The sequence below is a fragment of the Corythoichthys intestinalis genome, chromosome 18 (assembly GCF_030265065.1).
Source record: "Corythoichthys intestinalis isolate RoL2023-P3 chromosome 18, ASM3026506v1, whole genome shotgun sequence".
NCBI lineage: Eukaryota > Metazoa > Chordata > Actinopteri > Syngnathiformes > Syngnathidae > Corythoichthys > Corythoichthys intestinalis.
The window spans coordinates 15,409,638-15,979,091 of NC_080412.1; the positions used below are offsets into that span (position 1 = coordinate 15,409,638).

At 39.0% G+C, this 569,454-nt stretch overlaps 12 protein-coding genes across 49 annotated transcripts in view; 8 read left to right on the top strand and 4 right to left on the bottom strand.

The window, feature by feature from the left end:
• The window catches only part of atp2a3 (ATPase sarcoplasmic/endoplasmic reticulum Ca2+ transporting 3), a 117,787-nt gene extending 67,185 nt beyond the window's left edge, over positions 1-50,602 (top strand). Inside the window, exons 5-22 of one of the 2 annotated variants that reach the window (XM_057820220.1) lie at positions 2,804-2,942; positions 9,318-9,398; positions 11,141-11,226; positions 11,671-12,135; positions 20,933-21,021; positions 26,058-26,160; positions 30,135-30,266; positions 32,782-32,898; positions 32,975-33,193; positions 34,097-34,432; positions 37,201-37,421; positions 37,498-37,700; positions 40,575-40,660; positions 41,018-41,151; positions 47,018-47,135; positions 47,325-47,442; positions 47,599-47,627; positions 47,719-50,602. In XM_057820220.1, coding sequence (XP_057676203.1) covers positions 2,804-2,942; positions 9,318-9,398; positions 11,141-11,226; positions 11,671-12,135; positions 20,933-21,021; positions 26,058-26,160; positions 30,135-30,266; positions 32,782-32,898; positions 32,975-33,193; positions 34,097-34,432; positions 37,201-37,421; positions 37,498-37,700; positions 40,575-40,660; positions 41,018-41,151; positions 47,018-47,135; positions 47,325-47,442; positions 47,599-47,603 — 2,652 coding nt within the window. In that variant the 3' untranslated portion in view covers positions 47,604-47,627; positions 47,719-50,602. The remainder of the gene's footprint in view (positions 1-2,803; positions 2,943-9,317; positions 9,399-11,140; positions 11,227-11,670; positions 12,136-20,932; positions 21,022-26,057; positions 26,161-30,134; positions 30,267-32,781; positions 32,899-32,974; positions 33,194-34,096; positions 34,433-37,200; positions 37,422-37,497; positions 37,701-40,574; positions 40,661-41,017; positions 41,152-47,017; positions 47,136-47,324; positions 47,443-47,598; positions 47,628-47,718) is intronic. The other variant, XM_057820219.1, reaches the window with a different exon arrangement.
• Positions 50,603-64,795: 14,193 nt separating this feature from the next.
• camkk1a (calcium/calmodulin-dependent protein kinase kinase 1, alpha a) lies at positions 64,796-158,839 on the top strand. 4 transcript variants are annotated; one of them, XM_057821589.1, is made up of 18 exons: positions 64,796-65,269; positions 101,665-102,079; positions 105,122-105,169; positions 111,384-111,437; positions 117,822-117,873; positions 117,969-118,102; positions 121,176-121,212; positions 121,511-121,532; positions 124,642-124,730; positions 128,756-128,955; positions 130,077-130,130; positions 130,282-130,355; positions 134,537-134,624; positions 134,720-134,848; positions 140,605-140,708; positions 142,949-143,033; positions 143,607-143,654; positions 154,548-158,839. In XM_057821589.1, exons 2-17 carry the CDS (start codon positions 101,777-101,779, stop codon positions 143,613-143,615), a joined length of 1,482 nt encoding a protein of 493 aa, XP_057677572.1. In that variant the 5' UTR covers positions 64,796-65,269; positions 101,665-101,776; the 3' UTR covers positions 143,616-143,654; positions 154,548-158,839. The 4 variants fall into 4 exon arrangements, with proteins under 4 accessions (XP_057677572.1, XP_057677571.1, XP_057677574.1 ...); XM_057821588.1 differs by lacking the exon at positions 142,949-143,033; XM_057821590.1 differs by lacking the exons at positions 142,949-143,033; positions 143,607-143,654 and having other exon boundaries at positions 64,797-65,269.
• Positions 158,840-163,456: 4,617 nt separating this feature from the next.
• On the bottom strand, positions 163,457-198,216 carry p2rx1 (purinergic receptor P2X, ligand-gated ion channel, 1). Of its 5 annotated transcripts, none has more exons than XM_057821593.1 (14): positions 197,953-198,215; positions 194,131-194,275; positions 188,860-188,931; positions 186,826-186,883; positions 183,378-183,465; positions 183,211-183,291; positions 178,005-178,146; positions 176,350-176,495; positions 174,731-174,821; positions 170,919-170,984; positions 170,463-170,558; positions 170,073-170,165; positions 169,921-169,965; positions 163,461-166,775 (listed from the first exon to the last, which is right to left on the bottom strand). In XM_057821593.1, exons 1-14 carry the CDS (start codon positions 198,087-198,089, stop codon positions 166,770-166,772), a joined length of 1,266 nt encoding a protein of 421 aa, XP_057677576.1. In that variant the 5' UTR covers positions 198,090-198,215; the 3' UTR covers positions 163,461-166,769. The 5 variants fall into 5 exon arrangements, with proteins under 5 accessions (XP_057677580.1, XP_057677578.1, XP_057677579.1 ...); XM_057821592.1 differs by having other exon boundaries at positions 163,462-166,775; positions 186,814-186,883; positions 197,953-198,214; XM_057821595.1 differs by lacking the exon at positions 170,073-170,165 and having other exon boundaries at positions 163,460-166,775; positions 169,921-170,016; positions 186,814-186,883; positions 197,953-198,216.
• On the top strand, positions 165,083-232,944 carry dhx33 (DEAH (Asp-Glu-Ala-His) box polypeptide 33). Of its 4 annotated transcripts, none has more exons than XM_057821583.1 (18): positions 165,083-165,176; positions 166,608-166,652; positions 166,950-167,046; positions 176,396-176,516; positions 194,124-194,360; positions 210,264-210,516; positions 212,234-212,394; positions 215,169-215,396; positions 215,997-216,167; positions 216,404-216,589; positions 216,720-216,831; positions 220,424-220,583; positions 220,671-220,759; positions 220,831-220,958; positions 221,106-221,309; positions 221,400-221,486; positions 223,398-225,443; positions 232,799-232,944. In XM_057821583.1, the coding sequence occupies exons 6-17, from the start codon at positions 210,306-210,308 to the stop codon at positions 223,704-223,706; spliced, it is 2,046 nt and encodes a 681-aa protein (XP_057677566.1). In that variant the 5' UTR covers positions 165,083-165,176; positions 166,608-166,652; positions 166,950-167,046; positions 176,396-176,516; positions 194,124-194,360; positions 210,264-210,305; the 3' UTR covers positions 223,707-225,443; positions 232,799-232,944. The 4 variants fall into 4 exon arrangements, with proteins under 4 accessions (XP_057677566.1, XP_057677570.1, XP_057677568.1 ...); XM_057821587.1 differs by having other exon boundaries at positions 216,449-216,589; XM_057821585.1 differs by lacking the exon at positions 194,124-194,360.
• Positions 201,218-202,639, bottom strand: LOC130906841 (E3 ubiquitin-protein ligase TRIM35-like). Its single transcript, XM_057821507.1, has one exon. The coding sequence runs from the start codon at positions 202,637-202,639 to the stop codon at positions 201,218-201,220; it is 1,422 nt and encodes a 473-aa protein (XP_057677490.1).
• On the top strand, positions 226,548-234,749 carry c1qbp (complement component 1, q subcomponent binding protein). Its single transcript, XM_057821508.1, has 6 exons — positions 226,548-226,719; positions 232,799-232,949; positions 233,140-233,227; positions 233,464-233,559; positions 233,656-233,778; positions 234,600-234,749. The coding sequence occupies exons 1-6, from the start codon at positions 226,548-226,550 to the stop codon at positions 234,747-234,749; spliced, it is 780 nt and encodes a 259-aa protein (XP_057677491.1).
• Positions 234,750-243,345: 8,596 nt separating this feature from the next.
• LOC130907060 (carbohydrate-responsive element-binding protein) lies at positions 243,346-271,938 on the top strand. 5 transcript variants are annotated; one of them, XM_057821911.1, is made up of 17 exons: positions 243,346-243,910; positions 249,644-249,750; positions 249,841-249,923; positions 249,997-250,086; positions 250,150-250,191; positions 259,178-259,352; positions 259,808-259,888; positions 263,372-263,520; positions 263,603-264,194; positions 264,263-264,336; positions 265,833-266,055; positions 267,386-267,453; positions 267,551-267,673; positions 267,745-267,872; positions 267,996-268,119; positions 270,304-270,433; positions 270,526-271,938. In XM_057821911.1, exons 1-17 carry the CDS (start codon positions 243,576-243,578, stop codon positions 270,693-270,695), a joined length of 2,694 nt encoding a protein of 897 aa, XP_057677894.1. In that variant the 5' UTR covers positions 243,346-243,575; the 3' UTR covers positions 270,696-271,938. The 5 variants fall into 5 exon arrangements, with proteins under 5 accessions (XP_057677894.1, XP_057677895.1, XP_057677896.1 ...); XM_057821912.1 differs by having other exon boundaries at positions 265,836-266,055; XM_057821913.1 differs by having other exon boundaries at positions 263,603-264,182.
• A 720-nt stretch (positions 271,939-272,658) lies between these two features.
• srrm3 (serine/arginine repetitive matrix 3) lies at positions 272,659-398,355 on the top strand. Of its 2 annotated transcripts, none has more exons than XM_057820169.1 (14): positions 272,659-272,867; positions 332,670-332,974; positions 340,677-340,772; positions 341,794-341,886; positions 347,428-347,508; positions 347,588-347,656; positions 353,570-353,605; positions 359,327-359,377; positions 359,771-359,878; positions 365,401-365,563; positions 382,891-383,114; positions 386,261-386,506; positions 386,576-386,707; positions 394,359-398,355. In XM_057820169.1, exons 2-14 carry the CDS (start codon positions 332,682-332,684, stop codon positions 394,591-394,593), a joined length of 1,827 nt encoding a protein of 608 aa, XP_057676152.1. In that variant the 5' UTR covers positions 272,659-272,867; positions 332,670-332,681; the 3' UTR covers positions 394,594-398,355. The 2 variants fall into 2 exon arrangements, with proteins under 2 accessions (XP_057676152.1, XP_057676153.1); XM_057820170.1 differs by having other exon boundaries at positions 382,894-383,114.
• A 2,050-nt stretch (positions 398,356-400,405) lies between these two features.
• On the top strand, positions 400,406-410,735 carry hspb1 (heat shock protein, alpha-crystallin-related, 1). Its single transcript, XM_057821525.1, has 3 exons — positions 400,406-400,838; positions 407,553-407,616; positions 410,215-410,735. The coding sequence occupies exons 1-3, from the start codon at positions 400,466-400,468 to the stop codon at positions 410,369-410,371; spliced, it is 594 nt and encodes a 197-aa protein (XP_057677508.1). The 5' UTR covers positions 400,406-400,465; the 3' UTR covers positions 410,372-410,735.
• Positions 410,736-428,813: 18,078 nt separating this feature from the next.
• ywhag1 (3-monooxygenase/tryptophan 5-monooxygenase activation protein, gamma polypeptide 1) lies at positions 428,814-451,720 on the bottom strand. Its single transcript, XM_057820195.1, has 2 exons — positions 451,463-451,720; positions 428,814-432,183 (listed from the first exon to the last, which is right to left on the bottom strand). Exons 1-2 carry the CDS (start codon positions 451,547-451,549, stop codon positions 431,527-431,529), a joined length of 744 nt encoding a protein of 247 aa, XP_057676178.1. The 5' UTR covers positions 451,550-451,720; the 3' UTR covers positions 428,814-431,526.
• Positions 451,721-457,353: 5,633 nt separating this feature from the next.
• LOC130906844 (scavenger receptor cysteine-rich domain-containing group B protein) lies at positions 457,354-480,094 on the bottom strand. Its single transcript, XM_057821511.1, has 11 exons — positions 480,039-480,094; positions 475,525-475,664; positions 474,347-474,379; positions 473,716-473,754; positions 470,623-470,925; positions 470,463-470,531; positions 467,786-468,181; positions 464,786-464,851; positions 464,387-464,701; positions 461,270-461,359; positions 457,354-458,273 (listed from the first exon to the last, which is right to left on the bottom strand). The coding sequence occupies exons 1-11, from the start codon at positions 480,044-480,046 to the stop codon at positions 457,951-457,953; spliced, it is 1,782 nt and encodes a 593-aa protein (XP_057677494.1). The 5' UTR covers positions 480,047-480,094; the 3' UTR covers positions 457,354-457,950.
• A 3,398-nt stretch (positions 480,095-483,492) lies between these two features.
• Positions 483,493-558,926, top strand: LOC130906179 (peripheral-type benzodiazepine receptor-associated protein 1). Of its 22 annotated transcripts, XM_057820184.1 has the most exons (36): positions 483,493-483,655; positions 486,532-487,447; positions 499,790-499,897; positions 501,822-501,950; positions 502,557-502,733; positions 506,823-507,002; positions 512,169-512,336; positions 515,203-515,286; positions 515,396-515,485; positions 516,593-516,715; positions 516,805-516,909; positions 518,812-518,862; positions 519,130-519,162; positions 519,489-519,509; positions 522,519-522,699; positions 524,415-524,504; positions 524,930-525,129; positions 526,211-526,317; positions 526,403-526,512; positions 526,804-527,673; positions 530,662-530,688; positions 530,815-530,966; positions 531,054-531,518; positions 531,603-531,983; positions 534,436-534,591; positions 534,779-535,555; positions 538,304-538,403; positions 541,931-542,073; positions 542,442-542,610; positions 546,962-547,030; positions 549,935-549,982; positions 550,364-550,476; positions 550,613-550,684; positions 551,497-551,616; positions 551,763-551,797; positions 553,744-553,888. In XM_057820184.1, exons 2-35 carry the CDS (start codon positions 486,641-486,643, stop codon positions 551,793-551,795), a joined length of 6,459 nt encoding a protein of 2,152 aa, XP_057676167.1. In that variant the 5' UTR covers positions 483,493-483,655; positions 486,532-486,640; the 3' UTR covers positions 551,796-551,797; positions 553,744-553,888. The 22 variants fall into 22 exon arrangements, with proteins under 22 accessions (XP_057676167.1, XP_057676154.1, XP_057676155.1 ...); XM_057820171.1 differs by lacking the exon at positions 551,763-551,797 and having other exon boundaries at positions 553,744-558,926; XM_057820172.1 differs by lacking the exon at positions 551,763-551,797 and having other exon boundaries at positions 549,938-549,982; positions 553,744-558,926.
• Positions 558,927-569,454: the final 10,528 nt, after the last annotated feature.

The window sequence follows — 569,454 nt, forward strand, 5'->3', positions numbered from 1 at the left end:
TTGTTTGTAGCCCTTAACAAGTTTAACAAGTCTCTCCATTAGGCACTCATTGGCTGCCATTGACAGGGCTCGACGTCTAACCCAGTGTTTTCCCCAACCTTTTCTGAGTCATGGCACGTTTTTACATAGGAAAAAATGTCGCGGCACACTACAAACCAAAAACGTTCCAAAATTACTCTCTGTACAGTATATTTAATTATCCAATAATTTCTCAATATTTATTCTAACTCAGTGTAACTTGAGCCTGTTTAGATGAACACAAAGCCGATATCCTGGCTGGAATTGAAGAAAGACTCACACAAAGCTCTTCTTCAACAGCTCTCTGTCTCTCTGTTTTTATTTATTTATTTATTTATTTTATCGCAGTTAGGCTTGAAAAGCTCAGACTTACAGTGGGGCAAATAAGTATTTAGTCAACCACCAATTGTGCAAGTTCTCCTACTTGAAAAGATTAGAGAGGCCTGTAATTGTCAACATGGGTAAACCTCAACCATGAGAGACAGAATGTGGAATTTTTTTTTAAAGAATTTATTTCCAAATTAGAGTGGAAAATAAGTATTTGGTCACCTACAAACAAGCAAGATTTCTAGCTGTCAAAGAGGTCTAACTTCTTCTAACGAGGTCTAACAAGGCTCCACTCGTTACCTGCATTATGGCACCTGTTTTAACTCACTATCGGTATAAAAGACACCTGTCCACAACCTCAATCAGTCACACTCCAATCTCCACTATGGCCAAGACCAAAGAGCTATCGAAGGACACCAGAGACAAAATTGTAGACCTGCACCAGGCTAGGAAGACTGAATCTGCAATAGGTAAAACGCTTGGTGTAAAGAAATCAACTGTGGGAGCAATTATTAGTAAATGGAAGACATACAAGACGACTGATAATCTCCCTCGATCTGGGGCTCCATGCAAGATCTCACCCTGTGGTGTCAAAATGATAACAAGAACGGTGAGCAAAAATCCCAGAACCACACGGGGGGACCGAGTGAATGACCTACGGAGAGCTGGGACCACAGTAACAAAGGCTGCTATCAGTAACACAATGCGCCGCAAGGGACTCAAATCCTGCACTGCCAGACGTGTCCCCCTGCTGAAGAAAGTACACGTCCAGGCCCGTCTGCGGTTCGCTGGAGAGTTTTGGATGATCCAGAAGAGGACTGGGAGAATGTGTTATGGTCAGATGAAACCAAAATAGAACTTTTTGATAGAAACACAGGTTCTCGTGTTTGGAGGAGAAAGAATACTGAATTGCATCCGAAGAACACCATACCCACTGTGAAGCATGGGGTTGGAAACATCATGCTTTGGGGCTGTTTTTCTGCAAAGGGACCAGGACGACTGATCTGTATGAAGGAAAGAATGAATGGGGCCGTGTATCGAGAGATTTTGAGTGGAAATCTCCTTCCATCAGCAAGGGCAATGAAGATGAGACGTGGCTGGGTCTTTCAGCATGACAATGATCCCAAACACACAGCCAGGGCAACTAAGGAGTGGCTTCGTAAGAAGCATTTCAAGGTCCTGGAGTGGCCTAGCCAGTCTCCAGATCTCAACCCCGTAGAAAATCTGTGGAGGGAGTTGAAATTCCGTGTTGCCCAACGACAGCCCCAAAACATCACTGCTCTAGAGGAGATTTGCTTGGAGGAATAGGCCAAAATACCAGCAACAGTGTGTGAAAAGCTTGTGAAGCGTTACAGAAAACGTTTGGCCTCCATTATTGCCAACAAAGGGTACATAACAAAGTATTGAGATGAACTTTTGGTATTGACCAAACACTTATTTTCCACCATGATTTGCAAATAAATTCTTTAAAAATCAAACAATGTGATTTTTTTTTTTTCCATATTCTGTCTCATGGTTGAGGTTTACCCATGTTGACAATTACAGGCCTCTCTAATATTTTCAAGTGGGAGAACTTGCACAATTAGTGGTTGACTAAATACTTATTTGCCCCACTGTATCAGACAGGGGGACTTTAGCAATGTCTTTAACCGCATCAGGGCCGAGCATCTCGCTGACAATTACTTTGCAGGCAGGTAGTATTAATTTCTCTGCCACAGTGTGGGACTTTTTTAAATTTTGCAAAAAGTTCATCAACAAGGTAACTGGCTTTGATGGCTTTCTCATTTACCTTTGTAGTTTTTCTCAACAAAAAAAAGTTGCCTGTTTCTCTGTGTCTTCACGAAGGCAAACAAAATAGTCCATCGACTTGTTTTCAAGCGACGGGTGTTTCGTTTGGAGATGACGTTTAAGCTTGCTTGGCACCGTGGCGCTGTTGGAGAGTTGCTTGTGTCGCATTCATGAAATGCTCAGATTTCTAACTATCGGCCACCTTGCTGTCCTTGTGTTGGAATAAAACACAGGGGGACGACAGTGGGAGAGAAGGGAAGAACGCTGAAAATATAAACAGGAGTAGTATTAACACCCACAAAATGCATGCCAACTCCTTATTAAAATGTTTGCCATGATCCCAGTATCTGACATGACATAAAACACGTAGCTTACTCACTTCCCCGTCCGTCCAATGGTTGCTCCATTATATTTCACACCTGTTTTGCCCATTCTTCGCGGTGAACAGGATCTTTTTGAAACCCAGAAAGGCTCACACCACTCTCCCTGGTGTAGCAACAAAAGCCTGCAGCACAATGGGCTGGCGTGACGTGGAAAAAAAACCAAATTAATCTGCAAAATCAGCTTGATCCGCAGTCCAATCAAACGATATATCGTTCAGGCCTATTGTCTACGTTTGCTTTTGGCACTGACTTGACAACTTTTTACCCGACTCATCTCTTTTGAACAGGAGCGAAATGCTGAGAATGCCATTGAGGCGCTTAAAGAGTATGAACCCGAAATGGGAAAGGTGTACCGCATGAACCGTAAGGCCGTGCAGAGAATCAAAGCCAGGGACATTGTTCCAGGGGATGTAGTAGAAGTAGCAGGTAAGCACCCAACCAAACCCTTGGAGAGGCTCATTTATTCTTCCGCATGGCTTTTTCTGAGGTGCAGCAGGTGTGCTTTTGCCCCCGCCAGCTTGCGCAAAACCATTCATGAGAGTGGAAATATCAGAGCTAAGTTGCATAACAGTGTTTCCCCGGATATGCAGGTGCCAGGACTACGGTCCAGCAAGGTTTTTTTGTGTGTGGTTCTTTGTAAGTGGTTGTGGTCTTCCCTTGAGTTTGAGGCCCAGTTTAACTTTCCACAGCTTTCCACTTCCCTTTGCTTTCCATACTCTCAGTCTTACCACCTGGATGTTTGTCAGGTCTTCACTCATTCTCACCCGCTATAAACTAGCCTGTGTGTGGGCAGTCCTCATAAAAAAAGAAAAAAAGTGCTGCTGTCATTCTGGTTTCTGCATGTGAGTATACCAGACTTTCATGCAGGAATTTTGTATTTTTTCTCTTAAATGTTTTGACTACATTCATATAAAACAAGGGTCTCAAACCTACAACTCAGGGGCCATTTGCTGCCCACGGGACAATATTTTGCAGCAGCCATCTGACATTCAATTGTAGTTCAGTGATCCCTCGTTTTTCGCGTTAATGGGCACCAGAACCCGCCACGGTAAGTGAAAAACCGCAAAGTAGCGTTATTTTGTGTTCAATGTATTTATTCAGATTTAGCAATGGAAAGAGATACATTTATCCGCGACCCTCGTGACGAAAAAGCGGCATGGACAATGAATGAATGAATGAATGAAAGAGATACATTTAAGACATAATTGACATAATGTTTATAATTAAGAAGAAAAAAAACTTTTAAGTGTATACATATATATATATATATATATAATATATATACATACCAGGGGTTGCGTTAACCGAATATTTTCCGTCGTTGACCGGTTTTTTAAAATGGTGACGGAAAAAACTGAAGTCCATCCGTCATTTTGACAGGTTGCAATTCACACCCCAGACCACAGGGTGGCAAGTGAGCATATTAATGAGCTATTGTCTCTCTTGATGCATGACGTCGTTGGCCTTACTCGGAAAAATGTCAAGGCAACTGAGTGTTTGCCTGGCACGGCCAGACTGTTCTCCCTGTATTTTTCAAACACTGAGAGAAAAGTCTGGGACACAGCCTCTCGAGTAGGTACAAAATCAATCGACAAATCAGATTTGTTTATTTGCGTGACGTGGTCTTCACGAGCAACGTCACTCTTGCGCGCTGAAAGTCGTCTCTACAACAACACGGATGGCGGGAGAGCCGACAATATGTTCCAATCCTCGGTAAATTCAGTTTTAAATGACCAAAAACACATCGACATGAGTCGTTGACAAGTCTGTCTCGCGCTAGCCATGTTGAATAAACTCCGTTCTCCTCGTATGTTTACTTCCGCGCAAGTCCCTCGTCTTGCCCTCGTCGCTTTGCTAACGGCACGTCTGCCCGTCGCTGATTGGTGCACTCTGCTGTCTGTTTGCCTCTTGTTAAGCTTGTTCGGACAGAATATTAATTAATAATGAATGAAAACTAAATACTATTGAATATGTCATTATTATCATTTTAAAAATGTAACTGACGGGTAAAAATAGATTATGACCCGATTTTTATGACACTGTCAGTCAAAATGACAGACAACGAAAAAGTCTAGCGCAACTTCTGATACATACATATATATATATATTACTGCTGTCAAATTTATCGCGGTAACGGGCGTTAATTACGTTTTTTAATTAACCACATTAAACTATTTGACGCATTTAACGCATTCGCGGAATGACCCACTCATGCATTGCCTCAAACAGATTACAATGACGCCGTTTTTTGCACATTGAGAGCTAAGAGGTAGAGAAATGCTAATGGACACAAGCGTTCATTGGACCGTGACGTTCATTGGCATAAGCACAAAGTACAATGGAAGGTTAGGTTAGCAGCACCCAAGCACTCACAGAGCTATGTTTCTCATTTTAAAATAACAATCACTTATTAGTACCAATATACATTAATAACTATTAATTAATGAACTAATGTAGATGTGAATTAATGTTAAGTAATGTATTATATATATTATATATTATAACCGAACCTTAAGTATGGTATTATTTCACATGAACGTACCTCATAAGTATTAATTAACCTTAATTAACCATTACTGAATGTGTTTTTACCCTTATTGTAAAGTGTAGCACATGTGTCCCCTAAGAAATTATAAATGCTTAACCCCCCCCCCCCCCCCCCCTTAACTTTTATTAACCATTACTGAATGATTTTTGGACCCTTATTGTAAATATAGCACATGTGTCCCTTAACTAAGAAATTATAAATGCTTAAATTAACAAACCCTAACCCTATATAGGCCTTTTTTTTAATTTTTTTTAATTTTACCAAACTATTAGTTACTGTCTGGTTATGCATTAACTAATGCATTAACTAATGTTAATTAATATATTACTAAATGTTAAATAATGGATTATATGAATTATTGTAACATTACTTAAACATTAGTTATTGTCTTAAAATGCATTAACCAATGCATTAACTTAATGCATTAACTCATGTTAATTAATATACTAATAAACGTTAGATAAGGGATTAAAATGAATTATTGTAATGTTACTTAAACATTAGTTACTGTCTAAAAATGCATTAACTAATGTTAATTAAGGGACCCTTAATGTAAAGTGTTACTGAAGTACTTACTAGTGTCCAATGCATACATAAAATAGTATTTTCAAACTCCACAGCAGCATCCAGATGAGGAAAAAGAGCGCACAGGTTGTTGTCATGGTGATGCTGTGGCACCTACAGTGTGTGTGATGTAGCGGCACAGAGTAGTTTTGATACTTTACAACCTGCGTGAGCTTGTCTGTTGTGCTTGTTATGTACACGCATGTGCGTAGGAACTCGCCGGCTGCGACAAGCCCAAATTCCTAAGTACTATCGTAAACACTCATTAGGGAGGTATACAGAAGTTTTGCATTTATTCACAAAAATTATGTTAACTACCAGAATGTATAAATTGTGATTAACTAATCACTCCTAGTGGTATTCTACAAATCAATTCAATTGATGAGGCTAGCAAAAGCAAGAAATTAGGGTGAAACGAGCACCTTAACCCTTTGTAGGCCCACAACTTAAACTGGGAAGGACAAATTAATGTTCATAAACAAAAATAAATCTGTATCCCACTTCACTGTAGTGAACTCCCGGGCTTTTCCTCTACCTCAAATTACCCGGAGGTGGTTCCATTGGAATTTGATGTGTGGAGTGTAAAACAAACTGTATGGAAGTGTTGGGAAAGGACATCATTTGACCACAAATGCCTCTGAGGAGAGAAAATATAAATACATTTGCATAAGGTTCCACGCCTGCATTATACTTAACCTCTTGCTGGCAGTTCTGACCGCCGTTATGACACAGTCAAGTTTTGGAACTTTCCTTGAGGTTTTTAATGAAGTGGCTTCAGTAGTTTCAGTGTCAGGACTGTGTGAGGGTTTCCAGAAGTCCTGAAGAGATGGAAACCTATGCCGGGCTTCTCCTTCTCACAAGTCACTTGTGCGCTGCCAATTTATTATGAAAGATTAAGATTCTGACTGTCCACTTGTGTGAGATAAAGAGGGCAACCTGGATTGTGAGAGTGCATTGTGTTTTGTGATAGCACCAAAAAAAATTATGTATTATATAGTGGGCCAAATAAGTATTTTTGTCAACCACTAATTGTGCAAGTTCTCCCACTTGAAAATATTAGAGAGGCCTGTAATTGTCAACATGGGTAAACCTCAACCATGAGAGACAGAATGTGGGGAAAAAAAACAGAAAATCGCATTGTTTGATTTTTAAAGAATTTATTTGCAAATCATGGTGGAAAATAAGTATTTGGTCAATACCAAAAGTTCATTCCAATACTTTGTTATGTACCCTTTGTTGGCAATAACGGAGGCCAAACGTTTTCTGTAACTCTTCACAAGCTTTCCACACACGGTTGCTGATATTTTGGCCCATTCCTCCATGCAGATCTCCTCTAGAGCAGTGATGTTTTGGGGCTGTCGTTGGGCAACACGGACTTTCAACTCCCTCCGCACCCCGTGGCGTCAAAATGCTAACAAGAACGGTGAGCAAAAATCCCTAGTGAATGACCTCCAGAGAGCTGAGACCACAGTAACAAAGGCTACTATCAGGAACACAATGCGCCGCCAGGGACTCAAATCCTGCAGTGCCAGACTTGTCCCCCTGCTGAAGAAAGTACACGTCCAGGCCCGTCTGAGGTTCGCTAGAGAGCATTTGGATGATCCAGAAGAGGACTGGGAGAATGTGTTATGGTCAGATGAAACCAAAATAGAACTTTTTGGGAGAAACACAGGTTCTCGTGTTTGGAGGGAAAAGAATACTGAATTGCACCATACCCACTGTGAAGCATGGGCGTGGAAACCTCATGCTTTGGGGCTGTTTTTCTGCAAAGGGACCAGGACGACTGATCTGTGAAAAGGAAAGAATGAATGGGGCCATGTATCGAGAGATTTTGAGTGAAAATTACCTTCCATCAGCAAGGGCATTGAAGACGAAACGTGGTTGGGTCTTTCAGCATGACAATCACCCCAAACACACAGCCAGGGCAACAAAGGAGTAGCTTCATAAGAAGCATTTCAAGGTCCTGGAGTGGCCTAGCCAGTCTCCAGATCCCAACCCCATAGAAAATCTGTGGAAGGAGTTGAAAGTCCGTGTTGCCCAACGACAGCCCCAAAACATCACTGCTCTAGAGGAGATCTGCATGGAGGAATGGGCCAAAATACCAGCAACAGCGTGTGAAAAGCTTGTGAAGAGTTACAGAAAACGTCTGGCCTCCGTTATTGCCAACAAAGGGCACATAACAAAGTAGTGAGATGTACTTTTGGTATTGACCAAAGACTTATTTTTCACCATGATTTGCAAATAAATTCTTTAAAAATCAGATAATGTGATTTTCTGTTTTTTTTTTTTCACATTCTGTCTCTCATGGTTGAGGTTTACCCATGTTGACAATTACAGGCCTCTCTAATATTTTCAAGTGGGAGAACTTGCACAATTAGTGGTTGACTAAATACTTATTTGCCCCACTGTAGTGCACTCATTGGGTCTTCGTTCATTAGCCCCTCCAAGTCCAAATGGATTGGATGTCTAGTGCTGTCAATGGCAGCTAATGAGTTAATAGCCAGTACAGTCATCTCAGATTTTTTTTTTTTCAACAAAAAACATAATATAGTATTTTTTTTAAATGTTCAGATATGTGCATGTATACAAGTACAAATCTTTGTTTTCTTTATATAAATCTCATTTATATCAAAATAATGACATTTTCATAGCTTAAAAAACATTTATAAAAATATGGTGAAAAAAGGGAAAAACATATATTTGTCTCATTCCAGTGCTGTTAAATCTGAATCAATACATTGAACACACCCCAAAAAAATAGGAAAAAAATTTTGTGGGGGTTCTCATTACTCGTGAAAAACAAGTGATCACTGTATTATGGATTTTTATCATTTCAAATGTGTATTTTTTTTTTAATAAAAAAAAAGTAAATACTCACATATTCATTGTTTTTTTTTGTTTTGTTTTGTTTTGTTTTTAATGGAAAAAATGGCAAATGTCGTTATCATTCATGTATTAATTTGTAAAGGGTTTATTATTTTTATTAAAATAAAGTATGAATAAATTGTAAAATTGGAATTGAAACATGATCCTTCACAGCCGATTATCCCAATTAAAATCAATTGGACATCTATCATTGTCAATGGTAGGCAATGCGTTAAATCTTGTCAATTTCGTTCACTTCAAAATAAGGATTATTTATTTATTTATTTATTTATTTATTTATATTCTAAAATAACATTTAAGACCTGTCAACCACATATACAGGACGCATATGTGGAAATTTCAATTTTGGGTCATGTAGCCTTATATGACCCAAAATGTGCTGTCCAGGTATGTGTATGTCAGGTGTTTATGGGTTTTGTTTTTTATTATTATCAGAAATTACAAAGGCACTTGCCCTATAAAGAGTTACAGTAGAGTGACAAGGTGCCTTGCAGAAAAAGAGTGATAGAGCAGTGGGAATATGAGGGTAGGCGTTCTCTCGCTTGCTTTTGGCCAGTCCGGCCTTGGCCAACTTGAAGCTTGCAGCCATCTCCCACACAAACACAACCCACATTGCAGCCCACTCCCTCCCTTACTGTTTCAATTGCCCATAGGTGCTACCCAGAGAGGTTGAAGCAGTCTCTCTGCATTATTTCTAACCTTTTTTGTTTACCCCGCCAACACAGATTTTCTGATGCTCCTTAATGAGATGAATTATATATAAAATTTAAAACAACATTTTATGATTCTGGTTTTCATTTTAGTTGGTGACAAAGTTCCAGCAGACATCAGGGTGACGTCTATTAAATCCACTACTTTGAGAGTGGACCAATCTATCCTGACAGGTGAGGCACTTATATTCTGAATATTGTGTACATTGTCAAGATTTTGAAGATGACTATGAAATTGGAAACTGAATTTGCCTATGTGTAGACATGTGCTGATTACCGGTTACAAGGTATACCGTGGTATGAAAACGTCATGGTTTCAAAACTGCAAAAATTTTCCGTCATACCGTCCCATTGTTAATGTCCCAAAAATGCAGCGAGAAATCCCTCACTTGCAGCTGCAAGGCTCAACCCTCTCCCACCAGTTGTTGCTTAGTGTCACTGAGTCAGCTGTGCTACACGATGGCTGGAGGAGGTGAAACTCCTGAACTTTTTATCTCATCGAAGAAAACGAAATTGCTGGTATGGGAATACTTCGGCTACACAAAAGTTAGACAGCTGCGGCTTAGAGGAGGAGGACCAACTGGCATGTAAAACATGTTTGCGGAGGGCGGCTGCTGAGGAGGCATGGGCGTTACCGGAGGGGGGGCAGTGGCCACCCATGGACACGCTCTGCCCACCCAAAGAAAACTTGATGTAGTACTAATGGCAGTCTGGGCACCGCGTATGGTATCCCATTCATATAGTACTGATGTTTTCCAAGTTTTAACCTTTGCATTGTTACCTCCTCTTTCACCTTGAAAAAAAAATAAATGAAATTAAATGTTGGTTTTGTTCCTTGGGGGCGCTACACACATTTACGCATATTATTTATTTATTTATTTATTTTTACATTTTATCAGTTTTCACCAATGTTCACCTGGATGTTGAGTTTGGTGAGTTTTGAGGCATTCTGAAGGGGTCAAAGTAGGGCTCAAAGCATCAGCGGGACAAAGAATGACTGCTAGGGGGCGCTACATAGTGTATTTGGAATTTGTCTTGACACTGTATCAAAGATTGCACCGGTCTTGACCTGCCTGTCAATTTTAGTGCATTTTGAAGCATTCTAAGGGGGTCAAATTGAGCTCAAAGGGGCTGCGGAACAAAGAATAACTAATAATAATAATACTAAAACCGAGGAACCACAATAGGTTACCTTAAAAAAACATTGTCAGCTGCATGTCCATTCTATTCAGTTATGGATGTGTTCTAAGTCAAATAAAATAAAGTCTACTTTTATTTGTATAGACCAAATCAAACCAACAGCTATCTCATGGAGAAAACAAAACATGTTTTTAAGGTGCAGTAGCCCTACACTGGATTTTGACCTACTTGAGCATTGTAGCTCCCCCCCACGCAAGACTAATGCCCACCCACACCTGGCCTCCTGGTAACACCACTGTGAGGAGGCAATACCTCCAAAATAATTTCGCATTTATACAAAATTAAAGCTTTGTAAAAACTGTCAGGAATGTTTCCCACCAGCTTCGAGAGTTAACTCCAGTGTGTTTAGTGTGTCTAGCTGTGGTTAAATGGTTTTTTTCTCTCTGGCAACTGTCTGTGTTAAGAGAGTGTGTGTATAATGTAAACATGATACGAGTCATATATATATATATGCTTTTTATGGAAAATAATTCAATATCAAAGTCACACATTTTAGAGCTGTAATTTCAATACCGTGAAACCGTGATATTTTGGCTTAAGGTTGTCATACTGTCAGAATCTCATACCGGCACATGCCTACCTATATAGCACAATTTCATTGTCAGCTGAATGCATTCAGTTCTTTAATGCTAGCTAATGATGTTGTAAAATATCACCTTATTTATGTAATTCATTGTTTGATTTACACATGTATTCCTGTGCATTTTTTTCATAAGGGGAGTCTGTGTCCATCATCAAACACACTGACCCAGTCCCTGACCCAAGAGCTGTCAATCAAGACAAGAAGAACATGTTGTTTTCTGTGAGCAAAACCTCTGACCTGTTTTTTTTTTTTTTTTTGAGCGGGCTTGTGTGTTCAAGAACCCTTTTAAAAGGTACTAAATAGTGAATGTTATTGGATCAAAGCAAAAAATACTCAACCTTGTACGTAATTGATTACAATTTGGAACTAAATACTCATAAGTGAACAGAATGCCTCGAGTCTCCAAAAGCAACAACAGCAAGTTGTTCTCAAAGTGTTGCTAATTACCGATCAACTGGGATAAAGACTTGGCAGGTAAAAATCAACTCAGATCTCTTCATGTGCTCAACAAGCATTAACTTGTAGAAAAGTGATACTTCCAACACGTCCGTGGTGAATCTGACGCTTCTGTGTGTAGCTCGCAAGTTAGTTTCCTTCGCACGCTTTACATTCATGATGCTATGTAAATGCTTATCCTGACTGACATCACCTTTTTTTCCACAGGGCACCAACATCGCTGCCGGTAGGGCCACCGGCGTGGTGGTGGCGACCGGCGTGGCCACCGAAATTGGCAAAATTCGCAATCAGATGGCGTCAACGGAACAAGATAAGACGCCGCTGCAGCAGAAGTTGGACGAGTTCGGCGAGCAGCTCTCCAAGGTTATCTCCCTCATCTGCGTGGCCGTGTGGGCGATCAATATCGGCCACTTCGGGGATCCCGTCCACGGCGGTTCCTGGGTGCGGGGAGCTATCTATTACTTTAAGATAGCGGTGGCCTTGGCGGTGGCCGCCATCCCCGAAGGGCTGCCCGCCGTCATCACCACCTGCCTGGCCCTCGGGACCCGCCGTATGGCCAAGAAGAACGCCATCGTGCGCAGTCTGCCTTCAGTGGAGACCCTTGGCTGCACCTCTGTGATCTGCTCTGACAAGACAGGGACCCTCACCACCAACCAAATGTCTGTCTGCAGAGTAAGTTGCAATTACAACCTCAATGTGAATGCCATTGACGGCACTCGATGTCCAATCTATTTTGACTACCAACCCTTCCAGTTCAAATAGTTTGAATCTTAATTGACCATATGTGTTTGCATGAAACACTCTGCTATTATTTTTGTCCAAAACACCATTTATGATCATTAGCTGAAGAGTTCCCAGAGGTGTTTAATGGTGTTGATTACAGGGCTCTGAATCATGTTTGCTAATGCAAAACACACTATACAGCACAATTATGCTATTCAAAGGAGAAAGGTTTGCGCCGCAATCATGTAGGGAATTCTAAACACCATTATAATTGTGTTGTATAATTAATTTCGCATTACACACAAACACAAAAAGAGCTTAACCACAGTTATTAAAATAATTAAGTGAGGAAAATACTTTCAATCTGGTGCATATTTGGGACAACGCATACTAAATACAGTGTGGTTCATACAGTACAAGCTTTATTTGTAATCATTTGCCTTTCAAAAATTCATAGTTTTCAATTTCCAGCATGTGCATGAACAGGTTTGCTTCAGTTATTTTCCCACTCATAGCCAGCCAATTGTTTCTAAGCACAATTCATTATTTTGTTCAAAAGTCCAATAGCCATGAAGGCAAAGACTTTTGCAAGTTAGATAAAGTGCATACAGTATAATTACAATTAGGGATGTCCCGATCCAGGTTTTTGCACTTCCAATCCGTTACCGATAATTTTTTGCACTTCCGATCCGATACCGATACTGGCCGATACCGATACCAACCTATCTGAGCATGTGTTAAAGTTTAAAGTAGAGATGCACGATAATATCGGTCACCGATAATTATCGGCCGATAATGGCAATTATGACGTCACACAGATAATCCAGATAAAACGAAATTCAACCGATAATGCAATCCGATAATTATATACTTGATTTAGCCTCCAAATGTGCGCAATCAACAGTTTTGTCCACTTCTGCTAGTTTTAAGGAGGTGTTTTTGCAGTGTAGTAATGTGATATATGTTAGGAATGGCTTACTTTTAAAGGCATTTTTGTGCAACTTGGGTGTTTACTCTCTAAGTAATTGTTGCCAAAAGCTTACCATTACACATCATTGCCATTGTTTAGTTGTTGGAATTTACTACTTGTTCACATTTGATGTGGAAAAAAATAGGACTAAATTACATTTTTGCACAGTAACATTTGCTCTTTGTATACTTTAAAATTTTACACACATATTTGAATAGAATTATCGGCGTGAAATTATCGGTTATCGGGTTGAAGGGGCAGGAAATTATCGGTTATCGATATCGGTTGAAAAATGTATTATCGTGCGTCACTACTTTAAAGTTATTTAGCCTCCTTACTTAGTTGTCAAACTCATGTTGAGAAAGGTTTTAGTACTCTTGATAACATCTAGCCAGCTGAATTAGGTGAGTTTGAATAACACACAACGGTTGGTAACAAGAAACTGACCTGTTTATTCAGTGACAAACACAAAACATTATAAATAACAAACAGAAATGGCATAGTCAGTCAGTAAAACGTGCAAATAATATTGTAAACTGTCTTAAAAAAGCAAAACACACCAACAACCTCAGTGGAAAATCCCATAAATCCCCCAAGCTATTAGATGCTTTTAATGTTTCGTGCATTAGTTACAAAAATTGTATAAAAAGCCTCTCAGGTTTAAATAAACGACTATTTCAGTATCAAGTTAACATTTTAAAACAGTAAATAAAATACTCAAGTCCCCATTCTGTATCAGCAGCTTTAAACTACATTCAATTCATTTAATTTTGCGAATAAACTGTTAAAGTTGTTAAAATTGCTCCCGTTATTCCATAATTTCCCTTCTGTCTACTTTTGACATGTGAAAGTTTTAAAACTGTTTTGAAGATGGATTCAAGTCAAGATTTTGCCGATTTAGGAGTATTTTAGATAAAAAGTTAATTAGGTTCGCTTGGAAGGTTCACAACAGCCTACCAGGGAAGTCTTCTGCTTTAAGATGGCGGCTGTTTACTAACGCATCTGGTTTTCAATACTTCAGTGTTGCTAACGCAGTCGAGTCTGTCGTGTTGTATCTAGTTTTATATACATATGATATCTATTATCACCAGTAAAACGACATTGACGTAGTTTGTAGCGGCTGTCAGCAGCATTCAGGTATTCTTGTGTTTTTTTATCCAGCGGCATGAGTTGAGCTAAAGCCGTGAGTTGAGCATTAGCATTACCCGGGTCTATGACAAGCATTATGTTTACTTTCGGGACGCAATGCGGTCCGTTTCTCATTGGGTCCCTAAGACCGCGTTGTGTATTAGTTCCGCTTTACTTGACATATTTCAATAATCGGAATTTGGATGTTTGTGAATCGTTCGCGAATCTTCCACGGCCGCATCGCTCAAGGATGTAATGACGGCTAGGTATGTTGTACCGTGGTTCTAAGTGTTGGATGGTGCGTCTTTACTCACGTGAGATAATGGCTCGTCATCCAGAATGAATTCTTCGGCAATGACTCTTGTTATTCCCTGGGCTTTGGGACTGTTGAGTGCCAGTTTGTCACGCATAGCAAAACTTTCTGCCAGTGTTCGTAGCGTAGGACCTTTCTTTTTGTCTTCGGTTTTCTTAACATACTCCTCATACTGTTTGTGGTGGTATTTCGCTAAATGCTTGATTAGGTTGGTTGTATTAAAACTTCTTACAGCTTTACCACTACGCTTGACTTTATTGTGGCATATGTTGCACTCTGCCTCTTCGTCTTTGTCGTCCTTTAAGGTGAAATGATCCCACACAGCTGACATTTTTACCGATAAAGTCTCTTGGTAAATTGGGAGACCGTAATGTAAATGTAGTGTGTTGAAGGTGTGCCGTAAAATGCGGACCGGATTTTAAGCAAACCGAAGCAAAAACTGGAATGGATTATGTAAATCGGTGCGCTGGAAAACCCGGACCGGACTTTAAAAAAAAAAACTGGATCGGAAGTCTGGATCGGAACTTTTCCGTGATCCGGTACCGATGCGCAGTTTTTTGCCCATATCGGCGTCCGATCCGATCCAAATATCGGATCGGGACATCTCTAATTACAATTACATACTTTCTAAAGATATGCACACTTTTACAAATGAATTACGACACTGCATTAAATATATTTAAAATACATGTAAAGAAAACAACATCATATAGTGGGGACCTTCCCCCTGAGCTCCTAATGCAGTGGTATCAGACTGGTACACCGAGGGCCAGGTCCAGCCCACCGCTTCATTTTGTGTGGCCTGCAAAAGTGAATCACATGGCTCGTCTTCATGTTTTTCACTCAAATGAATGTAAAAGTCCAGAAATTGGAGAAAAGTTACTAAAAAAATAAAGTATTAATTAAAGAACAAAAACTGGTATAATTAATTTAAAAAGATATTTACCACCTTTATTATTTTTTTAAGATCAGTCAATTACCGGTAATCATGACAGCCCTAGTTTTCCTGCCATTGATGGGGCTACACGTCCAGTCAAAATGGATTAGACGTCTAGAGCCATCATAGCGGCCAAATGAGTTAAGAAATTTATATGGATTGGCCAACATAATAACGCTCCAAAGGAAACCCTAACTAAAACTTGGCCCACAACAAAGATGTCCCAAAGTACCATAGAGCAAATGTCATTACTGATTGTCATATGTTTAGTAATAGTAAAATTTTTAATATGCAAAAGCCAGAGCTGGGTAGTAACGCGTTACATTTACTTGACTAACTTTTTAAGAAAAATGTGCCCCTAAAAGTAGTTTTACGAAGCCTTACTTGAGTAGATTTGTGAAGAGGAAACACTACTCTTAAGCCCCTTTCACACATGCCGAAACACCGTGAAAATCCCGGGATTTAAACAGGCAGCCCTTATATGTGAACGCAATTTGCAATTTCCCAGATCCACTGACACGAAGATTATGCGGACATTTCACGGGTTGTGTCTTAGTATAATGCCCGGGAAAGTCCAGGGACGAGGCTTATGTGAAAGCAAACGTTAAATTCCCGGCTCACAGCACAATGGCTAATGACGTAAATATCATGGCCGGCCGATCGTCACTTCCTCTTTCTTCGCAGTAAGACGAAAATTGGTAAACAAACATCGCAATTATCAACATAGCAAGCTGGAAATAGCTAAATTAAACTGAAAACATATCGAAATTGAATTGCTACTGGATCGTAGAGCCGAGGAAGAGAGTGCATCGTCCATCTTTGGAAATGCTTATTTTGTTGTTGCCGTTAGGGTCCGCAACTGCAGAAACAAGGTTGTACCGCAAAGCAGAAGACAACGGAGTGAAGTGTTCAAGGGTTTATTAAATACAAACAAAAATGCATGCAATCGCGGAAAAGGCTGAATAACACAACGGGTCCGTGAGGTCCGTAGGTCGACGGGGATCAATAATACTAACCTAAGCGGTAGACAGGGAGCCGATAAGACAACAAAACAAATACGTACACTCAAATACCAACACAACGTACGGGATTTCAAAACAAGGGTGGCAGAGGTGTTGAATGGCGCCCAGCAAATATCTCAGCACCCTTTTCTTGGATCGCCTGCGATTAAATACAGTCTTGATGAGCTTGAATTGGCTGCAATTACGACGTCGGGAATGCTACCATAAACGCTCTGTAAAAAAACACGATTTGACCAACATTGTGGCAGCTGATGCCGACCAAAAATGAGGTAATGTCCGGGTTACAAAATCACGCAAGCGGCTCTTCTCGCACAGAGAGTGCCAGTGGGCTACACGGGACAAGCCTGTGAAAGTGTCCAATCCGCCTCATTGCCGGGATTTCTCGATATGCGTTAAAGCAATGACACGAGGAAATTCACCTTTCACGGGAATTTACCGGGATGTTTTTGAAAGGGGCTTTACTTTGCTACTTTGGGCTATACTAGTTGTTACATTTGTTCCTTTTTCATTCTACATATTAGATTTTCTTTTTTTTTTTTTTTTTGCCAGAGACACCAACACTGGCTCAACCAGTTTACTAATTTCACATCATAATAATAATTACATCACAACAGTGCTAAAAAACTATTTACATCATAAACATACATGTGCAACACGAAAATGGCGTAAATAATGCTTAACGACACGGCGAAGTCGTTAAGTGAGAGAGCTGCGTGCAGTTGTTGTGTGCAGCTAACATGACAAACGTAAGTTAATATTCCTTTCTTTAAAGAAAGTTTGTAGTGTGGACTTTGGAATCGCTGTATTCGCGGTCATTTTTAACGTTACATGCATGCCAAATTTGTCAGATCACCAGCAGTGTGCGGCAGAAAAGTACAGCAAATATAAAATGACATTTGTTTTTAGCCCCGTCGTGTAAAGTGCAGGAAAAATACAACTCACCCGCTGAATCAGTGGGAGGCCTGAGCTTGTTTCTTTGAGACGAGATGGTCCCGAGATGGGAGAGTGAGAGAAGCCGGCTTCACAAAGATACGATGTCGGAAAGTGTAGCACGGTTTTCAGTGCTCTCCTAGCGATGTCAGGATATTCCGAAATGACTTTAATCCAGAACCTCGGTCAAATGTACATTTAAGTTTGCCATGATTTGCGATCTCTACAATTGATATACCTGTTGCACAGTCATGCTCGAATCACTCGGTTTATTCACATACGGGTCACGAATCCACTCCTTCGCAGTACGTGGGTCTTTATTGATTGGGAAGTAGCATAGATTTTGTTTTCTTCGAGGTTGTAGGCTCGTCTTCTGGCTTGTCAGGTGCCCTTTTCCCAGTAAAAAAATCAGTCCAAAGACGTCTGTTTTTCAGTCATTCTAGTGTGGGGGCTAGTTATTTCCGGGAACAAATGTGAAGCGCCCGCCCTACATCATACATCATTATCGAGGACAAGCGCACATAGATATACAAAACAACATGTACTGCTAGCAGTCCAATCAATGGATTTCTATGACCACATTCTATCCTGTAGTAATATATCTAGAGTAGACAGGGATATTGGTGTGTTAAGGGGCACACGCCAAAGTTAAATTGGCCGGAATGCAGTCGTTAATAAGTTATCATTTCTGACCGATAACGGTCCGCGGCCCGGCGGTTGGGGACCCCTACGTCAGAGGAACGATGCTTCATTTCTGTAATTTTTTTTTTCTCTCGCTGGAATTCAATGTTGTTTTTTATTGCTGTTGTATTTCTTTGACTTAATGTGGTTATGTAATATGTTATAGTACAGTATAATAATAACAGTTCATATTAGGGTTGTTCCGATCATGTTTTATTGCTCCCGATCCGATCCCGATCGTTTTAGTTTGAGTATCTGCCGATCCCGATATTTCTGCTCCGATTGCTTTTTTTTGTGCTCCCGATTCAATTCCAATCATTCCCGATAATTTTTCCCGATCATATACATTTTGGCAATGCATTAAGAAAAAAATGAATAAAACTCAGACGAATATATACATTCAACATACAGTACATAAGTACTGTATTTGTTTATTATGACAATAAATCCTCAAGATGGCATTTACATTATTAATATTCTTTCTGTGAGAGGGATCCACGGATAGAAAGACTTGTAATTCTTAAAGGATAAATGTGACCTTGTATATTGTGACTAAATATTGCCATCTAGTGTATTTGTTGAGCTTTCAGTAAATGATACTGTAGCCATTTAACTGTTCTGCCCAAATGCATGATGGGAAGTGCAACCATGACTGTGCGTAGTGGCACCAATTGATATATCTTCTCTGCGTTGGAAAATAACATAGGGTGTTAAGAAAAAGATCAACTACTACCTTTCTTCCCCACATAGCTTCCCACGATATTTCTAATTGTTGAGAGAGGGATTGTAAGGCTTTAGCCAATTAAAAAAAAGCTCCAACAAAGACTGCCAAAATTCACTCTACTCATTTTACGCTGCCTTTTAGCTCTATATTTAGGTAAAACGGCGCCATTATAGATTGAACGAGACAATGCGTGAGTGGGTCGTGCAGCGCATGCGTTAATTGCGTTAAATATTTTAACGTGATTAATTTTTAAAAAATTAATTACCGCCGTTAACGCGATAAATTTGATAGCCCCTACTTTAAGCCAAAACTAAAGACTCTAGATGAGTGTAAGACATTTTGTCTGTAACGTTAAATACAATTAGAAAACGATTTAATTAAAAAATATATATATGTTAAAAAAAGGCATGTCCGATATTTTTTTGCCGATTCCGATACTTTGAAAATCACGTGATCGGCGATCCCGATCGATCGGGACATCTTTAGTTCATATAAATAACTTTGTGCTAGGAAAAAATACTATTGTTGAAATCAAACATCTTAAGCAGTTACTCACAAAGTTACTGAGTACTTGAGTATTCTTTTCATCAAATACTTTTTTTACTTGTACTTGAGTACATTTTTGGGACGACTACTTTTACTTGAGTAATAATATTTTGAAGTAACGCTACACGAGTAAAATTTTTGGCTACTCTACCCATTCCTGGTAAAAGCTACACAAGGATGGTTGTCAGTTTAGGATCAAATTGGCTAATTTTCTTGACGGATGTAAAAATATGCACTTCACCACACACATGCCCCCGCTCACAAGATGACGTGCAGTGTTTGTGATTAATGTGTAACTGCAGGGAGTTCCCCTCAGACTTGGCGGATGTAAAGGAGTGACCTCACGGCAACCCTCCCAGGCAAAGACTTAGCTCAGCTGACATTGGCAAATATTGACCCTCATCCACGTCAAGGCCCACACTACTCTGACAGAAAATTAAGTTAAGACATGGAAATGTTTTTTTTTTTGTTTGTTTCTGAGTCCAGGCTAAAAGGATTGAACTTCTATTGTCGTTAATAGGTGTTTTCATTATCATTGTTATCATAATCATTTTTTAGAATTACATTTTGTTATAATCATTATCGTCTTTTACTAACTACCACAACACATCCTCTGTGCCTTGGGCTGGCAGCGAATGAGTTCAAGTGCCATCAGAAAATGTCTGGCTGATTTGTGCACTGAAGCTATTTTGAAAGTTGTCTCAGTCTTTCTCGCGGTTTCACTTAAGAATAGTTGGCCTTTTTTCGATCGTTTTATTTACTAGCTGAACCTTATTTTTGAAGACTTTGTCACAAAGTTGAGTCTCTGTAATTCCCTTGAAACACACGAACACACACATAGAGGTTACTCACCCATCATTTCCACACAAGTGCAGAGAAAGTGAGTAGATGAATCCAATCTTGCGCCACGAGCACTGAGTCACACTGATCACACTGTGCCTTGTTACCGTGGAGACCACAGCAGAGCAGATATTGAGGAAAAAGTGGTTGAAGGAACAACCTTATTATATTGCTCTGTCCCTGCTTTGTGTGCACTGCCTGAACTTTTATAGAAGACGCTTGGTGTCCGACTAGCTTGTTGTTGATTTGTTAGAGAATTATGGAACTGAGCCTCATGGTCTTTCGGAACATTGTGAAATGTCCAAGAAGAGTTTTTAGATGACCGGATGAGTGTGATACTAGGATGTACTTTCCTTTAGGAAAGGGGTCTCTACCATGTCAGGTCGACCCAGACTTTAAAATATATTGTAATAACATTCTGAGAACTCATAAAACTTAGTAGAGATGTTTGTGCCATCAAAGGATAATCTCTGCTTTGACCGTCCGGCTTTCCATCTTTGGACAGATGAATAAAAATGGTCGGTTTTTTTCACCACCAGTCGCAGGATATGACTGTCATCTTTAAAGTGACAAAACTTGAGTTAAGAATCATATGCAGTAATTCCATGCAAAATTGTTAATCATCTAATTCCTTTGCAATTTTTCTCCTCTCCAGATGTTTGTGGTGGACGAAGTGAAGCATTCAAGCTGCACCCTGCATGAGTTCTTCATTACAGGATCCACCTATGCACCTGAAGGGCAAATGTGAGTTTCACATGATAAATTTGAAGGGAAATTGTGCCATGTTGAACCAAGTGTATCTTTACTCACTACCAAAAGCACTACAAAAATTGTGCTTAACCCTTCACAGGGCAAGTGACTAGTTTTGGTAATTAAATTCTGTAATTTAAAAAAAAAAATTAACCACATAAAGACATGGCAGACTTTTTGGCTCATGCAGGCCACAATATTACAGTGGTATGAAAAAGTATCTGAACCTTTTGGAATTTCTCACATTTTTGTATAAAATCACCATCAAATGTGATCTGATCTTTGTCAAAATAAAACAGATGAAAAAACAGTGTCCACTTTAACTAAAACTACCCAAACATTTATAGGTTTTCATATTTTAATGAGGATAGCTTGCAAACAATGACAAAAGGGGGAAAATAAGTAAGTGAACGCTCTGCCTAAGGAGAGCCAAAGAGCAATTGAAACCTGTTTTTACCAAACAATTTAAGTCAGGTGTGTGCCCAATCACTGATGAATGGTTTAAAGCTTCCCTGCCCACTATAAAACACACATCTTGATGAGAAGCATTGTCTGATGAGCATCATGGTTCAGTCAAAAGAGCTGTCTGAAGACCTGCGATCAAGGATTGTTGGTTTGTATAAAGCAGGGAAAGGACACAAAACCATCTCTAAAAGTCTGAAAGTTCATCAATCAGCAGTCAGAGAAGTTGTCTACAAATAGATTTTGGCACTGTTGCTTCTCTCCCAAGGAGTGGCCGTCCACCAAAGATGATGCCAAGAGTTCAGCGCAGAATACTCAGAGAGGTAAAAAAGCCCTACAGTGTCTGCTAAAGACTTACAGAAATCACTGGCACAGTCCAATCTCTATGTGCACACATCAACTATATGTAAAACTATGGCCAAGAATGGTGTTCATGAGAGGATTCCACGGGGGAAACCACTGCTCTGATGGACTGATGAAACCAAAAAGTTAATTTGTTTGGGAGTAACACACATCATCATGTGTGGATGAAAAATGGAACCGCTCACCAATGTCAACACCTCATCCCCACTGTGTAGCATGGTGGAGTGAGCAACATGATTTGGGGCTGTTCTGCTACCTCAGGGCCTGGACAACTTGCAATCATTAATGTAAGAATGATTTCAAAAGTTTATCAGGATGTTTTGTAGGAAAACCCGAGGCCGTCTGTCAGACAGTTGAAGCTAAAGAGAGGATGGATGCTGCAACAAGACATTGATCCAAAACACAGAAATAAATATACTTCAGAATGGTTTCAGGACAACAAAATACACGTTCTGGAGTGGCCAGGTCAAAGTCCATACTTGAACCCCACTGAGATGATGTGGCATGACCTGAAGACCACGATTCATGCCAGACTTCCCAGGAAACTGACTGAACTATAGCAGTTTTGTTGAGAAGAATGGGCCAAGAATAGTCCTAATCGATGTGCCAGACTGATTTGCAGCTACAAGAAGCGTCTGGTTGAAGTTATTGCTGCCAAAGGGGGAGGCCACAAAATATTAAATATGATGGATCACTTATTTTTCCCCCTTCTGTCACTGTTTGCATACTATCCACATTAAAATATAAAAACCTATAAATGTTTGGGTGCTTATAAGTTGAAGCAGACACTGTTTTTTAATCTGTGATTTTGACAAAGATCAGATCAAATTTGATGGTGATTTTATGCAGAAATGTGAGAAATTACAAAAGGTTGAGATAATTTTTCATACCAGTGTAACATTTTCTATTTAAGTAACGTACACATATGTGGACAACAGATCACAATTATAATTAATATTATTCTTTGAATTAGTAATCATTATTATTTTTTAAAAGTTATTTAACCAAATGTTGAAACGTAATAAAAATAAAACGAATAAAAACAATGATACCCTGGTTATGCCCCAAATAACACTCCAAAATATATATATAGGTAATCCCCGGGTTAAAGACGAGTTCAGTTTCTACGCTGGTGCCGTTACCCAAATTTCCACGTGCGTCGGAATTCAACCTTTGGGTACCCCTAAATACCCTCCAAATCTCAAAATAACAATCCAAAAACATTTATTATACGTCACTGTACCGTCCTCGCCAAGACGTTGGAGCTAAGTCCTAGCTAGACAGCAAGCTATCCGAAATGACCATGTCAGACGTCTGTGTGGTTTGCTGACTTTATTCAGTTGCTCATGACATCAACACTTGCAGAATGGCACTAAAATAATAAATATGAAATTAAATCAGTTTTATGTTCTATAACAGCAATTCAAATTTGTGTTTATAACCAGCCGCTGACACTCCACAAAATCGATTAGAACCTATCAGTTATGGGCCGCACATCATCAAAAACAATCAGGAAAAACTCACCCCAAGTATTTGACCAATATTGAAAACGCACAATACACAGTACAAAAGCTGTTATACATAGGTATTGCCTTTGTGGATGCTTCACAAGCTTCACAAGCAACAAATGTGCACGCAGGCTTCCAGCTGTCATTTTCCCCGTCTCTCTCACTCGGCTGCGCGACCTCTTTGTGGGCGCAAATACGTTCTTCGTGTGTACATGTGCTCTTACTTACATGTGGAAGTACTACCTGCTCTATGCTTCTTGCCCCAAAATAAAAGCATGCATCACAAGACAAAAGTCAACATTATTAGGAAAAAAAAAATGACTGGCGACAGAATGGCAGACAACACTCCAGCGTCGTAAAGTCGAAACCACATAAGTCAGGTATGTCGTAACCCGGGGACTGCTGGTACCTATATATTTTTAAAATAGTATTTAACTCATTGCTTGCCATTGACCTTGATAGACAGAATGCTCATTTTTCAATGCCATTGACAGCGCTGGATGTCCAATTATTTGTGACTGGGAGGATCAATTGAACATTAATTAAAAACATAACAGCTCATATTTTTTTCACCAAATATTTGATTCACGATCCCCCCCTACTTTTTTAACGAAAAATTCATTCATATTCCATAATAAAAACCAAAGACAGAAAGCCCAAAACAAGTTTAACCCTCCATTTGGTACTCATTGGCTGCTAGACGTCTAATCCATTCGTTCGTTCATTCGCCCATCCCAGTTGAAATGGATTGGACGTATAGTTCCATCAATGGCACTAAAAGATGAGCATTCAAAGCAAGAGCGTAGCTTTGGTCTCAACATTGGTAGGGACGATATAACAGCATAACCTACATGTACACTTTGCTTGGGATGGGACATAAATGAGACCAAACAAATTGGGTGAACGGGGGTCGGGGCTAGATTTCTCCCGAATTAATTGATATGCTAAATCAGGGGTGCTCATTACATCCATCACGTTCAACCAGTCGACCGCAACGCTAGTGTGGGTAGATCGAGGCATCCAAAAATGTTACATAGTTAATTATGATTATGTTGGGTGTATGTTGTGTTGTGTGAGCAGCTCTAGTCTCTAAGCAAATTCTTATTCAAATTTTTCTGGTTCAATAGTTTCCTGCAGAGTTTACTAAATTTTTCACAATTTAATTAACGTTAATCTTTAACGTTATGTTTTCATGGGACAACACTGACAAAATGACACTTTGACACAATGAAAAGTAATCTGTGCAGCTTATATAATAGTTATTTTCCCCTCTAAATAACTAAAATATAGCCATTAATATCTAAACCCCTGGCAACAAAAGTGAGTACACCCCTTAGAAACTACGTACATCCCTAAATGTCCAAATTGAGTACCGCTTGTCATTTCCCTCCAAAATGTCATGTGACTCATTCCAGGAGTGCTGTCAGCATTGCTGCAGAGATTGAAGAGGTGGGGGGTCAGCCTGTTGATGCTCAGACCATACGCCGCACTCTACATCAAATTGGTGTGCATGGCTGTCACTCACCCCAGGAGGAAGACACAAGAAAGCCCGCAAACAGTTTGCTGAAGACATGTCAACAAAGCACATGGATTACTGGAACCATGTCCAATGGTTTGATGAGATGGGAGGGCTTTCTTGTGTTCCGTCTTCAAAAGAGGCTTCCTCCTGGGGTGACAGCCATGCACACCAATTTGATGTAGAGTGAGGCGTATGGTCTGAGCACTAACAGGCTGACCCTCCACCTCTTCAATCTCTGCAGCAATGCTGACAGCTCTCCTGGAACAAGTCACATGACATTTTGGAGGGAAAATGACAAGCAGTACTCAATTTGGACATTTAGGGATGTACATAGTTTCTAAGGGGTGTACTCATTTTTGTTGCCACGGGTTTAGATAATAATGGCTATATTTTGAGTTATTTTGAGGGGAAAATAAATTAACTATTATATAAGCTGCACATAGACTACTTTTCATTGTGTCAAAGTGTCATTTTGTCAGTGTTGTCCCATGAAAAGATATACTAAAATATCTGCAGAAATGCGAGGGGTGTACTCACTTTTGTGATACACTGTACCTACAATGGCTGCTGCTGGTCAAAAAAAAACTTCTACTATCCCTTCTATTCGAAGGGGGTGGCATGTTGTCGACATGTAATTTTGTCAGGGCTGTGTGAGTCTGTGCCTGTGTGTTTGTGTTGGGGGTGGGTCAAGTCATGAACTCATTGTACAATGCATATAAGGTTGCTTTAAAGTTGGTGGGGACAATTTGAGACTCCTGAAAAGTTGCTAGTGTTATGTCCCAACGTTCACAATGCAAACCTACGCCCTTGATTCAAAGCCAGTCCTCACAGTTTAAATGAAATAGACATCTATCCCTGTCAATTGCAGCCAATGAGTTCAATGACTTCCCTATAAAAGGTTCAGGCTATGAATGCAATAATTCTTTTTTTATATTGTTGCAAATGTGGTTCCATATGAAATTGTAGCTTTCAGTAAAGCACAGTGTGGGTTATTTATAATGTGGGAGCTTTGCTAGCAACGGCTGTTGTCTCGACTGCCAAGATGGTCGTCATGCGACCAGAACCACTTATCCGCGAACATGACACATTAAAACAACCGCTCGACTCTTCTTAACGTTTTCTTTATTTATGAATATTAATCAGTTGGTGCATTGAATCTTAACGGGTTTTTCCTGCAGATTAAAAGGAGACCGGCCAGTCCAGTGTGGAGACTATGATGGACTTTTGGAGTTGGCCACCGTGTGTTCCATGTGCAATGACTCTTCATTGGACTACAATGAGGTCATTAAAAACACACGCGCGCACCAAATACGGACTAAAAATAGTTCTGTTGCCACACGACTAGTGAAAGAAACACAGACAACGTTGTGCGCTTTGGATTTGTGTAATTTTTGTTAAAGAGCACATTTTATCTACATGCTCATGAAGTATTCTGGGAATTGCTTTTCTCACCTCTTTGTCATCACCATGGTAGCTTGGTAACCACACACTTCTTAAATTGCACGTATCCCTACTGATCCTGTCCTTGTGAACGGATGTTTTTAACACCACTTTAATATGTTTTTCTGTGATGAAACACCTGAGTGGGAGCCTGAGCAGCTGAGCACTGGGGGGAGACGAGGACTTTTTATTGCTTTGTGCTGTCACACAAACAAATGATTGGCCATTAGCGCGTCCTCGTCCTCTCTCCGCTTTCCAACACCTTTTAAAGAGATCACTAGGCTGACTCACAGCTGGGGTGAATGTCAAGCAGTTCTGAATATTGTCTTTGACCGTATGTTTTGACAACAAAGTGAACGAGTGAATTGTTGCTTATCATCGTGAGCAATGAAAAGTTCGCTGCAACTAAAGAGGTCAATTTTTTTAACGGCTTGTCAACAGTACATGGCAAAAGTCCTGTCGCTTGCATACACATGGACCTGAAGTGTCCCTCGCATACGGTGGGGAAAATAAGTATTTGGTCAATCACTAATTGTGCAAGTTCTCCCACTTGAAAATATTAGAGAGGCCTGTAATTGTCAACATGGGTAAACCTCAACCATGAGAGACATAATGTGGAATAAAAACCCAGAAAATCACATTGTTTGATTTTTAAAGAATTTATTTGCAAATCATGGTGGAAAATAAGTATTTGGTCAAGACCAAAAGTTCATCTCAATACTTTGTTATGTACCCTTTGTTGGCAATAATGGAGGCCAAACGTTTTCTGTAACTCTTCACAAGCTTTTCACACACTGTGGTTGGTATTTTGGCTCATCCCTCCATGCAGATCTCCTCTAGAGCAGACACGGACTTTCAACTCCCTCCACAGATTTTCTAGGGTGTTGAGATCTGGAGACTGGCTAGGCCACTCCAGGACCTTGAAATGCTTCTTACGAAGCCACTCCTTTGTTGCCCTGGCTGTGTGTTTGGGATCATTGTCATGCTGAAATACCCAGCCACGTCTCATCTTCAATGCCCTTACTGATGGAAGGAGATTTTCACTCAAAATCTCTCGATACATGGCCCCATTCATTCTTTCCTTTACACAGATCAGTCGTCCTGGTCCCTATGCAGAAAAACAGCCGGAAAGCATGATGTGTCCACCCCCATGGTTCACAGTGGGTGTGGTGTTCTTCGGAAGCAATTCAGTATTCTTTCTCCACCAAACACGAGAACCTGTGTTTCTACCAAAAAGTTCTATTTTGGTTTCATCTGACCATAACACATTCTCCCAGTCCTCTTCTGGATCATCCAAATGCTCTCTAGCAAACCGCAGAGGGGCCTGGATGTGTAGTGGCTTCAGCAGTGGGACACGTCTGGGAGGGCAGGATTTGAGTCCCTGGTGGCGCATTGTGTTACTGATAGTAGCCTTTGTTACTGTGGTCCAGGCTCTCTGTAGGTCATTCACTAGATCCCCCCGTGTAGTTCTGGGATTTTTGCTCACCGTTCTTATCATTTTGACGCCACGGGGTGAGATCTTGCATGGAGCCCCAGATCAAGGGAGATTATCAGTGGTCTTGTATGTCTTCCATTTTCTAATAATTGCTCCTACAGTTGATTTCTTTACACCAAGTGTTTTACCTATTGCAGATTCAGTCTTCCCAGCCTGGTGCAGGTCTACAATTTTGTCTCTGGTGTCCTTCGGCAGCTCTTTGGTCTTGGCCATAGTGGAGTTTGGAGTGTTACTGACTGAGATTGTGGACAGGTGTCTTTTATACCAATAATGAGTTAAAACAGGTGACATTAATACAGGTAACGAGTGGAGCCTCGTTAGACCTCGTTAGAAGAAGTTTGACCTCTTTGACAGCCAGAAATCTTGCTTGTTTGTAGGTGACCAAATACTCATTTTCCCACACTAATTTGGAAATAAATTCTTTAAAAATCAAACAATGTGATTTTCTGTTTTTTTCCCCACATTTCAAGTAGGAGAACTTGCACAATTGGTGGTTGACTAAATACTTATTTGCCCCACAGTATATTTGTAATCAATATTTTCTTACAAGAAATTGATCATTTTAATCCCAACAGGTTTTGGACTAACATTTCGGTGTTATTCCAAAGTGTTCTGATGTTTACAGCTTGATGAAGCCCATTGAGTCAATTTTTGCAAAGACATAAGTCTTGTCGCCTTGTCAAATGATGCACACAATCCCTGATCAGAGCTTCACCTGTTACCAATAATGGATCAATTAACTCTCAGTTATGTATAAAAAGAACCCCAGTGAACTAGACTGCCACATCAACCGCAACCTGACCTCTGACAAGATGCCTTAGATTCCTCCTGAGACCAAAGTGTTAATTATCAAGAACCTGAAGACCAGATGCACTGCAGATGTGGCAGACACCTTCTATGTGTCTCACCATCAGGTACAGAGGATTTAAAAAAAAAAAAAAAAAAAAACCATATGAACAGACTAGAGACGTTTTTGACAACCCCAGGTCAGGCAGACCCCGCAAGACAACTGCTCGGGAAGACTGGTTGTTGGCTGGAAAATACAAAGCCAGCCCTTTTCCCACTGCAGCAGAGCTCCACAAGACCTGGTCACCTGAAGTCCCTGTGTCAACCAGAACAGTCTGTCGAATTCTGTCTAGAAATGGCCTCCATGGCCGAATCAGTGCCCAGAAATCAGCATTAAACAAAAGACAATTAAAAAATCGTGTGGCATTTCGCCTGTCAAAAGGATGAACGCTGGAAAAGTGGCAAAAGGTGGATTTTTCAGATGAATCTTCCATTGAATTACACTACAGTCGCCGCAAATATTGCAGGTGACCTACTTGAGCCCGCATGGATCTGAGATTCACTCAGAAAACAGTGAAGTTTGGTGGTGGCAAAATCATGCTCTGGGGTTACATCCAGTATGGGGGTGTGCGAGAGATCTGCAGGGTGGAAGGCAACATAAATAGTCTGAAATATTAACAAATCTTAGCTGCATCTTACTTTCCTAAACATAAAAAGGGACAGGTTCTGCAGCAGGATGGTGCTCCATTGCATACTTCAATCTCTACCTCAAAGTTCCTCAAGGATAAGAAGATCAAATTCCTCCAGGACTGGCCAGCCCAGTCACCAGACATGAACATCATTGAGCATGTCTGGGGTAGGATGAAAGAGGAAGCATGGAAGACGAAACGAAAGAATGTTGATGAACTCTGGGAGGCATGCGGTTGCACTTTTAAACAGCAATGACAAGTACAGTGGTACCTCTACTTAAGAACGTGTCTAATTACAGAATTTTCAGGTTAAGACACGCCTCAACGGGAAAATATTGCCTCTTGTCAAGAAAGAAATTTCAGGATACAAAAGGAAAAAAATACAGTATGGCTGGTACTCGCAGCTCCCAGAGTTAACTGAAAGTAACACACTTATAGCTGTTCTGCCTCTTGCTGCTGCCTAGCATTCCTGGTATCCAATTGGCTAAGAAGGACCTCTTTTGCCCCTTGCGTTTCGACAGCTTTACATGAGCGTATTTATAACTTTTATTCTTTACTCTATTCTTGTTTTTTTACATTATGCACAACTCAGATTTTATGTTTATTGTGCACTAATCTATTGTAACATGTATTTGTTACACGTTTTTATGCATTTTTATGCATTATAAGATTTATGTCAGAATTTTGGGGGGGCCTAACCCTAACCCTTGGAACAGATTAGGGCATTTACATGGAAAATGGTTACAGAATTCTCAAGTTAAGAAACTACTCCCAGAACCAATGAATTTCATAAGTAGGGATACCACTTTATTCTCCTCATCTCCACGCATGTTTGTTTTGTTCAGGCCAAAGGTGTGTACGAGAAAGTGGGTGAAGCCACGGAAACTGCTCTTACAACCTTGGTGGAAAAGATGAATGTCTTCAAAACGGACCTTTCCGGACTCAGCAAGGTGGAGCGTGCCGGGGCCTGCAATGCGGTGAGTATAAACGGGGAAAGTAAACTGACCTGCCACAAATGTTACATGTATATTATCTAATTTACTCTATCTACTAATACTTTAGACTAGTAGAGTTGCATAACACAGGTGGTCCCAGAGTCAAGAGCGAGTTCCGTTCCTTTGCTAGCGACGTCACCCGAATTTCCGCACAAGATGGAATTAACCTTTTAAGTACCCCCTAAATACCCCCTAAACTATCCAAATACAGTGGGACAGTCTTACCTCGACATACGATTCTTTCGACATCCGACGTAAAATTTGACTCGTCAATTGTCACGACATATGACGACATACTCGAAATACGACGATTTAAAACAGCGTCGCAATTTCATCTTTTCCCCGCAAGACTGTAGCACGGTGGATTTTCTTGTGGGAGAAATCAACATTGGTCCGTGGAAGGTTAATGCAGGTTGTGAAAAAAGGAAAAGGTGATGCTTACCATTGAAATTTAGATGAAAATGATTGAATATACTCTACGACTGTTCAAGATCAGCATGCAAAACACAACTGGCACATTAGAACCCGATTTGTTAGATTATTATTATTATTATGTTGTTATTATTTCGATTTGTATGTACATTTTTTTGTTTTGCTATATGTAATTTCTATTTGTAATTACAGTATTAGCCCGAATATAAGACGGTCCTGATTATAAGACGACCCCCTCTTTTTCATGACTCAAGTTTGAAAAAAAGACTTTTTGAACACCAAATTTTTATACAGCAAATAATTACAGTACATCCGAAAAAAATGATTATAACAATATATTTGAGCGAAAAAGCATGTTATTTTGCCTCATTCAAATCTTAATATCTGAACATTTATATATGTAAACTAAAGTGCAACCACATTTGTAAATGAATGGCTTCTGGTTTTTGAAATGTAAATAAATCAATCTATTCTGATAAAACAACAAAATTGCAATAACTGCATTAACTATCAAATTGAAGTCTAACTGTAACTGTAGTCAAATCTGAATAGGGAAAAACATTGCAATAAAATGATGCAAACTGGTTAAACTAAAAAAGAGTAGCTGAGATCTGTCATGACAGAACATCGCTTCAAATATATCTGGTGCCATCTAGCGTCGTGAATGGAGATAGTAGCTGAGATCTGTCATGATAAAACATCTCTTCAATGATATCTGGCGCCATCTAGCGTCGTGAATGGGTATGCTGTCTAGATCGCGAATATAAGACGACCCCCTCTTTTTCAGTGGTTTTTCGATTCAAAAAACAGTCTTATATTCGGGCCACTACGGTATACCAGCAGTATTTATGAAGGATTTAGCATACATTTTTGGGCTGTGGAACAAATTAATTGAATTATAATGTGTTCTTATGGGTAAATCACGCTCAACATACTGTATGACCATTTGGACTAACAACCCATGTCCTGAATTAAATTGTAGAGGTACCACTCTATTATACGTCTTATTAATAAAATGCCGTTAAAAAAAATAAGCAGAAAATGGCGGACGAGACACTGTTGAGCGACAAAAAAAAAATTTTTTTTTAAACGACTGGAGACAAAATAGCAGACAAAAGCCGGAGTTGTAAAGTCGAAATCTCGTTAATTGGGTACGTTGTAACCGAGGGACTACTTTGTATCATTAATAAGAAATTATTTTATATATATCTTGATATTGGAAATAATTGTGTTGTCTGTGTTCTGTGTGGATAATGTGTTTTCTACAGGTAGTCCCTGGGTTACGGCGTATCCTATTAGCGTAATTTAGACTTTACAACGCCGGCTCAGGTATTTAGGTCACGTAACAGTGTCTCGTCGGCCATTTTCTTCTTATTTTTTACTTTATTTTATTAATATGACGTATAATACATGTTTTGGGATAGTTATTTTGAAATTTAGAGGCCATTTAGGGGTACTTAAAGGTATCATTCTGATTTACGTGGAAATTCGGGTTACATCGCCGGCATAGGAACATAACTCGTTCATAACCCAGGGACTACCTGTCTTGTACTTCATGCATTACTCGTATGGTTGGCAGAGGCATACAATTAGGTGTCTAATGAGTGCAGATGGGGACACCTTGAGGCCAATTGATGGTACTACCTTGACGAATAGAATCTCATCAATGTAGAATGTCAGTCCAAATTGGGCGCCATCTGCTAGCCAAAATGTACATTGCAAGAACAGGTCTATTTATGGCAATAATGACAAAAAACATGTTCTTGTCGATAATTTATATAGTATTGTTTTGGCGATATGTTGTCATATCGTACAAATCGGAGCTTTCAAAAACATCTGGAAGTCACTTTTGATTTTCAAACTGGAAAAAGATGAAAATTATACAGCCTTACCTAGAAACTAGAACCAAGCCTCATACTGAAAACAGGAATGATTGTTTTACTCTTCCTCAACATTTTGTTTGTGCCCTACTTTTGCTTAGCGTAATCTTTCCTTATTAACATGAGCAGTATATTGTTCACCTGCTTTGCTGTCTTATTTTCCTCATCGCTTGTTGTTCCATCAGGTGATCAAGCAGCTAATGAAGAAAGAGTTCACATTGGAGTTCTCTCGTGACCGCAAGTCCATGTCAGTCTACTGCACGCCAGTCAAGCCTGGCTCTCAGAGCAAGATGTTTGTCAAGGCAAGGGAGGATAATACAATGACACAATGTTTTTGCCATGAAAGTACTGTATACTCAATTGTGCCTTTTTCAAAAGGGTGCACCAGAAAGCGTGATTGAGCGCTGTCAGTACATGCGCGTGGGAACTGCAAAGGTGGCGCTGACCCCCGCTTTGCGAGACCAGATCTTATCCAAGATCCGTGACTGGGGGACTGGGAGAGACACTCTGCGCTGCCTGGCTTTGGCAACTCGTGACAACCCACCACGCAAAGAGGACATGGATTTGGAGAATTCGAGCAAATTTGTGGACTATGAGGTAGCTTTGTTTGGAAACGAGACCGAATGTGCGTATTTGTTCTATCTGTTGTTTGCTTTCGTATAAAATTTTCATTCACAATATCTTACCACAGTGCAGTTCATTTTAAAACACTCGTTGAAGTCATTGGCTGCACTTGGCATTGCTAAATGTCTAGTTGTCTTTTTTTATGAACATGTTATTCATATTTATATATTATTCATAATGAATATTTAGTAAATAATGGTAATCATCATAAAAAAAAATACAACAACAAACAAAAAATAACCATAATTAGGTTGTTAGAATTTAAATCTGGTGTCCACATATGTGGACATCACTTTTTGGATCAAATTTTAATACTGTATTAAGGACTACATGACCCAAAATGGGATGTTTAAACAAATAAATAAATACTATTATGATTAAAAATTACCAAAAATAGCCACTTGTTCTGTAAAGGGTTAAAAAAGAGAGAGCAATATTGAACAAAATTAAAGTAAATAAAGTGCAAACATCTGTCTCAAATATATTTTTCCCTCCCCCTATTTGTGCTGCCAGACCCCAAATACAAAGAAACAAACTCTTTCTGATGGAATAATTTATTGAATAATTGGTTGCTGGATTTATTTTTCGACAAAAAAACAACAAAAAATGTTTACATTTTATATATATTTTAATCATCCACAGGGAAAAAAAAAAAAATCTTTTCCTGTCTAAATGTGTCACTTTCATCACTCGTTGCTAGGCAGATTTCATAGGGCTCAATCATAACTGCCCCCAGGCCAATGAAAACATTTGCAGATACCAGCCAAAACTGAAGACTGAATAGCAACTAAATGACCATAGTGAATAATAATAATAATGCTTTTAAGTACTACTGTAATTTTGCTATGATCTTCTTTTTCTCTTGTTTCCGTTTAGCTGAGCCTCACGTTCATTGGTTGCGTGGGCATGCTGGACCCGCCTAGGAGGGAGGTCATGGGCTCTGTGAAACTCTGCAATGACGCAGGTATTCGTGTGATCATGATCACGGGCGACAACAAGGGCACAGCAGTAGCCATCTGCCGGCGCATCGGCATCTTCGGCGAGGAGGAGGACGTGGCGGGAAAGGCCTACACTGGCCGCGAGTTCGATGATCTTTCCCTGGAAGCCCAGAGAGAGGCTGTGAAACATGCGCGATGCTTTGCGCGTGTGGAGCCGGCTCACAAGTCGAAAATTGTCGGATACCTGCAGTCCTTTGAGGAGATCACTGCTATGGTGAGGATGATAGACGTTGATGGACGTCCAGAAGTGGCTCTTAAAAACTAAATTAAAACTCATTAAATGAGTTTCTCACTAGTAGACACCCAATCCATTTGAACTAGGAGGTTGGAAGCGAATGAACATTTGTTGCTGCCGACCCTCCCAATTCAAATGGATTGGATGTCTACCACCATCAATGGAAGCCAAAGAGTTAAGAAGCAAAATGCAAAAATAACCACCATTACTATCAAGAGTCATTGACTTCATAATATATTGACGGGACAAAGGGTGCGGGGTCGAAACACAAACACAAAGACGTTTTTACGTTGAAAATTCTTGTGAATAAATGCTTAAATCCCTGAATTCTTTATAGATATGGACGAAAACAGCCTCGATTCTTGGTCAAAAGCAAAAAAAAAAAAAAAAACAAAAAAAAAAAAACGGGCAGTTGGCATTTATTTTCTCTGTAGGGAAAATTACCGAATGCTGAATGTGCTGCTAGTCTTTAAGCCACTGTGGCGCTGCCTTATCACCACAAAGAGCTTTTGTGCATTGAAAATTCCTGTGAATAAATGCTTAAATCACTGAATTCTTTATAGACATGGATTTAAAACAGTTTTGATTCTTGGTTAAAAGCAAAAAAAAAAAAAAAAAAAAAAAGAAACGGGCAGTTTGCATTAATTTTACGTAACTATGTCGAATGTGATGCTAGTCTTTAAGCTTCTGTGGCGCCGCCTTATCACCATAAAGGCCTTCATACGTTGAAAATTCCTGAGAATAAATGCTTAAATCCCTGAATTCTTTATAGATATGGACGTAAAAAAGTCTTGATTCTTGGTTAAAAGCAAAAAAAAAACAAAAAAACGAGCAGTTAGCATTTATTTTACGTAAATATGTTGATTGTGCAGCTAGTCTTTGAGCCACTGGCGCCGCCTTATCACTACAAAGAACTTTTTACATTGAAAATTCTTGTGAATAAATGCTTAAATCCCTAAATTCTTTATAGATATGGATGTCAAACATTGTCCATTCTTGGTTAAAAGCAGGAAAAAAACAGGCACTTAGCATTCATTTTACGTAAATATGTCAAATGTGCTGCTAGTCTTTAAACCATTGTGGTGCCGCCTTATCACCACAAAGAGCTTTTTACATTGAAAATTCTCGTGAATAAATGCTTACAGTAAATATGTAAATTATTTCTAGATATGGATGTAAAACAGTCTCAATTCTTGGTTAAAAGCAAAAAAAAAAAAAAAAAACGGGCAGTTAGCATTTATTTTCTCTGTAGGGAAAATTACCGAATGCCGAATGTGCTGCTAGTCTTTAAGCCACTGTGGCGCTGCCTTATCACCACAAAGAGCTTTTGTGCATTGAAAATTCCTGTGAATAAATGCTTAAATCCCTGAATTCTTTATAGATATGGATTTAAAACAGTTTTGATTCTTGGTTAAAAGCAAAAAAAAAAAAAAAAAAAAGAAACGGGCAGTTAGCATTTATTTTACGTAAATATTGCGAATTATAACACCAATGCTGTAGCGGCTAATTTTTCCCATTGATTTTTTCAGGTTTCAAAATGCATGCATGGTACGAAAAATATAATTATCTTGAATCCTCGAACAAATCACTCCTGAGAAATTCCTCCCTGTTTGTATGTGGCACAGCTTTCGTACTTTTTCAACCTAAATCCGGTGTTAGATCGCTGCGTGCGTGTTTGAGAATAACTCCTCTTGATGCTGGGTGTGGGCAGGCCCCCTAGTAGAAGGCGTGGCGCAGTGTCTGAGGTGTATGACCCGTCAATATAATTATGAAGCCTATGTAATAGTAGTGCAAAATCAAATTTTCCCTGTGACATTAAATTTCTGGTGACCTCTGACCTGTCGTAATGCAAGAACAAATCATAAATGATACTTATACAATCATATATTGTATCCGGATACAACATTTCATCATTGATACTTGATACTTTTCCATACTTTTGATAACCCAAACTATTGGGGTTAAACCCTGAGACTAACGAACACAATTAAACCTCTAAGTAACAAGTCGTGAAAAAATGGATGTGAGTAATAAAATTCTGGAGGATGTCCATTGTCAACATTTGATTATTGTGTCACATTTTTCTCACTGTGTCATGTTGGCATGATCTCTCATATTTACTGATGCTGTTTGGCAGCCTGCATTTGATATCTGATATACGTATAGTACACAGCTCAAATGTCTGCCTTACCAGTTGACAGGCATGAAAGTGCATTTTAAATTTCCTTCAAATGTACATTACAAATCGGAAGCCTGACAAGAGGTTAGTGGTGCGAGACTTTTCAGTCCTCCTCCGAAGATGCCCTCTTCGACTATCAGAGGCTGTCATCTTTTGTCTGCTCTGCTGCTTCCTATCTGTCTCAGAACTTGGGTTTGATTTACAAATTTGAAAGGGCCTGTGGGATTGGTGGTCTGAGGAGGTTGTCAGCGAGACAACACTATTACCATTTGCCTGTCAGACTCGCTGAAGCCCAGAGAGTCTCACTTTGCTCAGATGTGGCTTATTCCTTACAGGATCTGAAACAAGACACATTTATCATTTCTATATTATTTTTACTTTTAACAAAAAGTCTAACACTAACTCCTTAGCTGTCATTGACGGTGATAGACATCCAATCCATTTGAAAAAATGATGGTAATTAATTAGCAGCAGATAATGAAAAAAAGATGACCCGGTAACATGATGCTTTCTGGTTATTCCTAAAAGGCAATTGAAATTTATTTAAAATGCATGGTGCACTTCCTAGACTGGAGATGGTGTAAACGACGCCCCTGCCTTAAAGAAAGCCGAGATCGGCATCGCCATGGGCTCGGGCACCGCTGTGGCCAAATCAGCCTCTGAGATGGTCCTTTCTGATGATAACTTCTCCACTATTGTGTCTGCCGTCGAGGAGGGCAGAGCCATCTACAACAACATGAAGCAGTTCATCAGATACCTTATCTCCTCCAACGTGGGCGAAGTTGTGTGGTGAGGAAGAGAGACGTCGCGAGATACCGCTTTCATTTTCGTTCTTTTGATTTTTCTTATGTCTGTTCCTCTGCAGCATCTTCCTGACAGCCATTCTGGGTCTCCCCGAAGCTCTGATACCAGTCCAGTTGTTGTGGGTCAATCTGGTGACTGACGGTCTGCCTGCCACCGCCCTGGGTTTTAATCCCCCTGACCTGGACATCATGGACAAACCGCCACGTAATCCCAAAGAACCTCTTATATCAGGATGGCTTTTCTTCCGCTACCTGGCTATTGGAGGTACTTGATTAAATAGTGTATAACTTTGATGTATTACCACTTTTAGCGGTGAAATAAGGAAAGAGATCAACAAACTTCCTGCTGTTCTAACGGCTTTGTTTCTTCATTAATTAACTCCCAGTACAAGTGGATTAGGCTTCCATCACTCTGAGTTGCACTGAAACATGATCATTCAATTAACTCATTCACTCCCAGCCATTTTCACCGGAGCAAGGCCCTTCGCTCCCGGCCGTTTTACTGGATTTTGACTGATTTTGCAAGGCCGACAGAGAATTCTGTTCTATTGCGATATAAACATGGAACCCACCAAAAGAAAGATTAGACTCTCTTCTTTCAGCAGGAAAAAAAGTTAGTTTTTTTTTTCCTTTTAGATATCAGCATTAGAAAAAAGCTTAGTTTGAGCAATTTTAATTTCTGATGAAAAAACGGAGAAATTGAGCTTTTTGTGAAAGCATACATTTCAAACTTTGACTTATACACAGCTATTTTTTGCTTTAGTTACATCCCAAACATCTGAATGTTTTCTTTTACAAAATAAGATAAACAACAACAAAAATAGAGCTTTTAATTGCAAAATAACTATTTATTTACACATGGATAACTGAAATATGACGCTGTTCCGGCCGCGACAGCCAGTTAAACTTTTCCCTCATCGCCGTCTGTCTCATAAAGATTTTTTGATTCTCTGCGGGCTCTGCTTGCAAGCAGCATGGACTCAAAGGCATCCTCCGCTGCACTTGTGGTCTCGGTCGTTCTGCTCGGTCGTCCAGCGCCTGGCATCCAGGGCGTCCTACCGGTTGTTCTGCTCGGTCGTCCGCCGCCTGGCATCCATTCGGTCATCTTCCGCCGGCGCCCGGCCGTGTGGCTTGGCCGTTCGTTGCCGTTGAATCGGGTTGCGGGTCTTACCAAATGCACTACTGCCCTTCAGTGGCCAGTTTTATTGCTTTAAAATGGATTTTCAGCTTTGTGCTTTGGAGCTAAATTGAATCATGACCTAGAGATGTCTCTTTTGAAAAAAAAATAATAATAATGTAAAAGACGTATGAATACGTCTTTGGGACACTGAAACAATTAAAAATAGAACATATTTATACGTTTTTGGGAACAATTGAAAGTCTCGATTACAAATTTTTGAATGCGAGTCATAGTCACCTGATTTTGACCTAATTTGTTTTTGTTCTTTTTTTATTATTATTTGAACAAAGCTATCCCAATATGATAGCCATATAAAAAGGTTAGTGCAACAGTAGTGCAACAGAAGAAAAAAAAATACAAGCAATTTGCACAAAATAAAGTTGCAAACAAGTTTTAAAAAATATTCTTTTTTTACATAAATAAATGATATAAGAAAATAACGTTTTGTCATCCAATTTGATAAATTGGCTGTGATTTTTTTTTTTTTTTTTTTTTTTGTCGCTGGACATTTTCCTCTCTGTACAGCACAGTTGGTTTCAGTAGTCAGTGTTATTGTTTCTTTTGCCAAAATTCTTGCACTTGGATTGATTTGTTGCTTTTCAAAATTAAATATTTATAAAACGCAATCTTTTTCGTCCAATTCTCTGAAAATGAAATGATTTCTGATCGTGCGATTAGATCAGGGACATCCCTCAGGTCAGATGGTTTTATGTCTATCCATAGGTGGAGTTTGACTTTTGGGGCTGGGGAGGCACAAACCGTTGATGACCCCGAAATGCAGTGTCCGCAATAACATTAACTTACAAGAATATTTATAATAATGAGTTAAAAATGAGCGTTTTTTTGTTTCCCATCATTCTTGAGGGGAATTCAACATCAGGCTACTTAGGACAGCTCTACTCGCCAAGATCCATTTAATATGGTACGCTCGCCGGTGTCGTGTCAATGTAGTTACTCCCGTCAAAAATTGTACCCCCTGGGCGGAGCCACTACGGTGCACTGATTTGCCTGATTTCCGTGTTTTGGTGATGTAGTTATCTACGAGGTTTTAAAACATGGCCCATCCATCCAAAAAAAAAAAAAAAACTTTTTTTTTTTTTGTCGTATAACGTAACATATGTACTGAACGTTAAAAAAATGCAGTGTTTTACTGTTTTACGTGTAGAATGACCTATAACTGTTATTACTATAATTCAAGTCCTGTGTGGAGTTTCTCCAGTTTAATAAACGTGGGCATCCAAAATATATAACTGTAGTTCTTTTCTAGCTTCAATTAATTGTTGAAGTCGACATAACTCATAACTAATGTGTGTGTGTGTGCGCTCCTGCTGCCAGGGGATACAATTTCTGACAGGGGTAACTACATTGGCAAGACATCGGTGGTGGCTCTGTTGTACAATTAGCGTCTTTAGTGGGGCAAATTGAAACTCCGCTCACCATTTTGGGGGTGCTCTCTGACATTTCATGGTCCACATTTTCAATCCTTGGTTCTTGCTCAGTACTTGTTGTCACTTTTGAAAGCTTAGGGTTGAAAAAAATACGTATATCCATCTTACATCTTCGGTCCTCGGGTGTTATGGCTAAGCAAAACAAATGACCGTGTAAGGTGCTAGTCACATGATCTGTTCGAAAAATAATTTTGACCCATCATAAAAATTTCTTTTTTTGTTAATTTCATTCATTTTTGTTGTTTTATTGCTTTACAATTTTTATAGACAACATTTTACCGGAAAACTCTTAATTTTAAAATCACATAGGAAAGTCAATTGCAGGCAATGACACTTTTCGGCCACCAGGGGGTGGGGGCTGGCCCCCACCCCCCCCCTCCTTAAAATCAGCGTATGTGTCTATCGCTGTCAGTAGCAGTGATTAAGTGCATAAGTCATTCTATTCTATTCTATTCTATTCTATTCTATTCTATTCTATTCTATGAATAAGGTAATGTTTTCTATGTTTTAGGCTACGTAGGACTTGGGACAGTGAGCGCAGCCACATGGTGGTATCTGTTTGATGAACAAGGGCCGCAAGTGTCTTTTTATCAGCTGGTGAGTGGTAAACTGGTTCTCCTTCAGAACTTTTAGTTAATCTGTACTCTCTGGAGGAAACTCCCCGAAGTAGTTTCTGTGGAACTGAAGCGTTTAAACAGGATGAAACTACAGCCAAAACTAGTAGAGCCTATAATCACCTGCTCCCTTCCTTGCGCAACAATGATAAATGCATCTTATCGACCAACTGTCTAGAAATAGCCTAATTAGGTGAAGTGTGAGAAAATGGGTGAATGCATGCATGGATGGATAAAATACTGTGCATAAAGAGCAAAAAGATGAACAGCACCATCTGTTGGTGTCTCGAATTGAGTCACCTGACGTGTCTCCTCTGATTTGAGCTGCATCTCTCCACAGAGACACTTTATGCAGTGCACTGAGGATAACCCAGTGTTTCAGGGAATAGACTGTGAGGTGTTTGAATCCCGCTACCCCACCACCATGGCCCTATCAGTGCTTGTCACGATCGAAATGTTCAACGCGCTCAACAGGTATGCCATAGTCTCTTTTAAATGTCACACTGAAATGTCAACTGTCATGAGGCGGTAATTGAAGAGACGCTGTCATCCGGCATGACAGCACTGCATCCCCTAGAGGGATAAGCGTTTGATTTCCCTGCCAGAATAACAAATTATGATCTTAACCCTTTATAGGACACACATTTAAAGTGCCTGTGACACAATAAAAAGAAATCTTAAATAGCATTATTATTTGAATTAAAATCATATTTTAGACGATTCTGACTATATCCAACAATTTGGTAAAGCGCAGATGACGAGAAATGAGTCGTTTAATCTGCCGTTTAGCCCCGCCTATTATTTGCACTGTAGCGCCTCCATCTGGGTGATGATGTCAGCAGAGGAACGATTACACCTGATTTAGAATTGAGTCCAATGGGGAAGATTCAGAACGAGGAAAATGTGACAGCGAGCAGGAAAAAAAATCATCATTGTTTTTATCTCTCTACTTCAATAATTTTACAGCATATTTATTTTATCTAAGTATTTTTCCCCAGTTTCTAAATAAATTGTATGGTCATGACAAATAACAGTCTTGTGCTAAATGCAATACGAAATATTTCTAATTCATTTATTCAGTACGCCAGGTCTAAATTACTGCATAATGGTCAAAACTGCCGACTTCTTAAACCTCCCGAACGGTATTTCATGCCATCGGAGTTAGTCTGGCTTTTGTCATTTCCCTGCCCCAGCTTCGGAGACTGAGGAAAGAGCGTAAACATTAGAGGTGTCGGGTCCGATCACGTCATTTTCAAAGTATCGGAATCGGCAAAGAAATATCGGACATGTCTTTTTTTAATATATATTTATTTTTTAATTAAATCGTTTTCTAAATGTATTTAATGTTGCAGACATAAAATGTTACACTCATCCAGAGTTTTTAGTTTAGGCTTAAGGTAGGGTTATCAAATTTATCCCGATAACAGCGGTAATTAATTTTTTTAAAAATGTATCACGGTAAAATATTTAATGCAAGTAATGCATGCGCTGCACGACCCACTCACGCATTGTCGCGCTCAATCGGTAATGGCGTCGTTTTACCTGTAAAGAGAGCTAAAAGGCAGCGTATAATGAGTAGAATGAATTTTTGCAGTCTTTGTAGCATTTTTTTAATTGGCTAAAGCCTTACAGTCCCTCTCCCTACGATTAGAAATATCGTGGAAAGCAAAGTGGGGAAGCAAGGTAGTGTCTGATCTTTTTCTTAACACCCTCTGTTATTTCCCAGCGCAGAGAAGATATACCAATTTGTAGCATTACGCACAGTCATGGTGTGCTCTTCCCATCATGCATTTAGGCAGGGCTACAGTCTCATTTACTGAAAGCTCAACAAATACACTAGATGGCAATATTGAGTCAAAATATACAAAGTCACAAATATCCTTTAGGAATTACAAGTCTTCCTATCCGTGGATCCCTCTCACAGAATGAATGTTAATAATGTAAATGCCATCTTGAGGATTTATTGACATAATAAACAAATACAGTACTTATGTACTGTATGTTGAATGTATATATTCGTCCGAGTTTTATTAATTTTTTCTTAATGCATTGCCAAAATGTATATGATCGCGAAAAATTATCGGGAATGATTGGAATTGAATCGGGAGCAAAAAAAAAAAAAGCAATCGGATCGGGAAATATTGGGATCGGCAGATACTCAAACTAAAACGATCGGGATCGGATCAGGAGCAAAAAAACATGATCGGAACAACCCTATGAAACATAATAGGAGGCGTAAGAGCTAGGCGACATGCGAACCCGAACCGAGCGGCTATTCCAAGTCTTTTCTTCGCTTTTCGAAAACGAAAAATCACACAAAACTACCCTGACTCATTTCACACACGGTGGCCGGGTTAATTGTCTTCACTGATTGGCCAGATCGGAGCATTGTCACCCACAAAATGCAAGCCACTTCTTTGTTAAAACGTTTGCCATGATCCTAGTATTTGACATAAGATAAAACATGTAGCTTACTCACTTCGTCTACGTCCAATGTCAGACTTGTATTAGCCATTCTTCGCGGTGAACAGGATCTTTTGGAAATCCAAAAAGCCTCACACCACTCTCCCTGGTATAGCAACAAAAGCCTGCAGCACATTGGGCTGGCGTGACGCAAAAAATAAAAGAATTAATCCGCAAAATCAGCTGAATCCGCACTCCTTCTGCATACGATAGTAATGGCTGTATTGTAGCGCCGGCCCAGGCCATTTGGGGGCCCTAAGAAAAATAATGCCAAGGGGCCCATATTTTTGTAAAAATGTATTAAAATTGTAACTTTATGTGCATCTTTCTTGATTCTTGATCTCATAACACGTACATTGCCAAGCATTACCTTGAATTGTACATTTGGGGAAATCATCTTGTGAAGAGGATGGCACTCCACCTCCAATTCCAAGATACTTCTCAATAGCTCCTTTGAATCATCCAAAGTACAAAATATGATTACATGGAACAAAATTCAGCCCAGGAAAATATTTGTCAACAAAAACGTGTACTCTGGGAAGTGCGCAACTAATTAAGTAGATTTACCGTAGGCTGATACATGGCATACTACTTGATAATAATGTCCGATATAAATGAAATCTACGCTCTCCAGTCCAAATGCATATTATGCCAATATTTCGTTTTACTACAATCAGCAGAAGTCGTACATTTGCCGTTGCCGATAGGTGACAACTTGCTCGGCTTTACTTGATTCGCTCCGGGCCTTCGTCCTGCGGCTAATGGCAATTACTAGTACAACATATTGACAAGCTCAGCTGACAACAATGTTCAAGCCGGAGTGTCCTGCACAAAAACGACAACATCAACAACATGCTCTATTACCTTGATACTGTTGTTTCTTTTCTTCTTCGATTTTCTTCTTCTTTTGTTTCTCTGCTCCAGAAGGATAAATTATCTTCGACATATTCGTGCATCTATTTCCCAAGCACGTTTGAGCACCAATCAAGCAAAGCAGGTGCAACGTCACTCCCCAGGTTGTGTCACGGGCACTTTAACTGATTGGCTGACATCAATTTTCATTAGCCCCTCCCAGTCAAAATTGATTGACGTCTAACGCTGTCAATGGCACTGAAACTTGAGCATTCAATTAAATTACACACCATGTTTTATATACAGTGCCTTGCAAAAGTATTCGGCCCCCTTGAACCTTGCAACCTTTCGCCACATTTCAGGCTTCAAACATAAAGACATAAAATTTTAATTTTTTTGTCAAGAATCAACAACAAGTGGGACACAATCGTGAAGTGGAACAACATTTATTGGATAATTTAAACTTTTTTAACAAACTTTTTTAAAAAACTGAAAAGTGGGGCGTGCAATATTATTCGGCCCCCTTGCGTTAATACTTTGTAGCATCACCTTTTCCTCCAATTACAGCTGCAAGTCGCTTGGGGTATGTTTCTATCAGTTTTGCACATCGAGAGACTGACATTCTTGCCCATTCTTCCTTGCAAAACAGCTCGAGCTCAGTGAGGTTGGATGGAGAGTGTTTGTGAACAGCAGTCTTCAGCTCTTTCCACAGATTCTCGATTGGATTCAGGTCTGGACTTTGACTTGGCCATTCTAACACCTGGATACGTTTATTTTTGAACCATTCCATTGTAGATTTGGCTTTATGTTTTGGATCATTTTCCTGTTGGAAGATAAATCTCCGTCCCAGTCTCAGGTCATGTGCAGATACCAACAGGTTTTCTTCCAGAATGTTCCTGTATTTGGCTGCATCCATCTTCCCATCAATTTTAACCATCTTCCCTGTCCCTGCTGGAGAAAAGCAGGCCCAAACCATGATGCTGCCACCACCATGTTTGACAGTGGGGATGGTGTGTTCAGGGTGATGAGCTGTGTTGCTTTTACGCCAAACATATCGTTTTGCATTATGGCCAAAAAGTTCAATTTTGGTTTCATCTGACCAGAGCACCTTCTTCCACATGTTTGGTGTGTCTCCCAGGTGGCTTGTGGCAAACTTTAAACGAGACTTTTTATGGATATCTTTGAGAAATGGCTTTCTTCTTGCCACTCTTCCATAAAGGCCAGATTTGTGCAGTGTACGACTGATTGTTGTCCTATGGACAGACTCTCCCACCTCAGCTGTAGATCTCTGCAGTTCATCCAGAGTGATCATGGGCCTCTTGGCTGCATCTCTGATCAGTTTTCTCCTTGTTTGAGAAGAAAGTTTGGAAGGACGGCCGGGTCTTGATAGATTTGCAGTAGTCTGATGCTCCTTCCATTTCAATATGATGGCTTGCACAGTGCTCCTTGAGATGTTTAAAGCTTGGGAAATCTTTTTGTATCCAAATCCGGCTTTAAACTTCTCCACAACAGGATCTCGGACCTGCCTGGTGTGTTCCTTGGTTTTCATAATGCTCTCTGCACTTTAAACAGAACCCTGAGACTATCACAGAGCAGGTGCATTTATACGGAGATTTGATTACACACACGTGGATTCTATTTATCATCATCGGTCATTTAGGACAACATTGGATCATTCAGAGATCCTCACTGAACTTCTGGAGTGAGTTTGCTGCACTGAAAGTAAAGGGGCCGAATAATATTGCACGCCCCACTTTTCAGTTTTTTATTTGTTAAAAAAGTTTAAATTATCCAATAAATGTTGTTCCACTTCACGATTGTGTCCCACTTGTTGTTGATTCTTGACAAAAAAATTAAATTTCATATCTTTATGTTTGAAGCCTGTAATGTGGCGAAAGGTTGCAAGATTCAAGGGGGCCGAATACTTTTGCAAGGCACTGTATTATATTCTACTGATGTATATGGCGGAAAACACTCAGGTGACTTGAAGTTCCGCCATGAGACACCCAATTTGGCCGAATTTCAAAATTGTCCGATATGCATGTGTGATACATCATTGGAAAGCTTAAAACCTCAATTTTCTGGGGGAAGAAAATTTTTGAACAGGAGGGCATTTTGAAAAAAATAAAAACAAATTTAAACAGCAAAACCCTATCCGGAGGTGAGAGCACGCGAGAGCAGAATTACAGACGCCATGACTTTAACGAAATATTATGATATTATCGCGTACTTACCTTGTTTCAAACCAAAAACTCCATGTAGCATGTCTCACTGAGTGTCTAGACACAGCTGTGAATGGCCACAGCTGGATTTTGGGGAGATTTTATGGGTGAAACATGGTAATATAACAAGGGTCGCGATGCAGAAATCGCAGAGAACAAGGAGTGGTCGAGATTTTGATATATTTATCCTTATAAATGTTTTTTTTTCTTTTTCTATTTTTCTTTGTTAGATCGATTATGTAACATGCAACATATCTGAGAAAATGCGACAGTAACAAAAAAGTACAATTAAGCGATAGTTATGATGTAGATACCTGTGAATTTTTTTACAGACACCGTTTTTTTCATTGTGACAAAATTTGTTCAAAAGTTTAAAATATATGAGTGAATAATTTTTTAATATCGTTTTTTTTTTAAACGAAATATGAGACGTCAATTAATGATTCTAAGCTAAAAATGACAGACATTTTGAATAATATAATTACCTTCGTTTTATGGCTGGGTTGAAACAAAAGCGGTTGCGCGACGTCTGTAAACGGGGGTGTTCAGGGTAAAACGGACAAATTAAAAATAGTTCGGGGGCTTTATGTGCCATGAATCTGCTATGGCAGCATATAGACATATTGTTCTATCAAACACAACAGCTGTTTTGGCTTAGAATACAGCAGTTTCTTTTAAAGAGGAGTGCAAGAGCAGAAACTGCTTTTTCAGTCTTGTCTGTGTTTTCCGCCATATACTTCTACTGTAAGTGTTGTCTCAAATTATGGGCATGTTTTGATGTATAGCACTTTTTCCTCCGACAGTTTGTCTGAGAACCAGTCCCTTCTCAGAATGCCTCCCTGGGTCAATATTTGGTTACTGGGAGCCATTGTACTTTCTCTCTCCCTCCACTTCTTCGTCCTTTATGTTGAACCCATGCCAGTAAGTACATACATCTTCTGGACGGTTGTCCACTGGGGGAAAAAAAGTAATAATTTTAGAACCAGAAACCGACATTTTGGCACTGAAATTGTTAGAATTCCTTTGCTACCTGTTCACAGTATAGCAGTATAAATTGATATATATTTTTTAAATGAGTTTCTAATTCTTCGATTTCCTATATCATTCAAGCTGATCTTCCAGGTGACCCCTCTACGATGGTCTCAGTGGACCGTGGTCCTGAAAATTTCATTTCCTGTCATCCTCCTAGACGAGGCTCTAAAATATATTTCCAGGCATCACCTTGAAGGTAATTCCAAAATTTTCGCATCGAATTGATATTTAATAAGGTGAAGGTCAAGTGAGACTTGAGTGAGTACTAGTAAAGTTATTTTTTTGAAATCCTCCTGAGAACGATTTCATCTTTTGACTGACTCTCCTTTTTTCTCCTGCATTTCTAATGCAGCCTAAATTCTTATCTCCTTCTTTGGAAAGGTACAGACTTACAAGTACCTCTATACTCTTTAATAAAACTCCTAGCTTGCTCACAGTTAAAGTAAAAATTATATTTTTCCTTTTCTGGCAGGTGATGACGACACAAAGTACCGTCGGAGATGGCAGCAGAATTAAGCCAACTCCCTAAATCACGCTCACACAGTTAGACCCAGGCCTTGCTTCTTCGTTTTCCAAGTGACAACACCCTACTCATCATTCCCTACGTCTGCATGACGGAAGAACCACCACTACACAGTCAAGAGGCATGCGTGACAACAGATGTGCTAGAAAAACATCACTGCTTGAGTGCAAGAGTGAATATAGATAAGATATCTACATTTTTTGGGAGAGGAGATTAAAAATCCAGGGGGTGTTAAAGAGAAGATAATCCTAAATGACCACAGAGATGGAAAAGTGATTGTTAATTGGTGGCATATGGAGGTTCTTGGGCTGCTGTCTATGGGCGTGTGTGTGTATGTGTGTCCACAGTAATCCAGTGGTACTCCCCAAGCTTCTGCAAATCACTTTTCTAGGAGTAGTTGAGATATTGATCTCCAGCTTGTCACAGTAAAGCTTTCTTGTCACTCTTCGTCTTTTCCGCTCAACGCAAATAGGGTGAGCCGAGCTTAACTGTCTTAATTTGACTGCACTTGTGTCATTAGCGCTGAGGGTTTGAATAGCTTTACACTGATTGGCTGACAATTAAAAATTGGGGCAAATGAGAAGTTAATTACAAAGGTCGGTGTCAAGAAGCAATGAAACCTGTGTGTCGCTGTTGTCGTTCTTATTTCGCCGGTTTACACCCAGGATACTACTCAAAATTGTGGAATATTGGACTTTTGAGTAAAATTTTGGGAACAAAAATGCACTCTAATCTCAATAGTCAATAGCAACTGTTGTGAAACTGAAAAGGGTAAATTGAGCTGTCCGAATACGATTCCGCGTATGAGTCGTCAATTCTGCTACTTGTAAAGTAACAGAAAATTCTACAAAAAAATAATGAAACATTCAACAGTTGGGCAGAGTATCATAATGAGTTAACTCTTTGACAGTCATTGGCGGTGATCGACCGCCAATGGCATTAAAGTTTGATCATTGGCCGTCAACGAGCTAATGATTTCTAAAAGTATCAAATGTTTTTGAGATTAAAACATAAATTTAATAATCCGTCAACCCCTCCAAATATTAGGATTAATCTACTTTTGCAATTAACCTATGAAGTCCAACATTGTCTTTAACATTGAAACAGGATCATTGGTAGTGAACAAATCAATGGTAAATTAACCTGTTTTGTGATCTATCGATGAATTTGACCTTGCGATTAATCTAATTTTGCGATTACCGTCAATGGCATGGAAACATGATCGTTCACTCTCAGCCCTCCAAGTTCAAACTAATCTGATGTCTATCTCCATCCATGGCAGCCTGTAAATTAATTCGTAAATATTGAACTGCGCTTGAGGCTCATCCTTAAATTTAACCTGGAAGTTGAATATTCCTTAGTTTTTGTCAGTAGTACTGTAAGAATTCAGGCTCTGAGTCAAACATGTTCAATACAAGCTCAGAAATGTCAAATAGGCTGCTTGATTGTCCCAAAAGTATTGATTGAATCACACCATGCCTTATACTGTACAGCCCCACTGCATCTCCACTTTGAACAAGTGGTGAAAATGAATGTCCCACTCCGTGGTTTTGGTCATATTTTATGTGTGTGTTGTGCATGCGCGCTGCTTTTTGCGCCTCCCTTGTTCTCAGTCTTTTAGCAACTAATTGGCAAGTGTTTTATAGAATTAAACAACATACATATTTGACTGACTGAATGCACAGGGTTGAGCTAGAGTCCTTTTACCTCATTGGCTGGCATTGACGGCGATAGGCGTCCAATCCGTTTGAACCGGAAGGGCTGAACGAATGTTCATTCGCTACCAACCCTCCCAGTTTAATGGATTGTACGTCTAATAGTGATAAACTCATTTAAAGAGTCTTTTTATTTATAAGAGGCACGAGATTGGATGTCTATCTTTGTCAGTGGCACTAAAAGAGTTAATTATTGGTTTTGTGTCAGGTCCTGGTGCTCTGTGGACCTGGTCATGGTGGTTGGATGTGTGTCTTAAAATTAAAAAAAAAAAAAAGTCTTTGCTTCACGTTTAAGATAAAGCAGTGGGAGTGTCAAATTAATTTTTAACAGCAAGAGCTATATGTGCTGCTGTCCTGGTTTTCCAAGGCTCAGCAACCTCCGACTATAGAGGTCTGTATAGGCTTATTTACTACTGAATCCTCAATTCTGTACAGGAGATGAATGTACAATATGATTGCATGGAATCATGATACTGTAAAAATAATATTAATAATAATAACAACCTATACAGTATATAGAATGTTTTGGCTAATATCAAAAGTTTTTTTTTTGCTTTTGGCACTTCTTACCTTTTTGTAGAATAGAAAGTAATTATTGTTCATGTTTGGTTTTTACATTTTCTTGGGGTTTTGTGTGCGATTGTAGGGGGAGATGAATATATCATGTTTAAGAATCCTTGTTTACGCTGGTAAACTGATGACTAATCATTTCAGTTCACTGGTGTGAGAATAGTCAGTTTGTGTGTTGACTGTGGGTTACGCTCAGCGAAACGGAGTGATGAATCCTCGGTAATGAAGTTTTATGACTGTACAGTGAAGGCATTGATGTGGATGCAGGCTTGGAGACAACATGGCGGTTCTTAGAAATTAGACTTGTTGATGGGACTGCCTTCCAGGTACTTCCACCATTTTGGATAATCGTGCTCAGCAACAGTGCTAGAATGATTTTATCAACAACACAACCATTTAAATAAATAACGTGGGCAAAATTCTCTACAGTCTGACCTCCACCTCTAAAAATGGAAATGATTGCCTGTATTGCCTTGTTAATATTCAATGTGGTCACATAATTTTATAAATGACAACGACATGGAAATAAAGATTCTTATTTATTATGAGCTTGTTTGTTTACTTTTACATATGTATAAATTTAAATATTGAAAAAATAATTTACATGATGTAATAAGCATCCAGACCTTATATTTTTTATTCAAGATGCATTAGATAACTTTGTCCATTTCTGTACCTATCTTATATTTGAACTTTATATTGGATATTGGTTTTCTTCAGAGTTTTCACATCCATACGCCTCGAATAAAGACTGCACATTACAATGTCTGACCCAATAAAAAATAATTATCAAACCCAAACATGCGCTGGACCTTTCCAACCAGCAGATGACGATATTATACCACCACCACCATTATACCATGTTTATTGACCCTTCAAGTAGCTCAAAGAAATGACTTAACAGTATCATCGTAGGGTTGGTGACGAATTAAAACCAGAGGTTCTTCATTTTAGCTACTTTGGCTAAGTGGGGAACTGATGCGTTTCTGCTTTTAAGGTAATAGACGAACTGGGTGCTTGCTGGGGTACATATGAAGCCAGTGCCTTCCCTGGGCATAGGCAAGTAAGGTGGTTGCCTAGGGTACCACATTGCTTTGGGATACAAAATACACTGAAAAATCTCATGCCACGCTTCCCAAACCTTTAACATATCAAGTACATTTTAATTGGCTACCTATAAAACATATTTGCTGTTTACAACCTGGATTGGATTAGCCATCTGCTATTTTGTGGCACCTGAAGGCAGAGAGAAACGGTTCATGTTAACAGTGTACGAGATGATCCACTTCACGAAAAATGACAAAAATGGCACTAACTCATTTGCTCCCAAAAATGTATAAATACGTTCTATTTTTAATTGTTTCAGTGACCCAAAAATGCATTTATACGTCTTTTACGTTTTTTTTTTCCACAAGAGACATCTCTAGGTTCTGATGCAACTTAGCTCCAAAGCACAATGGTCAAAATTCAGTTTAAAGCAATAAAACTGGCCACTGGAGGGCAGTGGCGCATTTGGTAGAAAGTCATATGTCAGGAAACGGAAGTCGGAAGAAGCAGAAGCCTGAGGAAAAATGTGGAGAACGACCCATTTGGAAACTCACACGGCCAAACCAGTTCCCCCCCAGGAGAACAACATGCCACACACAAGCTCCCCAGGTAAACTCTGGCATAAGGCAGCGGTCACCACACATATAACAGAACGAACGGTCGGGCCGCACGGCCGGGGCACCGGTGGAAGATGACCTAACGGACGACCAGGAGGACGTCCAGGACGCCAGGTGTGGGAACTCCGAGCAGGACTACCGGGAGGACTCCCGGGACGCCAGGCGATGAACAACCAAGCGCGACGACCAGGAGGACGTCCAGGATACCAGGCGATGGACAACCGAGCAGAACGATCGGGACCACCAATGTAGCGGATGATGTTGTTGCTCGTTTTGTAGAGTTCGCTTTGCCGTGTTCGGTCGCTCATGTGTCTCGTGACCAGTGTTGTTAATCTTACTGAAAAAAAGTAATTAATTATAGTTACAAATTACTTCTCCCAAAAAGTAATTGCGTTAGTAACTCAATTACCTGAATGTAAGAGTAATTAGTTACTTGGCAAATTAATTGGTGATAATTACTTTTTTTTTTCCCTCAAAAAAAAAAAAAAAAAATTGGCCACACTATGTGAATTTTTTTGTGAAGGTTTTTGGTACAATTGGCCCGAGCCCAATTCTTTACCCTAATTTACCCTTTACCCTGAATCAACTGTTAAAAGTTGTTAAAATTGCTCCCATTTTTGCATTTGTTCCCTTCTCTCTACTTTCGACATATGAAAGTTTTAAAACTGTTTCCTCATTTAAAGATAGATTCAAGTCAAGATTTTGCCGATTTAGAAGTATTTTAGATAAAAAGTTACTTAGGTTCGCTAGGAAGGTTCTCTACAACAGAGCCGTCCTAAAAAGTGTACTGCTTTAAGATGGCGGCTGTCTACTAACGCATTTAGTGCCATGCAGTGTTGTTAATTTTACTTTAAAAAAGTAATTAATTACAGTTACAAATTACTTCTCCCAAAAAGTAATTGCGTTAGTAACTCAGTTACCTGAATGTAAGAGTAATTAGTTACTTGGCAAAGTAACTAGTGATATATATTTTTTTTTCTCAAAAAAAAAAAAAAAAAAAAAAAACAGGTCACACAATGTGAAGCTTAAAGGGTTTGGGGGACAATTGGCCCTAGCCCAATTCTTTACCCTCAACTAGACAAAAGGGTATTGCGATAACTAGCTAGTAACCTTTGCTATGTGTGGAAGTCATTTAAAGTTGTGAATCAATCGTTAAAGTTGTTAAAATTTCTCCCGTTATTGCATTAGTTCCCTTCTGTCTACTTTAAACATGTGTAAGTTTTAAAACTGTTTCATCATTTAAAGATAGATTTAAGTTAAGATTTTGCCGATTTAGGAGCATTTTAGATTATAAAAAAATTACTTAGGTTCGCTAGGAAGGATCTCTACATCAGGGCCTTCCTGAGAGGTCTACTGCTTTAAGATGGCGGCTGTTTACAAACGCATGTAGTCCTTAAAACATGTTGGCAATGCAGCAGTGTCTGTCATTTGCATCTAGTTCTATAATATGATATCTACCTTGTCATGTGGGTGTAGTTTGTCGGCTATGGCTGCAGTCAGGTATTATTGGAGCCACCTAGCATCGCGGTTGCAACGGCGTCTTCCCCACTCCTGCTCTGCTCTCGTCCCCGTGAGTCCGTTTCTCTCAGACTTTTTTTTATTCAACCAACTTAGTAACGCATAGTAACGCATGCCTTTCCCGCCTCAGTAACGGTAAGGGCGTTGCCAAGATGAGAAAAGTAATTAATTAGATTACTCATTACTGAAAAAAATATCGCCGTTAGTACCGCCGTTATATTGTAACGCCGTTATTAACAACACTGCTCGTGACACAGCCAGAAATGCGTAAAAAAGCGTCAGCTCTCAGTTCAATAGTTTAGTTATGTGTAAATAATTTTTTGACTTTGCTATCAAAAGCTCGATTTGTCTTGTTGTTTATGGTATTTTGTAGAAGGAAAACATTATTCAGATGTTTGGGATGTCACAAAAGCAAAAAATATCTGTGTTCAAGTCAGAGTTATGTTTGAAATGTATGCTTTTACAAAAAGCTCAATTTCTCTGTTTGTTCATCCAAAAAAATTGCTCAAACTAAGCTATTTTCTAATGCTGATTTCTAAAGAATGGAAAAAGACTAGGGCTGTCAAACGATTAAAATTTTTAATCGAGTTAATTACAGCTTAAAAATTATAATTAATCGCGATTCAAACCATCTATAAAATATGCCATATTTTTCTGTAAATTATTGTTGGAATGAAAAGATAAGACACAAGACGGATATATACATTCAACATACGGTACATAAGTATTGTATTCGTTTATTATAACAATAAATCAACAAGATGGCATTAACATTATTAACATTCTCTTAAAGCGATCAATGGATATAAAAACTTGGAGTTCTTAAAAGATAAATGTTAGTACAAGTTATAGAAATTTTATATTAAAACCCCTCTTAATTTTCATTTTATTAAAATTTGTAAAATTTTCAATCAAAAAATAAACTAGTAGCTCGCCATTCTTGATGTCATTACACCATGCTCACTCCCCAAATCCATAAAATCATTTGGACCCAAGCGCCAGCATAGGGCGCCAGACAAAAAAAAAAACAAATAACAAAAGGACATTACACTGCTGTCATTTTAATCTGAGCGGGGCATGTGTGTTAAGTGCATCGAATATTTTAACGTGATTAATTTGAAAAATTAATTACCGCCCGTTAACGCGATAATTTTGACAGCCCTAAAAAACATATGAACTAACTCTTTTTCCTGCTGAAAGAAGAGAGTCTAATCTTTCTTTTGGTGGGTAGCAATGTAGTGTAAAACGCTTTGAGCATCTTGAAAGGTGGCAAAGCGCTATATAAGTATAACACCATTTAACACCATTCCATGTTTATAGCAATAGAACAGAATTTCCTGTGGGCCTTGCAAAATCAGTCAAAATCCAGTAAAACGGCAGGGAGCGAAGGGGGTTGCGCCGAAGAAAATGGCTGGGAGTGAATGAGTTAAATCTAAGGTAATTCAAACTAGCATAACTAGCAATTCATGCAACACCTCGAACAGTAACTGAAGAAAAAATAATTAGTACAGAACATGAACTTTGAACATTACTTATAGCGCAGCATTGTATGCTGGGAGGCATGTTCTACGACAACAGTGCTGACAGCAAGTGGAAACTGAGGTTGTCTGTCTACCCTAAAGTAAAGAGGGAGATTACATTGAGAAATCATGGCCATATGCACTTTCTTGAAGCAATGACGCTTTGCAGCCAATTGATTCAAAGCTTCAGGGTGGTTCATTTGCGCTATCAAGTGGTCTTGAAGTCCAAGGTGAGTACAGTAGTGTTGAGAAATCAGAAAAAGATATGAATGTGCTTGTGTTTCTATGTAAACAAAATGCAAGAAATGCTATAATTTGTTATTTCTTCAATTTTATGTCTTTTTTTTTGTAGAAATGGCTTTCCCATAGTGTTTTGGCTTTAAGCTGTACATTCTTTAAATTGTGAAAATACAATATCTGCAAAAAATACAATATATATAAGATAGTCATTTTTGGGGAGGGCTCCTAGCTACACGTTCGCAAAGGGCACCTTGTCACCCAGGGCCCTGTGTGCAACACTTCAATCAAAACCCCTCAGAAATAAGAGCACCTCTCAAAGAGCCCGTTTGACATGTCCACGCAAACCTTAAGTGATGCTTAACCCAAATACAAATCAGTTCAAGATTACAGATGCTGAATCTTCACAGAATGAAATGAATCTCCTTCCTTTCCAGTTTTTCATGATCAGTTATTAAACAGGGCACTCTGGTAAAGTAAAAAATGCCAAACTGCAGTAGTGATGCTGCAAAAACCACAGAGAAATATGGGGGGGGAAGCAATTGTGACAGTGCAGTTCTTCAGCCCACCTTCCCAAAATTTCCAAGCTAGCTTCCCTGAATGAAGAATCTAATTTGTCCATCATGGAAAGTAGATGGTTTTCAATCTTAACGGCACTGCCATTGACTGGCAGACAGCCCAGTATAGAGCCCATCTCTTGCCAGAAGACAGCTAGCACTGGCTTCAGCTCAGTCTTGACTCTTAACCTCAAAGGACATGTACTATCGATAAAATGTTGGCATTGGCCGCCTAATCTTAGTTCAGCATTCTAAAGCTTTGAATATTTCCCTTTGCTTCCAACTTTTCGGGGATGGTTCGGGGACGGCCTTGTTCATGTTAATGACTGTGCCTGAGAGTTAGATCCAGCATTGGTGACCTTTGATCCCGCAAATGATTTTCTGGATGGAGGGGCCAAAATGGGCAAATGCCACATCAAAATAGTACAGAGCTTTTTAACTAATTTACTTTTTTTCCCCTACCCTTTCAGGGACAGTGGTCACTACAGTGGACAGGGATTCAAAAGTTAACATTAGCTTGAACTCATTTAGTGCCAGATCAGGTCACAGAGAATGTATTGTGGTAGTTAATAAAAAAAGGGAAATTGATATTTAAAACTCATTGACAGCAATAGATGTTCACATCATTTTAACTGGGAGGGGCTGGAAGCGATCGAAAGATTTGAAATGGATTGGATGTCTATCGCCGTCAACGGCAGTCAAAGAGTTGAATATAGATTGGCAACGCTTATTTGGATTTGTCTTTGTTCCTCTTCTTTTAAATTTACGATACTTTGTTTAAATTTTTATTTATAAGTTTTATTTATTTAATCAATGTTATATTTATATTATATATTCTGTATTTATATTATTTATAATTTTGTTACTCATGTTTTTTCCTAATTTTCATTTTCTTATTTTTATTTTTATTATTATTATTTATTACAATTTAAGTAATAGTTTCTCGTCCCAAAATGGATCATTTTTTAGATCAAGTTTTGTTTTGTTTTTTTTTTATTTTATTTTATAGTTTTTTTCATTGGGCATCACAAAGTACATGCAGGCAACCCTGATAATAGAATTGGAAGTCAAAAAGGACCACAAAATATTGTCCTGCGGCCCACAATGGCCCCTAAGCGGCTCTTTTGAGAACCCTGTCCTATTTGAATGCAATTTTAAAAAATAATGGTCATAATTTATGCTTGAAAGGGTTGAACCTATTGATATAGTCACATTTTTTGGCAAGAGAAGTTCGTGACTTGACCCATTTGTCAAACTGCTGCATGTTCCATTTGTCAAACTGCTGCATGTTCCAGTTGTCACATAGTAATGTGTATAACTACATTCTACTTTATATAATAGAAATAGAAAACAGTAAAACGATTTTGTTATCAAACCAGTCAGACAGGAGGTTTTACCGGTATGTTTTCAGCTTCCTTAATATAATTGATTATTATCTCCACTTGGAGCATTTAAAAGAAAGCATTTCCCCAAAATAATATCAGGATTCCTGTAAACTCTTCTAAATTGTGAGGAATTATCTCCACTTGGAGCATTGAAAAGAAAGCATTTCCCCAAAATGATATCAGGATTCCTGTAAACTCTTCTAAATTGTGAGGAAACATTAGGAATTTGCAGTACCTTCATATATATTGTGGAACTGCAAAGACATGGACCTAAAGCAGGAGGCTCATCTGGTTTTCATTTAACCAAGCACCCAACATTTACATATAAGGCTGTGTTGTGACTGAGCTGCAGAACATTACTCAACCAGAAGGCGCTGTTAGAGGGACACTGATGTCTCCGCTGTCAAGGCTACTAGAGAACATTATTCATCTTTGATGATCTTACCAAGAGGGAACACGCTGTACTCCTCAAAAGTTCCACCGTACAGAACTTTCTGTGACCTCTTAGATACGTAAGCAAAGGTTTCGGGAATAGTAAGGTCTGGTAATTGATAGGGTGAGTAGGGCAGATGACCAAAGCTGGGACATCATGAAATTACAGTAAAAGAACCTTCAGTATATTTGTTATGTTGCCCCATTATGTGGGTGTTGAATCTAAAAAGCTTGAAATAAAAAGTGCTTTATTTTTTATGTGGAAAAATTACCTTTAGTTGCCATAACACTGAAGTACGTAGATTGAATTTACTGGTCAGGATGGTAAATTCATGCCTGCAAATGATTACTCTCTTAGTAACAGGAAGCTTTTCGTCGTGATGACTCAGCAGAAATTACATTAGTTTTTAGTCGTAATGGAGTGTGTCACTAAAGCCAACATGTTATCAGGAAAATATTATGATTTCCATTTTTTGTTTTGTACGTTATGTTGGCAGGTTACTACAACTAACAATGGCTCAGATAGGGTCCCAACTCATAGAGACATTTGAGAATTAAGCAGCATTTTAGGGTGTTAGGGGCCCTCGAGAGCAGCAAGAATAAACTACAGGGTGACCCCCAAAAAAGTTTACACTGCCATAATACAATTTAAATGCCATGTTTATTCAGTTTAGAATTATAATTTAATCACAAATTATACATTATTGTAAAGAACATGTACAGTACACTTTATTTTTCAATGTGTCCTCCCTTAAGTGTCACAACAGCCTCCAGGCGCCTGCGGAACGCTTGACAGGTCTTCTTTATGTAGGATGCTGTAATCTTTTCCCAAGATCTAACAATGGACCTCTCTAAGGCTGCCACAGAAGTCTGTGGCTTTTTACAGGCACTGTCCTCCACAGTTGCCCATATGCTATAATCCAGGGGATTGAGATCTGGACTCTGGGGTGGCCACATATCACCTTGTCAATCAACTTTTTGGTCCCCACAGATCGGCACTTCCAGACCCAGGTTTTCGTGAGGCTGTTCCAGTATCTTTCAGCTTCTTTTTAACTTTGTAGACTGCACATCTGGATATTCTCAGATTTGCTGCAATCTCAGTAGGTGTCAGACCGGCACGCAGCAATTCAGGTACAGCTAAAGTTTTCTTCATTTTCAGCAGAAGCACAGGAATTGTAGAGACGAGAGATTACCAGCTGCATTGAGTGACCTTAATGAATCACTTAAGCATGACAACCTATTTAGATATGTTTCAGTGGCTTTTAAACAAGCAGTCAACTGAGTGTAAACTTTTTTTTGGGTCACCCTGTATATTCTAAAAATAACTTTTAAGAATACAAATGATATGGAATTTTCTGCACTTTTGTATTATTATTTTTTATTAACAGTTGTAGGGGACACTGGGTTAATGTGAGACACAACGTAATGTGAGACGCCCCCTGTATCTAAGCGAAGGAACACATTTGTGATCATGCAACCATCGTTTTCAAGCCCCTACCAATTCATCTTGTCCATGAAGAAGGGATCCTCGTCCTACTGTGGTAAACATGTTTTTTCCACAAAAATGTATTTTTTGCATGTAAAAGTACATTTTCTTTCTGTGAACTTAATCAGCTATTGTGCCTGAGCAAATTGATTTGATTTGATTGATTTTATCACACACATTGATGAATTAACAACATACTAAACAATGTGATGATGATGGCTTAAAGCAACACTTGGTAACTTTTAGGTTTTGGTTGATTTTAGCCACGCCCGATGGACAAACGCTCTAGTGTATTGCTTGAAGGAAGACTGCGTTTCCCATGAGGACCCGCGCTGCGTTTCCCATGAGGACCAGCGCACATCTACGCAGTGTTGTAAAATCATCAATCAATCAATCTCCCGGTCGCCTGTAGATGGATTAAACATTTCTGTTTCCTGCGGCTGTGTGAAGGATGCATAGTAACAAGGTAATGAATTCATTTGTGGCTAAACAATAGCATTTGACGGTTAGCAAACGTGTGGCACAGCGTGGCGTACCCCCCAACCCCACCCGAAATCTGAGGAGTTCGGGGGGGGGGGGGGGTCACGCCAGTGAATGAAAGCTGGGCCAATGTTTAGTTTTTATCTCTTTTGTTGTTATGCAGGAGTTGCAGAGTTGTCTGCAGAATTCGCGCGAAAGCGTTAGCATCGATTTTCATCTTTATAATGAATAGGGAAAGGGGGAAGTGACATATGCCGTAAAGTAGTCAGCACATTTGTAGGTTGTTGTTTTTTTGCGTGTGGTAGGGTGCCTGCCAACCTCCTCAAAGTTAATTAGTGCTGATGAAAGTGATACTGACCCCCTCAGGATATAAAAGAGGTGTCATTCAACCAGTTATCAGTCGACATATTATCACAAATGTTATAAAAATATTTTACAAAGGTTGAAAAGTTACTTAGTGTTGCTTTAAGATTAGTCTTTGTTACTTGGGTTGTTTTTTTTTTTTTTTAATTTCTTTTTTACAAAATTGTGATGGGGTAAAGTGAGGCAAATGATGTGGGGTAAAGTGAGATGTCTCACTTCACTCCTTCATGTCAGCAGTGACACTACACAGCATCACATCTGGACTTCCATCTACTGAATTTTCTCTGATTAAGCATTTGCACCATCCAAGGTGTCAGACAGGATAAACCCTGAGCTGCAGCCTGCCACTGCAGAAGATCCGGATGGCTCACCCATGCAGACGATCCACCTGCAGATGAACTACTCGCTTCAGAAAATTCAGTAACTGATACTAATTCCTCCACTGCATATGGTCCACCTGGATAAACCTGGTCAGCTGACTCAGATGTGCCACATTGTCCCAGTCAGAAATTGGTTGGGAAAAGGCAACGTTGCAAAGAAAAGAGCAACCCGTAAAAGAAAACAACCCCCCCAAAAAAAACATTGACGTTAGCAGCTCTGAGGATATTGATATCCTTGTCCCACTTGCCCGATGAATAGAGTTCTGAAGATGAAAGAAGTGATTCAGGAAACATAGATCTGGTAATGGGTAATTTTGTAATATTATGTTATGATGTATGATGATATACTATTATGGTGTTGTTTTCCTCAACGATGACTATTACGAAAATATTTTGTCGACGAGCAATTTTTTCATGACGAAGACGAGCCGATAAAGAACTAAAAACTTGTCTTGGAGACTAAAACATAACGACACGGATGCCAGTTTTCGTCTGACGAGACGAGAACGAGACGAAAAGGTGCCATAGTTTCCAACACCTGTTCACAACGTATGACATTTTTATGTGTAGTTAGCCTGCATCTTAGCTGTGTCTGGTTGTGTCACTCATGAGATATGCTGTGCCCCCCACCCCCCAAAATCACTAGTAGACTCTCCAGTCTCCGGGCTTGCTTGTTTTGAAACCACACGGTGAGATTATCTTGACCAGGGAGTATTTGCATTGTTGCTTTCCGCTAAAGGTCTATGCTGAGGGATCATCACACACTAAATATATGTAACTCGTAGCTTTTGTACAGCATTGACATTTGCGTTAACATTAGGCTAATGCTAACTACAAGCATCCTCTTAAACTCTCGGACAACTTTTTTTTACATACACTTCATGGTGTCTGGGTGGGTATAATTATTTAAAAATTATGAACTGTTTTCCTGCTGAGTGTGTATCGCCACCAGGAAGTTGGCGTTGTCCTTGTAGATGCTACAATTGTGCTTGTCTGTCAATGTTCATTCGAAATAGTTGGAAACCTTTATTTTTTTTATTTTTGGAGTAAAAACTTCAAGACGAAAACATTTTGAGGACACGCCGACTGAAACTAGACGAAGGTAGTCAGAGTTTTCATCAAAATTAACTAGATGAAGACAAACACATTTTGAAATGACTAAAATATGACTAATAAGTATTACCGTCCAAAAGACTAGGACGAAAATTAAAAGCGCTGCTAAAAATGTCACTGGGTGTAGTAGATCTTGAGTTGCATTCGGATGTTTAGAAAATGTGTTTAATCGACCAAACCCGAGGATGCTGTTACTATTGTGAGTTATTATTCTGAATTGTCTTATGGTCAAGCTACCTGTTGTTATGGTTTTTGATATTAAGATGGAAGAAGTAACTGAATCAGTTTACCCCTCATTGGTTCACTTTACCCTTTTAATTTGACTAGTTTTTCTCAGTTTGCACTTTATAGCGGGTAAAGTAAGATACAATACAACTTTTTTTTTTAAACTAGCTATATTTTCAATACTATTCATCCTGATTATTCTGACAATTTCCATTGCTAGGAAACATCCTAAATTCATGGGAAATATGTCAACTAGGCATGTACCGGTATGACATTCTGACGATATGATAACCTTAAGCCAAAACCACGTAATTTCTGTAATTACTGCAATTACAGCTCCAAAAAGTGTTACTTTGAGAGATCTGGGTTTAAAACAAACATTTTTCCCCATTGAACAGGATTTTCATTATTCAAAACATTAGCAAATGAAAAAAAGTATAATGTTAAAATAAATTTACTGAAATATACTAAATAAAATTCAAATAAATGCAGTCCGTTAGGTAAGCCTAAACCCACTGCCACAGCTCAACATTATTACCATTAGAACAAAAATAATGGAATTATTTTCTGTCTTTCTCAGCACAGACAGTTGCCAAAAAGAAAAAAAACGCTGCATGTTTTACCACCGCTAGACACGCTGGATGTAACTCTCATACCTGGTGGGAAACTTTCATGACAGTTTTACTAACCTTTTAATTTTGTATAAATGCGAAATCACATTGGAGGTATTGCCTCTTTGGTAACCACCCTCTGAAAACATGTTTTACATATCTGTTGGCCCTCCTCCTCTAAGCCCCGGCCGTCTTTAACTTTTCTTTAGTCGAAGTATTCCCATACCAGATATTTCATTTTCTTCGATGGGGGAAAAAATTCAGGAGTTTCACCTTCTCCAGCCATCATAAAACACAGCTGACTCACTGACACTGAACAACAACCAATGGGGGAGGGTCGAGCCTTGCAGCTACAGCCAAGGGATCTCTCCATGCATTTTTGGGACATAAAAAAATAGCTAATACCTTAGGGACGATATGACGTAAAATGGTTGCGGTTTTGAAACCTTGACGTTTTCATACCACGGTGTACCTTGAAACCAGTAATCGGCACATGTCTAATGTCAACTTTACTGGTTTGTTGTTTTAGCTTGTTTGGAGGAGAGCAAATGTAAAAAAATGTCTCACATTGCTCCAGTCTCCCTCATCACCAACAGTTGACAATATTAGGAGTGCATGGGAACCTCTTGGTACCTCACGATACGATACAATTTAGGATACAAAGCTCACGATAACGATGATCTGACGAAATGGCGATACGATTATCGATACATTGGTCAGGAACTCATTCTAGGTCATTCTACAAACAACTAATAAACAGTAAAAAAAGCTTTTTCTTTGAATTGGAATGAGTTTATCACTAGTAGACATCCAATCCATTTGAATTGGGAGGGTGGCAGCGAATGAATTCGTTCATTCGCTGCCACCCTCCCAATTCAAATGGATTGAACGTCTATGGCAGATAGTGGAGGTCAATGAGGTAATTTTGGGGCGTTAAAGGTCATTTATCCGTTGATTTTCAGTTGCTTACTTTTGATTTTGGGGTATTTTATGGGTATCTTCCTGTTTATTTTGAGTTGCAGAACAGGAATGACCTGGGAATCGTCCAAATGAATAGCCAGTGACTTAAACTCAACAGAAAGTGACCTGTAAATGCCCAAAAATGAACAGCAAGTGACCTGTAAATGCCCCGAAAATCTGACAGAATGAGTGCGAATGCTCTGGTTTTGAAAGAACGAACGCTCCCACTTCCCAGTCTAAATGGATTGGGCGTCGAGCACCGTCAAGGCAGCCTTAGAGCTAACCAGGGGTGAAAGTGGGCCAGAACAGTCAGGAACACAGTTCCGGTATAAGATTCAAGGCCAGAACCCAGTTCCGTTATGAGATTCAGGGCCGGAATGTAAAAACACTATGTTAATTAAAAAAAAAAAAAAAAAAAAAAAATTAAAAAAAAGATGCTAAGCTGCCACAAATGCATTTCAGCTCCAAGAAGAAAACAATCTACCAACATCAGATTTACATACACAAGCTACAACAAGCATGATAAAGTGCTTGAGTAGCGTAATCTGTTTCCACCAATATTTATTATTGATTTTATTCCACAGACGGCATGGAGGTTTCCCCAGCTGCTGCAGTTATCAGAGTCTGATGATGATGAGTCACGTCAATGTGCGAATGCACGCAGCAAAGCAAAACACCTGGACTCCGCTCAATTGGCTGACATACTGATTCAAATGTGCATGTTTTCTGGAACAGCGAAAAGAAAAAAAAAAAAAGCTTGCTGAATTGATGCGACAAACAAAGGTCAATGCAACATAAAATGGATCAAATCTTTAAGAGCAACGAAAGAGATGAGGAGGCTTATTTATCATATTTAGTTTTATTTACTCTGATGGGGAGGTTCAGAACATCTTAGCTGTCATTGTGCACTTTGGACTTATATTTGTTCATTTATGTTATGCTACTTATCCATTTCCTTATGATTTTTTAAAAAATAGTCAATGTTTGCGCGATCTTCAAAATATATTCCATTTCACTCTGCATAATAGAAGTCATTTGTACTTATTTTTCTGAATGTATGTTACTTATATCTTTATTATTTAAAAAAAAAAGTAAATGTTTACATTAACTTCAATTTTAATATATATCATATGTTCTTAAGTAGTTAAAATTGAGATTTGGCATTTGGTATGTGAGGAAATGAGGGAAAATAAAAATTAAGAGATGGAGGTTGGGGTTAACGCTGTTTTTGTTAACTTTTGTTTTGCAAATAATTGAAAAAATACAATGTTGAATGAAAATCAATAAAAAATAAAATTTCTGGCTCCGTGGCGACCTTCACCTCGGGGAGTTTCGGCAAGAAATTCTAGCCACTTCCACCCCTGGAGTTAACTGACACACTATTATGGTGGAAGATTTTGGTAGCAACGTGTTGGTTCATTATCTTTTTTTTTTTTCTTTTTTAAGACATTGACACCTTTCAAAAAGATATCTCGATTCTTGGCAGGAGCATATCGATAACCTTTTGGGATACAAAGTATAACGATATATCACCATTTCGGTATTTTGTCACACCCCTAGTTGACATATCAGTACGTTAGGCCGGTTGTTATATTTCCTAAAACAAACAAACAAAACGTTTCCTGCAAATTTGATTTTGTATTATTAATAACTCTTTCAGTGTCATGATGATAGGCGTCCAATCAGTTTGAATCGTTCATCCGGTCAAATGGATTGGACGTCTATCGCTGTCAATGGCAGCCAGTGAGTTGAGGGGAGAGTAAGGTACGTTCGAGAAGACATCATAAATCTGTTCCATGTGTTAACAGCAGTAGTGCTGTGGTGTAAATATGAGACAATGGCGCATGCTAGTGACGCAGCAGGGAACAGGGCGGATTATAGGACCCGCGGATGGAAGTAAAAGCGAATAACTAAAGTTGTGGTTTTCCTTGTGCAGCTCAGCGGCGGTGTGAGACAAAACGGGGAGTGAATTCACGCTTGTGGCTTGCCGCCGCCGCAGCGTGCACGAGCAGCCGGCTCGTTTGCTCGATTCTCTCCACCAAACAGAGGATAAAGGAGGAGAGCTGAGGGTTCGCTTTGTGTATGTGTGTGTTACTGTATTTCGGAAGAAACCATGCGACACGACCCAGGTCGGCAGCCGGCGGTTCCGCCTCACGTTTAGCCGGGCGGGCAGGCTGGACGGACGCTTGCTTTGGTTTGTTCGGCTTGTGACGGACGGGCACGTCCGACCGGGACTTCGCCTTGGGTCCGTGGCAGCTCAAGAGGAGGTTCGGTGCTCGTTTGGGTGAGTGAAACTTTACAAATGTCAACTCAAAATATGGGGAAGTGCATTCGAGAGGATGACAGCAATGTTTTACAATCTTTTGAGTCAAGACACACAGTCACCTTGACCTACGAGTTGACCGCCGTGCTCGTATTTCAAAACACTCTCCTCTTTGAAATGCATAGGAATGCTACTAATGCCTTCCAGCCCCCTAAAAAGTCAAACAAGATTAATAACGCTGAAAATAAATTATTGCATTGGTATGCATGGTGCAGTTGTAAGTCATTAAACTTTCCCCATTGCAATTAATTGAAATGCCAATAATACCTGCCAGCACCTCCTAGAAAATAGCCACTTTGTTAAAAAAAAAAATTAATTAAAAAAAATGACTGAAAACACAAATTTTGCAAAGTGTAATCATGTTGAAACAGTAGTGCTTGCGTGTTTGTGGCTTTTTTACCAGTTCCCTGTTAGTAACTTCTCTATTTATTTATTTGTTCGTTTTCCACTTCAATTGATAATCTTACAATTTTGGCTTCTGATACAAAAAAAAAAAAACAAAAACAAAAAAAAAACAAAAACAACAAAAAAACACATTCACACACATTCAGTATAAGAACTGAGTACAGTGGTACCTCTACATAAGAAATTAATTCGTTCCAGAATCTTGTTTGTAAATCAAAATGGTCGTATGTCAAGCAGGATTTTCCCATAAGACTACATTATAATTCCATTAATTCGTTCCACAGCCCAAAAACCTACACTTAATCCCTTCTAAATACTGCTGTTACTATTGCAAATAGCAATTACAAAGAGCAAAGCAAATAAATTATGAATAAAAATCAGAATAACAATAATAATAATAATAATATCAGTAATAATAATAATAATCCCTGTAATAAACTTTTTTTTGCTGTACCTGAACGTACCGCCGGGCTGACGTAATTTTACTATTTTTTACTTTCTGTTGCGATCCTGGCGTCAACAGCAGTGGACACTTGGCGAGTTGATGGAATAAATGATTAGAAACCTGACGAAGCTGGCGATTTCTTTGGCGATAATACCTTGCCTGGTATACCAGACTCACCGCTGTTCCAGCGATTGAGTCTGGCGACCGTCCGGCGGATCAAATTCCGAGGGCGAAGAAAGCCACAGCAAACAGACAGCAGAGTGGACCAATCAGCGACAGGCAGACGTGACGTTGTTAAAGCGAAAAGTAGCGTGAGCGGAGAAAGGAGAAGTTTATTCAACATGGCTAGCGCGAGCCATGTTGACTGTTGTCAATGACTTGTTTCGATGTGTTTTTGGTAATTTATAACTGGTTTTACCGCGGATTGGAACATATTCTCGACTCTCCCGTTCGCCATCTGTGTTGTTGTAGAGACGACTTTGGGCGCGCAAGAGTGACGTTACTCGTTAAGAACACGTCACGCAAATAAACTAATCTGATTGGACGTTTAATTTTGTACCTTGCTCGAGAGGCTGTTAATGGGCTGGGTCCCAGACTATTTGAAAAATACAGGGAGAATAGTCTGGCTGTGCCAGGCAAGATAATACCACAATAAGAATTGTCACCTTAACTTATAAAGGCTGGCGAACGGAGGTGGCCTGCCGGCCGAAATTGACATTCTACGGCCCTATTGTCGACCCAGTTAATGGATGCACACACTATGCTTATATTTTGCTATCATTCACATCTTCATTTCAATGGTAAGCGTCACCTTTTCTTTTTTTTTCTCCACCTGCACTAGGGGTGGGCGATATGGCCTTAAACACGTATCACGATAAATTGAGCAGATTTACCTCGATAACGATAAATGATGATAAAGTCGCCCAAGCGGACTGTTATATAATTTGAAAATCTGAATCAATGCATGAAATACAGATTAACAGTTTCTTGATTTAGTTACCAGCGTTCAATTTGATATATTTAACAATTGTGCATGCAGTCTAAACATTAAGTTTATTAAAATGTATTGTAAACAATAAGAATTCAAGTATGAGCATTTATAACAGCGTGTATGACTTGAACAATGTACATTGTCAAAATCAATATGCCTGTGCAAACATGTCATTGTAACACAAATGACTTACAGCTTGAACAGTACACTTCAAAAAGACAATTTATTGTTAATGGCTGCTGTGACATAATTATTCAATACAAGTGTTTACTTTATGGTTTCAGGTTCCCCCCAGTGCATTTTTTAATATATGCACGCATACATGAACCCCCAAGCAGACAGACAGACATACATTAAAGCTATATTGATCTTCTGCAAATGAAACACTTAAGATTTTATGATAGCAATAATGACACAGAATTAAGCACATACAGAAAAATAGCTGGGGCCATTTCTCGGCCATATTATAAGTTTCACCGTTGGATTGTGCTTTATGCTGAATGCTTTACCATCAAAAAAGCTATCAGAGAAATCACACACAGTCAGATACAAAATAACGCGACATAGTAATTCCTAGATGCAGTCCGTGCCCAATCCACTCATTAAGTTCAGCCATTTCGACAAGGTTAGAGCCGCTATCCGACTCCATCGTTCATTTGTAGCGTTAGCCGCTAGCGGCCGCTAGCGTTAGCCGCTAACGTTAGACTGTGGCCTGGCTACCAGTAGAAAGCACTGAAAGCACCATCTCCGGAAATCATGAGAACAAGAGAGGACAGCGGGTGAAAGCCCGTCTGGATGCCACCAAGAGTCTACTAAATGTCGGGTGAAAGTTTGGCGAACCTCCCTTAAGCCACACTTCATCACATTTTGCTTGTAGCGTTAGCTGCTAGCGTTAGCTTACCGGGCTTCTGTTTGATTGGCTTCCTGATGATCACGTGACACCCTACGTAAGTACATTGACTGGTTTCTTAAAGGGGAATGAACATAGACGAACAACACAGAGTCAAAGCGGGATGAAAAGCCTATTTTCTTGTTTTATTAATTTACTACCGAATTTACCGACATGGTCAAAATTACGTCGGTCATCGTGAAGAATTTCGGTGACGGTAAATTTTCGGTTTACCGCCCAGCTCTAACCTGCACTAACCTTTTTCGATCTAGTGTTGATTTCTCACAAGAAAATCAGCCGTGCGTCCGTCTTCCGGCAAAACAAAGAAACTGCGGAGCTGTCAAAAATCCTCGTATTTTGAGCATGTCATCAGATGTAAAAACAAATGGCGAGTCAAATTTTACGTCGGATGTCGAAAAGATCATGTGTCGAAGCGATCGTATGTCGAGGTACATCTGCTCTTCTTTCTACTGCAAAAAAGAGGCATTAGAATTGTCAAGAATTCTGAACGTAGATTATCTGATATACACAAATCAGCTGTTAATAACGTCTAGAACAGGGATTTTTAAACTATCTCACTAAGGGCTTCATGAAAGTATAATCAAATGATTGCAGTCGAGTGCAGCTTGCTTCAGCAGAAACCTCATTGCTTAGAATGTCTGTGCAGACTGTGCTGGACTGTTTTGAAACAAAAACATGCACAAACAGAAGCCCTTGAGGACCACATTGGACACCCCTGGTCTACAGTAACAAAGCCGAAATATATAGCTCAACTTCAAGCTTCTTTATAAAGCCAGAATGAATTTTTTACCAAGCCATTGGCAGAAACATTTTAAAGAAAAAAGGTTGGTGTAAATTATGAGGTGTTAAATTCGGAATCCAAAAATGCAGAACCACCCCCCAAATAATTTTGGATAACATTTACTGCACTGCAAATGATCTCTGACATGATGTGACACAGTGGTTGTGATTCCCTGCACTACAGGACTTGACTTGCATGCTCATCACTTGTCAGGACAGGCAATCCTCTTGAGCCTCATTTCCAGCCACATTGCGTAGTCTTGGGATATGTGGCACGTGTTCATTATATTTTTGGACAGTATGCGCCATGAAAAACATTATGTAGGCTAGACAAAAGCTAGTACATCGAGAAACACAAAGACTATGACCGGTTTGCCACATTCCATCTGTGTGGCGATCAGCTTTAACTGAAAAATAGCGTTCCTCTGATTGCTTTCTAATGTTGCGGAAAACAAATTAAATTTGTTGCTTTTTTTTTTGTTCGACACTTTCACTTAATTTAAATGACAAATTTAGTCCCACTTCTATTCCACAAGTCACTATGGTGTTTGTCTTTATCCGGTCTGTGCAGCCTATAACCGTGCCTAGCTAGTGAAAAAGAGGACATGTCAAAATTTCATTGCCTCACAGCTCCTCTGGGAAATCACTTGATTAAGGCAAGGGGACAAAAAAATCGCTGCATGTGTGAGGGAGAGAGAATTCACAAAGGTTTGTGTTTTGTGTCTTAAATTCCTTCCAAACAGACTGACACACATTTTCAATCATATACAGTAGTACATTTGGTCTTTCAGTCAGAGAATAGCCAGAACACTTCTCTCCTGGATGCTGAAAATGTTTTTGTACAACTGGTTCTCTTACTGAATGTTTTCTATTTATATATTAGTATTAAAAGAAAAAAGATGTATATTTCCCCCCCAAAACATAGTATCAGCTCAGAATGTTCATTCACTGCCAGCCTCCCGGTTCAACCTGATTGGACGTCTACTACTGATGGATGCCTGTCATCGTCAATGACACTGAAAGACTTTATAGTAATACAATTTGCCGAATAGTCGTTTATTCGCTGCTAGCACTCCCATTGCAGTCAGACTGGATGACATTTGTAAACAGTGATGCACTATTTCTAAATTTGCTGGGACTCGCCACACGTGAATTCAACACACTTCAACACAATTATGTTAGTTGCCGACAATGTTGAAGTTGGTGATTACATGAAGACATTAACAGGCCTCATTAGGTTGCCTCATCTGCATGTTAGCCTTCATTATTCAGAACATGGCCAGCGAGGACTCTAGAGGGGTTCTCAGATCTTTCCCGTTAACCGCATCTAAGTGCTAGCAAGCACTTCACCCCATTTGCACTTCTCTTCCATTTTCATTAGCCGGTATATAAAAGACACGGCCTGGAACATGACACCCCCTGGGAGCTTGCATCGTTTGATATGGTCTCAATATTCGACCACAAAATGCAACTGAATTTCCTTTCAACAGTTGTGGGTAACGATATGTCCTATATAAAAGGAAGCTCCATCATGGTGGCTTATGTTCAAATCAAATCAATTTGTTTGTTTTCTGTTGCTTATCTATTTATTTATTTTAATTATATTTGATTTATTATGATGCACCTAAAAAAAAACAACCTAAGTGCTTTTCATACTCGCATTGAAAAAGAAAGTTTTTTTAAATGAAATTTTAATGTATTTTTTTTATGCAATGGAATCCAATATTTACTAATTTATGTAATTTGCAATGAATAATTGTATATAACATTTTTTTTTTATTCTATACACTTTTACGCTGGGCTACACAGCCTACATGCTTTGATCAAATCACACCGTTCTGACAAAAAATTCATGTGACCCTGGATTTCTTTTGATGCCACCTCGAATTTTCACAATTGTGCCAAAAATACAGGTTTATTGACAAAAAAAACAAACAACCCTATTTCCAAGAGTCAAACAATTTCAAATTTTTAAAATGAGACTTGTTCTACAGTTTTTGTCAAAATCACATATTTCTCACATAAAAACATTCACAAACTTAAAGTGCACAAAAAGTGATCAGCCATTTTTTGGTTAAAACGTACAATTCTGTCACACTTTGACAAAAACTCAACCAAATATTTTCAATCGCCTCACTCATTTACATTGGCACATTCAACTCCCACAAAAACCTGTCCATTAACACCTGTTGATTTTCAACTCAGATATGCAAAGAATTCTCCATTACCACATCTTGAATTGCTCTAAAATTAACAGGAAGTAACCCACAATTAACTCATTGACAACAATAGACATTCCATTCATTTAAACTGGGTAGAATGGCTGTGAATACTCCTCTTTCAGTGCCATTGACGACGCTAGACCTCTGATGCATTTCAACAGGTAGGGGCGAATGAGCATTAATTCATTGGAATTAACAGTCAAAAGGTCTTGGACGTGTAGCTGTCAATGTCAACCAATATTATTAGTGCAACTTTAGCCATGATGTATCATTGATTCCCCCCCCCCCCCCCCCCCCCCCCCCCCCCGATTATCACAGTGTCATTGCAGAGCATTGTCATGCGCACAGTCGAAATTTTCCACATTTTACAGCATGTATACGTATTACGTATATACTAGTATACAGTACTGGCCAAAAGTATTGGCACCCCTGCAATTCTGTCAGATAACGCTCAATTTCTCCCAGAAAATGATTGTATTTACAAATGCTTTGGTAGTCATGTCTTCATTTATTTGCTTGCAGTGAAAAAACACAAAATTGAATGTAAAAAAAAAAAAAAATTAAATCATGATCATTTTACAAAAAAACTCCAAAAATGGTCCGGACAAAAGTATTGGCACCCTCAGCCTAATACTTGGTAGCACAACCTATAGACAAAATAACTGCGAACAACCGCTTCTGGTACCATGAATGAGATTTCTACAATGCTCTGCTGGAATTTTAGATCATTGTTCTTAGGCCAACTGCTCTAGGTCTCTGAGATTTGAAGGGTGCCTTCTCCGAACTGCCAATTTCAGATCTCTCCATAGGTGTTCTATGGGATTCAGGTCTGGACTCATTGCTGGCCACTTTAGAAATCTCCACTGCTTTCTCTCAAACTATTTTCTAGTGCATTTTTAAGTGTATTTTGGGTCATTGTCCTGCTGGAAGACCCATTACCTCTGAGGGAGACTCAGCTTTCTTACACTGGGCCCTACATTATGCTGCAAAATTTGTTGGTAGTCTTCAGACTTCATAAAGCCATGCACATGATCAAGAAGTTTAGTGTGAGAGGTAGCAAAGCAACCCCAAAACATTAGGGAACCCCCCCCCATGGTTGACTGTGAGGACCGTGTTCTTTACTTTGAAGGCCTCATTTTTTTCTCCCTGTAAACTCTATGTTGATTCCTTTTCCCAAAAAGCTCTACCTTTGTCTCATCTGAGCAGAGAACATTCTTCCAAAACGTTTTTGGCTTTCTCAGGTAAGTTTTGGCAAACTCCAGCCTGGCTTTTTTATGTCTCTGGGTCAGAAGTGGGGTCTTCTTGGGTATCCTACCGTAAAGTCCCTTTTCATTAAGACGCTGGCGGATAGTACGAGTTGACACTGTTGTACCCTCGGACTGCAGGACAGCTTGAATTTTTGGGGATTTTAGTCGAATTCTTTATCCACCATCCGCACAATCTTTCGTTGAAATCTCCTATCAATTTTATTTTCCGTCCACATCTAGGGATGCTAGCCACAGTGCCATGGACTTTACACTTGTTGATGACACTGCGCACGGTAGACCCAGAAACTTTCAGTTCTCTGGAGATGGACTTGTAGCCTTGTGATTGCTCATGCTTCGTCGCAATTATGCTTCTCAAGTACTCAGACAGTTCTTTGGTCTTCTTTTCTCCATGCTCATTGTGGTACACACAAGGACAGAGGATGAGTCAACTTTAATCCATTTTAAATGGCTGCAAGTGTGATTTAGTTATTGTCTCCACCTGTTGTGTGCCACAGGTAAGTAACAGGTACTGTTAATTCCACAAATTAGAGAAGCATCACATGATTTTTCAAAGAGTGCCAATAATTTTGTCTGGCCAATTTTTGGAGTTTTGTGTGAAATGATAATGATTAAAATTTTTTTCCATTCTCTTTTGTGCTTTTTCATTTCAAGCAAAATAAATGGAGATATTACTACCAAAGCATTTGTAATTGCAATCAATTTCTGGGAGAAATTTTGGGCCGGTGACTTTTAAGAGCTTATCAAAATAAATGATGCCAAGTCGCGTTTTTGTCTGACTTGCCACGTTTTTCTAGACTTATATATTTCAAACTCCAGTTTGAGGCACAGTGGCTTCTGTCTCTGCAACACTGCGATAAGTGCAACAATCGTGAGATATGGAATAACAGATGGCATTTTCTTTCTGTACGTCTGTTTCTTCTTGTTTGTGGGATTTGTTTGGACTATTTTAACACCCCAACAAATTTTACTTTGCATAGAAATGATTGTCACATATTCTTTTGTCGATTGTGTTTTTGATGATTTCATAATTCTCATGAGCTAATATTTTAAGCTTTTGAAACTAGAGCTGCTCTGATTAATGAAGTAATCGACAATTAATTAATTATTAAAACGGTAGACCAGTGGTCCCAAAAGTAGAGGTCAACAGATATGGGATTTTCAAATGCAGATGCGATACCGATATCTAAAAATTTTTTTTATCTAATTGCCGATATCCAAAGCCAATTTTGTAAGCCAATATTTCAGGCCAATATACGTTTTTTAAAAGCACATAGATTAAGAAAGGCAATTAAAAAAAAAATGCTTCAACAGCTTCAAATTTACAATGATGACCTGAGATTTAAAGGATTAATTCGGTGTAGTGCCACCCTACCAACAAACGCAGCACTTTTTTTATGATTATACACACCCAACAAGAACAGTACATTATTTTCAAATATTTAAGCCCACCAGGATGTCATGACGAGATGGAAACAAGTGAGAGTTTTAGAGGGTACTCGCCATGCTAAAGCAAATGCTAACTCTAATGCCAAGAGTTGCATTTAGAGTGTAAGGATCACTCAGTAAAAAACTTAAAAAGCGATAGCAACATTGCATATTCTCTCATGCAAGATTAGAAAAAAAAATCTTAGAATATTTACAAAACAGGCAAGCCTGAAGCTTCCGGTTGCAGCCTGTCTTCACGCTGCTCCAGGGTAATTCTGGGGTTCTACCATCAGTCAGTGACGGCCACGGTTGCCCACACAAGTGCCTAATCAACATCCTTTTTTACCAGCATTTTTTTTTTTTTTTTTTTTGTTAATTGGACGATAGCCAATGTTAGAAAAATAGTCCATATATCGGCCGGCTGATATATCGGTTGAAGGCTATCCCAAACTATTCCACATCGGGCCGCAGTGGGGGCTGGATATCTTACCAACAAAACAGGACGACACCTTTACAACAATCTGGTGTCTTACAAGTGTAATCAATTGATTGTAGTCAGGTGCTGTTTTTTTTTCGCAGAAACCGAATTGGTTAAACCGGGGGTCAGCGACCCGCGGCTCTAGAGCCGCATGCGGCTCTTTAGTCCTGCCCTAGTGGCCCCCTGGAGCGTTTTCAAAAATGTTTGAAAATGGAAAAAGATGGGAGCGAGAAATAATTTTTTTAGTTGTAATATGGTTTCTGGAGGTGGGCAAACATGACTCTAACATTCTTATAATTCATTAATATTGTAATTATGTTAAACTTGAGGCAGCGTCATACAACAGAGTAGTCACGTGTTGCTTAATTCTCTATAGCAGGGGTCGGCAACCTATGACACGCGTGTCAGCACTGGCACACGAAGGGTTAACCAGTGACACGTGAGCGCAAAAAAAAAAGTGTGCCTTTTAACCTGAAATTAAGATCTTTTCAGTTGCCCGCCCTGTTATTTAAGGGCTTTACGGGAGCGCCCCTCCCACCCCCTCTGCCAACAGCGTTATATGCGAGCAATAATGGATTTTGAGCACACCCCCAGCTCTTCCTCAATTTCTCATTCCTGCGCTCGTTTTTTTTTTTTCTGTGCGCGCTCAATTCAGCACATGCTACTAACGTGTCACGAAGCCAACCAATTGGAGAGCTGGCGGAAGTACACTGTGTACCAACATACCTGTCAAGTTGTACGGTTTCGGCGTAAATTGTACACGTGAACACTGATTTTTAAATGTATACGCCGTACGTTCAAAATCTGTACGTTTTTCATGCATTAGGTTTTTTTTTTTTTCTCCGTTCGGATTTTGTCACCGTTTCGGCAACAAGACAATGTGCGTTGCTACGTTGGTTGAATGACGCGAGAAAAGTCAGACACGGAGAAAGAAGAGTGGGAGTGTGAAGGACGGAAGAGTGTTCTGACGCTGTTTCAAACGGGATGCTAGGCTAGGTGGCTGCAATATTTCCTGACTGTAGTCGACAGCCTACAATCTACGCTCACTTGATGCTACACTAGATATCATATGCATATAGATCTAGATGAGAAATGACAGACTCGGCGGCATTAGTAAACAACCACCATCTTAAAGCAGTAGACTTCTCAGAAAGGCTCTGTTGTAGTGAACCTTATTAGCGAACCTAAGTAACTTTTTATCTAAAATACTAAATCGGCAAAATCATGACTTGAATCTATCTTTAAATGATGAAACAGTTTTAAAACTTTCACATTTCGAAAGTAGACAGAACGGAACTAATACAAAAACAGCATTAACAACCTGAACGGTTGATTCACAACATTAAATGACTTCCAAACATAGCAAAGGTTACTATGATTTTTTTCCTTTTTTTTTTTTTTTTTTTTAAATGAAAAAATGAAAAAAAAAATACATGAAACGTAACACCACTTACTTTGCCAAGTAACTAATTAGTCTTACATTCAGTAATTCGGTATTACATTCATTTACTAACTCAATTACTTATTGCGAGAAGTAATTTGTAACTGTAATTACTTCTTTAGAGTAAGATTAACAACACTGGTCATAAAGATGCAGTCTACAGAATGAAAAGTGACGAAAGCGGAGATTTTATTCTGCCAATTTGTTGCCGTACACAATTTGCCTGCAACTATTGCTGCTCACTTCTCAGAATTAGCAAAAGAAATGTTCCCTGACTCAAAGATTGCATCGGTAAGATAATTTTATGAATTGACCTTTTTAATTTATAACTGGACACACTAACGAACTACCTTCAAGTCAAATTGAATTGCGAGCTGAAGTGCCATGAAGTGCAGCAATCAAAAGATATGATAGAAATAGCCAAAAGTGCTACATAAAATTATAACAAAAGTCACAGTTAAATTTTAGTAATCATGGTGTGGCTGAAGATATTGATTGTTCTTTGAGTGCACCAGGTTATATGTGACAATATTACCAATAAATTCATATTATTTTAGAAACTGAGTTTTATTTTTGTTTCATATTGTACGCGATGTAAAACGTTGTAAGATTAGTCATCAATTTGTAAGGGCATACGTCACTATTTGTAGGATTACCAACGACCTCGGGTTGACATGTACAGTGGGGCAAATAAGTAATTTGCACCAATTGTGCAAGTTCTCCTACTTGAAAAGATTAGAGAGGCCTGTAATCGCCAACATGGGTAAACCTCAACCATGAGAGACAGAATGTTGAAAAAAAAAAAAACACAAAATCATATTGTTGGATTTTTTATAAAAAATAATTTATTTCCAAATTAGAGTGGAAAATAAGTATTTGGTCACCTACAAACAAACAAGATTTCTGGCTGTCAAAGAGGTCTAACTTCTTCTAACGAGGTTAACGAGGCTCTACTCGTTACTTATATTAATGGCACCTGTTTTAACTCATTATCGGTATAAAAGACACCTGTCCACAATCTCAGTCAGTCACACTCCTAACTCCACTATGGCCAAGACCAAAGAGCTGTCGAAGGACACCAGAGACAAAATTGTAGACCTGCACCAGGCTGGGAAGACTGAATCTGCAATAGGTAAAACGCTTGGTGTAAAGAAATCAACTGTGGGAGCAATTATTAGTAAATGGAAGACCTACAAGACCACTGATAATCTCCCTCGAACTGGGGCTCCATGCAAGATCTCACCCTGTGGCGTCAAAATGATATGAGCAAAAATCCCAGAAACACACGGGGGGACCTAGTGAATGACCTACAGAGAGCTGGGACCACAGTAACAAAGGCTCCTATCAGTAACATAATGCGCCACCAGGGACTCAAATCCTGCACTGCCAGACGTGTCCCCCTGCTGAAGCCAGTACACGTCCAGGCCCGTCTGCGGTTCGCTAGAGAGCATTTGGATGATCCAGAAGAGGACTGGGAGAATCTGTTATGGTCAGATGAAACCAAAATAGAACTTTTTGGTAGAAACACAGGTTCTCGTGTTTGGAGGAGAAAGAATACTGAATTGCATCCGAAGAACACCATACACACTGTGAAGCATGGGGGTGGAAACATCATGCTTTGGGGCGGTTTTTCTGCAAAGGGACCAGGACGACTGATCTGTGTAAAGGAAAGAATGAATGGGGCCATGTACAGTGCCTTGCAAAAGTATTCGGCCCCCTTGAACCTTGCAACCTTTCGCCACATTTCAGGCTTCAAACATAAAGATATAAAATTTGAATTTTTTGTCAAGAATCAACAACAAGTGGGACACAATCGTGAAGTGGAACAAAATTTATTGGATAATTTAAACTTTTTTAACAAATAAAAAACGGAAAAGTGGGGCGTGCAATATTATTCGGCCCCCTTGCGTTCATACTTTGTAGCGCCACCTTTTGCTCCAATTACAGCTGCAAGTCTCTTGGGGTATGTTTCTATCAGTTTTGCACATCGAGAGACTGACATTCTTGCCCATTCTTCCTTGCAAAACAGCTCGAGCTCAGTGAGGTTGGATGGAGAGTGTTTGTGAACAGCAGTCTTCAGCTCTTTCCACAGATTCTCGAATGGATTCAGGTCTGGACTTTGACTTGGCCATTCTAACACCTGGATTCGTTTATTTTTGAACCATTCCATTGTAGATTTGGCTTTATGTTTTGGATCATTGTCCTGTTGGAAGATAAATCTCTGTCCCAGTCTCAGGTCTTGTGCAGATACCAACAGGTTTTCTTCCAGAATGTTCCTGTATTTGGCTGCATCCATCTTCCCGTCAATTTTAACCATCTTCCCTGTCCCTGCTGAAGAAAAGCAGGCCCAAACCATGATGCTGCCACCACCATGTTTGACAGTGGGGATGGTGTGTTCAGGGTGATGAGCTGTGTTGCTTTTACGCCAAACATATCGTTTTGCATTGTGGCCAAAAAGTTCCATTTTGGTTTCATCTGACCAGAGCACCTTCTTCCACATGTTTGGTGTGTCTCCCAGGTGGCTTGTGGCAAACTTTAAACGAGACTTTTTTATGGATATCGTTGAGAAATGGCTTTCTTCTTGCCACTCTTCCATAAAGGCCAGATTTGTGCAGTGTACGACTGATTGTTGTCCTATGGACAGACTCTCCCACCTCAGCTGTAGATCTCTGCAGTTCATCCAGAGTGATCATGGGCCTCTTGGCTGCATCTCTGATCAGTTTTCTCCTTGTTTGAGAAGAAAGTTTGGAAGGACGGCCGGGTCTTGGTAGATTTGCAGTGGTCTGATGCTCCTTCCATTTCAATATGATGGCTTGCACAGTGCTCCTTGAGATGTTTAAAGCTTGGGAAATCTTTTTGTATCCAAATCCGGCTTTAAACTTCTCCACAACAGTATCTCGGACTTGCCTGGTGTGTTCCTTGGTTTTCATAATGCTCTCTGCACTTTAAACAGAACCCTGAGACTATCACAGAGCAGGTGCATTTATACGGAGACTTGTTTACACACAGGTGGATTCTATTTATCATCATCGGTCATTTAGGACAACATTGGATCATTCAGTGATCCTCACTGAACTTCTGGAGTGAGTTTGCTGCACTGAAAGTAAAGGGGCCGAATAATATTGCACGCCCCACTTTTCAGTTTTTTATTTTTTAAAAAAGTTTAAATTATCCAATAAATGTTGTTCCACTTCACGATTGTGTCCCACTTGTTGTTGATTCTTGACAAAAAAATTAAATTTCATATCTTTATGTTTGAAGCCTGAAATGTGGCGAAAGGTTGCAAGATTCAAGGGGGCCGAATACTTTTGCAAGGCACTGTATCGAGAGATTTTGAGTGAAAATCTCCTTCCATCAGCAAGGGCATTGAAGATGAGACGTGGCTGGGTCTTTCAGCATAACAGTGATCCCAAACACACTGCCAGGGCAAAAAAGGAGTGGCTTCGTAAGAAGCATTTCAAGGTCCTGGAGTGGCCTAGCCATTCATAGAAAATCTGTGGAGGGAGTTGAAAGTCCGTGTTGCCCAACAACAGCCCCAAAACATCACTGCTCTAGAGGAGATCTGCATGGAGAAATGGGCCAAAATACCAGCAACAGTGTATGAAAAGCTTGTGGAGTTACAAAAAACGTTTGGCGTCCGTTATTGCCAACAAAGGGCACATAGCAAAGTATTGAGATAAACTTTTGGTATTGACCAAATACTTATTTTCCACCATGATTTGCAAATAAATTCTTTAAAAATCAAACAATGACACTTTCTGTTTTTTTTTCCACATGCTTTCTCTCATGGTTGAGGTTTACCCATGTTGACAATTGCAGACCTCTCTAATATTTTCAAGTGGGAGAACTTGCACAATTAGTGGTTGACTAAATACTTATTTGCCCAACTGTATGTACCAATCTGCACTTTTTAGTAATTGCGGTGCTTTCAACTCCGCACTGTAGTATGGAGTGGACCGGCGATTAACGTGGCTCGTTGTCGTCGATTCGTCCGGTGATTACTTCGGAGAGTTGGCGATGTTTATAAAACCACAGTGATGTGTTGGATGGCGTTTTGATGGAGACTTTTATTAACAAAACCAAAACCAGCAGGGGACACTGCCTTTTTTCACTGCTCTCTCCGCGCAACTCTCTCTCAACACCTTGCTTCGCTCTCGTTTTCTCGCCCAGACGCCCACTTCTTCTTCTACGCTTAACTAGTAAGCCGGTTGTAGGGGACAGCGGCCCCTTGGGGATGCCGGTAACAACTGGTTGGCTGGTTACTTCTGCTAGCTATGTTTGTGCATTATGCCTCGAGAACGTTGTGTGTCGCACAACAAGTGTCAAACGCCACTACGAGACAAAACATGAAAATTCATGGAAACCCATGGCCAGGGATCACATTAAGGCAGTGCTTCTCAATTATTTTCTGTTGCGCCCCCCCAAGGAAGACGTAAATGTTTCGCGCCCCCCCAAAACTCTCTGCCGCCACTGTAAATAGTATCATTTGTCTATAAAATTACTAATATAAATATGCATCTGCCTAACATTGTGTCCTTTTTTTCTAATATAGAAAAAAAGTAACATAGATCAACTTTTAATAAAGTATAACTTTATTAAAATTGTTTTGTTTGTAACAGAGAAGACTTGACGCGCATCAATTTGCCTGAATTAAAATTAAAAAAAAAAAAAAAGTCACATCCAAACTATAAAAATACACTCAAGGTACATTTTTGACCATTTGATACAGAAAAATAAAATGTAATAAAATCAGTCAATAATAACAAATTCAAATTGATTAGAAACATTCACTCATGAGGACAATATGCCAAAAATTTTGACCAAAAAAACCCCCAAAACTGAATAGAAGAAGAAAAAAAGTGTCTTTGGACAGAAGGAACGTTTTTATTTTCGCTGCTCACAGTGGTGATAATGTGGAGATTCACCACAGTGCTCACTGGTTTACTGATATAACACTGACAAAGCGGAACGATTGTGGCAATTGGCAATATTCGGCACGCTTTCGCTGAAAAACAATCAAGCGGCTTATCAATGAGATTGAGGTCTTTAAGTGGCGTCTTAATTGATTTGGCTTCAGACTCTCCGCTATAATAATTTTTAGACTCAGTAAACAGTGGTCGTTCCTCATTTCCCACTATATTAAAAGGCAAACGGCCCGAAAAAAAGCGCATTCTCGGCGGCCGAGTAGGTGAGGGCGGTCGTCGTGACGATCCCAAGCCGAAAATGGCACTTCTCGGGCGGAGACGTGAGAACCGGAGAAGACAGTGGAAGCTGCGTGAGTGAGTCCGGTTGGAAAACGGCTTTCCTAAACGGCTGCGGCCCACTGCTCCTCATATTGGTTTTGTGCTGAGTGCTCTTCCTTAGTTCAAAAATACTGCGCGCACTCTGAAAATGAGAGCGTCACTGCCACCCACTGAGTGGATGTGCAAGTACACGTTATTTCAGTACGGCAAAAAAAAAAAAAAAAAAAAAAAAAAAGCATGTTCCCCGAGGTCACATGCGCCCCCCCTGGCATCGCTCTGCGCCCCCCCAGGGGGGCGCGCCCCACTATTTGAGAAATACTGCATTAAGGTAAGCATCTTGTGCATATACTGTAATTTACTGTTTTAAGTTGCTAGTGAATAAGACACCCCTTTTCCTGCTGGGGTGTGTGTGTGTGATATGTTTACATAAGATAATGCTGCTGTACAGCTGTTATTACTGTTGCACTTATTTTCAAGTAGGGCTGCAGCTATCGAATATTTTAGTAATCGAGTAATCGACTGAAAATTCTATCGATTAATCGAGTAATCTGATAAAACATTTTTTTAAGGTAACGAGCAATTATACATATAGATGAGAAAACAAGACACGTAATATTGAACCATTTTCAGTCAATCAATGTCTTTATTTTCAATGTGCATTGTTGAAAACAGCCAACAATTGCATCTCACATGTGACTAAAAAAAAGACTAGTTCACTGCTTTCACTCCAAATACTTTTAGATCTTATAAAAAATATACCGGTATATATTTCTTACCTAAAAATGTCATGACGCTTGATAACACATGACTTTGTTTTTTTCCTACGTGTTTCAATTGAATTTCCACTTGTGTCAAGCTATAAATTCTAGTTAAGTTTTAAGTTAGTCTAAACTGTAAGTCCTGATAGGATTTTGAGTTTTTGCAGTGTTCAAAATAAATGCTGTGCTGTATTGGAGCACATTAGGCACCAGTGGTACTTAGTGTTTTATTCAGCAATGACCACTGAGCTAAAATTGACAGTTAGCATTATTATGTTTTTATTTTACACCCTAATCACTCTACAGCGCTGCTTTCACAGATTAAATAAAGCCTGTATGTAAGAGTTAGCCACGCATCGACAGTGGTCATAATGAATAGAAACCTAGCCCTCCGCAGGGATAACGTTAGTGAGCGAGTGACAGTAACGTTAATCTTATTTATGAGCGCTCAGAAGTGTACTGCTTTAAGATGGCGGCTGTTTCATTAACGCCGCCGAGTCAGTCATTTGCATCTAGTTCTACGTACATGTGATATCTATGACACGCATCAGACGGTACCTGCTAGGCTGCTACCACCATAGCAACATGCGGGCGTAGTTTTTAGCAACGTCGGCGCAGTTTGTAACGGCTGTCGGCTGCACTAAGGTATTTTTTTTATTGCTTCTTCCTCTACGCACGTGATGTCAGCGCGTTGTCCCACATTAAAAGTAGTCCGGGCAAAACGTGATGCTTAGAGCTGGAAAAATTAAACGATTCCTCGAGGTGAATAAAATTACTCGCATCAGTTTTTAAAGTCGAGTTACTCGAGTTGTTCGAGTATTCGTTACAGCTCTATTTTCAAGTTTTGATATCTTCTACAATATGCATTTATTTATTAGTTAATTGAAAAAGAAGAATGGTAGTTATACGAATTCAATATATGCCCATGTTTTTTTCTTTTGGAGTAAAATTACAGTTCTTTCGGATATAAAAATTCGGATGTGCGTCATTAATCTTGGTGTGGCACACTGATTGACAAGAAAATTTGAAAGTGGCACTCCACACAAAAAAAGTTGCTTACCCCTGCTCTGTAGGATGCACTGCAAGGAAAATAAACATGTTCCGTATTTTCCGCAATATAAGGTGCATCAGTGTATAAGGCACCTTTAATGAATGGCCTATTTTAAAACCGTTTTCATGTATAGGGCGCACTGCATTACAAGGCGCAGTAGTAGTAGTGATTGGCGTTGTGTTATGCATCCACAAGATGGAGCTGAGCTAAATGGAATGTCATGCCCTGATTAACCGATATTGATCCATATATAACAGGGTACCTGCGGGTTATTAAAAGTATTAAAAGAGCATTGAATTTAGTTTTCCATTACTAAAGGTTTAGCTAATAGCTAATATAGATACATAGAGCAATTGTTGCCTTCATTATAAGGCTTATATAAGGCTTTCAATTTTTTGCGGCACGAGACATACAGTATTTTTTTTTTGTTTTTTTGTTTTTTGTTTTTTTTGCTCCAGTATGGCTCTTTCAACAATTTGGGTCGCCGACCCCAGGGTTAAACGATCTGTGCTCGATTGGTAGGAACAAAAACCAGGACCCACAGCGTCCCTTGAGGAGCGATTTGGGCATCCCTGCAATAGAGTATTGTATTTCGATAATTGGTAAATTGTTTAGAGTGGTTGTTTACAAAAAGCTTTCCCATATTCTCTTCTTTTAGCCTCTTAACTGGAAATATTATGATTTCCGGAGTCGTCCATAAGCAGACTGATTGCCCATCATCTTTGTAATTAATTAAAAATATATTAACATCTTTTACTTTTGAAAACAGTCATGCAGTTACATGTATCCATGATCCAACTTATTATTGCGTGACCAAATAGCTTGGTTGCTGAACCCTTTTTACCTTTGGCTGCTATTGACTGAGATCGATGAACCAGAGTTGCTTGAACAATGATCTGTTTTTACATTGACCACACCGTGACTTTGTCAAATTACCCCTAACGGCATTATTTTTTTCATTAGTGAGTAATCTAATTCATTACTTTTCTCATCTTGGCAACGCCGTTACCATTACTGAGTCAGGAAAAGCGTGCGTTACTATGCGTTACTATGTTGGTTGAATGACGCGAGAAAAGTCTGAGAGAGACGGACTCACGGAGACGAGAGAGCAGAGCAGGAGTGGGAAGGAGGCAAGGGAGTTGTGACGCGGTTGCAAACGCGATGCTAGGTGGCTCCAATAATACCTGATTGTAGCCGATAGCCTACAAACTACGCCCACATGATGCTACGGTAGATATCACATATACAGTATATCGAACTAGATGTAAATGACAGACACGGCGGCATTAGCAACATGTATAAAGAACTAGATGCGTTAGTAAACAGCCGCATTCTTAATGCGGTCGACTTCTCAGGAAGGCTCCGTTGTAGAGAACCTTCCTAGCGAACCTAAGTAATTTTTAAATCTAAAATGCTCCTAAATCGGCAAAATCTTGACTTAAATCTATCTTTAAATGATGAAACAGTTTTCAAATTTACACATGTCGAAAGTAGGCAGAATGGAACAAATGCAATAAAGGGAGCAATTTTAACAACTTTAATGGTTGATTCACAACATTAAATGACTTCCACACATAGCAAAGGTTACTATCTACCAGTAGTTATCGCAATATCAGCAATACCCCTGAGTCTAGTTTAGGTTAAAGAAGTGGGCTAGGGCCAATTGTCCCAAAAACCCTTTAAACATCACATTGTGTGACTTGTTTTTTTTTTTTTTTTTTTAGAAAACAAAAAAACAAAAAAACATGAAAATTATCACTGGTTACTTTGCCAAGTAACTAATTACTCTTACATTCAGGTAACTGAGTTACTAACGCAATTACTTTTTGGGAGAAGTAATTTGTAACTGTAATTACTTTTTTAAAGTAAGATTAACAACACTGCTACTGTCACATCAGCTTTAATTGTATTTCATGAATTAACATTGGCACTAAAACATGATCATTCAATGCCAGCCATCTGTGTTAAAATTGATTCTACTGGATTTGTGGAAGGTAAGAGCTAGCTGACATTGCTATTCTTCTTTTGGTGAAATCCATCCAATTTTTTCCCCTTAGCTCATAAATTCTATCTGGTGAATCGACCAGCCGTGGTGCCTCTCCACATTTCTCAGAGTAGCTCACACCGTTGTGCTCCGAATGTTACTGATGTGGGGAGGAAGTGTGAAATTCTTTTTACTTACCAGGGTGAGTCTTTTTCTTGTGCTATCAGAACAATAAAAGCTCAGGCATTAATCGACCCCACAAAGTGTAAATATTTTTCATTACTTTTAATAAGGTACCATATTTTTTGGACTATAAGTCGCATCAGCCAAAAAATGCGCAATGAAAAGGAAAAAAAACATATGTTGCATTTTTGGGGGGAAATTTATTTGATAGAATCCATCACCAAGAACAGACATGTCATCTTGAAAGACAATTTAACATACAATAGAGAACAACAGGTTGAATAAGTGTACGGTATGCTAACATTACATGACGTTAGAAGTTAGATCGGGCCTAAAAAATCCAGGCCGACCCAACCGGTTCACGGTATTAAAGCCCGACCCGGCCCGCCGATCAGGTAACTTGATTTGCAGGCCCGAGCCTGAAAACCCCACGAAATTTTATGTTTTATTTGGAAGCACGAGTCCGAAAAAAAACGAGATACTATGTTTGATTAGTGAGGACTCAGGAAAAGGAGGAAATGCGGTGATGCGATGCGTGGTTGCGTTTTATGTGATCACATTTGTGACGATGCCTGTGCATATATGCATGATGATAACAAATTAAAGCCTGTCTTTTGTAACACATTCTCCCAGTTAAACAAGACTAAGATGGATATTGAATAAACATTTATATCTTTTATATTTGTGTGTGTGTTCTAACAGGATAACAGGATAAATAATGGATTTGACATTTATTTTAATCTAATCTGTCTCTAAGTTTTTCAATGTTTAAATAGTCTACATATTTTTATGATCATTATAAATGCATTTGCACAACGAAATAACACTGGAAAAGTTTGTTAAATATGTTTCTCGTATAAGACCAAAGCACCACATTCGTTTTCATTCAGCGAAGCCGACACAGGTTTCTGTATAGCATCTTCAACAATTTGAATCCTTTCCATACCCCACTCCTACCGCAGTTGTTTGCTTTTCAATTCCCCTGTCTTTAGTTTGTTTTTCATTCCTAGCTGCTGCATATCGAAAAGGAAATACGAGGATGTGGACTCGCGGAGGGCACCAGGGCGGGAGGGGAAAATCGAAAAGAGAGCGGGGCCACGGCGTTCACGTGCGCAAGCATGCAGAGCGCCTTCTGTTTCATCCAAATTATTTATTTTATTTAACACCCATACATCTTTTAGTATAAATATATGAATATATATTAAGCCTGAATCGTTTATCGTTTAAACATCGCCATCGCGATGTGCGTGTGCGCAATAGTCCCATCGCAAGCACGTGCGATAGTTTTTCTTTTTTTTTTTATCCACATACGCCTCACTTTCTGGTCTGCGCACACCCTCCTACCCTCCCTCTCCCAGCCTTTTGATCCTCTCAGTCACTGCAGCACAACAATGGCTTTGATCTGGCCAAAGAAGCAGACTTCACACGGGCATCTGTCAATCATCGTTTAATTTGTTAAACAGTTGAAAGGAAGCCGCGCTGGACTGAATGTGTGTACTGTGGGGACGTTGGAGACATTTAAATGCCAGAAGTGATCATGAGGAGTTTGAAATTTCTACATGTCACTTCAACGGTCACAGCTAAAGTAGATAAACAGAAGCATTTAATAAAGCCAAGCATTTATCTGCTACAGTACTTTATTCTTGTTCAAAAATGATTTGGTTGGACAGTTATGTTTAAAACTTATCATCATTATGAAATTTGAAGTGCTTAAAAACCATTTATTTATATACATTTTTTAAATCACTTTGGGGGGGGAAGTTGGGGGGGAGAGAGAAAAAAACATGTCTTATACACGGTGACCCAAAAAAAAGTTTACACTGCCATAATACAACTTAAATGCCATGTTTATTCATCTTAGAATTAGAATTGAATCACAAATTATACATTATTGTAAAGAACATGTACAGTACACTCTATTTTTCAATGTGTCCCCCCTTAAGTGTCACAACAGCCTCCAGGCGCCTGTGGAACGCTTCTTTATGTAGGATGCTGTCATCTTTTCCCAAGATCTAACAATGGACCTCTCCAAGGCTGCCACAGAAGTTTGTGGCTTCTTACAGGCACTGTCCTCCACAGTTGCCCATGTGCTATAATCCAGGGGATTGAGATCTGGACTCTGGGGTGGCCACATATCACCTTGTCAATCAACTTTTTGGTCCGCACAGATCGGCACTTCCAGACCCAGGTTTTCGTGAGGCTGTTCCAATATCTTTCAGCTTCTTATAACTTTGTAGACTGCACATCTGGATATTCTCAGATTTGCTGCACTCTCAGTAGGTGTCAGACCGGCACGCAGCAATTCAGGTACAGCTAAAGTTTTCTTCATTTTCAGCAGAAGCACAGGAATTGTAGAGACGAGAGATTACCAGCTGCATTGAGTGACCTTAATGAATCACTTAAGCATGACAACCTATTTAGATATGTTTCAATGGCTTTTAAACAAGCAGTCAACTGACTGTAAACTTTTTTTTGGGTCAACCTGTATGTATCTCTTTCCAATGCTAAATCTGAATAAATACATTGGGCACAAAAAGCACACACACACAAAAAAAAATTAAAATGGGGGGGTGGGCTACTTCGCGGTTTTTCACTTATCGCGGCGGGTTCTGGTCCCCATTAACCGCGAAAAACAAGGGATGACTGTACACTGTGGTGATCTAAAGTCTTTCCAAACAGCTATTTAAGTCATCTTGTGAAAATATCTTGAAAAAAAAATATATGAATTTTTTTTTTAATATCGCAATATAATATCGCAATATATCGCAAACCCAAAAAACATCGCAGCAATAGTTTTTCCCAATATCGTTCAGGCCTAATATATATTTATTTTTTAAAAAAAGTTAGCAAGCGAGAAGTCCGGCCCGGCCCTACCCGACCCGACCGTAAATAATCACAAATAAGTCGCTCCAGAGTATAAGACGCACCTTCTGCCAAACTATGGGAAAAAAAAAACTGCGACTTATAGTCCGAAAAATACAGTATATACGTAGCATACTGTTTCAGTAATTGAGAAAGTAACATAAAGGTAGTTTTAAGATACAGTGATAAACAAGATTTAATGCATTCTTCATGTTTTTTAATTTAAGCTAACAAACGCCAAATAACAAACAGGTGTGCCGTAGTTTTGTAGTTTTAGTCGTGAAAGAGCTTCATCTGTTGTCCCAACAGTTTTTAATCAAAATAAAACTGTATGCACATGAAGGAAATTCAAATAAAATGCATGTTAAAATTATATTTCTTGAAATACGGTGGTACCTCTACATACATTCCAGGACCTTGTTTGTAAGTCAAAATGGTCATATGTCAAGCAGGATTTTCCCATAAGAATACCTTATTATTCAATTAATTCGTTCCACAGCCTGAAAATTTACACTAAATCCTTAATAAATACTGCTGGTACTATTACAAATTCTAATTACACATAGCAAAAAAATTGTAAATAAAAATTGTAATAACAATAATAATAATAATTCCTGTAATAATTTACCAAATTTGGTTCTAATGTTGTGAATGTGTTTTGCGTGCTGTACCTGAACGCACCATGTGGGTGACGTGACAGAATGAGAAAGGTGTGGTAGAGATTTTACTTTGTCTTCAATGTTCTGTTGTTGTTTGCATTAACTGCGGCGAACAGTAGGCGTGTTGTTTTGCACAAGTTCTGAAATAAATGATTAAAAACCTGACAAAGATGGTGATTTCTTTGGCGATATTACCACAATAATAATTGTCACCCTAACTTATAAAGACCCGCGAACGGTGGTCGGAGGAGGACCGTCGAGATCGTAGACATTCTATGGCCGTATTGTCGAGCCAGTTCACGGATGTGCACACCACGCTCATATTTTTCTATCATTTCCATCTTCATTTCAATGTTAAGCATCACCTTTTTCCATTTTTCACCAGCTGCACTAACCTTTTTGGAACTCGTGTTGATTTCTCTCACAAGAAAATATGCCATGCGTTCGTCTTGAGGGAAAACAAAGAAACTGCAGCGCTGTCATAAGTTGTCATATTTCAAGTATGTCGTTGGATGTAGAAACAAATGGCGAGTCAAGCTTTACGTCAGTTGTAGAAAAGATCGTGTGTCGAAGCGATTGTATGCCAAGGTAACACCGTATTCTATATCAGAGGGGATATAGTATACATTTTATATATTGACTTTACATAGACAGTGTGTGTATTCTGTAAAAATGTAAAATTAACCCCATAAAGACCTGGCATCCACTTAAGTGGACATAACATTTTGGGTCATGTAGGTCACAATATTAACATTTGCTGTAAAACTGTGTACACAAGAGCTCAATTATTATTCAATTAGATTTTTTATCGCTACAAAAATAAAATAGAAAAGAATAATACCAGAAATATATTGTGTTTTTGGCCCCTGATAACACTCTAAAATTGATTTGATCTATCATCATCCAATTCATTTAAACTGGGAGGACTTGAGGTGAATGTTTGTGTTTCAATGCCATTGACATTTGTTCAGTTGTCCCTCTCAGTCTGAATGGACTTGACGTCTCGCACCATCAATCGCAGCTAATGACTTTAAAGGTTTAAACTTTTGAGATCTTTTTTAATTTCTCCTTGACATATATATAGTGGGGGTAGAAAAAATGGGAAAAAATTGTAAATCAAATTTTGCTCGGGAAAAAAAAAGGTTCAAATGAATATGATGTCTATCACTGTGAATGGCAGCCAATGAGTTGTGACAGGTAAATTCTTCCACATGCGAACTTGACTTGCTGTGCTGATTCTGAAACAGGTAATACTAGTAATACCTTTGCCTGTCTTTGACTGCAGCCTAATCTCAGTGCATACTGAGTTGGTCATTTACCAGATAACAAATGTCGGCTGAACACAGGTCAAACAATGAGATGTCTAGCCACATGGTCACAGTTTTCGAACAATGAGGAGAGAACATGGGGATCAGTGCAATGTTCTAAGGGATTTAGAGGGCACCCGCTTTCCAATTTCTAACATGAACATCATAATCCCTGCGTGGGTTCACATCATTGCAGAATCTAGTGTTGTGATATTGAGCGCTTCTCTCTCCATTCCCATGGCTGTGTGTGATTACCTTAGCTCCTAAGAGCCAGTGCAGCAACCTTCTAAAAATACTTGATCAACCACAGCTAGTGGACACAAATATAAACAAAAAATATAAAGTTCTCATTTCAAGTATCATTTGCTTGAAGAAAAGCATTCCAAGGAAGGTCAAACATGCTTGAAGCTGCATTCTCAGTCCATGTGAGGAGAGGAGAAATAATAACAGGCTCATCCACCATGTCACTTTGCAGTGTTATATCCTGTGTAATCCTGGATGTATTATTGACAGTTTCTGTTGTGGCACCCATAGTAGTCAATTTTTTCTCATGCAGATTAATTCCTAAATATTCTATATTAAATATTCTGTCATAAATATTTCTATGCAAAGTAGATTGTGTACGTATTTGCCATGATGTCTCACTGAGGTGTTTAATAGATTTACAATGTGTTGTCTGGTACAATTGCCCACTAATCCTGTGGATTAATTTAAAGAGTTCTACGGATTAGTCTGTGTCGGATGAACACAATTGAAAGTAGGGCTGGTTGATGTGGTCTAAAAATAAAATGTACTTTTTTTTCCCACCAAAAATTAGTTACAAGTTTTTATCTGGACCCATCACACACACTACGCATTTAAGAACACAATAAGAAAGAAAAAAACAAAAAAAGCACTAAACAAATTTAAGTTTTTATAGGCAAATCATTTAAGTCATTGGTTGGCATTGATGGTGATAGATATCCTATAGAGGTTTTTCACCGTTACGTGATTCGTGACGTGTCTCCGCCAAGATGTAAACATTCCTCCATCTTGGACCTGCTAGTGGCATCGTTTCCCACACGTAGGCAAAAATGAAAATTTCCTAAAAAATACAACGATTACCAGCTGTAAATCGAGACAGGACATTATGTTAGCTTTCGAACTATATATAATTAACTGATAAACATTAGGAATACTTACAACCACCAAAACTTTAAAAGCCTACAAATCTCTTGAAGGCTAGAAATACTTAGTTGCAGGATTCTCAAGGAGCTTTTATTGGCGAAAAACGCGTCAGATGTTTACATTGTCGTCAGTAAGGTGAGTGAATTTTCCATGTATAGACAAGTTTCCTGAGCGAAATATGGACGGCCCTATCTTGGAAAATGTCTGCTCCGAATTTTCAGTTTTGAAAAAAATACAACATGAATTGCGGTTGAAGTAAGCAATGTGTTGACAAAGTTAAAACTGCAAAATCAAGCCAGAGGAACCCATGGAATCTCCAAAAATAGATTTAGCACGACTCAGATGAGACATGGATGAGATTGTATGATTATTTTTATCACTTCGTTGATCATTCGTTGACAAAATTATAACAACCTGTCAGCCTGTGTTGACGTGAGGTGTAGATTGATACGCCGGCCACTTGAGTGACCAAAATGAGGTGAAATTACAAATTATATTACATTTGCCGAATGCAGAAGGGCTGACACCGATTTTGTTGTTACAAGGAAATACTACAAGGTAAATACATATAAACACAATAGTATGCCATTCTTTTTTATTGGAGATATTGATCGCAAGAAAACATTTGGACAAGATTCAATTTCATGTTTTATTTAAAACGATTGGTGTATGTGCAAAACAGGTTAATAAATCACAATTTATAAAATTATTAGAAAAATAGCATACGAGAATGTGTTATCAGACAGCAGAGCTCCGGAGCGGCCTTCAGACAGGCTTTCTCCCAGCTCCAACAGCGTATATTAGAGTTGCTGCAGTTAAAAAGCTCGTAGTTGGATCTCGGGATCGAGCTGACGGTCCGCCGTGAGGCAAGCCACCGTCTGTTTCAGCCTCTCGGCCGCCCCCGGGTGTAATGCACGTAGTCTCGATATATATATATCAACGTACTGTAAGTGTTGTTGTGAGGCAGTTAAGTGTTGTTGTGAGGCACATCAACTTGTCTTCCCTTGCAGCATTTTCCACCTGTAAACAAACAAATAAAAAACTTGTTACCCTTGCTGTTGACCGAATTGTCCCCTCTACACGTACTGATTAGCAACAGGCTAGCAGCCACACCACTACAGTTATTGTAGTAAATAATATTAAAGATGATCATAATTACCATCATCATCATAATAACAATATCAAAGGCAACTAGTCGTTTCATGTGCAAGATTTTAGCTTCAGTATTTAGCACCGGACACATTAAAATGCAGGAATAGGAAGAACATACTTTCCATAACACAGCGGCAACATGGTTACAAAAACACCCGGACTTTGTGGTGGCACGCGCTTGGTTCCATATAGGCCTGTAGCGATAACAAATAATAGTGGGCGATAAATTCTCTCATAAATTATCGCGATATTATTGCGCCCCCAAATTTATTTTTTTTTTAACCAATTTACAATGACACAGTAAGAATACAGTATAAATAATACAAAGTAATATTAGGTACACCCATTTAAACGCAATAAATGTTTACTCAATATCAATACTGCACAGAACAGAACACAGAATAAATAAAATGTCTTTTTATTTATTTATGAAATAAAATTGAACTTCAATAACTTCAGCATTTAGGCACAGAGGTATAAAGTTGTAGTCTCGCAGTCCGAGAGTCAGCAAAGTGACCCGCATGTGCAGAGGCATAAAAAAAAAAACATTACAGACGCTAGCTGTATTTCATTCCAGGGTGATCAGATTTTGATTTCCAAAAAGAGGACACAAATAACAGACATCAATAATCCCCATTTAGTCTTTTATTCAAAGTTTATATGGACTGATAGAACGCATACACGCACGCAACGCACATAAGCCTTGACTTGCGTGCGTGACATGACGCGGGTGTGTCATTTAGCCCCGTCTCGGCCATTTAAGCAATACTGAAATATTGCTCATTCAGCGTATAGAATGAAAATCAAAAATTGTCAAGCTTATCCTTTTCTTCATTTTTTTTTTAATGACTGTGGTCAAGCCTGCTTCTGCATAAAAGCAGAGTTCAAGCTACAAGCTAATGCACAGCTACATCGCTCCCGTCCTGCCTGCAGCTTTCGCTTTGCTGACGTCATTGCTGCATGAATTCCGATTACGGAGACTTGAAAGTTCAGACCGCCAGCCACATTCTGGAAAAATGTGGCCCAGATCGGATTTAGACCACATACGAAAGTGACCCAGATCGGATTTGAAATGGTCCACTTCTATGCGACTTGTCACGTTCAGACCGTCAAGTTAATGCTTCACTTGAGTCGGAAAAACACGAAAAAATTGGATTCGTGCAATAAAACCTGCAGTATGAACCCAGAAAGTGTCAAACAACATTAAAAAGAGGTAAAACGATCTCATTTCTTCGGCAATGTAGCGGACTACACTTTCCGTGAGGTAACACCATTTTGCGCGATCTCGTTTGTATTTCTAAAACCAAGCGATTACCTCTGTAATTGTCAATTGCCGTGACAAAGAAGGCTCCGCTTCTTGCGATGCAGTTTTCTTACCAAGCAGTGAAAACTAAAGAGGGTGATAGTGTTTCAAATGAGCATGTAGATTTGTTGTGTTTGCCCTCTTTGTTGAAACAACCTCCAAACACATTTTGCAGACTGGTTCATCCTTTTTGGTTGCCTTGCCATTTTCATCCAGTTTAAAATCAAAATATTCCCACACCCGGGCTGTTTGGCTTGGAAATCAGCATTTTTCGTCCATTTTTGTCTTCCTCACTCTGCTCGCTCATTGCTGTACGCCGACAGTGCACTCTGCCCCGCCTCTCCCCACTGAATGATGATCACGCAAACTCAAATGTATAAAAATGAACATACCCAGAAGTCAATAAAACAGAGTGAATCATCGTCACAGCATATTGCGCTGTTGGTAACAAGGAAGCCGAACTTTTAACAGCACGTCCGCCGCACATCCGTGGGCACATGCGTGCATGGCTGCGGCGGACGTGCAGCCATGCAGCGGGAAAATTACCGCCTTCATTTTCATTTACCATGCGATGAATGGAATTATTGCATCTCGCGATAGGCTTAGTTCCATATCTGCCTTCATGTTGTCCTCCCCTGTCGTGATGATGGCAGATGGATGCAGTATTTCCAAATGGTCTTTTTCAAGGGAATTTGATGAGTAATGTTACTCCTGCTCCACTGTTGTTTTGGATGGAGAAATTCTAAAATGGAAGTTGCTAGCAGACATAAGGAAGTAAAGCGGAAGTACTTTGGAAACTTGTCTATAGGGCACTCATTTAAGTAATTGGCTGCCATTGATGGCGATAGACATCCTATAGAGCTTTTTCACATGAATTTTTACATGAATTGTGACGTGTTTCCGCCCAGATGTACAGTAAATATTCCTCCCTCTTGGACCTGCTAGTAGCGTCAATTCCCACATGTGGGCAAAAATGAAAATTTCCCGTAAAATACAACGATTACCAGTTGTAAATCGAGACAGGACATTATGTTAGGTTTCGAGCTGTATATAATTACAGTACCTGTTAGGAGTACTTACATCCACCAAACTTTATAAGCCTTCAAATCCCTTGAAGGCTAGAAATACTTCGTAGCAGGATTCTCAAGGAGCTTTTATTGGCGAAAAACGCGTCAGATGTTTATATCGTCGTCAGTAAGGTGAGTGAATTTTTCATGTATCTGCCCACACATAGATTAATTTCAAGCAGACCTGTCACCAGACGGGGAACAAGAAATGCATGCTGACTTGTTGCCAGACAGGGAATATGAAATGCATGGTACGGCACCATAAATACTCCCCTCTGTCTCGACTATACAGTATTTTGAATTCGTCCTCTTTACACGACTGGAAACTATCATAAGAATGCTATATTGACCATTCAGTTACTTTTTAATCTGTACCTACTATCATTCCATATTGTGTTATTTATTAGAATGGCAATTATTTTAATTTTGCATGAGGTAGCAACACAATCATAGCATCAGGAACGGCCGCTGTCTCCCGCCTGCGTTTCTTCATTTGCTGGCGTCGGTTGAAGGTCTGCAATACACCCGTCTTTAGTTTCTCTGTAGTCGTCACATAGCTGGAGATAGATGGCACATAATCGGGTGACAGAGGATTGTTGCTTTTTCTCTTCTGCAATGAATAAATACACTGAAGAAATAAAAACAGGATAAATGCACATAAGTTAGTGAATTTCATTACTACAATCATGCACAATTATTATCGGTCCGATAATAGGAATTATGATGTCATCCCAATAAATCAGATAACATTATCAATAGGCCCGATAATATACAATATTTTTGGCACGGTGTCAGTGGATTGGGATGTGTGTGTTTGTTTCCACTCCCATTTTGGCAGTATGCAAAGTTTTGTTACTGTTCTAGAGGCCGTATTTTTCAATCACTGAGTGATGAATTGGCAAATGTTTGCATTTTACAGTGTCATGTTTACAAGTTATACAGAGGCCTTTTTGTTATTTATAGGCTTCCTGTCCTATAATTGCCAGGTTAAGAAAATTGTTTCATGGACCAAGACCACAACGGTCTCCTCTTCTGTTGCACCAAATGCTGACAAATCTGCTGACAAAGAACAATACATTTTGGGTTTTTGTTTTAGTTCAGTGCTCATTGTTCAGGGGAAAACGTCGTCAATGACATTGATTGATTGTGATTGACTCAAATTATATTTATTTGAAAAAAATAAATATGGGCACTTTATTTGAAGTCAAAACTGTTCTTGTCTTTGTTTTATTCATTAAAATAATGCTCATGCCATCATGAAAAATCTGGTTAGGTCAAAGGCAAATCTATGCTGAATCCACCACTAGTATTTTTTTACTTCCAGGTGTTCAAAAACTCAGGTGAATATATATATAATATATATAAGGGGTGTAACGGTACATAAAAATCTCGGTTCGGTACGTACCTCGGTTTTGAGATCCCGGTTCGGGTCATTTTCGGTTCGGTAAGAAAACAAAATGCAAAATTATAGTATATAGTATATATTATAGTAGAGAAGACGCAGTATATATAATCTTCACAAAGAAACTGTAACCCGATCGACTCACAGCCTCGGAAAGTAAGGGTTACATTACGTCAGAAACTCGTTCGGTACGCCTCCGTTCCGAACCGAGCACCCTGTACCGAAACTGTTCATACAAATACATGTACCGTTACACCCTTTATGTATATATATATAATCGGTTATCGTATCGGTATCGGCCTTGAGGTGCAGGAAGTTCTCGAAATCGGTATTGGTTTCAAAAAAATGAATATGTTGCACCCCTAGCCACGCAACACAGGCCGGATCTGGCCCCGTGCCGCTGGTTTGACACCACTCCGATAGAGTCCAGTGAGTGCAAGTTACCACCACGCACGCATGGCCTCTGCTCTGTGAAATAAAGATAAAGACTGGTCATAAAAATATAGGAGGAGAAGAAGGAAAAAAAAACAGCCGATGGAGGCTTGCAAGGTCAAATGTATACCGAAGAAAGCGACGGGGATTCATCAGTGTTTACAATGGTAATTCAGTGCTTGCCTGCTCTTTGCTCTCTGTCAAGGACTCATGAGAAAGCCAGCAAGAAAACAAAGACGCGGGCAATATACAGTATATATCTAGATGAACTGCTACTTGAAGACTTCTGTGGCCATTGTTATCGACTGATTCCAATTTCCCTGCTTTTGCAAATGACATTTTTCCCTTTTGTCTATTTTCTCGTTTTCCATCTGAGCGCAACTGCATGCAAAGACATAACAGAAGCCAAGTAAGAATAGAAGTGGTTCACTAATGGAGGAGCCATTTGTCCAACAAACCACTCTGGTGCTTTTACTGTTGTTGCCACTCATTAGCTTAACTTTTGCAAATATAGCCCTTGCTGAAAGTACCTAGTCTTTACCCACGGCACTCAAGGCTTTCAAAAGGTTTTCATGAATCAAATTTTGCACTTTTAATTATAGCCAGAGGTTGTTAGCGACATCTGGATGCTTTTGTTCAAGTGTCTGGGAATTCAGCATTTATCAAAATGTACTCATTTAATCACACTATTTTTCAGGCAAATCAGATGGTAAACCAAACCCAGTCTTGAATTGCCAAGGTTTTCCGGTTGAAAATGGCATGAAAGACAGATTTCAAGTAGGCTTGGGTAATAAATTGAGGTTATTAATAAATTTTGAATTTTTTTATTTATTTTTTTATTGTGGATGAGTTAAAAAAAAAAAAATAGTAGTAATAGTTTGTTTTTGCCAAAGAGTGAATCCAACAGCCAGGTATTCAATAGATTATTCCATGAGAAAGAGTTCTTTTTGAAGTTATTACTTTTTATTTGAGTGCTGACAGCACAAATCAAAACCCTAAGACCACAAATCCGCATATGTGGACATCAAATTTTGGGTCTTGTAGGCCACAATACAGTGGTACCTCGACATACAATCCCTTCGACACACGATATTTTGGACATCCGACGTAAAAATTCAGAGTCGCCATTTGTTTCGACATCCAACGACATGCTCGAAACACGACGATTTATGACAACGCCGCAGTTTCTTTCTTTACCCGCAAGAAGGACACACGACGGATTTTCTTGAGAGAAATCTACATTGGTTTCAAGAATGTAAGTGCAGGTGGTGAAAAAAGGAAAAAGGTCACGCATTGAAATGAAGATGGAAATGAAGAAAAATATGAGCGTGGTGTGCATGTCCGTGAACTGGCCCGACAATACAGCTTTAGAATGTCCATGATCTCGACAGTCCTCATCCGACCTCAGTCCGCCAATCTTTATAATATAAGGTGCAAATTATTATCAGTGTAACATCGCCAAAGAAATCGCCAGCTTCGTCAGGTTTATTTCAGAACTTGTGCAACACACCTGCAGCTGACGCCCAAAAAGTTAAAGTAAAAACTCTAATGCAGCTCCCTCCCTTTGTCATGTCAGCCATGCGGTGCGTTCAGGTACAGCACTCAAAACACATCCGCCACATTAGAACCCGATTTGTTACATTATTGCGGGTATTATTATAAATATTAGGGCCCGAGCACTAAGCGTGCGAAGGCCCTATTGTTTTGCAAAGGATTATTATTATTAGGGCCCGAGCACTAAGCGTGCGAAGGCCCTATTGCTTTGCAAAGGATTTTTTTTTTTTTTTTTTTTTCAGGGCAAATGAATTTGGAATCAATTTGGAGGCCTGTACATGCACGAAAAGTCACCAAAATTTGCACATACGTGCGGAAAAATGTAAATTTTGATAATTTTGCAACGTTGCAAAAAAATGTAACAAAATGGCTCAGTGGCGCCCCCTTGAAATTTTTAAAATTGGCCTAAAACATTAGGGTCTGTCAGCGTAGAGCGATGAAATTTGGGGAGTGTATACCTTGTCCAAAACCGCTCCAAAAAAGCATTGGCACCCATATTCCAAACCCAACAGGAAATCGGTTATTTTGGATCGAATGTGAAATTTTTATCAATTTACAGGGTGCACATTTGAGACCTTTTCGCTGAGGGAGTTAATTGGATCGTCTTCAAAATTAGTGGGACTGTTCAGGAGACATATGACATCTTAAGTTTTTTAAATGGTGCGTTTTCATTCACGGGTCTGACCTGGGCGTGGTGCCAAAGTCGGCCATTTTTTCGGCAAAATGACAAATTCAGTAAATGACGAATAGCTCCTTGACACAACGTTCAATCTTTTTCATATCTGGCATGTATGTGCGGTATCCCACCCTTAACACGACTGCATTGAAATATTACCCATTAGGCCTAGCACCCCCTTGTAAAAACAGGTAATGCCTTTTTTTACGAGACAGGTTCCTCCTCCAAGGGAAAAAAATCTGTTGACCTCAAACCTGCATCAGGGGAGCCTTAAGACATGTGTTCAGGTGTCTGATAAAAAAATATTGAGGTTTGGTTGAAGCAGAAGAGTCCGACAGGAAAGTGAAAATGACCGTCAACATTTGGTCTCTCCACACAATTTGAACAGGCATAACTTATAGATATACAAGATATCTGCCCCAAACTTCCTGTGCTTGGTCAGAGTCTTACCCTGAAGAGTGCTGTAGCTGTTATTTGCATCAAATCTGGAGCGCAAACTAGTGGTAGCAGAATACATTGCTTTACATGCTCGAAAACTCACCAGAATTTGCATATACATATGGCTTCATTTAAATTTTGATAATTTTGCAACATTGCGAAAAAAGATAACAAAAGGGCTCAGTGGCGCCCCCTTGAATTTTTCAAAAAGTCCTCTTCTATTAGGTTTTTTCAACATAGAGCGATGAAATTTCGGGCTGGGGGCAATCTGTCACCACCCCGACGTGTGTACCGTTCGAGTTGCGTGACGTCTGAGCTAAACTGCGAGGGCCCGTTCAGTCCTACTTGCAGGCCTAGTTATTACTATGATTATATTCAGATTTTTTTATTTATAATGTATTTGTTTTGCTCTGTGTAATTGCTATTTGCAATAGTACCAGCAGTATTTACTAGGATTTAGTGTAGGTTTTCGGGTTGTGGAACGAATAAATGGAATAATATTGTATAAGGCTGCAGCTATCGAATATTTTAGTAGTCAATTAATCGATGAACTAATTTGTTCGAATAATCGAGTAATCGGATAAGGAACATAAAAAATACCTAAGCTGAGCCTCAAACGGTATTTAAAAAAAAAAAAAAAAAAAAAAAAAAAAAAAAAAAGAGGATCTATGTACAACAAAAAAAACAATTGGCTAACCTACATAGCAAAAATCCGCTGGCTTAAATGCTATAAAATGCAAACTTTTTTTGTTTTTGTTTAAATGCTCTAAACAAATGGTTCAGACACATATTCCCACAAAAACGGCTAAATATACTTATAAACTATTTTACGAATGCATTAAAAGGCATTAGCTCAAACAAAAACTTCGCTTATGTTGGTCTTAACAGGGAGCAGCTGGATTCAGCCATATGAAATGAGGCAGAATAGTGGGTAGTGTATCCACCCAAATCAATAAAACTAAATGCAAACACTTTTAAAACAAACTATTACAAAGCCACTTTATTAAACGAATACTCGAACCAACAAAATTTAATTCGAATCTTTTTTTCCTAATCGAATACTCGAGTTGATCAATTAATCGTTGCAGCACTTGTATTTTTATGGGAAAATCCTGCTCCACATACGACCATTTCAACTTACAAACAAGGTCCTGGAACAAATGTAACTTCGTATGTAGAGGTACCCATGTATTAACATTTGCTATAGAAGTTTGGCCCAAGTGAACTAAAAGGTGATGTCCAGGTATGTGGATGCTATTTCTCGATTATAAATATATATATTTTATGTATCTATATACAGCTTCAAAATTTGCGCCCTCAGTCCATCACATTTTTTTTTTTTCCAATTTAAAAAAAATAAATAAAAAATACAGATGCGCTGCCCCGGCCGATAGAGTAGTCCCACTCTCTCCCTGCTCTTTGTTGCTCAGGCAATGCACTGGAGGTGCTTATTAAAGTTAATGATGATTGAAAGACGTCTTCTTTTTGATCTTGCCACAGATCCCTGGAAGCTTCAGCATCAAAGCGCCACATGCGTCAATCATCGTTTAACATGTCAAACAGTTGCTGTAGCAACTCATTGTGTGTAAGTGAGGGGATGGAGCGGAGTTGAGTGGTATACTTTATTCTTCTTTAAAAGTAATTCGGTGGGAAAATAACATGTTTAAAACTTATAATATTTACATTTAGTAATTCGGTGGGAAAGCAACATGTTTAAAACTTATAATATTTACATTTGAAGTGCTTAAAAACCATTTATTAAAATATAAATATTCATAAGATTTTTTAAAATTATACTTTGAGGGGAAATAGTAAAAAAAAAAAACATGCCTTATATTTATGTCTTTCCAGCACTAAATCTGAATAAATACATTGAACACACACAAAAACAAAACAAAAAAAAAAGTTTTTTTTTTTTTGTGGCGGGGGCGCTAATTCGCGGTTTTTCCACTTATCGCGGCTGGTTCTGGTCCCCATTAACCGCAAAAAACAAGGGATCACTGTCTTACTATGAGTCAGGTTTTTTTTTTTTAATAAATAAATATCATGACTTAATAAATGTGTTTAGAAAAAAAAAAAGCCAGGGATGCTCATGTTTAAATGCCATTGACGGCGCAAAACATCCAGTCCATTTTGACATTTGTATACTAGTATATATTTTTTTCTTAATCTAAAGCTTTCTCTGTTTTTTGTTTTTATTGTCTCCTTAAAAACATAAGGAGCCGGATGAGGGGGAATCTGAAAAAAATTGTTAAATCGTTAAATTTTTGGTGTAAAAAAAAAAACAACAAAAACCTGAAGATTTTATATTTAGGCTACGTATATTGCCCAGTCAAAGTTTCAAGCTATAGAAATATCCCTCACTGGTACCATTACAGCACAAAATAGCGCCGGTGATGCCGAGCTTTGATAAGATGTGTCGTGGCTGCCATTTGTCATTACAGAAGAAAATTTAAAGGCACACTACTACACACTTTGAATCATTCATGTGTACATTTTGTAGCATGCCAGAGGATCTGCACGCGGTTGATAAGGATGCTGAGGCACACGTTTAAAGGATCAAACAGTTTTTCTGTTTTTTTTTTGTTTTGTTTTTTTTCCCTAGTTTGGGTTTTCTTTGACGCACACACATACACTCACACACTCACTTTGGTTCAAATGTGATCTTTTATTTTGTAAATGCACTGCATCAATTTAAGCATGTAATAGCACATAATAGTAGCTAAATGTGTGCTCCTCTTTTGTCTCTCCAGCTCTTGTAACACTGAGAACGCCAGCTGGTCCAGTTTCCATTGATGCTGTTGGAGGCTCGCGGTTACTCTCCTCGCCAACTCCGCCTGCGCTAAGCCCACCTCTCCTCTTGCCATGGCGATGAGCAGTGAGCCTGGCATCCAAAGTCTGGAGTCCAGTTCTGAGGAACAGAGCAGTAGTCTCACAGACATCTTAGCCGCCATGTCCACGCAAGATTTGGGTGGTTCTGTGAGGAATGGACGTGCTCAGCTGGACAAAAGGACTCAACCATCACGTCCTCAGTTGAGTGGGAGGAAGTTCTCTCTACAGGAGAGAGGAACATACCTCTCATCCGGAGGGGGCTACACACACGTCTCCCCTCGTGTGGCTCGGAGGCCCACAGTGGAGTCCAAACGTGTGTCCATTTCGGACTCTCAGGTAGGACTGGCCTAAAATTAAAATGAACATTCGTTCATTCGTCCCCCCTCAAAATAGATTGTTCGTCAAATTGCAGGACGTGAATTTAAAAAAAAAAAAAAAAAAAATTATTAGTATTTAACTTTAGTTTTACTTCATAAAATCAGCAAGTGTGCAGATCCAGCAAGCCTGGATTAAACTGCATTATATGAATCAGGGATGTCCCCGATCCCGTCACATGATTGGAAATCGGGCCGATCGCGATATTTTTCAGAGGATTGGAATCGGGTGAAAAGGATCGGGTTTTTAGTTAAAAAAATATATTCATATTTTTATGCTTCATGCTTTTACAGCACCACAGCCTCTCACCCTCCCTCATGCTAAGCAGTGCGACCAAACTGTTATTCTTGGTCACCAGTGCAGCTGGCGTTTGTTACGTAACATTAACGGTGACTGACAGGTTTGTAGCTTTGATCTGGCCTGAGAAACCTCGGTAGCTCTACGATCAAAGGCACAAATGTGTAATCATCGTTAAACTTGCAGCCCACTGCCAACTCATTCATTGTGTAAATGAGAGGCTGTTCTCTGCAGCGTGAGCCTCAAAGTTTTGTGCTGGTGCACCTTAAGAAAAAGTTAGGTGCAACCACTGCAAAAAGTAAGTGTGGAGCCTTGGCAAAATACTAGTCCTTCTAAAAAAATTAGCATATTGTGATAAAGTTAATTATTTTCTGTAATTACTGATAAACATTACACTTTCATATATTTTAGATTCATTATACACAACTGAAGTAGTTCAAGCCTTTTATTGTTTTAATATTAATGATTTTGGCAAAAAAGTCAAGAAAAAACAAAAATCCCTATCTCAAAAAACTAGCATATTTCATCCGACCAATACAAAAAAAGATTTTTTAATACAAAAAAAGTCAACCTTCAATTAATTATATCAGCTATGCACTCAATACTTGATCGGGAATCCTTTTGCAGAAATGACTGCTTCAATGCGGCGTGGCACGGAGGCAATCAGCCTGTGGCACTGCTGAGGTGTTATGGAGGCCCAGGATGCTTCGATAGCGGCCTTAAGCTAATCCACAGTGTTGGGTCTGGTGTCTCTCAACTTCCTCTTCACAATATCCCACAGATTCTCTATGGGGTTCAGGTCAGGAGAGTTGGCTGGCCAATTGAGCACAGTAATGCCATGGTCAGTAAACCATTTACCAGATGTTTTGGCACTGTGAGCAGGTGCCAGGTCGTGCTGAAAAATGAAATCTTCATCTCCATAAAGCTTTTCAGCAGATGGAAGCATGAAGTGCTCGAAAATCTCCTGATAGCTAGCTGCATTGACCCTGCCCTTGATAAAACACAGTAGACCAACACCAGCAGCTGACATGGCACCCCAGACCATCACTGACTGTGGGTACTTGACAATGGACTTCAGGCATTTTGGCATTTCCTTCTCCCTAGTCTTCCTCCAAACTCTGGCACCTTGATTTCCAAATGGCATGCAAAAATTTGCTTTCATCTGAAAAAAGTACTTTGGACCACTGAGCAACAGTCCAGTGCTGCTTCTCTGTAGCCCAGGTCAGGCGCTTCTGCTACTGTTTCAGGTTCAAAAGTGGCGTGACCTGGGGAATGCAGCACCTGTAGCACATTACCAGCACACGGCTGTGCACGGTGGCTCTGGATGTTTCTACTCCAGACTCAGTCCACTATTTCTGCAGGTCCCCCAAAGTCTGGAATCGGCCCTTCTCCACAATCTTTCTCAGGGTGCGGTCACCTCTTCTGGTTGTGCAGCGTTTCCTGCCACACTTTTACCTTCCCACAGACTTCCCCCTGAGGTGCCTTGATACAGCACTCTGGAAACAGCCTATTCGCTCAGACATTTCGTTCTGTGTCTTAGCCTCTTGCTTGAGGGTGTCAATGATGGCCTTCTGGACAGCAGTCGGGTCTGCAGTCTTGCCCATGATTGCGGTTTTGAGTAATGAACCAGGCTGGGAGTTTTTAAAAGCCTCAGGAATCTTTCGCAGGGGTTTTGAGTTAATTCGTTGATTCAGATGATTAGGTTAGTAGCTTCTTTAGAGTACCTTTTCATGATATGCTTATTTTTTGAGATACGGATTTTTGTTTTTTCTTGACTTTTTTGCCAAAATCATCAATATTAAAACAATGAAAGGCTTGAACTACTTCAGTTGTGTGTAATAAATCTAAAATATATGAATGTCTAATGTTTATCAGTACATTACAAAAAATTATGAACTTTATCCCAATATTCTAATTTTTTTTTTTTGAGAAGGACCAGTATATCGTAATGTTAATTTTTTCCAATATCGTTCAGGCCCAATGTCAAGAGCCTTCAATGGCAGCCAATGAGTTAAATGACTATAAAGGGTTAATCAACTCCACCAGACTAAAACCCTTGTTCTAATTCCTTCCCACCCACACTCGCTTTACTTCCTGTTACACCTGTCAGCAAACTCCAACACAAAATCCCACCCCCAGCTGGGTTTTTATGTGTGGCCCTGTAAGCAACGCATTATATAACCTTCATGTTTTTTTTCTTTTTTTTTTAAACACTTCGCCTGGTGGCCTTGCAACATGAGCTGCTACTGTATTTTTTTGTCCTGCTATTCTCGTCTGTTTTGCACCATCGACAAAATGTTCTGAGCCTGGAAAGCAAGCCTCGGGCGCCGCTTGGGCTCAAGCTGCCGCCAACTACCAACTCTCATAAGGAGATGCTTTTTATCCATCTTCTGATCCTACTATTTGAGCACTCTTTAAATCTGGTGTGTGCGTGCCAGTGTACATGTGTCCCCAAAGCGTCTGACCGTGCTGTGGTTTGCTCTCTATTGGCTGGCTGACACTGATCGGTAATGGCGGTGGTTGCTATGGAACTGCAAAGCAGCCTTTCCAAGCAGTGCCACCCTAATGGACTTGTAGACAGAAAACATTGACTGTATCAGAAATCAACTTTCGACATGCACAGCAACGTGCTGCTGCGCATTGTTTTTCTTTTTTTCTTTTACTTTGGCAATGAGTGGTCACTGATGATTATATTCCTTCTCTCAGGATTGTATCCAGTTGAACCAGTATAAATTGAAGAGTGAAATTGGAAAGGTGAGATTTGTAATCTTGTTTATGCTTTGTTTATTTTTAGTTTTTCGTGAGTGTGGTTTATACAACACGTGTACTATATATAATAGGGCTGCAGCTATCGAGTATTTTAGTAATCGAGTATTCGACTGAAAATTCTATCGAGGCGAATAAAATTACTCGGATCAATTTTTAAACCCGAGTTACTCAAGTATTCGTTTTAGCTCTAATATATATACAATTACACCATTACAAAAAAAATATTCATCCTGTCGATGTGCAATTATAGTTAACCCTTTAATAGGGCAAATGACAATTTTTGGTCACGTCTAAAAAACAAAAACTTAATCCCTAAAAGACTAGGTGTCCAAATTATTCATTATTGTTTTATAAATTGATTTCATGAATGAGTTGGATACAAAAAAATCATGTTAAAGTTATGGTTTTGAATATATAGCAAAAGAAAGCATATTTTACAATTTATATACAGTACAGGCCAAAAGTTTGAATACACCTTCTCATTCATGCGTTTTCTTTATTTTCATGACTATTTACATTGTAAATTCTTACTGAAGGTAATAAAACTATGAATGAACACATGTGGAATTATGTACTTATCAAAAAAAGGCGAAATAACTAAAAATATGTATATTATTCTAGTATCTTCAAAGTGCCATTCTCTTGATGATCTTCAAGAGGTAGTCACCTAAAATGGTTTTTGACTTCACAGGTATGCCTTTTCAGGGTTGATTAGTGTAATTTATTGCTTTATCAATGGGGTTAAGACCTTCATTTGTGTTGCATTGAAATAAGTGTGTCCAAACTAACCCTGTACTGTACATATTTATTCTACATCAGGGGTCCCCAAACTTTTTCCTGTGAGGGCCACATAACCCTTCTCTTCTCTGATGAGGGGCCGGGGTCAGTTTGTAACAGAAAAAGTGTGACGATTGCAGGAGTGCCTAAATGTAAAAATGTATCGTTTTTCAGAAAGCCACAATCAAATAACCCTTTCTGGATTCTTCACGGAACCAAAGTAAATAAAATAAAAATGATATAATATAATATAGTATAATATAATATAATATAATTAGGGCTGTCAAACGATTAAAATTTTTAAGCGAGTTAATCACAGCTTAAAAATTAATCGTAATTAATCGCAATTCAAACATCTCTAAAATATGCCTTATTTTTCTGTAAATTATTGTTGGAATGGAAAGATAAGACAAAGACGGATATATACATTCAACATACTGTACATAAGTACTGTATTTGTTTATTATAACAATAAATCAACAAGATGGCATTAACATTAATATTCTGTCAAAGCAATCCCTGGATAGAAAGACTTGTAGTTCTTAAAAGATAGATTTTAGTACAAATTATAGAAATGTTATGTTAAAACCCCTCTTAATGTTTTCGTTTTAATAAAATTGGTAAAATTTTCAATCAAAAAAATTAACTAGTAGCTCACCATTGTTGATGTCAAGAATTACACAATGCTCATGGTGCATAAAATCAGTCGCACCCAAGCGCCAGCAGAGGGAGACAAAAAACACAAGTAACAAGTGGACATGACACTGCTGTCATTTTAATCTGTTTGAGCGGGGCATATGCGTTAATTGCGTCAAATATTTTAACGTGATTAATGAAAAAAATTAATTACCGCCCGTTAACGCGATAACTTTGACAGCCCTTAATATAATATAATATAATATAATATAATATAATCAGGGGTGCACATAATTTTTTTGCCCAGGTTCTCAGAGGAGGACCTGGAGATGTGACTTGGTCCTCATTGAGCTTGAGAGCCGACACACCTGATGCGATAAATTTATGACAAGCTTTACTTAGAGCCAATTAACTTTGATTAATTATATTAACAGTTAATGCTTGATTAACATCAACTGGCACAACAAAATTGCCATTACTTTGAAGTGAAATGTAAAGAAATAAACATAAAAGCACCAATTCAAAATAAAGGGCATTATGCGGCTCCCACATTAACTCCAAGCCTTTTTAAAAGTGGGATGTCCTCCTCATAAGACCTCATTGAACGTGCATGTTTAGCTTTGTAAAATGCGAGCAAAAACACGTTTGTCAGTGCATGTCGCTGTTCATTACCTTTATTCCGCCACATGTCCATAGGGCGAGTGGGGTCCTGTTTGACATCGATAGTTTGCTTAATTGCCACATGCTCTCTGTTTTTTTTCGTGCTTTTCAAAGTTTGGATGGCTGAAATTCTTTGACCCTACATAAAATGCGTTGCTCTAATCGGCGACATTGGGATTCTCACGGCACATTTTGTACCGCATTTCCGTGCGAGCATCATTCGCTTCTAGCCATGGTACCTCCTGTAGCCACTTTTCAGCAAATGTCCTTTTTTTCGGTAGCTCCGGTGACGTCTCTGTCGTCTGTCTGTCTTTTGACGGGGGTGGGGGAACACGGAAGTAATTACTCAGTGTGGCCTGCCTCATCGACATTTTGAGAAGTTATTTTCTCGTGTCCGCCGCAAATAGAGTGGTCAGCCATCGGTACGCAAAAGCGTATGGAAGCCGTTGAGGGCCAGCGCGTTTGTCTACGTCCAGTACGCATGTGCGGACCATTTATGTGCACCCCTGAATATAATATAATATAATATAATTTAATATCATGTAATATAATATAATATAATAATACTGTATTAATTAAATAGATAATAACCAAATAACCATTGCTCAGTTCTTCACAGAAAAAAGCCAGGACATGAATAGCTCTATTGAAAAAAAAAAAAAAAAAAAAAAAAAAAATTTTTTTTTTTTTTTTTTTTTTTTTTTTTTTACAATTTTTTTTTTTTGTTCAGGGGGCCGGACCAAATGTGGCTGCGGGCCGTATCCGGCCCGCGGGCCGTAGTTTGGGGACCCCTGTTCTACATGTACAGATCTATGTATACAAGTATTATGTATATGTGTGGGTGAGTGGTCTTTATCAGCTTCGTGAACATTACTTAGCCTCAGGATATTTAGCCTCTGCTTTTATGTGCACCTTACAACTTACCCAAGAACTACAGTGGTATGAAAAAGTATCTGAACCTTTTGGAATTTCTCACATTTCTGCATAAAATCACCATCAAATGGGATCTGATCTTCAAAATCACATACAGTGGTACCTCTACATACGAATTTAATTCGTTCCAGGACCTTGTTTGTAAGTCGAAATGGTCGTATGTCGAGCAGGATTTTCCCATAGGAATACATTATAATTCCATTAATTCGTTCCAAAGCCTAAAAACATACACTAAATTCTTAATAAATACTGCTGGCACTGTTACAAATGACAATTAAACATAGAAAAACAAATAAGTTATAAATAAATAATTCAGAATAATATAAGAAGAAGAAGAAGAATTAATAATTCTTCCTGAAAATAATGTAACGAATCGGATTCTAATATGGCGGACACTTTTTCCTGTCCCTGAACGCACCGCGAAGGTGACGTCTCCAGTGAGATAGGTCGGTGCGGTAGAGATAATACTTTCGTTTTCCTGAGAGCAGTCAACTGCTTAAGACAATGAGCGTTTTGTGTTGGATAAGTTCTTAAATAAATGATAAAAACGTGACAAAGCTGGCGATTTCCTTGGCAATGTTACCACAATAATAATTGTCACCTTAACTTATAAATAGTGGCAAACGGTGGTCATAAGAGGACCATGGAGCTGTATTGTTGAGCCAGTTCAGGGACGCGCACCCCAAGCTCATATTTTTCTATAACTTGCATCTTCATTTCAAAGGTAAGCATCACTTTTTTCCTTGTTTCTCCAACTGTATCAACTTATTTTGAAAACTGTGTTGATTTCTCACATAAGAAAATCCACCGTGGGTTCGTTTGCAGTGCTGTCATGTCGTCGTATTTCGAGCAACTCGTCGGATGTAGAAACAAATGGCGGCTCAAATTTTACGTCGGATGTCGAAAAGATCGTGTGTCGAAGTGATCGTATGTAGAGGTACCACTGTAGTTGCAAAAACTGTTTGCTTTAACCAAAATCAACCAAATATTTATAGGTTTTCATATTTTAATGACGATAGCATGCAAAAAAATGACAGAAGGGGGAAAATAAGTAAGTGAACCATCTCTTTGTGGCCCCCCTTTTGGCAGCAACAACTTCAACCAGGTATTCTTGTAGCTGCAGATCAGTCTGGCACATCGATCAAGACTAATCTTGGCCCATTTTTCTCACAAAACTGCAAAAATTCTTGGGATGTCTAGCATGAATCGCTGTCTTTAGATCATGCCACAGCATCTCAATGGGGTTCAAGTCTGGACTTTGAGAACAAATATTTTGTTCTTCTGAAACCATTCAGAAGTTGATTTACTCCTGTGTATTGGATCGTTGCCTTGTTGTACCATCCATTCTCTTTTTAGCTTAAACTGTCTGACAGACGGCCCCAGGTCTTCCTGCAAAACATCCTAATTAACTTTTGAACTTCCATTAATGATTGCAAATTGTACAGGCCATTAGGCAGCTAAACAGCCCCAAATTATGATGCTCCCTCCACCATGCTTCACAGTGGGGATGAGGTGTTGATGTTGGTGAGCTGTTCCATTTTTCCTCCACACTTGACGTTGTGTGTTACTCCCAAACAATTCAACTTTGGTTTCATCAGTCCACAAAATATGTTGTAAAAGGGCTTCTTTGGAGTGTCCAAGTGAGTTTTTGCGAACATTAAACGAGCAACAATGTTTTTTTGTTTTTTTTAGACAGTAGTGACTTCCTCCGTGGAGTCTGCCCATGAACACCTTACTTGGCCATAGTTTTACATATAGTTGATGTGTAGCAGACACTCTAGGGTTCTTTTTTACCTCTCTGAGTATTCTGCGTTGAATTCTTGGCGTCATCTTTGGTGGGCGGCTCTGGTGGGAGAGAAGCAACACTTCCAAACTCTCTCAATTTGTAGACAACTTTTCTGACTGTCGATTGATGAACATCCAGACATTTAGAGATGGTTTTGTATCCTTTCCCAGCGTTATACAAATCAAAAATCCTTGATCGCAGGTGTTCAGACAGCTCTTTTGACCGAGCCATGATGCACATCAGACAATGCTTCTTATCAAGACATTTCTTACCAGGTGTGTGATTTATAGTGGGCAGGGCAGCTTTAAACCACTCATCAGTTATTGGGCACGCATCTGACTTAAAATGTTTGGTAAAACTTGGTTTCAATTCTCTTTAAATCTCCTTAGGCAGGGGGTTTACTAACTTATTTTCCCCCCTTCTGTCATAGTTTGGATGCTATCCTCATTAAAATATGGAAATCTATAAATGTTTGGGTGGTTTTAGTTAAAGTAGACAATGTATTTTCATCTGTGTGATTTTGACAAAGATCAGATCACATTTGATGGTGATTTTATGCAGAAGTGTGAAAAATTCCAAAAGGGTAAGATACTTTTTCATACCACTGTATGTTATGGGGAAAAAATATCTTGTTCAATGGAAAAAAAGTTTTGTTTTTAACCCATACATCTCAAAATAACACATTTTAAAGCTATAATTGCAATACCATGATACTGTGAAACCGCAGCATTTTTGCTTTTATAACGTTTTTCAAATTAAGAACATAACACTGACAACTATGCCGCTGTTATAAATCGATTTCATGAATTAATTAGTTTTTTGCTGATGATTCAAAAAATAATTAATTTGGGTTTTTTGTTGTGGTTATTGTTTTTCCAAAAATAAATAGGATATATATGACATCACATACTGGGTCACAATATTAACATTTGGTGTACAAGGAGGGGGCGATGGAACATTCCCATTCTAACCCAGTCCAAATGGATTGGACGTCTTGGGCCGTCAATGACAGGCAATGAGTTCAATAAAAGCTCTATATATTCACCCAAAAAAGACATTTTGTATTTTTACAAGCAAAATCCATAGCGCTCTCTGGGTGTTTTCTAGGAGGCCGTTAGGCAGGAATGACTATAGTACAGTATTTTACATATATATAATGTTTATAGCAGATTTTTTTATTCTAGGATCTTTGAGCTGGTTTACTTTTTAAGCAGCACTGTGGCAAAAATGCTAGGAGCAGACTCTGTGTGTGGGAAGTTCAGGTTAAAAATTTTTCGAATGGATGTGGTGTAGCCGTCTTGAATAGATACTTTTGTGTGTTTTTTTTTTTTTTAATAATGAACAACAAATTGTACGATTAAAACCTGAATTCACATTCACATTTGAAGCCTTTTCTTTCTTTTACAGGGATCTTATGGTGTGGTCAAACTGGCATACAATGAGGATGATGACAAACATTATGTAAGTTGGCAAGGTTTTTTTTTTCCCACGTTCTTTCCAATGAAGACTCTTTGCCACATAATTCAGAGTCCTCTGCTTCTATTGTTTTGACAGAAGGCGCTCTACAAATTCCCCCTGTGCCATTGATTTTTTTTTCCAAGTCTTCCACCTCAATGGCTTTCTGCCTCTTTGATTTTTTTTTCTCGTTTCCTCGTAAACAAGTGCCACTTCCAGTGGATGAACGCTTGTTGTGCATCAAGCAGATGTGAGATATGAAATAATTTCATTTGGGTCGGAGGCTTGTTTCTCAGTGCTTGGCATCAACAGCCATTTAAAAAAAAAAATTTTTTTTTAAAGTGTTTCATTTAAAAAGTGAATTTATTGTTATAGTTGAGTCTAGTTCACTGAAGAAAATTATAACTTTAGCATGCAATTAAATGAAACAGGGATTCCTGATCATTTTTTTTGCGTGTGAGATCGAGTCACCTGATTTTGAAGATCTGAAATTTATTGAGGAAGAAAAGCAACTCCAAATATGACCCCCCCCCAACCCCTCTTCGAACAAAGCTTCCCAACATTTTACACTATACAAAAGGGTTGTTAGTAGAGATGTCCCGATCCGTTATTTGGATCCGATCGGACTCCGATATGGGCAAAAAAATGTGCATCGGTATCGGATCGGCCAACACGGAAAAATTCCGATCCAGACTTCAGATCCAGCTTTTTCGAAAGTCTGGTCCGGGTTTTCCAGCGCACCGATTTACATAATCCATTACAGTTTTTGCTTCGGTTTCCCTAAAATCCGGTCCGCATTTTACGGCACACCTTCAACACACTACATTTACATTACCGTCTCCCAATTTACCGAGAGACTTCATCGGTAAAAATGTCAGCTGTGTGGTATCATTTCACCTTGAAGGACGACAAAGACGAAGAGGCAGAGTGCAACATACGACACAATAAAGTCAAGCGTGGCTGTAAAGCTGTAAGAAGTTTTAATACAACCAACCTAATCAAGCATTTCGTGAAATACCACCACAAACAATATAAGAATGTAAGAAATGTAAGAAAACCGAAGACAAAAAGAAAGGTCCTACCCAATTAACACTGGCAGAAAGTTTTGCTATGCGTGACAAACTGGCACTCGACAGTCCCAAAGCCCAGGGAATAACAAGAGTCATTGCCGAAGAATTCATTCTGGATGACGAGCCATTATCTCACGTGAGTAAAGACTGAGTAAAGGCTGTCATTACATCCTTGAGCGATTCGGCCGTGGAAGATTTGAGAACGATTTACAAACATCCAAAGTCCGATTATTGAAATATGTCAAGTAAAGCGGAACTAATACACAGCGCGGTCTTCGGGACGCAATGAGAAACTGACCGCATTGCGTCCCGAAGGTAAACATAATGCCTGTCATAGACCCGGGTAATGCCAATGCTCAACTCACGGCTTTAGCTCAACTCATGCTGCTGGATAATAAAAAACACAAGGATACCTGACTGCTGCTGACAGCCGCTACAAACTACGTCAACGTCGTTTTACTGGAGATATCATATGTACAGTGGGGAGAACGAGTATTTGATACACTGCCAATAGGTTTTCCCATTGGCAGTGTATCAAATACTTGTTCTCCCCACTTTATATAGAACTAGATGCTACACGACAGACTCGACTGCGTTAGCAACATTGAAGTCGTTTAGTCGTTTATTTAAACCTGAGAGGCTTTTTATACAATTTTTGTAACTAATGCACGAAACATTAAAAGCATCTAATAGCTTGGGGGGTTTGTGGGATTTTTCACTGAGGTGTTTGTGTGTTTTGCTTTTTTAAGACAGTTTACAACTTTATTTGCACGTTTTACTGACTGACTATGCCATTTCTGTTTGTTATTTATCATGTTTTGTGTTTGTCACTGAATAAACTGGTCAGTTTCTTGTTACCAACTGTTGTGTGTTATTCAAACTCACCTAATTCAGCTGGCTAGTTGTTATCAAGAGTACTAAAACCTTTATCAACATGAGTCTGACAATTAAGTAAGGAGTCTAAATAACTTTAAACTTTAATACATGCTCAGGTAGGCCGGTATCTGTATCGGCCAGTATCGGTATCGGATCGGAAGTGCAAAACAATATCGGTATCGGATCGGAAGTGCAAAAACCTGGATCGGGACATCCCTAGTTGTTAGTACAGTGGTTTTAAACTAAGGGAGAAAATCAATTCTTCTATTTTGCAACTCAGTTGTGCAGCACAAAATAAGTTTGACAACAAATTATGTCTCAATATTTTGTCTTACATACATAAACTTGCTGGTTGAATTCAGAAAAAAAAATCATAGTTTCCAACAAAATGTTAGAGAATTACATCGTCCAAGGACATATAGAGTCTAAGATGTTTACAGAAGCATCCAGGTTCATTAAGATTCACTATTTATTTATTTACTTATTTATTTTATGCATTGACATACTTATGTTTAGAAGCATTGTCTTGTGACACACTGATTGTCGAGTTGACAAAAACCTCAGCCTCCTGTGACAGATTGTGGGTTATTGCAGCTTGTCTCCGGTGACATTTGAACATAATCCTAAATAACAGTGACAGGAATCAACAGCAGAGCAGATGTGTAATGACAGATGTAGATGGTTGATTCTCTTTCCTGGTAATTTGAGTTTCGTTTCATGCAAGCCTTTCTCTCTGCAGCTTGTGCCACGCATTTCATGTTTTAATGGTGTGTAGATGAAGACACGCATACAGAATTACAGAGAGCACATCACTGGCACTAATTCAGTGGTTATGACAACTAAGGTTTGTCAAAAGTATTGGAAAAAATCGAATTATTGATTCTAAATGTTGTGTGTGGGTACAATATTTGATTGCAAAATATCAATACTTAGTTATTTGTTTTTACACTACCACAGGTCATCAGAAATTTGTTGTTTTGGGGTAAATTTGATTTTGTACTATTCTTGATAGTAATGGACGCTACTTTTGCATTTTCCTTGTTAAATCATTGGCCGCTATTGACTAAGGATGCAATACACGGTTTTATATTGAACCTTTTGATACGCCCTCTTCGATTCAATACGCAAAAACATTCGATCCAAATGACAAGCTCCCACAAAGTATTTTTCGAATTTATTATTGTGTCTCACGCGCTAAAATGTTCGGCGCAGCTTTGCCTTGAAAAAACAGACTCTGCCGCGAGAAGCCCCCCTCCTCCACTCCTCCCCCAAACTGCCTTAAAGGTGGGAACTGTGGCGTACGAGGATCATTTCTCGGGAGGAAATGTCTGAAACGTTTGTTAACTTTTTTTAATGCCCGACGTTAAATCCCCCCCAAGTCCCATGCCATTGGCTGCGTGAGCCCATAGTGATCATGAGACGCGTAGTCTTTATAATACATCGATGAATTAAAAATCGCTTAATGGAAGTTACGCAGGCCAAATCAAGAAATACCAGTGACTATAGATAATGCTGCAAATATTGTTAATTCAGTACGTAACACAGATGGTCTCGGACCACAAATAGGATGTTTTTCTGATGTGGTAAACATACCTGCTAAGAGAGTAAGAGCAATCAACAGTGTGTCTCGCTCACTTTACAAACAGTAAAGATTGTTCTCTGCACTTTTATACAAAATTTCTTCAGCTCAGTAAGAAGTAAGCACATAAATATTCTGAATGCATGTTTATTTGATGGCATTGTTATTTTTGCTTGTTAGCAAAATAAAAAAACAACAACAAAAAACACTTGTATTTTTGTTTCAGAGCATTAAATGTACTGAATCAAATCGAAAATTGTGTCCCTTGTATCGAAAATCATACCGAACAGTGACTTAACTGTATCGTTGCATCCCTACTATTGACGTTCTATCCATTCGAAGTGGGACAGTTGTCAATGAACAAATGAACGAATCTTCATTCGCTGACACCCTCCCAGTTCAAATGGATCGGGCGCCTATTGGTGATGATTCAATTCAAGAGTTTTAATTTGGTTTTAAGAGCCGCACGATTGGATGTCTATCACCGTCCAATGGCACTGAAAGAGTTAATAACAAACACTGTACCGTATTTTCCGCACAATAAGGCGCACCTAAAAGGCTTCTATTTTCTCCAAAGCTGACAGTGCACCCTATAATCCAATGCGCCTTAAATATGGATCAAGATTTGTTAATTATTATTATGTTAATTATTAGCGCACCTCCATCTAGTGAATGCATAACGCAACACTTACCACTACTACTACAACTGCGCCTTATAATGTGGTGCGCCCTATAGATATGAACATTCTTAAATAGGCCGTTCATTGAAGGTGCGCCTTATAGTGCGTAAAATACGGTAGGTTTGGATTTTTTTTTTTTTTTTTTTTTAAATTTATGTAGTATCAATAATCAAGTAATTTTTTTATTATTGATAAAGAGTTTACAGAAAATTTAGTATTTTGACCAATTTTATGACAACAAACAAAAATCCACTCAAAACGCACACAACAGAGTTGTTTGAAGTTTATTTCATCATTAAGCTCTAATGCATGCTGCCAAACATTTATATTGGTAACCCTCCAAGATGGTGTGCAAATTTTTGCGGCGTACTTGAGATCCCTAATTGTGCACATTCAAGGACGTTTGCCACCAATGACATTCTGTATCGAACATTATGTAATACATTTAGTCATCCTTCCATTTTCTGTCAATCAATAGAGATATTTGATCTCAGTTAACGTCAGGCAAAAAACAAAATGAACAATGCTAGCACAGTGTGGGGCAAAAAAAAAAAGCAACAAAAACGCACAGTCATACCAATTGTCAATTTATTTCATTATCATTATTATAGTTTATTCAATGTGCTTAAATCTTTCAAATTTGGTTTGGCCACTGCCGAATTGTTTTTATTAGGGCTGTGCTATGATTCCTTATTTACATTGTGATAATCACGTGAGATTAATTGCTGTTAATCTTATTGGGATACAGTACACTTAAATATGATATTTTATGGATTCAAAAATGCATTTGGCACATTTGACGAGTTTGAGTGGGGTGGAGGGGCTTTAGCCACCCGGTTGCTAACTGTCTTATGCTATTGTTTAGCCACAACTGGATTCATTCATTCATTCATTTTCCATTGATTGAACCCTTGATCTCAGAACTGTGAGGTGGATGTGCTAACATACGTAGTGTACGACACTATGCGCTGGTCCTCATGGGAAACTCAGTCCTTAAAGCAAAACACTACCGCTTTTGTCCACCGGTGTCACTAAAATTTACCAAAACTGAAAAGTTACCAAATGTTGCTTTCACACAACTTGCAATGCAAAATGCAAATTAGGACTGTCAAACATATTGCGCTGAAATGTTTTATAGACATAAGATATTTTATTGTGTTGATTGATGCTGTATTTCATTTGGTTTTTTCACCACTGCGGGTCACTAGAAATATATTGGATTAGGCGCAATTTGATTTTGCGCTACTCTTACGTGTAATGAAGAATGTTTTTGCATTTTCCATGTTAATTAAAAAACAAATGTGTTAATCGAAAACTATATTGACTTTCTCATATTTTTTTTGGAGTAATGGAATCGAGCTGAAAATTAATTGAATAATTGAATATTGTGACAACAGTAGTGCAAATACATTTGATTTCGCGGTTTGTCTGTGAGCAGAAGCTTTTATTTTTATTTTAGTTTGATTTATTTAAAAGGCGACAATGCAATTTAATAAAACACATGATGATGACACCTGTTTAGAAAATATATATGATCTTTATTCCGGAATCTCACAGTGGGTGCATAGCACACACACACCAACAAAGAGAAAAAAAGAATACCGTACCTATGGAGACATAATAATAAAATGACTTACTTGAAAGAAAAAAAGAAAACAAAACAGAACAACAAAGAAGCACTGGCTATCAGTGCACAACAAACAGGCTTTTGTGCCGATGGCGCCACAGGCTCGAACTAAATCTAAAGCTCATTGTAGGGTCTGTTAAATTCATTATAATATTATTTCCAGACTCATTTAGCCGACACATGAAGCTGTACATCAATTTTCTTAAAAGCGCTTTAAAGGTGGGTAATCCAGAGCTAACAAATAATTAAAAGCCAGAATTAGCCAGAAGGCTAGTTTTTACCTGTATTTTCATCGCCATGATGTAAAAGTAAAGCATTAAGGAAAGACATTACCTCAGTGGCTGGCATTGACGGCACTAGCTGTCCAATCCATTTTTCAGAGTTCATTCATTTGCCTCTCTCAGTCAAAATGGATTGGATGTCAAGCGCCAGTTTGAATTAAATGGAGGTCTATCCTCGTCAATGGCAGGCATTGAGGTTAGGATTTAACACTACACTACGTAAATATAATGAATGTTTTCAAATCTGATCTGTCCAAAATGACTTTTTGCTTTCCAGGCCATGAAATTAGTGTCAAAGAAAAAGCTAATGAAGCAGTGTGGTTTTCCTCGTAAGTAAAGTCCTATATAAATCTTTATATACTTTTACATTAAAGCACACATTGTACATTTGTATAGCGCCCGCTCCCCTCATCTTTTACCTCAGGTCGTCCACCGCCAAGAGGACCCAAGGCTGTCCAAGGTGAACAGCCCAAATTTTTGGGACCGTTGGAAAGAGTCTACCAGGAGATTGCCATCCTGAAAAAGCTCGATCACGTCAACGTTGTTAAACTTGTGGAGGTAAGTTGATCATTTTATTTTCTGGTTAACACTAGAAGTCCCAGAGAATTTTGGTACTCCTGCTAGTCTCAAACAATGGCTGATATGGCCTCTCCCCCGGAAAACCCAGAGGTGGCAAAAATGACCCAAGTGCTTTTGAATTGGCAAGTCGTTGTCAGACAGACAACAGCCGTTCATATGGAAATGCAACCACTAGACATACCTTAACTTCAGACACAATGACCACAATCCATACTCCATGCCCCTGATTCAGTTCTTCTAAACTATTTATTATATTTATATTTATTATATTTACTATATTTACTATACACAATTCCTGCTTTACACTCAAATTGCAGTTCTAAAACGCTTTTTCTTATTCTTCAAAACAATGTACACATTTGGGCCATTCTTTCTGTCGTTATGTGTGGAGTATAGGAGAAGTGAATAAAAAAATGTGTAAAAAGTGTCAAACTTCATAAATAAATGTAATTAAATAAATGTAGCTTGACTTGAACTGACACAAACTGTCACATGAGTCACTGAGGAGAGGCCAAATCGGCCATTGCTAGGGAATGTTAGGAGTGTTTGTCTTGGGAAAGGCCAAGTCGGCCTCTGCTGGGTTTTCTAGTGTTAAAGATTTAAAAAGAAAATGCAATTTTGGTTTAGCTGGGCTTTGATGATAAAATCCCGCTGTTCATGGAAGATGGATGCTTTCATTTTACCTACACATAATTAGATGATTATTTATTATCAGATTAATGATTAATTTTGTTTTGGTTGATTGCTCTTCCAATCAATCTGTCATTTTTCAGTCTTTAAGACATCAAAAATAAGGAATTTTGCCAATACTGGGTCAAAAGGACTTGAATCAGGGGTGTCACTGGTAGCCTGGGGGCAAGGTCTGACCCACAGCCTCGTTTCTGTGTGTAAATAATGTGAATTAACTTCATGTTTTTAGCTTAAAGAAAATGTATTTCAGATTTCCATTGTCCTGAAAACGGAGAATATTTACTTTCGCCCTCTCCCTTTTTAACAAAATTAATTCTAAAAATAAAAATTAAGCAAATGTTGGCTGTTTTATAAATAAACTTACATTTTTCGTTTTTTAAATTGAAACTTATAACATTTAACATATATTTAAAAAAGATTCTTTGCTGTTTCCAGTCTTTTTTAAGGGAAATAAAAATATGTTCCTATTATGAAGCATCAATTTCTATAAACGGTTTATTTATCAAAATATTTTATGAATAAATTAATTGTGGCAGCCCTGGTTTACATGCCTTGATGGCGCTAAACGTCCAATCCATTTTTAATAGGAGGGCAAAATGAACAAACGCTCCATGTACGTTTTTATCCATATACACATAAAATACTTGTGTTTTATTTCAACTTGTTTTTCTATCTACAGTGGGGCAAATAATTATTTAGTCAACCACCAATTGTGCAAGTTCTCCTACTTGAAAAGATTAGAGAGGTCTGTAATTGTCAACATGGGTAAACCTCAACCATGAGAGATAGAATGTGGAAAAAAAAAAACAGAAAATCACATTGTTCGGTTTTTAAAGAATTTATTTCCAAATTAGAGTGGAAAATAAGTATTTGGTCACCTACAAACAAGCAAGATTTCTGGCTGTCAAAGAGGTCTAACTTCTTCTAATGAGGCTCCACTCGTTACCTGTATTAATAGCACCTATTTTAACTCATTATCGGTATAAAAGACACCTGTCCACAACCACAGTCAGTCACACTCCAAACTCCACTATGGCCAAGACCAAAGAGCTGTCGAAGGACACCAGAGACAAAATTGTAGACCTGCACCAGGCTGGAAAGACTGAATCTGCAATAGGTAAAACGCTTGATGTAAAGTAATCAACTGTGGGAGCAATTATTAGAAAATGGAAGACATAAAAGCCCACTGATAATCTCCCTCGATCTGGGGCTCCATGCAAGATCACACCCGGTGGCGTCAAAATGATAACAAGAACGGTGAGCAAAAATCCCAGAACCACACGGGGGGACCGAGTGAATGACCTACAGAGAGCTGGGACCACAGTAACAAAGGCTACTATCAGTAACACAATGCGCCGCCAGGGACTCAAATCCTGCACTGCCAGACGTGTCCCCCTGCTGAAGAAAGTACACGTCCAGGCCTGTCTGCGGTTCAGAGCATTTGGATGATCCAGAAGAGGACTGGGAGAATGTGTTATGGTCAGATGAAACCAAAATAGAACTTTTTGGTAGAAACACAGGTTCTCGTGTTTGGAGGAGAAAGAATACTGAATTGCATCCGAAGAACACCATACACACTGTGAAGCAAGGGGGTGGAAACATCATGCTTTGGGGCTGTTTTTCTGCAAAGAGGCCAGGGCGACTGATCTGTGTAAAGGAAAGAATGAATGGGGCCATGTATCGAGAGATTTTGAGTGAAAATCTCCTTCCCTCAGCAAGGGCATTGAAGATGAGACGTGGCTCGGTCTTTCAGCATGATAATGATACCAAACACACAGCCAGGGCAACAAAGGAGTGGCTTCGTAAGAAGCATTTCAAGGTCCTGGAGTGGCCTAGCCAGTCTCCATTGCGCCTGCGCAGGACAATGGCGCAGCCGTTAGCGTCCTTACATGAAATAATCGGCAGGGAGGTTTCCATGCTCCACAACGGACCTGCGTGTACCCGTTACGTTGAGATGAACTTTTGGTATTGACCAAATACTTATTTTCCACAATGATTTGCAAATAAATTCTTTAAAAATCAAACAATGTGATTTCTGTTTTTTTTTTCGCATTCTGTGTCTCATGGTTGAGGTTTACCCATGTTGACAATTACAGGCCTCTGTAATATTTTTAAGTGGGAGAACTTGCACAATTAGTGGTTGACTAAATACTTATTTGCCCCACTGTATGTGGAAATTACTTGTTACTGTGTTGTTGGAAAATGTTCGCAAAAAAAAAAAAAATTATGAACGAAATTTCATTCGCCCCTCCCAGTCAAAATGGATTGGACGTCTGGCGCCGTCAATGGGAGCAAATGAGTGCTATGTAAAGGGTTAAACTTGTCGCCTCATTGTGTCATTCGCTTCTGCATTCAATAACAGGTGCTGGATGATCCTTCCGAGGACAACCTTCACATGGGTATGCACACCATATGTTCATCTTTTTCTCTGCTGCTTTCCCATCATGCACTTGTGTTCTAATAACTAATTCATCATTGTTTCTGGCTTCCCTTGCATACTAACCCTCATCAGCCAGGTCACGAATAAAACGTCAGACTCCTCACATGCTTAATGTGGCACATTTTGATAATTCAATGGAATTAATTTGCTGTTGGCCACTGCATGAGTGGCCAAAGCCAGTCTAATGTTTGCATGAATTAATGAACGATTTTGTCTTTTGCATTCATATGAGCTTATCCTTTCTCTTTTTCTGATAGTATTCGAGTTGATGCGCAAAGGGTGAGTGGAGAACATGTCCTTGGTTAATCTCGTCTTCCTCATTTCTTCATTCTCTCTTCATCCATCCATCCATCCACCCCCTGCCTCAGCCTTTTTCGTGTTTTTCTACATGGCTGGAACCAGGCTCTGTGCCGGTCTTTGCGCCATTTCTGGCTTCAAAGGGATTTGTAATAAGTTCATGCTTATTAGCTGCAGCAGTCAGCTCCTGCATGCATGCGCTACCTCCCCCAGAATGCTAAAAATGTGATCAAATGAGATGAAACCTGTTGTTATTACGTAATGGTTAGAGGGAAAGTGGTGGTATAGTTAATGTTTGCATACGGTAAATAGGATTCGCTATTCGATCTTTTGACTTCAGAGCACAAAATCGAAAGCACAAATAGAATGCATGCTGTTGTTGGGACTTGACAGGTTAACATTTTTGTTTTTATTAACCAAATTCGAAGTCGTTGTGTTTGGATTGCCAGGAAATAAGTTCATGTTCCATCACATTGAAGAAGTTGAGATTTTGAAACTTATTAAAGTTTCAGAACTCATAAACTAAGAAGTAAAAAAAACCTAACATTTGGAAAACATTTAAATCAACACTATGTAACTTTTCAACCTTTATAATTTTTTTTCTATAACATTTGTGATGATATGTCAGCTGACAACTAGTTGAATGACACCTCTTTTATATCATGAGGGGGTCTGTATGCTTTCACCGGCACTAATTAAGTTTGAGGAGGGTGGCAGGAATGTGCTGACTGACTTTTTTAGCATATGTCACTTCCCCCTCGCATTATAAAGACGGAAGTCGATTCGAACGCTTTCGCACAAATTCTGCAAAGATGGTTACGCAAGATAAGGGACCAAAAGTTTGTCCTGGGGAGGGTAAAAAAGGGAGGAAAATTTGACAAAGAGAGCCTCAAAATGTCATTGTTTCAATCACTCTACGCCAATATTTTTACAGGATATTTTTTTGTTATCTCAGTATTTTTCCCCAATTGCTAAATAAATGGTATGGTTATGACAAATAACAGTCTTGAGCTAAATGGAATATGAAATATTTAGGGCTGTCAAACGATTAAAATTTTTAATCGAGTTAATCATACCTTAAAAATTAATTAATCGTAATTAATCGCAATTAAACATCTATAAAATATGCCATATTTTTCTGCAAATTATTGTTGGAATGGAAAGATAAGACACAAGACGGATATATACATTCAACATACTGTACTTAAAGTACTGTATTTGTTTACAGTTTGACAGAACACCGGGCAAGCGAAGAGGGCAATAAGCCGAGTAGGGCTGCAGCTATCGAATATTTTAGTAATCGAGTATTCGACTGAAAACCCTATCGATTTATCGAGTAATCGGATAAAACTTTTTTTTTTTTTTTTTAGGTATGGAGCAATTATTAATATACATGAGAAAACCAGACATTTCATCTAATATTGAACCAACAGCCAACAAGTGCCTCTCAGAAGTGACTAGAAAAGCAAAAGTCCACTAGCTAAAATGCTATAAAATATTATTTTTTTTTTTTTTTTTTTTTTTTACACAATGCTCATAACAAATGGTTCAGACACATATTCCCACAAAAATTAGCTAAATATACCTTTAAACTAAATTATCAATGCAATAAAAAACATTAGCTCAAACAAAAACCTAGTTTATGTTGGTCTTAACAGGGAGCAGCTGGATTTGGCCATGTAAAATGAGGCAGACTAGAGGGCAGTGTATCCAATCAAAAACAAACCATTACAACGCCACGTTAATTAAACGAATCCTCGAAGCAGCAAAATTTAATTCGAATCTTTTTTTCCAATCGAATACTCGAGTTAATCGATTAATCGTTGCAGCACTAAAGCCGAGTATAGCTCTCTCCTGGCGGGCACGCGAAGGACCGTGGGGGGTGTGCAACAAGCCGTCGGCTTAGTGGCATTCTCGGTGGACAAGGCGCTTTGTCAGCCACAAAATACAAGCCACCTCCTTATTAAAATGTGTGCCGTGATCCCAGTATTTGACATAATACAAAGACTATGTTTACTCATGGTCCCACAGTTGTCAGACTTATTTTAGCCATTCTCTTGAGGGTGAACGGGAACTTTTTGAAACCCAAAAAGGTTCACACGCCTCTCCCTGGTGCAGCAACAAATCCCTGCGGCACATGTGGCTGGCGTAATGCGAAAAATAAACGAATTAATCCGCAAAATCAGCTGAATCCACAGTACAGTCCACCTGCATACTATAAAGCAGTTCTGTATTGTGAGATGCTGACCTGGGTGACGTCACATTCGCATTCCTCCTGAAAACAGGAAATTATTCATTTTCATGGCGCGGAATACAAAAAAATAATAAATAAAACGATCGCTTCCACACAAATCTAAGTGGTTCATTTCATTCAGGAGCATAAAATACAGCGTGAAATATTAAATTAACATGCTTTTTAGTGTCATAGGCACTTTAATACAAAACAGTACCACTTTTGTCCACCGACGTTGCTAAAATCGACCAAAACTGAAAAACTACCGAGTGTTTCTTTAAATTTATTTTCATACATAGGCACACCTGATTATGAGATGAATTGAGGCATCAATGTGCTTCACTTGTCATTTGTTCTTTATCATGTAGCATTCTAGTTATTCTTTTATTTATCATTCATTCATTAATGTATTTGTAGTATTGTTTTATTTCAGGGTATTATGAATGATGAATGTGTGTATTTCGGACTCTACAGGAACAATATAATACTATACTGTAATTATGCGCCAACAAGATAAGAATACCAACCAGAATTTATACATCAGGCGCAGTGGATTATAAGGCGAACAGTCAGTTTTGGGGAAAAAAAATAAAGGATTTCGAAGGCGAATGAATGAAAGTTAATTCACTACAAGCCCCTGCCAGTTCAAATGGAGAGGATGTCTATTGTCGTCAATGGCACTTAGTTAAGAACTCCAGTGAGTCCACTGAAATAATGGTTTGATTTTCAATATAGTCGTCTTTCCTGAGGACTGTCTGGACTGTAATCAATCAATTTCAAGTGCTGATTAGGTAATATTTTAGAGTGCATCTGATAAGCCCAATTTTGTGAATTATGGTGTATGATGTCAATTTGCAGACCAGTGATGGAAGTACCCACAGACAATCCTTTGTCAGAGGAACAGGCAAGATTATACTTCCGAGACGTCATCCTTGGTATAGAGTATCGTAAGTATCGCTCATGTTGAGGCCTCGGAAGGGGGCCATTCTACAGTTTAGTAGATTTTATTATCCAACTAATGGAACAAACTCTAATAGAGCGCCAGAACACTTTCTCAGTGTGTCCGCTTTAATCCCATCAATACTGAGCCTACACTGTATGTCTTAGATAATGTTCTTTTGAAACAGCCTTGTTTGGTGCAGTAGATTAGTTTCACAAAGCTTCAGTCCTAATGATTAGGAATCAATACCGTCTTGCTATCGCAGCTTTCAGGTAATTCTACAGAGAGTCCTTTAAAGAGGGATAACGTTTCTTGCTGATGGGTTCTTCAGCAAACTAAATCCTACTGTTTAAAAAGACTCCCTTTAAAGTAGTGCAATTCAATCTTAAAATGTTAAAAATTTTAGATTGTGTTGAAGTTTCCATTTGGACATAATTATATTTATGTTAATTATTAATGCTCATACCAATGAGTATGTATTTATTTTTTTGTATAAAGCAGTAAATTGTATAAATATGTATTATTTATGTTATTATTGACATATTTTAACATTGCCTTTTACACACATACAGTATATATTTTGAGGGGGTGGGGGGTTGGGAGGTGGACATGAAGTCGATGTATGTATGTGATTTATTGTTGCAAGCCACACAAAATGATGACGGATTGGATTTGGCCCCAGGGCTACAAGTTGGATGCTATGAATCATGAGTGATTTGTTCCAACTTCTTTATAAAGCAATTTAAATTTTTCAATAAGACTTCATCAGACACGGAAACTAGGGCTGCAGCTATCAATTGTTTAACTAATCGATTAATCGATCAATTAGTTAGTTCCAATAATCTAGTACCGTATTTTTCGGACTATAAGTCGCCCCTGAGTATACAGTGCTGCTCAAAAGTTTGTGAACCCCCTCAACATTTTGGAATTTTCTATTATTTCAACCTGATTTCCTAATCAATCAATTCAGTAGTTTTTTTTTGTTTTTTTAACAGTTGTGTTGTCGAGACTAAATTAAAAAGAGTTTTCATCAACTGATGTAGGTGCAAAATTGAACACTTTGGTCACAACCAAAACCGCCATGTCTGGCGAAAAGTCAACACTGCATACCACCAAAAGAACCTTCTCCCAACAGTGAAGCATGGAGGTGGGAATGTCAAGATCTGGGCTTGCTTTTCATCCTCAGGACCTGGACAACTCCACATAGTCCAGGGAATCATGAATTCTGAGGAATATTGTCAAATCCTAGAACATAACCTGACGCCATCTGTTTTGAAGTTAAAGCTTGGCAGAAGGTGGATCATGCAACATGATAATGATCCAAAGCATTCCAGCAATACAACCAAGGAATGGCTGAAAAAGAAGAAGATTCGTGTTCTGGACTGGCCCAGTCAAAGTCCTGACCTAAATCCCATTGAAATGCTGTGGCGGGACCTGAAGCGAGCAGTTCATGCTAGACGCCTATCAAACCTCTCTCAACTGACTGCGTTCTGCAAGGAAGAATGGGCAAAAATCCCCCAAAGTAGATGTGAGAGGCTGATTAGTCACTACAGAAACCGTTTGGTTGAGGTAATCTCTGCAAAAGGAGGCGCAATATCCTATTAACTGAAGGGGTTCACATACTTTTGCACACATGATATCTGAGTTTTTCTTAAATCAACCACTTTTGTTAAATAAAGTATGACAATATAACTATTTCTTTTGTTTCAGTCCATTATTTGGAATGTCAGTATTGTGGATTTGGGTATAACTTAACATTTAATAAGGTTATTTTAGTTTTTTTTACAAAAAATCTGACCATCGCTGTGGGGTTCACAAACTTTCGAGCAGCACTGTAAGTCCCTCCTGCCATAAAATGCCCAACGAAGAGGGAAAAAACATAAGTCGCACCGGAGTATAAGTCGCATTTTTGGGGGAAATTTACTTGATAAAATCCAACATAAAGAACACATATGTCATCTTGAAAGGCAATTTAAAATAAAAATACAAAAGAGAACAACATACTGAAAAAGTGTACTGTATGACAATTAGGGCTGCAGCTATCGAATATTTTAGTAATCGAGTAATCGACTGAAAATTCTATCGATTAATCGAGTAATCGGATAAAACATTTTTTTTTCTTTTTCTAGGTAAAGAGCTATTATAAATATACATGACAAAAAAAGACATTTAATCCAATATTGAACTATTTTCAGTCAATCAAAGTAGGGCTGCAGCTATCGTATATTTTAGTAGTCGATTAATTGATGGACTAGTTAGTTCATATAATCCAGTAATCAGATAAGGAACATAAAAAATTAAAATACCTGAGCTGAACCTCAAACATTATAAATGTATTTTTAAAAAATGAGAATCTATGTAAAACAAAAGAACAATTGGCTAACTTGCATAGAAAAAGTCCACTAGCCTAAACGCTATAAAATGCTAAAGTTTTTTTTAAATGCTCTAAACAATTGGTTCAGACACACATTCCCACCAAAAAAACAAAACAAAAAATGGCTAAATATACCTATAAACTAGATTATAAATGCATTTAAAAAAGCATTAGCTCAAACAAAAACTTAGCTTACGTTGGTCTTAACAGGGAGCAGTTGGATCCAGCCATGTAAGAGGCAGACCAGACAGCAGTGTATCCACCCTAATCAATAAAACTAAATGCAAACACTTTCAAAATAAACCATTACAACGCCACTTTAATTAAACGAATACTCGAGGCAACAAAATTTAATTCGAATATTTTTTTTCTAATCGAATACTCGAGTTCATCGATTAATCGTTGCAGCACTAATGACAATGTTACATGATGCATGAACAACGAAATGTGAACGTGGCCGGTATGTTAACGTAACATAGCTATTAAGAGTTGTTCAGATAACTATAGCATGAAGAACATGCTAACAAGTTTACCAAACCATCAGTGACACGCCAAAACACCAAAATAACATGTAAAATAATATAATAATGTGTTAACAATTTCCCACATAAGTCGCACCCCCAGCCAAACTATGAAAAAAAACTGCGACTTATAGTCCGAAAAATACGGTAATTGGAATATGAACATTTAATATGTTGCAGAATCAATTTTAGGAGATGTTGGACAAAGGCTAGCTAAGATTGCACTTCAAAAGAGTATTAAATGCGAATACGAAATAAAATTCCCGAGTCTTTTTTTCAAACTATGTAGAATTGTACTTTCATTTCATAAGAGCAATAAATGCATTTAACAATAAATTAAAATACCTGAGCTTAAAAAAAAAATGATAAATGAGGATCTAAGTTCAACGAAAGAACATTTGGCTAACTTACATAGTCCAAAGTCCGCTAGCTTAAATGCTATAAAATGATCATGTTTTTTACAATTAACAAATAGCCCAAACACACATATTTCCACAAAAACTGCTAAATATAATTCTAAACTTAATTACGAATGCATTAAAAAAAATCATATTAGCTCAAACAAAAACTTACCTTTTGTTGGTCTTAACAGGGAGCAGCTGGATCCAGCCATGTTAGATAAGTTATCAATAAAACTAAATGCAAACACTTTCAAAACAACGCCAAGCTAATTAAACGAATCCTCGAAGCAGCAAAATTTGATTGGAAGCTTTCTTCTAATCTACTTACTCTAGGTAATCGATTAATCGTTGCAGCACAAATGGAAAAACCCTACTTACTCATTCAGTAAAATCACTAAGACATACTGTACTGGTTAAGCAGTGTTCTTAAGTTGTTTTTATTTGATTTTTTATGCCCAACAAGAAAAAAACACAGGAACTAAACTAAATCTTGACTCGGGCTCTCATAATTCATGCACCACAAGGTTCAAGGAGACACATTATGTTTCAAAATAGGTTGTCTTTTATCCAAAATACCCAATATACATGTTTTTTTGCCACAGTAATCAGTTAATGGATTGTGTTTATCTTCGTGAAGGTCTTAAACATATCAAATAATCTGCTAACATCTTGCAAGTTAACAACTCGGCATTAAACCATTGTTAAATATTGAGACCATTTCCTTGCATCTCCACAGTGCACTACCAGAAAATTGTACACCGCGACATCAAGCCTTCTAATTTGTTACTTGGGGACGATGGCCATGTAAAGATTGCAGATTTCGGAGTGAGCAACCAGTTTGAGGGCAAAGACGCACTACTGTCCAGCACTGCTGGTACTCCTGCTTTTATGGCACCGGAGACCTTGTCAGACAAACGCAAGAGCTTCAGTGGGAAAGTAAGTTGGATGCTAGTACAGTTCGTGTCCTTGCATGTTTTCACCAGTTATTTTACAGAAAGTGACCCATAAAATGCCCCCAAATCAACTGGAAGTGACAGAAAATAACAAGTAATGACCTGAAATGGCCCAAAATTACCTTGTTGCCTGGCATTGGCTGTCAGCGATGACCATAGAAGTAGAAGTGGCTGCCATTGACGGTGTTCGACGCCCAATCCATTTAGACTGGGAACGTTTGTTCATTCGGAACCAGAGCATTCACAATCATTCTTTCCAATTTTCAGGGCATTTACAGGTCACTTTTTGTTCATTTTAGGGCATTTCCAGGGCCTTTCCTGTTGAGTTTGAGTCACTGCCAAATCATTTGGGGGATTTGCGGGTCAAAACCTGTTCGTTAACTCAAAATAAACAGGAATTAACCAATGAAATACACCAAAACAACAGAAAGTAACTGAAAATCAAAAGGTAATGGCCCAAAATTCCCTCAATGCCTGGCAATGCTTGCCACTGACGGCCATAGACGTTCAATCCGTGTGAAGTGAGAGGGATGGCAGTGAATGAACATTCGTTCATTCGCTGCCACCCTCCCACTTCAAATGGATTGGACGTCTACTAGTGATAAACTCATTCCCATTCACAGCAGAAGCTTGTTTTTATGTTTGTTAGTTTGTAGAATATCCTGGAATGGTTTCCTGAATGTATCGATAATCGTTGTATCGCCATATCATCGTTATCGTGAGCTTTGTATCGCAAATCGTATCGTATCGTGAGGTACCAAGAGGTTCCCACCCCTATTATTAATTAACTCTCCCTTTTCAAATACAATAATACGATTTGTTGGAGAACTTCATTTGCTCAAATAGCACTTCAGTAATATCTTATCCCTCCACTTTTACAAAAAAATGACTATTGTAAACATAGAGAGCTAAATCAAGGCCACAAGGATTGTAGTTTGAAAAAAAATGTAAAATGTTGAAAAAAAGTTGGTTTATTCTTGAACCTTAAAATATAACACTTTTTTTTTTTTCAATTAGAGTTGATATATTCATGTTCAAATATTTTCACCTTGAGCATTTTTTTCTGACTTGTTGCTTCGTGTGTGCAACTTTTATTTTTTAAAGGCACTGGATGTTTGGGCCATGGGAGTCACCCTTTACTGTTTCATCTTTGGAAAGGTAAATTTACATTTGCGTTCTTTGTTTCAACAAGGCCCAAATAGAAATGTACCATCACCAGCTCATTGCCAGCCATCTTTGTCTGTTAAATTTCCCTCTATAAAAGGAGTAATTGAATCTGCCTTTGTTTTCTCCTGTGACCTGCCTGCAGTGCCCATTTATTGACGAATACATATTGGCTTTACACAACAAGATAAGGACCAAACCTGTGGATTTCCCGGAAACGTGAGTTGACCCGCTCTTCACATCCCTCCATTAAAATGAGACAGGATGAGCCACCTTTCAGTTCACAGATAGTCATTATCTTCACAATTTGCCGCTTATTTTATCTACAACCCAGAAACAAACACGTCGGCGCACTGCCAGCATGGCCTAAATGTCACCGGCATGTGATCAAAACAAGCACTGGAAAGGCAAACGGGGACATCAACGGCTTGGGAACGTTCAAATCTTACTTCCCTGTTGCCTTTTTAATGAGTACGCAGCTGACGGGACTTGGAAGAGAAATATATTGTACACAGACAAGTTGAAGGGCAAAATTATATTAAAGCTTCTCCCTAATCGGTGACTAATAGGTCATCACATTCGTCCAAATTAACTCATTGGTAAACATTGCTGGCGATAGAAGTCCAATCCATTTGAAGTGTTCAAATGGATTGGACGTCTGTTAGCAATAAACTCGTTTTAATTTAGTCTTTAAGAGCAACGTGATTGGATTTCTATCATGCTCATGGCCCTGAAAGAGTTAATCGTCTTCATGATTTGTGAAGCAATCGTACGCATGCTGTGCTGTTCATTGTCATTAGTTACCATGGATAGCAAAGTAGGGTGCTTCATTTCCTTGTTAAAAAAAATAACTGAATATTTGATTGCAATCAAACATGATTACAGAGCTCAGTTTTCTTGGAAGACGGTGCTGTAATGCTTTCATTTTGTTTTTGCTTTAACTATATCTGCGAGAGTTTGCTTTAGAATGTAATGAAAATGTTTGTGCGAGTCAAGTATGTCCTTTCATTTATTCCCTCTCGTTGAATTCAGTGGGTTGTCAAACATGCACTGAGCTGTTGAGTTTTAACGGGGATTATTTTTAAAATGAGACAGGTAATTCACGCTTATATCTGTATTTAGCGTTTCTTGGCTGACAGTGGATAGTTAAGGCTGATTTATGCTTCCGCGTAGCCATGACGGAGTACCTACACCGTTAACACAGACCCAATTTACGACCCTATGCCTTAGCCTGATGTGCACCTCCAAAAAATTGCAACTACGTGTGACATGAACGTCGAAGGACTGTGATTGGTCCACTCAGAAAGTTATTTCCGGTTCAGCACAACAACACCGCCGTTTTCAAACATTAGGAAATATCTTCTGTGTTGCCTATGCTTCAACATTTTTATTAACAACATTTGTGGTTCAATATTGATTAGCCGCAGCTGCAAATACACACGTTCAATCTCCGTTGCCATTGCTGTCAAAGACCGAAGGAAAACTAAATGAATTTGACAAGAGTCCCCCAAAACTGTATAAAGGCAAAGCCCCACCCCTCTAGTGAAATGGCGGTGAATTACAGAGCAACGCGTTCCTTTGACGTAGAACTTTGAATGCGCAACCGTAGCTCTGCCGTCACCGGAACGCAGAAGCATAAATCAGCCTTCAGTCTACAGTAAGGATGCAACAATACTCGGTTTTATATTGAACCGTTCGATATGTCCTCTTTGATTCAATACGCAAAAACATTCGGTCCAAATGAAAAGCTCCCAAAATGTATTTACCGAATTTATTTTTGTCGTCTCTCTCGCTAAAATGTCCGGCGCAGCTTTGCCATGAAAAAAGCTAACTCTGCCGCGATCAGCCCTCCTCCTCCACTCCTCCCTCAAACTGCATGAAAGGTGGGAACTGTGGCGTACGAGGATCATTGCTCGGGAGGAAAGACAGAAATTTGAGGAGGCGGCCTGCCGGTTTTATGTATTTATCTGTTATTTGGCAGCATTTTGGATGAGCTGATATGCTATCCCCACTCATAAATATTTAACAACGACTGTCTTTACGAATACGTACAACAAAGCCGATTTGGCTGCTACGAATAACCTCGCTTTGAAAAAAGACAGGTTAAGACCGCGGGTCACAGATGGCTAACTTACGGTTACATGATGAACAATGAGTGGCAAAGTAAGCACAATGTTCTTCAAACTCTTCCTGTTATTAAAAGTAGATTGTCAAATGCTGGTTTTATGCAGTAATGAGCAGACGTGACTTCTGTGGCGTTTGTTAACTTTTTAATGCCCGACAACACTCGCGCACACACACTAGATATCATCAAATAGCAACCTAGATGTGCTACTTTAGATCCTCCCCAAGTCCCATGCCATTGGATGCGTTCGCCCAGAGTGATCATGGGGCGCGTAGTCCATATTCTCCATCGATGAATTAAAAACCGCCATGACTGAATGGAAGTTAAGCAGGCCAAATCAACCATCCATACCAGTGACTATAGATAATGCTGCAAATATTGTTAATTCAGCTAGTGCTGTCAAATTTATCCCGTTAACCGTTGGTAATTTTTTCTTTTTAATTAATCATGGTAAAATATTTGACGCATTTAACACGTGCGCGGAATGACCTGCTCATGCATTGCCTCAAACAGATTACAATGACGCTGTTTTTTGCACTTTGAGAGCTAAGAGGCAGAGAAAAGTGTCTTGTTTTATGATTTTTCTCAACAAAGGTATACCACACGCGATGTGCTGGCACTTTGTTTCTTTATTAGCACATTCAGCTTCAACATTAATACAGCTTACGGCTCTCGGCAGGCCGTAACTCTAACTCACTCCTGCATTATGTGAGTAAACAAAATTGGCGCCACATGCACTTCAGGGTGCCTCGGATAATTCTATATCAGATTACAAAAGTGTGGACACAGGCGTTCATTGGACCGCGCCGTTTATTGGCATAAGCTTCAGCTACTCCTTCACAGCAAACATACGTATCATTTCGTGAAAGCACAACAAAAACAATGTTCCTATCTCTCCAAAAAAATAATGTTCACAGAAACAAAAGTGCTTCAATCTGTATTAATGAGGCCCTATTCTAACACAGTTAAACAACAATGCAAAGACAACTGGCATTCCCAATCAAAATAGTTATGCAAAATACGCATAAAACTTACTCAGACTTTGGTCAAACTCTATTCAAACATTTCGTTTAGCTCAACAAATACACTGGATAGCAATATTCAGTCACAATATACAAACTATCAGAGGTCTCGTACGTTTTGAAGACTGCACTCAAATGACCGTGAAGTACAATGGATGCACCAGTAAACGGGGAATTACGGCGTCAGTCGAGGGACAAAACACACTCTTTTGCTTGATTTTTAAGTAATTTAAATTTAAAACTCTCCATTGACACCTTGTGGTGTATTTCAATAACTACCTTACACAGTTAAAGACAGTTGTTGTTTTTTTTTTCTTCTCTATGTGACGTCACCGCTTGGCGACGTCAACAATGGCAAATTTTATTAAAACGAAAACAATAAGAGGGGTTTTAATATAAAATTACTATAACGTGTACTAACATTTATCTTTTAAGAACTACAAGTCTTTCTATCCGTGGATCCCTTTAACAGAAAGAATGTTAATAATGTTAATGCCATCTTGTGGATTGATTGTTATAATAAACAAATGCAGTACTTATGTATAGTATGTTCAATGTATATAGCCGTCTTTCCATTCCAGCAATAATTTACAGAAAAATATGGCATATTTTAGAGATGGTTTGAATTGCGATTAATTACGATTAATTAATTTTTAAGCTGTGATTAACTGGATTAAAAATTTTAATCGTTTGACACCCCTAAATTCAGTGCGTAACCCAGATGGACTCGGACCACAAATAAGATGTTTTTCTCATGTAGTAAACATACCTGCTAAGAGAGTAATGGCAATCAACAGTGTGCCCCGCCTCACTTTACCAACAGTAAAGATTGTTCTTAGCACTTTTGTAAGAAATTTCTTCAGATCAGTAAGACGTAAGCACATAGATATTATGCACTATGATGCATGTTTATATGATGGTTATGTTATTTTTGCTTGTTAGCAAAAAAAAAAAAAAACACTCGTATTTTTTGTTTCAAAGCATTAAATGTTTTGAATCGAATCGAAAATCGTGTCCCTCGTATCGAAAATCGTACCGAACTGTGACTTAACTGTATCGTTGCATCCCTAGTCTACAGGCATCCATGTTTAAATGAAAGTTTTTTGATTAGTCTAAAACAAAAAATGGGACCAAAATAAAAAGTTATTTTACTGAAATAAAAGCACAATGGCCGGGGATCCAACTGTGGTTCGTAATGAGAAATTACTTCTGGAAAATTGACTCAAATGTGATTATCTTCTGTTTCTGTTAAGAACAAAAATCAAGGAAGAACTGCGAACTTTGATCTTGAGAATGCTGGACAAGAACCCGGACACCCGGATCACTATTGCTGAGATCAAGGTAACTCTGAAAAGAAGCAAAATAGGCTAAATTAAAATAGCTGTTTGCAGGTTTTAAGATCAGGCAATTCTACCAGAGTATCTTGATGACTTCAGGTGGACCAATGGGTGACTCAGGGGGGCTCTGACCCTCTCCCCCTGGAAGAGGAACACTGTTCAGTGGTAGAGGTGACCGAAGAGGACATCAAGAACTCAGTCAAGTTTGTACCCAGCCTGTCTGCTGTGGTGAGAAACAACTACCGTATTTTCCGGTCTATAAGTTGCACTGTTTTTCATAGTTTGTTCTGGGCCTGCGACTTACAGTTGTGTTCAAAATTATTCAACCCCCACAGTAGGTAAGTGTTTTTGCAAGTTTTCATCTAGTTTGTAATCCCATTAAATCATGACATGTTAAACAGACAAACACAACTGAAATAACAAAAATATTTTTGGGAATATTCCAATTAATGGCCTTTCTGTGATTACCTCATTTTTTTACAAAATTTTTCAACCCTCCAAGTCCACCACTCTTAAGAACAAAGGTTTCCATCAGGTGTTGTCAAAGAGCTGATGAAAACATCTGTAGATGTGAACGGAACCCTAATGAGCAGCAATTAAGCGGATTTAAAAGGACTGTGACACATGGCTCTTCTTGGCAGTTAATTACTTCTTTACAACATGGTGAAGTCCAAGGAATGGTCAAAAAGTTCAGAGAGGTCATTTCACTTCATAAGCAAGGATATGGATATAAAAAGATAGCAAAAGGACTAAAAATTTCAAGAGACACAATTGGAACCATAGTTTAAAGCTAAAGGCAATTTGCAAACCCTACCTGGGCGTGGTAGAATAAGGTTACTGTCTGCACCTGCTGTGCGATACCTGAAACGAAAGGTGGAGAAATATTCCTGGGTGACAGCTGAGGAACTACGACAGGACATGTCATAGGAAGGTATTCAGGTTTCAGACTAGACGATAAGACGCACACTGCGAAATGATGGCTTCCATGCAAGGACTCCCAGGTGCACCCCTCTGCTGACTCCAAGGCACAAGAAGCATGCCAAAAACCAGTGTTGTTAATCTTACTGAAAAAAAGTAATTAATTAGTTACAAATTACTTCTCCCAAAAAGTAATTGCGTTAGTAACTCAATTACCTGAATGTAAGAGTAATTAGTTACTTGGCAAAGTAATTGGTGATAATTACTTCTTTTTTTCCCTCAAAAAAAAAAAAAAAAAAAAAACATTGGCCACATTATGTGAAGTTTTTTGTGAAGGTATTTGGTAAAATTGGCCCGAGCCCAATTCTTTACCCTAATTTACCCTTTACCCTGAATCAACTGTTAAAAGTTGTTAAAATTGCTCCCATTATTGCATTAGTTCCCTTCTCTCTACTTTCGACATATGACAGTTTTAAAACTGTTTCATCATTTAAAGATAGATTCAAGTCAAGATTTTGCCGATTTAGAAGTATTTTAGATAAAAAAGTTACTTGGGTTCGCTAGGAAGGTTCTCTACAACAGAGCCGTCCTAAAAAGTACTGCTTTAAGATGATGCTGTCTACTAACGCATTTAGTGCCATGTCTGTCATTTTGCATCTAGTTATATCTATATACAGTACATGTGATATCTACCATGTCTACCATATCTACCATAACATGCGGGCGTAGTTTGTAGGCTATCGGTTACAACATGTATTATTGGAGCTACCTATTATCGCGTTTGCTCGGCGTCACAACTTTTTAGCCTCCTCCCCACTCCTGCTCTGCTCTGTCGTCTCGGTGAGTCCGTCTCCCTCAGATTTTTCGACCAATATAGTAACGCATAGTAACGCATGCCTTTCCGTCCTCAGTAACGGTAACGGCGTTGCCAAGATGAGAAAAGTAATTAATTAGATTACCCACTACTGAAAAAAATTACGCTGTTAGTAACGCCGTTATATTGTAACGCCGTTATTAACAACACTGCCAAAAACCATGTGGACAAAACACAAAGGTTTTGGGATACTGTTCTCTGGAGTTATGGGAGCAAACTGGAACGTTTTGGGCCAATGGATCAATGGTACATGTGGAGGAGAAAGAATGATGCCTTTATAGAAAACAACACCCTATCTACTGTGAAATTATTAAATTATAATTATTATTATTATCTACTGTGTTATTATGAATTCAGTTCAATACCAGGAGATCTTGGATGCAAATGTTATGCAATAATTGACAAATCTGAGGCTTGGGTAAGGTTGGATCTTCCAACAGGACCATGATCCGAAGCATAATTCAACATATACCACATCTTGGTCGCAAAAGAAGTGCTGGAAGATTCTGGAGTGGCCATCGCAATCACCAGACTTAAATCCCATTGAAAATCTCTGGTGGTACTTGAAGAAGGCATTTGCAGCACACAAGCCCAAAAAGGTTAATGAACAGGAGGTCTTTACTCATGAGGAAGGGGCAAAGATACATGTAGATCACTGCAAGAAACTTGTGTCAAGCTATGCTTCACGTCTAAAGGATATTATTGTTGCAAAGGATGTTGTACTAAAGCTATACATTAGAAGTTGAATAATTTTGTCAATGAAGTAATGACAGAAAGGCCATAAATTGGAATATTTCCAAAAATACTTTTGTTATTTCAGTTGTATTTGACTATTTGACATGTCATTATTTTAATGTGATTATAAACAAAATGAAAAATAAATGTCAAACTTGCAAAAACACTTATCTACTGTGGGGGTTGAATCATTTTGAACACAGGTGCTTCTTATACAGGGTTTTCCAAAATGTATGACCCCATTCGTAGGCCAATAATTTTGACAATTTTCGTTGGAATGACCTCAAATTTTTACAGCTTGTGTAGAAACGTTTCAAGTTTTTGTGTGTAACGTTTGGTATTTCTATTTTTTTCAGGCTAAGCAATGCCATTCACTTCAAAAGAAAAGGCATTTTGCGTGTTAGAGTATGCTCGGACTTAGTCTACGAAGACAGTGCAGCATGCCTTCTTCACAAATTTTGTAAAGAAGGCACCAGAACTAAAAGAGAATTACAGTCAATGTTGGAAATAAAGGTGTTAGAGTCTACTGGCGTTACTAATGCCGTTATTTTTTCAGTAGTGAGTAATTTAATTAATTAATTTTCTCATCTTTGTAACGCCGTTACTGTTACTGAGGGTGTAAAGGCGTGCGTTACTTTGCGTTACGTTGGTTGAATGACGCGAGAAAAGTCTGCGAGACGCGAAGAGAGAAGAGCGGGAGTTCGAAAGAAGGAGTCGTTACGCCGTTGCAAACGCGATGCTATGCTAGGTAGCTCCATTGATACCTGACAGCCTACAAACTACGCCCACAAGATGCTAAGCTAGATATCACATGTATATCAACTAGATGTGAAATGGCAGACTTGGCTGCGTTAGCAAATGTACAGGACTGTCTCAGATAATTAGAATATTGTGATAAAGTTCTTTACTTTCTGTAATGCAATTAAAAAAACAAAAATGTCATACATTCTGGATTCATTACACATCAACTGAACTATTTCAAGCCTTTTATTATTTGAATATTGCTGAATTTGGCTTACAGCTTAAGAAACCTCAAAAATCCTATATCAAAAAATTAGAATACTTCCTCAGACCAAGTAAAAAAAATAATTTTATAACAGCAAAACTAAATCAAACATTTGAAAATGTCCATTGATGCACTCAGTACTTGGTTGGGAATCCTTTTGCACGGATTACTGCATCAATCCGGCGTGGCATGGAGGCAATCAGCCTGTGGCATTGCTGAGGTGTTATTGATGCCCAGGATGCTTCGATAGCGGCCTTCAGCTCATTTGCATTTGTAGGTCTGGTGTCTTTCATCTTCTTCTTAACTATACCCCACAAATTCTCGATGGGGTTCAGGTCAGGGGAATTAGCAGGCCAATCAAGGACAGTGATGCCATGGTCAGTGCACCAGTTACTGGTGGTTTTGGCACTGTGGGCAGGTGCCAGATCATGCTGGAAAATGAAATCCTCATCTCCATAGAGCTTTTCAGCAGATGGAAGCATGTAGTGCTCTAAAATCTCTTGGTACACAGTTGCATTTACTCTGGACTTGATGAAACACAGTGGACCAACACCAGCAGCTGACATGGCTCCCCAAACCATTGCTGACTGTGGGAACTTCACACTGGATTTCAAGCAACTTGGATTTTGCTCCTCTCCAGCCTTTCTCCAGACTCTGGCGCCTTGACTTCCAAATGAAATGCAAAACTTGCTTTCGTCTGAAAAGAGGACTTTGGACCACTCTGCAACTGTCCAGTGCTTCTTCTCCATAGCCCAAGTCAGACGCTTCTTCCGTTGTCTTGAGTTCAGAAGTGGCTTGACCATGGGAATACGGCTATTGTAGCCCATTTCCCGGACATGTCTGTGAACTGTGGCTTTTGATACCTGGACTCCAGCTTCAGCCCACTGTCTTTGAAGCTCCCCCAAATTCTGGAAGCGGCTCTTCTTCACAATTTTGTTAAGGCTGCGGTCATCTCTCTTGGTTGTGCAGCGTTTCCGGCCACATTTTTCCCTTCCAACAGACTTTTTGTGGATATGCTTTGAAACTGCACTCTGTGAACAGCCTGCTCTTTGAGAAATTTCTTTTTGTGTCTTACCCTCCTGATGGATGGTATCAATGATGGTCCTCTGGACAGCAGTCAGATCAGCAGTCTTCCCCATACTTGTGATTTAGTTTACTGAACCAAGCTGAGTGTTTTTAAGGCTCAGGAAACCCTCGCAGGTGTTTCGAGTTAATTAGATGATTCAGGTGATTAGTTGAATAGCCTACTTGTATACTTTTTCATGATATTCTAATATTTTGAGATAGGATTTTTGAGTTTTCTTAAGCTGTATGCCAAATTCAGCAATATTAAAATAATAAAAGGCTTGAAATAGTTCAGTTGATGTGTAATGAATCCAGAATGTATGACATTTTTGTTTTTTTAATTGCATTACAGAAAGTAAAGAACTTTATCACAATATTCTAATTATCTGAGACAGTCCTGTATAGAGAAGTAGATGCGAAATATGATACACTTGCCGGCGTTAGTAAACAGCCACCATCTTAAAGCAGTAGACTTCTCAGAAAGGCTCTGTTGTAGAGAACCTTCCTAGCGAACCTAAGTAACTTTTTATCTAAAATACTCCTAAATCAGCAAAATCTACTTGAATCTATCTTTAAATGATGAAACAGTTTTAAAACTTTCACGTTTACCAATTACTTTGCCAAGTAACTAATTACTCTTACATTCAGGTAAGTGAGTTACTAACACAATTACTTTTTGGGAGAAGTAATTTGTAACTGTAATTAATTACTTTTTTAATGTAAGATTAACAACAGTTTGGCACAAGCTCGAATACTGACTCAACGTGTGCAGAGTCACAGGCGTCGCTCCTATTGAAAATTTATGAAAATCTGTCATAGAACCAACAAATATTTGGACTTTTCTTTGTAAATTTAACCAATAAAACTTATGACCTTCAACATAAAGTGTATTTAGTTTCATTAAGATCTATCAAGTAATTTCCAAGCTATGAGCATTTAAAATAGGTCAACCATTTTGGAACATCCTGTATATTGATACTTATACTCAAGGCGTGCCCTCTACTTCATGTTGGTGTACTTGTTCAAAAGTGATACTGAAAATGAAGACTTGAATGGATTTAGTCGTGATTTGTGATTCTTCTTATAATTGTTAATATGTTAAAAGATACCTATTTAACTCTTTTATTACGACTATTATGTATAATGTTTGTGCTTGGTATTTGATTAAATAAAATGACCTTCCCAAAATTCGACTTATACAACTTATATGTTTTCCTTCCCCCTCTTCGTTGTACATTTTCTGCTGGCGCGACTTATACTCGGGTGCGACTTAAAATTAAACTATGGTGTTTTTATGTCGAAAATGTCATTGTCATGTAGTTTGAACAGAATTTTAGCAATTTCAGGTTTTAACGATCATATTAAAAACATTGTTTTGACTTTTAGATCTTGGTCAAAGCCATGTTGAGGAAACGTTCCTTCAGTAATCCATTTGAGTGTCCTAGTCGGAAGGAGGAGAGATCTATGTCTGCACCCAGCAGCCTGCTCATGTAAGTCCACACATCAGATTTGTTTAGGTCTTTTCAGTCCACTTTGCATAAAGATCTCATTTTTGTCCAATCTTTAAGGTTGCTCAAGGGTCAGACTGTTGTCGCTACTTCCCTGCTGTCGCCTCTTTCTTCTATTAAGCGCCCTAGCATCACTGCTGCAGCTCTAGTTACTGCTTTGTCTTGTCACCATAGCACCATAATTCATCTTATATTTGTATGCAGCAACGCTTTGTGGGTTTTATAAGGGTTTCTTTGTGTTTTAGTGTCAGACAGCAGTGATAGAGATTGAGTGGGAGTTTCATACCGTGGTACAGACTCAGCGGGTAATGTTAAATCACATTCCAGAGAGCTTTTAAAATCAGAGTAAATAGCTGCAGCTGATGCATCTACAGCTCTGAAGCCACCTGTACCTATTGATTGGCGTTATGTGACTAACGGCATTTGTGGTTCTTATCACCCACTGTTTAAACTGGGATGTCTGGCACTGAGTGATCATGTTTCACTGCCAATTACATTCAATCTATTTTGACTGGGAGGGCGCGAATGAATGAACCGACCCAGCCAGTCGTCAACATCAAGGCTAAACATTTGTAGTCATGTCTTTTTTATTAAATGACATTGTTCCCTTATTAATCAAATTTTAAAAAACAGAATGCTTGTAAAAACAAATGTTAATTTCACTACTGTTGTCACAATATTACATTTTTCAGATCAATGTCGACATTCAAAAAAGACCGGATAGTCAATACCATTTTCTATGATACATACAGTGATGAAAATAAGAATTTGAACGCGCTGCGACTTTGCAAGTTCTCCCACTTAGAAATGATGGCTGTGTTTGAAATTTTCATGGTAGGTGCTTGTCCATTGTGAGAGACAATCTAAAACAAAACAAAAAAAATCAAGAAATCACGGTGTGTGATTTTTTTTTTTTAACAATTTACTTGTATTATAGGGCTGCAAATAAGTATTTGAACACCTCAGAAAAGCAATGTTAATATTTGGTACAGTCGCCTTTGATTACAATTACAGAGGTCAAATGTTTCCTGTAACCTTTCACCAGGTTTCCACAGACTGCAGCAGGGATTTTGAACCACTGCTCCAAGCAGATCTTCTCAAGATCAATCACGTTTCTGGGCTGTTACTGAGAAACACGGAATTTGAGCTTCCTCAAAAGATTTTCTATTGGGTTTAGGTCTGGAGACTGGCTAGGGCCCTCGAGAACCTTGATATGCTTTTTACGAAACAACTACTTGGTTATTCTGGCTGTCTGGTTCGGGCCACTGTCATGTTGGAAGACCCAGTCACGACCCATTTTTACTCCCAAAATCTCACAATTTATTGCCCTGGCCATCCTCTCCTTAATATAGTCCCATGTGCAGAAAAACACCCCCAAAGCATGATCCTACCACCCCCATGCTTCACAGTAGGGATGGTGTTCTTGAAATGGTACTCACCATTCTTCTTCCTCCAAACACTATGAGTGAAATTAAGACCAAAAGTTCCATTTTGATCTCATATGACCACATGAATCTCTCCCATGACTCCACTGGATCATCCAAATGGTCACTGGCAAACTTAAAACGGCCCTGGTCTTATTGCTGGTTGAAGCAGGGGAACCTTCCGTGCCATGCGTGATTTTAAACCATGACAGCTTAGTGTATTACCAACAGTAACCTTGGAAATGGTGGTCCCAGCTCCTTTTAGGTCATTGACCAGCTCCTCCTGTGTAGTTCTTGGCTGATTCCTCACCATTCTTAGGATTACCGGTAATAAAACCCTACGAGGTAGATCTTGCATGGAGCCCCAGTCTGAGGGAGATTGAGAGTCATGTTTAGCTTTTTCCATTTTCTAATAATTGCTCCAACTGTGCATCTTATATCACCAAGCTACTTGGCAATGGCCCGGAACCCTTTCCAGCCTTGTAGACGTTTACAATTCTGTCTCTGGTGTCTTTGGACAGCTCTTTGGTCTTGACCATGTTAGGAATTGGAGTGTTCATGATTGTATGGGGTGGACAAGTGTTCAAATGCAGCTAATCGCCTCATACCGGTTGAAAAGTCAGACTCAAAAAGTCCAAACACTTAGTCATTGGACTTTATAAAGGTGACCAACAGGTCACAATTCTAGCTAATAGACAGGTGTTCAAATACCGCTGTGCTGCAGTATAAACAAAAAAATATATACTAGTATATATTTTTTTAAATCATACACTGTGATTTCTGGATTTTTTTCTTTAGATTGTCTCTCACAGTGGACAAACACTTACCATGGGGCCCCCATCGTCAAATTGAATTGGACGTCGATCGCAGTCAACGGCAGCCTGTGAGTTGAGTGTTTTGTAGACCAGCATTAAGACTTTATAGTCTAGCATTTGACTCACAGGGAGCCAGTGAAATGATATCATGTTCAGTTTCCTTGTAGTGCAAGGACTCTGGCAGCAACATTCTGGTTTAGCTGCAGCTTCCTAAATGATTTTTTGGGGTAAAACCTGTAAATGTAGCATGGAATGATCGCTGCCTCCCAGTCCGAATGGATTGGACGTGTATTGGCTATGCTTTTATAGACTAACCACTTTCTAGCATGGCCCTCTAGCCGACAAAATTATAACAAAAACTAAAACAAAAGTCGATTAGCCATGTCTGCACTCTCAGTTGCGCCATTACAAATTTTAAATTTGATTGAATTCGTTCCAAAATTCGTGCAGGTAAATCCTGAGAAATTATGCTCTAGAGCTTGAAGAAAGAAATGAACAGTTTTGTTTAAATGTAACCTTTATGAGTCCCCGCATTCAGACAATGAAGTACAGCCCCTCAAGGTTGATGTAGATGTTTCATCACTATGATTGGTTTTCCGTTCTCAAATGGCTTGTCCGTCTTTTCTCCCACTTTGCTGCAGGGACTCTAGGCCTTTCCGGCCATCTTTAAAACTGCACCCATCACTCAGGTAACATGCGCTGTATACACTCAGCAGACACATCTTTAGGCACTCCTGCAAAACGAATGAGATCCAGAAGAAGATTGTGAATTCTGCTTTTAGGAAGAAATGGAATTTACGCAGTTAATATCCCCAAGTCCCAAATTGCAACCAACAATTGAATCTTAAAGCCCACATTTTATACTTTTCTCCCTATTGAAAGTAAATATATGACGACGATGGGAAACGTTTAGATAAGCTTTCTAAACATTGGTTTTTTTGCTTCAAGATCTACTTTTAAAGGAGACAACCTCTCGCAATCTGGGGAAGGAGGTGTGTGTATGTGTATATATATACTGTATATGTATGTATTGTTTTAAATATACATAATTAAGTATTTTAAAAAATGCCTTTGCCAGTAACTCCTGTGGCAAAGGCTCTACATAAAAAATGGATCAAATTTATTTGCGATGGCAATGTTCTGGAAGCAGCTGAGCAAGACAAATTAGCTGTACCCTATTATTCAACATAAATGGATTTCAAACTTTTTATACTTTTCTCCTTATTTAAACAAAATACAGTGGTGCCTCAACATACGATTGCTTCGACACACTGTTTTTTCGACATCTGACGTAAAATTTGACTCGCCATTTGTTTCTACATCCGACGACATGCTCGAAATACGACGATTTACGACAGCGCCGCAGTTTCTTCGTTTTCCCGCAAGACGGACGCATGGCGGATTTCGTTGTTAGAGAAATCAACATGGGTTCCAAGAATGTTAGTGCATGTAGTGCAGGGGTGTCCAAACTTTTTGCAAAGGGGGCCAGATTTGGCTTGGTAAAAATGTGGGGGGCCGACCTTGGCTGACGTCCTTTACGTAGAACAATATATTTAAGCAACATTTAGCAAGCCATTCAGTGTGTCACATTTGCTTTATTATTTTTTTTAATGAATAATTTCAACATTCCCGCAACTAGCCTTTGCGGCGTTCTCTTTTGACTCTCAGGCTCTTGCGAAATACTACTGCTGTGAAATTGAACTAGCTTCAAGTTGCTTCAATTTCCTGCTGCTCCCTGTAATCTTGTCGTACATGTCAGTGTGTCTTGTTTGGTAATATCGCCTCACATTGAAATCTTTAAAAACAGCGACTGTCTCTTTGCAAATGAGGCAAGACACAGTTGTTGCGTATTTTAGTGAAGAAATAGTCCAATTTCCACCTATCCTTGAAGCGTCAGCCGTCACAGTCAACTTTTTTTTGTTGATTGTCGCCATTTTAGAAAATTGGAAGTAGAGGGTCACACGGAGTAATGTTGCTTAGCCCTTAAATCCCTGCAATATGAAGCAATTATCAGAGAATCCCAAAATTTTAAAAATAACGTCCTAATGAAACTTTTTTTCAAATTTGTGAAAAGAAAATTCAAAATGAATATGTGTAATTTTTTTTCTAATGGAACCTGCAGATGCATGTGTTGACTTGCATCCATCATTTTTTTCCCAAAAAGAAATGTCAACATTCTAAATTAGTGTGAAAATCATGAAATTTTAAGTGTATCAAATGTGATACATTTGGCAATAAGGGTTTGAAGTGCTACTGCCTTTTAGTGGGTAAATGAGGAGCAGCATTTCTGTAGCTGCTTGTGTTTGGAGACTTTACTTCTGTCGCTCTAGTTTCTTTCCCTACCGAGCAGTAGGGGTCGCTGAGCCCCACCACTGTTACCAAGCACTTACAGGCGGACACACTTTGAGCTTCTTCATATGCTGGTTGCAGTACTGCTGACCAATTTATTAAGTCTGTGTGCGGGCCAGATGTTACTGATTTTATGACAGAGGCTGGGGGCCGGATTAAATTTGACCACGGGCCGCATTTGGCCCCCGGGATGGACTTTGGACATGTCTGATGTAGTGAAATGATAGAAAAATATAAGCGTGTGGTGCGCATCCGTGAAGTGGCTCAACAATACGACCGTAAAATGTCTACGATCTCCACGGTCCTATTCCGACCTCCGTTCGCCATTTGCTATAAGTTAAGGTGACAGTTATTATTGTGGTAACATCCCCGAAGAAATTGCCAGCTTCGTCAGGTTTTTATCATTTTATTTCAGAACTTGTGCAACACAACATGCCTACTGTCAGCCACTGCTGCTGAACAAAGTGAATGTACAAAGTCCCTCTTTCACTCTGTCAAGTCAGCCACGCGGTGCGTTCAGGTACACCACGCAAAACACATCCGCCGCATTAGAACCCGATTTGTTACATTATTACAGGTATTACTATTATTATTACTATTATTATATTATTATTCCGATTTTTATTCATAATTTTTTTGTTTTGCTCTGTGTAATTGTTATTTGCAATAATACCGGCAGCATTTATTAAGGATTTAGTGTAGGTTTTTGGGCGGTGGAACGAATTCTTGGAATTATAATGTATTCTTACGGGAAAATCCTGCTCGACATACGACCATTTCTACTTACAAACAAGGTCCTGAAACGAATTAACTTTTGTATGTAGCGGGACCACTGTATAGGATTTTGCCGATGATGGGTAACTTTTAGAAGCTTTCAGAAGCCAAAACGCATTAAGAAAAATGGTCCACTAAATCCAACTTTAAGGTCCCTCCTTCCCCTTCCTTCTATTGTGTTTCTGTCTTTACACGTATCTTCTGTGGCAGAGCCTATACGTAAGAGATGGATTAAATTTATTTGTGGTGGCAATGTTCTGGAACCAGCCGGGCAAGACAAATTAGCTGCACCCTACCATTCAAACAAAATGCATTACAAACTTAAATTATATCTATATCTTTTCATGGGACAACACTGACAAAATGATACTTTGACACAATGAAAAGTAGTCTCTGTGCAGCTAATATAATAGAGTTAATTTATTTTCCCCTCAAAATAACTCAAAATATAGCCATTAATATCTAAACCCCTGGCAAAAAAAAAGTGAGTACACCCCTTAGAAACTACGTACATCCCTAAATGTCCAAATTGAGTACTGCTTGTCATTTTCCCTCCAAAATGTCATGTGATTCGTTAAAGGAGTGCAGTCAGCATTGCTGCAGAGATTAAAGAGGTGGGGGGTCAGCCTGTTAGTGCTCAGACCATACGCCGCACTTTACATCAAATTGGTGTGCATGGCTGTCACCCCAGGAGGAAGCCTCTTCTGAAGACGGTACACAACAAAGCCTGTCCGTTAGGCCTGAACGATATTGGAAAAAACTATTGTTGCAATTTTTTGGAGGTTTGCAATATATTGCGATATTATATTGCGATATTATATATATTTTTTTTAATCTTTTTTAAAGAAATTTTCACTAGATGACTTGAATAGCTGTTTGGAAATACTTTACTTGACACACCGTGACCACAGTGTATTCATATAATACCGTTTCATTTGTGAATGATGAAGATTGCTTTATGAAGGGATCCAGGAAGCCATGTCTGCACAAAATAGATCATTTATTGAACACAATATTTTACACTTCAACAGCAGCAAATACATTAAATGATAAATAAAAGAGCAGGTGCATTAGTCCCCTAGGTTTTTGACAAAATATAACAATAAATAAAAACTTCTTTAATATAACAACAAAGTTGTAAACATATTTGAACAAAAATATTAAATATGACAAATAAAAGAGTTGTTCACAAACTATAACAATAAATAAAAACCTCAGTAAAACAACAAAGTTGTCAACATATTTGAACTTAAATATTAAATCTGACTAATAAAAGTGCAAGTGCATTAGTCCCCTGAGCTGTTTACACAAAATATTACAATATAAAACTGCAAAACGGCAAAAAAGTTGTAAAAATATTTAAACAAAAATATTAAGTGTCAAAACTTTATGTGCAGCAGTACTATATATAGTTATTGGAAAAATACGATTTACAATAAATTTAAATATAAAAGAAACGGAAACTCAATTGAACTTGTAAATAATTGACCTGAATAACTGCAAATAACTGATGAATAACAGAACCAAATTTCCTGCCTTCCTGATAGCGGTCACATGAATAAAAAGAAGAAAAGACATTCCTCCAGCTGTGTTATGTATTTGTCTGCATATCGTCCACCTTCCTTGCTCAGCAATTCTCAACTGGGTCTCATAGGTTTTTGGCCAAGACTACTAGTTTATCCACTATTGCAGGCTTGAGACAAGAACGTTGGCATGTAACAATGTTCCCACCTGTACTAAAAAGCCTCTGATGGGAAGGTCTTAGCAGGAATGCATAGATACCTGCATTTTAAATGGTCCCACATGTTCGACAGATTACTTCTTGTTGATGCAACCATGGCAAGGCACTGTCGACAGGGCTGTTTTTTGTCCCTTATAGTCTTTTTCTTGCCAAAATACTTCCAAAACTCCTTTTGGAGACGGTCTTGCCTCGTTTCCTTGCTTCAACGTGTTGCTTTCTTGCTTTCACTTTGAGAACGGCCCCTCCTCCCTCCGCTCTGCTGTTCGGCCCCTCCTCCCTTCACTCCGCTGCCGCGGGGGGAGGAGGAGGAGCCGCTGACTTGCTGGAGGGAAAGAGAAGCTGTGCGCTCTCCTTCCCTCTCCTTCCTCAAAACAAACGTTTGTGGATTAAAAAAAATGAAATGAAAAAACTATCGCACGTCCTTGCGATAGGACTATTGCGCATGCGCACATCGCGATGGCGATGTTTAAACGATATATCGTTCAGGCCTACTGTCCGTCTCATCAGACCATAAGACATGGTTCCGGTAATCTGTGTGCTCTGTTGACATGTCTTCAGCAAACTGTTTGCGGGCTTTCTTGTGTACCGTCTTCAGAAGAGGCTTCCTCCTGGGGTGACATCCATGCACACCAATTTGATGTAGAGTGCGGCGTATGGTCTGAGCACTAACAGGCTGACCCCCCACCTCTTCAATCTCTGCAGCAATGCTGACAGCACTCCTGCGACGATCTTTCAAAGAAAGCATATGTATGTGACGCTCAGCACGTGCGCTCAGCTTCTTTGGACGACCAACCCGAGGCCTGTTCTGAGTGGACCCTACTCTTTTAAAACACTGGATGATCTTAGCTACTCTGCTGCAGCTCAGTTTCAGGGTATTGACAATCTTCTTGTAGCCTTGGCCATCTTCATGTAGAGCAGTACTTCTCAAATAGCGGGGCGGGCCCCCCCAGGGGGGCACAGAGCAATGCTGGGGGTGGCGCATGTGACCTTGGGGAACATACTTTTTTGCCGTACTAGAATAAAATGTAATTGCACATCCACTCAGTGGGTGGCAGTGCCGCTCTCATTTTCAGCGTGTGTGCAATATTTTTGAACCAAACAAGAGCACACAGCAAAGAGCACTGGAGATATGAAAAGCTAAGACAAGGAAATATGATGTAGCGTATGTAGCATTTGGCTTTGAATTTTATTACAGTGGGAGACAAGGAAAGACCTGTCTGTTTACTCAGTATAAAAATGCTCGCAGCGGACAGCAGGAATTTTTTTTCTTCCAGCAAAAACGTGCCGAATATTGCCAAAAATCTCCCGCTTTGTCAGTATTACATCAGTAAACCAGCGAGCACTGTCATAACATCAACTCCACAACATAGGAAAAGAGCTGATACTGCAAGCAGCAAAAATAAACTGTCCCTCTGTCCAATGACACTGTAGTTTTTTTTCTATTAATTTTTGTTTTTTCGGTCTAATTGTTTGGCATATTGCCCTTGTGAGTTAATGTTGCTAATCAATTTGAATTTATCATTATTGACTTTTATTAAGTTATATTTTTCAGTATCAAACAGTGAAAAAAGCTTGAGTGTATTTTTACAGTATGGGTGAGTATTTTTATTTTTTTTAACTTTATTGTAAGTTGATCTATATTACTTTTTTCTTAAATATTAAAAAGAACACAATGTTATGCAGAGGAGTATTTTGTATACAAATGATACTACAGTATATTTATGGCAGAGAGTTGGGGGGGCGCAGAACGTTTATGTCTTTCTGGGGGGGCATAACAGAAAATAATTGAGAAGCACTGATGTAGAGCAACAATACGTCTTTTATGATCTTCAGAGAGTTCTTTGCCATGTGGTGCCATTTGGGAACTTTCAGTGACCAGAATGAGAGCGTGTTAAAGCTGCACTACAAATTTGAACACACCTGCACCCTATGCACACCTGGATCTAGCAACACGAGTCTCAAGACATTTTGGGCGTGTGGTCTGAGCACTAACAGGCTGACCCCCCACCTCTTCAATCTCTGCAGCAATGCTGAAAGCACTCCTGTAACGAGTCACATGACATTTTGGAGGGAAAATGACAAGCAGTACTAAATTTGGACATTTAGGGATGTACGTAGTTTCTAAGGGGTGTCCTCACTTTTTTTTTTGCCAGGGGTTTAGATATTAATGGCTATATTTTGAGTTATTTTAAGGGGAAAATAAATTAACTCTATTATATTAGCTGCACAGAGACTACTTTTCATTGTGTCAAAGTGTCATTTTGTCAGTGTTGTTACTTGAAAAGATATACTTAGATATCTGCAGAAATGCAAGGGGTGTACTCACTTTTGTGAGACACTGTATGTACGTACGTACTCATGAAAAAAATTGATACATTGTCAGGTTGCTCAGGCAATGCCAAACTAATTCCAGGATTGGTTCGCGAGGATTAAATCATTCAATCAGGAATGAGCTTTAGAAAATGAGACATCTTCTAAAGGCCTCTGAAAACACAGCAAAAAAGTATGTTTAGTAACATACACAATTGCACATAATAGATGATAAAAAAAAGTTTTTAACATTAAAGTTATAACAGTATAATAGGTGGGCTTTAAAAAAGAGTGTTTGTACATCTGTAGGTAAGTTAGCGGGCTACTTTTTTCTTCATGAAAGATGCCCAGATTTTGTGAGTTAATATTTTACATTTTGATTCAGCATTCATTTGGCCGGCAATAAAAAAAAGTAATTTTATATAAATACCGTAAACATCGAAAATTTACAAATTAGTCTGTAAACAAGCTCTCACTTTACACAATTTGGCTTTGGCTGAGATAAAATACTAAGTGCTGAGTGGTGATGTCCGAATGGCATTCGTTTCAACAGTGTGCTTATTATTGTGGTAGTAGTTTGTCATAGTGGAGAACCACTCTACATCCCACTCACAGAGGTTTCTAATATTTTTGTCACCTGCATCATGACTAAGGCAATGGCAGAAAAAGGCTCTCATTATTATGCAGTGCACTCTAGCCACCTCTCTGAGTATTGTTTACTGGGTTTTTAACATTAAAAGTGTCTCTTACTTTATTAAACTGGTGAATATATTTAATATTCTACATTTTCTTTTGTTGGTTTGTTTTTGTTAACAACATCAGGGCACTCATTTAACTCATTGGCTGCCATTGACGTGCTAGACGTCCAATTCGTTTTGACTTCATTCGCCTCTTGCAGTCCAAATGGATTGGACATCTAGCACTGTCAATATTTTTGAAAGATTAGCATTCACAGTTTATCCTCCCAGTTTAAATAAAGTAGTCGTCTAGTGTGGTCAATGGCAGGCAATGAGTTAAAAACTATGGAAAATCAACTTTAGAGTATAATTGGGGACCATAATATTTATTTATTAGCAATTTTGAAAGTTTAATTCCACTTATTCCTTAATATATATATATATATTAGGGCTGTCAAAATTATCACGTTAACGGGCGTTAATTAATTTTTTAAATTAATCACGTTAAAATATTTGACGCAATTAACGCAGATGTCCCGCTCAGATTTAAATGACAGTACAGTGAAACGCTCACTTGTGTTTTACGGAGTTTTGCTGCCCTCTGCTGGCGCTTGGGTGCGACTGATTTTATAGGTTTCAGCACCCATTACATTGTGTAAGTAATTATTACATCAACAATGGCGGGCTACTAGTTTATTTTTTGATTGAAAAATTATTAATTATTATTATTAAAACGAAAACATTAAGAGGGGTTTTAATATAAAATTTCTATAACTTGTACTAAATTTTTCTTTTAAGAACTGCAAGTCCCTCTATCCATGGATCGCGTTAACAGAATGTTAATAATGTTAATGCCATCTTGTTGATTTATTGTTATAATAAACAAATACAGTCCTTATGTACCGTTTGTTGAATGTATATATCCATCTTGTGTCTTATCTTTCCATTCCAACAATAATTTACAGAAAAATATGGCATATTTTATAGATGGTTTGAATTGCGATTAATTGCGATTAATTACGATTAATCTTTAAGCTGTAGTTAACTCGATTAAAAATTTTAATCGTTTGACAGCCCTAATATATATACTAAAAAATACTATAGCGATTAATAATAAAAATAGTATAATTACACTTGAGACCTGCTGTCGACATGTGCGTCATGCAGGCCACACTTGTATGGCAAATGTTACTATTGTATATTATTTAGGGCTGCAGCTATCGATTATTTTCATTGTCGACTAATCTATCAACTAGTTAGCTCAAATAAGCGGATCAGGATGCGTTTCGGAATACATTTTAGGAGATGTAAAACTAAGGCTTGCTAAGATTGCACTTTCAAAAGAGCATTAAATGTGAATTCAAAATAAAATTCCTGAGTGTTTCTTCAAACTATGCAGAATGGCACTTTCATTTAGAAATAAATTCAAATAACTGAGCTTAGCCTCAAACGGCATAAAAAAATAAAATGAGGATATAAGTACAACAAAAGAACAATTGGCTAATTTGCATTGAAAAAGTCTGCCAACTTTTTTTTTTTTTTTACAGTGCTCTTAGCAAATCATTCAAACACATATTCCCACCAAAAAAAAAAAAAAAGGCTAAATATACCGATAGCCTAAGTTACGAACGCTTAAAAAAACATATTAGCTCAAACAAACACTTACCTCATGTTGGTCTTAAAAGCTGGTTTATGCTTCTGCGGTGGACCTACACCGTCAAGGCAGACCCGATTTACGACCCTCCGCCGCTCACACTGTTGTTTCCGGTTCAGCGTGAAATCACCGCTATTTGCAAACATTCTTGCGCTACACACAAAAATCGAGACGATGAGAGGATCATCAAAGCGGTCCGCAAGTACGACGACGTGTACAATGTTTCGTCAAGGCATTATAAGGATTGCCAAATGGCAAGCAATTCTTGGAAGGAGATTGCTGAAAATACGGGGCTGGAGTTCAGCGAATGCATAAAAAAATGGAAGAACCTCCGAGACAAGTATATGTGTGTTTGGAAGCGAATGGCCACATGAAGTGGTGACCCAGCCGGCCAAAAATTGCCAGCTTTTTGTCACTTTATGTCGTATTTTTGGTTGGTGCATTTTATCATTAATTTTGTACATATATTTGCTGTGAGTCTGTGACTTATTTACATTTTATACTTCTTATATACATATATATAAAGAATAAAGCACAGATTTGGTGTCAGCTGTTGTTTTGATGGTTAATTTTTAACAACAGACAGTTCAAACACTTGACGCATCATCACTGATTGAGAGTGCCCTGGTGCTTTTATGATAACGTGTTTACCATCAAGGCTTCCAACGCACTTTGGGAAGTTTCATAGCCATCAGAAATCTGCTACAGTGGGGCAAATAAGTATATAGTCAACCACTTATTGTGCAAGTTCTCCCACTTGAAAATATTAGAGAGACTTGTAATGGTCAACATGGGTAAACCTCAACCATGAGAGACAGAGTATGGAAAAAGAAGAGACGCAGAAATTCAAATGCTCGTTGATGACGTAGGGTCTACGCTGTCGCTACTCTGTCAACGGGCAACGCAGAAGTATAATTTAAGCTTTAGGCTTAACAGTGAGCAGCTGGATTCAGCCGTGTTAAATGAGTTATGTCATATTCACTGTTGCCTCTAGAGGGCAGTGTATCCAACCAATTCAATAAAACTAAATGCAAACACTTTCAAAACAAACCATTACAACGCCACTCTAATTACCGTATTTTTCGGACTATAAGTAGCAGTTTGTTTCATGGTTTGGCTGGGGGTGCGACTTATACTCTGGAGCGACTTTTGTGTGAAATTATTAACACATTATTATGTCATTTGACAAGTTATTTTGGTGTTTCGGAGTGACACTGATGGTTTGGTAAACATGTTAGCATGTTCTTTATGCTGCAGTTATCTGAATAAATCTTAATAGCTATGTTACATTAACATACCGGCCACGTTCGCATTTCGTTGTTCATGCATCATGTAACATTATCATACTGTACATTTATTCAGCACGTTGTTTTCTATTTCATTTTTATTTCAAATTGCCTTTCAAGATGACATCTGTTCTGTGTTGGATTTTATCAAGTAAATTTCCCCCCAAAATTCGACTTACACTCAGGTGCGACATATGTTTTTTTTCCCTCTTCATTAGGCATTTTATGGCTGGTGCGACTTATACTCAGGTGCGACTTATAGTCTGAAAAACATGGTAAACTAATACTCAGAAGCGGCAAAATTTGATTTAAAGCTTTTTTTCTAATCGATTAATCATTGCAGCACTAATAATATTGTTTAGGTTTTATAATTATAATTACGATAACTAGTCACTTAACCAAAACTGAGAAATGTAAATATTACCAATTCTTTTAAGATTAGTGATGAAGTGGCCCTTTCCTAGAGAACATACATTGGGTCTGGGTACCCTACTAATAATGGTCAATATAACATATCTGACTGCTTTTTGAAGTTGTGGCAGGTGACTGTAGCCTGTCCAACATCCGCTGCACCCTCCTCTGCTTGCATCTTTCTTGTAGTGATTCAGCTGTGCCTTCTTGACCTCTGACATTCCTTGACATTTTTGTGCTGCTCTCATTAAAGCCTCTAGATGTAGTCTTTGTGTATTCAATTTTCATCCCAAACGGAAGGCTTTCAACGGCCACACTGGGTGCATGCTGTAGATTGATAGTCATTCCTATTTCTCCTCTGTCTTTCATGGTTATTACAGAAAGAGCAGCACTGGTGACGGGCCCAGGGAAGGCGAACTGGAGGATCTGCATGAAGATGAAGCTTCCTCTTGAGTCTTAAAGACACTCGTTTTTTTCCCTCAAACTTTTCTTCTCCTTTGTTTTTCCTCTACCACTGTGCGCTCTTCACCTTATACTCAGCAAACAGGCATGAAACATCAATATTTTATCCTCAAATTGGGCTTTAGTTTGCAATTTTCATCAGCCTCAGAGTAACAATTTCCCTTTTTGTAATTACAGTTTCACCTATTTCCTCTTTTCATGTCGATCTATTGGTGGGAATGTCAAAGACCGGAACATAACTTCTAGTGAAACACTGTAGAGTGTGTATCATCTTCCAGTGAACTTCTGGATTTAATTTATGACCAATAGTGTTTTTTTGTTTTTTTTTTAAATTATTGTTCATAGATTTCGAAGGTCTTAACGGGATTACTCCCACGTTACTCTTTACCATAGCTTTATTAGTCATTTCTCTGTTGCCTTCACTGCCCTTAGCCGGTGGCATTTCTTCTGAAAACCACTTTTGAAAGCAGAACTTCACTTCAACGCAAGTTTTGACTCTTGAGCAGACCAACAGGCCATTTTAGTCATATTAAATGCTGCTGTAATATACTTGACATTTAGTATTTGAACAAGAGTTTTGCATGGTTTTGTCATCAAACACCATTTTCACTGATTTGAAGAGAAACAATCAAGATGTGATTGAAGTGGAGACTCACAAAAAAATATTACAGATAATGTTTAGTAACTCCAGAACATTTATGCAAAGTACCCCAATTTGCATTTTAATGCTTGAATGAAAATCATTTGAAGTTGACGAGTCGAATATTCTGCCCTCAGATACTGTACTTGATGCTCGTTTGTGAGTCTTATGTTTCAACAGTTGGCCTTTTTTTGTGGTTAGTTGCGTAATATAAAAGTATCACTTGGATAGCAAAGCAAGTTTAACCCTTTCTTGGGCATTCTGGCAGCCATTGATGGCGCTAGACGTCCAATCCGTTTTGACTGACATTTGAATTCCAAATGGATTGGACCTCTATTGCTGTCAATCGCCGTGTTAACAAGGTAAATATTGGAAATAAAAACTACATTGTGGCTTGACACTCCTGGTTTAATCATTTGACAATTATCCTATTAATTATGTACGTACAGTGGTATGAAAAAGTATCTGAACCTTGTGGAATTTCTTACATCTCTGCGTAAAATCACCATCAAATGCGATCTTTGTCAAAATCACAAAGATTTAAAAACTGTTTCTGCTTTAACTAAAACCACCAAAACATTTTTATTTTCATATTTTAATGAGGATAGCAGGCAAACATAGACAGAAGGGGGGGGGGGGGGGGGTAAGTAGGTGAACCTTCTGCCTAATGAGACTTTGAAAAGCAATTGAAACAGATTTTTATCAAACAATCTAAAACAGATGTGTGCCCAATCACTGATGAGTGGTTTAAAGCTGCCCTGGCCACTATAAAACACACACCTGGTAAGAATTGTCCTGTGATCACGGATTGTTCATTTGTATAAAGCTGGGAAAGGATACCAAGCAATGTCTAAAAGTCTGGATGTTCATCAATCAACAGTCAGAGAAGTTGTCTACAAATGGAGAGAATTTGCCACTGTTAATTCTCTCCCAATGAGTGGCCGTCCACCAAAGATAACGCCAGGAGTTCAGCGCAGAATACTCAGAGAGGTTAAAAAAAAAAAGAACCCAAGGGTGTCTGCTAAAGACGTACAGAAATCACTGGCACAGTCGTATATCTCTGTGCACGCATCAAATATATGTAAAACTATGGCCAAGAATGGTGTTCATGGGAGGACTCCACGGTGGAAGCCGCTGCTGTCTCAAAAAAGCATTGTTGCTCGTTTAATGTTCGCAAAAAGTCACTTGGATACTCCACAGAAGTTTTGACAAAATATTTTGTGGACTGATGAAACCAAAGTTAAATTGTTTGGGAGTAACACACAACGTCATGTGTGGAGGAAAAATGGAGCAGCTCACCAACATCTCAATCAACACCTCATCCCCACAGTGAAGCATGGTTGAGAGAGCATCATGATTTGGGGCTGTTTTGCTTCCTAAGGGCCTGTACAACTTGCAATCATTAGTGTAAGAATGAATTCAAAAGTTTATCAGGATATTTTGCAGGAAAACCTGAGGCCGTCTGTCAGACAGTTGAAGCTATAAATAGGATGGTTGCTGCAACAATACAATGATCCAAAACACAGAAGCAAATCAACTTCAGAATTGTTTCAGAAGAACAAAATACACGTTCTGGAGTGGCCAGGTCAAAGTCCAGACTTGAACCCCATTGAGATGCTGTTGCATGACCACCTAAAGACAGCGATTCATGCCAGACATCCCAGGAATCTGACTGAACTACAGCAGTTTCGTAGGGAAAAACCGGCCAAAATTAGTCCTGATCGATGTGCCAGACTGATCTGCAGCTACAGGAAGTGTCTGGTTGAATTTATTGTTGCCAAAAAGGGGGCCACAAAATATAAAATCTGATGGTTCACTTACTTATTTTTCCCCCTTCTGACATTGTTTGCATGCTATCCTCATTGAAATATGAAAACCTATAAATGTTTGGGTGGTTTTAGTTAAAGCAAGACAGTTTATTCATCTGTGTGATTTTGACAAAGATTAAATTACATTTGATGGAGATTTTTTGCAGAAATATGAGAAATTCCAAAAGGTTGATACTTTATCATGCTGCTGTAAATCATCACACATAATATGGTTTAGCCCGTTATTTGTCAGAAAGCGAGCCTTTTCCCCCCCCAAATAGTTTTGTAAGTGGCAGCCAGTGAAACATTTCCAATAATTTCGATTGAAATCAGGACACTTGAAAACTACAATGTCTACCTGATATGGCTGATTAGAAGGGGGAAGTGCTGCACTAAAGCATTCCCACAATTGCTCTCATACTCAGGGTCCTCCACTGAAACATGATGAGTGAGCGTTGCTAAAATGGACCTTGTGGGCCCCCCCCCCCCCCACATACTGTTTATTAGAGGTGTGTGCTTTGAAAGGGTTCACAGAACCATGTATGCTGCTAACAACTTGCCTGCTATTATAGCTAGGAAAATTGTTATGTTTGAACGTTTTGGCAAAAGAGCTATTTATAATTTATATCGTAATGCGCAATTATCAAAAATATGACAGCATTAAACAGCAGAGATTTTCTGTTGTGTTGTATAGTTTTTGATGATAGCAACTCTCATTGAAGGGCTTAAAGACCTAAGAAGTGGTCTGTTGCATTTTGTTGGTATTAAGTTTTTGTTTCTTACGTGTTTGTTTGTGCAGCTAACTTTTTGCCCGAACACTCAGGCTACTCATCACGTGATCTGTGTTTTGGGCATCCACCTTGAAAGGTAACCCACTGCTTGCACTTTACATTATTGCATTTACTGTAAATACAACGTGACTTTTACATGGCAGACCTGTAATACTCCGCAAGACTATTTGTCATCGTGTGCGTCCCCTGAAAAGAAATATTCAGAATATGCTCTTTCCTGAGTATTTAATAGCATTTTACGGTTTTGTGCTGATGTTATTTTCAGTTGTAAAAACGGATAACATTGTACGGTCAAACTGCAGAAGTGCTTTCACTTGTCTGATATGCATAAGCTATAAATCCGCTCATTCTTATGTGAAGCATGTGTCTGTAAACCTCTTAACGCAATATAAAGCAAAAGATGCCCAAAGAAAGGTCACTGATTAATCAGCTAACTCCTTTTTTTTTTTTTTTTACTGCGCCAAAATAAATAACCTGCATGTTCAAATACCTTTTTGATAATGAAAGATGTAATACTTACGGGAATGGTACTGTTATGCATGTTTTTCAAGATTAGTGCACAACAGCATTTTATCCATTTAATGTATTCTTCCATATAAAATGTCAAACGACATGAATTGTGGACTTTAAGGTCAGGTGTCTTGGCTCTTCAGAGCTCGGTGTTTCTAAAACAGTGCTTTCAGGAGAGAAAAGGTAAACGTGAGTGCTACATTTTTTGCACTAGAGTAGATTTTGGGACATTTGTGTCTGCGAGCTGCTGCCGTTACTGTCCTAATACTTGTTGAAGGTCTCTTGCGTTTCCTACATTTCTCTACGTACAGTGCTTAACATTTGTTAGGCCACCTTTCTTAAAACAGATTCATCATTGGATGGCAGCGAATGATCATCTGACAGCACTACAGTGTATCACAAAAGTGAGTACACCCCTCGCATTTCTGCAGATATTTAAGAATATCTTTAAATGGGACAACACTGACAAAATGACACTTTGACACAATGAAAAGTAGTCTGTGTGCAGCTTATATACTGTAATAGAGTTAATTTATTTTCCCCTCAAAATAACTTAAAATATAGCCATTAATATCTAAACCCCATGGCAAAAAAAGTCAATACAGCTCTTCGTGAAAGTTGTCAATATTAACATACAACATGTCAATTGTCAATATTTGGTGTGGCTACCACTATTATCCAGAACTGCCTTTACTCTCCTGGGCATGAAGTTGACCAGAGCTTCACAGGTTGCCACTGGAATGCTCTTCCACTCCTCAATGACGATGTTTTGGAGCTGCCGGATATTTGAGACTTTGCACACCTCCACCTTCTGCTTGAGGATCCCCCAAAGATGTTTTATTGTGTTCAAGTCTGGAGACATGCTTGGCCAGTCCATCACGTTCACCCTCAGCTTCTTCAGTAAAGCAGCGGTCATCTTGGAGGTGTGTTTGGGGTCATTGTCATGCTGGAACACTGCCCTACGACCCAATTTCTCGAGTGAGAGGATCATACTCTATCATGTTTCCCTCAATGGAATGTAACCCTCCAATACCTGCAGCACTCATGCAGCCCCAGACCATGACATTTCCACCACCATGCTTGACTGTAGGCATGACACACTTATCTTTGTACTCCTCACCTGGTCGCCGCCACACATGCTTGAGACCATCAGAACCAAACAAATTAATCTTCATCTCATCAGACTGTAGGACATTGTTCCAGTAATCCATGTGCTTTGTAGACATGTCTTCAGCAAACCGTTTGTGGGCTTTCTTGTGTACCATCGTTAGAAGAGGTTTCCTCCTGGGGTGGCAGCCATGCACACCAATTTGATGTAGAGTGCGGCGTATGGTCTGAGCACTAACATGCTGATCCCCCACCTCTTCAATCTCTGCAGCAATGCTGACAGCACTCCTGCGACGATATTTCAAAGAAAGCAATTGGATGTGACGCTCAGCACATGCACTCAGCTTCTTTGGACAACCAACCTGAGGCCTGTTCTGAGTGGACGCTGCTCTTTTAAAATGCTGGATGATCTTAGCCACTGTGCTGCAGCTCAGTTTCAGGGTGTTTGCAATCTTCTTGTAGCCTTGGCCATCTTCGTGTAGTGAAACAATACGTCTTTTAAGATCCTCAGAGAGTTCTTTGCCATGTGGTGCCATGTTGGAACTTTCAATGACCAGTATGAGAGAGTGTGAGAGCTGCACTACAAATTTGAACACACCTGCTCCCTATGCACACCTGGATCTAGTAACACAAGTCACATGACATTTTTGAGGGAAAATGACAAGCAGTACTCAATTTGGACATTTAGGGATGTAGTTTCTAAGGGGTGTACTCACTTTTGTTGCAAGTGGTTTAGATATTAACGGCTATATTTTGAGTTATTTTGAGGGGGAAATAAATGAACTCTATTATATAAGCAGCACACAGACAACTTTTCATTGTGTCAAAGGGTCATTTTGTCAGTGTTGTCACATGAAAAGATATACCTAAATATCTGCAGAAATGCGAGGGGTGTACTCACTTTTGTGATACACTGTACATGCCCAACCCATTCTGACTGGAAGGGGCAAATTAATGAAAGTTCATTCGTCCCATTCAAAATCAATTGGGCATCGAACACTGTCAAAGGCAGCCAGTGAGTGCACTATAAAGGGTTAAGCACTGTATTTATATTGCTCGGACATAAACAGACGCATGTCACACTCATGTGGTCACATTGTAAATATGTACTTTAAATATAATGTATATACAGTATACATATGTAAACAAAGGTATTTTTGCATGCTTTTAGTACACCTTGAGTTGTGAGTTAATAAACATAAAACAAAGACCAAAGTTACTCATTTACTCCTAAGTGACTTTATGGCTTCAATGTTTTATTATTGTGATCGTATGGTTCACACACAGATGTTTCAACATACACACAGTGTAATTCTTGGTTTGACAAGTGACAGGTAGTTAACTGCACCACGTACAAGACATGATTTGGGAATGTTCCCTCCACCCATTGAGACAATTTTCATAAAATTGGCTGAAAAAGTCGATTTTCTTAAAAATGTCTAGTTTAAAAATGTTGTTTTAGACCACCTTCAGTACAGGTTGGGCATGCCGTCAATTTCAGGACAATTGTAAAGCAATGACTACCCACACGAATAGACAATTTAGAGCAGTGGTGTCAAACTGGCGGCCCGGGGGCCAGATCCCACCCCGCCGCATCATTTTGACCCATGAAAGAAAATCATATGCATTGACTTCATGTTTTTCGCTAAAATAAATGTATTTTAAAAAAAATCTGTTGTCCGGAATGAACTGTGTTATTTACTATTTTAACTAAATGAAAATGCATGGAACATATTTACCATTTTTTTCTAGGGATGTTCCGATCCAATCATGCGATCGGAAATCAGGCCGATCGCACCATTTTTCAGAGGATCGGAATGAGGTGAAAAGGATCAGGTTTTTGATTTAAAAAATATACATTTGTTTTTTTGCTTAATGCTTGTACAGCCTTTCACTGCTGCTTTTCTTGGTCACCAGTGCTGCTGGCGTATAGTACTTAGAGTCAAACAATGATTGACAGGTTTGTAGCTTTGATCTGGCGAGTAAAGGCTCGGTAGCTCTATGATCAAAGGCACAAATGTGTTAATCATCATTTAGTCCAGGGGCCAGCAACCCGCGGGTCTAGAGCCACATGCGGCTCTTTACCGGTGCGCTAATGGCTCCCTGGAGCCTTTTCAAAAATGTTTGAATCTACAAAAAGATTGGGGAGTTGAATATATTTATCTTTTAATATGGTTTCTGTAAGAGGACAAACATACGGAGCCCCTAAAGGGACATTGACAGAAATTAAATCAAAGCAATCTGGTGCGCACCAGATTGTTTCTAGTGAGCACAAGGAACTATCTGGTAACCATTAGCATTTTATAGCATTTAAGCCAGTGGACTTTTGCTATGCAAGATTCCAATTGTTGTAAACTTTAGCATTGTATATCATTTAAGCTAGCAGACTTTTGCAATGTAAGTTAGCCAATTGTCATAAACATTAGCATTACAGTATGCTGTATAGACCCCACTCACCAACGTCACACAATGACGTGTCGCTGTATCCGACCACCATATTGTCCGTGATTGTTTATCCGTATTCTCAATGGTTTCAATTTGTCGTGCAATTTATAGTGCAATTCATGGAAGCCCGGTGCTTTCAGACGCTGTAAACTCATTAGATGCGTTGCATAAAGGGCGTTATGTGGAAAAGCTTCAGTCTATCCATTCGCCAGATCCATATTTGATGCCTAAATCGATATTTTTCGACCCGCTGTCTTCGCCGTCTCTGCCTGACATCTGCTACCCTGATATCTACAACTATCTTGTCCACAGAAACTCAGCCTATTCTCACGAAACTTTGAAAAACTTTAAGAGCAGCACTCTAAGCAACATTACCCCGTGTGACCCTTTACTTTCAATTTTCTAAAATGGCGTCAATCAAAAAGTTGACTGCAATGGCCGACGCTTCAAGGATAGGTGGATATTGGACTATTTCTTCAATACAATACGCAACAACTGTGTCTGCCTCATTTGCAAAGAGACAGTCGCTGTTTTCAAAGAGTTCGATGTGACGCGATAATGATATTACCAAACAAGACACGCTGACATGTACGACAACATTACAAGGAAGATACGCAGCGAGAAATTATAGCAACTTGAAGCTAGTTTAATTTCACAGCAGCAGTATTTCGCAAGAGCCCGAGTGTCGAAAGAGAACGCCACAAAGGCGAGATTGTTGCAATTATGAATTTAAAAAAATAATAAAGGAAATGTGACACACAGAAGGGCTTGCTAAAAATTGTTTAAATATATTGTTCTACGGAAATCAGCCAAGGTAGCCCCCCACTTTCTTACCACACCAAATCTGGCCCCCTTCGCAAAAAGTTTGGACACCCCTGTTTAACTCATGATCCGTAAACGAGGCCAGCTTCTTTCACTTGGTACCAGCTAAATATTATTCAAAAAATAATGATGGCGGAAGAACTAAACATCTTGAATTTGAAACTGTATGTTGTCAGCGGTTAGCCTCGCAATGATCTTAATTGTGGTTGTCAGCCCAAAACCCTCTAAATATATATTAAATGCATCTTACCAGGTATAAAATGACTACTACATAGTCTGTGGTGATGGTTTGGTGCCCAGTTTTCTCGTGGAATTGCAGCAGTCCATCTCGCTCTCCTCTCAGGGTCTCTCGGAATACGGTAGAACTTCAAGTCTCTCCGTCTATCTTCTCTGTTACTGCAACCAACCGCCACACACGCCTTCACGATTTTGATGATTAATGTTAACGAGCAGAAAAACACACCATAATAGGAGGAATTTACGTAGCGGTAATGCGTAAGCACGACGAGCTGACGGACAATATGGTGCGGAGGCGTGGTTGTGACGTCATGTGATTGGGTTCTATAGCAGGGTTCACTAAATCCGGACCTCGGTGCCACTTTTCCTGTCGTGTTTTCCACGTCTCTCTCCCCTAACACACCTGAATCAAATGATTGTCATCTTCAACCGCTGCAGAAGCCTGATAATGATCCTGATTATTTTGATTCAGGTGTGTTGGAGGGAGACATGGAAAACACGACAGGAAAAGTGGCACCGAGGTCCGGATTTAATGAACCCTGGTATATAGCATTTAGGCTAGTGGAATTTTGCTATGTATTTATTGCATACATGCATCAATACAATATGGCTTTTATTTTTTTGCGGCTCCAGACATATTTGTTTTTTGTTTATTGGTCCAATATGGCTCTTTCAACATTTTGGGTTGCCGACCCCTGTTTTAGTCAATAAGTTGAGGGGCTCTTCTCTGCAACGTGAGTGAATTTGAGTGGACTCACGCATATGATTTATATGAATGTTATGGAGAGTGATTAAAACAGTGGTCTCAAACCGGTCCTCAAAGGGCCGCAGGGGGTACTGGATTTCATTCCAACCAAACGAGACAAATACCTTTTCACCAATCTGGTTTCTTACAAGTGTAATCAGTTGATTGCAATCAGGTGCTGCTTATGTTAGTAGAAACCTCATTGGTTGAACTGTTTGTGCTGGATCTGTTGGAACAAAAACCAGGACCCACTGCGGCCCTTTGTGGAGTCGGTTTGAGACCGCTGGATTAAAAGTATGGCGTTAAAGGTGATGCTCCTACATTTTGTGCTGGTGCACAACTGGCAATGCAAAAAGTAAGTGTGGAGCCTTGGCAATATATGTATATCGCAATGTAAATTTTTTTCCAATATCGGTCAAGCCAAATTATATATATATATGTATATATACATATATATATATATATATGTATATATATTTTTTTAAGGGCTAAAAAGTAACAAAATAATCCATAAATCCAGTGGCATTGTCAAAAGATACAAAAATATATAAGTTTTATACTCCGCAACACTCCTGGAAAAAAGTGGATAAGGAAGTACTGTAAAAAGTAGGGATGGGAATTGATAGGATTTTTACGATTCCAATTCCATTATCGATATTAACGATTCGATTCTTTATCGATTCTCTTATCTATTCTAATTTGGGGAAAAAGAAGAACAAACGTTTTGATTGGCATTGAGTTTGTGTAATCAGATGTCACAACCTTAAAAACTCACAACAAGGTCAAAAGAGGCCCAAAGCCTCAATATTAACTGTGGCAATAAGTGGCAAATGCACAAGAATGTAACATTTTACTGAAACATTTTTGTAATAGAAATAAAAAATATTGGTATATATTGGCAGAAAAAGTGTGACGATTGCAGGAGTGCCTAAATGTAAAAAAATATTGTTTTTCAGAATGCCACAATCAAATAACCCTTTCTGGATATTTCACGGAACAAAAGTAAATAAAATAAAAATAATAATAATAATTAATAAAAATAACACTATTAATCAAATAGATACTAACCAAATAACCCTCTCTGAGTTCTTCACAGAAAAAGGCCAGAAAATAATTAACACTATTGAGAAGAAGAAAAAAAAAAAAATCAAAATGCTCTCTGGTATTGTTCAGGGGTCGGACCAAATGCGGGCCGTAGTTTGGGGACCCCTGTTAAAGTATTATTTACCAGTATATTGAAATGCATGCCTTTTAGTTTTTATTGTGCTTTCACGCTCAAGTGGGGGCGCCCTTGCGCTTCCTCACGCGAAGAAGAACGTGCTCACGTGAAGAAGAAGAAATGCCGCATCCAAGTGAGTGAGCGAGTTAGTGAGAGAGGGAAGCACTGCTGCGACCCTATGTTCTTTGTTAATGCTTGTAAAATATCTACAGAGGCAACGCCTGTATGTATTATCTTTTGTGTTATTGTTGTGTGTTTCCACTCGCGATCGGACACTTAAATCCAGTTGTGTAGTGGTTTGAACGATGTTCTAATGCTAGCGAACGCATGCTAACTGCTTTGTTATTACTGAATTAGCCGCTAATCATCGCTGATTTACGTTGATGCAAACCTGTTTGTTATTGGGGACGAAATTGATTTGTTTCATTTCTATTTTTAGTTTCACGCTTCAAGTGATGGTTGAATAAAGTCAGCAAATTATACCAACGTCTTCTGTATGTCATTTCGGAGTTTAGCTAGCTGTATAGCTGTCTCGGTGAGGACAGTGCAGTCTATTCCCTCCCGATGCAGTTATCTCCACCTTGCAATGATTGTAAGTCGTTTTGTTGTAATTTTTCCTCGTGAAGTGAAGACACACTTTCGAGCGTTTGAACCTACGTGCTGTCATTGTTATGTTTACAGCTGCAATGCTCGTGCTAAACCATCGTAACCTTTCATTTTCACCCTCTTTCCTGGTGAAGTGTAGCCAAACTTTGGAGCGGTTGGTTCTTGGCGCCATGCTAGTTTGATGTGTTTGGACAACAAGACAGTCACGACGCAATATGCGTCTTCAGGACTCGTTAAAGGGATCGTTGAGGCTTTTTCATTGTGATGTCGAGGCCTCGAAACACTAGGAACCGGTTCCGAATTGGAATCGGATTTCGATTCCCATCCCTAGTAAAAAGTACAGTACTGTCACATATTTGGAACTTTTGTTCAAATAAAAAACAAAACAAAAACAAAAAACCTTATTTCTTCCGTATCGGATCAGGGCTTGGTATCAGCAGATTTTCAAAATCAGGTGATTAGGAGCAAAAATATGCGGTTGGGACATTCCTCGGTTTTTCCCTTTTGTTTATGATTAAATCCAAAAATTAATTTTCATTCGCACCTCCCATTACAAACGGATTGGACATCCAGGGCTGTTGATGTCAACCCAAAAAACAAATGTCAAAGGGTTGTCCAACATGATGTAAACCAAAACCTCTACTACTACTAAAACACATGCTTTGAATTACTACTGTTACTCTAGAAATTAGTTTTCTCTCATGCGCCTTGTCTTATTCTAGTTGTGTAAGTTTATTCTAGAATTAGGAAAAAAAATACACATATTAATTTCTGTAAGAAGTCAATTGAGACTTGATATATTTTTCACGGTAATTGATACATCTCTTGTATATGGCATCTCACTGAATTGTTCGAAAGGACCAAATTTAATGGCTTTCTAGAAGTCTTATACACACAAAAAAATAATTTAACAAGTATTTCAATCATAAATCTTGTCAGGTCTTGTGTGATTGTGCAGACGTAGTTCATGTTGTGGCCAAGATGCATACATAGTCTTTATGGAGGACCTTCATACAGTATACTGCAATTTAATCAATCTGTTTTGCAGCTAGAGAGTTTGTCTTTTTCCTGTGGTCAGAGGAAGCTCAGTCAGGTAAGACATTTGTCCTTTTCAGTCCTCTGAGAAAGGTGTATTAACTTCTGTCTTCTTGAAGGTTCCATAGCAGCACATAAAACAGCAGAGCCGCCTCTTTGAAATTCCTCACCGGTGTCACTTCTATACAAGAAAATTAGCAGATGTAGAAGTACTTGTTTAGCAAATTGACTTTTAAAAAAAGTACAGTTCACAAAAACTACCGATTTTGAAATGTATGGATGTATCATCTTAAAAATATCAAATTGAAAAATGTTCCACATTCAAAATAATTTCCCCTTTTTGTTAACTTTGCAGTGTTCGTACCAGGGGTGCTTCCATGGATTTTGGGCCTTGTGAAAAGAAATACCGTATTACTGGACCCAGGGCTGCTAAAGGTTTCCTCAGGTTAAATGTATGTCTTTTTAAGACCTAATTAAGACTGTTAAAAAAAATATATGTATTTCAAAGTGTTATCAACAAAAATTAACAGAAATTCATGGATTTGGTTTTCTATTTCTCAAAAGTGGAAATGTGTAATGTGTGCAGGACGAAAAAAAATGTAGCATATTGAATCGGGGGGCTGCAGCACTAGCAGCTAGCTGGCTAGTGTTAGCTGCTGTTGCTTTGTTTACATTAGCAGCTTGCTGGCTGGCTTTAGCTTCTGTCTTTTCAGGCTTGTGAGCAGCTGGCTGGCTTAAACAGGCAGATTTAAAAATGCCGTCAATGGAGGGAGTTTGTTTCTTACCTCTCACGGAGGTTATGTGCTTGGATGATTTAGCATTGGACTCTAGCGCCTTCATGCCCATTGCACCCAGCAGAGTTGTTGTTTTTTTGTTTTGTTTTTTGCATCATATGCAAAAAGTCTCGAACACACTGTTATCCAATGGTTTGAGCCAAAAGCGAAAGGATTGTTTACTCAACCCCGCTTTGTTGAATTTACCTTTCCCCCACACTTTAATATGAAATGTATGTCGAGATGGAAAACAAAAAAATCTGCGTCTGTGTAGTTGACATTTTGTCGGGACTCCCGTTGTGACAAGAGATTCATGCGCGAATCAAGCGAGACGGGATTAATACTGTAATTTTATTAATCCCGTGATCGGGATGTGAATGAAAGTCAACGGGAGATTGCGGGAGTGACAACGATCTGTATAATAATAGTGATCTTTTTCAGCTTGTCGCACAGCACACCAAATTGAAGAAGCAGCCGTATTTGTTGTCATTTTTCAGTGAGCCAATGTTGTTTTGACTTGGGTTAGCAAATCAAAAGAACTACACGATATCCCATAATCCATCAGTGCTTGCAATCGACGATTTTGACCAGGGCTGCGTTGCATTCTCAATGATTGGCTCCTCTGCCTCGTTTAATTATTTAGACTACGTTATTTAATCAAAATGACAAATGACACTTTTGAGGGGAAATGAGACATGGATAGGTTGCATTCATACATCATAAATTTTAAGACCCAGATATGAAAATTCAATAGTTTTTCCAATACTTTTTAAGGTATTATTTAAGAATTCATAAATTCAATGCTTTCAAGACCCCGCGGGAGGCCTGTGGACACCTATAGACCCTACTCACCAACGTCACAGAATGACGTGTCGCTGTATCCGGCCGCCATATTGTCCGTCATTGTTTATCCGTATTCTCAATGGTTTCAATTTTTCGTGCAATTTATAGTGCAATTCATGGAAGCTCCGGTGCTTTCAGACGCTGTAAACTCATTGGATGCGTTGCACAAAAGGCGTTATGTGGAAAAGCTTCAGTCTATCCATTCACCAGATCCATATTTGATGCCTAAATCGATATTTTTCGACCCGCTGTCTTCGCCCTCTCTGCCTGACATCTGCTACCCTGATATCTACAACTATCTTGTCCACACAAAATCAGCCTATTCTCACAAAAGTTTGAAAAACTTCAAGAGCAGCACTCTAAGCAACATTACCCCGTGTGACCCTTCCAATTTTCTAAAATGGCGACAATCAATAAAAAAAAAAGTTGACTGCGACGCTTCAAGGATAGGTGGATATTGGACTATTTCTTCAATAAAACACGCAACAACTGTGTCTGCCTCATTTGCAAAGAGACAGTCGCTGTTTTCAAAGAGTTCGATGTGACGCGATAATGATATTACCGAACAAGACACGCTGACATGTACGACAACATTACAGGGAATATACGCAGCGAGAAATTATAGCAACTTGAAGCTAGTTTAATTTCACGGCAGCAGTATTTCGCAAGAGCCCGAGTGTTGAAAGCGAACGCCACAAAGACGAGACTGTTGAAATTATGAATTAAAAAAAATAATAAAGCAAATGTGACACACAGAAGGGCTTGCTAAAATTTGTTTCAATATATTGTTCTATGTAAATCAGCCAAGGTAGCCCCCCGCATTTTTACCACACCAAATCTGGCCCCCTTTGCAAAAGGTTTGGACACACCTGTTTAACTGATGATCCGTAGACGAGGCCAGCTTCTTTCACTTGGTACCAGCTAAATATTATTCAAAATGTAAATGATGGTGGAAGAAATAAGCATCTTGAATTGAAACTGTATGCTGTCGGCGATTAGCCTCGCAATTATCTTAATTGTGGTTGTCAGCCCAAAACCCTCTAAATATATATTAAATGCATCTTACCAGATATAAAATGACTACTACATAATCCGTGGTAATCGTTTGGAGCCCAGTTTTCTCGTCGAATTGCAGCAGTTCATCTCGCTCTCCTCTCCGGGTCTCTCGGAATACGGTAGAACTTCAAGTCTCTCCGTCTATCTTCTCTGTTATTGCAACCAGCCGCCACACACGCCTTCACCATTTTGATTATTAATGTTAACGAGCAGAAAAACACGCCATAATAGGAGGAATTTACGTAGCGGTAATGCGTCAACACGACGAGTTGACGGACAATATGGCGCGGAGGCGTGGTTGTGACGTCACGTGAGTAGGGTCTATATAGGTGTGGGGAAAAAAATAATGGACTTTAGATAAGCATTTTAATGATAATGTCATCCTTTGTCATTTTTTCCATAAAACGTGATATTGGTTCAGAGTGTCATAAATGGTGTAACATATTTATGTCACACTTCTGTTGCCATAGTTGTGCGCTCCCTGTGGGTGTGGTAATACGGTAAAAAGGAACCTCTATGATGAGTCGTGTGCACATGTGATGAGAAGCACACTGAATAAAAAAAGTGTTGTTCCACTCAAGTCTCGGCCTTAAATGTACTTAGATTGAGGAAGTACATAATAAATGGTATTGGTAAAAAATTGAAATTCCTTACTTTGGATACCTCTGTCTCTGTGCTGCCCGCTTCGGAATCAGGGTCCTGCATCACAGAAACGCACCTTTTAAGACCACTCGAGGAATTGTGAGTGAACTGGTGAAAACATAACATGTAAGTTCCATGTCGTGAGACTTCTGCTCTCCACTCACATTTGAGTGAGCAGCGTCTTGGCCTGGTCTTGCTTTAGCTTCACTGGTGTAATAGACGCTGCTCGTGTCTAAACCGAGCGATTCGCTGTCATGCTGTAAATACAAAATATCCTGTCCAGTAAGAGCAAGCTGTCTGCGTGGTATACTGTACGAGGGAGGAGTTCTTTATCTTCTCTCAAGCTTGTGCATTAAGCGAAGATTGTTATGGGAAGCATTGATCAGATGATTGCACACAGCTACTGTGTTTCAAGGATGAACTGACGCTCAATCAAAGCAGTACAGTAAATTGTAAGCCTCCCTCAAAGGGCTGTTCTTTGATTACTGCTGCCATCTTGTGTTCTAACTCCCATATATGGTATGAAAACTGATTTTTCAGCACAGATTGCTTACCTGTCCGTGGGTGTCCGTGTATTTGAATTTCATGTTCTTGTAAAATTCTCGTTTTGGGAGCAAATACAACAGCACCAGATCACAGACGACCGTAGCCTGGAAAATGTAATACAATCTGTTGAGATCTGTTTTAATTGACGCATTAACTGCTATTGACAGCAGATAACAGACGACCGTAGCCTGGAAAAAGTATTACAGTCTGTTGAGATCTTTTTTAAATTCACGTGCTGTGCACCATTGAAATGGGAGAGTTGGCCCCAAATGAACGAAAGTTTATTCACGGCCAACTCTCCAACTTCAAATGGATCAGATGTCTACTAGTGATAAACTCATTCAATTCATAGCAGAATGATGATAAGAGGCACATGATTGGTCATCTATCATCATCAATGGCAGGGAAACAGTTAAAAAGCTTTCAAAATAATTGAATTAAGAAAGTATTAAATGTCAATATACCACTCCAAAAATGCCAACACCGGAGCCAATTGCTGTTAATGTTGGGATGATGTCAAATTTTCTGGCCTGTCAATACAAAGCAACAGTATTTTCAGACCTAAGGAATTACTTCATGCAATAGTGGTAGGTACACCTGCACAAGTTTTAGATTAAACAAAACAAACATAAAATTAGATTAAGGGAACCACGGATAGAAAGACTTGTAGTTCTTAACAGATAAACCTTATTATGAGTTAAAATAATTTTATATTGAAACCCCTCTTGATGTTTTCATTTTTATACAATTTGCAAAATTAGATATATTAGTAGGTCACCATTGTTGTTGACGTCGCAGAGCAGTCACGTCTGATGGTTACGCTGCCTTGTTATTTCACAAAATGAGCAGCAAACAAAAAATCAACAGGAAAGACGGGATGAGACGAGAATAGGAAAAAGAAAATAGGCGAAACATCCTACAAGAGGCGAATTTGACACCCAAAGTACTACCGTGCGCTTTCAGCTTGTTTTGTTAAGATGCATACAGATAGAACATACTAAAGATGCCTTAAAAAATACTTAAACGTAGTAATATCAAATAGGGGTGGTTTATATATGCTATGTGACTAATGTGGTCAACAGATCAACATTTGCTTTAAAGAGCATACGACAGGAGAAAAAAAGTCTTAAATAGCATTATTATGTGAATTAGAATCATATTTTGAGACGATTCGACTATAGACCCTACCCACCGACGTCACAAAACCACGTGCTCGCTGTATGGTTCCGCCCACTTGGCCGTCATTTTGTCTCTGTATTAGCATTGGTTTCAATTGATCGAGGAATTTAAAATGCATTTCATGGAAGACCCGGTGCTTTCTGATGCCGTAAACTCACTGGATGTGTTGCATAAAAGGCGTTATGTGGAAAAGCTTCGTTCTATACAGTCGCCAGATCCATATTTGATGCCCAAATCGATGTTTTTCGACCCACTGTCTTCGCCCTGTCTGCCTGACATCTGCTACGCTGATATTTACAATTATCTTGTCCACACAAAATCAGCCTATTCTCACGAAAATTTGAAAAACTTCAAGAGCTTGGAGGCTTATAAATACTTTGTTGCTGGTTGGGTGAAACAGGTCCTCGTCCACGAAAATTCGGCAAGAATCTATCTTGTGCTTGGAAAGGTGAGTTACGAAATTTTCAATTCAAAATCTTTTGTTATTGCTAACATCCACTGTCAAGTCTAATGTATTTCATGTCGTTTGTCAATGGAGTTAAGGCTTTTAATGTTTATATGGTTTAGCGATAGCACTCTCACTACATACATACGTGTATGTTGTCGGCGATTAGCCTAGCAATGATCTTAATTGTGGTTATTTGTCAGCCCAAAACCCTCTAAGTATATCTTAAATGCATCTTACCGGATATAAAATGACTACTACATAGTCTGTGGTGATTTTTTGGTGCCCAGTTTTCACGTCGAATTGCAGCCGTCCATTTCGCTCTCCTCTTTGGATCCCTCGGAATACGGTAAAACTTCAAGTCTCTCCTTCCATCTTCTCTGTTAGTGCAACCAACAGCCACACACGCCTTCACCATTTTGATTATTAATGTTAAGGACCAGAAAAACACGCCGTAAATAGGAGGAATGTACGTATCCGGAACAGGTTAACACTATGTTTTGACGGACAATTGGGCGGTACCATTCAGGAGAGCGGAGTTGTGACGTCACGTGGGTAGGGTCTATATACAACAATTTGGCAAAGCGCAGATGACGAGAAATTAGTCTTTTAATCTGCCGGTTAGCCACGCCTACCGTTATAGGGCTCGAGCGTCCCCAACAGGTGGATGACGTCAGCGGGAGACTGGGCTCATGGGTTTTACTATTCAGCCCATTGAGGGGGAATTATTCAGAATGAGGAAAACGCGACGAAGAGAGCCGCAAAATGTCATTGTTTCAGTCTCTCTACTCCAATATTTTTACAGGATATTCTTTTTATCTAAGTATTTTTCCACAATAGCTAAATAAATGGCTTGAGAAGGACCAGTCAGCCCGTCGAGGGGGAAGTATTCACAACGAGGAAAACACGACGAAGAGAGCTGCAAAATGTCATTGTTTCTGTCACTTCAATATTTTTACAGGATATTCTTTTTATCCAAGTATTTTCCCCAATTGCTAAATAAATGGCATGGTCATGACAAATGACAGTCTCGTGCTAAATGGAATATGAAATCATAAAAATGCACTTATTCAGGACGACATGGCAAAATTACTCTATAATGGTCAAAACTGTCGACCTCACCTTTACTGTCGCACCTCCCGAACGATATTTTATGACACCTAAATCAGACATATGTCATTTCCCTTCCCCGGCTTCGGAGAATGTAAACAAACGAAGAGGCGTGACAGCTAGCCGACATGCTAACCCTAACCGAGTGATGTTTCAAAGTCTACGAAGCGGAAAATCACACATAACTAGTCGGGATTATTTGACATGACGACTGGGTTGTCGATTGTCTTCGTGGACCGGCAAACCGCCCGGCGGAGAGCAATTTACAGCTCGTTTCCCGGAGGAGGGTGGCTGCAGTTGTTGCGCAGCTAACGTGCAGCTAATGTGCATGAGGAGAGATTTTTACATGCCTATCAATGATCAAACGTAAGTAGTCTTTTATTTAAAGAAAGTTTGTAGTGTTTACTTTGTAATCGCTGTATTCGTATTTGACATAATACAAAACAAGATGTTTACTCACTTCCTCGTAAGTCCAATGGTCCCACAGTAGTCGGGCTTGTTTTGGCCAATATCCACGGTGAATGGGAACCTTTTGAAACCCCAAAAAGACGCACACGCCTCTCCCTCATACAGCAAGATTTCTCTGCAGCCGTTTGGCTGGCGTGATGCGAAAAATAAACGTATTAATCTGCTAAATCAGCTGAATCCTTAGTCCTCATACACAACAGTACGGCTGGAAAGTGAAGAGGACGCCTTCAACCGTACACGTCACAGTGCCCTCCTCCTCAATGCAAGAGCGAAGGCGGAAGTCACTCATTTCTATGGCGTGGGATTAAAAAAACTAAATAAATATAGCGATCGCTTCCACACACAACCAAGCGGTCCATATCATTCAGGAGCATAAAATACCGCGTGTATTATGAAATAAACATGCTTTTTCGTGTCACATGCACTTTAAACCTACCACAAGAAAACACAATGTTTAAAAGTATGATAGCGAAACACATGCAAAAAGTATTTTGAGGCAATTATAAGGTAATTAAAGACTCAATAAAAACACAAATAGTAAGTACTCGCCATTTTTAACCGATGTGCGCATGTGTTGGACGTCTCGCCACGTAGAAGGAATTGCAGTAAAAGATTAGTATTTGTTGAGTGACAACATATGTTATCACCCCGAGCGTCCATTGCGCGCTTAAAACATGGCGCCCTTCGTAGGTCAGAAGATGTACTAAATATTATAGATTTTTGAATCAATGGCAATATTTTATGTATTTCTAATATCATATTTTAGTAGGAGAACAATTGTGGCTTATTATAGCCTACAAGTCTTTAAGTCCGATGTTCCCTTTAAAACATTCACTGCCAGCCCTGGTCACCGAGTATCTGTTGTGGTAGTTAGTACTGTAAAAGAAGGATATTGATGTTGAAAACAACCTTTATACACCCATCTACTACGTCATATCATATATTACTTATGGGGATTGCTATGCTATGGTAGCGTGTTTTTAGCAGAGGTATTTTACAGAGTGTACAGTATATTATGCAGGTGTACCTAATGGATTGGTCAGTTTTTGTTTCCAGGTTTTGTATGTGACTTACCAATGATTGCACAATGATATCTATCCTGATGCCAAACACTTTTAGTAGGGTTCTTTTCTGTACCTTGTCCTCCATGTAATGTTTTGCATACCTGAAAATGACATTTTTTTTACCACATCTTATTGGTAGTCTTGCATTACTGTTTTTATTACGAAACTGTTATGCATCATGATTTTGTTACTAAGGTCCATAAGCAAGAAAACAGTTTTTAAAATGGAGAGCAAGTAAACACTATCAAATTAAGCCGTAAAACTGAATGAATTTACTACAAGAGGAAAATCTCTGTAGTAAGGCAATAGTGAAAAACTGTTCATCGGTATGAAATAGTGCTCCACGATATGATGATATATATTGCTAAAACGACATAAATCTTTATATTGTATCGTAATAAGAGACCTTTCTGCAATGTGAATTTTTAGCAGTAGATTGCATCGAATTTGTGCTGATTTGCTACATTGATGGAGTTCCATATTCCATAGTAGTGCCAGCAATTGGCCTAAACTTGTCCCGATCTCCAGTCATCAGTTATCCAATCGCCCCCATATGTGAGTTACGCAAAAAAAGACAATAGAAAATAGCAGGGCAGATCGCCCACACAAAACACAGACAACACAATTTGTTCCAGTATCAAATATAAATACTGTATATACCGTATTGGCCCAAATATAAGACAGTATTTTTTTGAATTGAGATAAGACTGAAAAAGAGGGGGTCGTCTTATATTCGCGGTCTAGACATTATACCCATTCACGACGCTAGATGGCCCCAGATATCATTGAAGCGATGTTCTGTCATGACAGACCTGAGCTACTCTCAAGTTTAACCAGTTTGCATTATTTCATTGCAATATTTTTCCTTATTCAGATTTGTTTCAAGACTACAGTTACAGTTAGACTTCACTTTGATGGTTAATGCAGTTATTGCAATTTTGTTGTTTTATCACAATAGATTGGTTTCTATACATTTCAAAACCCAGAAGCCATTCATTTACGAATGTGATTGCACTTTAGTTTACATATTTAAATGTTCATATATTAAGATTTGAATGAGGCAAAATAAGGTTGTACTGATGTCGGATGTACTGTAATTATTTTCTGTATAAAAATTAATTTGGTGTTCAAAATGTCTTTTTTCAAACTTGACTCTTGAAAAAGAGGGGGTCGTCTTATAATCAGGGCCGTCTTATATTCGGGCCAATACGGTAAATATACAGCAGTCTTAAAAGTCAAAACCACTCATCACAAGTCTTGGTAGATAATTAGATATCTTTACATTTCAAGTAAACTAAGGATTCCACTGTGCTGCTTCTGTTTACACTGGATTGTTTCAGTTTGCAGCACTAGATGCGTTTAACAATTGTTGCAGGTCAGTCTATTTACATTTCAAAATTAAAGTGATTGTGGGAAAGCTTTCTTAATCGATGTTTCGAATTTTCCAAATAATTAAAAACGTATTACGGTACACTGTATCATGGCACATTGGATATTGTGATATAAAATGGCCTATATCGTGATGATTTTTTTTCTCCATATTGCACCGCACTAGTATGAAATTGCATTGAATGGTTTATGCCTCAAATAACAAGCATTCACGTTAAAAAAATAAACCCTCGTACACACCTAAAGTTGTAACCAACTGATGCTCTGGCTTTGTCTTTCTCTGCAGGGTTTCCATACAACCCGTGGAAGTTGTATTTTGGTTTACAGTGTTTTACATCCACATCAAAGTTGCATGTCCAGTCAACCACAATGCCAATGGCTCCTCCCTTTCATAGTAACAACACAAAGTAAGTGTACAGTAAGTGTTATTTTAACAGGATGAATGAAAAGTTACAAGAGCACTCAAAACTTTGGGGAATGGTAAGAAAAAAATAATGAGTGGTGTCAAAATGGTGGCCTGAGGGCTAGACCCAGCCCGCCGTATCACTTTGTGTGGCCCGCAAAAGAAAATCACATCGATTTTATGTTTTTCGCTAAAATAAAATTTGGGTAAATTTTCCGTAGTCCGGAAATCAGAGAGTATTTACTATTTTTGAGGAGGAAATAAGAGCCAACAACTAATAGATTGAATAAATTTTGCCGGCAGCTATGAGCAGTCCCATTTGGATCCTTGTTTGTGAGTAATGAGGGGCTATGCGTGCATGCCAGTCATTTGAGCAAGAGAGAGTTCACTGCTACGCTCAGTTTGGGTTGCTGAATCAATATTACGAAGGGTCGAGAGTTAGATTGTCTTTTGTGTTGTTAGATCCAGTAGGCCTCCGTCAGAGGTGAATAAATGAAGCCAGTTGTATAGTTTGTATTTTTTGTTGATGAGACGTTACTAGTTAGCACAGAGCGCTAAGCTAGTTAGTGATTATGCTAACTATTTCTTAGTAACTGTTTGTCAACCACATACGTAAACCCATTCACATACAGTAACAGCTTAGAGCAGGGGTCTGCAGGTCCGGTCCTTGAGAGCCGCTATCCAGCTGGTTTTCCGTGTCTCCCTCCTTTAACACACCTGAATCAGTATTGTTATTAGGCTCCTGCAGAGCTTGCTGATGAGCTGATCATTTGATTCAGGTGGGTTAAAAGAGGGAGGCATGGAAAACAAGCTGGATAGTGGCTCTCGAGGACCGGACTTGAAGACCCCTGGATTAGAGTCTCCTTTCAACACAAACTCCCATTCAAACTGTAAATTGTCATACAAGAGAATGTGCTTTGAAATTGGATTTGGGTTGTGTTTATGAACAACTGCTTGATACATAAAACTGATTCAATCCAGTCTGCCCCCTCCTCATTAATTTTGTAGTTTAGTTTGTTTAAAGAAAATAAACCCATTTAGACAATTTATTTCAGCGCTTTGCTCACAAGAAAAAAATGTCAATCAGCAGCACTTTTTTTTTTTATTTGTCTGATTTGTGTACCAAGTAATTATTTTTTATTTTATACTCAAAACCTTTATTAACAACTAACCAGTTTTATATACTTAAAATAGTAAAGTTGTAGACGACAGGTAAGTCACGAAGCTGTAATAAAATATCATTTTTGAAGGAAATAGTCATCCATTTTGTCTTCATTGTTATTTACAACCTGCCTAAAACAACCTCAAGATAATTGTGAAGGTAATTGAAAAAAGTTACATAAGATTAATTGTTCAATTAAACATCCGATTAATCGATTATAAAAAATTATCGTTAGTTGAAGCCCTACCTCAGCCAACATATGTCATTTATTGTCATAATGAAATGAGTGCCAGCCTGCCGTTCATATCCAATATTTCATGTTAAACTTACCACTTTGGCAATAGTTTCAAAATTAAAACCAGACTCCTTGACGATGTCTCCTAGTCTGAAGATAGGACACAAAGGAGCATCCCTTGGATTGTGAAGACATTTGCTGATATATGTTGCATCAATTCCCTCCACTAGGTTACTCCTGAAACACAACACAAACATTGGATAACATGTACAGCAGTGGTCCCCAACCTTTTTTTGCATGAACCGGTGTGACATGGTCCTTGTTTTCATGGACCGGCAAGGTGTGGCAGAAAAATACAGTAAATGTACACTAACACGACGGGGCAAAAAAAATCAATGTAATTTACCAGATTCTTAATCAAAATTTTTTAACAGCGGCCTCTCCTGAAACGTGATGGCAAATATGCTTCGTAACAGGCATAATAAGTGCTTCTCCAATCGTGAAAGGTTTCTTAGCTTTAGCATTACAGTTCGCCACGAGGTATGACGCTATCAGTGCATTCACTTTTGTTGATTGGTGGCCTTCACTAATTGTTTTTGTCCTCCGTGCTCACGCTTTTTTGTTTAAAAAATTCTAAAGGCCTATCCATTATGCCAGGGTGCTTCGTCTCTTTGTGCCGAAGCAGCGTTGAAGGCTTCATTGCCTCGTTTGCTAACTTTTGTCCACATGCAGATTTGACTTGCCGTCGGCTCCTCTTCTGACTCGTTTTGTGGCTTTTGGCTTAAAAAGCTGTCCAAAGACGTCTGTTTTTCAGTCATTTTAGCTAGCGTGTGGGCTTGTTGTTTCCAGGAACAAATCTGATGCGCCGACGTCATTATCGACGCAAGCTCACATAGATACAGTGGGGAGAACAGGTATTTGATACACTGCCGATTTTGCGGGTTTTGCCACTTGCAAAGCATGAAGAGGACTGTAATTTGTATCATAAGTTCTCTTCAACTGTGAGGGACGGAATTTAATACAAAAAAACAGAAAATCACGTTGTATGATTTTTAAATAATAAATTTGCATTTAATTGCATGAAGTAAGTATTTCATACATCACAAAAATCGAACTTAATATTTAGTACAGAAACCTTTGCTTGCTATTACAGATACCAAACGTTTCCTGTAGTCCTTGACAAGGTTTGCACACACTGCAGCAGGGATTTTGGCCCAGTTCTCCATGCAGATCTTCTCCAGAGCCTTCAGGTTTCGGGGCTGCTGCCGGGCAACACGGACTTTCAGCTCCCTCCATAGATTTTCTATCGGGTTCAGATCTGGTGACTGGCTAGTCCACTCTAGGACCTTGAGATGCTTCTTACAGAGCCACTCTTTAGTTGCCTTGGCAGTGTGCTTTGGGTCTTTCTTTGTCATGCTGGAAGACCCAGCCACGACCCATCTTCAGGGCTCCCACTGAAGGAAGGAGGTTGTCAGCCAAGATCTGGCGATACATAGCCCCATCCATCCTCCCCTCAATACGGTGCAGTCGTCCTGTACCCTTGGCAGAGAAGCAGCCCCAAAAAATGATGTTTCCTCCTCCATGTTTCACGGTTGGGATGGTGTTCTTGGGGTTGTACTCGTCCTTCTTTTTCCTCCAAACATGACGAGCCGAGTTTAGACCAAAAAGTTCAATTTTGGTCTCATCCGACCACATGACCTTCTCCCATTGCTCCTCTGGATCATCCAGATGGTCAGTGGCAAACTTCAGACGTGTCTGGACATGCACTGGCTTCAGCAGCGGGACCTTGCGTGCGCTGTAGGATCCATGCCGGCGTAATGTGTTTCCGATGGTTTTCTTCGAGACTGTGGTTCCAGCTCTCTTCAGGTCATTGACCAGGTCCTGCCGTGTAGTTCTGGGCTGATCCCTCACCTTCCTCATGATGAGTGATGCCCCACGAGGTGAGATCTTGCGTGGAGCCCCAGAACAAGGCAGATTGACCGTCAACTTGAACTTTTCCATTTTCTAATAATCGCTCCAACAGTTGTTACCTTCTCACCAAGCTGCTTGCTTATTTTCCTGTAGCCCATCCCAGCCTTGTGCAGGTCTATTATTTTATCCCTGATGTCCTTACACAGCTCTTTGGTCTTGGCCATTGTGGAGAGGTTGGAGTTAGTTTGTTTGAGCATGTGAACAGGTGTCTTTTATACAGGTAACAAGTTCAAACAGCTGCAGTTACTTCCGGTAATGAGTGGAGAACAGGAGGGGTTCTTAAAAAAGAACTAAGAGCCGAAATATTTACTAGTTGGTAATGTATCAAATACTTATTTCATGCAGTTAAATACAAATTTATTATTTAAAAATTATACAATGTGATTTTCTGGATTTTTGTATTAGATTCCGTCCCTCAGAGTTGAAGAGAACTTATGATACAAATTACAGACCTCTACATGGCTTGCAAGTGGGAAAACCAGCAAAATCGGCAGTGTATCAAATACTTGTTCTCCCCACTGTACGTTTGTACACTTTACAATAAGGGTCCAAAAAACATTCAGTAATGGTTAATTAAGGTTAAGTAATACTTATGAGGTACATTCACGTGAAATAATACCATACTTAAGGTTAGGTTACAATATATAATATATATAACACATTACTTAACATTAACATTAACTTTCACAGTTCGCTGCTTGCCTTTGCCGCGTACAGACACACTCTGAAGCACTCTCTTATCTTAACCGATAAGCGCTCAGGGCCAGCAAGCTCGACTCTCAGTATGGCTCCAAAGAATTTGAAACCTGGAGACTTGGATGAAATAAAATCCTCCATACAGAAGTTGGAGGTCACCTTGACTGGCTTGATTCAAAACTAGAATCAGGAAATCGTCAGAGAGCTCCATTTAATTCGCGCTGAAAACGAGAAGCTCAAGCAGGCGGTCGAGGAGAGAGATGTTCGCATCAAGAAGCTGGAAATTTTGGCTGACGATCTCAACCAGTGCCGATGCGCAAATGACCTCATCATTTCTGGATTACAACTGACGCCTGGCTCAGGGGACACAGTGGCGCAACTGGCAATTGCTAAGCTGAAACAGTATGGAATAAACATGGAACCGCGGGATATCCATCGCTGCCTTCTGCTCCCATCTGGGGGGAGAGGACCGGCGACGGTGCTCATGAAGCTGGCAGACCACAAGACCAAGACTGCCCTGCTTAACCAGCGCCGCCACCTGAAAGGGTCGAAGATTTTTTTGAATGACAATTTAACTCGCCGAAATGCAGAAATTGCAAGAAAAGCACGTCAACTCAAGAAAGCTGGGAAAATAGCCAACACCTGGGTCTCGGATTGCAGGATCCTTGTCAAGACGCAGGATATAAAGATTAGAGCTATTACGAGTCTTGACCAACTTACTACAATAGCTGGATCACTGTAAATACTACATAGCCGACCAGTATAACAACTCGTGGATGTGGACGGTAGCTGAAACTTATCAACGGCAGGAGTTACAAGAATCTTGAACACATTAAGGCTTATCTACTAAAGACAACAAAGGCTCTGACTTTAATTTGCACGGATATAACATGACACAAAAGTATCGGGCATCTAAGGGGGGAGGGGGTGTAGCAATTATGATTGACAATCTCCTGGAATGTATTACAATTGAACTCCTAATCCCCAATTGTAAAAACATAATTATCTGCTGTGTCTACCGAGCTCCTGATTCAAATGTCTAATTTACTGAGTATATGAACGAATAATAAGCATGTTTTTGTTGTGGAGACATTAATCTTGGGATAAAATATGTACAGCATGTTGTTTGATTTTCTCATACATTCATGTCTGATGAAACTGTTACAGTGACCTTGTGTGCGCCAATTGTTGCCACCATGTCCACCTCAGCAATGTATCCTTTTAAGAGACTTATAAGAAAAGCATTTTGAGTCGCTACTCACACCAGCTGTGATAACATGTCGCACACATAGCCACAACAAAATGTTCCACAGCAAACAGACGCAAAAATGTCAGCGACATGACAAAGTCATAACCTTGTACGCCCTAAAATTAATCGAGCTGCTTGATTGTTGACTGTGTTATTCTACAGTTTTGATCTATGTTCCATGCCTGAATGTGCGTCTTTAGTTGTATGGGGGACGGGAAACTGATAAGCATGTGCTTCATCTCGTCAGCCTTTGTCGTCTTCTTCGGTTTCTTCGGGCAAATCATATCACATTTTGTAATTGTCAATGATTGTCAATGATACCGATGATGATGACAATAAAAAAATTCCATAAATAATTCACATATACATTAGTGCATTAATAAATAATTATTAGCGTATACTGGTATTATTAAGTGATTATGTTATTTTAAAATGAAAAACATTGCTCTGTGAGTCCTTGGGTGCCGCTAACCTAACCTTAAGTATGGCATTATTTCAAGTGAACGTACCTCATAAGTATTACTTAACCTTAATTAACCATTACTGAATGTTTTTGGACCCTTATTGTAAAGTATAGCACATGTGTCCCTTAACTAAGAAATTACAAATGCTTAAGCCCCCCCCCCCAAACCTTAAACCCTAACCCTACAGTATATAGGCCTATATATATATATATATATATATATTTTTTTTTTTTTTAACCAAACCATTAGTTACTGTCTGGTTTAAATTATGCATTAGCTAATGCATTAACTCATGTTAATTAATATTTTGACAAATGTTAGATAAGCAATTCTATTAATTGTTGTAATGTTACTTAAACATTAGTTATTGTCTAAAAATGCATTAAGTAATGTTAATTAAGGGAACCTTATTGTAAAGTGTTACCATTATATCTATTGACTAATCCGAGCAAAACAACCGGAGGTAACCCGTCCGCCATTGCTGAGGTGTACCACCTGAGGCATACAGCCAGCAACAAGCAGCTAACATTACTGTTTACGTTGACTGACGCTGGGCTGCTGCTGAGGTGTGTAAACACCCCAGTAATGGGAGTCACCACTAGAGGGAAATGTCCACATACCTTGACTCGGGCAAGTCAATAGAGTAGGCAGGCTGATTGGTGTGGCAATAAGCGCAGGGCAGAATGCGGCTGTGCGGCCCAGTGGCATATGCGCCACGGACCGGTAACGGTCCCCGGCCTGGTGGTTGGGGACTACCGATGTACAGTATATTTCAGATTATGGCATTTTTATCTCACTGGCTGCATTGACTGCCATAATCATCCATTTGAACTGGGAGGCTGGCAGCTCATGAACATTTGTTCCTTGACTGCCAGACTCCCAGTCCCACACCTTGTCTAGACTTTTTTTTTTTTTTTTTACCTAGATACACCAAATATGGGAAATGTTACAGAATTCTTGATGAAGAGTGTGTAGTTCTCTGCAGACATCAACAGAGGGGGGCTGGACATAAAAAAGAAAATATATCAATTCTATTTTTTTTTTTTTTCAAACTCACTTAACTGAATTATAGTAACAACTGCTCTTACTCTGGTATGTTGTGATCATTCTCAATAGGGCACCAAGCAAGAACCTCGCAGGTCTTTGTTGAATTATCACACACGCCAGTCATGTGTCCTTGAAAGAGAAGCACAGTATAGAATCCATCTGCGGCGCTAACACGGCACATTTTCCTTCGAGCAGAGTAAGGGAAGGAAAAAAAACACGCCACTCCAAACATTTTCTGCTTCCACTAGTAAGCTACTTATCTTGAATTAGCATCAACAGCAGCAAGCAAGATGTGAAGCAAAGCAGTTGCTGAATTTGCCGTTTCTCTTATCTCTCTCGTTGATGTGATTTCCCTTTCCATACCATGGATGAGTTCACAGACAGTGTCCTAGAAGGCATTTGGTCACTCAGAACAAGCCAATTCCACTACAACCCCCCATCTTCCTGCGAGTTATAGTGAGATGGCAACGCTTTGAGTGGCACCTGGAGATAAACTTGACTGATACACTCATCAAGCGAGGTTTAACTTTTTTATGCGGGATCATGCAGAGGACATGGACAATTAAATATTGAAAAATGGAGGACAAGAAATGTAGATTTGGGGCCTATTAAAGGAACTCTTAAATGCATTCTTTGTTGTTGTCCCCCAATTTCAGATGAAATGAAGCACTAACATTTACCCTGTCTCGCATACTGTATAATGGCGGACACAAGCTATTTCAGAGGTGTCAAACTGGCAGTCCAGGGGCCAGATCCAGCCCACCGCATCATTTTGTGTGGCCCATGAAAATAAATCATGTGCACTGACTTCCTTTTTTGTGCCAAAATAAAATTTATGTAAAATTTCCGTCGTGCAGAAATCAAAGAGTATCGACTGCCCTCCCCTTTTTAAGGATATAAATAAAAATAAAAATGTAAACAATAAATAAAATATTTACGGTTTTATTCTGTTTAATGAAAATCAAAAAATGAAATGTATCTTTTTTTGCTTCTTAGTAATTTTAAAGACATAAAATATAAAAATGAAAACTAAATTAACATTTATCCTTTATTTTAAATAAAAATAAATAAAATCGAAACAAATAAAAAGAAAATATTTACAGTTTTCCACACTTTTTTAAGGGAAATAGAAATAATAAAAATGAATTAGGAAAATGTTGTTAAGAGGCAACAATGGCTCTGTATATATACCATATATATATTAGGGATGTACCGAAAGCACAATTCTTGGCTGAAACAAAAAAACAAATATTGGAAACAATTGTACAATAAACAATAATTCACATTTATGCAATTAAAATTTTTTTTTTTTTTATTATTATTATTATTGTTATTTTCATAATTGTTATTTTCCGATTAATCCCCTTAGCCCTTTTTTAAACCCCCCACCTTTTTTTTTTTTTTTTTTTAAATGATCAGGCAGAAATAAATCTGGTCCCTTCTCACAAGTACACAAACATCCTCCAAAATGTTCTACGACCCCTGAGGCTCCAGATATTTTGCTTGAAAGGTGCCAAATGAAACCCATTGGGAGGATGCGTTACCAGCAGCAGTGAGCATTTTGTGGCAAACTCTGAGCGCGTCCTATAGCTGAGGTGCCGGCAACGTTGTAGAATAAAAATGTAACAAAAAGAGGAAGTGCTCGTGCAATAAAAATTATTGTACTAAACCACAACAAATACACATGAATGCATTAAAATACTACTTTATTTTTATACTACTCGCTTGATTAAACTACTCACGCACGGGCTCAAATGCACTGTACTCAATGCGGTGCGGGACTAGAAGCAACGTTGCTTCTCGTGTCGGCACGGAGAATGGGAATCTGAGTATCTTTATAGGCTGAGTAGTTTATTTGATTCATATAGGGGTTTGGTGTACTCACATTATGGTTGGTTTATATTGTGTTGTTTATTTATAGAAAGCAGCTGGAAAGAAACGGGTTTTGACGGGGGACAAAGAAGAAAGGAGAGAAGATTAGGAGGGATAATGATTTAAAACATCTCCAAATATACATGCTACCTAATGCAGTGGTACCTCTACATACGAAATTAATTTGTTCCAGGACCTTGTTTGTAAATCGAAATGGTGGTATGTCAAGCAGGATTTTCCCATAAGAATACATTATAATTCCATTAATTTGTTTCACAGCTCAAAAACAGACACTAAATCTTTAATAATGCTGCTGGTGCACAGAGCAAAACAAATAAATTATGAATGTAATCGGAATAATAATGTAATAATGTAACAGGTTGTAATGTGGCGGATGTGTTTTGCGTGGTGTACCTGAATGCACCGCGTGGCTGACTTGACAGAGTGGGAGAGGACATTTTACTTTCACTTTGTTCAGCTGCAGCGGACAGTAGGCATGTTGTGTTGCACAAGTTCTGAAATAAATGAGTAAAAACCTTACGAAGCTGGCGATTTTTAATAATAATTGTCACCTTGCTAGACTGGCGAACAGAGGTCGGAAGAGGACCATCGAGATCGTAGACATTCTACGGCCGTATTCTCGAGCCAGTTCACGGACGGTGCACCACGCTCATATCATTTCCATCTTCATTTCAATAAATAAGCCTCACCTTTTTCCTTTTTTTCACCACCTGCACTAACATTCTTGGAACCCATGTTTGTTTCTCTCACAAGAAAATCCGCTGTGCGTCCGTCTTGCGGGAAAGCAAAGAAACTACGGCGCTCTCATAAATCGTCACATTTCGAGAATATCGTCAGATGTAGAAACAAATGGTGAGTCAAATTTTAAGTTGGATGTCGAAAAGATCGTGTGTCGAAGCGGTCGTATGTCGAGGTATTGCTGTACGAGTAGCGTTGCGGTTTTCGTTTTACTGAAGGGACACGATGTGGGGAATGGATACTTAATAAGAGAGGAAAAGGGCAAGATAGGAAAAAATAAAAGTGTATTAAGTGGCAAACAGTTTATTGGTGATTAAAATTAATGACTTTTCATTATCTAATCAGTTTTCCAATAAGCCCTAGTTTACCTGTCATTACCTGCCGAATGTTCATTGGACTTGAAAATATTTATATGGGTTGGGAAGGAAACGTGAACTACAATGTGGCACACGACAAAGTCGAGTTGGCACCCCTGCTTTATCTGTTTGCTTAAGGTAAATAATATGCTTGAATAAGAAGCAAGACAAGATAGAAACTTACACATTGTCTAGTGGCAAGAACTAAAGAGGAATGAAATGCCAATGTTTGCCGTTGATGAGTCAATTGCGTATGACTTCATCTTATAGCAGTTGTCATTAGCCAAAGCCCATTTTGCAAACACTTTATTTCACCCGTCATGTAACCATCCAGAGGTCTTAAAAGGCTTTGAGAAGTTTGACAAAGGCCATAAGTCTGAAGCTAAGTCAAATACTCGACAATAAGCGGTCTTAGTTTTGCTCCAGAAAGACAGACGGTTATTCAGTGAGGACTGCTGCGGTCACACACTGTCGGGCCGTCAGGATTTACCGTGTCCCGTACGTTTGAAACTCCCTCCTTCACAGTCGGCGTCTGAGCTACAGTTGTGCTTGCCTGGGAGCTGTTGGAAATAATGAACTGGGGTCAGATTTTTGGTCAGAACATGGAAGCTGATGTACAGTGGAAGCTCCAAAGTTAGTTTGTTGGCAAGTTTCAGTCGTGGGTCGTCATTAGCCACTATGCACAGCATTTAAACTGGCTTCTATGTAATTGCTTATTTGCCATTTTTATGCTCAGACCAAGGTAGGAACACAGGGGTGTCAAACTTATTTTTGTCATCGGCCACGTTGTAGCTAAGGTCTCCATTGTATTGGCAGACCTGTTTTTAACTCATTTGTCTGCAATTTACAGTATTGACGTCCAATCTATTTGGACTGGGAGGGGAGAATGAATTTTCGTTCATTCGTCCAACTGCAGGTAAATGATGGCTGCCATGATTAATTGCCATAATTTATTTTGATAATCAATAAACTGTTTCGAGTAGGGCTGTCAAACGATTAAAAATTTTAATCGAGTTAATTACAGCTTAAAAATTAATTAATCATAATTAATTGCAATTCAAACCATCTTTAAAATATGCCATATTTTTCTCTAAATTATTGTTGGAATGGAAAGATAATACACCAGACGGATATATACATTCAACATACTGTACATAAGTACTGTATTTGTTTATTATAACAATAAATCAACAAGATGGCATTAACATTAACATTCTGATAAAGCGATCCATGGATAAAAAGACTTATAGTTCTTAAAAGATAAATATTAGTACAACTTATAGAAATTTTATTTTAAAACCCCTCTTAATATTTTCGTTTTAATAAAATTTGTAAAATTTTCAATCAAAAAATAAACTAGTAGCTCGCCGTTGTTGATGTCAATAATTACACAATATTTAAACCCATAAAATCAGTCGCACCCAAGCGCCAGCAGAGGGCGAAAAAACTCCAAAAAACACAAGTAACAAGTGGCCATGCCACTATACTGTCATTTTAATCTGTTTGTGCGGGGCATGTGCGTTAATTGCGTCAAATATTTTAACGTGATTAATCAAAAAAATTAATTACTGCCCGTTAACGCGATAATTTTGACAGCCCTAGTTTCGAGACATTGTTGCTTTCTAATATTTTTAATAATATATTTTTGCCTTCTTTTATTCCCCATAAAATGGGTGAGAAAATCTGTAAACATTTTTTTATTTTTGGATTTAATTTAAAGAAATAAAGAAAAAACAGTTAATTTATTCATTCCTCTTCTTACCGCTTATCTTCACGTGGGTCACGGGGTTGCTGGAGCCTATCCCAGCTAACAATGAACAGGATGCGGAGAATACTCTGAACTGGTTGCCAGCCAATTGCAGGAAAACAGTAAATATTTTCTTTCTATATGTATTTCGTTTAAAAAAAAAAAGGGAAAAAGAATAGTAAATGTTCTCTGATTCTAGGACAATGGAAATTTTATAGCGTAAAAAGAAGTCGATTTACTTTGTTGGTCCGCACAAAATGATGCGGCAGGCCAGATTTGACCTGTGGGCCGCCAGTTTGACACCACTGCATAAACAGTATGGCACAAAGTATCTTCAAGTCAGTTAAGGAGCCTTTAATTTACCGGGAAAAGTAATGTGCTGCCACCTTGTGGCATCTGTAAGCAAATTCTAACACTGAGTTTGGAGAAATTTGTAAAAAAGTTTTACTCAGTCGCGGAGTTAAATTTACTCTCAGTTACCATTATTGGTTGCAGTCAGTTGTTGTTGTAGCATCACTTTAAAAGCACAGTTGGAGCGTTTAACTTTGGTGTCCCCACTGTAGCATGTAAAAATCATAAGTATGAAATACATACTAATGACTACAGTTAGACATTTCACGACCAAAACAAAAGAAAACATGCTTTCAAGTTGGCACCATTATTATAGCAGAGAAAAACATTTTGGGATGTGTCGCTCTCAGTTTTGTTTTAGTAATAATAGAAACACTTGGAGTGAAGATATGTCTGAGTGGCAAAATGAAGGGGAACAGGGGAGAGTGGGTGACATACCTCAGGACACTTTCCCGTTGTTTGACCTTCAGTTATAATGTAGTTAGTCATCACCACAAACGATGAATCTCCCTGCAGTTTTGATTTAAAAGAAAAATATTTTAACAAAGTATCATAATCGTGGCGTTATAGCCAGATTCAGATAACTGTGCATGCTAGTTTAGGGTTATGGAAACAAATTGGACTTGAAGGGAGGTAAAAAAGGGAGGGAGATACAGTGGTACCACTACATACAAATTTAATTCTTTCCAGGACCTGGGTTGTAAGTCGAAATGGTAGTATGTCAGGTGGAATTTTCCCATAAGAATACATTACAATTCGATTAATTCATTCTACAACCCAAAACCCTATGCTAAATCTGTCATAAATACTGCAGGTACAGTTATAAATAGCAATTACACATAGCAAAACAAATAAAACATAAATAGAAATCGGAATTAGAATAATCTAACAATTTGGGTTCTAATGTGGTGGTTGTGTTTTGCATGCTGTTCCTGAACAGACTGACGAGAAAGTAAGAGAGGTGCGAAAGTTTTTATTCTAGTGTTCTGTTGTTGTCGGCGTCAACTACGGCGGAGAGTATTTGTGTTGTGCTGATGAAGTTGGCGACATCTTTGCCGATGTTACAATAATAATTGTCACCTTGACTTATAAAGAATGACGAACAGAGGTCAGAGGAGGACTTTCGAGATTGTAGACATAAAATGGTATGAAAAAGTATCTGAACCTCTTGGAATTTCTTACATTTCTGCATAAATTCACCATCGAATTTGATCTGATATCTGTCAAAATCACACAGATGTAAAAACAGTATCTGCTTGAACTAAAACCACCCAAACATTTATAGGTTTTCATATTTTAATGAGGATAGCATGCAAACAATGACGGGGGGGGGGATAAGTAAGTGAACCCTCTGCCTAAGTAGACTTAAAGAGCAAATCAAACCTATTTTGACCAAACATTTTAAGTCAGGTGTGTGCCCAATCACTGATGAGTGGTGGATGATGGACACACACCTGGTAAGAAATGTCTTGATGAGAAGCATTGTCTGAAGACCTGCGATCAAGGATTGTTGATTTGTATAAAGCTGGGAAAGGATACAAAACCATCTCTAAAAGTCTGGATGTTCATCAATGGACAGTTAGAGAAGTTGTCAACAAATGGAGAGTTTGGCACTGTTACTTCTCTCCCAAGGAGTGGCCGTCAACCAAAGATGACGTTCAGCGCAAAATACTCGAGGTAAAAAAAACAAAAAACGCTAGAGTTTCTGCAAAAGACTGACAGAAATCACTGGCACAGTCCAATATCTCTATGCACACATCAAATACTAGTATATGTAAAACTATGGCCAATAATGGTGTTCATGTGAGGACTCCAAGGAGGAAGCCACTGCTGTCTAAAAAAAAACATTGTTGTTCGTTTAATGTTCGCAAAAAGGCACTTGGACACTCCACAGAAGTATTGGCAAAAAAAGTTGTGGACTGATGAAACCAAAGTTGAATTGTTTGGGAGTAACACACAACGTCATGTGTGGAGGAAAAATGGAACAGCTCACCAACATCAACACCTCATCCCCACCGTGAAGCATGGTGGAGGGAGCATCATAGTTTGGGGCTGTTTAGCTGCCTAAGGGCCTGGACAACTTGAATAAATTCAAAAGTTCATCAGGATGTTTTGCGGAAAACCCGAGGCCGTCTGTCAGACAGTTGAAGCTATAAAGAGGATGGATGCTGCAACAAGACAATGATCCAAAACACAGAAGTAAATAGACTTCAGAATGGTTTCAGAAGAACAAAATACACGTTCTGGACCGGCCAAGTCAAAGTCCAGACTTAAACCCCATTGAGATGTTATAGCATGACCTAAAGACAGCGATTCATGCCAGACATCCCAGGAATCTGACTGAACTACAGCAGCTTCACAGGAGAATGGGCCAAGATTAGTCCTGATTGATGTGCAGGACTGATCTGCAGCTACAGGAAGCATCTGGTTTAAGTTATTGCTGCCAAAGGGGGGGGGGGGGGGGCACAAAATATTAAATGTGATGGTTCACTTACTTATTTTCCCCCTTCTGTCATTGTTTGCATACTTTCCTCATTAAAATATGAAAACCTATAAATGTTTGGGTGGTTTTAGTTAAAGCAAACAGTTTTTTCATCTATGTGATTTTGATAAAGATCAGATCACATTTGATGGTGATTTTATGTAGAAATTCCAAAAGGTTCAGATACTTTTTCATACCACTGTGTTCCATCATTCATTCATCTCCCGAGCTGTTTATCCTCTCGAGGGTCACGGGGATGATGGAGCCAATCCCAGCTAACTATGGGCAGTAGGCAGGGTACACCCTGAATCAGTTGCCAGCAAATCGCAGGGCACAAGGAGACAACCATTAGTGCACACACTCATATCTAGCGACAATTTAGAGTGTTCGATCATCCTACCCTACCCTATATTCCATCATTTCCATCCTTATTTAAATGCTGTGCGTCACCTTTTTCGTTTTTTCACCACCTGCACTAACCTTTTTGGGACCCATGTTGATTTCTCTCACAAGAAAATCAGCCATGCTGCCGTCTTGCGGCAAAACAATGAAATTGTGACGCTGTTGTAAATCGTCGTATTTCGAGCATGTCGTCATATGTCGAGACAAGTGACGAGTCAAATTTTACATGTCGAAAGGATCGTATGTCGAGGTGTTCGTATGCTGAGGTACCTCTGTATTTATGTTTATAGCTACATTATAAATATAGTTATAAGTTTCGAGAGTTTGAAAATTAAGTGTCTGGTTATTTAAATTGACCAGCTGTGGAGGATTTATTAGAAGGTTGTACAAGGAGCACTACTCCAGCCTTGAGGGGGGACTGTGAGGTAGAATTCAGGAAATCAGACTTTTGCTCAGAATGTTTTATCTTTTAATGGTTGCACACGCTGGATCACTTTGCCAATGGCAGCGAGAGACAGCTTCATCGCTACTTCGTTTAAGACACTGTTGAAAAAATGGCACTTTATACCAGCCATTCCCAGAATGCAAGCTTCGATTCTTTTCACCAAAAATTTGATCTACCTACAATTTTTTACCCTCTTTATTTCTCTCCACCTTACTTTTTAAAGAAGACAATAAGAACAAAGGACAGCGAAAGCTCAAATTAAAAATTTAACCCCTTATAGGCCACTTATTGAACTCAAACATCAGCATTTTAAGCCACTCATCCCAGTTGAAATGAATAGGACGTCTATCATTGTCATTTGCAGTGAGTGAGTTAAAAAAATATTTAATAATTAAATAAAACATTGATTCTATTGCAGTTATTTTTTTATTTAACATGCTCATGAATTGCAAAAGGGGCCACACCTTACAGCAAACAAGATAATCACTGAGTCTTTGTTATTTATTCTCACAGTTAACAGGACGCAGAAACATCATAGGTAAACAGAGAAATACTGTAAATTCGGCCGAGCCCTTTTCGTTGGCTGTTTGCTATGTACTTTACAGGAAGAGCACAAAGACACCTTGACATGAACCTGAATCTCTGCTGGCCATCTTATTTGTCTTGTTGATTACACCCATCATGAAGTCAAGCCAACAATGTTATAAAAAAATATAGTTAACCTTGAACTTTGTCACCATTTGGTTGCCGTACAGATTTTTATTTAGTCTTGGAGCTAATCGTTTCGATGTTTTTTATACCGTCTCAGCTTGATGTTGATGGTCTATGACAGTTTGATTTATGGCGTCAAGGACAACTTGAGGAGCTGACCCACATTGACAATGAGTCAGTGTTGTTTTTGGCAGCCATTTTAATTTTTGTCTTAGTCTTAATCTTTTGGACGATAATACTTATTAGTCTTAGTCATATTTTTGTCATCTCAAAATGTTTTTGTCTTCGTCAACAAAAACCCGTCTAGTTTTAGTCAACGTTTACTAAAAATGTTTTTGTCTGTAAAATGAAAGAATTGTACTCCAAAAGTAAATAAAAACGGGTTTCCAACTATTTCGAATTAACATTGACAAATGAGCACACATTGTAGCGTCTATATACTGTATGAGGACAACGCTAACTTGGTGGTAATACACACACAGCAGAAAAACTGTACATTATTTTCAATTAATTATACTAGTAGTGCAAGGATTATTCGATTAACTCGAGTAATTCGAATAGAAAAAAAAGATTCGAATTCAAATTTGCTGCTTCGAGTATTCGTTTAATCAAAGTGATGTTGTAACAGTTTGTTTTGGAAGTGTTTGAATTCAGTTTTATCGATTTGGGTAGATACACTGCCCTCTAGTGGCAACAGTGAATACGACATAACTCATTTCACATGGCTGAATCCAGCTGCTCCCTGTTAAGACAAAAGAAGCTAAGTTTTTGTTTGAGTTAATGTTTATTTTAATGCATTTGTAATTTAGTTTATATGTATAATTAGCCGTTTTTTGTCGGCAATATGTGTTTGAACCAAAATAAAGAAAAATTTAGCATTTTATAGCATTTAAGCTAGCTGACTTTTGTTACGCAAGTTATTGTTCTTTTGTTGTAATTAGATCAGCATTTATTAATTTTTTTATAATGTTTGAGGCTCAGCTAAGGTATTTTAATTTTTTTTGTACCTTATCCGATTACTCGATTATTCGAACTAACTAGTTCATCATTAATCAACTACAAAAACAATCTAAAGTTACAGCCGTGAATTATACCGACTTGGGCGCCACGAACTGTAAGTAAAAAAAAAAGTTTTACACTCGCCGTTAGCATTAGCCTAACGCTAACGCAAACATGAATGCTATGCTAATACTATGAGTCAAGTTTAGCGTGTGATGATCACTCAGCACAGATCTTTAAAGGCTAAAGCGACATTGTATATTCTTTCTGGCCAAGAAAACAAATCTTACTGTGTGTGCAAGTCTGCGTGGTAAGTCAGGAAGCGGGGGTGCAGCACTTCATGAGTGACACAACCGGACACTGCTACGATGCATGCTAACTACACACAATGTTACACATTGTGAACATGTGACAGAAACTATAGTGCATTTTCGTCTCGTCAGACGAAAACTGGCATTAGTTTCGTTAATGTTTTAGTCTCCCAAAACACGTTTTTAGCTCATTATCGTCATAGAAAAAAGTGTTGGTTGACGAAATGTTTTCGTTATCGGCGTAGTTTACAAAACAACACTGCTATGAGTCAAACAATAGTGACCAAGTAATTCCTTGAGTTACGTTGATGTGATAATCAGTCTTTATTATTGTTGCATGTGTGAATCCCAGAACCAACCTGTGGTGGAAAGACATAGTCGGCCACATCCCACACTCTCTCCTTTCCGGTCACATTGGTGTAGCCCACTCCTTTCATTTTGGTGAAGACTGAGCTGACGGCCGTGTCTGTGGACTGGTAGCCTTTCTCGTAGATGAACACCCACCTGCCCGGGACGCAAGATACAATGGGTCAGGGCTGTCATCACCTCAGACTCCAGCTACACCCTTGCCAAGCATCTGAATCCACAGGCAAGGACATGTACTGTATTTTGTTGATGTAGACATGCAACACTGCTATTTCACCATGCCGATAGCACACCTCACACACAAGTGATCCATTGGAGTTATGAACTTGTCATGAACTTTTACTTTAAATGTCATGATAGATTTATTATTTGTGTACTCATATGGCACATGAACAGCTATCTCATACAGTGAGGGCATTTTCTATCGACAAAATACTATTTAGACTCTAAATACTATTTAGTCTACGGAAAAGGGTTAAAACAGCAATCACCACTGAAATGAAGGACGCGATGGACAAATCAATTTGTCAGTGTATGAAGCCACAATCTGGTTAACTTTCTTAAATATCTGACACAGCAGTGGTGCAGAAAATATGATGAATCAACTTAAATGATTTTTTAAAAATATTTATAATAGTGGAATGTCCCGATCTGATCATGTGATCGGAAATCGGGCCGATCACGCCATTTTTTTTAGAGGATTAGAATCAGGTGAAAGGAAGCAAGTTTTTAATTTAAAATAAAATATGTGTTTTTCTGCTTTATGCTCGTTCAGCATCTCAGTCTCCCTCCTGCTGCTTCTTTCGGTTAGCAGTGCAGCTGCAGTTTGCTCGTTAAAGTCAACAATTACAATTACACATTATAGCTCTAAAATGTGTTACTTTGACAATCTGGGTTCAAACAAAAAACAAACAAACCTTTTTTCTATTGAACAGAATTTTTATTTTTCAAAAGATATTAGCAAATTGGAACATAAGTAGAATTAATTAAAAATTAATTATTAATTAATTAAATTAAACAATTAAAATATAGTATATATTCTAAATAAAATTAAAATAAATGCAGTCCTTTAGATGAGCCTAAACCCACAGTCACAGCTCAACATTATTACCATCAGAACAAAAATAATTATTTTCCATTAAAAACACGTATGTATGACTTGTATCATGTTCATTTTCCAAGATGACAATGCATCATGCCACAGAGTTAAAACTGTTAAAGCATTCATTGGAGAAAGACTCATCCAGTCAATGTCATGGCCTGCAAATAGCCCAGATCTCAACCCTATTGAAAAGCTGTGGTGAAAATGGAAAAAAATGGTCCACAGCAAGGCTCCGACCTGCAAGGATGATCTGGCAACTGCAATCAAAGAGAGTTGGCACCCAATTGATTGTTATTTCTTTGTTTGTTTCTCATGATTCAATTTTTTTTTCCTCAGAATGGAGTGATTCCATATATATTTCCCTGCACTTGCTCTATAAAAGTAACATTTACTGACCACCCCAATATTTTTTATTTATTTGTTTTAGTTTTTCCGAATGCTAAAGAGTTGCCCTTTTGAACTAATTCATTATTTTTTCAAGCTTTTTATCAGAGTTTGTTCTACATGATAAAATGTCTGAGTGAGTGCTCGTCCGAGACTGGTGATTTCATACTTTTTGCTCGGGGTTGTGTATAACATTAAAGATTGATCAAATTTCTTCATCTTTCCCAGGCAAAAACTGATTGAACGTCTAGCAAAATCAATGGCAGCCAAAAGTTAAAGGAGTGTCCTGATCGTCATGGTTTTAAATGGAAGTAGTAGGTAGTGCAAATGTGGTAGTACGCTAGTATGCAGTATTTGTGCACACAGTACAGCGGTTAATCTTCTCTATACTGTGTGTGACAAGTAGAACAGTCTTGACTAAGATATTGTGCACGCCAAAAACAAAAAACTTAATGGTTAAATCGAATTATGTTTATATTTAGGAGCAATGAGGGAAGTAGAGCACATTGATAAAGAAATGAAAGCTCCGAAAAAGCATGGAAAATGGAAGTCCAACATTGAAAGTGAGATCTGTATCTGTCACGGCAGAAAGCAGGCCTCATATGCTGAGAGGGCTTTTCTCTCTGCACGCTGCGCTGCCGCGATTACACTCCATTGTTTTAAACATCACCATCTGTCCAGCACCTCAAACAATGTATTGTCATTTTTTGTCACTTGGAACGTGACATTGGGGTAATTAATGAGACATTTATCTTTAAGGTTGTTTTGGGTTTTTTTACTTTTGGTTTCATCCATGGAGATTGTTTTCGGTTGAAACACTTTTCCTTTTCATGTCGTATTTTATGGAAGATTTATGCAAAGCACTGTCTGGTGTGCGTGCGTTTTCTATTCTAATCTATTGAATTGTCGTGCACACAGGGAGGAGGAGTGCTCGGGCCTCACTGAAGGATTTCTATGCTTTTTCTCGTCACTAAAAAGAATGCATAGCTATAGAAATTAAATCTAAATTTAGACTAAATTAAAAGACAATCAGTAGTTCACTGATCCCAAATGACAGCATCCTAATTAGACTCGTAATCACATGGAGAAACCCTGATATAATTACAAGCGAGATGAGTTAAATGTTGGAAAGGCACAGCAATGTACAGTGCAAAATATGAATCCAATGTAAAACTCACCTCTACTGCTTCCATTAGATGGATTACAAAAAAAAAAATCACAGAGGGGGGATGATATGAGCAACTTTAGTTGTAACAATGGCACACGTGGTAATACAGTAATTAAAAAAATGAATATGATATCACCAATTTCAATCTGATTTGAAATATCTGCATTAAGAGTGGCTTTGGTGCAATTGCTCACATATGACAACAACAGACATATAGTCCTTATCCTCTTTGAAGAATGACTTTTATCCTCTAAAACGATTGGAATGCAATTTCTGAATTTTTCCATTTTTAAATGGCTGGAAATGATGTTTTCATTCATTGAAATTGGGGAAGCTGATTTGTGAGTGTTTTGAGTATGCACGTAGTTAAGGAATAAATTGAAATAATATCTCAAGGTACCACTGCATATGTTTGAAAGCCGGATAAGCATGTCTTGAAATCAACAGATTTTACTTTTTTTTTGTCGTTGCTTTTAAGAACATTTGAATTCCAATGTAAAATATTTAAACATTAAAATAGCTTATTAATAACTTGTGCACAACAAAAACATCTAACACTTTTGCCAAATTTATCATATCCGGTTAAAATAAACCTATTCAATAAATCTAATGTTAACTCAGAATTTGGCCAAGGCTTACAAATCTCTTGTCTAAACTGAAGGTCGTGTCATCATGTCACTGATCACCCACAAAAAGAATCAAACTAACACTTCTCTGCTGCTGTTTGGCAGGGAATTGGGCAGCTGTTGATTTTTATCTATGCTAGCATATGTCCCAGCCTGTTCATCAAACACAATTCCTCGGGTTCTTCTTCGGGTTTAGACGTACACATGCTTAGGCGCACACACATTCACGAGCAAGGAACCCAAACAACAATAACGCAAAGGAACACGCAGTCCTGTAAATAGGCCAGGGGCCATTTAGTGTAGTCTGGGTGTCAATGAACAAACGATGTATGTTTTTCTCATCTCCATACCTTTCGCCTTTTTACAATTGTCAAATCAAATTCCTTATCTAATTGGCCACTTTCCCAGTTCAAATGAATTGGAGAAACTCTGTTGGAATTCAGGAGGTCAGGCAGAGAGGTCATTCCCAAAAACATCTCATACATGCTGGATAATGCAATCTTTTGGATTGAAAACCAAGACATTCAAGTCTTACCCGATGATGTAAGCCAAGACCCCTAGCTGGATGAGGCGGCACACCACTCCCACTCTCCTGTTCCTGACCAGCACCTGGCGTGGGGTCTCATACTCAAAGAAGAAGTCAGAAAGGGCGTTGGTGACTTGGCTCTTCATTTTAAGGTGGATGACCCCACTGAGAAGTACTTCCTTTCCTCCTGGGCTCCTTCCTCTCAGCAGCAGCGGAGGTCTTCTCCCTTCTGCCTACTCTCGTCTCTCAAAGAACGTCAGAAGTGCTTCAGGAGAAGTCTAGACTTCCTCTCTCTCGCGCTCTCCCTTGCTTTCTCTTTCTCCCGCCCTCCCTGACGCTCTCTTTTGCCCCTCCAGCCTCTGGATCTTTGCATTCATTCACTTCTGTATATGTATTTTATTATGTGTGTGAGACTGTCACACATTCAACTATTGCTGATTTAAGATGAAGTCTGAATTACTAAAAGAGCTCAAACAGATTCAAAGTTGGCATTAAAATGTTAAAGAAACAAATTACTAAATGCGTAATAACAACTATATAGTAGAAAATGCAACTTCCTATTACATGGTTTATGCGGGTCATTAAAAAGAATTAAAAGTCATTAAATGTCAAAATTCAAGCCTTAAAAAGTTTTAAACCAAATTTTCGAGGCATTACAAATTAATAAAACACCATTTGAATTCAAATGCAAAAAAGCCTTAAAAAGTTTTAAACCAAATGTTCGAGGCATTACAAAGTAATAAAACAGACCATTTGAATTCAAATGCAAAAATTAAGTGAATAATAAATGACTGAATAAAAATTATTATTACATACAGTACCTCATTCACTGTAATGAAGCTGTGTGCCTTTGTTGTTATTTTGAGCCAGAAGCATTGTGTGAGCCATATGTGATATGGCAGTCCTTATTGGCACTTTGCATTTGCTTCAAAAAACTAACGTTTGCACTATTTTGATTCCAACAAAATAGTTGTGTATATGTAGGTAAAGGTATGTAGGCACTTTTTCACATAACTTTTCCTTCTCTCCATTATTTTTCACAGAATGTCTATTGGAAAACTTCAAAGTTGTTACATTTATCATTATTAAAGTGTCCAGTGGGGCACCACAATACAATAAGCCCTAATATGTCAAGTCCACGACTGCATACAGTCATGGACGAAATTATTGGCACCTCTGGAATTTTTCCAGAAAATACACAATTTCTCCCAGACATTAATGCAATGGCGTACCCCAAGCAACATGTCACTTTTGCTCATTAATATTCATGACCTTAGCAATTGTTGCTAGGTGGATAAACTTCCCGTTTGTCCCTAATAGTAACTGCATGGAAATAGCGTATGAAAGAGATGTTTACTGAGCTAAACCTACCAATTCTGTCCGAAAATCATGTCCCTGGTGTCAAATTCACTGGTAAAGATGTGTAAGAACGTACAAATGTTCAGTTAAAGAGATGGCTTGAGTGTCGAAGGCTGAAAAAGACAGGAAAAAGAGTCGACCTGATCCAGAGTTAGTTTTTTTATCGACACCTTTTTCTCGTGTGCATTGCCTTACGCCACTGACAATGACATTCTCCTGTTTCAACAATCTATCATTTACCACCATATGCCCTGTCTTTCTTATATCTTATATCCTCTGGTTGTCTTACGTCTCTGACCGTTCTTGGGGGCAACTTACATTGTTATTTTTGCGTAGCGATCGCAAATGCTACTCAGTGACAGCCAATAAACAATTTTAATGTTTTCATTAATACCAAATCTTAATTCTATAATTTATTTACCTCACCCTTACTAAAGTTGTTTTTTTTTACAACAGAAAAGGTAACAGTGGCAGTCAGATACCATTATAATTTTTTTCAGGTCATTCATTGTCAGACAGAAGCAGCACGGCAAAACGTCAAGCTGAAAAGTGAAAATATCAAAATGACTTACCTCTTTGTCCTCTGTAGGACCATGGCCGCCAACAAAATGTTTACTGCATATAAAATGTGAATGGCTTCACCTTGCTGGCATTAAACTGGTCTTTTGGATGTCTGCGCAAGTTGATCAATTCTTCACTTTTTTTCCTCCCGAGTTTTTGGTTTCGGGAAATGTATGAAGAAAACATCCTTCATATGTCGTCATTTCTAGAGTCGTTTGTACAAGTTCCATAGCAGCAGTGTTTGATCAGCATGTTCTTTTTTGAAAGATTACCAGAGAAAACAAGCAGAAATAACATGGATTGTATGCGAGGGCGTGTTTATAATGACCCACTTCCGATGGCGACATCTGAGTCTAAAAATAGCATTCGTGCGGTACGCTATTACAAATATTTTCAGTATGAATGTGTTTATTTTTGGGATTTGCATTGGGAAACACATAAAAGCTGAAGAGAAAAGCCTAAATGTACACAACTTTACACAGAATGCAAAAATGTGCAGGGCAAAATTGTTGGCACCCTCACCTCAATAATTGGTTGCGCATCCTTTAGAAGAAATAACAGGAAGCAATCGTTTCCTATAACCATCAACAAGTTTCGTGCACCTTTCAGATGGAATTTTGAACCACTCTATTTTTGCGAACTGTTTCAGGTCTCTCAGATTTGAAGGGTGCCATCTTGCAACAGCAATTTTGAGATCTCTCCATTGTTGTTCAATGGGATTTAGATCCAGACTCATCAATGGCCAGCAGAGAATTCTCCATTGCTTTGTCTCCAACCATTTCTTGTTGCTATTTGAGGAATTTTTTGGGTCATTGTCCTGTTGGAACACCTATGACCTCTGACGCATGTTTTTTTTTCTTTTCATTAAAAAAAAAAAAAAAAAAAAAAAAAAAAACATAGTAACCTTCGTTATGTTTGGAAGTCATTTAATGTTGTGAATCAACCGTTTAAGTTGTTAAAATTGCTCCCGTTTTTGCATTAGTTCCCTTCTGTCTACTTGTGACTTGATGTGTAGCATCATGTGGGCGTAGTTTGTAGGCTATCGGCTACAGTCAGGTATTATTAGAGGCACCTAGCCTAGCATCATGTTTGCAACGGCGTCACAACTCCCTCTTTCCCACTCCCACTCTTCTCTCTCCGTGTCTCTTACTTTTCTCACATCATTCAACCAACATAGTAATGCATAGTAATGCACATTGTCTCGTTTCCGAAACGGTGACAAAATCTGAACGGAGAAAAAAACATAATGCACGCAAAACGTACAGATTTTGAACGTACGGCGTACACATTTAAAAATCAGAGCTCACTTGTACAAATTACGCCGAAACCATACAATTTGACAGGTATGAAATTGTCACATTTCTGAATTTTGTAAGCAAAATCTCTCCGACAGCATCACTAACTCACTGCAGTCATAAGAAGGAGGACGTGGGATGATTCTCAAAACATTTTCATCCATTGTCAAAAAGTAAGGATACATTTTTATGTTACTGGACAAATCCGGCCAATCGGAAGAGTTCATTTCGCATAATTCTGTGTTTGTAAGAGATTCAGAGCATGAAAGTGATCTTTTGGTCATGTCCACGTGAAATCGGATCCTCTGCAGTTTCACGGGTGGATTCCATGAACCAAATGGGTCACTAAAACTTCTATATTCACCATCAAGAAATCCAATGCGCCAACAGTGCATTCTACCAGGCAAACTACGGTTGCCTGACACCACCCCTGCTTCCCAGTCTATATTGTATCCCACCTCAACTTCCCACTCATGCCTTCCCGGGTCTAGAGCAGAACCGAGCACAGTGTTCCACTTGAACCTCTCCGGGTTGTTTGGACGTCGCTCGTTTCCTCCTTTCCAAATCACGCTGGTGAGATCTTCAGAGAGACTGGGATTTTGATGCGCCGTGTTTTGGTCCAGAATGACGGGACTGTAGGACACTATCTCCTTCATTTGTTCCCACACACAGTACTTGAGGTTGCCCAGGTGTTTGGCTTCATCCAGCAAAGCTCCTCGGCTCAGCATGGGTTTGACCGGGAGCTTATGGATACTGCTCATAGCAGTCTGGAAGTTCTTTAAGAAGGAAAGGTGGTCAGACATCAGCTGCTCCTCTGTGCTTCTGATCACGTCTGAGAGAGCTGCCATTTTTCTGCTGAGAGCCGCAATCTTCTCCTTCATTGTCTGACTCTTCTTTTTCTCTTCTTCCCTGACGGCAGACAACCTGGCCACCTCCTCAACCTGCAGGAAGTCACGAAGCTCCTCAAAATCCATCTTAATCTTGCTTTCAACCTTCTCCCTCTGGACCTTGATGTACACTGATTGTTCCTTGCAGTTCTCTCTACAATAATGATACTCTTTTAGTCTTCTCTTTGCTTTATTTAGGCCGTCATGGAGTGCCTCTCTGAGATCTTGCAAAGCTTCATCGACAGGACAATACTTGTGGCCAGCATGGATTTTTGCATCTCTGCAGATACAGCACACGAGCTCCTGGTGGTCCAAACAGAAGAGTTTGAGTTTCTCCTCATGCAAGCTGCAAAGATCCTTCGACTTGACTGACACTCTTGAAAGTTTTTCACAGACGTTCCTCAGTGCCAAGTTCAATGGTGGATCAGGTGACGTAACCCCTGTCCTACAGACAGGACACGATTTCTCTCCTTTGTCCTTCCACTGTTGCAGACACGCACGGCAGATAATATGACTGCACGACAACATGACAGGATCTTTGAAGACGTCCAAACAGGTTGGACACTGAAGATGGTCCTCCACTCTTCCGGCCATGGTCCTTGTGAAGACACTGTATTAGTATACAAGCTTTTTATGTTTACTCTCAGGACAGCTGCAGTTCTTCTGCCACCGTCACGAGTTTACTGTCCGAAGTTCAAAAGTGCACTTCCTCCTTGCTGGTGCTTGATTTGGACCTATTAAGAGCAACTTTTATGGATTTAGTATCTTTGTAGAATTGAGATATTGAACAGTGCAACATGAAATGGAGGCAGTAACAGCTCAACAACACAGCCAATCTTGTATAATCACACTTATTGTAACACATTAAGTCAGGGGCCACGACTCTTTGACCTCTGGAGCTAATGATGGTCCAAATGAGCCAATCTCTGAGCAATCGTACTTTATTGTCTCTGCAACATCCTCTTGTGACACCCTCTTCCTGCATGCATGTAAGGCAGAGATACAGTAAATGCCACAGAGTCAAGACTAATACACATTTCCTGTTTGCTTAGCCTTATGTCACTATTTACAGACACTATGCCTTTTCATGGGCTATCATCATTTGTTATGGTAGCATTCTGACAGACCAGAAATTGCGGTACCACCTTCAGTGAGGTGCTCTACATTTATTATCTTAATGCACAGAGAGTTGTATTGCTTTGCATTACCTGCAAGCTTCTCTACTGTTGAGGTCTGTGACTGTTCATTAAAAGGATGCCTTCCCCATTTACTGGGCAGTCATGGCTTCCATTGACGACGCTAGAAGCTTGTCTGGAAGGGGCGAATGTTCATTCAAAAGGGACTGGACACTTAGCACCTTCAGTGGCAGCCAGTGAGTGCCCTAGAAAGGGTTAATATAATTTTTTTGGGTGTGAAACTATTTTTAGCTTGACCCTTAGGTTTTTCTGTTGAGTTTGGACTCCTGTGTATTGACCTTGTAAAGGTTATTGAACCATTTCCCATTGTCTGAGCGCTGTTGTGTTGTGTGTCGTGTGGTTCGAATAGTATGGAGTGGCCAGCTACGGGTTCAGCCAACTCCTTGGAGGTTTTGAGCAACTCACCCCTGGCTACCTCAAGGCTGATATTCTTCAGCAAACGTTGTTGAACTGTAATTACTGTCTTCTGAGTCTTACTATTGAATCCACCTGGCGAGCTCCTGTTTGACAATAACTAATCACTGTACTGTGAAACACTGCTTTTTGGTATGAGTGAAGGATTGTACAGTAATTACTTGGAGTGTGTGGCAGAATATATATATATATATATATATATATATATATATTTTTTTTTGGCTAAATAAGGTTTGATGTGGCATTGTAGAATTTTGGAAATATTCAACCATAGCAACAATTTTCACCAAAATACACTAAATCTGTCCTATTAGTTTGAACTGACAATTTTAGGATCATACATGTTCAAAAATAGAAGAAAAAAAATCATTTCTTTGGGACTTTGTTAGATTGCTGTCATAAATAATTGACATACTAGATTGGAGTTGGTAGATTATGTATGTATCTCTATAGTAACTGCTCCGATAGCTCAGATTAAAAAAATATATTTACCGTATTTTTCGGACTATAAGTCGCACCTGAGTACAAATCGCACCAGCAATAAAATGCCCAATGAAGGGGGAAAAATATGTAAGTCGCACCGGACTATAAGTCGCATTTTGGGGGAAATTTACTTGATAAAATCCAACACATAGAACAGATATGTCATCTTGAAAGGCAATTTAAAATAAAAATACAATGGAGAACAACATGCTGAAAAAGTGTACAGTATGATAATGTTACATAATGCATGAACAACGAACGAGGCCGGTATGTTAACGTAACATAGCTAAAATTAAGAGTTATTCAGATAACTATAGCACAAAGAACATGCTAACAAGTTTACCAAACCATCAGTGTCACTCCAAAACACCAAATATATATATATATATATATATATATATATGTGTGTGTGTGTGTGTGTGTGTGTGTGTGTGTGTGTGTGTATGTATGTATATACTCACCGGCCACTTTATTAGGTACACCTGTCTAACTGCTCCTTAACACTTAATTTCTAATCAGCCAATCACATGGCGGCAACTCAGTGCATTTAGGCATGTAGACATGGTTTAAGACAATCTCCTACAGTTCAAACCGAGCATCCGTAATGGGAAGAAAGGTGATTTGAGTGACTTTGAACGTGGCATGGTTGTTGGTGCCAGAAGGGCTGGTCTGAGTATTTCAGAAACTGTTGATCTACTGGGATTTTCACTCAAAACCATCTCTAGGGTTTACAGAGAATGTTCTGAAAAAGAAAAAATATCCAGTGAGCGGCAGTTCTGTGGGCGGAAATGCCTTGTTGATGCCAGAGGTCAGAGGAGAATGGCCAGACTGGTTCGAGCTGATAGAAAGGCAACAGTGACTCAAATAACCACCCGTTACAACCAAGGTAGGCAGAAGAGCATCTCTGAACGCACAGTACGTCGAACTTTGAGGCAGATGGGCTACAGCAGCAGAAGACCACGCCGGGTGCCACTCCTTTCAGCTAAGAACAGGAAACTGAGGCCACAATTTGCACAAGCTCATTGAAATTGGGCAATAGAAGATTGGAAAAACGTTGCCTGGTCTGATGAGTCTTTATTTCTGCTGCGGCATTCGGATGGTAGGGTCAGAATTTGGCGTCAACAACATGAAACCATCCTGCCTTGTATCAACGGTTCAGGCTGGTGGTGTAATGGTGCGGGGAACATTTTCTTGGCACTCTTTGGGCCCCTTGGTACCAATTGAGCATCGTTGGAATGCCACAGCCTACCTGAGTATTGTTGCTGACCATGTCCATCCCTTTATGACCACAATGTCCCCAACTTCTGATGGCTACTTTCAGCAGGATACTGCGCCATGTCATAAAGCTGGAATCATCTCAAACTGGTTTCTTGAACATGGCAATTAGTTCACTTTACTCAAATGGCCTCCACAGTCACCAGATCTCAATCCAATAGAGCACCTTTGGGATGTGGTGGAACGGGAGATTCGCATCATGGATGTGCAGCCGACAAATCTGCACCAACTGTGTGATGCCATCATGTCAATATGGACCAAACTCTTTGAGGAATGCTTCTAGCACCTTGTTGAATCCATGCCACGAAGAATTGAGGCAGTTCTGAAGGCAAAAGGGGTCCAACCCGTTACTAGCATGGTGTACCTAATAAAGTGGCCGGTGAGTGTATATATATATATATATATATATATATATATAATGTGTGTGTGTTTGTGTGTATACTTTTATCGAGGCCCACGCTAATATGTGAGGGTTTTACACTCTACTATTGTGACAATCTATATTAATGAGTCCTGATTTTTTTTGTTTAATGGTCGCCCAATCAAACTGAGAATAACTAAAGAGAATTTATCAACAAAACATAGTATGACTAATCTCATGCACGCTTGCTAACAATTTTCTGTTAAGTCACCCTGTAATTGTTTGAGTTTAGGTTTGTGTGGTCCAGCATTAGACAGTCTCAGGATACCATTCCTACAATTAAAAAAATAGAAGAAAAGAATGACACTGAGGCCATACCACTGAGGCCATACCAAGTATAAGTGCAGCTGTTACTCAAGTTAATGGTTTGAATATCAAGTGATTATAGAAAGATGACAAGAAACATAGTAGTCAGGGGGAGACAAATGCAATTGAGTCACAGCCAGACAGGAAAGTATTTCCACTAAAAACAAGAGAAGGTTATTTACTGAGCGATTCCAGACAAGCCTGACTCAAGCTACGAATGCTGCTTTAATCCCAAACATTAACTTTAGCACGAGAAGGTCATAATAATAACTTGAGATGCTTTAAAGTGTATGGTACTAGTACAAACCGGATTCCGTCGAAGTTGGGAAATTGTGTAAAATGTAAATAAAAACAAAATACAACGATTTGAGAATCCTTCTCAACCCATATTCAATTGAATACACTACAAAGACAACATATTTAATGTTTAAACTGATAAACTTAATTGTTTTTTGCCAAATAATAATTAACTTAGAATTTCATGGCTGCAACACGTCCAGTAGAAGTTGGGAAAGGTGGCAAAAAATACTGAGAAAGCTGAGAAAAGCTCATCAAACACCTATTTGGAACATCCCACATGTGACTAGGCTAATTGGGAACAAGTGGGTACCATAAAAATAGCCTCCCCAAACATGCTCAGTCATTCACAAGCAAGGATGGGGCGAGGTTCACCACTTTGTCCACAACTGCGTGAGAAAATAGTTGAACAGTTTAAGAACAACATTTCTCAAAGCAAAATTGCAAGGAATTTAGGGATTTTAACATCTCCGGTCCATAATATCATCAAAAGGTTCAGAGAATCTGGTGAAATCAATGCACGTAAGCGCCACGGCCGGAAACCAAGACTGAATGACCGTGACCTTCAATCCCTCAGACGGCACTGCCTTAAAAACCGATATGAGTGTGTAAAGGATATCACTAAATGGGCTCAGGAAAACTTCAAAAAGCCACTGTCAGTAAATACAGTTCATCACTACATCAGTAAGTGCGGGTTAAAACCAGTGTTGTTAATCTTACTGAAAAAAAGTTATTAATTATAGTTACAAATTACTTCTCCCAAAAAGTAATTGCGTTAGTAACTCAATTACCTGAATGTAAGAGTAATTAGTTACTTGGCAAAGTAATTGGTGATAATTACTTTTTTTTTTCCTCAAAAAAAAAAAAAAAAAAAAAAAACATAGGCCACACTATGTGTTAATGCTAAGTTTTTTTGTGAAGGTTTTTGGTACAATTGGCCCGAGCCCAATTCTTTACCCTAATTTACCCTTCACCCTGAATCAACTGTTAAAAGTTGTTAAAATTGCTCCCATTATTGCATTAGTTCCCTTCTCTCTACTTTTGACAAATGAAAGTTTTAAAACTATTTCATCATTTAAAGATAGATTCAAGTCCAGATTTTGCCGATTTAGAAGTATTTTAGATAAAAAGTTACTTCGGTTCGTTAGGAAGGTTCTCTACAACAGAGCCATAATAAAAGTTCTACTGCTTTAAGATGGCGGCTGTTTACTAACGCATCTAGTGCCGTGTCTGTCATTTTGCATCTAGTTATATCTATATACAGTATATGCAGTGTTGTTAATTTTACTTTAAAATAGTAATTAATTACAGTTACAAATTACTTCTCCCAAAAAGTAATTGCGTTAGTAACTCAGTTACCTGAATGTAAGAGTAATTAGTTACTTGGCAAAGTAACTAGTGATAATTTTTTTTTTCTCAAAAAAAAAAAAAAACAACAACAAACACAAACAAACAAAACAGGTCACACAATGTGAAGTTTAAAGGATTTGGGGGACAATTGGCTCTGGCCCAATTCTTTACCCTCCACTTAACTAGACACAAGGGTATTGCGATAACTAGCTAGTAACCTTTGCTATGTGTGGAAGTCATTTAAAGTTGTGAATCAACCGTTAAAGTTGTTAAAATTGCTTCCGTTATTGCATTAGTTCCCTTCTGTCTACTTTAAACATGTGTAAGTTTTAAAACTGTTTCATCATTTAAAGATAGATTTAAGTTAAGATTTTGCCGATTTAGAAGCATTTTAGATTTAACAAAAAAAAAAAAAAACTTAGGTTCGCTAGGAAGGATCTCTACATCAGGGCCTTAATGAGAGGTCTACTGCTTTAAGATGGCGGCTGTTTACTAACGCATGTAGTCCTTAAAACATGTTGGCAATGCAGCTGTGTCAGTTTTTGCATCTAGTTCTATAATATGATATCTACCGTGTCATGTGGGCGTAGGCGTCAGGTATTATTGGAGCCACCTAGCATCGCGGTTGCAACGGCGTCTTCCCCACTGCTGCTCTGCTCTCGTCCCCGTGAGTCCGTTTCTCTCTGACTTTTTTTATTCAACCAACTTAGTAACGCATAGTAACGCACGCCTTTCCCGCCTCAGTAACGGTAACGGCGTTGCCAAGATGAGAAAAGTAATTAATTAGATTACTCATTGCTGAAAAAAATAACGCCGTTAGTAACGCCGTTATATTGTAACGCCGTTATTAACAACACTGGTTAAAACTCTACCATGCAAAGCAAAAGCCGTTTATGAACAACATCCAAAAATGCTGCCGGGTTCTCTGGGCCCGAGCACATGTAAAATGGACTGATGCACAATGAAAAAGTGTTTTGTGGTCTGATGAGTCCACTTTTCAAATTGTTTTTGGAAACACTGGAAGTCGTGTCCTCCGGACCAAAGAGGAAGCGAACCATCCGGACTGTTATCAATGCAAAGTTCAAAAGCCAGCATCTGTGTTGGTATGGGGGTGCATTAGTTTCCATGGCATGGGTGACTTACATTTCTGTGAAGGCAACATAAATGCTGAAAAGTACATACAGATTTTGGAGCAAAATATGCTGCCATCCAAGCGACGTCTTTTTGCTTATTTGCTTATTTCAACAAGATAATGCCAAGCCACATTCAGCATGTGTTACAACAGCGTGGCTTTGAAGTAAAAGAGTCCAGGTTCTCCCCTGGCCCGCTTGCAGTCCAGACCTGTCTCCCACTGAAAATGTGTGGCGCATTATGAAGTGTAAAATACAACAGAGAAAACCCCGGACTGTTGAACAACTGAAGCGGTTCATCAAGCAAGAATGGGAAAGAATTCCACATGAGAAGCTAAGAGACTAGGTGTCCTCTCTTTCAAAACGTTTTTTGAGTGTTATTAAAAGGAAAGGTGATGTAACGAAGAGGTAAACATGCCCTTTCCCAACTTCTACTGCACGTGTTGCAGCCATGAAATTCTAAGTTAATTGTTATTTGAAAAATAAAGTTTGAGTTTGAGCATTAAAAATGTTGTCATTGTAGTGTATTCAATTGAATTTAGGTTGAAAAGGATTTTCAAATCATTGTATTTTGTTTTTATTTATATTTTACACAATTTCCCAACTTCAACTGAATCCGCTTTGTACTAATTTCCGAGCATAACCTATAGAAAAAATATATTTTAATCACTAAAATCTATACTCTTAATCCCAATTGATATAGTGAAGTATCAAACAAAGCAGCCATCAACTTGAGTGCCATTATGAGCAATTTTAACTTTGTTGTTATTATTATTATTATTTTTGCCAGTAATAAACCTACTCTGTTGTATACCTTTGAGAAGTTTAATGCAGCACAGGTATGAATTTAAAAAAAATTCATATAACTGTCAAACAAAATTGAACATTGCTGTATTTTGCACGATTTTTACCCCAGTTCTAATGTTGGAAGGGGATGCACCTGGCAGTTGCATTCCGGTTAACAGCAAGTAATACCGTAATAATATTCATCTATTCATCCATCGCTGTTTAATCGTAACTGTCAACCGTAGGAGCCTAGAAAGGTTGCTAGTGTACTAATAATGAAGGCGGATAGGTGTAAATTGTCGAAAAAGAAGGTTTAAACATCGATAGAGCAAGAGAGTAGTCAGAAAATTGCATCTCCAAGAGTCTTCTCTCGAAAATTGGGCTAAAACTGAAGTGAATGGCAGTACGTTTAATGACGTCAAACCCGTGCGCCGCGCTTTTACCTCGGCCATTTTTATTCACGTCAGCAAAACAACCGCATTGGCTCCTGGTTGTACAGTACTGCCTTGTTGGCATTTATGGTCTCTCTCATTTTTCTGACATTGAATCGATTTTTATAGACACGACAACGAGTGCTCTCAGGAAATCTTGTCTTCTGGATCATGCCCTTCGACCCCGACCATCCTCCGGCTAAAAAATTCAAGCCGGGGTCTGTTTTTTTCCGCCTCGACAAGCAGAAACCTGGCATGCTGCTGCCTGGGAAGGCAAAAGCGACCACACCAATTGATGTCCAAAGGAAACAGCTTCCCATTTACCAAGCGAGAACTCAGCTCTTGAGTCAACTGAGACAGCTTCACAATGCTATTCTCATCGGTAAAGTATCACATTCAAGTATCTGTAATCTATTCAACATGGTATTAAAAAAACACACAAATGTGCTTTGCATATCGAACGTATAACATTATAAAACGATAAATTAAATAATAGTAAAGAGTGTAAGTACATTTGCCTAACTTGCTGCTCCAACTACACAGTTATTAGAAAATGCTAAATGCTTTTAGCGTTAACCCTTATAGGACAATGGACTACTTTTTGGTAATTAAAATAACAAACGACCTCATAAAGACCTGGCGTCAGCAAACGTGGACATCACATTTTGGGTCATGTATGTATTATAATATTTACAAGTGTAGTTACAAGATCAAAAATGTCATTTGTATGATGTGATACATCATTGGAAAGCTTAAAACGACAATTTTCTGGGGGAAGAAAAAATTTGAAGAGGAGGGCATTAAAAAAAAAAAACATTTAAACAGCAAAACCCTAACTAGAGGTGAGAGCACGCGAGAGCAGAATTAAAGACTATTCATTTTAACGAGATATTATCATGTACTTACCTTGTTTCGATCCAAAAACTCCATGTAGCATGTATCATCGAGTGTCAAGACACAGCTGTGAATGGCCAAAGCTGGATTTTGGGGGGATTTTATGGGTGAAACATGGGCATATAACAAGGGTCGCGATGCAGAAATCTCAGACATAAAGGAGTGGTCGAGATTTTCATTTTCATATATTTACCCTTTAAAAGTTTCTTTTTTCAAATTTTCTTTGTTTGGATGGATTATTTATCATCTAAAATATTGGCGAAAATGCGACAGTAACGAAAAAAATACAATTAAGCGATACTTATGAGGTATATATCTGTGAATTTTTTAGACGCTAATATTTTCATTGTGACGTAATTTGTTTAAAAGTTAAAAATGTGCGAGTGAATAATTTTTTAAAGTTTTTTTTTTTTCAACTAAATATTAGACATCAATTAATGATTCTAAGCTAAAAATGACAGACATTTCGAATAATAAATACAATTACTTCTTTTTATGGCTAGGTCGAAACAAAAGCGGTTGCGTGACATCTGTAAACGAGGGTTTTCAGGGTAAAACGACAAATTAAAAATAGTTCGGGGGCTTATTGCGCCATGAATCTGCTATGGCAGCATATAGACCAGCGGTCTCAAACCGACTCCACAAAGGGCCGCAGTGGGTCCTGGTTTTTGTTCCAACAGATCCAGCACAAACAGTTCAACCAATGAGGTTTCTACTAACATAAGCAGCACCTGATTGCAATCAACTGATTACACTTGTAAGAAACCAGATTGGTGAAAAGATATTTGTCTCGTTTGGTTGGAATGAAATCCAGTACCCCCTGCGGCCCTTTGAGGACCGGTTTGAGACCACTGATATAGACATATTGTTGTATCAAACTCAACAGTTGTTTTGGCTTAGAATACAGCAGTTTTTTTGTCTGTGTCTAGTCTTATCTGTGTTTTCCGCCAAATATATATATGTATATGTACATAATATATTGATTGATTACATTTATAATTTAACATAATGTAAATTAAAACAAGTAATAACAGTTATACACTCTTTGACGGCCCTAGACGTCCGAATCATTTTGACTGGGAGGGTTGAATGAACAAATTAAATTAAAAAATTATATCTTTCTGAACAACTACCAGGCATATGTCTGTTTGAGATGGTATGACATTTTTTAAATATTTTTTTGACAAGATCAATTTTGTTGTCAGGGGAGACCGGCTCAGGGAAGACCACCCAGATACCTCAGTATCTTTATGAAGCTGGGATTGGACGGCAGGGCCTAGTTGCCATAACTCAGCCTCGCCGAGTAGCTGCAATCTCACTTGCAGGGAGGGTTGCAGAGGAGAAGAGGACGCAGCTTGGCAAGTTGGTATGGCCCCATCACATTCATTTTTTGTCCTTTCCCACGCTATTCAATTAAAGTTGAATATGAAAATCACAAAATGTAACAAAAACTGATGCAAGAAATTCAAGCATTCCAACATGATTCATGTTAAGAATAAAAACATAACTTGCAAAGTTGTTATGCATAAAAGACCCTACATTTCCTCTAGTGCTTAAAATTACAACCGTAAATATCACTTATATATACAAATAGATGCAAAATGTGCAGCGTGAGGTAATCAGCTGTTCACTTGTCGGCCATTTAGTGTCGGTGCCTACATTAAGTCAATGGAGCGTGTACTTTGAAATATCTATAAATTGCTCTTTTTTATACTCCTTGGTTTTTCATAAATGTCAGAGATGCTAAATCCACTTTTAAAAATAATATGTTTTTTCTTCAACAACCAACCTGAATCATAGCCATCTTACCACTTTTAATCCAAACCGTTTGAAAACCCGTCAAGGTTTCGCTGAGTTAAGAGTGGAGTAAATCACTCGCCTTAACATTCACTGCAGTAGAGCCTGCCAGGGAAGTCCCGTGCTTTAAGTTGGTCGCCGGTCACGAACGTTGCTAGCTCTGACTTATAGCATCTACAGGCATGAAAATCTCTCACCTTTCGGCGAAATTCGCCGTTTTGAAGTCAAAAAGGATGACCTACGTGAATCGTGTAGATCCGAGGAGAAAAAATTTTAAGGGGGGGGGGGGGGGGGTCGTTTGTAGGCATGTGCCAGTTACCTTCACGGATTACCATGCTATGAAAACGTCGCGGTTACAAAACCACTAAAATTTTCCGTCATACAGTAGTACGTATTCGTTATTTTTCATGTGTCGAAAATGCAGCCAGAATTAGCTTGGCGCGGCAGCGCTTACCCCTTCCCCTGTTTGATGCTGCGTGTGTCAGTGACGCTATTCCAGCAAACCCAAAAACAAGCACTCCAAACGCAAGGCGTAAATTCTTCAATTTATTGATCTCTCAAATCGTGGTAACTGAAATATACCAAATGAATACATTTAAAACGTTGTACACTCGTATTTTTCCACATGTGAGTAGCTTCAACAGTTTAGCTTCATGAAAAAGTTCGTCAAAAACAAAACACACATTTTCCTTTCAAATTCAATACACAAAGTTACTAAAAACTTACAAAGACGAATAATAGGCAAGGCTTAGCTAGGACAGCAACTTCATTGAGGTTAATCACAGCCGCTGAGAGAGAAACAAGTTTGTATGCGGGGAGGAAAAAAAAAAAAAGAGAGAGAGCGTCAAAGATCGCTAATTGCGACAGATGATCTTGTACTAAGCACAAATTCACATTCGCTGGAGGAGGTAAAGTATCACTCCCAATTGTTTTTAGATGAATGCATTTGCCAGCATATTGAATTTAGTGAGTAATGGTTTTCGTTTTCATATTTTGTGGTATGACAAAGTTACTGCCGTTCGTTGCAGCTTGCGTTGAACACTGCCGGAGCGTCCGGTGAAAAAATAGCTCCCGTTAAGGTAGCGTCAAGCTTGTGTATTTAACGGTAATATAAAAGCAGTGTTGTCAATAACGCGGTATCGTAATGCGTAACTAATCTGATTACTTTCTTTCAGTAAAGAACAATCTAACGCGTTCATTTTTCTAAATCAGTAATCTGAGTAAAATTACTTTCCTTGATGCCTGTGCGTTACTATTTTGTTATTGCCCCATGATGTGTGTAGAATGAAGAATACTGTAGTCATGGGAGTGACATCACATGTCACATTTTTTAATCGGGGATGGAACAAAAAGGGTCACGTGTATTACCATGATGCGTGAGCGCTGGGAGTTTGCGGCCAAAACAACATAGCCTTGCTACCTCGCCAGGATGCAATGAAATAGGCAGGAGATATACTACAAACGGCTGCATTTGCACACTGGAAACACAGCCATTACTTCACATTTTTGTCCAGTAAAGATAACAAAAATATCTCCGTGCGCTGCAAACTTTGCGCCGGCTCAAAAAGACTGTCCACCGCTATAAGCATCCAATTCAAGCACCACTTGGAATTACAGCACAACAGGTAACACGACAGCCAGGACTTTTTGATACTGCTCGTGCTCAATCCTCGGTTCAAGCTCAGTTGTTGTTGAGGGTTTTGAAAGCTTAGGTTTAAAGAAATTCTAAATATCCATCTTGCCTCCTCAGCTGTAGTTTTGGCTAAGCAATGCAAACGGCTGTCTCTAAGGTTCTATAGTCACATGATCTGTTCGAAAAATAATTTGGACCCATTATGAAATACTTTGAAGGATTCCTGTTCATTTTATTCATTTGTGTTGTTTGTTTTATTGCTCTAAAACTTTTATAGACAACATTTTAAGGGCCATATTCAATGGTCTTTATTTTAAAGGGGAAGTTCAGAATTTTTTACATTAGGCTTAATCTTTGAGTTAGCCGGGGTATAATTAGTCGTTGGAAATGATTTGAACAAATTCTGTGCAGTTTGACAGTTATTTGTTAGTTTCAGGGCTCCGGAGTGGCTAAGCTAGCAAGAGTCAATGGTGTTTGAAATCAACTCCTTCAACTAATTAAACCCCCGTTAACTCGAATATTAAGCCTTATGTGAAAAATTAAAATGGTCAAATTCGCCACATGTAGGACGTTTTGCCGACGGCGGACATTTTGGCAGAACGCCGGAACATATTTCCTCCACACCTTTCTCACCTTTTTAACCCCGGACCCATTTTCATGCCTGCATCTAGTTTTATATATGTTTTATCTATGACTATAACTGTTTTCAGGTGGGCTACACCGTGCGTTTTGAGGATGTCACATCCACAGAAACGAAGCTGAAGTTTATGACTGATGGCATGCTCCTACGGGAGGCTATTGGTGACCCCTTACTGCTGCGCTACACTGTGGTCATACTGGATGAAGCGCACGAACGCACCGTGCATACAGATGTGCTGTTCGGAGTTGTTAAGGCAGCTCAGCGCAGGCGTAAAGTACTTGGCAAGATTCCTCTGAAGGTAAGAAATGTTACGTGTTGTTTTCAGATGAATAAAAATGTATTCACCTCCTTATTTATTAGCATATTATAACTCTTTGAGTGCCACTGACGATTGACATCCACTCATGTGTCTCTAAAGACCTAAAGAAAACTTGTTAAAGGGATCCTCGATCTTTAAGACAATTAATTCTTCAAAGATAAATGTTAGTATGAGTTGTAATAATTTGATATAAAAAAACCCTCAATGTTTTCGTTTTAATAAAGTTTGTTAAATTATTTTAAGTGATAGGTCACCATTCGTGTTACGTCGCAGTGCGTGACGTCACCGGGCCCGTTGGCGAAATATATCGCAATATATCGCAACCCCCCCCCCCCCCCCCCCCAAAATAGCAATGATAGTTTTTTCCAATATCGTTCAGGTCTAGTGGCAGCCTTTGTTCATTGACTGCCACCCCTCCCATTTCAAAAGGATTGGATGTCCAGCTCTTTCAATGGCAGCCAGTGAGTTAAAAAGGATAGCATACGGGAAAAGATCGTGTGCACAGGGGAAGTGCAGAGACATTTTTAGAAATACTTTTTGTATCATTGTTTTTTTTTTTTCTCATCTTAACCTGCCCAGGTCATAGTGATGTCAGCTACAATGGATGTGGACCTGTTCTCTGAATACTTTAACAACTCACCTGTACTGTACCTGGAAGGCAGGCAGCATCCCATTCAGATCTACTACACCAAGCAAGCTCAATCTGACTACCTGCAAGCTGCTCTTGTCACTGTGTTCCAGATACACCAGGTAGTACACAATAAGTGAATGGTAACCTAATAAATAATCTTATTTGTACATTGTATAAATGAGTTGTTAGTAGTACTATTATTATTTAGTTGCATTATCTGAAGAGGTAAAAGTGAAATATGAATTTCACAGCAAAATATTTAATCAGAAATATAGTTTTTTTTTGTTTTGTTTTTTTGTACATTTGGTATTCAAATCAAGTCGTCATTGGGTTACCATTTACGATACATTCACAGGAAGCACCTCCATCACACGACATATTGGTGTTCATGACGGGCCAGGAAGAAATCGAGGCGCTAGCCAGGACTTGCCGGGACATTGCCAAGCATCTGCCGGACAACTGCGGCCCGATGGTAGTCATCCCTCTGTACGCATCGCTGCCTCCGACACAACAGCTCAGGGTTTTTCAAGCAGCACCAAAGGTAAAGTCACGAGTATTTAGAAGAGGAGCCATAGATGTGTCCTCTTCTATTTAGCCGTGATTTATTTTGTGGTATGTAGTAAAAATTCCATTAATTGAAGTCACACTTTTTTCTTCTTCCCTTGTTCTAGGGTTGCAGGAAGGTTATCTTGTCAACCAACATAGCAGAGACATCCGTTACGATATCTGGGATCAAATATGTTATTGATACTGGGATGGTGAAGGCCAAACGTTTTAATCCTGGTGAGATAACACGTCCTCTTCCCTAGTTGATCCTTAACTCTTTCAGTGCCATTGACAATGCTGGATGTCCAATCATCCTTCTGCTGTAAATTGGAATGAATTTGTCACCAGTAGATGTCCAATCCATTTGAAATGGGGGATGTGACAGCGAATGAACGAACGTTTATTCTAAATTAAATGAGTTTATTGACGGCGATAAACGTCCAATACATTTACAGTGGGAGTGTTGGCAGCGAATTGCTGCCAGCTTCCCACTTTCTATGGCCTTCAATGGCAGTTATAGCTTTGTAACCTTATTTAGGGGAACCGATTTGACCTTTCCAAAGATGTCCACTTGAATTCCCTCTGTATCACAGTAGCAACCGCCTAATATTCACACATTTAGGTTTCATAATATAATTCTTTTATATACAACTAATCATAGCAGTAGCATTTTCTTTGCTCTCTTTACTGTATCTACACTACTGGCCAAAAGTATTGGCACCCCTGGAATTCTGTCAGGTAATGCTCAATTTCTCCCAGAAAATGATTGCAATTACAAATGCTTTGTAGTATTATCTTCATTGATTTTGCTCGCAACGGAAAAAACACACAAAAGAGAATAGAAAAAAAAATCATTATCATTTTATACAAAACTCCAAAAATGAGCTTGCAGCCAGTTAAAATGGATTAAAGTTGACTCAACCTCGGTCCTTGTTTGTACCACATTGAGGATGGAGAAAAGAAAAAAGACCAAAGAACTCTCTGAGGACTTGAAAAGCAAAATTGTGAGGAAACATGGGCAATCTCAAGACGACAAGTGCATCTCCAAAGACATGAATTTTCCTGTGTCTACCGTGCGCAGTGTCATCAATAAGTGTAAAGCTCATGGCACTGTGGCTAATTTCCCTAGATGTGGACGGAAAAGAAAAATTGATGAGAGATTTCAACGAGAGATTTTGCGGATGGTGGGTAAAGAACCTCGACTAACATCCAAACAAGTTCAAGCTGTCCTGCGGTCCAAGGGTACAACAGTGTCAACCCGTACTATCCATCGGCGTCTGAATGAAAATGGACTCCATGGTAGGATACCCAGGAAGACCCCACTTCTGACCCAGAGACATCAAAAAGTTAGGTTGGAGATTGCCCAAACCTACCTGAGAAAGCCCAAAATGTTTTGGAAGAATGTTCTCAGATGACACAAAAGTAGAGCTTTTTGGAAAAGGCATAAACATAGAGTTTACAGGAAAAAAAACAAGGCCTTCAAAGAAAAGAACACAGTCCCCACAGTCAAACATGGCGGAGGTTTCCTGATGTTTTTGGGGTTGCTTTGCTTCCTCTGGCACTGGACTGCTGACTGTGTTCATGGCATTATGAAGTCTGAAGACTACCAACAAATTTTGCAGCAGGGACCAGTGTGAGAAAGCTGGGTCTCCCTCAGAAGTCATGGGTCTTCCAGCAGGAAAATGACCCCAAACGCACTTCAAAAAGCACTAGAAAATGGTTTGAGAGAAAGTACTGGAGACTATAGTCCAAACCTGAATCCCAGAGAACACCTGTGTTTTGAGAAGGCAAGGCACCCTTCAAATCTCAGAGACTGAAGCAATTGGCTAAAGAAGAGTGGGCTAAAATTCAAGCAGAGCATTGTAAGAAACTCATTGATGGATACCGGAAGCGGTTGTTCGCAGTTATTTTGTCTAAAGGTTGTGCTACCAAGTTTTAGGCTGAGGGTGCCAATACTTTTGTCCGAAAATGATAATGATTAATTTTTTTTCATTCTCTTTTGTGTTTTTTCATTGCAAGCAAAATAAATGAAGATATTGATACCAAAGCATTTGTAATTGCAATCATTTTCTGGGAGAAATTGAGCATTATCTGACAGAATTGCAGGGGTGCCAGTACTTTTGACCACCAGTGTACATACAGTGGGGCAAATAAGTATTTAGTCAAACACCAATTGTGCAAGTTCTCCAACTTGAAAAGATTACAGAGGCCTGTAAGTGTCAACATAGGTAAACATCAACCATGAGAGACAGAATGTGGGGGAAAAAAAACAGAAAATCACATTGTTTGATTTTTAAAGAATTTATTTCCAAATTAGAGTGGACAATAAGTATTTGGATTTGGTCACCTACAAACAAGCAAGATTTCTGGCTGTCAAAGAGGTCTAACTTCTTCTAACGAGGTCTAACGAGGCTCCACTCGTTACCTGTATTAATGGCGCCTGTTTTAACTCATTATCGGTATAAAAGACACCTGTCCACAATTTCAGTCAGTCAAACTCCAAACTCCACTATGGCCAAGACCAAAGAGCTGTCGAAGGACACCAGAGACAAAATTGTAGACCTGCACCAGGCTGGGAAGACTGAATCTGCAATAGGTAAAATGCTTGGTGTAAAGAAATCGACTGTGGGAGCAATTATTAGAAAATGGAAGACATACAAGACCACTGAAAATCTCCCTCAGTCTGGGGCTCCATGCAAGATCTCAGCCCGTTGCGTCAAAATGATAACATGAACGGTGAGCAAAAATCCAAGAACCACACAGCGGGACCTACTGAATGACCTACAGAGAGCTGGGACCACAGTAACAAAGGCTACTATCAGTAACACAATGCGCCACCAGGGACTCAAATCCTGCACTGCCAGACGTGTCCCCCTGCTGAAGCCAGTACACGTCCAGGCCCGTCTGCGGTTCGCTAGAGAGCATTTGGATGATCCAGAAGAGGACTGGGAGAAGGTGTTATGGTCAGATGAAACCAAAATAGAACTTTTTGGTAGAAACACAGGTTCTCGTGTTTGGAGGAGAAAGAATCCTGAATTGCATCCGAAGAACACTATACCCACTGTGAAGCATGGGGGTGGAAACATCATGCTTTGGGGCTGTTTTCTGCAAAGGGACCAGGACGACTGATCTGTGTAAAGGAAAGAATGAATGGGGCCATGTATCGAGAGATTTTGAGTGAAAATCGCCTTCCATCAGCAAGGGCATTGAAGATGAGACGTGGCTGGGTCTTTCAGCATGACAATGATCACAAACACACTGCCAGGGCAACAAAGGAGTGGCTTCGTAAGAAGCATTTCAAGGTCCTGGAGTGGCCTAGCCAGTCTCCAGATCTCAACCCCATAGAAAATCTGCAGAGGGAGTTGAGAGTCCGTGTTGCCCAACGACAGCCCCAAAACATCACTGCTCTAGAGGAGATCTGCATGGAGGAATGGGCCAAAATACCAGCAACAGTGTGTGAAAGGCTTGTGAAGAGTTACAGAAAACGTTTGGCCTCCGTTATTGCCAACAAAGGGTACATAACAAAGTATTGAGATGAACTTTTGGTACTGACCAAATACTCATTTTCCACCATGATTTGCAAATAAATTCTTTAAAAATCAAACAATGTGATTTTCTGTTTTTTTTTTCTCCACATTCTGTCTCCCATAGTTGAGGTTTACCCATGTTGACAATTACAGGCCTCGCTAATATTTTCAAGTGGGAGAACTTGCACAATTAGTGGTTGACTAAATACTTATTTGCCCCACTGTACAACTAATCATAGCAGGAGTATTTTCTTTGCTCTATTTATTGTATCCATTAATGTTGGTTGTTGATTGGCTCCCAGACAGTGGGTTGGAGGTCCTGGCAGTGCAGCGGGTCTCAAAAGCGCAGGCGTGGCAGCGAGCAGGCCGAGCAGGAAGGGAAGACTCAGGAATTTGCTACCGTCTCTACACAGAGCAGGAATTTGATAATCTCATTCCTATGAGTGTGCCTGAGATTCAGAGGTGATCTATGTTTATTTTTTTAACGACTTCTTTGGCACACTCAAGCCACCCGTTCCTATGAACTGACAGTGGCCTTATGTTTTATAGGTGTAATTTAGCCAGTGTGATGCTACAGCTAATGGCTCTCGGGATTCAAGACGTTACAAATTTTGATTTCATGTCCAAACCTTCTCCAGGTAAAGCACCAGAGCTCTTGGGCTCATTTCCTGACTGCCTAGTAACCTGCAATTTGACCACAATATTGCAGATGCTATCCGCTCAGCGATGGAGCATTTGGAGCTGCTTGGTGCTGTAGAAAAGAACAATGGACAGGTTGTCCTTACTCCTTTGGGGAAGAAGATGTCAAGTTTCCCCTTGGAACCAAGATTTGCTAAGGTAGTGCTGCTTGCTATTAGGTAGGCTTGGGCAACAAATTGATATTATGTATTAGTTTTTATTGTTTTTTTTTTAATGCAGTGCCATTGGCAGGGCTAGACATTGATTTTACTTTATTTGACAAAATCTTGACACTTTACCTTCCAGACAATCCTGATGTCCCCCAACTACTCCTGCTCAGAGGAGATTTTAAGTATTGTCTCTCTGCTGTCAGTCGACACTGTGCTGTATAACCCTCCAGCGCGGCGAGAAGAGGTTCTTGCTGTGCGCAAGAAGTTCATGTCCAGCGAAGGAGATCACATGACACTCCTCGCCATCTATAGAGCATTTAAGAAAGTCAGTGGGAACAAGGTGAGTAATGCACATTCAAATCACGTGACCAGAATCCACTGAGCTACTTGACATACCGTATGTATGTTTGTGCATTTTTCATTTGTAAAGGAGTGGTGTCGGGAGAACTTTGTGAACAGCAGAAACATGGGTTTAGTGAAAGACGTCCAAAGTCAACTTCGAGAAATCTGCCTCAAGGTATGTCTTCGCAAATTTCAATTAAGTAATCACCCGCTTGTTCGTAATAGGCAATTTGTGTATTCACTTTTGAGCATTTTAGTTTTCTATGTTTTTGTGTGTTTTTTTTTTTTTTTAATCAATGTTCCATTAATTGTACTTTGTATTTTTGTGTGCATGTGTATATGTAATGCTTTGTTTCTTGCCACTAGATGGCGGTAAACTCATATTTTAAGCAGGAATTGTTTAAGCTGAGCTGAGAGAAAATTTGTGCATTGACATAGGCCAGGGCGATAAATTGATCATGTATTTTAGTGTTTTAAAATGAGTTTGAAAGCATATCAAACTGTTGTTTAGTGGAACAGTATATTTAAAGTTAAAATAATTAATATAAACTAGGGTTGTCAAACAATTAAAAATTTTAATCGAGTTAATCACAGCTTAAAAATTAATCGTAATTAATCGCAATTCAAACCATCTATAAAATATGCCACATTTTTCTATAAATTATTGTTGGAATGGAAAGATAAGACACAAAACAGATATATACATTCAACATACTGTACATAAGTACTGTGTTTGTTTATTATAACAATAAATCAACAAGATGGCATTAACTTTATTAACATTCTATTAAAGCGATCCATGGATAGAAAGACTTGTAGTTCTTAAAAGATAAATGTTAGTACAAGTTATAGAAATGTTATATTAAAACTAAGGGTGTCAAACAATAAAAATTTTTAATCGAGTTAATTACAGCTCAAAAATTAATTAATCTTAATTAATCGCAATTCAAACCATCTATAAAATATGCCATATTTTTCTGTAAATTATTGTTGGAATGGAAAGATAAGACCGAGATGGATATATACATTCAACATATGGTACATAAGTACTGTATTTCTTTATTATAACAATAAATCAACAAGATGGCATTACCATTATTAACATTCTGTTAAAGCGATCCATGGATAGAAAGACTTGTAGGTCTTAAAAGATTTATAAAAATAATAAATAAAATATATAAATATATAAATAAATAAAATATATACATATTTTATGATCTTCATGTGATGTAAAGCACTTTGAATTGCCTTGTGTTGAATTGTGCTATATAAATAAATTTGCCTTGCCTTATAAACATTTATAGAAAATAAATAAAAGATAATAACTAGTGCAAGTTATAGAAATTTTATATTAAAACCCCTCTTCATGTTTTCGTTTTAATAAAATTTTCAATCAAAAAATAAACTAGTAGCCCGCCATTGTTAATTTCAATAATTACTTACACAATGCTCATGGATGCTGAAGCCTATAAAATCAGTCGCACCCAAGCGCCAGCAGAGGCTGGCAAAACTCCGAAAAACACAACAAGTACGCCTTTCACTTTGCTGTCCTTTTAATGTTTGAGCGGGGCATTTGTGCGTTAATTGCGTCAAATATTATAACGGGATTAATTTAAAAAATTAATTACCGCTCGTTAATGCGTTAATTTTGACAGCCCTAATTAAAACCCCTCTTAATGTTTTCGTTTTAATCAAGTTTGTAAAATTTTCAATCCAAAAATAAACTAGTAGCTCGCCATTGTTGATGTCAATAATAATTATGGTGCTGAAGCCTGAAACCCATAAAATCAGCTGCACCCAAGCGCCAGCAGAGGGCGGAAAAACACCAAAAAACACAACAAGTCAGAATGACACTGCTGTCATTTTAATTTGTTTGAGCGGGGCATGTGCGTTAAATGCGTCAAATATTTTAACGTGATTGATTTAAAAAATTAATTAACGCCCATTAATGCGATAATTTTGACAGCCCTAAATAAACAAATTTAAACATAAGGGAGACATGTTTTTTTTCTGCTGGCATAATTGCACAAAGTTCAGGATGACAGTTTGATGATGACATATTCTGTTCTGCTTCTCGTCCCATCAGATGAACTTGAAGCTAGAGTCATGTGGATCAGACACAGGGAAGGTGCGCCAATGCCTCGCCCACGGGATGTTCATCAACGCTGCGGAGCTTCAACCCGACGGCAGTTACTTAGCCCTGGACACCCACCAGTCGGTGGCCATCCACCCTTCCTCTGTTCTTTTCCAGGCCAAGCCAGCGTATGTAGTGTTTAATGAGCTGCTGCACACCTCGCGCTGCTACATGAGGGACTTGTGTCTGGTGGATGCGGATTGGCTGCTTGAGGCAGCACCGGAGTACTTTGGTCGCAAACTGCGTCCTGTTAAGAGCTAATCACTTGTGTGTAGTGCATCCCACTAAAACAGGTATTCATGTTGTTGTTGACCTAAAGCGATTTGCAGTTATGAACAGTTAGACTCATTCCACTCACTTTCAGTGTGAATGCTAACCATGAAATGAAGATAACCTTGCTGTTTTATACGGTTTTATAGTTCATTTTAAATGTTTGGACTGGTCTTGGCTTGTCTCAGTCTTGATTTCCAAACGTATTGCGGTGAGTTCTGGTCTTGGGCAAATATTGGTCTTGGAGAGTTTGTTTTTGAGCACAGCACGACTAGAAGTTTTAGTGTAATTGTGACATGACTGAAGTATGATAAGTTATTGGTACAGGATATACACATTGCAGTACTGTATATCACTGTCGAAGGGATGGTAAATGGAACGCCGTCGTAAATATTCCTACAGTAGGAATACCAATAATATAAAAAATTACAATATCACGAAAAAGTTTACTTATTTCCACTATAAGCTTTCCCATAATCTTCAAATTTCTCTAAATCATAAGATGTAGAAAAGGTTAGTGATGATTCACACCACCACACACTTGAGTCTTAAGTCAGTGTCATTGCAGCACAAATCTGCAAAATGATGTCTCATAAGCAACTCAAATTTGCCTGTTGGCTTGATTATCCGATCATGCAAAATGTAAAACATTTCTTCATGATTGCTTGTTTGGTAAAAATATGGGCTCAACCTCAAAATATATTTTGAGTTCATATACTTTTTGCCACGAATCTACAACTATGTAGAATAGAAATATTTGAATCGTATTTTTTTTGTATATGAAAATATTCAAAGTTTCAAAGGCATGTCAAAGTAACATGAGCTCCCTTTTGTTATATCTGCACCCACATGTGCATGTTGTTTTGACAGTTTCCAAACGGAGTACTGGAGCTTTCGGGTTGACGCATGAATGCATCTCCAAATTCTTCCTTTGAATATTATCTGCATTTAGCTCAGAAGATATTTGCTATGCATGGATATTATATGAAAAGATCTGATCACTCAGGTCTTTCTCACTTTGTAGAATGTAAATCACAGCTTAAGAAGCTTTTGTGATTTTGTACATTTTAACTCAGGACGTTACAATAAAAAAATATTCTTACACTGTGGAAACCATGCGGAAACTACTGCATGTACTGTTATAAGAGATGCACTTGTAGGTGTTGAGAACAGCTGATGATATCTGGTTTTATGTATGTATGTACTGTATGTACGTACGTAAATGTGTTGGGGTGTGTGTGCGTGAAGTTAGAACCTTTTTTTTTTCTTACTAAAAACCAAAACAATATATTTGAACATTGTTGGAATGCAAGAAAAAAAAAAAAACTTTTTTCCAGTAAATTCAAAAGTATGTTTTAATTGACATCATAACAAGAGGTTAACACAGGTTGGTGAACACGTTTGCGTAAAAAAACAAACAAACAAACAAACAGCAATTTCCAGGCAGTGTGTGCATTAACGTTGGTATTTCGGCAAATGTGGCTTTGTTTTTTTTTTTGTTTTTGTTTTTTTAAAGCTTTTTCTTTCATGGTGGAGGTGGAGTCTTATAGAGTTTACATCATAAAAGGATATCTTTTTTTTTTAAGGTTTTTAAATCCAAAAACAAAGAGATGAAAGTTATTTATACTGTAACAAGGGCTCTGAAAGTCTGGGGGCTAGAGGAATCAAGCACGATGATGCAGCAAGTGAGGCAGATGTGGAGCAACTGTACTAGGCTTTTCTGCAGAGGTGGGTAGTATTGCATTATTGCAATGTTACATTTACTTGAGTAACTTTTGTCCACTAGAGAGCGCTCATGTTCTTTGGACGGGTAATATAATTGTTTTTGTCCCCTCCCCCCCCCCCCCCCCCCCACACACACACACACACAAAATAATTTACAGTATATTGAATTTCAAGCAATTTTTGATCACTTGACGGTGCATTAAGGAGAGGAAAAGGAATCAAAATCGTTCCAAAAGTGGTTCAGAATACCGTATCAGCATGGAAGTGTAGTCGCAGAAAAACTAATGGTTGACAACGTCACCTCAATAAAGCACAATTACGATAAAACGGTTTCACAATGTTACTTATTACTTGAGTATTCTTTTCAACGAATGCTCTTTTACTCGTACTGTAAAATTTGGGATGACTCTTACCTTTATTTGAGTAATATCTGGAAGTAACGCTACTATTACTTGAGTATAATTTTTGGCTGCTATACCAACCTCTGCTTTTCAGCACCACTTTTTGGCTACTCTACCCACTTTTGCATTGCTATGATCATAATGACAATCACTGGAAAAAAGGTTCCTTGAAAACATTCAATTTTGCCTCCTACAATATGGCGGAGCCTTTGACGTACGATTCCACGTTGAAAGGAATGTGTGTGTTACTGTGCTAGATGGAGGAATACCAGGCCTTCATTTGTTGTCTTTATCAAGGAATTTGAAATATTTTATACCTGCCTTAAGTTGTGTGAACAAAGACAGTATGTCAAGAAACTGTAGTGCACGTCATCTTTTGTTTTAGATATGGGTTTGAATTCCCCTAAATTTGTTTTGTTTATATTAAATTATTATAGATTGTGTTTTATGTTTAGGTTTGTATTGGAAAACTTCCTTGTATTTTTATATTCTCAAGAGATTGTATTTTGTTGCTTGTTAAAAAAAAAAAAAAAAAGCTACTGCCCTCCCGTTTCCTTTACTTCCGGTGCAAAGAGCATAGTTACGACAGGTCAATGTGCCCTTCCTCACACGTGCGTTGCGGCATCCTCATCCACTAGCCACGGGACGAGAGAGTGCGGGACCGGACTGTCTTAAAATATTATTATTAAGAGTCAAATAGCTAAACATGCTGAAGTCAGTTGTCCGCACGGTGGGAGCCGCTCTTCGCCTTCCTGCGGCTTCCAGCTCCACAGCACGGGCACTGCCACTTCGTTGCCCTCAACTTTGCGCACCGAACGCGGCTACAGCCAGACCCTTCACCCGCTCCCTCTGGATGATGAACGGCAACGGAGCGTCGGGTTATAGGCCAAAATTGTTCACTTCCAAAGGGTTGAATCCATCAGCGTCGTGTGGCTGTGGTGCGATGCACACAGAGGGTAATTATCACTTTTGAGAGGTAACTAGTGAGTCGCCAGCCGGCGTAACAGGCAGCCTGTCTTCCCCATTTATTGAATTGGACTACTGTATTTAAAGGGGGAATATATTGCAGAAATATGTTGTAGATGTCAACACTAATTAAGACACGGTACTCGGATGTGTGGTGGTAATAGTATTTTCTGTCTTTTACCGTATGTAAATTGGACTAATTGGCTGCCCTTGACAGCGATAGACGTCAAACGCATGACGTCCTTCCCAGTCTTTTTTTGTTTTGTTTTTATTAACAACAACACAACAGAATAAACAACAATACAAACACAAGAATACTAATACAAACCAAAAAACAAAAGAATACAAACACAAATATGACGGGGTATAAACATACCAAACATTGCATATCAGAGAAGAAAAAAAATACTATAATCAACTATTCCCAAAAAAGTCGGAGCTGTTCACAAATATCAATTATTTTCTCCGCTTTCCTATTCTTTGATTTTTTTCAACAGATTTATGTAGCATACCGTTTCATTTTGGAAGTGAGAAAAAGAAGGTAACAGCTTGCTGAACTTACATTTGTGGATGTAGAATTTTGACAACAAAAGAAGTAGATTAACAATAAAAATAACTTCATTCCTGATCTTTTTATAAAAACAAAAAATGACATTTTCCAATTTTAGCTTGAAGTCCACATGTAGATTCCTGTCAACAAACTTACAAAAATCTTTCCAAAATTTGTTGGAAAAAGAACAAGTCCAAAAAAGGTGCTGAACTGTCTCTGGATGATCTCCACAGAACGAACAGTTCGTGTCAATGGCCCTCTTGAATTTTTTCATGTAGTGATTCGCAGGATAATATCTGTGAATAATTTTGAAAGAGACTTCTTTGACCTTATTAGTCAACAACGCCCTTCGCAGTCGAAACATTGGAGGAAGTCGGCGTGACGTCACCTCGCTTAGCAACGTGTCACCATTTTGCGAAAGGGGCATGCACAGCTTAACATTCCGTAGACAAACGTCTAAAATTCATATATTTCAGGTGTGTTTTGCGTCTTTTTTCATAAAAACGTCTTAAACATGGCTTACTATTATCACGAGTCACTGCCGACAGACGCGAGGAGGCGATACAATTTAAAATTACAGTGTATTGGCTTGCAAATTTGCCGATACAAAGTCGCAGCTGATAGCTGGATAAACAAAGGAATGGCCTGCAGTGGAGTTCGGAAACATCTACTACTACATCATAAAGTCACCCAGTAAGTTGACCTTTATCAATTACGCGGAATATGTACTGTGCGGAACTGAGAAAATTGGTAGTATATACGAAGTGATTATTTCTGCCGTAACTGGTAATTCGCCTCCAAGTGTTATTTAGCCGTGAACACGTCACGGGGCCAATAATATACCGATTGACTAATCAGAGTAGTTCACGGCAAAAGAAAAATAGGGCTTTGCGAGTTGCAGGTTATAGTAATAATAACCACTGCCTAGTCTATTGAATCGTAGCAGCTAATTGGGGCAAAAAAATAATCGTTTAAACTCACCAGTAATAAAATGTCGGCTGCAAACGTAAATGTGCTTGGATTTAGGGTCCCACAGGCGAAAATAGTCCACGGAAAAGTCTTCTTTTACTGTTGCTCGATTAATTGCTTTCAGCATGAAGAACTTCAAATGCGGCTCCGAACTCTTCCTCATGTGACAACCCGCAACACAGCAACTTTTAGTCATTCCGACGGAAAAAAGACCGCAAATAAGACGAAAGTTCGACGCGTTTGTATTACAATGCACGACAGAGCAACTGCTTGTGAGTCGTCTTTTACCCCATTTTTAATATGGCGACGCTTTGTTGTGGCTTGACATCATTAAATGCCCGGATGTCCGACTTCCTCTATAGTACTGAAAGATGATCATTTGGTCTGAACATTGGTAGGGACGATAAAACTGCATAACCTCCATGTACACTTTTTGCTGGGGACGGAACATTAATAAGACCAAATATATTATTAAAAAGAGGGTCAGGGCCAGATTTCTCACAAATATGAACCAAATTAATGTGTAGGCGAAATGATCAAAGCAAAATAAATCTGCATTGACGTATACACACGTTTCCGAGATGCAATGGTACCTCGACATACGATCGCTTCACACAATCGCTTCGACATCCGACGTATTATTTTTATTATGTTATTCTGATTTTTATTTATAATTTGTTTGTTTTGTTATGTGTAATTGCCATTTTTAATAGTACCACCAGTATTTATTAAGGATTTAGTGTAGGTTTTTAAGCTGTGGGAAGAATTAATGGAATTATAATGTATTCCTACGGGAAAATCCTGCTCGACATACAACCATTTTGACTTGTAAACAAGGTCCTGGAACCGATTAACTTTGTATGTAGAGGTACCACTGTACTTCCGCTTTGCTTCCACATGTCTGCTCGCAACTTCCGTTTTAGAATTTCTCCATCCAAAACCTGCTGGAGTAACATTACTCATCAAAATCCCTTTAAAAAGAAAATTTGGAAATACCGCACAGTGTTTCCCACAGGATTTTAGGAGACTGTGGTGGGAGGGTCTCTGACCCTTGGGGTAGGGTGTGTGTGTACATTTTCAAGCCTGGTGTATCTCTTTAGGGCATTTTGAGACCACTGAATGTAATATAAATTGCTGTATGCGGTGTCGCCGGATCGCACCAAATGCAGCAGAATGCAGCAGACAGCAGTCCCGTAGCCTGGTACACCAGACTCAGCGGCAATATGTTCCAATCCGCGGTAAATTCGGTTTTACATGACCAAAAACACATCGAGTCGCTAAAACCAACAGTCTGTCTCGCGCTAGCCATGTTGAATATGTTGAAATGTCTCTCGCTAGTTTCTTGTCGCTTTACCGTCGCGTTAAAAAGGTGAGAAGGGTGTGGAGGAAACGATGTTCCAGTACACTGTACACCCCAACAAAATATTGAGCTCTGTCGACCCACACTGTGTTTCAGCAGGGCCATGCAGAGACCGGTGGAGGGGCGGGTGCTCGTAGATCAAAAGGGGCACATGAACAAGTATTTAATACTCCTTAAAACAACATAACTTCAATTTTAACCAGCTTTAGATAATAATTGGCTGCCACTGTGACATACTTTAATTGGGAGGGGGCAACAGTGAATAGAAATCAAAACTGTCATCAACACTTTCTGGCTGTCTTTCTGGCTCAGTCAGTCTGCCTCTTTTCTTCCTTCAACCTCTGCATCAAAACTTCCTTCCTCAACTTGTTCATCTGAGAACAAACCACATCAGATGGTCACTGAGCCACCAACAGCACAGTTTTCCCAAAACTATTATTTCATTATTATCCATACGTAACAACTCTAGCACCTAATGATTAATAAAGCAATGACATAAAATCTTATAGAAAAATAACATTGTAATTGTGTTTATAATTGTATTTAATACCCGACTATCCTTGCAAACTTGTTCTTACCAGGTCTGCTATTCACCCAGGTGATGAGGTATCCACTGCCTTTAGCAGCCTCATCCAACTCCTTTTTTTATCCCTCAATCTCCTTTCCCTACGAGGCATGTCTATGTAATGAAATATAAATATTAAAAAAAAAAAAAAACAGACTCCCCGGTGGCTTTGTTTTAAAGCTTTCTTAATTTCTTTCTCCCTCAATAACGATGGAGGTAGATTTGTGTTTTTATTATTCAATCAAAAAACAAAGTTACTTCTATCAAAAACAAAGTTGCTTCAATCAAAATACAGTATATACTTTTAATCCCAAAAAAGTCACTTCAATAAAAAAAATTGTTTTTGATTGCAAAAATAAATTTGAGACAAAGCATTTGAAAACTATTTTTCTCGAAACAAATTTTTCCACTGAAGTAATTTTGTTTTGCGTTTGGGCCACATTTTGGTGGACCGTCAGCTTAATCCTGAGATCCAACTACGAGCTTTTTAACTGCAGCAACTTTAAGATACCCTACTGGAGCTGGAATTACCGAGGACAGCGGGAGAAAATCCGTCTGGTCTGCGTAATGTCGGGTGAAAGTTTGGCGAGGTTCTAAAGCCACTTTGGAGCTCTGCTGTCTTGATATCGCATTCTCTTATGCGATTTTTCTAATAATTTTATGTGATTTATTGACCTGTTTTCCACATGCACCAATCTTTTTAAATAAAACAAGAAATGGAATCATGTTGTCCAAATGTTTTATTGCGATCACTATCTGCAATAAAAAAGAATGACATAGTATTTTTGTTTATATGTACATACCTTGTAGCATTTCCTTGTAACAACAAAATCCGTGTCAGCCCTTCTGCATTCGGCAAATGTAATTTGTAATTTCACCTCATTTTGGTCAAGTGGCCAGTGTATCAATCTACACCTCATGTCAACACAGGCTGACAGGTTGTGATAATTTTGTCCGCGAATGATCAACGAAGTGATAAGAACAATCATACAATCTTTTAGGAATATCCTTAGGTTTAGATCACATCCTTCTTGTCTGCAGCTGGTTTCGATTAAATGAGTATGGCGTGGTAGATCCACACTGGCGCATTGTAGCTACTAGCTGGTCATTGATGAAAACATTCCACTTCGGCCTATAGGCGCTTCCAGGAGATCACGCACAGCACAGAAAGTCTCGGAGTGTCATCTACGTCGTGCTGAATGCATTTTTGGAGATTCCGTGGGTTCCTTTGCAGTTTTAACTTTGTCAACACACTGCTTACTTTAACTGCAATTCATGTTGTTCTTTCTAAACCGGAAGTTCGGTGCAGAAATTTTCCAAGATGGCACCGCTCATGTTTCGCTCCGGAAACTTGTCTATAAAGAAACATTTTGAAGTGCAAGTCCCTTTATTTAAAAAATGGGGAGCTATCCAAGAATGGGTCCACTTCTGGGGGACACTGGAGCACCCATAGAGTCAAACTAAAGTACTGTAATATAAAAGTGATTTGGGGAAAAATTATGAAAAAACTGCGATATCCAAGGGGCGATCTACATCTCAGGCATTCTAGACTACCCAAAGACTCGAACCAAGGTATTCTCATGAAATTCTGATGTCTGATTTCATTTCTCAGATTTTTTTTCATGTCAGTGTCTCTCTGAAGTGGACACAATCTTGGGGCTTGCACTCAAACTACCGCGCAGCATTACGGTAATGCACATAATGTAAACAATGATCAAATTGAGGGACGGTTAGCTTGACTTCGTTGTTCTTAGTGGTGGCTGGCCTTACTGGAGTACTTTTGCAAGTTGGCAAATTGACACAGGTTAATGCTATGCTAACTCGAATGCAGGTCAGACTTTGAGTAGCAAAGTTAATGGTGTTTCCCCACCTCCACAATTCTTTTTACATTACTCACGATAGCTTGTGCTGGCCGAAGAAAATATCCCTCCTCTTCGAAGGGGGTGGAGGACGCGGCATTGTATTTCTATCGGCGGGGTTGTGTGAGACTAGTGTGCGTGCTCGTTTCTGTGGCAGGAGGTCAAGTCATCAGCCAATCAAACGTGCGTTTGGGGGGGGGGGGGTGGACTGGGGCATTCAGCAAGTGAAAAGGCATAAATTAAGTCTGGACATATTCTATCCTTACAACATATGGGAAGACAATCTAAATTACCCATATAACTGAGCTCATTATATAATGCAAATAAGGTGGCTTAAAAGCTGGTGGGGAAAATTTGACCATCCTGGAAAGTTGGTAGTGTTATGTCCTTAGCGTCCCTATGCAAACCTACGCCCTTGGTCTACCCAGTTAACTTTTAATGCTATCACATGATTGGTTATCCTGGTGTGCCAATTCTTTTGCCTCCTGAATTGGGACTCCCTGATTGGTTGAATGTGTGTATATGTCAGTAATTCACCCACAAAGTAGTGTCAGAAAACGAGTCATCTCAATTCGCAGGGTTTTGAGAACGTACAGTTCCGCATAGCCACTTTAGATGATGAAAAGCATAATACGTGGCCTTTAAGCTTAGCTTACAGTATGTGTCCCGTGTATTTTTTCTCCAACAGGCGACAAGTCATTTGGGGAGTTTTTATTGGATGAAATAAAAGAGGAGAAAAAGATTCAGAAAAGTGCAACCTTACCCAAGATCTCCGGGGGTTGGGAACTGTCTACGGAGGGCGCACAGGCTGAACTCACTAAACACGTGGCTGGAGAGAAGTAAGACACTTGTCATTTCTGTCTTTTGGAGCAAAAATTTTAGATAATAGTAATGGCAGTTTTTGCTGTATATCATCTTTTCTGATAATTGTCAAAAAACTTTACTAACTTGTTTTCAAAATTGCTATATAAATGGTTATAGCTCTTTAAATGGATTGACATTGTCTTTTTCTTACTTGTCTACTTTCAGAATCACAGTCACTTTCAATGTCAATGACAGCATACTTCCAAATTTTGCGGATGAAGCAGATAAAGGAGAGCAAAAGTCTGGAGAAGAGGTAACGGGAAATGTCCAAAGTAGTTCTTCGTTGACTATGATAGATGTCCAATCATGTGGCGCGTACAGTCATCCTTCTGCTGTGAATTTAAATGAGTTTGTCACTAGTTTATCACTAGTAGACATCCAATCCATTTGAAGTGTTTTTTACTTCGCTGCTTACCCTCCCACTTCAAATGGATTGGATGTCTACCACTGTCAGATGCAGCCAATGAGTTGGGAATCCTGTTGTTGCAGGATGAAATTGTGTCGACGCCCAACTTTGTGGTTGAAATTACAAAAAAAGCAGCAAAAAATTCTCTGGTGATCGACTGCCAATTCCTTCAAGATGAGGTACGTAATTTTGAACATGTCCTACAGGCAGTGGCAGCATGTCTGCCTCTAATCTGTTTTCTGTGTTGGTACTTGATCATGACCTGCAATGTACAGCTGGCACATGGCGAAGGTGAGGAAAGCGACATCTTTGGTATCGTCGAGGTCAGCTTCCAGCCAGAGGGGGACACGGAAATGGAAGAGACCAGTTACATACTCACCAAGGACTCCCTGAATGATGTGAGTTGCCACAAATTGACTTGACCTGATCCATTTTTAAAAGTTCAAAATGACCTTTTTTTGGTCTTAGTCTGGATTTACTTTCATTAGTTTCTCATTTAGGGCTGCAGCTAGCAAATATTTAAGTTGTCGATTACTCTATCAAATACTTAGTTTGAATAATCGAGTAATCAGATTAGGAACACTTAATGTGTTGCAGAATTAATTTTGGGAGATGTAAAACAAAGGCTTGCTAAGATTGCACTTTAAGAAGAGCAGTAAATGTGAGTTGCTTATTTATGCAGAGTTGCACTTCCATTTTAAAATAAAAAATACCTGATCTTAGCCTCAAACAGCATAAAAATAAAGGATCTAAGCAGAACAAGAGAACAATTGCCTAACTTGCATAGCAAAAAGCTCGCTAGGTTAAATGATATAAAATGCTAACAAATCGTTCACATATTCCCACAAAAATGACTAAATATACCTCTAAACTAGCTCAAACAAAAACTTCCCTTATGTTGGCCTTAACTGGGAGCAGCTGAATTCAGCCATGTTAAATTAGTTTTGTCATATTCAGTATATCCCCCCAAATCAATAAAACTAAATGCAAACACTTCCAAAACAAACCATTACAACACCACTAATTAAACGAATACGAATAGAGTTTATTTCTAATCTAATTACTCGAGTTAATCTATTAAACGTTACAGCACTAGTCTCGTTCATATCTAGTGCTTTTATCTTTCACAAGTTTGGTGCTGAAATGTCTAATGTTAAGCTTTCAAGAAAAAATGTAACAAAGATAACCCACTTGCCTGTTTTTTTTTTTTCTTTCTCAGGACCTCTATGACCACATGATGGACTATCTGGCTGACCGGGGTGTCGACAACACCTTTGCTGATGAACTGATTGAGCTGAGCACTGCCCTCGAGCATCAAGAATACATTAACTTTCTGGGAGAACTCAAAACCTTTGTGAAATGTAATTAATCTTTATAGGTTTGAGGTGTTCAATATGTCTGGTTAACGTCTAATTGCAATCAATCAATGTTTGTCAATTGTATTAAATAGCAAACGATCTGGGAATTAGAAGAGCCACGTCAGCAATTACTAGACTACAGATATGTTCCGAATATTTTTTCAAGGTCACAAAGTTATTAAAAGGTTTTCGAAGAGAGCATGTCTACTATGTTGCCTGCAATTTCAAATGTATCTCGCTATCCTAGCACTTTCTACCGCTCATACAAGACTTTATGTTCAAGTCTTCAACTGCATTAATTCTCGAGTTTCCAAAAGCAGATTCTGGTTTTGGAACGTGTTTATGTATATGGCTTTGCTTAGCAGGGTTACTGCCTAATTGGCTGGATTTAAACAAGGCTCATAACTCATAACTCAAATTATCCAGTTGCTGGAAATTGGGCATAAAATACATTTATCGTGACAGAACAAGAAATGCCCCTCTTCCAAATAGTGAACTTTTGACCAGTCCAGTTGAAATTGATTGGACGTCTATTGCCATCAATGGAAGCTAATCAGTTAACCTTTGACCACTCATTTAAATACTATATTTTAATGTACTTTCGAATCTTACTGGGGCCATAACCAGAGATTATTCCTCATGACAATGCCCCAAAATCAAAAGGGAAGGAACCAAGAATAAACAAGTAGCCAAGATCAACAGAAAGTTACACAAATGCCCCAAAATCAGCAAGAAGTCACCCAAGGTATAGTTTGAAACTTTTTTTTTTTTTTCAAAATGTAAATATTCATTAGAAATATACCCACCGGCCACTTTATTAGGTACACCTGTCCAACTGCTCGTTAACACTTACATTCTAATCTGCCAATCACATGGCGGCAACTTAGTGCATTTAGGCATGTAGACATGGTTTAAGACAATCTCCTGCAGTTCAAACCGAGCATCAGTATGGGGAAGAAAGGTGATTTGAGTGCCTTTGAACGTGGCATGGTTGTTGGTGCCAGAAGGGCTTGTCTGAGTATTTCAGAAACTGCTGATCTACTGGGATTTTCACGCACAACCATCTCTAGGGTTTACAGAGAATGGTCCGAAAAAGAAAAAATATCCAGTGAGCGGCAGTTCTGTGGGCGGAAATGCTTTGTTGATGCCAGAGGTCAGAGGAGAATGGCCAGACTGGTTCGAGCTGACAGAAAGGCAACAGTGACTCAAATAACCACCCGTTACAACCAAGGTAGGCAGAAGAGCATCTCAGAACGCACAGTACGTCGAACTTTGAGGCAGATGGGCTACAGCAGCAGAAGACCACGCCGGGTGCCACTCCTTTCAGCTAAGAACAGGAAACTGAGGCTACAATTTGCACAAGCTCATCAAAATTGGACAATAGAAGATTCGAAAAAACGTTACCTGGTCTGATGAGTCTCGATTTCTGCTGCGACATTCGGATGGTAGGGTCAGTATTAGGCGTCAACAACATGAAAGCATAGATCCATCCTGCCTTGTATCAATGGTTCAGGCTGGTGGCGGTGGTGTAATGGTGTGGGGAATATTTTCTTGGCACTCTTTGGGCCCTTTGGTACCAATTGAGCATCATTGGAATGCCACAGCCTACCTGAGTATTGTTGCTGACCATGTCCATCCCTTTATGACCACAATGTACCCAACTTCTGTTGGCTACTTTCAGTAGGATAATGCGCCATGTCATAAAGCTGGAATCATCTCAGACTGGTTTCTTGAACATGACAATGAGTTCACTGTACTGAAATAGCCTCCACAGTCACCCGATCGCAGTCCAATAGAGCATCTTTGGGATGTGGTGAAACGGGAGATTCGCATCATGGATGTGCAGCCGACAAATCTGCACCAACTGTGTGATGCCATCATGTCAATATGGACCAAACTCTCTGAGGAATGCTTCCAGCACCTTGTTGAATCTATGCCACGAAGAATTGAGGCAGTTCTGAAGGCAAAAGGGGGTCCAACCCGTTACTAGCATGGTGCACCTAATAAAGTGGCCGGTGAGTGTATATTTAAAAAAATATTTTAATGTTGACATTAAAAAGTCACTTTCCTTTTAAAGGGCATCGTGAGCAATCCGATGTAAACCCATGACAACACATCTACTTCTTTCACTGTGGAAAAGTCAGTTATTTCCAAACAAAAATAGACAACATCTACAGTAACCTAAATGCCTCCAGGATCCATCCCATCGCTCCACTTACCCCTCCATCCTTTTTACCATCTGCTTTTATGCCCACTCCTGTCCAGAAATTCACTAAACCTTCCCTAATATCATCCGTTTAACTTGTAACCATAATGTCCGGAATGAAAACTGCCACCTACACCCTAGATCCCATTCCCTCTGTTCTAATAAAAGACTCCCTCCATCATCTCCTCACTTGTCACCGACATCATTAACACCTCCCTCCTCCCTGGCTCTGTCCCCCAAATTCTCAAACTGGCTGCCATCACCCCCTCATAAAGTAAACTGGTCTAGACTCTGATAGCCTGAGCAATTACCGCCCCATCTCCAATCTCCCTTTTTTTCCCCAATCTGGCTTCTGCTCCCGGCATAGCACCGAAACGGCACTTCTCAAAATAACCAACGATATTCTCCTCGGACTCTGGATAACTCACCATCCTCATCCTCCTGGACATCACTGCTGTTTTCAATACAATTAACCACACCATCCTGCTCTCCCGACTAGAATCTCTTCACATCACTGGCACTGCACTTTCTTGGTTCTGTTCCTACCTCACCGAACGACAATTCATCAGCATTCCGCTGTTCCCTACTATCACAAGGTGTCCCCCAAAGATAAGTTCTTGGCCCCCTCCGCTTCATTATTTACATCCTCCCCCTTGGTCAAATTATCCTTACATTTTGACTGCATTTTCACTGCTACGCTGGCGACATCCAAAAGTACATCTCCACAAAAACCGTCTCGCACAGCACCGACTCTACACTTCACAACTCAGTCAATGATATTAAATCCTGGATGCAAGCAAACTATCTTCAACTTAACAGTAAAAAATTGGACATAATCATCGACCCTGCAGCTCACATCAAAGACGGTCAATTTTTCCTCACCATCAACAACTGCATCCTGCCTCCCTCAACACATTCCCGCAACCTAGGTATAATTTTTGACAAAGATTCGACCAGCACATCAACCACATGACCAGAAATGCCTGCTTCCATCTCAAGAACATTGCCCGTCTTTGCCCCTCATCCATGCGTTTTCGGTTCTCCATCCAAACTCCTCAATAAACTACAATACTGTATATCAAAATCTCCGTTGCACGCCTTCCAATCTGTACCCCCTATTGGAATCACATTACCCCTGTCCTTCACAAACTGCACTGGCTTCCCGTTTCACACAGGATACAGTTCAAAATCATCCTTCTCACATAATAAGCACTCTAACTTGGCCTCTTTACTTCACAGACCTTCTCTGTTACTACACCCCCTTCCGTCACCTCCGCTCATCTAATGGAAACATTCTCGCACCCACAAATAACACACCGAACTTGGGGGTACAGAGTCTTCTCCGTTGCTGCTCCCTCGCTTTGGAACTCACTCCCTCAACCCATCCGCACCTGTTCAGACCTTCCTACATTCAAAAAAATTGTAAAAAACTTCCACCCTGGCACCTACATACTCATTCATACCACCGGGGGGAGTCCAAACGGGGCTGTACAGTCCCGTTCCGGCTCCCCCTTGATTTTAATGCATCACACACCGGGGTTGTGGGATGGGTGGGACCTCCTGGGGGGGTTGACATCACTGTTGCCTCATCACAGCAGGCCCCCTCATTCTGTCACCTCTTTTAATGCACCACAAACACACATACATCATACTCCACGGGGGAGCTTCAGCAAGAGGCGGTGGGACGGGCGGCTTGGTAGAGCCTCCATGCGGCGGTCCCACTGGCCTAAGGCGGGCTCTCCTATTTTAATGAATACACGGCACTACTTTCCCCACACATTCCCATCACGGTGCTGGGTAATGGCTACCAGTCGGGGACCTGGAAGCCACAGTAATAGGGCGTTAGGTGGGTCCCACACTTTTTACTATGGCGTGGCTCCCGGGGTGTGGCCTCCTCTCTGCCTAGGCTACAGTGGCAGGGGGGTCGGGGCTCCAATCCAGCATCGCCCCCTGGCACTCTCCTGCTTCCGCCTTCCCCCCTCTTTTCTGCCTGGGCGTCCTCCCTGCGTTCCGGGTGGGTCGCTGGCTGGGTGCTGGTAGATCGGCTGGGTAACGCCTGCTCCGGGTGGGGATTCTGCCCTGGGCTTTGTGGGCCACTGCTGGTCCCGCGGTGTGTCGTGCTGGTTGGGGGGCTCTGGCGGTGCCTCATGGACCGGGTGGGCGAGCGGAGGTGGTGGTGGGAGTGGGGGATAGTGGCGCGTCCCCTCGTCCCGTCCCTGAAGGCCGGTTGATGGGGGCATGGATGGCCTGGGGGACCACCCTGGATCCTGGGGGGATGATGGCGTCCTCCTTGGTGGACTGCGGAAGGAGGGATGTGCTGAGCTGGCTCTACCCCCAAACCCCCCTCCCCGATTGGTTAGGGAAGGGCAGCGGCCCTGACGCGCTCCAGCCAGTTTTTCCACTCATCTGCAAGACTGTCACATGTCTGATGGGATTCACGCATGACTTTCTGCAATTAGACACATTCAAGTAGTAAAACTCGGTTTCAGGATTAGCGATCAGCTAGCACAGAATAGGATGCCAGCATACTCACACTCACAAGGGATATACACAAATATTGGGTCCTACACCTCACATGGCTGATTTGTCTACACTCCGCCCCTCCCAAACACTCATCTTTCTACCCCCCCCCCCCTTCTTTTTCCTTGGCCATCAAGCTGACCACATGGTGGCAACTGGAAAAACAAGTGGCTAAAGATTGCACCAACATGTTCATAGTGTAGGTGTTCAATGTTTGTGCTTTTTCTGTCTCTCCCCCTCTTTTTTTCTATCCCCCCATAACCCTTTCCTGTTAGCCGCTTTCTACTAATAAATGAGACATGTTGAATGATCACAATAGGTGTATGTCATACTCGAATGTGATACATTAAAGTGATCCTCTAACTTAAATACATGTAGGCTCTAATAAACCACAATTGTTCTCTTGTACTAAAATATGTTGTAACACATAAAATGTTAAATCAATGGAAATATTTTATAATAATTAGTACATATTTTGACCGTTAGTTGGCGCCATGGTTTGCAGGCTCGCAGTGATGACGTAATTGGGATCTTTCCAAATGTGTAGCGTGTTCAACAATTGCTTATTGCTGCCTAAACTCGCGAAGTAAAATGCCACAGTGTGCTGCTTTTGGATGCAATTTCCAGTCTAATGGAAACAAGGGGAGTGAAGTGAGTGGTCAAGGTGAAATTATTATTTTTAGTGAGTAAATGTGCATAAGTGGAAGCTTCTCCCCCTTTTTGGTCCCTGTATGCAAGGCCGGCCCAGCCTATACGCAGACTATGCAGCTGCTTAGGGCCCCTGACGACTAGGGGGCCCCAATCTTGCAACCTCATTTTATACGTTGTTAATAGAGCATCATGAATATTGTGGCGTGCATTGCCATTTTATCTATGCAGACATCCATTTTCCTTGTCATTACAATCTGGCAACCTGGGGAGTGACGTTGAACCTGCTTTGCGATGATTGGTGCTCAAACTTGCTTGGAAAATAGATGCACGAATATGTCGAACAGAATTTATCCTTCTGGAGCAGGGAAATGAAAAGAAAAATCAGAGAAGAAACAACAGTATCAATGTAATAGAGCATGTTTTTGATGTTGTTGTTGTTGTGCAAGACACTCCGACTTGAACGCTGTTGTCAGTTGAGCTTGTCATTATGTCGTATTGGTAATTGCCATTAGCCACAGGGCGAAGGCCCGGAGCGAATCAAGTAAAGCCGAACAAGTTGTCACCTGGCGGCAACAGCAAATGTACGGCTTCCGCTGACTGTAGTAAAACGATATGTTGCCGTAATATGCATTTAGACTGGAGAGCATAGATATAGTCATTTAATTTATATCGGACATTATTATCAAGTTATATGCCAATTAGAAAAAGGTTTGGGCGCCATCTACTGTAAGTACTGACAATCATTTAGGGTGGGAAGTTTGAAGTATGCAGTGCAACAAAATCTGATTAATATCCAAAATATGGACATATGGGTTGGATTGCATGTATGGGTTTCACAGTACACTGTGACGAAATGATGGGCCAAAAATATGAGTCCCTTGGAATCATTTTGCTTAGGGCCCCCAAATTGCCTGGGCCGGCCCTGCCTGTATGCACGTATCCTACCCACCACGCGTTACAACTGGCGCCCGAACATTTTTCCTGGATCCTCAGTCAAGTAAGGGATCCGTCTATTTTCTGGATCCGACGGTCCCACCGCGTCTGCAATATTGGTTTCGGATCTGTCCATTTTTTTGATTTATCAGTCCCACAGCGGCTTTTCGGATCAGTCTATTTTGTGGAATCGACTGCCTGATCGCGGCTTCAACATTGCCATGGGATCGGTCTAATTCCTTTTATCTTCGAGTGAGTAAAAAACGCGTCTTTTTTGTTGACTATTCTTCATGGGAGTTTTCCCCAAATCATACTAAATAATTAAAGCACTATGGCACGCGACAGTGACTGACGTGGACCTTACAACAATGTTGGAGTTCGTCAGGAAACGCGTGTTTTCGTACTGCTGAGCTCCCGAATGAAGAGTGGTCAAGGTGGAAATATTATTTTTTGTGAATAAATGTGCATAAGTGGAAGCTTCTCCCCTTTTTGGTACTTTTAAACACATATCCTAGCTACCACACGTTACAATGTACAAGGCATGCATTACACAAGGTGTGCTCTTTGGCCTGTACTGTATGTAAAGCACACGACAGCTCTGGATGCTAACAATCTACATAATTATATTGGGATAAGTTTGAAAACGCAATATGCTTACCTTGAATGTCTGCTAATAAAACCGGAGTTCCCAACTGCATACACTCTCGCTCCCAACCGGAGTTCCTAACAGCATATGCTCTCTCGCTCTGTTGTCATTGAGACCTTTGCCCAACTTTTGTCTTATCAGGTATTTGCTGCACGGATTTTCCCTGAAACTCGTCTTGTGAACGACCGACAGTGCTGTCCTGCTCCTCACTTCTCAGATCTGGTTCAAATAGGAAGGGTACAAATCAAGTCAGAAACCTTGGCGTAATTATTGACTCAGACCTAAAATTTGATAGCCATTTAAAGTCCGTCACTAAATCCGCTTATTACCACCTAAAAAATATAACCAGAATTAAGGGGCTTCTGACTCAACAAGACATGGAAAAACTTATGCATGCATTCATTTTCAGCAGATTGGACTATTGCAACGGTATATTTACAGGTCTTGATAAAAAATCAGTCAGGAAGTTGCAGCTGGTACAGAATGCTGCAGCCAGAGTCCTCACAAATACAAGGAAGCTGGACCACATTACACCAGTTTTGAAATCGCTACACTGGCTTCCAGTAAGTCAAAGGATAGACTATAAAATACTACTGCTCGTCTACAAAACACTTAATGGCCTTGGACCAAAATACATGCTTGACTTGTTAGAGTCCTATGAGACATCTAGACCCCTAATGTCGTCTGGAACCTGTCTTCTGCATGTTCCAAGAACAAGAACCAAGCAGGGTGAGGCAGCATTTAGTTATTATGCTCCCCACCTCTGGAACAAGTTACCCGAACGTCTGAAGTATGCTCAAACTGTTAGCTCTTTTAAATCAGGGCTAAAAACGCTTTTGTTTAGCACTGCATATCTATAACTGTCTATATATTTCAATCTACCTGCTTTCTATTCCTCTTGTTTTTATCTCCATTGCTGATTTCAATTATTATTATTAGTAGTAGTTTTTGTTTTATTTTTATTTTATTTATTTATTTATATTCTGTGATTAAATGCGATCTTTTGTCTTCGTTTCTACGTTGTGTTGATTTAAATGTGATTTTTATGATCTTCATGTGATGTAAAGCACTTTGAATTGCCTTGTGTTGAATTGTGCTATATAAATAAATTTGCGTTGCCTTGCCTTGCCTACAACCGACGACATGTTGGGAAAGCTAATGAGTGACACGCTGGAATTTTGGTAACGGGCCCGGTGACGTCACGCACTGTGACGTAACAAGAATGGTGACCTATCACTTAAAATAATTTTACAAACTTTATTAAAACAAATACATTAAGAGGGGTTTTAATATCAAATTATTATAACTCATTTATCTTTTAAGAATTACTTGTCTTAAAAATAAAGGATCCCTTCAAAACTATTCAGACAAATCGGACACTCAGATTTACATTCTCCGTGTCAAGCAGCTGAACAGGACAGGTTAAAAAAAAAAAAAAAAAAACACCTTTTTAAACTGGATTTTAATTCATATTTCTTTTTCTCTGTTGTTTTGTTCTGCACTCGTCGTTTGCTGCTTTTCTGTTTCAACTTTAAAGCGTCTTTGAGCATCGGTAAAAGCGCTCTATAGATAAAATCTATTACAGTATGACTATTAGATGTCATTATTGCACATTTTCCCTAAACAGCGCCGTCTGGTGGAGCATAACTTTACCTGCCTCATGCTGATGATCCCTCAAGGTCTATCAATAATTACCACCGCAGGCTTCCCTCAAGGACTTTAAACACTATCGAAGTGGAAAGAAGCTGTTGCACAATCAACCGCTCAGAGGGAAAAGTGCTGTCGTCTGGTGAAGAGGCACAGCTGGCAGAGAAGGCCCCTTTCTACTCCCATTCCGCCACTCGTTACCCCAGGACTTTCAGTTTGAACCGAAAACGCACAATGGCGGCTAAAGGCAGAGTTGTTTCAGTCGTTTGCAGCGACCTCTGCGACTCTTCCGAATCCGAGTCGGAACACGTTAGGACACCTGCCAGCGGGCCGTCTTACGGGCCTCTCAACTACACGCAGGTCATTCACAGCGGCCACTTTATGGTGTCCTCACCCCACAGCGACGCATTGCCAGGCGGCTTGAGAGGCGGAAGGTGTCCGCGGTACGACTTCGATACGGTAAATCGGACCTGGTGCCAGACGTACCGTTATGGGCCGCTCAGCTCTGGCAGCCTGAGCATCGACCCTACTCTCACGCGCCTTTTTGAGTGCATGACCCTGGCCTACAGGTAAGTTTCAAACATCTTTGTCACACGAACTTTCCTTCAAAGGACCATTATGTCTGGCGGTAGACGTCCAAAACATTTGACTGGGAGCGAACCTTAATTCTCCGCTCCCAGTCAATATAGATTGGAATGACACAAAAGTCTTAAATCCAAAAATTTGAATTTCATTCATTCAAATGTCTAAAATTCTCCCTGAAAATCTCCCAAATGGTCCTAAAGCAACACTTAGTAACCTTTTAACCTTTATAAAATGTTTTCATTACATTTGTGATATGTTGACTGACAACTAGTTGAATGACACCTATTTTACCGTATTGGCCCGAATATAAGACGGTGTTTTTGCATTAAAATAAGACTGAAAAAGAGGGGGTCGTCTTATATTTGCGGTCTAGACATTATACCCATTCACGACGCTAGATGGCGTCAGATATCATTGAAGTGATGTTCTGTCATGGCAGATCTCAGCTACTCTCCCTATTCACGACGCTAGATGGCGCCAGATATCATTGAAGCGATGTTCTGTCATGACAGATCTCAGCTGCTTTATTGCAATCTTTTTCCTTAGTCAGATTTGTTTCAAGACTACAGTTAGACTTCACTTTGATGGTTAATGCAGTAATTGCAATTTTGTTGTTTTATCACAATAGATTGGTTCATTTATGTTTCAAAAACCAGAAGCCATTCATTTACGAATGTGATTGCACTTTAGTTTACATATTTAAATGTTCAGATATTAAGATTTGAATGAGGCAAAATAACATGTTTTTTCTCTCAAATATATTGTTACAATCATTTGTACTGTAATTATTTTCTGTATAAAATTTAATTTGGTGTCCAGAAGTCGATGCGAACGCTTTTGCGCAAATTCTGGCAGAGCAACAAAAGAGACGAAAAGTTTTGTTTGAAGAGGGGGAAACAAGGGATGCTATCAGGATACTCAAGTATAAATATTGGCCTGGCTTTCACTCACTGGCGTGACGCCTGGGGTGCAGGAGATAGCCACACAAAGCCACACGGTTGCTAACCATCATATGTTAATGTTTAGCCACAACTGGTGCGCTGGTCCTCATGGGAAACGCAGTCTTCTTTATGGCAAAACACTACCGCAATTGTCCACCGGTGTTGTAAAATCGACCACAACAGAAAAGTTACCTAGTGTTGCTTTAAATACAATTTTGATAGGTCTTAAAAATCTTAAACTAGTAAAACTTCGGGCTTATTTGTTTCACAATGTGAAAGAGCTGGGAATAAATTCATAAACTTAATTACGTAATTCGGGGCCTCTAATTTTCCTTCAAATCTTTTGTACGTTTTTTGCCGCTATGGTGTCTTAAATTTTTTTATATGGTCTTTAAAAATTCTTCAAAAAGTGTTAAATATGGCTTGTTGAACCCTACAGAGACTCTGTAATAGCATATATTTGATCTCATTTTATTTGAATTTTTATTAATACAAACAAAAAAGAACAAAAAGGATGAAAAAACTTAAATATGAAATGGGAGAATATCTTTTTATTTTATTTATTTTAGATTTTTTTTTGTTTTGTTTCTACATTCTTTAAATAAAGGCAAAAAGCGGAAAACGATAAATATTCACTTTCATATTTTGTTTTTTAATTTCAATAATGAAGAGGAAAAAAGAAAATATTCTCTTTTTGCCTATTTTTATTTTACGTTCTTATGATAAAACCAAGAGAAAAACATCAAACATTCACTCTTTTAAGTATATCATTTTAAATGTTTTTTTTTTTTTTTTTTTTTTTTTTGAAGCGGCAAACAACTTAGTTTTTCACAAAATGAAAGGAAAAAAAAAAAGTCGATGCACATGATTTACTTTCGTGGGGTCATGCAAAATGATGTGGTGGACCCGATCTGGCCCCCAGGCCGTGAGTTTGACACCTGTGCAAACACTGTTAAAACCTATTTGTTTTAGTCCTCTCATGAAAGATTGTAATCGCAACTAGGAAGGAGTGAGCAACCTTTTTTACTGAAAGAGCCATTTGGACCCATTTCCCATAGAAAAAAAATACTGCCGTGATAAACCATTGACGGCGATAGACTTCCTATCTATTTCAACACTTGAAATAGATTGGACGTCTAATAGTGATAAACTCACTCAAATTAACAGCAGAAGGATGATTGGAGTTCAGTTGGTGGTTTTATATCGTCTCTGAATTATAAAGAGGAAAACGTTTTGCTCTTGTCTCTTGCGCAACTGTTTGGAAACTTAACTATAAACTGGACTTTGATTCTAGCTGGCTAGATTTGAGTGTAGCTGAGGTAATGCAAATTTGTTGTTGTTGTTGCATCTCTTTTTGACAGTTTCTCATAAGTTTCTTGTGATAGGGATTTACGACAAGTAATAATAAGACTGGCATTACTTTCAGTTTATGGTATGCCACCCTCCTAGTTCAAGCAAATTGGACATCTAGTGATAAACACATTTTAAGAGTTTTAATTTAGTTTTTAAGAGCTATATGATTCGACTTTTAACACCGTTAATGGCACTGAAAGTGTTAACTTTGAGTAAGCGGTTTTCCACCTCCAGCCAATTGCTGTCTCTGCTGTTTTTGAAATGTTATGTACTCATCGACTCGACTTCCTAGCAACTCTTGAGTGTCTCACATTAGGAAAGGCTTTTTGCCCTGTAAGAGCAGAGGGACTCAGGAAAACTGGAATTAGCAAGATCCGGGCGGCTTTTTTGGATTTTTTTTCAAACCGTTCACTGGGGTTTTAAGTCTTTTACGGTTTGTCACTGGAAAAGGTGTAGGGATATCTCGGAGTCCTGTACTGCACTGTAAAAAATTCAATTTAGACAGTTGTGTAAACTGAATATTTTAAGTAAGCACAACTCAAATTTTGAAGTTTAAAAAGATCCATGGATCAAATTTTTTATACAATTTGTGAAATTAGTTTAACAAGTAGGTTACCACTGGTGTTGTTGTCGCAGGGCCGTGACGTCACATGGTTACACTGCCGGGCTTCCAAAGTATAACTCTAGTGACATAAACGAGTCATCTGTTCAACCCTGTCAATTTGAACCCGAGAGGAACATTAATGAGCATGACAGCACTGTCGATATTTCACAAAACAAGCAGCAAAAGCAAAATGAACAGGAAAGACGTGAGGAGACGAGACAAGAGTAGGGAGGAAAAAAAACGGTGTTCTGCCAAAATGTGCTACACCGGCGAAACATCTACAACAGGCGAATTTGACACCCGAAGTACTACCGTGCGCTTTCAGCTTCGTTTGTTTAGATTAGGGGTGCACGATTATTATCGGACCGATAATAGGAATTATGACGTCATCACAATAACTCCAATAACATTATATATTATCGGGCCTATTAATAATATTTTTGGCACGGTGTCAGATTGGGAAGTGAGCGTTTGTTTCCAGTCCTGTTTTGCCAGTAAGTTTAGTTAGTGTTCTAGAGGCTGTATTTTTCCTTCAATGAGTTATAAACCTTATAATGGCAATTAGCAAATGTTTGCATTTTACAGTGTTATGTTTACAAGTTCTTGACAGGCCTTTTGGTTATTGATAGGCTTGCTGATCTATAATTGCCAGGTTAAGAAAGTTGTTTCTCCTGTTGAACCAAATGTTTTATCTACTGACAAAGCACAATACCTGTTGAGTTTATGTTTGTTTTGGATCAGTGCTCATTGTTCAGGGGAAGTCAATGATATTGACTACTGATTGTGATTGACTCAAATTATATTTATTTGAAAAAAAAAAAAAAAATTATATGAGCGCTTTTTTGAAGTCAAAACTGCCCTCGTCTTTGTTTTGTTCATTAAAATAATGTTCATGTCATCATGAAAATTCTGGTTTGGTCAAAGGCAAATCTATGCTGAATCAACCACTAGTATTTTTGACCTACAGGTGTTCAAAAACTCAGGTAAATAAACATTGAAAAATTATATATATATTATCGGTTATCGTATCGGTATCGGCCTTGAGGAGCAGGAAGTTATCGATATCGCTGTCAGTGTCAAAAAATGAAAATCGTGCACCCCTAGTTTATATACATACAGACAGAACACACTAAAGATACCTTAAGAATATACTTAAACGTAGTAATATCAAATAAGGGTGGTTTAAATATGCTATGTGACTAATTTGGTCAAAAGATCCACAATCTGCTTTAAAGCGACCACACATGCAAAAAGTATTTTGAGGCAATTAAAAAGGTAATAAAAGACTCAATAAAAACACAAATTATAAGTACTCGCCACTTTTAACCGATAAGCGCATGTATTGCACGTCTTGCCGCGTAGAAGGAATTGCAGTAGCCCGGTAGTATTCGTCGAGTGACAGAGACAATCTACGTCATCACCCTGAGCCTCCGTTACAGGTAAAAATTTATGATGTCATAGTTGTAGACATGTGCCGATTAGCGGTTTCAATGTATACCATGGTATTAAAACTTCAAGGTTTTAAAACCGCAAAAAAATTCTGTCATACCATGCCTAAGGTATTAGCTATTTTTTACGTCCCAAAAATTCATGGAGAAATGCCTTGCTTGCAGCCGCAAGGCTCTACCATCCCCCACTAGTTGTTGCTCAGTGTGAGTCAGTCAGCTGTGCTACACAATGGCTGACTTTTTTCCCCCCATCAAAGAAAGCAAAATCGTCGGACGTTGGTAAGGTAATAATTCGGCTACAGAAAAATTACAGACGGCCACGGCTTAGAGGAAGAGGGCCAACCAACGTAAAACATGTTTGCGGAGGGTGGCTGCCAAGGAGGCAATACCTCCAATATAATTTCGCATTTATACAGGTTAGTAGACACTGTTATGAACGTTTCCCACCAGCTACGAGGGTTAACTCCAGCGTGTTTAGTGTGTCTTGCGGTGGTAAAACATGGTGTTTTTTTTCTCTGGCAACTATCTGTGTTAAAAAATAGTGTGTGTGTATAATGTAAACATGATACGAGTGATACACACGTGCTTTTTATGGAAAATTATTCAATTATTTTTGTTCTGAGGCTGTGGGTTTAGGCTTACCTAAAGGACTGCATTTGTTTTTCTTTTGAAAATTTTAGTTTTTTGTAATTTTTTTCTGTTTATTTTAACTTAACAATATATTTGTGTTCCAATTTGCTAATGTTTTGAAAAATAAAAATCCTAGTGAATGGAAAAAAGTTTTTTTAAACCCAGATATGTGAAAGTAAGACATTTTAGAGCTGTAATTGCAATACCGTGAAACCGTAATATTTTGGCTTAAGGTCATTATACCATCAGAATATCGTACCGGAATATGCCTATTTACCGGTAATACTAAAATACTGCATACTCACTTGAACGTAAAGTCATTGACGGCGATAGACGAACATTCATTCGCTGCCACTCTCCCACTTCAACTGGATTGGTTGTCTTTTAGTGACAAACTCATTTAAAGTCACAGCAGATGGATTGGACACCACACGATTGTACTTCTATCATCATTTTGGGAAGGGTGATTAGCGGTGCCTTTTTTTTTTTTTCACGGAAGCATGGGTAAAGCAACCAGTGATTGGAAACTAGATCTCAAAAAGTACATATTGTGTGGGCACGTTAATTCTTAGTACTCGACAATATTGATGACGTCACTTTAGTGCTGTGTCGGTACCGATACCAATACTAGTATCGATATCGGGGCAACGGTACATACTTGCTCACTTCCATATTCTTTATGGTTTGAAAAAGAAAGCAAAACAACAAAATTCACACCTTTTTTTCACCCCACCCTTTTAGCGGCAAGATTGTGTCCCCAAAGTGGAAGTCTTTTAAGGGACTGCGCTTACTGTGGAGGGATAAGATCCGTCTAAACAATGCAATTTGGAGAGCATGGTTCATCCAGTGTGAGTCCACTGTTCTTAAACTTTTGACACTGAATTACCATCACCTGTTCGAGGACTTGTAAAGGGCCTTTTTCTGAATACTGGGTTCAGATGTGGAAAAGAGGAAAAATCCTGTATGTGGCTTTGTCACGCCTTTGGAAGGATCTGAGGCAGATGCCCACAGAAAGCCAGAAGTAAGTGATGTATGGGTTTTTGGTTGTATTTTCACAATGTACACTCATTCATACATGCATTTACTTTGAACAGGCCATTGTATTAGAGGGAAGCTATTGGAAACGACGGATTGAAGTGGTCATCAAGGAGTATCACAAGTGGAGGATATATTATAAGAAGAGAGTAAGCATCTCTGTTTGGCTTTTTTGGTTCTGATTCAACTTCACCTGATGTCTTCTCGTGCAGCTCCAGAAAGAGAAGGAACGTATCATGTCAATGCTGCAAGAGGTATGATGAGTTTTTATAATTCCATGTTTGAATGTTTACATTTACTGCACTAGAGACCCAAATTTCATTTCACCCCTCAGTCAAAATGGATTGGATGTCTAGCACCATCAGTGGTACAAGACATGAGCATTCATGACAATTCCTCCCAGTTTAAATGAATTGGATGTCTATTGTTGTCACTGGGAGGCAATGAGATCAATACTATGAAATTTAACAACAACAACAACAAAACTTTAGAGTGCTATTGGAGGCCATAACCAAATTTGAACTGAGAGGATTGGCAGCGATTTGCCATTGTGGCAGCCAGTGAGTTAATGCATAGATTTTGTGACTAAAACAGTGGCTTGAGGGGGAAAAAAAACCCATTAAGGACACAACTTGCGTCACAGTCGAATGTGCGGGCAATTGACGCATGTTTATCGCCAGTGGTGACAATACTCCAAGCACTTCTTTACGCCTCGTCTTTATTTTGTGAGAAAAAAAGCACTCGAGCTTATCAAAAATGACCTAGATCCTCAAATGCCTGATGAAAAAAAAAAAAAAATAGAAGAAGCGGCACGTTTTACAGTGATGTTACATTCAGAAATAATGATAAGATGTCAAAGAGGAAATCGAGGAAGAAAACAGACACTCTGGAAGGTCCTCACTGACAATAGCATTTAGGCAAGGCAAGTTTATTTGTAAAGCAAAATTCAATACAAGGCAATTCAATGTGATTTAAGTCACATTAATATCAGCAAGAAATAATTATAACAAAAACTATTAAATAGGAATAAAAACACAAATACAAAAGATATACGAAAGTCATTTTAAAATTTGCAAGACACACATACAAACAAAAACAATTAAAATCGGAAATATCCATCCATCCATCCATTATCTTCCGCTTGTTCCGGGGTCGGGTCGCGGGGGCAGCAGCTTTAACAGGGAAGCCCAGACTTCCCTCTCCCCAGCCACTTCAACCAGCTCCTCCGGCGGGATCCCAAGGCGTTCCCAGGCCAGCCGAGAGACATAGTCTCTCCAGCGTGTCCTGGGTCGTCCCCGGGGCCTCCCGCCGGTGGGACATGCCCGGAACACCTCTCCAGGGAGGCGTCCGGGAGGCATCCGAACCAGATGCCCGAGCCACCTCAGCTGGCTCCTCTCTACGCGGAGGAGTAGCGGCTCGACGCCGAGTCCCTCCCGGATGACCGAGCTTCTCACCCTATCTCTAAGGGAGAGCCCGGACACCCTGCGGAGGAAACTCATTTCGGCCGCTTGTATCCGGGATCTTGTTCTTTCGGTCACGATCCAAAGCTCGTGACCATAGGTGAGGGTAGGAACGTAGATCGACTGGTAAATCGAGAGCTTTGCCTTTTGGCTCAGCTCCTTCTTCACCACTACGGACCGGTGCAGAGTCCGCATTACTGCAGACGCCGCACCGATTCGCCTGTCGATCTCCCGCTCCCTCCTACCGTCACTCGTGAACAAGACCCCAAGATACTTGAACTCCTCCACTTGGGGCAGGATCTCATCCCCGACCCGGAGAGGGCACTCCACCCTTTTCCGACTGAGGACCATGGTCTCGGATTTGGAGGTGCTGATTTCCATCCCAACCGCTTCACACTCAGCTGCGAACCGCTCCAGTGTGAGTTGGAGGTCACGGCTTGATGAAGCCAACAGCACTAAATCATCTGCAAAAAGCAGAGATTCAATGCTGAGGTCACCAAACCGGACCCCCTCAACGCTTCGGCTGCGCCTAGAAATTCTGTCCATAAAAATTATGAACAAAATCGGTGACAAAGAGCAGCCTTGGCGGAGTCCAACCCTCACTGGGAACGAATTCGACTTACTGCCGGCAACGCGGACCAAACTCTGACACCGGTCGTACAGGGACCGAACAGCCCTTACCAAGGGGCTCGGTACCCCGTACTCCCGGAGCACCCCCCACAGGACTCCCCGAGGCACACGGTCGAACGCCTTCTCCAGATCCACAAAACACATGTAGACTGATCGGGCGAACTCCCATGCACCCTCGAGGACCCTGCCGAGGGTGTAGAGCTGGTCCACTGTTCCACGGCCGGGACGAAAACCACACTGCTCCTCCTGAATCCGAGATTCGACTTCTCGGCGGACTCTCCTCTCCAGCACCCCTGAATAGACTTTACCAGGGAAGCTGAGGAGTGTGATCCCTCTATAATTGGAACACACCCTCCAGTCCCCCTTCTTAAAAAGGGGGACCACCACCCCGGTCTGCCAATCCAGAGGCACTGTCCCCGATGTCCACGCGATGTTGTAGAGACGTGTCAGCCACGACACCCCTACAGCATCCAGAGCCTTCAGGAACTCCGGGCGGATCTCATCTACCCCCGGGGCCTTGCCACCGAGGAGCTTTCCAACCGCCTCAGTGACTTCAACACCAGAGATCGAAGAGCCCACCACGGAGTCCCCAGACTCTGCTTCCTCAAAGGAAGGCGTGTCGGTGGAATTGAGGAGGGCCTCGAAGTATTCTCTCCACCGGCTCACGACGTCCCGAGTCGAGGTCAGCAGTACACCATCTTCATTATACACAGTGTTAATGGTGCACTGCTTTCCCCTCCTCAGGCGCCGGATGGTGGACCAGAATTTCCTCGAAGCCGTCCGGAAGTCGTTTTCCATGGCCTCGCCGAACTCCTCCCATGTCCGGGTTTTTGCCTCAGCGACCGCCGAAGCCGCAGTCCGCTTGGCCAGCCGGAACCTGTCATCTGCCTCCGGAGTCCCACAGGCCAAAAAGGCCCGATAGGCCTCCTTCTTCAGCTTGACGGCATCCCTTACTGCTGGTGTCCACCAGCGGGTTCGGGGATTGCCGCCACGACAGGCACCAACCACCTTACGGCCACAGCTCCGATCGGCCGCCTCAACAATGGAGGTGCGGAACATAGCCCACTCGGACTCAATGTCCCCCACCTCCCCCGGGACAAGGGAGAAGTTCTGCCGGAGGTGGATGTTGAAACTCTTTCTGACAGGGGATTCTGCCAGACGTTCCCAGCAGACCCTCACAATACGTTTGGGCCTGCCAGGTCTGGCCAGCATCTTCCCCCGCCATCGGAGCCAACACACCACCAGGTGGTGATCAGTTGACAGCTCCGCCCCTCTCTTCACCCGAGTGTCCAAAACATGCGGCCGCAAGTCCGATGACACGATTACGAAGTCGATCATCGAACTGCGGCCTAGGGTGTCCTGGTGCCAAGTGCACATATGGACACCCCTATGTTTGAACATGGTGTTCGTTATAGACAAACCGTGACGAGCACAGAAGTCCAATAACAGAACACCACTCGGGTTCTGATCGGGGGGGCCGTTCATCCCAATCACGCCCCTCCAGGTCTCACTGTCATTGCCCACGTGAGCGTTGAAGTCCCCCAGTAGAACGAGGGAGTCCCCAGAGGGGGCGCTCTCTAGCACACCCTCCAAGGACTCCAAAAAGGGTGGGTATTCTGAACTGCTGTTCGGTGCATAAGCGCAAACAACAGTTAGAACCCGTCCCCCCACCCGAAGGCGGAGGGAGGCTACCCTCTCGTCCACTGGGGTAAACCCCAACGTACAGGCGCCAAGCCGGGGGGCAATAAGTATGCCCACACCTGCCCGGCGCCTCTCACCATGGGCAACTCCAGAGTGGAAGAGAGTCCAACCCCTCTCGAGAGGATTGGTACCAGAACCCAAGCTGTGTGTGGAGGAGAGTCCGACTATATCTAGTCGGAACTTCTCCGCCTCACACACCAGCTCAGGCTCCTTCCCTGCCAGAGAGGTGACATTCCATGTCCCAAGAGTTAGCTTCAGCAGCTGGGGGTCGGACCGCCAAGGCCCCCGCCTTTGGCTGCTGCCCACACATACAAACAAAAACAATTAAAATCGGAAATAGCCAAAGTAAAATACAGTGGTACCTCTACTTAGGACATTAATTTGTTCTGGAAGTTGTCTTGTAACCTGAAAATTCCGTAAGTAGAGAGGCTGTTTTCCATGTAAATGCCCTAATCCGTTCCAAGCACATTCTAAGCACATTAAATTTTATAATCAGTGTAAAACTGGAATAAAACAACAGCCAAACACATTTGAATGATTCCAAATACAATGGTATGAAGAAATATCTGAACCTTTTGCAATTTCTCACATTTCTGCATAAAATCACAATTAAAAGTGATCTGATCTTTGTCAAAATCACACTGATGAAAAAAGCTTTTACTAAAACTACCCAAACATTTATAGGTTTTCATATTTTAAACGATGACAGAATGGGGAAAAATAAGTAAGTAAACCGTGACATTTAATATTTTGTGCCCCCCACCCCCACCCCCCCTTTGGCAGCAATAATTTCAACCAGACACGTCCTGTAGCTGCAGATCAGTCTGGCACATCGATCAGTACTAATCTTGGCCCATTCTTCCCTACAAAACTGCTGTAGTTCAGTCAGATTGCTGGTATGTCTGGCATGAATTGCTGTCTGTAGGTCATGTCACAGCATCTCAATGGGGTTCAAGTCTGGACTTTGACTTGGCCACTCCAGAACGTGTATTTTGTTCTTCTGAAACCATTCTGAAGTCGAATTACTTCTGTGTTTTGGATCATTATCTTGTTGCAGCATCCATTCTCTTTTTATCTTCAACAGTCTGATAGACGGCCTCAGGTTTTCCTGCTAAAATTTGGAATTCATTCTTCCATTCATGATTGCAAGTTGTCCAGGCCCTGAGGCGGCAAAACAGCCCCAAATCATGATGCTCCATCCACCATGCTTCACGGTGGGGATGAGGTGTTGATGTTGGTGAGCTATTCTATTTTTCCTCCACACATGACGTTGTGTGTTACTCCCAAACAATTCATTTTTGGTTGCATTAGTTCACAAAATATTTTGCCAAAACGTCTGTGGAGTGTCCAAGTGCCTTTTTGCAACATTAAACGAGCAACAATTTTTTTTTATCGACAGCAGTGGCTTCCTCCGCAGAGTCTTCCTATGAACACTATTCTTGGCCATAGTTTTACATATAGTTGATGTGTGCACAGAGACATTAGACTGTGCCAGTGATTTGTGTCAGTCTTTAGCAGACACTCTTAGGTTATTTCTTACCTCTCTGGGTATTCTGCGCTGAATTCTTGGTGTCATCTTTGGTGGACGGCCACTCATTGGGACAGAAGCAACAGTGCCAGACTCTTTCCGTTTGTGGACAACTTCTCTGTCTGTTGATTGATGAATATCCAGACATTTAGAGATGGTTTTGTATCCTTTCCCAACTTTATACAAATCAACAATCCTTGATCGCAGGTCTTCAGACAGCTCTTTTGACGAGCCATGATTCACATCAGACAATGCATCTCATCAAGACATTTCATACCAAGTGTGTGTTTTATAGTGGGCAAGGCATCTTTAAAGCACTCATCAGTGATTGGGCACACACCTGACTTACGGTAAATTTTTTGGGTAAAATTGGTTTCAATTGCTCTTTAAGTCTCCTTAGGCAGAGGGTTCACTTATTTATTTTTCCCCCTCCTGTCATTGTTTGTATGCTATCCTCATTAAAATATGAAAACCTATTCATGTAAAATATGAAAACCTATAAATGTTTGGGTGATTTTGGTTAAAGCAGACATTGTATTTTCTACTGTGTGATTTTACAAAGATCAGATCATATTTGATGGTGATTTCATGCAGAAAGGTGAGAAATTCCAAAAGGTACAGATACTTAACTAACCTAACTGTTAATACTTGTAATGAAGTAGATAATAGAACATAACGCAAAGGGCAAAACAAAATAAATCATAGACTTCAAAAATCTGTGAATATATGTTATGAATTCTATGAATAAATATATCTTAGCTTTCGAGTGAGGCGATGTCCTCTTCTTCCACGAGATCGAAAATGGCGCTGGCTTTGTGGCAGACTACAGTCTTGGCGATTGCCTTTTCTTTAATCCAGAGGCTAAGAAGTCTCGCCATCTCATCAAAAAACGCATTGTGAGACAAAAACGCTAGGCCACTTGTGCTCTTTTGGTGAAGACGCTTGCTATCACAACAACAACACCATCGCGCCTGTTCACGTCATCATACTGCGACACCCAAATTAAAACAAAAGCAACAATAGACCAAAGGAGAGCAGAATCGCATTACTGAAGCACGATGGGAAAGAAAAATTCCTACCAATAGGGCAGCAGGATCTTATGGCACTACACTTAAAAGAAGTACATGCATATTTACAGTACTGTATAGTACTTTTAGGGATGTCCCCATCTGATCACGTGATCGGAAATCGGGCTGATCGTGCAGTTTTTCAGAGGATCAGAATCGGGTGAAAAGAATAGGTTTTTAATTTAAGAAATATATTTATGTTTTTCTGCTTCATGCTTGTATAGCACCATAGCCTCTCACCCTCCCTCCTACTAAGCAGTGCGGCCAAACTCTCCAGCTTGCGTTTGGTACTTTGGAACTAACGATAATTGACAGGTTTGTGGCTTTGATCTTGCTAGAGAAGCTTGGTAGCTCTACATTCAAAGGCACAAATGTGTCAATCATCAATAAACTTGCCTAAGTGTACTGTGGCGACTCATTGTGTAAGTGACAGGCTGTTCTCAGCAGCGTGAGTGGATTTGAGTGGACTCACTCAATGAAGCCTTTAATAAACACAATTATATTTCTACGTTATTCTTGTTTAAACATAATTCACATTATGAAGGTAGGATGGTGGGAAGGTAAAATGTTTGGAACTTTTGTTCAAAAAAAAAAAAAAAAAAACAACCCTACAAAAATATGCGATCAGGACATCCCTCATACTTTTGCCTCTCGGGACCTGAAATTTAATTCTTAACAAGGGGCAATATTTTCTGGTTGATGCGTGTTATAACCTGAAAATTACATTTGTAGAGACGTTTGTAAGTAGAGGTACCACTCACTGTATTGCAGATATGAAAAATAAAGGCAGTTATAGATATACTATCGTAAACCAGGGGCGGACCGGGGGGCGGGTGGAGTGGCTGGGATTCATTGAAAGACCGGCCACTTCATGGACAGTGTTGGATGCCATCCAGCCAGCAACATAAGTACTTCTACCTGTACATTGATGAAAAACAAACACATTTGATGTTGTTTTTACTAAAAATCATATAGTAAACAATTACCCAAGCTCTTAATTAGCCTAGAGTAAAGTAATTACAAAAGTGCAGTGTTTTTAAAGCATGGAGTGATTTTTAATGCAAACAGGTCATTGATGTAATCAACTATAACAGTAGTCTATAAGAGTTAACCACTAGATGACTGTAACCTGATCAAAGTACACATCTACGACGTTAAATAAGAATTTTCTAAATATTGGTACTGTAAAAATGGGAAAGCACCAGTATGCCTGTATGCCAGTCCGCCTTTGTCGTAAACTATAATGTTTTTAGCGCTGATTTAAAGGACCTAATTGTTTGAGCACACCTCAGATCTTTAGGTAATTCGTTCCACAGTTGAGGAGCATAACAATTGAATGCTGCCTCACACTGCTTGATTCTTGTAACACAAAACAAATCAGTTCCAGATTTCCTAAAGGTTCTGGATGCTTCAGCTGGATCAAGCAAATCAAAAGAGTATTTTGGTCCAATGCCATGAAAGCGTTTTGCAGGCTCACCGGGTGCCAGTGTAGTGATTTCATGACCAATCCAATATGGTCCAATTTCCTCGTATTTGATTGTATTGATTCTGGATTAGCTGCAGTATCCTGATTGTTTTTTTGTTCAAATCTGTAAATACTCCATTGCAATAATCAGATAAAAATGAATGCATTGATAGGTACAGAAGCCCTGTACTATCCATGTTTTTAGGTGGTAAAAAGCAGATTTATTGATTAAATGTAAAGTGGCTATCAAAGTTCAGGTTTTGTACTATAACAGGTTAAAAATTATAATGAATTTTAATAGGTTTTCACAAGAAGACGTCAAAGTCATTTGAACTCGGAGGTATGGCAGTGAATGAATATATGTCTACCACTGTCAAGGAGTTAATTAGATGTAATTCCGAAATGGTGAATACCATGTTTTTAATCATATCTTAACAATGTATTGAGTTACTTAATTTACTTTAATGATTAACTGTGGTAATATTACTAAAACTGGTCTCCTACACATTTTCTTTACCTCACACATCAATAATAAAAATATGAATGAAACGTTCACTCAGAAAACGTCTCCAAAAAGGGAATCTCCGGAAGTAGGAAATTGCATGCTGTGCGTTTGCGTCTGTTTTCCGATTTGTGTTGATGGGAGCCTGAGATCCTCTTGTTCATCCGCACGTGAGAGCGACTACTGCACTAGAATTAGGTCAGGGACAAAAGACCCACCTTCTTATTGAAATGGTGAGACGTCAAAATAAATGAACAAAAACAGCGTAATGATTACATGGAAGGGGGGGGTTGTGCTTTTGAACAATATGCCCACTTGTATATTTTTTTTCGTGCAGCACACACACACATTACACAGTAATCTTGCACATGCAAAATATCCTTCAATGGTGGCCAATCAAGAGGCAAAAACAAATTTAACAGGAACAGTCGTGTGCTTGGACGTAATCAAAACCTACCGTGGCGTAGTTTGGGGTTCCTATAAATGCGTGGTCTCCAATAAGGATGGTCAGAATGAAGTGACATTTCTCAGGCAGGAGGAAAAGACTGGTTGTGGACCTTTTTATGTGGCCTCAGAGCTGGGTTTTAAAGAGAGGTTGGTAGCAAGGACTTCTGAATGCTGCTTTTTTTTAGGTTGTCAGACTCCAGACATAAACATCTGGTGCATTTTCAGTCAAGGTCTTGTAGCCTATTTAAAAAGAGAAAATCAAAATCTTTTATGCTTACTTGTCAGCCTACAAATGGTGAAAGTATTCCAACTGGATGTACTTACTATCTAATGTTGATACCGGTATCGTGCCACTTTACTTTGCAGTTTTCTCAAAAAGCTCTTCAGTGGTGAGATCAGAGTTTCACCATCTTTTTCATTGCTTGTCTGATGTACTCAAGGGTCAATTCTGCCAGGCAAAGTTGGAGAAATGGTCCAATCAGATGTATCGAGAGCCTGAGGCAACACCAGAGGAGGCACACATGTTTGACCTGGAATACCTTCTGTCGGACATCTCTGACACCCTGTTCACAATGACACAGAAGCAGAGCCCTTGGGCCAGCGAGCGACATAACAGTAAGTAATAATGTACAGCACACACATTGGGCCTCATTCACAAATTAATGCGTAGAAATGTTATTCCCGTTTTATCTTCACAAGCTTGTTCACATACAGCACGTAAAAGAATTTAAACGGGATGAGTGATGGTGATAAAGTGTTCTTTTTGCTATTGCTTAGGAAATTAGTCACCCATTGGAAAATTTCTGGTTTATGTTATTATTGTTAAATTCATTTCTGTTTGAATTGCTATTAAAAAAATGTTTTTATTTAAGTTACTGTTATACACGTTCTGAAAATCTGCCTAGCATCAAATGACTATTGATTTGACGTGACTTGTACTGTTCATTAATTCCAGCAATTGTACTGCTTTTCATTGCTATACTTGTTACTGCGGCTCATTTTTAAGTGAATCCCAACAATAAAATATAAACTTAACCCACTGCAAATGGTGACATGATTTTCTCTCTTAGCATACACTACAAATGCTGATATGATTCAACCTGGCCTAACGCCTCTGCAGCCCAACTTGGATGATTTCATGGATATACCAGGTATCTACTTGTTGTTTTTAAAGAGAACCTCAGACTTAAAGACTTGTAGGCTCTAATAGGCCACAAATGTTCTCTTTTACTAAAATACATTATTAGAAACACATATATTATTGCCATTGATTTAAAAATCTATAATATTTAGTACATGTTTTGACCTAGAGAGGGCACCATGTTTTACGGGCGCAACGCACGCTGGGGGTGACAACGCGGGCGGGCTGTACTGGGAGAATAGCTGTGCTAGCCAGCAAGCGAAGCTAGTATGACGACTGGCATGATTTTGTCACATTCTGCTGCTGGTCAGAGCTGTGGGATGAGTTCCCAACTTCGTACCTGCATCCAATTCCATCTTATCAGCAGTGTCTTTAAACTGATCCTTGGCGGCTTGCCGAGATATTGATTTGCTGCTATTTGACAGTTTGTATATCCCTTCGTTGCTAGTTTTGTCATTGCCTTGTTTTTTTTCGTTTGTCAGCCTCTCACCGCGGTTTTCCCTCGGGTTCATATATTTTTCTATTGATCCCGGCCTACTGTTACGGACCGTTTTTCTGTCTCTCTTTTCGCGATCATATAATTCCGTGGTCAAGCCAGATGCACTTTCTTTTCAGTTGCGTTTCCCTTTTAGGTTTTACCGCACAGACAGACAACGCATGTGGGTTGCGATTGCCAGCGATGTCACCGCCCAGAGTGCATTGTGTCGTCAACAACGATGTTGACCTACTAGTTAAACAATCTTTTCAAATTTTATAAAATATAAGACATAAAACCTTAAGAGGGGTTTGAATATCAAATTATTACAACTCATACTAACATTTATCACTCCAAGTCTTTTTGTCCGTGGTTCACCTTAAAGCAGGGGTGTCCAAACTTTTTGCAAAGGGGGCCAGATTTGGTGTGACCTTGGCTGACCTCTTTTACGTAGAACAATATATTTAAGAAAATTTTAGCAAGCGATTCTGTGTGTCACATTTGCTTTATTTATTTATTTATTTATTTTTATTAATAATTTCAACAATCTCGCAACTAGCCTTTGTGGCGTTCTCTTTCGACTCTCGGTATCTTGCGAAATACTGCTGCTGTGAAATTAAACTAGCTTCAAGTATCTTCAATTCCTCTCGGCGTATCTTTCCTGTAATCTTGTCGTACATGTCAGCGTGTCTTGTTTGGTAATATCGCCTCACATTGAACTCTTTAAAAACAGCGACTGTTTCTTTGCAAATGATGCGGACACAGTTGTTGCGTATTTTAGTGAAGAAATAGTCCAATTTCCACCTATCCTTGAAGCGTCGGCCGTCGCAGTCAACTTTGTTTTTTGTTGTTGATTGTTGCCATTTTAGAAAATTGGAAGTCAAGGTTCACACGTGGTAATGTTGCTTAAAGGGCTGCTGCCTTTTAGTGGGTAAATGAGGAGAAGCATTTAATGTGTAAGCAGTACTGCTGACCAATTTAAAGTGCGGGCCAGACATTATTGATCTTGTGACAGAGGCTGGGGGCCGGATGAAATTTGATCACGGGCCGCATTTGGCCCCCGGGCCGCACTTTGGACATGTCTGCCTTAAAGTAAACTGCAGAAAAAAGTATTTGCCCCCTTTTTGAAGAAATTCATTTTTTTGCACTTTCTCTACTTCACCACTTTGCATTTAAGATACAGAAATCAAACTAATGTAATTATCAGACAACTATAACTCACATTAACATAAAATTGCTGTTTTTAAATGCTCATTTTATGTATAATTGGTCAAATGTTTTGAGACTTTCTCATTAAACTGAATGGTGAAAAGTTTGTAAACATATGAACACGAGTTTACATAATGTTGGTTGCATACAAAATGAATAATGCGCTACATTAAACATGTTTGGGAACTTGATTATTGGAATTTCCACATTAGTATGCATTGTTATTTGCCTTTGTGAAGTTGGCCGATTGATCTGACCTTTTATTGACTCCTAATTGACTTGTGGCGCTCAATTGTACTAAACTGCCCCAAATAAAGTGAACATAGAGGTGAATTTATAACCAGAGTAGTGCTAAATCCCGATAATAAAACACATTAGTGAAACTGAAAGTGTTATTTAACTCTTTCGGTGGCATTGACATTGATAGACGTCTCATCTAATGTCTCCTAAAAACTAAATTAAAACTCGTTAAATAAGTTTATTACTAGTGGACAGAACAAATGGCAGCAAGTGAACGAATTTGCTGCCACCCCTCCCACTTGAAGTGGATTGGACGTCTAGCGCCGTCAATGGAAGCCAGTGAGTTAATATACTGTACATTAAGGACCGATAAGTCATCACTGAGATGCCCCCCTCCCCCAAAAAGTATCTCTTTTTATCATGTACTTGTATATTTTACTTAAAACTAATGCTGTCAAATTTATCGCGTTAACGGGTGGTAATTATTTTTTTAAATTAATCACGTTAAAATATTTGACGCATTTAACGCATGCGCGGAATGACCCACTCATGCAGTGCCTCAAAAAGATTACAATGACGCCGTTTTTTTTCAAATTGAGAGCGAAGAGGCTGAGAAAGGCGAGTGGACACAGGCATCATTGGACCGCGCCGTTTATTGGCATAGGCTTCGGCAACTCCTTCACAACAAACATAAGTATCATTTAGTGAAAGCACAACAAAAATAATATTCCTATCCCTAAAAAAAAAGGCTGTTCACAGAAAGGGAAGCGCTTCAATCTGTATTAATGAGGCCCTATTCTCACACAGTTAAACAACAATGCAAAGTGAACTGGCATTCCCAATCAAAATAGCTATGCAAAATACACATAAAACTTACTCAGACTTTGGTAAAACTCTATTCAAACATTTCGTTTAACTCAACAAATACACTGTATGGCAATATTTAGTCATAATAAACAAAATATCAGAGGTCTCGTACGTTGTGAAGCCCACAATCAAATGAACGTAAAAGTACAATGAACCCAGAAACTACGGCATCAGTCAGGGGGCAAAACGCACTCGATGGCTAGATGTGTATTTGAATCACTACCATACGTAGTTAAAGACTGTGGAAGAACGGCAGGGAGCCCATGTGACCTCCCACTCGGCGACGTTAACAATGGCGAGCAATTAGTCTATTTTTTGATTGAAAATTTTACAAATTTTATTCAAACGAAAACATTAAGAGGGGTTTTAATATAAAATTGCTAGAATTTTTACTAACATTTATCTTTCAAGAACTACAAGACTATCTATCCGTGGATCCCTTTAACAGAAAGAATGTTCATAATGTTAATGCCATCTTGAGGATTTATTGTTATAATAAACAAATACAGTACATAATGTACAGTATGTTGAATGTATATTACCGACTTGTCTTATCTTTCCATTCCAACAATAATTTACAGAAAAATAAGGCATATTTTAGAGATGGTTTGAATTGCAATTAATTACGATGAATTAATTTGTAAGCTGTGATTAACTTTGAATTTTAATCGTTTGACAGCCCTACTTAAAACCTTTTTGCAGATATATTTTTGAACTCGGGGGTCCAGCCATGTGACCAGACAAGTTTTGCAGATTCCGGTCATTTTGAAAGTTCATCCAACATCGCACTTGCCCATTTTCCACCTGTGCACGCAGCTCCTCAACTACTCATTGACACCCACCTCTCTGAGGTAATTGCTCAGCTATATACATATACTGACGATACTCTGCTGTATTCAGGTTAATAATGATTTTATTTTATTTTTTTTACAGGCTGGTTTGTCATCTGAAAATTTGCCTCAGCCGTCATCATCGAATACTCAAGCAGATGGTACAAGACTAAACCAGAATGTGGGCGAATACCACTCAGCCACTTTGCCATACGGAGCTCCGTCATACTCTGATCCTGCTTTGAATGCACTGTTACCCCCCAACGTTGAGCAAGTCTTTTCTACCGCTGTGCCATTTTTTTACCCCCTTCCATGTCACAATTTCAGCTACCACACACCCACAACCGCCAGCGTGACCCCTACTGTCATTACACACACTGCTTCCACAGTGGTGAATATGCAACAGGCTTACAGCTACCCTCACACGGGGGTCACATACGACCAACCTCTGTGCCACTCTCTCAGCTATTCGGCGTTTACTTGTACGTCGGGGCCAGATCGCACAGCCCAGCCGCTTGGAAGCGCATCGCACTGCTTTGCAGTTCCCGAAGTGTCTACTACACAAGTAAGAGGGAAGCACAAGCAAAAGAGAGGCGGAGTGAGAACATTTGGTCCACCTGTGGATCTGTCTTACACTATGCCCACTGCTCCCACCAGCTGCCTGGCTAAGCTGCTCTCCACAGGTGCACCTGAGCGTGAGTTATATTTTTAAAAATGAATCTTGGAAAAAACAAACATGACTCATTATAGTTTGTGCTTACAGGGAAGCCGTCGGTGGGTTTTGAAAGCACACGTGTGACGTTCAAAGGTCGAAAATCGACATCTCCCAGTGCGACGGTGAGCACACTTTCAGTACTCCGTGTAATATACCTTCTCTTATGTATTTGGCTGGGAGGGGTGAATGAACCCTCCCATGAATACGCATGTGCCGGTATGAGATTCTGACGGTATGATAACCTTAAGCAAAAATATCACGGTTTTACGGTATTGCAATCACAGCTCTTTAGGGTTTGGAATGTGCTATTTTCAGATGCCTGGGTTTGAAATTTTTTTTTTTTTTACATTTTAGCAAGTTATCTGCCTCATTAACAAGCTAACGTTATAGTATGTCTTACCACCGCTAGACACACTAAACACACTGGAGTTAACTATCCTTGCTGGTGGGAAGCTTTTGTGACAGTGTTTATTAACCTTTAATTTTGAATAAATGCAACATCATGTTCGAGGTATTGCCTCTTCGGCAGCCAACCTCCACATACATGTTTTACATGTTGGTTGACTCTCCTCTAAGCCACTGCCGTCCATAACTTTTCTGTAGCCCAAATATTCCAGTACCAGCGACTTTGTTTTCTGCGATGGGGAGAAAAGTCGAGGAGTTTTACCTCCTCCAGCCGTGACACTGAGCAACAATCGGTGGGGAAGGGTTGAGGGCTGCAGCTGCAAGGGAGGGATTTTTTTCTATGCATTTTTGGGACATAAAAAAATGGCTAATACCGTAGGGATGGTATGGCGGAAAGTTTTTGTGGTTTTGAAACCGTGACGCTTTTTTACCACGGTTACCTCGAAACCGGTAACTGGCACATGTCTACCCATGAAACATGAGCATTCACAGCTAGTCCTCCCAGTTTAAATGAATAGGACGTCTATCATTGTCAATGGCAGGCAATGAGTTAAATATTATGGAAAAAAATTATTATGAAAATAGAAAAAGCTTGTGAAAAAAGTCTTATTGGAGGCCATAACCAGAGTTTATTCCTGTTTTTATTCGTTGTAATTTTATTTTGTTTTTCACATTTTATTAAGTTATATATTTTTTTCCATGGAAATAATATAAAAATAGTCATTAATAATAACAAAATAACAATTATAACTGAGATCTGGCACTCACATATGTGGACATCATCTTTTGGTCATGTAGGACACTTTCGCTTGCCCTATAGAAGTTTTAAAATGTTAGATATTGAACAAAAGTAACAAAATGAAATACAAAATTTAAGATTATTTTCTCTCCCCCTATTTGTGCTGTCAGCCCCCAATTTCAAAGTTATAACTTAACAAAGAATTAAACTATTTTTGATTAAAGAAACTTTTGAATAATTGGTGGCTAGAGTTCCATTTTGGTAAATAAAATTAAAGAAAAAAAAAACCCTACAATCATTTGATCATTGGCAACCCTCCCAGTCAAAACGGATTGAACAGCTCGTGCCATCAACGGACGTCAAAGCCCCACTTTGTCATAAAACATTCAGATTTCTTTTTTTTTTTTTTTACTGTATAGACCAGTATATATAGTATGTTTCTTTGGTGCTTAATTTTTTTTATTTGTTATGCAGCAGGCTTCATCGCAAGTGCAGCAAGGAGACAGCTGGCATGGAGCACTACCAGTATTGCACAACCAGAGTTCAGCCCAGGGTCACAGTCGAACCTCCAAAGGCTCAACAGTGTCTTCCCTAATCATTGATGACACAACATACACGAGCACAGCACCTCTCACCCCCAAGACTGAAAAACTGTCCCCTGTCCATTTTTATGGTACAGACAGAAGCAGTTTAGCAGGTATGCAGGTTACCACACTACAAAGAGGATCAAACTAATCTTTATGAACTGGTTTATCTGCCATTGACGTTCATTCAGTCACCATCCTTTTCAAAATGGTTTAGACGTCTAGCGCCCTCAATGGCAGGTAAATTAGCAGAAGATTAGCAAATGATTCGTCATCTATTCTGATGATTTTAAAAAACTTATATGGCTGTGTGAGGAAGTCCTTTTAAGTGTCTTTGCATTGTTGCAATAAGAGCATGTAATGTGCGCACAAATAACTGGAAATGTTTATATTGACATTACAGAATATACAGTCATTTGAATCATAGACTTCATATTGTATTGACGGGCCGCGGGGCTGATTTATAAACACAGACAAAGAGCTTTTTCTATCTAAAATTATTGTGAATAAATGCTTAAATCCCTGAATTCTTTATGGATATGGACGTAAACCACTCTCGATCCTTGGTTAAAAGCAAAAAAAAAAAAAAACATTCAGGTAGCATTTATTTTACGTAAATATCGCGAACTATGAGGCTAGTCTGTAAGGAAATTAGCGGCCGCCATATGTAAACAAAAAGCTTTCTCTGTTGAAACTTCTTATGAATGAATGCTTAAATCCCTGAATTCTTTATAGATATGGACGTAAAACATTCTCAATCCTTGGTTTAAAGCATAAAAACGTGCAGGCAGCATTTATTTTACGTAAATATCATGAACTACTGTATGAGGCTAGTCGGTAAGGAAATTAGCGGCCGGCATATGTAAACAAAGAGCTTTTTCCGTTGAAAATTCTTGTGAATAAATGCTTAAATCCCAGAATTCTTTATAGATATGGACGTAAAACAGTCTCGATTCTTGGTTAAAAGCAAAAAAAAATGTGCAGTTAGTAGTTATTTTACATAAATATTGCGAAGTATAATGCCAATGCTGTAGCGGCTAATTTCTCCCATTGATTTTTTAAAAAAATGCATGCATGGTACGAAAATATAATAATTACCTTGAATCCTCGAACAAATCACTCCTAAGACAATCCTTCCTGTTTGTATGTGGTACAGCTTTCATACTTTTTCAACCTAAATCCGGCGTTGGATCCCTGCATATGTTGACTAACTGCGATTGACTGCAAATAACTGAAGTGGACTGTAGGAAAGCCCCCTACTTGAAGGCATTGTACAGTGGGTGACGGATGTGACCCGTCAATACAATTATGAAGTATATGTTTGAACATCGCAAATTTTTGCACTGCATGAGATTACAGAGACAATTTATTGATATAATGTTCATTCAGTCATTATTTGATTTCTTGTTGATTTTCCCGGATCATCACCACCACACCTGCTAGAAAAATCCCCTAATCCAGATTTGCCATATTCAGGCTCACTTGGGTATGGAATGATGGAATCAAGCAAGGTAAGGACATATACTCTACATCTATATTGTTTTGCTGATTATGTTCTCGGGACGTGCCAGGAGAGTTGCATAGTGTTATTTAATATGTATCCTGCAGCAAACGGAGACCAGACGGATAACCCACATCTCGGCTGAACAGAAGAGGCGTTTCAACATCAAACTAGGATTTGACACTTTGCATAACCTCGTAGCAACACTCAGCTCTCAACCAAGCGTCAAGGTGAGGTGGCAGGACACACATAATCATTCAACAGTGATCAAAATTAAAATCTTGTCCACATGTTGGCTCAGATCAGCAAAGCGACTACATTGCAGAAGACCGCCGAGTACATCAGTAAGATGCAACAGGAAAGGGCTCTGCTGCACGAGGAGGCTCAGAGACTCCAAAATGAGATTCAGCTCCTGAACACTGCCATCAAGTGAGACCTCTGGCTTGGTTGCACTCCACATGCTGTTGAAGGAGTGGAGGAACTAGTGACATGTTACTAAAACAACAAACGGATCTGCCCCCTTCAACAGCCTATTCGTGTTTTGTTTTGCAGTACGTGCCAACAGCAGCTACCTGCAACAGGCGTTCCCATCACACGACAGCGATTTGACCACATGAGGCAAAAATTCCGAGAGTACGTCCAGGCACAGACTCTGCAAAACTGGAAGTTTTGGATAGTATCCTTAACTTAATCCATTTCATCTGGGAGTTATTAATTTATAACTTAGTTATAAATTAGTTTAATAAGATCTAGGAAAAAAAAAAAAAAAAAAGTATTTTTCAGTGCATGTGTTGTTGTAGTTAGCAATATAATAGGTGCGTCACTCAATTTATTATGTTGTAAATAAGTTTAAAAATATTTATAATAAATATCTATATATAAAAACATATATAGTAGAGGTGTGCAAAATTTCCGATTCTTAGATTATTCGCGATTCGGCCGTGGAAGATTCGAGAACGATTCACAAACATCCAAATTCCGATTATTGAAATATGCCAAGTAAAGCAGAAGTACGACACACTCAGCGCGCCGCGCGGTCTCCGGTACGCAATTAGGGACGGAGCGAGAGTAGCTAAACATCATGCTTCTCATTACCCGGCCCCTCGGGTAACGCCAATGCTCAACTCACGGCTCTAGCTCAACTCATGCCACGAGATTAAAAAAAACAAAACAACAACGTACCTGACTGCTGCCGAAAAGCTGCTACAAGCCCCATTATGTTACGGTAGATATCATTTATATAGGACTAGATGCAATATAGCTTCGGTATCGTTACCAGCACATCTACAAAAAACTAGATGCGGGCGTTAGTAACGGCCGCCATCTTAAAGCAGTACACTTCCCTGCAAGGCTGTTGTTGCGAACCTTCCAAGCGAACCTAATTAACTTTTTATCTAAAATACTCCTAAAGCGGTAAAATATTGACTTGAATCTATCTTTAAAATAGTTTTAAAACTTTCACATGTTGAAAGTAGACAAAAGAGAAATTATGGAATAACAGGAGCAATTTTAACAACTTTAACGGTTGATTCACAACATTAAATTAATTGAAAGTAGTTTAAAGCTGCTGATATAGAATGGGGACTGGAGTTTTTTATTTACTGTTATTTTTGTATATTTGTTTACTGCTATATGTTAACTTGATACTGAAATAGTAGTTTGGTTTAGCCTGAGAGGATTTTTGAACAATTTTGGAACTAATGTACAAAACAAATAAAAAATAAATAAATAAAATAAAAAAATAAAAGGAGTGGGGTGCATCAATAATCGTTTTATAATCGAATCGGAGCCTCTGAATCGTAATCGTAATCGAATCGTTAGGTGCCCAAAGATTCCCAGCTCTAATATATAGTATATAAATGTATGAATAAATTCCAAAATAATAAAAAATACAGTTCTGTTCAAAATCATTCAAGCTTTACTGCAGTATGGTGCTGTAGTATGACATATATTTTTTTAAAAATCTTTTTCACAATCAGATCAAATTAAGACTTAAAATCAACAACTGCATTTGCATAAAAGGCTGCAACTATCGATTATTTTAGTAGTCGATTAATCGATGAAGTAGTTCGAATAATCGAGTAATTGGATAAGGAACATAAAAAATTAAAATACCCGAGCTGAGCCTCAAACAGTATAAAAACATAAATAAATGAGGATCTATGTACAACAAAAGAACAATTGGCTAAAGTCCGCTAGCTTAAATGCTATATTATGCCATCCTATTTTTTTTTTGTTTTTTTTTGTTTTTTTTGTTTTTTACAATGCTCTTAACAAATGCTCCAGACATATATTCCCACCCAAAAAAAAAAAAACGCCAAATATACCCATAAACTAAATTAGGCATGCATTAAAAAAACATTAGCTATCACAACAACTTAGCTTATGTTGGTCCTAACAGGGGGCAGCTGGTTTCAGCCACATGAAATGAAGCAGACTAGAGGGCAGTGTATCCACCCAAATCAATCAAACTAAATGCAAACACTTTCAAAACAAACCATTACAATTCCACTTTAACTAAACAAATACTCGAAGCAGCAAAATCTAATTTGAATCTTTTTTTCTAATCGAATACTCAAGTTAATCGATTAATCGTTGCAGCACTATTTGCATACAATATACTTAAAAAAAAATAAATTAATGTATGTATATATATCTATATCTATATATAAATTAGTAATTTAAAAGTAAAATACATTTTATAAATAAATTGCAGTTTACATTTAAATTACAAAGTTTATTTCCACTCCAAATGGATCAGATGTCTATCACCGTCAATGTCACTGAAACATGATCACACACTAGGATTCTCCGGATCAAAGATTTCTGGTGGATTTTATTTTCTTTAACTTGGTTTCAGTTCAGCATCATCATCGAGCCACTGTTTGAGTCCTATAATGGAATGGTGTCTACTGCAAGTGTGGAACAACTATGCCAATCCACGTTATCCTGGTTGGACCAGCACTGCTCACTGCTTTCTCTAAGACCTAGTTAGTCCGACACAATTCATTTAAATCAGATCAATATTCATTTTTAACTCCATTAGGTTTGTCAACTGCCATTTGTTTTTGCCCCCTCTCAGTGGTCCTTAGTTCACTCCGTCTCCTGAGCACCACGACGTCCATTCTAACTGACCCGAGCCTGCTGCCTGAGCAGGCCAACCTCGCCGTCACCCAGGGTGACCCCCCTGCCACCTCGGACCACTCCATACAGCACCCCGCTCAAGACAATTTACAGTTACATGATATGTGACTGAAAACAAAGACAATTTATTAGTGAGTTTTTAGATTCTTTTTCATGTGTCAATTCCTTCAAATAGAACTCACTGGCTGCTAAAAGAATGTATGCTTCCCTCTAAAAGGCACCCACATAATTGCTTTTATGTAACATACGATACGCGTTACAGATTTTTTGTTATTGTTGTGTGTTTAACACTTTGAAAGTGTGAATTTGCATTTTACTCCAAATAAGTATTAAAAGTTGAATGTTTACTGCATTAAGTTATGAATTCCACTCTAATATGACGAACCACAAGGTTCATTTCCTCAAAAATGTGTGTTTTGGGTACAGTCCACATGGTTGTTATGATTTCCCCTCAAAGGGCTTTTATACCTTTAGAAGCCATATAGTATAAGTACAATATAATCAACCCATGCTACACAAATACAGTTGCTACCGTGAATTATTATATGCTGTTTGCTGTATTTTTTTAAAGCGCAAATTGAATTTAAGTCATGAAAAATATGGCCAACTAATATTTTATACACTGTAACATTTCCTATATGTTAAAAAGTAAGTGTGAAATAAATTCAAGTGAAAATATGTATTTTCTTTATCTGGGCTCATAAAATGTCGTGTGCTAATTTTGCATCTGGGCCTTGAGTTTAAAACTGACTATAAAATGTCCACTGGGTGATATTTTGTCAGAGCTGTGAACTGTACTCACGCTTTGTACTTAAGTAGAAATATAAGTACTTTTGTAGGAATATTACATAAGCTTAAAAAGTATGGATTCAACTCCTGTCCTTGGGGTAAAAAGTTGAAGAATAAAAAAGAACATATGAAGTTGAAGAGGGTTGGTTAACATTCCAACCATTGAACTCATTGGCTGCCATTGATTACGGTAATCGTCCAATCAATTTGACTGGGAAAGGGCGAATGAACATTTGTTCACCCCCCATCCCCCTGTCAAAAAGGATTGGACGTTTTACGCTGTCAAAGGCACTAAATTATCCGTTCCTCCCAGTGGATTGAATTGATGTCTGTGGCAGGCAATGTGTTGCGTACGATGAGATTTATTTAAAAAAATATATTGTTACTGAGGGATATAACCAGAGTACATTTAATTAACATTATATTAATTCATATTTGTATTTACTCATAAACAATATAGTATGTGTTACATATCCAATATACTGACATTCACATGTATGCGTCACTTTTTGGGTCAAATACTTGTATTCCAAATATTAATATTGTGACCCAAAAAGTAATCTTCATGGGGTAAGCTTTATTAATTTATTTATTCTAATGACCAAAAAGTCATTTGCCCTATTATGCGTTTTGAAATATGGAATGTTGAATAAAACAAATGTAAATAAAGTGCGAAAACTCTGTCATGAATATCTTTTCCTCTTATATTTGTGCTGTCAGCCCCCCAAATACAAAATATTATCTTAAAGAAACAAACTTTCTCATAATAATCTATTGAATAATTTTTTTGCTAGAATGCTTATTTGTCTCATTTTGCCCTGCGATTGGCTGGCAACCAATTCAAGGTGTACCCTGCCAACTGCCCGTAGTTCGCTTGGATAGGGTCCAGCACATCCGCGATCCTCGTGAGGATAAGCGGCATTGAAAATGAATGAATGAATGATTTTTTTTTTTTTGACCAAAAAAAATAAAAGATTAAAAAAACAACCAAAACTCGTCTTTTATTTTTGAAATGATATAATAATCATAATAATAATTAATTCAATTTTTCGCCAAGGCTATGTTGCCACGTTTTTTACTTATTCCTTTCCATCGCTAGAAAATGGATGCATGATCTGCAAAGATATGCCCGGGGAAGAAACCACCTGCACTTCTTGATTCTGCCAGCAGGTGACACTATCATTAAGCGTTTTGCACCGCGCTATGGACCTCCCCTTCGCTAGAGGGCGCCGTTTAGCGTCCATCGGAAGACGAGCTTCATTTTCTCTTCTTCCCCTTCCAGAGCTCCTCGGTGAGCTGTCCACTTCAGCACCACACAAGCCGAGAACAGGCATCGGGGACTAGCTAATGCCGCAAAGGAGGAACGAAGAGGACCAAGCCTCGGCTCAACAACATCAGGACCTACCATCCACCCAGTCTACAAGACCGACGAACGCGTGCTGATAGCGACCGCGGACGCCTGTGACTCCGTGTCCGAAGACTGCGGGAAAGGTAAGAGTTTTCCAAGAAGCTTAAATAGGATCAAGTCGATGATAATAATGTGGCATCCCGGGAGGGAGAAGACTGTGTGAGCCCTTTAACAAAGGCGGCTTCGTCTGTTCAAAATGATCTGTTCACTAGTTAGTTTTGGTCAACAAAGGGCGTCAGGGAGACGATTCCAAAACCTCCCCTCGCTCGCTGCGCAGATGGTGCCGTTCTATCCTATCGCTCGTCCATGTTTCGCAGCCTCGGCCAGCTGCCGCTTCATTGTCAATACCCCCGCCCCCTCCCCCGTCTGCCTCATCCTCCGCCTCCAGCCGCGGGACATCATGTCACATCTTTCTTTTTATTGTTGTTAAATGACACCAGCCCGTGTGGTTTGTTGACGAGCCACGCGTTGGAAATCTCTGCAGACTTCCAATTGTATAGGCGGCCAATGTGATTGCATTCTGCAGGGCCGGTCCTATGCACTTCTGGGCCGGGGAGTAAAACCAGTGCAGGGGCTAAATGTACGGTTACCGAAGCACTATAGCCTACAGTTTAAACATGATTTTACGTTATTTTATTTATTTATTTTTTTAACAAGCTAAAGGCTTGTTAAGTAGCTCAAGCTGTTGTTGCTGTTCTTGCTGACACTAACTTTGAAGTCCCCTGTCATTCATGAACCGATCCTCTTGAAACTTAGCTATGTAACACAGCCCAATATCTCGATCCTCGGAGCGAAATTTCATTTTATTTCTTCTATCACGGCTGATTTATTAATTGCAGACTTATTGGTGCCTGCAAATTACTAGTTAGCCAGTAGAGGGCATGTGTGGGCAGAGTTTACGAGTGTGCACTAGTGCTTGTTAACAATAAAATTCTTGACAACCACAGCTGCTAATATATACTGTATTATGTATGTATGTATGTATGTATGTATGTATGTATGTATGTATGTATGTATGTATGTATGTATTTGTACATGGCGGAAAACACTCAGGTGACTTGAAGTTCTGCTCTGAGACCCCCAATTTGGCCAAAATTTATAACTGTCCCATATGCATGTGTGATACATCATTGGAAAGCTTAAAATTTCAATTTTCTGGCAGAAGAAAATTTTTGAACAGGAGGGCATTTTAAAAAATAAGAATAATTTAAACCCCTAAACCCTAACTCAAGGTGAGAGCATGAGAGAGCATAATTAAAGGCACCATGATTTTAATGAGATATTATCACACTCTTAAGTTATTTCGATCCCAAAACTCCAAGTAGCATGTATCAACGAGTGTCAAGACACAGCAGTGAATTGCCACAGCCAGACTTTTTGGGGATTTAATGGGTGAAACACGGTAATATAACGAGGGTCACAAAGCAGAAATCGCAGACATCAAGGAGTGGTCGAAATTTTCTTTTTCAAATATTTACCCTTTTAAAGTTTTTTTTGTTGTTTTTTTTCTTTCAATTTTTCTTTGGATCGATTATCATCTAAAATATCAGGGAAAATGCCACAGTAACAAAAAATAACAATTAAGTAATAGTTATGAGGTAGATATCCGTGACCTATTTACAGACACTATTTTTTCATTGTGACGTAATTTGTTTAAAAGTTTAAAGTATGCAAGTAAATAATTTTATAAAGTCATTTTTTAAAATTAAATATTAGACATCAATAAATGATTCTGAGCTCAACATGATAGAAATTTTGGAATAATAAATATAATTACTTCTTTTTAATGCTGGTTTGAAACAAAAACGGTTGCGCAGTGTCTGTAAACGGGGGTCTCCAGTGTAAAGAGGACAAATTAAAAATAGTTCGGGGGCTTAATGCGCCATGAAACGGCGCCATGAAACTGTTATGGCAGTATATGAACATATTGTTCTATCAAACACAAGTTGTTTTGGCTTAAAATACAGCAGTTTATTTTAAAGAGGGGTGCAAGAGCAGAAACTGCTTTTTCAGCCTTGTCGGTGTTTTCTGTCATATATATGTATGTATATATATATATATATATATATATATATATATATATATATATATATATACACACACACATATATATATGTGTATATATGTGTGTATATATATATATATATATATATATATATATATATATATATATATATATATATATATATATGTATATATATATATATATATATATATATATATATGTGTGTGTGTGTATATACACTCACCGGCCACTTTATTAGGTACACCTGTCCAACTGCTCGTTAACACTTAATTTCTAATCAGCCAATCACATGGCGGCAACTCAGTGCATTTAGGCATGTAGACATGGTTTAAGACAATCTCCTGCAGTTCAAACCGAGCATCAGTATGGGGAAGAAAGGTGATTTGAGTGACTTTGAACGTGGCATGGTTGTTGGTGCCAGAAGGGCTGGTCTGAGTATTTCAGAAACTGCTGATCTACTGGGATTTTCAAGTACAACCATCTCTAGGATTTACAGAGAATGGCCCGAAAAAGAAAAAATATCGAATGAGCGGCAGTTCTTTGGGCAGAAATGCCTTGTTGATGCCAGAGGTCAGAGGAGAATGGCCAGACTGGTTCGAGCTGATAGAAAGGCAACAGTGACTCAAATAACCACCCGTTACAGCCAAGGTAGGCAGAAGAGCATCTCTGAGCGCACAATACGTCGTACTTTGAGGCAGATGGGCTACAGTAGCAGAAGACCACGCCGGGTGCCACTCCTTTCAGCTAAGAACAGGAAACTGAGGCTACAATTTGCACAAGCTCATCGAAATTGGACAATAGAAGATTGGAAAATCGTTACCTGGTCTGATGAGTCTCGATTTCTGCTGCGACATTCGGATGGTAGGGTCAGAATTTTGCGTCAACAACATGAAAGCATGGATCCATCCTGCCTTGTATCAACGGTTCAGGCTGGTGGTGGTGGTGTAATGGTGTGGGGAATATTTTCTTGGCACTCTTTGGGCCCCTTGGTACCAATTGAGCATCGTTGGAACGTCACAGCCTACCTGAATATTGTTGCTGACCATGTCCATCCCTTTATGACCACAATGTACCCAACTTCTCATGGCTACTTTCAGCAGGACAATGCGCCATGTTATAAAGCTGGAATCATCTCAGACTGGTTTCTTGAACATTACAATGTACTCAAATGTCCTCCACAGTCACCAGATCTCAATCCAATAGAGCATCTTTGGGATGTGGTGGAACGGGGGATTCGCATCATGGATGTGCAGCCGACAAATCTGCACCAACTGTGTGATGCCATCATGTCAATATGGACCAAACTCTCTGAGGAATGCTTCCAGCACCTTGTTGAATCTATGTCATGAAGAATTGAGGCAGTTCTGAAGGCAAAAGGGGGTCCAACCCGTTACTAGCATGGTGTACCTAATGAAGTGGACGGTGAGTGTATATTAGCAGAGTAGATTAGAATTTAAGCTACAAAAAATAGGTGAGCAAATGTATACTGTTGAGTGTACATGTTATCGACTAAATATGTGCTACCACACGCTCAACCTTTGTTCAGAATTAGCTTCGTAACAATGTGGCTTCACAGTCCTTTTAAAAGTATGGACTGTGGACGCTGTGCGTCTCCAGAGTTGAGAATGCATTGTTCCACTACAGCAAAACGAGACAAGTTATTGGCTAAAGGCTGGGTCTACGGGCAGTGGGCGGGGTCCCGGCTGGCCCAAACCCTCTGCTTCTCTACTTGATGATTGGATGATCTGTCTAAGGCTGAATCCCTATTTGTTTGACAGCAAAATAAGCGAATCAGTGATCTTGTTGTATTAACTTTCATGGGAGGCATTTTTCAATTTTTATTCTGTTGTGCAGAGTTGAGCAGAGACTTTCATAATCATCCTAGCAACACTTGCTTTGTTAAAAACGACTAACGAAAAATTGAGCTTCTATTTCTGGTGTCTTTAAAAAAATTTTTTTTTGCATGAGCTGCTTGTGTTTGGAGACTTGACTTCTCGCACTCTAGTTATTTCCTTACAGAGCAGCGAGTGCCACTGAGCCCCTCCACCGTCACAAGGCACTCACAGGCAGAGACACTTTGAGCTTCCCCTCATTGAAAGACATATATATATATATATATATGGCGGAAAACACAGATAAGACTAAAAAAGCAGTTTCTGCTCTTGCATCCCTTTTTGAAATCAGCTGCTGTATTTTAAGCCAAAACAACTATTTTGTTTGACAGAACTATATGTCTATATGCTGCCATAGCAGATTCATGGCGTATTAAACCCCTGAACTATTTTTAATTTGTCCGTTTTACCCTGGAAACCCCCGTTTACAGACGTTGCGCAACCGCTTTTGTTTCAACCTAGCCATAAAATGAAGGTAATTAATTATATTTAATATTCAAAATGTCTCTCATTTTTAGCTTAGAATCATTAATTGATGTCTAGTATTTCGTAAAAAACGACTTAAAAAAATTATTTACTCGCATATTTTAAATTTTTAAACAAAGTACATCACAATGAAAACTGGTGTCTGTAAAAAAAAGTCACGGATATCTACCTCATAACTATCGCTTAATTGTATTTTTTTTCTGTTACTGTTAAGAAAATCTCGACCACTCCTTGATGTCTGCGATTTCTGCATCGCGACCCTTGTTATATTACCATGTTTCACCTATAAAATCCACAAAAAATCCAGCTGTGGCCATTCACAACTGTGTCTTGACACTCAGTGATACATGCTACATGGATTTTTTGGATCGGAACAAGGTAAGTACGCGATAATATCTCGTTTAAGTCATGGCGTCTTTAATTCTGTTCTCGCGTGCTCTCATACCTCCAGATAGGGTTTTGCTGTTTAATTTTTTTTTTTTTTTTAATGCCCTCCTGTTCAAAATTTTTCTTCCCCCAGAAAATTGAGATTTTAAGCTTTCCAATGATGTATCACATGTTAATATCGGACAATTTTGAAAATTTGCCAAATTGGGGGTCTCAGAGCGGAACTTCAAGTCATCTGAGTGTTTTCCGCTAGTTTGTTCAGTTTCTTATGTCTGTGGGAATGGGCCGGTGGCACTCTTGCTTGAAAACTGCATCTTTGTAGCCCCCATCTGTTTTGACTCTGCTTGAGGTTCTCATTAACCTGAGAATAGCAGCGGTACAAACCTCCTTACCACATCCACTTCTGCAGTGTCTCCAGTGTTTCTCATGCATGCACACTTCCATTTAGCAGCCGCAAACTCATCCTCCTTGTGTCCTACTTCCTCCTTTTCAGCACTTCTAAAAGGAAATGTCACTCTGTGTAAGGAGGACACAGGGAACAGTTGAGTGGCTGGCAGTGCAGGAGCAGCAGGAGCTCCCTATGCTCACTCAATGATGAATAAATGGAGATCTATGGGGAACATTAGTCCGAACAACGAAGCTCTCTTTTAAGTAATTGAAACGGTATTTTAGTGCCATTTAGTTTTGTCATTCCGCCAGGTGGCAACGCCTTAATGCTTTTGTCTTATATATTTAGTAGTGTGATGCATTTAAATTGCCACTGTGACAGAGGTAACGTGACTACATTTATAAAGGTATGAAAATGTTTTTAACTCATTGGCTACCATTCACGATCATACACGTCTAATCGTGGCTCTTTCCATATTTCTGCTGTAAATTTGAATGGAAATTTGTTCATTCGCTACCTTCCCTCCCTCTTCAATTGCATTGGACGTCTATCAACATCAGCAGCAACGGAGTTACAGCTTTATTCAGTGTCATAATGAAAAATTGTTTAAATTTTGAATATTTACTTCTCCAGTTGACATACATTACCAGAATTGGTGTGTTTGGTTAACCCTTTATTGCCAAATGTGTCACATTTGATACAGTTGTGGTCAAAAGTTTACATACACTTGTGAAGAACATAATGTCATGGCTCTCTTGAGTTTCCAGTTATTTCTACAGCTCTGATTTTTCTCTGATAGAGTGATTGGAACAGATACTTCTTTTTCACAAAAAAACATTCATTAAGTTATGTTCTTTTATGACTTTATTATGGGTGAACAGAAAAAGTGATCAAATCTGCTGGGTCAAAAATATACATACAGCAGCGCTAATATTTGGTAACATGTCCCTTGGCAATTTTCACTTCAATTAGGCGCTTTTGGTAGCCATCCACAAGCTTCTGGCAAGCTTCTGGTTGAATCTTTGACCACTCCTCTTGACAGAATTGGTGCAGTTCAGTTAAATTTGATGGCTTTCTGACATGGACTTGTTTCTTCAGCATTGTCCCCAAGTTTAAGTCAGGACTTTGGGAAGGCCATTCGAAAACCTTAATTCTAGCCTGATATTAGAGTGCTTATTACACATATTCATTTTGACTTTTCTTTTTACAAATTTGAAAAAAAGGTTTCATTAGGACCTTATTTTCCAAATTTTGGGGTTCTCTGATAATTGCTTCACGTTGCAGGTATTTCAGGGTTAATTGTGAACACAGCTTCATCCCTTGTTTATTAGTGAGTGGACAGACTCGGGCAACATCCTTATCTCAGTTGCATTTCGACTTGAACAGGCCACAGTGATGGTTTATGGTGGACAAATAATGCTTGAAATTGATTTTTTTTTTTTTAAATCACAAAAACCTAGGTTTACACTCTCTTGTAGAAATGTTATTTTTTCTAATATGGACTCTGTGTCTTTAAATTAGATTTTTGCTTTTTTCCATTACATTCTTTACCACCTATTACTTACACATATTATTTTTACTAATATATATTGATGAGTTGTACTATGTTGAAATATATTCCTTAATCTAAAGTTTGGCCTCTTTTTATTTAGATTGATTGCCTTTAAAAACAAGCAGGGAAGGGCACAGTTGCAAGCAATGTGCTGTCATAGTTCGATATCGTGGGTGCCAGCCAACTTGCAAGCATGCGACACTGTCTTCTCCTTCTTTAAGGTTACCTGAGATGACTTATCAGTGTAAGCAAATCCTCAGCTTGGCTTCACAGCAAGCTTGTCTCGGGCTGACAAAACAGAAAGCCGAGCTTCCCTTGTTCAAGCGTTTCCATTTTTAATCGTTCTTTGCCTACACTTTTCACAAGAAGTCACATACAAAAATACACCCTGACAGACTCACTATCTTGGCTGTCATGGTGTGGTTTTGATGTCTTCTCTACTTTTAAAGCAATCCTTATGTGCAGTGTGGCTCTTTGTAGGCTCTTGTTTATTGTATAGCTATTTTAAGTTTCATTATGATGGTATTTTGCTGCCTTAATATGCAACCTGAGGGGCCTTTAACGAAGACACATTTGACATGTGAATTTAAATCTCCTGTCAATCTATGTAACACATTTTTCGGGGTTCAATTTATGGAACTCATTGGCTGCCGTTGACGGCGCTGTACATCCAATCCATTTAAAGTGGGAGGGTATGGTCATTGGTCGTTGTCAATGGCAGGCAATAATTTTAATACTATAAAGTAGGGTTGTTCCGATCATGTTTTTTTGCTCCCTATCCGATCCCGATTGTTTTAGTTTGAGTATCTGCTGATCCCGATATTTTCCGGTCCAATTGCTTTTTTTTTTTTGCTCCCGATTCAATTCCAATCATTCACGATAATTTTTCCCGATCATATACATTTTGGCAATGCATTAAGAAAAAAATGAATAAAACTCGGACGAATATATACATTCAACATACAGTACATAAGTACTGTATTTGTTTATTATGACAATAAATCCTCAAGATGGCATTTACATTATTAACATTCTTTCTGTGAGAGGGATCCACGGATAGAAAGACTTGTAATTCTTAAAGGGTAAATTTGACTTTGTATATTGTGACTAAATATTGCCATCTAGTGTATTTGTTGAGCTTTCAGTAAATGATACTGTAGCCATTTAACTGTTCTGCCCAAATACATGATGGGAAGTGCAACCATGACTGTGCGTAGTGGTCCCAATTGATATATCTTCTCTGCGTTGGGAAATAACATAGGGTGTTAAGAAAAAGATCAATTACTACCTTTCTTCCCCACATTGCTTCCCATGATATTTCTAATCGTATGGAGAGGGATTGAAAGGTTTTAGCCAATTAAAAAAAAAAATTCACTCTACTCATATTACGCTGCCTTTTAGCTCTATATATAGGTAAAACGGCGCCATTACAGAATGAACGCGACAATGCGTGAGTCGGTCGTGCAGCGCATGCGTTAATTTCGTTAAATATTTTAACGTGATAAATTGTAAAAAAAAATTAATTACCGCCGTTAACGGGATAAATTTGATAACCCTACCTTAAGCCTAAACTAAAGACTCTGGATGAGTGTAACATATTATGTCTGTAACTTTAAATACAAATAGAAAACGATTAAAAAATATATATATATTAAAAAAAGTCATGTCCGATATTTTTTTGCCGATTCCGATACTTTGAAAATGACCCGATTGATCGGCATCGCTACTATAAGGTAAAATGCTTAAAAGAAAAGAACTTTAGCTTGTTAATCAGACCCATAAGCAGAGTGTACTTTTCTTTTTATACATTTTAATTTTACATTAAATTATAAATGAAGATAATACAGTGCCTTGCAAAAGTATTCGGCCCCCTTGAATCTTGCAACCTTTCGCCACATTTCAGGCTTCAAACATAAAGATATGAAATTTAATTTTTTTGTCAAGAATCAACAACAAGTGGGACACAATCGTGAAGTGGAACAACATTTATTGGATAATTTAAACTTTTTTAACAAATAAAAAACTGAAAAGTGGGGCGTGCAATATTATTCGGCCCCTTTACTTTCAATGCAGCAAACTCACTCCAGAAGTTCAGTGAGGATCTCTGAATGATCCAATGTTGTCCTAAATGACCGATGATGATAAATAGAATCCACCTGTGTGTAATCAAGTCTCCGTATAAATGCACCTGCTCTGTGATAGTCTCAGGGTTCTGTTTAAAGTGCAGAGAGCATTATGAAAACCAAGGAACACACCAGGCAGGTCCGAGATACTGTTGTGGAGAAGTTTAAAGCCGGATTTGGATACAAAAAGATTTCCCAAGCTTTAAACATCTCAAGGAGCACTGTGCAAGCCATCATATTGAAATGGAAGGAGCATCAGACCACTGCAAATCTACCAAGACCCAGCCGTCCTTCCAAACTTTCTTCTCAAACAAGGAGAAAACTGATCAGAGATGCAGCCAAGAGGCCCATGATCACTCTGGATGAACTGCAGAGATCTACAGCTGAGGTGGGAGAGTCTGTCCATAGGACAACAATCAGTCGTACACTGCACAAATCTGGCCTTTATGGAAGAGTGGCAAGAAGAAAGCCATTTCTCAAAGATATCCATAAAAAGTCTCGTTTAAAGTTTGCCACAAGCCACCTGGGAGACACACCAAACATGTGGAAGAAGGTGCTCTGGTCAGATGAAACCAAAATTGAACTTTTTGGCCACAATGCAAAACGATATGTTTGGCGTAAAAGCAACACAGCTCATCACCCTGAACACACCATCCCCACTGTCAAACATGGTGGTGGCAGCATCATGGTTTGGGCCTGCTTTTCTTCAGCAGGGACAGGGAAGAGGGTTAAAATTGACGGGAAGATGGATGCAGCCAAATACAGGAACATTCTGGAAGAAAACCTGTTGGTATCTGCACAAGACCTGAGACTGGGACGGAGATTTATCTTCCAACAGGACAATGATCCAAAACATAAAGCCAAATCTACAATGGAATGGTTCAAAAATAAACGTATCCAGGTGTTAGAATGGCCAAGTCAAAGTCCAGACCTGAATCCAATCGAGAATCTGTGGAAAGAGCTGAAGACTGCTGTTCACAAACACTCTCCATCCAACCTCACTGAGCTCGAGCTGTTTTGCAAGGAAGAATGGGCAAGAATGTCAGTCTCTTGATGTGCAAAACTGATAGAAACATACCCCAAGCGACTTGCAGCTGTAATTGGAGCAAAAGGTGGCGCTACAAAGTATTAACGCAAGGGGGCTGAATAATATTGCACGCCCCACTTTTCAGTTTTTTATTTGTTAAAAAAGTTTAAATTATCCAATAAATTTTGTTCCACTTCACGATTGTGTCCCACTTGTTGTTGATTCTTGACAAAAAATTAAAATTTTATATCTTTATGTTTGAAGCCTGAAATGTGGCGAAAAGTTGCAAGGTTCAAGGGGGCCGAATACTTTTGCAAGGCACTGTAAATAAAGATTTTAATCATTTAGAATTTTACTTATGGATTAAAAATGGATATCAATATATACCAAACGTTAATATTGTGACCTAGAGCTAGACCTTTTCTGAATCACGGCACGTTTTTACACTGGAAATAATGTCGCGGCACACCACAAACCGAAAATGTTCCAAAATTACTTTCTGTCCAGTATGTTTAATTATAAACTAATTTCTCAGTATTTATACTTACTCAGTGTGAAACTTGAGCCTGTTTAGGTGAACACAAAGCCGGCATGGCAGGAATCTTCTTCAACAGCTCTCAGTCTCTCTTTGTTTTTATTTTTTATAGCAGTTATGCTTGAAAAGCTCAGAATTATCAGACAGGGGGACTTTAGCAATGTCTTTAACCACATCAGGGCCAATCATCTCCCTGACAATGGCTTTGCAGGCAGCTAGAATTAATGTCTTTGCCATAGAGTGGGACTTTTTGGATTTAGCAACAAGTTCAGCAACAAGGGCTTTCTCATTTACCTTTGTAGTTTTTCTCAAAAAAGTTCCCTGTTTCTCTGTGTTCTCACAAAGGCGAACAAAATAGTCTGTTGACTTGTTTTGAAGCGACATGTGTTTCGTTTGGGGATGGCATTTAAGCGTGCTTGGCACCATGGCGTTAGATAGCTCCTCGTGTCGCGTTCAATAACTGCTCGGATTTCTAGCCATCAGCCACCTTGCTCTCCTCGACAATGTGTTGGAATAAAGCACAGGGGGGCGATTGATGGTTGTAACATATGGATAAATTGGAATGTGCACTTTTCTGTATATCGACACTTGACGAGTCTAATCAAATGATGTACAGTAGACCTGTTAATGGCTGGAAATCCGAGCAGTTCTTGAACGCGACATGAGCAATACCTCGCTCATCTGCACATGACCAAGAACTTTCTACCCACACCTTCCTTACTATTGCAACTCCTCCCGACAACGTAAAAAAAAAAAAAAAAGTGACATTGGATAACTTCTCACATCACACCTGACAGTCGCTCACGGCACACCGGTTAAAATACACTGACCTAGATGACCTTAAATGTGATGTCCACGTATAAGTGGACGCTTGGTCTTTATGAAGTTATGATATATTTTTTTTAATGACCAAAAACAATCACTTCAATCACTTACCCAAAAAGGGTTAAGAAATTAAGAAACTTGGAAGATCACAAGAGCGTCTTCTTCAACTTATGATCAAAGGGAAATTTCGTTCCACATTCCACTCCTCCTCATGAAGAGGCGCAAAAAAGAAAAAAACATAAAAATTTAGATCAAAGATTTCATCTGAATAATTCAACTCAACTTGTAGCGTTGGAAGGGGGGTGTTTGTAATGAACTTTGTCCTTCCCACTTTTATTCCCTGTTATTCATTAGGATCATCTTTTATTAATAAGTGCTTCAACTCCACCAAGTTCCACCAATTGCCGTATTTTAATCTGTCATTCTTCACAACATCCCTCCACAATCTGCTTTATGAATTTTGAGATTGTGAAAAATATATAGTTCATTATTTTCTGTAATGTACTGATGAACATTACTTTCATACATTTTAGATTCATTACACACAACTGAAGTAGTTCATGAATTTTATTGTTTTAATATTGATGATTTTGGCAAAAAAGTCAAGAAAAACCAAAAATCCCTATATCAAAAAATTAGCATATTTCATCCGACCATCACAAAAAAATGTTTTTAATACAAAAAAAGTCAACCTTCAATTAATTATATCAGCTATGCACTCAATACTTGGTCGGGAATCCTTTTGCACAAATGACAGCTTCAATGCAGCGTGGCATGGAGGCAATCAGCCTGTGGCACTGCTGAAGTGTTATGGAGGCCCAGGATGCTTCGATAGCGGCCTTAAGCTCATCCACAGTGTTGGGCCTGGTGTCTCTCAACTTCCTCTTCACAATATCCCACAGATTCTCTATGGCAGACATGTCCAAAGTCCGGCCCGGGGGCCAAATGCGGCCCTTGGTCGAATTTCATCCGGCCCCCAGCCTCTGTCATAAAATCAATAACGTCTGGCCCGCACGCAGACTTAATAAATTGGTCAGCAGTACTGCTACCAGCATATGAAGTAGCTTACACACTAAATGCTGTTCCTCATTTACCCACTAAAAGGCAGCAGCACTCTAAGCAACATTACCCCGTGTGACCCTTTACTCCCAATTTTATAAAATGGTGACAATCAACAAAAAAAAGAAAGTTGACTGCGACGGCCGACCCTTCAAGGATAGGTGAAAGGACTATTATAAAATACGCAACAACTGTGTCTGCCTCATTTGCAAAGAGACAGTCGCTGTTTTTAAAGAGTTCAACGTGAGGCGATAGTACCAAACAAGACACGCTGACATGTACAACAAGATTACAGGGAAGATGCGTAGCGGGAAATTGAAGCAACTTGAAGCTAGTTTAGTTTTACAGCAGCAGTATTTCGCAAGAGCCCGAGAGTCGAAGGAGAACGCCACAAAGGCTAGTTGCGAGATTGTTGAAATTATTAATTAAAAATAATAATAAAGCAAATGTGACACACAGAATGGCTCGCTAAAATTTGCTTAAATATATCGTATTACGTAAAGGACGTCAGCCAAGTTCGGCCCCCAAAATTTTTACCCCACCAAATCTGGCCCCCTTTGCAAAAAGTTTGGACACCCCTGCTCTATGGGGTGCCGGTCAGGAGAGTTGGCAGGGCATTTGAGCACAATAATGCCATGGTCAGTAAACCATTTACCAGTGGTTTTGGCACTGTGAGCAGGTGCCAGGTTGTGCTGACAAATGAAATCTTCATCTCTATAAAGCTTTTCAGCAGATGGAAGCATGAAGTGCTCCAAAATCTCCTGATAGCTAGCTGCATTGACCCTGCCCTTGATAAAACACAGTAGACCAACACTAGCAGCTGACATGGCACCCCAGACCAACACTGACTGTGGGTACTTGACACTGGACTTCAGGCATTTTGGCATTTCCTTCTCCCCAGTCTTCCTCCAAACTCTGGCACCTTGATTTCCGAATGACATGCAAAATTTGCTTTCATCTGAAAAAGAAGTACTATGGACTTTTTGTATTAAAAACATTTTTTTGTGTTGGTCGGATGACATATGCAAATTTTTTGATATAGGGATTTTTGGTTTTTCTTGACTTTTTTGCCAAAATCATCAATATTAAAACAGTAAAAGGCTTGAACTACATCAGTTGTGTGTAATGAATCTAAAATATATGAAAGTCTAATGTTTATCAGTACATTACAGAAAATAATGAACTTTATCACAATATGCTAATTTTTTGAGAAGGACCAGTAAAGTCACGTAAATAAGGTTTACGGAATTTCATTCACTCTTGAGAAACTGATCTATTCAATTCAGCCCCTTTCACACATGCCTGAACACCGTTTAAATCCCGGGATTTAAATGGGTAGTCCCTATGTGTGATAGAAATTTCCCGGGTTGACTGACACAGAGATTACGTGGACATTTACCGGGTTGCGTCCTAATATAATGTCCGGAACTTACTCGGGACGTGGCATGTGTGAAAGCAGGCGTTGAATTCCCAGGTCACAGCATGAAGGCTGATTACGTAAATATCATGGCGGGCCGATCGTCATTTCCTCTTTCTTCGCAGTAAGACAAAAGCGGTAAACAAACATGGCGATTATCAACATGGCAAACTGGAAATAGCAAAATTAAACTGGAAACAAAACGAAATCAAATTGCTACTGGATCGTAGAGCCGAGGAAGAGAGTCCATAGTACATTTTTTGAAATGTGTGGTTTGTTTTGTTGCAGATGTCAACCAAAAATGACATAATGTCTGTGTTATTAAATCGCGCCAGCTGCCCTCCCCGCACAGAGAGCGCCGAGTTGCCAACACGGGACAAGTCTGTGAAATTGTCCCCCGGGTAAATCTCCCCATGTCTGAAAGCCATGAAATGAGCAAATTCTGCGTAACTTTTCACGGGAATTTACCGGGATATAAGTCTGAAAGGGACTTTAGAGTACAGCTAGTCCCTGGGTTACGAATGAGTTCTGTTCCTACGCTGGCGACGTAACACGAATTTCCGTGAAAAAATGGAATTAACCCTTTAAGTACCCCTAATAACTCCTAAATCTCAAAATAACTATACAAAAACATGTATCATGAGTCATTTTAAGAAAATAAAGTAAAGAATGATATACTCTACTTACCATCAATGCTGAGAGGTGGCTGGACAAGACACTAGCCCGTTTCAGACATAAATTGAACTCCGGTTAAGTGCCGGTATTTACACGGGTAGCCCTTATGTCTGAAAGCAATTTCCCGGGTCAACTTACATGGACATTAACCAGGTTGTGTCCTAAAGTATAATGTACGGGACTGGAAACATAACTAAATTAAATTGCTACTGGATCTTAGAGCCGAGGAACAGACAGTCCATCGTCCATCTTTGGAAATGTGTGATTTATTTTGTTGCCGATGCGGATAAAAAAAATGACGTAATGTCCGGATTAGAAAATCGCGCCAGCAGCCCTCCCTGCACAGAGAGCGCTGAGTCGCCATCATGGCACAAGTCTGAAAGTGTCCAATCCGGGTGACTTCTGGGGCATCTCTCCATGTCTGAAAGCCAAAACACGGGTAAATCCCGCGTCACATTCACTCATTCATTTTCCAAGCCGTTTATCCTCACGAGGGTCACGTCGGTGCTGGAGCGAATCCTAGCTAACTATAGGCAGGAGGTGGGGTGCACCCTGAATTGGTTGCCAGCCAACTGCAGTGTCAAATTACATAGGAATTTAGTGGGATATAAGTCTGAAAGGGGCTACTGTTACGTGACTTAAAATAAAAATTAAAAAAATGACTGGATACAAAATGGGGGACGAGACTCCGGCGTCGTAAAGTCCAAATCACGTAAGTTGTGTACGCCATAACCTAGGGACTACCTTTAGTGCCCTTTAGAAACTATTCAAAGGGCACAGTGAGACAAAATAAAATCTCAGATGTTTTCACCTAAATGTTGATGACTTTTTTCTGATCCCACACCTGCTTTTTTGAAGGAGAGAAAGTGCAGCAGACATTAAACCCTTTGTAGGGCACTCATTGAACTCACTGGTAGCTGTTAACGGCGCATTAACACCACCATCCCAGTCAAATCATTCTTTTAAAAATTATGAATTATTTTTAGCCCAGATCGCCCAGCTCTAACTAAGTCCCTAATCAAAACACCATCCACTTGAGCCAGGCTGATAACAGTGACATTTGTCTGCAACATGTAACTCGAGCGAGAGTGTAATTGCTCTGGACGAACAGTGCTGTCGGGCTTAATGAGTGACAGTCTCTCATCGAGTGAAACCAGCAAATGACAAAATGTCAACGGTGCTGAGTAGCACTGCGGGATACGATTCCATTTATTCATCCACAGAATGGAAAATAGGACAAAGAGGAGCGCGGGCAGAAAAAACTGATGCTGTGAGCAAATCCACAGCTAAAAATATGCGGAGCTTTGACCTTTTCTTTGCAAAACCACAAAGTATTTTTTTGCCCTGTTGTTGTTCTGCCCTCAAACTATTGGGATCAGTCAGGATCCAAAGTACACACAAGCTTGTTTTTCTCAGCTCAGGGAGGTTGTGGTGATGGATTTGCCGTCCATCGTCCATTCAGTATAATCTATACGTTCACCGGACATTGAACAGCTTCGCCTTCTATTAGATCAGACCAACACACTTCTGCTCGGGGATGCCTGCGGTTCACATGAAATTGCAGCAGTCAAAATAGTTGAGGAGATTACCGGGGGGCAGCACTCAAGCATGGCTCCCCTCCTCGTACTGCAAGGCAGCCAGCCTGTGTGTATCTATGGCAACCTTCCTCTTCAGGTAGAGAGTTAGCAGGTAATAGACATGGATAGTGGCTTGTGAATTATTTAGAAACTTGATCAAGCAATGTTTAGCAGGCATACACTGCCTGACAAGTGATACCGGATGGAAAGGTAGGGAAGTGTGGGCGTTAGACAGTATTGCCGATGACAGCCTTTGTCTGTTCTTGAAGTGGTGAAGCAGTTTGATATTTAGTTTTCTGCTTAGTATATAATTTGCTAGCCTGTGATTGTAAAAACAGCAGGACTGACTGTGAATGCTCATGTTTCAGTGCCATTGACGGCAGTAGACTTCCATTCCATTTAGTCTGGTTTAGACTGTGTCACCAAGAGATTTTCATGAGTAATTAGAGCAGTGTTGTTCAACCTTTTTGGACTCAAGGCACGTTTTTACATTGGAAAAAATCTCGCGGCACACCACAAACTAAAAATGTTCCAAAATTATTTTCTGCACAGTATATTTCATTCTAAAATAATTTCTCAATATGTAGACTTACTCAGTGTGAAACTTGAGCCTGTTTAGATGAACACAGAGTCGATATCCTTATTCGTCAACTGCTCTCAGTCTCTGTTTATATTATTATTATTATTTTTATAGCAGTTAGGCTTGAAAAAGCAAAGAATTATTATTATTAAGGGGGGACTTGAGCAATGTCTTTAACCACATCAGGGCCGAGCATCTCGCAGACAATGACTTTGCAGGCATGTAGTATTAAATGTCTCTGTCACGGTGTGGGACTTTTTGGATTTAGCAACAAGGTAGCTGGCTTTGAGGGCTTTCTCATTTACCTTTGTAATTTTCATAAAAAAATTTTCACGAAGGCAAACAAAATAGTCCATCGACTTGTTTTGTATCGACAGGTGTTTCATTTGGAGGTGATGTTTAAACTTGCTTGGCAACATGGCGCTGTTTTTGGATTGCTGCTCATGTCGCGTTCAAGGACTGCTCGGATTTTTAGCCATTAGCCACCTTGCTGTTCTCAACAAGGCGTTGGAATAAGACACGGGGAGGATTGACGGTCGTCACATATGGATATAATAGACCCCACTCACATGACGTCACAACCACGCCTCCGCGCCATATTGTCCGTCAGCTCGTCGTGTTTACACATTACCGCTACGTAAATTCCTCCTATTATGGCGTGTTTTTCTGCTCGTTAACATTAATAATCAAAATGGTGAAGGCGTGTGTGGCGGTTGGTTGCAGTAGCAGAGAAGATAGACGGAGAGACTTGAACTTCTACCGTATTCCGAGAGACCCGGAGAGGAGAGCGAGATGGACTGCTGCAATTCGACGAGAAAACTGGGCACCAAACGACCACCACAGATTATGTAGTAGTCATTTTATATCTGGTAAGATGCATTTAATATATATTTAGAGGGTTTTGAGCTGACAACCACAATTAAGATCATTGCGAGGCTAATCGCCGACAACATACCGTTTAAAATTCAAGATGTTTATTTCTTCCACCATCATTATTTTTTAGTAATATTTAGCTGGTAACAAGTGAAAGAAGCTGGCCTCGTCTACGGATCATCAGTTAAACAGAGGTGTCCAAACTATTTGCAAAGGGGGCCAGATTTGGTGTGGTAAAAATGTGGGGGGCTACCTTGGCTGATTTACGTAGAACAATATAATTAAACAAATTTTAGCAAGCCCTTCTTTGTGTCACATTTGCTTTATTATTATTATTTTTCAATTCATAATTTCAACAATCTCGCCTTTGTGGCGTTCTCTTTCGACACTCGGGCTCTTGCGAAATACTGCTGCTGTGAAATTAAACTAGCTTCAAGTTGCTTTAATTTCTCGCTTCTCGCTGCGTATCTTCCCTGTAATGTTGTCGTACATGTCAGCGTGTCTTGTTTGGTAATATCGAGTTACATCGAACTCTTTGAAAACACCGACTGTCTCTTTGCAAATGAAGCAGACAGAGTTGTTGCGTATTTTATTGAGGAAATAGTCCAATATCCACATATCCTTGAAGCGTCGGCCATCGCAGTCAACTTTGTTTTTTTTTTTTGTTATTGTTGCCATTTTAGAAAATTGGAAGGGTCACACGGGGTAATGTTGCTTAGTGTGCTGCTCTTAAAGTTTTTCAAAGTTTCGTGAGAATAGGCTGAGTTTCTGTGGACAAGATAGTTGTAGATACCAGGGTAGCAGATGTCAGGCAGAGACGGCGAAGACAGCGGGTCGAAAAATATCGATTTAGGCATCAAATATGGATCTGACGAATGGATAGACTGAAGCTTTTCCACATAATGCCTTTTATGCAACGCATCCAATGAGTTAACAGCGTCTGAAAGCACCGGGGCTTCCATGAATTGCACTATAAATTGCACAACAAATTGAAACCATTGAGAATACGGATAAACAATGACGGACAATATAGCGGCCAGATACAGCGACACGTCATTGTGTGATGTTGGTGAGTGGGGTCTATAGAAAGGACACTTTGGAGTACATCGACACATGACGAGTCTAACCAAATTATGTGCATTAGATGTGCTGGGGTCCACATTGTCGTGGACAGCAAGGTCGTTGATGGCTATAAATCCGAGCAGTTTTTGAACGCAACACGAGCGATACTTCGCTCATCTGCACACAAACGAGAACTTTCTACCTACTCCTTCCTTCCTTCTACAGCAACTTCGCCAGACGACGTAAAAAAACAATATTGTAATAACACCGAATGGGGAAATAGAAAGGAGAGGAGTCAGTGATGACTTTCCCACTTTACTGTGGCAACAATGGAAAATAATAAACAAAATAACAGCGGCATCCACAACATGCGACGGCAAACTTGGCTCTCACGCCGTTCTCCCTGAAACTCCCTCCCTCCTTGCTTGCTTCCCGCTACGTCACCACTCTGCAGTCTGATGGCCCCTTCAAGGGCCCGTACACAGTTACGGACATTACAAATTTATATATTTTATATATAAATGCAACATTAGCCGTGGCACACCGGTTGAAAAACACTGATTTAGAGGACGAGTCCACTCATCTCTTTCATCACATGAATATTTCCAATACCGCTACTATATTATGCTTGTTTTCCTCTCGCTGTTTTTAATAAATATTTTTATACATGCCACAAGGAGAGATTCTCAATTTCTAATTCATAAAAAATATATTTATTTTGACTGGAAGTCATCTTAATTTGCACTTCAGTCAGAAATTAATCATGCATACAGTACAACAATCAATGCCATATATGCTTATCAGATGCAATGAAGTCGACAAATTTTATTTATTTATTTTTTTGTTTTGTCTGCGTTGTCGACAAAGATCATGCTGTTTTAATCTGACGAGAACCAAGACAAATGTTACTATTTTGATATTTTTAGAACAACCGTCATGGTTTCTCCTATGATTTTTTTGAAGCTGTGGTGGTGGGCTGCATCGGAGTCGGACAGCCTCTAATGTCGTTCCATGGCGAAATTCTTTTTTTTTTTTTCCACATTTTTTCCCCAAGAACAACCATGACAAAGATATATTTGAAATATTTCGTTAGCCAGGCTAATGTCGTAGCTCTCAGCTACCGTGCATGTATGTAAAATGCATAGCTGATTATAGCTACGTTACCCTACGTAATAATACGACTTTTTTTCTCGTAGCAATAGTACGACTTACATCTCTTAGTGACCCAGGAGTAGATAGGCAACCCAAAATCTTGAAAGATCCATATTTGACCTAAAAAACAAATTGATACAATACTGTATGTCTGGAGCCGCAAAATTTTAAAAGCCTTGTATAAGCCTTATAATGAAAGCAACACCGGCTGTATGTATCGATTTTAGCTGTATTAGCCTACTATCAAAATGACTAAGTTGGCTACAAATACATCATTAGCCTTCATGATTAAATGTTTATTTTCCCCGCAGTGGATCCTTTAGAGAATGACGCACCAAGTGACTACTCTGTAGTACGATGCCAGCTCAAGTTTAATTAATTACAATATTAATGAATTCAAGGAATGTTTGTGTCATGTTGGTCCTCCTACAGAAACCATATTAAAACAAAAAATAAATTTTTCTGACCCATCTTTTTCAAAAAAATCTTTGGAAAAAGCTCCACGGAGCCACTAGGGCAGCGCTAAAGAGCCACACGTGGCTCTAGAGCCGCGGGTTGCAGACTATACATCATGTTATCATGTTTTTCCTCTTATTTGACCCTAATACTACGTATTACATTACCACAACAATAATAGTCCTTCTGTTAACAGATGCATTTCAAGGAATAGGGGGGAAATTCTAATCGCTGTGTAAAGAGTTTTAATAGTTTCGGTGAGAAGGTTAATAATTTTGTTGTTGTTGTTCGTAAACTACATTTCCACACAAATGCAAATCGAGGTAACATTATGTTACTTAGCGAGGAGAGGTATGAGAGTCATTTTTCGAGTGTCCCAGAGCTCGTGAAACTTGCAAAAAAAAGCGCATTTATCAAAGTTTAGTCAGCTGTGATTGCGTATATCCGTCTGCCGAAATAGCCTGATCGCAAAGATATAAGTACACCTAACCCTCATTGTTGATGTTTGCGCAGCAGTGCTCTGAAAACCCCATCTTTTTGCGCAAATTCATTCAAACTTGGCCTTCCATCCAAGACGGCTGTCCACCGCTCACTTTCGCCGAAAAGTCCGATCCAAACTACTGTAATGCCCCGGATATGGGGAAGAAGGAGAGGAGTCTGTATTGGCGTACCCACTTTATTTTGGTAACAGTAATAAAGAAAAAAATAAATAACAAAATAACATCGGGCTGCCACGACATGCGACCGCTATCTCTCGCTATCTCGCCCGTTCTCCCATTCTTCCTAATCACTTCCCCCTGTGTCACAGCTCCCCAGTCCGACCGGCTCTTATGGGGACCGCGCATAATTACGGACATTACAATTCACAATGAACAGGTTGCCGCTGAACTCTTCTCACTCGGCTGCCGCTAGTTTGAAATGGCCTTAAAAAAAATCTCATTTGCAAGGCTTGGCAGCTTTTATTTTGGTGTAGCGGTGCGCCACAATTTCTCATATGTAGGGGAAACCCTGACTGTTGAACCTGAGATGAAATGAAGTAGGGATGTCCCCGATTGGAAATCGGGCTCTATTATGTCATTTTCAAAGGATCGGAATTAGGTGACAGAAATTGGGGTTTTTAAGACGTACAGTCGCTACTTCGCGCTTCAAACTTCGCGCCCTCAGTCCATTTAAAAAAATAAATAAATAAAATAAAATACACCAGATGAGCTGTCTGAGCCGATCGCGTAACCTTCTCACCCTTCCTCCCTCCCTTTCCCTGCTCTTTGTTGGTCAGGCAGTGCACTGGAGTTCCTTATTAAAGTTAACGATGATTGACAGACAGTTAAGGTTTGATCTTGCCAGAGACGCTTACGTCAAAGCACCGCATGCGTCAATCAGCGTTTAACTTGTTAAACAGTTGCTGTGGCAACTCGTTGTGTGTAAGTGGGCAGCTTGGGCAGATTTGAGTGGACTCGCTCAATGAAGCATTTCATAAAGACGAGCATTTTTTTCTACTTGTTTAAAGATAATTTGGTGGGACATTAACATGTTTAAAACATCATAATTATTACATTCGAAGTGCTTAAAAACCATTTTGAATACATTTTTATTTTGTAATTATACTTTGGGAAAAAAAGGTGGCAAAACATGTCTTATATATATCTCTTTCCAATGGTAAATATGAATAAATACTGTAAATTGAACACACACACGCACAAAAAATGAGGGATTGGCTACTTCGCGGTTTTTCACTTTTCGCGGCGGGTTCCCGTCCCCATTAACTGCGAAAAACAAGGCATCACTGTAGTTATTCATTGTTTTAATTTTTAAGGGATAGAAAGCTGTAAAATAATTAAAATGTACAAGGTTATTGTCAAAAGAATAGAATAATTATATGATTTATGCTACACAAGATTACAAAACACACGGAAACATCGGAAGCAGACGTAAACAATGCCGGTAGGAAAATGTTATGCTAGCTGTCACAGTAAGCCAATGCTTCTCAATTATTTTCTGTTACCCCCCCTCCTCCAACCCCCGAAGACGTAAACGTTTCTCGCCCCTCACCCTGCCGCCACTGTAAATAGTACCATTTGTCTCTAAAATTATTATTATAACTACACCTTATCATAACATTGTCCTTTTATATTAAATGAAAAAAAAAAAGAAATATAAATATGTATAAAAAATGGACTTAGAATAAAGTATACCTTTATTAACATTGTTTTGTCTGTATTAGAAAAGCATTAGGGTGCATCAATTTGCCTGAATAAAAAAAGTCACATCCAAACTGTAAAAATACACTCATTTTACATTTTTTGACCATTTGATACTGAAAAATAAAACTTAATAAAATCAATCAGTAATAATAAATTCAAATTAAACGACAGTGTCATTCGACAGTTTTGCTGCAGGCAGTATCAGCTCCTTTGCTATGGTGTTGGGTTATTTTGCATTGAGCATGCTAACAGTGCATGCTGGTTTACTGCTGTAATATTGACAAAGAGGAACCATTGCTGGCAATATTCGGCACGTTTTCGCTGAAAAACAATCAAGCGGCTTATCAATGTGATTGGGTTCTAATGTCTTTAAGTGACGTCTTAACCCTTTAATACCTAAGCCTATTTTGGCCGAATTTGCATGCCTTTGATGTTGCCTTTATATTTCAAAGAAAAAATTGTTCACAATGGCCAAGTTGGGTCCCTTTTTTCAGGATACCTTGAACTTCATGTCCAAACTGTTTGTTTTCTTCACTGACCAATTTTAATCCACATTTTGGACCCAAAAAGACAAAAGAAATCCCAAAATCTTTTTTCAAAATTTGTAATGTTGATGTCCCACTGACAACCGAACCTGCTCGACCAACTGTTTTGAAGCTTGATAATAATTATTTAACTTGCTAGGATAAACATTCAATAGAAAAAAATAAGATTAAATAGTTTTACGTTTGACAATTCAACACAAGCAGCAGGTATGGTCATAGGCGTTTTTGGCCTTTACACATACTATGGTCAAAACAGGTTATATACAGTGCAAAATAGTGAGAAAAAAATCATATATCATCCAACACAAAAAGGGTTTGCAGGATATCGTACCCATCACCTTATCAAAGGTGTATATGTACATGCAATCAAGCTTCTCGAGCACACATCTATATAAAAATTGAAAAGATTCATAGTGAAGAAAAAAAATAAAAATAAATAAATATATATATATATATATATATATATATATATATATATATGTATATATAACATTGAAAAAAAGTATTTCAAAAATATTGACAAGTAGTTCAGTTCAATTCATTTTTTGCATGCGACCCAATAAAGTTTTTTTTTTGTTTTTTTTTGGTTTTTTTTGCGCACTCAATAAAGTTTGTTTTTGAACAGGTCACTGAGCTGCGTCACATACAATGTCACACAGCCTACTCTTCCGCCGTTTGAGCGCTGCTGTCACTTCTACTCGCCGAGACACCGACTAATCCGAGGAAAACAACGACAAATGCATCTCACCCTATTCCTTGAGTTAATGAAAAAAATGCATTAGCTTGCGCCGTATTTAGTTTTCGATTCATTCTGCACGTTTCAAAGTCGTTCGCGCAATCCAACCGGTGTTCATGCCTCCTTTTCCTTAGCTGGCGCCTAGCTCGGCAATTTATTAAAAATGTTCACATTAGGTTCGTCCTTCTTGACATCACAACGGCTCTTGGGATATGTAGTCTTTTGTGCTGCTTTCGGTTTTGAAAAAGGACAAGAAATTATGGAAATATGGAGATAGACACATGGGCCATGCAGCGTTTTAATGCATATTTATGAATGCAATAAAACTATAAAACTCAAATGACATTATCTCCCGTTTTACTTGGTTGATTGACTTCAAATAAAAACTGGTGTGGACATCAACTTCCGTACTTTCAAATGAGAGCAACCAGGGGCACGTGCGTGACGTAGTTACAGCGTTACGAGGCTTCAAAGATGATATGCGTAAACGTGTCGCATCCGACACGTTCGGTGTTAAAGGGTTAATTGATTTGACTTCCCGCTGTCCGCTGTAAACATTTTTACACACTGTAAACAGACTGGTCTTTATTTGTCTCCTACCGTATTCTTTTCAGTGTGCTCTTATTCTGTTCAAAAATACTGCGCACACTCTGAAAATGAGAGCGCCACTGCCACCTGCTGAGTGGGTATAGAAGTACGCTTTATTCTCGTACGGTATGTATGAAAATGGTAAATGGTGTTAGACTTGTATAGCGCCTTTCCACCTTTTTAAGGCCCTCAAAGCGCTTTACACTGTCTCCTCTACCTACTACCAACTGGTGACGCAGCACCCACTATTTGAGAAGTACCTCAGTAAGCTAACATGAAGATAAAATCATGCAAGGCCAATCATTTCTCGAGTATGGAAATATTTTACATATGGATGTGCTGTTTTTTCTCCCTAATAAATTCCAGAGGTATCAACTCGATACTCGGCTGCAAAAATATGTGGTGAGGACAACCTTAAAAGGAAGTTCGTTGAAGCACAAAGTGATAACTTCACAAAGAAACAAACTCTTTCTCGTGGAATAATCTAAATCATCATTATCATCATCATAAACATAAAAAACTCTAATGCATTATATATTTTTTAGTCATCCAATATTTAAAAAAAAAAAAAAATCAAATTAAATCATAAAATTTATTTATTGTCCAGTCCTATTACAAATGGTCTTAAACAAACAGAAAAAAAGTAGTGTCTGGCTCTCCAGAGACTTCTGCCAGAGTGCTGTGCAGGAAACAGATGGTGATGGGGGAGGGAAGTAGTGAAGGAGGGGCGGTGCATAGTTAGGTGCGCTGCCTGGCTAGGGGATATTACGTGAGTCTGCACGGACACACTTCCCAGGGGATTAATAAACAGACTGGAGAAGGCCAAAGAAGGGCTCTGGCAGGCGTAGATTAGGGGGATGGGTTGTGATTATGTGAGCTATGATCCATTTTCCCCTTATCTTCTAACATTATAACTTGATGTATATTTAGAGGACGAGGCAGGCAATTTATCCATTAATAGAAGAGGAGAACAGCAATAACTGTTGCTCAACGACATACTTGGAATCTTAGATAATGCTCACAAAACCGGTATACCTGTATACAGTGGAATGAAAAAGTATCTGAACCTTTTGGAATTCTCACATTTCTACATAAAATCACCATCAAATGTGAGCTGATATTTGTCAAAATCAAACAGATGAAAAAACAGTGTCTGCTTTAACTAAAACCACCCAAACATTTATAGGTTTTCATATTTTAATGAGGATAGTATGCAAACAATGACAGAAGTGGGGAATATAAGTAAGTGAACCATCACATTTAATATTTTGTGCACCCCCGTTTGTCAGCAATAACTTCAATGCTTCCCGTAGCTGCTCATAACAATGGCAATGAAAGGTGAGCATTCAAAGGCATTTCTACTAGTCAAATACTTTAAAATTAAACAGACTCGTTGGCTGCCATTGACGCCGTTACACGTCATACTCAAATGACCAAAAACAGTCACTTGCCCTATAAAACAAATGTAATTGTGACTTAAGACAGTATCCTTCTAACAAATCCCAGTAGGCGGTTGAAGCAGTAATTGTGACTTAAAACAGTATCCTTCCAACTAACAGCAGCTGTCTCAATATCGACTCTCTCGATCTTATTTGCTTCATTGACATTCACTATTACATACCTCAGGCATGGCAGGAGGCTTTGCATGACCTTTTTGGTGCCTTGTGTGAGCATACTGGACTGGCTTCAGCTCATCTGACCTTTACTCGCGCTTTCCCGCTGCCCACTTTCACCTTCGCAGCCAATTTACAGCCCGCTACCGCCTCTAAAGTCAGACGAGCTCGAGTCGTCTTCTCCCCAGAGAAGCGGCTGGCCTCGGTATAAAGATGCACAGCATAAGGGGAAAGCTGACATTGCTAGTTGACTTGGAGGCATGTACTGTGGATGGCTATATTGCAAAGAACCGGCCTATTTGCAATAAAACCATCAGTCAGACTTCTCTCTGTGGGGTTACTGTATGTTCTAGAAGATAGCAGTGTAAAAGCGTGGGATGGTGTGTGTGTGGGTGGGTGGGTGGGTGGGTGTGTGAGGTGACCCTTGTACAACTGCTTTCAACTGTTAAATGCCATTAAAAAACAAATATAAGAAATCCATTTTAAGTTCCCACTGTCTGTGCCTTTGCCATGTTAAAAATATTTTCTTTTCATGGCATTACCCAGTGATTGAATAAGGCTCTGGTTATCTATGCGAAATACCAAATCCGCTTTGGTGACCTCCAGTCACTGAAAGGATAAATGTAATGAAAATCTGCTGCAACAATAATAATGATGATGCATCTCCATTTCCTGTCAACATTGAATGTTTTAACTGTAGTCCATTCCTGGGCGATAAATCGATGTTATGAATTATTATATACAGCAGGGGTCGGCAACCTATGACACGCGTGTCAGCACTGGCACGCGAAGGGTTAACCAGTGACACGCGAGCGCATGGCAAAAAAAAAAAAAAAAAAAAAAAAAAAAAAAATGCGTGTTATGTTTATTGTCAGTTGTATCTTTATCAGTTGCTGAAGCGCCCCATCTTGTGGCCGTTTTATTTATTGGTTCTAAAACAGTAGAAGAAAAATGCAAATAGGAAGTTCTTCAAATGTGATTCAGTGTGTTATATGGCAGCTCCACTCTCACAACTTCTGTGGCATTTGTGTTTGTTAGAGCAACGTCTGTGAGTATTTTGTTGTCAAATTGAGAATTTCACTCTTTATATTGTCTTTAGGTTGCATGTTTGAGGGGAAATGTGTTTGATATTTCTAATTAAGAACTACTGAATACAGGCTAATTGTGTTTGCATATATGGATGGCATTTATGTTATTTGCAGCATTGTTGCTGATTGCATGTATTTTTTCATTGTTTTAGTCTCACAAAAAAGGAAAGAGAGACATAAAGGATTACTGAAAACATCCGGAGTGTGAACCTTTTCATGTTTAGCTGCTTGGATAAGCGGAAGCGAGCCCATTTACAATGCGCCTTTTTACCGGAAATCAAGGCATTTTCAGATGCGCGCCCTGTTATTTAGGGGCTTTACGGGAGCGCCCCAGTCACCCACTCTGCCTGTGGCGTTATATGCGAGCAGTCATGGATTTTGAGCACACCTCCAGCTCTTCCTCTATTTCTCGACTCCTGCGCTTGTCAGATTTTTTTCTCTGCGCGTTTAATTCAGCCCACGCTACTAACGTGTCACGAAGCCGACCGATCAGAGAGCTGGCGGAAGTACACTGTGTTACTAATTGCACTTTTTGGTAATTGCAGTGGTTTCAACTCTGCACCGTAGTGTGTAGTAGAAAGGCGATTAACGTGGCTTGTTGTCATCGATTCGCCCGGTGCTTACTTCAGAGAGGTGGTGATGTGTATAAAAACACAGTGACACGTTGGATGGCATTTTGCTGGAGACTTTTATTAACAAAACTAAAACCATCATGGGACACAGCCACTTTTCAAGGCGCTCTTCGCACAACTCTATCTCTCAACACCTTGTTTCGCTGCCTCTCTTTTTCTCACCCTTAACTAGTAAGCCGGTCAAACTGTCGGGGACAGCGGCCCCTTGGGGATGCCGGTAACAACTGGTTGGCTGGTTACTTCCGCTAGCTCTGTGCATTATGCCTCAAGAGCGTTGTGTGTGTGTGTCACACAACAAGTGTCAAACGCAACTATGCGACAAAACATGAAAATTCATGGAAAACAGGGCCAGGGATCACATTAAGGTAGGCATCTTTTGTATTTGTTATATAAAATCTAAAATTGTGCATGGAATTCACTGTTAGTGAACAAGACAAAGTAGTCTGTTCTGACTTTGAAGGTTAAAACAGCCCGCTCTGTACTGTGAGAGACCTGCACTGAGAATCACGCTTGTTCCCGTTTTCTTGCTGGGTTGTGTGTGTGTGATATGTTTACATAAGATGATGCTCAAGTTTTTATTTTTTCTACAATATACATTCATTTTTTTAGTTATTTGATAAAGAATGGTAGTTGTAAGATTTCAACGTATGTTCATGTTGTTTTCTTTGGAGTAAAATTACAGCTCTGTTGAATATAAAAATTCAGATGTGCGTCATTAATCTTGGTGTGGCACACTGATTGACAAGAAAATTTGAAAGTGGCACGCCACACCAAAAAGGTTGCTGACACCTGATATACAGTATATCCTAGTACATATATATGTATATTATTGCTGATGATTAAAAATATATCCAAATAAAGTTTTTGTTTTTTGCCTTGGTGAAATCTAACAGCTACTTATTTAGTAGATTATTCCATGAGAAAGCATCTTTCTTTGTTAGGTTATGACTATTTAGGGGCTGACAACACAAATAAGAGCGAGAGAAAAAGAAATATAGCAATTTATTTACTTCGTCATTTTTTTCATAATGTCTAATTATATACAGTATATATACTAGTATTTATGGTGGAAAACACTATTAGGGTGACTTGAAGTCTGAGGTCTGAGACCCCCAATTTGGCTAAATTTCAAAGTTGTCCTATATGCATGTGTGATACATCATTGGAAAGCTTAAAATTTCAATTTTATGGGGAAGAACAATTTTGAACAGGAGGGCATTTTAAAAAAAGACAAAAAAATTAAACCCCTAAACCAGTGGTCTCCAAACTATTCCACATAGGGCCACAGTGGGTGCAGAATTTCATTCCAACAAAACAAGACTACACCTTTTCACCAATCTGGTGTTTTAGAAGTGTAAGCAGTTGATTGCAGTCAGGTGCTGCTTGTATTAGTAGAAACCACATTGGTTAAAGGGTCTGTGCTTGATCGGTATGAACAAAAACCAGGACCCACAGCGGCCCTCGAGGACCGGTTTGGAGAACCCTGCCCTAAACCCTAACTCGAGGTGAGAGCATGACAGAGCATAATTAAGACACCATGTTTTTAACGAGATATTATCGCGTACTGACCTTGTTTTGATCCAAAAACTCAGTGTAACATGTCTCACAGAGTGTCAAGACAGCCACAGCCGGACTTTTGGGGATTTTATGGGTGAAACACAGTAATATATCAAAGATCACAATGCAGAAATTGCAGACATCAAGGAGCGGTCGAGATTTTCTTTTTCAAATATTTACCCTTTGTAAAGTTTTTTTTTCTTTCCAATTTTCTTTGTTTGGATCGATTATCATCTAAACTATCGGTGAAAATGCGATAGTAAAAAAAAAAAAAAAATACAATTAAGCGATAGTTATGAGGCAGATCTCCGTGAGCTATTTACCGACACTATTTTTTTTTTTTCCATTGTGACGTAATTTGTTTAAAAGCAAGTGAATAATTTTATATAATAATTATAATTATAATTATTAAAAAAACAACTAAATATTAGCCATCAATTAATGATTGTAAGCTAAAAATGATTGATATTTCAAATAATAAATATACTTACTAACCTTTTTTCATGGCTGAGTTGAAACAAAAGCGGTTGCGCGGTGTCTGTAAACGGGGGTCTCCGGGTAAAATGGACAAATTCAAAATAGTTCGGAGGTCTAATGAAGGGAAATTGACAAGCAGTACTCAATTTGGACATTTAGGGATGTATGTAGTTCCCATGCGGTGTACTCACTTTTGTTGCCAGGGGTTTAGATATTAATGGCTATGGCTATATTAGTTATTTTGAGGGGAAAATAAATTAACTCTATTATATAAGCTGCACACAGACTTCTTTTTATTGTATATACTGTATACTGTATGTATATATATTAAGGGTGTAACGGTACATGTAATAATATTGAACCGTTTCGGTTCGTGGTGCTCGGTTCGGAACGGACGCGTACCGAACGAGTTTCTGACGTAATGTAACCCTTACTTTTCGAGGCTTTGAGTCGATCGGATTACAGTTTCTTTGTGTAGATTATATTTACTCCGTCTTCTCTACTATAATGAGGACCAACATGGTAGGACAGTAACCCAGAAACGTCAACGGCGCGACAACATGCCCGCAGACTCTAACGCAGTGAGCCAGCCAATGCACACCAGTTGCAGTGCGGCCGCGTGTTAGATGCGTCCCAGAAGCGGCTCAACGCGATGCACGCGAAAAGATCGGCAGAGTTTATTATCTGACGTGAGACGCGGCCCTCCTGCGTCAATACTAGTTCCTGTAGCTACGATCGGGCCGGAAGTCACTCGTGTAAAAATACGGTGGATCCGGTCGATTTTCAAACTAATATGCAATCGTAACCTACTTTTTGAGTCCATCAGATCTCTTGAGTGGTAGATCGGGGCACAGTTGTCTTGTCTTTGTTGATTTACAGTTGTCTTCTCTGCTATAATAATAACCAACACGGCCCAGTGTACAATACAAAACCCTCCTACCACAACAAAACAATTAGGAACTAATATTCACACAGGAATTAAAGTTATACAACATAAAATATACAATATAAATGAATACTACATCACATTTGTAAAATATAAAGACATAATAAAATAAATAATAGCCCATTTAAATAAAGTAAATTGAAATGAGCTAAAACACCTGTAATTAAATAATAAGAATAATACACACATCCTGCTTACACAATTAAATTGACTAATTTCTGTGTGGCGCTTTAACTTGAGAAAATCCACCAATAAAGCTTTTGAAAACCGTTCATAAGAAAAAAAAATGTTTCATTGAGGCATTTCATTTGTAAAATACATGTTAAAATCTTTGTCATTGGGACTGCTTTTCTCTTGAGCACAGGACTTCTTTTTTCTTCTTTCTTTCAGAAAGAAAGCTTACCAATACGTGGGGTCTGAAAGGCAAATTGTTGTTGGATTATTTTTAAATACCCGCTACTTTTTGAGCAGAATTCTAGCTTTGTATAGGCTAATTTTCCTATTGTTGAGAGCACAAAAGTGTGTAATAAAAAACTAGCACATTTATATTTTGCATTTTGTTTTCTTATTGTACCGAAAATGAACCGAACCGTGACCTCAAAACTGAGGTACGTATCGAACCTAGATTTTTGTGTACCGTTACACCACTGATATACAGTATATATATATATATATATGCCATAGCAGATTCATGGCGCATTAAGTCCCCAAACTATTTTTAATTTGCCCATTTTACCCTGGAAACCCCCGTTTACAGACGTCGCGCAACCGCTTTTGTTTCAACCCAGCCATGAAAACAAGGTAAGTAATTATATTTATTATTCAAAATGTCTTTTTTAGCTTAGAATCATTAATTGATGTCTAATATTTTGTTTACAAAAAACGACTTTAAAAAATTATTCACTCGCATATTTTAAACTTTTAAACAAATTACATCACAATAAAAAAAATGGCATCTGAAAAAAGTCACAGATAACTATCGCTAAATTGTATTTTTTTTTCTTACTGTCGCATTTTCCCCGATATGTTAGATGATAAATAATCGATCCAAACAAAGACAATTAAAAAAAAAAAAAAAAAATGTTTAAAAGGGTAAATACAGTAAATGACAAAGAACATCTCGACCACTCTTTGATGTCTGCGATTTCTGCATCGCGACCCTTGTTATATGACCATGTTTCACCCATAAAATCCCCCCAAAACAAGGTAAGTATGCAATAATATCTCGTTAAAGTTATGGCGTCTGTAATTCTGCTCTCGCGTGCTCTCGCTTCCAGATAGGGTTTTGCTGTTTAAAAAACCTTTTTTTTCTAAAATGCACTCCTGTCCAAAATTTTTCTTCCCCCAGAAAGTTGAGATTTTACAAGTGGGACACAATCGTGAAGTGGAACAACATTTATTGGATAATTTAAACTTTTTTAATAAATAAAAAACTGAAAAGTGGGGCGTGCAATATTATTCGGCCCTTTTACTTTCAGTGCAGCAAATTCACTCCAGAAGTTCAGTGAGGATCTCTGAATGATCCAATGTTTTCCTAAATGACCGATGATGATAAATAGAATCCACCTGTGTGTAATCAAGTCTCCGTATAAATGCATCTGCTCTGTGATAGTCTCAGGGTTCTGTTTAAAGTGCAGAGAGCATTATGAAAACCAAGGAACACACCAGGCAGGTCCGAGATACTGTTGTGGAGAAGTTTAAAGCCGGATTTGGATACAAAAAGATTTCCCAAGCTTTAAACATCTCAAGGAGCACTGTGCAAGCCATCATATTGAAATGGAAGGAGCATCAGACCACTGCAAATCTACCAAGACCCGGCCGTCCTTCCAAACTTTCTTCTCAAACAAGGAGAAAACTGATCAGAGATGCAGCCAAGAGGCCCATGATCACTCTGGATGAACTGCAGTGATCTACAGCTGAGGTGGGAGAGTCTGTCCATAGGACAACAATCACTCGTACACTGCACAAATCTGGCCTTTATGGAAGAGTGGCAAGAAGAAAGCCATTTCTCAAAGATATCCATAAAAAGTCTCGTTTAAAGTTTGCCACAAGCCACCTGGGAGACACACCAAACATGTGGAAGAAGGTGCTCTGGTCAGATGAAACCAAAATTGAACTTTTTGGCCACAATGCAAAACGATATGTTTGGCGTAAAAGCAACACAGTTCATCACCCTGAACACACCATCCCCAGTGTCAAACATGGTGGTGGCAGCATCATGATTTGGGCCTGCTTTTCTTCAGCAGGGACAGGGAAGATGGTTAAAATTGACGGGAAGATGGATGCAGCCAAATACAGGAACATTCTGGAAGAAAACCTGTTGGTATCTGCACAAGACCTGAGACTGGGACGGAGATTTATCTTCCAACAGGACAATGATCCAAAACATAAAGCCAAATCTACAATGGAATGGTTCAAAAATAAACGTATCCAGGTGTTAGAATGGCCAAGTCAAAGTCCAGACCTGAATCCAATTGAGAATCTGTGGAAAGAGCTGAAGACTGCTGTTCACAAACACTCTCCATCCAACCTCACTGAGCTCGAGCTGTTTTGCAAGGAAGAGTGGGCAAGAATGTCAGTCTCTCGATGTGCAAAACTGATAGAAACATACCCCAAGCGACTTGCAGCTGTAATTGGAGCAAAAGGTGGCGCTACAAAGTATTAACGCAAGGAGGCCGAATAATATTGCACGCCCCACTTTTCAGTTTTTTATTTGTTAAAAAAGTTTAAATTATCCAATAAATTTTGTTCCACTTCACGATTGTGTCCCACTTGTTGTTGATTCTTGACAAAAAATTAAAATTTTATATCTTTATGTTTGAAGCCTGAAATGTGGCGAAAGGTTGCAAGGCTCAAGGGGGCCGAATACTTTTGCAAGGCACTGTATATATATATATATATATATATATATATATATATATATATATATATATATATATATATATATATATATATATATATATATCATGTTTAGCTTAGAATCATTAATTGATGTCTAATATTTCAAAAACACTTTAAAAATTATTTACTCGCATATTTTGAACTTTTAAACAAATGACGTCACAATGAAAAAAATGGTGTCTGTAAAAAATTCACGGATATCTACCTCATAACTATCGCTTAATTGTATTTTTTTTTTTTTTTTTTGTTACTGTCACATTTTTTCCGATGGTGGTGCCAGTTGTCCCAGTCCATTTTGACTGGGGGGGGTGGATGAATGTTAAGGACGAATATCATAAAATATGCTGCTTTAAATTTTATTTATTCTACTGTAGTGGTTACTCGATGTAACATGAAACTTTATCTGTTTCCAGATATGATCCAGCACTACTTCCAGAGTCGGTTTATGGAAACAAACTTTAATTGCATGGAGGCTAGGATTATAGCAGGATGCTTCCTCTGAAAACTGTCTTAATCCTTCTCCTAGTTTGCAGATTAGAGAAGCTTCTGCTTTTTGAAGATTTCTCATATATCGACTCCCTCCCTTGGCATGTAAACACATTTGAACACTGATTAGCTCGGAAACATTGCTTTAGTCCGACACATCTTCACCCCTAAAAATAAACATCCAGCCTTTGCAAGGCAAAAAGCATTAGCGCATTTTTATATTCATGCCTGTATCGTCTCTGGAGGCAGTTCAGTGGCGTCTGCTATTACTGTGGCCGCTTCAGAGCCTACAAACACGTACCCCTTGCTTGACAGATGGCTGGAGGATATGTGAAATCTGAACTGCTAAAGAGAGGTGGGATGTCCGCAGTGGAATTGGGGTTTGTCTTATGTTATCACTCTTTGTCCGTGGTGGGGGATGTTTGATGCATGCTCTCTGAAACAGGAGTGCGGCATTATTTAGATGTAACAACACAGAAGCCGCCTAGCAGAAGGGAGAAGTGACTGATCTCACCTTCATTTTTTATTTTTCAAGGTGTTTGTGACGTGGATTTTTCTCCCTGTAGTGGAAAGGGATGTATGCAGAGTAGATGACCTACAGTACATCGTTCTCTGTCCTTGTCTCTTCCATCATTTGACACTAAATTGGTTTAGTCTCTTCATTGACCTGAAACAGTTTATTTCACTGATTTTAGATCACTGAATGGAGAATCATTTAAAAAAAAATATGAGACAATACCTAATAAACATGTGCCGATAACCAGTTTCAAGGTAGACCGTGGTATGAAAACGTCAAGGTTTCAAAACCGCAAAAAAATTTGTCATACCGTTCCTAAGGTATTAAGATATGTTTTATGTCCCAGAAATGCATGGAGAAATCTCTCTCTTGCAGCTGTAAGGCTCAACGCTCCCCCACCGGTGGTTGCTCAGTCTCAGTGAGTCACCTGTCCCACATGATGGCTGGAGGAGGTGAAACTTCTCAACTTTTTTCCCCATCGAAGAAAACAAACGAAAACTGTCTTAGTTCCTTTGCCTCTTGTAAATGGTCCATGTCACCTATTGTCTGCCGATTAGCTTCCCTTCTACATTTAGTGATATAAACTGGTTTTTGTTTAGGCTTTGTCAGGTTATGTGTGCACCCTATGTTTGCCCCATGCCACAAGTAAGTTTCATTTGCGCCTTAATATTTTGGTTCACTGCTTCTCCCTTTTGTTTGTACTTTGGATATTTTGATGGTTGTATAAAGACCCTAAGTTGTAGCTCGAGCTCCCTGTTTGTCTTTGGTTTCCTTGCTCTCTTGCCATTGGATTTGCAGCTCCTCCTGAACCATGAAAATTTGTTTGGCTTCCATATAATAAAACCAAATTGCAAAAAACACCATTTGTTCATTCAGATATGCTTTCCCCATAATATTCATCAATTTGCCCTAAAAAACAACCCAAAAAAATACAATCAATAACAGCCACTTCCTACTTGTATGGTCTGTTTGTAGTCAGTGTTGCAACCTTTATTCGTATATATAAGATGACAGTAAAGCTGGAAAAACTAATCGATGAAATCAATTAAAATCAATTATCAAATTAGTTGCCACCTATTTTGATAAGCGATTTTTGCTGGCATCTATGAGCAGTTCCGTTTGGGTCCTTGTTTGTGTTTAATGTGAGGCTGCGCACACCAGTGATTAGAGCGAGAGAGAGAGAGAGAGTTCACTGCTACAGTCAGGTTGGGTTGCTGAATCAATAGTATTATGAAGTGTGAAGAGTTAGATTGTGTTTAATGTTAGATCCAGTGTGCCTCTGTCAGAGGTGAGTCAATGAAGCTAATTGTATTGTTTGTATTCTTTGTTGATGAGACGTTACTACTTAGTACCAAGTGCTAAGCTAGTTAGCGTTTATACTTATCAGTGTCTTAAGTGTCTGTTTGTGTTATGGAGAAGCATATTAGCACTTGAGTTATTGTTAGATGGTAGTCTCTTTTCTTTTCATAAAGAAACCATACACACAAACCCATTTATATAACAGCTTAGAGTCTCCTTTCAACACTGTAAATTGTCATACAAGAGAGTGTGCTTTGAAATTAGATTTAGATTGTATTTATGAACAATTATTTGATAAGAAAACTGATTCATTACAGTCTGCCTCCTCCTTAAACATTGTTATTGTTTAGTTTGTTTAAAGAAAATAAATGAGTCATTGACACAATTTATATCAGCGCTTTGCCCACAAGAAAAGAAATGTCAATCAGCAGCACTTTCTTTTATTGAATGAACACCTTGTAGGCATTAAGGGAAGTAGGATATCTTAGAATCAAAACGATAGCCATTGTTTTGAAACATATAAAGGCAGTCAGAACACACTTTCAAAATTCAGTGCATGTGAATCAGACTTTACCCTTAACAGTGAGGATGCGTGGATGTTAAGGTCATGGAAGATCTGAGATGACTATTGACACAACGCTCCATAAATCAATTGGTATCTCTTTCACTGACAATCACGTCTCGCCCTCTGACGGTCTTCCTGTCTGCACATCATCTCGTTTCAATTTGCAGTCGATACTCATGTCTTAGATTCTGTTCACATCCGGAAGTATTCATTTGCTAGAGCCAGCAGCGATAATTGCCAGGGTCTTTTTTCATATCACTTGGAAATCCTGCCTCGTACAGTATGTACGTCTTTTTCAGAGCGATTTCAGTTCAATCAGAAATTAAACAAACAAAATAATAAATTCACAGCGGGAGGATGATTGGACAATACATGATTAGATATCTATAATTGTAAACGACATTGAAAGAATTAATAGGCAGACATTTTAGTTTGTGTCTCTTTTCCCTTCAGACTAGTGGTGCCTCAGCTATATGCTCAATTCATAAGAACATCTCTACTCAATTTAAGTTTAAATTGAATGTGTAGGTTACTTCGGAGAAATGCAGGAGAAAGACATCTGACATTGTATTTTACAATATGGAAATATTACTTTCATATATCCATCGATTTCCTTCGCGCTTGTCCTCATTAGTGTTAAGGGCAAGCTGGATCTCAACTGTCTTCAGGTTATTGACTATTATTTAAAGACAACTGTAGCCAATGAGTTATGACAGACACGTACTTCTAGTAACAACAACACCAAAACACATACACTGACAAATTAATCAAAAAATCTAAAAATATTTTTCAAACTCATTTATGATGAATGAATTAATGGCAGCTAGCACACCCAGTTGAAATGACATCTATCGCAGCCAAATGCAGCCAATGACTTCGCACAAATTGGAGTATAAATTAATGTAGGATATGAAGTTTAGTTAATCAGTTTTCATTAAAATTAGGTGGCTATGTTTGAGATTAAAAAATGTCAAAAGCAATTTACCGTAATTTTCGGACTATAAGGCGCACCTGACTATAAGCTGCCACCCACCAAATTTGGCACGAAAACGACATTTGTTCATAGATAAGCCGCACCGGACTATAGGTCACAGCTATCATCACTGTATTATGGGATGTTTGACCGCGGCATCATAAGACTGTCATAAAGCCAAATGAACCACCATGAATCTTTGAACCAATTGCCTGCAAAGCTTCATTGCTTCAAGAAGCTTCATTTGACCATCACTGCTCCGTTGAGGGAGAGAGTCAACCTCTGCTGCCACCTGCTGTCGACACTGTTGTCGTCCAACATGCCTCCTAGCATGCATTGCAGCGCTACAGATGTAAATAACAATGTTCTGTGCAGATTATTTCTTCAGTTACTGTTCCAGTTGTTTCAGTAATCGCTAGCTATTAAGGGTGTAACGGTACATGTAATAGTATTGAACCGTTTCGGTACATGGTGCTCATTTCGGAATGGACGCGTACCGAACGAGTTTCTGACGTAATATAATCCTTACTTTTCAAGGCTGTGAGTCAATCGGGTTATAGTTTCTTTGTGTTGATTATATTTACTCCGTCTTCTCTACTATAATGAGGACCAACACGGTAGGACAGTAAAAAAAACGTCAACGGCGCGACAACGTGGCCGCCGTGAGAACGCATTGAAACGTGGCCGTTAAAGTCAATCAGCCAATGCACACCAGTCGCAGTGTGGCCGCGTGTTAGACGGGTCCCAGAAGCGGCTCAACAAGATGCACGCGAAAAGAACGGCAGAGTTTATTATTTGACGCGAGATGCGGCCCTCCTGCGTCAATACTACTAGCTAGCAGACCGGAAGTCACTCGTGTAAAAATACGGTGGATCCGGTCGATCTTCAAACTAATATGCAATCGTAACCTACTTTTTGAGTCCATCAGATCTCTTGAGTGGTAGATCGGGGCACAGTTGTCTTGTCTTTGTTGATTTACACTTGTCTTCTCTGCTATAATAATAACCAACACGGCCCCGTGATCAATACAAAACCCTCCTACCACAACAAAACAAGTAGGAACTAATATTCACATAGGAACTAAAGTTATACAACATAAAATATACAATATAAATGAATAATACATCACATTTGTAAAATACAAACACATAATAAAATAAATATTAGCCCATTTAGATAAAATAAATTGAAATGAGTTAAAACACATGTAATTAAATAATAAGAATAATACACAGCTCCTGCGTACACAATTAAATTTATTAATTTCTGTGTGGCGCTTTAACTTGAGAAAATCCACCAATAAAGCTTTTGAAAAGAGTTCATAAAAAAAAAAAAAAAAAAACAGCAACAAAAAAAAGATTCATTGAGGCATTACATTTGAAAAATACATGTTAAAAATCTTTGTCATTGGGATTGCTTTTCTCTTTAGCACAGGACTTCTTTTTTCTTTCTTTTAGAAAGAAAGCTGACCAATACGCGGGGTCTGACAGGCAAATTGTTGTTGGATTATTATCTTTAAATACCCGCTAATTTTTGAGCAGAATTCTAGCTTTCTATAGGCTAATGTTCCTATTGTTGAAAGCACAAAAGTGTGTAATAAACAACTAGCACATTTATATTTTGCATTTTGTTTTCTTACTGTACCGAAAATGAACCGAACCGTGACCTCAAAACCGAGGTACGTACCGAACTGAGATTTTTGTGTACCGTTACACCCCTACTAGCTATGGTATTTGGTTACACTTTATTTGATAGTGGCGACACAAGACTGTCATAAAACCATTATAATTATGACATGATGCTGCCATGAGCATTAATAAATGCTTATGACAGATACCATTTTGTGTCATTGAGCAAATTATCTTACTTTAGATTGAATGTAAAAGATCCGAGCTGGACATAAATGGAGTTAGTGACATAATTTGCCAGATGACACTTATGACATCTGTCATACGCATTCGTTAATGCCCATGATAGTATCAAATCATAATTATGACAGTCTTATGGCAGTCGTATGACGCCACTGTCAAATTAAGTGTTAGCCTTTAAACCAATAAATTAACAATTACCGGTAACCGCACTGGACTATAAACCGGGTGATTCAAAATGAGGGAAAAAAGTTGCGGATTATAGTCCGAAATTTATGGTAGTCATAGAGGTATTTACACAACTTGTAAAATGAATTTTGCCCATGATTGGGATTTTTTATTTTTTTATTTTTTTACTCTTGGTACAGTTTTAATTCAAAAGTATATGTGATTTTTAAATGTAGGTTCCTGTATAATATTTATCATTTAATATCTATGCATTGTGTCAACTGTTTCTGTACACAACACAATATAATAGAGTTGTGCCTGCCGAGCACTAAGTCTACTTAGAGTCTCTGAGTATTGTACACATTAATAAAAAAATCACATGTGTGCGCTAAGTGAGAAGAAGAAAAAAGTGGCTCCTTTGGTGCCCACTGCATATCTGGAAGCCAAATATTTAAATCCATTTAAAATCTGGTAGTTCTTAACAATACCTAAACCTTATCAATCAAAATTAGATAGAAATTTTCTCTGGCAAACAAAAATATAATTATTGAACATCCTACCTCATTTAATTAATCATCTTTCCTATTCATCTCCTGCTCGGTTACGATTCTGATTAGCATCTATTTTGCCCCTCATCTTTCTGCATTTACTATGCATATTATGGTACCTCTCAGCGGGGCCGTTGGGGCCAAAAGCTCCTGCTCCTGCTTTAGTCCTGATACATTCACTGCCACTGAAAATAAATTTACTGCATTTCAATAATTGCTAAATTGCAGAAGTAAAGCCATCCATTATAGGCAAAGTGGATGTTAATATGAGCAATTGCTGAAAATTATTACACTGATGGAGCTTGGCAATTTCAGAAGACTGCTCACCCAATCCCTTCACGCTGGGTTCTATATTCGTTTTGTGTCTGCCTCTGAACAAAAACCCCTTAAGGATTGCTTCTGTATAAGCTTTATTAAAAAAATATGTCAGCAAGTACTATTTAATGTTTGTATCACTATCTTAAGGTCCAAATGTAGTATACTGGTTATGGAACAGTACAGTACAATGGAATCACTCACTGTCCACTAATTAATGCCCTTCTTGGTGAGCCAGCTATTTTGTAGGCTAATAGAATTTATTGCAAGTTTACAATTTCCCCTATACCGTATAGGGCCCTCTATGCGCCCCATAGTGTGTCTTGAAAAGTAGTTGGAGGGAAAAAAGTGCGATATAAGCCATGGGCATTACACCAACATGGTGTCAATGCATTGTATTGTATTATCTTTGGCACGTGAAATAACTGTTTGATTTACGTAGAGAGTTGCTCTACGTAAATCAAACACCTGAACCGATCACAGCACGGATGAAAATTAGTGGTTCTTTTTTTCTTTTTATCGCAAAATGAGCCCTAAGCCTCACTGATAGATTCTGAGATGATGAGATCATTTGGTCAAAATGTTTGAAATTTCCTCCTTAAATGCTTCATAAACACCACTTTTATTGTGTTGACAAAATTCTAAAAAGTACTCAGCTAAGACGTATGATGTATTCCTTAATGTTTTCATAAATATCCAAATGGAAAAACCCAACTTTTAATGAGTGACGATGAGCTTGACAAGTGTTTACTTTCATCAGACTAATGAGTGAAATATACATTCTAACGCATACACATCCCTATTCAGTATACTGCAGTAATTAGGGAGCAGGCAATGAGTGAATGATTTTCTTTCTGTTTACAAGGAGCATTAATGAGAATGCAGATGTAAGGGATGGGCTCATAAATAGTTTGCTATTTCCGGGCCACCTGTCCACTTCTGAAAAAAAATGAGATCATAATAATATCCCATAAGCAGGTTGATGTTCGCTACTGTTAATAGTCCTTCTCTGGGTGACATAACCTTGCTTATTCTGTGTTGCGGTGCTTCCATATGTTGCAGTTACAGTTTAAATATAAAGAATCAAATTTTACAGTATGTTATAAACATGCTAGAGTGCCAGAAAATCATTTTATTAGAGCTGACAGTTGTAAATGGGAACTTGGCCCTTTATATTTTGTAACAATAAATATCCTGTAAAGGTGGTTGTTTGTAAACTGCTACAGGAAAAGCATTTTTGTCTTTGTTCCATTAAATTTCCCACGTTGACAGCGGACATACTAAAAGGACGTTTATGAAATGATATTGAGGAAGGATAGGCATTCACAGGCATTTTTTTTTTTTTTTTTAATAAAAAATGAAAACACATAATAATGAAACAATATTTGAGACCTGGCATCCATATAAGTAGATATCACATTTTGAGTCATGGAATACACATTTGTATCCCAAATATTCCATATACGTGGACGCCAATACTTTATGAGGTTTTTAAGTTGTCGAGAAACGGTCACTACAAGTAATAACTTTAGATAGAAACTAACTCTTTCTCATGGAATAATCGATTGAATAATAGGTTGCTAGATTTCCTTTTTGGCAAAAAAACAAAACAAAAAAAAAACAGCATAAAATAGTGTAAATTAATTTTTTTCATTCATCCACAATAAGAAATTATGAAAATTAGTCACCTGTCTTATAAAGGGTGACCTTCTTGTTTGTACCTCATGACTGCTAGACTGTGCCTTCACAACTGTTTGATAAATGTTTTTCATGATCACAATTGACCTATCAGGGTGACACATTTTTTTAACCTTTAACTTAAAATGATGTATTGCCTTGTGTTGAATTGTGCTATATAAATAATTTTGCCTTGCCTGTGCTGTAAGATCTTTTACATTATATGAAACAAATCATTTAACTCAACCAAGAGAAAAGGCAGTGGCTTGTGAAAACTTACAGAAGTATGAAAAAGTATCTGAACCTTTTGGAATTTCTCACATTTATGAATAAAATCACCATCAAATGTCATTTGAGCTTTGTTAAAATCACACAGATGAGTAAGTAAGTAAGTAAACCCTCTGCCTAAGGAGACTTAAAGAGCAATTGAAACCATTTTTTACCAAACACTTTAAGTCAGGTGTGTGCCCAATCACTGATGAGGGACTTAAAGCTGCCCTGCCCACCATAAAACACACACCTGGTAAGAAATGTCTTGATCATAGGCAATGTCTGATGTGCATCATGGCTCGGTCAAAGGGGCTGTCTGAAGAACTGCGATCAAGGATTATTGATTTGTATAAAGCTGGGAAAGGATACAAAACCATCTCTAAAAGTCTGGCTGGTCATCAATCGACGGTCAGAGAAGTTGTCTACAAATAAAGAGAGTTTGGCACTGTTGCTTTCTCTCACAAGGAGTGGGCATCCACCAAAGATGACGCCAAGAGTTCAGCGCTGAATGCTCAGAGAGGTAAAAAAGAACCCTCGAGTGTGTGCTCAAGATTTACAGAAATCACTGGCACAGTCCAATATCTCTGTGCACACATCAACTATATGTAAAACTATAGCCAAGAATGGTGTTCATGGAAGGACTCCACGGAGGAAGCCACTGCTGTGTACTGCTCGTTTAATGATCGCAAAAAGGCACTTGGACACAAGACAATGATCCAAAACACAGAAGTAAATCGACTTCAGAATGGTTTCAGAAGAACAAAATACACGTTCGTGAGTGGCCAAGTCAAAGTCCAGACTTGAACGCCATTGAGAAGCTGTGGCATGACCTAAAGACAGCGATTCATGCCAGACATCCTAGGAATCTGACTGGACCTAAAGACTGCGATTCATGCCAGACATCCCAGGAATCTGACTCAACGACAGCAGATTTGTAGAGAAGAATGGGCCAAGATTAGTCCTGATCGATGTGCCAGACTGATCTCCAGCTACTGTAAGCGTCTGGTTATATTCTTTGCTGCCAAAGGGGTGGCCACAAAATATTAAATCTGATGGTTCACGTACTTATTTTTCCTCCTTCTTTCATTGTTTATATTCTATCCTCATTAAAATATGAAAAGCTATAAATTTTTGGGTGTTTTTAGTTCAAGCACACACAGTTTTTTCATCTTCATGATTTTGACAAAGATCAGATCACAGTTGATGGTGAATTTATGCAGAAATAGGAGAAATTCCAAAAGGTTCAGATACTTTTTCAAGCTACTGTATCTTCATTTTCCTGCAGCCAAGTGTCAGAGAGGACGTCGGCAATCAACCAGCATTGTGCTCGTCTCACACCGGGTGATCCTCTTTTTGCCTAAAGGTTGCCTGACGGGTGCTTGCTGCCAGTAATGACAAGAAAAGGTTATTTGTTATAAATTGTTGGAAATATTAGTACAGATGTAGACAGTCCAGAAATGAATTTCTTCATGGAGCGGCCACCGTGCATGCGGTGGATGATTTCGCTCTAAAAATGATCTTCTTAACTGACAGGTGTCACCTTAGATCAGGCGGCTGATTTTGTCGCTCTCCACAATGCTGCGCTGGCATAAGTGCATCAGTGAGGGCAAAGAAGGACAACATCCTTTTAGTGCTGCAGTCAGCTGAGATAGGCTTCCAATTCCTGCAGGTCTTGACTTTATTGGACTGACTTTCTCAGTTCAATCACATAAAGCCTGCAAGCGGAGGAATAAGAAAACGATTTGCACCGTTTGAGATTCTCTTTCTACCTTTTCTGTTACAATAATGGCACTCTGAAGCCCTGTGGGAAAATATGGCCACTAGTAATTGTGTGCTAGACTTCAGAAAAACATTAAATATGTTCACTTTTATGACATTTCTACTTGTAAAGTTGCTTTTTTTTAAGAGACAGAAAAAATACAAAGAAATCTTAAAACAAGTTTAACCCTAGGGTACGCATTGAACTCATTGGCTGCCATTGACGGCAAAACACGTCCAATTCATTTTGACTGGGATTCGTTATTTAGCCCCTCCCAGTCAAAATGTATTGGACCAATTCATTTTGACTAGGATTCGTGCTTCAGCCCTTCCCAGTCAAAATGTATTGGAGGTTTAGCACCTTCAATGGAAATGAAAGATGGTAAGCAATGAGTTGATTGTGGTCCACTTCCTTGTTTATGTTAGAGCATTTCAGAGTCACTTCCTTTGCATATTGGATCATTTGCATTTGATTTCAGGGCATTTACAGGTCACTTCCTGTTGACTTTGGGTGGCTTTCTGAAGATTTTGGGGCAATCCCGTACCACTTTGTCACTCTGTGAAATTTTGGCGGATTTGTACGTTTTTGCCAAAAACTGGCATAACCTTTGTGAGGCTTGATTTTTGATGTGTTAATAATCTGAAATTTACAAAAAACTAAGATAAGTAACATTTTGAAAATTTGAAATTTTAAATGTTTTCGAATGAGGGTTTTACATTCCCCATAACAATAATGTAAAGAGGTCAACACGATATCGTTTTTGCCATTCTCAGTCAAGGTGAAGACACTTTTTCTTCCACCCTGCCAATATGGCTGTCATTCAAAGACTGTAATTCAATCATTGAAGCCCAGAATGAGGAAGCGTGTTCTGACAAAAGGACAATGGGGGTTGGGCAGAGTGGGATTGGAGCTTTAGGAGTTGGCCTTAATTGAAGAAAATGCCTTTAAGGCTTCAAGTCATCTCTGCTTTTTGTCTCGACAGTGACAGTCAAAAAATGGGATGCACTTAAACAAGCCATTAAGACTGCTTTTGTTCCATTTCAACCATGTCTCTGTACCACTAACATTCGAATAAGACCAATTAACATTACATTACTGCCTTGTGTTTGATACAAATCAATTGATATCTTTTAGAACAGGATTGTCAAACGGGCGGCACAGCGGTCAAATACGGCCTGAAGCATCATTTTATGTGGCCTGCGAAATTCTTCACTTTTCTTGCTAAAATAAAAAAAACGTACGTAAATTTCCATATTCCAGAATATGTAGGATATTTCCTGTTTTTTTTTTCTTTCATGAAATAATACAAAAAAATAAGGTAAAAAAAAAATATCGAAAAGTTTACTGAGAGAAATATGGGCAGCGCTATCTTGGAAAATGTCTGCTCAGAACTTCCGGTTAAGAAAGAACAACATGAATTGCGGTTGAAGTAAGCGGTGTGTTGACGAAGTTAAAACTGCAAAATCAAGCCACAGGAACCCACGGAATCTCCAAAAATGGATTCAGCACGACGTAGATGAGACGTAGATGAGATTGTATGATTGTTCTTATGATTTCGATGATCATTCGTGGACAAAATTATAATAACCTGTTAGCCTGTGTTGACGTGAGATATAGATTGATATGCTGGCCACTTGAGTGACCAAAATGAGGTGAAATTCCAGATTATATTACATTTGCCAAATGCAGAAGAGCTTACACTGATTTTGTTGTTACAAGGAAATACGACAAGGTATGTACAGTACATATAAACAAAAATAGTATGTCATTCTTTTTTATTGCAGATATTGATTGCAATAAAACATTTGGACAACATGATTCCATTTCTTGTTTTATTTAAAATGATTGCTGCATGTGCAAAACAGGTCAATATATCACAATTTATGAAATTATTAGAAAAATAGCATACGAGAATGTGATATCAGACAGCAGAGCTCCGGAGCGGCTTTAGAGCCTGGCTAATATTTCCACCCGACATTAGGCAGACCGTCGGCGGCATCCAGACAGGCTTTCTCCCGCTGTCCTCGGTAATTCCAGCTCCGATAGCCTGTCTTAAAGTTGCTGCAGTTAAAAAGTCCGTAGTTGGATTTCGGGATCCAGCCGATGGTCCGCCACGAAGCGAGCCACCCCAGGTAGAACGATGTAATCTTGATATATGTCCATCAGCGTACAGCAAGTGTTGCTGTGAAGCACAGTAACTTATCTTCCTTTGCCTAACAGCGTTTTCCAACTGTAAATAAAATTTAAAAAAACTTGTAACACTTGCGTTTAACGTTGCCATAATTGTCCCATCTACACGTACCGATTAGTAACAGGCTAGCAGCAGATACAGTAGTTGTAGTAAATAATATTAAAGCTCATCATGATTGCATCATCATCGCAATAACAATATCAAAGGCAAGAAGTCGTTTTGTGCGCAACATTTTAACTTTAGTATTTTTTTAGCTCTGGACGTATCAAAATGCAGGGATAGGAAGAACATACCTTCCATAACGCAGCAGCAACATGGCTACGAAAACACCCGGTCTTTGTGCTGGCACAAGCTTGGTTCCACATTTACCTTCAGGAACATGTTGTCCTCCCCTGTCGTGGTGATGGCAGATGGATGCGGTATTTCCAAATTGTCTTTTTTAAGGGATTTTGATGAGTAATTTTACTCCAGCTCCACTGTTGTTTTGAATGGAGAAATCCTAAAACGGAAGTTGCTTGCAGACATAAGGAAGTAAAACGGAAGTACCTTGGAAACTTGTCTACTAAGATTTTCCTTTGATTTTTTTAATCACACCCAATAATGAAAAGCAGAATGCTTACAGATTTTCTCCTTTTTTTTTTAAAATTAAAATTGTAAAGATAAAAATGAATAATTAATGATGTTTTTCTTTTTACATTAAAAAAAGATTAAAATAATAGTTTCTGTTTCCTACCCGTGTTCAAAGTAACGTATTGGCCCAAATATAAGACGGTGTTTTTTGCATTGAAATACGACTGAAAAAGAGAGGGTCGTCTTATATTCGTGTTCTAGACGGTATATCCATTCACGATGTTAGATGGCGCCAGATATCATTGAAGCGATGCTCTGTCATGACAGATCTCAGCTACTCTCCCCATTCACGGCGCTAGATGGCACCAGATCATTGAAGCGATGTTCTGTCATGACAGATCTCAGCTACTCTGAAGTTTAACCAGTTTGCATTATTTTATTGCACTGTTTTTCCTTGTTCAGATTTGTTTCAAGACTACAGTTACAGTTAGACTTCACTTTGATGGTTAATGCAGTTATTAAAATTTTGTTGTTTTATCACAATAGATTGGTTTATTTACATTTCAAAAACCAGAAGCCATTCATTTACGAATGTGATTGCACTTTAGTTTACATATTTAAATGTTCAGATATTAAGATTTGAATGAGGCAAAATACAATGCTTTTTCTCTCAAATACATTTTTATAATCATTTGTTTCGGATGTACTGTAATTATTTTCTGTATAAAAATTAATTTGGTGTTCAAAAAGTCTTTTTTCAAACTTGAGTCTTGAAAAAGAGGGGGTCGTCTTATAATCAGGCCAATACGGTAAATAAAAATGAACAAAAAAAGGGGGAAAAATGTAAGGAGGCAACAACAATGTCTCTAAACCGTTTATTGACTATCAAATAAGATAACGAATCATTTGCTAATTGATTAGGCAATCAATCTTGGCAGCCCTAGTTTACCTGCCATTGATAACACTTGATGTCCAATCTGCTTTGACTGTGGACATCCAAGGCCGTCAATGGCAGCCGAATGAGTAAAAATTTATATTGGTTGGTGAACATAATGGACCTTTGAAGAAAACCATAACTCCAAAATGGCTCACAAATAAGATTGGTTTAGCACCTCTTTTTCAGAATTGAACCATAAATGAGCATTTGAGTTATGGTCAAGTAAAGAATTTGTCTACGCCCTGTAAAAAGAAAAAGATAGATTGTTGCCCCCATTAATGCAGCACTTGCAGATAACCTTCAATCCTTGCAGAGGACTCTGCTTTCACTCACTCCCTCAGCCCCCTTTCTGATCTTCTGTTTTTTACCCGGCGCAAGAAAAGAAGCATTCCTTGTCAATTTGTCGCACAGTGACAAATAACAGTTCCATTAGTATGATGTGACACCCTTAGGGATTTAACAGTAGCCTTGTGCCTCCATATCTGACCATGTTGGGAGGGGATTTTCTTTTCTTGTCAAACAGCCTGTCATCTTTGTGTGCGTGCATGTGGTGATAATGGTTTGTTTTCTGCCTGTTATATGGAGCGATTCAGTCGCCAAACATGCAGTCTTGCACAAATGTGATAAACCACAGTGTTGAAAGGGCTGATAGTCCAGCTTTATGTTTAGTAGTGCAACGATTGAGTAATTCGATTAGTAAAAAAGCTTCGAATCAAAAATGCTGCTTTGAGTATTCGTTTAATTCAGTGGTTCTTAACCTGGGTTTGATTGAACCACAGGGGTTCAGTGAGTAAGTCTAGGGGGTTCGGTGAAGTTTCATACACACAGGGCCCTATTTTCATACTGTGACTAAAGGCCAAGTGTCGTTTTAGACTATGTTTTGGACTGGGTTGTCTCCAATATACAGGCTTTATTCCATTTCTTTCAACCCCTAGCTCTAATGGGAGGAGAAACTGGTTTGCTCAGTGGAAGGTTGACTCACACTTGGTATAAGGAAGGATAACAGACCTACAGGCAGCGTGCACCGCGTACATAATGAAAAAAAAAAACATTTGCGTCATTTTTTACACTATGAAAATACTATATGATGCAAGGATAAAATGAGAATGTAGACATGATGAACAACCACAATGGAAGTATATCAAACTCCCATGTGATACATCAAAGCTGTTCAGACCATAAGGACACTCAGATTCATATTCTCCATGTCTAAGCAGCTGAACAGGACAGGTTAAAAGTGAAATAAATATTTGAAATTTGAATAGCTTAGCCAGCTAGCTTAGCTTTATCTGGTTTGAATTAAAAAGAAAGAAAGAAAAAAAAAGACTTTTAAATTCAGAAGGGTTTGGTTAATGCACATGTGAAACTCGTGGGGTTTGGTACCTTTAACAAGGCTAAGGACCACTGGTTTAATTAGAGTGGCGTTGTAATGGTTGGTTTTGAAAGTGTTTGCATTTAGTTTTATTGATTCGGGTGGATACACTGCCCTCTAGTGGCAACAGTGAATATGACATAACTCATTTAACATGGCTGAATCCAGCTGCTCCCTGTTATGTTAAAGGGGAACTGAAGAGCTTTTCAGATTTCGCTCTTAAGTGTTTTACTCAGTTTAATTGTATTAAATGCGTCATTCGCTCTCTCAAAAAGTCACATAAAAAAAAATAAATAAATAATTGACCGCGTAGTTTTTGAGTTATGGCCATAGCAACACCATAGCAACGAGGGACGCGCCGTCCTGCCGACCCCTACCTCATGACGTAACTTCCAGGAAGCCTCGCCACCACTCTGAACACGGAAATATAGCACCACGCTATCCTCGGCATATATTGCAAACATTTTCTGGGTTTTACTCGCGGGATTCGTCATGCCATCTCGATGTGTAGCGATATGAATTACTCACAGGAAGACTCGAGACTCTAGGAGTGGTCCAAAAAAAAACTTCTCCTGCAAAGGTTTGGACCGTTTTTGTTAGCATGCATACAGGTCCCCAATCGGCTCATTGTTTTCATCATTTCAGCCACGACAGCTTTGAAAACCTACAACAATGCAACCTTGGTTTTCCAAAGACGTAAGTAGAACATTAATGGCTTTTTTTTTGATAAACGAGGGGGACTCCTACTGCCTGTTTGTTGAAGTGCGACATTTTTTTTTTTTTTTTTTTTTTTTGCTGTTGGCCTGTCATAAGTAGATAGGTTGGCTGACATGTCGTCTACTCATGTGATTTTATTACTATATCAATAGGTGTTATGTAAATTCAAATGTCCCCAGCACCAAATAGGTCCAACATAAGCAAAGTTTTTGTTTGAGCTAATATATTTTTTAGTGCATTTGTAGTTTAAAGGTATATGTAGCCGTTTTTGTGGGAATATGTGCTTGAATGATTTGTTCAGAGCGTTGCAAAAAAAAAAAAAAAAACGGCTTTTTATAGCATTTAAGATAGCGGACATATGCTATGCAAGATAGCCAATTGTTGTTGTTGTTTTTTTGTTTTGTTTTAATACTTTGATCCCCATTTATTTATTCATTTAAACTGTTTGAGGCTAAGCTCAGGCATTTTTAATTAATTTTTTTTAAATAAAAGTGCAATTTTGCATAGTTTGAAGAAACACTCGGGAATTATATTTTGTATTTGCATTTAATGCTTTTTTGAAAGTGCAATGTGAGCAAGCCTTTGTGTAACATCTCCTAAAATTGATTCTGCAACGCATTAAATTTTCCTTATCCGATTACTCAATAATTCGAACTAACTAGTTATTAGATTATTTGACTATATATACTAACTACTACTCAACTAATATATAGCTGCAGCCCTATTTATGTTTGCTGCTCTTTAGAATGAACTCTTAACTCGGGTGCAATTGACTGCACTAGACGTCCATTTCAAATGGATTGATCGTCTACTTGTGATTGACTAATTTAAATTCACAGCAGGCGTATAAAAAGAGCCAAATGATCGGATGTGTGTCAACGTCAGTGAATGAGATAGAAGAAAAAAAGAAAAAAAAGCAACTGTAAATTCCCCCACTACCTGAAGTGCACACCTGCAATGTTATTAGACTACGAGTACCCCCGAAATAAAATCAAATACCAAACAACAGACCAGAAGTGCACAATTTTGTTATACGAAGTTAATATGTTATGACAAGCTGCAGGATGTCTGCTTGAATTGAGCTGCACATCAGAATGATGTATAAACACTACAAACACAAGCATGGATTCAGGCTACATCCAGACATGCATGACTCACAACAGCACTGGTAGCATCTATGCTCTTTTGGGCAGCAGCCCACTAAACTGGTGAACAGGCATACAAAATATGTAAATTAATATATAAATATATACATAAATGTATTGTTGCAGCAACTTTTTTTGTTGTTGGCAATTTCAGTGAGTGAATTATTTATTTTCGCTAGTCGTCATTTGAGTTGCAAGGGAAGCACATCGCCAATGCAGAACCATAAATGGTATGTTCTTGTTATTTTAACCATTTGTTTTGTAACCCCTTAATGATTTTTGTTAGTTATTTTAAGGTTTTCTATTTGTGTTGATTTGTCTTGTGTTTTATTATCCCAATTTGACGCTGAACTGCTAGTTTATTAGCTGTTGGCAATACAGAGCTATGTCATTAAAGTGCCTGTGACACCATAAAAAAAATCTTAAATAGCATTATAAATTGGAATTGAAATCATATTTTGAGAAATGAGTTTCCTAATCTGCTGTTTAGCTCCACCTGTCAGTATAGCGCGCTGGCGCCTCCATCTGGGTGATGACGTCGGCGGAGTCGCGATTTCAGAGGATTTAGAATTCAGCCCAATGGAGGAGGAAGCGTTTTTCTGCGATTTTGGTTCAAGTGTGGATCTTTAAAGTGATATTGTCGATCCAGAGGAAGCCTGTAGCATACAGCCATACAGTTGTGGTCAAAAGTTTACATACACTTGTGAAGAACATAATGTCATGGCTCTCTTGAGTTTCCAGTTATTTCTACAACTCTTGATTTTTCTCTGATAGAGTGATTGGAACAGATACTTCTTTGTCACAAAAAACATTCATGAAGTTTGGTTCTTTTATGACTTTATTATGGGTGAACAGAAAAAAGTGATCAAATCTGCTGAGTCAAAAATATACATACAGCAGCGCTAATATTTGGTAACATGTCCCTTGGCCATTTTCACTTCAATTAGGCGCTTTTGGTAGCCATCCACAAGCTTCTGGCAAGCTTCTGGTTGAATCTTTGACCACTCCTCTTGACAGAATTGGTGCAGTTCAATTAAATTTGATGGCTTTCTGACATGGACTTGTTTCTTCAGCATTGTCCACAAGTTCTCAATGGGGTTTAAGTCAGGACTTTGGGAAGGCCATTCGAAAACCTTAATTCTTGCCTGATTTAGCCATTCCATTACCACTTTTGATGTGTGTTTGGGGTCATTGTCCTGTTGGAACACCCAACTGTGCCCAAGACCCAATCTTCGGGCTGATGACGTTAGGTTATCTTGAAGAATTTGAAGGTAATCCTCCTTTTTCATTATCCCATTTACTCTCTGTAAAGCACCAATTCCATTGGCAGCAAAACAGCCCCACAGCATAATACTACCACCACCGTGCTTGACGGTAGGCATGGTGTACTTGGGGTTAAAGGCCTCACCTTTTCTCCTCCAAACATATTGCTGGGCATTGTGGCCAAACAGCTCGATTTTTGTTTCGTCTGACCACAGAACTTTCCTCCAGAAGGTCTTATCTTTGTCCATGTGATCAGCAACAAACTTCAGTCGAGCCTTAAGGTGCCGCTTTTGGAGCAAGGGCTTCCTTCTTGCACGGCAGCCTCTCAGTCCATGGAGATGCAAAACACGCTTGACTGTGGACACTGACACCTGTGTTCCAGCAGCTTCTAATTCTTGGCAGATCTGCTTTTTGGTGATTCTCGGTTGAATCTTCACCCTCCTGACCAATTTTCTCTCAGCAGCAGGTGATAGCCTGCGTTTTCTTCCTGATCGTGGCAGTGACAAAACAGTGCCATGCACTTTATACTTACAAACAATTGTTTGCACTGTTGCTCTTGGGACCTGCAGCTGCTTTGAAATGGCTCCAAGTGACTTTCCTGACTTGTTCAAGTCAATGATTCGCTTTTTCAGATCCATGTATGTATATTTTTGACCCAGCAGATTTGATCACTTTTTCTGTTAACCCATAATAAAGTCATAAAAGAACCAACTTCATGAATGTTTTTTGTGACAAAGAAGTATCTGTTCCAATCACTCTATCAGAGAAAAATCAGAGTTGTAGAAATAACTGGAAACTCAAGAGAGCCATGACATTATGTTCTTCGCAAGTGTATGTAAACTTTTGACCACAACTGTATATGTTTGAGTCGTATTTGGAGGAGGAGGAAGATTCAGAACGACAACAAACATGAGGCCGATGAATAGATCATACTGTAAAATGTCATCATTGTTTCCTCTCTGTACTCCAATATTTTTACAGGATATTCTTTGTATCTAAGTATTTATCCCCGATTGCTAAATAAATTGTATGGTCATGACAAATAACAGTCTTGTGCTAAATGGAATATGAAATATTAAAAATGCAGTTGTTCAGTACGACAGGGCTAAATTACTGCATAATGGTAAAAACTGCCGACTTCTTAAACCTCCCGAACGGTATTTTATTCCACCGGCGTTAGTCCGGCTCTTGTCATCTTGTCTAGGATACATGCTAACCCAAACCGAGCGGCTCTTCCAAGTCTCTTCCTCGCCTTTCGATAACGAAAAGTCGCACAAAACTACCCCGACTCACGTCACACACGGCGGCGGGGGTGATAGCCTTCACTGATCAGCCAACCCCCGGCGGCGTGCAAGTTGTGGCTAGTCGTTCCCCTCCCGCGACCCTGGCAGGAGTGCTCGTCGCCGGGGACGCAGCTGGGGAATGAACGCTGAAAATGGCGCATTCTCAGTGGACCGGCCGACATCTGAGCGCGTGGCTGCCCAAACCCAAGCCGAGGATAGCACTCTCTCGGCGGGCACACGAAGATGGCCGAGAGGGGTGGAAGTCTCGACACAATCGAGAACCATAGACCAGAGCATCGGCCGAGGGAGGCGGCCACTCTCGCCATCTCGGTGGAGAAGGAGCATTGTCACCCACAAAATGAATGCCACCTCCTTATTTAAACATGTGCCATGATCCCAGTATTTGACATAACATAAAATACGTAGCATACTCACTTCCTCGTCCGTCCAATGGTCGCTGCATTATACTAGTCCTTCTAAAAAAATAGCATCTTGTGATAAAGTTCATTATTTTCTGTAATGTACTGATAAACATTAGACTTTCATATATTTTAAGATTCCTTATACACAACTGAAGTAGTTCAAGCCTTTTATTGTTTTAATATTGATGATTTTGGCAAAAAAGTCAAGAAAAAACAAAAATCCCTATCTCAAAAAATTAGCATATCATGAAAGGTAATCTAAAGAAGCTACTTACCTTATCATCTGAATCAACGAATAAACTCAAAACCCCTGCGAAAGATTCCTGAGGCTTTTAACAACTCCCAGCCTGGTTCATTACTCAAAACCGCAATCATGGGCAAGACTGCCGACCTGACTGCTGTCCAGAAGGCCATCATTGACACCCTCAACAAGAGGCTAAGACACAGAAAGAAATTTCTGAGCGAATAGGCTGTTCCCAGAGTGCTGTATCAAGGCACCTCAGTGGGAAGTCTGTGGGAAGGAAAAATTGTGGCAGGAAACGCTGCACAATCAGAGGAGGGGACCGCACCCTGAGAAAGATTGTGGTGAATGGCCGATTCCAGACCTTGGGGGATGTGCAGAAACAGTGGTATGAGTCTGGAGTAGAATCATCCTGAGCCACCGTGCACAGGGGTGTGCTGGAAATGGCAGAAGCGCCTGACCTGGGCTACGGAGAAGCAGCACTGGACTGTTGCTCAGTGGTCCAAAGTACTTTTTTCACATGAAAGCAAATTTCGCATGTCATTCGGAAACCAAGGTGCCAGAGTTTGGAGGAAGACTGGTTAGAAGGAAATGCCAAAATGCCTGAAGTCCAGTGTCAAGTACCCACAGTCAGTGCCGGTCTGGGGTGCCATGTCAGCTGCTGGTGTTGGTTTACTGTGTTTTATCAAGGGCAGGGCCAATGCAGCTAGCCATCAGGAGATTTTGGAACACTTCACGCTTCCATCTGCTGAAAAGCTTTATGGATATGAAGATTTCATTTTTCAGCACGACCTGGCACCTGCTCACAGTGCCAAAACCACAGGTAAATGGTTTACTGACCATGGCATTACTGTGCTCAATTTGCCTGCCCACTCTCCTGACCGGAACCCCATAGAGAATCTATGGGATATTGTGAAGAGGAAGTTGAGAGACACCAGACCCAACACTGTGAATGAGCTTAAGGCCGCTATCGAAGCATCCTGGGCCTCCATAAAACCTCAGCAGTGCCACAGGCTGATTGCCTCCATGCCACGCCGCATTGAAGTGGTCATTTCTGCAAAAGGATTCCCTACCGAGTATTGAGTGCATAGCTGATATAATTAATTGAAGGTTGACTTTTTTTGTATTTAAAAAACTCTTTTTTGTACTGGTCGGATGAAATATGCAAATTTTTGGAGATAGGGATTTTTGGTTTTTCTTGATTTTTTTTTTTTTTTTTTTGCCAAAATCATCAATACTAAAACAGTAAAGGGCTTAAACTACTTCAGTTGTGTGTAATGAATCTAAAATAAAGGAAAGTCTAGTGTTTATCAGTACATTACAGAAAATAATGAACTTTGCCACAATATGCAATTTTTTTTTAGAAGGGCTAGAATGTCACAGTTGTTTTGACCATTCTTTGCGGTGAACAGGATCTTTTTGAAACGCAGAAAGGCTCACACCACTCTCCCTGGTGAAGCAACAAAAGCCTACAGCACATTGGGCTGGCGTCATACAAAAAATAAACGAATAAATCCGCAAAATCAGCTGGATCCGCAGTCCTTTTGCATACAATAGTATGGCTGTATAGTGAAGATGATGTCTCCTGTTAGTGTCACATTCGCTTTCTTCTTCAATCCGAGACCGTGGCCGGAAGTCTCTCATTTTCGTATACAGTATATCGATCGCTTCTGCACACATCCAAGTGGTGCATTTCATTCAGGGACACAAAATACCGCATTTAATATGAAATAAACATGCGTTTTTGTGTCACAGGTACTTTACAGCAGGCCCGGCCCAGCCTATATGCAGACTATGCAGCTGCTTAGGGCCCCTGACCACTAGGGGGCCCCCAATCTGGCAATTGTTAAATTTATATTCTATTTTGTTTACTACAGTTTGCTTTATTTGACTTTTGTGAGTTTTGATACTTGATTACAAGCTTAAAAAAAATAAAAGTTCTTCCTTTACTTCTTTCTTTCCTCTTTTAGAAAAAGGTTTGGCACTATCGACTGTAAGTACTGACAATCATTTGGGGTGAGAAGTTTGAAGTATGCAGTGCAACAAAATCTGATTAATATACAAAATATGGACGTATGGGTTGGATTGCATGTATAGGTTTCACAGTACACTGTGACGAAATGGTAGGCCAAAAATATGGGCCCCTTTGCATTATTTTGCTTTGGGCCCCCAAATGGCCTGGGCCGGCCCTGCTTTAAAGTTGTAGGTGCCTTCAACCAACAACAGCCATTCATTGCCATGGAGTGCTTTAGTGCTAACTGCCTTTGCTACAGCATCGCGATTTGGCCTAATAATAAAATTTCAGAAATTTTCACCCAAAATCCCTGATAAGTAATTTCAATGAGATTTGGCATCCAAACACATGGACATCACATTTTAGCTAATAACGGCCACACTTGTAAATGATAATATTGGGTCAAAGTCTTTATGGGGTTTATGTCATGTCGTGTTATGTTACGTTACGTTACGCTACGCTATGCTACGCATACGTTATTTATTTATTCATCTGTTTGTTTATTTATGTAGTTAGTTAGTTAAAATGGCAGAAAATAGTCATTGACCTGTAAAGGGTTACAAAAAATGTGAAATGTTGAACAAATAGTAGAGCAAATAAGGTGAAAAACTTAAATATTTTATTCTCTCCCTCTATTTTTGCTGTCAGTCCCCTAACAAAGTAATTACTACGCAAAATTCTTTTTCACAGAATAATCTATTGAATAACTGGTTGTTGGATTTCTTTTCTGGCAAAAAAACCAATAACAACAACCTGAATTTATAAACTTTTTTTAAACCATGCGCTTTAAAGAACTTTTTTTTTTTTTTTTTAATTCGAATTAATTCAGAAGAGGCCTAGTTTTTGCTTTTACGTGATCGTTAAGACTGAAAGGAGGTCTGCACAAGTTATTTTCTAACTTTTCTCCAGGAATACAAATACATCTGTTATTAGTGGTACAGGGACATTTTGATCAAGATTAATTGTCCTATTAAGTCAAGTGTGGAAGATGCGGGAGAGGAGGGAGGCCTTCGCATACCCTGGAGTCTCCCTTCTCTCCCACTGCAAATGTAATGGCTTCATTTTTCATTGAGGAGCCACAGATGAGAAGCCCAAGCATTTAATCATTGTCAAACAGGGTTAAAGCCGAGGCCGTAAGACAGCAGGCAGAGTGGGTGAAACCAGCCTGCAACATCTCAAGTTTTGTGTGTAAGCCATTTTTGTTGCATCTTCATTTGAAGTCTGAATAGATTGTACTGATGCTGCAGGATGTACAACCCAAATTAGCACTTGAGGTTCCTGCACGTTTTCTTAACTGCACTGTCAACACACAATTATCCCATACTTTTTTTTTTTAAAGGTCACCTGTGTGTACTTCAAAATTAATCTTTTAATTCAATCGACGGTGATAGACGTCCAATCGATTTGAAGTACGTCACTTTTGCTCATTAATATTCATGACGTTAGCAATTGTTGCTAGGCGGGTCAAGCTCGTGTTTGTCCCTAATGCTAAATGCATGAAAATAATGTACGAACGAGGTGTTTACTGAGCTAAACCTACCAATTCTGTCCGAAAATGATGTCCCTGGTGCCAAATTCACTGGTAAAGATGTGGAAGAACATACAAATGTTCAGTTAAAGAGATGGCTTGAGTGTTGAGGGCTGAAAAAGAGCCAACCTGATCCAGAGGTAGCTTTTTTATCGACACCTTTTTCTTGTGTGCATTGCCTTACGGCACTGACAATGACATTCTCCTGTTTCAAAAATCGATCCTTATCCACAATATGCCCTGTGTTTCTTATATATTATATCCTCTGGTTGTCCTATGTCTCTGATCGTTCTTGGGGGTAGTTTATATTTTGTGTAGCGATAGCAAATGCTAAGTGACAGCCAACAAACACTTATAATTTTTTCATTAATAAAAAAATCTTAATTCTATAATTTATTTACACTTCCCCTTACAAAAGTTTTTTTTTTTTTTTTTTACAACAAAAAAGGTAACGACAGTGGAAGTCAGATACCATTTTAATTTTTTTCAGGTCATTCATTGTCAGACAGAAGCAGCACGGCAAAACGCCAAGCTAAAATATAAGTAAAAATATCAAAATGGCTTACCCCGTTCTCCTCTGGAGGACCAGGGCCCCCAACAAAATGTTTACTGCATATGAAATGTAAATGGTTTCACCTTGCTGGCTTTAAACTGGTCTTTTGGACGTCCGCGCAAGTTGAGCCATCTTCACATTTTTTCCTCCGAGTTTTTGGCTTCGGTAATTGTATGAAGAAAACATCCTTCATATTTAGTCATGTCTAGAGTCGTTTCTACAAGTTCCATAGCAGCAGTGTTTACTGGGCATGTTCTTTTTTGAAAGATTACCGGCAGAAAACAAGCAGTAATAACATGGATTGTATACAAGGGCGTGTCCATGTTAACCCACCTCCGTGTTACAATGGCGACGTCACGGTCTAAAAATAGCACTCGTGCGGTACTCTATTGATATGTAAACAGTCTTGATGGGAGTTACAATATATTGCACCTTTTCTCATTGTACCCCTCTCCATTCTGGATTCAGTCCCACACCGTTATCTTGGCAGTCAATCATCCTAATCATTCTACTACTAAAGACCAGTTGAAGGAAGTGCTGTGTATGTAGAAGGTTAGGAAAAGATGACTCCCTGGGAGCTTGAAAGAGTGTGCTGGCATCTATTGGCTCAGTGGTTACTAGGGATGCCCCAATCGCATATTTTTCCACCCGAGTCGCCTGATTTTGAGAATCTGCCAATACCGGGTCCAGATCCGATACCGAAGAAATTTGTTCAACAACAACAGAAAGTTTTAAAGTTTTCTCACTTACACAATTAGTTGCCACAGCACACTACCGCTAGTGTTCAACCAAGCTCTCTGGCAAGATCAAAGCTCAAACCTGTCAATCATCGTTAACTTTAACAAGCAAACTTCAATGCACTGCTGACCAAGAAAAGCAGCAGGAGGGAGAGTGAGAAGCTGTACGAGCATGAAGCAGAAAAAATTTAAATATATATTTTCTCTAAATTAAAAACATCATACTTTTCATCCGATTCCGATCCACTGAAAAATTGGCATGATTAGCCCGATTTCCCATCACGTGATCGGATCGGGACATCCCTTGTGGTGAGCATACCTGAGTGCCACAGTGATAGCCTGGGTTCAAATTCCAGTTGGGTCGGAGAACAGTCATTTGCTGCAAAACAGCAGTTGTATAGTATGTAAATTTATATCAAACATATTTTTTAATTGAGGTTTGTTGTTAATCTGACAATAAAAATTTGATCCCTTACCCATTTTTTACCAGTATAATTCTGGCAACCAGAGCTGCCACTATTTTATTGTAAATTCAATGCGTTTTTTTTTTTGTTTTGATTTTTTTTTTTTTTTTTTTTTGACAGTGTGGAGTATGACTGTGTCCCCAGTACCTCTGTCAAAATTGCATCTTCTTATGTTATCCGCGCAACTTGGATATTTCACAATCCACAATTGCAACATGGAAAGAACTTGACTGGAGAGTCCATGCTATCATATACCACAAGCATCTAAATTTGGTAGCATTTTTTTTTTAATTCCACGAAGAATCCTGGTTAACATGCTCAAAAGCATATATTGCTTAGCTTACATGAGCTTATACTGTACCTCTTCAAAACCGTAACAGATAAGATTATTTTTATGTGAGTTTTCTTGGAGCTCCTGGCTCCTTGCCTTGTCGGCACCAATTTTGACAAATGTATTAGCCTTTACAGATGTCTGCACAGCTCTATTATTCCAAATTATTGTGTGAATGCTGGAAGCTTTCAATTTCATATTCCCATAAAACAATAAATAAAAACTCAACAATTGGGTCATTTTGGCAGCCAAGTGCTTAATTAACAGTTTGTCTTTTGTCTTCTGTGCCTCCACAGAATACAGTGATCATGTACGATGCAGCAAGGGTGCCATCTCCCAAAGACGGTTCTAACGGGATGACCAAATCACTAGTCCCTGGGACAGGAGCAGAGATGGGGGCAACTACTGGAGGAGGGGGTCTAACACCAACAACAGCCCTACAAGCAAAAACTGAGGAAGGACGAACAGCTGCAGAGGAAGAAGAGCCTAATTCAGATCCGGTCTTGGTTAAAAAGCCAAAAAGAGAGATATTGGACCATGACAGGAAGAGGAGGGTAGAGCTCAAATGTATGGAGCTCCAAGAGATGATGGAAGAGCAAGGGTAAGTCAGAGTGTTTCATACTACACAAACAAGTCCATTTTAACTCATTGCAGCATAGTGGAAGAGTGGTTTGCCCTGCTTTTGGTTTGATTCCAGCTTGGGCTCCTCTCCACCTTTTTCCATGTGCTGTTTGTTTGGTTTGCTGCTTCCTGGGGGATGAGCAGTGATAAGTCGTCTTCTAATTTTGCAATGCATGAGAAATGTAATTAAAAAAAAAAAAACATGGAACAGACTGAATACTTTCTGTAATTAAAAAAAAATAGCCTTGAGATAGTTTATTTACTTCTAACTGAATGACTTATGTGAATAATGTAATGCAACTATATTGCAAGGTGTTTAATTGAGACATGGTGATGACGCATGATTAGACGCCCCGTGGCGCTTGAGTTGTTTTCCAGCTTGCTAATGAGCGCTACTCATGGCAGCTTGCTCTCACACACATGAACCTTGAACATATGTTTTCACAAAGCTGTTGTCTATCTGCAAGTGTGCACTCAGCCCTCCTTTTACACACATTCAGCTGCACCAAAGAGATTGAATCTGTCTAAATACTCCTCGATGTACTGACATACTTTGAAAAATATCTGAATGTGCACAAATACTTCAATTTATCTAAATATGCTTAAATATGTATACCTACGGTTGTGTTAAAAATTATTCAACCCCCACAGTGGATTAGTGTTTTTGGAGTTTGACATTCATTTTTCATGTCCAAATAATGACAAGTCAAATAGGCAAATACAACAGAAATAACAAAAATACTTTTGTGAATATACCAATTAATGGCCTTTCTGTGATTACCTCATTGACAAAACCACCACTCTTAAGAACAAAGGTTTCCATCAGGTGATGTCAAACAGCTGATGAAAACATCTGTAGATGTGAACGGAACCCTAATTAGCAGCAATAAAGCAGATTTAAAAGGACTGTGACACATGGCAGTTAATGACATCTTTACAACATGGTGAAGTCCAAGGAATGATCAAAAAAGTTCAGAGAGGAGGTCATTTCACTTCATAAGCAAGGATATGGATATAAAAAGATAGTAAAAGGACTAAAAATTTCAAGAGACACAATTGGGAGCATAGTCCACACGTTAAAGCTAAAGGCATAGTTGAAACGCTACCTGGGCATGGTAAAAAGAGGTTACTGTCTGGAACTACTGTGCGATACCTGAAGCGAAAGGTGGAGAAAAATCCCCGGTTGACAGCTGAGGAACTACGACAGCACATGTGATGGGGAGGTATTTAGGTTTCTTTCTTTTTTTTTTTTTTTTTTTTTTTTTTTTTTTTTTTAAATCTTTAACCTGTCCTGTTCATCTGTTTGACACGAAGAATGGAAGTGTGAGTGTCCGGTTGACCAGTTGTAATGTTTCACATTGAGAGTATGACATACTCCCATTGTGATCATTCAACATGCCTAATTTATTATGACAAAGCAGCGAACAGGAAGGGGTTATGGGGGAACAGAAAAAAAAGAAACACAATCAAGAAAGAAAAGCAACTACAAGAAACACATTGAACGTCTACACTAACTAATAACATGTTGGTGCTATTGTCAGCTAGATGTATTTCCGGTTGACACCATGTGGGGGGGCCAGTTGACCAGGGAAAGAAGGGGAGGGGGGGTGGGGGAGACTATAAGCTAAGTGATTTGGAGGGGTAGAGTGCACACAAATCAGCACTGTGATCTAGAACCCAGTAATCGTGTGAATCCCTTGTGAGTGTAAGCCCGTTGGTGACCGACCCTACGCCGCCCCACCGCCAATCCCGGCACCCCACACCCGAGCGCGCCCAATCACAACCAGCAGCACGTGAGCCCAACCAAACACCCGACAGCCAAGCAGACAAGCGGAAACGCCGTGCGGGCGCCAACCCAGGGCCACGTCCCCGGCCCCCACCTGACCAGCCCTGGGTGGGACGGCCCACATGGGGAGAGGGGGCAGCGCAGCCCATCCCTCCTCCCACAGCCAAGCAAAGGAGCCATCGTCAACCCCCCGGGATCCAGGGTGGTCCCCCGGGCCACCCACGCTCCCATCAACTGGCCTTCAGGGATGGGAAGAGGGGACGCCAACAGTCCCATCCATCCCACAGCCTTGGTGTGTGATGCATTAAAATCTGGGGGGAGCCGGCCGGGACTGTATGGCCCCGTCCCAACTCTCCCCGGAGGAATGGATGAGTATGTAGGTGCCAGGGTGAAAGATATTTACAGTGCAAAGTGAGGAGTGCGGGAATTAATAGGCAGGCTCCCGCAGGCGTGGCCCCGTCCACCAGAACCACAAGCCGCAGGGCAGGAGAAGCGCCAGAGCCCAGATCTCCCCTCGCCCCAGACCACCTCCGGCGTACCCGCAACCGCCCACCCCTCCCCCCGTATTCCGGTTTCATCCCAGACAATAATACCCACACTGCGAAATGATGGCTTCCATGCAAGAACTCCCCTGCTGACTCCAGAGCACAAGAAGTATGCAAAAAACCATGTGGACAAACCACAAAGGTTTTGGGATACTGTTCTCTGGAGTGATGAGACCAAACTGGAACTTTTTGAGCCAATGGATCAACGGTACGTGTGGAAGAGAAAGAATGATGCCTATAAATAAAAGAACACCCTATTTAATGTGAAGCAAGGTGGGTGGTCAGTCATGCTCTGGGGTTGTTTTGCTTCTTCAGGTACAGGAAATCTTCAGCGTGTGCTAGGTATTATGAATTCAATTCAATACCAGGAGATCTTGGATGCAAGTGTCATGCAGTCACTGACAAAGCTGAGGCTTGGGTGAGGTTTGAACTTTCAATAGGACAATGATCCTAAGCATACCTCAACATATACCACATCTTGGTTACAAAAGAAGTGCTGGAAGATTCTGGAGTGGCCATCGCAATCACCAGACTTAAATCACATTACAAATCTCTGGTGGTACTTGAAGAAGGCAGTTGCAGCATGCAACTCCAAAAATGTTAATGAACTGGAGGCCTTTGCCCATGAGGAATTCTAAAGAATGTTATTGTTGCAAATGATGTTGTAGTAAGTACTAAAGTTATACATACCTAAGGGGTGGAATAATTAAGTCAATAAAGTAATCACAAAAAGGCCATAAATTGGAATATTCCCTAAAAAATGTTGTTGTTTTTTTAAAATTTATTTCAGTTGTATTGGTCTATTTGACATGTCATTATTTAATGTGATTATAAACAAGATGAAAAATATATGTCAAACTTGCAAAAACACTTATCTACTGTGGGTGTTGAATAATTTTGAACACAAATGTAAATGATGATTAAAAATAAATTTCACTTAAAATCTAACATAACAGATCGCAAATAAATCGTTCTAAATGTCGAATTGCAAATGTACAGTACTTTAAAGAGAAGTACAACTAAACTCAATGTCAATTCAGTCGCAACTGTAATCTAATGGAATTTAAAGAAATGTTGCAGCCAGTTAAAGTTTGTCGATTTAAATGCGTCATTTGTAAGAGATAAGCATGCCACTTTTAGAAGCAGTTTTAGAAAACTGAAAATTTAACCGGGCACTCATTGAACTCATTGGCTGCATATGACGGCACTAGACGTCCAATAAATTTGAAATCAGCCCTCCCACTGAAAATGAATTGGATGTCTACTAATGATAAACTAGTGATAAACGCATTGAAATTCACACCTAAAGAATGAAAAAGCATGGTTTGCTCTGACTCTGAACTTCTATATATACTAGTGAGGGATTCTGTGAGTCTGACAATGTCATGGAAAAAAGCTCTGCAGCCTGTCATCTTGGATAAATTGCATCTTGTGGCTCCTTTCTCCTTATTGAGCCTTTCACAAAACTACCCCCTTTCTTCAGTCAGCCAGGGACAAGCAGAAAGTGTGCAGGGGCTATTTTAAAATGTCAAGGAGCCTCTAACACATGGTAATGTGTCGCGTGCTGTGTGTGGGAAAACATGAATATAAAGTAAGTGCTCAGGGTTTCTATTGTGTGCAAGTGACAGCTGCTGAGTTGAGAGATTGGCCAACAGCAAGACCTGATGATGCCGTCAGACCTCCTGGGGCATCTTCTAGCTATTGCAACTCTCCATCACACTTGTGCTAATCCTATTCTCCACACTGCCAATACACTGATGGCTGCAGCCATGGTATCAGCTTCTTTTTAATCCTTGAAATGTAAACACCCCTATCTACCCTGAAATGAACCACTGGTTATGCAAAGGCAAATTTATTTGTATAGCACAGTTTAACACAAGGTCATTCAAAGTGCTTTACATCAAGTGAAAATAAGCAAGACATGATCAAGCAATAAAGACTACACAAAAGTATACACAAAAGTCACTTTCACTCAGTAAGACAGAAAAAACCCTAGTTGTATTATCTACACTTATATATTAATTGAAATTTTTCTTTTATCCCAGACAATTGTTTTAGGTTGTTTTATTTACCTGACATGTTTGAGAGACTACTACCGCCTTCATCTGAGCGTCACTGATGTTGGTGTGATGCATCTTTATCAGCTGATGGATGGAAGCGTCACTCAACTGTCAGATTTGACACACAACAAAGGGGGGGGGGGGGAGAAAAAACAAACAAAAGAAGAACACGGAGATATGGTGACGTTGCCGTACATGAGAGGAGTCACGGAACATATCCAAAGAGTCACGACAAAATACAACATAAACACACCGGTCAAACCAACACAACCCTCTGCCAGATATTGGTCCATCCAAAGGACAAAATCCACCTAGAAAACAAATGAACTCCATATATAAAAATTCCCTGCAAATCATGCAATAAATCATTCATTGGGGAGACAGGGAGGAGCTTTATTACAAGAAAAAAGAGTGTGAGAAGGAGACAGCAATAACACAAACAGGGGCAATAAAAGAACAAGCGCAACAGGAACACCACAAGTCAGCCATCCCCGCCCACTGCAAAAGGGAAAACCACATTATGGACTGGGAAAAGAAAGAAGAAAACAAACATCAGCACTGGATCAGGGAGGCCATTGAAATCCGCAAGAGGCGCCCGAGGACCATCAACAGGGACGAGGGGGATTACACGCTCTCTACTGCCTGGACTAGCATTCTGGAAGAGTGAATTGTCAGCAGAGGGCGTGACACGCCTGTCAAATCTGACAGGTGAATCACGCCTCTATCTATCAGCTGATAAAAACTCGTCAAACCAACATCAGTGACACTCTGATGAAGGTGGAAGTAGTCGCCGAAACTTGTCAGGTAAATAAAACAACCTAAAACTACTGGTGCATGATAATTATTGGTCCAATAATTATCAGCCCGATAATAGGAATTATGACGTCATCCCGATAAATCCAATAACATTATTAATAGGACCGATAATATGTACTGTGCTGGCTTTACAGTTTACACATCAGTATGGGAAATCAGCTGACCATTTGGGGGGCATTGCTGCCACCTGCTGGTCAGAATAATTCGCTGCATCTATTTTTTGTTACAGTAGTTTGGGTGATTCACTTACACATTGAGGTGTCTAGCGTGAGCATTGACAATCGTGAATGCTTTCTGTTACGTTTCTGCCTCGGAAATATATGTAAGTATTTTATGTTTACTATAACATATGGATGTGCAATATATGTTTACTTCTGTGGTGAGAGGTCATATGCACAGAACTTTATAAGTTGTTGTGTTATAGAAGCCAACCAATGCTTTAGTAGCTCAAGATAGTGTGCTATGCTATACATATAATAGTTGTGTATATAAGTGTATCGTGCAGTTTGTTCTATATTGATTATTGAATATGTGTATTTTTCTGTTGTACTTTCACAATATTAAGACGAGTGTCTTCCCATAAAAGCAAGAATAGACCAGGCCTTGTGGTTTATGGAAGTGCATTCATTCTAAGATGGCTGTCGGGCAGTGCAGAAGTGAAACGCACTGTTTTGTTAATGTCATGAAAAATCTGGTGAGATCAAAGGCAAATCTATGTTGAATCCACCAATAGTGTTTTTTTTAAACCTCCAGGTGTTCAAAAACTCAGGTTATACATTTAAAAAAATATATATATTTATTATCGGGTATCGATATCGGTATTGGCTTTGAGGAGCAGGAAGTAATTGGTATCGGTTTCAAAAAATGGATATCGTGCACCCCTACCTAAAACAATTGCCTGGGATTAAAGAAAAATTCAACTCATAAGAAAGAAAAACAATTAAAAGGTAAATAGAACTAAAAAGAAGTGGGACGGCGCTGCCATTCCAGTTCTAGTGATTAACTCATAATCATAGTCTTTAACTGAAAGAGTTAATAAAGCCAATTGTGATCAGCCGTTACACAGCCTATTCATTGTCTAATATCTGGCCTTAGTCCACATTTTTACAGCATTTTTCCCCTCTCTCTCTCCATTTTATTTCCATTGGTGTTTCTCTCTTGCTCATTAGAGCTCATTCCTGGCAGCTACAAGGGCAGAATGTAGGGGAGGATGGTGTAACACAAATGTGACTACACCAGCATATCCGCTGGGCGTGCAATGCCCTTTTCTGACATGTGTTGACCTGCATGTCTATCTTTTGACAATCTGTTAGCAGAGCAGAGGCAAGCGCTCTAACTGCTTCAGTCATGCTTGTTCAGTGAGGTGGCTGAATTATTGTCTACGTTGCAGACAGCCCACTCTTGTGAGAGGTTGACAATTTTCCAACAATTAAAGACAAATATTGATGGGTCAGATGAAATTTAACGTAGCGATATAGCACTCTAGATTAGACTGTCTCTATGTTAGCACCTTTACCCATTCACACTTTTATCTGACCTATCTTCCTTCTTCCTTATTTAAATCATTGAATGTCATTGACGGTGCTAGACATCCAATCCATTGTGAGACAAGACAGCCTGCAAACACTTTGGGAAGACATGTCAACAAAGCACATGATTTACTGGAACCATGTCCTGTGGTCTGATGGGACGGGCGGGCTTTCTTGTGTACCGTCTTCAGAAGCGGCTTCCTCCTGGGGTGACAGCCATGCACACCAATTTGATGTAGAGTACAGCACATGGTCTGGGCAGTAACAGGCTGACCCTCCACCTCTTCAATCTCTGCAGCAATGCTGACAGCACTCCTGTAACGAGTCACCTGACATTTTGGAGGGAAAATGACAAGCAGTACTCAATTTGGACATTTAGGGATGTAGTTTCTAAGGGGTGAACTTTTGTTGCCAGGGTTTTAGATATTAATGGCTATATTTTGAGTTATTTTGAGGGGAACATACATTAACTCTATTATATAAGGTGCATACAGACTGCTTTTCATTGTGTCAAAGTTTCATTTTTTTCAGTGTTGTCCCATGAAAAGATATACTTAAATATCTGCAGAAATGCGAGGGGTGTACTCACTTTTGTGACACACTGTGTATATATATATATATATATATATATATATATATATATAGGAGTGGACTCACTCATTGAAGCATTTAATAAATAGGAGCATTTTTTTTTTTCGGTATCAAATCAGGACTCGGTAGTGACAGATTCTCAAAATCAGGTGACTCGGACTCAGCTGCAAAAATATGCGATCGGGACGTCCCTAGGTTTTACTTTGAAGCAGGAAACAAAACATGTGGTACTGATGCTGATAGAAATGTTTCCTTTTCAATTTGTCAATTCATTCATTCATTCATTCATTCATTCACACAGCCTTGTCCGGGTTGTCTGCAGAAATCTCACTCATATTTTCTTGCCCCCGCTCAGGTACACGGAAGAAGAGATTCGGCAGAAAGTGAGCACCTTCAGACAAATGCTGATGGATAAAGAGGGAGTCATCACCAGAGATGGCTCACAACCAGTGTATGTTATTTTTTTCCCCTTCTTCACTTTTTCATGTATTTTAAAGGAAGGATTGCAGTTGTGTAGTAGCTCAACTTCCTAGCTTCCATCCATTAAATTCCCACAAAGAGAACCGAAAATGGTCAGTGTTATTGTTCTGTGTTTATGATTTTGTTTATTTCATATGAAACAGTCTGTATGTTTGTATAAATAAACTGACAATGTAGTTTATTTATAGTTATAGCACTTTTGTGTCTTTTCGTTACTAAAGGAGTTTCTCATTGATGGAGGATGGTGGTATAGTTGTTTGGACACGACCTCGCAGTCTGTAAAGTAATGACCGCTAACGGCGCCCTGTTCCCTTATAACTAGATGAAGGATTCTGCCTCCTCCACACTTCAGCTGGTATCTGCTGACATTGATGTAGAGCATGGTGAAAAGCAGAGGCTTGGTGTACAAGAGGCAGGAGGATTTAGGCAGGAAATTGATAAAGGGGAGAGCTGTGGTTGACATGAGGGACCATTTTGTTGCTTTTCACAATTTGGGATGTCAGACCTTGATTGAACGTGACTTTGCTTCTCCACGAAAGCACCGATGTGGAAAAATTGAGAAGGTTGTAATTGACAAGGTTGTTGTCCCCACACTAATCTGACACTCAGCACTTACTTGAGACTTGCACCACACATTATAGAGGCTAGTAATGGATTTTCCTCTACCCAGACAAATGCAAGTGTCCAAATATGTGACATTATGCAAGCCAAATGAAAAGTATAACCACTCATGTCTTAAGTGGTTCGGGTAAATTGAAGTCTTATTATGTGGATGCTTTGCAAAGCAAGTTAATGAAATCCAAAAGTGGATTCCCAGGTATGGTTGCCTCCCCTATTTTCCTGTTCTGATTTTGCTCCACCATCATTGGCCTATTCAAAATAATCTCCAAATTGTCACTCCAGTGCCTGCTCGCCCCCACGTCCCTCTTGCATATATGTTTGGTGAGGTTAAGTCAATGTGATTGAATTGAATGAACGAATCTATGTTTTAGAGTCAACAACGTGCACTATTACCATGAAGATGAAGCTGAATTGGTTGGCGACGAAGACGGAGACTACGACGCTGATTATCATAGTGACAACAGGTCAATCACATCACAATCACACTTTGTAATATTGACTGTTTAACCTGGTGTACATTCTTAATTGATTCACTGAATAATTTATGGTATTATATTCTTGAAGACTTTGTAAATGCATTCAGTTCAATAATATCAATGTGTCAAACATGGATTTCTAGATAAATGTAGCACTGAAAATGTCCTCGCTAAAGATCTGCATCCTGTAGCGGCAAGGATAAATATCTATTATTACAGTGCTGGCCAAAATGATTGGCACCTCTGCAATTCTGTCAGATACAGTTGTGGTCAAAAGTTTACATACACTTGTGAAGAACATAATGTCATGGCTCTCTTGAGTTTCCAGTTATTTCCACAACTCTGATTTTTCTCCGATCGAGTGATTGGAACAGATACTTCTTTGTCATAAAAAGCATTCACGAAGTTTGGTTCTTTTATGACTTTATTATGGGTTAACAGAAAAAGTGATCAAATCTGCTGGGTCAAAAATATACATACATGGATCTGAAAAAACGAATCATTGACTTGAACAAGTCAGGAAAGTCACTTGGAGCCATTTCAAAGCAAACGCAGGTCCCAAGAACAACAGTGCAAACAATTGTTTGTAAGTATAAAGTGCATGGCACTGTTTTGTCACTGCCACGATCAGGAAGAAAACGCAAGCTATGACCTACTGCTGAGAGAAAATTGGTCAGGAGGGTTCAACCGAGAACCACCAAAAAGCAGATCTGCCAAGAATTAGAAGCTGCTGGAACACAGGTGTCAGTGTCCACAGTCAAGCATGTTTTGCATCTCCATGGACTGAGAGGCTGCCGTGCAAGAAGGAAGCCCTTGTTCCAAAAGCGGCACCTTAAGGCTCGACTGAAGTTTGCTGCTGATCACATTTACAAAGATAAGACCTTCTGGAGGAAAGTTCTGTGTTCAGGCGAAACAAAAATTGAGCTGTTTGGCCACAATGCCCAGCAATATGTTTGGAGGAGAAAAGGTGAGGCCTTTAACCCAAGATACACCATGCCTACCGTCAAGCACGGTGGTAGTATTATGCTGTGGGGCTGTTTTGCTGCAATGGAACTGGTGCTTTACAGAGAGTAAATGGGATAATGAAGAAGGAGGATTACCTTCAAATTCTTCAAGATAACCTAACGTCATCAGCCCGAAGATTGGGTCTTGGGCGCAGTTGGGTGTTCCAACAGGACAACGACCCCAAACACACATCAAAAGTGGTAATGGAATGGCTAAATCAGGCTAGAATTAAGGTTTTCGAATGGCCTTCCCAAAGTCCTGACTTAAACCCCATTGAGAACTTGTGGGCAATGCTGAATAAACAAGTCCATGTCAGAAAGCCATCAAATTTAACTGAACTGCACCAATTCTGTCAAGAGGAGTGGTCAAAGATTCAACCAGAAGCTTGCCAGAAGCTTGTGGATGGCTACCAAAAGTGCCTAATTGAAGTGAAAATGGCCAAGGGACATGTTACCAAATATTAGCGCTGCTGTATGTATATTTTTGACCCAGCAGATTTGATCACTTTTTTCTGTTCACCCATAATAAAGTCATAAAAGAACGAAACTTCATGAATGTTTTTTGTGACAAAGAAGTATCTGTTCCAATCACTCTATCAGAGAAAAATCAGAGTTGTAGAAATAACTGGAAACTCAAGAGAGCCATGACATTGTGTTCTTCACAAGTGTATGTAAACTTTTGACCACAACTGTAATGCTCAATGTCTCACAGAAAATGATTGCAATTAAATATGTTTCGGTAGTAATGTCTTCATTTATTTTTATTGCAATGAAAAAAAAACACAAAAGGGAATGGAAAAAAATAATTAAATCTTTATCATTTTACACAAAACTCCAAAAATGGGCCGGACAAAAGTATTGGCACCCTCAGCCTAATATTTGTAGCACAACCTTTAGACGAAATGACTGCGATCAACCGCTTCCGGTATCCATCAATGAGTTTCTTACAATGCTCTGCTGGAATTTTAGACCATTCTTCTAAAGGCAATTGTTCCAGGTCTCTGAGATTTGAAGGGTGCCTTCTCCGAACTGCCATTTTCAGATCTCTCCACAGGTGTTCTATGGGATTCAGGTCTGGACTCATTGCTGGCCACGTTAGAAGTCTCCAGTGCTTTCTTACAAACTATTTTCTAGTGCTTTTTGAAGTGTGTTTTGGGTCATTGTCGTGCTGGAAGACCCATGACTTTTGAGAGAAACCCAGCTTTGTCACACTGGGCCGTACATTATGCTGCAGGATTTGTTGGTAGTCTTCAGACTTTATAATGCCATGCACACAGTCAAGCAGTCCAGTGCCAGAGGCAGCAAAGCAACCCCAAAACATCAGGGAACCTCCGCTATGTCTGACTATGGAGACCGTGTTCTTTTCTTTGAAGGCCTAGTTTTTTTCCTGTAAACTCTATGTTGATGCCTTTTCCCAAAAAGCTCTACCTTTGTCTCATCTGACCAGAGAGCATTCTTCCAAAAAGTTTTTTGGCTTTCACAGGTAGGTTTTGGCAAAACTCCAGCCTGGCTGTTTTTTTTATGTCTCCTACCATAGATTCTCTTTTTATTCAGATGCCGACGGATAGTACAGGTTGACACTGTTGTACCCTCGGACTGCAGAGCAGCTTGGACTTGTTTGGATGTTAGTCGAGGTTCTTTATCCACCATCCGCACAATCTCTAGTTGAAATCTGTCATTCATTTTTCTTTCCACATCTAGGGAGGTTGGCCACAGTGGCATGGGCTTTACACTTATTGATGACACTGCGCACGGTAGACACAGGAACATTCAGGTCTTTGGAAAGACTTGTAGCCTTGAGATTGCTCATGCTTCCTCACAATTTTGCTTCTCAAGTCCTCAGGCAGTTCTTTGGTCTTCTTTCTTTTCTCCATGCTCAATGTGGTACACACAAAGACACGGGGCAGAGTTTGCGTCATCTTGAATCCATTTTAACTGGCTGCAAGTGTGATTTAGTTTTTGCCACCACCTGATATGTGCCACAGGTAAGTAACAGGTGCTATTAATAACCCAAATTAGAGAAGCATCACATGATTTTTCGAAGCGTGCCAATACTTTTGTCCGGCACATTTTTGGAGTTTTGTGTAAAATGATAATGATTAAAAAAAAAAATCCATTCTCTTTTGTGTTTTTTCATTGCAAGGAAAATAAATGAACATATTACTACCGAAGCATTTATAATTGCAATCATTTTCTGGGAGAAATCGAGCATTTTCTTACAGAATTGCAGGGGTGCCAATACTTTTGGCCAGCACTGTATGCTGTGTTTGGAAGCATAATACAGATGGATGGTGTTTTTATTTTATTTTATTTTATTTTTAAGACTTGTGTTCTGTTCAAAATCTGCCAATATTTTTTCTAGAGGATTAAATTTGACGTGTGATGTAACTCAGTTGGAAAATACAAAACCTTTGCAGTTTATTGTTATCGGGTCAAGTTTGGTCCGCATTGCCGTCAGTAAGTCGGATTCGTTCCCAGTGACAGTTGGACTCCGCCATGGTTGCCCTTTGTTACTGATTCTGTTCATAACCTTTATAGATAGAATTATTAGGCGCAGCTAAAGCGTTGGAAGGTGTCTGGTTTGGTGGCCTCAGCATTGTATCTCTGCTTTTTGCAGATGATGTAGTGCTGTTGGCTTCATCAAGCCTTGATCTCCAACTCTCTCTGGAGTGGTTCGCAGCCGAATGTGAAGCGGTTGGAATGAAGATCAGCACCTCCAAATCCGAGACCATGGTCCTCAGTCGGAAAAGGGTGTTGTGCCCTCTCCTTGCCGGGGATGACATTCTGCCCCAAGTGGAGGAGTTGAAGTATATTGGAGTCTTGTTCACAATTGAGGGCAGGAGGGAGCGGGAGATCAACAGTCGGATTGTTGCCGTGTCTGCAGCGATAAGGACTCTGCACCGGTCCGTTGTGGTGAAGAAGGAGCTGAGCCGAAAGGTGAAGCTCTTGATTTACCAGTCGATCTATGCTCCTAACCTCACCCATGGTCATGAGCCGTGAGTTGTGACCGAAAGAACAAGATCCTGGATACAAGCAGCCGAAATGAGTTTCCGCCTCAGGGTGTCCGGGCTCTCTCTTAGAGACAGAGTGAGAAACTCGGTCATCCGGGAGGGACTCAGGGTCGAGCCGCTACTCCTCCGCGTTGAGAGGAACCAGCTGAGGTGGCTCGGGCATTTGGTTCGGAGGCCTCCTGGACACCTCCCCGGAGAGGTGCTGCGGGCATGTCCTTCCGTTGGGAGGCCCCAGGGACGACTCAGGACATGCTGGAGAGACTATGTCTCTTGGCTGCCCTGGGAACTGGCGCTGGAGGAGCCGGTTGAAATAGCCGGGAACATAGAAGTCTGGGCTTCCCTGCTAAAGCTACTGCGCCCGCGACCCAATCCCAGATTAAGCAATAGATAATGGATGGTTGGATAGTTGGATTGACCTGGTTTGAAGTGTGGCTATTCTGTTCCGTTCCATTCTACAACCCCTAGCAAAAGTATGGAATCACCAGTCTCGGACGAGCACTTACTCAGACATTTTACCTTGTAGAACAAACGTAGATAAAAAGCATTCAGAAACACTAAAAGACATGAATAAAAAACGTGGTGGTCAGTAAATGTTCATTTTAAAGAGCAAGTGCAGGGAAATATATATGGAATCACTCCATTCTGAGGAAAAAAGTATGGAATCATGAGAAACAAACAAAGAAATAACAATCAAAACACATCTCTAGTATTTAGTAGCACCACCTCTGGCTTTTATGACAGCTTGCAGTCTCTGAGGCTTGGACTTGATGAGTATTCTACATCAATTTGGTGCCAACTCTCTTTGATTGCAGTTGCCTGATCTTCCTTGCAGGTCGGAGCCTTGCTGTGGACCTTTTTTTTTTCAATTTCCACCACAGGTTATCAATAGGGTTGAGATCTGGGCTATTTGCAGGCCATGACAATGACTAGATGAGTCTTTCTCCAAGGAATGCTTTAAAAGTTTTAGCTCTGTGGCGTGATACATTGTCATCTTGGAAAATGACATATTTTCAGTTGAAGGGATAAGAAAGCGGTCTAAAACTTCAATGTAAACTTATGAATTTATTGAAGATTTAACCACAGCCATCTCCCAGTGCCTTTGCCTGACATGCAGCCCTATATCATCAAGGACTGAGGGAAATTTGATGTCTTTTTCAGGCAGTCATCTTTGTAAATCTCACTGGAACAGCACCAAACAAAAGTTCCAGCATCATCACCTTGTCAAATGCAGATTTTTGACTCTTGACTGGTGATTCCATACTTTTTGCTAGGGTTTGTAGTGTATTCTGTTCTACTCTATTCGAAACAAAAGTAATGCTATTAAAAATGACTAAAAACAGAAATACACTCTTGTTATGGCCCCAAATAACACTTGAACGTTGATGTCGTCGTGTGTAATGCCTGCCATTCACAACAATAGATGTCCAATTCATTTAAACTACCTATGAAAGCTCATATTTCAATGCCATTACGGCGCTCGCTCATCCACTTCTCTCTGTTTGTGGATACTTCAGAGTAAAAAGGAAATCAAGCAGCTCCCCATCCCCTCGTCCAAAGAAAAGAAAGAAGAAGAAGTCTGGCCGTCGAAGAAGTCGGTAGGTGGAAATATGTAAATTAGTCACCAAAAATACCAAAAAAACCAAAGTATGTCACTATTCTGTTTTTGTCCTTTAGGTTTGGCAGCTCATCACCCAATCGCAGTGAAAAGAAGAAAAAGAGTAGCAAGAAACACAAGCGCGACAGGTAATCTTTCAGTGCCATAGACGATGATAGACATCCTATCATCCTTACTCGTAAACGCTAGTAAACGTCCAATCCATTCGCTGTGGGAGGGTGGCAGCGAATGAATGATTTTTCATTCGCTGGCACCCTCCCACTTCAAATGGATTGGACATCTAATGCAGTAAAAAGCAGCCAATGAGTTAATGATGAGGGATTGTTTCACTCTTGCCCCTTTCATTTTTTACAATGGCCTTTCATGCATTTACCATATGTTGCTTTCGCTTGCTTGCCAGAGAAGAGAACGCTGAAGGGAAACAAAAGTTGCTAAGGAAGGAATGAAAGGACAGGGAAAATGAGGAGAGACAGGAAGGTGGAGGAATATAGTGAGGTGAGGAGGTAGAAGAAGCAAATGTGGAGAGAAATGATAGGAGGTAAGTAAGCAGGGGGAAAGGATATTCTTTCAGTGCCTCTTTCAGTGCCTTTGACGATGATAGACGTCCAAATGTGTGGCTCTAAATTAAAACTCTTTAAATGAGTTTGTCACAGGTAGACGTCCAACGTCCAAACTATTTGAAGTTGAAGGAGGGTGCAAATGCGTTTGACGTCTAGCGCTGTCAAAGGCAGCCAAAGAGTTAATGGGTGTGAAGAAAGAGATGGTGAGGTTTCTGGTTTAGTTTGTCTACATAATGTAGTTATCATTACCTATCTGCCTATATGTTTGTGTCTTTGCAGTAATACATACACATCACATTATACGCAAACAGTATGTCCAACCCAGTCACTGAAGCATCATCCTCTCCTTATGCACACTCCCACGCCCTAAGTAATTAGAATCCTGTCCCGTAATTTGTCATTATCTCAAGTGGCCCCAAATATACAGCTTTAACAACACACCTTCTGTATATGGAGGATTACACATCAGAAGAAAAATGAGCATTTTCTCTATTGCCAAACACAATCACATCCTGTTCCACACTTTTCAGCCACCCCCCTTTTGCCAGAGTCCCCATTGCTCCTCTCTTCGTTCACCTGAGTGGCACACTATCACTGCTCTGCAGTGCACATAGTGCTGTACGATATGACAAGATATATCGACAAAACTATATAAAACTTCTGTCGATATGTTACATCATCATTATCGCCATGAATAGACCCGTTCCTACACTGAACATTTTAGCCAGCAGATGGCACCCAGTTACATTGATTGGATTCCATATGTCATAGTCATACAGTTGGCACCTCTACATAAGACCTTGTTTGTAAGTCGAAATGGTCGTATGTCTAGCATTTTCCCATCAGAATACATTACTAATTCCATTAATTCGTTCCACAGTCTGATAACCTACACTAAGGGGCAGTTTACATGGCGATTCTGCAACACGAAGACGCAATGACTGAGTAGCGGAATTGCCTCGCGTGCATATGTTGTTGGCGAACACGAAAAATTCTGAATCCTGCCTCCAAAGTGAAGAATTCGATTGCGGGGGCTTGAGGGGGCTTGCTCAATATAATACATTCCAATATAAATAATATTTATTATTAATGTCCTTGTGTTAACTTAAAGTGCGTATGAAAGCATAAAAAAGTCTTATATAGCATTATTATATGAATTAGAATCATATTTTGAGACGATTCGACTATATACAACAATTTGGCAAAGCGCAGATGACGAGAAATTAGTGTTTAATCCGCCGTCTAGGCACGCCTACCATTATAGGGCTCTAGCGTCCCCAACAGGATGACGTCAGCGGGAGAATGGTGTTATCTGATTTAGCATGCAGCCCATTGAGGGGGGATTATTCATAACGAGGAAAATGCGACGATGAGAGCCGCAAAATGTCATTGTTTCAGTCTCTCTACTACAATATTCTTTTTATCGAAGTATTTTCCCAATTGCTAAATAAATGGTATGGTCATGACAAATAACAATTTGTGCTAAATGGAATATGAAATAATAAAAATGCATTTATTCAGTACGACATGGCAAAATTACTCCATAATGTTCAAAACTGTCGACTTCACCTTTAGTGTTGCACCTCCCGAACGGTATATTATGCCGCCGTAGTTAGTCAGGCTTTTGACATTTCCCTGCCCCCCGGCTTCCGCGAATTTAAACAAACCAAGAGGCGTGACAGCTAGCCGACATGCTAACCCAAACCGAGTGACGTCTCAGTCTTATTTTCACTTTCGAAGCGAAAAATCACACAAAACCAGCCCGGATCATGTCACACTGCCACGGTGTTGTCCATTGTCTTCACTGATCGCCAAACCGCCCGGCAGAGAGCAAATTACAGCTCGTTCCCCTGCTACTACGGACAGGAGAGCTTGCTGGGGAAGCAGCTGGAGAGTACCGCCGGACAAACCGGCCCACATTGGAGGAACGCGTAACTGCCACATGGTCAACACGAATCTAATGAAAAATAATGCTTTACTACTCGGCGACGATATAAACAAAGAGCGGCGTGCAGTTGTTGTGCAGCCAACATGACAGACAGAATGTGTCTTAGGAGATATTTTCTACCTGCCCATCCATGGTGAAACGAAAGTAAATAGTCCTTTATTTAAAGAAAGTTTGTCGTGTTTACTTTGCAATCGCTGTATTCGCGGCCATTTTTAACACAAAGTTGCAATTTCTGATGGGGTTGAAAATTTGACAGAACATCGGGCACTCGAAGAGGGCAATAAACCGAGTATAGTGCTCTCCTGGCGTGGGGACGTGCAACAAGCCGCCGGTGTCGTTGGCCGAGTCGACAAGGAGCATGTCAGCCACAAAATGCAAGCCACCTACGTATTAAAATGATCCCAGTATTTGACATTATTCAAAACACGATGTTTACTCACTTCCTTGTAAGTCCAATGGTCCCACAGTAGTAGGGCTTGTTTTGGCCAATATCCACCGGTGAATGGGAACCTTTTGAAACCCCAAAAAGGCTCACACACCTCTCCCTGGTGCGGCAAAATTTTTCTGCAGCCGTTTGGCTGGCGTGATGCGAAAAATAAATGAATTAATCCGCAAAATCAACTGAATCCTTAGTCCTTCTCATACAACAGCACGGCTGGACAGTGAAGACGACTCCTTCTGCTGTACATGTCACAGCGCCCTCTTTCTCAACTCAAAACTGGAGCCGGAAGTCACTCATTTTCATGGCGCGGGATTCCAAAAATTAAATAAACATAGCGATCGCTTCTACACACATTCAAGCAGTCCATTTCATTCAGGAGCATAAAATACCGTGGAAAATATGAAAGAAACATGCTTTTTGCTGCCACAGGCATTTTAATATTCAGCATTATTAAAATTCCAAATCACTCACGTATTACGAAATAATTCGATATCTTAACATTTGCGCAAAAATATGAATCCGACTGTTCCTCTTCTACTTACACTTGATAGTTTTAGGTTACAGCGTGACGTGATACATTTAACATCTGTAGCAAGTCAGTTTATTTCAAAAATCAAAAGTCAAAAATAACGTGAGTGGGTGGTAAATTTGTCATAATTGTTGTATATACTGTATCTGTTTGTTTTTCACAAACTAATTAAAAATTTATTATATCGTGGATTAGCATAATGTAAATGGCCGATATCGTGACAGATTTTTTTTTCCATATCGCACAGCACTATGTGTAAGTGTTGTTGATGCCTGAATTATGTATGGCTGAGGCACATGGAGAGAGCATAAAGGGTTCCACCTCAGGGACAGTCTCCCTTGTTGATCATCGCCCTTTTAAGCTGCGTGAGAGGCCTGAAATGGGGGAGGCTATATACATTCCTGGATATTTTCTGTGCAATAAAATTAATACAGCATGTTTATTATTAACAGCTTTTCAAAACAAATTACATTTGTGTCACCAGCACATGTACAGTACTGAGTTGTACAGCTTTGTTCAAAAACAATGACATCAACACTTCATATCAACCAATTCCCAGTGGGCTTCCTCCCAGGGGAAAATGATTTGCAACAATAATTCATATATCAGCCTGTGACAGTTTTATTACTCCTCTTTCACCTTTTCTTGCACTGCCACTCTGTGGCACGTACGTGTAAATCAGCAGGGGAGATGTGGGCCTCCTTTCCAAAATAGCAACAACTCCCACAGATGTTCTATAATCGCCATGGAAACAGTAATGAGGTTGATAGTGAGGTGCGTTAGATGGATCTGTCATTTAATGCGTGCCATTGACGACGCTAGACGTCCAATCCAGGTTGACTAGGAGGATCGATCATTCGCCCCTTTTAGTCAAAATACATTGGCCGTCTAGCGCCGTCAAATACAACTAAACTAGGTCTGCCGCGATTAATTGACCAATTAGAAAAGAGCCATAATTAACCACAATTTATTTTATTTTATTTTTTACATTTTTGCTTATTTTAAAAATAAAAAGGAAAAAAATCTCTTTTATAGTGTCCATAGACTTCACTATCCGTTGACGGGACACTGGGCTCGAGGCTGCTCCGTAGGGGGCCTATTTTCAAAAACTTTTAAATTCAAATATTTTCATAACCAAAGCCGCTAGCGACCTACAACTAAAACAGGCACCTCCCTTAGGTATATATGAGTCTCCATGAGCAGCGACATTAAAAAATTCAGTCGTTCTCTAATAGAATTCAAATTAATTATGTTAGAATAGCAAAACTTATAATGGCTATAAAATAGAGAATCACCTATATTTTCAGGATCAATATGTAACATATCTTATAAGTTCTTGCCTGAAATAGCGACTTAGGTTTTTTTTTTTTATTTTAAGTTTTCAACAGCTAATAAATCACTCAATTTTCACATCAGAAACTTCATACTTGAGGAAAGCTTGCAGAATCATCTTAGTTATAGTCAACAAAACCAAAATTTGCATTTTTCTAAATACAGTCACAACTTATTTAGGTTTAATTCCGGTGTAACTATTGCCTCAGCATGTCTTGCAGGCTATCTGGCCCCCGTCGTTTTTAGATTGAAATATTACATAAAATAATGCACGTGAATTTTTTTTTTTTTGTATGGACGTTGAAGTGTCTAAATTACTTTTTTGCCCATTGGCCGAAAATTACCAGATCATTTGAATATAAAGTTACGCTATTGTGTATGGATACAACACTGCAGCCCTCACAAAACAAAGAGCTTTTTAAGTTGAAAATTCTTGTACATAAATGTGTACATCCCGGAATTTCTATAGAAATGAACATAAAACCGCCCAGATTTTTGGTTAAAAGCAAAAAAAAAAAAACCCCAAAAAAACCAGGCAGTTATCATTCATTTTATTCAAGCTAAAGTTAAACTTGTGTAATCCAACTTGGAAAAGAGCTTTTTAAATTAAAAGTTCTTGTAAAAAAATATGTAAATCCTGGCCTGGCCCCCTACGGGAAGGCGTGGCGCAATGTCTGTAGGAGCTGTCTAGTCAACTGATGGTGAAGTCTATGTATAGTAATTCATTTAATTTTCTTTTTAAAAATAATTTATTTAGTTAATTTTTTTAATCAACAAAAAAGGGGGAAATTTGTAATCATTTTTTTCCTTGTTGGAAAGGACACCACTGTACTTGTTGTAAGTATCTTTGAATTGTTTTTAATTAGCTGAAAAAAATGAAATAACTAAATATTCTCTGATATTTGGACTACAGAATTTTTACATACATTTTATTTTAATGAAAAATGAAGTCCACGTGCATGATTTACTTTTGATGGTTTCAATGACGTGGTGGCAGTTTGACACACCTGACACAGGGACATGGTGTTTGGATAAGACCTGGCAAAAGTCATCCATTTCCCACGCATTATTTAAAAATCCACATTCATTTGCAGCTAATTAAAGGCCAGTCATTCTCCATCACAAATTCCAGCATGGAATTATTTTGTGGTTTAAAATGGATGTCGTCTAGTACACACGTGAATAATTCAGTTCAAAGCTGTCTAATAATAACCATGTTTACTTTTGTAGGTCAGCTTCAGGCTCCAGCAAAAAGAGAAGGTACAGGTATGTATCAGAAAAATAGAAGTTTGTCAGTTGTATTGTATACAAAAACATTTTCCAATCTAATGATATCCAATGGACGAACTGTAGGAACAAAGATGATAATAATGCTTGCTTTTGTTTGAATCTGTTGTAGTTTTAACCTGAAGTTGTAATTTGCACCATAGGATGAATTTTTTCCCCATTCACATTGAGACTTAAAATAATCAAGAACATACACAAAGGAACAATGTAACTTCACTCCAATTTCCTCAGACAATTGAAGAACAGGACATTCAACAGGGGTGCTGGAAGTCACTCATAGCAGGGGGTGCTGAGGATCTTTTTTGTTTTTCCCATCCAGAAAAAGCCGTTTTGGTCCAAATTGTCATGCTTGCGCTTTTTCTCCTCACAAACCCTGCACAATGGCAGTACACACGCATGGTGGGTAGTATCCGGACTACCATTAGGCTACTACAAAGACAGCGTTCTAGTTCACCTACAGTGTGTGTTGGAGGTTTTGTATTGGAAATAAAAGTGCCTGTGTATTAGGGCTGGGCGATATGGCTTTATCACAGTAAATTGAGCAGATTTACCTCACTAATGATAAATGACGATAAATTCGCCCAAGCGAACTGTTATATAATTTGAAAATCTGAATCAATGCATGAAATACAAATTTACCATTTCTCATTGATTTATTTACTTTATTTACATATTTTAAAAAATTGTACATGCAGTGTAAACATTAAGCATATAGAAATATCTTGTAAACTATAAGCATTCAAGTATGAACATTATAACAGCTTGTATGACTTGAAAAATGTACATTATAAATATCAATATCGCCACTGTGCAAAAATCTTATTGTAACACAAATGACGTCAAGCAAGAGGGGCTTGAACGGTACACTTCAAACAGACAACTTATTGTTAATGGCTGCTGTGACATGATTACTCAACACAAGTATTTACGTCAAGGTTTTAGTCCCCCCCAGAGCATTTTCTGAAATACATGCACAAACACATGCAACACACAAACTTTAAGCTATACTGCTCTAACTCTTATGCTAATGTAACCCCTGTAGAGTCTACAGGAATTTTTCCAATTGGGCACGTGCGCTTAGGTTCGTCTCTTGAAGGAAAATTTTGGTGTAACAAGAAGAATTTCGAACACAATAAATAACTGGAGCCACGAAAGGGTTAAAATTCAAAATTATAATGAAAAGAGAAAACTATGTACAAATATTTACAATATATTCACAATGACTGCCTATTAGAGCCGGCTCTCTAATATACAACAGTTCAGATTGGTGCCAGAAAAATAATAAATTAAAGTGTCCCTTCAAAATAAGTGAAGAGTGTCTCAATTTGGATGAAAATAAAAGTGCACTGTTCAGTTTTTATCCTATCCACTGCAGAAGCAGTTCGCAATCCTACCACACTGGAGAGGTAGGAAGTGAAGATTGTGCTCCTTGGGAAAAGGAAGCAGCCAGGTCCGTCAATCAAGGGTTAGCTCGCCATCCCCCTCTTCAGGGAGAATCCAGAATCCAAATCCAATTTAATTCAAGGTCCTCAAAAAAACTAGCCTGTACAAAACAAGGCTATTAAAATCTGATTCTTTTTCTAATTCCCAGCCAATGTTATTTTTAACATTAACTGCAGTTCAACTCAATTTGATAATTGGGTTGAGTCTGTTCTCATTTAAACAAATACAGAAATCACATTAAACATTGAAAAGAAAAATAAATGTTGCCATTGTCAGCAATTTAGTATCACAGACAATAGGAGTGCATATGGTTCAACTGCTGTGACTACATTATAGCACTTGACTGTAGTTCGCACATTTGAAGTAACTCACCAAGATGCTTTCAAAGAGCTCCACAAACTCCAGGCTCAAGGAACTCCGGTTCCACTCCCTTCTCTATTCGTCAACATATAGGATGACAATCATTTTACTGACTTTAGTCAACAATTAGTTGACAAATTCTTATTAACGGCCGAACTGGTCAGCTAATGCTAACGTTAGCGCCGATTAGCTCGATAGGCTAAACTTACCAAGGACGAGTAAACTGCACTTTTGCCTCACGCACACCGTCTCCAACTCAGCCCACGCTGATAAGGAAGTGCTACAAAGGGTAACTCGCTTTTTGGAGGGATTTTAACCATAAAATATCGAATAAATTCGTTCAGTGGCTCTCCTATGCAGCACCTCTGCTGGAGCAGCTCACACGCGGTCAATTGAAAAAAAAAGGGGGTTGGTCTCATTGCGTTGCTGGTAATTTTCCACTGGCCCTGTGCTACAGCAGAGGGGTGGAGACCCGTTTCGTCTATAATTCACATTTTGTGAATTAGATCATTTTTTAAACTAAAATAATTGAAATGCAAATAAAAAATTAAAAATATTAAGTTCCATCATGTTATTCAATTGAAAAGATTTACTCAATTATCCATCGGGTTACACTAATGAAACATTTAAGATTTTATAATGGCAGTAATGACACAGAATAAAGCAAGCACATACAAAAAAATAGCTGAGGCCATTTAACGGTCATATTATAGGCTAAACTTCTGGATTATGCTTTATGCTGAATGCTGTACCACCCCATTCCGCTCGGGCTCAAGGCCGTTCGTTGGCGGCCACCCCGGACAGACGCATGGGACAAAACGGGTGGACGAGCCCGCCTGCCTCGTGCCGTCACCCGTCGGGCCACATCGTAATTGTTATCAGAGAAATCACTTACTCGCACAAATGCAAAATAACGCGACATACTGATTGCTAGATGCAGTCGGTGGCCAATCCACTCATTGAGTTCAGCCGCTTCGACAATATTAGAGCCGCTGTCACAGTTGTTGATGGCGACTTTCTTGGCACCACACTATGAGCGTCCACTTTAATGCTATACTCGAAATGGTCTGGCTACCAGTAGCCATTTCACTATTATCCGACTCCATCATGTTCATTTGTAGCATTAGCCGCTAGCGTTAGCGTACCAGGCTTCTGTTTGTTTGATTTCCCGATAGCCCAATGGCTGCTTTTTTAAAGGGGAATGACCCTGGATGAAAATACTATTTTTTCCGTTTCATTAAAATACCGAATTTACCAACATGGTCAAAATTACGTCGGTCATCGTGGACCGTCTCGGTAACGGTAAATTTTCGGTAAACCGCCCGGCTCTACTGTGTATTTTAATGCAAATCCCCGCAGCTAGATGGCGCAATGACTAGATGGCGCAATGAAAAACAAACACATTAGAAAACTAAAGGGTGCAATAAGCCTCTGTTTAACACCCACTTTTCACAACACTCAAATAAATTGCACACGAATATCCAACAACGCTTTGCCCTGCGGTAGCTCAACAGCAACAACAACAAAAAATATGGCTACAATGCAAGCGATTTGAAGTTCTTCATGGTCTAAATTTTTAGCTAACTCTTCCCCGCTGGGCACTATTATAAATAAATCTTAATCATCTTCATTTTTTACCTCAAACTGAATTTCAGAAAATTTCAATGTTCATCTAAAGAAAAAAATAGGTAATTCGTTTTTGCGCCATGTTAAAGCCTCCTCTGTCAAGAGTTAACGTTTCCTTTCCAATAGCGCCTAACTCAACGTGACCTGGTAGCAAGCAACTTGTCAGGTGGTGACCAAAAAAAAAAAAAAAAAAAAAAAAAAAAAAAAAACTTTTCAACATATACTGTATATCTAATCCCCAAAGTTAAATACACTATTGTTTCAATACGTTTTATTTATTGATTTATTTTTACCCCCAAAAACAAAATCTACCAAAACTTTTTTACCCCCAACACTAGGTGGTGCTCCAGCACCCTCAGCATCCCACTTCCAGCGCCACTGACACTCAGTGCTTCATTTATTTTATTTGTTTATTTAATGATTGTCATTGGTATCAGAATGTACTAAATTTACTGCTCAAGATACTACATACTGCATCTTCATTTACTCTCTCTGTATCCTGTGCAGTAGGCTACATATTCACAAACTTCACCACACAATTTTCCTCCCACCCTCGGATAATTTAAAAGCTACATGGGGACCAAAATTACATTACATGCTAATCTCTCAGAAATATGTCTCTTATATTTTACCCCAAATGCAGCCCTTGTTTTGGATCATATTGTCCAGTGAGTGTATCTACAATATATTTTGTGCTCAAGGTTCTTATCTATGGTCTCGATCAGGAGTCGGCATCTGCTCTTCCTGGGATCTTATTTGTCCCTTATATTTGGATGAGGCAAATGGGAATGCAGGTTAAATGGAACCAATAGTTCTTATGTAGAAAAGTATTGCCCTCTCCTGGCAAAGGTGGTCAGTACAGCCTTGAACCAGGCTGTCTTGCCCCTTCGCAAGCAGTAACATGTTTTAAGCAAGGGCGTAGGTTTGCATAGGGACGGTAGGGACATAACTCTTCCAGCTTTTCAGGATGCTCAAATTGTCCCCACCAACTTTTAAGCGACCTTATTTACGTTATATAATGACTTTAGTTATATGTCATTTAGATTGTCTTCCCATATGTTTTAATTGTTGTAATTAACCCCACCATTATTAAGTGAATTATTTTCATTATGTGCAGACTTACATGTACCTCTTTTCACTTGGTGAATGTGCCGGTCCATTTTTCCCCCTCCTAAACGCTTATTTGATTGGCAGATGACTTGACGCCTCCAACAAACAAACACATACACACACACACATTAGATATCAGGGATATTAGAGAAAAAAATCCCAGCCAGTAGCAGCGACTGTAACAAATGTAAAAAGACATCAGTGTTGTGGAAGTGGGGAACACACCACTAATTTGGCTACTGAAAGCCTGACCTGCATCAGAGCTAGCATAACATTAAACTGTTTGAACTTGCTAACCTGCAAAACTTGAGTAGGAAGCTGCTTAGAGAGAAGGGTCCTCCTGTGTATGTGTTTTCTACTGTTAATGTTAAATTTACTGTGAGAAATGTAGTGAACCAAGGTCTACCCCCTTCTTCTCAATTTTACTTTTTGTTGTATTTAGGTGGTCTTAAAGCAGCCCACAGGAGCTTTCTTTTTTTTTTTTTTTTTTGTTCAGTTTGGTTGTGCTTGTGGACAAAAGCAGCAGTGTTTTACCTGAAGGACAGATCCATTTTTATTTTGAATTTTTTTGTTATTCCCTGACAAAGACGTTTTTCCAGTTTTATTTAATTTCTTTATTTAGACAATGTTAAGTGGTCTTAAGAGAAATGTACTTTTTTTTTTTTTTTTTAACGAGCTTGTATTCATTTTGTATGTTAATATAATTTTAATTATGTTCAAATAATGCAATTTAAATTTGCTCTTAAAATCTGGACATTTTTTCTGGAAGTTTTCAAAATGTTTCTTTGGTAGTTTTTGAAAACAAAGGTTTGAATTGAACAGTCTAGGCTGAACCAATACACATGAAAGTTAGTATAAATCAATACAGATTTATTTTGCATTGATAATTACGAATGTCCCGTCCCCAGCAAAAACTGTACATGCAGGTTATACTGTTATATCGTCCCTACCATTGTTAAGACCAAACCTACGCCCTTGGTTTTAAAGTCATACGAAAGAACCCTCACGAGCTGCAGCTTGCCGACCCCTTGTCTAGATCAAACACGTCACCATATTGCAAATTGACTTTTGTTGTCTGATTACAATTTATTGTGTAGTATAGTGAAGGGAGTATTATCGTTTTAAATGCAAAATCTTTAACAGTCTCTCACTATTTTTCAGGTCAGGCAGCCCAAAGGATAAACACAAAGACAAAACCAAACAGAAAAAGAGGTGAGACTCACAAAAAAAATGTTTATTGATTACATCCATAAAGCTATCCATCACTTCATTAATATTCCCATACATGTCCTTTTTATATTGACACTGCACATTTTGTACCAATGTAACAGCAGGTCTTTCTTACATTTGTATTTTCTTTTTATTTATTTATTTATTTTTGTCAGATTGTTTCGCACAGAATATTAAAGAGCGGAAAGCACCAATTGCTTTTTTCCCAGATGTTCAGTTCCCTTGGCTCAATCTGAAATTGTTCAGCTGTGCCTGCCCTTGCTTTATATAAAATCAGATGGATGACTGCATTCGCATACTATATGCATGTCCCATACAAATTCCTTCCCATTTTTGCACATGTACCTATTTGTCCGTGTGTGGCTGTTCATTTAGGTCTCCCGCTGAGACCCCCAGAAGGAGTGTGCAGCGCCAAGGCAGCTGTTGCAGCAGCCGCAGCGCCTCCGTGTCATCCACTGGGAGCACCTCCAAATCTCCCAGCAGGTATAGGTTCCGCAAATCACATACATATGCATCATTTTCTCACGTGGTATTACCCTCGTGCGTCACAAGCACTTATACTTCATTTACCGTAATTTCCGGACTATATAGTGGTTTATGAACCGCACCGGCCAAATTTCAAAATTTTAGAAACAAATCCAAATATATGTCGTACATGACTATAAGCCGCAGGTGTCCATGTCTTAACCTTGGATATTTACATAGATGTTACGCAAAAAATTTTGATTGATATATTTATTCACTAAATGAACTTGCATCAACGCCACCAACACGTGTTGTCTGAATGCTTATAAACTAACTTTAAAAAAAAACAAGTCACCCCAAAGATATATAATTCACTTCTGAACTTGGAGTGAATGAAATCCTCTTAAAAACGGTTAATGGCTAGCGCTAGCCCTTATATAGACCCTACCCACCGACGTCACAAAACCACGTGCTCGCTGTATGGTTCCGCCCACTTGTCCATCATTTTGTCTCTGTATTAGCATTGGTTTCAATTGATCCAGGAATTTAAAATGCATTTCATGGAAGACCCGGTGCTTTCTGATGCCGTAAACTCACTGGATGTGTTGCATAAAAGGCGTTATGTGGAAAAGCTTCGTTCTATACAGTCGCCAGATCCATATTTGATGCCCAAATCAATGTTTTACGACCCACTGTCTTCGCCCTGTCTGCCTGACATCTGCTACGCTGATATTTACAATTATCTTGTCCACACAAAATCAGCCTATTCTCACGAAAATTTTAAAAACTTCAAGAGCTTGGAGGCTTATAAATACTTCGTTGCTGGTTGGGTGAAACAGGTCCTCGTCCACGAAAATTCGGCAGGAATCTATCTTGTGCTTGGAAAGGTGAGTTACGAAATTTTCAATTCAAAATCTTTTGTTATTGCTAACATCCACTGTCAAGTCTAATGTATTTCATGTCGTTTGTCAATGGAGTTAAGGCTTTTAATGTTTATATGGTTTAGCGATAGCACTCTCACTACATACATACATGTATGTTGTCGGCGATTAGCCAGCAATGATCTTAATTGTGGTTATTTGTCAGCCCAAAACCCTCTAAGTATATCTTAAATGCATCTTACCGGATATAAAATGACTACTACATAGTCTGTGGTGATTTTTTGGTGCCCAGTTTTCACGTCGAATTGCAGCCGTCCATTTCGCTCTCCTCTTTGGATCCCTCGGAATACGGTAAAACTACCAACAGCCACACACGCCTTCACCATTTTGATTATTAATGTTAAGGAGCAGAAAAACACGCCGTAAATAGGAGGAATGTACGTAGCCGTAACAGGTTAACACTATGTTTTGACGGACAATTGGGCGGTACCATTCAGGAGAGCGGAGTTGTGACGTCACGTGGGTAGGGTCTATAGCAGCGTTGTTGTAATATACTGTGACAATCAAGTTCTCCAAGTGCCAGTTGAAAACGGCTAATGAACGCTAGCTTCGCGTTCTCTTGTCGTAGCAAATAGTGAAAGCCCATCATTTAAAATTGTTCTTTTGTGACAGCATATAGTATCAGATGAAGCCCCACTCATCTATAAAAAAAAAAATAAAAGTTTTTGCGTAAGGCTGGCAAGTTTCTGGCAAGCTTTATCGGTGCAAGCGTAGCAGCTAAGAGCTAAGTCATGGCAAAATTTGGAAAGCCATTCGTTTAAAATATGTCTAATCCAATTTTTTAATTTTAAACAAGATAATATGAAGTTCGTTTGTCCCAAAAAAGAAAAAAAAAATCATAAATAAGCCGCTTCTTTATAAAAGCCTCAAACAGTGAGAAAAAAGTAGCAGTTTACAGTCCGAAAAATATGGTACTTTAAAATTTAAAATGAAGCTCTGTGGTCATTCTTATAACTCGTTGCCTGCCAATGACCACAGTAGATGTCCGATTGATTTCAAGTGAGAGGACTGGCTGTGAATGCTCACTTTTCAATTAGGGCTGCAGCTATGGATTATTTTATTAATCAATCTATCAACTAGTTAGTTCGAATAATCAGTCGGATTAGGAACATATAATGCATTACAGAATCAATTTTAAGAGATGTAAAATAAAGGCTTGCTAAGATTGCTCTTTCAAAAGAGCATTAAATGCGAATACAGTACAAAATAAAATTCTCGTGGGTTTCTTTAAACTATGCAGAATTGCACTTTCATTCAAAAATAAATTAAAATACCTGAGCTTAAGCACAAACGGTATAAAAATAAATAAATAAATAAGGATCTAAGTACGGTACAATAAAAGAACAATTGGCTGACTTGCATTGCAAATTTTTTTTTTTTACAATGTTCTTAACAAGTTGTTCAAACACATATTCTCACAAGAAAACTGCTAAATATACAGTGATACCTCTACATACGAAGCTAATTCGTTCCAGGACCTTGTTTGTATTTCGAAATGGTCGTATTTCGAGCAGGATTTTCCCATAAGAATACATTATATTTCCATTAACTCGCTCCACATCCCGAAAACCTACTCTAAATACTTAATAAATACTGCTGGTACTATTGCAAATAGCAGTTACACGGAGCAAAACAAATAAATTATTAACAAAAATCAGAATAATAATATAATAATTATAATAATGATTATATCTGTAATAATGTAACCAATCGGGTTCTAAAATGGCAGAGGTATTTTTGTGTGGTGTACCTGAACGCACCACATGGTTGAAGTGTCAGAGTGAGGGTGGACTTTTTGCTTTTACTTTACATGTTCAGCTGCGACAGATAGTAGACGTGATGTATTGTACAAGTTCTGAAATAAATGAGCAAAATCTAAGGAAGCTGATGATTTCTTTAGCGATTTTAAAGTTGATTACAATTGTCACCTTAACTTATAAAGACAGGTGCACGGAGGAGGACCGCCAAAATCATAGATCGTCTACGACGTAATGTTGAGCCAGTTCACGGATGCAAACCCACGCTCATACAGTGGGGCAAATAAGTATTTAGTCAACCACAAATTGTGCAATTTCTCCTACTTGAAAAGATTAGAGAAGCCTGTAATTGTCAACATGGGTAAACATCAACCATGATAGACAGAATGTGGAAAAAAAAAAACAGAAAATCACATTGTTTGAATTTTTAAGAATTTATTTCCAAATTAGAGTGGAAAATAAGTATTTTGTCACCTACAAACAAGCAAGATTTCTGGCTGTCAAAGAGGTCTAACTTCTACTAACGAGGCTCCACTCGTTACCTATATTAATGGCACCTGTTTTAACTCATTACCGCTATAAAAGACACCTGTCCACCACCTCAGTCAGTCACACTCTAAACTCCACTATGGGCAAGACCAAAGAGCTGTCGAAGGACACCAGAGACAAAATTGTAGACCTGCACCAGGCTGGGAAGACTGAATCTGCAATAGGTAAAACGCTTGGTGCAAAGAAATCAATTCTTAGCTTATAGTCTTATAGACACCCCCACCCCCATTCTCCTCTTTCACTGGCCAATAGGCCTCCACATGGTGTAAACCGGAAATACATCTCGCTGACGATAGCACCAGCATATTAGTAACTAGTTTAGATGTTCAATGTATTTCCTGTTGTTGTTTGTGTATGTGTTTCTTTTCTTCTCTTGTATTTCTTTTCTTCTGTCCCCCCATAATCCCTTCCTGTTCGCTGCTTTGTCATAATAAAAAGGTATTTTGAATGATCACAATGGGAGTATGTCAGACTCTCAATGTGAAACATTAAAACTGTTCAGAATCCGGGCACTTAGACTTCCATTCTCTGTGTCAAACAGCTGAACAGGACAGGTTTAAAAAAAAAAAAAAAAGAAATCAATTATGGGAGCAATTATGAGAAAATGGAAGACATACAAGACCACTGATAATCTCCTTCGATCTGGGGCTCCATGCAAGATCTCACCCTGTGGCGTCAAAATGATAACAAGAACGGTGAGCAAAAATCCCAGAACCACACGGGGGGGGGGACCTAGTGAATGACCTACAGAGAGCTGGGACCACAGTAACAAAGGCTACTATCAGTAACATAATGCGCCGCCAGGGACTCAAAACCTGCTATGCCAGACGTGTCCCCCTGCTGAAGAAAGTACACGTCCAGGCCCATCTGCGGTTTGCTAGAGAGCATTTGAATGCTCCAGAAGAGGACTGGGAGAATCTGTTATGGTCAGATGAAACCAAAATCGAACTTTTTGGCAGAAACACAGGTGCTCGTATTTGGAGGAGAAAGAATACTGAATTGCATCCGAAGAACACAATAGCCACTGTGAAGCATGGGGGTGGAAACATCATCAATTGAAAGTCTGTGTTGCCCAACAACAGCCCCAAAACATCACTTCGCTAGAGGTGATCTGCATAGACGAATGGGCCAAAATACCAGCAACAGTGTATGAAAAGCTTGTGAAGAGTTACAGAAAACGTTTGGCCTCCGTTATTGCAATCAAAGCGTACATAACAAGGTATTGAGATGAAATTTTGGTATTGACCAAATACTTATTTTCCACCATGATTTGCAAAGTCTTTAAAAATCAAACAATGTGATTTTCTGTTTTTTTTTCCACATTCTGTCTCTCATGGTTAAGGTTTACCCATGTTAACAATTACAGGCCTCTCTAATATTTTCAATTGGGAAAGCTTGCACAATTAGTGGTTGACTAAATACTTATTTGCCCCACTGTATTTTCCCATCATTTCCATCTTTATTTCAATGGTAAGCCACACCTTTTACCTTTATTCACCACCTGCACTAACATTGTTGGAACCCATGTTGATTTCTCTCACAAGAAATCCGTGCGCCTGTCTTGCGGGAAGGCAAACTACGGCGCTGTGACAGATAGAAACAAGTAGCGAGTCAAATTTTACGTCGGATGTGGAAAAGATCGTGTGTCGAAGCGATCGTATGTCGAGGTACCACTGTACATATAAGCTAAATTACGAATGCATTAAATGAGACCTTTGTTGCTACAAGAGGGGAGTGTATCCACCCAAATCAATAAAACTAAATGCAAACACTTTCAAAACCTTTAAAACCCCACTCTAATGAAACGAATCCTCGAAGCAGCAAAATTTGATTCGATGCTTTTTTCTAATCGAATTACTCGAGTTAATCGATTAATGTTTGCAGCACTAGTTTCAATGCGTTTGACGGCGCAAGTCGTCCAATTTTTTTTAACTGGGAGGCCTTATCGCAGTGGCAGCTAATGAATTCAATGGTTGGGATTGATTTTTTTCTCATATTGTAATGTTCATTTCACATGAGTTTTGTAAAAAAAAAAAAAAGTAACAATAAGTTTGTTCACTGGTAGCCATCCAATCCATTTGAAGCGGGAGGGTGGCAGTGAATTAACATTTGTTCATTCGCTACCAACCCTTCCCAAACTTCAAATGGATTGGACGGCTAGCTCAGTCAATGGCAGCCAAGGAGTTAACAACTTCTTTGCCTCTCCTGGTCTGTTGCTGTCACTAATACAAGCAGTATTCTGTTTTTGTAATGTACCAGAAATAAATTGTAGCTTTTGGCTGGGCTCTTCCAGACTGAACTCCAAGCACAAGAAGGATGGAAAGAAGGCAGAGAGCACGTCGTTATCCCCGGGCCGCAACAGTCCCTCCGTTTGGCACAACGGCGACCACACCCAGCGTCACAATTGCCACAAAGCCGGCAGACTCAACCACACAGAGGGCGATAAGGTGCAAGATGTATGTGATCTCTTCTTTTCTACTCTTTTAACCTCTCCCTCCCCAACCTGCCTTTATTCCCTAACTTGAAACTTTATTCTTTTCGTGAATAATTCATAGGTTACAGGGCACATGATTGTCCTTTTATGTGATGTGTAGAAATTGCTGCTTTGTTTCTGGCTTTCTTTTGACTCCTCTGCCATCTTGTTCATCGTTCTCGTTGTTTGGAGGCAACACACACGAGGGGTCCTTGAATAGGTGCGCGCAAGCGTGTGTGAATGTGTGAGTGTGTTCCACATTGATCTTCTGAGGACAGAATTAGCATATTTTCTTTACATAAAAACTGTCTTGGAACACTGCGATCCCAGAATAATGAGGAAAACAACATGGTTCTCTTTGAGGCATATGAAAGTAATGAAGAAAGCAATAAATAATTTGTAGCAGGAATGTCTATTAAAAGTAGTGAAGTTTTGTAAAATGAAAATTTCTCTGACTAGGCAATTGATATTTAAAGCTATCTGTGATCAAATATTCTAAATTATTCCGTTATCCATTCAGTAGTAATTTCACTGCAAATTGTGTTACTTCTGCTATTATCCCAGTCCTTCAACTCATTGGCTGCCATTCACAGTGTGAGACGTCCAGTCCATTTTGACCGGGCGGCGCGGAAAAAAAACATATGTTTATTGGACGTCTAGCGCCGTCTATGGCACTGACACATAAGCATTCACAGCCAACCTCTCATTTTAAATAAATTGGACATCTGTTTTTGTCAATGGCAGGCAATGCGTTAAAAACTATGGAACGGGAAAAAAAAAAAAAACTTTAGAGTGTTAGTAGAGGATATAACAACTATTTATAAACAGTTTTTTGTTTTTTTTTATAATGTTATTTACTCATAAAAACTAAGAAGTAACATTTATAAAATACAAACAAGATTAATAAAATATTTATATTTATGATTGATACCTGGTGTCCTCATATTTGGACACTTTTTTTGTCGTGTAGGCCACACCATAGACTTCACTATCAGTTGACAGGACACTGGGCTCAGGGCCGATCCGTAGGGGGCCTATTTTCAAAAACTTAAAATTCAAATGTTTTCAAAACCAAAGCAGCTATAACCTAAAACCAAAACAGGCACATCCCTTAGGCATATATGAGTCTCCATGAGCAGTGTCATCAAACAATTCAAAGTCGTTCCCTAATAAAATCCCGATTAATTATTATTTTTTTGTACAAGTATAACAAAACCTGGCTATAAAAATGGTTATAAAATTCTCAAATTTTATGCTAGATGCACAAAAATCTTTAAATGCAGAGATAATCACATAATTTTCTGGCTCAATAGCAACATTTTAACATATCAATTTTTTTTCCCAAAATACCAACTTAATTTTTTTTTTTTTTTTTTTGTGTGCAAATATTCAAGAGCTAATAAATCACTCAATTTTCACATCAGATACTTAATACTTGAGGAAAGCATGCATCCTCTTAATTTTACTCAACAAAGGCAAAATTAGCATTTTTCTATATACAATCACAACTAATTTAGGTTGAATCCCGATTTTACTATTGCCTCAGCATGTCTTGCAGGCTATGTGGCCCTCGTCGTTTTTAGATCGAAATGTTACCTAAAATGAAACGTGAAATCCGTAGAGAAAAAAATGTATGGACGCACAAATGTCTAAATAACTAATTTTTTGCTAAAAAACGGACAGTTGGCCGAAAATTACCTGATCATTTGAATGTAAAGTTACGCTCTTGTGTATGGATACAACATGGCGGCCATCACAAAATGAAAAGCTTTTTAAGTTGAAAATTCTTTTAAAAATAAATGCGTACATCCCAGAATTTCTCTAGATAAGAACATAGAACAGTCTAGATTCTTGGTTAAAAGCAAAAAACAAGGCAGTTATCATTCATTTTTTGTAAATATTTCAAGCTAAAGTTACGCTAATTTTTTCCATGCATATTTTTCACAACGTTTCATGCATGCACGTAGATATTTTATATACTAATTACCTTGAATCCTCGACCAAATCACTCTTGAGACACTCCTGCCTGCTTGTACGCAGTAAAACATTCGTCCTTTTTCCGCCTAAATCCGCCGTTTGAACGCAGCATGTATTTGAGTTTATCACAGTGAAAGCCAACTCACTGTTCTAGGTCGGCCCCCTACGGGAAGGTGTGACACGATTTCTGTGGGAGCTGTCTTGTCAACTGATGTTACTATTGTGACTTACATGACACAAAATGTAATGTCCACATACTAGTCCTTCTCAAAAAGTTAGCATATTGTGATTGAGTTAATTATTTTCTGTAATGTACTGATAAACATTAGACTTTCATATATTTTAGATTTATTATACACAACTGAAGTAGTGCAAGCCTTTTATTGTTTTAACATTGATGATTTTGGCAAAAAAGTCAAGAAAAACCGAAAATCCCTATCTAAAAAAATTAGCATATTTCATCCGACCAGTGCAAAAAAGTGTTTTTTAATACAAAAAAAGTCAACCTTCAATTAATTATATCAGCTATGCACTCAATACTTGGTCGGGAATCCTTTTGCAGAAATGACTGCTTCAGTGCGGCGTGGCGTGGAGGCAATCAGCCTGTGGCACTGCTGAGGTGTTATGGAGGACCAGGATGCTTTGATAGCAGCCTTAAACTCATCCACAGTGTTGGGTCTGGTGGCTCTCAACTTCCTCTTCACAATATCCCACAGATTCAGTCTATGGGGTTCAGGTCAGGAGAGTTGGCAGGCCAATTGAGCACAGTAATGCCATGGTCAGTAAACCATTTACCAGTGGTTTTGGCACTGTGAGCAGGTGCCAGGTCGTGCTGAAAAATGAAATCTTCATCTCCATAAAGCTTTTCAGCAGATGGAAGAATGAAGTACTCCAAAATCTCCTGATAGCTAGTTGCATTGACCCTGCCCTTGATAAAACACAGTAGACCAACACCAGCAGTTGACATGGCACCCCAGACCATCACTGACTGTGGGTACTTGACACTGGACTTCAGGCATTTTGGCATTTCCTTCTCCCAAACTCGGGCACCTTGATTTCCAAATGACATGCAAAATTTGCTTTCATGTGAAAAAAGTACTTTGGACCACTGAGCAACAGTCCAGTGCTGCTTCTCTGTAGCCCAGGTCAGGCGCTTCTGCCATTTACAGCACACGCCTGTGCACGGTGGCTCTGGAGGTTTCTACTCCAGACTTGGTCCACTGTTTCTGCAGGTCCCCCAAGGTCTGGTATCGGTCCTTCTGCACAATCTTTCTTAGGGTGCGGTCACCTCTTCTGGTTGTGCAGCGTTTCCTGCAACACTTTTTCCTTCCCACAGACTTCCCACTGAGGTGCCTTGATACAGCACTCTGGGAACAGCCTATTCGCTCAGAAATTTCTTTTTGTGTCTAAGCCTTCTGGACAGCAGTCAGGTCGGCAGTCTTGCCCATGATTGCGGTTTTGAGTAATGAACCAGGATGGGAGTTTTTAAAAGCCTCCGGAATCGTTCGCAGGGGTTTGAGTTAATTCGTTGATTAGGATGATTAGGTTAGTAGCTTCTTCAGAGTACCTTTTCATAATGTGCTAGTTTTTTGAGATAGGGATTTTTGGGTTTTCTTGACTTTTTTTTTTTTTTTAAATCAAAATCATCAATATTAAAACAATAAATGGCTTGAACTACGTCAGTTGTGTGTAATGAATCTAAAATAAATGAAAGTCTAATGTTTATCAGTACATTACAGAAATTAATGAACTTTGTCACAATATGTTAATTTTTTGAAAAGGACTAGTATGTGGACGTTAGGTCTTCATGGGGTTAAAGTCATGTATGAATATTCATCGGTTGTCAGGCTTTCCAGTTCAAATGGGCTGGTTCCTAAAGCAATCAAGTGTCATAATACACTTGCAGTACAGAGCATGACTTTAATATGAATCCATGTGTTTTGTACAAAAGTAAAAAAACGGAAAGGAATCCACTTTGACTTATGTCAAAAAGCTCGAGTTAAAATATGCCCCGACCTTTACAATTTCAAGCTCACGCTAATAATAAAACTTAAAATTAATCTTTGAAGGTACAACTGACAAACAGCTCTATCATATTCACTAGTTTAAAAAATAGCACATCTAAAATATAGCCCTTAACTTGTGTATTAGACCCACATCTCCACACGCAGACTCATTTTTTTTCTCTTATATGATAATAGTAAGCTTCTCCTAAGGTCTTTAAAACTGGAGTGGCGCTGTCGCACCGCTTCCTTTGTTTTGTATTCTTGCATGTCTTCTGAGGCCTCATTTGATCTGTCTGCTTCCGCCATTCATTCTTCTTTTCTTAATCCCTTAATCAGTTTAAACGTCATTTAACAATGAATAAACTCCCAAATGTCTCTCTTGTTTATATAAAAAGCACTCAAATGCTTTGGAGCTGGACCAAGTAGGTTAACTGGGTACGTGGAATCGTTTCTTCTTGTCAATCCAGTTGTCTTTCTGTCAAATTCAAGCGCTGCTCAGTCATAGATCCTCCTCTCCTCCAGGGGCATTACAGCAGTTCATTTATTAGGCACCTTTCCATATCAGTGTGCATGTTGCCTCTAGGTGGCAGTATATTCTCAGTGTCTGAATATTGTCTCTCGATACACCAATAATGTTGGGGGAGGGGCAAACGAGCTTTGAAAAAAAGTGAATACTTATCATAATGAGGTGTTGTGAACTTCCAGTAAAAGGGAAGTTATGCGTGAAAATATCTGGAAGAAATGAATTTTGTTGTGTGGATCTGCGTTTGGGTCTGTCTCATCCCAAATTATTCTGGGATGTTTTCCAAGGGGAGATGTAGAATGGTATGATGCATGATCAGAAAATTATTATTATATATGTTATATTATACACTTAATAGATGAAAAATATGATGCATTGCAGTGTCATGTTTTGATATCACTAAAAACATTTGGAAAATGGGTGTAATTCTTTAATATACATTTTACATCCATTCAACTTATTCACCGCCATTGACTGGAATGGTTGGCATTGAATGATCATGTTTCAGTGTCATTGATGGCTACAGATATACAATCTATTTTGGCTTTGATATCATTGATATCGTCATTAATTCGTGACAATAGGCATTATATTAAAAGATTTGATGTCCATCGCCATCAATGGCATTGAATGAGTTATGTGTGCCTTATAGTCCAAAAAATCGGTAAGTGTGCGAGAAGGTTTAACAAAATGAACACTAAGTGTCATTTGTTCATGTCCTGTTGCTCTACATTTTATAGGGTACCAGGGATAGAAAGACATGTAGTTCTTAAAAGATAAATGTTAGTCCGAGTTATAATAATTTGATATAAAAAACCCTCTTAATGTTTTTTTTGTAATTAATTTTGTAAAAGTTTAAATCAAGAAATAAACTAGTAGCTCGGCATTGTAGTTGATGTCGCAGTGCGATGACGTTACATGGCCACGCTGCCGTACTTCACAGTGTCACTCTTTAACTATGTAAGGTAGTGATTTAAATACACCACAAGGTGTCAATGGCGAGTTTTAAATTAATAAGAGATCAAGCCAATGAGTGCGTTTTGTCCCTCGTAGTCTCCTGATAAGTGCGGGTCCATTGTGAATTACGTTAATTTCTGTGTCTTCAAAACAAACAAGACTCCTGATAATGGCTCTCGGAATCAAAGTTTGTATATTGTGACTGAATATTGCCATCCAGTGTATTTGTTGAGCTAAACGAGTTGGTAAAATGTTTAAATAGTTTGACCAAAGTCTGAGTATGTTTTATGTGTATTTTGCATATCTATTTTGATTGTGAATTTGTGAATGCCAGTTCTCTTTGCATTGTTGTTTAGCTGTGAGAGAATAGGATGTCAGTATTGCAGATTGAAGCGCTTCTCTTTTTGTGAATATTATTTTTTTGAGAGATATGAATATTAATTTTGTTGTATTTTAGCTAGACTCTTGGGACATGGAATGTCACCTCTCTGGCGGGGAAGGAGCCCGAGCTGGTGTGTGAGGCAGAGGAGTTCCAACTAGATATAGTTGGACTCTCCTCCACACACAGTTTGGGTTCTGATACCAGTCTTCTCAAGAGGGGTTGGACCCTCTTCCACTCTGGAGTTGCCCACGGTGAGAGGCACCGAGCAGGTGTGGGCATACTGGTGGACACCAGCAGTAAGGGATGCTGTCAAGCTGAAGAAGGAGGCCTATCGGGCCTTTTTGGCCTGTGGGACTCCGGAGGCAGCTGACAGGTACCGGCTGGCCAAGCGGACTGCGGCTTCGGCGGTCGCCGAGGCAAAAACTCGGACATGGGAGGAGTTCGGCGAGGCCATGGAAAACGACTTCCGGACGGCTTCGAGGAAATTCTGGTCCACCATCCGGCGTCTGAGGAGAGGAAAGCAGTGCACCATTAACACTGTGTATAGTGAAGATGGTGTACTGCTGACCTCGACTCGGGACTTTGGAGTCGGTGGGGAGAATACTTCGAAGCCCTCCTCAATTCCACCGACATGCCTTCCTTTGAGGAAGCAGAGTCTGGGACTCTGAGGTGGGCTCTTCAATCTCTGGGGTTGAAGTCACTGAGGCGGTTGGTAAGCTCCTCGCTGGCAAGGCCCCGGGGGTACATGAGATCCGCCCGGAGTTCCTAAAGGCTCTGGATGTTGTAGGGCTGTCATGGCTGACACGCCTCTACAACATCGCGTGGACATCGGGGACAGTGCCTCTGGATTGGCAGACCGGGGTGGGGATCACACTCCTCAGCCTCCCCGGTGAAGTCTATTCAGGGGTGCTGGAGAGGAGGGTCCGTCAGGAAGTCGAATCTCGGATTCAGGAGGAGCAGTGTGGTTTTCGTCCCGGCCGTGGAACAGTGGACCAGCTCTACACCCTCGGCAGGGTCCTCGAGGTTGCATGGGAGTTCGCCCAACCAGTCTACATGTGTTTTGTGGATTTGGAGAAGGCGTTCGATCCTGTGCCTTGGGGAGTCCTGTGGAGGGTGCTCCGGGAGTACGGGGTACTGAGCCCCTTGGTAAGGGCTGTTCGGTCCCTGTACGACCGGTGTCAGAGTCTGGTCCGCATTGCCGGCAGTAAGTCGAATTCGTTCCCAGTGAGGATTGGACTCCGCCAAGGCTGCCCTTTGTCACCGATTGTGTTCATAATTTTTATGGACAGAATTTCTAGGCGCAGCCGAAGCGTTGAGGGTGTCCGGTTTGGTGGCCTCAGCATTGAATCTCTGCTTTTTGCAGATGATGTGGTGCTGTTGGCTTCATCAAGCCGTGACCTCCAACTCTCACTGGGGCGGTTTGCAGCAGAGTGTGAAACGGTTGGGATGAAGATCAGCACCTCCAAATCCGAGACCATGGTCCTCAGCCGGAAAAGGGTGGCATGACCTCTCCGGGTCGGGGATGAGATCCTGCCCCAAGTGGAGGAGTTCAAGTATCTTGGGGTCTTGTTCACGAGTGAGAGTAGGAGGGAGCGGGAGATTGATAGGCGGATCGGTGCAGCGTCTGCAGTGATGCGGACTCTGCACCGGTCCGTTGTGGTGAAGAAGGAGCTGAGCCAAAAGGCAAAGCTCTCAATTTACCGGTCGATCTACGTTCCTACCCTCACCTATGGTCACAAGCTGTGGGTCGTGACCGAAAGAACAAGATCCCGGATACAAGCGGCCGAAATGAGTTTCCTCCGCAGGGTGTCCGGGCTCTCCCTTAGAGATCGGGTGAGAAGCTCGGTCATCCGGGAGGGGCTTGGTGTCGAGCCGCTACTCCTCCGCGTTGAGAGGAGCCAGTTGAGGTGGCTCGGGCATCGGGACGCCTCCCTGGAGAGGTGTTCCGGGCATGTCCCACCGGTGGGAGGCCCCGGGGTCGACCCAGGACACGCTGGAGAGACTGTCGCTCGGCTGGCCTGGAAACGCCTTGGAATCCCGCCGGAGGAGCTGGCTGAAGTTGCTGGGGAGAGGGAAGTCTGGGCTTCCCTGCTAAAGCTGCTGCCCCCGCGACCCGACCCCGGAATAAGCGGAAGATAATGGATGGATCGATGTATTTTAGCTATATGATACTTTGTTTGTTGTGAAGGAGTTGCCGAAGCTTGCGCCAATAAACGGCGCGACTGTGTCCACTCTTCTTTCTCTCTGCCTTATAGCCCACTGTGGATTAAAGGAAAAATACGGCGTCAGTCAAGGGACAAAACACAGTCATTGGCTTGATCCCTAATTAATTTTAAAAGTCGCCATATACCCCTTCTGGCGTATTTAAATCACTAACTTACACAATTAAAGAGTGACACGTTGTTTTATTTATTTATTTTTTATTTTTTTTAAAGAGTGACACGTGGAATTCCGGTAGCGTGGCCATGTGACGTTACCGCCCTGCAACGTCAACACCAATGGCGACCTGTTGAAATGATTTTACACATTTTATTGAAACTAAAACATTAAGAGAGGTTTTAATATCAAATTATTATAACTCGTACTAAGATTTATCTTTTAAGATCCACATGTCCTTCTATCCGTGGTTCCCTTTAAAGGTATTGCAGATACAGTGGTACCTTTACTAACGAAATTAATTAGTTCCGGAAGTAGTTTCATAACTTGAAAATTCTGTAAGTAGAGACGTGTTTCACATGTGAATGGCCTAATCTGTTCCAAGCCCCCACAGTTCAGACATAAATCTTTTATAATGCATAAAAATGCATCAAAACATGTAACAAATACATGTTACAATTAGATTATTGCCCAATGAACATAAAATCAGAGTTGTGTATTGAGTATAGAAATAATAGAGTAAAGAATACAAGTTAATACACTCATGTAAAACTGTCGGAACACGAGGGGCGAATGAAGAAAACGCTGGAATAAACACATACACACACAGTAGAGGTCCCTTTTGGCCAATTGGATGCAAGAAATTCTAGGCAATAGCCAGTGGCAGAGAAGCTATAAGCTCTGGGAGCTGCGAGTACCAGCCATACTGTATTTTTGCCTTCCGTGTCCTGAAATTTCTTTCGTAACAAGAGACAATATTTTTACCGTTGAGGTGTGAATTAACCTGAAAATTGTGTATGGAGAAACGTTCGCAAGTAGAGGTACCACTGTATTTTGCTCCTTTTTTAAGTGTCGATAGGTTGTTCACTACCTCTAGAGAGATGCATTGTGAGAAGCCATAAGGCCAATAGGGCTTGTACACCCCCAAGTAAAAAGTATGGAATCTCCAGTCTTGGACGAGCACTCACTCAGACATTTTATCATGTAGAACAAACTCTGATAAAAAAAAAGCTTGAAAAAATGTCCAATGCAGATTAATGACTCTTGACAAAGTGATGATGCTGGAACATTTGTTTGGTGCTGTTTCAGTGAGATTTACAAAGATGACTGCCTGAAGAAAACATCATAATTGATAATATGGGGCTGCATGTCAGGCAAAGACACTGGGGAGATGGCTGTGGTTGAATCTTTAATAAATGCACAAGTTTACGTTTTTAGATTTAGATTTTTTAAATTTTAGACCGCTTTCTTATCCCTTCAATTAAAATTATATTTGTCATTTTCCAAGATGACATTGCATCATGCCACAGAGTTAAAACTGTTAAAGCATTCTTGGAAAAAGACTCATCCCAGATCTCAACCCTATTCAAAACCTGAGGTGGAAATTGAGAAAAATGGTCCACAGCAAGGCGAGAAAAATACTCATCAAGTGCATGCCTGAGAGACTGCAAGCTGTCATAAAAGCCAGAGGTGGTGCTACTAAATACTAAAGATGTGTTTTGATTGTTATTTCTTTGTTTGTTTCTCGTGATTCTATATTATTTTCCTCAGAATGAAGTGATTCCATATATATTTCCCTGCAATTGCTCCATAAAATTAACATTTACTGACCACCACAATGTTTTTTATTCATTTCTTTTAGTGGTTCTGAATGCTAAAGAGTTGCACTTTTGAAATAATTCATTATTTTTTCAAGCTTTTTATCTGAGTTTGTTCTACATGATAAAATGAGTGAGTGCTCGCTCGAGGCTGGTGATTCCATTCTTTTTGCTATGGGTTGTATTCGCTTTACCTTCAAACAAATTCACTTTAAAAGGAAGTAAACAGATTCCAAAATCAGCTTTTTTCCTTTAACTGTTTAAGTTAAATTGAATTCAAGCACGTTTCCCAAAAATAGGATTTGCTATCTCAACAGTAGAAGTAGTATTAGTGTGTTTTAATATTAGTGTTGGTAGTATATGTGGCATTTGTATTAGTAGTGGTAATGGTAGAAAAAATAGTATTAAGATGTGAAGAAGGTGCAGGCTTTCAAAATGAATCTGGGGTCCTTTTCAAAATGTATATCATTTTAGCGGCGACACTCTTCCTCCCTCTTCTTCGGCCTCCTCATTTGTGTCATGTGACTCACAGCTGACTCTTGGTGTTGTTGCATTTTTTTCCCCCTCCTGCCCACATATGGTTCACATCTGCCAGCTCTGCATGCACACCACACCTCCTTCCTACCCTCCATCACAGTAACTCATTAGCTGCCACTTACGGCGCTAGACGTCCAATCCATTTGATGATGGGAGGGTTTGCAGCGAATGAACAACTGTTCATTCGCTGCCAACTCTCCCACGTCTACCAGCGATAAACTCATTAGAAGAGTTTTAATTGAATTTATAGGAGTTCATAAGAACCACTTGATTGGACATCTATTGTCGTCAATGGCAGTGAGAGTGTTAAACTGTATATTCACTTACCTGTACCTTCCCCTTCCCCTTTGGATACCAATATGGCTGCATTTGTACAAGCGAAAAAGACAAAAGCAAATCACGTAGCTTCTAGAGTCATCCTAATTTTCCATCTGGATTCTTAAAAATTCTTCATTTTCTTTTTTGGGGGGGTTTGTTTATTTGTCGTTAGTCTCTGGATAAAAAAAATGTAGCACTGATACTAAAAGAGGTCATTGTCTTTTTCCCATATCGCTGCGGAGAACATTCCCTTCTATCTTTTTTTCTTTCTTTCCTTGTTTTGTTGATGTTGCATACGTGTCACTGATCGAAACGGAAGGTAGGTAACGCTTTGCCTACGCACGTGATCTTTATGCAGATGAGAATGTGACAAGCACCCTAGCCTGAGTGACCGTCAATGTTTCTCTTTCTCTTTCTCTCTGTTGTTTAAAAGTGGTCTATAAAACATATGAATTTACTTCATCGATTATCATTTGACTCTTGAAGATTTTATTGTTTTTAGAGCTGTTTTTTTCTTTTGCCACCACAAATTCATTCTCACGTCTAGTATTTTGCTGTATCTTCCAGCAGTGTAAAAAAAAAAAAAAAAACCAAAAACTTAAATTTACGGTAAGATACTGCCAACTGCAATTGACAGATTTTTACTGTTAAAAAATGGGGCGTAAAATAACATAGAGTGCTTAGGTAACTGTCGATTTTACGGTATGTTTTTGTTGCTGTTGTTGTTGTTTTTTCCACTAAAAATCCTGATGATGTACAGTGTATCACAAAAGTGAGTACACCCCTCGCATTTCTGCAGATATTTAAGTATATCTTTTCATGGGACCACACTGACAAAATGACACTTTGACACAATGAAAAGTAGTCTGTGTGCATCTTATATAATAGAGTTAATTTATTTTCCCCTCAAAATAACTCAAAATATAGCCATTAACATCTAAACCCCTTGAAACAAAAGTGAGTACACCGCATGGAAACTACGTACATCCCTAAATGTCCAAATTGAGAACTGCTTGTCATTTTCCCTTCAAAATGTCATGTGACTTGTTACAGGAGTATTATCAGGATTGTTGCAGAGAATGAAGAGGTGGGGGGGGGGGGGCGCTCATTCCCACCACCATGCTTGACTGTAGTAAATTAACTCTATTATAAAAGCTGCACACAGACTACTTTTCATTGTGTCAAAGTGTCATTTTGTCAGTGTTGTCCCATGGAAAGATATACTTAACCCCTCGCATTTCTGCAGATATTTTACTCACTCTTGTGATACACTGTAAATTAGTGTTGCACCGATACGATAATAAATGACAATTTGGGTTTCGGCAAGTACAGTGGTACCTCTACATACAAATTTAATTCGTTCCAGGACCTGGTTTGTAAGTCGAAATGGTCGTATGTCAAGCAGGATTTTCCCATAGGAATACATTATAATTCGATTAATCGTTCCACAGCCCCGAAACCTATGCTAAATCCTTAAAGGGACCCTCGCACTTAGACTTGTAGGCTTTAATAAGCCACAATTGTTCACTTTTACTAAATTATGTTATTTGATACACATAAAATATTGCCATTGATATAAAAATCCATAATATTTAGTAAATGTGTTGACCTGTGGAGGGCGCCATGTTTTATGCGTGCAAAGGACGCTCGGGGTGATGACGTAGTTTGTCACTGTCTATAGACGGACACTATCGGTGATTGCAATTCTTTCTAACGGCGAGACGTCCAACACATGTGCATATCAGTTAAAAGCATCGAGTACTTACTATTTGTGGTTTTACTGAGTCTTTTATTACCTTTTCATTGCCTCAAAAACATCAAGAGGGGTTTTAATATAAAATTATTTCAATTCATAACGTTTATCTTTTAAGAACTACAAGTCTTTCTATCCGTGGATCCCTTTAATAAATAGTGCTAGTACAATTACATGTAACAATTACACATGATAAAACACATCAATTAGAAATGCAAATCGGAATTATATAATAATAATAATGTAATAATTATAACAATAATAACTAGGGCTGTCAAACGATTAAAATTTTTAATTGAGTTGATTACAGCTTAAAAATTAATTAATCGTAATTAATCGCAATTCAAACCATCTCTAAAATATGCCATATTTTTCTGTAAATTATTGTTGGAATGGAAAGATAAGACACAAGATGGATATATACATTCAACATACGGTACATAAGTACTGTATTTGTTTATTATAACAATAAATCAACAAGATGGCAATAACATTATTAACATTCTGTTAAAGCGATCCATGGATAGAAAGACTTGTAGTTCTTAAAAGATAAATGTTAGTACAAGTTATAGAAATTTTATATTAAAACCCCTCTTAATGTTTTCATTTTAATAAAATTTGTCAAATTTTCAATTAAAAAATAAACTAGTAGTCCGTCATTGTTGATGTCAGTAATTACACAATGCTCATGGGTGCTGAAGCACATAAAATCAGTCGCACCCAAGCGCCAGCTTGAGAGAGAGAGAGCGACATACCTGAGAGAGCGACAAAACTCCAAAAAACACAAGTAACAAGTGGACATTGCACTGTACTGTTATTTTAATCTGCTGGAGCGAGGCATGTGCGTTAATTGCGTCAAATATTTTAACGTGATTAATTTTTAAAAAATACCGCCCGTTAATGCGATAATTTTGACAGCTCTAATGATAACGTAATGAATCGGGTTCTAATGTGGCGGTTGTGTTTTGCATACTGTTCCTGAATGCACCGCGTGATTGATGAGAGAGAGAAAGGTGCGGTAGAGTGGGAAGTTTTTACTTTTTTTCATGTTGTTGTTGGCATCGGCTACGGCGGACAGTAGCTGTGTTGTGTTGCACAAGTTCTGAAATAAATGATGAAAAACCTGACGAAACTTCCTAGCCGATCTTACAATAATTATAATAATAATAAATTGGAAATAAAAACGCGTTTTTATTGTCACCTTAACTTAAACCGGCCATTTTGTCAAGCCAGTTCCATCGCACGCAAACCAAGCTCATATTTTTCTATTATTCCTTTTTTAATTTCAATGGTAAGCATCACCTTTTTCCTTTTTTCACCACCTGCACTAACCTTCTTGGGACCCAAGTTGATCCGCTGTGCGTCCGTCTTACGGGAAAACAAAGTCATAAATTTCAAGCATGTTGTCATATGTCGAGACAAATGACGAGTCAAATTTTACGTCAGATGTCGAAACGATCGTATGTCGAGGTACCACTAAGGAACAACTTTCATTCGCTGATCCTCTACCCAAGATGGCCGGCAGGTACACACACCTCTATGAAAAAAGGTGATGACATTGCATCCCTTATTTTCTCATTGTCCCCCTGCTCTAGTCGGGATTCTGACCCACGCTGTCATTTTGGCAGTTAAACGTGCTAACAACTGAGCTACTGCAGACCAGCTGGTGGAAGTGTTGTGCATGTAGAAGGTTGGGAAAACATGACTCCCTGAGAGCTTAGAAGAGTATACTGGTAGGTGAAGATAAAAGACAATCCTGCTGGCTCAGTAGTTAGTACACCTTACTGCCATAGTAACAGCTTGGGGTTCAAACTCTAGTGAGAGAACAGGAGAGAACAAGAAAGGGAGCCCTGTGACATCACTACCATCAGACAGGTTGAAGATATGTACTTTTTAATGTAATATGAGGTAAACCAACAGTTGTATATTGTACAAAAATATATTTTAACATAAATTTGAGTTTTTTTTTTTTTTTTTAACAGTGTAGTCCATTTTCCTTACCAAAATTTGTTTTTTTACTTCATGTTTGGGTAGACTGCATATTTATTTCCACGGTTCAGTTATCATAACCACCAGTGGGTGCAAGTTTGCACTAGAAAGAAATCACAATATATTTATAATATTATTAGTATACGTAGTCCCTGGGTTACGATGTACTCGACTTACGCGATTTCTGCCATTTTGTCTCCAGTCGCATAAACATTACCGTATTGTACCGCACAGTATCTTATTTTTTTACTGTACTTCATTAATATGATGTCTACTGTCCTCACTAAACTTGAAGTTTTTCAGCTTTACAGACAGCAAACAAGGCAGATGTACTTTATAAAGCTTTCTACCTCGTTCACTTTTGACAATTTGTAAAGCTGTTACACACTTATGTACATTTATGTTCAAAGCGACACGCATTCTAACAATAAAACACTTGACACAAAACAATTGGTGTTCAAATGTCCATCTAGTCTGATAAATATGTAAATTTAGTACATTAAATTAACATAATTAGCCTTACAAAAGTCCGCAATCCTAAATGCTACGAATACTAACGTATCAACAATTCTCATAGAAAATCCCTCACACATACTGTATATCCACAAACTGTAGCTGTGAACTTAATTACAAATGCATACACAAACATATTTTAGCGTAAACAACTCACAGCCTCATGTGGGCCAAACCAGAGCGCAGCTGTCCTTTATCCATGTCAGATGTCTGAGGCAGCTTCTCAGTCATACAAGGGGAAAGTCCAGCCAGACCCAACCCGGCCACCAGAGGGCAGTGTATCCTCCATCATTAAACAAAATACAGGGTGGGGAAGAGCAACTTGCTTATTTAAGTTTGGCACCCTAAAGCAATGGTTGCTCTGAGGATGGTAGGGATGGTCTTATTTGAGAGGGTGGGGCTTAAAATTTGGTTCTTAATGTCCGTAATTTGTCAGGACCCCAGAGAGCATTCTGGAGTGGACAAGCAAGCAATAAATTCGTGTGGATTAAGTTCCTGCACCATAGCTAGTTTGTAGAGATGAAATTTCAATTCTTCATGGAGGATTCGTCTCACAGAGCGAGCAGACAACCCAAGAGCAGATGCGTGTTTGCAGGCTGTGTGTCAGGGATATCTCAAAACAGATTGTCTCAACGCGTCAATGTTTTGGGGTGACCTTGCTGTTCTTGGGTAGCCAGATTTCTTTTTCTTTACATCATCCGTTTCCCTGAAGTTGTATACCCATGAAACAATCGACTGCCAGCCCGGAACACGACCACGGGGTGGCAATATTGAAATATGTATGGAATGCACGTTGCGTTGCGACAATTGAGCTACCGCTTGAAAAAAATGGCTCAACAGGGAAAGCGGATTCCAATTTGGTCCACTCCATGATGCTCTCTGGGGTTCCTAAAATATTCATAAAATAAATAACGCACATTAAGAACCAAACTTTAAGCCCCTCCCTCTCAAATAAATCCATCCCTACCATGCTCAGAGCAACCATCGCTTCAGGGTGCCAAATTCAAATAAGCAAGTTGCTCTGCCCCACCCCGTACAATACTTTTTGGATAATTATATTGTAGGGGTACTTAAAGGGTTAATTCCGACTTAAGTGGAATTTCGGGTTACGTCGCCAGCATTGGGAACGGAACTCATTCGTAACCCGGGGACTACCTGTTATTACAGTTGATCACTTTGTTCTCTGCTGTGTGGAGCACGGAGGACTATTGTTTGACTGAAGGATCCCATTTGACTCTGACAACGTTTATTCGCCCCTCCCAGTCAAAAGGGATTGGACGTCTAGCACCTTCAATGGCAGGCAAATAAGTTAAATATAGGTTTGCCGACATAGAGACCCTCCGACGGAAAACAATGTGACCCACAACAAAGATTTTGACCCCTGTAGTCTAAATGTACAGAATTAAAGGGCTCAAAGTCTGGTCCGTTTGACTGCGAAACCGGTTGATTTTACTCTGGAAGAAAAAAGATAGAGGCAGATGTTCCCAGAGTTTGCTGGCCCAGAAGAAGCATTCGAGGTGCGAGGAATCCCTCGCACATCCCGGTTTTCCTCTTTGCTTTGACTTCTTTTCCATTGATTTCCATGCACTGTCTCATGCGTCACTGACAGGGAAGGGTTTTGTGTCTTTTTCTCTTGCATTTTGTGAATCTAATGATGCACTTATGTTGCCCCACTTTTCCCTTTTCTTCATACCTTACCTACTAAAGGAGGGAATACCACTTTATTGGTAAGTGGATGTTAACCAGAAGGGAGTTAAACAAGAATAAGCATTTTTTTAAAAAACAAAGAAAATGGGTCGCTGTTCACTTGTCAGCACATGTCTTCCGGGGGAAAAAAAAAATCCAGAAAGAGATCATTGAGTAGCAAGATGATTTTTTTTTGTTTCTGATTCGACCGATTGAATAATTGTGATCTTGATTTTGTTCCCTCCATTTCTGTGATGTTCCGTCCAGTTGTCTTCTCTCTTTGTTTTGTTTCATTTCTTTAAAATCATGACAAAAATAATTTAAAAAGTCCTCTTTTTTTCTCTTGAAACTATCTGTAGCTCTCTACTTTCTGCCTCTGCTCTATTATTTGATTAACTTTTTTGGTATTTCTCCCTCTCTTCCTTTTCCTAATTTTGTTTTGTTTTTTTGCGGTTATGATTTCTTCAACTCATTATGGTTTTGCATGCCAAGTATTGCATGCGCTGCACCATAGAGGACTATCTATCTACAAGCCATACAGAGAAATCCTAGATCTTTTTTCTTTCTGATGTTATCTTTCTTTGGTACACCGTAGCGCTCGATAAAGTCAAATATTGATAACATTCTAATGCTCTTTTGTCATTTCCCCCCCTCTTTTTTTGTTGTTGTCCTTGTTGGTCATCATTTCTTTATAGAAGCTGAACCTATTGGCCACGGGCTCCTCAAGCATCCAGTCAAATTTGCTGAAAGAGCATAAGCAGAAGCTCCATAACAGCACTGATACTGGAAGTGGAGAAAACGTGAGAGCTTGCCAGCGGGGACGGAACAAGAGCACCCACTCTCCTGCTCGAAGCAGCGACTCGGCGCACTCCCACCACAACCACGCTCACAGAGGAAGGAGCAGCCGCCATCAGAGGAAGTAAGAAGACAGGCATATCCTGGCTGAGTTAGACTGGGATAACACCATGTAACACGTACAACCCCTAGCAAAAAGTATGGAATCACCGGTCACGGACGAGCACTCACTCAGACATTTTATCATGTAGAACAAACTCAGATAAAAAATAGAAAAAAAATAATAAATTAGTTTAGTGCTGCCGCTATCGAATATTTTAGTAATCGACTGAAAATTCTATCGATTAATCGAGTAATCGGATAAAACAAATAAATTTTTAGGTGAAGAGCAATTATAAATATACATGAGAAAACGACATTTCATCCAATCTTGAACCATTTTCAGTCAATCAATGTCTTTATTTTCGATGTATATTGTTGAAAATAGCGAACAATTGCATCTCAGATGTAACTGGAATAAAAAAATAGACTAATTCACTGCTTTCACTCAAAAAAACTTTTAGATCTTATTAAAAAATAATATATATATATGTATGTATGTATGTACATATATATGTGTGTATATATATGTGTATGTATGTATGTGTGTGTGTATATATATATATATATATATATATATATATACCCAAAAATGCCATTACGCTTGATAACACACATCACTTAAAAGTTAGGATTTTTTCCCCACGTGTTTCAATTGAATTTCTATTTGTGTCAAGCCATTTTTAAGTTCTAGTTTTTGCAGTGTTCAAAATAAATGTATGATACAGGCTGTATTGGAGCACATTAGGGACCAGTGCTACTTGGTGATTTATCCAGCAATGACTACTGAGCTAAAATTGATAGTTAGCATTATTAAGTTTTTATTTTACACCCTCTTCACTCCACTCCACAATGCTATGTTATGTTAAAGCCTGTATGTCTCCGCAGGGCTACCGTTACGTGAGCTAGTAGTGACAGTAACGTTAATCTTATTTATTAGCGCTTAGCGCTCTTTTTAAGCGCTTAGCGCTCTACTTTTACTTTTACTACTACTGTTTACTAACGCTGCCCAGACGCAGCCGAGTCTGTCATTTCACATCTAGTTCAACATACATGTGATCTCTATGAGACACATCAGACGCTACCTGCTACCAACGTAGCATCATGCGGGCTAGTGTTTAGCAACATCGGCGTCATTTGTAGCGGCTGTCGGCTACAGTAAGTTTTTTTTTTTTTTTTTCCTTCTTCCTCTCCCCACGTGACATCAGCGCGTTGTCCCGTATTAAAAGTAGTCCGAGCAAAACGTGATGCTTAGAGCTGTCAAAATAAACGATTACTCGAGGTAAATAAAATTATTCGGATCAGTTTTTAAACTCGAGTTACTCGAGTTGCTCGAGTATTCGTTTCAGCTCTAAATTAGTTAAAAAGTGCAACTCTTTAGCATTCACAAACACTAAAAGAAATTAATATTTATACCTACATTTTTTATACTAAATTACTGCCTACTCACTAGAATTTAAAGTAATTGACATTGCTTAACTCATCGTTTGCCATCCAAGGCACTAGATGTCCAACAGATTGGATGTCTGCTAGTTATAAACTTATTTAAAATCACAGCAGAAGGATGATTGGACACCACACGATTGGACGTCTATCTCGAAAATTTCGCATCAGCACTTTATTTCGAAGTACAGTGATCCCTCGTTTTTCGTGGTTGATGGGTAAAAATACTACTGTCCCACCGAATACTTTTAAAACAAGAATAACATAGCAAAATGCTTGTCTTTGTTAAATCCTTCATTGAGTGCGTCCACTCAAATCCGCTCACGCTGCTGACCTACATACACAATGAGTCGCCATGGCACACTACCGCTAGTGTTTAACAAGCTCAACGAGCTCATACTCAGCGTCTTTGAAGGTAGGCGCTCCTGCCTAACTTGTCGTTAACTTCGAGCTTTTAAAACCAATCTTTTGCGGTTGCTTTCTCCAGGGTTTGGAATAGACTACACCCTGAAATCCACACACCCACGAGTCTAGGGGGCAGTTTACATGGCGAGTCTTCGACACCAAGACGCAATGACTGTGTTGGGGAGGGGTCTCGCGTTCGTATGGTGTTGGTGAAGACTGAAGGCAAAGACTCAAACCTTGGTAACCTGCCTCCAAAGTGGAAGAATTCGATTGCGGTGGATTGAGGGAGGCTTGCTCTGCATGCATATCAAAAGCTGCCGTGGCACGGGACCCACGCAGATAACGTCAGCACTCGTACATGTCACATTGGGCGTACAGCGGTGCTACTAAACATTAAAAACAGCTAATATGGCGGAAAGTCTGCTTTAATTGACTGTTTTTATCATATTTTTAATTTAAATATGTTGAATGTTTCCATTTTTGTGCCTTTTGGAACAAAAGAAAAATGCCATTGCTTGGAGCGGGCGGGCATGTTGTCTCCCGGGCTGATGAAGTTGTTGGGGCCTGCACTGCCTCCTAGGGCCTGGGATGAATACTGCATCGTTTTGATGCGGAATTGCGACATTGGTCGAATGGAGACGGAACCATATAGATACAAACATGAAATTTTTCGTCTTCTTGGAGCGTCACCATGTAAACGGCCCCTTGGTCTTTTTAAGTCTCGGTTAAAAACACACCTTTTTAGACTTGCCTTTTCCCCAGATTAGGGTAGGCTGGTTTCATGTTTTATTTCTTAAGGTGTTTTAATGTTCTCGGATTTTATCTATTTTATTTGTTGTTTGACTTTTATTGCGATGCACTGTTTCCGTTTCACTTCTTTTTTTTTCTTAATGTGATTCCTGCCTTTTATTTAGTTTGAGCCATGTTTGTCTTTGTTGTAAAGCACTTTGGCGACCTTGTGGGTTTTATAAAGGGCTATATAAATAAATTTGATTTGATTGCCAGCACCTCCGCGACCCTCGTGAGGAATAAGCGGCATGGAAAATGAATGAATGAATGATTGGGACATCTCTTTAAAATACTGTATTTATTTATGTATTTTTTAATTGAAAAAAAATCCGCGAAGGACTGAGGGCAGGAAGTTTGAAGCGCGAAGTAGCTAGGGATGACTGTACTCCCCCGATACTAATGATGTCATTTTAGTGCCGTATCGGTACCGATACCGCCGCAATAGGAGCAAATTGCAAATAGCTTTCATGACTGACGTATCACAATGTAAGCATCTGTGCGTTTCATCCCCTTCATTATGATTTTCTTCCTAAGGACAAAAAGCAGCCATTCTTCCAAGCGTCACCACCGCTCCAGTCGAGGTCAGGCACACAACCGCAGCCCGTCGGCATCACCGGGTCACCATTCGCACACGTCGGGGAGAAAGAAGGAAGTGTCCCGAGGCAAACAAAACTCGAGACATCGCAGCAGCTCCTGGAGCAGCGAACATTCTTCGTGCACCCGCCGGGACCGAGGCCTTAGCAAGGCCAAGTCTCCTCACAACAGAGAGAATTCCTCCAGGTGAGCGCGCACTCACTCTCGAGTCATTCACAATTTGTCAACTCTGACCGGGCTCTATGTTCTACGCAGAGAGAGGGATAGTCCAAACCGATGCGACAGTGATGCCGACAGCCGAGCCCGCCGTCGCTCTCGCAGTTATTCCCCCATTCGCAAACGGAGGAGAGATTCACCTAGTTTCATGGAAGCGCGCAGAATTACCAGGTAACAAAAGCTTTCTGGACGTCGTACGCAACCTACTTGCCTGGCCAGTATTTGAGAGTTCAAAGTTACTGATCGTGTCGAAATTCACTCCCAAGATTTTGGTGCAAGAAATGTGGATTCAGTAACAGTGTTTGGGAGTGTCTACAATATTTTTCAGACTATGAATTGCTCAGGAATATATGTCGCACCAGTAAAAAAAAATGCAGCAACAAAAAAAACATTTAGGTCGTACTTTACTATAAGTTGCATATACAGTACTAAATGGGTGAGGGAGGTCTATTTCTTAAAAAAATAATAATAATTAAAAAAAAAATACCTTATTGCCTGCCGATAACAATGAATCCTTGTTATTTTTTTGCCCTTTTTTAAAATCTAATACAGAAAAATCTTTTTTTTTTTTTTTTAAATTAAATCAAAAATATAATAATGATAATAGATAGACTTCATAACCTATTGACATGACATGGGAAACGGGCCCGATTTGTAGGGGGCCTATTTTCAAAAATTTCAAATTCAAATATTTTCAAAACCAAAGCTGCTACCGACCTAAAACTAAAACAGAAATCTCCCTTAGCCATTTATGAGTCTCCATGAGCAGCGGCATAAAAAAATTCAAAGTCATTTCCTTATAAAATCCCAATTGATTATATTTTCATAGTATAACACAACTTAAAATGGCTATAAAAGTCTGATTTTACACTAGATACACAAAAATCACCAAATGCAGAGATAATCCCCTATATTTTTCATTTTTCAGGATCAATCGCAATATTTACCATATCATATAAGTTTTTGACCAAAATAGCAACTTTTTTTTTTTTTTATGTACAGCAAGTTTTCAACAGCTAATAAATCAGTCAATTTAACATCAGAAACCTAATACTTGAGGAAAACATGCAGAATCAATTATAAATAATATGCCAATAGATTATTAATACATTTTATATACATCACAACTTATTATAGAATAGAATAGCCCTTTATTATCATTATACACCGCCTGGGATAACAGGCGCTTTTCTGGCGAAAATTCTTGTGAATAAATGCTTAAATCCCCGAATTCTTCATAGATATGGACGTAAAACAGTCTCGATTCTTCGTTAAAAGCAAAGAAACCGTGCACTAAGCGTTTATTTTACATCTATTGACGAAGTACAATGCTACTATGTTAGTGAATGAGGCTAGCGGCCGCCTGGCGTAAAAGGAGCTTTTCTGACAAAAATTCTTGTGAATAAATGCTTAAATCCCAGAATTCTTCATAGATATGGACGTAAAACAGCCTCGATTCTTGGTTAAAAGCAAAGAAACCGTGCAGTTAGTGTTTATTTTACATATATTGACCAAGTACAATGCTACTATGTTAGCGAATGAGGCTATAGCTGCCTGGCGTAAACAGAGCTTTTGTGGCAAAAATTCTTGTGAATAAATGCTTAAATCCCAGAATTCTTTATAGATATTGATGTAAAACAGTCTCGATTCTTGGTTAAAAGTAAACTATGACGCTAGTCAGTTACGAAAATTAGCCGCCTCCATGTGTAAACAAAGAAGGAAATTCCTACGAATAAATGCTTCAATCACGCATGCATGGTACAAAAAATATCATATTTATCTTGAATCTTCGAACAAATCACGCCTGAGACAATCCTTCCTGTTTGTACGCAGCACAGCTTTCATAGTTAAATCCAATCATAAGTAAATCCAAGCTTAAATCCGACATGAGCGTGTGCCATCTTCGGCAATTACTAAATGAAGCTCGGCCCCCTCTGATAAGGCGTTGTGCAAAGAATGACAGAGTGACACTTCAATAGTAATGATGATAAAAATAAAACATCGTTTCCCAACATGTAAGTTTCAAAACATTTAAATACTAATAAGAAGGAAAAAAATAAAATGGAGTATATTTAGTATTAAAATCATTCACTTCTAGGCCAGGTACACAGTATGGATAGCAGTCACAGAGCACAAGTTGTGCTAGTTAACAAAAGAAGAATTTATATTAATATTAATTAATATTAAAAACACCCATTGACCTTTTTGATTGGCCGTCTAGCGCTGTCAATAGCAAACAATAAGTTAATAATAACAGAATACAGAACAAAAGGTTTACTGTATGCTTATGCAAGACATCAACTTATTGTCTGCTTTTGACGGCGATATACGTCCAATCCATTTGAAGTGGGAGGGTGGCAGCGAATCCTCCCACTTCAAATTGATTGAACATCTACTGGTGATAAACTAGTGATAAACTCATTTAAATTAAAATTTAAAAAAGGAAATAAATATAATCAGGAGTGTATTGAAACATTGTTTTGCCCTGATGTTTTTGAAATCGACAGATACCGGAGAAATGAATGTAAAACAATGAAATGTGCTGTCGTCTTTCACTCCAGCCCTTAAAGGTTCCGATGCCAAGACAACCAGATGCGCCTGAGCTGCAGGCCAGTTACCGTGGTAACTGTTGCCGTGCAGTAGGACCCTGCTAGTCTGACTTCTGAAGCTTGACTGAGCAGTAAAACACCCGCAGAGTAAACCTGACTTCCTCCTGTTTTTCCTTTCGCTTCCTCCACATCCTTTCTCAAACTCTGCCTACTCACTCATGGAAAATAATTACAAGTGCTATCAAGGTGCTTTTTCTACTCGCTCTTGCTTGTGTGTTCCCATTGGCTAGAGGACACAAACTTATTTGCAGCCAGAAGAGCAATACCTTGATAGTGTTCTAACTGACCCGGTGGCGGGCTGTGCATTTGGTGCCAGGAGACTTACCGGCTTCATTTACCTCTTATTGCCACCACTATCACTGTATGATCAATACAGAAAATAATACGTTAGAGCACACAACTAACAACATAAGAGCAGAAATACTGATTATTTCGTAGTTGGGACAACCTGTTGAATTGTACATTAATACAGAAAACAGGATTTGCAAATCCTTTTCATCCAATATTCAGTTGAATAAACTAAAAATACAATATGCAGTATTACATTTTCAATCTGACAATGTTCTTCCTTTTAAATATTTTTGTTATTATTAATGTTGCACCAATACCATTTTTTTAGCTCCTGATACTGAATCCGATACGTGGCTTTGAGGTATCGGCCGATACTAATACTGTAGCAATGCCACATTTTTAAGATACATATGTACTAGTATATGGCGGGACACACTCAGTTGACTTGAAGTTCCGCTCTGAGACCCCCGATTTGTCAAAATTTCAAACACTTTAACAAACATTACTGCATACATTTATTGATTTGGCTTGATTTTAATCTGTGCAAAGAAAAAACATTTCCAGGGGAATTTTAGGGGTTAAATTCCAATATCATAATATTTTAATTTATGGATAGCACACTAGTCAGTTAGCATGCTGTGTCCATAATTCTTGCGCTAGCGTTCGACTGCAATGTATGTCTTTTTGTGGCTTCCCGGTAACTCGGGGTGCGAGCATCATTAAAGACATGCGGATTTTAACGAGATATTATCACGTACTTACCTTATGTTGATCCAAAAACTCCATGTAGCATGTATCACCAAGTGTGAAAACACAGCTGTGAAATGCCACAGGTCGACTTTGTGGGGATTTTATGGGTGAAACACGGTAATACAACAAGGGTCGCGACGCAGAAGTCATGGACAATAGGAGTGGTCGAGATTTTCTTTTGCAAATATTAAGTTTTTTTAAACGTTTTTTTCCCAATTTTTCTTTGTTTGGATCGATTATTTATCATCTGAAATATCAGGTAAATTGTGACAGTAACAAAAAAAAAATACAATCAAGCGATAGTTATTAGGTAGATATCCGTAACCTATTTACAGACACTATTTTTTTCATTGTGACGTAATTTTTTAAAAGTTTAAAATATGTGTGAATAATTTTACACAGTCATTTTTTAAAACTAAATATTAGACATCAATTAATGATTCTAAGCTAAAAATGATAGACATTTGAATCATAATAATAATATATATATTAGGGCTGTCAAACGATTAAAATTTTTAATCGAGTTAATTACAGCTTAAAAATTAATTAATCGTAATTAATCGCAATTAATCGCAATTCAAACCATTTATAAAATATGCCATATTTTTCTGTAAATTATATATATATTCTGTAAAATAAATTGTTGGAATGGAAAGATCAGACACAAGATGGATATATACATTCAACATACGGTATATACGGACTGTAGTGGGCATTTCACTCTACTGTCATTTAAATCTGTCTATGCTGTCCTCACTCCGAAGTAGTCTACTTTTTCCAAAGCTAAACAGCTAGTGAACGACGCCATAATAATCAAGACTTCTTTTCATCAGACTTTTTCATCTGATTTATTAATAAAATGGCCTCAAACCATTGTCCTCTTTAGACGGTCGTAAAACTACAAAAAAAAAAAAAAAAGTACACAAGCATTGCATTAGCAACAACGTTAGCTTAGCACGCTATACAGGTTCACAAAACATAAAAAGCATCTCATACAAAAAATATAACATTTCGCTAACTAACATAATATGTACATTATTTACAACAACCATACTTACGGACAAATCTTGTCCAAGGATCATATAAGCACAACATTACATCGTAGGCGTCAGCCCGAGACGTCCTGCAGCAATATTGAACTGGCAAGACAACAATAAACCATGTCGCAAAGCGACCACATGAGTTCGCTGTTAGACAGCATAAAAAGCCTTGCTGTAAAACTTACCAAAAGGCAGAATACTGTCTGAGCGGGACATGTGCGTTAATTGCGTCAAATATTTTAACGTGATTAATTTAAAAAATTAATTACTGCGCGTTAACGTGATAATTTTGACAGCCCTAATATATATATATATATATATATATATATATATATATATATATATATATTTAATTAATTAATTACTTACCTTCTTTTTATGGCAGGGTTGAAACAAAAGCGGTTGCACAGTGTCTGTAAACGGGGGTCTCCAATGTAAAACGTACAAATTAAAAATACTCCAGGGGCTGAATGCGCCGTAATACTGATATGGCAGCATATATAGACATATTGTTCTATCAAACACAACAGTTCTTTTTGCTAAAATTACAACAGTTTGTTTTAAAGAGGGGTGATAGAGCAGAAACTGCTTTTTTCAGCCTTGTGTGTGTTTTCTACCATACTTTATGTTAATGCTAAATTACTTTAACTCACTTGAATGTAAAGTAAATGCTGTCATGGCTTGGTCAAGCACTGTTTAAATCATTATCTGCCATTTACGGTGCTAGATGTCCAATCCATTTGAAATTGGATTCCTAAACAGCGTATGTACAAATATTCATTTGCTACAACCTCCCAAATGGATTTCTAGTCGTGATAATCTAATTGGTGGGAGGGTGTATCTTGGCCAGAAGATTATTTTTTTTTGCCCACCTCATTGACTGCCATTGATGCTGCCAGATGTCTATTCCAGTGGTCCCCAACCTTCGTTGCACCACGGACCAGTGTGACCTGGGCCTTTTTTTCACGGGCCAACAATGTGTTGCAGAAAATTGTAGTAAATGTAAAATAACACGACGGGGTTACAAATTAACATTAAATGCAGGAAAAATGTAAATCACCACTCGCTGAATCAACCTTTTTTTTAACAGTGGCCTTCCCTAAAACTTGACGACAAATATTCTTTGTCGCAGGCTTAATGAGTTCTTCTTCAATTGTGAAAGATTTCTTGGCTTTAGCAATACGGTTCGCCACGAGGTATGATGCTCTCAGTGCATTCGCTTTTGTTGCGTCATTTGCTAGCTTTTAGCCACATATTATGCAGAATAGACTTGGTTGTAGGCTTCTCTTCTATCTCAGCAGGTGGCCTTTTACCCGTAAAAAATGTGTCCAAAGACGTCGCCGCCCGCAGCACATAGCCAACGGCAGCTAACGTTACTGTTTATATTGACTGACGCTGGGCTTCAAACACCCCAGTAATGGCGGCGGTATGTGAGGTCGACATAAACAAATCTTTACTCGGATGAGTATTGATGTGTTAAGAGACACAGGCCAAATTGTGGTTTTTAACAAATTATTCATTATTTCTCTGCGGCCCAGGAGCAAATGCGCCACGCCCCAGCCCGGTGGTTGGGATCACTGGTCTATTCTATTTGAAGAAGTAGTCATCTTTTTTGTTGTGGCATGCGTAGCTGGCGGCCGTCTTGGATAGGGTGATTGGCAAATGGAAACTAGATCGTCAAGGGTACATATTGCACAGGATCGGTGAGTTCTTTCTTAAAGGGAACCTCGGATTTAAAGACTCTAATAAGCCACAATTGTTCTCTTTTACTAAAATATGTTATAAGAAATACATAACATATTGCCATTGATTTAAAAAGCTATAATATTTAGTATATGTTTTGACCTACGGAGGGCGCCATGTTGTATGGGTGCTCAAGTAGATTGTCACTGTCACTCGACGAATACTACCCGGTTACGGCAATTCCTTTTACGCGGTGAGGCTTCCAACACATGCGCTGATCGGTTAAAACAGGCGATTACTTACCATTTGTGTTTTTATTGAGTCTCTTATTACCTTTTCATTGCCTCAAAATACTTTATGCATGTGTTTCCCTCTCATACTTTAAAGTATTGTGTTTCTGTTGACCACATTAGTCAGGTAGTATATTTAAACCAACCTTATTTGATATTACTACGTTTAAGTATTTTCTTAAGGCAGTCTTTAGTATGTTCTGTCTGTATGAATCTAAACTAAACAAGCTGAAAACACACGGTGGTACTTTGGGTGGCAAATTCGCCTCTTGTAGGACGTTTCGTCGGTGTAGCACATGTTGGCAGAACACCGTTTTATTTGTTCCTACTCTCTTCACGTCTCCTCCCGTCTTTCTTGTTCATTTTGCTTTTGCTACTCGTTTTGTTGAAATATCAACAGTGCTATCATACTCATTAATGTTCCTCTCGGGTTCAAATTGAAAGGGTTGAACAGATGACATGTTTATGTCGCTAAAGTCATACTCTGAAAGCCTGGCAGCGTAACTATGTGACGTCACCGCCCTGCGATGTCAACATCAATGGCGACCTACTAGTTAAACTAATTTTACAAATTATATGAACACGAAAACATCAAGAGGGGTTGCGATATCAAAGTATTTTAACTCATAAATATGTTTATCTTTTAAGAACTACAAGTCTTTCGATCCGTGGATCCCTTTATTACACTCCTATACCGATTATGTCAATAGTGCTGTATTGATACCGATAGTAGTATTGGTGCAACACATTTTTTCCCCCTATCAAATATTCACTCTTGTTGAATTCTTCATGAACATTACATTTCATCAACAAAGACGAAAGAAAGAAAATAGAATGTTGGGAATACATTTTTGCAATTTAATGCAACTAATATTCGAATATAGCCCATGCTGGCTCAACACAGTACTAATCTCACTGTTTTTGTCTGCTGGTGTTTGTCTCCAAAGACAAGTTCTTTCGGGTGCTCATTACTTATCTGGCGCTCTTTCAGTGTGACTATTAACCAGAAAACTAACGACACATGTTTGTCTAATATGAGTGCAATCTGTACTTTTTCTAACCCACACAGCTACTCTATTTTTTAGCTCCTGTCCTGATCACAAACACCTGATTCTTAGCAGTGATTTTGCTGTACTGAATATGTCATTCTCCTCCGTAGCGCTCGTAAACGTCCGATCCCTTACTACCGGCCGAGCCCGTCGTCGTCCAGCTACGACAGCAGCCCCTCACGCTCCAGCCGCAGCTTCAGCAGCTACAGCCGCAGCAGGAGCCGGAGCAGGAGCAGGAGTCCAAGTCGAAGTCGCAGCTGGAGCAGGAGTCAGAGCTGGAGTCGAAGTAGGAGCCGTTCTCGCAGTCACCACACTTACTCCAGCCGCAGCAGCTACGACAGCTGAGGAAAATCAGGTCGGTCGTGGACTATCATCTCTCGACGTTAGAGTGTGTAAATATTGTTGAAGCAGCATTCTACGATTGGTAAGTATTTGGCCTATGAAAGCTATTAGTGTTTGCCTTTGAACAATGCTACAGTGGTTATGAAATACTACAAGTATATCATTGAAGGTCAGTGTTAATTTGTGAGTCAGATTCCACCAAAGTATTGCATTTTCATTCAAACAACTTCAACTTTTAAACAAAGAGCATTTCTAGTAGGCTCTTTTTACCGTCTTTTTCTTATTTGTTTTAATTATTATTTATTGTATTTATATATTTATTGTTATTATTGTCGATTTAATCAGTCTTAACCTGAAACCCTTTATTGGCTTCCAAAACCGATTCTGACACTCGGCTGTTCGGTAATACTGCACCGCATCGCTACAAATACTAGTATCGGTATTAAATTTACCCCGAGGTTTTTTATTGTTTTTTTTTCCCAAACCCACTGTTGTGTTGTTTAAGGGCAAATTCATTAAAAATCTGAGAAATTTAATTAAAAAAAAAAAAATCCAAAAACTGAGTTGATTCGGCAGAGCCTTTGGAAACAAATCTTGCTATTTGCTGGCATGCCCTTTGACTTTTTCCACAAAGCAACCAAAATCCAAAGTACATTACGTATGCATTAGAAATGGTTGCATTCAACACATTGTGCGAAAGGGACCATTTATTCTTTCTCCTTGCTCCCCCCAAAGATGTAGCCTGGCAAACTAGTTGGCTTTAGCCATATACAAGATACATGGCAAGTCAGTTTGGTCTTCCTATGGAGGACTAGAAGTGCAAAAATTAAATAAATAAATACACATTAAAACGCTTCTATTTCAATATTCATTTATTTCAATATTTACTTTTTTATTTTAATTTTTGTATATTTATTTCATTTTATGTGTATTTATTTCAATATTTATATATTTCACTTTTTATTGTTTCAATTTATATTTATTTTTTATTTCAAAATTTATTTCCATATATATATATATATATGCATTTCAATTTTTATTTATTTCAATATTTACTAGTATTTCAATACTTTTTTATTTTCATTTTCATATATTTATTTCATTTTATATTTCATTTTATATGTATTTATTTCAATATTTATTTATATATTTCACTTTTTACTTATTTGTTTCAATTTATATTTATTTTTATTTATTTCAACATTTATTTCGAGTTTTATTTATTTATTTCAACATTTATTTATTCCAATATTTATTTATGCATTTTAATGTTTATTTATTTCAATTTTTATATATTTCATTATTTAATTATTTCAACATGTATTTATTTCACTTTTTATTTATCTCATTTTTTCTGTCATTGGCTCATTAAACTACATAATAAGCCACATGGCTCTGGAGTCAAGATAGTGCTTTTTAAATTGAAATAAATAAATTAAAATGAAATATATAAATAAAAATTTAAATAAGTAAATAAATAAAAATCGAAATATTTTCGCTTTTAAATGATCTGAATAAATAAATGAAGTAAAACATTGAAATAAATATTGAAATAAATATTTAAATATGTAGATGCATTTTAATGGCACTTTTAATTATTTATTTGTGTGTTCATTTGTTTAATTTTCGCACTGTCATTTTTGTGTGAAAAATCTAAAGATACTTAGTGTACAGTACTTGTTTTTGAGAAGGGAACAAACACTAAACATCTCGAAAGATTTGCAGGGTTACTAGGTCTGCCTTTGAATTGGTCTGACACCAGGTCAGTGCATATGTGCAAAGTTTGGTGTTTTCTCACGCTTTGAACGAGACTACACTGTATGATCATTCACGGGACGCTGAAAATATGTGCCGTCGAGTCCCCTACGACAGCCTCGAAAATGCTCAAGATTCCCCGTCGCTCTCCTTCGTGACGCATCGCAAAGCCCTTCTTCGCATGCTGTGATTCGTCGGTCGACATTGGACCGCAGTGGAAATTCAACTGAAACCAGACTGACTTCCCATATGTCTTATACACGGCCAAAGTCAGGCTGGTTTGCCAGGCTACCAAAGATGTTGAAAACCTGAGAGCAACAAGATCAATGAAAATAAGAACAAAAGAGGATAAAACCATTTTTAATGCCTATAAATTGCATTGTATAGGTTTGTCTGTATAGCTCTTCTGGCTTTGTAAACTATGCACTGTATATTCCATGACACAGTAGAGCATGGCAAATGGGAAAAGATAATGTAGGGGGCCTCGTCGCCCAAACTAATGTTATTGGATGCTACTTTTGTGGGATGTCAGCCAGTCAAAAGCAAATTAGAAAAAATGTATTATTTATGACTTTAAGTCAACCCTATGTAAATAACTCCTGGTGTGTATGTTTATTCTACCAATCCTTGGTTTATGGGTCACTGAGAATGTGTGTTGTAAAGCGGGGTATACACGTAGCATTCTTAACTCATTGGCTGTAATTGACAGCAATAGACGTCTAAATTGGAGGGTAGGAACGACTACTGCAGGTGTGTCAAACTGGCGGGTCGGGACCAGATCTGGCGCACCACGTCATTTTGTGTGGCTCGCGAATGTTTGTTTTTCGTTACTTTAAAATTCTGCAGTCCAAAAATTGGAGTATATTTACAATTTGTTTTTTCTTTTTTAACATTTTTTTTGTAAATTTCAAATAAAGATTAATAACTGTTTTTTTTTTCCTTTCCAAAAAATCAAATCCAACAAAGGAAAAAGAGAATGTTTTCCGATTATTTACCCTTTTTTAATAAATGATAAAAAAATTAAATGAAAAAAAATATAATAAAAAAGCAAATATTTGTTTTTCCTTTTTTAATTATTATTAATTTTAAATAAACTAAATAATTACCATTTGCATATGTATTTTTGGCGCGATTATCCGTATGTGTGTACCCCGCTTTTGACGTGATTATAAGACTGCACTTGTGCTGTACAGGAACATTTACTGCAAAGATTTCCATGCACATGTTTTTGTGAATCTACTATTTAATGTATTTATTTATTTATTTATTTATTTAAATATTGATTAATTTATTGGACTATTTATTGTTTTTATATATTTATTTCGAGTTTTCCAATCAACTCATTCACTGCCAGCCCAGGTTACAGAGTATATGCTCTGGTAGTTTGTAAAAGAAGGTAATTGATTATTGAAAACGTCCATTAATGGCAATAGCCGTCCAATCAATTTCAACTGGGAATCATTTGATCGCTTCCAGCCCCTCCCATTCAAAATGGATTGGACATCTATTGCCGTGAAAATACATACAAACATCTTTATGAATATACAATTTATCAACTATAAGTGTGACCTTTCCTTAATGAGACATTGGGCATTGGAAAATGTTTAATATTTAATTTTGAGCTCCAGTGAACAAAGCAAAGATCCAAAATACCCTGACTTCAACCCCATCAAATGTTTTTTTTACCCCAATGTGGGAAGTAGCTGTTGAGACATTTTCTAAGATGTTCACCGCTCTCTTCAACACCATAGCAAAGTTTTATAATACTTTTGTCGAGAAAGCGTACAATGCAAGGACACTGTCAAGATGTGTCCTGGGGGGCTTGAAGCAAAAACAATCAAGGTCCACCAGACACAATTCCTCCAAATTTGACTGTTGTTTTCCATGTAACGCTTGTCCTTAATTTATTCCCAAATCTAATAATGCCCCTTTGGTCCATTGGGTCCTTCTTTGTAGTGCTCAAGTTCACATTCCTGAAAATAAACTGAAAGAAATACAGAAAATAAATTCTCTTTGCTTTTTTCTCTTAGCATAAAGGTATTTTTATTTTATTTTATTTCTATACAGTGGGGCAAATAAGTATTTAGTCAACCACTAATTGCGCAAGTTCTCCCACTTGAAAATATTAGAGAGGCCTGAAATTGTCAACATGGGTAAACCTCAACCATGAGAGACAGAACGTGGGAAGAAAAAAAAAAACAGAAAATCACATTGTTTTTTTAAAGAATTTATTTGCAAATCATAGTGGAAAAAAATTATTTGGTCAATACCAAAAGTTCATCTCAATACTTTGTTATGTATCCTTTGTTGGCAATAATGGAGGCCAAAAGTTTTCTGTAACTCTTCACAAGCTTTTCACACACTATTGCTGGTATTTTGGCCCATTCCTCCATGCAGATCTCCTCTAGAGAAATGATGTTTTGGGGCTGTCGTTGGGCAACACGGACTTTCAACTCCCTCCACAGATTTTCTATGGGGTTGAGATCTGGAGCCTGGCTAGGCCACTCCAGTACCTTGAAATGCTTCTTACGAAGCCACTCCTTTTTTGTCCTGGCTGTGTGTTTCGGATCATTGTCAAGCTGAAAGACCCAGCCACGTCTCATCTTCAATGCCCTTGCTGATGGAAGGAGATTTCACTCAAAATCTCTCGATACCTGGCCCCGTACATTCTTTCCTTTACACAGATCAGTCGTCCCGGTCCCTTTGCAGAAAAAAAGCCCCAAAACATGATGTTTCCACCCCCATGCTTCACAGTGGGTATGGTGTTCTTCGGATGCAATTCGGTATTCTTTCTCCTCCAAACACGAGAACCTGTGTTTCTACCAAAAAGTTCTATTTTGGTTTCATCTGACCATAACACATTCTCCCAGTCCTCTTCTGGATCATCTAAATGCTCTTTAGTGAACCGCAGACGGGCCTGAACGTGTACTGGCTTCAGCAGGGGGACACGTCTGGCAAACAGGATTTGAGTCCCTGGCGGCGCATTGTTTTTCTGATATTAGCCTTTGTTACTGTGGTCCCAGCTCTCTGTAGGTCATTCACAAGGTCCCCCCGTGTGGTTCTGGGATTTTTGCTGAACGTTCTTGTTATCATTTTGACGCCACGGGGTGAGATCTTGCATGGAGCCCCAGATCGAGGTAGATTATCAGTGGTCATGTATGTTTTCCATTTTTTAATAATTGCTCCCACAGTTTATTTCTTTACACCAAGCGTTTTACCTATTGCAGATTGTCTTCCCAGCCTGGTGCTGGTACAATTTTGTCTCTGGTGTCCTTCGACAGCTCTTTGGTCTTGGCCATAGTGGAGTTTGGAGTGTGACTGAGTGAGGTTGTGGACAGGTGTCTTTTATACCGATAATGAGTTAAAACAGGTGCCATTAATACAGGTAACGAGTGGAGCCTCGTTATACCTCATTAGAAGAAGTTAGACCTCTTTGACAGCCAGAAATCTTGCTTGTTTCTAGGTGACCAAATACTTATTTTTCACCCTAATTTGGAAATAAATTCTTCAAAAATAAAACAATGTGATTTTCTGATATTTTTTTTCCGCATTCTGTCTCTCATGGTTGAGGTTTACCCATGTTGACAATTACAGGCCTCTCTAATCTTTTCAAGTAGGAGAACTTTCACAATTGGTGGTTGACTAAATATCTTTTTGCACCAATGTATATTCCAGGGATGTATACGCATCATCTTATTTTAATTTTGTTGGGCCCCTCGGTTAATTAATTCCATTGATTGCAGACTTATTGTTGCCCGTAAATTCCAAGTTAGCCAGTGTAGGCGGCTGGGTAGTTGTAATTTATTTCGAACTTGTTAACCATACAGCAAGTCCCTTTTAAGCTTTGATGATGACTGACTTGCCACAGAGGGGAAGTCTGGATGTCAGTATGTGAGGGAGGAAGGTTGAACAGTGCAATGCTCAGCTGTCATTTGGGGAGGGTCCTCCTTCTGGATTCCATTGCAGTGATACGTCAAACACAAATAGACCTTCTCGTAAGTTCTGTGAGAGTGCTGAGGGGAGGGGAAAGAGGATGGCTGGTGTCAGCGGTCGTATAAATAGGAGGCGGCCAGAATGTCGGGAGGGACTTTATCCGAAAGACCACCAGTAGTTCTCCATCATGGCAGAGAGACGGATTCCTTTCACCATGCTGCGCACCCCGAGCTGGGACCCCTTTCGTGACTGGCACCCCACCAGCCGCATCTTCGACCAGACCTTCGGCATGCCGGCCCCGGTGGAAGACTTGGCCTCGTATCCATACACCCACTGGCCCGGCTACATACGGCCTTCTGTGATGGCCCCTGACATGGCCGCTGTGATGTATCCAGGTGCCGTGATGGCCCAGCAGGCCCGCGCCCTGTCCCGCCAGATGAGCACGGGCATGTCTGAGATCAAGCAGACCCAAGACAATTGGAAGGTGTCGCTGGATGTTAACCAGTTCTCACCTGAAGAGCTGGTGGTCAAAACCAAGGACGGTGTGGTGGAAATCACTGGTGAGCACTCACGTACTTTACCAAAAATTAAGTAAATTAACCCTTGATAAGGCACTTTATTAAATGCAATATATTATGAATAATTATCTAGGGATACATATTTAAGTGTATTTAGATAACAAAGTATTTGCGCACTTTTAGATATTTTTCAAAGTATTTTAGTACATGCAGGAGTTTAGATAAGCTTTCTAAGTATTTCAGTATATTTAAAAATATTTAGGTTATTTTTATGTAGTATCTCGGTAGATTTAAGAGTACTTGTATTTGTGGCATGCAAAAGTTTGGGCACTCTTGCTCAAGTATCCAGTGGTCTGTGTGTGTATTCTCTTAATGTTTCTTGTATTGAGTCTCAACAGATAGTTGCAGGTGTAACCTAGCAGTGTAATAAATCTCTGCTTCCCAGTGGAGTGGCTTAACTGTTCTGGAAACTTGCAGTTACATAATAAGCCAGAACAATGCAGTGCTGTTTTTCAGTGTGCTGGTGGGTGTGGGCTCTCTGGATCAAAGCCCGCTGATATAAAAACAATAGAACATGTAGGAGTGGACCAGTTCCCTATAGCTGACGTTCACAAAATGCAATGCATTTCGCTCTTTTGAGTTGAATTATGCTATTTGGATGTCAGCGTTGGTGTAGCTTTACAAGGACGGATGGATTTTGTCTAGGCGTCCAGCTGCCATATAGTCAGGGCGACTAAGATAAACAAAACTGCAGTGGAATTTAAAGCCTGTTCTCTTATGTCAATGCAAACAAAGATGATCTAACAGCAAAGACAGATCTAAAGTTTATTTATTACCTATACATCTGTGGTATGTATCAATGTATCATTTCACTTTGTAATGAATAGAGATACAATATACTATTTTCCTCCTGCACCCTATACACAAAAAAGAAGCTGCATTTTGCCCTAATGACATCATTGGGAAGAAAAAAAGAAAAAAAATTCTACCAAATTGCGTGGAAGGACGTAAAGCAAGACTAGGTAACTTTTCAACCTTTATTAAAACATTTTCATAGCATTTGTGATGATATGTCGACTGACATGTAGTTGATTGACACCTCTTTTATATCTTGAGGCAACCACACAGCCACTGGAAAAATAAATGTTGTTTGATCCATTTACAGGCGACTGTCATGATTTTACGACACTATGCGGGTGTGCGCTGGTTCTCATGGGAAACGTAGCGCTGGTCCTCATGGGAAGCGCAGTCTTACATAAAGCAAAACACTACTGCTTTTGTCCACCGGCGTCGCTAAAATCGACGAAAAATGAAAAGTTACCAAGTGTTGCTTTAAACCCTTTAAAGGGCAATTGACAATATTTGTTCATTTAAAAATCTTAAATCGTGAATCCATTTTTTGATGAAATTGTTTTACTTATTTTATCACAAAGCATTATTGTAAGTCATGCAAAAATTAGATTTGACTTGCTGTCCTGTATGTTAATTAAAAGCTAGATATCAGGGAGTGTGGGCGATAGGCTAAAGGGGCTCGGATATTGCTTCTTCCATATTTGTATGCCAATCAAAAGATAAATTAAATAACAAGGCAGGAAGATAACTATGCACAGCTTCCTCTGTGGACGAGCAGACTTTTCCAATCAAACAAGGACACAATTTACGTATCTATCACCTCTGCTCTAGTAGGTTTATTTTAGGAAGTGACTCCCAGTTCCTACTTGATACACACTCAAAGTGGAGGTGTTGGACCACCGATTGCTGAACATCCCAAGACATCCCTGACAGAATCCACTTGAGCAGAGCCACATTGTTCAAATGTGTTTAGGCACTAAAGAGAAGCTTACACAATTAGGGCCCACGCAGCAATAGTTGAAAAAGGAGCGAACATAAATGCTGACGGAAAACATAATTGGAACATCAAAAAGATATGAATATTTTGAAAAGCTTGAGAGTTGTTATACTCAATTCCGCAGGCAAAAAGCATTGGCTTGAGGTGCTTGAGGTGTTACATAGGGTGACGAGATTTTGATTTCCAAAAAAGAGGACACACGGCCCGGCCTCGAGATACTTCAATTTTACTCGAAGTTCACTCAAAGATGCCTATATAACTTTAAGATATTTAAAGTGTGCCTCCTCTGTCTGGATAGAATTTTTTTTTTTTTTTTTTTTTAAATCAAAAAAAAAAATACAGTGCATCACAAAAGTGAGTCACCCCTCACATTTCAGCAGATGTTTAAGTAGATGTTTTCATGGGACAACACTGACAAAATGACACTTTGACACAATGAAAAGTGGTCTGTGTGCAGCTTATATAATACAGTTAATTTATTTTCCCCTCAAAATAACTCAAAATATAGCCATTAATATCTAAACCCCTGGCAACAAAAGTTTGTACACCCCTTAGATACTACGTACATCCCTAAATGTCCAAATTGAGTACTGCTTGTCATTTTCCCACCAAAATCTCATGTGACTCGTTACAGGAGTGCTATCAGCATTGCTGCAGAGATTGAAAAGGTGGTGGGTTAGCCTGTTAGTGCTCAGACCATACGCCGCACTCTACATCATATTGGTGTGCATGGCTGTCACCCCAGGAGGAAGCCTCTTGTGAAGACGGTACACAAGAAAGCCCGCCCGTCTCATCAGACCATAGGGCATGGGTCCAGTAACCCATGTGCTTTGTTGACATGTCATCAGCAAACTGTTAGCAGGCTTTCTTGTGTACAGTCTTCAGAAGAGGCTTCCTCCTGGGGTGAAAGCCATGCACACCATTTTGATGTAGAGTGCGGCGTATGGTCTGAGCACTAAAAGGCTGACCCCCCACCTCTTCAGTCTCTGCAGCAATGGTGACAGCACTCCTGTAATGAGTCACATGACATTTTGGATGGAAAATGACAAGCAGTACTCAATTTGGACATTTAGGGAAGTACGCGTTTTCATAGGGGGGTACTCACTTTTGTTGCCAGGGGTTTGGATATGAATGGCTATATTTTGAGTTATTTTGATGGGAAAATGAATCAACTCTATTATATGAGCTGCACACACACTACTTTTCATTGTGTCAAAGTGTCATTTTGTCAGTGTTGTCCCATGAAAAGATATACCTAAATATCTGCAGAAATGCGAGGGGTGTACTCACTTTTGTGATTCACTGTACATTGCCACTGTAGTATACAGTATATTATATACTATATGAAAATATTTTTTTTATTTATCAGGTTACAGGTTAGTCAACAGGCTTTATTCTTCCTAAAAAACAAGCAATAAAAAGGCAATAAGCAACACAAAACAAAAACACATTAAATATTGATAAAAAAAATATATATATATAATGCAGACCCATGAAAATGTAGTCCAGTCGATACAAACACACAGTAGGCTATGTGCCAACTAAAAATTTTTATAAATTACTATCACGACAATTGTTGACAAATTGTTATTCCCACTCAATTGTTATTCCCACTCAATGTTCTGGATTGCACGCAAACAATAACCGAAATAAACTGACAAACTATTCAACCAGCATGTTTCCAAACACAGCAGTTCAAAACTACATTTCCCATAATGCCTACCGCGGCTTAGCTCACTGATAGCTACCCTATTAGCGAGCACCGGTAGCCGAGACAAAATCCAACATTGCTGTCAAAGTTTACAATCATCGGCAGCGCAACGATGCGACACCAAACGGGATTTTACAGATCACGCCAGTACAAAGCTCCGACAGAAGTCAACAGTTGCCATTATATCAGTATATGTATTGATCGTAAACAAAAACTCTTAGCAACTGGGCAGGCTTTCTGGGAACACGTCAAAGGCAGCACAGTACCTTGGTATTCTGTGCAAAGCAAGGGCGTAGGTTTGCATAGGGACGGTTGGGACAAAAAAACTACCAACTTTTCAGGATGCTCAAATTGTTCCCACCAACTTTTAAGCAACCTTATTTGCGTTATGTAATGACTTCGGTTATATAGGTCATTTATGTTGTCTTCTTATATGTTTTAATTGTTGTAATTGACCTCACCATTATTAAGTGAATTATTTTCATTATGTTTGGATTCACATGTACATCTTTTCACTCGCTGAATGTGCCGGTCCATTTGTTCCTCCTAAACTCACATTTGATTGGCTGATAACTTGACCCTCACACACATGCACATTAGATATTTGAGATATGAGAAGTTTTTTTTCAGCCAGCAGCAGCCAATGTTAGAAATTTAAAAAGACATATTTGTCTTGTAAATGGCGAACACACCATTAATTTCGTACTGTAGGTCCGACCTGCATCAGTGTTAGCATAACATGAAACTGTGTGAACTTGCTAACCTGCAAAACTGAAGTAGGAAGCTGCTTCGAGAGAAATGTCTTTCTCTTTGTGTTTTCTACTGTTAACATTAAATAAACTGTGAGAAATGTAGTGAACTCAGCTGGAAACTATGGAACTAGAAAAACGTTAGCAAGGTGCTGCATAACCTCATATGTAGCTCACACAACACAACATACACACAACAATCATAATTAATTATGTACATTAAAAAAAAAGTGTTTTTTGGGGGGATGCCACGAGCTACCCACACGAGCTTTGCGATTGAGTGATCGATCGTGGGCGACCTCATGAGCCCCCCTGATTTAGCATATCAACTAATTAGCTTCATATTCGTGAGAAATGTAGCCGTGACCCCGTTCACCCAATCTGTTTGGTCTTATTAATGTCCCATCCCGAGCAAAAAGTGTACATGCAGGTTATGCTGTAATATCGTCCCTACCAATGTTGAGACCAAACCTACGCCTTTGGTGCAAAGTGTCAATTTCAACACACGCTAACTGTGAATAAATACACCTCCGTGTCAATTTGGAATTTCCTTTTTTTAACATAGATGACGAAACCTTAAGGCATAAGAAACAGAGCTACTTAGAACATAATACTAACATTCAACCAAATACACGAACGCAGAACAATTGATATAAGAAGAATACAATATACTGTACCTCTGTGTACACACATATAACCCAATATACAACAGAAGACACATGATCGACATTAACAGGAGATAAACTTACATAAAGGTGTATGGAGTATGGAGTCACAGGAGCGCCAAAATTAAAAATAAATAAATGAATAAATAAATAAATATAAATATAAAGAGAAATATAAAGAGAAATAAATATATAAATAAATAAATGAATAAGTAAATAAATGAACGAATAAATAAATATAAAGAGAAATAAATATATAAATAAATAAAAATATAACGGTATACTTTGTCATTGACATTTACTTTTGGTCATTAACAACCACAAACGGAAAAAACAATGACAATATTTTTCATTGACTTTTACTTTCTGTCATTGAACACCACAAACGGAAAAAACAATGACAATTATATTTTTTGCTTTGCCTTTTCTGTTTGGCTTTCACATTGTCATTGTCATTTGTCGATCGCCTTTCCTCTTTGGGAATGTAAATGGCAAATGCGCAGAGAAACGGTCTGTCAATCAAATGACGATGGGCGGGGCTTTCCAACCAGGAATAGTAGTCGATAACTGATTATTCCTAGTTTACCTGAAGGAAAGTGACGTCGGTTATCGAGTTGCACGTGCGGTTTTTATGGATAGGATAGACTGGATAGATATGGATATGGATAGACTTTTTACGTGATAGATTCAACAATAAAAATACATTTTACTAGACCGGTAAAAAAAAAAAAAAAATTATAAAATATATTATTCGACACACATGCTAGACCATTCAAAGAATAATTATTTTCAATGTCAGAATCTTCGCGTCTATACTCATGACGACATTGGAGGAAGTGGCGTAGTGCAGTCACACAAAACAGCCGCGGTCGCGCTTGGGTAGTCGTACGGCGCATGTGCAGAAAGTTAAACCAGGAATAATCAGTTATCGACCACTATTCCTGGTTGGAAAGCCCCTCCCAACGTCATTTGATTGACAGACCGTTTCTCTGCGCATTTGCCATTTACATTCCCAAAGAGGAAAGGCGATCGACAAATGACAATGACAATGTGAAAGCCAAACAGAAAAGGCAAAGCAAAAAATATAATTGTCATTGTTTTTTCTGTTTGTGGTGTTCAATGACAGAAAGTAAAAGTCAATGAAAAATATTGTCATTGTTTTTTCCGTTTGTGGTTGTTAATGACCAAAAGTAAATGGCAATGACAAAGTATACCGTTATATTTTTATTTATTTATATATTTCTCTTTATATTTATTTATTCGTTCATTTATTTACCTATTCATTTATTTATTTATATATTTATTTCTCTTTATATTTATTTATTTATTCATTTATTTATTTATTCATTTATTTATTTATTTTTAATTTTGGCACTCCTGTGACTCCATAATGGAGAACTATGAACGCAGTACAACAGCATAAACGTCTCTTAGAACTACGCCTTCTCCCCCTACTAGTATGAGCCACATCAATGCAGGCAGGCGCTGCCTCCCAGCGGCCGGAGGGATTCTCTTCATATTCGCCCCTTGAAAAATTCATGAAAACCGGGCATTTATAAAACCCGGCCGGACGCTATGAAGAGGACGTCAAAAGTGGACTTGTCCGGGCAAAAGAGGACGTTTGGTCACCCTAGTGTTACATAACTTCATTGTGAAATAAATTGTTCTTATGTTAAATTGTCAAAAGTAGAGCATTCACATAGATGTTTGCATTGAGTTACATGCTTTGTCGTTTACACTTGGTAGTCTGAATCAGAATATGTTCATTGTTTTTGTCCACAGGAAAGCACGAAGAGCGGAAAGACGAGCATGGTTTTGTGTCTAGATGTTTCACCAGGAAATACACGTAAGCAAAGCACTATCATTGTTTTCCACACTACCTTGTCTGACCTTTGACCTCTAGAAAAAAATCAAACCAGAATATTGTTTTTTTTAACATGATTACTCTTCCTCCTTTTCCTGTGTCAGCCATAACGCCTGCACTTAGCTCTTTATTTTAGCTTTGGTTATTCTGCCATCTAGAGGTCTCTTTGACAACTGAACTGTCCGTCACTTGGATGACGTCAATACGGAATTGGAGGAAAATTTCGGCTGCCTCAATTCAGTTAGATAGGAAACCAATTATTACTCTATTTGAATCCAAAGAGGAAAACAGATATTTACAATGATTAACCTGTATGTATTGTTGGGAAAGGTTCATATTCACAAATCTATATTTCTAAATTCAACCCCGAATTCTAAATGATTTTTGACTGAAGTCTATATGTATTTTAAGATTCTTAATATGATAACAAAAAAAGTCCAACAAATAATATGTATGTTTATTTTTCTTCTTTGAATTCATTTTTCAATATTGTAATGTTATTTTATGAATATATCGGTTACAATTTACTTGAACTCTGTGCCATTAGACTGTCGTAATGATCACATGAGACCTGTCATGAATATGAATGAGGGCTTATGTCAGATGTCATTGCCCGTCATTTAGTAAAGTATGTCACACTTAATGACATCTGTCATAAGCATTCATTCATGTTCCTGACAGTGTCACGTCATAATTATGATGGGTCTTATGGCGCAGAGTTCAAATAAAGTGTTACCAATACAGTATATCAGTTGATTTAATGTATTTTTATTTCGTTATAATTTTTAGTTTTACAGTGCTGGCCAAAAGTATTGGCACCCCTGCAATTTTGACAGATAATGCTCAATTTCTCACAAAAAATGATTGAAATTACAAATGCTTTGGTAGTAATACCTTCATTTATTTTGCTTGCAGAAAAGAGAATGAAAAGAAAATTCAATAATTATCATTTTACACAAAACTCCAAAAATGGGCCGGACAAAAGTATTGGCACCCTCAGCCTAATACTTGGTAGCAGAACCTTTAGACGAAATAACTGCAAACAACCGCTACCGGTATCCATCAATGAGATTCTTATAATGCTCTGCTGGAATTTTAGACCATTCCTCTAAAGGCAACTGCTCCAGGTCTCTGAGATTGGAAGGATGCCTTCTCCAAACTGCCATATTCACATCTCTTCACATGTGTTCAATGGGATTCAGGTCTGGACTCATTGCTGGCCACTTTAGAAGTCTCCAGTACTTTCTCTCAAACCATTTTGTAGTGCTTTTTGAAGTGTGTTTTGGGTCGTTGTCCTGGTGGAAGACCCATGACCTCTGAGAGACCCAGCTTTCACACACTGGGCCCTACATTTTGCTGCAAAATTTGTTGGTAGTCTTCAGACTTCATAATGCCAAGTACACGGTCAAGCAGTCCAGTGCCAGAGGCAGCAAAGCAACCCCAATACATCAGGGAACTTCCGCCATGTTTGACTGTGGGGACTGTGTTCTTTTCTTTGAAGGCCTTGTTTTTTTTCCCCCTGTAAACTCTATGTAGATGCCTTTTCCCAAAAAAGCTCTACTTTTGTCTTATCTGACCAGAGAACATTCTTTCAAAACGTTTTTGGCTTTCTCAGGTAAGTTTTGGCAAACTCCAGCCTGGCTTTTTTATGTCTCTGTCTCTCAGAAGTGGGGTCTTCCTAGGTATCCTACCATAGAGTCCCTTTTCATTCAGACGCCAACGGATAGTACGGGTTGACACTGTTGTACCCTCGGACTGCAGGGCAACTTGAACTTGTTTGGATGTTAGTCGAGGTTCTTTTTTCACCATTCGCACAATCTTTCATTGAAATCTCTCGTCAGTTTTTCTTTTCCGTCCACATCTAGGGAGGTTGGCCACAATGGCATGGGCTTTACACTTATTGATGACTCTGCGCACGGTAGACACAGGAACGTTCAGGTCTTTGAAGAGACTTGCAGCCTTGAGATTGCCCATGCTTCCTCACAATTTTGCTTCTCAAGTCCTCAGACAGTTCTTTGGTCTTCTTTCTTTTCTCCATGCTCAATGTGTTACACACAAGGACACAGAACAGTGGTTGAGTCAAATTTAATCCATTTTAACTAGCTGCAAGTGTTATTTAGTTATTGCCACCACCTGTTATGTGCCACAGGTAAGTAACAGGTCCTGTTAATTACACAAATTAGAGAATCATCATATGATTTTTCAAATGGTGCCAATACTTTTGTCCATCCCATTTTTGGAGTTTTGTGTAAAATGATAATGATTTAAATTTTTTTCATTCACTTTTGTGTTTTTTCATTGCAAGCAAAATCAATTAAGATTTTAATACCAAATCATTTGTAATTGCAATCATTTTCTGGGAGAAATTGAGCATTATCTTACAGAATTGCTGGGGTGTCAATACTTTTGGCCAGCACTGTATGTAGTATGTAGACAAATGTTGACAAATTGACCACAATGTTATAAGCCTTGTGTTATGCCTACAAAAGTTAATGTAACAGTACATTTGTTTTGATTCATTATAGATTCAAGAAATTGACAATACTGTACATTCATGATCTCCCCTCAAATCCCCCACAGCCTCCCCTCTAGCGCCAATGTGGAAAAGGTCACATCATCGCTGTCTCCTGACGGCGTGTTGACTGTGGAGGCCCCGCTGGCCAAGGCGGCCATCGAGGCAGCTGAGGTCAAAATACCTGTCACCGTCGACAGCAAAAGCGGTGTAGTCAAGAAGTAGGAACCGGCTTCCAGCGGGTCGTTTCATCTGAGCGAAGCCAGACTGGGAGTACCTTCCCTGCATAGGTGTGTCTTCTCTGTGCACTGTCATCTTTCTCCTCATTTTAGTGTGGTGTTGCTCCCACTCTGTTCTGTCTTCCTCATTTCTGCTGAGCCTTTCGTGCTAACTGTTGCATCACACGGGAGAAAAAGTCTCTGGAGAGCATGCACTTCACAACCACAAAAAGCTGAATAATGCCTGTTCGAAGTCTGCAAATAGACTGGTTTCATCCTCAGTCGATTTAAAAATGTCAACAGAGATTAAAGTTGAATTGGCGTACCAGGTGTCTCTACTTTTTTTCCTACCTTTATATCCTTCTAAACAGTTGAATAATCATAACCCTGACATATGGTTTGGTTTTCTCACACGCATGCGCAGTGTTTTGGGTCAATTTTGATTCAGGCCTAGAATATCCTCATATAAATCTCTTAATAGCCTGTCTGACATTTACTTCATCTTTCAGAGAAAGTGTATTTTTAGTTGCTACACATGCTGGTAAATATAAAATCTATTTAAAAAATGATGGCGTTCAGTCATCTTTCTGCTGTGAACTAAAATGAGCGTATCAGTTGTAGACATCCAATCGTTTTGAACTGGGAGGGTGGCAGTGAATGAACGAAACCCTCCCACTACAAATGGATTGGACGTCTATCGCTCTCAATGGCAGCCAATGACATAAAATCCAAGTTGTGCTGGGCAATGGTTACTAATTTTAATCTGCATTCTGTATAGTAATGAATTCAAAAGTAGGAATTAGCATACTTTTATTTTAAAATATAGATGATTACAGCATTCCATTAAAATGACAGTATAATTTAATGAGATAATGCGCAGTTAAAATAATGAATGATGAGATTGTAATGAATCGCATTTTGTATAATGAATTCAAAAGTAATATTCACCTCTCATTAATTTTAAAATTTACACTTGTAATATTAATCTATATTCACTCACAATGGTTTAATATGCAATTAAAAGAATTATTGTAATTTTCGGACTATAAACCGCTACTTTTTTCCCTAATTTCGAATCCTGCGGCGTATAGTCCAGCGTGGCTTATTTGTTGATTTATTTGGGTTAATAGGTAACAATTCATTTGACGGGGGCATCATAAGACTGTCATAATTATGACATGACACTACCATGGGCATTAATGAATGCTTATGTCCAGGGATGAAAGTGGCTAGAATTTCTTGCCAGAACTCCCCGACGTGCAGGTCGCCACGGAGCCAGAAATTTTATTTTTTTTGTCTGTCTGTTTTCTTTTTGGAGTGGGGTCAAAGCTCTTAAACTACTGAAATGCAAAGAAAACTGTTTTAGCACAGTTATTTCTATACCACATAAAAAACTGATTTTCATTCAAAATTGTATTTTTTTCAATGATTTGCAAAATAAAACAAAAACAGCAACAACCCCAACCTCCATCTCCTAATTTTTATTTTCCCTCATTTCCTCACATACTAAATGCCAAATCTCAATTTTAACTACTTAAGAAGATAGGATGTATATTAAAATTGAAGTTAATGTAAACATTTACTTTTTTTTCTAATAACAAAGATATAAGTGACATACATTCAGAAAAATACGTACAAATGACTTATATTATGCAGAGTGAAATGGAATATATTTTGAAGATCTCGCAAACATTGACTTTTTTAAAGCATAAGGAAATGAATAAGTAGCCGAACATAAATTAATAAATATACAGTGTATCATAAAAGTGGGTACACCCTCACATTTCTGCAGATATTTTATTTTATTTCATTTTATGACACTTTGACACAATGAAAATTAGTCTGTGTGCAGCTTATATAATAGAGTTAATTTATTTTCCCCTCAAAATAACTCAAAATATAGCCATGAATATCTAAACCTCTGGCAACAAAAGTGAAAAACGTACATCCCCTAAATGTCCAAATTGAGTACTGGTTGTCATTTTCCCTCCAAAATGTCATATGACTCGTTACAGGAGTGCTGTCAGCATTGCTGCAGAAATTGAAGAGGTGGGCGCTCAGCCTGTTGGTGCTCAGACCACACGCCGCACTCTACATCAAATTGGTGTGCATGACTGTCGCCCTATGAGCAAGCCTCTTCTAAAGACGGTACACAAGAAAGCCCACAAACAGTTTGCTGAAGACATGTCAACAAAGCACATGGATTATTAGGACCATGTCCTATGGTCTAATGCAGTGCTTCTCAATTATTTTCTGTTACGCCCCCCCAAGCAAGACGTAAATGTTTCGCGCCCCCCCCAAACTCTCCGCCGCCACTGTAAATAGTATTATTCGTCTATAAAATTACTATTATAAATACGCATCTGCCTAACATTGTGTCCTTTTTTTCTAATAAAGAAAAAAAGAAACAGATCAACTTATAATAAAGTATAACTTTATTAACATTGTTTTGTTTGTAACAGAGAAGACTTGACGTGCATCAATTTGCCTGAATTAAAAAAAAAAGTCACATTCAAACTGTAAAAATACACTCAAGGTATTTTTGACCATTTGATACAGAAAAATAAAATGTAATAAAATCCGTAAATAATAACAAATTCAAATTGATTAGAAACATTTACTCATGAGGACAATATGCCAAAAAATTTGTCCGAAAAAACAAAAATGAATAAAGGAAAAAAAGAGTGTCCTTGGACAGAAGGACAGTTTTTATTTTTGCTGCTCACACTCAGTATTACCTCCTTTGCAATGGTGTGGAGTCATTTTGCAATGAGCATGCTAACAATGCTCACTGGTTTACTGATATAACACTGACAAAGCAGGACTATTGTTGGCAACATTCGACACGTTTTCGCTGAAAAACAATCAAGCGGCTTATCAATGAGATTGGGGTCGAATGTCTTTAAGTGGTGTCTTAATTGATTTGGCTTCTGGCAGTCCGCTATAATTATTTTCAGACACAGTAAACAGTAGTCTTTCCTCATCACCCCACTGTATTAAAAGTCAAAGCTAAAAGGCAAACGGCACGAAAAAAGCGCATTCTCGGCGGCCGAGGTAGAACCGTAGGTGAGGGCGGCCGTCGTGACGATCCCAAGCCGAAAATGGCACTTCTCGGGCGGCGACGTGAGAACCGGACAAGACAGTGGGTCGCTGCGTGAGTGAGTCCGGTCGGAAAACAGCTTTCGAAAACGGCGGCGGCGCACTGCTCTTCATATCTGTTTTCTGTGTGCTGAGTGCCCTTCCTTAGTTCAAAAATACTGCACGCACTCTGAAAATGAGAGCGCCACTGCCACCCACTGAGTGGATGTGCAAGTACACTTTATTCCAGTCCGGCAAAAAAAAAAAAAAAAAAAGAAAAAAGCATGTTCCCCGAGGACACATGCGCCCCCCCGGCATCGCTCTGCGCCCCCCCCAGGGGGGCGCGCCCCACTATTTGAGAAGTACTGGTCTAATGAGACAGGCGAGCATTCCAGCCCTGAATCTTATGCCGCAACTCCGTTCTGGCCCTGAATCTTGTACCGGAACTGCGTTCCTGACCATTCTGGCCCACTTTCACCCCTGCTTATGTCAGATGTCGTTAAGTGTCATCCGGCAAATTATGCCACTAACTCCATTTATGTCCAGTTCGGATCTTTTACATCCATTCAAAAGTGAGATCATTTGCCGGATGACACTAAATCATATCTGTCATAAGCATTTATTAATGCTCGTGGCAGTGTCAAGTCATTATTATGATGGCCTTATGACAGTTTTATGGTGCAGCTGTCAGATAAAGAATTACCAAATACCATAGCTAGCAATTAATGAAACAACTAGAAAAGTAACTGAAGAAATATTTAGCACAGAACATGAATTTTGATTGCTATTTACATCTGTAGTGCTGCGATACATTCTAGAAGGCATGTTGAATGACAACAATGTTGACAGCAGGTGGCAGCAGAGGTTGACTGTTTTCCCCAAGGGATGACCAAATGAAGCTTCTTGAAGCAATGAATTCATGGTGGTTCATTTGTTTTTAGACAGTCTTATGATGCTGCTGTCAAATAAAATTTTCCCGTTTTGGTGTAAATATCCCAAAATACAGTGAAGACAGCTGCGGCTCATAGTCCAGTGCGGCCTATCTATGAACAATTTTCGTGTCAAATTTGGTGGGTGGCGGCTTATAGTCCGAAAATTACAGTAACTGTATTAATATCAGAGTTAACTCGCCTAGCCTTATAAAAAGTGATTGTTAGTTAGAGCATGCAATTCCATACACATCCACTCATTGCTCAATGATGAAATGATGAGCAAGGCTAAAATTCTTTTAAAAAGAAAACGAAAAAAAATCTTATTTTCATGGATATATTTTTGGCCAAAGGATGTATGTCTGCAGAGATGTCGGTCCATTTTAGCTGCAACCAAAAAACTCCAAATTCCAGTATTTTCTTTGTTCAAAATGTCTCGGATGAATTATTCATTGCAGCAGTATGAATACATAATAGGGAAGAGATTTGCTTGCTCTTGAACGTGCAAAGTTCCAACATACATCAACATAAGTTCCAGAAGAATCCAGACCATTTTGACTTGTCATTTCATACATATATTGCTGCTGACCTTTCTAGACCCTCCCGCTGTAGAAGTTAGACCCCCTTCCCCCAGCTCCAAGTAGATCTTGGAGCAAAAAAATAGTGAGCACCCCAGGTTTAAATCTATCTTGGCTCATGAAACGGCTCTCATATACACTGACGTGTTGGGTTGCCATGGAAACAGATCTGTGACGTCGCCAGAAAGCTGGAGGCCATCACAAAACACATTATAATAAATAGTGGACTGAAAAACCTTGAAGCTGCTATTGACTGAAAAGACAACCTCGAGGCTTGAAAGCTTCCTGAATTTTTCAGTGTACCCTGAATGTTATTAGCTCCAGTTTATAGTTTTCACTGAGTATACAATTGATCATGTGGTCATTTTGACCTCGCCTGTAGTCCAGAGTCCCTGCTGACATGTAGTTATTCATTTTTCTATCAATATTTTTCTGCTATATAATTTTTTACTAAATACCACTGCACATCTTTTTATGTATATGGCGGAAAACACTCAAGTGACTTGAGGTTCCTCTCTGAGACACCCCAATTTGGCCAAATTTCAAAACTGTCTCATATGCATGTGTGATATATCATTGGAAAGCTTAAAATCTCAATTTTCTGGGGAAAGAAACATTTTGAACAGGAGGGCATTTTAAAAAAAATGTTTTTTAAACAGCAAAACCCTATCTGGACGTGGGAGCAGAATTACAGACGCCATGACTTTAACGAGATATTATCGCATACTTGTTTCGATTCAAAAAGTCAATGTAGCATGTATCACTTAGTGTCAAGACACAGCTGTGAATGGCCACAGCTGGGTTTTTGGGGGGATTTTATGGGTGAAACATGGTAATATAACAAGGGTCGCGATGCAAAAATCGCAGACATCAAGGAGTGGTCGAGATTTTCTTTTTCATATATTGACCCTTTTAAACGTTTTCTTTCAATTTTTCTTTGTTTGAATCGATAATTTATCTAACATTTCAGAGAAAATAGGGGTCAGGGCTACATTTCTCACGAATATGAACATAATTAATTGATAGGCTAAATGATCAATGCAAAATAAATCTGTATTGACTTATACTAACTTTCACGTGTATTGGTTCGGGTGATTCACCGTTCGATTCAAACCTTTGTTTTCAAAAACTACTAAAGATACATCATAACTTTAAATTATATTAAAACACACACACACACACAATAAATACAAACTTGTTAATAATCTCTTCACCGTCCAGGAATGCAAAAAAATTAACATGTCTTAAGACCACTCAACATTGTCTGTCTAAATAGATAAGTGAAATATAACTTAACAAAAACTTCTTAGTCAGAGTATAACAAAAATAGATAAAAATGGAGCCTTCCATCAGGTGAAACACTACTGGTTTTGTCCACAAGTACAGCTGAACTCAACAAAAAATGAAAACCTTTAACTTCGATTATGATTAATTTATGATTATCTGAAAAATCTGCATAAGCTGCAAATAACACTTTTTTTTTTTTTTTTTTAAATAAATAATGTACAGTGGTATGAAAAAGTATCTGAACCTTTTGGAATTTCTCACATTTCTGCATAAAGTCACCATCAAATGTGATCAGGTCTTTGTCAAAATCACACAGATGAAAAAACTGTCTGCTTTAACTGAAACCACCCAACCATTTATAGATGTTCATATTTTAATGTGGATAGCATGCAAACAATGACAGAAGGGTGAAAAATAATTAAGTGAACCATCACATTTAATATTTTGTGTCCCCCCCCCTCCTTTAGCAACAATAACTTCAATCAGAATCTCTGTTGCTGCAGATCAGTCTGGCACATCGATCGGGACTAATCTTGGTCCATTGTTCTCTACAAAACTGCTCAAATTCAGTCAGATTCCTGGGATGTCTGGCATGAATCGCTGTCTTTTCACAGCATCTCAATGGGGTTCAAGTCTGGACTTTGACTTGACCACTCCAGAACGTGTATTTTGGTCTTCTGAAACCATTCTGAAGTTGATTTAGTTATGTGTTTTGGTTCATAGTCTTGTTGCAGCATCCATCCTCTTTTTAGCTTCAACTATCTGACAGACAGCCTTAAGTTTTTCTGCAAAACATCCTGATAAACTTTTGAATTCATTCTTCCATTAATGATTGCAAGTTGTCCAGGCCGTGAGGCAGCAAACAGCCCCAAATCATGATGCTCCCTCCACCATGATTCATGGTGAGGATGAGATGTTAATGTTGTTGAGCTGTTCCATTTTTCCTCCACAGATGACATTGTGTGTTACTCCCAAAACAATTCAACTTTGGTTTCATCAGTCCACAAAATATTTTGCCAAAACATCTGTGGAGTGTCCAAGTGCCTTTTTGCGAACATTAAAGAAGCAACAATGTGTTTTTTTTTTTTTTTCCAGAAAGTAGTGGCTTCCTCCATGGAGTCCTCCCATGAACACCATTCTTGGCCATAGATTTACATATTAGTTAATGTAAGCCGAGAGATATAGGACTGTGCCAGTGATTTCTGTAAGTCTTTAGCAGACACTCCAGGGTTCTTTTTTACCCCTTTGAGTACTTTGCGCTGAACCCTTGGAGTCATCTTTGGTGGATGGCCACTCCTTGGGAGAGAAGCAACAGTGCCAAACTCTCTCCATTTGTAGACAACTTCTCTGACTATCAATTGATGAACATCCAGACTTTTAGAGATGGTTTTGTATCCTTCCCACCTTTATACAAATCAACAATCCTTGATCAGGTCTTCAGACAGCTCTTTTGACCGAGCCATGATGCACATCAGACAATACTTCTCATCAAGACAATTGCTACCAGGTGTGTGTTTTATAGTGGGCAGGGCCGCTTTAAACCACTTATCAGTGATTGGGCTTCACTTACGTATCCCTCTCACCCTTCTGTCATTGTTTGCATTTTATCCTAATTAAAATATGAAAACCTATAAATGTTTGGGTGGTTTTAGTTAAACAGACACTGTTCTTACATTTGTTCGATTTTGACAATAGATCAGATCACATTGGATTGTGATTTTATGCAGAAATGTGAGAAATTCCAAAAGGTTCAGATACTTTTTCATACCACTGTAGAAAATAAATTCATACATTTTAAATAAAGGCAAGTCATCAGCCAATCAAACTTGGGTTTGTGGGGGAAATGGACTGGCACATTCAGCAAGTGAAAAGGGGTAAATGTAAGTCTGAACATAATGAAAATAATTCACTTAATTATGGTAGGGTCAATTCTATCCTTACAGCATATAGGAAGACAATCTAAATTACCTATATACCGTATTTTTGGGACTACAAGTCGCAGTTTTTTTCATAGTTTGGCTGGGGTTGCGACTTATACTTCGGAGCGACTTATGTGTGAAATTATTAACACATTATTAAATCATTTCACATGTTATTTTGGTGTTTTGGAGTGACACTGATGGTTTGGTAACCATGTTAGCATGTTCTTTATGCTATAGTTATCTGAATAACTCTTAATAGCTATGTTACGTTAACATACCGCCACATTCGTATTTCGTTGTTCATGCATCATGTAACATTATCATACTGTACACTTATTCAGGCTGTTGTTCTCAATTGTATTTTTATATTAAATTGCCTTTCAAGATGACATATCTGCTCTATGTATTGGATTTTATCAAGTAAATTTCCCCCAAAAATGCGACTTATACTCCGGTGCGACTTATAGAGCGAAAAATACGATAACTGAAGTCATTATATCATGCAAATAAGGTTGCTTAAAAGTTGGTGGGGACAATTTCAGCATCCTGAAGAGTTTGTAGTGTTTTGTCCCTACCGTCCCTATGCAAACCTACGCCCTTGGCGTCAGTAGCAACCAATGAGATATCATGTCACCTGTATTCATATTACTGGAAAAGTAACTAACCCTAACCCTATTCAATTTGGCACTGCAAGTTAAAGTGTAGTGTTTTTGAGTAAAAATTAAATAAAAAGTTATTTATATTATTTCTTGGTAAGACTTTGATTTTTTTCGGGGTAACCGTTATTGGATAAAACAATACCCAACCTCAATTGGTACAGTATTGGCCATTTGTCAGAATCAGGTGCAAAATGGTAAAAATAAAACTAAACAAAATATTTAAAAAAATAAAAAATAAAAAAAATCTAGAGAAGACAAGCAGCTACCAAGGGCTTTTCTTACTTCCATTCGATTTCAAAAGATCTTTCTGAACACAAAAGACATGAATGAAGCATGTTTTGGAGGCCTCACCGTCCCTGTGTGAAGAGATGAAGGTCAACCAGTGCAGCAGACAAGTCATCTGTCAGAGCCGGATCAAATGAAAGATGTATCAGCACAACTGGTGATGGAATCACGCGGCGCGTGCGCCCTCTTCCTCCTCCGAATGTTCGTGTTGCGTGCCAGCCCGCTAATGCACATACTAACCCCACTCTTGACTCCGAAGCTGCAGGCCAACACTATTTTTAGAGCTCTCTGCTATGAACTCTGCCTCCAGCATGTTGTATAGTTAGGACAGATAACACACATGAATCACTGCCTGTGTATATATAAATATATATATAGATATTTTTTTTATTATTTTAGTTCAGAATGTCTAGGACAGTATCCAACTGTCAGGGGGAAAAAAAAGCTGCTAACACGAGAGAGGTATGATTTTCATTGAGAAGTTCATTACTATTTATGCTTTATGCTAGCTGCATTACGTTGACAAAATTATTTGCGTGTTGGTTGATGTGCTGAAATGGCCTGTTGTCTTCAAAGCACTTAGAATTTCAACATTTCCTCTGAGTCACCCCTTCCTTCCACTTAAATGCAGGCATAAATGATTCATGCAAGTTCCCATCAGGCCTTGAAACCAGGGAAGTGCCTCCTCACGTCAAGAAGAATTGACCGACCTTCTCATTCCTTCCACTCTGCTCATGTGAGATGCAAGGGAAATGGGTTTCGCGTGTTATTTTAATGTATATTCTCTGTAGGGCCAATTCTAAAACAGGCTTCCATAGACAGCAATAGGCATCCTTTCCATTTAGGTTGAATGAACATTCGGCCCTCCCAGTCCAACTTGATTTTTTTACTCCGCATCTGAGTTGAGCAGTTATGATCATAGAAATCACATATACTGTATGTCAATGTAATTTGCAGCCATCTTGCATCGGAGGATTTCTGTGTAGCAGGCACAAAGTGAGTGATTATATGCAATAAAATGCTCTTAACTGGCTGGAATCTTGACAGACTTTTGGTCTACAACAAATAATATTAACGTAGCTATGAGTCAGGCTGGATATTGAAAAAAAAAAAACAATTATTTTTGAGTATGCAGTAAATTTACTGGATCTCTGAAACTGATGAAAAACCAAGCTGTTTGAAAATTGGTAGAAAATTATGCATAAAGGAAACTACAGTGATCCCTCATTTTTGTGGTTAATGGGGAACCTGTGGGGACTGTGGTAAGTGAATAACCGCGAAGTAGTTTTTTTGTGTGTTCAATGTATTTATTCAGATTTAGCATTGGAAAGAGATACACATAATATATGTTTTTTCACTTTTTTTCCTCAAAGTATAATTTAAAAAAAAAACGTGTGTGTGTATATATATGTATATATGTTAGGGCTGTCAAAATTATCGCGTTAACGGGCGTTAATTAAAGTTTTTAATTAATCACGTTAAAATATTTGACGCAATTAACGCACTTGCCCAGCTCAGACAGATTTAAATGACAGTAGAGTGAAAAGCCCACTTGTTAGTTGTGTTTTGCGGAGTTTTCCTGCCCTCTGCTGGCGCTTGGGCGCGACTGATTTTATGGGTTTCAGCACCATGAGCATTGTGTAATTATTGACATCAACAATGGCGGGCTACTAGTTTATTTTTTGATTGAAAATTTTACAAATTTTATTACAACGAAAACATTGAGGGGTTTTAATATAGAATTTATATAACTTGTACTAACATTTTTCTTTTAAGAATTACAAGTCTTTCTATCCATGGATCGTTTTAACAGAATGTTAATGATGTTAATGCCATCTTGTTGATTTATTGTTATACTAAACAAATACAGTCCTTATGTACCGCATGTTGAATATATATATCCATCTTGTGTCTTATCTTTCCATTCCAGCAATAATTTACAGAAAAATATGGCATATTATATAGATGGTTTGAATTGCGATTAATTACGATTAATTAACTTTTAAGCTGTAATTAACTCGATTAAAATTTTTAATCGTTTGACAGCCCTCATATATATATATGATAAAATTAATTAATCATAATTAATCGCAATTCAAACCATCAATAAAATATGCCATATTTTTCTGTAAATTATTGTTGGAATGGAAAGATAAGACACAAGACGGATATATACATTCAACATACTGTACATACAGTAAATACTGTATTTGTTAATTATAACAATAAATCAACAAGATGGCATTAAACATTAACATTCTGTTAAAACGATCCATGGATAGAAAGACTTGTAGTTCTTAAAAGATAAATGTTAGTACAAGTTATAGAAATTTTATATTAAAACCCCTCTTAATGTTTTCGTTTTAATAAAATTTGTAAAATTTTCAATCAAAAAATAAAGCAGCAGCTCGCCATTGTTGATGTCAATAATTACACGATGTTCACGGTGCTTAAACCCATAAAATCAGTTGCACCAAAGCGCCAGCAGAGGGAGACAAAAAACACAAGTAACAAGTGGGCATGACACTGTGCTGTCATTTTAACCTGTTTGAGCGGGGCATGTGCGTTAATTGCGTCAAATATTTTAACGTGATTAATTGAAAAAAATAATTACCACCCGTTAACGCGATAATTTTGAAAGCCCTTATATATATATATATATATATATATATATATATATATATATATATAATATATATATATTATATATATATATGGCGAAAAACACAGACAAGGCTGAAAAAGCAGTTCTTGCTCTATCACCCCTCTTTAAAATAAACTTCTGTATTTTAAGCCAAAAAAACTGTTTTGTTTGATAGAACAATATGTCTATATGCTGCCATAGCAGATTCATGGTGCAATAAGCCCCCAAACTTTTTAATTAGTCCGTTTTACCCTGGAAACCCCTGTTTACAGACGTCGCGCAACCGCTTTTGTTTCAACCTCGCCATAAAAAGAAGGTTAGTAATCGTATTTATTAATTGAAATGTCTGTCATTTTTAGCTTAGAATCATTAATGGATATCTAATATTTAGTTTTAAAAAAAAAACGACTTCAAAAAATTATTCACTCGCCTATTTTAAACTTTTAAACAGAATATGTCGGAGTGAAAAAATTGGCGTCTGTAAAAAAGTCACGGATATCTACCTCATCACTATCGCTTAATTGTATTTTTTTCCGTTACTGTCACATTTTCCCCAATATTTTAGATGATAAATGATGGATCCAAACAAAGAAAAATTGAAAAAAAAAAAAAAAAAAGGTTTAAAAGGGTAAATATATGAAAATGAAAATCTCGACCACTCCTTGATGTCTGTGTCTCAGCTGTGTCTTGACACTCGGTGATACATGCTCCATGAAGTTTTTGGATCGAAAATAGGTAAGTACGCAATAATATATCGTTAAAATAATGGCGTCTTTAATTATGTTGTCATGTGCTCTCACCTCCAGTTAGGGTTTTGCTGTTTAAATTTTTTTCTTTTTCTTTAAATGCCCTCTTGTTCAAAATTTTTCTTCCCCCAGAAAATTGATATTTTAAGCTTTCTAATGGTGTATCACACATGCATATAGTACAAATTTGAAATTTGGACAAATTGGGGTTTTCAGAGCGGACCTTTAGGTTACCTGAGTGTTTTCCGCCATATATATATATATATATATATATATATATATATATATATTAGGGCTGTCAAAATTATCGCGTTAACGCGCGGTAATTAATTTTTTTTAAATTAATCACGTTAAAATATTTGACGCAATTAACGCACATGTCCCGCTCAGACAGTATTGTGCCTTTTGGTAAGTTTTACAGCAAGGTTTTTTGTGCTAACAGCGAACTCTTGTGGTCGCTTTGCGACCTGGTTTATTGCTTTCTTGCCAGTTCAATATGGCTGCACGACGTCTGGGGCTGACGCCTACGTTGTAATGTTGTGCTTATATGATCCTTGGACAAGATTTGTCCGTAAGTATGGTTGTTGTAAAGAATGTACATATTATGTTAGTAAGCGAAATGTTATATTTTTTGTATGAGACGCTTTTTGTTTATGTTTAGTGAACCTGTATAGCGTGCTAAGCTAACGTTGTTGCTAAAGCAATGCTTGTGTACTTTTTTTTTGTAGTTTCACTACGGTCTAAAGAGGACAGTGGTTTGAAGCCATTTTATTAATAAATCAGATGAAAAAGGAAGAAGCCTGGTTATTAAGGCGTCGTTCACGAGCTGTCTAGCTTTGGAAAAAGTAGACGCTTCGGAGTGAGGACAGCATAGACAGATTTAAATGACAGTAGAGTGAAATGCCCACTACAGTCCTTACGTACCATGTGTTGAATGTATATATCCATCTTGTGTCTTATCTTTCCATTCCAACAAATTATTTTACAGAATATATATATAATTTACAGAAAAATATGGCATATTTTATAGATGGTTTGAATTGCGATTAATTACGATTAATTAATTTTTAAGCTGTAATTAACTCGATTAAAAAATTTAATCGTTTGACAGCCCTAATGTATATATATATATATATGTATATATATATATATATATTTTTTTTTCCTTTTTAAAAAATGGTTTTCAAGCACTTCAAATGTAATAATTGAGATAAGTTTTAAACATGTTACTGTCCCACTGAATTATTTTTAAACAATAATGAAGTAGAAAAATGCTTGTATTTAGTAAATGCTTCATTGAGTGAGTTCACTCAATTCCTCTCAAGCTGCTCACACACAATGAGTTGCCACAGCAAATGTTTAACAAGTTCAACGATGATTGACGCAAGTGGCACTTTGAAGTTTTGGCTTCCAAACAGTGGCGCCTCCAGAAATTTTTCATAAGGGGGGCCAGATGGGGCCACTTAAAATCTTGGGGTGGCACACCCAAATTAAAAGCCATAATTTCAGGTTTTCATTATATTATTGCAGTAAAAAGGTCAGGGAAAACTATCAGAAAGACTTAAGGACACGGCTACTGATATACTTTGGTGTATTGTCTAATATTTGATGTTACTAATGATTTAATGTGCATAGTCCATAATCCAGAGTCCATAGTCCTGGCTGTGCATTTGGGGTGAAATGCATGACTGATGCTACAACAATCTAACAATATACTAGCAAGCGGAGTGGCCAGTGGGGTGGCCAAAAAATTTATAGGGGGGGCCGTGGCCACCCCGTGGTGGCGCCACTGCTTCCAAGCGCCCATCGCAAGATCAAACCTTAACGCCTGTCAGTCATCGTTAACTTTAATCAGCAACTCCAGTGCACTGCCTGACCAAGAAAAGTGGCAGGAGTGAGAGATTACCTGATTGGATCAGGACAGCTTTATAAAATACTGCATTTATTTATTTATATTTTTTTTTAATTGGAAAAAAAATCTGCGATGGACTGAGGGAGCGAAGTAGTAAGGGATCACTGTATCGACTTCAATGTTAGATTTATCGATTGGCCCTGACACAAAATGGCCAATGAGTGACGACGCTCGTCCTGGTTGGCTCACTGCTCGTGTCAATCTTATACGATCACTAGTAAAAAGTATGGAATCACCAGTCTCGGACGAGCACTCACTCAGACATTTTATTATGTAGAACAAACTCAGATAAAAATATTTAAAAGATAATGAATTAGTTCAAAAGTGCAACTCTTTAGCACTCAGAAACACAAAAAAAATGAATAAAAAACATTGTGGTGATCAGTAAGTGATACTTTTATCGAGCAAGTGCAGGCAAATATAGTATCACTCCATTCTGAGGAAAATATAGGGAATCATGAGAAACAAAGAAAGAAATAATCAAAACGTCTCTAGTATTTAGTTGCACCACTTCTGGCTTTTATGACAGCTTGCAGTTTCTGAGGCATGGGCCTGATGAGTATTCTTCATCAATTTGGTGCCAACTCTCTTTGATTGCAGTTGCCAGATCATCCTTGCAGGTTGGAGCCTTTCTGTGGACCATTTTTTTCCATTTCCACTACAGGTTTTCAATAGGGTTGAGATATGGGCTGTTTGCAGGAAATGACATTGACTGGATGAGGCTTTCTCTAACGAATGCTTTGACAGTTTTAGCTCTGTGGCATGATGCATTGTCATCTTGGAAAATGTTTTCATTATCCCCAAACATATTTTCAATTGAAGGGATAAGAAATCTGTCTAAAATTTCAATGTAAACTTGTGCATTTATTGAAGATTTAAACACAGCCATCTCTCCAGTGCCTTTGCCTGACATGCAGACCCATTTCATCAAGGACTGAGGGACTTTTGATGTTTTCTACAGGCAGTCATCTTTGTAAATCTCACTGGAACGGCACCAAACAAAAGTTCCACCTTGTCCAATGTAGATTCTTGACTCATCACTGAAAATGGCCTTCATCCTTTCATTCACAGTCCATGATTGCTTCTCCTTAGCCCATTGCAGTCTTGTTCTTTTCTGTTTAAGTGTCAATGATGGTTTCCTTTTGGCTTTCCTGTACGAAAATCCCATTTCCTTAATGCGATTTTGCACAGTTCTGTCACATACCTTGACTCCAGCTTCCTCCCATTTCTTCTTCGTCTTGTTGTACATGTTGTGTTTTCAAGACATAGCCTTTAGTTGTTTGTCATAACGTTTGGATGTCTTCCTCGGTCTACCAGTACGCTTAACTTTAACAACCTTGCCATGCTGTTTGTACTTGGTCCAGATTTTTGATACAGCTGACTGTGAACAGCCCATATCTTTGGCAGCCATACGCGTAGCGTTACCTTCTTCAAGAAGTTTGATAATCCTCTCCTTGGTCTCAAGAGACATCTCTCTTGTTGGAGTCATGATTCTTGTGAATCCACTTGATCCAGCAGCCCTCCAAAGTGTGATAACTACACTGTTTTTAACTGCTGACGAACGAGCAGATCTAATCTGAGGCAGGGGCCCAATTAAGGAAAGGAAATTGACTGGATATGTCTGTATTTTCTACTCAAAATGAAGTGATTCCATATTTTTTTCTTCAGGATGGAGTGATTCTATATTTATTTCCCTGCACATGCTCTATAAAAGTAAGATGTACTGATAACCGCAATGTTTTTTATTAATTTCTTTTAATGTTTCTGAATGCCAAGGAGTTGCACTTTTGAACTAATTCATTAATTTTTCAAGCTTTTTATCTGAGTTTGTTCTACACAATAAAATGTCTGAGTGAGTGCTCGTCCGACACTGGTGGTCCCATACTTTTTGCTAGGGGTTGTATATGATATCCATGGTTAAAGTGATATACTCATCTCTAATTTGAATTCATCACATTGATGTCTCCAATCAACTTGTTCAATTTGTCTGCAACTGATCCAGAATGGCTCAACTCCCTACAGGTCAAAGGTCATCCAATGAGAGGCCTGGAGCCTTGATCACTTTTTTGACCAATTAGCTTTGAACAGCTGCTTTCACATTCTCTGGTGAGAATCAGTTGTAGAGAGAGAGAAAAACACTTCCTTGTTTTGTCAGTTACAATTCATTCAAAAACTCACCTGTGTAAAACTGAATATAACGCAGTCACATCGGTGCTTGATTATTACCTCTTATGCTCGTAGTCTACAATTTAAAGGTAAGGTCATCCATTACCGTATTTTTCAGACTATAAATCGATGAATGAGTTTAGTTTCCTACATAAAGTACACAAGTTATACGGCACATTAGTGCATCAATACACTGCATTTGTCATTTGTTCTCTATCTTTTAACATGTTAATTCATTAGTTTTATTTATTGGTCTAATGAGTGACGAATCTGCATCTTGAGGATTTTACTGAAGCAGTATAGTAAAATTATGTTCCAACAAAGTAGCTCCAATGTCATTACCTCATTCACTGTCATTGTCAGTGATAGACATTGAATTCATTTCACCTGGCATTGAGTGATCATGCTTCCCTGCCATTCATGGCGATAGACGTCGAATCCATTTTGACTTGTCACTGCGAGCCAAGGGCGTAGGTTTGGTCTCAACATTGGTAGGGACGATATAACAGCATAACTGCATGTACACTTTTTGCTCAGGATGGGACATTAATAAGACCAAACAGATCGGGTGAACAGGGGTCAGGGCTACATTTCTCACGAATATGAACCTAATTAATCGATATGCTAGGGGTGCTAATTACGTCGATCACGATCGACCAGTCGATCGCAATGCTAGTGTGGGTAGCTCGCAACATAACCCATTAGTTTCCAGCAGAGTTCATTACATTTCTCACAGTTTAATTAAGGCTGTCAAATGACTAACAGTTTTAATCGAGTTAATCACAGCTTAAAAATTAATTAATCGTAATTAATCGCAATTCAAACCATCTCTAAAATATGCCATATTTTTATGTAAATTATTGTAGGAATGGAAAGATAAGATGGATTTATACATTCAGCATACTGTACAGTATTGTATTTGTTTATTACAACAATAAATCCACAAGATGGCATTAACATTATTAACATTCTTTCTGTGAAAGGGATCCACGGATAGAAAGACTTCTAATTCTTACAGGATAAATGTGAGTTTGTATATTGTGACTAAATATTGCCATCTAGTGTATTTGTTGAGCTTTCAGTAAATGATACTGTAGTGACTTAACTGTTCTGCCCAAATGCATGATGGGAAGTGGAGTAACCATGACTGTGTGTGGTGGTTGCAAATAGTATATCTTCTCTGCGTTGGGAGCAATACAAGGTGTTAAGAAAGAGAATCTATCAGTCTTCCCCACCTCACTTCCCACAAGAGTTGTAGTTGTTGTGGAAGAGATGTCAAAGCTTTTACCAATTAAAAGCACGGCCCCAATGAATGATTGTATCTACTCTACTCACTTGACGCTGCCTTTTGGATCAGTATATACGCAAAACAGCACCATTGTAGTCTATTTGCGGCAATGCGTGAGTGGGTCGTTCCACGCATGCGTTAATTGCATTAAATATTTTAACGTGATTAATTTAAAAAATTAATTACCTCCCGTTAACGCGATAAATTTGACAGCCTTAAGTTTAATTAATGTTAACAGTAGAAAACACAAACGGAAGGGCACTTCTAAGCAGCTTCTTACTCGACTTTTGCAGGTTAGCAAGTTCACACAGTTTAATGTTATGCTGACTGATGCAGGTCTCACTTTCAGTAGCAAAATTAGTGATATGTGTCCACCTCCACAACATTGGTGTCTTTTTAAATTATTTACAATGGCTGTTGCTGGCCGAAAAAAAACCTTATATCCCTCGTTTTCGAAGGAGGAGGCGATATTTTGTCGACATGTATTTCTGTAGAGGCTGTGTGAGTGTGACCGTGCGTGTGTATGTCGGGGGTGGGTCAAGTCATCAGCCAATCGACCGTGCAATTGAGGGAGGAAAAATGTACTGGCACATTCAGAAAGTGAAAAGGCTAAGTTTAAACATAATGACAATAATTCACTTTAAAATGGTAGGGTCAATTCTATCCTTGCAACACATGGGAAGACAATCTAAATTACCTGTATAACTTAACTCATTATATAATGCATATATGATTGCTTAAAGGTTGGTGGGGACAATTTGAGCATCCTGAAAAGTTGGTAGTGTTATGTGCCTACCATTCCTATGTAAACCTACTCCTTGCTAGCCTTGCTATCCCTCCCAGTCAAAACTGATTGGACCTCTATCGCCGTCAACACGTTAACGCATTATTGCAAAATATCAGAAAGCACCTCTGGCCCACTACTGTCCTCACCAAGAATTGCATGTCACCATGATAATGTCTTTAACAGATCAATTTATTGGTAACAATTACTTGTTTTGGTATCGCGTACTTCAGCAAATGGAGTAAAGAAAACACATTTTTAAAATAAAGTCTAGCTAACAATTGCGATAAAAAGAAATAAATAGAAAATCATCTGAAATAAGGTCTAGTATTTTCCAATATCCTATGAATACATAACATCTACATTATAAGTTCATAAATTGAAGCTACTCTATAAATACATCACCAGCATGCACAATACTGTAATATGGAGAATACTGGAGCAGTTCTGATCTTACACCGAAGCAACATAATACTGTCATTGGCAAAAGAAACTGCAGATCAAGTGAATCCACAAACCTCAAATAGAGCCTTTTGGGGTAACATTGCATGAGCTCCGGCCTTCGCGAAAACGCTTCAGCATTGCGGTTCCAGAAGCCGATTCTTTTGGACGACCGACTCAAGAGTAAGGGTGGAACCATCGCTTTGTTTGTTTGTTTGTTTCTTTTTAACCGCTACTCGACTCCACTTCTTATTTTGCTATGTGACTTTTGTGAATATAATCCAGGGGTGTCAAACTGGCGGCTCCAGGGCCACATCCGGGCCCGCCGCTTCGTTTTTGTGGTCCGTGAAAGTAGATCACACGCTTCAATTTTTCGCTAAAATAAAATTAATGTCAAATTTCTGTATGCCCCCCAAAAAATTTGGAGATTTTTTTTTTCTTTTTGACGTTAAAAAAAAAAATCATTAAAAAATAAAGACAATATTTACTTGATTTTTTTCTTTTTTTTTTTTTTAATTAAATCCAAAAATGAAGAAACATATTTTGACCATTTTTCCCCTTAAAATTTTAAAATAAAATATAGAAATGAGAAATGCACGTTTTTCCTCATTTTTAAATCCACAAAAATTTAAAAACAGATGAAAAGAGAATATTTACCTGTTCCCATTTATTTTTAAAGGGAAATAAATAAATAAATACACTGGGGAGAACAAGTATTTGATACACTGCCAATGGGAAAACTCATTGGCAGTGTATCAAATACTTGTTCTCCCCACTGTAAATAAATAAATACAGAATACTCATTAACAGGCTAAAAAAGAAGCTTTGAGGTCATTTATGACTAGGGGTGTGACAAAATATCAAAATGGTGATATATCGTGATACTTTGTATCCCAAAAGGTTATCAATATGCTCCCGCCCAGAAACGATGTCAATGTTTACTGAGGGAATTTTGATGTCTTCTTCAGGCAATCATCTTTGTAAATCTCACTGGAACGATCCAAACAAAAGTTCCAGCATCATCCCCTTGTCAAGAATCTGCATTGGACAAGGTGTCAAGAGTCAAGAATCTGCATTGGCCAAGGTGATGATGCTGGAACTTTTGTTTGGTGCTGGTCCAGTGGGACTTTAAATAGCCCAAAATTACCTAATTGCCTGGCATTGACTGCCACTGACAGCGATAGACGTTCAATCCGTTTGAAGTGGGAGGAATGGCAGCGAATGAACGAATGTTCATTCGCTGCCATCCTCCCACTTCAAACGGATTGGACGTCTACTAGTGATAACCTAATTCCAATTCACACTAGAAGCTTGTTTTTCTGTTAGTTTTTTGGAGAATATCCTAGAATAATTTCCTGACCAATGTATCGATAATCGTTGTGTCGCCATAACGTCAGATCATCATTATCGTGAGCTTTGCATCGCGTATCGTATCGTGAGGTACCAAGAGGTTCCCACACTTATTTATGACTATCTATTTACTATTACTATTTACTAATTAGTCAGTCGTGGATTGACGGCGCTAGATGTCCAATTTAATTTTGACTGAGAGAAGTGAATTAATATACGTATATTTGCCCCTCCCAAGTCTTGGTCAACAAAACGCCCCTCTGAAGGAAACCAAAACCACAACGCGGCCAAGTTTGACACCCCTGATATAATCAATTACTCCAATCGAGGTTATCATAGTGACGACAATACTGACACTAAAAGGATTAGGTGTCCAAAAACAGTTAATTTATTCATTAAAGCACATCAGCACATGATAGGGACAAGCTGCACTAACTTTACTTGATCAAGTTCTATATTTAGTTACAGTATGACTGTGTGACTTAGCTGGACACACCCGACACAAAGCAAAACAAAAAGAACACTCAATTTTTCTCCACGTTATCGTCAATAACAGAGACAACCTGCTTTTCACTCGACGACCGTATACTGCCGTCACGCACGTACGTGGACAGTAGACACCCCTGAAAGCCACATTTGTCATCCGAGAGCTCGCCCGTGACATTCAAGGTGAAATTTTTCCCTGTTGATCGAACATCAAACTCAATTTCCGGAGACTTCTCCCCTCACTCAATGCAATATGACACCTCCGCTTCATTTGCACGATGCGCCAAAGACGCATCTCCTGCTTCTGGGTGCTGTTCTAGCAAATGCCGCAGAGGCTACCATGAAGGACGATTCATTCTTCTTTTTGTTTTTTGTTGTTTTTTAAATTTTTTATCTATAATAGTTTAGACCTCAAGCTTAGGTCTTCTTTTCTCCTACTTTTAGTTTGTGGAAAAATAAAGAACAGCAGCCGTGTTAGTAGCACCAGCTGCTGATGTTCCACCTCTTACCCCCCCATTTCTGTTTATCTTAATTCGTAGCTTTTTCTGTATGATTTTATTTTGTCGTTTGCGAGCGCGACTATAGCGGTGTTTTGCTCGCGGACTCTTTAGTTGTTGCCCTCGCCTCCCTCGTCGTCCTGCTGGTCGCTCGTCCACAGCGTTAAGTTGTCTCGTAGCAGCTGCATGATGAGAGTGGAGTCTTTGTAAGAGTCCTCGTTGAGGGTGTCCAGCTCGGCGATGGCGTCGTCGAAGGCCGTCTTGGCCAGGTGACACGCCTGCTCGGGGGCGTTCTGGATCTCGTAGTAGAAGACGGAGTAGTTGAGAGCCAAGCCCAGGCGAATGGGGTGAGTAGGCTGCATGTGCTCCTTGCTGATCTCGTGGGCCTCGCTGTACGACTTCTCGGAGGACTCCACCACGGCGGCTCGCTTCTCGCCGGTGGCCACCTCAGCCAAGTAGCGGTAGTAGTCGCCCTTCATCTTGAGATAGAAGACCTTGCTCTCGTGCTGCGTCTCATTGCAATTCTTGATCAGGAAGTTGTCCAGGAGGTTGAGCACGTCCTGGCAAACCGTCTCCAGCTCTTTCTCGATTTTTTCCCGGTAGGCCCGCACCATCTCGATCTTCTTCTCGTTGCCGTCAGCGGACGTCTTCTGCTCGATGCTAGAGATTACGCGCCAGGACGAACGCCTCGCGCCAACCACGTTTTTGTAGGCTACGGAGAGCAGATTCCTCTCTTCGTTGGAGAGGGCCTCGTTCAGCTCTGTCACCTGACAGACAAAATCGGGGGACCACGATTAGTAGGCTTCCAAACAGTGCTGTTTTGTAAACGATGACAATAATGAAAATGTTTCGTCAACAATGTTTTCATGACGATGACGCATTTTCTTGGGAGACTAAAACAACCAAATGGAGGCAAGTTGTCGTCTCACGACACAAGAACGAGATGAAAATTTGACATAGTTTCTGTCATAAATTCACAATGTGTGATAACTTATTGTAAGTGTAGTTAGCACGCATTTAGCAGTGTTTGACTGTGTCACTCATGTGACGTGCTGCGCCTCCCTTCCTCCCTGTACACAATGTGCCCACTGTGTGCACACAATGTGCACACTGTGCCCAATCCAGGCTTTTTTTGTGAAACACATTTGTCAAGTGCTGCTTAACTCATTTGCTCCCAAAAACATATAAATACGTTCTATTTTTAATTGTTTCAGTGTCCCAAAGACGTATTTCTACGTCTTTTACGTTTTTTTTTTTTTTTTTTTTTTTTTTTTTTTTTACAAGAGACATCTCTGGGTTCTGATTTAATTTAGCTCCAAAGCACAAAGCTGCAAATCCATTTTAAAGCAATAAAACTGGCCTCTGGAGGGCAGTAGCGCATTTGGTAAGACCCGCAACCTGATTCAACGGCAACAAACGGCCGGGCCGCACGGCCGGCAGGAAGACGACCGAATTTACGTCCAGGGGGCGGACGACTGAGCAGAACAACCTAGAGGACGCCCGGGATGCCAGGCGCTGGACGACCGAGCAGAACGACAAGGACCACCAGTGCAGCAGACCATTACGTTGAGTCCGTGCTGCTCACCGAGCAGACCCCGCCGAGACTCCAAAAAAATCCATCTTTATGAGTCAGGCGGTGATGAAGGAAAAGTTTACCTGGCTGTCGCGGCTACAACAGCGTCATCTTGTCTTGTTGTTAATGTTATTTTGTAAAAGGAAAACATTGTTCAGATGTTTGGGAAGTAACTAAAGCAAAAAATAGCTGTGTTAAAGTCAAACTTAAGTTTGAAATGTATGCTCTTGCCTGTATACTGTCTGAACCAAAAAAGCCATGTTGCCAAAAAAGCTAAATCTGTTTTTTCATCATAAACTAAACTATTTTCTAATGCTGATTTCTAAACAATTGAAAACAATTGAAAATGAACTTACTTTTTTTCCTGCTGAAAGAAGAGTCTAATGATCTTTCTTTTGGTGGGTTCTATGTTTATATAGAAATAGAACAGAATTTTCTGTGGGCCTTGCAAAATCAGTCAAAATCCAGTAAAACTGCCAGATGCCTTGCTCCGTTGAAAATGGCTCGGAGTGAATGAGTTAATAAGTTTTGCTTTGTTGGCTAGATATTTTTCTGTAAATTATTGTTGGACTGAAAAGATAAGACACAAGACGGATATATACATTCAACATACGGTACATAAGTACGGTATTTGTTTATTATAACAATAAATCAACAAGATGGCATTAACATTATTAACATTCTGTTAAAGCGATCCATGGATAGAAAGACTTGTAGTTCTTAAAAGATAAATGTTGAACAAGTTATAGAAATTTTATATAAAACCCCTCTGTATGTTTTCGTTTTATTTAAAATTTGTAAAATTTTCCATAAAAAAATAAACTAGTAGCTCGCCATTGTTGATGTCAATAATTACACAATGCTCATCGGGCTGAAACCCATAAAATCAGTCGCACCCAAGCGCCAGCAGAGGGCGACAAAACACAAAAAACAAGTGGAAATTACACTGTGCTGTCATTTTAATCTGTTTGAGTGGGGCATGTACGTTAAATGCGTCAAATATTTTAACGTGGTTAAAAAATTAATTACAGCCCGTTAACGCGAAAAATTTGACAGCCCTAATTTCAACTCTGAGGGACGAGTGAATCTAAAGCTCTTTTCAGACACACCTGAACACCGTTTCAATCCCAGGATTTAAAGCTTATGTGTGAAAACAATTTCCCGAGTCGACACGGACATTCACCCAGTCTTAGTATAATTTCCGGAACTTTCCCGGGAAGCGGTGTGTGTGTGTGTGTGAAAGCAGGCGTCAAATTCCCCGGACACTGCAAGGGGGCTGATGACGTAAATATCAAGGCGTCAATAATCGTCATTTCCTCTTTCTTCACGTAAGACGAAAAGCGGGAAATAAACATCGTAATTATCAAAATGGCAAACTGGAAATGGCTAAATTAAACTGAAAATATAACAAAATTAAATTGCTACTGGATCATAAAGTCGAGGAAGAGAGTCCATCGTCCAACTTTGGAAATGTGTGGTTCATTTTGTTGCCGATGCCGACCAAAAATAAAGAGATGTCCGGGTTATAAAATCGCACGAGCCGCCCTCCCCACATAGAGAGCGCCTAGTCGGCAACACGGGACAAGTCTGTGAATGTGTCCAACCCGCGTTATTCACGATTAAATCATGTGTCACCTTACAGGGGAATTTACCGGGATACCAGTCTGAAAGGGGTTTAAGTTTATTCTCATTCCCAAAGAGTTAAATGTAAAAGGTCCAGTTATTTTAAACTGGAAGGACTTGTTCTGAATGCTCATCTTTCAGTGCAATTAATGGTGCTAGACGTCCAATTCATTTTGAGTTGAGGGGGGTGAATGAACAAATGCCGTAAATGGCAGGTAAACTGGTTCTGCCATGATTAACCAATCTATTAGCAAATGAATCGTCATGAATGACTTCAAAATTGTCTCACGAAGTAGATATGACACCACGTGGGACACGAGGGTAAATCTCATTGAGCGCAGTTCTTTTGTTCTTTTGGCTAAATGATGGTTGGACACTATCGGGCTAACAGATCAGCCCATAACCACTCACGATTTTCCATTTTGGAGCGTGAGCCACACCTTCACTGGGCTGACATCATCCTCGTGGGTAAATGCTGATTGGCTGTCGTCATTGCTAAAAGCTTGTTTTGTAGTGTTTTGACAGGCCTGTGTCTGTCTAAGGGATTTAATCCTTTATACCCCACTGGGACTGCGCGACAGAGGACTCTTTACAGACCTTTTCAGAGTGCAAATCCTGTTGTCACTTTCCTTTTTTCACCACCAAATTCTGTTCCATGTGCAAACCAGTGAGAAAGGGAGGGTTCGGGCTGGGGGTGGGGCACAATCTTGCCTGTATACTGTCTGAACTAAAAAAGCCATGTTGCCCAAAACAACAGTTACAAATTAATTGTCATTTGTGAGTCTGGAAGATTTATTTGCAACCGATTGAGCTGTACCTTATACTGCGGGTTACCTGTAGGAACGAAAGCTGGGATGGTACAAACGCCTGTTTCCATAGCAACTGCAGAATCTTATCAGAGTTATAATCTCTAGTGAAAAGGATGCTGACATGGCTGTTGGTGTGGACAAAGCTGCAGCGGTGTGGGTGGGAATCCCTCCAAATAAACTAATTCCCATCTCATACCTTTCAGCCCACTCATACAGTGGCGACTGGGATTATTCACTATCAAGGGGAAGGGGGGCATATTCAGACAGCACCTATTTGAAAGAAGCTGCGAGAACTTGAACTAAAAACGTCAAAGAACAATTCTTTGTTCTAAATGGTGTTGCACCAATACCATTTTTTGGCTCCGAATACCGTTTTCGACACCTGGCTGTGTGCTAAAAGCTGTCGTTGAGACTGTACAGAAACAGTGTTTTTAGAAGAAATATATACATTTTTTTATTTTCATACTAAATTACAACATACTGACTTTAATGTAAAGGAATTTGGTATCATATCATTGCTTGCTATCATGGCCAGGAACTGCTTAACTTGTCTGCCACTGCTGGCGCTAAATGTCCATTGTCCAATCCACTTCAAACGGTTTGGATATCTACAGTACTAGTGATTAACTTATTTAAATTCTCAGCAGAAGAAAGATTGGACACCACACCACTGGGCGTCTATCATCATCTTAGGTAGGCTTTTTACTTCAGTGCAGTCATAGGCGGAGTTTGACTTTTGGAGCAGGAGGGCACAACATGTTGATGAACCCGAAACACAGTTTCAGCAATAAAATTAACTACAAAGAACAATTATCATAATAAGTTCAAAATAAGCGTTTTTTCGTTTCCGATAATTTTAGAGGGGAATTCTAAATCAGGCTGCTTAGGACAGCTGTACTTTTCGCCAAGATCATCAGCCATTGAATATGGTATGCCCGCCGGTGTTAACAGGTGTTCTGTCAAATTTTTCACACCGTCAGAAATTGCAACTTTGTGTTAAAAATGGCCGCGAAAACAGCGGTTACAAAGTAAACCCTACAAACTTTCTATAAATAAAGGTGTCAGGGAAATTCAATTTTGAACTCCAAGACAAGTGTTGCCTTGATAGCTCAATTTGAGAAATGAATACGACCCCAACAATGGATTGCTTTGCTTCGAAGGCTTTATGAACAAGAGCTCTCGGGTACAGTGCCTTGCAAAAGTATTCGGCCCCCTTGAATCTTGCAACCTTTCGCCACATTTCAGGCTTCAAACATAAAGATATGAAATTTAATTTTTTTGTCAAGAATCAACAACAAGTGGGACACAATCGTGAAGTGGAACAACATTTATTGGATAATTTAAACTTTTTTAACAAATAAAAAACTGAAAAGTGGGGCGTGCAATATTATTCGGCCCCTTTACTTTCGGTGCAGCAAACTCACTCCAGAAGTTCAGTGAGGATCTCTGAATGATCTAATGTTGTCCTAAATGACCAATGATGATAAATAGAATCCACCTGTGTGTAATCAAGTCTCCGTATAAATGCACCTGCTCTGTGATAGTCTCAGGGTTCTGTTTAAAGTGCAGAGAGCATTATGAAAACCAAGGAACACACCAGGCAGGTCCGAGATACTGTTGTGGAGAAGTTTAAAGCCGGATTTGGATACAAAAAGATTTCCCAAGCTTTAAACATCTCAAGGAGCACTGTGCAAGCCATCATATTGAAATGGAAGGAGCATCAGACCACTGCAAATCTACCAAGACCCGGCCGTCCTTCCAAACTTTCTTCTCAAACAAGGAGAAAACTGATCAGAGATGCAGCCAAGAGGCCCATGATCACTCTGGATGAATTGCAGAAATCTACAGCTGAGGTGGGAGAGTCTGTCCATAGGACAACAATCAGTCGTACACTGCACAAATCTGGCCTTTATGGAAGAGTGGCAAGAAGAAAGCCATTCCTCAAAGATATCTATAAAAAATCTCGTTTAAAGTTTGCCACAAGCCACCTGGGAGACACACCAAACATGTGGAAGAAGGTGCTCTGGTCAGATGAAACCAAAATTGAACTTTTTGGCCACAATGCAAAACGATATGTTTGGCGTAAAAGCAACACAGCTCATCACCCTGAACACACCATCCCCACTGTCAAACATGGTGGTGGCAGCATCATGGTTTGGGCCTGCTTTTCTTCAGCAGGGACAGGGACGATGGTTAAAATTGACGGGAAGATGGATGCAGCCAAATACAGGAACATTCTGGAAGAAAACCTGTTGGTATCTGCACAAGACCTGAGACTGGGACGGAGATTTATCTTCCAACAGGACAATGATCCAAAACATAAAGCCAAATCTACAATGGAATGGTTCAAAAATAAACGTATCCAGGTGTTAGAATGGCCAAGTCAAAGTCCAGACCTGAATCCAATCGAGAATCTGTGGAAAGAGCTGAAGACTGCTGTTCACAAACACTCTCCATCCAACCTCACTGAGCTCGAGCTGTTTTGCAAGGAAGAATGGGCAAGAATGTCAGTCTCTCGATGTGCAAAACTGATAGAAACATACCCCAAGCGACTTGCAGCTGTAATTGGAGCAAAAGGTGGCGCTACAAAGTATTAACGCAAGGGGGCCGAATAATATTGCACGCCCCACTTTTCAGTTTTTTATTTGTTAAAAAGTTTAAATTATCCAATAAATTTTGTTCCACTTCACGATTGTGTCCCACTTGTTGTTGATTCTTGACAAAAAATTAAAATTTTATATCTTTATGTTTGAAGCCTGAAATGTGGCAAAAGGTTGCAAGGTTCAAGGGGGCCGAATACTTTTGCAAGGCACTGTACATAATGATGTGATTCAGCCAGGAGCTGTGATCACCCAGAAAGTACAAAGAAGTACAACAGAGGCTGGACATATATACTGTTGAAAAGGCGGTGCCGAAGCCCACCGTGAAACGAAACTTACTAGGAAACGAAACTCATCATCTCACAAACCTGGGTATTTTTCCATACAAAAACATCTTTGGGCTGAGACCTTGAACACCGGTCCCGGCTAGAACGCTGATAAGAAACCACAGTCCTCCCTTGTATTCATTCAGGGCATATTGGAAAAACATAGGAACATAACAGTCCATATTTGGGCATATTGTGATAGTCTGCAATCGTCAAGGCCATGGAAAGGCACACTCAAACAGATTAACAATGACGCTCTATGCTACAATGTTCTCACGCAAGCATAACAAAATAGCATACAAAATATTATGTATAATGGTTGTGTTTTAAGCATGAATAAAATTTTCTCACAAAAGGAATATTTACTTACGTTTGATCATGGATGTACATATAGAGAACTCCTCAGACACATTCTGCCATGTTAGCTGCACACAACAACTGCACGCCGCTCTCTCACTGTTTACATCTTCGTCGTATAGTTAAGCAATAATTTACGCCATATTCGTGTGGAACTTGTATGTTAACAATGTTACTTGTTTATTTAGCACCTGTGGATAAGATTGAGAATCCAACTAAATGTAAAAGATTGCTTATTCACTGTCACAAAAAACTTTGGGAGCAAAATATTATAAGAGTGCGAAATTTGTTGTACAATTAGCGTCTTTAGTGGGGCAAATTGAAACTCAGCTCACCATTTTGGCGGTGCTCTCTGGCTTTTCATGGCCCACATTTTCAATCCTTGGTTCTTGCTCAGTAGTTGTTGTCACTTTTGAAAGCTTAGGTTTGAAAAAATTACGTATATCCATCTTGCCTCTTCGTTCCTCAGGTAGTTTTGGCTAAGTAAAGCAAATGACCGTCTAAGGTGCTAGTTGTGTTACTTTGTATTTGTGGGTTTCTTGAATAAAACAACTTACTGAAAGGTTGACGTTTTTTACCGACAGATCCTTAGTGACAGAACAGAAGAGATGCCTCAACGACATTAACTGTCCACTGGCGGTCTTTTTTTCAGCTGTCTCGAGCTCGCTGCGTATCTCTGACTTGTGCTGTGACGAGCAGACATTACTAACCGAACATGCAGATACGACCTTTTCATATCATTACAATAGTCACATGGTCTCTTCAAAAAACAATTTTGACCCATTATAAATTTTCTTTTGTTCATTTCATTCATTTTTGTTGTTTTATTGCTTTACAAATTTTATAGACAATATTTTACCGGAAAATTATTCATTTTAAAATCATATATGGGAAAGTCAAATACATGCAATGACACTTTTCACCCACCAGGGGGGACCTGCCCCCCCCTTAAAATCCGCTTATGAGTGCAGTGCGTAACTGGCGTTTCGAAACTAGCTCTAGAATCGGCACGTTATTTCGCAGTACTCTCATATGTCATTTTAGTGCCATATTGATACCGATTAGTGCTACAACGATTAATCAATTAACTCGAGTAATTTGATTGGAAAAAAGATTCGAATTAAATTTTGCTCCTTCGAGTATTCCTTTAATTAAAGTGGCGTTGTAATGGTTCGTTTTGAAAGCGTTTGCATTTAGTTTTATTGATTTGGGTGGATTCACTGTCCTCTAGTGGCAACAGTGAGTAAGACATAACTCATTTCACATAGCTGAATGCAGCTGCTCCCTGTTGAGACCAAAGTTTTTGTTTGAGCTTGTTTTTTTTTATGTATTCGTGATTTAGTTTATAGGTATATTTAGCTGTTTTTGTGGGAATATGTGTTAGAACCATTTGTTAAGAGTAATGTAGAAAAAAAACCAAACGTATTTTATAGCATTTAAGCTAGCGGACTTTTGCTATGTAAGTTAGCCAATTGTGCTTTTGTTGTACTTAGATCCTCATTTATTTTTTTATTCTGTTCGAGGCTCAGTTTAGGTATTTTAATTTTTTATGTTCCTTATCCGATTACTCGATTATTCGAACTAATTCAATAATCGACTTCTAAAATAATCGATTCCTGCAACCCCAATACTGATACCAGTATCTGTGCACCATTAGTTCTAAAGTCATTTCATGTTTGCACTAAATAGGATTTTGAGTCCAGGTTGCGAGAGAACAGTGACCTATCAAAATTGCACATAAAAGGAGATGACATACAGTCTCAACGACAACAAAAAGATAGGTCAACATAAAAAAAACAAAAAAAAAAAACATTCAGGTTGGGTTAAACTTTTACTCTGCCAGGCAATTTCATCCTGTAAGCAGTTAAATGACTCAACTATTGTTCACCTTGACATGGTGTTACATTGAAATCAAGATGGGCCACTCAAACATTGAACTTGGTTTCTTGTGACAAGAGTGATCCCTGCCAAAGCTCCCAGTACAAATGGATTGGAGGTCTATCGTCAATGACAGAAAATTACTTAATCACGACAGTTTTTCACACCAATATGTACATTTATCAGCACTCCTAGATAAAACAACCTTAGTACTTACATTACTTAAAAGTAGGTACTGATCCCCCTCCCCTACTTTTATAAGGGGACTATAAGAAAGAAAACGACAGAGAACAACCTTAGTATTTACATACTTAAAAGTAGGGGGGGTACTGATCCCCCTTCCCTACTTTTATAAGCAGACTATAAGAAAGAAAAAGACAGAGAAAGCTAAAAACGGGTTTAACTCTTTATAGGGTATGCATTGAAGTCAATGCCTGCCATTGACAGAAGTTGACGACCATTCCCTTTGGACTTGGAGGGGTGAAGGAACGAATAATAATTTGCCCCCCCCCCCCCCAAGTTAAATATAAAGTGCCAAACTTGTCTTACATGCTGTTTTTCTCTCTCCATAGTTATGCTGTCAGCCACTCAAATATAAAGTAATAAATTGAGAAAAATCTATTGAATAACTAGTTACTGGATTTCCTTTTTGGCAAAACAACAACAACAAAAACTCAAATTAGCTTTTTAATCATCCGCACAAAAAAAAAAAAAAAAAAAAAAAACGTTCTTAAAATCAAATCAGAACAGAACAGACTGCCTAGACACAAGCTACAATGCCCTTATGACAATAGTGTTCTGTCTACTCGTAATGCTCATCAATGGCGGCTCTTGTGACTAATCCTTCGCCCCTCCAAACAACTGGAGGCAATCAATAGCTTCCTCTTTGACAGCTCTCTTCCGTCATTTGAGTACACGAAAATCGCGAACGTCGTACAAAGTTGTGTATACGTGAATGACTATCATCTCCCAGTCCATTTGTGATGCACATACAAAGACGTAGCAAACTTTCAAAGCTTCCCATTTCTTTCTCAGTGCTCCACACTTCCTCTCTGGCCTTCCTTGCTCATTTGCACCGAGTCTGGAGGCTCTCCTAAGCTGATGTGACAAGCCCCCTGCTGACCCTCTTTGCAGGGAAGCAGAGCACAAAGGCGCAGTGGACCACCTGACGTCACTGGCGGCGTGAATAGGGATTGTTGCTTTAGCCACAAAGAGCTAATAAGAGGGGGAGGAGAAGCAGCATACACTGTACAGTTATGATGGTGTTTCCAAGTGCCGTGTTGTTGCCATGCACAACAACACACAAACGCTGGGCGGGTGAAGCTATCATTTTTAGATCACTTCAAAAGTAATGTGTTTAGTGTGTAGGGAGATGTTTACTGAATTACACTGTGAATGAAATAAACACGATAACGCCTACTCAGTGGCTCAAATATTACTTTATGCGAGTCACGACTTCAAAAGAAATAAGTGCGCAAGCTAATATCTTTGAAGACCAACGCACATGAAATCCTCATCATACACTTCACTAGGGCTGCAGCTATCCATTACTTTAGTAGCCGATTAATCGATTATCTAATTAGTTCGAATAATCGAGTAATCTGATAAGGAACATAGAAAATTAAAATACCTGAGCCGAGCCTCAAACGTTATAAAAAAATACCGTATTGGCCCGAATATACTGGACTGTCTCAGAAAATTAGAATACACAATATTCTAATTTTTTGAGACAGTCCTGTGTATATATACAGGACTGTCTCAGGAAATTAGAATACACAATATTCTAATTTCCTGACTGTCTCAGGAAATTAGAATATTGTGTATTCTAATTTCCTGAGACAGTCCTGTATATATACACAGGACTGTCTCAAAAAATTAGAATATTGTGTATTCTAATTTTCTGAGACAGTCCAGTAAGACGGCCCTGATTATAAGATGACCCCTTTTTCAAGACTCAAGTTTGAAAAAAAAGACTTTTTGAACACCAAATTAATTTATATACAGAAAATAATTACAGTACATCTGAAACAAATGATTATAACAATATATTTGAGAGAAAAAGCATGGTATTTTGCCTCATTCAAATCGTAATATCTGAACATTTAAATATGTAAAGTGCAATCACATTCGTAAATGAATGGCTTCTGGTTTTTGAAATGTAAATAAACCAATCTATTGTGATAAAACAACAAAATTACAATAATTGCATTAACCATCAAAGTGAGGTCTAACTGTAACTAGTCTTGAAGCAAATCTGAATAAGGAAAAATATTGCAATAAAATAATGCAAACTGGTTAAACTTGATAGTAGCTGAGATATGTCATGACAGAACATTAATCCTCAAGTTCAGCATTCGCTTCAATGATATCTGGCGCCATCTAGCGTCGTGAATGGGTATAAACTTAAGAGTAGCTGCGATATGTCATGACAGAACATTAATCCTCAAGTTCAGCATTCGCTTCAATGATATCTGGCGCCATCTAGCGTTGTGAATGGGTATAATGTCTAGACCCCGAATATATGACGACTCCCACTTTTTCAGTCTTATTTCAATGCAAAAAAAAAATCGTCTTATATTCGGGCCAATACGGTAAATAAATGAGGATCTAAGTACAACGAAAGAACAATTGGCTAACTTGCATAGCAAAAAATGGTTCTAACACATATTCCCACAAAAAACAGCTAAATATAACAAACTAAATTACGAATGCATTGAAAAAACATTAGCTCAAACAAAAACTTGTAGGTCTTAACAGGGAACAGCTGGATTAAGAGATGTAAAATGAGTTATGTCATATTTACTATCGCCACTAGATGGCAGTGTATCCACCCAAATCAATAACCCTACATGCAAACACTTTCAAAACCATTACAACGCCACGCTAATTAGACGAATACTTGAAGCAGCAAAACTTAATTCGAATCTTTTTTCTAATCGAATTACTCGAGTTGATCGATTAATCGTTGCAGTGCTACACTTCACGATACTACAATTTTCAACTTGATATCGATATCTAATAAAATAGCCAACATTTGATACCATTTTTGGTACTATATAAATAAATATATGAATAAATTGCAAGCGCTGGTAGCGAATGAATGTTCTGCTAGACCTTCTAGTTCACAGAGATTGGACGTCTAGCGCCATCGATGGTAGCCAAACAGTTAGCAAGGAAAATGCAGGCATGAAAATGGGTCAGGGGTTAAAAAGGTGAGAAGGATGTGGAGGAAATATGCTCCGGTACACTAGGGCTGTCCCAAACGACTAATTTTCTCCCGATTAGTCAGCCGACTTTTTTTTACGATTAGTCGAGTAATCTAATAATTTTTTTTCCTACTAATTTAGCAATGACATTTTTGTTGACGCTTATTGGTTCACAAAAACATTTTGGAACAGTTAAATTCTTTATTAAATTACAAATAAACATGTAAATAACAATAATTAATCACACATAAACAATGAGGTCAAATGCTGATAGCATTTACTAGTAAGAAAGCTAGCACTAGGAATGTAAACAGATTCAGAACACTGACTTCGCCTTTCCAACATTATTCTAGGTCTGCAGCTATCGAATATTTTAGTAATCGAGTAATCGACTGAAAATTCTATCGATTAATCGAGTAATCGGATAAAACAAATATATTTTTAGGTGAAGAGCAATTATAAATATACATGAGAAAACAAGACATTTCATCTAATCTTGAACCATTTTCAGTCAATCAATGTCTTTATTTTCGATGTATATTGTTGAAAACAGCCAACAATTGCCTCTCAGATGTAGCTAGAATTAAAAAAAAAAAGACTAATTCACTGCTTTCACTCAAAAAACTTTTAGATCTTATTTTAAAAAAAAAAAAAATATATATATATATATATATATATATATATATATATATATATATATATATATATTACCTAAAAATGCCGTTACGCTTGATAACACACATCACTTAAAAGTTAGGATTTTTTCCCACGTGTTTCAATTGAATTTCTCTTTGTGTCAAGCCATTTTTAAGTTCTAGTTAAGTTTTAAGTTAGTCTAAACTGTAAGTCCTGATAGGATTTTGAATTTTTGCAGTGTTCAAAATAAATGTATGATACAGGCTGTACTGGAGCACATTAGGGACCAGTGCTACTTGGTGTTTTATCCAGCAATGACTACTGAGCTAAAATTGATAGTTAGCATGATAAAGTTTTTATTTTACACCCTCATCACTCCACAATGCTATGTTATGTTAAAGCCTGTGTGTAAGACACGTTAGCCACGCATCGACAGTGGTCATAATTAATTGAAACCTAGCCCTCCGCTAACTTTACGTGAGCTAGTAGCGATCTTATTTATTAGCGCTTAGCGCTCTTTACTAGCGCTTAGCGCTGTACTGCTTTAAGATGGCGGCTGTTTAATAACGCTGCCCAGACGCGGCCGAGTCTGTCATTTTGCATCTAGTTCAACATACATGTGATCTTTACGAGATGCATCAGACGCTAGCTGTTACCAACGTAGCATCGTGCGGGCTAGTATTTGGCAACGTCGGCGTCGTTTGTGGCGGCTGTCAGCTGCAGTAAGTTTTTTTTTTTTTCCCTTCTTCCTCTCCGCACGTGACAGCGCGTTGTCCCGCATTAAAAGTAGTCCGAGCAAAACGTGATGCTTAGAGCTGTCAAAATAAACGATTACTCGAGGTGAATAAAATTACTCGGATCAGTTTTTAAACTCGAGTTACTCGAGTTGCTCGAGTACTCGTTTCAGCTCTACATTATTCAAAACAATTCTTAAAAAAATATATAGCAGCATTATTATTATAGTAGCTACAATACTATAGATAATAGTATTATAATAATTATAATAATTATTCATTGCCAAATCATATTTTTCATAAAGGGTGTCATTTTAAAGCCATTCTTAGTGTAGAATCTGAATTCTGTAGTATTATAGTATTTGCATATTATAGTATTATTTCTGAACTTTGTGGGATTAACTCCAGAAATCGTTATTTATATGACGAACATGACATCCTTTATTTTGAAATGTTCACCAGAAGTACGTTCGCTAAACCACTAACCGTAAGCTTAACAGTCCGCAAAAAAGCACTTTTCGTCATTGCTTGTGGTGTCACTAATAGATTTTCCATTTTTTCGTTTGCAAATGCTGTTAACCGGCGATTTTTCATGTTTGAAGTGTCACCTTTTAACCGTAAGTTTGCGTTTTGAAGACTGCCAATGTTTTATAGCAGGCTAAAGTAGGTTGTCTTTTTTCCCCATTAGTCTCAATGTAGCAATGCTAACGTACAGTGTTTGATATAGATGTGTTTCCTTATTTTGTATGTCTGAACTGAAATTCTACGGCGTGTTGATGACCAATAGAAATGCGAAAAGAACGAGTCTCATATGTCATCTACACGCACGCACGAATGCATACACGCATGCACGCACGCACGTGGTGACAAACGCAGCCGTGAAAATTACCGCCCTCATTTTTATTTACCTTGCGATAAATGGACTCATTGCCTGTCGCGACAGGCTTAGCAACTCCAATAAAACATGTCGTTAGTGAGTTAGATGGACTTACGACCCCCCCGAAAATTCGCTCCTCGGATCTACACAATTCACTTAGGTCACCCTTTTTGACTTCATAAGGGTGAATTTCACCGAAAGGTGAGAGATTTTCATGCCTGAAAATGCAAAAAATCCTTCATTACTATCCAAAGAAGTGCAAAATCAGATTTACACCAAGACAAGATAGAGGTGAGATTCAAACCTAGAACCCTTTGACTTGTGAGGCAAATGTAGCAACCGTTTCATCCCATGCTGTATATCAGTTAGTCATTTGTGGTCTACAGATTTTCCCCATTTGTTCATACAGGTTTTCCAGCCGTCTGCGTAAATGTCTTTGTGTTTTAATAATCGAAATAAGATAAGGACAAAACGTTTCAAGATAGGAATGCCGCTCTTGATCTCTTGTGGACTTTCGAATTACGGTTGGACTGTGTTTGTTTTGAGGGTTGGCTTGTTAGATTTAGTGGTTTTTATGATTCTTTTATGATTCCCACCATGGGTTTATTCGTTTTAACTTGAGCATTTCTGATTTTCTGGTTAACTCATTCACCACCGATAGACGAAGCTCTAAAAATGAACTGTTTTTACATTCGCCGCACTAACTCTATCATATGACGGAACTATTTAAAACAATAAGCCAACATATCCACAAATTTCCTACTTGTTGTAACTGCCTTAAAGTGATTTCATAAATAATTTATCGGCTGCCCGCGTGACACGTCTATCCAAATGGATTTGACATCCATCACTGTCAACAGCAGTGAGTAAGTTAAAGAATGTGATCTTAGTACAAAAAGTACCAAACAGAAGTGCAGCCAAAATATGTCCACAGGCCTTTTCCCACGCCACTTGAGGAGGGCAACTGCAATACCAATTGAGTTGCTTGGGTTCAAGCATACCAGTTCCTTTTGACGCATGGCCAACTACAAGGGGAGTGACACTGAAGCTATCGCTCCATTAAGTCATCTCACTAGGATTATTCACTTTTGAGGGGAGGGTCAGATTCAGACAGCGCCTATTAAAAAAATAAACTGCTAGAACTCGAACCAAAAACATCCAAGAACCATTTTTTTGTCATTAGTGTTGCACCAATACCATTTTTTTTGCTCCCAAGTCAGATTCTGTGTGGTATCAGCTGATACAGATCCTGTCCCGATAGTTTTTTTTTTATATACTTTTGTTTTAATACTAAATTATTGCATACTAGAGCTGGGTGGTATATTGAAAATTTACCGTTACCGAAATTCTTCACAATGACCGACATAATTTTGACCATGTCGGTAAATTTGGTAATTTAATAAAACAAGAAAATATAGTCTTTTTATCCCACTTTGACTCTGAGTTGTTCTGCTATTTTCATTCCCCTTTAAGAGAGCAGTCAGTGTGCTTATGTACGAAGTCACGTGGTTATCAGGAAATCAAACAAAGCCCAGTAGGCTAATGCTAGCGGCTAACGCTACAAGCAAATGTGATGGAGTCGGGCTAAAGGGAGCTTTGCCAAAGTTTCACCCGACATTAAGTAGACTCTTGGCGGCCTCCAGACAAGCTTTCACCTGCTGTTGTCCTCCCTAGTTCTCACGATTTCAGGAGAGGGAGCTCTCAGCGCTTTCTACTGGTAGCCAAGCCACAGGCTAAAGCTAGCTGCTGACGCTACAAACGAACCTGATGGAGTTGGATAGCAGCTCTAACCTTGTCGAAACGTCTGAACTTAATGAGTGGATTGGGCATGGACTACATCTGGCAATCAGTATGTCACGTTATTTTGTATCTGTTAAAGCATTCAGCATAAATTTTAATCCAACAGTGAAGTCTATAATATGACAGTTTAATGGCCACAGCTATTTTTCTGTATGTGCTTGCTTTATACTGTGTCATTACTGCCATCATAAAATTTTGTTTCATTGGCATAAGAGCAATATAGCTTGAATGTGGTTGTGTGTTTGTGGGGGGTGCATGTGTGCGTGCATGTGTGCGTGCATGTATTTAAAAATGCTCTGGGGAACAAAAAAAAAAAAAACTGAAACCTTGAAGTTAACACTTGTGTTGAGTAATTGTCACAGTAGCCATTAACAATAAGTTGTCTATTTGAATTGTACTGTTCAAGCTGTAAGTCATTTGTGTTACAATGACGTTTGTACAGTCGTCGTACTGATTTTTATGTTGTACATTGATTGTTCGTCATACAAGCTGTTAATAATGTTCATACTTAAATTCTTATTGTTTACAAGAAATTTTTATATACTTAATGTTTAGACTGCATGTACAATGGTTTAACTGCTGGTAAATAAATCAATGGTTAATTTGCATTTCATGCACTGATACAGATTTTCAAATTATATAACAGTCAGCTTGGGCGAAACTTATCGTCATTTATCGTTAGTGAAGTAAATCTGCTCAATTTACCATGATACATACGTAAGGCCATATCGCCCAGCCCTACTGCATACTCACTTGAATTTAAAGTGATTGCTATCCTGACTTGGTCAGACACTGCTTAACTCATTGTCTGCTATACTTGGGACTTTTGAGCAAATTTTTCTAACCTGCTCGTAAAGAATTGGTAATTTACACATTGACAATTTTTTCATTCTGTGAAAAACCATTAAAAAAACATATCAAAATGATTGTATATTACCTGCAACAGTTGTGTTAATCACAAAGAATTGATCGTTTGTGTGATTTAGACTTGAATAGCAAAAGAAACGATTACCACAACTGATTACAAAATTAAGACATACCAGGAAAAATAACACACAAGCACACTATTGTTAGATTAGTAAATCGTGATAATACTCACTCAGTTAGCTCCCATGAGTTATGCCTGTCTCTTGAGGTAACGTCGTAATAACGTTTTAGTGAGCAGGAAGTTGCACTAAGTGGGCTTTAGACTCATCCATGATCCCAAATCCTTTGGCATGACATGTTAGAGAACAACTTTTGAGCCATATGGACATGTATGAACACAAGTAAAATAGAAAAATCTAGCTGATTCACATCTGAGCCTTTCAGCACAATTGGACACAATTTGTTTTAACGGGGAAAAAAAAGATATTTCATTCTTTTGATAAAAGACACGTCTTCCTGAGTGGGAACTAGTATCTAAAATCTCAGGGGGAAAATGTTGACATTTTAACCCTTTCGAATTGTTTTTTAAAAATTTTTGTTTAAACCTTATGGGGCACTCTTTTCCAGTCTAAATAGGTTGGACATCAAGCGCCGTCAATGGTGCACAAAGATAAGCAGTTGCAACCAGTCTCCCAGTTTTAATGAATTTGACATCTACTGCTGTCAGTGGCATGCCATGAGTTAATTACTCTAAAAAAATCAACTGTGTTACATGGTGCCATAACCAGTGAGTATTTCTGTTTTGATTCATTTTAAATGTATTAATTTAGTTTATTTTAACATATACTGTATATGAATGTATTCATAATTATGAAAAAAATAACATTTTTTTAAGAATCTAAAGATGATAATTAATACTAGGTTTTTTTTTTTTTTTTTTTTTTTTTTTTTTGTAAACTGTCCGTGAAAAACACTAATGTTGCACAAAGAGAGATGGACCTCTCAAAATTTCACAGGAAGTAACTTGCTTACAAAGGCAGTACAATGGTGTTCTTCCTTGATGCCAGGCCAAAAAATAATCATCACCTGATGATGAACATTGGCTGTGGATCTCGTCCTCAAATCCTCAATCTGACTACTACTCTCAGTTTTTGTTTTCACTAAACCGGTTGCTATGTCCACAGTGGCAAGGGATTCCCCACTTTAAATGATGGGTGAGGCTGCAGAATGGACACACCCCTTCTGCCCAGTGCTGCAGAGGAGACACTGGGAGGGCGAGGGGAAGACTCTGACTCTGCATAAATGGAACAATGTTGGACCAGGTTCCCTGTATCATTGTGGAAAATTAAAATACATTTTACAAATGGACTTTTGGATGATAACACAATGAACAAGATGGCAATATTCAGTGCTTATGTTTCTTTGCTCTTTTTGTGCATACATCAGACTCGTTCTAGGTGCATTTTCAAAGTCTCATAGCACATGCAGTGGCAATATTATATTAACTGGATTCATAATGTGTGCAAATCGAGCTCTCAGTACACTGTAAGCCCAGTTTCCTTTACTTAAAAAGCATACTGTTATTAGTACAGTACATTTAAAGGAGCAGATTGTTAAGTACAGTGCATTACAGTAATTGTTCCGACAATACGCTGCTCGTGAAATGGTGCACTACGGGTGGCCCTGTGCCGCATCTTGGCAGATGCTGCGACACGCCTCTGCGCGGACTTGCTTGGCGGCCGCAGGGCCGTGCCGATCAGGGTCGAGGGAGCGTGGATGCCACACACGACATCGATTGATGGAGCTGCGCCGTCTATCATGCGACACTTCGATAGTTTTACTGCAATATGACAATTAGGAGTGCTTGGAGGGGGTGAAAAGCAGCGCGTCCACCAACACCCACGTCCAAAAAGAGGGGCGCTTATCTTGCGCGCAGCATCTGCGCCAAAATCGATTGCCATCAACCTTCAGCCAATATTGCTTTTGCTATTGCGTCAAACGTGCACCCGTGAAAAGGACGCGTCGTGATTTTGTGAAGGAAAAGTGCGATATCATATTCAAGCCATGCTAATTCAGCATTATGGAAATTGGAACCGCGGACACGGGTTAGCGATCAGAATCCCCGAACCCATATTCGATGTGCATTGTAAAACAATGCATTAGATACCGATTCATCTTGTCACTTGTGAGTGGTGTGGTGTGACTGTAGGGGGCTGGGGTGGGGATAGGGGGGGGGGGGGGGGTGCTGCCTTCACGACCACGCACACCGTAAAAAGGGAGCCCGGCCGAAAGGCACCGCCCCAAGATCAAGCGGTCCGCATTCTCGCAGCCTCAGACCACTACCAGCACTATTAATACTCCAAACGTATGATTGGACCCCAAATGAGCCGAATTATATCGCGTTGTTAAACGTATACGACGAAGCTATAATGTGAACATAGGCGTCACGGGCCTGAATTGCAGCCCCTTCACTCCAAATAAGGTTGTCCGAATCGTGATTTATCCGCATTCTATTTGCTTCGTATGCGTTTTGTCATCAGAATCGAGCTCTTTAATTATTACTTTCATACACCAATTTCATGTGGGTTGTACGGTTCCGTCATGACGTGAAAGACACCTTGCGCTCCTGTCTTGGCGCTTCACTGGCGCGCTTTTACGCGCAAAATCGCACATGTATGCGGTGCGCAGGAAACATGAATGATATGTTAGGGGGTTAAAAAAAAGAAAATGAAAAGGTCATTCCCGGGAAGGGCTACTTACCGACTTCATGGCAGCTGCCATATCGTCATATCGTTCAGCCTGCTCGGCCAGCCTGGCCTTCTGCACCAGTTGCTCGCGGTCCACCATGTTGGATGTTGAGCGTGCTGTCGTTGTATGTACTGTGTGTCTAAAAGCGAATAAATAATATTTTATTTGAAATGGAGAGTTCGAGTGAGCGCTCTTCTCGCCGCAGCTGCTGCCTGCTGTCTGACTCGGTGGGGCCTGCCGACGGGACACCCCTCCCACGCGGAGCGCTTTCCCCGGCCGTGGCCCCGCCCAGAAGGGCGTGTCCTAGAGTGATGATGTAACAAACCTGGCAACCCCCTCCCCTGGCCTTCCTGTCTTCCAGCTAGGACAGGGTAATGTGCATAATGCTAATATTGACCCTTTCTAGGGCACTCGTTGAACTAACTAGCTGCCATTGACGGTGCTAGACGTTCAATCCATTTTGACTGGAACTACAACTACATGCTAACTCTGAGCCTACTACAACCCCTAGCAAAAAGTATGGAATCACCAGTCTCGGACGAGCCCTCACTCAGACATTTTATCATGTGGAACAAACTCTGATAAAAAGCTTGAAAAAAACAATGAATTACTTCAAAAGTGCAACTCTTTAGCATTCAGAAGCACTAAAAGAAATGACTAAAAAACATTGTTGTGATCAGTAAATGTTACGTTTATAGAGCAAGTGCAGGGAAATATATATGGAATCACTCGTATCTGAGGGAAAAAAATGGAATCATGAGAAACAAACAAAGAAATAACAATCAAAACACATCTCTAGTATTTATTAGCACCACCTCTGGCTTTTATGACAGCTTGCAGTCTATGAGGCATGGACTTGATGAGTAATGCAGATTCTTGACTCTTGACACCTTGTCCAATGCAGATTCTTGACAAGGTGATGATGCTGGAACTTTGGTTTGGTGCTGTTCCAGTGAGATTTACAAAGATGACTGCCTGAAGAAAACATCAAAATTCCCTCTGTCCTTGATGATATAGGGCATGTCAGGTAAAGGGACTGGGGAGATGTTTGTGGTTATATCTTCAATAAATGCACAAGTTTACATTGAAATTTTAGACAGCTTTCTTATCCCTTCAATTGAAAATATGTTTGTCATTTCCCAAAATGACAATGCATCATGCCACAGAGCTAAAACTATTAAAGCATTCCTTGGAGAAAGACTATCCAGTCAATGTCATGGCCTACAAATAGCCCAGATCTCAACCCTATTGAAAACCTGTGGTGGAAATTTGAAAAAAATGGTCCACAGCAAGGCTCCGACCTGCAAGGATGATCTGGCAACGGCAATCAAAGAGTGTTGGCACCAAATTGATGAAGAATACTCATCAAGCCCATGCCTCAGAGACTGCAGGCTGTCATAAATGCCAGAGGTGGTGCTACTAAATACTAGACGTGTTTTGATTGTTATTTCTTTGTTTGTTTCTCATAATTCCATATTTTTTTCCCTCAGAATGGAGTGGTTCCATATATATTTCCCTGCACTTGCTCAATAAAAGTAACATTTACTGACCACCACAATGTTTTTTTTAAAATTCATTTCCTTTAGTGTTTATGAATGGTAAAGAGCTGCACTTTTGAACATTCATTTTTCAAGCTTTTTATCTGAGTTTGTTCTACATGATAAAATGCCTGAGTGAGTGCTCGTCCGAGACTGGTGATTCCATACTTTTTGCTCGGGCTTGTACCTACAAAAAGTCTACAATTGATTAATGTGAGATTTGAGATGGAATCTTAAGAACTTCTTGGTGGTCTAAAAATAACAAAATCAATAACGTACCGCATATCACACGTCACCTTTGCTCTTTAATATTCATGACGTTAGCAACTGTTGCTAGGGGGAGGTCAAACTCTTTGTCCCTCATGCTAGATCAGTGGTTCTCAACCTTGCTAAAGGTACCGAACCCCATGAGTTTCACACGTGCATTTACCGAACCTTTTGGAATTAGATCTTTTTTTTTCTTCTTTTAATTCAAAATGGATATATCTAAGATAGCAAGCTAAAACCTAAGTGAATTTCCATTCTAATTTCTTGTCATTTAGACAGCATGTTTTTAAACGGGCCAAAATGTGTGTTTTTATCTTTATGCCAGCAGCATCGTCAAAACACTAAACCAAGACTGGCCCAATGCGCATATATTCCTCCAAGGTATCTTATATTGTTATTCAAAATAAACCTGCTTGGTTGCATTAACCTTGACCATGCAGTTTAAGTCTTGTTTTACATCTCAAATGATATCAAATTTAATGAAAACCCCTGCACAAAATTTGTAAACAAAGTCATTATGTTAAAAAACATGAACATGAATCTTCTCAAATAGGAATTTACAACAAATAATTTTGCCTTTTGATTTGCTTTTCACATTTGAAAATGAAATTAAACTCGATTAATTTCACACTGTTTCCATTTTTGTTTTCATGTCGACATTCTCATTGTATCACATCCTTGCCTCGCATACTATTTTCCTGGTGTAAAATGTGACGCAAATGTTTTTTTTTTTTTTTTTTTTTTAAATGTAAACACAGTGCACATTACCCATATGTCTGTTGTACTTCCTCTTAACAAGTCAACCTTCCACTGAGCAAACCAGTTTCTCCTCCAATCAGATATAGGACTAGCAGTTGAAAGAATTTCAATAAAGCCTGTAAATTGGGGAGTAATCAGTCCAAAACCTTGTCTAAAACGACACTTTGCCTAGATTTAGTCAGTGTCCAAAAATAGGGCCCTGCGTGTCTTAACCTTCACTGAACCCCTTAGACTGACTCACCAAACCCAGGTTAAGAACCACTGTGCTAGATGAGTGTAAATAGTGTATGAACGATATGTTTACTTGGCTAAACGTACCAATTCTGTCCGAAAATGATGTCGCTGGTGTCAAATTCACTGGTAAAGATGTGGAAGAACATACAAATGTTCAAATGGCTTGAGTTTGAGGGCTGAAAACGACGGGAAAAAGAGCCTACCTTATCCAGAGGTAGCTTTTTTTATCAACCCCTTTTTCTTGTGTGCGTTGCCACTGACGATGACATTGTCCTGTTTCAACAAGCTATCTTTTACTACCATATGCCCTGTCTTTCTTATATATTATATCCTCTGTTTGTCTTATGCCTCTGACCATTCTTGGGGGTCATTTATATTACTATTTTTGTGTAGCGATCGCAAATGCTACTCAGTGACAGCCAACGAACACATTTAATGTTTTCATTAATAGCAAATCTTAATTCTATTATTTACACTTCCCCCTTACTAAGGTTGTTTCTTTACAACAGAAAAGGTAAAGCTAGAGGCTACCTGTGGGCATGAACAGGTTTACGACAAAAACACCAAGGCCAAAAATGGCTAATTTATTTAAATATCCGTATTTTAGAAAAATAGGCCTACATGACTGTTGTGATATGTAAATGCAGTTACATTTTTAATTTTTTTCAAGTCATTTATTGTCAGACAAGCAACACGGCAAAACGCCATGCTAAAAAATAATTAAAAATATCAAAATGGCTTACCTCTTCGGGTCAGGATTGTCAGTCTGTAGGACCATGGCCCCCAACAAAATGTTTACTGCATATGAAGGTGAATGGCTTTACCTTACTGGCGTTAAACTGGTCTTTTGGATGTCCGCACAAGTTAATCCATTGTTTACATTTTTTTCTGAGTTTTTGGCTCCGGGAAACGTGAAGAAAACATCTTTCATATGTAGACGGTCATAATGTCTAGAGTTGTTTCTACAAGTTCCATAGCAGCACTGTTTAATCGGCATGTTATTTTTTTTAAAGATTACCGGTAGAAAACAAGCAGTACTAGCATGGGTTGTATGCGAGCGTGCTTTTATGTTGACCCCCTTCCGGTTTACGATGGTGACGTCACGCAGCCTTGCGGTCTAAAAATAGCATTCGTGCGGTATGCAATTTTTTTTTTTCCCCACAATATTTTTATTGATTTTCAAACTAATAATTCACACCATCAAAAGAATACCATAAAGAGACCACACCGAGAACACACCCACAAAAAAAAAAAAAAAGTTCCTCTACCATTATTAAGCTCCAGCTTCACCCCATTTATCCTCCATAGACACAAAATCACAGTCCCAATATGATATTGTAAGTCTCAAGACAATTTCATCTTTTTGCCATAATTCATAAAAGGTGTCCACAAGTCCTCAAAAAGCTGTTGTTTGCCCTTCAATATGTATGTCATGCGTTCTAGAGGTATAACTGACAACATCTGATTGATCCATTGTTTGGTAGAAGGTCCACAATCTGATTTCCATACTAATGCAATGCATTTCTTTGCCATTATTAAACCAAAATTAATAAGTGTCTGTTCATGTTTGTTGTATTTATGTTCTTCTGGAAACAATCCCAACAGAAAAAACTTTGGTCCAAATGAAATATCTTTTAGAATCATTCCCTCCAACGTGCTTCTTACTTCATCCCAAAATTTCTTAACTTTTCCACATTGCCATACACAATGATACAGGGTACCTTTTTCTCCTGTACGTTTAAAGCAGGTATCAGGAATATTTTTATTATATATGTTTAGTTCTGCTGGTGTTGGTTTGAGCATTTACACACAGCTTAGCCCATTCCCTTTCTGTTACGTCCTTATCCAAGTTATGAATCCAGTGTGCTATTTTAGTGTTATTGGGGCCTATAACAAAAGTGTATTTCTGTTTTTATTCATTTTAATCATTCATTCATCTTCTGAACCGCTTATCCTCACGGGGGTGCTGGAGCTTACATTTCAATTATTTATCTTATGTTAATATACACAGTTGCATATAAAAAATAATAGTTAATGATTAAAAATATAAATATTTACAGTAAACTTGGAGTCCACATAGAATATGCAGATATCATATTTTGGGTCATGTAGGCCACACTTGAATACAAAATGCTCATATTACCTCTGTTTACAGTTTGTCACAAAATTAAAGCGATATGTATAAATATATAAATGGGAGACTGATGTATCCTCACTTAAGATCCAGGTGCCAAATTACAACCCGCCACATGTAAAAATTAGCGGCCGATAATATCGGCCGATAATTTTAAAATGATATCTGATAATATAAACATTGTTTTTTTATTATCGGTTTTAGGCCAATATGCATATGGCAGTGCTGTCATGTCCACTTATTTTTCATTTTGCCCCCTGCTGGCGCTTATGTGTAATTACTTTTCATAAGTTCTAGTCCTTTCATTGTCAATAGAGAGAGCTACGGTAAATGGACGAGCTAACGTCTTCATCCAATGTGCCATAGCAGTTCTTGCCATCTCACCACATTGTTTGTGCCTTGTACTTGTAAGTTATAGTCTTCCTTTGTTATAAATTCTTAAGTGTTGTGTAGTATACAGTATTGGAGATGTGTATATTTCATTTTGTTTGCATTTTTGGTAAAATGTGGTTACATTATTTTATGGCTTGCAAGCTGTACTACCAGTTGCTATTCAAATTTACATGTAGTGTATACTTTGCTTTACTTTTTGACTTTATTTCATATTATTGACACGTTTTGATGTTTTCAGTTTTACAAAAAAGTATCAGTGCTCGTCTAGAGAAAGGTGACCACAGTAAAGCCGATTGAACTAATCCAGCATCTGACTTCTCTTTAGATATGTTTAGTCCACGATCGCATATATCAGTATCGGTTTGGTATCGGATTTTCAATCAATTAAAAAGTCATTATTGGACAACTCTAGTAAAGATCAACTACATTGAAAGCAGACATGCCATTTCACTATACATTTTTTGGGGGTCAATTTCCACATTTCAACTGACACATTCAACACATGAAACAACCAGCATAACTTTGTTAAAATAGTTTGGTGACATATTGTAGTCTTCAGCATTGTTTCCCGACCTTTATTGAGTCACATTTTACACTACAAAACTCTAACACCACATCACCAAACAGAAATGTCACAAGGTATTAATAGTAAAGTCACAGTCAACTCACAAATGACAATGTGAAATCTGGGCCTGTTTAATTGAGCACAAAGTGTATATGCTTGTTTTGCAGTACATGTAGATTTTACCAAACACAAGTATAATAATTTATTTTTCAATGTAGCGATTCAATATATTCACAAGCCGATTACGCATGGGCGGTTATGTTATGTTTCTGTTACAGAAATGTTTAATTTGGTGGTATCTTGGACCAAAACACGGAAATACAGATTATAGCTTTTCTTCATTAAATATGACATTGTTATTCTCCTACTCTTGTTGCCATTTTAGCCACTGTCCAGCATTTACATTACATACAATCGCAACTCCGAGTGAGTTATAAAGTGCTTAATAGTGGTTAGATGTTAGAATTCTGGGGTTTCTTTGTTTAGCATCTCAAGTTGTGCATGAATTCCAATGCTAGAAGAATATTCCCTTTGCAATGTGACAGCTTTTATTTACATATTTTACACAAGTCCAGTATTGGTGCAACTACTTCACCCATTGTGTGGTTGCTTAGAATAATGACAGTGAGCAGGTGACGCCGACATCTTCTGAGTGGTCGCAGTTGTGCACATTCCAAGGTATATGTGAGCAATTTTGCAGTGAGAGCTCTGTACCGTTGCACTTGAGATTGTCCAGTAGAATTGTTCCGGTTCCTTGCCCAAAGTAGGCTTCCCCCCACGCCACGACGGCGTCTCCGCAGCCGAGCTGACGGCACACCACCTTGGCATCGGGGATGTCCCATGCGTCGTCGCACACAGTACCCCATTGAGAATTTAGGTAGATCTCCAATCGCCCTTCGCATACATGCTGACCATTAACCAGCCTTAGTGCTCCTACACAAAAAAGAATGAATCAATATCCAAGCAATGTAATACATTTAAGCCTTTATAAGGCACTCATTGAACTCATTCGTTGGCTGCCATTGATCGCGCTAGACATTGAATCCCTTTGGACAGGTGCGAATGACCGTTCGCACTGAAAGATGAGCAGTCACGGACGTCCTATCAGTTTAAATGATTGGAATTGGATGTCAATGTCAATGGCAAGCATTGAGATAATAGTAAATTCTCTTTTTTTTGTCATTAATTTTTATTTTATTTTTTTACAGAGGACAAAAAAGCAGTACTCTTACTTATATATATATATATATATATATATATTTTTTTTTTTTTTTAAATGCAAAATATTCTTTATTTAAAATGTTTTTTTTTTTTTTTTTTTAATGTTATTAAAAAGACATTTTTATTTGGTATCCCAGTAATGTTATTTTATTTATCAACTTTTACTCTTAATGAGGACCATAACCAGAGTGCATTGCTGTTTTTATTCATTTTAATTATGTTTTAACATTTTATAAATTCATACTTCATTTAAAGGGAACCTCAGACTTGGAGTTGAAGGCTCTAACAAGCCACAATTGTTCTCTTTTACTAAAATATGTTATTAGAAACACAAAAAATATTGCCTTTGATATAAACATCTATAATATTTACTACATGTTTTGACCTACGGAGGGCACCACGTTTTATACGCGTAATGGACGCTCAGGGTGATGGAGTAGTTTGTCACAGTCACTAGACGAACGCTACCGGTCTTCTGCAATTCCTTCTAGGCGGCGAGACGTCCAACACATGTGCTCATCAGTTGAAAAGGCGGAGTACTTACTATTTGTGTTTTTATTCAGTCTTTTATTACCTTTGCATTGCCTCAAAATACATTTTGCATGCGTTTCCCTGTCATACTTTTAAGCATAGTGTTTTGTTGTGGTAGCTTTAAAGCAGATTGTTGATCTGTTGACCACATTAGTCACGTAGCGTATTTAAACCGCCCTTATTTGATATTGCTACAGTGTATCACAAAAGTGAGTACACCCCTCGCATTTCTGCAGATATTTAAGTGTATCTTTTCATGGGACAACACTGACAAAATGACACTTTGACACAATTAAAAGTAGTCTGTGTGTAGCTTATATAATAGAGTTAATTTATTTCCCCCTCAAAATACTGTAACTCAAAATATAGCCATTAATATCTAAACCCCTGGTAACAAAAGTGAGTGCACCCCTTTGAAAAAACGTACATCCCTAAATGTCCAAATTGAGTACTGCTTGTCATTTTCCCTCCAAAATGTCATGTGACTAGTTACAGCAGTGCTGTCAGCATTGCTGCAGAGATTGAAGAGTCAGCCTGTCAGTGCTCAGACCATACGCCGCACTCTACATCAAATTGGTGTGCATGGCTGTCACCCCAGGAGGAAGCCTCTTCTGAAGATGTTACACAAGAAAGCCCGCAAACAGTTTGCTGAAGACATGTTAACAAAGCACATGGATTACTGGAACCATCCCTGTGGTCTGATGTGACGGGCGGGTTTTTTTGTGTACTAGTACTTTGGGTGTCAAATTTGCCTCTTGTAGGACCTTTCGCCGGTGAAGCACATTTTTAGCCTGGTACTCCAGACTCACCGCTGTTCCAGCTATTGAGTCTGTTCACCATTAAGCGGATAAAATTTCCAAGGTGGAGCAAGCCACAGCAAACAGACAGCAGAGTGGACCAATCAGCGACGGGCGGGACGAGGGACTTGCGCGCGGAAGTAAACATACGAGGAGAGCGGAGTTTATTCAACATGGCTAGCGCGAGACAGACTGTTGTCAATGACATGTGTCGATGTGTTTTTGGTCATTTAAAACTGATTTTACCGTACTTTGTACTTGCTCGAGAGGCCGTTAATGGGCTGGGTCCCAGACTGTACTCTCAGTGTTTGAAAAACACAGGGAGAACAGTCTGGCCGTGCCAGGCAAGCACATTTTGGCAGAACACTGGTTTTGTCATACTCTCGTCTGTCTCATCCAGTCTTTCCTGTTCATTTTGCTTTTGTTGCTTTTGTGAAATATTGACGGTGCTGTCATGCTCATTAATGTTCCACTCGGGTTTATATAGGAAGGCCAGAACAGACGACATGTTTATGTAGCTAACGAGTGACGCTGCGGAAGTACGGCAGCGTAACCAAGTGACGTCACCGCCCTGCGACGTCAACAACAGTAGCGACCTACTAGTTAAACTAATTTTACAAATTGTATAAAAACTCAAAATAACTTTTATCTTTTAAGGACTACAAGTCTTTCTACCCGTGGATCCCTTTAATAATTATTATATAATATACAGTCTATATACAGTAAAGGCCAAAAGTTTGGATACACCTTCTCATTTGTGCATTTTCTTTATTTTCATGACTACCAGTAGGTATTTACTTTAATTCTCACTGAAGGTGATAAAACTATGAATGAACACATGTGGAATTATGTACTTAGCAACAAAAAGGTGAAATAACTAAAAACATATATTAATATTATATCTTCAAAGTAGCCACCCTTTGCTCTGATTACTTTTTTACACACTCTTGCCATTCTCTTGATGAGTTTCAAGAGGGAGTCACCTAAAATGGGTTTTGACTTCACAGGTATGCCTTTTCAGGGTTAATTAGTGCAATTTATTGCTTTATCAATGGGGTTGGCACCTTCATTTGTGTTGCATTGAATGAGGTGTGTCCAAACCTTTGGCCTGTACTGTATATTATTTTAAAAGAATGATGAATAATAATTAAACATATACATACATAAAATAATAGTGTACAGTATATATGTAAAATTGTAATTGTAGGTCACAATATGTGATGTCTAAATATTTGGATGCCAGGTCTTTATGAGGTTGTTTTTTTAAATGACCAAAAATCGTCAATTGCCTTATGAAGGGTTAAAATGGTATTTTTCTCTGATACTGCTTGGATGAAGCGTATTTTTCTCTGATACTGCTTGGATGAAGCGTAAACTTGCCTTCAGCAATTGGTGTAGAGGTTGTGGTCCTGGAAGCGATCCCTTCTGTTACTCTAAAGTCACGGGCAAATCCATTGAAGGGTATCATGGCTGGGAGGAAATGAGGAGGAAAAACACATCCAATGATATTTATTTCCTGAAAAATATCAAGACTTTCCCTATATAATTAAACATTGACTGTTCAATGACAATGCCACCAGGTGGTCTCACAGTTGTATGATACACTGAATATTCTGGACAATAAATACCACTTTTTTTTTTCTTTTTTTTTAATACTTTCTCTGGACTTGAATGCTTTGGTAGTGATTTGAAGTGAGGCCGAGATTTGGTAAACAAGTGCTATTATTTGGGATTTAGTTATCTGAATAACTGTTAATATGTTCCATTAAAGTGCCTGTGACAGCATAAAAAAATATTATATAGCATTATTATGTGAATTAAAATCCTACTTTGAGACGATTAGACTAGATACAACGATTTGGCAAAGCGCAGATGACGAGAAATTAGCCTTTTGAATCTGCTGTTTAGCCCTGCCTGTCATTATAGTGCTCTAGCGTCCCCAGCTGTAGGATGACGTCAGCAGGGTCACGATTTCATCTGATTTAGAATTCAGCCCATTGAGTAGGAACTGGGAATTATTCAGAACGAGGAAAATGCGACGAAGAGAGCAGCAAAATATCATTGTTTCAATTGTAGCTGCCCGAGTCCAACCCGAGGATAGTGGTCCATTGCCGGGTACACAAAGAAGGCAGAGGGGGCTGGAAGTCTGGACGATATGGAGAACCGGCATGAGCATAAGTCGAGTATAGCGCTCTCCCGGCGGGCACGCGAAGAGGATCGAGGGGGGGGTGCGACAAGCCGCTGGTGGTCGGCCGAGTGGCATTCTCGGTGGACAAGGAACATTGTCAGCCACAAAACGCAAGCCACCTCTGTATTACTAGTCCTTCTCAAAAAATTAGCATATAGTGATAAAGTTCGTTATTTTCTGTAATGTACTGATAAACATTACTTTCATATGTTTTGGATTCATTACACACAAATGAAGTAGTTCAATTCTTTTATTGTTTTAATATTGATGATTTTGGCAAAAAAGTCTAGAAAAACCAAAAATCCCTATCTCCAAAAATTAGCATATCATGAAAAGGTACTCTAAAGAAGCTACTAACCTAATCATCTGAATCAACGAATTAACTCAAAACCCCTGCGAAAGATTCCTGAGGCTTGTAAAAACTCCCAGCCTGGTTCATTACTCAAAACCGCAATCATGGGCACGACTGCTGACCTGACTGCTGTCCAGAAGGCCATCATTGACTCCACCAAACAAGAGGCTTAGACACAAAAAGAAATTTCTGAGCGAATAGGCTGTTCCCAGAGTGCTGTATCAAGGCACCTCAGTGGGAAGGAAAAAGTGTGGCAGGAAACGCTGCACAACCTGAAGAGGTGACCACACCCTGAGAAAGATTGTGGAGAAGGGCTGATTCCAGACCTTGGGGGACCTGCAGAAACAGTGGACTGAGTCTGGAGTAGAAACATCCAGAGCCACCGTGCACAGGCGTGTGCTGGAAATGGGTTACAGGTGCCGCATTCCCCAGGTCAAGCCAGTTTTGAACCTGAAACAGCGGCAGAAGCGCCTGACCTGGGCTACAGAGAAGCAGCACTGGACTTTTGCTCAAATTTTGCATGTCATTCGGAAATCAAGGTGCCAGAGTTTGGAGGAAGACTGGGGAGAAGGAAATGCCAAAATGCCTGAACTCCAATGTCAAGTACCCACAGTCAGTTATGGTCTGGGGTGCCATGTCAGCTGCTGGTGTTGGTCTACTGTGTTTTATCAAGGGCAGGGTCAATGCAGCTAGCTATCAGGAGATTTTGGAGTACTTCATGCTTCCATCTGCTGAAAAGCTTTATGGAGATGAAGAATTCATTTTTCAGCACGACCTGGCACCTGCTCACAGTGCCAAAACCACTGGTAAATGGTTTACTGACCATGGCATTACTGTGCTCACTTGGCCTGCCAACTCTCCTGACCTGAACCCCATAGAGAATCTGTGGGATATTGTGAAGAGGAAGTTGAGAGACACCAGACCAAACACTGTGGATGAGCTTAAGGCCGCTATCGAAGCATCCTGGGCCTCATAACACCTCAGCAGTGCCACAGGCTGATTGCCTCCATGCCACGCTGCATTGAAGCAGTCATTTCTGCAAAAGGATTCCCGACCAAGTATTGAGTGCATAGCTGATATAATTAATTGAAGGTTGACTTTTTTTGGTATTAAAAACACTTCTTTGTATTGGTCGGATGAAATATGCTAATTTTTTGAGATAAGGCTTTTTGGTTTTTCTTGACTTTTTTGCTAAAATCATCAGTATTAAAACAATAAAAAGCTTGAACTACTTCAGTTGTGTGTAATGAATCTATATGAAAGTCTAATGTTTATCAGTACATTACAGAAAATAATTAACTTTATCACAATATGCAAATTTTTTTAGAAGGACTAGTATTACATGAGCCATGATCCCAGTACTTGACATAATACAAAACACGATGTTTACTCACTTCTTCGTAAATCCAATGGTCCCACAGTTGTCGGACTTGTTTTGGCCAATTTCGGGGTAAATGGGAACTTTTTGAAACCCTAAAAGGCTCACACGCTTTTCCTTGGTGCAGCAACAAAACCCTGCAGCACATTTGGCTGGCGTGATGCGAAAAGTAAACAAATTACTCAGCTAAATCGGCAGTTCATCTGCATGCTATAAAGCAACGCTGTATTTTGAGATGCTGACCCAGGTACGTCACATTCGCATTCCTCCTCAACCCAGGAAGTCACTCATTTTCATGGCTCGGGATTCAAAAAATTGAATAAATCAATCACATCCAAGCGGTCCATTTCATTCAGGAGCATAAAATACCGTATGAAATATGAAATAAACATGCTTTTTGCTGTCATAGGCACTTTAACAGATGCCTATATTTAGCCTGTTGATTGCTATTATTTTTGTGCTCGGTACCTGATAAAATAAGTACCCCTAAAAATGCGACTTATACTCCAGTGTGACTTCTTAATGTTGTGAATTTCCCTGATTATTGATTGATGTCAAGGAGTTCAGATCAAGCCTTACGTGCGCAAACAACTCCAGCGTCCTCATGATGACCACAGTTGTGTTGACCCACACCAGAATGGGAGCACTTGGACAGGTGTGTTTCATCACCAGTACATTGCACATTATCCAGCAGGATGGGACCCGTACCGAAGCTGAAAGCAGCCTGTGATTTCGCTTCAAGAGCAATGCCGCACCCAAGCTGCCTACACACCACTTGTGCGTTAGGCATATCCCAGCCATCGTCGCACACCGTGCCCCAAACACCATTGTATTGCACTTCTACGCGACCTTGGCAGCTGCCTTGTCCGTTCACCACACGGACAGCCATCGGAGCTGCAAAGAAACATATTTTTATGATCACATTTTGGAAAACAGTTTCAAGTTGGGCATGTAGTTTTATCAGTTGAACAATTATACCTTTTGTCTGAGCAACTGTACGAATACTTGTTTTAATTTCTGTAGCTGTGACATCCTCATTTGTTACTGAAAGAAAAAAGATGCAAAAAATACAAGTCACTGAGCGATGGTATAAGGACAAGAGGGGAGAAATGTCTCCCTCTCTTGGCCAACTTGCAGAGGTATATACTTTTATTCATGGCTGGGGGCGTTATATTTATTCAACTACAAGAAATAAAGTTCTTTTCTTTCTATTGTCCTGTATGCAGGGGTGAAAGTGGCTAGAATTTCTTGCCGGAACTCCCCGGCGTGAAGGTCGCCACGGAGCCAGAAATTTTATATATACGTATATATATTAGGGCTGTCGAAATTATCGTGTTAACTGGCGTTAATTAATTTTTTAAATTAATCACGTTAAAATATTTGACGCAATTAACGCATATGTCCCGCTCAGACAGATTTAAATGACGGTACAGTGAAACGCTCACTTGTTAATTGTGTTTTATGGAGTTTTGCCGCCCTCTGCTGGCGCTTGGGTGCGACTGATTTTATAGGCTTCAGCACCCATGAGCATTGTGTCAGTAATTATTGACATCAACAATGGCGGGCTACTAGTTTATTTTTTGATGGAAAATTTTACAAATTTTATTGAAACGAAAACATTAAGAGGGGTTTTAATTAGGGCTGTCAAAACTATTGCGTTACCGCGTGGTAATTAATTTTTTAAATTAATCACGTTAAAATATTTGACGCAATTAACGCACATGTCCCGCTCAGACAGTATTCTGCCTTTTGGTAAGTTTTACAGCAAGGTTTTTTGTGCTGTCAAACAGCGAACTCTTGTGGTCGCTTTGCGACATGGTTTATTGCTTTCTTGCCAGTTCAATATGGCTGCACGACGTCTCGGGCTGACGCCTACGTTGTAATGTTGTGCTTATATGATCCTTGGACAAGATTCGTCCGTAAGTATGGTTGTTGTAAAGAATGTACATATTATGTTAGTAAGCGAAATGTTATATTTTTTGTATGAGACGCTTTTTGTTTATATTTAGTGAACCTGTATAGCGTGCTAAGCTAACGTTGTTGCTAATGCAATGCTTGTGTACTTTTTTTTGTGTAGTTTCACTACGGTCTAAAGAGGACAGTGGTTTGAGGCCATTTTATTAATAAATCAGATGAAAAAGGAAGAAGTCTGATTGTTAAGGCGTCGTTCACTAGCTGTCTAGCTTTGGAAAAAGTACACGCTTCGGAGTGAGGACAGCATAGACAGATTTAAATGACAGTAGAGTGAAATGCCCACTACAGTCCTTATGTACTGTATGTTGAATGTATATATCCATCTTGTGTCTTATCTTTCCATTCCAACAAATTATTTTACAGAATATATATATATATAATTTACAGAAAAATATAGCATATTTTATAGATGGTTTGAATTGCGATTAATTACGATTAATTAATTTTTAAGCTGTAATTAACTCGATTAAAAATTTTAATCGTTTGACAGCCCTAGTTTTAATATAAAACTTCTATAACTTGTACTAACATTTTTCTTTTAAGAACTACAAGTCTTTCTATCCATGGATCGCTTTAACAGAATGTTAATAATGTTAATGCCATCTTGTTGATTTATTGTTATAATAAACAAATACAGTCCTTATGTACCGTACGTTGAATGTATATATCCATCTTGTCTTATCTTTCCATTCCAACAATAATTTACAGAAAAATATGGCATATTTTATAGATGGTTTGAATTGCGATTAATTACTTTTAAAACTGTAATTAACTTGATTTTAAAAAATTATCGTTTGACAGCCCTAATATATATATATTTGGGGGTAGGGGGGTCAAACCTCTTAAACTACTGAAATGCAAAGAAAATTGTTTTAGCACCGTTATTTCTATAACACATACAAAAACCTTTCATTCAAAATTGTTTTTCAATGATTTGCAAAATAAAAGTTAAAAATGCAATAACCCCAGCCTCCATCTCCTAATTTTTATTTTCCCTCATTTCCTCACATACTAAATGCCAAATTTCAATTTTAACTACTTAAGAACATAGGATGTATATTTAAATTGAAGATAATGTAAACGTTTACTTTGGTTTTTTTTTAAATAATAAAGACATAAGTAACATACATTCAGAAAAATAAGTACAAATGACTTATATTATGCAGAGTGAAATGGAATATATTTTGAAGATTGCGCAAACATTGACTTTTTTAAATCATAAGGAAATGAATAAGTAGCCTAACATAAATGAGCAAATATAAGTCCAAAGTGCACATTGACAGCTAAGATGTTCTGAACCTCCCCATCAGAGCAAATAAAACTAAATATAATAAATAAGCCTCCTCATCTATTTCATTGCTCTTAAAGATCTGATCCATTTTATGTTGCATTGCCCTTTTTTGTCGCATCGATTAAACAACTTTTTTTTTTTTTTTTTTTTTTTGCTGTTCCAGAAAACATGCACATTTGAACCAATCAGAGCTAACTATCTCTGCTGATCTCATGTCAGTATGTCAGCCAACTGAACGGATAAATGGGTCAAGTGTTTTTTTTTTTGTTTTGTTTTTGCTGCGTGCATTCGCACATTGACGCGACTCATCATCGTCAGACTCAGATAACTGCAGCAGCTGGGGAAACCTCCCTGTTGTCCATGGAATAAAATAAATAATAAATTTTGTTGGAAACGGATTACGCTACACAAGTATTTTATTATGCTTGTTGTTAACACTTGTGTATGTAAATCTGATGTTGGTAGATTGTTTTCTTCTTGGCGATGAAATGCATGTGTGGCAGCTTAGCATTTTTTTTTTACATAATGTTTTGACAGTTGCCGTCATATTTTCGGAATCAAAGCACCGTGTACCAGAACAGCATTCCGGCCCTGAATCTTACACCGGAACTGCGTTCTGGCCCTGAATCTTATACCAGAACTGCATTCCTGACCGTTCTGGCTCACTTTCATCCCTGGTATGCAAACAATTACGACTCGCACAAACATGATACCTGCTGTTTCCAGTGTAGACACGGTCGAACCCTGGCTTCCAGTGGAAGGATAAACTGATGGCACAGTGGAAGCGGGCCCTAGCCCAGAGCAGGTGATTCCAGCATCTTCATGATGGCGACAGTTATGGTTACTCCAACCAAGATTTGAACAGTCAGCCAGCTGCTCTTCATTGCCTATGCAGTTCACATTGTCCAAGAGAATATAGCCAACTCCGTGACCAAAATAAGAGTGGGTGTGAGCTGCAACGGCATTGCCGCAGCCCATCTGCCGGCACACAACCTCGGCTTCCCTCTCATCCCAATCGTCATCGCAAACTGTTCCCCAGTGACCCTGGTAGTAGATCTCCACACGGCCCTGGCAGGAGTTCTTTCCTTCAACTAGACGTATGGCGCCATCTGAAAATGGAAACGGCTCATTGTATGGAAAAGTTGCACAAACTACTGTTAAACTAATTAAATTAACAAGCAATTAAGAGCAGATAGAGAAATGATTAAGGGAAAAATAGGTTAATGCTTGATTATGAAAAATGATGGTCAATAGGTACAGTTAGTGCAGTGCTTCTCAATTATTTACATCCAAACTGTAAAAATACACTCAAGGTACATTTTTGACCATTTAATGCTGAAAAATAAAATTTAATGAAATCAATAAATAATAAATTGATTTGCAACATTAACTCACGAGGACAATATACGGAACAATTTCACCAAAAAAAACAAAATTTTCTAGAACAAAAACAACAATGTCATTGGACAGAGGGACAATTTTTATTTTTGCTGCAGGCAGTATCAGCACCTTTGCTATTGTATGGGGTTATTTTGCACTGAGCAACTTGATATGCCACCTTATATGATGCTAACATTGCTCACTGGTTCACTGATGTAACACTGACAAAGCGGGACAATTGTTGGCAATATTTGACATATTTTCACTGAAATAAGTGGCTCACCAATGGGAATGGGGTCTAATGTCTTTAGGTGATGTCTTAATTGATTCGGCTTCCTGCTGTCCGCTGAAAACATTTTTAGACACAGTAAACAGACTACTTTTTCACCGTCTCCCACTGTATTAAAAGTCAAAGCCAAACGCTACATACGCTTGGTCATATTTCCTCGTCTTAGCACTTCTCTCTCCTCATAGATACTGTGCTCTTTGCTCTGTGCTCTTGTTTGGTTGAAAAATACTACGCACTCCCTGAAAATGAGTGCCACTGCCACCCACTGAGTGGATGTACAATTACATTTTATTCTAGTAAGGCAAAAAAGTATGCTCCCCGAGGTCACATGCGTCACTGATATTGCTTTGCGCCCCCCCTGGGGGCGCGCCCCACTATTTGAGAAGTACAGTGATCCCTCGCTACTTTGCTTCAAACTTCGTGCCCTCAGTCCATCGCAGATTTTTTTTCAATTAAAAAACAAATGAATAGCTACAGATGATCTGTCCCAATCGGATCACGTAGTGTCACTCTCCCTCCTGCTACTTTTCTTGGTTGCTTATTAAAGTTAACGATGACTGACAGACATTAAGGTTTGATCTTGGCAGTGATGCTTTGAAACCGAAAGTTCAAAGCACTGCATGCATCAATCATTGGTTAACTTGTTAAACAGTTGCTGTGGCAACTCATTGTGTGTAAGTGAGCAGCTTGTGCGGGTTTGAGTTGACTCATTCCAAGCATTTAATAAAGACAAGCATTTTTCTACTTGTGTAAAAATAATTTGGTGGGACAGTAACATGTTTAAAACTTATAATTATTACATTTGAAGTGCTTGAAAACCATTGATTAATCATATATATATATATATGGTTTTTTTTTCTTAAATTATACAATGGGGGGAGTGAAAAAAAGTCTTGTATCTCTTTCCAATGCTAGATCTGAATAAATGCATTGAACACACACAAAAAAAACAAAAACATTTTTTTGCGGGGGGGGGGGGGGGCGCTACTTCGCGGTTTTTCACTTATCACGGGGGGGGGGGGGGGTCTGGTCCCCATTAATCACGGAAAATGAGAAATCACTGTACTGAGCTAATGTCAGTGACAAAGCTTAGCAGTTTTGTGGGTCATTTTGTATTCTTGGCATTATTCTTTTTTTTTCTTATTCCTGTAAACAATCAGCTTTATGCGTTATGAAAGTTGTACTGTACAGTAGCTACCCTTACAAAGCCAAACCAGGAAGGTATAGAGACGATCTGGAACTGATGAGTCATGCACTATTCATACAGGGATATAACTGAAAAAACCTGTCTTTGCAGCACAAAATAAATTGAACATGCCAGTATTTACAAAAGGTCTCTTTGCATATTTTCTAATGAACCATTTTTTGTTGTTGTTGTTTTCGGTCGATATCTTTGGGTACAGGATTGTGTGCTCAATCGCATTTTTTTTTCTGCTTTTGTCCAGTTCTAATCAAATTCAAGTTCGATGTCATATGGCAAGTATCTAAAAAGTACAAACCAAAGCAACCATCAAGAAAACACTGTATTTCTGTTGCTCCAAGCATAGTGCATATTGAGTTTTGGGGAAAAGCAATGTACTGTCTAGTTTCTCCTTATTCATAAGCAAACAATTGGCTTGGACTGACCAAATACGATACTGGAAATTGTCCCCTGTAGTTTTGATAATAGAAAAGAAACAAAAGTTATTCAAGCTACTTATTAACATGAAGAAAGTACTTACCTAAAACTGCATTACTGGGCAGTGATGTTGTAACACCCCCTGAAGCTTTTACTCCAACTAACAGTGGTTCTGTCAGCATGAGATGAATAAAGAAAAATATTAGCATTTCAGATAAATGGTGTTTCAACACCACCCTGGTACGATAGCGTTCAAGTTGTACCTCGACATTTAATAGCCACATCCTCGTAGTGGTAACAGTTGTGTATGCCCCAGCCTAGACTGTCACAGTGACCAAGATTCTTTTCACCCCCCGCGCAGTCCACGTTATCCAGCATAATGGGTATAGAGGCTTGTCCATACGGTGAGCTGCTTCCCATGCCCACAGCTATTCCGCAGTCCAGCTGGTGACACACTACTTGGGCATCCAACATGTCCCAGTCATCGTCACAGACTGTCCCCCAGGTATCATTGTAGTATACTTCCACACGGCCCTCACACCTGGTTAACCCATTTGCCAGTCGCACTTTGGACAGAAGGGAAGACAATGTTAGATTGTTCTTTGTGCATTTATGATTGTTAAAGCAACTCCGTTGCATGTGCAGATGCTAATCATATAGGGTATCTCTTTCCAAGAGTTTTTAGACCGCCCGGTGTTAAGTCTCAAGTTCTCGCTTACTTAGTTGTTGTTCTTGTTGTTCTTAAGGAAGACACCAACTAAAAATGGTACTCTTCCTTTTTTTTTGTGGACAGATCAGAAGGAAATTTGGTAGATATGATCTAGGGACACAGATGTATCGATGCCCAGGGCCCAGTTTTTCATTTTGGGGCTGTTGGCTTGCATATATTTTTATCACGTAACACTTTAATTGTACAATAATCTATTAACTCGTATTAACCTATTTGAACACTTTTTAAGCAAACGTCCATTCAGCCAAATGGTATTATCTGTTCTCATGCCCGCTTGCTGACTCCATGAGAGAGTGAACTTTTTCCCTTCCTAGTTTACTGTAAAATCAGCTGAATGTACAAATTCATAATCTGTACTCTCCAAGATGCATCTGGTACTTTTCACCTACAGCCAAGCCATAGACTTCATAATATATAGACAGGACATAGACAGTTATGGCAGCCACAACTTTTCATTCGCTGCCACCCTCATAATTCAAATGAATTGGACGTCTGCTAGTGATAAACCATAGACTTCATAATGTATTGACGGGGTGCAGGGCTGATTAATAGGGGGCCTATCTCTGTCAAAGCTGACAGAGTGGAAACACAGACAAATGGCTTTTTACGTTCAAAATTCTCGTGAATAAATGCTTGAAACCCTGAATTCTTTATAGATATGGATGTAAAACAGTCTCGATTCTTGGTTAAAACAAAAAAAAAAAACAAAAAAAAAAAACGGGCAGTTAGCAGTTGTTTTATGTAAATATGTCGAATGTGCTCCTAGTCTTTTTTTTGTCAGTGGCGCCACCTTATCACCACAAAGAGCTTTTTACGTTGAAAATTCTTATAAATAAATGCTTAAATCCCTGAATTCTTTATAGATATGTACGTAAAACAGTCTGGATTCTTGGTTAAAAGCAAAAAACCGGGCCGTTAGCAACTATTTTACATAAATATGTCGAATGTGCTGCTAGTCCTTAAGCCACAGTGGGACCGCTTTAGAGCTTTTTACGTTGAAAATTCTTGTGAATAAATGTTTAAATCCCTGAATTCTTTATAGATATGAACAGTCTGAAAAGTCTTGACTCTTGGTTAAAAGCAAAAAAATGGGCAGTTAACATTTATTTGACGTAATATTCCGAATTATGACGCCATTGGTTAATTTTTCCCATTGATTTTTTTCACAACGTCTAAAAATGCATGGTACGAAAAATTTAATAATGACCTTGAATCCTCGGACAAATAACTCCTGAGACAATCCTTCCTGTTTGTATGCAGTACTTTTTCAACCTAAATCCGGCGTTGGATCGCTGCATGTGTTTGAGAATAACTGCAACAGACTTTGACCCCCTACTCTAAGGCGTGGCACAATGTGTGGGGAATGTGTCCTGTCAATATCATTACGAACTCTATGGCCAAGCTATAAGTAAACGACAATAAATTGATTAGCTTGGTAGAAATAACAAGCCAACAGGTCACGACGGCGCCAAGAAGAGGGAACCGGTGACAGCACCGAAGTCTCCAGAAGAGGGGCGCAAGACATCGCCTCATAATGACATCATCTTCTCATATTATTAGATGCTAATTTTTCACGCCCTTTGAGTATTTAGGTAGCACACAGCCTGTGGGACTATACTGATACTTCCGCCATCGCCGGCACTCTCAGGGTAAGGTAACTCGGATCAAATTACTGTATCAGGTCTGTGAGTCTCTTTTATTCTTCTTCATCTTTTCTTTTCGGCTTTACTTCAGGGATCGCCACAGCGAATCAGTTGTCTCCATCTTACCCTGTTCTCTGCATCCTTTGCTCTCACACCAACAACCTTCATGTCCTCTTTAACTACATTCATAAACCTCTTCTTTGGTCGTCCTCTAGAACCTACTGCCTGACATATGGAAATTCAACATCCTGTTGCCAATGTACTGACTATCTCTCCTCTGGACATGGCCAAACCATCTCAGTCTGGCCTTTCTGACTTTATCTCAAAATCCTCTGATATGCTTTTATTGAAATCTATTATCATTTAGTAAATACCCCCACTCTAATTAACGAACACGTCAAAAAGATAATTAATATAGTTTCCCTTGACCTCTACTGGGGTCTTGTGGGCCTTAAAGAGTGCAATTTCTAACAGGGCTGATTATCTTATTCACTGCCATTGTCAGTGATAGAAATTGAATCCATTTCTACTGGAATGACTGGCATTGATCATATTTCACTGCCATTGACGGCGATAGACATTATTCTAATTTGATTGGGGAGCTGACCCTATTTATGATTGCCTGTAGGTTGTGAGTTAGCCAGTAGAGGGAGTCGGACAGTCGTATTTCCTTTTGAACGTGTTATATTCTGCTCCATGACATATATTGTATGGTATCCCAACTAGGCCATATGGAAGTAAAATGATCTGAATTGGGTCATTTAAACCAAATAAACCAGTCTTGCATTGCATTGTGTGAATGCAAACTTGAATGTAATTTAAGTACAAAAATGTGTTCTTCCCATGGTATAGATTGACAAGACACTTCCTAAACTCTAAAGACTGTATTCTACAGTATGACCTGGATCTCAACAATTACTTCCTGAACATTGTGACATTATGGGGCAGGTACATGTATGTCTAGTTTTGATAACCGTGCTTACCTTCGTAATATTTTTTCACTGGGTATTGCTGATCATTTGCTGAAAACACAAATGGGAGAAGAAATCAGACAGTAAGAAACAAGAGCAAGGTAGGGAACAGTAGTAGGCCACCTAAATGTTATTTAACTCGTTGGATTCCAGTGACGGAGATAGATGTTCAATCCATTTGAACATGTTCACTTGCCGCCAGCCGCCCAGTTCAAATGGATTGGACGTCTGCTAGTGATAAACTCATTTCAATTAGGTGTCTATCATCATTAAAGGCACCCAAAGAGTTAAGAAATTGTCAGAGTGCACATCCAGAATTGAGCCACCACTTTCCCATGATATCTACATTTTTGCTTCTGGTTGTTTTGTTAGGGAAGATGTTTAACCGGAGACATAACGCCTGGAAACTTTTCTTCAGTTTCAACACCTAACAAAGACTTCAGGTGCATGTTTCTTTGCTTCACACCCAGTCTAGGTCGCCTCAAAGGCTTCTGCCTTTTGTTTGTTCATTGAAACTTGCATTTTACCTGTGATACTATCCAGACTACTCAAATATCCTCAGTGCAGAGGTTGTGGAGTGAGTGTTGGTTGCACGTACGTAATTCTTGTTTATATGATGTACTCAAAAATCACAGTTACTTACCGGGTGCAGCACGTCTGCTTACTTTGATTTCTCCTGAAATTACAGTACATAACATTACTGATATTTAATGCAAAACACAATATTAAGGTTGTTATTGGTGGTTGAGCATAACTGGTGTGCATTTCAGTTTTTGTTTTTTTAAACATGGCATGTGATAGTGAATCACAATATTTTACTATTTCACAATAGGCAAGGCAAGGCAAATTTATTTATATAGCACAATTCAACAAAAAGCAATTCAAAGCGCTTTACATCACATGAAGATCAGGAACATCACATTACAATCAATAGACCGTAAAAACAAAGACAAACGAAATAGAAAATAAATTTATATATAAAAATCGCATTCAATCCCGAATAGAATAAAAAAATAAATGAATAAATAAAAAATAAAACAAACACTACTACTACTGCTAATAATTGAAATCAGCAATGGAGATAAGCACAAGAGGAATAAAAAGCAAATAGATTGACATATATAGACAGTTATGGATATGCAGTGTTAAACAAAAGCATTTTTAGCCCTGATTTAAAGGAGCTAACAGTTTGAGCATACTTCAGACCTTCAGGTAACTTGTTCCAGAGGTGAGGAGCATAATAACTAAATGCTGCCTCACCCTGCTTGGTTCTTGTTCTTGGAAGATACAGGAGGCCGGTTCCAGACGACCTTAGGGGTCTAGATGTTTCATAGGAATCGAACAAATCAAGCATATATTTTGGTCCAAGGCCATTAAGTGTTTGTAAACGAGAAGTAGTATTATATAGTCTATCCTTTGACTCACTGGAAGCCAGTGTAACGATTTCAAAACCGGTGTAATGTGGTTTGATGAATGCATTTACTCAGGGAGGCTAAGGGACTATAATCATGTGGGGGCACAGAAATGTAGAGTTGTGTGTCATCTGCATAGGTGTGATAGGAGATGTCATACTGTTCCATAATCTGAGGTAGGGGAAGCATATAGATGGTAAATAAAAATGGTCCAAGAATTGACCCTTGAGGGACTCCACAAGTGAATTTGGTTGGTTCTGACTGATGGTTTCCGATTGACACAAAGAAATCCTTATCATGTAAATAAGATGTGAACCACTGAAGAATAGTGTCAGGGAGTAATAATAAATTAAAATAAATTAAAGTAATAATAAATTAACACTATCAAACGTAGTTCAGATTTACTCACCTAGTCGAAACAGCACACTGAGAGCCACTAACACAAGGGATCCAAGCAAAGTCAGCAGGAGCCAGATAGTTGGGTTCCAGCACTTGCAAAGGCTCTCCACCGCTCGCTGTCCTCGCATGGCTGCCTGACTGACCATCCAACTGCAATACATTTATGAAATGGCCTTCTTCATAATAAGAATGTCGACTAATGCATGGTACTGTATATCATACATACATACATTCATAGACAATGAGAACAAAAGACAGAGAAACAAAGAAAAAATGGTTCAAGCCTTTATAGGGCACTCATTTAACTCAATGGCTGCTATTGACTGCGCTAGACATTCAATCCATTTTGACTCGGGCAAATGAAATAATGCATATAAAGGGTTTAAAAATGTTAAATGTTGAACAAAGTAAGGTAAATATAGTGCAAAACATCACTTTGATATCTTTTTCTATCCTATTTGTGCTGTCAGCCCCCAAATACAGAGTAATAACTTAACAACTCTTTCACATAGAATAATCTATTGAATAATTGGTTGCTACTGTAGACTTCATTTTTGGCTATAACAACATAATAATTAAAAAAAAATCATCTGCAAAAAAATAAAAAAATAAATTCATAAAATCTATCAGCCAAGCTTACAACAAACAGACCTTATTTCCAGCCTAGTTCCATTGTCACCTAATTATAGTATTGGATTGTTTTCCTAAATGAGCCTGCAGCAGTAGGAAGTATTGATGATTGTCCACAGAAAGCACTACAGACTTGTAAAAAGTGTGATACAAAACCAAAGTGCTCCCTGGGGACATGTGAAATACAAGGCAGGGAGCCATTGCGGAAAATAGTTTTTGTTTAGCTTTTCTCAGTATTAGCAGGCGGAAAGAAGAGGGCAGGTGTCACCTGTGTTGTAGGTTTCCTAATTCAGGGGGATTCCCTTGAGACAAAGAATTTTGGAATTCACAGACAATCACTCAGTAATCAGAGGGAGATAGTACTGGGGGCGGCCAACATGATGAATGACCATTGCTTAAACATTGTGTGAGAATTTTTATTTCTGCTACCACTTGAACTCATTGGCTGCTATTGACATTGCTAGACGTTCAATGACGTTCATACACCTCTCTCTGTCAAAATGAATTGGACATCTAGTGCTGTCACTAGTACTGAAAAATGAGCATCCAGAGCCAGTCCTCTCAGTTTAAAACGAACTGGAGGTCTATTCTTGTCAAAGGCAGGCAATGAGTTAAATACAATAAATAAATAAACAAATAAATAAAATAAATAAATAATAAATAAATAAAATAAATAAACCCTGCCATAAGTACAGTGTATTTCTGTTTTAATTAATTTTGAATATTTTCAATTTCTTCATTCATCTCCTGTGCCACTTATCCCCACGAGGGCTGCAGGGTATCACTTTTATTAGTTTATACTTTTATATAATAATATAAGATGTATAAAGATAATTATTAATAATAGAAATGCATATGGCGAACACTCAGGTGACTTGAAGTTCCGCTCTGACAGCCCCAATTTGGCCAAATTTCAAAATTGTCCTATATGCATGTGTGATACATCATTGGAAGGCTTGAAATCTCAATTTTCTGGCGAAAGAAAAATTTTGAACATGATGGCATTTAAAAAAAAAAAAAAACAACTTTTTTTTAAACAGCGAAACCCTAACTGTAGGTGAGAGCATGAAAGAGCATAATTAAAGACGCCATGATTTTAGTAAGATGTTTTAGCATACTTGTTTCGATCCAAAAACTCCACATAGCGTTTATCACCGAGTCTCAAGACACAGCTCTGAATGGGCAAAGCTGGATTTTTGGGAGATTTTATGGGTGAAACGTGGTAATATAACAAGGGTAGCGATGCAGAAATCGTTGACATCAAGGAGTGGTCACGATTTTCTGCTTAATATATTTACCCTTTTAAATGTCCCCCTCCTCCCCCAATTTTTCTTTGTGTGGATTGATTATTTATCATCTAAAATATCAGGGAAAACGCGACAGTAACAAAAAAAAAAAAAAGAAACAAAAAAATACAATTAAGCGATAGTTATGAGGTAGATACTCGTTACTTATTTACAGACACTTTTTTTCACTGTGACGTAACTTGTTCAAAAGTTTAAAATATGTGAGTAAATAATTTTTTTAAAGTGTTTTTTTTTTAACTAAATATTAGACTTAGACTTCTTTTGGCTTAAAATACAGCAGTTTATTTTAAAGAGGGGTGCAAGAGCAGAAACTGCTTTTTCAGCCTTTTCTGTGTTTTCCGCCATATGTAATTATAAACTGGACCTGGCGTCCACATATGCGGACATCATTCGCACAGCAAATGTTGTCCACATATGTGGACGCATGTCTTCATGGGGTTCAAGTTAATGCTTTTTCTCAATTACCAAAAATAGTCATTTGCGTAAAAAAATGTTAAATGTTGCACAAAAGTAATGATAATAAAGAGCAAATGTCTGTCCTAATAAACATAACTAAACAAAACTAATGTAAATAAAGTGCAAAACCTATGTCCTAAATACTTTTCTCTCCCCCTATGTGTGCTGTCAGCCCCCAAATGCTAATAACTCCACATAGAAACAAACGCTTTCTCATTGAATAATCTGTTGAATCATTTGTTTTTAGATTTCGCTTATGTTAAAGTTGAAATTTTTTTAATCGATTTTTAAAAAAAATCATCCCCAGATTAAAAAAAAAAAAAAAAAAAACTCGAATCAATTCATTAAATCGATTTATTGCCCACACCTTAAAGAAAAGGAAGCTGATACTTTAAATAATAATAATTTTTAAAAAATAAATGAAAAAAAGCGAATGCAATGAAGGCTTAGAAATGGAGTAAATTGAAGTGAATATAGCTTGACAAAACACTTCCTTTCCCTCAATAAATCTTGTGATCAAAAGATTGCAGTCTGGCATGTCTCAGCTCTGGGATATTTGTCTTTTTCCTTCATAAAATTTCCCCTGACCTTACACAGGAATGCGTATTAGGGATGATGAGAAGAGAATTTGATATTGTCCCCTTGAGATAGTGGACATTCCGGACCCGGGGGGCACAAAAAGACATTTCTGCTTGCTAGGGCCCCCATCGTCAGGCATAAACACTGCTTCCTGTAATCTGTCACTAAAACGCTTCAGCACCTGATGACACCGCAGGGGCGCCTCTCATCTCCTGGACGATAGGAGGAGGGCGGGCATGTTAGAATCTTTGGCCGTGTTTTCGAGAGTGTGGGCCGCCAAATATATATATAAATTTTTTACCAAATGTGTTTTTCATGAACGAGATGTGATTTTCCATTTAACAACAGTTGTGCCATTTTACTATACAAACAAAACCCTCCTGTAACTGGACAATTGACAATGCGATGAAAGACGAAAATTCTCCATTCAAAATAAGATAAAACATGGATCCTCTTGAGAATAATGTTGTCTTTTGTGTCATGTGTGCCTCCCCTCCCTTCTCACTCTCTAATTGTTGAAAAACCTCATCGCCGCCATATGTATTTTAAGGACAACACCGGCATTTGGAACTTTGGTTATTTACAGGATATGCTAAGCTGCAACGTTTAATTATATTTTAAAATAATTTCTAACAAAGATGAAAGTTAAAGAGGAATTGAAACCAATGATAGGCATCTTAATGCATTACACTTAACCTTTTATAGAGCACTTATTTAAGTAATTGGCTGCCATTGACGGCGCTAAACGTCCTGTCTGTTTGGTTTATTTACCCCTCCCAGTTCCCAGTCAAAACGGATTGGGCATCTGGCGCCATCAGTGGTACTAAAAGATGAACATTCACAGCTACTAGTACCAGTTCAAATGAATTGGATGTCTATTGTTGTCAATGGTAGGCAATGAGTAATAGTAAATATAAATATTCCAAATTTTTACATAAATTAAAACAAAACGGAAAAAATATGCAGTAGTAAATATTCTTTTTGTTAAAATTTAATTTATTCATTTAGTTTTTAAAAAGCATAATTGTATTGTATTTCTGTTTAACCTTATTTGGTAATTAAAAAAGAACTATAAAAGCCTTATATTTATTAAAATTAGTAGTTTAATAACCCACTTAACTAGATGTTTTTGAAACACAGAGCAAGGTTTGTGTCAAAATATATTTTATCATGTATAAACCTATGAACAACATAAAGTAATTTAAATTATACATACCTCTCGCGAAAGTATTTGGTGTCACCGAAATTTTAAATGACCAGAAAAAAATGAAAATAGATTTCCACCTGAAAAAAAATGAGCCTGTAGCTTAGTCAAGATCCAAATTCCCAGAGTTGGTCTAAATTTTGGCTCAAAAACATTCAAACCAACAGCAGTTCGTGTTTTAGGTCTTTCATCTCCTCAACTCTGTCCGACTATAAATATCTGGCTTCGTTGACAGAGATTACGTAAAACAATAAAAAGCACATCATTGTATGTTAAATGTCCAACACCCTTCTCCGCCTATGGTTAAAAATCAGGAGGGGCCAAAGAACAACAAAGAATGAAGGTTACCGCTTCATTGGTATCCCCGCATCTCCTGTTTCAGGTAAAGTTCCCTCATAGTCATGTCCCACTCGCCTCTGTATAATCCCATTGGGAGACTGCCGTTCAGATGCTGTGGGTGTGTCTTTTTTTTTTTTTTTTTTTTTCATGTTGATGCACATGATGTTAATGTGTATGTTAGTGCTGTGCGATATGGGAAAATCTATCATGATATGGGTCATTTTATAGCACGGTATCGATATTCCCATGATTTTTAATTATTTGGTTAAAAAATATACTGTACAACAATTATGACAGCCCCCCCCCCTCCCCCCAATTCACGTATTTTTTAAACTGACGTTTAACTGACCTGCCACAAATGTAAAATGCATCAAGTAGCGCTGCAACCTAAAACAATCCGCTGTAAACAAAAGCAGCATGTTATCTACTAATAATCTAACTGGTGGTTTTGACTTTTAAGACTTCTTTATATTAGCGTAATATAATAATGAATTGATATTGTAACAAATCATTGTATGTATGCCTCGCAATTTTCAATTGTCTTGCATGCATTAATTAGGTACGCTTGGCAGGGGGAGCCAATTGGCTAGATAATGAGTGGAGAGAGGGAAAATAGGGGTTGGTGGTATACTACTATGGCATCGGGAATCATGTAGAAAGTGTTTAAACTTGATACACAGATATCTTCCTGTCATCTTTTGTCATGGCCAATTATGTAGCTGGGTCATGACAAGGAGCAGTTAAATAAGTGATGTGGGACACAGTTATTTCTATAAGAAAAGTGATATTAGAATCCCCCCTCACTCCCAAAACAAACATTTTTTATTAGATTGCAGTAACAATATTATTGTTACGATAGTGTTACATGACATTTACAATATTATGGTATCTAAGTAGTCAAAATTTAGGCTTTTACCTTTTAAAATATAAAGTAGTGAATATTGTTGGATTTTGTGAACAAGGAAATTTGTTTTCATTCATTTTTCTTGAATATTGAGGGGGTTTAACAGCCTAACAGTCAGTGATAAAGCTTATCCTAAATTGTTTTGACAGTGACGAACCATCCATATACACCCAGATAGCAGACCGACATTGAATAAATGTTGATATTCCAACAAAATCATCAGTATGGTTGACATCGACATTTTCGACATAACATTGTTTTATAGTTGATGAACTAACCTTGACAAATAGTCACAAACATCACATCAACATCACAATGTCACTTTGACATTGAGGGTTTCAGGATTTCGGTCTGCTATCTGGGTGCATACTGCCCAGATAGCAGACCGACATTGAAAAGATGTTGGATCAACATTTCGTTGTCCATTGAAGGGAAAAGGTACCGTTCTCGCACACACCATATAATTGTTTGCATTAGTATAACACATTCATTTAACTATAGTTTAGGCAGACTCCACTCAGTGGCCTTGAACACAGTAGAGTGAATCACCTTATCGGCGCTCATGAGGGGGAAAAGGAAAAATGGTACCGTTTCTCGTAGGCACCGTCTAACTGTTTGCATTACTCGAACACACGTAATATAATCAATCAGGGATAGTATCATTTCTCATATTCACTGTCAGACTGCACTACTCTAACACACCTAATGTAAAATAAATAGCACACCATAGTTTAAAGAAACAGAATAGATACACAACGCCATCTTATCACAGAAGCCCAAAACGTGTGCGCCACGAGCAAGATTGACGCACCAACTCTGGCAATCAGTCCTCCCGACAAACGAACAAGGACAAAGACCACCGCGCTTTGTCCTAAAACAAGTAGTGCCAGCCCGGATAACAAAGTTGATAGCAGGCGCTTGTGACGTCAAGACCAGCGTCGGTCGCTGTGGCAACCACATCCCATCCACGCACGAACCTAAACAGCCCGAAACCGGCCAGAGGGGGATGATCCCAAAGCAACGCCTGGACACACTTTCGGCCGGCCCACGGACTTAAAAAACACTGGACACTGAGATAGGACAGATTTTGCTGCTCGGAAACATGTAGCCTTGTTTTGGATCCAGAATTGTCCCTCCGTCGTCTGTTTTTGCCTTGTTTTTGACGATTGTCGACGAATAAATTGTCAACCTGCTTTCGGCGAGTCTTTTTCAAACTTTTGGAACATGGAGTTAGTACAAAGGGTTAATATCAGAGATGAACGCGCGAAGTACCGCCTTCCAGGTTGGCGCGCGCGGAGGCAGCATCGGCAGAGCGGCACTTTGTTCAGCTGTCGCTGTTTCCGTGCGGCTTGTCTAGGGAGGCGAATTTCAACACCATCTTATATTGTTGAATCAACGACACTTTTGCACCCTCAATTAATGTTGTTTCAACGTTGAAATCCTTACAAAACCTAAACGTCATTTTGATTATTAATAACATTGGAACAACGCTGAATCAATGTTATGTTTTTGACCAAAACGCTCGCTCGTCCGTAATTCAATGACTTTTCTATCATATTTCCCAGTCAATCATAAATCAACTATTTGTCAACATTAGTTCATCAACTATAAAACAATGTTAACCCAACCATTGCCTGACATACCATAGAACAACGTTGTTTCAACGTCACTTGACGTCGAAAATTGTCAACCATACGGATGATCTTGATGGAAAATCAATGTTTATTCAATGTCGGTCTGCTATCTGGGAAGCGTTGCATCGATATAACATTAAATTGAGTTCATTGCTATCGGGAATAGAAAGAAATAACACACTGATGCTGCTCAATGTGTACTCTTCAAGATGTAGTTTGATGGGAAAGAACATTCATTTGCTGCCATTTCAAATCGATTGGACGTCTTGGACATTAGTCAATTGCAGCCAGTGAGTTAAGCAGTGTTTTATCAAGCAATGATAGCAATTACTTTACATTTAAAAGGTTATGAATGAAGTTAGTCATTTAGTATTAAAAGAAAAAAAATACATACACAGCCAGGTATCAGATTTGGTATCGGGAGCAAAAAATGTTACCTGTGCAGCACTAATGTAAGCACAAATACAGTATTAAAAATGTGTGTGTGTGTGTGTGGGGGGGGGGGGGGGGGGTGGCAACGTTTCCCCTTGCTTGACCCAATCAGTAACACCCAATTGGTAGGAGTTAAATTGTGATTACTTAGTAAAAGCAGTCAAATTATTTTACGTTATTCTATAAGAAATCATTCCAAATTTGAAAGCCTGTACTGTATGTTTTGTAATATCGTTCCTGGCATTGACAGGGTATCACCACTAGTGGTCCTCATCGAAAAAACGTTGGCTTAATTGGTGAATAACGGAAATATCATCAGTATATTGAAACTATCAAAACATCTTTATTTCTTTAGCCTATATGCATATATATATTTCTAACCACGCAAATGACGTTGATGATTCCAAGGAAAGTCGGAGAAGACTAAAACCAGGGCCATGACCAAAACTTAATAGCCGGAGGGTACCTGAATGCAGCACAGCCACCACTCCTGGACCGTCCTGTCACTCAGTCGGGTGACATATTCCTTACGGATAAACAAACCCTCTGTCCCATGGCTCCAAGGATCTCTGGGAGCTAACGGTGTCACAGTTTCGCGTAGTTTTAATGTTCACAAATAGGTGATTGGGGTCCATTACGTTTCAATCCGCTATGAGGTGAGTTTTCTTTGAGTTGAAGCCACTAATATGGAACCATTACGCTAATGTTGGCTAACAAAACACACAAAAGTTAGCTTGTAAGAGGGAATTCCAGCTACCCAAAGTGCCTGAGAGTCACTTTTTTTTGTTTCATTAATAAATTTAAGTAGTTTGCACAAATGTAGTGTAGGCTTCCCCTGTAAGCTAATTAAGTAGCGAACTACTAATAAGCCATTAGTTTTGTCAGCGTCCCTGTCGTCTGGATTTTGCGCACTCTAGATGTCATAATAGTCACACTGTAATTAATTGTCTTTATGTGTTTAGTATATTTCTCTACACCACTTGTTGCATTCCTGGATTAACACTGTTCGATGGTAGCAGTAGTTGAATTTTAAGAAATCACTTTAGTAAGGTCTTCATCTTCATCTCAATCATCTGTTAGTTACTAATCCCGTTAGTAATATTTTTAGGATAGTCACATTTTACTGGGTACGGTTAAAATTAGGGATTTCCCCGATTGGACCACGTCATTTCAGTTTAAAATAATGTTTAATTTTATTTTCAAATATTGACTCATTGGCTGCCATTGACGGAGATAGATGTCCAAACTAGGTATGTGCCGAATATTCAGACGGTATGATAACCTTAAGCCAAAACATCACGGTTTCACGGTTTTGGAATTACAGCTCTAAAATATGTTACTTTGGTTAAAAAAAAAAAAAAAAAAAAATCGATTGAACAGGATGTTTATTTTTCAAAACATATTAGAAAATTGGAACACAAGTATAATGTTGCGTCAAAATAATAATAATAGATGTAATTAAAAATATATATTCTAACTAAAATAAATGCAGTCCTTTAGGTGAGCCTAAAACCACAGCCACAGCTCAACATATTACCATCAGAACAAAATATTTTCCATAAAAAGCATTTGTGTATGACTCGAATCATGTTTACACGATACACACACTCTTTCTCAACACAGACAGTTGCCAGACAGAAAAAAAACACATTTTACCACTGCAAGACACACTAAACACTAGTGGTGCACGATAATACATTTTTCAACCGATATTGATAACCGATAATTTCCTGCCCCTTCCACCCGATAACCGATAATGTCACGCCGATAATTCTATTCAAATATGTATGTAAAATGTTAAAGTATACAAAGATCAAATGTTACTGTGCAAAAATGTAATTTAGTGCTATTTTTCCACATCAAACATGAACAAGTAGTCAATTCCAACATCTAAACAATGGCAATGACATTGTGTAATGGTAAGCTTTTGGCAACAATTAGTTTGAGAGTAAACACCCAAGTTGCACAAAAATGCCTTTAAAAGGAAGCCATTCCTAACATATATCACATTACTACACTGCAAAAACACCTCCTTAAAACCAGCAGAATTGGACAAAAGTGTTGATTGCGCACATTTGGAGGCTAAATCAAGTATATAATTATCGGATGGCATTATCGGTTTAATTTTGTTTTATCTGGATTATCTGTGTGACGTCATAATTGCCATTATCGGCCGATAATTATCGGTGACCAATATTATCGTGCATCTCTACTAAACACACTGGACTTAGCTCTCGTAGCTGGTGGGAAACGTTCATGACAGTGTTTACTAACCGTTTGTATAAATGTGAAATCATTTTGGAGGTATTACCTCGGCAGCCACCCTCCATGAACATGTTTTACATGTCGGTTGGCACATCTCCTCTAATCCGCGGCCGCCTGTAACTTTTCTGTAGCCGAAGTGTTCCTATACCACAGGGGTCCCCAAACTATGGCCCGCGGGCCGGCCTCCACATTTGGTCCGGCCCCCTGAACAAAAAAAAAAAAAATTGAAAAAAAAAATGTTTGTTTTTTTCCAATAGTGTTATTTATTTCCTGTTTTTTTTCTGTGAAGAGCCCAGAAAGGGTTATTTGGTTATTATCTATTATTATTTTATTTACTTATGTTCCGTGAAGAATCCAAAAAGGGTTATTTGATTGTAGCTTTCTGAAAAACAATAAATCTTTACATTTTGGCACTCCTGCAATTGTCACACCTTTTCTGTTACAAACTGACCCCGGCCCCTCATAAGAGAAGGGAAAAGTTTTGTGGCCCTCAAAGGAAAAAGTTTGGGGACCCCTGCTATACCAGCTAGTTTGTTTTCTTAGATATGTAGAAAAAGTTCAAGATTTTCACCTCCTCCAACCATCGTGTAGCACAGCTGACTCACTGACTCTGAGCAACAGGGTAGGGGAGGGTTGAGCCTTGCTGCAAGCGAGGGATTTCTCCATGCATTTTTGTCACATGAAAAATACGTTTGGGACGGCATGACGAATATTTTTGCGGTTTTAAACCTTGACATTTTCATACCACGGTATGCCTTGAAACCGGTAATCGGCACATGTCTAGTCCAAACCATTTTGACTGGGCGGGGCCAATGAATCCTTCATTATGATTCAGTGCCAGCCTTCCAGAGATATAAGGATATTGCAACAAAAAAGAAAAAATATATGTTTACAGTACTATTTATACTATATGTTTATATTTTTGCGGAACAAATAGAAAACATCCAGCGACAGAAAAACGTCAAGAAACTGACAACCAAAATAGCTCAATTCATCACACTGGATAAATTGTGAACTTGCTCGTTGGACTCCGTATCAGGCTCCTCAAAGTCAGTCGACTCGCATTCAAAAATATGTGATTGGCACATCTCTAGTCAGAATCCTTTTTGAAAATACACCGACCAGCCATAAGTTGCACAATGCATACAATGAAATCCATTGCATTTTGTCATCGTACTACCATGATTTTATTACTAGACTTTAATGTTTGCATTTCTGGTCCTACCATTTTCTATTCAGTACATCCTTCTCTGTCTCATCATTCTAGTGGCCTGGTCTGACAACTGCATGCTGCATGTCTGACAAGCTGTCCATCAACCAACCTCATTCATATCAGCTTGCGATCCACTATAAAGAGATGACAGTATCATCTTTGCATGCTCGGCTGTGACTGTGGCACAATGAAAAAAGACGGAGATAACTCTTTGGTATTGTCGTCTAAGAAACCTCATCTAGCCAAGACCAACAATGGACTGGAGCTGGAAACATTACGTGCTGCTGTGGAAGTAGAGGAGGAGCAAACAGACCAGACCATCCCTGTGGAGCTAAGGCACCTACAGGAACCGCTGAAGTCTGTTAGGCAAGTGACTTCAAGACATGTGTGCCAAAAAAAGAGACACTCCAGCAGTCAGCGGTGTCCCTTTAATGGCAGTACCATTGATACGTTCAGCTCCGCACGCAAAACACAAAAAAATCTGGAGCAGCTGTTGCTGATGTTGTCTGGAAAGCTAAATAGTGAGCAGGAAGTCTCTAAATTACAAAGGCAAGAATTGGAGCTAGAAAAAGCCGTCATACTGTGCCACCTGTTAGAAACCCACCAAGATTTTTTGCACAAAAGACAAATTGCAAGACATTTAACCCAAAATAGCAGCAGCATCAGTCAGATCGTGCCTCAGTTGACCCACTCTAGGACCTCGCAGCGTGGATCCAAAACTGCCTCTTGTTCATCCCAAAAGAAAACCAAACCGGACCATTCGATACAACAGTCAGCAAGCAATGACTTGTTGGGAGTGGACGCCTGTACTGCAAGTGTGGAAGTGGACACCTGTTGGAGCAGTGCTCTAAAAATCTGTCACCCTCATAACACTCCCCATGCACAGTGCAACGACCAGCTATCCTACCACACACAGTCCACTGGGTCAGACGAGTCCCCTCCCTTCAAATGTGTGGACACAAACATGGAGGTAAGCTACCTAATGTTATCCGAATTATACTCTTTTGTTCTTCTCGGTTATGTTTGATTAATCCGTGTTTGTTTATAATGGTCATGGGTTACTGCGCAGTTTAAACAAAAGTTTCAGTTTGTTTACTACTTTATGTGCCTTATTAGCAAGCTTACATCTTTTGATTCTTGTCAGGTTTTTTTACAATGGCCAGAATTCATACCATTTTTAGAGAATTGTGACTCATAAACTGGTGGGGCATCAAGAGACAAACATTTGTAGATCCATAGCATTATCACACAGCAGTCAAAATACAAGTCAAGTTTGTTCTATTAGGGTTTTCATAACGGCAACAGCCGTACCAGTACATGCTGTATACTTGCCATGTAAACGTACGTGAATGGAATAGAAGATTAATTATTCTGTGGCAGTTATTTCATCCATCAGGCCACCAAAGCAATAGTCTTGTGACCACATTATGCAACAGTAGATTGAATAGTGTCCTGCACTGTGAAAGAAAAAGCATGTGAGTCATTAAGTCTTGAGCCTAAGTTGTTCTGAAGCACGTTAAATGCAGCTTCAATGAAAGTGATGGCTATAAAGTTGTTAAAAGATGGTAAATAAGCAACTCTGACTTGTTGAACCCATTGTATCTCATTCTAATAAAGTCAGTCAAGTTGAACACAAAAGGAGGAGTAAAGTACTTTAGAGGTGACAAAATTTACTGAGAGTTGTTAACTAGGTACCCTGTCATGAGGGGTATCTACAGTAGACACCCAATCCATTTAAACTGTGAGGGCTAACTGTGAATGCTCTTGCCTGGTATACCAGACTCACCACTGTTCCAGCGATTGAGTCTGGCGACCGTCCGGCGGATCAAAATCCGAGGGCGGAGCAAGCCACAGCAAACAGACAGCGGAGTGGACCAACCAGTGACGGGCAGATGTGACGTTGTTAAAGCGACAAGTAATTAGCGTGAGCGGAGAATGGAGAAGTTTATTCAACACGGCTAGCCCGAGTCATGTTGACTGTTGTCAATGAGTTGTTTCGATGTGTTTTTGGTAATTTAAAACTGGTTTTTACCGCAGATTGGAACATATTCTCGGCTCTCCCGTTCGCCATCTGTGTTGTTGTTAGAGACGACTTTCGGCGCGCAAGAGTGACATTACTCTTTAAGAACACGTCATGCAAATAAACGAATCTGATTGGACGGTTGATTTTGTACCTTGCTCGAGAGGCCGTTAATAGGCTGGGTCCCAGACTATTTCTCACAGTGTTTGAAAAATACAGGGAGAATAGTCTGGCTGTGCCAGGCAATTAATGCTCATCGTTTAGTGCCATTGACGGAGCTAGACGTCCAAATGTTGACTGGGAGGGGCCAATGAACATTAAGTGTAATTGCACAACCACTCAGTGGGTGGCTATGGCACCCTTATTTTCAGAGTGTGTGCAGTATTTTTGAACCAAACAAGAGCATATAGCATAGAGCACTGGAGATATGAAGAGCTAAGATGAGGAAATATGATGAAGCGTATGTAGCTTTTGGCTTTGACTTCTTGTATAGTGGAAGACGAGGAAAGACATGTCTGACTGTGTCACTGTGTCTCAAAATATTTGCAACAGACAGCAGGGAAGCCGAATCAATTAAGGCGTCACTTAAAGACATTAGACCCCAATCACATTGTTAAGTCGCTTGATTTTCTTTTCAGCGAAAAGGGGCCGAGTATTGCTAACAATCGTCCCGCTTTGTGAGTGTTACATCAGTAAACCAGTGAGCACTTTGAGAATCATATAATGTGGCATACCAAGTTGTTTTGTGCAAAATAACCCCACACTATAGCAAAGGAGCTGATACTGCCTGCAGCAAAAACAAAAACTGTCCCTCTCTCCAATAACACTGTCTTATTTGTTCTATTAATTTGCTTTTTTGGTCAAATTGTTTGGCATACTGTCCTCATGAGTTAATGTTGCTAATCAATTTCAAGTGCGTATGACAGCAAAAAGCATGTGTATTTCATATATTCCGCGATATTTTATGCTCCTGAATGAAATGGACCGCTTGGATGTGAGTGGAAGCGATCGATATATTTATTCAGTTTTTTAAATCCCACACCATGAAAATGAGCGACTTCCTGGATTGACGAGGTTTTCAAGTGTGACGTCAGCGGGATAGTCATCTTCAGTATACATCCAATACTACAGTATGCAGACCGACTGCAGATTCAGTTGATTTTGCGGATTAATTCGTTCGGTATCACGCCAGCCAAATGTGCTGGAGAAACATTTTGCTGCATCAGGAAGAGGCGTATGAGCCTTTTTGGGTTTCAAAAAGTTCCCGTTCACCCCGAGATTGGCGTAAACCAAAGGTGGGCACACTATTCCACAAAGGGCCGCTGTAGGTGCGGGTTTTTGCTGCAACCCATCAAGAGGACACCTTTTCACCAATCTGGTGTGTTATAAGTGCAATCAGTTGATTGCAGTCAGGTGCTTCTTGTTTCCATTTCAACCTCATTGGTTAAAACCTCTGTGCTGGATCAGTTGGAACAAAGACCAGGACCCACTGCGGCCCTCGAGGACCGGTTTGCCCACCCCTGGCGTAAACAATTTTGACAGCTGTGGGACCATTGGACTTACAAGGAAGTGAGTAAACATCGTGTTTTGCATTAGGTCAACTACTGGGGTCATGGCACACGTTTTAAAAAGGAAGTGGCTTGCATTTTGTGGCCGGCGATCAGCAGCTTGTCGACCCCCGGTCCTCTTTGCTTGCCCACCGAGAATGCGATTTCCTCGGCTTGGTCATGAGCAGCTCGGTGCTTCGATTTCGGCCGAGAATGGGCTATTTTCAGCGTTTATTCCCAGTGACGAGCACTGCTAGCCCACCGTGGGTCCAGTGAAACGGCGAGCTGTATTTTCCTCGCCTGGTCCTCTTCGTGACATTTTACTGCTCTCTTTGTCGCATTTTCCCCGTTATGAATAATTCCCCCTCAACAGGCTGTTAGGTTTTGTGTTGGTTTTCTCCTAGTGTGACTTATCCCTGTGATTGCCCATTGATTTCACCTGTTGTACCTCCTAGTGTATCTTCCAGCCTGATTCCTCCTGTGCTCACCTGTTCCTCGTTGTCGTTACCCCTCGTCTCTGTGTGTGTATATAAGCTCCCAGTTTCTTTTGACTTCTTGTTGCTTCATTGTCTATGTCTATGTCAACGTCAATTTCAAGTCCTGTCCAAGCCCTCATGTAGCAGTCCCTCTGTTTAAGTAAGTTTTGGTTTGAACATTGCCTTTTTGATCCCCAGTCCTTTTGGTTGTACTTTGTGCTTTTGGTTAGTTGTTATTCAAACGTTTTTTGAGTTCACCACCACCTGCCTTGCTGCTTTTTGTTTCCCTGCAATTGGGTCCACACCACCTGCTTGCCCGCGTATTCATGACATAGGCTGAAGTGTAAATCAGATTAAACCATTCTGCTGCTGACTTCATCCTCCTGTTGGGGACGCTAGAGCCCTATAATGGTAGGCGTGGCTACACCGCAAATTAAAAGACTAATTTTTCGTCATCTGCGCTTTGCCAATTTGTTGTTTATAGTCGAATCGTCTCAAAATATGATTCTAATTCACATAATAATGCTAATTAACACTTTTTTTATCCTGTCGTACGGACTTTAATATTATTTATTTTATTATTTTTTTATTTTTCAGTATTAAATGGTCAAAAAATGTTTTACACTTTGGATGTGACTTTTTTTCCAGACAAAGTGATGCGCTCTAGTCTAGTCTAGCTCTAGTCTTTTCTGTTACAAACAAAATAATGTTAATAGATTTATATAAAGCGCTATGTAAGTACTCACCATTTGTGGTGGCAGAGAGTTGGGGGGTACGAAACGTTTACATCTTCCTGAGGGGGGCGTAACAGAAAATAATTGAGAAGCCCTCTTAAAGGTAGATGTTGTGTTTCAAAGTTATACAGGTTTCACCTTAAGAACTTTTTTCTCGGTAAGTACTGGTATGTAAAGAAGCTTCCCTTGTCATCGTTAGTCTCAGAATCTTGTCAGGTTTTTAATTGGTTTTACAAGTGTAAAACTGCAGCAACACATCAGGATTAGTTACAGTTGTTCAACTGTGCAGCCTCCCTGTGTTGCAGTGTGTGTTGCCTTTTGAACAATCAATAGGGAGCCAACATCATTCCAGCGTCATCTCCATGGAAACGAGCTATAGTCGCTGTTATGATTGGGCCCAGCGTGAACGCTTGCCTTTTTGTGATAGGATGATGGAATAGTCTTCCCCACCCCCTTCTCTCAATGACACCCACTGCCTGATACACTCATTTTTTCAATCGTCCTTTTTCTTCACCTTTATGACGCTGGAAATAACATGAGCTCAAGCAGCCCACCGTGTCTTCTTGCATCTGTTTAAAAGCCATGGACTCCTAAAAGGGGGAGCTACAATACCACGGACATCCCAGCCTTACAGGGACACCACAGTAGGGACCTGTTAGTCGGATTCCTCCTGCATGTTTGTCTCGTTTTAGCTTTTCTTGTTTGCTATTCTAGTTTGGGCCTATATACAGTATATTGACGTAGTACCTCTACTGGCTTCTCCTGGATGTTACAAACTAGCCACAAACGACCGTTGTAAGGCGTGAATCAACAATCTTGTTTAGGAGCCTCGCGTTGCTCTCAAGCTTGGCTCAGTACGAAGAACATTTTGAGTGTTGGGACTATGATTGTAACTGAATTGCAATCGGAAGCTGGGACCAATTTCTGTCCTGTGTTTTTTGAGGACACTCGCCATCATTTTAGAAAATGCCATTGCGCAGAGAAGGACAAGGCACTTAACAGCTTTAGCCTTTAGGTGGTATGGTATTGGCAGGTAAATTTGCCTATGAAATAGACCTGCTTTTGTACGTCGTAATGCTTCAAGATAAAACCTGCCAGAGTTCTGCCTTATTCTTGTTGATCAAGTTAAAAGCTGCATTTTTTGACTAGTTGAGAGTGATGTATGACTTGTGGACTCGGCCAGAGCCGCCTGAACAGACATCTGCACATATCAAAATGGAGTGCAGACAAGAGACCCAAACACGACAAGAATTGAGGAATTCAGAAGACCAGAGAGATGAGGGTCAAGGACTCTCAGTCAAGCCAATACCAACTGTACCTTCAACATCACTGTTAGGGAAGAGGCATCATTCACTCTATGCAAACCTAAATGGTTTTGAAGCAGAAGTTAAACACAAGGTACATGTTTTTGTTTTGTCTTGACAAGTTGACACTACAAAACAAACTTTTTTTTCGGTTCCACTTTATGTAAATATGAGGGGCAAAAAACTTGTATTATAGACTTTGGAACTTTTGTAGCTAATAGACAATCAGACTTTATTTATTTAAAAGCTTTCAACTCATTAAAAGAATTCTGTTGTTTTTTGCCAAAAAAGGAATTCTAGCAACCAGTTAATGAATAGATTCTTCCACAAGAAAGAGTTTGTTTTTTTGTGAAGTTGTTACAAATAGATGGAAAGATACACATTTTTAGGGCTGCAGCTATCGATTGTTTTAGTAGTCTATTAAACTATCAACTAGTTAGTTCAAATAATTGAGTTATCGGTTCAGGAACATTTATTGCGTTGCATAATATATTTTAGGAAATGTAAAATGTTTCTTCAAACTATGCAGAATTGCACTTCCATTTAAAAATAAAATACCCGAGCTTAGCCTCAGATGGTAAAAAAAAAAAAATATATTTTATGTAATAAATAAATGAGGATCAAAGTACAACAAAAGAAACATTGGCTAACTTGCAAAATTCCGCTAGCTTAAATGCTATGAAATGGTAACGTTTTAAAAAAAAAAAAAATTTTTTTAAATAATGCTCTTAGCAGATCGTTCAAACTCTTATTCCCACAAAAAACAGCTCATTATACCTCTAAGCAAAATTACGAGTGCATAAAAAAATATTAAAAACTTACAACCTTATGTTGGTCTTAACTAGGAGCAGCTGTATTTAGCCATGCACAATCAAAACAAACCATTACAATGCCACTCTAATCAAACGAATACTCGAAGCAGCAAAATTTGATTCGAAGCTTTTTTAATTCAATTACTCAAATTAATCGATGCAGCACTAGACGTTTTGCTCTTTGTTACTTTTGTGAAAAATTTTCCACCCCACCCTTTATAGGGCAAGTGAGCAATTTGGGGAATTAAAACAAACACCATTAAGGCCTGGAATCCACATACATAAATATTACACTCAAAAGTTGATTTTACTGTCTATTTTTTATCATCGTATTTAACTCCTTGCCTGCCATTGACAAGATTATACGTTCAATTCTGTATGTTAGACTGAATGTTGTAGCATGATGTCAAACAAATCATTCATAGATGTGTACAGCTGAAAAGATTTTAATCCTAGCTCATCTCCAATTGGTAAAGCAGAGAAATGTCACATGGAAAGTTTTTTTAGAGCCTGGTATTTCTCCAGGCTGTAGAAAATTGCTGATGCGTCCCTCATATGATCTGAATTCAAGTGGGTGGCAGTGTTGATAAGTTGAGGGTAATTACCATCGATAAATATTTTCCCTGAGGGTGTTTGACAATATTCTTAGGAGGAAAATAGACCACAATTTTAAAAATGTTAATAAAAATATTCTATTTCTATTATATTGTTATTATTCAACCACTGTGGAATAAGCAAAGCAGCCAATTGGATTCCTCTGTTTTGACACAAGCTTGTTGACTGTGTGGTCCTCTGTGATCAACACCTGTTTGCATAACATGTTGCAGCCCAAGTGTTTGTTTAGTTAAACACTCACACTGCATCTTTTTTTGATGCTAATAATTCTGTAACTCAGTGTTTCTCAATTCTTTTCTGTTGAACCCCCACCCAGGAAGACGTAAATATTTCGTGCCCCACCTAACTCTCTGCCGCCACTGTAAATAGTATCATTTGTCTATAAAAGTATTATAAGTACACCTTTGCATAACATTGCCTTTTTATATTAAAGAAAAAAGTAATATAGCTCAACTTACATTAAAGTAGAACTTTGTTAACATTGTTTTGTTTGCAACAGAAAAGACAAAGCGCATCAATTTGCCTGAATTAAAAAAAGTCACATCCAAACTGTAAAAATACACTCAAGGTACATTTTTGACCATTTTATACTGAAAAATAAAATTTAGTAAAATCAATAAATACAAATAAATTCAAATTGATTAGAAACATTAACTCATGAGGACACTATGTCAAACAATTTGACCGAATAAACAAAAATTAATAGAACAAAAACGACAGCTTCATTGGACAGCGGGACACTTTTTTGCTACAGGCAGTATCAGCTCCTTTGCTATGGTGTTGGGTTATATTGCACTGAGCAACCTAGTATGCCAATTTATATGACTTTAACAGTGCTCGCTGGTTTACTGATGTACCACGATTGTTGTCAATATTAGGCACGTTTTTCACTAGGAAAAAAAAATCAAGCGGTTTATCAATGTGATTGAGAGCTAATGTCTTTCGGTGACGTCCTAATTGATTTGGCTCCCTGCTGTCCGCTGCAAACATTTTTAGACACAGTAAACAGACTGGTATTTCTTCGTCTCCCACTTTACTAAAAGTCAACACCAAAAGCCGAACACTACATACGCTTTGTCATATTTCCTCGTCTTAGCTCTTCATATCTCAAGTGCTCTTTGCTGTGTGCTCTTGTTTGGTTCAAAAATACTGCGCGCACTCTGAAAATGAGAGCGCCTTTGCCACCCACTGACTGGATGTGCAATTACTTTATTCTAGTAAGGCAAAAAGTATGTTCCCTGAGGTCACATGCACCACCCCTGGCATCGCTCCCCCTTCGAGTTGGTGGGGCATGTGCTCCACTATTTGAGAAGTTCTGCTGTAACTAAACATCTTACAATGGTCTACAGTTTTTCTGTTACATGAGGTATTATTTACAACTTAATCTTCAAAGGGTTTTCCCCCTCTTTTGTATGGTGTGTTTTGAACTGTTAGCTCTTTTCTCAAGTAGCATTTCTTAAGTTTTGGTGGACTTTATTTTTTCTCTGCAAGGAGTGGCAAATTATAGATCATTATGCTCAGAGGTGTTATCGTGAAGAAGACACACCAATGCTAGCACTGCATATCTCAGTCGACCTAGTTTGTACCTGTGGGAGAGCATAAAGTGGAACAGTTTTGCATAAAACCTCATTATCACACTCACTATTTTTTTGTTTGAACTGCCTAACACAAATCTTGATGCACTTTCGGTGTTCATCACATTGTTTAAAATACTTACAGATTGTATTTTCTGTTAAAGATAACAAACATCTCTAAAATGAAATGTTCTTTTATCACTTATTCATTTTTTTTATTTACACATGGTCCCTGCATATTTAATATATTTATTTAATTATGAATAATTGATGTATGGGTTGGTTGATGTATTCTCCGGAGTACAGTCAAACTCACCCCACTGTCTAGCTGTCTGCTTACAGTGTGTAGAATATCTCTACGGAACAATAGTCATGCACTGCTTAATGCAAATTCAGTCACTTCAATATTGCCCTGTATTTAAGGATATATATACAGTGCTGCTCGAAAGTTTGTGAACCCCACATGAACTGCTCGCTTCAGGTCCCGCCACAGCATTTCAATGGGATTTAGGTCAGGACTTTGACTGGGCCAGTCCAGAACACGAATCTTCTTCTTTTTCAGCCATTCCTTGGTTGTATAGCTGGAATGCTTTGGATCATTATCATGTTGCATGAGCCACCTTCTGCCAAGCTTTAACTTCAAAACAGATGGCGTCAGGTTATGTTCTAGGATTTGACAATATTCCTCAGAATTCATGATTCCCTGGACTATGTGGAGTTGTCCAGGTCCTGAGGATGAAAAGCAAGCCCAGATCTTGACATTCCCACCTCCATGCTTCACTGTTGGGAGAAGGTTCTTTTGGTGGTATGCAGTGTTGACTTTTCGCCAGACATGGCGGTTTTGGTTGTGACCAAACAGTTCAATTTTGCACCTACATCAGTTGATGAAAACTTTTTAATTTAGTCTCGACAACACAACTGTTAAAAAAACAAAAAAAAAACCTACTGAATTGATTGATTAGGAAATCAGGTTGAAATAATAGAAAATTCCAAAATGTTGAGGGGGTTCACAAACTTTTGAGCAGCACTGTATATATATTTAAAACAATATTACAGAAAAATAATGTATATTTTTTGCAATGATAATAGTTGGACTGTTAATCGAGAATATGAAATTCAGATTTGCATTAACAGTATGGCTCCATGTTATGAAAACGTCGAGGGAAAAATTCATCTCGAATCAGTGAGCTGTACCTGATGAGATATTGTCCAGTGAAATGTGCAGTAGTGACAGTGACTGAGTAGGAGGAGGGATGAATGTCAAGGTTTTCATGGGACTAGATTGATACATATTTTCAATTATTTTAGAGCCCCTCCATTTCTGGGTGACGGCTTGGGAGTTTGCAGATATCAACCAATTTGCGGAATTGCATTATTGATGGTGTTCTTTGTTTTTCTTCTGCTAGCACTTTCCTAAAAGGAATTATTTGTCAGTGCCTTGTTTTTTTGTCCCCCCTTGTTGTGTAATGTCTAACAACCTAACGCCTTAATAATCCGATGAAGCCTAAAGGGATTTTGATTGTTTTATCTTTGGGTCCCAAGAGATTGATGCAGCTACGATAATAGATTTTTAATTACTTCTTCTGCCAATACTTTCGTATGAAATGGCCTTCCTAATCTTTTTTTTTTAATATACTTTATAGATTTTTTTATGGTTGCCCTGTGTTTTGTACAGTCTGAGTGTGCTATTTGAATTGGGCACTTGAAAACCACTTAATTGTCCTGTTTCATCATTAGAGGACCATACGTATCTAAAATGGTTATCTTTATTTGTAACAAATCCTGTTTGTTGTACACATGGTTTGCTTGACATTGGGAAGTAAAACACACTAAGAAAGATTTTAACACTTATTTAAACCACACTCAAAAGCTCCTATGCTTTGGGGTGGGGGGCAGTCTGTTGTGTTGCCTCTTTGTCCTCTTGCTGCATAAGGCAGACACTCTGTAATCCATCAGCATCAAGCACCCCGAGGGTGTTGAAGATTTGAGATGACGTTTCAAGAGCAACTTCATGATTTAAATATGAACATTAGGAGCAGTTTTTCATATATGTATTTTTCCTCCCCTTTTTAATCCTCAGTAAAAAAAAAAAAAGAAAAAAAAAAACTTTATTGCACAGGTTTTGAATACCCTCATACTGTGTCGAGATATTAATACAGTTAAGCCTGTCACGATAATTACGTTTTCAATTTATTGTCTAATATGTAAATTGGAAGTTTTTTCAGTGCTCAATTACTGTATTTGCTACTATTGAGACTGAAGCCATAAATTCTGAAAAGCTATTTTACAGTGCTAGCGTAGCAGCACAACTTTGTAACAAATTAAATTGTCCAAAAAAATACAACAGTTCCTCAAATAACTTCAGAATAAGGAAAAGCTGATGCAAAGCTGACTCACCAGCTTATCGCAGAATTAAATGTCCCTCTCACGTCAACAATCAGTGGAGTCATTAAGCTCCCATCCGGACTATATTTCTGAGTTGCACAAGCGCTAACGCAGCAAAGTCAGCCCGCCGGGGCTTTGAAAGGTGTGGAAGTTGTATACTTTGCTGAATCACTCCTTAAAAAGTGCACATACATTCCTGGGCAAACAAATGGACACTGTAATTTAAGTAACATTCTAATTGTTTAAATGCTGAGATTTCCAAGACTACATGAATGTATCTTGTCAATGCTATTGCCTCAGGCAGTCCTATTATGTCAAGCTGCCACATGCTGAGACTACCCTGACAGCTTGCATAGAGACCCTTGGCCTCTTGCTACTGAGTTGCATCCGCCTTGCTAACTGATCCATGTCAAGTGAAGAAGGAAAAAATGGACTAAATATTATTTAACACTGCCTGTTGTGATCCTGTCAATTTAGAGGAAGTGTAATTTATCATCGAGTCCTCTAATAATTTCAATATTTTCAGGAAACTGGCAAAATTATGGATAGAATCCCATTTCTAGTGAAGGTAAAGCATATATTCGGGGCCAGCTGTCCACCCCCATCACAGGTGAAAAGCCAAAATTTGGGATCGAACTGACTCCCCACGTCTTTCAAAATATCAGTGATTCACTGCTCTCCACTATGCAGTGTGGGCGTAAAGCTCTTCTTCCTGTTATATTCTGAGCTTGATGTAATATATTGGTCAGTTGATTTAATGAAAAGCCTATCGAGTGGTCTTCTGTCAGTTTTTGCTGTCATGTAGGCTAAAGGCAGTTTGTTATTGCATGGATTTCAATCATATTTGATATGCATTCTAGACATGTGCCTATTATCGGTTTCAAGGTATACCGTGGTATGAAAACGTCAGTTTCAGAACCGCAAAAATTTTCCAGCATACTGTCTCTTAGGTATTAGCTATTTTTTTATGTTCCAAAAATGCAGGGAAAAATCCCTCGCTTGCAGCTGCAAGGCTCAACCCTCCCCCACCAGTTGTTGCTCAGTGTCAGTGAGTCAGGTATGCTACACAATGGCTGGAGGAGAACTTTTTCTCCCATCAAAGAAAACGAAATCGCTGGTACGGGAATACTACGGCTTTTAGACGGGTTACAGACGGCCATGGCTTAGAGGAGGAGGACCAACTTACATGTAAAACATGTTTGCGGAGGGTGGCTGCCGAAGAGGCAATACCTCCAATATGATTTCGCTTTTATACAAAATTAAAGCTTAGTAAACACTGTCATGAACGTTTCCCACCAGCTACAAGAGTTAACTCCAGCGTGTTTAGCGTGTCTAGCGGTGGTAAAACGTGGTGGTTTTTTCTCTCTCTGGCAACTGTGTTGAGACAGAGTGTGTGTATAACGTAAACATGATATGAGTCGTCATACAAACGTGCTTTTTATGGAAAATAATTCCAATTATTTTTGTTCTGATGGTAATAATGTTGAGCTGTAGCTGTGTTAATTTTAATTAGAATATATTTGTTATTTTTTGTTATTTTATAAAATTCATTCTAACTTAACATTATACTTGTGTTCCAATTTGCTAATATGTTTTGAAAAATGAAAACCCTATTCAATGGAAAACCCCCCTTTTTTTTTTTTCTTGTCACCCATATATCTCATTGTTACACATTTAGAGCTGTAATTGCAATACTGTGATACCGTGAAACTGTGATATTTTGGCTAAGGTTATCATACCGTCAGAATATCATACCGGCACATGCCTAATGCATTCACACTATATCTCATTAGAGGTTTAGTTTTTCTGTGCCAATATTTAACTATTTCTTGATATACGTTCCAGAATGGTGCAGACTACCGGTTTCTGGTACGACAGAACTTTGAACTCTTGCGAGCTCTGGATGAGCTTAAGAAGACATGCAACATACTGAGGGAGGAAAATTGCCTATTGGTAAGTTTGAAAGCAACACTTGTCTTTTGTCTTAGTGCTGTAGTGGTGTCTCAAAAGAATTTCATAAGAAAGGCAGAGAATTCGGTAATAATTAATGTATTTTGTATGAAAAATATATGAAAAATACCGTATATATAAATAAATAAATATATATATATATATATATATATATATATATTTTTTTTTTATGCGGACTATAAGTTGCACCTGAGTAGAGCTGAAACGAGTACTCGAGCAACTCGAGTAACTCGAGTTTAAAAACTGATCCGAGTAATTTTATTCACCTCGAGTAATCGTTTATTTTGACAACTCTAAGCATCACGTTTTGCTCGGACTACTTTTAATGCGGGGCAACGCGCTGTCACGTGCGGAGAGTAAGGGAAAAAAAAACTTACTGCAGCCGACAGCCGCCACAAACGACGCCGACGTTGCTAAATACTAGCCCGCACGATGCTACGTTGGTACAGGTAGCGTCTCATAGAGATCACATGTATGTTGAACTAGATGCTAAATGACAGACTCGGCGGCGTCTGGGCAGCGTTAGTAAAAAGCCGCCATCTTAAAGCAGTACAGCGCTAAACGCTAATAAAAAGCGCTAAACGCTAATAAATAAGATTAACGTTACTGTCGCTACTAGCTCACGTAACGTTAGCCCTGCGGAGGGCTAGGTTTCTATTAATTATGACCACTGTCGATGCGTGGCTAACGTGTCTTACATACAGGCTTTAACATAACATAGCATTGTGGAGTGATGAGGGTGTAAAATAAAAACTTAATCATGCTAACTATCAATTTTAGCTCAGTAGTCATTGCTGGATAAAACACCAAGTAGCACTGGTCCCTAATGTGCTCCAATACAGCCTGTATCATACATTTATTTTGAACACTGCAAAAACACAAAATCCTATCAGGACTTACAGTTTAGACTGACTTAAAACTTAACTAGAACTTAAAAATGGCTTGACACAAAGAGAAATTCAATTGAAACACGTGGGAAAAAAATCCTAACTTTTAAGTGATGTGTGTTATCAAGCGTAACGGCATTTTTAGGTAAGATTTTTTTTTAAATAAGATCTAAAAGTTTTTTGAGTGAAAGCAGTGAATTAGTCTTCTTTTTTTTTTTTAAAATTCTAGTTACATCTGAGATGCAATTGTTGGCTGTTTTCAACAATATACATCGAAAATAAAGACATTGATTGACTGAAAATGGTTCAAGATAAATGAAATGTCTTGTTTTCTCATGTATATTTATAATTGCTCTTCACCTAAAAATATATTTGTTTTATCCGATTACTCGATTAATCGATAGAATTTTCAGTCGATTACTCGATTACTAAAATATTCGATAGCTGCAGCCCTACACCTGAGTATAAGTCGCACCAGCCATAAAATGCCCAACGAAGAGGAGAAAAACATATAAGCCGCACTGGAGTATAAGTCGCATTTTTGGGGGAAATTTACTTGATAAAATCCAACACATAGAACAGATCTGTCATATTGAAAGGCAATTTAAAATAAAAATACAATAGAGAACAACATGCTGAATAAGTGTACAGTATGATAATATTACATGATGCATTAACAACGAAATGCGAACGTGGCCGGTATGTTAACGTAACATAGCTATTAAGAGTTATTCAGATAACTATAGCATAAAGAACATGCTAACAAGTTTACCAAATCATCAGTGTCACTCCAAAACAACAAAATAACATGTGAAATGATATAATAATGTGTTAATAATTCCACACATAAGTCACTCCAGAGTAAAAGTCGTACCCCCAGCCAAACTATGAAAAAAAAAAAAAACTGTGACTTATAGTCAGAAAAATACAGTACTGTATGAAATAATTTTTGGGGGTTTGAATTAGTAGCATTTGTTGTAGTTACAGTATTGTGTGATGTGTTTTGCCCGTGTGTATAGCGAAGGAGCAGTGCTCCAGAAACAGAGGAGAAGGTCAGGCGGCTGAGGAGGAAGAACACCGAATTGGCGGTGCTTGCCAAAAGGCTAGAAGAGAGGGCCCGGAAATTACAGGATGCTAACCTCAAAATGGTATACGCACAAATTCAACACTTCTAATTTCATTCATTAAAACTATTGACCAAGCCAGTTTGTCCTCACATTGACCCAAACCCTAGAATTACCTCATTATCAAGCCTTAGAATACACATGGTGAATGGGAGTCTTGTTAAAAGACCCCCTTGTCCATTATCTGAATAACAATTCATCCAAATACCCTGTTTTTGGGCCACTTATCATCATGGCAAATTAGTGTTTTCGGAAGTATTGTTTCGTTTAAAAAGAAAATGACCAGAACTGGGTAACATGATTAGAGTCATTTGTTTTTGGTTACAGTATGCGAAGACAATGGTCATGTTAATGTTTATTTCACCATAATTGGGGGGGGGGGGGGGGGGGGGTAAACATGCCACAGTATTATTTTTTGCCAATGTTGATCATTTTAAATGACTCAAAAGTGACTTTAGCACATCCCTAGAAAATTACAATGACAAGAAACACAGGTGACACTTTTTTAGAATAGGCCTGTTGGTGACACATGCACAGCAGTGTTCCAAATTGGTCGATTTGGATTTCTCCCTCCAGACATCATCTATACAAGAAATGAAGTCGAATGAAAAGTCGTGTATTTTCTTTTAGGTGAGTTCTTCCTCACTGATCAGACCCGGATCAGTGGAACAGTACAAGAGGGCTTTTGCACGACAGCGAGCACGTGACCTGGCCCAACATGCGGACGCACTATTGTGCAAGGATAAGGAGATCGCTGCACTGCAGCATGACTTGAGGGAACTGGAGGCACGACTGGGCTCTGCCAAAGTATGCAGTTTTTTGTTTTTTTTTTTTAAATGTATTATAATTAGGTTCTTATCAACTCATTTTCTCGTAACAAAGTATTTATATTATGATCTGGTGTTCATTTTTATTAACTTTATTAATCACTTCTCACCGATTTTGCACTTACCTCAGACCCATGTTAACACAGGCTTGCCCTCTGCTGGACAACAATTATACTGCTGTCAACCCTCCTGCTTAAAATACACACACACTCCCACCTCTCAAAGTAATTAAACAGTGAAGCTAATCACTAGAGTAAGACATGTAAAATGGGTAGATAAAGCAGGGCAACAGTATTTTAAAAGGTAAAAACATTGTTTGCCAATTTAAAAGATAATGATCAAGATGACATCCAATTTTTATTATAACAAGATGAATATTTTTCTCATTTACTGATGCATATTCATCCAAATCTGTCATATGCTTTGATCCGATCATTGTAATTAAAACGGCGAATACAAACACTGTAAGTAACATTCAAGGGGCCACTGGGAGACGTTCATGGTATTGGTGTCTTTTTCAAGGACACAATAGCCTGGCTCTGGTCGGGGTGCAGGGGGTCTATTATTTGTCTGTTCACCACACAGCTGCTCATGATAATGACTCAAAACGTACAATAAAAGAGTTGTTAAGCGGAAGGAAATGGGATGAGTTCAACATTCCGAAATCGATCTCCAGAGTTCAACCCTATTGAGCATGGGTTTGAGCTAAACAAGGCTTTTTCTGCAGAATTTTTTTTCTAAACATCAACTGATTAAATATTGTTTACAAATTTTTCAGATCCAATTCATTCATTCGCCCTTCCCAGTCAAAATGGATTGAACGTCTAGCGCTGTCAATGGTACTGAAAAATGAACATTCCCAGGCAGTCCTTCCAGTTTAAATGAATTGGACGTCTATCTTGTCAGTGGCAAACAATCAAAAACATTTTTATGAATTTTAGATTTTATTTATTCCTAAGAGAAGGTATAACATTTATATTCAGTCAAAATGTGATATTCATGCATGTGAACGGCATGTTTTTTTTTTTTTTAAGTTACCAAAAATAGTCACCTGCTTTTTATCAAAGCTGAGGCCTTTATTTGTGGAGATTTAGTTATGCGATAACTCCAGTTAGGATCACAGAATTATCTGCTTGTTGGATTGTAGTAATCTGCATTTTTCAGATTTACATTTACTTTTACAGTCATGTGAAAAAATTAGGACACCCTATGGAAGCCTGTGTGTTTTCTAACATATTTGGTCATATGGATATTTAATATCAATTTTAACAATCTTGAGCAATTCAAGTAGTAGAACTAAACAAAACTGAAAAAAAGATTTTTTATAACTTTCTGTAAAATGTAATTTTAAATAAATGTAATTTCTGTTGAGGAATAAATTAGGACAAAATGGCTAAAATCACACACATGAGCAGAGGTTGTGCTAGACATTTTCGTTGTCTGTCATTTTGACTGACAGGGTCATAAAAATCCGGTCATAATCTATTTTTACCAGTCACTGAAATTTTTAAAATGATAATGATGACATATTCAATAGTATTTAGTTTTCATTCATTTTTAATTTTGTAACGCTTGCTTGGCGGCGAAAAATTAGACACTGAAGTTGTATTTTTCTCCCTCTTTTTACTCTGCTTACCGCCAACAACACCAACAAAACAACTCCACTCCCAAAGAAAAAGAGGCAACCATATAGACCCCAATCACCAACGTCACACAATGATCTTAATTGTGGTTGTCAGCCCAAAATCTTCTAAATATATATTAAATGCATCTTACCAGATATAAAATGACTACTACATAGTCTGTGGTGATCGTTTGGTGCCCCGATTTCTTGTCGAATTACAGCAGTCCATCTCGCTCTCCTCTTCGGTAATTCCAGCTCCAATAGCATATATTTAAAAATGCTACCGTTCACAAGTTCGTAGTTGGATCACGGCGATCTCGGCGAACCACCGTCTGTCACAATTCCTCCCTCTCTCGGCCTCTCCCGGGAGTCGAGCTGTCATCATCATTGTGGAACGCAAACTATATATGTTCGATATATGTCCATCAACGTACAAGTCAAGTTGTCTTCTCTTTTATAACAGCATTTCCCAGCTGTAAACAAACGAATAAAAACTTGTAACACTTGGATATATGCGGTGCATTCAAACACGATTAGCAACAGGCGGCTAGCAGCAGTAGCAGAAGCTAGTTGTTGTAAAAATGATTAAACTTCGTAATTACAATCATCATCGTAATATCAATAGCAAAGGCAACAAGTCGTTTCATGCGCCAGATTTTAGGTTTCGTATTTTTAGAGCACATTACCTTCCATAACAGCGGGGGCATGACTGCAGGAGCTGTCAGTTTTGTACATCTCCTTATGACGAGTACGAGCACCCATGGTTTGGAAATCGACATGGTACGAAGCATGGAGGCCTTGGCTTGGTTCTCCACCCGCCTACATCAAAATAACATTCCCGGGATCTTGTATAAAGACCTTCCAACTTCTATTCCACCGCCATTGACTTCAATGGTAAACAGGCGGAAACGGAAGGGGAAGGAAGACATAAGGAAGTAAACCGGTACCTCGAAAACTTGTCTATACACAGGCGGCAATCTAGTCCACCAATTGGATCACGCGCTAGCACACCGGGTGCACCAATAAGAACCTCGCGTTGATGTGTCAATCACGGTGCCGCCGCCAGACCCCGGTTACACTACAATATTCTGACAGAATAGCCAACAACGTCATGCATTAAGAGAGACAATAGCTAATTAATGTGCCACCCTGTGGTCTGGGGTGTGAATTGCAACCTGTCAAAATGACTGACGGACTTCAGTTTTTTCCGTCACCGTTTTAAAAAACCGGTCAACGACGGAAAATTTCCGGTTAACGCGACCCCTGCACATGAGTATCACATCAGGTGCACATGATTAGAACATCATTACCCAGTGTTTTTAAGGAAGCTTGCCTTATTTAAACCTCACATTTAGACTGGTGTGCCCCTGACTGTTGAAGTGAGAGAAAACACCATGGCAAGATCAAAGGAGCTGTCTGAGGCCTTTAGAAAGAAGATTATAGACGCTTATGATTCTGGTAAGGGATTTCAGAAGATCTCAAAAGAATATCAACTCAGCCATTCCACTCTCCATAAAATAGTCCACAAGTGGAGGATATTCAAAACAATTGCCAACATCCCCAGGTCTGGCCGTCCAAGCAAGTTCACCCCGAGAGCCAGAGTTAATGTAGACAAAGACCAGGACTTCTAGAATACTGTTCTTTGGACAGATGAATCTAAAATTGAATTGGACACCAGAACAGAGGACATGTTTGGCATAAACCCAATACAGCATTCCAGGAAAAGAGCCTCATACCAACTGTGAAGCATGGAGGTGGAAGTGTCATGGTTTGGGGATGCTTTGCTGCAGCAGGACTTCGCCAGCTCACCCTCATAGAATCCACCATGAATTCTATCGTGTATCAGAGGGTGCTTGAAGAACATGTGAGATCATCTGTGAAAAAATTAAAGCTGAAGTGAAACTGGACCCTGCAACATAACAATGACCCAAAACATACCAGTAAATGCACCAAGGACTGGCTGAAAAGGAGAAAAGAGTCCTTAAATGGCTGAGTCAAAGCCCAGGTCTTAATTGTATTGAGATGCTATGGGGTGACTTGAAACGGGTTGTACATGCAAGAAACCACTCAAACATCTCACAGCTGAAAGTATTCTGCGTTGAAGAGTGGGACAAACTTTCTTCTGACCGATGTCAAAGTAGTGTAGTGTAGATGGCTACAAAAAGTGTCTTACTGAAGTTAATTTCAGTCAAAGGGAGTAACACTAGCTATTAGGCGGTAGGGTGTCCTAACTTTTTCCTCAGTTAGAATATGCATTTTTGTTATATTTGGTTTAATGAGTAAAACAATTTTATTTTTTGTTGTTTACCTGCAATTAAATCACTTTGTTTTCCAGATATAAAGAAAAACAAGATCAGACATTGATATGTGAACATTTCTTAATAAAGAACTGAATATTTAATGGGGTGTCCTAATTTTTTCAAATGACTGTATGTGTCTGTGTAGGGTTCCCCTGTGCAGCAGGACAGAGTGGAATTTGAGAAACTTCTCCGGGAGTCTCAGAGAGAAGTTCTTCGGCTCCAAAGGCAGCTGGCCATCACCTCAACCGGGCAGCACCAAAACCACAATCCTGATCCTGGTGGTCCAGAGAAGGCACTTGCTAAGGTGGAGGTTGTGCAAGAGGAGGTAATAATCACTCCCTGCTACAAATGCAAATACTGCAGATTTGGCTATGTGGGAAATGACATTTAAAAAAAAAAAATCACTCCCATTTCCCAACCTCCTGATCTGCTTCGAGAATGTCGAGAAAACATGCACCACAGCCTATAAATTCCAACTCAAATTTGGGAGAAAAATGTCTAGATTTCCAACATTCATCACTGAATCTGAGGATATGTTTACGCTGGCGTGCTTGCTGTTTTGCCGTGTTATATAATGGCTTGTCGTTTGATCCGATACTAATCTGCCACAAGGCATAATGAGATGATTCCCTTTCTTGAACTTGGACCTGTTCAAAGATACAAAACTCACACACTCTTGATCCTCTCCACGTTTAAAACCTACCTTCTCTGGAATAAATTCCTGGAATTAGTTACAGAATTGATGCATCGATATGTTGCGCACTGGACATTAAGGCAGAAATTAAATTACGTCATAGATGTAGGAATGTGTTACATCATGCAGGGTTTACATCATTTATTACGGCAAATTTGGTCACATTAACAGAGTGCATTTTCTTGAACTGGGGAGAAAAATATGATTTTAATATTTTTTTAGTATTAATGTTCCTTTTTTTTTTTTTTTTTATCACGGCGTTTAATCGCACATATATTTTTTTTTGCAAGTGCCTGTGATGTACAGTCTTCTCCCCATGAAGCTCAAATGAGAATGCCGATTGTGGTAATCTCTCCTTTGTGGGCTGCACACACGCACTCGCAGTGGCACACGAAGACCCAGAACGGGGCCATGTTGTGTGAACTCTAATCCCCTCTAACAACAGAATGGTACAGTCCAGTAATCCGCTCTCTGTTGCTGTGGCAGCGGCGAGAGGGTTTTGGGTGGTAGGTAAGACTCCAGCCGCACCAAAGACTTTTCTACCTACCCCTGCTCTGGATAACTAGCAGGCCCAGCGAGAGCCTTGATGTTGCCTCACATCACGCAAAAGGGGTAGGTCAATCCAATGAGTTTGCATTGTACTCGTCCTGCACAGATTTCCATGGCGGTCCTTCTCAGTTTAGCTTAATCAAGTTGTTTGGAGTTAAGATTCAAGTCGTGCAATCCTTAACATTGTCATGACACTTTGTTGAAGTCAATCTGGCATGGTGACGGAGCTCGCTCAAGGCGTTACATGTTGCTTTAGTTTATTACTGTGCGCGAGAACCCTGGCCTTTTGCACATCTAGCTTGTCTAACATTAATACATTGATTCTTGCAGATTCTATTTTTGCCAGATGTATAAATGACAGTTAAAATACAAAAAACAATCAAAAAGCCCGTTTAAAATGATTATTTATAAGCTTCCAGATGTTAAAGAAATACACAATGACAAGATGCTGTTCGGATTTGATTGCTGGACATCGATATGCTCTGTATTAAAAAAGAAAATCAACGGCCAGGCCAATCCATTAAGGTGCTTTTAAAAGAAGTGATCCAGTTACCAGTTTCAGTAGTCTGCAGGGATTACACCAATGTGCTTATGGCACTCAGGGACTGCTGAATGGGGTATCTCTCTGCTTTAGTGAACCAAGACCCAGGTTGTTCTTCATCCTTTCGTTTTCATGGACTACCCAAATGTGATGTGTAGACAACAACACACTGCTGTGCATATAGATGTACTTATTAGCCTTGACTGGCTCTATATCTCTATCCTTTTGCTAGCAAGTGATGTTGACTGATGTGCATCTAAATGCTGGCAGTATTTCCTATTTTCCAGGTTAAAAGACATAAACATGAATTAAATTGGATTCAATCAGAAAACGATATCGTTATCTGAGACTATGCACAGTAGTTAATAATTACTGTTTATAATTCCTGTTATAGGACATTTAGGGTTACTAAAAGTTTTCCATTTGGTAAATGCCAGAATATTTTTTTTCCAATTAATCGCGAAGGTATACACAAAAATATGTAATTTCATTCGAATATGATGTGTAATGTATATTGATACGATTTCAGTAAGACATTTTTCGGTACTCACTTTAAATCGCAGCATTCTAGGCACCACGTGTATGTATGTTAGCACGTGTCCACGCCTGTTTTGATGTTTGCAATCATATGTCACACAGTAAAACAAGTCACAGTAGTCCATTTAAAAAAATGAGGCTTCTTTTTTTTATAATCAAAAACAATTTTTGATTCTATTCGCTGCCTTCACGTCCATTATCGTGACAGAAGTATGTGGCCATCACTTCAGCACTGTCCAAATTGCAACTCGACAGCTGATTGTCTTCCGTTTTATTCCAAACTGCCATTAAATCTTCATCAATTCATTTTTTTACATTTAGAATCCGCACAACAGTCTTGTCAAGAGTCACAACAACGCACTGGCATGTGAAAATAGAACAATCAGAGGCTAGTATATTTGGCAGTAGACAAAAATAGACCAATTAAAGGCTAGTATATTTGGCAGTAGCCCAAAATAGACCAACCAGAGGCCGGTATCTTGAAGTAGAGACACACTATGCTATTTTTATTTGGGTATTATAGAAAAAACTGATTTGTTAGACGTAAATTGGGGATTCCCTGTGTGCTACACGCCCACACACCATATGAGAGCCGTGGCTGACTGAAACACAGCTTACAGATCCATTCATGCACAAAGTCACCCAAACTCAGACGAGTTGATAAATGTATTCAATTAAGTTGAGGAGAAATCCCTGAGCATTTCGCAACCAGAATTAAGTTGTGTTTGCAACTATTCCCAGAAGATTGACTTTGTAAACAGTACAACATAATATCAATGTGAGCATTTCCTGGTTCTCTGACAGCTGACTGCCGAGCCATGGCAAAGCCATATATGTACGGACTATAATCCCCCCCCCCCCCCCCCTTTTATTTTCCCTTCAGGCATGACAAATCCAAACAAACATACAGCATTTATATGTGTTTACAATTAATTCAACCCGAAAAGAAAAGGGCAAATCTTGTGGTCATGATGACAGTGAGTCAAGGTCTAGTAATTGAATGAGAGTGCATCAAAAAAATCTCCACTTTTTAGCAAAATATCTTCTGTGCATGTGCATAGTGAATGAATGTTTGTTTATATTCTGCTTCTCATTGGATTTCTAACCCAGTGCTGTTTATTTACGGATTTTACCAGGCTAATGAACTACATGTTTTTGATGTAAATAACCAGTGTTATAAAGTGGACACCTGTGATTTATAGTCCAGTGTAGCTTATATATGAACAAATATAACTTTCTTGAAACATTTGGTGGGTGCGGCTTATGGCCTAAAAATTCCGGGGGAAAAAAATCCTTTGATGAGTGCAGTAATCTAAAAACAAACAGAATAATAGTCTTTAAAATCGCTCCAGTATTAGAGAAAATACATTTATGAATGAATGAATGCCTTTATTGTCATTGCAAATTGTGCAATGAAATTGGATGCTGTTTAAAAATAGTAGAAGTGCAAAAGTAAAAGGCGTAGGGTTGTTCTGATCATGTTTTTTTGCTCCAGATCCGATCCCGATCGTTTTAGTTTGAGTATCTGCCGATCACGATATTTCCCGATCCGATTGCTTTTTTTTTTTTGCTCCCGATTCAGTTCCAATCATTCCCGATAATTTTTCCCGATCATATGTATATTGGCAATGCATTAAGAAAAAAATGACTAAAACTCGGACGAATATATACATTCAACATACAGTACATAAGTACTGTATTTGTTTATTATGACAATAAATCCTCAAGATGGCATTTACATTATTAACATTCTTTCTGTGAGAAGGATCCACGGATAGAAAGACTTGTAATTCTTAAAGGATAAATGTGACTTTGTATATTGTGACTAAATATTGCCATCTAGTGTATTTGTTGAGCTTTCAGTAAATTATACTGTAGCCATTTAACTGTTCTGTCCAAATGCATGATGGGAAGTGCAACCACGACTGTGCGTAGTGGCACCAATTGATATATCTTCTCTGTGTTGGGAAATAACATAGGGTGTTAAGAAAAAGATCAACTACTACCTTGCTTCCCCACATTGCTTTCCACGATATGTCTAATTGTTGAGAGAAGGATTGTAAGGTTTTAGCCAATTTAAAAAAGCCTTCAAAGACTGCCAAAATTCACTCTACGCATTTTACGCTGCCTTTTAGCTCTATAAATAGGTATAACGGCGCCATTGTAGATTGGACGCGACAATGCGTGAGTAGCTCATGCAGCGCATACGTTAATTGCGTTAAATATTTTAACGTGAATAATTTTTAAAAAATTAATTACTGCCGTTAACGCGATAAATTTGATAGCCTACTTTAAGCCAAAACTAAAGACTCTGGATGAGTGTAAGACATTTTTTCTGTAATGTTAAATACAAATAGAAAACGATTTAATAAAAAAAAATATATATATATATTAAAAAAAGGCATGTCCGATATTTTTTTGCCGATTCCGATACTTTGAAAATGACGTGATCGGACCTTTAAAAAGGAGTAATACAGAAACTACAGAAATCTTAAAATATTTACAAAAAAGGAAAGAATAAAATGAAAATATATGGAAATTTTAAACACTCTTGTGTTAGTTTCAGCATGCATACCTGGCAAAAATACTCTTTGTAAATAAAAAACAATAAAAGCAAGTACAAAATGTTATCTATTGTTAGCTAGTGGTCGACTACATGAAGTATGAGAGGGGCATGGCTGTCAGTCAACCTTTATGGTTCTAGATACTGGACCACTGGTGCCATAGTTAGTGAAAGATCAAATCAATCAATTAGTAAAAAAAAAATGTGTCTAACTAATATGTAAAAGTGGCTGGTTTTGCAAGTTGTGGCTGCGTTCTGTTGATCTTGTTATTAGGTCATGGCTTTCCCTTGCCGTCACTAACACGGTCACCTCTTCAGCTGTTGGCCATAAGTAGGTTTGGACTAAAATTAGATATTGATTCCCAACTCTTAACAGCCTGACTGGCCAGTTGGGTAGTAGACAATTTGAAAGATCCTGCAATTTATAGAAATAACTAATTTCGAAAGTACAGTAGTACTACTGTCTGTAGGGCTCTCATTGGCTACCACTGACAGCCACATACAAAATGGATTGTATGCCAAATGCCGTCAGAAATAAAATAATATAAAAAGTTATGTAAAAAAAAAAAGGCCAAATAATTCACAAATTTGATGCCTCTCATGTCAGGTTGTACGAGAGACCCCGCGTGTGCCATTAGATGAATCTCTATCGACGTGTGAGAGGACTCCTGGAGAGGAGGAGGAGGAGTCGGGCCTGCCAGTGACGCCCCACGTGGGCCTCGGCCTCACCCCCTCCCATCAGGACAAAAATTCAGAGAAGAATCTTCAGTATCTGGTCCGTATCTGCTTTATCAAAGATAACTAGCTTCCATTTATTTCCTTTTGACATATAAGGGGAAATGTATGTAAATCATTATATTCAGATGCGTGGCATTAAATCCTCTATTGTAAGCACCAGTAAAAAAATTATTTTAAAAAGGTTTGTTTTGCAATTTAAATTCTGTGGTGAAAAAAAATACCCACAGATTTTCATACATATATTTCAAATTATTGTACAATTATAATACTTGAAGTCCTGTTGCCATAACATAAGCTGATTTCTCTTATGCTGGCCCTACATGTAAGCTGCCTTTAGAATAATTAAACCACAAGTAAGCTTTGTAATGCCTCATGGAAAGTCTGTCTCGAAAGCAAAAGCCAATACATTTCTCTGTGTACACTGCAAATGACCCGTGTCATGCACAAATGATCATTATATATATTTTTTTCCCTAAAATGTTTTTACTATATTTTTATAGGATGGGGACGTGAGGCCAAGGGGCAAATTGTAGCACTGCTGAACAATATCTTGCAGCCCCATTTGACATCCAATTGTAGCAATTTGTGATACCAAAAAAATTGATTCTGAGATATATCGCGATATTACGTCACACAATTCTCGTATAGATACAAAATCCATCTATATCGATCCTTACACTTATGTTTTTGGTAGAAATAAACAATTCATTGCCTGCACTTCTACTCCCGTCCACTAGTTGGCAGCGCACAAAAGCGTTGCCTTGCAGTCTGCTGTTGACTAATCTGAGTTGAGATTTGTGCACATCGCCCCCTAGTGGTTGGCCGCCATTACTGGGGTGTTTGCAATAGGGCTGCTGCTATCGATTATTCAAGTAATCGACGAATCTATCAATTTGTTTGTTTAAATAATCAGGTAGTCTAATTAGGAACATTTCATACGTTGCGGAATAAATTTTAGGAGGTGTACAACAAAGGCTTGCTAATATTACACTTTCAAAAGAGCATTAAATGCGAATACAAAATAAAATTGTGTGTTGAATGTTTTATCAATCTATGCAGAATTGCACTTTTATTTCACATGAGCAATAAATGTATTCAAAAGTAACTGAGAATACTTGAGCTTAGCCTCAAATGGTATTTAAAAAAAAAAACACCCAACTAAATAAGGATTGAAGTACAACCAAAGAACAATTGGCTAACTTTCATAGCAAAAGTCCACTAGTTTAAATGCCATAATTTTTGTTGTTGTTGTTGTAATTCAAATGCTCTTAACTAATCGTTCAAGCAGATATTCCCACACAAAAATATATTAATATACTTCTAAACTAAATTACATATCCATGAGCAAACATAGTAGATCAGACAAAAACTTACAACTTTATGTTGGTCTAAACAAGAAGCAGCTGGATCCAGCCATGTTGGATGAGCAATGTCATATTCACTGTTGCCCCTTGAGCGCAGTGTATCCACGCAAATCAATAAAATTAAATGCAAACACTTTCAAAACAAACCATTACAACACCACTCTAACAGAATCCTCGAAGAGCAAAATTGGATTCAAAGCTTTTTTTCAAATCGTTTTACTCAAGTTAATTAATTGTTGCAGCACTAGTTTACACACTTATAGCACCCTAGAGTCAGTCATTGTAAACAGTAACGTTAGCTGCTGTTGGCTTTGTGCTGCAAGTGCCACACCTCAGCAATTGTGGGCAGAGTACTTCCGGTCGTTTTGCTCGGATTAGTCAACAGAGATGAAGATATGCGATGCCCCGAAGCACGTTTTATAAGTCTGAAATTTGGGCTCATATTGGCTTTGACTGCAAAAATGGAGGCATGGAGTATTTAGACCCCTACATTTAGGCAGGTTTGGACTAAAGCAGGTTTGCACTAAAAAAGAGAAAATATTGTAATGAAAGCCATATGTTGTTAAGTCATACTGTAAAACAAATGCATGTTTACCTAAGTGTTGGATGAGATTTCAGGAATAAATTGATTTAAATGTACTTTTATACATATGTGGAGATTAACGGGAGGCAGGCGGGGCAGTGCCCCACCCCCAACCCCCCTTAGTGGCTAAAAAATGTCATTGCATGTAATCGACTTTCCTATATACTGGTATAGGAGTTTAAAGTAAAGAGCTTGGTGATAAAATGTTGTCTATAAACGTTGTAAAGCAATAAAACAACAAAAATCAATAAAATGAACAACAATCTTACAAAGTGTTTCATTATGGGCCAAAATTATTTTTCGAACAGATCATTTGAGTAGCACCTTAGAGAGATTCCTTTGCTCTGCTTTGCTTAGCCAAAACTACACCTGAGGAAGCAACATGGATATTTGGAATTTCTTTGTTTCATGTTTTGCCTCTTACCTTATACAAAAATCAAACTCAACCTTTGCTTTTATGTCTTTTTTAATTAGTTTTATTAATGTTTTTCAAAAGTGATATACAAATCTCGCAATAATGGTCTTCAAATGTAGCATCAGGATTAATCTGAATCGAATCCTAACCTGTGAATCCTGACATGAATTGTATCAAGGAAGGATCCATTTTTGAAAAATAAATAAATTAATAAATAATAATAATAATAATAACCTCACAATGCTTAACTTTTTGGCTGCTATTAACGGCAATAGAAATAGATGTATTTTTATAATAGATGTTTTCAATATCAATTTCCCTCTTGTACCAACTACCACAACACATATTATGTGACCTGAGCTGGCGTTGAATGAGTTAAGTGAATGATAAGTTCTGAATACATTTCTACTGAATTGACCACATAAAAATTGTTTTAAATGTAATTAGGGTTAGGGTTTATTGGATAGGCTCACCATATCAATATGAATGATGAAGAAGGCTGACTTCGTTTGGATTTACTTGTTTGTTGCTATTGTTTTAGGAGAGTGAGCTGACAAAGAAGAGAAAAGAATGTGAACATTGTGAGCATGAAGCAAAGAAGCGGCAGAAAAAATGCCTTGATTTGGTAAGTGATCCTCTTGCAGTTTTTTTTTCTTGTTAAGCTTTCTGAAAGGCTACCAATCTGCATCAAACATAAACCCTCATTGGAAAACTCCCTGGTATTTCCGTGACAGGAAAGCCAGCTTGAGGATGAGAAAAGCAAAAATGAGAAATTAAAGGAGGAGGCAGATCTCCTCAGGAGGAAGGCACAGCTGCTCGACCAGGTTAGTCCAAACGCCTACTGTCACTTAACACCTATATTGTTTAGGCAGGTTAGGGTTAGGGTTAGTATGTATATAAAATATACAAGTATATGTAAAAATCAAATACCGTAATTTCCCGAATATAAGGTGCACCCGTGTATAACGTGCACACCAAATTTACTTGTAAAATCTAGGGAAAATTACTGTACCGTGTATAACGCGCACCCTAATTTTAGCACCATTAAATAGAAGAATACAAGAAAACAAAGCTTGTGTACAGATACAGAAATGTCATTTTACTGACTGGTGAAACACAGCACCAGCAGAGCACATTGGTAGTTCAAAACATTACCGCAAACTGACAATATGTACGGTAATAATATGATCTTACAACCTCTTCAATTTACCAGAATCCAGGAGAAAAAAAACAGATGTGACTTTTCTTTTAAAGGCTGCTGTATAACTTGCTCGTTTCATCATGATGAATAAAGGTTTCTTCCATGGATTGATACTGTAAAATAAAAGTGAGGATTTACGTCGGGAATCGGAAAGAGCGCATCGCTGTACACTAGACTGCAACAATAGGAACTATTGTTATTTGGGTTTGAGTTTCCAGAGGGACAGATATAGTTGACGGACACAGGAAGTCTGTGTTGTGTTACGTTTGTTATGGTCCGAGTTGCGGAGCTGCAATAAACGTTGACTTAAATGAGTTCAATAAACTAAATTCTGTGCTTAATGAAGAGTGAAGAAAGCAGAATTTAACACAGACTAAATCATTCGACCAATCAGAGTGAAGTATTACCGAAACAAAATGGTGACGTCATGTACCGTAATGGTCGGCAACGGATCACCGCATACGTTTCTTCAACACATGGCCGTGTCAATAAAAAAGAAATCGGTCTTATATATATATATATTTCTGTCTCCATCCCTGTACCCGTGTATAATGCGCACCATGATTTTACAAGTTGATTTTGGGGGAAAAAAGTGTGCGTTATATTCGGGAAATTACGGTACTTAACATAACTTTCTAGTGTAACGTAACATAATGGCCTTAGTTATATTAAAATCTGGTTTAGGAGAAAATCAATAACAGTTTGAACAATTGAAATGATTGTTTTTCAGACTCGAGTTGAGAATGAGGAGTTGAGGGAAGAACTCTCTAAAGTGACCGCTCAACACAATTCAGTTCTCGAGGAGAACCAGAGACTCTGTGCCAAACTGGAGAACTTAGAGCAGGTCCTAAAGGTGGGCAGTTGGTCCCAAATTTATGTCCATCAAAATTTTGACTACTCTCTTCACAACCTTAACATTCATATTTTTGTCTTTATGAGCAGCATATGCGAGAGGTCGCTGAGCGAAGGCAGCAGTTAGAATTGGAACATGAGCAGGCTCTGGCTATCCTTAAGTTCAAGCAAGATGAAATCAAACGGTTACAGCGGGTAAGAACAATACCGGGTCCTTAAAAAGTCTTTAAATGTCTTAAATATAAAATCCAGGTAATCAAGGTCTTGAATTGTCTTAAATTCCAAAAGATGTGTTTAATGCCAGGGATGCTACCAAATTCCTCCATTAGAATATAGTTAGCTTACTGGCTGATATTGACAGCGTTAGACATCCAATTAATTTTTCCTGGATTGGACGCCTAGCGCCCTCAATGGCACTTGGGGACATTCTTGAGTCACTCCTTTTTCAGTAACCAAAAATCAACAGGAACTGACTTGTAAATGCCCCAAAATCAACAGGAAGTGACCCGTAAATGCTTCAACAGGAAACGAATTGACCAAAAATCGACAGGAAATGATGTCAAATGCCCCAAAATTAACTTGCTACCCGGCATTGGCTGCCACTGATGGCAATCGATGTCCCATCTGTTGGAAATGGGAAGGCAGGAAAGCGTTCGCTGCCATTCCGCCCGTTTCAAACGAATTGGACGTCTACTGGTGATAAAATCATTCCAATTCACAGATGAAGGATGAAAAGAGCTTGTTTTTATATTTGAGTTGTTTTGTAGAACACCCTAAAATGATCGATAATGTTGTACCGCCATATCGTGAGACCCTTGCTATCGTGAGCAAATTGTATCATGTACCCTAGTGCAAAGACGTTTTCGTTAGGGACACTGGGGGTCCAGGCTGTCAAGTCGCACATGAGGAGAGAAAACCACTGAAATAAAATTAGGTTTTGTCTGCGACATGTTTTGGTCTTAAATTATATTTTTAAGGTCTTAAAAATGTTTTAAAAAGTATTACATTTGACTTGATGACTGGACCCCCTGCTCCCCCTCCCGCCAACACGCACACGTAATCTCGCTCACAAAACCCTGCCGACACAAATACAACATCCCGCCTCCACCACCCCCTTTGAAGAGGAGGGATATTAGAAGTTTTTTTTCGGCCAGCACAAGCCACTGTAAGCAATGTAAAAAGATGTCAATGTTGTGGAGGTGGGGGAAACACAATTGTGCTACTAAAAATCAGACCTGCATCAGAGTTGGCATTGCATTAATCTGTGTGAACTTGCTAACTTGCAAAATTATTGTGGCCAGGCCAGCCATCACAAGTAATACTGAAGTCAAGCTGGCCGTCCCTCATATGGATTATTGTTTGCATTATGTGCATTACCGTAAGGCAACGCGGTGGCTTCAGAGTGCAAGTCCCAAGAATGGTTCCATTTCAGAGAGGCACTGACATGAACATTAACTGACATGAAAAAAAAAATCTGTGAAATGAATTCATTCGAGTACTTTGGTTCGAGTCTTGGGGTAGCCTAGGATGCCTCAGATGTGGATCTGTCTTTGGATATCTCTGGATATCTCTCTCTTTTATATTACAATACTTTAGTTTGAGTCAAGGAGTGCTCCAGTGTCCCCCAAATGTGGACCCATTCCTTGGATAGCTCCCCATTTTTTTTTTGATAAAGGGACTTGCACTTCATAATATTTTAGTAGTTTGGGGGAAAAAAAAAAAATTGAATGTAACGTATCACATGAACAAATTCACATAAATATTTGTATAAATCAATACAGATTTATTTCGCTTTGATCATTGCGCCTATCAATTAATTAGGTTCATATTCGTGAGAACTGTGGCCCTGACCCCCGTTCAATAATCGGGTTATGCTGTTATATCGTCCCTACCAATGTTGAGACCAAACCTATGTCCTTGGCAAGAACCCTGACAAGTCTTTAGCACACAACTGTTAAATGGGGGGTTTGTACCAGCAGGAGGCAACCTTTACGCACTAATTAATTACCATTCTAAATAGTTTTAGCAGAGAATTGAGTGTTTTATGGCAAACAAACCAAGGAATCATTTTTTTTTTTTTTTTTTTTTGTTAAATAGGCTCAATTGTTTGCCAAGAGGGAGCATGAAGGCGTGGTCCAGATGTTGGAGGTAAGGACTTATTCCACTTATGTAAAATACACTGTAGAGTGTGGGACATCTCTGCAATGTATTAATTTACCAATACCAAATTACCTTTTCTTTAATTACTGTTTAATTACCTGTTTAATGGACTTGTGACTATTTTAAAATGTCATCTAAAAAAAAAGTGGCCGCTAGAACAGTGTTTTTACCGTGTGAAATTGAGTTTAAGATTGCAACGGTGATCTAACACTCACCCCATATTTGTTCTTTAATGAAATATATATTTTACTTTAGGAGTTGACTCAGCTTGTGTTGCGGAGGGAGCTGGTAGAGTATAGTTGCCCCTGTTATAATATTACTTCCTGTTGCTTTGCTTCTTCCTTGAACATTCTGTCCCTTTATTTGACTGAAAAGCATCATATATAAAGTCTCAGCCCTTCCTGAAAGCATTAGCTGTGTTGTCAAATCCACACACTTGCATTGGCCATTATTTGACAGATTATAAAAATAATGGCAGGCAGCCAAGATAAATTCTGGTGACACTGCCTCCTGACAGGATTTTCTGGCTATGAATGCTGTATCCTACCTTGTGGTTTCAGAAGCATGTATTTGAATGTCTTTTTCACCCCTTTTCTTATATCTGTGCTAACCAGAGTACGCTGGATTGCATGCAGGTACTGTTGACTTTTTTAACCTGCTTGATTAATACCCTTCCACAATCCTTCCTAACCTCTGTTGATAGAAAGACAAAGTGTACCTTTATTAGGACTATAACGTTTGAAATTTAGTCATTGACAATTTTTTAACTCTGTATAACTCTTTATAGGGCACGTGGCTATTTTTGCGAGTTAACCCATTGCCTGTCATTGATGGTAATAGCTGCCCAATCCATTTGAACTGGGAGGTTTGGCAGCAAATGAACGTGAAATGAACAGCAAATGTCAGCCCTCCCAGTTCAAATGGACCAGTCGTCTACAAGTAACAAATTCGTTAATTCATAGCGCAAGGCTGTAACAAGCCAAACAATTGGACATCTGTCATGTCAATGGCACAAAAAACCTGGCTTCCACATATGTGGTCATCACACAATATGACTCCAAATGTTGATGGCCACTTATGTGGACACCAGGTGTCCATTATGATTGTATTTATTTTTTTAATTGATCATTATTCTTTAGAAATAAATGGATTTACAAATCATTAAAATTACTAAAAAAATAATAAAAACTTAAATACATTCTGGCAATGTAACACTCGAAAGTTGATTGGAGTAGAGTTCAGTGAGGCCCTATATTTCCAGGTTATTAGTAGAGTTAATTGTGATTTGGACAGTTCGAGCTTTAAATTGTTTCCATGTTTTAATCCATTGTGTCTTCAAGTAATTATTCTGTGCACCACAGTATTGCATATGTGAAATAATGTGTGCGTAGGTGCTGCAGACAGGAAATGTTCAGTTTTTAATGCGTAGGCAACCAGGAAATCCCCACCGCAGGCCCAAGCTTTGAACATTGTTCCAAATATTGTTTGTCGTGGTGTTCATTTAATGTTAATTTGCCCTCCCAGTCCAAATGTATTGGGTGTCTAGCACCATCAATGGCTGTCAATGAGTTCAAAAGTGCCCTATAAAGGGATAAGTATTTGTGTAGCTAGTACTGTTGACAGTTTTTTTTTTACTCCCAAAGACTAATGAATAACAATGTTTAATATACAGTGGTATGAAAAAGTATCTGAAACTTTTGGAATTTCTCACATTTCTGCATAAAATTACCAACAAATATGATCAGATATTTGTCAAAATAACACAGATGTAAAAACAGTGTCTGCTTTAACTAAAACAACCCAAACACTTAAAGGTTTTCATATTTTAATGAGAATAGCATGCAAACAATGACAGAAGGGGGAAAAATAAGTAAGTGAACCCTCTGCCTAAGGAGACTTAAAGAGCAATTGAAATGAATTTTTACCAAACAATTTTTAGTCAGGTGTGTGCCCAATCACTGATGAGTGGTTTAAAGCTGTCCTGCCTACTATGAAACACACACCTGGTAAGAATTGTCTTGATGGGAAGCATTGTCTGATGTGCATCATGCCTCGGTCAAAAGAGCTGTCCGAAGACATGCGATCATGGATTGTTGATTTGTATAAAGCTGGGAAAGGACACAAAACCATCTCAAAAAAGTCTAGATGTTCATCATTCGACAGAGAAGTTGTCTACAAATGGAGAGAGTTTGGCACCGTTGCTTCTCTCCCAAGGCGTGGCCGTCCACCAAAGATGACACCAAGAGTTCAACGCAGAATACTCAGAGTGGTAAAAAAAGAACCCTAGAGTGTCTGCTAAAGACTTTAAGAAATCACTGGCACTGTCCAATATATGTGCGCACATCAACTATACGTAAAACTATGGCCAAAAATGGTATTCATGGGAGGACTCCTCGGAAGAAGCCACTGCTGTCTAAAAAAAACATGGTTGCTCGTTAAACATTCGCAAAACGGCACTTGGACACTCACAGAAGTTTTGGCAAAATATTTTGTGGGCTGATGAAACCAAAGTTGAATTGTTTGGGCGTAACACGCGTCATGTGTGGGGGGAAAATGGAACAGCTCATCAACATCTCACCACTTTGAAGCATAGTGGAGGGAGCATCATGATTTTGGGCTGTTTTGCTGCCTCAGGGCCTGGACAACTTGCAATCATAATGGAAGAATTGATTCAAAAGATGTTTTGCAGGAAAACATGAGGCCGTCTGTCAGACAGTTGAAGCTAAAAAGAGTATGGATGCTGCAACAAGACAATCATCCAAAACACAGAAGTAAATCAACTTCAGAATGGTTTCTGAAGAACAAAATACACGTTCTGGAGTAGCCAAGTCAAAGTCCAGACTTGAACCCCATTGAGATGCTGTGGCATGACCTAAAGACAGCGATTCATGCCAGACATCCCAGGAATCTGACTGAACTCCAGAAGTGTTTTAGTAAAGAATGGGCCAGGATTAGTCCTGATCGATGTGCCAGACTGATCCGCAGCTACAGGAAGCGTCTGGTTGAAGTTATTGCTGCCAAAGGGCGGGGGGGGGGCACAAAATATTAAATGTGATAGTTCACTTACCTATTTTTTCCCCTTCTATCATTGTTTGCATACTATCCTCATCAAAATATGAAAACCTGTACAGTAAATGTTTGGGTTGTCTTAGTTAAAGCAGACAGTTTTTTCATCTGTGTGATTTTGACAAAGATCAGATCACATTTGTTGGTGATTGTATGCGGAACTGTGAGGAATTCCAAAAGTTCAGATTCTTTTTCATGCCACTGTATGTATATGTACAACATATACTGTGTATGGAAAGGTTTTTTTGCTGACTGCTCATTTGCTATCAAAATTCCACCCCCATTAAAAATAAGATTTATTGTAATTTCTTTTTAGTGTATAATGTAAACCGTAAACACACTTTAAGCCTAGGAAAAAAAAAACAATTCTGGTTGTTAAAAAAAAAAAGGAACATACTGCTCGGTAGAACTGTTAAAACAGGTTGAGTTCTACCCTATAGAAGTTGATTATTTTTCTTCTGTTCAAACAGCTTTTTAGTTTACCTTATTTGCAATGCGGGGTGAACCATTTGTATGCACCGAATCATCCTCTTGAGCGAAGCGACGAGCTTAACAATATCATTAACGCTTTTGTGCAGTCGAAGGTGCGAGATCTGGAGGAGAAGTGTCGTAGCCAGAGTGAACAGTTTGGCTTGTTGTCCCGAGAGTTGGAGAAGTTCCGACTGCAGGCCTCCAAGACGGACCTTGCTGGCGCCGGCCTTCTTAACCACCCCAGCCTCTCTGTTTTGACAAATGGAGTGGGCCTGTCTACAGAGCGAGGTAAATCACACGAATGAATGCTCAAACCACCCAACTTCAGTCATTAATTAATAGGTTTTCTGTCAAGTTGTTTTATTGATCACACATATGCAAAATGAATTTTGCTACAAGGTCGACAAAAGAAAGTATACTTCTTTTGACAGTTCAGGGTTCCCAGTCAAAATGGATTGGACATCTATAGTGTCGTCAATGGCACTGAAAGATGAGCATACGCAGCGAGTACTCCCACTTTAAATGAATTGGACATCTATCATTGACAATGGCAGTCATGATATTTATTTAAATGTTTTGTTTCTTTCACACATTGTTGAAATAAAATACCAAAACCCAGTAAATATTATCTTATTTCTTTATTTTAATGTATTTTTAATTAATTCTTTATTTGAAATGTTTAGTCATTTTAAAAACTTTTCTAAAAATCATATTTTATATTGACTATCGTGCAGACTAGTATTACTAGATAAGAGTGGATTAATACACTCTGCTGTGCGTGCTATTGACATAAGACTAATGACATATACGGTACATTTTTACATTCTTCTATCATGACTAGAGATAGACCGATATATCGGGCCGATATTTGGAAATTTAACGAATGTCAGTAATTGATCGGCCGAAATCATCGATGTGAAAAAAGTAAATGCTGCTGGAAGTGTGAAAATACAGTTCAGGTGTAGACATCAGGCTTAGTAATCAGCCGCAAAAGGATGCATACAACTTCCCGGACACCCCGCATAGGTCAGTTAAAGTCAAAGTTATTAAAACTTACCATTACATGTAATTACATTACATGCAGAATGGGATTTCTGAACATTGAGCTCATTTTGAATATATTTGACTACATATGTTAGATCTGTTAATATAGCTTTTTATTGGCATGCTAGGAGGGGACTATTGACTTGTGTTAGCTTAGCCACTCTGGACCCCTGAAAATAATAAGAAACTAACAAACTATACAGATTTTTTTAGAATCAACTGCACAGATTAATTAACTCCCCAGCCCCCCAAACCGAAGATTAACCCTAATGTCAAAAATCCTGAACTTCCACTTTACAGTTAACATGACAGTCCACGATTGGCAGGCGTTGAAGCTTTGATCTTGCCAGAGAAGCTTGGCAGCGATTTTGGAACAACTTTTTTTTCTGGAGAGCGATTTATTAAGTCTAGGAAATTCAGGCACTTCTGGAGTTATTATTTTTTATTTGTGTGATTCGATAAACATTCTTTAGGCATTTCAATGAAGTTCAGTGTTTGCATTACTCTTTTTTTTTTTTTTACGCCAATTATTGCTGCTCCAAAAATCTGTAATCGGCCCCTCTAACTACTAATAATCTGTATCGGTCCAGAAAAATATCAGTTGATCTCTAATCATGACGTTTGATAAAATTGTTTCATTTCTTTCCATCATGTAGATTAGTCTGCACACTCGCTAACATTATTTTTTAGATTGAATTTCCTTTTGCCACCTTTGGGCATGATAAATAAACCCAGAAAATGTCTTAATCGTAATATCCTTCTGTCATCTACAATACAAATATCATGTTTATATTCACAACTGTTTGTATTCACTCTGATAATAGTGCTGGTTTAGTCTCTTTCACTCAGTTAAGTATTTCTGGCATGACTCATGCTAATTTAAGACCATCTGGCTGACACAGAAGGGTCAAATTCTGGGCAAATCTAACAACTTCACGCATCTCGCTCGTATGTTTTAGACTGCACAGATGGCTCATGGGATATGGAGTCTCTGAGTGAAATAGCCTTCTGGAGTCTCGAGGGAGGTGACACTCTCTCATGCCCTGAGGGTAATGATACTGTATTTTTTGGTCCCCATGACTCATATGTGTTGGGCGTTTTCACAAAAGCATGGCATGCATTGTACTAACCTGTCATCTCACACAAACTGTCCAACGCTGGAACACAATTTGCATGAAACTCTGCTTGATAGCTGAGGTGAAAACTCTCTCTGGAATCTGTTAATCCCCTTACTGATGCTGGTGTGACACATGCTACCACAAGGTAGTGTGACCTCTGACTACAGACAGATGGAGGCAGGATTTCTCTCCACTGTTTAATCAGCCAGGTTCAACCTTGAGCTTTCTGCATGTTAACCACTGACCTCACCCACCTAGTCACTCATGGATCCAACAGGGCTACCTGTGAAGAGAGATCATGTAAAGTGGATTGTGGATTACCGCTGTCCTGTCTTTCTCACCTTCTTCCCTGTTAGATGTGGCTGCTGCACTACGTTTGGGGACCACTCCTCATGCCGCAGGGCTCTCCAGGGTGGAGCGTTCGCCGATCACCAAGCATCGAGAACTTCCCACAATTAGTGTCAGCAAGTCATCCTCCAGCAAGTCTGAGACCGCAAACATCACCCCGAAGTCAGACACCCACCTTAGTCCGCACAAATCAAGCCCAACTCATGAGGTATAAGATACGTAAATATTCAACACACTGGACTGCCAATGATGGCACTAATGAAACAATTAATTTTGAATGGGAGGTGAATGAACGTTCATTCACCCCTTCCAGTCAAAATAGATTTGACTTCTAGATTTCGCTTACAGTAAATATTGTTCACTTTTTAATTTTTTAATAAACTTTTTAAAATTAAAAATGTTATCTGCACAGTTTTTAATTAAAGGGGGGCAAATCGGTAAACTCTTTTTGTAATTTATGGGATTGACTAAGTGTAAGTATTGCCTTTATTTTTAAAATGACCTTTTTTTTTTTTTTTTTAAATTAAAAAAGAAAACGGTTAATGTTCGTAGATATTTGGACTGTATATATTTTACATTTTATTTTTGTCAAAAACATGAAGTCGATACACACAAGTCCACACAAAATGATGCAGTGGGGTGGATCTGGCCCCCGGGCCACCACTTTGATGCACCTGCTCCGGCTAAATATACACAAAAATGTAAATGTTTTCCATAAATTTTATGTGACTTAATCTGTTCATAGGCCCTTATGTTTTTGTGCTTACTTTGTTGTGTGACAGACAGGTTAGGTCAGAGGTCTTATCCTGTCTGCAGGTCTCCTTTCAATTCAATAAAGCTCATGTTTGGTTAAATAATCCACCTACCACTGGATTATATGGGTCATACGGTAGTAGTTGTAAAAATGGTTTACCGGGGAGCTATAAATATACACTCACTGTGTAATGTGTTATGAGGATGAATGGAAATCTACACTCCACATATCTTTCAGACCCTCAAACAACCACTGCCCCCCAAATTTTTAGTGTTGTTAAAAGAAAAAACATCCTGTACCTGTACGTTATATTATGTAATAATATTTCCCATGTTTCTTCTTGGAATATTATTAATGTTAATTACAGTGATAGACAGCAAATTCATTTTTACTGAGTTTATCACTGGTAGACATAGATTGGACATGTATTGCTGTCACTGGCAGCCAGTGAGTTTTTACATTTCCACTCTGCAAGATAAGCCAACATTGCATTCTGTCTTAACCCTTCAGCTTCTCCCAATTTTGATGTTCTCAGGTGGACACAGCCAGTGAGGTGGAGGAGCTGGATGTTGACATGGCCCCTGCACCTTACGCTGCCAGCAGAGGAGCGTCAAAACTCCAGGTTTTTATTGCACGATACAGGTTTGTACATTTGTAAATAAGAATCCAGACTAAAGTGTTATCTATCATTATCTATCTAATGCACTGCTAAATGCATGTTAAACAGCTATAATCCTTATGATGGCCCCAATGATAACCCTGAAATGGAGCTACCACTCACTGCTGGAGAGTACATCTATGTGTATGGAGGCATGGATGATGACGGCTTCTATGAAGGTAGGTCTTAAGACCTATTTTATTCCCGCGACTTTTTACACGACAACAGTCGCATTGCATCACGTGACGTGGCTCACGCAGCACTTCTGTGTAGACTGGAAGGGCGAATGAATGAATATGCTATTCAAATGAAATGGACGTTTAGCGGAGTCATTGGATGCCAAATTAGTTAAAATTTTATACGGGTTAGCAAACATAATAGCAGTCAATGTGAGGATAAATCCAGCTTAACAAATACAATGTTTTGTTTACAATTTCATATTTTTTGTGAATGTTCTTTTTTCCCCCCAGGCGAGTTGGTAGATGGAAGGAGAGGGCTGGTCCCCTCTAATTTTGTGGAACGCGTATCGGACGATGATGTCATGGGTACTCATCCACCAGAAATTGGTGACGTTACCCACAACTCCTTGCTAGACAGTAGTTTGCACAGTGCCAGCCACCAGCATCACCTCCACACAAGTGTCCGCGCCTCAGATAGGATAGAGGCCTCTTCTATCTCTGGCCCTGCCTCAGCCTCTTCCAATTCGGCCTTGGCTGTCCCAGCCCCCCTCACCAATGGCCTGGACTTGGATTTGGAGGAGGTGGGAGTGGACACTGTGCCTTACCCACGTAGGCTTACCCTCATCAAGCAGCTCGCCAAGAGCATCATCATCAGCTGGGACCCTCCGTTGGTGCCCGCTGGGTGGGGCAATGTGTGGAGTTATAATGTGTACGTGGACCAGGAGCTTCGGCTTAACGTGCCCTTCGGTGCCCAAACCAAGGCAGTACTTGAGAGGCTGGACATCAACCTCAAGGCCTATCGGGTATCTGTACAGAGCCTGACTGAAAAGGGCCTCTCGGACCAGCTCCGCTGCAGTATGCTCATTGGTAGGGATGTTTGTGTGGCCCCTACACAGCTGCGTGTGGACAGGGTCACCGCCACCTCTGCCAACCTGTCTTGGCTACCCAGTAACAGCAACTACGTGCACATTGTGTCCTTGAACGAGAAGGAATGTGAGCTGGTCAAGGCTGGCTGCTATTCGCTGTGCCTCAATAACCTCTTACCCAGCCTGCAGTACACGGTCAAAGTGGAGGCGCGCCCACACCGTACGCCTTGGGAGTTACCCGCGGAGCGACGAGAACGCAGAAGTGCCAGTATCAACTTCAGCACACATACAGCAGGTCAGAATTTTGTCTTATTGCAGATGTTGACGATGCTTTTCCATTTGCATTTACGTACATTGCTACACACAGGGGTGAAAGTGGGCGGGAACGGTCAGGAACGCAGTTCCGGTATAAGATTTAGGTCCGGAACGCTGTTCCAGTATACGGTGCTTTGATTCCGAAAATATGACGACAACTGTCAAAACGCTATGTAAAAAAAAAAAAAAATACAAAGCTGACACACATGCATTTCATCTCCAAGAAGAAAACAATCTACCAACATCAGATTTACATACACAAGTGTCAACAACAAGCATAATAAAGTTCTTGTGTAGCGTAATCCGTTTCCACCGATATTTATTATTTACAGTATTTTATTCCATGGACGGCATGGAGGTTTCCCCAGCTGCTGCAGTTATCGGAGTCTGACGATGAGGAGTCATGTCAATGTGCGAATGCACGCAGCAAAGCAAAACGCCTAGACTAATTTATCCGTTCAATTGGCTGACATACTGACATGTGACCACCAGAGATAGTTAGCTCTGATTGGTTCTAATGTGCATTTTTTTCTGAAACAAGAAAAAAAAAAAAAAAAAAAAAAAAAAATGGCAACGCAACAGAAAATGGATCAAATCTTTAAGAGCAGGGAAAGAGTTAAGGTGGCTTATACATCATATTTAGTTTTATTTGCTCTGATGGGGAGGTTCAGAACATCTTAGCTGTCAATTTTCACTTTTGGCTCATATTTGGTCATTTATGTTAGGCTACTTATTCGTTTCCTTATGATTTAAAAAAGTCATTGTTTGTGGGATCGTCAAAATACATTCCATTTCGCTCTGCATAATATGTCATTTGTACTTATTTTTCTGAATGTATGTTACTTCTATCTTTATGATTAAAAAACACAACAAAAGGTAAATGTTTACATCATCTTCAATTTTAATATATATCCTATGTTCTTACGTAGTTAAAATTGAGATTTGGCATTTAGTATGTGAGGAAATGAGGGAAAATACAAATTAGCAGATGAAGGTTCGGTTATAGGTGTTTTTGTTAACTTTTATTTTGCAAATAATTGAAAAAATACAATTTTGAACGAAAATCAGTTTTTGTATGTGTTATATAAATAACTGACCAAAACAGTTTTCTTTACATTTCAGTAGTTTTAACACCCCCGAAAAAATAAAAAAAAATAATAAAATTTCTGGTTCCGTGGCGACCTTCACGTCGGGGAGTTCCAGCAAGAAGTTCTAACCACTTTCACCCCTGGCTACACATGATTTTAATTCTTAAAATATTATGGTACAGACCTGACACATAAAGATGAACACATTTAATAGTTGGGTTCTGATAATCTCAACACAGAGGGACCACACAATTTATTGAGCATTCATTGAAATCACTGGCTGCCATTGACGTTCTAAATTTGGATGTCAATGGCATTGAAACATGATCATTCACAGCAAGTCCTCCCAGTTTAAATGAATTGGATGTCTATATTTGTCAATGGAATGCAATGAGTTATATACTATGACATTAAAAAAAATATTTAAAAAAAAAATCATATATTTTTTAGGTTGTTATTGGGGGACATAACTAGTGTTTGTTTTTATTCGTTTTAATTTTATTTTTTATTATCATTTTATACATTTATCATTTTATGTATACATTTTTAAAAAGTATATATAAAATTATGACTAATAAGAGAAATCATTAAATATAATTACGGTAAGCTCTGGTGTTAGGCCACACATACATATATATGTATACCAAATAGGTGTCGGACAGTACAGTGAACTCATGATTCAATACTGTGACGATATGTGGCCCATGACAATAATAATATCACACAAAATACTCATAATACACAGCATCTATGATATACGATATATTGTAAGTCCATGTGTGTTGTAATGAAATATCGACACTTGCCTTCAGTCTATTAATTATTTATTGTGACAGAGAGCACATCAAAATATTGCAATATCGATTTTTTTTTTCTCCACCACTAATACTAACTGTTAATATTGTGGCCTAACTGAACCAAAATGTGAGGTCCATATATGCATTTTAATGACCAAAAAGAACTGGTATTAGATATGAGTATTATTTTTCCACTGGATTTTTTTTTTTTTTTTTTTTTTTTTTTTTTTGTAATTCATTCATTGTGTGTCCGATCAAAAATATGTTTTACAAATAAATGGAATAAAGATCAAATGTAATTGTTATTGATATCGTAAAAGATAGGACTAGCCCTAATTTTTTGTGGCGATTCTTCAAATTGTCTCCCGGTCTAAATATGAGTCTGAGCTGTGAATAGTCACGGGCCAGACAGAGGAGGACCATGAACGCGTCACGTTTACACAGTTCTCTTTTATTGAAGGGTTGGGGAAGCACACATACAACAACTGGGCAGGCGAAAAGAAGGCAGTAGTACATATACTGTATGGGCTAGGCAGAATTTGGGGCTCCAAAAACACAATGCAGGTCAAGTTATTGAGGCAGGAGAGCAGGCTGAAGTCATGCAGGTTGAGGATCGAGTGCAAAGCAAGCAGGTAAAAGGGAGGCTTTGCAGACGGTCTGACAGATTGGAAATGAAAACAGGGCTTTAAGTGCACAGGTTTATTGGTGAATGAAGCGGTGCTATTGGCTGGGCTATGAGGAGGTGGATTGGGAAACGTGGGGCCAATGGAAGGCAATCAGCATGCAGCAGCAGGGAAAGGCCACGAAAAGTTGTTTTTCTATACCGTATGTGCCCTGCGAATGGCTGGCAGCCAATTCAGCGTATAACCCACATCAGGCCTTAGCAAACCTGCGACTCGAATGAGGTTAAGTGCTACAGAGAGTGGGTGGATGGATTGAATTTAAAAATTTGCATACACATTTATATTTGTAAGTGTATAGCAAAGTAGTGTAGAATTAGTAGTGATACTGATTACATTTGATCTAGAATAGTAAACAGCGTGATCTCTGAATCAAATTCACAATTCCTCAAATTTGCTTAAGTTTCATGCCCACAGTCTGGAAACACAGGTACATATGATCTGTCAATATCTGAATGTCCCTTTTAGACGTGTGGTTGTAATTGCCTCTTCATCATCTGACTAGATGTTCAAACAAAAGTACTTCATCCTCATTACTGGCAATGATTATGCGTAGGCCCTCCTGATGCTCCACTTGACGTACAGTTGGACCACGGTCCTTCACCGGGTATTGCCCTCGTCAGCTGGCTGCCGGTCACTATCGATTGCACTGGAACCTCCAATGGAGTGCGTGTTACAGGATACACGATATATGCAGATAAGAAAAAGGTATTATTATAAACTGAAACCTTTTTCAATAAGCATGTTTAAATCAGTCATGTCTTTATTCTGCTGTTCTGTCTTCTCTAATCTAAGGTGCTGGAGGTGTCTTCTCCAACAGCTGGTAGTGCTTTGCTGGGCCCCTCTCAGATCCAGTCCCTCCAGGCAGCTGAGGAGCTCACTGTTCGCACCATGTCTGTACACGGGGAGTCTTGTGACTCTTTTCCAGTCAACGTCCCCTCTAAGATAGCTGCTATTATGGCCGGGCCAGTCGCAACCGCCCCAGTAGTGCCACCCCTCTCGTGCAAGCCCGTAGGGCCTACCGACCTGTCTTCGTTGCTTACTTTCGGAAACTCTGCTGCCAAAGTCTCCGCGCTGCCCTGCCCGTCACCTCAAGAGAGACAAATTTCTGGCCTCGCGGTGGAGTCTGCCAACATCTGTCCTGTCCCGCACTCAGAAGTGTCATCCGCCTCATTTGTAAAAGCCTGGGCCGACCCGACGTCTGCTCTCACGGATACGTGTGAGGCTACAGTACCTGTGACAAAACTCACCACCCCAGTGGTAATCCTCACGCTATAATTCTATGCGATTCAAAGCTCGTCTACTGGTTGATGTATCCAATTGACTGTTTTTTCCCTTTTTCAGATTAACGTGACATCCCCTACTTCATCGGCTCCTCAAGCGCCTCCTGTATTAGCATCCACACAGACACCAGAGGTGGTGCCAGCGGTCACTTTGGACCCACGCAGAGATGCAGACAGCCCTGGAACTATACGTCCCTTTCCATCCATAACGGAGTTCATTGAGGATCCCTGTGCCAAACTAGGAACGCCGGAGCGTATCCCCACACCTCCCAAAGCTCCTATCACTGACCTTCTTAACCCTCTGGACACATTAGTCCTGCGACCTCCCAGTACGTCTCCACTGGACTCTGAGGTTGAGGAGGAACAAGAGAACAAGCGCTTAGTGTCAATCGAGGAGTTTTTGAGACAAGACCAGGATCCAGTTTACACAAGGACGCAACAGGTTAGTTCTTTAGTGATGATAACCTCTTGGTTCCATATTATCAAAACATCATAACTCTCTCAGTGCCAGTGATGGTGATAGACATCCAGTCATGTGGCTCGTTCATCCTTCACCTATGAATTTCATTGAGTTTATCACTAAAAGCCATTAATGGCAGCTAATTAATTTATCAATATACCGCAAAAGCTGAAGTATATAAAGTATAGATGTAATTAAAATGCTAAGATTTAGAAAAAAAGACAATAACTGAAAGATGTATAGTTAGGTAGTTATATTATTCAACGAGAAAGATTTTGTTTCTTTGAATTTATTACTTTTTGGGGGGGGCTGACAGCACAAATGAGGTAATCGGAAATTGGACCGATTGCATCTTTTTTCAAAGGATCGGGGTTTTGATTTAAAAAAAATATATATATGTTTTTTAGGGCTTAAAAGTAACAAAATCATCCATCATGTACATACATCTACTGATGCATTTGGACACATCTTCAGTGATGTTCCTGGAATCATCGGGTGTTTCGGGTCCTTCAACATCATACACCCTCCTCCAGGTGACCCAGCCGGGGTTGATCAGACCCCAGCTTGTGTCCAGATGGCGAGCTACCATGGCTCTCCTCTCTTGAGCCACAGCCGTCTTGATGTTCTGTCTGCCGCATCGGTTATACTGCGGATGGCTCCCCACTTCCTTTCTCCCTCGATGCCTAAAACATTGAAGGCCTTGGCTAGAGAACGGGCTGCGAGACTCCTACATCTGACTTCAACTGGGAGACACCATGATCTCCACCCAGCTTGCTGGCAGTCACTAACCAGTCCCAGGTACTTGGAAAGTGTCCTTGCAAAGTCTTCCTCAAGCCGATCTTCCCACGGGACCGTTCGCTCCAGCAACACCACTTGTTTGGTGGACTCAGACACGAGGACAATGTCTGGCCTCAGGGTGGTGACAGCGATGTGACTGGGGAACTTCAGTAGTCCACCGAGGTCCACCAATAGCTGCCAGTCTCTTGCCAAAGCAAGAATCCCAGATGTTTTTCCGGCAGGGGCTGCCTTCTCCCCAGCTTTGACAAAGGTGATGGTTTTCCTTGAGGGTTGGGCCTGCTTTGCCCATACCAATCCAGTGCTGATAGCTTCAGCAATGGTTTTAAGGACTTGGTCATGCCTCCAACGGTACCTTCCATCTTTAAGTGCCTTGGTGCAGCTGCTGAGGATATGCTCCAGGCTTTCTCGCTTAGAACACAAGGGGAAAGCTGGTGTTTCGGTTAAGCCCCAAGTGTGCAGATTTGATGGGCTGGGTGACAAATCGTTGACTGCCTGGATGAGGAATCTAATGCGCTGAGGCTCAGCTTTCCAGAGCTCCGCCCATGTCACTTTCCTCTCCATTGCATTCTTCCATCTTGTCCAAGCTCCCTGTTGTTTCATTGCCACGGCCATGCAGGATCTTGACTCCTCTTCGACTGCCCTAACCTCCTCCTGAACTAGGCGCTTCCTCTCCTTTCCCTTGATGTTCACCTGGGGGGATGGGAAGGACCCTAGCCCGGCTCAGCCCTTTGTGACCACACCCACCAGGTTCCTATGGCTAAGCCTGGCCTCGGCTTCTTGGACCGCATCCTATGCTTTCCACTTTCTGCCAGTTCTTACTTGGATCCCAGCGTTGGCCATTTTTGGGTCACTTGAGTCCCTGTACTGCAACATTTCTCTGGCGCTTGACACCTTGAATTCCTCTTCCAGGGACCACAAGGGCAGCTGAAAAAACAATGGCATGGCAAAAAGAAACAAAAAAACAAAAACAAAAACAAAAAAAAATATATATATATATATATATATATATATATATATATATATATATATATATATATATATATATATATGTTATACTCCGCAACACTCCCAGAAAAAGCGGAGGAGGAAATACTTTAAACAGTACAGTACTGTAACATGTTGAGAGCTTTTGTTAAAAATATATATTTTTTTCGCTATCAGATCAGGATTCTTTTTGGGCAGATTCTCAAAATCTTGGACTCGGGTGCAAAAATATGTGATCGGGACATCCCTACTTTTTTTTTTTTTTTTTTAATACAGTATAACATTTCTAGCCTATATATGACAAATGACTATTTTGGGAATTCAAAAAAACATCAACAAACCCATAAATGCATGAACACATCACATTATGGGTTTGGGGTGACAAAACACAAAGCTTCAAATACTTTTATTTTTCATTATTTTGGAATAATAATGGGGCCCCGGGGCTGAAGAAACTTTGAGCAATAACTCAATAAAAGTTAGAAACCGCTATTTTATCACTCACCATTGCTCTTCAACTTTTACAGCCACAGTTAAAGAACAGCTCTGATTCATGTTTATTAATCAGGAGATTCTACAGTATAATTTCATCATGTAAAAGCAGAAAATAAAATGTAAGAAAATGACTTTTATCATGTTTCTCTCAACTTAGAGCTATGAAAGAGGTTTGGTCGAGCCACCCAGTGACTACCTAGCTGACAACAGCCGCTCAGACCTTTCTGACATCCTAGAAGAAGAAGAAGAGGAACTTTACTCTGATCAGCTTGTTGATGCGCCCGCCAGGGGATACACAGTTACAGCCAGCAGGGTATGTAGGAACTATATGTAACTACAACATATTTGTTTCTACCTGCTGTTGTGTATTCAAAATACTGTATTTTTCTACACACTTGATTGTGATTCTTGTTTTATCTTTCCTTCTGCATGATTCGATCGTCTTTCTTTTTTGCTCAACTATATGGCCTTTCTCGCTGGCCCTTCACTGTCAATCCTAGTTAACCAAATCGGAGCCATCAGACAGCGATGAAGATGTTCTTGAGAGGATCCTCAAGTTACCCCCTCAGGCGTTCCGCAGCAAGCAGCTGTTCAGTATTCCTGAGGTGACTGAAGAAGAGGATGGTGGTCGAAAAGAGCCTTTACCTCACCACGTACAGATTCAAATGCGACCCAGCCACCTTCATGCCAGTGATGCAGAACACCTTGCTCCCACTCCACAGTGTCACCGCCATTCACATGTTCCCCCTCAGCACCACCACTTCAATAGATCCCTCACCAGGCAAGGACCCTTACAGGTCAAGCCCAAGATGCATCACAGAGTCCACTATTTAGATACAATCGACACCATCGGTCATCCCAGTGAAAAAGAAGTGCGTTTATGCGAAGATCTGACCGACAGGCGAGTATCGGTCCGATGTCCTCCGCAGTGTGCCCCCAACAAAGACAGAGCGTTACTCAGAGGGTTAGGGGACCGCCTTAGGAGGGAGGCCATGCTCCGGAGTCAGAAGGCTGCAGCGACAGCAGCTAACCCAGCCCATGGTCCTACCCCGCCAAGACCCTACCCAGTCAGTAAAACAGTACACACCGTGAGGTCACCCATAAGTCGTGGGATGGAGATCGATGTGGAGTACGGCACGGATGACAATGAGGAAACGGACGTGTGTGCTTCTGGCGAGGTGGTGCTGGAACAGATGAGCTCAGAGTGGTGGATCGAGGGGGCGGAAATGAAGCACCGAGGACCTTCTTACCGCCAAGGAACAATGACTGAGTCCTTGGTAAACATTATTGCAGCGTTGCCTTAGCAACAGTCTTTTCCCAGAAGTCTTGATCCTTCCCTTTGAATCCTTTTTAGTCATTTGTAGAACTGTAGAACCATTCACTGTAGAAAGACTATGTAGATAAGGAGTCCCTCTGTTCGCTGGAAATTGCGTAAACTCTTTCAGTGCCATTGATGATTATAGAAGTCCTATCATGGCAAGGCAAAGGCAAGCCAAATTTATTTGTATTATTTGTATAGCAAAATTCAACACAAGGCAATTCAATGTGCTTTACATCACAAGAAGGCCATAAAAATCCCATTAAATCAAAAGAACCTAAAAACAAAGGCAATCGAAACAGAAAATAAAATTATACATAAAAATCACATTAAATTGAAATCAAAAATGGAAAGCAGAAAAGGAATGAAAAGCAAGTAGCTTGAAGTTTAAAATATGTAGACAGTTATAGATATGCTGTGATAAACAAATGCATTTTTAGCCCTGATTGAAAGGTGCTAACACTTTTAGCACACTTCAGACCTTCAGGTAATTTGTTCCAGAGGTGAGGAACATAATAACTAAATGCTGCCTCACCCTGCTTGGTTCTTTTTCTTGGAACAGACTGGTTCCAGGCGACCTTAGGGGTCTAGATGTTTCATAGGGATCCAATAAATCAAACATGTATTTTGGTCTTTAAGGCCATGAAGTGTTTTGTAGACGAGCAGTAGTATTTTATAGTCTATCCTTTGACTCACTGGAAGCCAGTGTAACAATTTCAAAGCCGGTGTAATGTGGTCCAATTTCCATGTATTTGTAAGGACTCTGGCAGCAGAATTCTGTACTAGCTGTTGCTTCCTGACTGATTTTTTTTTTTTATCAAGACCTGTAAATATACCATTGCAATAGACAATCTACTGAAAATGAATGCATGCTAGGGCTGCAGCTATCGAATATATTAATAATCGAGTAATCGACTGAAAATTCTATTGATTAATCGAGTAATCGGATAAAACATTTTTTTTTTTTTTTTTTTTTTTTTAGGTATAGAGCAATTATAAATATACATGAGAAGAAAAGACATTTAATCCAATATTGAACCATTTTCAGTCAATTAATGTCTTTATTTTCGATGTACATTGTTGAAAACAGCCAACAATTGCATTTCAGATGTGACTAGAAAAAAAGATAACTGCTTTCACTCAAAAAAAGTCTAGATCTTATTAAAAAGAATATATATATATTTATATAAGTTATATATTTCTTACCTAAAAATGTAATTACGCTTGATAACACACATCACTTGAAAGCTACGTGTTTTTCCCACGTGTTTCAATTGAATTTCCATTTGTGTCAAGCTATTTTTAAGTTCTAGTTAAGTTTTAAGTTAGTCTAACCTGTAAGTACTGATAGGATTTTGAGTTTTTGCAGTTTTCAAAATAAATGTATGATACCTGCTGTATTGGAGCACATTAGGGACCAGTGCTACTTGGTGTTTTATTCAGCAATGACTACTGAGCTAAGACTGACAGTTAGCTTTATTATGTTTTAATTTTACACCCTCATCACTCTACAGCGCTGTGTTTTTACAGATTAAATAAAGCCTGTATGTAAGACACGTTAGCCACGCATCGACAGTGGTCATAATCAATAGAAACCTAGCCCTCCGAAGGGCTAACGTTACTTGAGCGAGTGACAGTAACGTTATATGTATTAGCGCTGAGTACTGCTTAAAGATGGCGGCTGTTTACTAAAGCCACCCAGACACGGCGGAGTCTGTCATTTCGCATCTAGTCCTAAATGCATGCGATATCTATGAGACGCATCGGAGACTACCTGCTACCACACTAGCATCATGCGGGCATAGTTTTTAGCAACGTCGGCTTAGTTTGTAGCGGCTGTCGGCTGCAATAAGTTTTTTTTTTTTTTTTGTAATTGCTTCTTCCTCTACGCACGTGACGTCAGCGCGTTGTCCCGCATTAAAAGTAGTCCGGGCAAAACGTGATGCTTAGAGCAGGCAAAATTAAACGATTCCTCGAGGTGAATAAAATTACTCTGATTAGTTTTTAAACTCGAGTTACTCGAGTTGCTCGAGTATTCGTTTCAGCTCTAATGCATGCATAAGTTTTTCAATGTCAGTGGGTCAGAAGCCCCTTAATTCTTACTATATTTTTTTAGGTGGTAATAAGCAAATTTAGTGACGGGCTTTAGATGGCTATCAATAATCTGAGTCAATAATCACGCCAAGATTTCTGTCTTGATTTGATGCTGTAAGTGACATTGTGCTAAGGTGCATGCTTATCTTTGACCTTTCCTTTTTTGGCCCAAAAATGATCACTTCTGTCTTCTCCACATTTAGCTGGAGAAAATTCTGGCACATCCATTCATTGATTTGTTGAATGCATTTACTCAGGGAAACTAAGGGACTATAATCATGTGTGAACACAGAAATGTAGAGTTGTGTGTCATCTGCCTACTGTAGGTGTGATGAGAGATGTCATACTGTTCCATGATCTGAGCTAGGCGATCCAATCCAGATCAAAATGGATTGGATGTATAGCACCATCTATGGCAGCCAGTTAGTGCCCCATGAAGGGCTAATAATGTTTCCAGTCGATTAGCAGCCTACATTGGTAGAGATTTCAGATACCTGACCTTTTTCCATTTCATTTTACCCGTGGATTCTTCCCCTTGTGTTCTCCCTGTTAATGATGGTCTCAATGAGTTGTGAGATGTTTTACTTATTACCTATTTTTGTTTTAAATGCAGGAGCCCACTGTACTACCAAACTCCGGGGCAGGTCCATCATGGGGTCAAGACTCTGAACTCTCCTCTAAATCGATTGGTTTACAAAGCAGGCAGTTCAAAGGTCAGACACTCATTAGCTTCTCTGCTTCTTTTCAACTCGTTTCCAGACAAAGTGACACAGCGGTGTTGGTGACACACCTGTACTTACAGTTGACAAGACACTGCTTTTCTTCCGCGTGATGATAGCCAGATTAGCACAATGTGTGGCGAGGGAGGAGTGTCAGCAGTGATGGAGAAGTGGAAGCCCACTAAGCTGAGAACCAGCTTAACTTAAAGTGGCTTGTCATGACAGGAGGAAGTGACAAACTTAAAATAGTAACATTGATTATGCTAGCTGACAAAATAAGTGATGTTGGCTAGAGCCCCTATTTTCTATTCTCCATTCATATTTAATTACAAAGCAGACTGAATTGAACTTTTTTTGTAAATCAGAACGTTGCTGTGTACTGTACAAACGTTCACATTTGTGCCAATATGAACATGCGACCAGAGAGACATTCCTAGTCTATTATGAATCATCGAGGATGTGAAACTGCAAGTTCTGCGCCCATGATTCTTGCCCCAGATGGCCTGATTCTCCATAATGAGATAGAGAACGGCTCTCTTCAGAGCAGCTTAAGTCGCACTACAGCTCTTCAAATTTGTCTCACTTTGTCAAATAGGATAGACATGGTCATAAGTTCTTGGGTCACACCAGCATTATGACCAGGGTACTTTCTGTTGTCAGTTGAAATGAGTTAATCAATACTAATTGTCCAATCCATTTGAACTGGGAGTGTGGCAGATTTGGTCATTCGCTGCCACCCTCCCACTTCAAATGGATTAGACGTCTAGGTGGTCAATGGCAGCCATTGAGTTAAGGAAGAACAAACAGAAGAACAAGGAATATTGATACTAGGGCTGTCAAACGATTAAAATTTTTAATCAAGTTAATTACAGCTTAAAAATTAATTAATCACAATTAATCGCAATTCAAACCATCTATAAAATATGCCATATTTTTCTGTAAATTGTTGGAATGGAAAGATAAGACACAAGATGGATATATACATTCAACATACGTTACATAAGGACTGTATTTGTTTATTATAACAATAAATCAACAAGATGACATTGACATTATTAACATTCTGATAAAGCGATCCATGCATAGAAAGACTTGTAGTTCTTAAAAGATAAATGTTAGTACAAGTTATAGAAATTTTATATTAAAACCCCTCTTAATGTTTTCGTTTGAATAAAATTTGTAAAATTTTCAATCAAAAAATAAACTAGTAGCCCGCCATTGTTGATGTCAATAATTACTTACACAATGCTCATGGATGCTGAAGCCTATAAAATCAGTCGCACCCAAGCGCCAGCAGAGGGCAGCAAAACTCCACAAAACACAATTAACGTGGGCATTTCACTGTACTGTCATTTAAATCTGCCTAAACGGGGCACGTGCGTTAATTGCGTCAAATATTTTAACGGGATTCATTAAAAAAATTAATTACCGCCCGTTAACGCGACAATTTTGACAGCCCTAATTGATACACACAAAAAAAAAACAACAACATATATGATGCCTATCACAAATACCTTTACCGTCTTGTATGTGGAAAAGGGGTTACTTAGTAACAGAAAGAGAGGGAGTGTTTCGCGCATCTAATGCACTTTAATGTTGACACATTTGGAATTTGTAGAATTTGACTATGTGCTTAAAAATCAGAAATTACATACAATTCAGTTATGCTAAAATATCAGTTCAGTAGCCTCAAGACTTTATAACTAGGGCAAAGATCCTGCAGTGAGAAAACAACATAGCTGAATTTCAAGGTGTAGACAAGTTTTAACTCTTAAAACTAATCAAAACGGTTCCTTCACAAACCCAAATTTTGTCAAAAGTAGCCCAAATTATATCAATCCACCCTGTACATCTCTCCCGGCCCGAGTCTTGGCGAGGGACCCTCATTGCTGTACTCAGTCACGCCGACCAATATATATATACAGTACATATATACTTTTAATTCATTCAATATGAATGTGATGTTGCATGTGTGTCATGTAAAAAAAAAAAAAGGAGCAATTTCACTCATATCTATTAGATATGTGACTATGCTGCAAGTACTCAGTTCTGAGAACTTAGATCAGATTGTGTCAAGCACCGTTTCCCTTTCTTGCTGGGTGTTGCAGATCATGAACATGAAGTGTGTGTTTGTCAAACAGCTCACACAGCTTAGGATCAGTGGTTTAGCTTGATTACCTCTTTTAAGGACACGCCTGGGCTAAGCAAGCACTGCTCATAGCAGCACCGCAACGGGGGAGGGGCAAACTACCGCAACCATATACAGAGATCATCAGTTCGCTCCATATATGTACAATAAAAATTCTGCCTGCACTAAGAGAGGCCACTACCTGGAAACACAAGCATTTATTTACATTTTTTTTTCTATTGTTTCACGTCAAGAAAATGAAAATTACTAAGTTTTATGCAGGTCATTAAAAATCATTAAAAGTCGTGAGATAAATTCTGTCAAAATTCTGGCCTTAAAAAGGATTAAACTTAATGTTCGAGGCATAAAAAAAAATATGTAAACCTGATGGTCAAAAACTTTTTTTACATATTTTATTTGAGTTGTCTGATATTATCAGGTAGCCAATAGTATCGGCCAATGAAAGCATTTTAAAATGATATTGGATAATATCAACATCGGTTTTGGGGCCAATATGCATGTTGCCTACAAAGTGAATGTAGAAGCCTTCTGCCTTTGTACAGGGGCTGGTCACATCTTGGCACAGCAGTGATGCTTATTAGATGTCTCCAAACCAAGATGCTTGGGATTTGTTATGTGAGCAGACCATTTGTATTCATGGTTCAAGCATAAAATGAACAATAAATGATTGCAAAATAATGAATTATAAACTCATGATATACCTCATTCACCGTACTGAAGCTGTGTGCCTTTGTTATTTTTAGCCTGAAGCACTGTGTGAGCTATATGTGATATGGCAGTGCCTTTTTGGCGCTTTGCACTTGATACAAAAAAACTGATGTTTGCATTATTTTGATTTCCACAATACATATAGTGGTGCAATATAGGCACTTTTTCCATAACTTCAGTTTAAGTTCTCTTATTTTTCACAAAATGTTTATTGAAAAATCTTGAAGTTGTTACATTTATCATTAATAAAGATTCAGTGGGGGACCACAATACAAATATATAATATGTTCAGACCACGACCGCAAATATGGGAATCAGTTTGATATCTGTATCAGATTTTTGGGAGTCTGATCATTTCGGGTATCGGTTAAAAAGTCATTATCAGACAACTCTACTCACAATTTGTGTGTGTGAAATTATCTGCTGTTGGGCATGGACATTAAATTAGTTTAAAGTGGCATTAAAAAGCATTAAATGAGATTTGCTGATAACTGTAGAAGACCTGATTATGTATGTTTTCGGTTTATTCCAAAAGATTTTCCTTTGGGATGCACATGATAAAAGTGTTGTATGTCCCTTTAAGTAATGTAGTTTGGATTCAAATACAAAATGTAATCATTTTCATAACTATGTATTTATTTTTCTCTATATGACGTACTTGCAGGTTCTTTTGAATCACCAAAGACGAAAGATGACGCTGAATTCCGAATCTTCGTGGCCCTCTTCCCTTATGACCCTGCCACCATGTCACCCAACCCGGACGCTGCCGAGGAGGAACTGCCTTTTCGAGAGGGACAGATCATTAGAGTATGTAACCCATAAATCACTCTTTTTGTGTATTTGACGATGATAGACGTCCAATCATGTGGCTCTTAAAAACTACATTAAAACTCTTAATAAGTTTATCACCAGTAGACATGGTGGCAGTGAAGGAGCGTTTCATTATTTGCAGTCAACCCTCCCATTTTAAATAGATGGGACGTCTTTCACCGTCAATGGCAGCCATTAAGTTGGACTGAAAGAGCCACACGTTGCTCTGGAGCCACAGCTTTCAGTTAAAGTTCTGTTAAGTCCACTGTTCATACACACCCAATGAAAATGAAAATACAGTATTTATAATGCCAGATTAACTGTGTGTATGCATTATTTTAAAAAAGATTTATTTATCTGTATAGGTTTACGGGGATAAAGATTCAGATGGGTTCTACAGAGGGGAATCTGGTGGTCGTTTGGGCTATGTGCCTTGCAACATGGTGTCTGAGATCCAGGTGGAAGATGAAGAAACCCGGCAGGAGCTTCTGCAGCAGGGCTTCTTAACGACACCACCATCTATTGAGAAGATAGGTATGTAAATTGAGTTTGCTGATAAATGTAAATTGTTTGGCCTACATTTTTGAGTACTATAGGACAACTATATTTACACATTGTGTGGCTGCGTATGCGCAAACCTAAACCTGCCTTGCAAATATAGCGGGCCTCATGCAAGAACAACCGGATATTTCCATCCATTTTGAGCGTACAAAAGTATTTGAAGGTGTCAAAAGAAACTAAATTATGTCAGGGGACTACAGTACATTTGATTTTGTCTCTATAAATGATCATTTACACGAAAGTATGATAAGCTACATTTGCTCAATATTCAACATACAGTGGTACCTCGACATACGATCGCTTCGCCACACGATCTTTTCGACATCCGACGTAAAATTTGACTTGCCATTTGTTTCTACATCCGACGACATGCTCGAAATACGACGATTTATGACAGTGCTGCAGTTTCTTTGTTGTCCGCAAGATGGCCGCACGGGGGATTTTCATGTGAGAGAAATCAACATGGCGTCCATGAATGTCAGTGCAGGTGGTGAAAAAAAGGAAAAAAGTGAGGCATACCATTGAAATGAAGATGGAAATGATAGAGAAACATTAGCATCGTGGGCGCGTCCGTGAACTGGCTTGAAAATACGGCCGTGGAATGTCTACAATCTCGACGGTCCTCCTCCGACCTCCGTTCGCCAGTCTTTATAAGTTAACAATTATACAAGTGACAATTATTATTATTGTAGAATCGTCAAAAAATCACCAGCTTCGTCAGGTTTTTAATCATTTATTTCAGAACTTGTGCAACTCAACATGCCTACTGTCCGCCGCAGATGAACATGAAAAGTGAAACTAAAAGGTCCTCTCTCACTCTGGTATGTCAGCAATGCAGTGGGTTCAGGTACATCACCCAAAACACATCCACCACATTAGAACCCAATTTGGTACATTATTATAGGTATTACTATTATTATCTTTATACCATACGATACCATCATCTACCGCTTCCTCTAAGGTCTGGTCGCGGGGGCAGCAACTGTAGCAGGGAAGCACAGACTTCCCTCTCCCTAGCCACTTCACCCAGCTCCTCCGGCAGGAACCCAAGGCGTTCCCAGGCCAACCGAGAGACATAGTCTCTCCAGCGTGTCCTGGGTCATCCCCGGGGCCTCCCGCCGGTGGGACATGCCCGGAACACCTCTCCGGGAGGCATCCAGGGAGCATTCGAACCAGATTATTATTATTATTACTATTAATTCCAATTTTTATCCACAATTTATTTGTTTTGCTGTGTAATTGCTATTTGCAATAGTACCAGCAGTATATATTAAGGATTTAGTGTAGGTTTTCGGGCCGTGGAACGAATGAATGGAATTTGTATTCTCATGGGAAAATCGTGCTCGACATACGACCAGTTCGACTTAAAAAACTTCCTGGAACGTCCTGTAGATGTACCACTGTATTTGAATATTTATCTTTCAAATTCAGAGTCAATCTCTACTACAACTTCTTGGTACTGTACGGTGCCACTCATTTCACACATCGTTGACAGAGTAAATTAAGACTAGGAGTTGGATTGGATTAAAAAAAAAAATGAATCAAATGAATGACAGAATTAAGAAATTAGTTAATTATCATTTATCGCGTTTCAGTGAATTTAATCAGATTTAACTAATTCGGTAGCATCAATTTAGCCATTGTATCAGAAAATTGTGCAGTGACAAATGTTCCGTGTTTGGAACGTAACCTGCAGTTAAAATGCGTTATTTAAACCCGCTAATATTTTGTAATTACCGTAATTTACGGACATTAAGATGCAACTAACTATACGCAGCACCCACCAAATTTCTTGAAAAATAAAAAAGCCAGATTCAAATTTGTAGCTGCTTATAGTCTGAAAATGACATACAGTGTATCACAAAAGTGAGTACACCCCTTTCATTTCTGCAGATATTTAAGTATATATTTTCATGGGACAACACTGACAAAATGACACTTTGACACAATTAAAAGTAGTCTGTGTGCAGCTTATATAATAGTTAATTTATTTTCCCATCAAAATAACTCAAAATATAGCCATTAATATCTAAACCCCTGGCAACAAAAGTGAGTACACCGCATGGGAACTACGTAAAACCCTAAATGTCCAAATTCAGTACTGCTTGTCATTTTCCCTCCAAATCTTCATGTGACTGGTTATAGGAGTGCTGTCAGCATTGCTGTAGAGATTGAAGAGGTGGGGGGGGGGGGGTCATTCCCACCACCATGCTTGACTGTAGGCTGTACTCCTCAACTGCTCGCCGCCACACATGCTTGAGACCATCGGAACCAAACAAATTAATCTTCCTCTCATCAGACCATAGGACATGGTTCCAGTAATCCATGTGCTTTGTTGACATGTCTTCAGCAAAGTGTTTGCGGCCTTTCTTGTGTAACGTCTTCAGAAGGGACTTCCTCCTGGGGTGACCATGCACCCCAATTTGATGTAGAGTACGGTGTATGGTCTGAGCACTAACAGGCTGACCCCCCACCTCTTCAAACTCTGCAGCAATGCTGACAGAACTCCTGTAACCAGTCACATGAAGCTTTGGAGGGAAAATGACAAGCAGTACTCAATTTGGACATTTAGGGGCGTATGTAGTTCCCATGCGGTGTACTCACTTTCTTTACCAGGGGTTTAGATATTAATGGCTATATTTGGAGTTATTTATAGACCCTACCCACGTGACGTCACAACTCCGCCCTCCTGACTGGTGCCGCCCAATTGTCCGTCAACACATCGTGTTTACCTGTTACGGCTATGTACATTCCTCCTATTTACGGCCTGTTTTTCTGCTCGTTAACATTAATAATCAAAATGGTGAAGGCGTGTGTGGCGCTCGGTTGCAATAACAGAGAAGATAGACGGAGAGACTTGAAGTTTCTCCCGGATTCCGAGAGACCCGGTGAGGAGAGCGAGATGGGCTGCTGCAATTCGACGAGAAAACTGGGCTCCAAACGATTACCACAGATTATGTAGTAGTCATTTTATATCTGGTAAGATGCATTTAATATATATCTAGAGGGTTTTGGGCTGACAACCACAATTAAGATCATTGCTAGGCTAATCGCCGACAACATACACGTATGTATGTAGTGAGAGTGCTATCGCTAAACCATATAAACATTAAAAGCCCTAGCTCCATTGACAAATGACATGAAATACATTAGACTTGACAGTGGATGTTAGCAAGAACAAAAGATTTTGAATTGAAAATTTCGTAACTCACCTTTCCAAGCACAAGATAGATTCCTGCCGAATTTTCGTGGACGAGGACCTGTTTCACCCAACCAGCAACGAAGTATTTATAAGCCTCCAAGCTCTTAAAGATAGGCTGATTTTGTGTGGACAAGATAGTTGTAAATATCAGGGTAGCTAGCAGATGTCAGGCAAAGATGGCGAAGACAGCGGGTCGAAAAACATCGATTTAGGTATCAAATATGGATCTGGCGAATGGATAAACTGAAGCTTTTCCACATAACGCCTTTTATGCAACGCATCCAGTGAGTTTACGGCATCCGAAAGCACCAGGTCTTCCATGAAATGCTTTATAAATTGCTCGATCAATTGAGACCATTAATAATACAGACACAAAATGACGGACAATGGGGCGGAACAATACAGCGATCACGTGATTTTGTGACGTCGGTGGGTAGGGTCTATAGGGGAAAATGAATTAACTCTATTATATAAGCTGCACACAGACTACTTTTCATTGTGTCAAAGTGTCATTTTCTCAGTGTTGTCCCATGAAAAGATATACTTAAATATTTGCACAAATGCGAGGGGTGCACTCACTTTTGTGATACACTTTACATTCATTAAGCTGTACAAGTCTTCCATATTTCACAAACTGTTTTTGCACAAGGCCCATTTTGCGTTTTAACTGGCTTCCATTGAAAGTGATAGACGTCCAATACATTTGAAATCGGAGGGTTGGCAGTGAATGAACGAAAATGAAGAAAGATTCATTCGCTGCCACTATTCCAATTGAAATGGATTGGATGTCTACTAGTGATGAGCTCATTTAAAGAGATTCAATGTCATTTTTATGAGCCACATGGTTGGACGTTGGCTGTTTTCATGTCGTGTGTTTGCCTTGCAAATTCAAGCTGACACTTTGCTTCTATTTCCTGCTTCCTAACCAGTGCAGAGCACAGAGTAAACATCTACAATTTCAACCTTTTCACTTCCACTTGCGCTCACCGCTATGGCCGCTGCTCACTGGTTGTTAATGGCATATTACTGTCTCATTATTTGTTGTTTTGTACTCCCGTCCTCCTTTTTGGTCTGATTTTTGGTGTCACATATTTTGGTTTTCTATTCTGAAATCCCATGAAGGCACTCGCACATACGCACAGCTTCCACGCCGCCCCGTTCCACCACCGAAACCGAGACGATCCAAGAAAGGTGTGTCTGGCTGCAGATTCCCTCCCACTGCCCTCCTTTTTGGGTCTTCTCCGGTTTGCCTCTCTTTATGTGTGTTTTGCTTTAAGTGTGCTGTTTCATCTCATTTACCGTATTTCACAAAGTGACCAGAGGGGATTGATAAAACTGGATCAGTCTGAACAATCACTGCTTTATTGCATATTGTTGTCAGTCTTTGTCATCTTCCTCATATGCAGAGGTCATACAAAGAAATCGAAATTGCCTTTCCATCCTTATGAAAGACACATAACACAGGACTAACATTTGGCGAGACATACATACAATTGAACACAAACATGACTGTTAAAATTTGACAAAAAGACTACCGGTAATCATCATAATAATGAAGTGATTTAGTGTTAAACATAGAAATAGAATAGAATGCAAGGCATGGTTATATTTCATGGACTTATGTTTCTTGCTTAAATAAAATTTAAAATTTTCATAGAGTGTAGAAATCTCAACATTTAAATTATATAGCTAAACATAAAAAAAGTAAACAAAAGAATATTTCCTTTTTTGTTTTTTAATTAAAAAGTTGACCCTTTATCTGCTTTTTTGTTGTTGTTAAAATGTAAATAAAAGGAACAATAAAAGATAAGAACATATTGGCTATTCAGAGGCTTAGAAAGAGGTTTTGGACAATTTTGTTGAAAGTTGAAAACGACTCATCAACTATCAAAACATATGTTTACTAGCAGTATGCTTGGCGTTGCCCGGGGTTGTGTACCATGAATGCAATACAACCGAATCACAGATAAAACATACTTTCCTTAGAGATACAGCTATAATGTAGTCAAGAGTAAAACTACATCATAAAGGGGTTAATGAGGGCATTCTCAGCAGTGTACAGTAGGAATATCTATCTGGAATGAATCCCTTAGTAATATTCCTGAAAATTGTGCATTTATTTTTTTAAAAATTCATTGTCTTGTGGAGTACCCAAAGCCACAATGTATCATCACAGCACATTTAAATTTGTACATGAAACCGTAAAGTTTGAAAGACAACTTGCAGTCGCAAGAAACTTGGCTTTAGCCAGATTTTCTAGTTCCTAATTAATTTTCCGCACTAAATAGAGGCCTACAGAGATCAAACCAATCCAAGAACACTCTCAGAAACAAAGTACAACTTCGTACAAGGTTCCCGCGGGGGTCTTAAAAAGTCTTAAAAGCATTGAATTGATGAATTTGAAAATAATACCTTAAAAAGTCTTGAAAAAGCATTAAATGTTCAAATCTGGGTCTTAAAATGTATTCTGTATGTAACTTCTCCATGTCTCATTTCTCCAAAAGTGTCATTTGTCATTTTGATTAAATAACGTAGCATAAATAAATAAACTGGGTGAAGGAGCCAATCATTGAGAATGCAACGCAGCCCCGGGTCAAAATCCCTTCCTGCGGGGATCCCGCGTGAATCCCGTGTCACGATTTATTTTTTTTTAACACCTAGCCATACATTTCATAAAAGAGAGATGAGGAAATGTAAATTCAACGAAGCGTGGTTGAGTAAACAATCCATTCGCTTTTGGCTCAAACACATGGATAGCAATGTATTTGAGGCTTTTTGCATCGTATGCAAAAAAAAAGATTCAGCTGGGTTCAATGGGCATGAAGGTACTAGAGTCGCATGCTAAATCGTCCAAGCACATAACCTCCATGAAAGGAAAGAAACAAACTCCATCCATTGCCGGTGTTTTTCAATTTGCCTGTATAAGACAGTCAGCTGTTCATAGGCCTGAAGAGACAGAAGCTAAAGCCAGCCAGTAAGCTGATAATGTAAGCAAAGCGACAGCAGCTAACTAGCCGTCTAGCTGCTAGTGCTGCAGCCCCCCTGCATCCCAGCCCACCTACGATTCCTAGTGGATTTGCGAGAGTGGGTCTTTGCACATCGTTTGGGTCTACAGCAGCCATGAAAGCAGAGGTGTTTTGGTTGCCCGAGAGTTTAAGACTACCCTGGCCACGCTAAATGCTAATGCTAACGAGAATGCCTCTACTTGGCCTGTGGTCTGTGTTTGCGCTGTGGTGGTGTCGCGTGAGTTGCCTATTCAATACGCAGCATTATTACCTCCTGCACACATTCCACATTTCCACTTTCGAGAAATAAATTAACGGGATTTCACGTAGTTTGTTTTTCTTTGTCGATATGGCTGTGAAATAGGTATTAAGTTTTTTAAAAAGGGTCTTAATTAGGGCTTAAAAAGTCTTAAATTTAACTTGAGGAAACCTGTAGGAACCCTGTGTGTAAAATTTCGTCAAAATCCGCCCAGCCATTTAGGAGTCCATAGGGAATGAACACACACACAGCTCCACTTATATATAAATTTAGATTACCGTATTCTCCGCACTATAAGGCTCATCGTAGTATAAGATGCACCTTCAATGAATGGCCTATTTTCTGTTTTCATGTATAGGGCGCACCGCATTATAAAGTGCAGTAGTAGTATTAGTAGTTGTTGTTGTAGTGTTTGGGGTTGCGTTATGCATCTACTAGATTGACCTTAAATTGAAATTAAGAGGAATGTCATGCCACCATTAACCAATAATGATCCATACATAAGGCGCATCAGAATATAAACTGCACCGTTTGTTTTTCGAGAAAATTAAAGGCTTTTAGATGTGCCTTATAGTGTGGAAAATGCAGTAGTTGATTAATCTTGACAGTGTGTTTTCAGTGCTATTGATGGCGCTAAACGTCCAATCCTTTTAGCCTGGGAGGGACGAATATATTCATTTATCCCTTCTGATCACTATCTGTTCATTTATGTACAGTTATTTTATGTCGACAGTAAATTCAGAATGCAACTTTAGCCTTTAAGGTGTGATGCTGGATTTTTTCCCCTTTTTCTGTAAATATATGCAATCTTATCCCTCGCTTGTCTTCCAGTAGAGTCTGCAGCACTCTGGGAGGAGAGCATAGACTCCTCCAGTCAAGGTTTGTTGAATTCCGCATGACTACGTGGCCATTCAAATGCTCAACTTGCATGTGCTCATCTTCCATCTACATGTTAATTGACCTTTCATTATCAGTTTTGTCGACATGTAGACTGTATGTCCGTTGCAGGTAATCCCGCTTGCTTTTTATCTTCTTTTTCAGGTTTAAACATTGATTCATGACATTAATATTTTCTTCGCGTTTTCTTTCAGTGATGCTGGGATTATGACAAATGATCAAGAGCAAAAAATACTGACTCAATGCTGTCATTTTAACCTTTTGTGTTTAACTGCATGGAGTGAACTCACCGTCACTTTAATCTGCAGAAAACATGCCATAATCCTTCTAATGTATTTTTGGCTATATGTTTTTGCCGTTCAGATCCAAGCGTGGCAGCTGCTGAAAATGCAGCAAACCCCGACCCAAAATCTCGTCGGATGGTCGCCATCTTTGATTATGATCCACGAGAGAGCTCCCCGAATACTGATATTGAGGTCAGACTTGGGCCACGCAGACCGAATATCATATTTGTAGTTGTTGTTGGCTCATGACAGGGTAGTGAATCTCCAGAATGATGGGGTAAAGAATAGACAGATGAGTGTTTGCTCACAATTTCATTTGTTTCCTTAGGCTGAGTTGACCTTTAGCGCTGGGGACATCATCCATGTGATTGGCGACATGGACGAGGATGGCTTTTTCTATGTAAGTATTATACTGGAAATATAAAGTGGCTGTTGAATTGACTCTGTACTTTGAACAAAACAAAAGCAGCAAAAGTTTAACTATTTGTAGGGCTACTCATTGAACTCACTGGCTGCCATTGACGCCACTACACGTCCAATCCATGTTGACTGAGAGCGTACATTCATTCCCTCCCAGTCAAAATTGATTGGACATCTAGTGTCGTAATTGGCAGTTATAGTTGAGCGTTCACATCCAGTCCTCATAGTTTAAATCGGGTCCCCAAACTACGGCCCGCCTCCACATTTGGTCCGCCCCCCTGAACAATAGTAGAGAGCATTTTGATTTATTTTTTTTTTTCTCCCTCAATAGTGTTATTTATTTCCTGGCCTTTTTCTTTGAAGAACTCAGAGAGGGTTATTTGGTTATTATCTATTTAATTAATAGTGTTATATTATATTATATTATATTATATTATATTATATTATATTATATTATATTATATTATATTATATTATTATTTTTATTTTATTTACTTTTGTTCCGTGAAGAATCCAGAAAGCGTTATTTGATTGTGGCTTTCTGAAAAACAATAATTTTTTACATTTAGGCTTTCCTTCAATCGTCACACTTTTTCTGTTACAAACTGACCCAGGCCCCTCATCAGAGAAGGGAAAAGATTTATGTGGCCCTCACAGGAAAAAGTTTGGGAACCCCTGGTTTAAATGAATTAGATGTCTATTGTTGTCAATGGCAGCCAGTGTGTCTGTCAAATACTATGAAATAGAAAAAAAGAACTCAGTCCAAACTGATTGATTGTCTGTGTCTTTTAGGCTGAATTGAACGGACAACGAGGCTTAGTACCCTCCAACTTCCTGCAGGCTTTACCGGAAGATCCTCCAGCCGATCTTGTCTCAGCTCAGGCAGCACCAGAACACAAGAAGGAATCACAGGTAGCAGAGTAACCTGCTTTTCCGTGTTAGCAACACGCATGGTTTATTTCTTCTCTAGTGATGATTCTTTTTGTTAACTCTTGATTTTTGTCTATTTCTTTAACTCTGTCGCTTTTTTCCCCATTCCGCCGTTTCCTGCATGACAGAAGCAGAAACGAACTGTGCACTTTGAGACTTGATTGTAAGTGTTGCCTGCAGGGGATGCAACTTGATAGCATTCCGCAATAGAGTTCCTCTGTTATTCCCTTGTTCATGTTAATGTCCTTGTACTGTAGTGCCACTTTGCTGCCCGCAATCTGTAAATCCTGTGTTCAAATGTGGTTATATTTATTGGAACAGATTTTGAGTGGGATCCTACCTTCTATTTGCTCTACAGGGGGTCCTCGGTTTATAGTCATTATGGCGAAATACAATTATGAATGGCACACAATGAACTGGCGAGAGAATACATAGTTCCACACACCTCATAGTTTATATTTATTGTCAAGAGGTATTAAAATGCACTAAAATGGCTTAAAAATGCAGGAATGACCTACATTTACAATTAAAATTCTTATACTTTTTCTATGAAATTGTATGAACTCTTTCAGTGCCATGCGATGATGGACGTCAAAATCATGATTCATTTTTCTTTCTAATTAGACTTTCATTAGTAAAAGTCTTAACCATTTTAACTCATTCGCAGCCAGCCCTACAGTTCAAATGTATTGGACGTCTATCACAGTCAATGACAGCCAATTTATTCATAACTCATTTCTCTTAATTTTATAGCGTTTCTCTTGAGCTGCCATGGTATTTTAAACAGAGGACCCCCATTACAGTACTAGACAATATTACCGTATTTTTCGGACTATAAGTCGCAGTTTTTTTTTTCATTGTTTGGCAGAGGGTGCGTCTTATACCATGGAGCGACTTATGTGTGATTATTTACGGTCGGGTCGGGAAGACTTCTCTCTCGCTAACTTTTTTTTAAATGAATATATATTTATACTAAAACGACGTATGGATGTTCAATAAAATAAATAATTTTGATAAAACAGAGAAGGCGCTGTGCATGCCTGCGCACGTAAAAACAGTGGCCCTGCTCTCTTTTCAATCTTCCCCTCCCGCGCACTGGCGCCCTCTGCGAGCATCCTGGTATTTCCTTTTTGATATGGAGCAGCTATAGGAGTGAAAAACAAACTAAAAGGGGGATATGGAAAGGATTCAAATTTATTGCTATACGGAAACCTGTGTCAGCTTTGCTGAATTTAAAGGAATGTGGCTCTTTGGTCTCATACGAGAAATATATTTAACAAACTTCTCCAGCGTTATTTCGTTGTTTAAATGCATTTATAATGATCATAAAAATATGTAGGCTATTTAAACATTGAGAAAACGTTTTTTTTTCTGCAAACTCGAGGAGATTAAAATGTCAAATCCACTATCAACCTGTTAGAACAGACACACAAATATAAATAAAAGATATGAATGTTTATTGAATATCCATCTTTCAGTCTTGTTTAACTGGCAGAATTTGTTACCAAAGACAGGCTTTAATTTGTCATCATTATGCATATATGCACCGGCATCGTCACAAACGTGATCACACAAAACGCGACCACGCATCCCATCCCCGCATTTCCTCCTTATCCTGAGTCCTCACAAATAAAACATAAAATTCAGGTTTTTTTTTTCAGGCTCGTGCCTACAAATAAAACATAAAACTTCGGGTTTTTTCGGGCTCAGGCAAGCAAATCAAGTTAATTGATCGGGCTCGGGCCTCGTCGGGCTTTAATACTCACGGGCCGGTCGGGTTGGGCTGGATTTTTTAGGCCAGATCTAATTTATAGCGTCATGTAATGTTAGCATACCGTACACCTATTCAGCCTGTTGTTCTCTATTGTATTTTAAATTGCCTTTCAAGATGACATGTCTGTTCTTGGTGGTGGATTCTATCAAATAAATTTCCTCCAAAAAATGCGACATATACTCCGGTGCGACTTATATATGTTTTTTTCCTGTTCATTTCACATTTTTTGGCTGGTGTGACTTATACTCAGATGCGACGTATAGTCTGAAAAAATACGGTAATCTTTGTGAGTCGATTCAACAGAACTTAACCAACTTGTCTTTTTCCCAACAAAGGGAAGCTCTTCTATCGAGCTTGAGGATCCAGGTCCGTCAACAAGCCAGAATACTCTGCTGCCACAAACAGAACCCAACCTAACGGAGCGTTCAGAACCACTACCAGATCTGCAACTGCCCGCAAACACCACATCAGACCCGGTTCCAGGCCCAGCTCCAGTGAATGCCTGCTCTGCACAAAGCAAGAAGAAGAAAGGCTTCTTCTCCAAAGGCAAGAAACTATTCAAAAGGTTTGGCTCCAGCAAGAAAGAATGAAAGGCAGGACCTCAAACTTGATGCTTTTTTTTTTTTTTTTTTTTTTTTTTTTTTTTTAAATGAAGCACTTTTTCTCATTAGAGGCTGTCAGAGCTAAAAACTGTCGCTAATTGTACATTTGCCTTAGAACACTGTTAGACAAGTTGGGAGCAACAGTCATGATTGACGTCCAATCACACTGCTCATTTCATCCTTCTGCTGTGTATTTACTGTAAATGAGTTTGTCACAAGTAGACGTCCAATCAATTTGAACTGGGAGGTTGGCAGTGAATAAATGTTTGTTCATACATTGCCTGGCCTCCCAAATAGTGTTATATGATGAATCAGGTCAAAACGATGTAAAACTTTCGATATGTTACATGTCTATCGTTTTTATCGCCATAAATAGACCGGTTTCCTAAACGCACATTTTGGTCAGCAGACGGTACCCAATTTGAGCTGAGTTGCTGCAGTTATGGGATTCCATATGCCATAGTAGTACCACTAATCAGACTCAAGATGTCACCCTCTATAGTTGTTGGCTTCCCCTGCTAACCGTACGTGAATAATGCATGCGAGACAATTGAAAATAACAACATAATCCACACGGAACACAGGCAACACAATTCGTTCCAGTATTAATATTAATTTATTATTATTCTGGTTGTACCTGGGTTACGAACAAGTTCTGTTCCTACGCTAGCGACCTAACCAGAATTTCAGTGTAAATTGGAATCAACCATTTATGTACCCCTAAATACTCCCAAAATCTTCAAAATAACTAGCCAAAATCATGTATTATAAGTCATATTAATAAAATAAAGTAAAAAGTAACATGCTGTACTTACCATCAATGCTAAGAGGTGGCTGGACGAGAAACTAGCCCCTTTCAGACATTCGCTGAACTCCGGTTAAGACCCAGGATTCTGGGTAGCCATTATGTCCGTAAGCAATTTTCCAGGTCGACTGACACGGACAGACCCAGGATTCTGGGTAGCCATTATGTCCGTAAGCAATTTTCCAGGTCGACTGACACGGACATTAACCGGGTCGCGTCCTAGTACAACGTTCGGGACTTAACCGAGACGCAAAAGCAGCCGGTTATGTCCCGGGTCACAGCGCAAAGGCTAATGATGAAGGCTGATGACATAAATATCCTGCCGGGCCGATCGTTATTTCCTTTTCCTTCGCAATAAGATGAAAAACGGTAAACAAACATCACAATTATCAATATGGCAAAATTAAAGTGGAAACATGCTAAAATTAAATTGCTACTGGATCTTGGAGCCGAGTAAGAGGAGATAATGCCGACCAAAAATGACGTAATGTCCAGGTTATAAAATCCCGATCCCCGCACGGAGAGCGGCGAGTCTGGAAGTGTTCAACCTGGGTAATTCCCAGTTCATCTCCCCATGTCTGAAAGCCATCACACGGGAATTAAGCGGGATATAAGTCTGGAAGAGGTTACTGTTACGTGACAAAGATAAATAAATGACTGGAGACAAAATGGGGGACGAGACTCCGGTGTCGTCAAGTCGAAATCACGTCGGGTATGTCGTAACTCGGGGACTACCTGTATACGGCAGTCTTAAAAATCAAAACTACTTGTAACAAGTATTACATACTTTTAAGTAAAATATAATGTATATCTTGGCACATCGATATTGTGATATAATATGGACCATACCGTGATAAATTCTTTCCCCATATTGCACAGCACTAATTAAAAAGATGAAAAGAGCCACGACTGGACGTCTACCATCGTCAGTGGCACTGAAATATTTAATACATTCTCATTGAAAAAGTATAATAATGGAAGATAGTGTGCATGCGTGTGTACGTGTGTGTGCGCGCTTTTGAAAGAAAATGCCTTTCTGAAGAAAATCTTTAAGTTGTCACCACTGGCCAGAGTGTAGGTGTATTTAGGATGCAATAATAGAAGACCAGAATGGTGTTTTCAGAAGACTTTTGAGGGATTTATATAAAGGTAAAAATACATCACTTTTTGGGTATTGTAGGCCACACTTGTATAGCAAATGTTACCTCACTGTGTCCCATTGACGGCGATAGATGTCCAATTGTGTGGCTCTTTTCGTCCTTCAGTTGTGAATTTAAATGAGTTTGATGAATGAGAATGGGTTTCATAGTGTAATGTGAAGATTAAATCTCGTCAAAATGAGTTTACCAATAGTAAACGTCCTGTCCATTTGAAGTGGGTGGGTGGTATCGAATGAACGTTTGTTGCTTCACTCGCTGCCACCTCTCCCAATTGAAACACACTGGATGTTTATCGCCGTCATTGGCAGCCAATGAGTTAATATTGACCCAAAATGTGATGTCTATGTACTGTATGTGTACACCAGGCGTTATAGGGTTAGGGTTGTTTTTAATTATCAAAAATAGTCAATTGCTCTATACAGGCTGATAAAATTTTAAAATTTTTATCAAAAGTAACACATGGACTTCACTATCAGTTGACGAGACAGCTCCGACAGACATTGCGCCATGGCTTCCCGTAGGGGGCCGGGCCAGGCATAGCGTCGTGGCAGCTTTTACTGTGATAAACTCACAGCTTTTAACCAATAATCTGGACTGTTTTTGTGGGATTTACGCATTTACAAGAATCTTCAATTTAAAAAGCTTTTTGTTTCGTGACGGCCGCCATGTAGGATTACACAATACCGTAACTTTTGCTTGAACTATTTACATGAAATGAACGATAACTGCCCGTTTTTTGCTTAACACCAAGAATCTAGACTGTTTTACGTTCATATCTATAGAAATTCCGCAATGTAAGCATTTATTTACAAGAATTTTCAACTTAAAAAGCTTTGTTTTGTGACGGCCTCCATGTTGGATTACACAATATCGTAACTTTGACTTGAAATATTTACGTAAAATGAACGATAACTGCCCGTTTTTTGCTTAACACCAAGAATCTTGACTGTTATATGTTCATATCTATAGAAATTCTGCAATGTAAGCATTTATTTACAAGAATTTTCAACTTAAAAAGCTCTGTTTTGTGACGGCCGCTATGTTGGATTTTGTATCTCTACAAAATAGTGAAATTCAACCTAAATTAGTTGCGATTGTATATAGAAAAATGCCAAATTTGCTTTTGTTGAGTAAAAGTAGGATGATTCTGCATGCTTTCCTCAAATATTCTGTAAAGTTTCTGATGTGAAAATTGAGTGATTTATTAGCGGTTGAAAACTTGCACTAAATTAAAAACTAAGTTGCTATTTTGGACAAAAACTTAAATGAGGTGTTAAATATTGCTGTTGATCCTGAAAATATCTGTGATTATCCCTGCATTTGGTGATTTTTGAGCATTTAGTGTAAAATTTTAGAATTTTATAGCCATTTTAAGTTTTGTTATATATTACTTAAACAAAAAATTATTAATCAGGGTTTTATCGGAGACAACTTTGAATTTTTTTTTTTTTAATCTCTGCTCATGGAGACTCATATATGCCTAAGGGAGATGCCTGTTTTGGATTTAGGTCGCTAGAGGCTTTGGTTTTGAGAATATTTTAATTTTAAGTTTTTGAAAATAGGCCCCCTACGGATCGGCCCTGAGCCCTGTTTCCCGTCAACTGATAGTGAAGTCTATGAGTAATGTACTTAAAGTGCAAAACTTATTTTCTCTTTCCTTATTTATCCTGTCAGCCCCCAAATACCAAGCAATAACTATAAAAAAAAACTCACATGGAATAATCGTTTGAATAATTGGTTGCTCGATTTCCTTTTTGGCAAAAAAAAAAAAAAAAAACAACATAAAAAAGTTTTTTTTTTTTTTTTTCGGAATTAAGAAAAACTTAATAATTCATGAAAATGTACCACTCAGGTCTGTGCTGATTGGCCTCAACTATATCTTGAGGTGGGTGTGTGACATGTTAAGCTGTTATATGTGATCCAGTCCAGTGTGACTGAAGTTGTCAGCATAAATGTTCACACTAAAGCATGATCACTTCTGTTTCAGTTGGAGAAAAATAGCAGTCCACTACGTATTGTTCCGAGGCTTGTGGATGCTGTGTGAATTGTGTTGTACTTTGTGCACGAAGTGCAGTACAAGGAAATGTGTGAGCTTGTAACAGCGCCCGCAGTTCTTCCTGTTGGTAACTTCTCAGGTTCTTTGTAGCTGAGCAGCCCTCCAAACCCCCCATTAAGAAATAGAAAAAGTGAAGAAAATGCCAAATGCTTGAGGTGCTTATACTTTCCTGATAAGCGGCAAAGGGGGAGAGTCTGTTCAAGTTCATGTCGTGTTAGTTACTTAACCTAGTTGAGTAGTTAAGCAATTAGTCAGAGGGTGCATGACGATGCCAAGACTGTAAATGGGTGAGGGATCGTTGTCATCATTTGAACGCTTTATTTTGTAAAATAGCCGACATGCAGGCAAGGCTGCGATCATTTTTTTTAGAGGACAGATTTGTTTCTGAAGTGTATAAAAACATATTTCTGCTGTTGTATTTTCGGCCTTGAACGCACAAGTATTATCTCTCCTGCACTGCTCCCACTCTACATAAAACCCACATACACGTAGTTAACAGTATTTAGCCTTACAAGAAGACATGGTTTAGTCTTACTATGGTGTTTACAAGATGTTTGATTGCATGAAACCAATATTATGCCCATATTCTGCCTTATTTATTTGTTTTCTTTGACTTGTAGATTGCTGAAATGCAGTGTAAAGATAGTTGGAGGAGTTGTGTATATAATGAACAGTGTTTGATCTTTTTCCTGAATTTATATTGTAAAATTGGTTTTATATCACATTATAAAAATGTTTTATTACCTATTTGAAGCTCATCTGTACATATATTCTTTTGCATGTTCATGCAGTGTTGATGCGATAAAGGCGTGGTATGCAATATTATTTAAAACATGAGTCTTTTTACATGAAATAAAGTATGTATATTTTCACATTAAACCACAGAGCATGTGAGTTTTATTCTGAACTATTAAAAAAAAAAAAAAAAAAAAAAAAGGAAGTCAAACGTTGTATTGATTCTTTATTTCATACTTGTGACATTTTATTTCATGTACAAATAACTGTCTTTTTCAACCCCCAGTGGAAATAGTGATACAAGAATTTGCAAGCTTTGCTCTACGCCACACGTCATCCATGTGAACTTTTGGAGACAGCACGCTGGGTAACGTGTAGCCTCGCGAGACAAAAGCCGCTTCCTCTTTTTTGACTTCCGGGGAGAGGCCGTCGAGTCCCTGAAGCCAACAGTACACTCATCCATAAAGTAGGAAACACTACACTGTGGTGAGGAGTTTAGTAGTGCTTTCTACTTTATGGATGACTGCACTGTATGTCCGTTGTTCCTTTGTCGACTGAAGTCACTCTTCTGCACCTGCACATGAACACGCCACAATCCCCACACTGAGCCTATGTTCACTACTCAACCTCTTAACATGAACTTCCCTTTAGAGTTACAGAAAAAGAAACATTTACCGTTGAAAAGTGTATTTGACTAGTTTATTTAATAATGAAAATCTCTTGCTTTTTTCCCCCCAAGTTAGAAAAATGGCTCTCTCATGTCTTCAAGTCAAAGAAGGCTGCCACGTACAGGAAGAAGCGCTATCTTGAGGAAGCCATTTTGGCCAGCGTGAGTAAGCTTTTCGGTCATATTCACAAGTTGAATTAAAAAGCGAAAAGTTGACAATTTTCTAATTTAAAATTAGTAAACAAATCCATACAAACACATGTTAAACATTGCATAGCAAGAAAAAGTCAATTCAAAGATATTTACAACTTATTTCTAGACCTTATTCCAAGTTTTTATAAAATTATTCTACCATTATCGCAATAGAGTAAACAAAGCTGTCTACGTATCATACGTTACCTCTACTTTTTCGTCCATTTTTTGGAAGCACCCATCTTCCGCCAGCCTCGTAGGTGCCATCGCCCGACTCAAGAAGTGAACGAAGAAGAAGTCTTCGCCTCCTTTTGAACCCTCTGCGACCACGTGATGTAACCACAGGAAGAGGTTTAACAGTCACAGCCGCTCTCCTTCTCTTCCGTCTTAACACTCTGCCTCCTACAGATGTTGGGCCGATAGGTTATAATGTCATATTTTCCAGGCAATTAAAATGGTAAATGGTAAACGCACTACAGTATGTAATTCATCTAATGTATTCATTTTAAGATCTTCAATAGGTTTTCGGAGTAAAAGGCACACTTAAATTGATGATGAACATGTTTATTTCATGTATTCAATACATGGGTATCAGTAACAATCAAATAAAATATAAGAAAGACAAAAATAGGAATATTCAAAAAGGAGTTATAAGAAGTAAAACTTATTTGCTCCCACCCCATGTCCTTAAGTCCTGACGTATCAGTCTCAGTCCATACATTTAAACATATAGGCAAGGCAAATTTATTTACAGTGCCTTGCCAAAGTATTCGGCCCCCTTGAATCTTGCAACCTTTCGCCACATTTCAGGCTTCAAACATAAAGATATAAAATTTAATTTTTTTGTCAAGAATCAACAACAAGTGGGACACAATCGTGAAGTGGAACAACATTTATTGGGTAATTTAAACTTTTTTAACAAATAAAAAACTGAAAAGTGGGCCGTGCAATATTATTCGGCCCCTTTACTTTCAGTGCAGCAAACTCACTCCAGAAGTTCAGTGAGGATCTCTGAATGATCCAATGTTGTCCTAAATGACCGATGATGATAAATAGAATCCACGTGTGTGTAATCAAGTCTCCGTATAAATGCACCTGCTCTGTGATAGTCTCAGGGTTCTGTTTAAAGTGCAGAGAGCATTATGAAAACCAAGGAACACACCAGGCAGGTCCGAGATACTGTTGTGGAGAAGTTTAAAGCCGGATTTGGATACAAAAAGATTTCCCAAGCTTTAAACATCTCAAGCAGCACTGTGTAAGCCATCATATTGAAATGGAAGGAGCATCAGACCACTGCAAATCTACCAAGACCCGGCCGTCCTTCCAAACTTTCTTCTCAAACAAGGAGAAAACTGATCAGAGATGCAGCCAAGAGGCCCATGATCACTCTGGATGAACTGCAGAGATCTACAGCTGAGGTGGGAGAGTCTGCCCATAGGACAATAATCAGTCGTACACTGCACAAATCTGGCCTTTATGGAAGAGTGGCAAGAAGAAAGTCATTTCTCAAAGATATCCATAAAAAGTCTCGTTTAAAGTTTGCCACAAGCCACCTGGGAGACACACCAAACATGTGGAAGAAGGTGCTCTGGTCAGATGAAACCAAAATTGAACTTTTTGGCCACAATGCAAAACGATATGTTTGGCGTAAAAGCAACACAGCTTATCACCCTGAACACACCATCCCCACTGTCAAACATGGTGGTGGCAGCATCATGGTTTGGGCCTGCTTTTCTTCAGCAGGGACAGGAAAGATGGTTAAAATTGACGGGAAAATGGATGCAGCCAAATACAGCAACATTCTGGAAGAAAACCTGTTGGTATCTGCACAAGACCTGAGACTGGGACGGAGATTTATCTTCCAACAGGACAATGATCCAAAACATACAGCCAAATCTACAATGGAATGGTTAAAAAATAAACGTATCCAGGTGTTAGAATGGCCAAGTCAAAGTCCAGACCTGAATCCAATCGAGAATCTGTGGAAAGAGCTGAAGACTGCTGTTCACAAACACTCTCCATCCAACCTCACTGAGCTCGAGCTGTTTTGCAAGGAAGAATGGGCAAGAATGTCAGTCTCTCGATGTGCAAAACTGATAGAAACATACCCCAAGCGACTTGCAGCTGTAATTGGAGCAAAAGGTGGCGCTACAAAGTATTAACGCAAGGGGGCCGAATAATATTGCACGCCCCACTTTTCAGTTTTTTATTTGTTAAAAAAGTTTAAATTATCCAATAAATGTTGTTCCACTTCACGATTGTGTCCCACTTGTTGTTGATTCTTGACAAAAAATTAAAATTTTATATCTTTATGTTTGAAGCCTGAAATGTGGCGAAATGTTGCAAGGTTCAAGGGGGCCGAATACTTTTGCAAGGCACTGTATATAGCACAATTCAACACAAGGCAATTCAAAGTGCTTTACATCACATGAAGATCATAAAAATCACATTAAATCAATAGAACGTAAAAACAAAGACAATCGAAACAGGAATTATACATAAAAATTGCATTTAATCACAAATAGAAAAAAAAATACTACTACTAATACTAGTAATACTAATACTAGTAATACTAATAAAACTACTAATACTACTAATTGAAATCAGCAATGGAGATAAAGCACAAGAGGAATAGAAAGCAAATAGCTTGAAACATATAGACAGTTATGGATATGCTGTGCTAAATAAAAGCGTTTTTAGCCCTGATTTAAAGGAGCTAACAGTTTGAGCATACTTCAGACCTTCAGGTAACTTGTTCCAGAGGTGAGGAGCATAATAACTAAATGCTGCCTCACCCTGCTTGGTTCTTGTTTTTGAAACATACAGGAGACCGGTTCCAGACGACCTTAGGGGTCTAGATGTTTCATAGGAATCTAACAAATCAAGCATGTATTTTGGTCCAAAGCCATTAAGTGATTTGAAGACGAGCAGTAGTATTTTATAGTGTATTCTTTGACTCACTGGAAGCCAGTGTAACTATTTCAAAACTGGTGTAATGTGGTCCAGTTTCCTTGTATTTGTGAGGACTCTGGCTGCAGTATTCTGTACTAGCTGCAGTTTCCTGACTGATTTTTTATCAAGACCTGCAAATATACCGTTGCAATACTCCAATCTACTGAAAATGAATGCATGCATAAGTTTTTCCATGTCTTGATGAGTCAGAAGCCCCTTAATTCTGGCTATATTTTTAAAGTGGTAATAAGCAGATTTAGTGACGGACTTTAGATGGCTATCAAATTTTAGGTCATAGTCAATAATTACGCCAAGATTTCTGACTTGATTTACCCATAGCAAAACACGTTCTTAACACATGTCAATCCCAGCTATAACTCTACATCTTGCACTAAAAATCCTTTATTTTCACAAAAATTGTCAGTGCGCCCTACGTATGAATTTGTGTTGTGCTAAATGACTTCAAACCTATTATGTTGGTGCATTTTTTTTTTTTTACAGTGTAATGTTCCAGTAAAGTGCTCAAAGACAAATACACACTACTGCGTCTTAAATCGCACCCATTCATTGATGGTGCAACTTATAGTCCGACAAATACTTGTAGTTCCACAATAAAGCATATTTTAAAAATTACATTTATACTTAGACTGGAGCATTGACATCAGATTCTGCCTTTAAAGTGTTTAAAGGACAAGTGACTATTTCAGGTAATCCAAAAAAACAACAACTGAACTTAACCCACAAAGACGTCCGTGTACATTTTGGGTAATGCATTCAACAATATTAACTTATTTTCATTGACAATGATAAGACATCCAGTTTGTTTAAAAAAGGGAGTACAAGCTGTAAATGCTTATGTTCCAGTGCCACTGACGGTGCTAGATGTCCAATCCATTTTGATTGAATTGTCATTCCTTCACTGCCAACACTCCCACTTCAAATGAATGTGAAACTACATGACCAAAATACCAGGTCACTGAATAAAATTGCTGCTCCTCTCTTATTCATGGGTGGATCAGAATGAAATTTGTTAGGTATGTTCTAGGTATGTATACACATCAATCCTCTGAGGCTTTTTTAAAAAATATTATTAATTTTATTATCTCAGAGCTAATTAATTACAGTAATTAATTTCAGGCTGATAGTTGCTGTATGGTTCAAGTAAGCCAGAAGAGGCAGTCAGGCAGTCGTAGTTCATTTTGAACTCTTTTTCATTATTAATCATTATTTTCATGTATTTTTCATGAATAAATAGTATTATAAATAATAAATGTATACATTTTTTAAAAATTTCATTGTCTTGAACTCGTAGCCTGCCATTGATAACAATAGATTTCCAAATAATTTAAACTGAAAGGACTTGCTATGAATGCTCAATGATGGTAATTTTGCATGTAATGCAAAAGCAACCATCTTGTTATTTTTTTTTTAATGGCATTTGAATATCATGTTATTGACACCGTTCAAATATCGAAATGACCAGAATTGTCGTGCAACGCAGGGAAATTTTCGACTGCCCCCCCCCCCCCCCCAAAAAAATTACCGTTCGCGCCAAAACGCAGGTTTTAAAAAGATTTTTTTTTTCTCAAAATGTATTTAGTCCTACCTTGTTTTTCCCGATTGCATAAATCACCAAAAATTTGAGGAAGGTAAGGGGCATAAAAGTTGTATACAGAATTTGCCAAAAACCGAAGGTTGCCCCATCCCAATCGTATCTAATGGGATGCCATTACCATGTACATCGTTTCATTCATTTCCTCATTTTCAATGGCAGAAAAACGGGTAGTTGTGATTTTTGATCAAAAACTTAACATAACAGCCCATTGACAATCAACTGGCACCCAAGTAAGTCAATGCCATTGACAGCCATGCACACGTCCATGCCATTGACTTCCTTGCCAATGACTGCCATGCACGTCGATGCCATTGACAGCCATGTATCTCGATTCTATTGATGCCAATGTACTTGAATTGCATTGACAGTAATGTATGTCCATTCCATTGACACCAATGTACGTCCCATTCCATTGACACCAATGTACTGTACGTCCAATGCCATTGATGGCTATGTATGTCCAAACCACTGACGGCCATGTATGTCCATGCCATTGACGACCATGTATGTCCATGCCATTGACGGTCATGTACGTCCTTGCCATCGACGGCCATATATGTCAATACCATTGGTGCCAATGTACTTGGATTCCATTGACGCGTATGTACGTCAAAATGTCAACTGGAAGTAACCATATGATGTCTCCAAATCAATATGAAATGACCTGATAACAACTGGAAGTGACCCTAAAATGTCCCCAAATCAACAGAAAGTGACCTGAAATCAGCAGGACGTGTACCTGTGAAAGCAAAGCTTCCATCTCAATTCCTAGAGAAATTGCATTTTCTAGTCTTTCAATATAATTGATGACCGTTCATTCGCCCCTCGGAGTCCAAATCAATTGGATGTCCAATGTTGTCAATGGCAGCTAATGAGTTCAATAAATGCCCTATCCATAGAGTTCATCATGATATTGACGGGACGCAATCACCAGACACTGCGCCATGCCTTCATGTAGAGGGCTGTCCCACACTCCGCTTCAGTCGGTCGCAGTTATTCTCAAGCACATGCAGCGATCCAATGCCGGATTTAGGTTGAAAAAGTACGAAAGCTGTACTGCATACAAACAGGAAGGATTGTCTCAGGAGTGATTTGTTTGAAGATTCAAGTCAATAATTATATTTTTCGTTTTCGTACCATGCAATGCATTGTGAATCATTGTGAATTTTTTTTTTCTTTTTAAATCAAGGGGAGAAATTAACCGCTACAGCACTGTCGTCATAATTAACCATATTTATGTAAAACAAATGCTAACTGCCTGTTTTTTAAATTTTTATTTTAAATAAGAATCGAAACTTTTTTACGTTCATATCTATAAAGAATTCAGGGATTTAAACATTTATTCACAAGAATTTTCAACGTAAAAAATTCTTTGTGGTGATAAGATGGCGCCACAGTGGCTTAGACTAGCAGCACATTTGACATATTTACGTAAAATAAATGCTAACTGCCAGTTTTTTTTAATTTTTTTTATGCTTTTAACCGAGAATCGAGACTGTTTTAAGTCCATATCTATAAAGAATTCAGGGATTTATGCGTTTATTCACAAGAATTTTCAACATAAAAAGCTCTTTGTGTTGATAAGGTGGCGCCACATTGGCTTAAAGACTAGCAGCACATTTGACATATTTAAGTAAAATAATTGCTAACTGCCCTTTTTTTTTTTTTTTTTTTTCTTTGCTTTTAACCAAGAATTGAGACTGTTTTATGTCCATATCTAAGGATTTATTCACAAGAATTTTTAAACTAAAAAGTCCTTTGTCTGTGTTTCCACTCAGTCAGCCTTGACGGAGGTAGGCCCCGCAGCTCGTGTCCCATTAATAAATTATAAAGTCTATGCCCTATCAAAGGTTTAATGTGCTACAAATTTATTCACTAGCATATGTGAAGGGATGGCAAATACATTTGAAGGTAAACTAGCAAAGACAACATCAGCCAGAAAATTGAATGTTCGTGACGTTTGTGTCATGATTGGCGTGTCCCAACACCTTAGGGGAAATGCTCCCAACACAAAACAAGTATCCCCTTTCCCACCAGTTTGAATACAGTTTTCCGTCAGGACAAAGACCCTCGTGCTTAACAGTTAAATGTAGGTCTGTGAAAATCAACAAGTTAAAGTCACATGGAACTTTCAGCCCCAGTTGGGACTTCATATAGGTTAAAGGAGCGGATGACATTCTAGCGAGCTTTAAGAGGAAACAAATGAGAGAAAAGATGGCGAGATAGGAGACGCTTTATTCTACTATTTCATACAAAAGAGATGCTCCAGTAGGGAGGACGCAATCCTGGAGTGTAGCGTGAAACCGAGGCCTTTCCTGAGGAGCCCTGACTGCTTCGGGTGATAGACCTTATCTGGACCGGCAGCCAGCTCCCTTCCCCCATCTCCCTCCCTTGCACGTGCTCACTCAAGCAAGCCATTTCATATTCAATTCAAACTTCTCTTTAACCCTTTGTAGGCACTCATTGAAGTCATTGGCTGCCATTGGCAGCGCAGGACGTCCAATCCATTTTGACTGGGAGGGGCGACTGAACATTTGTTTGTTCGTTCTAGTAGGACTTTGAGTTAATAGTAAATATTCCTTTTTTTAAATTTTTATTTATTTTTATTTTTTTTTATGAAAAAAGGAAATGTGAACATTTGATAATGGATTTTTTTTTTTGCAGTTCTTTATTCAACATGTTTTTTTTTGTTTTTGTTTTTTTTAATTACAAATGGAATTTTAAAAAAATATTTTGTAACCATATTTTATCATTGTAATAATTTAGAGGGATCACTCATAAAATAAAAAATATGGCTAAATCATTAATAGTTTAGTGTTTTGGAGGGTCATAACCTGGGTGTATTTCAGTTTTTATTCATTTTAATAGTTTTTATGAACGTTTTATTACTGTATTCATGATTTGTAACAAATGAAAGATCAATTATTGAAAAAAATGTATACCTGTATTATTATAACTTGGCATCCACATATGTGGACGTCACATTTAAATAACCATAAGTAACCATATTTTATTATTGTAATAATTTAGAGGGATTAATCATAAAATAAAAAATATGGATAAATCATATTAATAGTTTAATGTTTTGGGGGCATCATAACCTGGGTGTATTTCAGTTTTTATTCATTTTAAGAGTTTTTATGAACATTTTATTACTGTATTCATGATTTGTAACAAATGAAAGATCAATTATTGAAAAAAATGTATACCTGTATTATAATTATAACTTGACATCCACATATGTGGACGTCACATTTAAATAACCATAAGTAACCATATTTTATTATTGTAATAATTTAGAGGGATCAATCATAAAATAAAAAATACGGATAAATCATATTAACAGTTTAGTGTTTTGGGGACGTCATAACCTGGGTGTATTTCAGTTTTTATTCATTTTAATAGTTTTTATGAACATTTTATAACTATTTTATTCATGCTTTGTAACAAATGAAAGATCAATTATTGAAAAAAATGTATACCTGTATTATATTTATAAATTGGCATCCACATATGTGGATGTCACATTTTGGGTCACGCAGGCTACATTTGTACTATACCAAATGTTAATATTGTGGCCTACTTGACACAAAATGTGATGTCCTGTTATGTGGAAACCAGGTCTTTACGGAGTTATATATATATATATATATATATTTTTTTTTTTTATTACTAAAAAAGTCATTTGCACAAGGAAGGGTTAAATTGGAAGCGAAATCTTCATGAGCATCTGTCCAGAGAGGAAGTCCTCACGAACACAGTGTGGTCTATTAATGCTGTAAAAATGACACCCCCAGCCTCCCCATGGTTCCTTATTTTCTCCCATTTGTGATGATGAAACTGTTTAGCTTAAGTCATGGAAGTTGTTCCACAAGCAATGTGCTTCAAACTAGAACCTTCATTTTGCTGTTGGCTCTGACATATCCAAATATGGGCAAAAGCGACAGTTGCGACTAGCAACTAGGCCGCGGTCTGCTCGAAAAAGGACGCCGCGCTCTGTTGCGCCTGGCAGAGTCGCGTCTGCCTTCCTGTTTGACAAGGCCTGTGGTTGAGGAAGTCTTGCAGCACGGAGCTCAGTTCTCGGTTTTGTTTTTGCTAAGACACTTGCGTGTAGCTAAGCGTGTGGTGAAAACAGGTGCTGGTGACCTTTACTCTGAAAGCCAGATAGTAGAGTCAACTTTACTTTGATAAGGCTTGAGTCTTTTTGTACGGTTTTGAGATTAAAACTGAAATTTTAAACCAAGGGTGTCAAACTCAAGATTGCAGTTGTAGTTTTGGTTTCTTTCCGTAGGAATATTTAACTCATTTGGCTGCCATTGACGGTGTTACATGTCCAATCCATTTCGACTGGGAGGGGCAAATGAATGTAAAAGGCCCAATGTTATTACAGTTTTTCTCAATTGCTTTGGTAAGCTTCTCAGATCAGAATTGAATTTCTGAAAACTACTTGTTCAATCCTCACAACATCATATCACTAGGGGGACATAAAAAAAGCAGTATCTCATTTCTTTGAGCTGGCACCCTCAGCCTAATACATTGTAGCACAACCTTTAGACAAAATAACTACGAACAACTGCTTCCGGTATCCATCAATGAGTGTGAGGTCTGAGGTCTCACAGATTTGAAGTGGCCTTCTCCAAACTGCCATTTTCATATCTCTCCACAGGTGTTCATTGGGATTCAGGTCTGGACTCATTGATGGCAACATTAGAAGTCTCCAGTGCTTTCGCTCAAACTATTTCCTAGTTTTGAAGTGTGTTTTGGGTCATTGTCCTGCTGGAAGACCCATGACCTCTGAGGAAGACCCAACTTTCTCACATTATGCTGCAAAATTTGTTGGTAGTCTTCAGACTTCATAATGCCTTGCACATGGTCAAGCAGTCCAGTGCCAGAGGCAGCAAAGCAACCCCAAAATATCAGGGAACCTCCACCATGTTTGACTGTGGGAACCGTGTTCTTTTATTTGAAGGCCTTGTTTTTTTTCCCTATAAACTCTATGTTGATGCCTTTTCCCAAAAAGCTCTACTTTTGTCTCATCTGACCAGAGAACATTCTTCCAAAACGTTTTTGGCTTTCTCAGGTAAGTTTTGGCAAACTCCAGCCTGTCTTTTTTGTATGTCTCTGGGTCAGAAGTGGGGTCTTCCTGGGTATCCTACCATAGAGTCCCTTTTCATTCAGACGCCGAGGGATAGAATGGGTTGACACTGTTGAACCCTCGGACTGCAGGACAGCTTGAACTTTTTTGGATGTTAGGTTTGAGGT

Coding starts and splice junctions, on each gene's coding strand:
- camkk1a (XM_057821588.1), top strand. CDS start 101,777: ATGGCGATGAGCAGTGAGCCTGGCATCCAAAGTCTGGAGTCCAGTTCT. Junction 121,213..121,510: donor CGAGGACAACCTTCACATGG/GTATGCACACCA, acceptor TTTTTCTGATAG/TATTCGAGTTGATGCGCAAA. Junction 140,709..143,606: donor GCACCCAGCAGCCTGCTCAT/GTAAGTCCACAC, acceptor ACTTTGCTGCAG/GGACTCTAGGCCTTTCCGGC.
- p2rx1 (XM_057821592.1), bottom strand. CDS start 198,089: ATGAAGAGCCAAGTCACCAACGCCCTTTCTGACTTCTTCTTTGAGTAT. Junction 188,932..194,130: donor ACTATGTCTTTCCACCACAG/GTTGGTTCTGGG, acceptor TCAAAACTGCAG/GGAGATTCATCGTTTGTGGT. Junction 178,147..183,210: donor CCCATATTTGGTGTATCTAG/GTAAAAAAAAAA, acceptor GTTGTGTTTCAG/GAGTAACCTAGTGGAGGGAA.
- LOC130906841 (XM_057821507.1), bottom strand. CDS start 202,639: ATGGCCGGAAGAGTGGAGGACCATCTTCAGTGTCCAACCTGTTTGGAC.
- dhx33 (XM_057821583.1), top strand. CDS start 210,306: ATGCCCTTCGACCCCGACCATCCTCCGGCTAAAAAATTCAAGCCGGGG. Junction 220,584..220,670: donor AGTGTGCCTGAGATTCAGAG/GTGATCTATGTT, acceptor TATGTTTTATAG/GTGTAATTTAGCCAGTGTGA. Junction 220,760..220,830: donor CATGTCCAAACCTTCTCCAG/GTAAAGCACCAG, acceptor ACAATATTGCAG/ATGCTATCCGCTCAGCGATG.
- c1qbp (XM_057821508.1), top strand. CDS start 226,548: ATGCTGAAGTCAGTTGTCCGCACGGTGGGAGCCGCTCTTCGCCTTCCT. Junction 226,720..232,798: donor GAACGGCAACGGAGCGTCGG/GTTATAGGCCAA, acceptor TTTCTCCAACAG/GCGACAAGTCATTTGGGGAG. Junction 233,228..233,463: donor AGCAAAAGTCTGGAGAAGAG/GTAACGGGAAAT, acceptor CTGTTGTTGCAG/GATGAAATTGTGTCGACGCC.
- LOC130907060 (XM_057821911.1), top strand. CDS start 243,576: ATGGCGGCTAAAGGCAGAGTTGTTTCAGTCGTTTGCAGCGACCTCTGC. Junction 264,195..264,262: donor CTCCACAGGTGCACCTGAGC/GTGAGTTATATT, acceptor TTGTGCTTACAG/GGAAGCCGTCGGTGGGTTTT. Junction 267,873..267,995: donor CTCCTGAACACTGCCATCAA/GTGAGACCTCTG, acceptor TTTGTTTTGCAG/TACGTGCCAACAGCAGCTAC.
- srrm3 (XM_057820169.1), top strand. CDS start 332,682: ATGTACGATGCAGCAAGGGTGCCATCTCCCAAAGACGGTTCTAACGGG. Junction 341,887..347,427: donor GATTATCATAGTGACAACAG/GTCAATCACATC, acceptor TGGATACTTCAG/AGTAAAAAGGAAATCAAGCA. Junction 347,509..347,587: donor TCTGGCCGTCGAAGAAGTCG/GTAGGTGGAAAT, acceptor TTTGTCCTTTAG/GTTTGGCAGCTCATCACCCA.
- hspb1 (XM_057821525.1), top strand. CDS start 400,466: ATGGCAGAGAGACGGATTCCTTTCACCATGCTGCGCACCCCGAGCTGG. Junction 400,839..407,552: donor CGGTGTGGTGGAAATCACTG/GTGAGCACTCAC, acceptor TTTTGTCCACAG/GAAAGCACGAAGAGCGGAAA. Junction 407,617..410,214: donor TGTTTCACCAGGAAATACAC/GTAAGCAAAGCA, acceptor AATCCCCCACAG/CCTCCCCTCTAGCGCCAATG.
- ywhag1 (XM_057820195.1), bottom strand. CDS start 451,549: ATGGTGGACCGCGAGCAACTGGTGCAGAAGGCCAGGCTGGCCGAGCAG. Junction 432,184..451,462: donor TGGCAGCTGCCATGAAGTCG/GTAAGTAGCCCT, acceptor TTTGTCTGTCAG/GTGACAGAGCTGAACGAGGC.
- LOC130906844 (XM_057821511.1), bottom strand. Junction 470,532..470,622: donor TGTGGCTATTAAATGTCGAG/GTACAACTTGAA, acceptor TCATGCTGACAG/AACCACTGTTAGTTGGAGTA. Junction 458,274..461,269: donor CTCTACACCAATTGCTGAAG/GCAAGTTTACGC, acceptor TTTTTTGTGTAG/GAGCACTAAGGCTGGTTAAT.
- LOC130906179 (XM_057820171.1), top strand. CDS start 486,641: ATGCTCGGCTGTGACTGTGGCACAATGAAAAAAGACGGAGATAACTCT. Junction 487,448..499,789: donor GTGTGGACACAAACATGGAG/GTAAGCTACCTA, acceptor TATACGTTCCAG/AATGGTGCAGACTACCGGTT. Junction 519,163..519,488: donor TTGTGTTGCGGAGGGAGCTG/GTAGAGTATAGT, acceptor TGTGCTAACCAG/AGTACGCTGGATTGCATGCA.